This window comes from Arvicanthis niloticus, chromosome 5, assembly GCF_011762505.2.
Source record: "Arvicanthis niloticus isolate mArvNil1 chromosome 5, mArvNil1.pat.X, whole genome shotgun sequence".
Lineage (NCBI taxonomy): Eukaryota > Metazoa > Chordata > Mammalia > Rodentia > Muridae > Arvicanthis > Arvicanthis niloticus.
This window is the reverse complement of record NC_047662.1, coordinates 61,553,413-62,110,297: the sequence shown is the minus strand read 5'-3', so window position 1 is coordinate 62,110,297 and position 556,885 is coordinate 61,553,413. Positions and strand designations below refer to the sequence as shown.

The 556,885-nt window shown below is 40.0% G+C and overlaps 3 protein-coding genes and 2 pseudogenes across 8 annotated transcripts in view; 3 read left to right on the top strand and 2 right to left on the bottom strand.

The window, feature by feature from the left end:
* Mllt3 (MLLT3 super elongation complex subunit) overlaps window positions 1-100,987 on the bottom strand; it is a 251,859-nt gene extending 150,872 nt beyond the window's left edge. Inside the window, exons 1-2 of one of the 2 annotated variants that reach the window (XM_034502646.2) lie at window positions 100,827-100,987; window positions 99,257-99,437 (exon numbers count right to left, since the gene is read on the bottom strand). In XM_034502646.2, coding sequence (XP_034358537.1) covers window positions 99,257-99,437; window positions 100,827-100,838 — 193 coding nt within the window. In that variant the 5' untranslated portion in view covers window positions 100,839-100,987. Of the gene's footprint in view, window positions 1-99,256; window positions 99,438-100,382; window positions 100,550-100,826 lie in introns of those variants that run through there. The other variant, XM_034502648.2, reaches the window with a different exon arrangement.
* On the top strand, window positions 68,162-68,277 carry LOC117709731 (small nucleolar RNA SNORA17; annotated as a pseudogene).
* A 54,195-nt stretch (window positions 100,988-155,182) lies between the features above and the next one.
* On the top strand, window positions 155,183-451,100 carry Focad (focadhesin). 5 transcript variants are annotated; one of them, XM_076934681.1, is made up of 45 exons: window positions 155,186-155,255; window positions 179,491-179,562; window positions 182,536-182,624; window positions 185,611-185,685; window positions 191,328-191,482; window positions 212,869-212,973; window positions 229,248-229,349; window positions 233,655-233,859; window positions 236,989-237,195; window positions 240,226-240,313; window positions 244,234-244,436; window positions 253,693-253,950; window positions 288,727-288,831; window positions 289,305-289,406; window positions 289,913-290,043; window positions 292,822-292,948; window positions 333,806-333,940; window positions 337,928-337,978; window positions 338,990-339,073; window positions 349,256-349,373; window positions 356,313-356,498; window positions 362,618-362,739; window positions 379,798-379,890; window positions 384,112-384,200; window positions 389,438-389,482; window positions 394,778-394,886; window positions 397,937-398,053; window positions 400,358-400,596; window positions 404,516-404,605; window positions 411,086-411,233; window positions 413,140-413,259; window positions 414,649-414,771; window positions 415,233-415,310; window positions 415,909-415,980; window positions 417,457-417,559; window positions 419,439-419,519; window positions 428,309-428,437; window positions 430,417-430,532; window positions 433,778-434,038; window positions 434,632-434,721; window positions 443,117-443,294; window positions 445,386-445,483; window positions 447,165-447,416; window positions 448,999-449,074; window positions 450,706-451,100. In XM_076934681.1, the coding sequence occupies exons 2-45, from the start codon at window positions 179,535-179,537 to the stop codon at window positions 450,777-450,779; spliced, it is 5,457 nt and encodes a 1,818-aa protein (XP_076790796.1). In that variant the 5' UTR covers window positions 155,186-155,255; window positions 179,491-179,534; the 3' UTR covers window positions 450,780-451,100. The 5 variants fall into 5 exon arrangements, with proteins under 5 accessions (XP_034358935.1, XP_076790796.1, XP_076790797.1 ...); XM_076934682.1 differs by lacking the exon at window positions 155,186-155,255 and adding an exon at window positions 155,483-155,601; XM_034503043.2 differs by lacking the exon at window positions 155,186-155,255 and adding an exon at window positions 179,176-179,316.
* Window positions 451,101-455,661: 4,561 nt separating this feature from the next.
* Hacd4 (3-hydroxyacyl-CoA dehydratase 4) lies at window positions 455,662-480,788 on the bottom strand. Its single transcript, XM_034504001.3, has 7 exons — window positions 480,657-480,788; window positions 479,191-479,294; window positions 476,855-476,982; window positions 468,867-468,979; window positions 463,913-464,019; window positions 461,213-461,338; window positions 455,662-455,892 (listed from the first exon to the last, which is right to left on the bottom strand). The coding sequence occupies exons 1-7, from the start codon at window positions 480,692-480,694 to the stop codon at window positions 455,807-455,809; spliced, it is 702 nt and encodes a 233-aa protein (XP_034359892.1). The 5' UTR covers window positions 480,695-480,788; the 3' UTR covers window positions 455,662-455,806.
* Window positions 480,789-506,501: 25,713 nt separating this feature from the next.
* Window positions 506,502-510,817, top strand: LOC117708738 (sentrin-specific protease 2 pseudogene; annotated as a pseudogene).
* The last annotated feature ends 46,068 nt before the right edge of the window (window positions 510,818-556,885 follow it).

Here is a 556,885-nt window from a genome sequence, read left to right as displayed (position 1 = left end):
AAAATGAGGGCCAGTCGTTACTGTGAAGAAGTCACCAAGCTCATTATGGGTGGCTGGTGAGCGTTCTGAATGGCAAGCACCCCCTTGCCTTTACTGCCTCTCCACCCTGCGGTGTTTCCAGAGTCATTACCATCAAGTAAATACTATTTTTTTAACCTTTTAAATATTAAACAACCACACAAAGCCAGTCTTCAGTGAAACATGTTGTTGGTGTAAGGATACAGATTTCTGGCTTTGACTCATTTCCAGTTATTATGCATTCTAAATCACATGCCAAAATTTTAATGAACTTTCAAATTTACATTTATGAAAACAGACCTTGGCACTCATAAATGGGCTCTTTTTCCATATCACTTTTCAAAGGTGCCTCGCAGCTGAAATGATCCTGAGCTGTCTTCTGTCACTCAAGATGAACTCTACAAAAGCACTGAGTGTTCTTACTTTTACACTAATTTATTCTACTTTGGTTTTACTCAGCATATGGTAAGCATATGGGAAAGAGAAGAGTGTCTGGAAGCTGTTAGAACTGCGTGTAATCAGAATCTACCAGGAGAAACCTAATTTGATTAATTGAAAATTAAAGTAGTGGTTAATCACTTGCTTTGTAGGGAGAAAGATGAATACTACATGAAAGGAATCTGTCTCAAACATATAAAATTAATTCTCTTTGTCCCAAATCAATACTTACCAAGTACTTCAGTTGGCAGAAGCAAGAGTGCAAAGTACCCCTAAATTTTCACTGTTGAGACGGGGCCTGGTTTAACACTTAAGTGAAGAGTCCAAAACATTTATTTTCTGCAAAGATTTTTGATCCCTAAAACGTAACTTTAGCAGAGAATCGATCTTCGAGAAGGGGGCGGGGGGGGGGGGGGAGATGAACTGAGTCCAGATCTAAAGTTCCCATGTATACTCTATTAGTTGGCATTGACAACAACCCATTTTTTTTTTCTTTTAGTTTTAAGTTATCAAAGACAGGGTCTTAATGTGTAGCCAAGCTGGCCTCACAGTCATGGTCATCCTGCTGCCTCGGCTTTGAGGGGCTGGGATTCCGGGAACAATCTATTTCTTACCTTGGAAGCACAGAAAGAATATCACTGGCCGACGAAGAGCTCAGCAAATACTTCTTAAAGCTACAACTGCCTACAATGTAGTCTATGCCTACACTCCAAACTTCTATCACTTTTTAAAACATAACAATAGAATCCCTTCAAAATATTTACAGGGCCAAGAAGACAGCTCAGCACGGAAAGGCATTTGCCATCAAGCCTGGTCACATGAACTCAATCCCCAAGACCCATGTCATGGAAGTAGAGGAGCAGCTATCACAAGTTGTCCCCTGTTCTCCACACATACACCATGGCACACACGTATATGTGCACATGTGCACACAAATAAATGTACTTTAATTTTTAATTAGGATTCTATTAGTATGTTAGTATGATATTAGTACAATATTTTAAAAGATACATAGCAAGATCAGATTTTATATGCTTCTCTTCAGTGTCCCACCTCTCTCCCAAGCCTGATATAATACAATAATCATAAGCAAAATTAACCAAGCACACTTTGCTAAGTTATCAGATAAATTCTCAAGACTATACAATTTTCTCTTCCCTGGGCACACAGGATTTTTCCCACTAATAAAACCAACTTCATCGCCTTCCTTAAGATGGCAGTGTTAAAAACAAAGCTAACCAATAATGCCATGCAGCTCTTACCAAATGTAAAAAAGCGAAACAAAATAAACAAAAACAAAGAACCACAACTCCCTAGGCTAAAAATAGATGTTAATTGGTCTGACATTTTTAAATGTTAAAATTATAATTTAAAAGAAAAGTATAGTCTACAATAAGAATATACTATCTTTATGTCAAAAACCAAGATTGGGCATTAAAATATAATACATAAAATAAAATAGAATGAGAAGCCAGGCACGCTAGCTCACACCTATATTCCTAACATTTGGAAGACTGAGTCACGCACGGTCCATGCCAGCTTGGACTATAGTATGACTAGGGGTGGGAAACAGGGATATAAGATAAAAGAAGATGGTTTAAATAGGAAAGAAAGGCATGCTATACTGAGAAATAAGGTTACACTAAGACAGTCATATTTAGGTACAGGAGAAATGTTATAATTATACTACATACCAAAAAGAAAAGGGAAAAAAAGATATTCCCATCGTCATTCTCTGTCACTGAATACCAATGATCACTCTATGTCAATGTATCATGTTAATACAGTTCAGGTTTTTATCACCAGCCATAACCACAGTACCATGCTCTTAAGACTGCCTGAAATTCAAAATATTAGTAACTTCCCTGTCATACAATTCATGTAGTGGCCTCACAAAACTGTAGGTAAATGAAAACTCCACAGAACACTGAGAACACACACACACACACAGTGATGACAACCACCTTATCCCCTCACCTCTCCCAGGCCACCCTTCCTCTCACTGAAGGAAAATGTCTCCAGTCTTATCAGCTGCCTCTCACAAACACTCTGCATCATGTATCCTCAGGAGGCCAATCCACTGAAGGCAGAATGAAAGTGTTTACAGATGGCAGAGAGAGATAGGTGGGCACAGCTCTCCAGTGCCAACACTATCATCCCAGGATCTAGAGACCTAAAGAGAAGAAATTCTAGTCAACAAAACCCCAGTCATGGCTTTCAGGGGGAGCTGAAAGTGAACCTTGGAGGTTCGGGATAAAAAAGACAAAGGATCAGTAAGAGATTCAGGCTACCAGATAGGGCAAGACACACAGAGGCACTCGGGCTGCTTCACAAAATCAGGGTTTATACAACTGAAGCTTATACAGACTAAAGCCTCTCCTAAAACCAGAAAAGAAAAACAATCTGGAAGGCTAAAGGCTGTAATTTTAAAAATAGCTAATTTTTTAAATTTTAAAATTAATTCTAATTATTCTTAAAAGCAGTTGGCAAACTCTGTTTGGTAAGCAAGGAGAACCACAGACAAATCTTACAGATACATGGAAACTGTCCGAAAGGACCCAATTCTCATGGATCAAAGCAGTTTCCATTTTGTATCACCATGATTCAAACGGCTGCCAGCTCTATATGCTCAAGGATCTCATGACAAAAAGAACATAATTCCATTAAAGGGGAAAAAAAAAAACAACAACAACTAGCACTTCTTAAAGTTCTGGTAACATCTTGGGAAAGGCAGTGAAGACTCAAGAATGTAGAAGTCATAACCAAACGGAATAAGGATGAGCCTCTGTTCTCTTCACACAAGAGTACGCTCTCAACATTCTTCCAAGAATATGTGTAAGAGTCATAACACCTATGTCCCTAGAAGACCCCACTGAGCATCGTCTCTGACTGGAGTCTTCAAACCAGGACAGAGGGACCTGTAACACCTAACACATAGTTACACACTATGCCTGCCTGCCTGCCTGCCTGCCTGCCTGCCTGCCTGCCTGCCTGCCTGCCTGCCTGCCTGCCTGCCGTCTGTCCACTTGCTAGTCTTACTGTCTTCCTTTTAGTTTTTATTTAATTTCGGTTTGTGGGGTTTTTTTTCTACTATGGACAGTAAACACATTAAAATACATGCTGAAAGATCTGTATCTCCTATTTTGAATATCAGGTGACATATAGTAAGAGAAGGTGTTTTATTTATACTTCAGCTTTATCTCAGGTAGATGTACTTACTGAGTTCTAGTCATGCCTATGTGTGATCCTATGTTTAAAACATCCTGGCACTGCACCGCATACAATGTATCCACATCATATATATCTTTTAAAACATTATGTTTCATTAATCCCATGTACTCTTATTTTGAATTCCAATGACTGATTTGTGTAATAATTTTCATTATAAACAGATCTATGACCAGGTTGTTATCTTTTTAAAATTTGCTTTAAACTTGCTGTCTAATGCTGGAGTTCTGGAGTCATATCAAAGACTAAGAATATTAACATGATTCTTTATGTCAAATAATTATGAGGGCAAAATGACCTTCAAATTCTATAAAAAAAAAAAAAAACCATAAAGGGGAAGCTGTACAACGTAAGACAAAAGGATTATTATCTTTAAAGAGTTCTAACAATTTGATATGAAAAATAACTCAAGAAATGTAAACAAAAACATTTGAAAAGATAGTCAACCGGACTAAATCACAGTTGAGTCTCTATAGGATATTAGTCAGATCTTTGGGAAAACATTAATTAGAGGATCGGAGAACCAGCTCGGCAACAAAGAACACTGGCTGGTCTTCCAGGAGACCTACCTCATTTTGGTACCCGGGACCCACATCAGGTGGTTCACAGCTATCTGTAACTCCAGCTCCAGGACATCCAATGCCCTCTTTTGGCCTCTTCAGACACACTGTTCACAGTATACATACACAAAGATTTACATACACAGCATAAAACATGAAAGTACTCTAAGTTCAAGGCCAGCCTGGTCTACACAGCAGACTCTAGGCCAGTAAGAGATATGTACTGAGACCCTGTCTAAAAAAAAAAAGAAAAGAAAAATCAGAATGAACCTTATCTTTACATCTCTGCTTGTGCTGACTTCAACTAGATCTAAGCTATATAGACGTGAAGAATTAAACTTGGAGGAGATGAATGGCATTCTATAATCTTAAAGTCCATTTAAAAACATTAAAATGGAGTGTGTGAGAAAGACACAGCAGGATCAAGTTAACACTGTTCTCCACAACTAGATTTTTACTGGGAGGTGGGTTGTTTATTTCTTTCTGAGGTGATTCACATGTAAAATTAAATGTATTCCTTTTATAACTTTAAAAAAAACTTAAAACAAGTAATTAAGACAAAATCAAAATGATAACATCCAGTACTGAAAAGAATATTCACAAATATACAATAAAAATAGTCAATTATAGTTATCTTTTTTCCAACTGAGTGAGGGGCTCAAAAAATGTATTTTTAATGTAATACAATAAGATCCATGAGGATGCTTTACAGCTCACCATCTCCCAATTCCAAGTCCCAAGCTATTACCAATAACTGAAGCAATATCAAAAGTAAGATTACGGAGCACGGGCTAAACCACCACCATCATCATCATCATTAAATGTATTACATACAGAAACACAGACACCACAGAATCCTACATCACCTAATAGCTACTGAACAGCATCGAAGGGTGTTCATGTTGAAGGCAGAGGACAGCAGCAACCTGACACAGCAAATATTAGGCACCAATCACTATACTCCTTCTTCTCTTTCAGCACTACCTCAGAGTGGTAAAGCAGGCGAATCCCCTCTGCCATCCCTGACTCAGACAGGCATTAAGTATAGCTGAACGTGCCACAAGAAAAAAAAAAAAAAAAAACCCTCAAGTCCAAACTGAAGAGAAGACATGTCTGTTGTCTACCCTTTCTTACCTTAGTACAGTTCCTAAGTATTCCTCCAACAACTGCTAACCTAAAAGTCTCTCTTATCCTCTCACCCCCCACTTCTCAATTTATTCCATTTCTCTCAGGAGAAAACACTCATACTTGGCTTGCTTCCAAAAAGCGCTGCAAGGATGTTATTTTAAGGGGCTGTGGGGCAATAGCTGTCTCCCTATCTGGCTCCCAGTCTAAAATTCCATTAGCCAACATGTTTTCATTCCGTGCCAGGCTTTTCTTAGAAGTTTGAATAGCAACAGCATACCAGGGTGGACTGGTCACATCAGACACTCGCCTATCTGTATGTCCTTACCTTAAATCTTCGGTCCTCAAGCCATGGCACCAGGACCATCAACATCAGCAACAGCTGGAACTTACAACTGCACATTCTCACACCCACCTCAAGATGAGCAAATCAAGACCTTGGGGGAGGAGTCCTGCTAGTAGTGGGGAGTGCAGTAAAAAACAATCTTTCCAGTTTGTTCTCATTCTGATACCCACTGAAGTTCCAAAACCACCGCTTCAAGCTATCTTCAATAAACAGTATTTATATGTAAGTGTTTTTATCCTGCACCCATGTGAAGTTTAACAGTAACAATGCTGTTTCCATAACATAGCGTGTAATAATATCATTAAGCCAGGTTCGTGTGTGGGTTTGTTTTTTCAATGCAGCTGACTGTGTTTTCAACAAACTGTTCCCAGAGGCCAGGAACCGTGTTTACCAAAATAGATTTAACCATCACCACGAGAGCTTCCAACTCCACCACTACCAACAAAGTTCAATACTTAACCAACCCTGTCTCCACACTAAGTATGCAGTTTGCACAGCCAATCTGCCGACTGATAGGCTTCAAGTTTCTGTATCAACTGCTTTGTGTAAATAAGTACATGCATAGGTGTTCTGCGGTGTAGACTAACTCAGCGAGAGAGGTAGTCAATAAACATCGTCAAGTATGTAGGTGCTCCTCCAGGAAGAAAGGAGCTGGCTGATCAACTACTCAACACTTGCTGCTGACATAAGAGCGAGTCGGACTCCTGGATTTCTCTGTAACTCGGCGGTCAAGTCTTTCTCTGAATAATGGCTCCACATTCTAGATCTGTCCTTACAGAGCTTATAGAGATGTAGGGGTAGATGTTTCTAGGGTGCTTTTTTTATGAGATACCTCTTTATCTTGGCAGACGGCCTAATGTCTAACTGTCTGACCTTTGTTTAGGTGACCCTATGTCCCTATTATTAAAAAAAAAAAAAAAAGTTTCTACTGGCAGATACCCTATGGCTCTTATCTGACTCATAACCAACTTATTCATGCCACAACAGAATTCTCTGAGGAGAATCTGACTGGGAGAAAAGTCAGGTGTGAGCTCACTGATCAAATGGAACACTGGAGGGACAAGACAACAGAAACACATGACATAAGAGGAGTAGGTTATTTCACACAGATCCATGAGAGAACAAGGGTAGTGATGGCTGCTGATGCAAAGGTCACAGGCCAGTAAGTTCAACCAGCAGGTGAAAAGTAAGAGAGAGACATGTACTGGGGCTGTTGTTAAAAGTCTAGGGCATCACCCCTGCAAGTTTCCTGTGGTGAATACAGAGCTATCAAACGCAAGTTCCATGAGTGCACACCACAACCGAGACAGGTGTAGCATATGTGCACAGTCCAGGCAGTGCGTTGGAGTCAGTTAAGCAAATTCTACCTGTATATCCCAGATACAGGTGGCCATCAGGAGGTGGCTATACAAGGCAGATAGCTGAATGGACCTCAGTGACAAACCAAGAAGAAATTATGACAGAGAACTATGCTGAGGTTGATAAAGCCCTAAATCTGGTGTAAGAAACTTAAGCCTAGATTCAGAACAAATTCCAAAGCAATAGAAAACCAGTAACTCACTAGAGGAGCTGAAGAGAGAGTTCAGTGGCTAACAGCACACACTGCTCTCTCAGAGAACCTGAGGACCTGAGTTCAATTCCCAGCACCTATACTGGACCAGTGCACTCAACAATCTCAGGGTTCCGATACCTTTGGCCTCTTTCGTATACACACACACACACACACAATTTTCTGAAAAGAAAAATAAAATCTTTAGAAAGTATCCATAACTATTCATTCCAGAGGTCCTGAGTACCAAGATACATGTTAGGTCTGAGTGGTGGAGACACTGGTGGCAAGGGAATGGGGTGGTTCTGGTAATCATGTTCCTGGATACGAGGCAAAGGACTGTGGTAGCAAACTAGAAGAAAATAGTGGGAAAAGGTATTAGGGAGTGGGTCATCCTCAGGTGGCAAGAGGATGACCGGTAAGTGACAGGACCTCCTGGAGATAGCAATGTCTTCAGTATTTTACAGCCTGAATTGATTTTCCTCTGGATATAGAAATGTAGGGTACACAGAGGAGCAATCAGCAAGCAGAAAAACTGTGAGGCAGAGGTCTAGCAAGAGGAGTAGGAAATGGGCCTATGTTGACTGTACCTTGGGAGACACAGTTTTTGGGTGCCCCTTTAATGCAGAGGGGCCTGTCTCTGACACAGAGGAGAAAGTTGTACCCACTGGAGAGATGTTCTGGTAGGCGATATCCTCTAAAATAGAGGACTTCGTTTGGGGTGTCCTTTTCAAATGTCTACCCATTCAAATGTGTCTTATGGGTTATGAATCAATAAAATATTCAAGTCACTTAAAAGCCAAGAGTTCACAGAATAGTGGGTGTAGCCATATGAAGAACATTCCTATTCTTGTTTTTGTGGGGGAATTAATCTTCAAACCACTCCCATATCAAATGAGCAGCTGCTTGGGGCATAGGACAATCTACTGGGCATGGATCTCAGAAGAATGGGATGTCTGGTTTGGCTGCTAGCCATCAAGGAATGGAGATAAGGGAGACAATGGGGGCAAGAGACCAGACAAGACAGAGATCTTGAGGGTTTGTTGGACTGGAACATGAAAGGAGTCGTTTGAGAGCATTATATATTCCAAGCTATTATCTGGGCCCATCAGTGACATCAAAGTGATTAGTGTGGCTCTTTCAAGAACCCTAACATGAGCATTCTAAAAAGAGATGCATCCTGGTTACTGAGAGAAGAATCTGTGAGGCGAGAGACTCCCAGATGGCTTGTCTTAAGAGAGACAATTTTTAAGCAGCAGGCCAATTGTTCATAATAAAGATGAAGATTTGACTAGTTGTTTGCTAGAGGCTTCAACTAAAACTAGAGTCTGTGTTTTAAATAAGTAAGTAAAGTAAGGTTATTACCATTACACTCTCTGTGTATGAAAAGGTACACAGAGCCACCCTTCCTTTGGTCCTTCCTTGGGCTATAGCCATATAAAGTCAGTTTTTGGTTTCTGAATCTGATTCAGAAGGGAGAGAAAGATAGGACCTGGTCTCTTTAGGCAGTAGGCTTTCCTTAGGAAATCAAACAACCATGATGTAATATAATGTGCTATGTTATAGATCATAGGATCACAATCTACCACACTCATACTTTTTCAGCTTGGAGGTGGAGTGTGTACAAACAGAAACAGAGAATGGGTAGCGGAGGGGTTTTGTTTTGTTTTAATGTGCTCCCTTTTGGATAGTTTATATAGCAAGCTTTTCTAAGTGGCCCCTGCTGGGTCAGGCCACCTCTACCTCTGACTCCTGTTAGCTGGACTCACAGACAATCAACTCGCTATTGGAAATGAATGCACTCACGTCATCTCAGTGCCTGAGAACTCCCATCAGGCTCACGCCAGTTCTCTGATGTAAAGATTCTATACATAGGCATATATCTGAAAACAAACACACCAGTGCACATTCTGTATCAAAACAATGTGCATGTGCTTCACACAAGAAACGATGCACAAGCAATGCCACTAGATATGCTACTTTATACGCCATATATTATACGCCACCAGAGCACAGTCTACACAGACACAGGAGACACACAGCACCAGAAACAAACCAGTAATAAGCTATCGGAAATGTCAGCCAAACCCCAAGCCCCATTCCAGGACACTACAGCTGTAAGCACAAGCCCGCCACAGACAGCATCTTTGGACTCCCACAAGGCCACATCAGTCCCACCTGTGACCCAACATCTTCCTTGTCCCCACCCCACAGCCCCTATCACACCAGCTTGGGAAATAACGATGAGCTGCCCTGCTCTTCTATCACAGCCAACACAAGCTTTAGAAACCTTAAAACACAAAATCACACTGACCCATAGAAACCTTAAAACACAAAATCACACTGACCCAGTTTACACAGGTTAAAAAAAGGTACAAACTGCATTGCATACAGTACATTTTAGGTACTTTAAATTACGGGAACCATGTGTTTCAAGAGTTTTCCTCCCTCTCATTTCTCAGCATCCTTCCAAACCTTCCACTACTGGGAAACCCCCCTGCTAGTCCTTCTTTTCAGTGTCATGACAAAAAGGCACATTCTACCACTAAAGTTTATTTGCTAGGCTGAACAGAAACTACTACTTCTTTTTTTTAATCCAAGCCTATAATAATGGTTTTTTGTTTGCCCATAGAATGTCTACTAGAATCATTTCAGACACACTTGAATCAAAACACAACATTTCTTCTAATGGTGAAGAAGTCTGGGTAAGAATCTTGACATTTTTGAGTCAGTAACAGATTATACATAAATTCTTTCTCAGGAAATTCAGTGGGTAAACTAAAAGGCAAAAATCTATCCCAAGAAGAGTGTATTACCTTTAAAATAGCATTGTAAAATATATAATAATAGATTCAACTCATATATTTTAAGTATCCAGCAAATTTTCAATTAATATGATAGAAACTACATTCCAGTTTAAAGATAAATGTTCCATTTTATTAACTAAGGAAAATAATTATACTTAGGTGGTTTTCCTATCTAGTTAAGCTAGTCTTAGTTCATTTTATTCAATAAAAATTTATTTACTACTCACTTGCTAGCATGAGCACATTATCCAGACTGTAAGGAGCTATAAGCCAGTGTTACATAGTATTTATTGAGTATCATAACATCATTACACTGTGCACAATTTCCAAAAAAAAAAGATAAAAAGAAAAATGAGAATCCAATTCATATTGTAATCTTCAATGGTAAAGTCAATACTTTCTGCATATTGTAGATTTCGAGAATACCAGCATCAAGAAAACACACCAATTTAAGTTCTATCTACTGAGAAGGGCAAGAAGCAACAACCACAGGGAACCTCTGATCTTCATTAGTCACTGGTTCCGTAATCGGACAGACCAGATTCTTGGGGAAACTGGTTAATCTGTTTGGGACACTGGCTGATCCCCAGGCAAGGGCAGAGAAGACACACGTGAGGCAGGTGGCACCCAGAATACTGCATGAGAGAGCAAAACAAACAGTAGCTCCTCCTCTCAGAACAGTCCCGACTAATAAATGAAGGACACAGAAAACAACAGACAACAACCCAGAGGTGGCTACAGCAGGGGATTTATTTCTGTGATGGGGGCAAAAACTCAGGTAAAGTTTAATGGCAAACAAGACTCCACACAATCGAAGTACCACTCAGTAAATTAGAAGCCATCAAAAGAAAAGCAGCAACCTGATACAGGAGACTTCTAGCAGACACTAACCTAGCTGAATGAATGAAGTACCTACCACATATTGACAGAATCCAGTGAGCTCCCACTGAGTGTATGGAGCCCTTCTTAATAATGTGTAACCATAACTGACTATGGAAGAAGGGAGTAACCATATAAACCAACCAAAGAACCCTGTACAGATGATACTTTTCAAAAATGTCAATGTCATAAAAATTAAGGAAGAAAGGATGGAGGAACTGCCACCCAGTGGGAGAAACTAAAGAAACACTAGCACTAAGTGAAGCTTAGGGTCTTAATTTGGATCTTGGAGTAGAAACAGGACAGTAGTGAAGAGCTCATTGGGTCTGAATAAACACAGGACTTTCCATTCTTCCAATAATTATTGAATCTTGGATTTACTGAAAAGGAATTCTTTATTTTTTGTGATGCCATGAGAAAACACGAATTATTAAGAGTTAGTATAATATTTCCATTATGTTTATTTCATAGAGTTGAGCATTCACACTTAGCAGTGGTCTAAAGAAGTGATGCAAACTGTGAAGTAGAAGAAACAGGAAATACGACAGGAGGGAAGGGAAAGAACTCTGCCTCCTCAGCACATAAAGCACAGAAACATAGAAACATTCTTTCTAGAACTCAGAATCAGGATTTGATGCTTATTTTTTTTTTCCAAAGGAAAGAAAAATTCCACCATGGAATGGGCCAACTTTTAAAACTATCACCAGAGTACAGAGACAAGTTCTGTACACAAAACTCTCTCATTAACTTATATTTCTATCACATAAAATAACCAAAGACATCTAGACTTTGAAAATGCTTCCAAAGAAGAATACATTTTAAAATTACTGTGAGATGGCTCAGCAGATAAACATACTTGCCACCCAGCCAAAAGACCTGAATTCCAGTCCCAGCTTCATACGGTGGAAGAACAGAGCAGATCTGCACATTGTCCTCTGACCTGCACATGCATGCCATGGTACATGTGCACATAAAAACGCATGCCAGCGCTTCATACATAATATGTAGTTTCAACATGTTTTAAACAACTCTATTGTGTACTTAGTAATAGATAACTTGGATATTAGCTCACCAGTAGTGATGGCACAAGCCTTTAATTCCAGCACTCTGGAGGCAAAGGGAAGTGGATGTCTTTGAGTTCAAGACCAGAGACAGCTAAAAAGATCAATAGTTGTCAAGAACCAGCAATAATGGAGGAATAAGCACCACACAGAGGAATTTTACATCAGCGAAGTTTCACCACATACCATTACAGCAGTGGACACATGACTCTATAAGATTGTTTAAATCCATAGAAGACACAACTCCGAGAGTTAGCTCTCCAATCAGGTGGAGGCCCTGGGGTGATGCTGATGCACATGTAAGCATGAGAAATCTCTGTGCCTTCTGTGTAATTTTGGTGGGAACACAAAAATGCTTCTTTAAAAAAAAAGAAAAAACATAAAAACTTTAGAAATACAAGTGTTTCTCTCTCCTGAAACTTTGTATGAAGACAGAAAAACAAGATCCTCATTTTTCTTATTACATAATACTCTGTGATAACTTCTATAAACTATTCCACAGTAACATGAAATAATGAATCTTCCCAGAAAATAAATAATTAAAAAAAAAAAACCTTCCATTTTTTTTTAAACAGAGGGAATAAATGCATATGGCTAACTAGAAGTAACATTTTTAAATTAAAACATTTTAATTAAATATTAATTAAAATTAAGATATTAATGAAATTAATAGCCCTGAAGAGCTGATACAAATAACAAACCAGAAGTTTTCCAGTGATGGTTAGCTCTGATTTCCTTCCATAATTACTTGAATTCAATACATCCTGACACAGCTATCTCCAGATGAGGCTCCTACTAAGCGCTTAGATTAAGTTGCCTCATCTTTATGCTCAACTTCCCCCCTGCTCATTTTCTTAAACATGTTCCCCAAAAGAGACAGGAAGACTTATTTTCCAAAATGGGAACTAAAAACAGTAGTCCCTTACAAGCATCTTCAGTCAGAAGGGACCAGACTACAGCAGAGGCTAAGGCATCCTCAACATTCAAGGCCACCTACTAGCCTGGCCCAGAGAGGAAAGGCTTAGAAGGAATGAGACCGAAGTGTAGGAACAGAGGGAAGGGTTCTGAACAACAGCAGCATCTCCAGAGGGGCTAAAGGAAACGGGCACAGAGGAAAGTTCTCAGATCCTTAACGTTTACAAGTTCTACTCACAGAAGATAAACTCCTAGGTGTCTTCTTGTTGTTATTTTGGCTGGGTTTTTTTTTTTTTTTGGGGGGGGGGGTTGATTTGGTTTGGGTTTTTTTGTTGTTGTTTTGTCTTGTTTTTTAAATGAAATGTAAAGCTGTCTCCATTCTTCTATCAAACGTAACAGTATCCCCACTACACATGCTTCTTATTTCATTCATCTGCAAACTATTCCTGTCAACTCTCAAATGCAAGCTTGTCAGTCCAAGGTCACTGGGCACACATGCACCTCCATTTAATAGGTTTGGGGAACAACCTCATTGCGGTGAGATTTTTTTTTAAATCCTTTTAATGTGTCAGTTCAGGCTTTCAATGCCTTTCATCAAACTATTACTAGTAACTGGTCTCACAAGGCCCATAGGAGTTTCGTGTGAAGCCTGATCCTCGAAATTTACATGTTGTGACATTCTTTAAAGGCATTTGTGAAAAATCACAGCAAGCACATTTGTACCAAGACCAAAATGGCAGTGTCATTTGTAAGCTTTGTCATGGTTTGGAGGTTGACAAGTGGAGAAGGTGATAGGGAATGCCGTATTGAAGAACACGAGTGTGTTCACAATCAGAAAACACTGTCTTATTTCATGGGGGAGAAGGGGAATCTGTAAAACATTACGAGGAAGGAAATCCGGTAAAGCCATATACTTGTTTGGGACCCACAAGCACCACAAACTCTGCTAGAGGACAACAATGAACTGTTTTTAAAGAAAGGTCAACTGAAAATTAGTACACTTACATCCAAAAGAGTACAACAAAGCAAGATCTCCTCCACCCAGTAAAGAAATAAACATTTCTCAAAAGCTTGCCTCAGTGCCCACTCCCAGCTCTGGTTTCACAAACTCAACCTGCACAAAGGGAATACCAGCCTGTCTTTGGAACTTCATATTAACAGAGGCACAAAATACAAATTCTTTGGAGTCTGGTTTCCAAAGTTACAGATGTAGTTAGCTTTGTCATTCTGTTATAGGTAAATTCTACAATGATGGGCAGCTTTATGCCTAGTATAGCTATGGATATCATGCACATGCCTAATAGATATACATACCCATATACACTTAACGACCCATAAACACAGATACATTCTGAGGTGTATGGAGACTAGCTGGACCAGTGTGTGTGTGCCTATGTTTAACTTACTAACAGCTTTCCAGCATGTTTGCACCAATTTGCATCCCTACCTGCAGAAAGTGAGAGCTTCAACTGCTCTGTGTGGCTGCCAACATTTTTGCCTTTCTAAATTTTAGCCACTCTGGTCAGCAGGAAGTGAAACCATACTGTAGCTTAAGTTTCACTTGCCTCATAAATAATGAGGTTATGACATCCTAGATTTAAAGGACATATCGAACATGGTAACAAGGGTCTATTGAAGTCTTTCATACGCTTTTTTTGACTAAAACTGGTTGTCTTTTCTGAAATTACTTGACAAAGTTCTACACATGTTCTGTATACAAATACTTGGGCAGAAGCTTAGAATCTGTTTGGGACAAACATAAAATGCATATACATGGAAAAGTCCAAGAACAATGTAAGTTTATTTTATCGTTCAGAACAAAGAATGAACAACTTAAGGCTGTTGTTGACACAGTATTACATTGAAGGAAAACTGAAGTAGACCATCAAGAAAGTAACAAATTTAAAAGGAATGAGCAGATGAATTGTAGCAAGAGCATAAAGAGACATCAGCAGCAGATTCCAAATTTTTCTGAGCTTTCTTCCTGGGCAGATACTTCTTTCCTGAAGGGCAAGTCTTTACTAGGTATCAAGTAACTAAGCTGGATAAAAACAAGGCAGATAACAATAAGCTCTGGAGTTGTAGACACGTTAAACACTTCATCTTATTCTATCACATGCGTCTGAGATGTAGATACTCTCTCCTACTCAGCAAGGGAGCTAATTAAATGACTCACCTGATATCATAGCTAATCAGCAGAAAATAAACCTAGTAAGACTCGAATAAGACTTGAAATCTGCCTACATTGAAAAGCCATAATTTTGAGGGGAAAAAAAGTAAAAAATTCTGCATCTCAACCAACAAAATTATTGTAAAACTTAGTTTCTGCTATGGCAGTTCCTAGGAACTAAATCAAAAAATAATACTAAAAATAGAGATCAGAACCTTCGGAGTCTCATGCAGCAAGTGCTTGTCTCTGAGAATGTTGTCTAGACGTGTACAAAGGGAGAGCCTAAGAGTCCAAAGTAAGTCAAGCAGCACACGTACAAGTCTAGACCATCTCAATGTCAGAATGACACCATTAACTCTGTGACACCTTAAAGTAGAGGAAAATATGTCAACACAGTGATTAAGATACCCTGATTTCTGAAAGAAGAAAAGTAGTACATCTTAGAATCAAGGAACACAGGAAATGTTGTAAGGGATGAGCTATTCCCACTGTACCAGACATTTATTAAAATTCCTAATTATCTCTCACGTTTTTAGAAACAATTTTCAACAAAATAGTTCTAGCCTTTGGTACATGCTCATTAATTGTGTCCTTTTGCTTGATCATTAAACACATCTTAAGTATAACGAGCATCTAATTTAGGTTAAAAAGCCACCCTAACGATTCCCATCTTTATTTCAATTATGTTAAGACTACAGCTCATGTTATGTAGAAGGTAGGAGGTACAAATCACATGTGCATGCACACACATTCACACATGCTCACACGTGTTCACACATGTTCAAACACATGCACACACACACACACACACACGCTTCTTGTGAAAACTTTCTCTGACTTTGACCTCTCTCATAAAATGCAGTAATGCATAAAGAAAGTTTCCACTAACTGCAGACATTTAGAGCTATGCAGACAAAGATAACCCTACCAAACCCCACTGTACTTAAAAGGCAATTGTATTTAGATAACTTATATCATATTTATTTCCTGGTACAGCTAAAACAAACTACCAAAACTTGGTTTATTAAGACTGATTCTGCTATTTCTGTCAGTGTTCTGAAATACTTGAGTCCAAAATTGGCTTTGCCACACTTAAATGAAGGTCACTGGGGTTGTACTTCTCTAAAGAGTCTATGAAAAACTGCTGCTGGCCTCTTATAACTTTGAGGGAGCCACAGATATGTCCTGACTTGTGTCCTTAACATTTTAATCTGTGCTTCATCTTCTTTGTCTTCTCCTCTGTCCAAAATGTCTTGCTCTCCATTCTTTTAGTGGGATGTGTCAGATATAGTCATGCAATCTTGGATGGCCTCCTGACCTTAAGAACATTTTTCCAAACAAGGTAAGATTGACAGGTTACGGGGATCAGAACATGGGCTGAACTTTGGGCCAATGTTCACTCATGACAACAGCCTGAGTATTCAAATTAAAGCTCTTAAGTGTTAGAGAGGAAGTTTACAAGGGTATAGTTGGTACTGTAGGAAAGCCCAGGATGCATTGAAGTATCTGGTCTGGAAAAGTCTGAGACTACCAGTGTATGTCATGAAAGTCTACTGCAGCAAGAGTCTAGCCTGGTGTTTCCAACTCTGGCAGAACATTAAATTCACCTTGGAATACTTTATCAGCCTAATGCTAGGACCCCATCTGAGATCACGAAATTGATATGTAGGCCACAGATATGAGGAGGAGATATAACTCAGATGATCTAAATGTGTAACCACCAAATCAAATAGAAAATATTCTTGAGATGGAGACAGTAGCTACACGGGGAAAGGATCTGTAGTAAAGAGAACATCCCTACGAGGGACCCAATCAGTGTAATGCAACCACTCTTTCACTGAGGAGAAAAGAATCTCAGTAAACGCATGTCCTTTATCTAATTTGAAACCGTTAATGCAAGTCATAATAACTGACCTGGGGCTGGTGAAATGGTTCAGTGGATAGCAGTGCTTACCAGCAAGCCTAGTGACCTAAATTCAATCTCTAGAACCTACGTAGTGGAAATAGAAAACTGACTCCAGTAGGATGTCTTCTGATCTCCATACTCACGCTGTGGCATGACCACACACACACACACACACACACACACATACACACATACACACACACACATACACACCACATGCATGCACAGATGTACACATACATGTATGCACACAAATAAATAAATCTTAAAGTTGTTTTGTAAGAGTTATTAATGTTTGGTCTGACATGTATTATGTTCGGAAGCACTGAATTGACAAATACATAACCAGTAGGGAAAAGACACTTCAGAGATCCTTTAAGAAGGAACCACGGCCTGGGCACCTAGCAAGAGAATGTAATTAAGGACATCAAATTGAAAAGGAGGAAGTCTGATCACTCCTATGCGCTGACAGCATGGTCTTATATAGGAAAAAATCTTTAAAAACCCCATCCCAAAGAGAAGACTTTTAAATATATGAAAGATGTAATACATTGTAGGACAGTAAAAACTGCATACAAACACAAAAGTCAAGAAAATATCATTTATAATGATTGCAAAAATATTTATACATGGAAAATACCAATTACATTCTCCACAGGGGGGAAAAGGGGAGCAATCCTAGAATTTATTGGGCACCATAAATGAACTTCAATAACCATGGCAATTCTGGGGGACAAACCGAAGACACCATAGCAGCTGACTTAGAAGAACGTGGCACTGGCACCAAAAGTCAGAGAAGAACAGAATCCAACAGGAAACGCATATGTGGACCCACATATTTACAGGCAGCTGTCTCTCAAAAAGGGTACAAAGAACACTGGTTAGAAACAAGGCGGTCTAGTGAGTAAATGGTGCTGGGAACACTGGATACTCATATGCTAGAGAGAGAAACTAAGTCCTTCTCTCTTGTCGAATTAACAACTCAAAACTGAGCAGCATACATGTGAACTGCAAATTAAGAAACTACTAGAAGAAACCATAAGAGAAATACTTCAAAGTTTTGATGTAAGCAAAAAAATTTTGGTTATGACTCCAAAAAACACAGGAAATAAAAATGAAAACTGACAAATGTGATCATACAAACTAAAATTTCTGTACAAATAAAAAAAATCAAGAGTTAGGATACAATCTATGGAAGGAGAGAAAATATTTGCAAACTATCCATCTCAGAAGGAACTGGGAAACCAGAGGCATAAATTCAAAACCAGCCTGGGCTACAGAGTGAGACTTTTGTTTCAAAATCCCAAAAGAACAAGAAAAATCATTTTTAAAAAGAAAAGTAGGAATGACTTAGACACACATTTTTTTTCAGCGTTTAAAGATAGAAAGACATAATAATTATGTCAGTTCCCGCATGACAAACTTATTCATGATTACTGAACACAGAGACACAATCCAAAAGACTTTTATGACTTCTTCCTATATTTTGAATGGATTATGAATTTTATTTATATCATGTTCTTTTACCTTATATTTATTGCACATTTAAATCTTAAAATATCCTGCTTACAAACACATACACAAAATTCACAAGAACGAATCAGTCTTGCACTTACGGATTTTGTTAGTGATGATCAGTTGGGTAATAGTTTGTTTCTAAAACAGGGTCTCCCTGTGTAGACCAGGCTAGCCTCAAACTCTCAGAACTAGACCTGTACTTTTATCTGCTTCCCAGGCTAAGGTTAAAGCGTGCACCAATTTCTTTCTCTCCCTTTATATATGATACAGTTGGCTTTTTAACTTTTAGTTCCCTAAATTTTTAACTTGTTTACGTGCTTCTTTCAGACAGGACCTCTTACATAGCTGAAGATAATCTTGAATTCCTGATCCTTGGCCTCTTCCTTCCAAATGCTATGCTTAGAGGCATGTACCACTGTGCTCAGTCAGTGCTGACCTCGGACTAAATCAGTGTTTCTAGTATGTCAAGCAAGCACTCTACACAGTGAGCTATGTCCTCAGTCTCGATGTCTTTGTCAATTGAAATTGAATTCAAATGTCACCCTCCTGGAGCCCACTCTAATCACGTGACTACCATATTGAAAGTCAGCTTCCATGTCGCCCTGATCTTGCCCGAACCTTTCTCCTCACATTCACTAGAATTAAATTCAGATGAGGCAGGATGCATGCCACGAAATGTATGACTGCACTTTAGATCTACAGACACTTGTTTCCCTATGTCTTCAAAGTATCAGACATTCAAAGCAGTAACTTTAAGGGAATTTTAGGATGGGTGTGGTGATGCATACCCTAAATCCTAGCACTTGGAAGGCATAGGCAAGCAGATCGCTGTGCGTTACAGGCCAGCTAGCACCACAGAGTGAAGCACTGGCTTTAAACTTAATTAATTAATAATTTTAGAAATTGTTTTGCAAGATGGTTTGAAGATTACTTAGCAATTCCCAATAAGCTTTCTTGATACTATCTTTGTAAACTTCTGATTCTCTGGAAAGCTGAAAAGCATAATTGTTTATCCACTGTAACTAAACACATTCTTACAAAGGATCACTCACTATTGAGGGCCAGTGATGGCAGCACTAGTCAAATTGCCATAAAGCTGACCAAATTAATTTAATCCCACGGTCGTTTTCACAGTTGTATTCAATTACAGAGTTGCTGCTGGCCCCAATATGTCATGACTTCGAGCAATATATTAAACCTGACCAGTCATCATATTATTTGTTTAAAAAAAAAAAAAAGATATTCAACCACATGATAAAATCTTTGCAAAGATAGAGCCATGACTGCTCAAACTGGCTTTTGCCAAGATTCTCAGAAGTGCTTAAAATGGTGATTTTTTTTCCCCTTGGGTAGAGAAATGTAATATTGTAACCTAGGAAATACGCATAAGCCTAGGAGTAACACTATTGACCCTTTTGTTTTATTTTTATTTATTTTGTACGTATGAGTATTCTACTTGCATGTGTGTCTATGTACCATATGTGTGCCAGGTGCTAAGGAAGTCAAAAGAGGGTACTGGATCCCCAAGTGGGTGCTGGGAATGAAACTCCAGTCCTCTATAAGTGTTCTCTGCCTCTAAGCCATCCCTCCAGACCCACTAATGACTCTTATAAAAGAGGACACGGAAATATCAAGCTGTAATATGTAAAAAAAAAAAAAAAAATTAGCATAGTTGCGGTAATGTGGTGTTTAATTTGGACCTGCTTTATGAACTTACATCATGACCTTTGTTCTGTCATTATAACATTTAAGACAAATGTCATTTCAATGGATGTTTAGAAATATACATTAGTAAGTCATTATTGCAAACTGTGGTCTCCTTTTTAAAAAGTAAAAATAGCACGAAGTGGGGCAGCTCTCACCTTTATCCCAGCACTAGAGGCAGAGATAGAGGCTAGCTTGGTCTATATTAGAGAGCTCCAGGACAACAAGGGATACACATTAAGTTCCTGCCTCAAAAAAAATCAATTAATAGAAATTTTAATAAATAGTAATAAGCTGAGCACAACGGTACATGCCTTTAATCCTGTACTTGGGAGGCAGAGGCAGATGAATGTCTATGAATCTGGGGCCAGCCTGGTCTATACAGTGAGTTCCAAGATAACCAGGGCTGTATGATAGAGAGAATCTGTCTCAAAAGAGAGAGAAAGAAAAAAGGAAGGAAAGAAAGAAGGAAGAGAGGCAGGGAAAGGGGGAGAGAGGGAAGGAGGGATGAAGGAAGGGATGAAGGAAGGGAGGGAAGGAGAGGAAAGAAAAGAAAAGAGAAAAGAGAAAAGTGAAGAAAAGAAAAAAGAGGTTTTTTTGTTTGTTTGTTTTTTGTTTTTTGTTTTTTGTTTTTTTTTTTTTTAAGTAGATTTACCTAATATCTTGAAATCTCAGTTCTGGGTACCAGTCCCAGACCTGAAAGACACATCTCTACTCCTCTGTTCATTGCAACATTTCCAGATGTGGAAACAGCCTAAGTGACCATCCACAGATGGAAAAAAAAAAAAAAACTGTGTTACTTACATGCAAAGCAGTATTATTCAGCCACAAAAAAAAGAAGGAAAACCCTGCAAGCAGTATCAACAGGGTTAACATACAAGACACCACACTGAGTGAAATAAACCCAACTCAGAAAAAATATCGGAAAAATCTCCACCACCTTGAAAGAGAAAGGCTGCACTGGCAGAGGCAGGGTACAGCAGTGGTTGCCCAGATGTGCTACCTTCACCGCAGGAACTACTGCAGGACCTACACACATAGCACATCACTAGGCTGCACACTGGACTGAATACTAACTTATCACAGATAATTTTTAATAACCAAAATAAAATCACCCATCCAAAACATATGCATATGTATATGGAGATGTGTGTGTGTATATGTGTGTGTATAATAATATCCATATAGATTTATTATTACAGGAGATTCAAGCAGCTGTACAAAGTGCAGAATTGTCAAAGAAAACATTCAGCATATCAGCATACCTGGGTTCATTCTGTAAAATGTGTCATTACAGAATAGTGGTTAGGAGAGAATGGATCCCAACCTTCAAAAGCCAATAAACACAACAACAATGTGGAAAAGTAGAACCTGGAGAGGACCTGGGTCTGATTCCAAGTACCTACACAGTGGCCCAGAATTGGCTGTAATTCTAGTCCCAAGGACCCAATACCCTTTTCTGACCTCTGTGGGCAATGAGCATGCGTGTGGTGGACAGACACGCATTAAGGCAAAATAATCATACACATAAAACAATGAAGTTGATCAATCTAAAACATTTAAATAATGAGAAACTAGTTTCACTGTAAATTCATTCTTCAGAGTTTTCTACATCCAAAAGGCTTTGGGAAGCTGTCAATTGAAATACGGATCCTAAGTGCCTACTGCTACACACTAAGTGAAACGACTTCAGTAGCGTAATGCTGAGGTGTAGTTATGAACTGACAGAATTAGCCCCATTGTGGGCTTTGGTAGCAATTCCCTTTACTGTCTGTTACCTGACCTCCATCCCCAAATGAATATAGATGAGTTTGATGTTGAAGTATAGCTTTCAACTGATCCTTCTCAGTAATGCCGTGGACATCTAACAGTAGAACTTGGAGGGGAAAACAAAGCTAGTGGAGAAACCAATCAAGCCCCATACAACCGAGAATGAGCACTGAGAAGCCCGTGGTGGATGCTATTCTCAGCCACAGGCATACAAGGAAAAAAAACAGGCCCACAGTACAAAGTAATCGGGGCTACCTCAGAAAAACCCTGATGCCATTGGCCAGAGCCTAAAAGGATTTTGCAGACATGGTGAACTTTTCATAGAAACAGAGGAGGAAGGAAATGCAGATCCAAATGCGATCAATCATAGAATATTTGAGTAATGAGAGACACAACAGTCACTAAAAGAAAACCACATTCAGTCTGCAGGACCAAGCCCGCACAGATCAGAGCTGGCACTATAAGAGGGCTGCAGGCGCCGACCCTCAGTGGGGCAGATGTGCTCAACACCCTCATGGTCCATCAGGAGATCTATGGATTGATCACCCAGTTTCTGAACATTCCATGCCCTCAATGACACCACCACAAACTGTTTGATCTTGGAACTGTTTTCAAAAAGAAATGGTAAAAGATTTTTGTCTATTCTTCCTAGAAAAACTCAAGCAAGCCATAAATTAGAACCAGTGAGGTTGCTTTGCCTTGAATCCATGAAGAGGCCAGCGAGCATTTGATTCTATTAGGAAACAAAGAGCTGGGGCAGCGGAGAGAGAGGACTCCAAACTTATGAGGACCTCCTATGCTTATTAAATATAAAAGAGCTTTTAAAAGTCCATCACAGGTATAATTTTGGACTGTAATTTTTAGAGGGGTTTTTTTTTCATTGTGCAGTCTAGCAGGCAGAGAGCCAATCAATCCATTAGAAAAATCAAAGAGCCAGAAATCTGCACTTTGTCATTAATTCAGCCATGCAAGGAACCCTGCCACAAGCATCTTTTTTTTTTTTAAAAGCTGGACAGCAAAGAATAACGAATAGCAGACAAGATGTCCATCCTACAACCAGAGAAGCGAGCTCACTCCAGGCCTCTCCTGCTCCTGCAATGTCCTTGGGGATGAGCTGGTGTCACAGTGTGTGGGCGGTGCACACAGTGATAAAAGGAGACAAGGCAGAGACATTTTTGGCTTTCCCCGACCTCCTTTAGAAGTAAACATGGCTTAAAAATCACTATACAGTGCTGGGAAGCACAGATGCTCTACTCTTGTGGCTATATATTACTCCATCTAATGTACCGACTTGAGCCACAACTAGTTTAGAGAGAGAATGCAGGGAACAACAGAGCTCAGACAACAGACACCCTGTACTTCCTGCTTACACAGCACCTTGATCAGGTCTTCTCAATTTAAATTTGCTCTGCAATAATCACAACTCTTCCTGAAGGGGAACTGTTTGTAGAGGAACCGTTTTCTTTTAATGAAATCCACTCTGTGAACTTTTCTATTGTAAACTTCTTACAAACTACTCAACTGAGACTATGCTTTCCCTGCCCAGTATGTGACTGCCACTGGATGCGACCGATCCCTCCCATATGGGAGTGCTCCTGCAGGTAGTGGCTGTTTAACCACAGATGGAGAAGCAGTGCCAACAGGCACATGGTGCAGAGAAAAGGTAAGTGCTGCATTTACAGACAGGCGCAGCTTTGTAGAACATGGAAGATCAGCGGCCTGAGCAAAGAGCAACCATCTGGTTCTCCACTTAGAATGAGGATTTGAGTCACGTAAACATCCAGGCCCATGAAACACTAGTGTCCTGCACTGCCAGCTGTAAAACTATGGCTTGGGAGTCTCAAATGAGTCAGTTATTTAAGGCCCCAACACGAGCCACTTCAACATGGGCATTCCCACACACTTACCTTGTGCTTACCTACGATACCAAAGACACTGCACACTCTGAAACAGGTTGGAAAAGCACACAAGACCTCAAGTGTTATAGCTAGCAAGAAAATCCTAAGAAAAAAAATTAACATATACCATCAAAGGGGATTGGCACTGCCAAACATTCCTTTCTTCTCGGAGATATACTACTCAAAAAATGGGTGTATTCTAAAACTGTTAAGAATTGGAATATGATTATTTTAGTCAGTAACTGAAAAGGAGCTTGAAGGAAAAATTTGTACATTAGACTCCTTTTGTACTAGAAGAGATGGCTTATTTTCTATTCTTGGTCGATTGGTGTTTGGTTTTTCAAGACAGGATTTCTCTGTGTAGCCCTGGATGTCTTGACCAGGCTGCATTCCGAATTACAGAGATCCGATTGCTTCTGCCTCCTGAGTGCTGCGATTAAAGGTGTTAGTCACCACCACTTGGCTATTTTCTACTCTTAAAAATGTTATTTAATTGTGTGCGCATGTGTACATTTCTGTGTGGGTGTGTGCACTTGAGTGCAGTTGCACAGAAAGCCAGAGAAAGGCATTAGACGCCCTGGAACTGGGATCACAGGTGACTGTGAGCCACTCTAGGTGAGCCATCAGGTGTGGGTGCTGGGAAACAAGCCTGGGTCCTCTGGAATGGGCTCTTAACCACTGAAATCATAACTCCAGCCTTAAAAGAGTGTTTTAGATGCTCTGTTATTTAAAGAATGATTTTGCCTCCCTGGGTATATGACTGTTCACAATTCATCTACACCAGAATCAAAAGTCTCAGTGCATAATTTTTCTAATAAAAATATCCGAGAGTTTTCATTCATTTGCACATAAGAAGAAGGGAGAGCATATTCTGGAACTTGTTAGAATATATAATGTATACTTCTTAGACAAATCCTTGTCTTCAATGTGAAATTGTGTGTGCTTATATTTGAAATAATTTAAATAGAAAGCAATACAAACTATAAAAGTTAAATGTAATTAAAACACCAAGAAAATGGATTTTAAAAACACTACCATTAAAATTATAACCTTCAGAGTGATTTATTACACTGTGAAAATAAAGTCAGAGATGCAAAATGTATTTGACAGGCATGGCATAAATATCAAAACCTCATCATAGTTTACGCTGTTCAAATACATTAATCTTTTTCTTACCTAGTTTTTATACATACATTAAGAAAACTAATTACAAACCTGAAGACAAGTGATAAACTACATGGCAGTGTTTATAAAAACTCCTTGATATAAATGCAATGTTCATTTAATCATGTAAAGATTTTGGAGACCTCCACTGACTAAAAATGTTATAACCTCCTATTACCCTATCCAGGTCTTAGAATTTTTACAGACAGAAATCATTCATGACCCATGTTCTCATTGTTATTTAAGACAGAACTAAAAGGTTATCCATTGCACAGCCTAAGAATTTAGCCAGAGTTCACTTTCAGATTTGTAGTACTCAAAGTAATAGAGCATTAGAACATATCACCCTTGGGGGCTGGAAGGTGGCTCAGTGGTCATGTACTCACCAAGCAAGCATAAGGGCTTGGTTCATGTGTGGGGGCGGGGGCAAAAAGTACTACCCTTATATAAAATTTGATCCATGCGAAAGACTATTTTTAATCCGTTAACCTCCAAGATATCGTGAATTAAAAATTGTAACATTATTATCATTTTACAGAGAGAGAGAAAAAAACCTAAAACAGAGAAATAAAATTACTTGTACAATTACTTGCACAGCAGAGTGTGTGTCCTACCTGAGATCCAAACCCAGGCAATCTTTACCCTCCTAACCATCACTGTAGAGTAGACCGTGTCAAACATCACATCTTCCATTCCTGACTCCCTACCTCTGTGTAGACAAAGAATACCTGAGGGGAGATAAGCTATAACTCAGTGGCTGAGCACTTGTCTATCAAGATAAGCCCTGAGTTGAACTCCACTAGCGTTACATGGAACTCAAGCATGGTGGCACAGGATTGAGACTGTAGCACTGGGGAGGTGGGAGGCAGGGGATGAAAGTTCAAGATCATCCCTACCTACACAGTGAGTTCAACACCAGCATGGGTGACATCAGAGACTGCCTGGGGTGGGGCGTGAGGAATACCTCAGATTCATCACCACCCCTTTTCAGAAGGTAGATAGGCAGCCTCAAGTCATTCCAAACATGCTTCAGATTAAAGATTCCAGGACAGAGATACTGGATCTAGAATGGCAAGAGCTATATAAAGAGTCAGACAAGTAAAGTATTATCTGAGTTATTCTAAGCATTCTCACTGTGGTCAATGCCTGCAACCATGGATAAAACCAAGGTTGTCTACACGTAATACAATGGTGTGGAATGGAGAGCTAGGAATGGTCATGGGTAGAGCACTTACACACACACACACACACACACACACACACACACACACACAGAGGGGGGAGGGAGGGACGGAGGGAGGGAGGGAGAGAGGGGGAGAGGGGGAGAGGAGGAGAGAGGGAGAGAGGGAGACAGAGATAAGGGAGAGAGGGAGCGAGGAAGAGAGGGAGAGAGAGAAGGGAGAGAGGGAGAGAGGGAGAGAAGAAGAGAGGGAAGGGGAGATGAAGAGGGAAGAGAATGAAAATGTATTATAGTGTGGTTTGATGTCTGTGTCTGGATGCACAAGCATCATTGCCCACAGGTAGAAGTCAGAGTACAAACCCCTTCCACCTTATTTGATCCAGGATCTTGCTTCTTGTTCTCTGCTGTATATACCTGACTCACTGGCTAGAAAGCCTCATGACTTCTTTTGGCTCCACCCCCACCTCCCAGAGAAACATCAGGGAGAACAGACACAGTTGACTGCATCTGAACTCAGGATGTCAGGCTTATTCAGCAATGTTTTAGCCGCTCAGCTATCTCCTCAGCCCCAAACTCGCAAACTTTCATGAAACAAAAGAAACAATTAATGGAGTAAAAAGGCAACAGAATCAGTATGTTCACAACACAGTCGTCAAGGGGTAATATCCAGCATATATAACAGAGTGCTGACAGTTCAGCAATGACAAAAGTAACACAAGTAAAGGTTGGGCAAAGGCCTTAAACAGACATTTATCCCAAGAAGATATAAAAACTGCCAACAAGGATATGAAAAGATGTGAAGCATCAAAGCTACGGTGTGATGCTGGCTTACCAGGCTACCAGTGTGATCCCAAGAGTAATGTTACTGAAACAAAGATGATAGACCCTTTAAGAAATGGGACCTAACAGGAGTTATTAGGTGATGGGAGCACCAAGTCCCTCAGGAGGGATGACAAACGGGATTACCTCTCAGCACCAGAGAATGGGTTAGGTCTTGTGGGACTTTGAGAGAAGCAGGCTGTTACAAAGCAAACCACTCTGTGTGTGTGACTATGCATACTGCTAGCTGCTCTCACACATACTTCTGCCCACTGATATTATCTGACACATTGTCAAACAGTGTGAGGCCCTTGCCAGGAGTTATTGCCTCAACTTTTGAGTTTTTAGCCTCTAGAGCAGTGGTTCTCAACCTTCCTAATGCTGTGAACACAGTCCCTTGTGTTGTGGTGACCTCCAGCCATAAAATTATTTCATTGCTGCTTCATAACTGTAATTTTACTACTGTTACATTCGTAATATAAGTATCTGATACACAGAATATCTGATATGTTACTCCCAAAGGGGTAGTGACCCACAGGTTAAAAAACACTGCTCTAGAAACATGGCCTAGATAAGCCTCTTTCCTTAAAAGTTAATGTCCGTGGTCACCTGAAAGAAACACAGAATAGGGAAAGATGATAGAGAATCATTAGAAAACACACTAGTCAAAACCAAAATGAGAAATTCCTTTATACCAGTTAGGACAGACACCATCTCCTCACCTCTAACCCCCCTCCAAAATAAGAACCAGAGCACTTATTACTTTGTAAAAATTATCAAGGACATGAAGAAACTGGATACCTTGTAAAGTGGCAGTGGGAATATAAAAAACACTTTCCCTACCAGGAAAGTTTCCTCAAAAAATAAACCATGGAAAGACTCAACAATCCTACTTCTTAATAAGTATTCAGAAGAACTGAAAATGGAATTTGAATGTTCAGGTTCACACAAGCATTATTCAAAATAGTCAGGAGGCGGGGCAACCAATCTGCCACCAAAGGTAAATGGACAAACGGACGTAGCAGGCAGAAAATGGAAGACTATTCACTCTTAAAGAAAAGGTCCTGGCATATGCCACCTCACAAGTAAACAATTAAGACAATATAGTGAGCAAAATAAAGCAGCCACCAACAGGTATGTTTCATGATTCCACTTACATGGGGTATCCAAAGGTCAACTCACACAGACGGAAGATTGAATGAGGAATGCTGAGCATAGCCACAGAAGGCCAGGGCTGGAGCTGTATGTAAGGGTAGAGTTTAAGTTCTCCAGATTAGGCAGCACTCTGAGGCTCTGAGGTTTATAGCTAACACTTCTTTAATGTCTACTTGACAACTACTGGAAAAGTAAGCCATGTATTTTATATGGGCTTGGGTTTTTCTAATCAGGATTTTTAAAAAAACATGAACACCGATATATATTGCATGAGCGTAAGTGATTCCAGGTGATGTCATGCTTCGGCCTTTTAAACCTTCCTAGATCTAAACTAACCTGAGAGTCGAATCTATGTGTAGAACACTTAAAGTTCTATAAGGTTAATATGGAAATGTTCATGTCATCACTACAGTAAACTGTGATAGCTAATCTTGGTTATCAACTTTACAACTAGAACCAACTAAAAACCAAGCAGCTGGGAATGCCTGGGAGGGATATTCTTACTGGATCATTTAGGGTGGGAAAAGCCCGCTCTAAATCTGGTGCACATCATTCGGTGACAGCCCACATAAAAGGACATGGGATAAGGAAGCCTTTGCTTTTTGCCTGCTTTCCCTCACTCTCACTAGCAAATTCATCTACCCTGTTCTGGAAGTATTCCTTCAGTGTCAGAATCTCCTTCTTCAGGATTACAGTATGAACTGCAGCCCAGCAGCTCTCTAGAACGCTCCCCCCCCCCCCCCAGGACTCCAGCACCAGACTAGGGCTCCTCGAGATATTCGGTCTTGTGAATTGAACAACTACCAAAAAAAATTTTTTTTTTCAAGAGATAGCCATTGCTGGACTACCCAGACCACAGCACATAGGCTTCTAGTGGCCACATTTTAAAGTGATATTAATAAAATTAATACCATGTTTTATTTAGCTTAGATACTGAATAGCTGAGGGTGTGCGTTTAAGATGCATAAGGAGCTAGTGTAATTCTCACCAGAATACTAAGTAACTAAAAATTAAGATTTTGTAAATTCTTTCAACCGTGCCCAGCCCTGGTTAGAACTGATGTTTCTTTATGCTTGCAGCAGATATGTTATACAATACTCAGTTTGCTTTGGAACTACTTTACTTACATCCAGAGCCCCAAACACTCACAGTTCCTATATTCAAAATGCAGGGTCACATATACATCTTGTGTATTTATAATTTTTAATAATTGAATCAATTCTGATTTAAACTGAATTAATATTAAAATTTAGAATTTTGATAACTGCCACATCTTGACTAATGCCATGTCAGAAGTGGTCAATGGTTGCCCAGTGCACACAGAGGCATCTACTCTTACTTCTGACTCTTACAGAATCTAAGTGAGACAACCTGAGACCAGTCTCCTCCCCAAGGAAGACATCTTTGTACTCTACAATGCAGTCAATATTGCAAATTTGAATAATAGTGAAAATATGTTAAATTATCCAAGAAGGTGTAAACACAGAAGAGATTTGAGATCCCACTGGGGTACACACAGCAAAGGGACTATAATTAAAGTAACTGGAAACATCAGAGATAAAGCTTCTGTGCCCTAATTATGTAAACTGAATTCGTGTCCATTTGGCGAGATCTAACAAGTCATCATCCCTTGCCTTAGGTGTGATCTCTCCTACCTGCTCTGGACATCAGGGAGATGCAGGAGAAACGCATGTATCAAAACACTGAAGCAAAGATACAAAGGACAGAGTCTTGCTTTTTCTACAAGGAAACTCATCTGTCAGCAGCCAGAGGGTAAGAGCTACAGAACAAGCAGCTCTTCCCTAGCACTTACAGTAACCGCTGCAACACTAAAAGGTCTGTTACCTACTCTGTAGCAGAGCTTGTTCTCAGCATGGTCTATCTCCTTGTTTAATTTAAACAATCGCCTTATCAAGTAGTTATCTCAGCTCTAAGGTTTGGATTAAAAAATGTGCCAGAATGGCTTAAGTATTGCAAGTTTGGTCCCAGCTGGCAGACTCCACGGAGAGTCAACTGAACCACGAGGGTGTTCATTTCATCAGTGGGCAACCCACTGCTGTGTTTACATAAACAAGGTATTAGGGATTAATATGAAAAAGTGGGTCACTGGAGGATGTCCCTGACCCTTCCTCTTCCTATGTCTGCTTCCTGGCACCATGAAGTGAGTAGATCTCCCCTGCCACCTATTCTGCCAGCTTCAGAAGCAGCAGAGTTACGTGACTTCAGACTGAAGCTGCTTAGATTTGGAGCCAAGAATCAATACTATTTCACTCACTTGTTTACGTCAAGAATTCTATCCAAGCAGCAAAAAGTCTGACTAGCACACACAGGGAGCCCATTTTGAAGATGCTGAGAGAAAAACGTCACAGATGACTGGAACAATAGGATCTGAGATTTGAACACTTCACTGTCATTCAACATGGACCATTTCCTCATCACTCTAGACCTCAAACCCTACGGGATTTGCTACTGGTTTAAGAACAGAAATATCACTAATGACTTGGACCTTCTAATCCCAGTCTGATAGAAAATGAACAGACGAAAATGTCTCCCCACACTTGCACACTAAAGACACTCCAGTAATCTGTAGATTCACTCTGGCCACAACGCTTCTCATAGCACACATGTAAGAAATATCATTTACAGAATAGAAACGATACAACCAAATCAGGAAATTCTTATAACACTATCCTCCCAAGGATTTTGTGCAATTGATCCCAACAGAAATCCCATGACTTACCAGTAATCTGCAGGAATTGTTAACCAAAAAATTGCTTCCAATGTCCCAAACCCCAAACAACTTTTAGTAACAGAGCACGGGAGCATGCAGAGAAATGGTGGCTACAATTCAAAACTTCACATGCCCGCTTTACAGAGTAGCCCCAGTCCCTTACATGGGGGCTGTTAATGAGCTGCCGACTGAGTATTTCATGTACCCCCACCGTTACATCCCTTAAAGCTCCAAACACCTCCTGAGAGAAGTGGTGTGCAAATAATAACACCAGGATACTGAACTGAAGAACAGAGAAAAGAACGTAGCTCCATCCAAGGTATGTATCTTGTGACAGCTTCTCACTCTGATCATTCTCATTACACTGCCTTCTTTCCACACCTGTTTCTTCCTTGATACCATTTATTTAACCATGCATGTGTGTTGAAATTTGTTTTATACACTGTAACCTCCTCTGTAAATGTTCAATACCACTGTTAAAAAAAGGGGGGAGGGGGACTTGTCATGAAAATTTAAGGGTCAATGCTTTAGTTAAAATTTCCAAATGACTTTAGCAGCCATCAGATCTGTGGATTAAAAGGAGTAACAACTTATTTTATAGCTTCTCAAGAAAAACAATAATCTCCATGCCTATTTTTTTATATGAAGGTACTTCATATAAGGTAATTATCTCAGTGTCTTACTGTATCCCATACAACTTTTTATGTGTATGGGTATTTTGTCTGCATGTAGTCTCTGCACCATATATGTTCACAGGACCTATGGAGGGCAGAAGAAGGCATTGGATCCCTTAGAACTGGAGTTACAGAGGGCTGTGTGCTACCATATGGGTGCTAGAAATGGAGCTTGGGTCTTCTGGGACAGCCACTAGTTCTCCTAAGCACTGTGCCATCTTGTCAGCCCTCATAGAACTCTTCATCCTACACAGCAAAGACCATTGTAAAGCATCATGTATACCCACCCCCAAGGGGTCACTTTCTTAACCTCTTTCGAAAATTATACCATGAAATTGCATTCCTCAGAGAAAGATCCAGAAGAAATGTCTGATAACAAAAGGGATTTACCCAACATTCTGAATGCTGTAAACTCAGTTAATTATGAGTGTACCAATCAGCTTTCCCTGTGCTATTTTCTATTCAAAAACAAATCCAAAACATTCTTCAAAGTTGCAAGTGCTAAAATTCAAGAATCAGACAAAAAAAAAAAAAAAAAAAAAAAAAAGGCTTGCTATAAGACCAAGATAACAGAGTTTATGATTTCAGAATTCAACTTGAGGCTAATTCAAATAAAATTAGCTGTTGTAAACTCCCAGTGATGATACTACCTGGAGGCCCTGGAACACAAACCCCAGGAAACTGCCTGTGTGCTTCCTACAGTCTGCATCCCCTACAGATACAAACGTGCTTATTACAGCTGCCATACCCACAGACGGAGGAAAGGATTCGTGTAGCAGGCGACTTTTATAACCTCTCCAAATCCATGTTAATCGTTAAGTCTATACTCAACCCCCACCCCATTCGTCCATACTCAACCTGCTCTGATAAAATCAACAATTATATGTGCTTCCCTCTCTCGTTTGCCAAGTCATCAGATCCACCCACCCGGATACCCGATAACTATAAAGTTTATGGATTACTTATTCCTCAAGTCCACCCCCGCCCCCCTGCATTCAGCCTCATTCTTTTTCTAGAGTTGCAGTCAATTCTCAGAAGCATAGTGGGGGTGCTAATGAGCAAGAGCAACAAAGGATGTTTCAAGTCTTTTCTTACTTAGAGGCTTATGTGCAAAGAACTTCACAATCACCTCAGAGCCTTCCTACAAAGTGCAAAAAGGACACATCCATAATAAAGGTGAACCAGTTACAGACGGCTACTCCATTGCTATCTAAGGGGCTCGGCTATATGATGGTCAGTGCTATCTCTGTATTTCTAAATTCTGGAGCTGCCAAACTCCAAACTTCCGTTTCCTGAAGGCTGGCATCACCCTGGTGAGGCAGAGAAGCCTTGACTTCACAGCCGCTTCTCCATCTTTAGCAGTACCACTGAGGGCTGGCTGTAGGTACTGGAACCCGCTCTGTCCCAGGTTGTATGATAGCTGAAAAGGAAGGGTAGACACAGAAAAGCAGAGGGGATGCACAGACCTACAAACCCCATAGCTGGTACAGAACTGACCATAAAGCTCTGTGTTTCTGAGTCTTGTCTATGTGGGCCCCATACAGCCCACTGGAGCACTCTCCGTCTCCTGTCCCTACATGTTCCTAATTTCCTTGGTAGCCATGTGGTTCCCATCCAATAAAGCTTAGGTTTACATAAAAAAGGTTTTAATAAAAACTTTACAAAACCAAATGGAAGACAATTACCAGACAATACAGACCCCAGACTCCACATTGTCACACCTAGTGTGTCCTAAAACATCCCAAATCTCATTATCAGTTCACCAAAGACTTTAAGGTAATTAATATTTTTTTTCAATTTAAGTACAAAATATTTTTCTAGTAGTTTCTGTACTAGACCTCTAGGAAGTATCCTAAAACATCCAAAATCCTGACCCCACTATAAGCAACAACTGAATCCCTCCCACACACACACTGGTAAATGTCAGAATCACAAAGTCCCTGTTTTATAGTGGCAGTTGAATACATTAACTTCAGGAATCCTAGACTAACTTTAAAATGACACTTAGACAAATCCCTTGGCCTACAGAGTGGCTCAAGCCTTTAATCCCAGTGCTTGAGAGACAGAGGCAGGAGGATATCTGTGATTTTAAAGCCAGTGTGGTCTACATAATAAGTTCTAGGACAGCCACAGCCATTTAATAAGACCCTATCTCAAAAAAACGAAACAACAACAATCCCTGTCCCCAAATCCCTCATTAATCAACTCAGAAAAAGGTTTCACAGTATAGGGAGGGGGAACTATCTATCCTTCTAGATATTTCTTCCTTCAAAATACAAGCATTGATGTAAACATTCATAATGGAAGGTCGTACTAGTGGACACTGCCTGGTAATATGTACTCATCTCAGTAGCCAGAAAAGGTAGTGGAGTGTCTTGAACCAGGCCAGGCATGACGGTGGGTACTCAGGACTGCAGAAAAGCGCAGGAATCAAACATTATGTTCGCCAAGCACCCACGCATCACTCCACCTGACCTCAACTCATCCATCACTCTCATTAAACAGCACTCACTTACCAACTCCTAAGTAAGATCCTGCTCCTCTTCCTACCTCCCCACATCAGAGCATCTTGCATCCCTGGCAAGTCATCACTAAATATTAATGCTGGTGCCCATCAGACATCCTTAATAAAACTAGCCAAACTACCAGACCTTTTAAACATTCGAATCTCACAGATGTAGAAGACAGGAAATAAACAAGACAGTGAATATGTAAAACTTTCCTAGCTTAGAGAGAAGAAAGAAGGGACAGACACCAGAAACATTTCCAAGAAAAGAAAATGCTTCCAGGACACAAAATATTAAGTATAGGGAAATTCCACGAACTAAAATCATCCAGTGCTGAGTCAGGCTTTGATCCTTGGAGAAAAGCAAGTACGGTATTATGGGCCGCTGGCTTTCTTCACCTTGAAAATTGACAACCAATTCCTTCCATGTAACACATCCCCTAACCCTTGTCAGTTCTATGCCCTGAGTATTCAAACTGAATCAGTATCACTGGTGACTTTTAAATCTCACATCAGTGAATTTTAATAGAACTCAGTCTCTATACCTAACGCTTTCCCTCTAACTCCTCATTACATGAACATTAATGGTTTAAGTCAGACCGATTGATTCCACTTCCTCACCCCAAAACTTAATTTCCTGTACAGAGCTGCTTTCATTTCACCTTTGGGAAGAAAAAAAATCTCAGTTCTCCATTTTTTAAAGACCTATGTTCCTTATTACTTAAGATATTCAAAACCTGGCAGAATACACTGAGGACACATACAAGTCCTCCGACTCTTCAACCGGGAATTGTGTCTATCACCGCCACAAGGAGCAAGTCCCACATGTAAGCTCTGTCCCTTCTGAAAAATTCATTTTAAAAATACTGAGCACCTGCAGACTACCCAGGACTACAGTGTTGAGACCCAATCTGCAAGAGTATGGATCTGAACACCAAAAATGTGTGAAAAGAATACAACACATTGGCACAGTGCTTCCTCAGTCAATAGTGTGTACAAAGGAAAGAAAATTAGTCAATGGGAGATTTGTATTAAGTAGAAAACACTCTTGGCAAAACAGATTTCAGCAAAACAAAATCAACTACGTGTATTTTAAACTCTTACCTAACTTTCCCTCTTTAAGATAATGAGGTGACCCTCCTCAGAGTAGACATGTAGAGCTAAGGACTCTTCTGTGATGGCTATTCTTAGCTGTCAACTTGACCACATCTGGAATTAACTAAAGCTTCAAACCTGGGCATACCTGTGAGAGATTTTTTTTTTCTTAATAAGTCATTTGAAGTGAGAAGACCCACCTCTGATATGGATCTTTGAGGTGAAAGGTCCACCTCTAATCATCACTGGGCCACCTTCTGTTGGCAGTCTATACATAAAGGACATGGAAAAGGAAGCGTGATCTCTTTGCCTGCTTTTTCTCATTCTCACTAGCAAGATCTTTCCTTCACTGGCATTAGAGCCTACTTCTTGAGGATTCCAGTGTATTCTGGAGTACAGCTATGACATTCAACCTCATAGGTTGAACAACTACTAGATTCTTGAACCTTCTGTTGGTAGACAGCCAATGTGAGGCTAGCTGGACCACAGCCTATAAGCCGCTCTAATAAATACCCTAGATAGATAGATAGATAGATAGATAGATAGATAGATAGATAGATAGATAGATCAGACAGATCAATCAGTGGGTGGGTGGTGGGTGGGTGGGATGAATGGATGGATAGATAGATGGGTAGATAGATAGATGTGTAGACAAATAGAAGGAAGGAAGGAAGGAAGGATGATGGGTAGGTAGATGGGTGGGTGGACAGATGGATGGATGGATGGATGGATTGATTGATAGATCCTAGGTTCTGTTCCTCTAGAGATCCCTGACTAATACACTCTTCCAATAATAACATCATTCTTACCACTGTTTGTTCCCACACCTAGATTTTTGCTTTTGCTCTAGGCCACTGGCTCTTGTAATCATGTTATTTATTATTTCATAAACCACCGAAATAAGGGTGAAAAATGACTACTTTCCAAAACTTAAATCGAGTGCTTTGCAAATAGTAGAAATAAGCAGATATATTAATATCTGCTCAATGAACTGTGAAAACAATCTGAGACTGGAAGAAACAATAATCTTCATTGTTTATTTTAATTCTTCTATTCTAACTAGGTTAATCCAACCAGCACTAGGGTAAGCAGTGGGGTCACAGAGCACTAACAGGGGGTTGTGAATCTGAGGAAGCTGCATTATGGTAGTAGCCATTCTCTACCAGACACCTTCCCTCTGCACCCAAGGGCATCTTTGTGGCCCTCTAATGGACCCCACAAATCACCTTTGGAGCCTCAACTGAGACCAGCTTCTCTGGCTTAGACTAATGTCAGAAATAGAGTGGTTTCAAGCTCAGCTTCCTCTGAGTTCAGACATGTATTAGCCCTGTTTTAATTCTTTAGAAGCAGAACTTGAGGCTAGTTCCCAGGCCCCAGAATTTCATTCATGTTATCCTCACAACAGTGCTGTGCGTTGTCTTAGTATAGGCTTCGCAATAGAAAAGCTGAGGCCCTTGGACGTTCAAGGAGTTGACTCCATGCCAGAATATATAGCAGTTCCGAGTCCCATGGTATTTCTGGGTGATTCTTTTTTTGTGTTGCTGTTATTGTTGTTAGGTTTCATTGTGACATATACACACACACATATGCCTGAAAATGAGACCTCTTTCCTAAACCTTTCTAAACTGAGCATGCCCACTGGCCACCCCACACACCCACTTCCCACTCCTAGTATCAGCTACCCATGAGCATGAAACTTTGCTGCAGTCACACATGCCTGAAATTGAAGTTCAAGGCTTGGCTATGTTGTGAGTTCAATGCTCGGGTGGGTTATATCATATCCCTGTCTTAAAATAACTCCATGGAAGCCATGTAGGGATTCAATGGGAAGAAAACAATTTAAGCACCAAGAAATGAATAAGAAATAACACTGGAAAGCAGAAAAACAAACATTTCTGTGATCTCACAATTGCTTCAAGCAAAACTGGAGGATGATCCCATCTTTGCACTGTCAGCCAATAGATCATTAAAAGTAATTTCCGATGATTGATCATTGTGTGGGTTTTTCCAAGTAACTTCAGAGAGAAGCCAAAGAACTGAGAGACAACTCCCTCCCTTTCCATTTTTGGTAACAAGTTTCTTTCAGTGCCTGCATCTACAAAAAGGACAGAGAAATGACACCACATCTTTTATCATCTAATAAGAGATAAAAATGGTAACAGAAGCACCTACACAGATGTAAGAGATAAATATTCAGAGATATACTTCAATATTTTATTTTTATTAATTGTTTATCAGAATTTGGAAAATAGCTGTATTATTTTGATCAACTCTATTCTACTAAAATGAAAACATCCACCAAATCACAACTTTTGATCTGAGAAATCCTCGTAGGTACAGAACATTTTCGATTGTTATTTTTGCCTTAATTACACTTATTTAATGTGTATGTGTAAGTGCAGAGGTATGCGTGTGCTGTGGAGGTCAGGGAGAGCTGACAACTTGAGAGAGCTGCCCCTCCACCTCCACCATGTTGGACAGGAAACAGAACTCAGGTCATCAGGTATGCCAGCAAGTGCCCTTACCTGCTGAGCCATATTACCAGCATAAAATTTAAGTTCTTACACAATGTATTGTACAAATATGACAATAATATTTGAAAAAAATTGAAACATAAACATGTATTATATACAAAAATTCAGGGAAAAGTTCAAGTAAACACAGAAACTTCCTAATTAAAGCACTCACCTGCCCCTCCTAACTGGTAGCTGAAGTGAAAATACTACACTTTTATCAGATATACTAAGTGCATCATCAAACATTTTATTGTTAAAATGGCTATTTTTACAGTATGCTCAAAAATATATCGTTTGAAATAGCCTAAAAGAAAAGAAAACTAGCTACCAATGTGATACTTGAAGATGACATACATAGTCAAGGGAAGCAACCCCATCTGCCTCCACTGACCCAGTCTCTGAGGAGCACTTTCTTCTACCTTTCCAGCTCCTAGGTTTGCACCTGCAATTAAGAGACTTGGGGTATTACTATCCTGGCACTTTGCTTTTCCAACCCCTTGACCTGTTTACACTACCTGACCACTGCCTCCAATTCCAGTTTTTCCCCAAATGAACCAGCTCCATGCCATACACCTAATCACAGTCTGCCATTCTCCAGTAAGAACCAGTTAGAGTCAGGTGCTATTAATTGCCAATTTGGAATGATAACAAATAGGTAGCATATAGAATACGGTTAACAAGTTCTGAGTTTAAAATCTGATTCCCTGATTTAAGTCAGCTAGATCATCCTTTTGTGGTTCTGTTTCCTCTCATCTACAAAGTGCAGGGGATATACATAATGTCTGACTAGGATTCTATAAAATGGAATGTGGTAATGCTCTTAATCTCTAAAAAAGTTGCTTAGTGTGTAGCGTTTCTACAGCAGCGGCAACAGCCTTGTCACAGTTGCTGCAGCCACTGAACCTGGAACCACCCCTGGTCCATGTTTTTCATTCTGTATGCTCCAGTACACATCTTCATAATGAGCTCTCTCCCCTAACCTAGTTCAGGCTATATCTTATTTAAAGGAACAAGCGAGACTATCTGGGTACCACATTTGTCCCAGCATAGAGAAAAACAGCTATGAAAAACACAGAAGAGTCCATGAATGTCTATGGAAAATAACCACTATTTAGACAGAGAAACATGGGCAAGAGTATTTTAACCAGGAAGCAACAAGACCCTCAGTATTGGTAATAGCTTCTGAATTGTGTTTCAAAGAGAGAATGGAGGAGGCCAAAGGAAAGAATCAGTAGAAAGCAACACAGGGGAGAGGCAGAAAAACTCCAAGGTCTTACTGGGCTTCTTCTCATTCCTCATGGGAATCAGGAGGCAATGCATAGAAAACAACTTGGGTTGGGGGCCAAGGAAAACACCAGAAACTGAGAGGCCATACTTTCTTAAACAGATATAGATGGACCCTGCTGCTTTGCCCTCTTCAGACATTCAGGCCACAGCCTACAGAAGGCTGTCATAGCAAAGGCCCTAGAAATGGGGTGGGAGTGGAGGGGTGGGGAGGGGGTAGGGTGAGGTGAGTGGAAATATGATCACAGACCTTCAATGATTACTGCAATGTTCCTGGCCATCTCCAAAAGCACACATTTGGGAAACAAAGTGGTTTTTGTACTAATAAACTGCTGTAGTATGTCATCACATAATTGGTCCTGAGGAAGGACCTTTTCAAATCTAACAGTGACCTGTAGCATTATAATTCCAGTGAGTCTAAACCTCACTTGCACCATATACGTAAACCAGCACTGCCACCTCCGAACAGGGTCTTACCCATGCAACAGCACCCAGGCATATTAGGATCACATGCTTGTATGAAGCACAGTGTTCTGGATCCCCAGAGTCTGACTCAGTCGGGGATAGAGATCAGCAATCTGCCTTTTAAAACAAATTCCCAGGGAATTTTTAAGTACAGGGTAGTTTTACAACCTCTGCCTGAAAGACAGCCCTGGAATATCACTTGGCACATCCAATTTACATTCACTTTACCCACTCTGAGGAATCTATCTGTTGGCCTCATTTTTGTTGGCAGGCTGTACCTCCACAAGACTGAATCATGACTGAAAACGTCTCTGAATTTAAAGCTTGCAGCCACCGAAAACAGGATGGAAGAATGTCTTTCCAAAGGATCTGCATACTCTGCTGAGGGGTCCCATTACCTAACTGGGAGAAGGTAAACACCAGTTCTCCTTGCTGTCAGTCTCTCCCCCAGTGGGCTGAAGGGTAACAGTGGTTTCTCCCACTCTCATCCTATGGTCAGGGCCAGTAGCTGGCAAGGAGGCTGCATGGGATATGATCCCTGGAGAGCTCTCTTCCTCTGCCAGTTTCCCCAATGCATTGGTTATAAGTAACTTTGTGTAAAACTGCAGTTCTTGTGCATTATAATATAATTCTATTTTTAAATACTGATATTAGTATTTTGGTTTGGGAGATATTTGTGTTCCTTAGAAAACAAGAGAGTAAAATATACTCCTTTTGAAAACATGTTTTTACTTCTTTTAAAAGATGAGATGAGAAAAAGGAGAGATGATTCTGACATTAAGCACAGGCTGCTCTCCCAGAAAGCACATGTTCTATACCAAACACCCACATGGAGGCTCACAACTGTCTGTAACTGTAGTTCCAGGGGATCCAAGGCCTGATACACAGACATACACACAAGCAAAAAAAAAAAAAAAAAGCTCATACACATAAAATATTAAAATCGTAATTTTAAAAGATAGGACGTGTTTACAATCTGTTACTAATATGCAACATAAAGCCAACAAAGCTCCATTTAACTGGCTGAAGCCTGTGTATGCAAGTAACATTCTTGTTCCCAGGCTTTAGACATGGAGGGGTTGAAGACATGGTTTCCACTTTCGAAAAAGGTAAGAAAAGCACCCCAGTACAATCAAATTCCTTTTCATTTTTTGGAAGTGGGGTGCATCATTCCACTTTAACTTACCCAAATCCCCTGTCCACAAATGCATTGCTGAGTTTACTGAATGATGACATCTGTTCCAAAGCTCAACACCTTCTATGGGGCGCACAGAAAAGCATGGAAACAGACTGTTCTACAGCAGAGCGTGTGGCCAACGCATCATGTCCTCAAAGGCATTACACTGAATCCTTCGATTTGGATGCCACATCCACTTGAGTTACACAGATAGAATATTCATGCTATCAGTGTTAATATCTGTTATTGCTATTGCCTGGGGGAGCATAAAAGTCACCAGTTGCAGTAGTGATTCATGAATATTTGATATGCACAAAAATTTTTGGTAAACAAAACAACTGAGATCCTGCCAAACGCAAAAGTTTTATATCAGAAAAAGGACAGGTGAGAGACAGGTGACTGGGTCTATTAACCAAACTTGAATTTCATCTCAGGCAAAGCCAAGTGACTCCCTGTGCCTCCAGCCTCATTGCATATAAAATGAGCAGAGTTGAATGGTGTGATTTCTAGAGCTCACTGTAGAGTCTGTACTCCATACAGTCTTGAGTTGTGCTCCAAACCAGCAAAGATGAGACATACTGAAAGACTTATGGAGAAATTCATTGTAATCTGCTTCTTCCCACTGTGCATTACAAAATTATAAGTCTGGGAAATAGCAAAATAATCACTGGCATGTACAAGCTGACATGAAAGAAAGAAAAGAAAATTAGAATTAATCTGGATACAAAGGCATTAGATCTGAATTCAAGAGAGCAGAAGGTATGGAATGATTTAGGGAGGGGGGAGGGAGGGGGAAGGAGGGGGAGGAAGGGAGGGAGGGAGACAGAGAGACAGAGAGAGACAGAGAGAGATAGAGAGACCACAGCTCCTCTTTTGGAAGACTCTCTACAGAAAAACTACCAAAAGAAGTTATACTTTTATACTAGTGATGATACTGTAATGTGTTCAACAAATACTGAGCAACCACTGTGTTCTAGAACTGAAAAAAACTGAGACAAACAATTCCTACATGTTGAAGACAGATACACAGGAGAAACACCCAGTAAATTCAAATTGAATAATTAATTACCACAAATGTGGTGGCTATTACACAAGATATATACAAGGTGTTCTCAGAACACTTCAGCAGATGAGATGCTGGAAATGAGGGTTCTGGAGGTCTCCCTGAATCTATCTTTAACCTAAGCTTGAGGGACTGTAGCACAGATGCAGTGCATGCTCTGATGGTCGACTCAATGGAAATTTAGACCCACCTAATGTGGTTAATGTAGGAGTTTGTTAATGTAGGAGTGTGTTAATGAAGGAGTTTCCAAAAACCCTCTGAGATGAGAAATCCCAGCTTAGATGTATGTGGATGGCATCATCCTATGCTCTGGGGTCCCAGATGAATAAACAAGAAAGTGACCATAAGCCTATAAATACAGTGTGACCCAATCTTGCTTCTGTGCTCTCCTGGCCTTGAAGGTCTGCATTCCTTCCTGGTCTTGATGACTGAACTTCTTATTGGTCTTGATGACTGCATTTCTTTCTAGTCTTGATGACTGTATTTCCTTCCTGGTCTTGACTGCATTTCTTTCCTGGTCTTGATGACTACATTCCTTTCTGGTGTTGATGACTGTATTTCCTTCCTGGTGTTACTGATGACCATATTTCCCTCCTAGCCTTGATGATTGTATTCCTTCCTGGTCTTGATGACTGTATTTCCTCTTGGCCCTGATGACTGTATTTCCTTCCTGGTGTTATTGATGACCATATTTCCCTCCTAGACTTGATGACTGTATTTCCTTCCTGGCCTTGATGACTGTATTTCCTTCCTGGTGTTATTGATGACCATATTTCCCTCCTAGACTTGATGACTGTATTTCCTCTTGGCCCTGATGACTGTATTTCCTTCCTGGCCTTGATGACTGTATTTCTTTCCTGGCCCTGATGACTTATTTTCTTCCTAGTTCTGGTGACTGTATTTCTTTCCTGGTCTTATTGCACTGTATTTTCTGCCTTGATTTGCTTTTATCAGATGTTCTGTCACAACAGCAGGAAGAGTAATAAAACAAGAGCTACCTGTTAATATCTATAACTGAAATCCAGGCTTGTTGGCAAACATCTGTAAATGATCACTCCCAGCTTAGAGGCAGGAGGCTCAGAAGTTCAAGGCCAGCCTCCACTACATAGCAAGTCTGAGGTCAGACTGTACCTCATGTGACCCTCTCGCAAATATAGGGGGAAAAAAATCATTACTGAAAACCAGGGGCACAGGAGCCGTGTAATTCCTTTACATAAAAAGAGCACCGTGTAAAGGCTATAAACAATGACCATCAGGTTAGAACACTCATTTTTAGATATAGAAGTGAGAATCACTGGCACACTTAATATTCCTTTCCACCTTTAAAAAATAGCAATAAAAAAAAAAACCCTCATTCTTAATTCTGAAGACTATCCCTAGAATAATTAATCCCCCAAATAAATTAGTGTAATTAACACTTCTTTAAGAAAAATACTAAGCCTTTCCAGAGACCACCTGGGCAGACTCAGAACCATTCTATGCTAATGATGGCTGGTTTTAATCATTGTCTTTATTACAAAAAAAAAAAAAAAAAATCACTGCATTCTAGTTGACAATTTGTGTTCCAATTTTCCTTTCCAAAGCTGTCTTTAAAGTCCAACGCTAATAAAAATCACCATCCTTAGTTGCTTACAGAACTACAAGGGATCCTTGACACTAACAGACCTGGTTGGCATCAGTGATCCAAGCACTTTATGAAAATCTCCACACAACTCGAATTGTTAAGCACAGAACTGAAGTTTACATCCACAAATCTGTTTGATCTCTGCAGTTGTAAAACCATATGGTACACAGAGAAAAACAAATCATCTTTGCTTATGAAATAAGAACCTTCTGTAGGCTTCAGGACAGGCCAACAGCTACAACTGTCCCACTGGCGGCATATCACAATAATTAACTTTCTCTGAACCTTTTGAAGGATGTCGTTTTGGTTTGTTTTTGTGCTGGGGAGGCTGGTAGGTTAGAGCAAACAAACATGGAGGATCTGAGTTGGGAGAGGAGAGAACTCTAAGCACAAATTCAGATGGAAGGATTTCCATATTCTTCCTATGAGTATTTTACATGTGATATTTTTCCATGTGTTAATTACATTTACTGTTGAGAAGACACGTAAAGCCACAAATGTCAATATTTACAATATAGTACAGAATAACACTTGTAAAAAGGGGGTTGTCCTTATACTAAATGGTTCTGCGCCATCCAGAAGTTTAATAATCTGTGAAATTTTCCAATGACTGGCTACATAAGAAATAACAAAAATAGATCTCAGCAATAGAAATGAGGCGTTGTCATGTGGTTGACCTCTGCTGTCCCTACCTCTCCCGCCTGGCACTGCTCCCACTAACACCACCCTCCACAGGCCTCACACATGCACACTTCACAGGAAATCTGCACTTTTCAAAACTTTATAGGACACAGCTTTATCTACCCAAACTAACACACAAAGGGATATAAAATTTTACTTGTAAAACCAAATGAGCAGCAAAGATGGTTCCAGAGAAAATACGGTCGAATGCAGGTGCTGCAGAAGGGGCAGCCAAGGAAACTGCAGAGTCCCAGTGTCTGTCCATCCGCTCTCCCTCCACCCTGGGCTCCTCCAGGGATAGACTTCAGTGTTACCCAAGGGGATATGCCTACTGAGCCATCTCACCAGCACTTCTAACATTCAAAGAATTCCTTCTTGCCTATACATGTAATATTACTCACTGATGGTATACAGATTGGGTAGAGAGAATTTTTCATTCAGATTCTCTAAGGCGATAATAATCTTAAAAACAACAGCTTCAGTGGGCCTAGGTTTCCATTATATAAATAGAAAAGAGTAAGTGGTTTCCTAAAACTTCATCAGTTTACAGTAGGTTATTTTCTGAAGAAACGTTTTCAATGATAACTAACACAAGGCACACTGAGGAACACTGAGACACAGAAGAGTTCTGTCTTCACTGTACTTACACTATGCTTGAACCAACACCTTCTAGCAAACGCCACTCCACACCTACCCAGTGAAGCTGGGATCCTAGGAGCCAAAGCTGAGAAGTACAGTGACCTCACAGTCTAGGGAAAGTTTCCAAGAGCTCAAGAGAGAAAACTGACCCTCCAGCTATGATCAACTATATACTTAAACACCCTGTAAACATACGGATTACATATGTGGTCAGAGGAAATCAGTAACATGTTACTGAGGAACAGTGCTGTGGGTCTGCCTGGAATCCTATCTGTGTGGATTTCTAGACATCCTTTTTCCTAGAATCATGCGCTATATCCAGTCAAGCTGCAATGGAGAATACTCTTACTCACTCTCCAACCTTGCTGTCAGTAAGCCAGATCCCTTAAGCGAGAAAGGCATGGCATTACATGTTTAGCCAATGAGAGCTGAAGACAGCCTTCCTGATTTTGGGTTGACAGTCTATTCAGATAAGCCAACTTAAATATAGTTCTGGATTTTCTGGGAGAGAGGTAGATCAACAAGGGGGCATCAGGAATAGCAGTGTGTTCGGGTGCTAAGATTAACTTGTAGCTATCACTAAATGTTTTGTTTTGTTTTGTCTTGTTTTGTTTGAGACAGTCGCATTATGAAATCCTGGCTGGCCTAGAACTCCTGCCATGTAGACTAGGCTGGCCTCGAACTCACAGAAATTTACTTCTGCCTACCCCTGATCCAGTGCTGCGATTAAAGGAATGAGCCACCATGTCCAACCAGGTACTTCTTTTATTCCTCTTAAAGAAATCAGTTGAGTTGCCTTTGTTTTTCCAGCTTTCCCCTTCCAGTGAAGGTCTTCTCTGTCTCTCTAGGCTACTGATAGGTCAGACCAGACGTACAGACTTTTGTATTTGACCTTCTATCCATGTTGATAACCAATACCATGAGAAAAGGTATCACAGTTGCAAGTATGGCAAAAAAGAACTTGCAAAACAATCACTCCAAAGTTCTCATTACCAGAGTTAGGATACAACTTAGGAAAGGCATTTTTGAATGAACACAGCCAGGGCAGAAACTTAGCAAGCAAATTCTATCTCCAGCACGGCATTTTTTACAGCAACATGTTAGAATTGTCCTGCTTTGAAAAATGAGACACTGACTGATACATTTAGCCAAATATTCTGATCTGTCATCATTTGAAATATATGGGTCCATCTTTCAGCAAACAAATTAGCAGGTAATATATCTTCCCTGAGAGTACGCCCTTCCCTGGAAGCTCTATAAATACAGCGTAATCAAGCCCGGCAGTTACTGAGAATAAAATGTTAAACACTACTCACTTCACTTGAGCAAAAGTCTCCTGCATCAATCAAAAGTAGAGTGTCATAAAAATCGTTCCGCTCTCAAATTCTTTCCGGGGAGGGAAAACAAGGAGGCAGAAAATAAATCATCCTCACCCTCCCTTTATTTGATCACAGAGGAAAGAGTGAAAGAATCATGGACAATGAATAACACCAGTGTTTTTCAAGTGTGTCTAGGAAACAGTGCACAAGTTCTAAGTGTGAGACCGCCAGCTCAAAGGGGGAACGTGGCCTCTTCTCTAACTTTACCTGCAGACAGTCTCAGAGCACATAGTTCTCCTAGCAGAGTAAGGGCTGCAAAAGCTAGCTTGCTTTCAGATCCTCAGAGCAAGTCTAGTCATCTCTTAGATTTAAACAACAACCAACTATTTTCTGACAGCAAAGGGGGAGTAAAGTTCTTAAATCATTTAATTCTGCCAATCAGTTCTGCAACTATGGCATTAAAAAAACTTTGGACATTTATCCACTGAAAGGAGATCAAAAATGGACTCTTTTAATGCCTATTAAATAGTACTGAATTTCAAGCATCGGTGACCAAGGTCAAATCTGAATCAATGTGAAAACCTCCACTTCTTATCCCTAATCCCTTGGGCAACCTATCCTCCCAATAGGCAAAGGGGGGGGGGGGGGGAGAGATAGCACACAGCACTCGTGGCACTTACTGTGGCTACTTTCTACCCAAACTTCATCTTACATGCCCATCATTTATCTATGAAAAGTTAAAGAATTTAAAAAAAAAATCACCTGGCAATCTCTGGAAATGCTATCGCCCTGGTAACACCACTGAGAGAAACAAACGCAGTAGTGTATTTCACATACACTAGGTAAAGTATCTGTTTATTGGTCAGTCTTACTTTTCTCCCTGGCATGGCGTTTTCTCTCATCACTGGGGGAATGCATGGATAGCTCGCTAAGCACTCATTTACTGTTGACAAGTTTCCAGTTGCTGGTCAATCTGTACAGTAATCCATTCAGGACTCAACATACTTTGAGACAACTGGGTTCTGAAGTTGGGGGGGGATGAAGAAGATGCAGTAACATGTCATGCAGCTATACCCTCAATAGAACATACATACTATATAAAACCCCAAAAGGTAGGTTTTTGGTACCCCTAGACTAAGTAACCTAACCATTCACTGTGCAGGATTGCTGCTACAGATATTGGCCAGACGTTCACATAGTCTAATGCTGCTGCTGCTAGGTGGACTTCCACATAACAAGGATGTGAAAGACAGCCTACCACAGTTCATGTCTGCTATGTACCCATTCCAGGAATGTTTTAATTTTTCCCATAGTCACTGGAAATCAATCCATCAACTATAGCAACTTTATAAAACACATGCGTTACATCTGTTACATCAAATATATCACGTGACAAAAGAACATATGTCCACATGTGACCTTTCTACTCCCAAAGATAAAAGGCTGTGTTGGGGCCAGCAATACGACTCAGCCTGTAGAGAAGCTTGCTGCAAAGACAAACACCAGCCCAAGTTCAATTCCCAGAACCTACATGGTGGAAGGAAAAAACCCAACTCCCACCAACTCCTCAGACTTCCCGCACTCATATCAAATAAATAAATATTTTAAAAAAAAAAAAAAGTACTCCCTTGATCTGGGGAAGTAGCACTGTGGTTGAGCATTTTATATGCTAGGGTCTGAGTTCAGTTTCCATCACTGGGAGGAGAGGTGACGTTTTGTACCTCTTTCTCCTCATAGAATTAACCACTTTCCCAATGTTTTTCACACACTTCTTGAAACTATCACAGACATCTTCTCTTTGTTTTAGTAGTATGAGTAATATATGACCACAAAGTCAAATAATAACTAGCATGTACAGTAAAAACAATCCTCTCACCTCCCTCTGAGCCCCATTAAATGTGACCCCTGAAGTAAGACACATATACTCTTAACAGACTTCACACTCCATGAGACCAACACTTTCCTTATCTGCATCTGTATCCAGTGCCTGGCAGAAACAGTTTCTCAACAAAACACATTATCAATGACCAAAGGATTGAAGCAATAAAGGACCAGGTGTCTATATGAGTACTCCTGGTGACTCTGGACACAGGAGAAAATAAATGGCCATGATTTTAAATATGTCAGAGGGTATGCCTATCAGAGGTCTAAAGCAGTAAACAGCCAGAGAGCATCTGACTACGGGGATCCAGGTGGTACAAAAATAACCAAATGGCCAATGACTGGTCAACACATGGATAGGAAGCACTGCAGCTCATCCATCTTATCTAAAAAAAGTGGGGTGGGGCATGGTGTGTATGCAGGCCATTAATCCCAGCACTCAGGAGGCAGAGGCAGGCGGATCTCTGAGGTCAACACCAGCCTGGTCTACCAGGACAGACAGGGCTACATAGAGAAACCTTGTCTCTAAGAACTAGGAAGCAAGAAAGGAAGAAAAGGAGGAAGGAAGGAAGGAAGGAAGGAAGGAAGGAAGGAAGGAAGGAAGGAAAGAAGCCAGGTAGGTATATGAGAGAGGAAGAAAGGGAGGGAAGAGGAAACAGAGGAAGAAGAGGAGAAAGGAGGAGGAAGAGGAGGAAGGAGGAGGAGGAGGAGGAAAAAGAGGAAGAGGAAGAAGGAGGAGGAAAAAGAGGAGGAAGAAGGAGGAGGAGGAAAAAGAGGAGGAAGAGGAGGAGGAGGAGGAGGAGGAAGAGGAGGAGGAGGAAAAAGAGGAAGAAGGAGGAGGAGGAAGAAGAGGAGGAGGAGGAGACCCAAAACAATAGGCTAGACCCACTCAGGATGACAGTAGGCTACTGCTATGTTCCTAATCTCAAAGGCAGTCCTGTTAATCCAAGATACAACCCAGCAATTGCCTATCAGGCTGGAAAGACATCAACACCTTCTTGAAATAAGTCACTCATAGGTTCACACTATGCTAGAAGTACTGTTAAAAAAGTGTAAAAAGAGAGAAAAGTGAATGAATGACCATCATCACTCAAAGGTTTAAAAGCTTTTAAGAAAATAGATAGGAAGACATGGGGCTAAAAAGATTCAAATTAGGGTAAGACTTTTTCTCTAAACATCCAAACTATAAATGTTTCTAAAGTCAAAATAACTGAAAGTGGTACTTTTATCCATAAGACTTTTGACATAAGTCATTTAGCCAATTAACAAATAACTCAACTTTGAAGTACAAATTCTTCACCATTTCTAACTTTTTAAAAAGGTTAGTAGTTGGCTGCACTGCAATCTCCAAGCTACTAACTGAGGGTCACCCCCAGAAAAAAAACAGGACTAAATACATAGGTGAGTATTCTGTACCAGACTCTGTGAGTAACCTTGAGCTTTCAACATGGAACTTGGAATTTGAGTCACTCATCTTTACTAGTTTGCCTTTTCTTTGCCAGGACTCCAAGTGTTAAGTTCAAGATTTGGCTCAAGAAGCATTATACAATGTGGTCAATAAAATATCCCTAACCACATTATCATCATTACTCATATTTACAGAAAGAGGAATACCAAGACAATGGGAGTATGTCCAATAGTGGCACAGAGTTTCAAGTGAGCACATCAACTGATATGTAATCATAGGTCTACAGCCCAATATATGGCATCTAGCCTGTAAAGCTAACAGCTCTTTATTCTGTTGTGTTGGAGAACAGGTTTTATTAGCTTTTACTACCCACCTCCCAATTCCCAAACCACCCACAAATATTCTTACTTCCATTCATCATCTAGAGTTGCCTTCATGGATACTCAAGATGGTGACTTACAGTCCTGACTCTACACTGACATTCACAAAATAAGGAATCTTAGCTAATAAGAATTAAATACAGTCACCAGAAATATAAACATAATATGCTCTGAAGTGACAGAGGATGTGGGTGATAGAAACTGTGATAAATAGCATTTCAAAATCATACCCAACTGAGGCACTTCTATGGATTAAATGGTAAGATCCTAGAAATGATTTCAAAATTAATTCAGTTGGAAGGAGAAAAATGAGGTCTGAATGAGGAGTATTAATAACAAGGTGATGGGTTAGTAATTCCTGAAGCTGAAAACTGATGCAAAGGATTTGTTATAATATTCTACTTTTCTGAATATTTTCATTTCCATGATAATGTGAGAAAAAGTATATGTAACAAAGTGTAAATATTAATGGCTTCTTGGTAGTAGAAATCAAGGAATTTTTTATTTTTTTCTTTTAGCTTTTTTTCATAGCATTTTGGTATTTAAAAGTAAATAAATAAAGGCTGAGATGCAGCTCAAATGATAGTGCACATGCCTAGTGTGTACAAAATCCCTAGGCTTAAGCCAAGGCTCCAAATAAAACTAGGTGTGGTAGTGTGGGCCTATAATCCCAGAAAGTGGGAGGTAGAGGCAGGAGGATCCGGTGTTCAAATTCAAGGTCACTCTCAGTTAGAAACCAACTTGAGGCCAACCTCGGTAGTTTACATAAGATTCTTTTCAAAAACCAAAGAAAGAAACACACACACACACAAACCCCACAGCAGTGCTTCAAAACATTCTGGTGAGCCTCTCTTCTCTCCAGACAGGTGTGTCAATCCCACCAAACCAAGCTGCCAGATCCATACTTCTGGTGCCCCAGGGTACATACACACACACACACACCAGAACCTACATCCTTTCAAATAAGGATACAACAAGTATAGAATGAAAAGAATGTGCCAAAGCCTTCCCGACAGAAATTAAAACAAATAATAAATTCCTTTACCTGAGGGGAAATAACCTCTGTTTTAAAAGGGGTCATTTTTCCCTTTTGTTAAATCTGACTGAGCCTGTGTTCTGTACAAATAACTTGTCTGTGTTTCCATCTAATCCTCTCGATAGTCCTGACAGGAAATACAGTATTAACTTCTGAACTGAGGAAACTAAGGTTCAGAGAGTTTAATCACACAGTGAGGCAACTTGGAATATGGATTCCAACTAAGGATCTAAAAATCCCATCTTAGGCTTAAGATGCAAATGAGAAAAATATAAAATCTAGTGCTTACCTGAAAAGAAGGGGGAAAAAAATCATGTTTAAAAAAAAAAAAAAAAAAAAAAACCTCACAAAGAAAGGTATCTGTGGCCTTGGGTTCAATCTAACCCCAAATGAGAACAGCATTAAAATTTCTCCTACCCTCTCTAGACTCAATGAGGAAATTAAAGATGGATCATACTAGCAAAAGCTAAAAGCTCCACAAACCCTGGTAAGATCAGTAACAACAACACTAAATTATTAAATTCTGTAAAGAAATATTATGTCCATTTTATAAGCAGTGAGCCTCAAAGAACCAGAAAAGGTACTTAGCATGCCTGCTAACAGGCAGAAAGTAACTTTTAGATCCACTAAGCTGTTCCTTAAAAATGTGGCTTCACTGCTCTGTAAACATACTTATTTCCACTCTGAAAAGGTATCATGTCCACTTCTGAACTACAAACACCCAATCGGGACACTAATCAAGATGTCTCCAGGCTTCCCAAAGGCTCAAAGCTGTTGGGACAATTGCACAAGGGAGTCTTTGCAACATATTTGGAACTATGTTTGGCATTACCAAAAGTATGCGGGCTGATGACATCAAGCTACAATAAAACTCCACAAGATGTACTAAGAAAAATGTGCTGGAGCCCTCAGCACTCAGAACTGCAGCCTTAGAAAGAGTGAGTGAGTTGAGTGAGTGAGTGAGGAGTCGGCTCTCCTTTCTGTGGCTCTGGGAACACCTCCCCTAGGTACTTCAGTCCACTTCTGGATTTGACTAAGAGTACCTACTAAGAATACCTAGGTAAGGCACATGGGGTGCCTCCGTCTCTGCTAAGCCTTCAACAAGGATCAAAAGTCCAATCAAGCTTCTTCCCATGATGCAGTGGGTCTCTACCAGCAAGTACTCTTCCTCCTTCACAGAAACATAAACCCTGGCTGTTCATCTGGGGATCACAGTAATACCCTAGCTAGCCCAAACGCCCTTCCCTCCCCTCTTCCTACACAATAACATCTTTATAGAGAAGATCCCCAAATTTGGGGGATTTAGTTCCATAACTCTCTTACTCTGCAATGCTGTAATTTCACTTTATTGAACTTTCAGATGAGCTTTGTTCGGCATTTTATTATTCTAGTGCCAACTTCCCACTTAAAATTCTAGACCTTGGCTTTGATAATAGAATATGAAAAATGCCAGGACACTATATCTGTCCCAGAGACAAAACCTCTGTGAGCAGCCGGCAGTTGCTTTATTTGTTTAAACAGTGACAACAGAATTCCAAAGAATTAAGTCAGAGAGACTCAATTTTCTCCCATCAACCATACTAGCCTGGTAGTAATAAAATGTAACTGAAGACTAACAGGATTTTGTGTTTTCAATGTTGGTCTCTAATGTCAATGAAAGTAGAACTAAAATCAATAAGGCTAAACATGAATGCCACACTTTGAAACATGAAAATTATTTCTCCTGCACCCATTTTTTTTTTTACATTTTTCAAGCTAATTATAGTTACAAAGTATTTTTGCTTAAGTAAGATTCTTAGCACATCTATAACAACGATTTACCAGCATGATGGCATGAATGGAAAAGGGCACTCTAAACATTAAAGAACTCTGTTTCCTACTGGTGGTATGATTAAAAAAAAAAAAAAACAATGAAACATTTAAACAAAATTAAAACTTCAAAAGCCCAACTTCCATGAACAGCATTGTCAAATACAGAAAGTTTCAAATTAACAATTCTGGGAAATCATAGCAATACTGATTATTCTCTGAAAAGTAACCCTTTAAAGGAAAAAGCTACTGGCCCAGATCCAGCCCCCTCCCAAATTCCTTTCTCTCCCCTACCCCCCATTTCAAACTCCTTTTGATTCGCCCTCCCCACTTAGAACACGAGGTTAAGGACTAAGGACTGTGACCTTTAATTCTAACTTGAAAAAAAGCCACTGCCTGAAGATGAGTCACGGGCATACGTGTAAACTAACTCCACAAGCGCCCGACTGTATTTCGACAAAGTTAAGAAAGGCTGAGAACAGCTCGGTGCTTCTTACTCACTGCAAACAGAAGGCCTGCCACTGCAGCAGAGAAAGTCAGTCACAGGAGCAAGGAACAAAAGAGACCCCACAGGTACTGACACATGTGCACAGCCTCCCTCTGTACATCAATTTATTTTATATAGTTCTATTTGGCTTGGAGAATGAGTATTTTTAGCAAGTTTTAACAAACACAGGTGAGTTTCCCAACTGCCAACAAAAGCTTTTCCCTTTCCAATGATAATTTGCAATTGCAACAAAACTGAAAATAGACCAACAGGATTACATCAAACTGAAAAGAAGTCTGCACAGTAAAGGAAGTGACAGTGAAGCAACAAGCTATGGACTGCAAGACAACATGTGCGAACATTTTAAAGGATACCAAAGTCCAAGATAAATCAGAAACTAAACTCAATACTGAAAGCAAATGTTTATAAAAAGGAGGGGCGAGACCCACCGCCTCACTAGCTATTTCTAAGACAAGACTAAGACAAGACGTGCCCTAGCTAAGAGGCTTGTAAGACACACTTAAAATCAGAGAAATGCATATCAGAAACAGCACCTCACATGTTAAAGTGGCCTTTTCAAACTCGAGAAGATAGCAAATGTTGGTGAGGATGCAGAGAACAGGGAAACCTTGTCCACTGTCTCAGAGAGATCTGCACTAGTGACTCACTGCGGCCTTAGTCACAGGAGCCAAGACACAGAGAGGCCACGTGTCATTACATGGTGAACAAATAAAGAACATAAAGAGAGAGGGAGACAGACAGACAGACAGACAGACAGAGACAGAGAGGACAACTAGCCTTTAAAAAAAGCTTCCTCACTTGCAAAAACATAAATGACCTACAAGGTATATTATACAAAGCAGAATAAGCTGAACATGAAAAAGCAAATGTTGCATGATCTTAATAAAATGTAGAATATTTTTAAAAAGAGGTGAATCTCAATATTTTAAAATTGCTAAAAAAGTAATTTTTAATGTTCGCACTACAAAAAGTATGTAAGGTTAGGTCTGGAGAAATGGCTCAGCAGGTAAGAGTGCTTGCAGCTCTGCCAGAAGACCCAGGTCCAGTTCCCAACCACCCACACAGTGGCTCATAATCATCTTTCTAAAAATCTTATTCTATCCAAATTATTTCTCACCACAATGTACATTTTTCCATACAGCTATAGAATACATCAATACATTAATAACAATAAGTAGGCTAACAAAATAACGCAAACCAAGAAAACATCTCATAGTTTTGCAAATAAAAATCACTTTGTGCATTGCTTACAAGTGTTTCTATTTAATGGTAGAGCAGACAGCTGTAATTGAGTGACTCCGGGCCTCTGAAAAGTTTCCTCACTCTGATAATGAACATTATCTTTTAGGCAAAGCAAATGTCTAACAAATGGAACAGAACAAATATGTGTCTGAAACTGTGTGTGTGTGTGTGTGTGTGTGTGTGTGTGTGTGTGTGTGTGTGTGTGTGTGTGTGTGTGTATCTACACCTGTGTATTAGATAAAACACCCTCTTTTGGCATTCACTGACACACATGGAGTACGTACACACACACACACACACACATACACACATCAATGCAGGCAAAACATTAACACATAAAGGAAAACTGCATACTTCTTTTTAAAAAGTGTATGAGGTAGTAGATACGCTAATAAACTTAACATCAGCATTTCAAAACACCACATTATACTCCAAGGAGTATAAGGATATTTGTCAATTAAAAGTTATCTACTAATAATAACTTCAAGATTTCTCATTCCGTTTGTTTAGTTTTAAGAACAAGAAAAAAATCCAAGAGTTAATTTTTAAAACTTATTTGAAGAGAAATTAACATTAAAAAGCCTCCAGCTGGGGACGTAGCTCAATGGTAAACACTTGTCTACATACTTCAGGCCCTGGGTTCCATTACTAAAAGCACAAAGAAACAAAAAGCTACAAAGCCTCTTCTTAATCAAACAGAAATTTTTCCCACCCCAGATACAATTTTTCCTTCCAAAAAAAAAAAAAAAAAAAAAAAAAAAGCATACAAGCACTCACTAAATGAATGTCTCAGAGGGCGGAGGGGAGACGAATGGGGGGAAGATACCATAAAAATGCATTATATACATGTGAGAGAAAGTCATAATGAAACCATCAGTACTTGAATTTAAAACAAAGCTTTTCTTAAGAAGGAAGTTGCTGCAGGCTGCTGTGCAAGGTGACTTCAAGTTGGCTGGTGTTTGTTGTTCATCCCTTTACAGCTTCCTCCATGTCTGCAACTTGGGTAAGGATAAAATTACCACCCTGTAACCTAAATGCTCTGGACCCTGGGGCAGAGCTGCCAGCCTGCGCACCACAGTGACACTATGAATGAATGAATGAATGAATGAATGAACAAGTGGAAAGCCAAGAAGTACGAAATGCCTCGAATTCCAGAACTTGGGATGCAGAAGCAGGCAAATCTCAGTAAGTTCAAGGCCTGGCCTAGTCTATACAGTGAGTTCAGGCACCCAGAGTACCTTCTTAAAAAATAAACTAACTAACTAAATGACATTCAAGCAAAGTTAATTTTTACATAGATTAAAACAAAGCTGTAACAATTCTAACCTTGGTGACACAGAATTAACTTCCAAAATGACTTCTGTAATCATAATACATAATAACAATGGTAATTATTAACCTCATCTCACACATATGGCAAAACCCATCTATCTTATTTAATCCTCAATAAAGCCAAAACTGTGTATTTTCCACTTACAGATGAGAAACAAAATCCAAGAGATTTGCCCAATAACATAAACCATGTTGAATTTGTTCATTTGTCTGCTGGTTTGGACTGATACAGAACAGACTTGGATACGCAGGTGTCCAGTATTCCTCTTAAAGGAGCACACTGAGCCCGATTTCAGTTATTCAAGTCCGAGGACTTATTAAATAGCAGACTGCTGGTATGAGGCACTATGCCCAGGTCTCTGAATCAACAAACTGGAGCCACAGTCTCATCCTCTATATTTCTAACAAGCCAATAGGTGAAGACACTGCTGCTCATCCACACTAACAAGACTTACTCCCTTCCCTATGCTTGTCAACAGCATGCTTGTCCCATGTCTATTTTCTTCTCCCAAAATAAGCCTAAGAAATACAATCTTCTACCTGTCCCCTCCAGAACAGCACATCATGCTTTGTGATGACTTATCCCTAGATCTGGCTAGTTAATAACCCAGGAAAAACAGCAGAAACAACCTTCCCTTCCTCTATCCGAAGGCATCAGCATTCCATAGCATGAAGTCTCAGTTAAGAGATGGAAACACTAACTCAACAAGAGGAACAACACTGACAGGCTAGATTTGTGGAGATGAACTCTCGGGTCTTTCAAACCATGAAGTAATCAAGTTAGATTCTGGAATATTATAATTTGTTCTTATCTTTCCAGAGACTCTGACCTGGGAAAAGAGAAAGGAAGGAAGGAAGGAAGGAAGGAAGGAAGGAAGGAAGGAAGGAAGGAAGGAAGGAGAGAGAGAGAGAGAGAGAGAGAGAGAGAGAAAGCAAGCCAGCCTGCCTCCAGAGAAGAAAACATAGATTTCATTTCAAAGTGCCATCTCATTTCACAGAACTTTCAACCTAGTATGGCACACATGCCTTTAATCCCAGCACTCTGGTGGCAGAGGCCATCAGATCTCTGTGAGTTTGAGACCAGACTGGTCTACTACAGAGAAACTCGAAAAACCAAACCAAACCAAACAAACAACAAAATTATAACCTTGGAGGCAGCAGAGATTCACTTGACCACTCCTGACTTTCACACCAAAACACTAACCATGCAGGCACTGGTTGCAGACTTGTTCATAAAACACATCCTGTCCCTTCAGTGCACTGAAGGACAGCTACAAGCCAGACAACCAGAAAAGATTAGAAAGCTAAAGGTAAATTCTGTGTTCGCGTGAGCTTCTAGCACTGTGGTACTCTCAGTCAGTGTTCAACTTCAAAGGTATAGAGTCTAAGTACATCAAGTAGCCAGCAAACAGACTACAGACCCTGAGCAGCTGCTTGGCTGCTGAGGTAGCCTCTCACAGCAGAGACTGCAGTTCCCTTGACTGGCCAGCTCCATTTTACTCTAGGTGTCATTCCTAGAAAGCCAGCCCACAGCCTACCCTCTCTGCCCCTTCAAGATATATTAAGCACCTAATCCATTTTATCAAATCCCTCCCTGCTAAAACATTATCAGAGCAGTCAATGCTTTCAAATGGGGAACTAGACCTAAAGAACAATGGAAGAAAGGAAGGAAGAAGGAAGGAAGGAAAGAAGGGAGGGAGGGAGGGAGGGAGGGAGGGAGGGAGGGAGGGAGGGAGAACCTTTACATTCTTATCATTTGAAAAGGGAATTCCTTAGAAAGGGAATCATAAAAAGATAGCACAATAGAAAAATAGGCAGTTGGGAAGACCTGAATGCTACCCACAAGAGAGGCCAGACTGAGCCATAGAAGATCCTGACTCAATAAATACAAATGCACATTACCTCAGAATGATAGCCTTTAATCTTACCACTTTGAGAACCTAAGTTAGACAGAGCTGCAGCCTGAGGACCATGACGGACTACAGAACACAACACTGACTCAAAAGCATACATTAGTGGGGCTGAAGACCACTCAGAAGTTAGCACTTGGCTGCTCTTTCTAGAGGACCCAAGTTCAGTTCCCAACACCCACATCAGGTGGCTCACAATCCCTCTAACTCCAGCCCAAGGGTACCAGACACTCCTGGACTCTATTAGTACCCAGACATATAAGCAAATGCACACACAGAGACAAGTGCACATAATTAGTTAAATCAATGACACAAAGCTTAACTGTTTCTACTAGGCAACTTAAAGTTACAACATGGCCTGCCCTGTGTTTATTATACTTCTACTTACAGTGTGCACCTAACAGGCCAGTTCGTTTCTCATAATGATCCTGACAAATAGGAAATCCTTGGAACAAATGGGAAGCTGATAAGAGTCATTATACGGACATGCTTTAATTTTCTATGGCAGTGCAAAGTAGCAAAATCATGTGTTAGACAAGGACAGTCTCCTCTTTAACACTACCCTTGTATCATGCCCAGTAAAGACAATGAAAAGAGCAGGACATGAGAGGAGATGTTAGAAAAGCCTCCATCCTCCTGAACCACTGAGGGAACAAGGACCATGGGCATGGCCCCTTCTCCTCCAACACTCCAAGGGAAGGTAGGTGAAGGAACTATCTTTCATTAGGTTATTGGGGTTTTTTGTTTGTTTGTTTGTTTGTTTGTTAACTGGTGGGGTGATGGGTTGGTTGTCTTGTTGCTGTTGTTTAGTTTTTGTTTGTTTTGGGGTTTTCTCACTATGCAGCTGTGGTTACCCTGAAATTTACAATCAAGACTAAGCTAGCCTTGAATTCAGAGATCTACCTGCCTCTGCCTCCAAAATGGTGGAGTTAAAGGCATGAGCCATCATGTATGCCTCTGTCTCCCATTCTTTCATAAGTCTGGCAGAGATAGGAGGCTACAGGCTAGATTTAGATGTCAGTCCAGATAGCCTTGTGTAAACAGAACTAATTAAATCTCACTAGACTCGCATGAGGTGAACAATGAACACCAGGTCCCGTTCCAGTTACGCTAATGAAGCCCATTAAATAGAGAGGCCTGGCTTGTTGCCTGAGCAAGACCCCAGGGCTCCAGCATAACTCATCCTGCCACTGTACACAACTTACCTGTGCCATCCATTCACAGGCATGCATGCCCACCACAAAGTCACAAGGCCGTTCTTTCATTTCCGTCTCCTTGCTCTTCACTATGGGCATAGAATAAGTACTAACTCGTCAAAACAAAAAAGTTAATAAACTCCCTTCTCTCCACTCGTAGCTCCCCTGCTATAACTAGACAGTCACGAGATACATTTAACCCTTGCCTGTTTTTTTTTGTTTTTTTTTTTTTTTTTCCCGAGACAGGGTTTCTCTGTATAGCCTTTGGCTGTCCTGGAACTCACTCGGTAGACCAGGCTGGCCTCGAACTCAGAAATCCGCTCCCAAGTGCTGGGATTAAAGGCGTGCGCCACCACCCGGCTAACCCTTGCCTGTTAACTCACGTAACTTTTTATGATGTTCAGTTTGAACCTTAGAATGAATCTTTTGGGAAGCTACTCTTCCACGGAATCCCTCCAATTCTTTTTTTACCCACCCACAATAGAGTTCCAAATGGGAGTTACCACTGAAGATCTGAGACTCTTGAAACAAGTTCTAAAGACACTTTTGAACAGCTTCTATCACTTCTCCGACAATGCCACATATGTATATAAGGTGTTTGTCTTTTCCAGCCCCGCTGCATTTTCTTATCTCCCTCCCTTGCCAGCAGGTCCCTTTCTCTGTCTTCTTCCTGTTGCTGTTTACCTTCTCTGTGACTGAGTTCAGTTAGGTTCCCGGGTCAAGCACAGGCTGTGGATTACTGACTGGAGCATAGGCAAGTTATCAGTGGCCATGCCATGGAAGAAAATTATTAACGTACACTCCCACCAAACCCTCACAGCAGCTCCTCAGGATGTAGTGAGGCTTCATGAGCCTCTCTCCCCTCCATGATGAACTGTCCTGAACAATCTCTCTAATGGCTTTGCTTTGAACTACTTGACCAGGACCCTGTCCACTACATATGTAATGGCAAGTTCTTGCTTGCTAATCAGTGCTAAAGTGACTTGAAATCAGTAGGTAATGGCTTGCATATGTGTGCATGTGTGCATGTATGTGTGTACATAATTACACGGACATATATGCACACACACTAAATAAAATGCAGCATGTAAGTAAAACCTTAGTTGGTAAGGTAGCTCAGTGAGTAGAGCAGCTCGTGCACAGGCCTAACAAGCCGAGTTTGGTCTCCAGCTTTTACAAGGTAGCAAGAGGGAAATGACTCCCAAGAGCTGTTCTCTGACTTACACACATAGAACGAACATAACAACTGGCATTTGCAAACAAGCAACCATACATGTGAACATATGTAATAATTAGTAAACACTTGCTTTAAAAAAGATAAAGAAAATTTCATGAAGTATTGTCCTTAACATATAAACTTCTGTCATTATTCCTCGAACAATATTAATTTAACAACTATGTATATAGCATTTATATTACATGTGGTGATTTGAATTAGAATGAGCCCTCATAGACTCATGTTTGAATGTTTGCGTCCCAGTTGGTGGAACTCTTTGACAAGGATTAGGAGGTGTGGCTTTGTTGGAGGAAGTGTGTCACTAGGGGAGGTGGGTTTCAAGGTGTTAAAAGCCCTTACCATTCCACATCAGCCATCGCCTCCTGCTGCGGGCTAGATGTAAATTCTCAGCTACTCTACTGCACCAACTCCCAATCATAATGGTCATAAACTCTTAACATTATGGAACCACGAGCCCCAAATATCATGTTTTCTTTTATAAGTTGCCTTGGGCATCGTGTTTTGTCAAGGTAGTAGAGAAGTAACTAAGACATCATATTAGGTACACATAATTTAGAATTTTTTTTTTTTAAAATAGGAGAGGGTTTGTGTGAGTTATGTGAAATTTCGACATCATTTTATACAGATAAAACATACGCATCTTCAGAATTTCGGATGGAGATTCTGGAACCAGCCCTTCACAAACACTGATAATTGTGACTGTAATTCCAAAGAAACTAAGCAAGCTAAGCCATACTGCACTTGTTAATTTACTCAGAATATTCCCAAATCCTAGCACAAGATTACAATGGATACATCCAATTCTTCTGAAACTTCTTTAATATTAATCAATAGATCTGTTTATGTTTTCGAGTTGGTGAGACAACCTTTCAAGATCATTTTTTTAAGTTTTTTTTTTTTTAAGTATGGGGGAAAATCTGACTTACATATATGGTAAACGTCCACAATTAACACTGCAAAGTCCCTGATACAGGGAGAGTGGTGAGTTAAAGTTTACCTTAAAATTGTCAATGCAAAGAGCAGGAGAGGAGAGATTTTTAAGCAAAGGAATTACATAAACAAAATTAAAGAGTATTAAACAAATTCTTTTCAGTCCCTTTAGAAGTTTCATTTACATACTGACAATGTAAACACCAGCCCCAGCAGGGCTTTGATCTGCTAATTACAAAACATTTTTATCTTTTCATTAAATCAGGAGTTCTAAGAGGCCACTTTAATGATTAAAAAGGCAGGCTAAGTAAGTCTCCTTAATTCACACTAGAAATTCACTTGAAACTTTTTTTTTTTTTTAACTAAAGGAGACCACGCACTTCTTTTAACTCTTGGAGTGGTTGGCTCTCATTCCAAACACGTCTAAAAGGCAGGTCTCAAGATGCAGAACAAGGACTGATTAAAACGCTCAAGCTGTCAGAGCTGGCAGCTAGCAAACTGGACTGCACAGAACCCCACAGCAGCTGCAGAAACACTATTGATCTTCCACAATCCATAGGAAACCACAGGCCATTCCGGCGGCAGGTACCAGGGAGACAGGACATAGTCAACATACCATCACGGAGTTGTTTTCCAACTAGGTATAAAAAATACCATTACCTTTCATCCTTTCTTTAAGTGATAATCAACAATAAAAAGACATGTCAGCATTGTTCCTTCTACCTCCTCCTCCATCTTGCCATCTGCCTTGCTGTTGTCTCTCTAATCTGGTCTCATTATGCCGCCCAAGCTGAGTCTGAACTCTGGAACTCACCAGGTCCTCCTATCTCTGCTTCTTGGGTGCAGGGATTAGTGGCATGCTCCAAGATATTGTGTGTGTGTGTGTGTGTGTGTGTGTGTGTGTACATATGTATATACTTACATATGTACTTATTTATATATGTATAACTACATCTGATTTCCAACTGCAATGAAAAATTTCAATGTTTAATTTCAAATTCTTTTGAGAATAAAACAAACATGAACACAAAATCCTCCCTTTGATGTCAATATGTATATTTTAGAACATGTGAGATTTCGAAAAATGTTAAAGATTTGTTTTTATTTTTACCCATTTTATTCTTAGAGTGTGCTTTACCTGAATATATGTCTGTGCAATAAAAGGGTAACTGGTACCCAAAGAGGCCAAAAGACAGCATCAGATCCCCTGGAATTGTAGGTACAGATGGTTGAGAGCTACCACTGCTGGAACTTGAGCCCGGATCCTCTGGGAGGGCAGACAGTGCTCTTAATAACAATCTTCAGCCCATTTCAGAAAATTTGACCAAAAGCACAGGGTTCTCATACGTTCTATCTTTCCCTCCACAACAACTCTTGCGTTTTCCCTGTTACTGTTCTGCATTGTGAGGATACACTTGCCACAATCAACAATGGCACATTACAAACTCATGGAAACCACCCTCACATTGCAGCTCCTGACAAAAGTGTAACGGCATTATCCCACAGGACACTTTAGCTACCCTAACACTCGAGTTCCATCACCCTCCCATGCTCTGCCAAACCCCACAGTCACAGACTTCCTTGGCATCTTCAGCTTTATCTCCTCTGAATGTACGGTTTCTTTCACTCACCAGCACACATTACGGTTCTTCCATGTCATTCCATGCCATGGCAGTCCGTTACTTTTTATTGCTGAGTGAGAACTCCATTGCCTGGATGTACAGCACTTTATCACTTTTGTTTATCTGTTTCAGACTTTGGGATAATGATGAATATAGGTGTCAGAAGCACTCAAGTACTTTCACTGGAGAGACAAAGTCAACTCAACTGGGTAAGAACTTAGAATCAGTCAGGTGGTAGTGGCTCATGTCTTTAATCCCAGATCAGGAGGCAGAGGCAGGTGGATCTCTATGAATTAGAAGCCAGGCTGGTCTACAAAGCTAGTTCTAGGACAGCCTAGCCACTGAGAAACCCTCACTCAACAGCCCCCTGCAAAAAAGAATTTGGGATCAAGGATTCTAAGCCAGTTGATATTTTAACTTTCCAATGACAAATCCCTAAACTGGGTTTTATTTTATTTTATTTCATTTCATTTCATTTTATTTTGAGATAGGGTCTCTCTATTGTATAGCTCTGGCTGTCCTGGAACTCACTAGGTAAACCAAGCTGATCTTGAACTCACAGAGATACACCTGCCTCTGCCTCCTGAGTGCTGGGATTAAAGATGAGCACCACAAGGCCAGGCCTAGATTGGGTATTTTAAACAACATAATTTTATTTTTCCAGATTTGGATGCTAAGATGTCAAAGATCAATGTGAAGGCTAGCTATGTCCTCAAATGGCAGTGACAGAAAGCCTCTTGGCCCCTCCCTTCCCTCCTTCCTTCCATGTGTGTGCACCTGTGAGCATTTCTGAATTTATTTGTAATTGACAAACAAAACATTAGCTACATGCATGGTACCCCACATCCTGACTTTTCCCATAAGAGTCCTGGTGTGTCAGATCAGGACCCTATTGGTACGACCTCGTTTCATCTTAATTACCTCCAGAAGTTCTACATACAAACATCACTATACAGTCAGCTAAAGCTTCAACATAGGAATCGGGAAAGAATGGAAACATTTTTCCCATAACATATGGTAAAAATATGTCTATCTTCTTACGAAATTGCCAAAGTGCCTGTATCATTTTGCATTCCCATCAACAATGAATGGGGCCTCTAGCCAAACTCCATCACTCCTAGCATTCAATGTAGCAGTACCTCAATGTTTGTTGTTCCATTTTTTAAATATGTTTGGTTTTTTATTTTATGTAGATGGATGTTTTGCTTGCATGTATGTCTGTACCATGTGTATGTCTGGTGATCGAGTAGGCCATCAGATCCCCTGGAACCAGAGGTACGGATGGTTGTGAGATTCCATGTGGGTGCTAGGTATTGAACCTCGGTCCTCTGCTAGACCAACCAATGCTCTTAAGCCCTGAGCCTCTGTCTGCTGTCTCCATCTGCAGTCCTCTGCTACTGACAAGCGTGCTGAGCATTCCAGGCTCGCTGTCACATGTGTCTTTGGTGATTATGTGTCAACAGAGGTCCTTCTCAGTGTTTTCAAGTGTGCTTCCCAAAGTGTAGCACCATGTCCATTTGGAAGTGAGCTCACCTGTGAAGGTTACTAGACATGTAGAAGACTAGGTCCTCTCCAGGACCAAAGATGGGCAGAAGAGAAAATGTCTGACGTTATCAGTACATGGCCACACTCTCAGTGCATCTCTGGGAGAAACTTGAAACCAGCACCTTTTTATCACTGGATATCAGTTTTCTGATTAAAGTATTTTAAAAATATATGTGGTTGGAGAGAGGGCTCAGTGGTTAAGAATTCACTTGTTGACCTTTCAAAGGACCTAGGTTCAGTTCCCAGCACACACAGAGTAGCCCACAACCATCTATAACTCCAGTTCCAGGACTTGATACTCTCTCTTCTTATCTCCACAGGCATCAAGCACATATGTAGTATACATACATGCATGCATGGAAACACTCATATACATAAAATAAAAAATAAATCTTTTCAAAATATAATACAGATGGATGCTACTAAAATCAAGATCAAGGTCACTTGGTAAGGTAAAGGGGAAGGGGGTGTGAATGAAGACATCTGACCCAAATCCAAACTCCCTATCACCAACATTTTGCATAACCCACAAAATATTACTGGGAGGAGAGGGAATAAAACAATTAATTAACTCCCTAAAATAAGCTACAGTAACCTATCGAGAAAAGATCGAAGTTAGGTGTGTGGCTGGAAGCTAGGCTAAGCAAAGAAACATGGAAGAAAGTTATTCAGAGTATGGCAGGACACAAATCAAACTCAAAGCCCTCAATTAATCTCAAAGAGGATTGTTTCTTTCTCTAAGGAAAGGGAAACCAAAAGCAAAGTTAGAGAAACTCTGGGTTTTATTCCTAGAAGAGGATTATCATTCAGGAGCATAGAGAAAGGCAGCAAGGGTAGGGGAAATAAGAGAGAGCAATTGTCAAAACCATCAAAAATAGCCAGGCATGGCGGTGCATGGCTTTAATCCCAGCAGCTATCTGCACAGTAAGTCCAAGACCAGTTAGAGGATACATGGCAAAACCCTGTTTTTAGGAGGGGGTGGGTGTTAAAAAGTATTTCTGAATAATATTCTTTTATTACTTCTATGTCTTTTATTTTCAAAAATGGCTTAAAATAAAGCATACAATCTCTCTCTAAATGCTATTCTTTTCTAAGTAAAAAATCTGATAAATTAATTTCCTTCAAAATTTCCAGGTGGTAATCAGATAATTTTTTAGAAAATTATCAAGGACAAGATAAATGGAATGGATGGTTCTATAGTTTGAAATAAAATAATGTTAACACACTAACTTCCCTACATTTTACAACACCGTTAATATTTTTATTATTGCATGTGTCAACATTGAGGCAAGCTGAGAACATGATTTCCCAATAACTTCAAAACTACAAGGATAATTTTTTAGAATAGCAGTAAGACCAAAAAGAGATTAAAACACACAGAGGGAGAGACCCCCACTAACACATGCACACATTTCCTTCATGGTTACAATATTCAGCTATAATCAACTCTAAGCCAGAGTATTTGGCCAAAATTCAATTCTTCTGGAAATACCATACAGTAATAAACTTGTAAGCCACTGATTTACTAGCATATTATCATTTACGATGCTTCACACAATCTCTTTTTAATTCCCTTCCGTTACCACCATTCTTCAAGGCAACCGGTCAAAGCTAGCTGATCTCTCTCTACTTGCAGTTCAAAAGCATCACCTCCTGGATGCCGGGGAAATCTTAGCATGCGGTCATTAGCAGACTAGAGAACCCAAAATTCAAACCCAGAGTTTCTATCTCTGAGACAAAGAAGCACCCTATTCCTTCCAACTGACAAGAATACCTAAATTACAAGGCATGTAGGAAGGGGTGACTACTTTCTTTCCAAACATTAAGAGAAAAACATTTTTGACCTAGTTTTAGAGCACACTACAACATCTTCTTATTTAAAAGGTTCAAGGATTGAGTGTCTCACAGGCTTATGTTTTCTAAGTTCCTTCTACGATAGCAACTCTGTTGCAGACATGGTATTAACTTGATTTCTGGGGAGCCCAACACTGTGCAATGACACCTGCCAGGGCCTGCCACTTTGTAGATAACAAATAGCCCCCTTACAAAATCACCTATGACACCTGTAAGAAGCTGAAATCCCTCTTTTCCTGTCAGCGGCCTCTCTAACTTACTAACAAGCCTCCACAGTACCTCCGTCTCAATGGGCACCAACTTTCCAACCCTGTAAGTATCCAAGATACCGGAGTAAATAAAGCATCAGTCCTGCCTTCCAAGGAGGCACAAGACCCTTTTAGACTAGTGTCAAGCACAGAGGGCCTCGGCACTTTACGTTTATACTGACATTTCCTAGTAAACAAAGGATATCTAAGCATACCAGGCCCTGCAAACACACACACACAAAGAGTACTTCAGAGTAATATATCTTAATTCTAACATTTTAGGTTAATTACAAGTCCTTAAATTATGGTCTTCAAACACAAATACCTTTCAAAAATGTTGATGTTTTTACATCAACAAAAGTGGCCTTTCCTTTTTAAAATCTAGTTTACTGTTTTTCCTGACCTACCCATTGTGTTTTCTTCTGGCCAGGTCTCAGACAGAGAAGACACCTATTGCTGTCTGATTCTAGCATCTACAGAACCATCAGGGCACTCCCAACCTTCACTCTGAAGACATTAGGTGGTAGGTACCTTTAGCCTGCAGCATGCAGTGTTTTTAATAAAAGATGGTTGACTGCACACTAGGTGGTAATCTGCTGAGAGCTGGAGGCAAATACTTCCACAGAACTCAGTCAAGCCCACAAGACAAATGTGTAGACAGACATTTACAACGTCATCTATGAAGGCTCAGTTGGTGTAACATACATGACCAAGGCCCTGGGTTCAATCCCCAATACTATAAAAAGAATCTAGACCAAGAGGAAAACTTACACAAAGGCTTGAAATATTTGAAAACAAAGAATCATCTGGTACAATGATGCACACCATTAATCTCTGTGAGTTCAAGAACTCTATCTACAGAGTGAGTGCTGGAAGAGCCAGGGCTACATAGAGAGATGCTGTCTCAAACAATAAATAAACAAACAAACAAAAAGAATCATCTGAAAATGACCTACTGACCTACTTTGTGTTGAGCCTTATAGGCTCCTTCCTTGTGGGAGTAGCATGCACTTGAGTTTTTTCCTCCACAAAGAAAACATTTTCACAGACAGATGCGGTTAAGCAAAGGAATGAATGGTTAGTTACATGTGGGCTTTTAAAAAACATTATGTGGTAACAATGTGACAGGTAGCTTGTCTAAAGAAGATGAAACCAAAACACCAAAAATGAGTTTCCAAATGGAAAAAGAACACAAAACCCATAAAGCAAGCATATGAACAGAAACTGGTGAGCCACTAATCCCTATAAAGTGTCATTCCAAGGTGACATTAAGATTTATATCAAAAACAAAACTGCAGTGAGTACTTTGTCTACTCTCAATGTATATCCATCTCAATAAAATAAAATAGAAAATAGGAAAATGATTTTAACCTTACAACCCCACTCTAACTTATAAGTCTATCCTTTGGTTATTTCTGATCCATATCCTCACCCACCCATCCTGCCTGTTATGAGAGGGGGGACATAAGGTTTTCCTATGTAGCCCTGGCAGGCATTGGACTTCACGATACAAATCAGGCTGGCCCCAAACTTGCAACAACTCTCCCAAGGGTTAGGATTACAGGTACACATTGATAGGACCTCAATGTAGTCTGGGCTGGCCTCAAGCTTGACATCATACACTTATCGCTTCTTGAGTGCTGGGATAACAGGTATACATCATTGTGACAGGGTCTACATCCATACTTTAAAAATGCCTCTGTGTGTGTGTGTGTGTGTGTGTGTGTGTGTGTGTGTCCAGAAAGTCTTTAAAATGCCTTAATAAATATCAAAAGCAAAACAGGGCTGGAGAGATGGCTCGGTGGTTAAGAGCACCAGCTGCTCTTCCAGAGGTCCTGAGTTCAATTCCTGACAACCACATGGTGGCTCACAACCATCTGTAATGGGATCAGATGCCCTCTAAATAAATCTTTTAAAAAATTGTACAAAACAAAACGTATTCTGGGGACTAGCCAGGCCTTTCCTGGAATTCAAATTCACTTCTGTAAGAGTCACAGATCTGCTCTACCATTCTAAGATTAAGAATCAGCTCGGAGCTGATTGCACTGCAGGTGTGGCTGTTGTGTTACACGTGTAGGTGGCAGAGAGGAAAGAGGCTATGTCTACACTCAGTGTTCTGACCTAAGACCATCTGAACTATTGGTCACCTAACACACCCTGAAAACCAGTGAGCCTGAGACGACCACCAGTCCAGCACTGCACAGGCTTAGCACCCGGGCAGACCATGTTCAAGATGACCCCTGCCTGGCACCATAATGCACAAGAGGGGCATAGTACTCCTGAGATGACACCAGACACTCAGAGACCCCGGGAGCTACCCAGAGAAGCAAGCAAGTGGTGGAGAAATGGAAGAGAGAGAAAGAGAAACAAAAGGATGTGGGCACAGTGAGGAGAGGCAGAACTGGAGCCTCAGAGGCCTGATGTGAGTAGTTGGTGATGCCACCTGGGACCATGGTGGGGTCCTGGTCTGTGCTGCCACTAGGAGTCACATCTGGGTCCATGGCCCTGCAGCACAAAAGGCCAGAAAGGCCAGGCAGACATCCCTGGTCTGGGCTGCCATCAGGGTGCATGTTGATGTCTGAGGGCTGTGCAGATGTGGGGTAGATGTGCAACAGATGTGGGGTTAGAGGTGAGCCAGCCCGAGGGCATGAGTGTGGGAGAGCTGGCCCTGCCTCTTATCTGCAGAGTGGTGGCTTGGTTGAAGGAGAGACACCCTCCTCCCTCCTCCACATTTATGGCAGGCAGGAGAGCTGGCCGCAGGGTCATGAGAATGGGAGAACTGGACATGTCCTTTACCAGCTGCAACACTCGGGAGAGCAGGTGGTGCACCTCACCTGGGCAGCAGGGTAAAGCTGGCCCTGGCTGTGGGGGTTATGGGTGAGTGGGCCCCAGACTGCCTGAGAGCAGGAAAGCCAGCAGGCTAACCACCTCAAATACCTCTCAGGGACTGAGCCAGGGCTTTGAAATGGACCATCCCAACATCTACCCCCTCAGTGAACTGCTGAGTACATCAAGGGGCCACAAGTCCTACAGATCCAAAACTACAGGATTTGTCTGAGAAGAATCCCAGTGAGAATCCAGTATTGCTAGAGTAGCAGAAGCCAAAGGCCTCGTACCAGACCAATGAGTCACTGAGATGTACATCTGCAAGCAAAGAAGTATGGACAAAGGGGTATAGTGTAGGACACACTATGGCATACTACAGTTTCCACAATGAGATTTTATTTTTTATGTTGAGGCGGGAGAGGGGGCTGCAAGGGTGGTGGGCGGGTAGGAGGGGAGGGGGATATGGGTGGGATTGGGGTATATGATGTGAAATTCACAAAGAAACGATAAAAAGTTTCTTGAGTGAGAGACTGAGAGACTGAGAGACTGAGAGACAGACAGACAGACAGACAGACAGACAGAGACAGAGACAGAGACAGAGACAGGAAATTTTTGTTCCAAGGCTGTTGGTTTTATGCCCATCTTCCTTGGTAAGTGCTGCCCTTACTCTTTATTGAAGAAGCTGCCTTTTGCAGTGAGCAGAGATTGATCCAGAGTCTCATACCTGGTCAAAGAGCTCAGTTCTACATGCATATCATCAATATCAACTTCTACTCTGCCCAAGGCTCAGAGAACATCACAAAAGATTCGACAGAAAGAATGAACGAGCCAGACTACGGGGTGAAATGCTGTGCATGCTGCCTCCGGGACATAGGACTGCACTCATGAACACATCCATTGCTAACCTGTAAACCAGTAGACACTCCAGCATGAGTTGGGGGAGGGGTTCCCAAGGCCCTGCCTTCGGCTGAAGAGCTTTAGAAAGTTGACAGCTACAGGGGAGGGAGAGTCCACTTTCTTCAGGGGTATGGATGCTGTAAGTGGACCACGCTGCAGTAGAAGGCCTCCCAGCCATGCACTAAGGACAGCAGTCATTGAACTTAGCAAATTAAAAATAAAAAGACATGAAGGTGGGAGGGGGATATGTTATGTGGGTTCCTGGGAGGAGGGGAGGGGCGGGGGGGGGGTAATGGCAACAAAATCTCAAGACACGTTGCCTTCACATTCACCCCTTGTGATAAAACTAAAGAAGCAATGAAGGCTGAGCCCACAGGGAGGGAAGTTTTTACAGCTACATTCCAACACTTGCTTCCAAAGCTGTTAAGAATATGATGGCATTCCTTACATCCATGCCCAGAACTTAATAAAAGCTCACAAATGTTCCGGCACTCCAGCTACATTCACAGGAGCAGAAATATCTTCAGAGTCAGCATGACTCTTCAGAAGCCACAAACATAAAATGAGAAAACAAAGGTGTCAATATTATAAATTTAAATGGTCATAAACGTTTGAAGAAAACCAGTTCGAAGCCTGAAATTTCTCTATGCACCTAGTCCCAGATCTCAGCATTTACAGATCACTAGAGGGCAAGTGAGATGAAGCAGCAGTTAAAAGTACTTGCTGCTTTTCCAGTGAACTGGCGTTTGATTCCTACCACCCACGTCAGGTGGCTCACATCTACCTGTAACTCCAGCTCAAAGGGATCTGACCCCCCCCCGCCGTAGTGGCTTCCTTGGAGACCTGTACACACATAACAGTTGCTCACAGATATGTACACATACAAATAAATAAAAACAAATATTTGAGAAATTAAAGACAGAATTTTATATTGCATAAATTGACTATAACATCACAAACAGGAAAACTCTGCCATTCTATAAACTATCAGCAATGACAGTTATATGAGGAAAAATAAAGAGGAAATGGAATAGATGTATATATATATTCTTTTGAAGACATGTGCTACTGGACCAGGAAAATAACCAGTGTCCAGTCCCAGAGAAATATAAATTCATGTTCATTAATACAGCATCATCACAGATGCTTTTAACAAAGTAGGTAAAAGGCTTGTACAGTTTGACACCTGAAAGATACAAACATCACTCTAGTCACCTTGTAACTGCAACATGAAATCTATCCTTAAAACAGCTTTTGCCACTTTTACTGGACTGATAAAGCTAATAATGGAGTAGTCACCACTAGGTGCTCTGTGACAGGAAGTGACACAGAAAAAATCCACAGACCTTTCCTGCTATAAATATTTGGCCTTGCCTGAGCAAAGCTTGTGGGTCTAACTCCAATTCTTGAGAGAAATGAAGTGGGCAGGGAAAATTAAGTCAAACCACTCTATGACTTCCCAATCCCAGAGATAAAGAAGATCTGTCAACCAAGGAGCAAGTGTAGCCTCTTAAAAGATGTCAAAGACAAGATGGAAAGAGTAAGAGGAGACAAGGAAACGTCCTAGATAAAAGGATACTAAAGAGATACAACACTTAAGGGCTAACATTAAACTCTGGGCTGATTGCTGCTTAGAGGGCTCTTTAGGAAAACACTGTTCTTAGGAGAAATATTGTAAATGGTTAGGGGTGAGAGGTCGTGGTATGCGCAACTTACTTCTAAAGGACTGGAGGATAGCAATATAAACTGAGATAAAGCTCGGCCAGCAAAAGACTAACAGCGCATCTGGAATCCCCTGTAATACTTCTCTTCCACTTCACTCTACGCTTGAAACTCTTCAAAAGGAAGGTGACAGTATGGCTTTGTCATGGAGGGAATGGCAGGATGAAAGACTTACATGAGATTATACAGAATTCTCATTTCAGGGGAAAGAATAATCAAATCAGCTCTCTGAAGGGTGAGAGGATAGTTAAATAAGTCAGGCATTACTGTACAATATTAGAGCAATTGATTCTTCCTCTCTTGTGTGAGGACGGTCGTGTTACTTTATCAAACAAACCCAATTCTTGAGGGATTTGTCCCTAAATACTAAGACTTTCAGAAGAGTGAATAGAGTTACTGTTATATGACATACATGTGCATCAAACATGATTACATATTTATAAATGGAGGCCTAAAGCATTCAATACATTTATACACATAGATTCTCATACTGATTGTAGTTAGATGTTCATTTTATTTAAAAAAAAAAAAAAAAAAAAAAAAACAGTCTTATCAGGTTTCTACCTATTTTTCCTCTCCTGCAAAACCATGCAAACCTTTTAATTCCACCATAAAGAAAAGTCCTGCAAATATAGCCATTTCTCTCTCCAGCTCCAGCCACTGTGGCAATCACTAACTACATCTAACTTAATCCTTGAAATTTGGCTAAGGCTGAGAAACTGAGTTTCAATTTTTAATTAATTTGCATTTAAATGTAAATAGTCATGTATGTTTAGTGGCTATTATTCTGGACACTGCAATGATATGGTACATGCAGAACTATATACAAAAGATGTTATTATAATTCATAAACTTAAATAACAGGCAAACTAAGGGAAAAGGTCCAAAAATGACCAAAAGTCCTTAATAAATGTTGCAGAATGAAATTCAGTTTAAAACCTACCCCAAACCAATGTAACTATCAGAAAAGCCAGTGCACTCAATCAATTGCACTCAACTAGCATGAGGCCAAAACAGTTGGGACTGATAAAAAGGAGTTAACTGCTGTAATAGGGGAGGGGAGGGAGGGGGAGGGAGAGAGAGGGGAAGGGAGGGGAGGGAGGGGGAGGGACAGAGAGGGGAGGGGAGGGAGGGGGAGGGGAGGGAGAAAGAGGGGAGGGGAGGGGGGGAGAGGAGGGGAGGGGAGGGGAGGGGAGGGGAGGGGAGGGGAGGGGGAGGGAGAGAGAGGGGAGGGGAGGGAGGGGGAGGGGAGGGAGGAGGAGGGAGAGAGAGGGGAGGGGACGGGAGGGGAGGGGAGGGGAGGGGGAGGGAGGGGCGTATACCCTGTGGACTTTAGAGAAAGTTGGTTCTCTCCTTATTCCATGTAGATCTTGGAAACCAAACTCAGGTCACCAAGCTTAGCAGCAAGGACTCTTACCACTGAGCCACCTGGCTGCCACTCACAAACTTATTTTAAACACATGCTGACAGTGGCATCTTTGTATAAGACAGGCTATGTCTAGCCAGTATCCACTAAGCATTGTTCCTCTCTAGCACCACAATTGGCCTGTAACCTACTACCTGACTTATACTACTGCCAACTTTAAATGCATGTCCATACTTTATAGAATTATTTTAAACTCTACTGAGTAAGATGGAAATTTCTTAGAATAGTGCCTGCACATAAACATTCGATGAATTGTCTTTATTTGCTATTTCCTACCAACCTGGAACTTTTTCTGATTGCTTTCTATTTGTCAGTACAGGGATTAAAACCTGACTGACACTAACCAAGCACTCAAACCCTCAAACATGTTTTTTTCAATGGGCAGAAACAAAGCACACACACAAAGTTTCACAGAGTAAAGTTACAGAAATATCTAAATATATAATTATGTCTTGTTCAACTTGGAATGCTTTTTTTTATGTATCACAAAAACCCAACCAAGCTATCAAAGTAATTTTTTTCAAATGCAAAACTATGATGAAACTGTTTGGAATCAACATTTTAATTAATTAAATTAGGCAAATTTTTATATACAAAAAAAACTTGTTTCACTGAAATACAATTCACAAACCATACTCAAAGTATGCGATACAGGTCAGCTGTGATGGTGCACACCTTTAATCTCAGCACTTAGAAAGCAGAGCAGCAACAAGTGGATCTTTGTGAGTTCAAGGCTAGCCTGATCTACATAGCAAGTTCCAGGCTGGCCAGGGGTGCATAATGAAACCCTGTATCAAAAAAACAAACAAAAAGTACTACACAGTACAGTGGATTTACTCCCAGCAAGTCTATATACCCACTAACATAGTCAACTTCAGACTATATTACCTCAGACAGGAGCCCTGCACAGATCACGACCACCCACCCCCACACTGCCACTCATATCTGTGGTGTTCTGTGTCTGTAAACTTCCCTATTCTGAATATCCACATAAATAGAAGGACATACTGTCTTTTCTCGTGACTAGCTTTTCTTTTTTCTCTCCCTTTGCTGACAACAAACATATGGCTTGCTTTTGCCAGTTTTACTAAAAAGAAATACTATTATAAATACTCATGTTCAAGCTTGCACATAGGCCATTGGTTTTTATCTGAAGAAAATAAGATATCAAGGAATAAAACTGCCAGGTAATACAAGAAGTCTACACTTAACCTTTTGAGGACCTGCCCGACTATGGTTTTCCACAGGACCTGCATACAGCATTTTATACTCTCCTCAGCAGCGGGCAAGTTTTCTGATTTCTCCATGTCCTCACCAATACTATTCCGTGTCTGGTATTTTATGACAGCCATCCAGGTAGATAGGATATGGTTGGTGTCTCACTGTGGTATGGATTTCCATTCCTTATTGGCCAATGGTACTCTTTGCACACAATTATTAGCCATTTTTTTATCAACTTAAAAAAAGTCTTCTCAGATCGTTTACCAATTTTTAGTTGGTTGGTTGGTCTTAAGAGTCATAAAAGATAGATTCTAAAGAAAATTTCTTAACGGAATGTGATTTTTAGATGTTTTCAGTCTTTGGTCAGTCCTTTGGAACACAAGTTTTCCATGTTTCTACAGAATGTACCATGTCTACCACTGTTGCTTCTGGTGTTTTGAATCCTAATCACAGCACACCTAAGGTTATGAACATGATCCCCTGCGTTTTCTTCTAAAAGTTCTATAATCATAGCTCTTCTACATAGGTCTTTTTTGAAATAAAAATTTCACTTCAGTTTGAGATAAATGTTATGTATAATGTGAAATAGAATTGCAACTTGATTCATTTACATACAGATCCAGTTCTGTCAGCATAGTTTGTTAAAAGACAACCATTCCCATGAAGCCTGTGTTACCTGTGTTACAGGCTTAGCTTTGGACTTTCAATTTTGCTCCACAAGTGTATATCCATCTTTGTATCATCAATACCACACTGTTTTGACTTCTGTTGCTCTGAAGTAAGTTTTAATATTAGGAAGCATGAGTTTCTCTATACTTTTTGTTCTTTTCCAATAGTATTTTGGATGTTCTGGGTCCTTTGTAATTACATCTGAATTTTAAGTCAGTTCAACTGTTTTTACAAAGATATCATGTGAGTGATATTCTGAGATCTACTGAGACTGTACCAACTTGGGACTATCAGCATCTTAATACAGTCTCTCAATCCAAGAGCATAGGTATTTTTTTTTCATTCATTTCTATCTCTTTAGTTTTTCCAATAATATGTTATAATTTGAGAATAAATTTATAGTTATTTTGTTAAGTATATTCCTACATTTTGCTGGTATTCGTATTGTTCGCTACAAATGTATATAAACTACTATTAATTTATACTTACTGTCCTGTAACCTAATAAAGTGAACCATGCAGAATGTCCTCAGCCAGATATACAGATGTTAAATACTAGTTTCTATTACTGACACATGTTTATGTTTCAAATATCTTATAGTAAAGGTACATTACTATAAAACTTTTCCTCAATGCCTATGTGTAAAATTGTGATGTGTTTTTTGTAATTATTCACAAGAAACCTTAGAACAAGCTTAGAACAAGAAACACTATGTATCCATCCAATGATGTGTTGACACTTGATAATAAGTATGGTTTGTTTTGTTATTTTTTTTTTTTTAGTAACAAAGCTGTCCATTCATCTTTTAAGAGCCTCAGAAAAGCACTTACTTTTAAGCTAAGCAATAAAGTTCAACCTTTCCTGATTTTTAACTTTTATGTTTCTAACCTGAATTTATGTTCTCTTTGAATTTGGTATTGCTGCAGAGTGGCGCTGGTGCCCAGAACTGGACCAATATGACAGGAAGGTTTGAATGTGTTGTAATCCCTAGCTCTGATTTTCCTTTCTCTGAAACTTACTTCATGCTTTGGACTTCCCAACGAAAACTAGGAAAAATAAGGAGTGAGAAGAGAGAAGGCAACAGTGAGGCAGAACCCAGCAGTTCTACAGTCCCCGGCTTCTACTTGATAGCATGTACTGAGTACTTTTAGCTAGAACATTCTCACTCCGAACAGTCTCTTAAACTTGGACATCTGGTTGGCATTCTCAAGTAACCTTTAAAAGCAACCAGGTCCTTTTATATCCAAAGCAACATTTGCTTTGCTTCTAAATAATTTTTAAATTACAGTTATTTGTTGGAAAAATAACAGCCATAACCTACAAAACCACAGTTTGTCCCACAAAGTTCAACTGTAGCCCAGATCTATTTTTGGCTTCATAACAACTTGAGCTAAAGAATCTCAGTGCATTGTTCAAGTTGCATTATAAACAGTTTCTGGAAAGAAAAGCAAAACATCAAATGTTGCACAAACCAAAAATGGTACAGAGTATGATAAGGTTTGAGTTCAAACATCTGCTACAGGAGGGCCAGCAACACTCTGCTCCCCCACCCCTCACACCTTTTCTCGTAACTGTAACTCAACCCAACTGTATGAAAGTAGTCCCCTGCTGACTGACTAGCCCATCTCCCTGTCCTTGTCTCAGCTTTATACAAAGAAGAAGCCACATTGTCGAGGAGATGTGTAAAATCTGGGAGAAATTAATGCCTGCAGCATGAAGCACATCAGCTCAGAACATCATTAAACCCTCTTCACAATGCCCTTGCTTTACCTCTAACCCGCTACTTCATCCCGTAAGTTAGGCTAAGGTTAGGCTAGGACAGCTCCCTTTCAGCATTTTCCTCCCCACCCCCACCCCCACCACACACACCTTTTTTTAATGTGTATGAATATTTTACCTGTACGGAAGTCTATACATCACCTGCATGTAGTACCCATGGAGGCCAGAAGAATCAGATTCCCCTAGAACTTGAGTTACAGAGTGTTTTGAGCTGCCATGTGGGTACTGGGAATTGAACCTGACTCCTCTGTAACAGCAGCCAGTGCTCTAACCACTGATCCATTTCTCCAATCTCCCCGAGCCCCACCTTCATCATTCTTAAAATGAACATGTCTACAGCCTTTGCTCAGATGCTGTCCTCCTCCAATGGCAAACTACGCAGAACAGGAGATTCAGACTCAGTAAAGCACCATCACTAAATCAAATCCATTCACATTTCAGTTACTGTGTCATGTGCCACTAAATCCACACTTTCATGAAAAATGCTGAGCTACATAAAAAGGAACACTGTGATGAATTTAGTCTTTGTTCAACAAGCCTAGTGGGACACTCAAGCTTGAATCACAAAAGTTTCTGACTTTCTTCCCCAAATTAGAATCACTATCTTCAAACCCCTTCTTTTGCTGTAGCTCCTGCTTAGGTGGGAAAGAAAGCCGGGGGTTATTAAAGGGAAAGCATCACATTCAATGACCAAAAACCACTCCAAATTCCCACCTGTCTGCTACACTCAAGTAATGTGAGATGGTTCAGTACTTCAGTATATAGTACTCACTGCACAAGCCAGACAGCCTGAGCTCAGACCCCCAGAACCCACAAACAAGCTAGACACAATAGTGGGCACCCCTGGAATCCCAGTGTCCCTGTGAAGAGAGAGGAGACAGAGACAGGGAGCTCACTGGCCAACTAACCTGGCACACACACAAAAGCCACAAAAGAGACCCAACCTCAAACACGGTAAAAGGAAAGGTTGTCCTCTGACTTCCATATGAGCCACATGACACCACGTTCACATTTAAACACATATACACAAAACATCAGTGACCACAGGGTTGGTGACACAGCACAGTTGGTAAAGTGCTTAACTTACATGCATGAAGCCCTGGGTTCGATTCCAGCACCATGTAAAACTGGGAGTGTTGGTTGGCCAACACTGTAATTCCAGCAGTTGGGAAGCAGCTGTGGCCACACAGAGAGTTAGGAGCTGTGGACTATAGAGACGGAACTGTGGTTAAGAACACTGACTACTCTTCCAGAGAATGTGGATCCAATTCCCAGCACCCACGTGGTGGCTCAGAACTGTCTGTAACTCCAGGTTCAGGGGATCTGGCACATCCTTCTGAACTCTGGGATAGTAATGTGGTATACTTACATACAAACAAGCAAACACTCAAATACATAAAATTAAAAGAAGTCAAATCTTGTTATGCAAAAATTTTTTTTCCTTTTTTAAGCCAGACACCCACCTTTAATCCCAACAGTAGGGAGTCAGACACAGGTGAATCTCTGTGAGTTTGAGGTCAGGTTGGCTTACACAGAGTCACAGGGCAAGCCATGACTACACTAAAAGATCATGTCTCAAAAAATACATATTTTTTAAAATAGTGGCTAATCATGGCGTCTTGTGGCTTTAATCCCAGCACTAGAGTGTAGAAGCAGGCAGATCTCGATGAGTTCAAAGACACCTGATACAAAGTTCAAGGCCAGTCAAGGCTATATTGTGAGACATTGTCTCAAAAAATAAATAAACAAAAAAATTAATTACTTAAGAGGCCAATCTGAGCTACATGGAAACCTGTGTGCTCCCCCCCCCCCCAAAAAAAAAACAATCAAAAGAGCAATAGTTTTGATGGTGATACCAACAATGACCGTTCCCAGAAACACGGGGCATTTGGTGGCTACACAGATAAACTTCATGGGTACCTTATTTAGTCTTAGCTCTTGGTCTACCACATCTGCATTAGGTGAGATCCACACATGTGAGCTAACAGAAACGGCTCCTACCATCCAGGTCCAGTGAGTTCAGAGCATCATGAAAGAGAAAGACCAGGGATAAAAACGAACCCTCAACCGATTTGAGGGAACTTCTAATCTAAGTAACTGTCCTTCATCAGTCAGTTCAGCTGTGATTTTTCTGGAATACTTTGTTTAAATTCTCTTACTTGAGCAGAGCCCATTCAGCTGCTTCCTCATGGTATTTGTTCAACTTTACCACAGCTCTCACGTTGCACTGCAGCTTTTCTTTAATATGCTTGATGCCAGTAAGTCCTACAGGTGACAAAAGTACCGCCCTCCCTACTTTTGCCTTCACTGTTCAGGGCCGTGTCAGGTACCTCACTGGTGCACAAAGGTGGTTAAGTAAAGGACCATTGCTTCAAAAAAATGCAACCTTCTCTAGCCAGCCCCAACTCTCTGGAGCTTCAAACCCAGCACTCAGGAGACTGAGGAAGGCTGAGCCAGGGTTTACAATTAAGCTAGCCTGGGCTACAAAGTTCCAAGACTGACAAACCCTGTCTCAAGCAAACATCTGTAACTATAGACCTTTTATTATTATTATTATTATTATTATTATTATTATTATTATTATTATTATTATTACATGTATACTTATAGATGTGTTACAATGCATGTGTATACCTGTAGATGGGGGTGGGGGGGAACACTGCACCTGTGGAGGTCAGGGGACATCTCACAGGAGTCTGTTCTCACCTTTCATTATTATGTGGGGCCCCAAGAGGATTGAACTCAGGTCATCAGGCTTTGCAGCAGCAAGTGCCTTTACCCACGGAGCTTTCCCCAACCAATGACATCCCTGAAGGAATCCCCAACACTGCTTCTCTTATAGTGACTGCCACTGTTTCCCTAGTGGGAGCCAAGCGGGACATCTGGCTAGAGTTTCAGCTTTGGGGAAACTCATATTTACATCTTGTTGCAAAGCCTGTCCCTGATTCAAAGAGAGAAGCTACTAACTACTAACTACTACTCAGCCATCTCCACTCAGTCCAACTGCAGCAGAAAGCAGGGAAATCAAGACAGCTAGTAAACGCTAACCCTGCTGATTATGGGAGAATTAGAAGCCAGTGAGAATAAAACTTAAGATGCAAGCAAATTAACAGTCCAAACTCAACAGCATTGAAATGTATTTATGGGTCACCAAAAACACCAAAAAAAATTTGTTTTAATTTGTGGCAAAGACCTAAGGGTCCCTTAAGCATTTCTAGGGTTTCTTTTATCTTTTCTTTCTTTTCTCTTCTTTTCTTTCTTTTCTAAGTACAGTCAATCACTGGCATGTTTGCTTTTTCTCTGCTCTGCTGCCCCCAGACTCAGACTGCTCTAGGGGAGGAGACTTCAAAACAACAATGAGGCATTTACAGCCGACTCCCTAACTCTGAAAGACATTCTGGGAACAGTCAAACTTCACTGTGGGCTGCTCTGAAGTACAGACATACCTGATATTCTGCCCATCTTGAGTTCAAATACACTTTAGACAAGAGGAACAATGAATTCGGGCATTTTGTATTCCACATGACTTCCCTAGCTGTTGGGTCAAGAAAGTCATAAATGTTTTCTCCTGTTTCCCAAAAGCCTTGAAAACTTACCTGGCAAACACCCCACACCCCAACACTGGCACAGCACTGTGACATAAGCATCTGAAAGTGAGTATTGAAAGTACAGTTTTCATGAGCATGGAAAGACCCACTTCGTGCAATAATTTGTTCTTTCCCTAGCTAACTGACCAACATAAGATGAACTGTAAATGTCTACTGGGAAGTCTCTGGCTCCACCCACCCCCAGAGTTTCTTTTGCTGCAATGAAAATAATTTTAGTCAGACAGCAATAGAAAAGGAAAAAGAGAAAGAAAACTGCCGACAAAAGGAGCCATGGCTTTAGGGAGCACAGCACTAAACACCCAAGTAGACAGACCCTCAGTGACACACCTTCAATAAAAACTTCCAAACCCCGGTCCCTTTTTGTTCCTTTGAGAAAATGGTGAAGTAATTTGCATTTATAGCCTACTTCCTGTTTCCAAAATACCCCTCTAACTTTTTCTTTTCTTTTTTTATGGTCAGCATAAATAGAACCAAATTGTCAAATCACAGCTATTCTGTGTGTACCCGATACAAATAGGTCTGATTTCTAGCTAGCCATAAAACAATTACTGCTAAAGTCCTACTTCTCTTTGATACCAGGTTATCCAGAGCTTCAAAGCCAGTCTCTATGACTGTTCTCAGAGTACTGCTGAGAAACAACAGAAACCCAGAAGACAGATTGGTCTCAGCTCCTACGAGCACACAAAGGCATGGCTACACAAGTAAAGGCGTTCTGTAGCTCTGAGCTGGAGCATGAGAGCTGGGGAACTGATTGTGTGAGGTACAGATCCACTAGAGTACTGTCCTGGACATCATAAAGGCTATTCTGCCCATTTTCAAACTTAAAAAAAAAAAAAATTAATAATTATCACTTTGCTTTCAGAGAGATTTTCTGATTTACTAAAATAACTTATCCCAGGGGAACTTACAGGGTCTTAAGCACATAAATAATCCCACAGCACAATATTTATGGGATGTAGCAAAATTCATTAAAGCTGCATGTTTTGAATAAGGCCAAATTTGGTCAGAGTATCAATAAAGGGAGTCTTTAAGCAACTGAATGTTTTGTGTATAAACTAATAGACGGCATTCTCTGAGGGCTTATAAAACATTACCACAGTGTAGGATGACATAAACACCTGAGGCATACAGCACACACAGCGACTATGAGAAGCAGAGAGGAGGCTGCTGGCTAAGTCACAGCCTTAGGAACACATCCTTCACAAGAAAGATGGGGAGTGCAGAAATTTACTATTTGGCATCTTGGATGGGTAGCAAATACAACCTGATTATGAAATCTCTCATTGCCCAAATTCTTAAAAGTTTTGTTGGACTGGCAAGATAGTTCCTAGACTGGAGGCACTTGCAGCCTTATCTGATCAAGTGGGTTTGATTCTGAAATCAACATGGCAGAATGAGAGAACAGACTCCACTAGCTGTCCTCTGACCTCCACATTCATGCCATGGTATATGCATACCCACATACATAAAATAAAAGTAGATCATTAAAGCGGACATATGCAAATATATATCTTTAATCTATACATATTTAGTTTTATATATCAATACAAAAAAGATTGTTAAAAATGTTTCTTTAAAAAAAAAAAAATTCTTTCCACCAATGACACCAAGCCAATGGGCTTTTCCTTAACCCAAAACTTTTGGCTGCTCCATTATGATATGCCAGGATTTCAAATTAAGTAGCTGCCAAAGATGGCTGTAAATGGAAAATACAGTTGGTATAGCCTTCCTGAACAGAGAAGCTCTTTAGACACAAGCATAAAAAGTTAAGAGTATCTATTACCCAAGTTCTGCCTCTAATTCTGCCTTGCCTATTCTTAAGACTTCATTTAAAACAGCACTCCAGATCTGAGATGGCCGTCTTCAGTCCAAGGACTCACATATGCACGCACAGCCAAAGACATGTACTGCATTAATTTATAAAATCTGGACAAGGCAGCACTTAGAATTCCACACAGCACTTTGCAGTGGAACCCAAAATCTTCCCATTCTCGAGAGCCACCTGTTTACAGCACTGATCTGAGTACAGCTTTTATCTCTTACCCTGGCATTTAGAATTGGTACTAAATTTCTTTATAACAACGTGATTGTGTAATCTCTCAAATTTAATTATGTTTTCCCCCTCTGGAGCTTTTTAACCAAGGCTAAATGCATTAATATACAACAAAATTCTCAATGTGTGGACAAAAACGCATAAAAAGTAACCTTTAATGCATGCCATGTAACCAATGTTATTCTTTTGGCATGTTTGAAGTAACTCATCTAAGGATTAGTTAGGCTTTTCCACACTTCTTTTTATCAGGACTCTACCATTCTTGATTTCGTTTTGAGAGAAAAGGGTTTGCAAAAACTGTAATAATCTCCCAGCTGGAGACTGCTGGAAAGTTTGCCAGTCCACATTGTCCCCTTAATTTGCAGGAAGGCTTTGCCGCTCTCATTTTATATGTGGAGCAGTTTGCACTGATAAGGTACTTATAGACTAGTTATTTTAGATTAATGAGAAGCTCAGTAAAATTTTATGTTAAATGGCTGTAAACTTTCTCTTTAAAATACCGAACTGCATCTTCAGTTTTGATTCCATCAAAATCTTAACTCTCATAATCTGTCTTCATAGTTTTCATGCTAGTGGCAACGGCAGTCTTAAAATGTTTAAGAAGTATTATTTTCAAATAGAGAAGGAATCCAAAATTTTAGGCTATGAATTCAGATGGACTGGCTGGAGCCTCAGGGCAAACACACGGGTTTAATCACACAGCTGTGGTTTCCAAATCCTGCCATTCTCAGCCTTCACAGTGAAGGACTTCCCTGCCCCTCAAACCTACAGCAATAATGCAAATATATGATACAGAAAAGCACAGTGCTTCTGGGACTTTGAACATTATGACAATGATGTTAGTGGTATTTGGCATTGTTCTAGTTACACACTTAACCCAAAATGAGTTTAAAGTCAATGATTTGATATTTCCTCTCCCTCTAAACTTCACACCAAAAAGTACATCAAAATGCCTGGGTACCAAGGAGTATAACTCAACTTCTACAATTCCTTTTGGTATCCACATCCAGAAGCAAAAGTCAGACTCTGGAAAGTATGAGTTGATGTTCTTAGATCTGTCCGAATACAAGCAGAAAAGGCAAAAGATGTGTCATACTCCAAGTGCTAAAATTCCACATTCTCGGCTCTGCTGCACACCAGTGAGGCAGAAGCTCCTAGCGTAAGCCCAGAGGTTATATCCCACACAGCAAGTTTATTTGCAGAGTAGAAATGACAGCATCAGAAACTAACTCGTGTTAAACAATTTCATCTTTGGTGAAGCCAGGCAAAACCTATAGCAGCTGCCTAACTGTGCTTTTACAGCCCAAGAAAGCCTTCCAAGGTAGCACTGGCCTGCTAACCAGATCAGCGATTTCATCTTCAGCTAAAGAAAGGGACAGTAAAAACAACATTATTCCTCAGTAAGTTTTCGTAACAAGCTAATTTTTACTAAACTTTAATGTCTACCCTCCTGTGCATCCATGAGACCTGTGTCTGTGTGTGTAGACAACCTCAGTCACTTCTAAATGCTGGCTGCAAGAGATAAACGTCAGATATCTATGGCTTCTTTAAAACCACTTATAAAAACTACCAGGAAGAGTTTTAGCTATTCAAGGGCAGAACTGAGCTAAAGGAAAAGAGAAAGGAAAAAGAACTGAGCTACGGGAAAAGAGAAACATTTAGCTACTACTTTAGTACATTTAGCTACTACTGCTGTAAAGTGTTTGGCCACAAATCTCTGATTGTATCCGTTTAGAAAACTGTAGACTTTGTGCCATTTCTATATAACCTAACACACTGTGCAACAATTCTGGTAGAGAAACAAATTCAGTTCCTTGAAGCCTAAAATTTTCCATCTATAAGCATTTACAGCATTTAAAATAAACACGAAACCCATCTTATTACAGACAGTCACCCACCCAGTCATCTGAGATACCTGATCCCTCAAGTTTTTTCTACCAGTCTGTGGAAAAACAAGTATTTCACCTAATCAGGAAGAATAGACATTTATTTAAACAGAAATCCAACACTCTTCATAAATCAAGTCTTTGAAGTATGTGAAGAAGGAAAGAAAAGAAATCAGTGACCTAACAAAGTTTTGTTCCACTATGGCTGGCAATCACAGGTTCACCCAGGAAAAAGGAGTCAAAACAACTTAAAACGAAGTAACGTGGAAACAGGCGTGACTTAACATCCCCACTTCCATATTTATACTTAGGTTATGTATTAGGTTAAGTATATAACTTCGTTTGTGCTTGTGTGCCTAAGGAGGGCCTTCTTTTCTAAAAGCCAACTTTAATCCAGTATTTATAATAATTCTAATAATGCTTACTTTATCAAAGGTTTGTTCCAGAGCACTAGGTAGGTTTTAAGCTGTTGTACATCCCTGCTACACACCAAAGATAAGCAGCGCTTACTGGGGCAAATCAGATATACTGTCTACTGTGAAGACCCCACCACTGTACAATGCTATCTCACGGAGGAGAAACATGCCTCCAATGGGTTTTCTACAGGGCTAAGAATTGCTTAAAAACTATGAATTAAAATACATGTATTAATGGGCAGTCCTCAATTCACATATTATGGCTCGTTTTAAAAAGTAAATCCCAAATACTAGGTTAATATGCTCCCCTTTTGTAGACTTAAGCCATAAATTCTTCAAACACAATTAAACAAATTGGTTTTTCTCCTAATTACCGGCAGGAACTCAGCAGCGTAAAGCTATCTCTGTATTCTCTATAGCTTGGGAATTTAACTGGCCATGTTCAATATAATACATTCAGAGGATCTCAGAGCCCACTGCCTGTAAAATCTCCCATGGAGACTCAAGACCACCCATTGAAAACAGTACATTACTGCCCCAAGCAAGAAGCTAGTACACAGGACTGGTCACTCAAGTCTTTCAAATACTATTTTATTGAGGGATTGTGGGAGGTGGTGGAGGGGGATTCATGAGTGGATGGGGGAGGAAAACTCAGACACAGAAAAAACAGAAAATTCTAAAGCCCTGGTCTCTAGGGCACCCCCATTCCTCACTCTACCCCCACCTTTTAAAAGGCTACATAAACAAAGTAATAAGTGCTCAGTTTCAGAGAGAATTATATTATACTCCATTTGAACAGTCTACAAAGTACTTTTATTTGAAAAGCTGCTTCTTTCCTGTTATAAACAATTTTACTCCACACTAATTTTCAGACGAGACTGGGGAGTGTGGGAGGCGGCATCAGGAAAAATTCACTCCGTGTCTTTCAAAGCCTTAAAGAGTTGATCCAATAAAGATCCTTTAGAGAAAACTTTAAGTCTATTTTTTTCTCCAAGTAAGCAAATCATACATGAGGGCTTTTCTTTTCTGGAGCACTGCACCCTGTCCCTTTAAATGCCAGGCCTGCCCCATTTCCCACGCATTCAATGAAAGCCCCACGTTTGCTGGCCTCCGGCCCACAGTGTCAAGTAGTTTTCTTGCTATTGAATTTCAAGATTATTCTTTTGGATCATTTGCCCTTTAGTTTTAAGCACGCCACAGCAAAAATAATGTCATTCTACAATAACATAAAGAAAACTCTGAGCCCTTACAAGCCCACAAGTAGAGAACACCTTGCCCTTTGGTTCCTCTTTACTGCAAAATATGCTCGGCTGCATACGCTGCAAATAAAGGCTATTATCCACTATCTGGAACTGCCATGGCCTTGCCCATCCAGTAACAAGACAGACAAGTATACTCATTTAACAGAGTCTGCAGTCTCCAACAATCCACCGCGTTCAAGTCGGTCCTCTAGACTGCTCCAACTGTCAGTCCTTAACTCAGTCCACTGGGTACGCGGCTGGAATAAATCTTAAAGTGGTGACTTTATTTAAAAACAATTATTTTATTGCCTGCTGTTTCCAGCCACACAGCTTTGTAAGTTAATGATTAGAACAGCAGTAGTCTCAGGTCAGTCCTGCTTCCCGTGTTCACACACATACCTTAGTCCTAAGGGAAGGAATCCCAGCCACCACAAAGGCCATTCAGAACTCTCTCAAAAGAAACAGAAATAGTAAAGTAAAAAATTAATCCACGGAACTAAGTTAAGCCCAGGGAAAATAATGTCACTCCAAACTCAAGCGTACAGAGCTTGAAGTGCCAACGTCATACAAGCAGCTCATTAGAAACACCCAGGTCACAAACATGAGTTTTTAAACGCAGTGAAAATTCTAAGGTGGAGTCAATCTAACCATGACTGGTAAGTTTTGTAAAAAGCACATAATGCTGACAATTATTTGTTATGCATCAGTCCACAGTTCATTTATAGTAAGAAGTCATTTATAATAAAAGAGACTTCCAAGAAAATAAAAAAAATAAAAGAGACTTCCTAAGAGATCATAAATTAAAATCAACATTTATAATTCAGACACTCTTGAAGAAAACCAAAATTGAGCCTCTTGTTTTGGAAATTTTTCTCTCTTTTTTTTAATACTGCCATATTAATCATCTACACTACAAATGAAGCATGTAGTTTTATTTTTATTTTTCAAAACATGTGGTTATTTTCACAGTTTACATATGAAATCTAATTAAAACTACATTAGTGGCACCAGAGACGTGCCTCAGCAGTTGAATACTTGTTACTTGTGCAAAGGATTCAGGTTTCCAGCATCCATAGATCACAGTATCTGTAATTCCAGTTCCAGGGCACATGACACTCTCTTATAGCCTCCTCATGCATCAGGCATATATATGGTACACAGACATATATGCAGGCAAAAAACTTATACATGTAAAATAAAAATAAAATTATTTTAGAAAGCATAACATGTCACTTTTTAAAGACTTATTATTTTTAATTGTGTGTGTCCATATGTGTATGTAGGCCAGAGGCATCAGATCCCCAGGAGCTAGAGTTATGCACGGTTGTAAAGCACTCAATGTGAGCGCTGGAAACTAAGTCAGATCTCCTGCCCAAGCAGAACAAGTTCCAAGTGCTGAACTAACTCTCCTGCCCTCCTGAAATTGTTTGTGTGCAACATAAACCAACTCTCCACCCAAAAGAACCTTTTATCCCTATCGTGAGTGTATTATTTCTGCCTGGCTTATTATTATTTCATGATCAACTTTAAACCACATACAAAGATCAACAACCTGGAAGTGGGCCTCTCCTTCCAGGCACAGACTTTATTGATTACTAATACTGCCACTATAAATCTGAGCAACTTCATCAGCATCGTTTTCATTTGTAGTCAATTTTTAAAAGTAGAAATAGGCTTTGGAAATGTTTCTAACACTACACATGGAGAAGATAAAATAATAAAATTATCAAAAAAAAATCAAGTCAAGCATTTGAAACTTCCATATGTTCTTCTACAGTGTAGTTCTCCCTCGTCATCTTCAGCCTCCACATCCAAAGACCCAACCAGACATGGCCGGAAAAGAAAACCTTTATATTTAAGATGTACACACTAGAGCTTGGGGACTTAACTCACAAAACAGTACACAAGGTCCTGAATAGTTCCTCAGCTCCAAAACCAAAAAAACAACTAAAGTACAGACATAGCACATAGACATTTATTTGCACAGCATTTACATTTTATTAGGCATTATAAGTAATCAAGAAATGGCTCAGGGAAATTTACAGACCACAGCCACTGCTAAGCCAGTTCATATAAGGAACTTCAGCACCCACAGATCATGATATTTAAAGCAGTCCTTATGTCCACCTCCTTGCAGTGAGAGCCGATGGTACTAAGCAAAAAATAAAACATGACTCTGTGTGCTACAAAAATGCCTTAAATGATACATAAGTTAAACTATTTTCATATTTTTACAACTATGAATTAGGAAGATTTAAAACACACTGTATGTGTGTCTCTTTAAAGCTTAAACTTAGGTAATATTTATGTTCATATGATTTAGTAAAACACGGTGGCAAATTTTTATATAATGAGACATGAAATTGTTCCTTGGAGGGGAAAAAAAGTCCTGCCTCTGTTCCAAAGGACATCACTACTTTTAAAGAAACAAGAGCTTACTATAAATGTGTCCATGCATATACTTACATTTCTAGTTTTAATTTCATATAGGTAATATATACAATCAAGGAAGCTTTACCAAAAGGCCTTGATTCAAATTAATTAATTTTTTTACAGCTCGATGCTGGCCATGGTGGTCCACATTTATAATCTTGGCATTTAGGAGATAGAGGCAGAAGAATCCTTAAAAGCTCAAGACCAGCCCAAGTACAAACAGCCCAGGTACATACTGAGTTCTAGTCCAGCCAGAGCCACACAGTGGGATCGTCTCAGAAAACAAAGGATAGAAGCTAGCTCAGTGGGGAAAGTCTGCTTTACAGGCTCAAGATTCAAAGATCAATCCCAGAGACCACACTGAAGAAGAATTGTCTTAAGCCAGATGTGATACTCCAGAGGTAAACACAGGTGCATCCTTGTGGCTCCTTGGCCAGGTAGTCAGCCAGCCTACCCTAGACTATCTAGAAAGTTCTAAGACAGTGAAAGACATATCAATAGCTCATACCTTTAATCACAAAAGTCTGGAGGCAGAAGCAAACAGACCTCTGTGAGTTCAAGGCCCACCTAGTCTACATAGTGAGTTCCAGGACAGCAAAAGCTAAGAGCTATGTAGACACTGTATTTAAAAAAGAAAAAACAGTGGTTCTCAGGCCTCATAAAAGTGCATGCACAACATACACCCATAGAAAGAAAAATAAGAAAAAAAACTTGCAAAAATTCAACAAACTTGACTAGCAACAGATAGCAGATCCTGACCTCCTGCTCCTCAGGGTACAGTAGTATTTTGATGGGTTGGAGCTGAGGTCCTGCTTTAGATCCCAGCACTGTAACATGTGCATACACACGGGTATGGGTATGGGCACATTGCGCACATGCACGCACATTTCCTGTAGCATTTTCTTCCATTCTTTTCATTAATATAATTATACCTGTCTCAAAAATACTCAAAATGTGTGTAAAGATTAACAATTATGGCCATTCTGTACAAAGAGTCAAAACTAAGTCAAGTAGTAAAACCAGTGATGAGAGAAACTCCTAGAGCAAGCCTCTTCTGAGGAATACAAGTAGCGCTAACCACAGGCTAACATGTCACCTTCCCAACACACTTCTCATTCACATGCTGCTCTGCCGACAATGTCTGAATTTGTACATCTGCACATATATTAAGTCGTGGGCTCTTTTTGGTCATTGAACAGTTTCCCTGAAGAGCAGTATCCACATTCAATTTCTCCCCCAAGAAATGAGGAGCAACTTCAATTAAGATTCAATTAGCAGCATTTTATAACACTACCCAAATTGTTAAATGGACAACTTTCAAGTATGTTGAATGACCAAATACTGGATATACTGCTCCATCCTGCTTGCACAGGATACAGGTCCAATGTGTCATTTATTACTCTAGTAGTAGAAACAAGCAGATATATGTTAAATTACACCTCAGCAAAGCAAGTGATAAAAATCTCAAATCAAATGAAGACATGAAAAACCCAAGGATCTATGGACACAATCAAAACTTGCATTTTAAGAAGCAGGGTGTTTTTAGGTCCTGGAAATAATTCAGGGTTTCAGTAAGTAGTTAACTGATGTTACTTGTAAGTAGAAGCTGATGGTTGATGTAAAATGGTATCAATCCAGTTAGAAACATAGCCAAAACCTATCATGTGATTCTAAAATACTGACACTCTTATATCAATTTAGAAAACATTGATTCTCTAGTCTAGGGGTGTATCTCAGTGGAATAACATTTAGTAGCCTGACACACAGGAGTCATGGGTGAGCCCTCCAGCCTCCAAAAACAATGTGGGTGGGGGAGTGCCATTTTCCAAATAATTTTCCTTAGAAAAAAAAAGGAAAAATTGAATATGATAGTACAGATACACTGCATGGCAAAATAAGCAATGGGTATTTAACAAACAAAGGCTAGCATGTTGCTGTTATAAAAAGCATTAGGGCAATTACAAACCTGGGTTTGTCCTTTTTAAAAATTTAAAAACATTACTTCCAAGCTGGAAAAGTATAGTTTACTGTTTGGACATCCCTGTTCTCTCAGGCCAGACAGGCTTTCCCTGTAGTTCTGCAGACACTGCTTCCCAATGATTGAGATACATTTGGTTCCATTCTAAACCTCAAAGACTGGTTGTGTTTCATGAAGTAAAAGATTTGACAGAGGTGGCCAATTCTTTCAAATCTGTCTAGCTTTTTTAAACACAGCAAAAACAGATGAAGACAGAGCTGAGAAGGCTGCTCAGTAGTTGAGAGTACTTAATGCTCCTGCAGGGGACACAAGTTAGGGTCCCAGCTCCTACATCTGGTGGCTCCCAACTGCCTTTAACTCCAGCTCGAGGGAATCTGACACCCTCTTCTGGCCTCTGTGGGTACTACACTCAAGTGAACATTGACACACACAAAAACACCTGATTTTTTTTTTTTTTAATTTTAAGATAGAGCCATGTAAATCAGGGTTAAAAAAATAAGGACAAGATGGCTTTTCCATGCAAGCCTGAGAGCCTAAGTTCAACCTGTGGGTCACCTGTAGGTCAACCAGGACCCCACATGGTGGAAGGAAAGAATGGACCTTTCAAAAGTTGTCCTCTAACCATCCTCTAACCAATATACACATGCATGCCCACTCTTACTCACGAACATATTCCACACAGATTCATATACAATTTTTATTTAATAATAATAATAATAAAGAAAAGGGGGTCTACATGTGTTAGTGGATGCCTTTAATCCCAGCAAAAGCAGACAGATATCTCTGAGTTTGAGGTCAAACTGATCTTGATAGTGATTTTTGGTCAGTCAGGGTTACACAGTAAGAACCTGTTTTAAGGAAGAAAATTTATTTTTGCCTATTAACAAAGATAAACCTATTCTAGAAAAGAAGTAGTTCAATATATACAATGTTGCAATGATGTTTAAACAATCAGTTCTTGAACTGCAGAAAAAGTTTGTTTTAGAAATGAGAAGCAATTTACAGTTTAGTGAGGTAGAAGCCAAGGTCACAGTATCTAAAACCCTCTTTTTATTTGTATTATCTACCTTTGTTACAAAAACCATCTAAAACTTGCAGTATCTAGAAAGCGTATGATAAAGGCACATCAGTGCAATCTAGTGATACAGAAGCCTAGCACTGTCCCACACCTAACCCTGATGCAGTCTAAGGGAAGTCAGACAGATACTCAGATAAGGACAGGAAAGTGCAGCACAGATGAGCATGTGACATTTGCTGCACCATGCTGCATGTGAGGAGCAGCTTCTGCAATCAACTCACCTAGCACATGTACAAACAGTCATACAAGAAGCATGCCCAAACTCTGCATCTCTTACTGAGCTGCTTCAATTCCAATAGTACAGGAATTGGAAGAGAAAACAGAAGAGGAAAGGGATTTTTGTTGTTTTTCTGTTTCATTTTGTTGTTGTTGTTAAATAGAATGTTCTTTCACACTAAGAAAGCTTTCACCGTTCATCAATGCACATATGGACACTACAAGGAAGATTCACGGGCCTTACCTTTTACTGTTCAAAGTATCTTAGATGTTCATCAAAACGCACAGACACCTGGAAGAATCAGATAGGCCTCTCCTCCTGGTACCCTTCAAGGGAAACAGAAGTGGACACAAACCTAGCTGCAAAAATTAAAAGTTATCCCGCAACTAAATCTGTGCCCAGAAACATGACAAACATCCTATTCTCTAGTATTTTTTTTATAGTAGAAACTTTTTTTTTTAATTGGCAGGAGGGAAGTTCATGCATGTGAGTGCGGTTGTCTGCAGAGGTGTCAGATTCCTGGAGCTGGAGTTAGAGACTGTCATGAAGCACCCAACATGGTGCTAGGGTCAGTCAGGCCCTCGGCAAGAGTGTTACATGCTCTTAACTGCTGTGCCAGATTCCAGCCCATACTGAAAGATAATTAATATTTAAGGAAATTGTTAAAATATATATATATTGGTTTTTCGAGACAGAGTTTCTCTATATAGCCTTGGCTGTCCCAGAACTTACTCTGTAGACCAGGCTGGCCTTGAACTCAGAAATCCGCCTGCCTCTACCTCCTAAGTGCTGGGATTAAAGGCGTGTGCCACCACCACCCGGCCATATATTTTCTTTTTAAGAGTAACATATATGCACCAAACATTTGGCCTGGTATAGATGGTGACATAACTTATGGATTCTGCTGAAAAGGAAGAAACAAACAACAAAACAAACAGCTTTAACAAAATTAATATTTTCAAATAAAAAAGAAAAGTACTTGTCTCTGATGATGTCAACCTTCAAACATAATAACCAAATTCAATTAATCATCTTTATAATCAATAAGGATTAATAATCATCTTTATAATCAATACCAATTATTACTCTGAGTAAATTGACCTCAGAATCAGAAGTAAAGGCAAGCTTAAGTCTCTAATAAAGTTAACTTTGAAGGCAAGCAAGTTGATTCAGTGGAAAAAGGTGCTTGCCACCAAGCTTGCCTTGTGTGTTTGAGACCCAAAAAGTAAAAGGAACAAACCACCTCCTGTAGGTATTCTGCAAACACATCATGTGTCCACATATATGCATGCATAAATAAATGCCTTAATTCCAGCACTTGAGAGGCAGAGGCAAGAGAATCTCTGTGAGTTTGAGGGCAGCCTGGTCTATATAAAAAGTTTTAAGACAACCTGGGCTACATTCATAGTGAGACCCTGTCAGGACATGGCTGCTAGCCACTATGCACCAACAACTCTCCTAATGACTTTTGTCACAAAGTAAACATTTTAAATCTCTATTTTATGTGTGTGACTATTTTGACTACATATGTGTGTATGTGTGTGCACCATGCCCGTGCCCAGTGCCCACAGAAACAAGGTGTCCAATACCCTGGAACTGGAGTGATATGTAGCTGTGAGCTGCCAATGGGTACTGGGAACTGAACCCAGGCTGCTCAGGTTCAACAGCAAGTTCTCAACCACAGAGCCACCTCTCCAGCCCCCACCCCAGGAGAACATCTTAAATCAATCCATAAAAGAAATTTGATTTTATATAAAAGTAGCCACAGTACTTTTTTGTTTAAAATATTATCTACTGTGGTCACTGCCACTTAATTAAATTCTAGGTCATGCCTATAAAGGCAGTTATCACTGAACAGTTCTCCACTGGTACAGGTCGAACTCCATGCTTTAAAAGTAAACACTGACCACCATTTGTTAGCAGTTCTTTGCACGCGTACACTCCTGCCTCTGTGTCTACACCCACGATCACTGCACAGTTCTAAGAGTCTGATTAAAAGGAAAAAGAGAGCTGGGTCTGTACAATATAGACAAAATTATTATATTGTTATATATTATATATTAATCAAAAATAGAATAATTAAAATACATTAATGGTTAAAACATGTACATATAGGTAGATGTCTACCAAACTATTAACTGGTTATCTATGAAAATTTCAAATAACTTCTGTGTATTTATTAAGTTTTTCTATAAATGCATGTATATCTGTACCTTAGTAAAAAGTGATTTTCATTTATATTTAAAATGATATGAACACTTCTCATAAAGGCCGATTGTGGCATACAATGTCCTACTTTTTAAAAAGATTTATTTATATGTACATGTGCAGGTCTGTGTGGATATACACCATGTCTGTGCAGGCTTGCCTGCAGGGACCATAAAAGGCACTAACTCCTCAGAGCTGGGTGTTATATATAGGCAGTTGGAAACCACCCATGTGCCATGTGGGGCTGGGAACTGAACCAGGGTCCTCTGGAAAGGCCACCCGAACTCTTAACCTTGAGCTGTGATTCCAGCCCAATAATTTCCCATCTCCTACACACACCTCTTTGGATAAATGAAATCACTAAGACATTAGAAAGGGGAGTGGAGAGGAAACAGGGAAATAAGGAGAGAATATAATGGGGAAAGAGGAGGGAGGAGGAAAAGGAGAGCAAGTCAGGGACAGAGAGATAGAAAGAGACAGCCATGACATCTTTAAGGTAAAGTTATAAAAATCAATTGGTGGCTCACCACTCGTAGTTAGGAGGTAGTTCTACAGGGGTCACCTAAAATAATTACTGTACAAACTTCTGCATAACACAAGCAGTATATCATCAAATAGACTGTAAAATCAGCTATAAATTATACCAGTGGAGCTTCAGTTTGGAGTATCGTCTTGTGAAAACACAGACATAAGTGTTGATCCCTCGGCGTCTGAGCAGAAAAGTCCTACCTTTTCTTTTTCTGGAACAGGAGTAGTAGTAGTAATGGCAACAATAGTAATGGCTACAATGAGAACTTACTTTGCACATGATAGGTACTTTATCCATGTCAGACTATATGCTGAACACCTAGATTCTATGAGCCATCTCCAAAGTACAGTCTAACTATTCCTCAGATCTAATTCCCGGACGGTGACCCTATAGCTCTTTGTACAATGGCTCCATGTTTCTCTGTCTCATTCTCAGTGGTACACAGTCTCTCTGGGACTGTGTGACAGTGCAACTGGGTATAACTGTGAATACAGTAGCCTTGAGTCATATTGATGAAACTAGACATTAAAGACATTTGTACTGTGAAACATACACTACTTCTCATTCAGTTTTTGCTGCTTTAAAAATATTTTCCATTAAACAATATATACTGGCAGGTCACAGGTTGGCTGTTTTTACATAGAAAGGCTTTGAAGCCTGGCTTTGAGCCTGAAGTTCCATACATTTGAGAATAATGTATAAAAAACTGAGAATAATTTAACCTTAGATTTACTATTCTCCTAAATCAAATGAAAAAAAAAAAAAAAAAAAACAGACAGTGACCAAACCCAGCGTTGGGGGCCAACGTGTACTTCCTAATCCTAATTCTCCTTCACCATGAAGCACAGAACCTCTCCATAAGTACAGATTGCTCTTATGATGACATGCTCATCTGTTTAAAAGGAAATGTTGGATTTGTTTTCCTTCCATTTCAGTCTCACAGACTAATGTATGGTCATCACGGTCTTTTAAATACATAGGATATTTTTTTTCCAAATAAAATCCCATCACCACTAACACAAAAAGCACCCGCTCAAGGTAACTATTGGCAAGTCTGATACCCAGTGCCCAAAACCAGCACACATGCACAATGTGAGGAGGCACTTCCTTAATGAGATCACACGTACCTAACAACTTGACTCACCAGTTATAGATTTTCAAGATGTCCCTCTATTTACATACAGATCTGTCACTTGTTACAGGTTATCACTGATTAAGCACACCCATTCAAAGTCCCTTATATGGCTTCCTTCCTAATTTTTGCTATTAAGAGAACAGTCACAAGAAATATTTGATGTCTGTAGATGAGGGAAGCCATAGCTACTAGAAAATCCCTAGTAAATCTCCTGAGTTCAATGACATAAACATTTAAAAATCTTAATAGATTGTAGCCAGATGCCTTCCAACTTCCAGTGCCCAACTGACATTTTCACCAGCAGACGAGATTCCGCCAGACATTCACCTGTCAAGTGGTTCAGGAAGTTGCCTCTGTTGCTTCGCCCTGATAAGGTCTAAGGCTGTTCGCTGGTCAGTACACCTCTCCTCACAACTGCATGCAGCTGACATTCATTCATCCTTATTCTTTTCATTTGTGCATTTTTAATGTCTCCAAAGACAAAATATACAAAATATACACAGATTCCTCAACTAAGGAATCTTCACATATTAGGTACCTTGATAAAGAAAGCTATCCAAGTTACTTGAAAAACACAAATCAGAGCTACATAATAAAGCTAACTGCACATGCCCAAACCAAAGGAGAGCTGACAAGTGTACTGGTTATGTTTTATCTGCCCACTGGAAAGACTAGAGGAGACAAATAAAAAGCTATCAATTCATACCAGGGCCAATTTAGCTTTCATAAAATAATAAGCAGGAGCTTTCACATCATAAATGTCAATAGAACAGATTGCAAATAGTAAAGATGGCTATAATTGGAAGGAAAGTTCACCGAAATTCAGATCTGACTGAAAATGAAAACATTAATATTTTAAATGGAATGTTTTGAATATGACTATTCATTTCAGTCATATCAGACCATCATAAATCTTTGGTAATAATACGTAAGATATGCTCTTCTCCTGCAAACAGATAGTCTGAAAATGCATCAGCTCTGACCTTCCTATTCTTCATTAGCTAATGGATATTCTAGGCTTCACTATTTCATCAAAATCTCTTTTTCTAGGACTGTGTGCCAGTAGTTTTAAATTAAAGGTCTCCCACACGTCTTTGTGACAGAGTAAAACCTCATTAATTCAAATCCAATTAGCTCAATTCTGAAATGGTATATATAATTCTCATTTGGCAACAAGTTGAAAATACTATAATTTCTTCCTCTACAAGTTCTCATAATATTATTGTGAAGTAAAGGAAATCAACCTGAAAATCAATTTGCTTTTCTAAACCAAGGATTACAAAGCTAAGAACTTATGTATCTTCATGGCTGAGCAATTCATACTCAGACCTGGGGTTCCTTAGCTTATTAGTGACTGTACATAACGCACAAGAGTTAACTTGTCACTAATAGTTTAGAGTAGAAGCATTCCTTCAAACATACTGTTCTCTGATCTTTCTCAAATTCACTTTTGCAGTTCCTCCCATCTCCAATTAGTTAAACTTTATCCTATCAATTAAATCAATTATATAGCAAGATGCAGCACCTTAAAAGGTGCTAGAAGAAGCCTTGGAAATTCCTGGCAATCTTATTTTCCAGTTGTTCTTACCGTCTTCAGAGATTTGATAAGCCAAAAAATAGATCCCAGGATTAGAAGGCATGCTTGGCGTTGCTTGAGTTTACAGCTGCTATTCCCACCAAGCAGTGAAACCTCGCAATCTGAATTATGTGTAATTACAGTATGACAAGGTCTCTCCTGGGCGACAGAAGCTGGCGCTTTTCCCAGGACTTGTCACATCATGGGAACCACACAACATAAATAAAAATCCAAAAATAAACATTTTAAAACAATGGCTTATAGTCTGCATAAAGAAGAAACTCCACAATTGAGAACCGCAATGGTAAAGTCCAATCAACAGACATCCCTCACCGGAGAGATGTGAGAAGACACTGCTATTATCAAGGGCTCGACCAACCTTGCAGGTGTGTGCTGTGAACAGGGAGACCCCTCCTTCCCTCAGGCTGGAAAGAAAGTCAGTAACTAGAGGATATACAGGGCAACATCACCACACACACACCCAGGGAAACAGAAATGGTAGTAAATACAAAAGAGGGATTGGATGAGTATCAAGGTGCCTAAACAAAGTTACCTTAAGAGCAACATCTTCTCACAACTGAGCTGATTTCCCTGACACAATGAATATTGCTTTCTAAAGTCTACTTTGCCTGAATGAATGGCAGCCAAGTGGCTGTCAGAGAGGACCAGGAGCCCAGGAGCTGCTCTCTTTTGTTCAAACTCCTCTGCAGTGGCTCTACAGACTCATGGGAAGAGAGGATCCCATCAAGCCCTGTCCCCAGTCACCTGCAGACAGCAATGACACTCCTATCATGGCTTTGGAGAAATACAAAATATATTATCTGTCTCTATGTCCATATAAAGTGCTAACAAATGCTAAGTATTACCTCCTATAGGCCATGCAAATCCCTACCCTCTATTAGAAGCTGGATGTATTTATTAACCATTCAACAAAGCCCGTCAAAATTTCCACTGTTCAAGATTTGAAAAGGAACTCTAAGCCTAACCACTAAAGGCACAAAAAATAAAATCCTACTTCCCACCATACAAGCCTTAAAAATAAAAATAAACCCCAACTCTGCCACCTCAAAGGCACACATCCTTTCTCCTTTCTTTATCCAGCCCTGAATGTTCAATAATTTCCCCATCACTCTAAGCAGAATGGATTTATTATGATGTTACTCTAAGAAACTGCAGGAGTTCTAGATGCCAATAAAGATTACGGATCAAATGGAAGATAACTACTAACCATTGTGTCGACTTAGATAAATAAAGCTGCTCACAAACAAAGCACCTTATTGTATTTGTACTGTTACCTCCAGTAATCCAACTAAAACAACCAGACAGTAGCTTTCCAGAGGCAAGGGGAAATAAAAACCAGTATTTTTCAGAACCTCTTCAAACATCTTTTTAAATGGCACACTCCCGTCCCCAAACTGCCCTGCTCTGTTTCACTGAAGATGTTTAGAACCATAGAACCTCAGCAAGAGTATGCAAGCCAGACTTTATGACTGAGGATCAAGGTATAGAAAGAACTAAAGAAATAGGCAGAACAGCATCTTTCCCTGAAACTTAGCTTTCAGCCTTAAAGCAAACTCCCTCCCCTTGTGGGTCCCAAACAGGAGACAATTTAGAAGGTAGTTCAAAATCTACTGGAACAGTAAAATGCCTCCGGGGGGGGGGGTGAGGGGATAAGTCACCCAACTAGCAAAATCCAGGCTGTGAGGTGGAGGCTAACTCCCAAAGGGACACCACAGTAACTGGCACCTAGTGTCTCAAACAGAGAAGGCCAGAATTGCCTAGAGAACCGACTTCTCTAAATGGAACAAGAACTACCTCCAATGCATTCCTGGCTAGCAACACAGGTAAAGCTCGGTATCTCCAGGAGGGGCGGGGGAAGGTGCAAACTGTTTATTCCCTCCAGCTTCGCTCTCCAAACCTCCAAACCCAGTAACTAATTACGCCTTCCCCAAAGGACCTGCAGCAACCCAAGAGGGCTGGGAGGAATAAACACGCGACACCTGACGGTTCTTTCTCTGCGATGACTTTCCCTAAGCCCAAGTCGAACATTCACGCACGCGCGCGCGCGCGGGCAGCAGAGACCTGGCCAGCACGGCGCCGCGCCCCCGGTCCCAGGCTAGACCGGCAAGCGCGGCGCGGGGGGCGGGGAACGGCCCGGGGAGCGCCGGGGCCCCGCGATTGTTTCCTCTGGAGCAAAGACATTTTTTATCAAGTCTCTTTTGTATTCGAGCCCTACCTCTTTTTGGCCTAGGGAAGCTTTCGTGCAAGTGGAAGACGACTTTCTCCACAAAGTGCTGAATGTTACTGTGCTCCGGGCCGCGCACGAACACCATCCAGTCGTGGGTGAAGCCCTCCACTGTGGGTTTCTTCCTCACCTGGGCGCGGTGCCCCAGCTCCAGCTTCACCTGCACGGCACACTGCGGGCAGGGGGAGGAGAGACAGCAGTGAACAACAGGAAGGCGACCGTTCGCTGCTCAACATTGCGCCTGACATTTTTTTCCCTCCTCCTTGAAACGCACATAAAAGGAAACGGCAGTGCCCTCTCCATCCACGTTTCACGCGCGTGGGCGCGCACACCCCACACCCCCAGATACACCGGGCCGGGCCGCAGGGGCCCCCGGCGCCGCTGCACAGCGGCCGGGATTGTAACGGAATGTTACCCCTAGTCGCGAAGGGGGTCGGGGAAAGGGGAGAACACGACCACCACGGCAAGCACGACAACAAACGCGTCGGGAACAAATTAGGAGACAATCAGGAGGGGATGCTGGGGTGCTTTCCAGGCGTGAGAGGGGAGGTGGCTGGGATGGGGGACCGGGGGTTCTAGCGAGCCCCCTCCCCGAAAGTACCGCGGCGACAGGCACACGCCGAGGAAGTCTTTGTGTACGTGTATGTGTGCGTGCGTGTGGAGCGCGGTGCCAGGCGGAATGGAAACTACAGGGAGCCTCTGCTAATGGGCACAAACTCCCGTGTTCTTTCTTACCACGGGGTTCATGCACAAGAATGAGACGTCGTCACATACACACACACACACACTCACGCCCTCAGGAAAACACGCCAAGGCATCCACAACTCAAAGCACCCCGCACCCCTCGGCGAACAGCCCCCCACGACCGGCAAGGCCAGCCCAACAGAGCCAACGCTGCACACTTTCAAGAGCCAAAGTGGTCGCAAACTCCCTCCAGCCTCCCACCCCCCCGCCACACACCCCCCAGCGAAAGCCACGAAAGGCAGAAAGGCAGGGCTACTGGCGGACCGCCGCCGAGCCCCGATCGCGCACACCGGCCGCTGGGGCAAAGTTGCGAGCAGCCCCGCCGCTGTCAGCCCGCACACTCGGGCTCACGCGCGCGCCGCGGAGAACGCACCATCGTGGCGGCCGCGGCGCTCGGCGGAGGTGCGGCCGCAGAGGCTGCTCGCCGCGTCCCCGGACCGTGCCCGCAGCTCCCGGCGGCGGCAGCGGCGGCGGCTGAAATATGGCTGAGTTATTATTCGCCTCCTTCCACCGGGTGTGAGTGTGTGTGTGCGCGTGTGTGAGCCAGAGGGAGTGTGAGTGCGCTTCTTGCGATTGCAAAGAGGCGAGGAGGGCGGGAGGCGCGGGGGGGGGGGGGGGGGGCGGCGGCGGCGAGTGTGCGAGTGTGTGCGCGCGCGCCGGGGGGGTGGGGAGGAGGGAGAGGCGGCAGCTCCCCGCGAGCAAAACCAACCTTTCTCTAATTGGAACCGCGGAGCGCTGGCGCTGTCTGGGCTGAGGCGGCGCGGGGCGGAGGAGGAGAGGGAGGGGGGCTTTTATTATTATTTTTGCATGTACTTACCGAGCTAGCCATGCCTGGGGGCCCGGAGGTTTGCCGGGGTGTTGTGTGGTACCCCCCCTCCCCCGCCCCCTTCAGCTGTAATTCATGAAGAGGCTGCTATGAATGAGAGCGCGCCCGGGAGCTGAGGGTAGATGGCGGACATGCTCTGCCTTTGCCCCCACCCCACCCCGTGCTCGCTCTCTAGCTCGCTTATTAAACTCAGCCCCAAAAGCAAAAGCAGCAGCAGCAGCAGCAGCAGCAGCTCCGGGGCCAGAGGATGAGTCCGGAGCATGCGCCGTGGCGCCTGACACCCGGGCTTCGAGCCTCTCGGGGCGGAGGGAGGGCGTGCGGGCGGGGCGGAGCGCGCGGGGAGGCCGAGCGACCGAGCCAGGGGGAGCTCGAAAGAGCCAATCAGCAGCCGCCTCCCCGAAACCCCGGCGGCCCGCAGCGCCACACTGGAACGCCTCGCTTAAAGTAACAGGTTCCTGATGGGGGAGGGGGGAGGAAATGGAGGGAGGGGGCCTGGCACTGGGAGAGTGGCCAGCTGGGGAGCCATCCCGGCCCCTGTGCAAACTCCGTTCGCCCTACAATAAAAAACGGATTAAAACTGCTGGAATGTGGCCACTGCCTGGAGGAGCCCCCAGCCGCAGGAGAAGGGGTTGTTAAATCAAGTCTTGGACGGTAGTGAGCACGTTTGGGAAGGGGGAGCGGGCTTGTTTTTACTTTCCACCCTGGGTTTTTGTGGGTTTGTGCTGAAATCGCAAGAACGCACACCCAAACAAACTTACTTAAACAGAGAACGAGAGAAATCCACGCAACCAAAGAAAAAAGAAGAAGAAAAAAAAGCTTCCTAATAGCAATCTTTGGGACTGAACAACCCGCAGCAACCTTAAATCCCTTTCCGTATCTACTCCGAGGCACCAGCCCACCCCGCCCTCCTGCCGTCACCACTGAAAACTGAAAGAAAAGAAAGAAAGAAAGAAAGAAAGAAAGAAAGAAAGAAAGAAAGAAAGAAAGAAAGAAAGAAAGAAAGTGAGAAACAAGAATGCCATTTCCTTCCTAGGAAACGCCTCCCGCCTCTGTGTGCCCGGGCCGAGAACCGTGCCCAGGTGGAGGCGGGACACCTGGGAGTGCCCGGCACGGAGCCTTGGGGGACCAGCTTCTCAGTTGTTTGCTTCGCGAAGCTTACCCCCGCGCTGACAACCTGCTGGGTTGCATCAGGGTCTGCCCTCTCTCTAAGGGCGCACCAGGCTACTGGGAGCCTTAAAATAGATAAAGTTAATACTGACTGTAATGTGCATAAATTGGATTATAATCTTTAGGCATATTGGTGACAACCAACATAATCCATCTCTAGGTATTAATCCATTTAGGCTCCCGGGTGACAACCCCTCGCAGAAGTGTTCTAGAGTCGCTCTTCTACAAATGCTCTAACTCCGATAGTATTTTGTCTCAGTGGCCATGGGTAGAATATCAAGCCATACGTGAGGCGAAAGGGGAAAAAAAGTTACTAGCTTCCTCTAGAAACACAGACAACCTTTAAAAAGGAAACGGATAAGATCTAGACCAGATACGAAAATGAAAGATGGGTGTGACTCTGCTTCGTTAAATACAGTTCTTGTACCTCTCTGGCTCTTAACTCCTTTCTTGAATTGGTTTGGGGTGGTGGCTGTTTTCCAGACTTTATCTTTTGTTCGCCACCCTTTTTCTCCGGATTACCAACTTCTCTTTCCTTCTTTTCTCCCTGTGTTTTTTTGTTTCTCTTCCTCTTTCTGACTCAACTTTATTGCTTTCCTCTTTTCCTCTCGCCCCAGAGACCTTGAAAGCACAACACGGCTTGGCCCTTGAATTAAAGACTTGAGAATAACGGAAAGAAGGTTGCCTGGGGCGTCCCAGGTTCTCGTTGACCAAATGTTCAGTTCCTCCCACTGCTCACAAAGTAGATGATGGGGATTAGATAGAACCAGGTCCAGCCAAGTTCAAAGCAGCAAATTTCCAACTCAAGTAGTGTGATTCTCCTAAAACTGATATGCCTATCCTCCAGGATTCATCACAGAGGTAGGGAAACTTGAACAAAAGTCCAAGTTTCTCAACCTAGTCTATAAGTGCATGTCATCTTGTATGCACGAACATGTGTGTTTGTGTAAGCGCTAAATTAAACTGAACGGCTGTGTGTGGGATATAAGCAAGGGATGGCATTCTACTGTGCATTCATACACCATTTATCAGATAACCAAATTGCAGAGGACTATTTTGGAATGATGAGGTTGAAAACTGAAGATTATATGAATGTTTTTAGTAACTGAAAGGTGACCGTTCAGCATTTGCACTGGTTTCAGAGTTGGTCTCTTGGTATTCTCTCCAGAAACTGGAACTTGTATTGTAAGAGGGAGTCCCTGCCCTGCCCCACCCCCTCGACCATGTGCTTACTTGTAAGTCTGTTTGTGTGTGCGCCAGCGAGCATGTGTGTGTGTGATATTTGCTGGATTCTCGTTTATTCCAACAATCACAAATAAATCGTAGAATCTGACAGAATTTCCCCTCACTACCCTTCTTCCTTTCTCAAAAGCCTTTAATCTTCCCCAATGTAATTTCCCCGTCTGCAGACGCTGAAGATTTAAAATATGCCAGTAGATGGCGCACAGAGCCCTTCCACCAGCGTCCTTACGTGACCCTCCATACAACAAAAAGACTTCTCTACCAGGAAAAAGAAAAAGGAAACACAACCCGGAATACTCCAGGTTCAACTTTGAACAAAGGAATTTACACCAGTCTTTCCATTTGTAGCTGTTTGACTAAGTTCGCTGTTAACAACAATAAAACTATGAGAGCAAATGCATTTCCTGTCCATTTATTCTGAAATAGTAACAATGTAAGTGTAGAAAATGCACTCAAAACGAACGGAGTAGTGGATCACACTAGGGAGGCTGAAGCAGGAGCCTCTAGGTTTCAAAGCTAATCACAGCTATATAGCAAGCCCAGGCAGCATGGAAGCGTTGTCTCAACAACAAGTGTACTAAAGAGAAATTTTAAGACAGACATCAATGCTAGGTAGCAAATAATAGAAATAATTAAAATAAAGTGATCAATGATAAAAGCATTTCCTTGTTCAAATAGAAATTATCCCACGGAAATTCATACTGTGATGTATAGTACTGTATGAAATTGGGTTACTCTAATGAACAGAAAAGTGGTTAACATCAAGTTAAATAAGAAGAGTGATGGAGAATGGAAAAGGGCCTGTGTGTCTGAGCTTAACTCCTCGCAGGACCACCACATCACCACTGGTTTGGCTCCAATCTCCTCACCTCATCTTTTTGCTAGCTTTGGAACTTCAGACCAGTTCGAATGTTTCTGCCAGAACAAAAGGAAAAGATAGCCTTAAAGTAGACCTTACCCATTCACTATGACAGATTATCGGTACATACACTCAACTAGTCAAATCAACAAAAACTAGCCACTGTCCAACCTTTGCTATATGGGTCTGTCAGGGAAGGGGGAGGTCCATGGAAAAATACTAGATGCTAGAACAGACAGTAGACATTTTGCTAGCTGCACATTCAGAACAACTAAGACCCCCACCCCACCCCCGCTCATTGGCCTATTGGGTGTTTTGATTGTTTTCTGAAATATGTACGTACATCTGTTTACCAAAACTGGACCATATATAAAGAACAAGACTGTAAGAACGATAAGAGTTGGAGTGTAATTCAGCTGTAGAATGCTTGCCCCATGTGCCAGAAGCCTTAGGTTTGCCTCTCTCTACTCGCATTAACTAGTCATGGTGGACACACTAATAAATCCTATATTCAGTGGGAGGTAGAAGCAGGAGAATTTAGAAATTCAAGGCTACATGGAGAATTTGAAGCTAGTCTAGTATGTATGAGACCTTATGTTTAAAATAATTCATAAAAATAAAATAACAATGAATGTTGATTCCTACTATCATACAGTCCCGTGGCTTCAGGACACAGAGGAGAAACTTTGCCAAAATCATTTCTTCATTCTTTGAATTTCATCACACCTAAGGTTGGGATACTTGTATGTGCCACACATAAGCAAGCAGCATAAAAATCTGACACAAACATCGAAGAACAAGAAAAGGCAACAGCAGGAGATTAGAACCTGTGACCGTTGCCCTCAGTTCTACCTTTTAGTAACTGAAAAGGAAGAATACAGCAGCAAATTCCTAAAGCAGCAGCCTTGAACTTCTATGTATTTCTATGCTCATTCCCTTGGAGTTCTTTCAGGGGAAAACAAATCCCACCATAAAAGAAAGCTAAGTCTTTTCAAGATCAGAAGCCGAAAAGCACTGTTTCTTATGGAACATTACATGCTTGATAGTTTATCTAACTTACAGTTCTAGGGCAGTGTGTTTGGAACTGAGTATACTTTGATATCCACTCAACTACCTAATGTAAAGGCTAGTTCCAGATATAATCAATGCACCAGGCTTGTTTAACACACAGAGCCTCTTCCAGTGTAAATTATTCCCCAAGAGTCATTTAAGCAACACACTTATACATTCAGAACACTGGTGTCTCCGAAGTAATAATTTATTAATTTGGTAGGCTGTATCCCTAATTCAATAAAGAGCACCTCAAGGCCTGAAAATTAATCGAGGCTGTTCTGTAAGACGAGCAATACGAAGCCCTGTAAATACTGAGACCCGCTGATAGAGTGTGAATGAACGTGTCTCCCTGGCCCCACTGGAACCTTGGTGAAATAGCTGTAGTGTGAAAGTGCACATCAAATTGAAACAACTTGTAGGGAAAAACCATCTCAAAGCTAGGATGTTTTATAATATCTCGATTCTTTCTTCACCTCTTCACATACTAATAGGCAGTGTTCCATCACTCTGGTTCTCTCTCTCTCTCTCTCTCTCTCTCTCTCTCTCTCTCTCTCTGTGTGTGTGTGTGTGTGTGTGTGTGTGTGTGTGTGTGTGTGTTGATGTTTTGGGGACAAAGTCTCATGTATCCCAAACTTGCTCTACTCTGTAGCTCTTGATCTTCTGCCTGCTAGCTCCCAAATGCAGGGATGAAAGGCATAAGCTAATTTATCATGCATTCCATATATGTGTGTATTCATATATCTATATGGATATAGATGTGGGTGTAGAGGCCACAGGTCAACATTATGTATCTTTCTCCATCTTATTTTGTCAGAAAGGGCCTGTGCATAGTCCTAGAGCTTATCAATTCTGCTAGGTTGGCCAGACAATAATCTCCAGGAATCCAGTTTTCTCTATTCCTCCCCCCACCCCCAGCCAGTGAGGGATAGGTTTTACAGAAAAGCTAGTGCAGCAGACTTTTGCTGACTATGCCATCTCCCTAGCCTCCTGACATTTGTTTCTTTTTTATTGTTGCCTGTATGGGTATGTGACTGCATGTATGTCTGTGTGCCACCTGTATATGGTGTCTGCAGAAGACATAAGAAGATCTCCTGAAACTGAAGTTACAGATAATTGTGAGCTGTCATCTGGCTGCGGGGGATCTCACCTAGGTCTTCTGAAGAGCAGCTCTTACCTGCTGTGCCACCTCTCCAGCCCTTTCTATCCTTCCTCAGGATTGATCTCTGTGATTTTTGCTTATCTTCACATACCAGCTTGCCTCTTCCATTCATATATAGTTAATCGGGAGTCAAAGTAATCATTTTATCTTAAACATAAACTATACTTTGCCTTATTGAGAAAAATGAAAAAATCAGGCCTAAAGTTTAATGCAGATGCTGATTAATCAATTAAAACTCAGAAAAGGGAGAAAAGAAGGAAGTAAGAAAGGAGGGAAGGAAGGAAAGGAGGGAGGGAGGGAAAGAAAGGGAAGGGGACAGGCCTTCTATATACTAAGTGGTATGACAGTGGCTTGGAAATAACATAAAACCTTTAAGAGAGAGATTTACTACCTTCTACTACTACGATCATGTATTTTGGTTGGGTTAAGCAATTTACCATAAGCCCTGAATAATCCATGGGTATACTACCTAGTTTGTAAATAATACACAGCCGGGCAGTGGTGGCATACACCTTTAATCCCAGCACTTGGGAGGCAGAGGCAGGTGGATTTCTGAGTTCAAAGTCAGCCTGGTCTACAGAGTGAGTTCCAGGACAGCCAGGGATACACAGAGAAACCCTGTCTTGAAAAATCAAAAAAAAAAAAAAAAAAAAAAAAAAGTAAATAATACACAATGGAAAAATGTATGTGTGGATGGATTTTTTTCCATGTAAATCTGTTAGAAGTGGAGGACTTTTTTGAATATATAAAATATATCTGACTACATGTATTTGTTAGTTTCTATTTATAATTTTCATCACAGGAAAAAAATATGTATTAATCTCTCCTATCTCTATTGGAACTTTTCCTATATTTTATAACTTATTTTTAGACAGGATCTATAATTCAGTTCTGGCAGACTCTCTACATAGATCAGGCTGGCCTCAAACTCACAGAGACATCCACGTGCGTATGCCTCCCTGGTAGTGGTATTAAAGGTGTGTGTCATGCTTGACCCCAAATTTTCTAAATATGGTTAAAGGTTTGTGATACACCTCTGTTGATACAATGTTTATGGATTCCATCTCTAGCACTGCACAGAGCCAGGCTTGGTGTTACACACCTGTGCTCCTAGCACCACAGAAGTAAGAAAGAGGAACCAAGTTCAAGGTCACCTTCAGCTAAATACCAAGTTTAAGACCAGCACCTGCTACATGAAAGATACTCTCTCAAACAAAAAAAAAAAAAAAAAGGAAACTGATTTTTTATTTAGTTATCATACAAAGTAATGGGATTCATAAAGGAATGTTTTAAGCATATTCATCATGGTTTTAATTCACCTCACCCAGAGCACCGTTGTCTTTCTTCTCACCTACTTGCTGGCCTCTCCCTCTTTTTTAACAGTCTCAATTATTTGTGTTTTGTTTTGTTTTGTTTTGCTTTGGAGTGGGGTGGGGTGGGGTGGGGTGGGGTGGGGTGGGGTGGGGTTTGAGAGAGCAGTTCTTTGCATAGCCCTGGCTGGCCTGGAACTATAGATCAGGCTGTTCCTTGAACTCACAGATATCTGCCTGCCTCTGCCTCAGAAGTGCTGGGATTAAAGGTGTGTGCCACCACGTCCCAGCCAGTCCCAGTGGGAAGGAGTATGTTCTGGTCTTGAAGACCAAGTTCTGTTCCCAGCACTCATCCCAGGTAGCTCCTACCCACCTGTAATCTCAGATCCAGGGAGATCTGATGCCTCCAACCTCTGAGGACATCCACACTCACAAGCACCTACCCACACACAGACGCTCAGTATACATATAATTTTTAAAATATTCAACTTAAAAAAAGAAAATTTTTCTAACAAAAAATTCTAGGTTGTATTAAGCAGTATGTCATTCTACATACAGCCCTCCTTCACAAAGAACTATTAATCTAGGAAACAGTAGATACTGTTTGATGGGAAAGAAGAAATATTCATTACCAGTGTACTGAATCAAGAGAACCATTGGAGGCTATTACCCATTATAGCTATGTCAGACAAGCCCTGTGAAATCAGAGAGGGGAAACTTAATGACATCCTCTATGTACAGTAGCAATTTGGGGGGAACTTTCAAGTTATAACCAGAAGATAAAAATTTCTAATGAATAGCAAAGAAACTGCATTTGTTTCTAGACTATTGGGCCTCTAATATTTATTGTTTCAATTGTTTGTCTTGTGTTTCATGACTTTTGACATTTTGAGCAGAGTGTGCTTCCTGAGGTAATGCAATGAAAGGCAAACAGTATCACCTGTATGGTGCTCCTGCCCAAAAGGTTCATCTTGAACCTAATCACAAGGACAAAATTAGCCAAATCGAGAGCAAGTGAGGGCAACACAAGTGGCCTAATCTCTCCTTAAAATAGCAATAGTGTAAAGGGAAAAGAAAGGAACAGTAGAAATGCTTTACATTAGATTTAACTTAAAAAAAAAATGGCAGCCACGTAAAATGAACGTTTAATACTTGCCTGGATTCCAAACCGGAATCAAACACAAACACAAAGCAGCCTAAAAAAGGTGGAGAAAGTTCAGTAGCTGCTGGATATGAGATGATGCACTTTTACCAAGGATTAATTCCTGGATGTGCTAATGGTGTTATGGTTACAGGGGCCATTCTCCTGTGGCCTAAGAATTCTGTATGCAAGTGTTTTTAGCAAAGTTGCCTGTTGTGATATCTACCACTTACTCTAGAGCAGCCAGTTAAAACAAGCAGATAGCAAGGACAAAGAAACAAGCAAGGATATACTTGTAAATCAAGATTTAAAAGAGAGGGGCATATGAAGAATAGAGGTGGTGGTAATTGTGCTGCCTGTTCTAGGATTTGTCTTTTATCCAAATATATATTTCGGGAGATCATTTAATACGCAAAAGTCAAGACTAATTTTTTTTTTTTTTTTTTTTTTTTTTTTTTTTTTTGGACAGGGTCTCTATGTGTGGCCCTGGCTGGCCTGGAACCCACTATGTAGACCAGACTGGCCTTGAATTCTCAGATATCTGCTACCTCTGCTTCCAGAGTGCTGGGGTTAAAAGTGTGCACCAGCTTAGTCTGGCTGACCTTGAATTTAGGATTTGCTTGACTCCAGCTCCAAAGAGCTTGCACTGTCACACCTGTGTCATGCAGTACTGGGGATGGAGTCCAGGCCAAGCATGCTAGGCCAGTGTTTTACCAACAGATCTACATCCAAACCTTCTTTTTTCTTTCCTTCTCCTTTTTCTCCCTTTTTTTCTTTCTTTCTCATACTGAGTCTTTATCTACTTAATGTTTTCTCCCTTTTGCCTACCATTACATTTCTATTGGAATTATAAGAATGCGATGGCTTTTGATTGACATGTTTGAGGTCAGCATCTTTGGTGATCTCAGCTTTTCTCTGGCAACAAAGGACACCAAAAGGGAGCAGGACATATGACCTGGGTTTAGCCTGTGCCACTGAATGAGTGACAATATTTTCATTGAACTTTCTTTCAAAAGTAGATGCTGTGTATGAAAGGTTTTCCTCACGAGATTACAGCAATTTAAAGGTCATTCAATTCTACAGACCACTTAATTGTGCCCCATTAAGCATTTCTCAAAAAAGAAGAATGTGTGTGTGTGTGTGTGTGTGTGTGTGTGTGTGTGTGTGTGTAATAGCATTCAAGGACTGCCAATATCAGCATTGTCTAACAGATTTTCTTCCTGCCTTCCCTCGCTGACCTGATGTGTAACACAGACTTTTCTTTTTTATTGTTCAAGGGCAGCTGGATGAGTGGCCTTGGCTCATTTAGAAGCCATCTAATGCTTTTGTTCTCAGTTAATATTTTCTTTAAAGGTCACCTACCTCTGACACCTGTCAGGTTGTAGTTCACATAATCAGGAATAGGACCTTCACATGACAAAGCACAGTGAATGCACTGTCTGACGACTGGCCAGCATAGCAGACTGATCACAGCGCATTAACAGATTGCTCTGTGAGCTCTCATTTTAGCCCCAGGTTCCTTGAGGGCACTTTTTGCTAACCAGGTACCAGGGGGGAGAAATGTGGAGAGAGAAATAAGACAGAGTTGAGTGCTCCATGTTAGAAAGCACAAGGCAGCCCTTACTCCAATGCCTACCGAAGGGTAGTCAAGGCCACTGACTGAAAACTGGGAGGGGGAGCTTAACAAAGAGCAAATAAAATAAATCCAAACCACTGAGATAAACAAAACGCCAAGCCACAGTGCCAAATGTATGAGAAATCTGAATGTAACTAGAATATTAAGGGGAAATTCCTTGAGTCTAAGGAAAATGTTTAGAGACTGCTTTTGAGTTTCATTTAGTGGCCTCAGTTCAGGAACTATGATTGTATATAAGTAGTCTATACCGCCTGGAAAGGAATTAGTTCCAATATTGTGGTTTGTTTTGTTGTTGTTGTTGTTTTCTTCGGCTGTGGCTAACCTATAAACAAAAGGCACCAACCAGAAAGTGTCTTTGAGATTTTCAGACCTCTTAAGTTTTCCTTCAATTAGACTCCTAATTCCCCTATTATGTTTAAAAAAAAAAAAACATTTGATTATGGAGGTTACTCTATGGTCTGACTTGGAACTGAACCAAAGTTGAGCCTTAAGGGCAGCAGTCATGCACATAGCAAGGGAAAGATGCAAACACAACTTTTCAGTTCATGATGCAAACTAGTCTAGATAGTTTTGTCTTCCTTGGCTTAACGTCTTAGTACAAATTCTTTAGCTAGACACTCAAAAGTCTTGACTTTTGTGGTTTTGTTTGGGGAGAAAGTGTGGTGTGGGAAAGCTGAGGTCCAATCCTAACTATTATAAAAGAACAATTTGCATAATCATAGCAAAATTATCTTTCCTTCTACTCACCTGTTTGTAAAACTATTGATTGACCATGGTAGAACATTACAAAACAGAAAAGCATCTCCTCAGTCTCCCTAACACTACAGATTAAGTTAACAAATATTTATTGTGCACCTGTGATGGATGTGCAAAGCACACAGAACTGAAGTTTGTGACTTTAAATAGAATTCAGTGGAAGTGTAATTGGTGAGAGGGGGTGTGTGGCTGTGAACACAAGACATTCTCCTTTAATCCCAGCACTTGGCGGCAGAGCATCTCTGAATTAAAGGTTAGCCTGGTCTACCAAGGGCTGGATCTTGCAAATTCTCATATTTAGTAAGCAAATTCTCCCACCTAGCTCCACTCCCAGCCCAGAAAGACAATTTAGGTAATTCAATGTTGACTGAAAGGAAGGGAAATAAATGTTGTCCTTTCCAACATGGCGACCTTGCCATGACACACAAATGCTAGGTCAATACTGGGCAAGGCGGAGGGAGAACAGAGTTTGAGTGCCCACAATTACATGACACATGCTGTCAGGAAGGGAGAAGATGCCTTCTGAGAAAATAAAAATGTAAAAGCTCCTGTAGAAATTCAAACCCTAACGAATGAAGCCAAAGAGACTTGAAATTATCCATCAGCTGGTCCATACTGGCTACCTGTATTGGACTGACAAGCTTATCCCTGATGATCATGAGAAGCACAGGATCTGGGAGTCAAGGACTGGGAAGCAGCCAGCAACAGCACTGAGTACCTTCATCATCCATCCTATGAGATGGAGCCTCCTAACAATGGCTGAGCAAACACGTGCTTTCCGAGTCCCATAGCAACTGATAAACTGAGACTTGTTTGCATTCTGTCCCAGTCATACTGTGTGACAAGATGGTTATCAGTCTTCATTTGGGGTGTTAGAATGAAGAACTAGAGATTATTCAGAGTAATACTATGTATTATCTTATCTCCTCTCCATCCACACCCACATTTGTGTAGAGCCTTAGCAGACTTTGTGTTTTGGCCCTTAATGATAAACACATTTATCTCTCTATCCTTTTGTTAAAAATAACTCATTACAGCCAGGCAGTGGTGGCATACGCCTTTAATCCCAGCACTTGGGAGGCAGAGGCAGGTGGATTTCTGAGTTTGAGGCCAGCCTGGTCTACAGAGTGAGTTCCAGGACAGCCAGGGATACACAGAGAAACCCTGTCTCGAAAAACAAAAACAAACAAAAACAAACAAATAAAACAACAACAAAAACTCATTACAACGGAAAGGGGGATAAATAAAGAAAAAAGAAAGGCAAAGAGGAAAGGAACTAGAATTTAAACAACAGAAAAACAACAACAAGCAAACATACAAAAAGTTCAGAGCTGGAGAGACGGCTCAATGGTTAAGGTCATTAGTCTTGCAGAAGACCTGGATTCCATTCCCAGCACCACAGGGTGGCTCACACTATTTGTAACTCCAGTCCCAGGGGATCCAATAGGCATGCGTGTGGTGTATGCATGCCAAACATCTATATAAAACGAAGTATAATAGATCTAATAGCTTGTTTGAAAACTTGGAAATACTTTTCATTGTACATCCCTCGAACAGGGAATAGTGATTGTGATGATTAATATTGATTGTCAATTTGCCCAACTCTAGTATCAGCTAGGAGACAAGCTTCCTGGCAGACTGTGGAGGATTACATAAATTAGGTTAATTGAGGTGTGGCATCTACTGAAAATAGAGTTTCCAATGGTTGTGATCTACCATGTGAATGCCAGGAACTGAACCCAGGTTCTCCATGAGACCAGCCAGTGCTCTTATCCACTGAGTCATCACTGTGGCCTCTGCCTCAGGACATTCTTAGCCCTAGTTTTGCTCTGGCAGTCATCACTAACCTCAAGTCTCTGCTCTGCTATAGCTGCTTCTTCTTCTTCTTTTTTTAAAATTTGTTCGGTGTGTGTGTGTGTGTGTGTGTGTGTATGAGAGAGAGAGAGAGAGAGAGAGAGAGAGAGAGAGAGAGAGAGCATTTTACCATATTGGTCAAAAGCTGCTTTGTGTTTTATGAGTAGAAACCTTGGCAGATAAGATCTAGAGGTAACTGTTGAGAGTTCTTTACTGAATTGTATTTGTTTGGAGTCAAGAGTTCATTGAGCTTACATATAAACATATGAAAACGCAAAGAAATGATAGTAAATCAATCTTAGCAGGTTTGCTCCCTGATAAAAGCATCGATTCCACTATAACTCCGCTAACCTACTACTCCTCAGAGTCAAAGATAAAATGATTTAACTTTTTGGTATAAGAAGCATTTGGCAAATCCAAGGAGCAGCAGCAATTCTGAGCCAACCATGCTTCAGAAAGGAAGTTCTTTGACATGAGAGGTTGTCTCCAACTGGCAGGGCTTAGGAGCAGACATTCTTAAAATAACAAATTTCAGACATCTTATTTTATTATAAAAATAGAAAAATGTTTCCAGGGCTTGTTTTTGCCGTGTGTGTGTGTGTGTGTGTGTGTGTGTGTGTGTGTGTGTGAGCATGTGCTAGATAGCAAACCCACAGAACAATGGAAACTCGCTACCCTACTAACTGTACTCCTAGAATGCAGAATAATTTTCAATTTAGTTGGGGATATTAAGAAATAAAGATACCAAAGTACCATTAGATCATAGGTAAAAGTTATATTTTTTTTTCTTTTTTTCTCTTCTCTTCTCTTCTCTTCTCTTCTCTTCTCTTCTCTTCTCTTCTCTCCCCTTCTCTCTCTCTTCTCTCTTCTCCCTTCTCTCTCTCTGAAAGCAAGCACTGTCCCACTGAACTAACTATATTCTTAGCCCAAACTCTGAGTTTTTAAAAACGTGTGTGCGTGTCTGTGTGTGTGCGTGTGCACGAGCACATTCTCACCTCCATGACTTCTTTTATTGATTCTCGTCTTAATGACCTGAAACAGAGTCCTTTACTTGAATTTCAGCTAGGCTAGGGAACCACCTACCTTTGCCACACCCTTCCCTATGCTACTCCCAATGCTAGTGTTACACACACACCCATTGTTTAAATGGCAGTTCTGGGATTTGAATGCAGATCCTGTCTTAGTTTGCACTCTATTGTATTCTTATACCAATAGAGGGACCAAAAGCGTCTTGGAGGAGGAAAACACTTGGGCTTATACCTCCACAGCACAGTCCATCCTTGAGTGAAGTCAGGCCAGGAACTCCAGACAGGAAGTGAAGAAGAGACCATGGAGGAACATTGCTTACTCAGCCTGCACAATGGGGGCACCACACACTGGGCTGGGCCCTCCCACATCAATCATTAATGAAGAAAATGCCCCCACAGCCTTTCGTCCTGGCTACTGTGACCGACCGGGCCCCTTTCCAGGTGCCCCAGCCTGCCTTAGGTTGACAAACACTAAGCCGCACAGATTCTCACTACTGCACAGGAAGTGCTTTTACCCACAGAGCCATCTGCCCAGCCCAAAAGTAGTATCTTTAAAAAAACCACACGTCAGTTTCTATGTTTATTTGCTTTCCTTCTGTGGATATGCATAATTTTCTAAGTCCTAATTCTCTCTTAAGAAATAAAGCTGGGACTGGAGAGATGGCTGCTCTCTCAGAGAACCAGAGTTCAGTTCCCAGCTCCAGATCAGGAGGCTGAGAAGTCTACCTCCAGCTCCAGGGCGTGGGACACCGGACACTTTCTTCAGGCCTCTGCAACCCCTACACACAGGTGTCACACGTTCATCTTTTAAAAAGAAAGGAAACTAAGAGCAAAGTCTGGCCTCTCTGAGTCATGACAACCTTCATTTACTAGTCACTGAAAAGCCGTTTTCAGAAGGGAGGGGGAAAACTGTTCACAATAATCTCCACACCAGGGATGCAGAGACGGGGATTGTGGTTTTGAGGACAATCCAGGTTACACAATAAGACCTTGCCTCAGAAGGAAGGTACGGTGGTGAGGAGAAAAGGGCAAAAAGGTGAGTGTATTACTTTTCTTTTTATTTTAAAAAAATACAAATTTTTAAAAATAATTTTATTACTTTATGCATATAAGTATTTGATTTTACATATGTATACCACCAGCATTCTTGGTGCTGAAAGAGGCCAGGAGAGAGCCCTGGATCCACTGGAACTGGAGTTACAGGTGGTTGTGAGCCACCATGTGGATGATGAGAATCGAATCTAGGTTCTCTGGAGGAGCCACTGAGCTGTCTCTCTGGCCCCTACGGACTTATCTAACTGGTATGAGAAAATACATGGCAACAGCTGCTTGAGGAAGGAAGGGTTTTTCTTGGCTTCACCATTTGAGAATATGGATGTAATGGTGGGGGAGTCAGGGCAGCAGGAACATGAGACAGCTGACGATACTCTACGTACAGTATGCTCATGAACTAAATTCCACAACTAAGGCAGAGGACATGAGATGGTGTCCAGGGGTCAGGGTATGTTCAGTGGTGGAATGCAAGCTTGTACAAGGCCCCAGCTTTAAGCTCCATTAGATGTGAAGGCTTAGTCACATTAAAAATGTCAATATGCTTATCCTATTTGAGTTGACCGCATCTCGGAGGTTATTGACTTAAAAGAACATGGACAAGGGCTGAGGATGTAGTCTAGCAAGCAAGTGTGAGGCCTTAGGGTCAGCCAGGACCACAAGGAAAACAAAAACAAAGGTATGTAAATTTGGAGAAGTTTTATATAAAAATGTGAGACTCCCTACTTCTAAGGGGGAAAACAGTCACAAGAGCTAGACACTTGAAGCTGACTCGTCAGCCTGAAGCCTTGTGTAGCACCCTATGAGGCTAGGTACTTCTGTTACCTGTGAATACAGCGCCCTATAAGGGTTAGGAACTTCTGTTGCCTCCAAATATGTTACATGGGTTTGGAGTCAGGGTGTGGGCTGGATGTTTACAGATTCTTGGCCTCTTAGCCAAAGAATTGAAAATAAGGGTTCACCCAGGATTTCTAGAATAAGCAAAGTAGCTTAGAAGAAATCAACAGGGCAGATTAAAGAGGAATATGCTGTCAAGATTGACACCAGCAGGCCAAACAGATGAGAATACTCATTAGAGTACTTTGGGTTCCTTATATGGAGTTCAGGAGGAAGAGTTTGGTTACTAAGGGGCTATACCTGACCAGTTCTCTATCTTGATTAATTCACTAGATTTTACATTAATTTGCCCTGCTGCACATGATCTTTCCTATCATAATACATCTGATTTTACTCATAGGAATGTATAGGCGGGCATAAATCAATAAATGAGTCTCTCTAAAACTTTACTGGAGAGGGCCTGGAGAAATGGCTCTGCAGTTAAGAGTGCATAATACTCTTGCTGAAGACCCAAGTTTAGTTCCCAGTACCCACAACTGCCTGTTAACTCCAGTTCAAGAGGGGATCTGATGATTCTGACCTCCACAGGCCTCTGTACTCACAGGCACATACTCACATGCAGACACACTCACACACACATACTTTTTAAGCTAAAATAAGTCTTTTTAAAAGAAGTTTAATAGAGGAACAAACTTTGCTTTAGTGCAATACGCCCCATACCAAGTTCAGATTAGTCCTTCTATTTTTCACATCTGATATGTCAGGAATACACTGTCTAAACTTGGTTATTACTATGAGTGGGGAAGCATAGACTATTGTTTCAAGATGAGAATACCTGTAGCCTGACACAGATGAGGAGCTGAAGGGGTTCTGAGGTTGCTAAGTACATTGTGTAGAGAGGGTTGTGTGTGCACAGTACATGTAGATAAAAGACCTAGGCTATTAAATGAATCTGTGTGCATAGTCTTCCCATTGTAAACTGTCCCCTATGCTTGCCTGTTTCAGATCCACTCAGCCATTTCACTTAATCTACTGGCTGAAGTTGTGAGCCCTTTAGGCATAATGAAAAATGTGGCTCAGATATGTGAATGCTTAATCACCAGGGAGTGGAACTGTTTGAGAAGGATTAGGAGGTGTGGCCTTTTGAAGGAAGTATGTTTTGGGGGTAGGCTTTGAGATTTCAAAAGCCCACACCAGGCCCAGTGTCTCTATATTTGCCTGCTGCCTGCAGATCAGGACATAAACCTCTAACCTATGGCCCTAGTGCCCACCATGCCTGTCTGCTTCCCTCCATGATAATGGACTGTCTGAAATTGTAAGCAAGCCCCCAATTAAATGCTTTCTTTTATAAGAGTTGCCTTTGTTGTGGTGTCTCTTCAACAATAGAACAGTAACTGAGACAAAGAACAACTTGTTTTTAGAATCATGTCACTGATATGAGACAGATGAGGGGAACAACCAAACCTCTTCTCTCTCTCTCTCTCTCTCTCTCTCTCTCTCTCTCTCTCTCTCTCTCTCTTGTCTCTGACTGTCTCTCTATCTATCTATTTATCTCTTCCTCTCATTTATCCTTCAATGATTATTTTCTAAAATTCTGTTTGGAAGACTATTCAGGATCATCATACAAGATACAGGGATGATTACAATGGAGTCAGCTAGGAGGACCACTTGGGCTGGTGTAGAGCTCAGTCTAAACCATAGCATGGCAAGAACAAATGTGTAATCTAGGAGCAGGGGAGGGTCAGTTAATGGACAACTCCTGAGCAGACACATGGAGGTGAATGGTAATCTGGCTGACCAACCCAGAAGGATAATATTTTTTAAGGATTTGTTCGATTTTCTCTTCCTGCACCATCTTGGAAGTTCAGTGTGTATGCAACTGTAACCTATCTCAGACAAGACTGTCCCATTTCAAATCCCCAGTATTTTAATACAGCGTTGTATTGCTGTATTTCAAGGTCAAAGAGAAGAGCTCAGATAATACTAAGTAAAGTGGCACAGGCCTTTAGTCCCAGCACTTGGGAGACAGAAGTTGGCAGATGTCTGAGTTCCAGGCCAGCCTGGCCTGCAGAACAAATTCCAGAACATCCAGGGTTATATAGCTAGACCCAGGCTCAAACAAACAAACAAACAAACAACTATTAAGAGAGCTGCTTGAGATCATAGCTCTATAGTAGAGTATGAGGTTAGCCTATGAGAGGGTGGAGTGGGCTCTATTTTCAATCCCAGCAGCAAAAGACTATTTGCATAAAACAACAATTTAGCTAAGACGTTAAGTTCATTTACATAACAGAGGAGCTGAGAAAGTAGGCAAAGTGGAGTAGAGCAAGTCCCCTTAAGTGTAAGGGTTGGGGGATGGGTTGGGGTCCAGCAAAACTAAAGCAGTCGGTCAATGGTGGAAGGAAGGGGTTTTAAAGATGATATTGGAGTTTGTGGGTCTCTTGTGGAGTTCAAGAAAAACCTGGAGATTCCATTATTTTTGAAATGTTTAAGCTTCCATGGATTCGCTCTGATGAAGACTAATGATGTAAATTTTAGGTTCAGTCCCAACCAGGTAGGTATCGTGGTGCACACCTTTGATGCCAGCACTTGAGAGGCAGGGGCAGGCAGATTTCTGTGAGTTTGAGTCTACATGGTAAGTTCTAGAATGCTGAAGGCTCCATAGACCCTATCTCAAAAAAAAAAAAGTCAAAATAAGCCTCAAGCTATTAAGGCCTGTATGATTTGAAAGGAGACAGCTTTTAGCCTAAAGGGTATAGGTAGACACCTCTTTTTCTTTCTACTGAGCATGAACATGGTGCTAAGAGGGCAGGGCTCTTTTGGAGGAGGGGCAGGACCAGTTCTCAGGGTCTCTTTTCTCCTTGCTGTGAGTTAGGGCACAGAGCAGTTTTAAAAGTAACAGAACAAAAAAAATCACAAACTAAGACACCTTTCAAATGCATTGGTAGAAACACCAAGGAGATAAATTCCAGAAAGCAGGAAATCTTAGTTATAGGCCTCCACTGCTATTGGACCACATTCTTACACATTCTTAGCTGTTTGGATGGTAGGAGTATGCATATTCTCAAGGATTTCCTGAAGAGTCACACATACATTGAGAGGCAATTAGAGAGGCAATACATGGCTATCAAGGGGGAGTAGAGTGGGGCTAAAGATATCCCAAGATAAATTGTAATTGAGGCTTAGGGCCTGCAACACTCCAATCTCTTCTCAATCATCCATCTATTTAGAAGTAGAAAAGAATGAGATGTGAATTGGTATGTGTCTTACTTAAGGTTTTACTGCTGTGAACAGACACCATGACCAAGGCAACTCTTATAAGGACAGCATTTAATTGGGGTTGGCTTACAGGTTCAGAGGTTCAGTCCATTATCATCAAGGTGGGAGCATGGCCGAATCTAGGTAGGGATGGTGCAGGTGAACTGAGAGTTCTAAAAGGCTGCTAGGAGAAGACTGACTTCTAGGCAGCTAGAATGAGGGTCTTAAAGTCACAGTGACACATCTACTCCAACAAGGCTACACCTCCAAATAGTACCACTCCCTGAGCTTAGCATATACAAACCATCATACACACACACACACACTATCAATAGTAATAATTTTTAAATTGGATTTTTTGCAAAAGCTGAAAAGGAAATCAATCTTGAAATCTAGAAATGTTGGAAGATAGTCCTCTTGGAAAATTCCTTCAAGCCAGTCGACCTTCCGAAAACGCTCTAAAAAGTTCTAGGATAAGTTTGTGTCAGTTATTTGTTGGTAGCTGAAGACAAACAAGGTAATTACACTTTTGCATCTGGTCAGAGGAAAGAGAGGGAAGTTAGAAATCCTTAGACAAAATGGCACCTTCTTTATGAGAGGGTGACATAAGTAGAGGTGGGCTGTCTGATGCTGGCAACCACTGAGCCATCTCTCTGTCCCTACTAGAAAGACTTTTTATTGTCTGCTTCTATCTCACCTAGACCTTGTTCATTACAGGGCAGAGTGACTGTGCTGGATACTATGTTAACTTGACATAAACTAGAATCATCTGAAAGAATGGAACTTCAATTGACAGAATGCCTCCATAAGATCCAGCTGTAGGTCATTTTCTTCATTAGTGATTGAAGGAGAGCTCAACCTATTGTGGGTGGTGCTATCCCTGGCTGTTGGTCCTGGGTTCTATAAGAGAGCAGGCTGAGCAAGCCGTGATGTGCAAGCCAATAAGCAGCTCCCCCTGCATGGCCTTTGTTTTGCATCAGCTCCTGCCTTGCTTGAGTTCCTGTCCTGATTTTCTTCTATGATGAACAATGATTTGGAAGCATAAACCAAATAAACCTTGTTCTCCCCAAGTTGCTTTGGTCATGGTGTTTCATCACAGCAATAGAAACCCTAACTAGGACAGTGGCTCACTCCTGCAATCTCAACAAAGCCAGCCTGAACATCATAGCCAGTTCAAGACCAACCAAGGCTACAGACTAAGATACTGTAACACAAAACAAAGCAGAAGTCGGGGGCTGAAGGATGTCTCAGAGGTTAAGAGCATGGACTCCTCTTCTAGAAGTCCTGAGTTCAATTCCCAGCAACCACATGGTGGCTCACAACCATCTGTAATGGGATCTGATGCCCTCTTCTGGTGTGTGTGAAGACAGCAACGGTGTACTCATATATAAAATAAATAAATAAATCTTAAAAAAAAAAAAACAATAACAACAACAAAAACAGAAGTCAAAAAGCAAAACAAAGCATCAAGCATCTGTTAAGGGATAGAGAGGATAAAGAAGATGGGTGGTTTATCTTGAACTTCATGAGAAAATACCCTAAAGCGTCTCTTACCTAGCATGAATATGTGGCTGGAAGCCAGAGCCTAAGTGACCTGCTGTCACCTGCCAAAGCATCCCTCGGCTTCTCGAGTGGATGAACACATTTTGTGCCCTCCATTGCCTTGGTATCTGGTGAAGAGATGAGAGGCCTGCTCATGAAGGAGCCTGAAGGTCATGCTCTGTTGAGATTTTTCTGTGCTGAATCAGTGCCTCAGAAACTGAACACGGGAACAGCAAGATTTGCATACTTAAAAAAAATCATAGTATAAGAATGTATGTCACACACGGTCTTAAGGAATGTATGTCAGAGACATAGTTAGCAGTAAACTAGTTGCTTAATGGACCTCTAGGAAACAAAAGCTATGAACACCTCTTTCAAAGGGATTAGAAAAGAAATAACAAAAGGCTTATATAAATCAAAGAAAGTGCATTAGAAAAGACTGTAAACCAGGCAGTGCATGAGGTATGCAAGGACAGGGAAGAGACTGCACTCACCAGATGAAAGCCTGGGATTAGGAAATGCAGTTCTCAAACTGCCCTAGCAGATGCAAATGGGAGACACTGGCTAGACACTGAGCCCAGTATGAAAAGGCCAGCCAGCTGGCTTGTGGGATAGCCTCGCTGATGATGCTGTATCAGACCTCCTTTCCCACATCTAAACAGGTTGCATTCTTCCATATACAGATTTCTTTTTTATTGGGCCGTGTGTGTGTGTGTGTGTGTGTGTGTGTGTGTGAAGAAAGCAGCAAGGTTTGCGCAGAGCCTCACTCTGTAGCCCTAGCTGGCATAGACCTCACAGAAATCCACCTGCCTCCACCCCCCTAGAGCACTTGGATTAAAAGTATATGCCACTATGCTAGCTTTTATACAGAGATCTTTAGGGATGAATGTACTACTTTGTTCATTTAGGAGGTGAAATGAGATTTCACAGAATCTTTTACCATGAATGTTTATTAGGGCCTTTGTAAGTTATTGATTTAAATTTCCAATCTTTATATTCTTTTTAATTTGGGGAAGACAGGGTCTCATATACTCTCGGCTGGCCTCAGAGTCACTATGCAGTTGAAGATGACTTTGAATGCCTGATCCTCCTGCCTCTTTCTCCTGAGTGCTAAGATTATAAGCATATGTCCCAGTGTCTGGCTTAAACAGTACTAGGGAATCAAACCCAGGGCTTAGTGCATGCTAGGTATGTAATTGTACTCTACCAAATGAACTCATGGTGGGTAAGTTCTGTACCAACTTAGCTCATCCCCAGACCTCACAGCCTTGACATCATGTTTACATCACACAAACATATTTACATATGTACATACATAATCTTCCCTTTATCTTTCTGTGTGTGTGTGTGTTGGAGTGATATTCTTATTCACGTTTTTAAGCCAGGTTCTCTTGTAGTACTTATTATGCAGCCAAAGATAATGCTAAAATTCTGATTCTCCTGCCTCCACCTACCAAATTCTGGGATTACAAACTTTTTCCAACATATCTGGCTAAGTTTGTTTTTCTAAAGCTGATATTTTATACAGTTTTATTTGGTTTAATACTGTTTTACTGATAAAGTTTTTTCTTTCTTTTTTGTTGTTTACTTTTATTTTCATTTTGTTTTTTGACACAGGGTTTCACATATTCCAGGCTGACCTCAGACTCCCTATGTAGAAACTGCATAGCTATTTACTTCTAATTCTCCTGCCTCTACCTTACAAGTGCTGGGATTACAAGAGTGTGATGCTACTTCTATGCAGAACAGAGGAAGGCCTGAATGATATGTGTTGTTGACAGGAGCACAGGAGTGTGCCAAGGAAGCCAGTGCCTCATCCCTATGGAAATGGCAAAGCTGTCCTTGGGTGAGGCTCAGAGGGATGCAAACCTTTCTTCTGGTCCAAGTGCAGTGTGTTCAGAAAATGTTGACTGCAGCTTCTTCCTCCAGAATGTTTACAGCCTAAGACTGCTCTCCCCAACAAAACTCCTTACCAAGATTATCCAGCCTCACCTCCTTATTCTGCTGAATACAACAAACTTGCATCCTCCTTTCAGATGTATAAAACGAACTTTCTGGGTTTCCCAGTTGCTGTTCCTGGGTGTGCCTCTCCATTAGAGTGCACAGCTGACCTGATCCCAGCTTCTCTGCACATGTGTCTGTCTGTCCTTTACCTCGTTCCCTTGTTTTCCCAGGTATGCCAATCCTTCGAACCAAGCAGAATGAGTACGGTACATTCTAATGTCAGCATTACTGGTATGGAACCCAGGGCTTCCTGCATGTTAAGCATGCACTGTACCAGTTGAGCTACATCCCCAGCATAATACGGATTTCCTGGCTGCTTACCTTTTCCTCTTGGGCTTTCAGGAAACAGTAGTTAACAAGTTAAACAAATCTGACAATTTTCCTCAAAAGAAGCAAAAAATTTGTTGTATGATAAGTGTAAAGAATGTGAAAAAAAAAACCTCAATTCACCCCCTCAGTCTCTACTAGCCATGTCTTTTCTTGTGAAGACAGCCCAGATTTGGTTGAAAGTGGGGGAGGAAAGCAATATGTCCTTTGTAACAGGTTGTATTTCCTAAAAATAACATCCTAGCTGGAACAGCAAAAAAGTACCTGTAATCTAGGCACTAAAGAGGGGGTGGTCAGAAGATCAGATGTAAGACCAACTCAGCTGATAGCAGTCAGTACTCCTAACTGAAGGCTGAGCCAGCTCTCCAGGTTTAGAAAATTTCCTCTTAATCGAAACCTAAGATCTCATTTGCTGTCAGCCTGCTTTCCCTCATTTATTCTGAGTGAGGAGAAAAATGTGTGGCAGTTGTCCATCAGCCAATAAACTTTCAAGGTTACTTAGGCTGGAGAGATAGCTCAGAGATAAGAAATTCCAACTCTTACAGAGGACAAGAGTTTGGTTCCCACCAACCACACTGTAATGCCAGCTCCAGGGTGTTGGACATCCTCTTCTGGCCCTCTTGGGCACTTGTGCTCACATGACGGATACACAAACATATATGAATAATAAAACAAAAATCTCACCAGCACCCCGGATCCAAGAAGGATCTGTCAGCCTTATATTGTTTGATCTACTTTAATTCCAAATGCATTAAGCCTATATTAGAACATCAACAGTGACTCAAACAAACAGTACCTCTTACCAGGACTATAGTATATTCTCTCTCTCTCTCTCTCTCTCTCTCTCTCTCTCTCTCTCTCTCTCTGTGTGTGTGTGTGTGTGTGTGTGTGTGTGTGTGAACTTGACACAAGGTAGAGATATCTGGAATCAGGAGTCTCATTTGAGAAATGCTTCCATCAGATTGGCCTGTAGACAAGTCTATAGGTCATTTTCTTGATTAGCAATTGATGCAGGAAGACCTAGCCCACCATGCCACCCTTGGTCAGGTACACAAAAGCGTACTGAGCAAACCATGATAGCAATCTAGGAAGCAGTTATTTCTCATTGATCTCTGCTTCAGTTCCTGCCTCCAGGTTCCTGACCTGACTTCCCTCAGTGGTGAGACCTTAGAGTCCTAAGATGAAAAGAAGCCATTCCTGCCCCCCCCCCAGTTGCTGTTTTGGTTCAAATGACTGACTTATCATAGCAATAAAAACCAGATCAAGACAGATATTAATTTCAAACCAGACTGATTAATCATCTATCTTGTGGAAATAACAGAAGTGTTTTGAGCCAGCTCAAAGATTCTAGAAGATATTCCAGAAATCTTTAAGACCAGAACCAGGGGCATGATACCACTTGCCTCTCTCCCTTTCTTCCCATGGCTGTTTGCTTTATGTTTTCACTTATTTTGAAAACAAGTGATACATTCATACATTTACATATTATAGTAGGTTAGGTTAGGGACTTTATGTTAAAGAGTATGGATATTAGACAGCAAAGAGCTTGTTGTGTAAGCATGAAGAGTTTAAGATCAGCTCTCCAGCACACATGTCCAAAACCTAGGTATGATGGTGCATACCTACAGTCCCAGCAGTGGGCAGGTAGAAGCAGAAGAATCCCTGAGGCTTGTTGACCTGCCAACCTAGCAAACCACTGAACTCTAAGTTCAATGAGACACCTTATCTCAAAAAAACTAAAGTGGACAGCAATTGAATATGACACCTGACATTGACCTCTAGCCTCCACGTGAATACACGTGTACACAGGTACACAGACAGACACTTGCATTCACAGGAACACATACTTATATACACAAGCAAAAATAAAAATACACAAGTATAATATCCAGCCAATTGCTTTCTGAAAAAAAATACCAATTTAGGTTCTCAATTTAGGTGATGCACACCTGTAGTCCCATCACTTGGGAGGCAGAGGCAGGTGGATCTCTATGAGTTCTAGGCCAGCCTGGTCTCCAGAGGGAGTTCCAGGACAGCCAAGGCTACAGAGAGAAACCCTGTCTCAAAAAAAGTATTTCCTGTGTGTGAGTGTTTGTCTGTATGTATGTATATGCATCACGAGTATGCAACATGTACATGTCTGGTACTCAAAGAAAACAGAGAGGGTGCCAGATCTCCTGAAATTGGAGTTATGTATAGTTGTGAACAGCCTCGTTGGTGCTGAGGTCCTGTGCAAAAACAACAAATGCTTTTAACCACCGAGTCTTCTCTCTAGCCCCACCATCTTTAAATTTTTTAAAATACCTTTTAATATATTTGGTTTTTGGTAGAATTAAATATGCACTGATACTTTGTACTACCATTAAAGCAAAATCCCAGCATAAGGGAGGCAGGTCTTTATAAATTCAAGGCTAGCCTGGTCCACATAGCAAGTTCCAAGCTTGCCAAGGCAACTTAGTGAGACACTGGATGGATATAAATAGACAGACAGACAGACAGATGGATTATAAAATCGAAAATTGTTATCTGAGCTTGGTAATGCCTGCTTGAAGTACCAGCCCGTGGGTGGTGCAGGTGACTCATAAATTCAGGGCCATTTTCAGTGACAGAGTTTGAAGCTAGCCTGGGTGTCTTAAAAAGCCCCACCCCAAGAAAAACCCAAAGGAAAACAAATTGCTTCTCACATTTATTGCTCATTTGTATTTTTGCTTTGAAGATATGTCTGTAGTTTATTGTTATACCTTTTTCTTTTCAAGCTTCTATGTTGTCTTTATCGATTTAAGATGCTGCACATAGTATCGATTAAACTGCTACACACATTTTGTCAGATACCTTGAAAGATGTTTATACTTTGTAATTTACCTTTCAATTCTTAGAGTTTCTGTTGGAGTGACTTGAATTTTTCATGTAGTTAAATCTTTGGTTTGATTCCTTCGTGATTTAGTCCATTGATTTTGCTCTTAAACAATTCTTCCTTCAGCTTAGAAGCAGGTAAATAGCTCCCCAAATATTCTTCCAGTTTCTCAACCAGCACCTTGGCAAACATTGATTTTGTTTCAGATACATGCTTTAATATTTATCTTACATTGAGCGCTCCTCAACTTTAACACGAGGAATTAATTTTAAGGCTGGGAAGATGGCTCAACAAATAAAGGCACTAGCCTCAAAATCCCGCTGACTAGAGCTCAGTACTCAGAGCCTGTGTTAAAAACCAGATGCACCCGTGCATATCTGTAATCCCAGCACTGTTATGGCAAGACTGGGGTAGGAGGAAATTGCAGGGACAGGAAAATTGCAGTTGGTTGCCTGGAAGCTCATAGACCAACTAGCCTAATGTACATAGCAGGCAGCAGAAACAGCAAAGGAGAGCCTTCTCCACAGGTGGAAAGCAAGAACTCTTGACATCTGGCACATCTGGATCCACATTCAGATATACACACTCTAAATAAACAAAATAAAATTACCAAAAAAAGAGATCAACTTTAGCTGTGAATGGCAGTACATATCTTTAATCCCAATATTTAGGAGGCAGAGGCAGGCAAATCTCTGAATTACAGGCCAGCCTGGTCTACATAAAGAGTTTCAGGATAGGCAGGCTTACACAGTAAATTGAATGACATGCATATTTTTATAATGAGTTGTATCTGTCCTTCGTTCAGCTCTAAAGATATATTTAAACACTTATAGTATTAACATTCTCTTGTTTTAATTTGTTTTGTTTTGAGACAAAGTAGCACTATGCAGTCATGGCTGTCCTGGAACTCAATATATGGATCAGACTGGCCTCGAACTCACAGAGATCTGCCTGTATCTGCCTGCCAAGTACAAAAGTGTGTACCAACAAGCCTATTTGTTTGTTTTTAAGATTTATTTCATGTGCATTTGTGTTTTGCCTGGATATATGTCTCTGAGAGGATGTCGGATTCCCCTGGAACTGGAACTACAGACAGTTGTGAGCTGCCATGTGGGTGCTAGGATTTGAACCCAGGTCCTCCGGAACAGTAGCCAGTGCTCTTAAGTGCTGAGCCATCTCTTCAGCCTGAAGCCTGTCTGCTTTAATGTCTTTTTAAAAAAGATTTATTTCTTTATTTTATGTATATTATATATGAGTGCTCCATCTCCATAGATGGGCATCAGATCCCATCACAGATGGTTGGGAGCCACCATGTGGTTGCTGGGAATTGAACTCAGGACCTCTGGAAAAGCAGCCAGTGCTCTTAAACTCTGAGCCATCTCTCCAGCCCTGATTTAATGTTTTTTTAAATCAGGGTAGAACAAATCCTTGTATCTACTTTCTTGGCTGCAAGTAACAAGGCTACATTCAAGTCACTTATGAAAAGGGGGGAAACCTATGAACCAATCAGCTGTGCACAGAGGCATCACACTGCAGCTTTTGAGCTAGGTATCCATCCTTTCTTCAACAGCATCTTTTCCACTTTATTTCTACTTAGGTATTTTTATATTAATATGTGTTTATCTCTGTATGTGTACTGTGTGTGTTCAGGAATCTGCAGGGTCCCATAGTGGGTGTGAAATCTCTGGAAGCTGGAGTTACTGACAGTTGTAAGTGGCCAGAAATGGTTTCAGGAAACCAGACTCTTGTCTTCTGAAGAGCTGGAAATGCACTTAACTGTTAAGCTGTCTCTCCAGTCCCCAACAATCCTTTATAAGGTGTTTCCTGGATTGGGAATATAGCTCAACAAAGTGCTTGTGTAACATGAAATATGCACTTTGACACTGGCCTATGATCCTAGCACTTGAAAGGTGGATGCAGGAGGATCAGAAGTTCAAGGTCATCCTTGAGTTCTATCTAGGCCACCTGATAGGGGTGGCTCACTCCTGTAATCCCTGTACTTGGGAAACTGAAAACAGAAGGTTGCCAGGAGTTTGAGGGCAGCCTGTGCTACAGAGTAAAACTCTGTCTGGGAAAAACAAACAAACAAACAAACAAACAAACAAAGTATCTCTTGTCTTCTTTATTTTTTTCTAACTAATCAACTCTAGAATCACTACTTTAAGCTTCAAGAGATATCTAATCAAAAGTTGGCTTTTGATTAGAGTTGCATTAAATGTATAAATTAATTTGGGAAGGACTGGCTCTTTTATAATAGTCATTGTTATCCAGGATCTTCGTAAGACCCTCATTCATTCAGAGCTTCCTTTATGATCTTCAGTAAAATTTGTAGTTTTATTTATACTGTTCCTGTCCATTTCTTGCTACGGCTAATCAGAGATATTTTATGTCACTCATTTCAAAGTCAATTAGAATCCGACTTCTACCTATTAATCTTAATTCTTTTGTTACTAAAACGTGGTGTGGGGAGGAAGGAGAGGCAGGAATAATTGCAAGGACACTGAAGCTCAGGAGTAAGAAAAGTGAATGATGGGTAAAAGAGGCTGGGCTGTTGCCTGGCAGAGGCTGGGGTTCATGGGCTGAAACAAGGCCACACTCTTCTAACCCACGCTCATCTCTGTCCTTTCTCAAACTCCATTCTTCATTGCTGAGCTCTTATGCCTGCATATATCTGTCTTCTGACTTTATTCTGATATTTCCATTATCTGCAAATGGGATGCTTTTCTGGTGCATTAGTTGGGGTTCTCTAGAGTAGCAGAGCTAATAGAATAAATTAGAATAAATCTCATTATATATACATATAGATACATATGCTTGTGTGTATATATATATGTTTGTATATGTATCCATGTTTGTGTATATATGTATATATAAGAATTTATTAGAATAACTTACTTGCTTCAGTCTAACTAATTCAATAATGGCAGGCTATGAAGAGAAAGACTCAGAATCTAGAAGTTGCTCAGTCCACAAAACCGAATGCCTTAGCCAGTCTTCAGCAGTTGATGTAATTCTAAAGAAGTAGGTTCCAAGGCCAATGAAGGAATGGACTTGCTAGCAAGGTGACAGCAAGCAGGCAAAAAGCAGAAGCTTCCTTCTTCCATGTCCTTATATAGGCTTCCAGCAGAAGGTTTGGCCCAGATGTAAGGTGTGTCTTCCCTCAAAAATCGTATCAAAGATGTATGTCTTTCTAGCTCAAAGGTCTGGACTAGAAGTGGATTCACCCACTTCCAACAAAGCAAAAAAAAAAAAAAAAAAAAAAAAAAAAAATCTCTTACAGGTGTGTTCTCTATTTCTGGTTTGTAGTTCATTCTAGATGTGGCCAAGTTTACAACCAAGAACAGCTATCACATCTGGATTCCTTGAAACCCAGAAAGAAAAATGGGCTTTGCTGGGATATGCCCGTAGATATCGAGACTATGTCTAACACAGCTTGAGTTATGTGCTTGTGCCTGCGAACAGGGAAGCATGTGGTACAGAGGTGGGGACCTCTGGAAAGTTGGGGAGGATGCAGGCACTGAAGATCATTATCACTCTGAGCAGATCTGTTGTGGCTGTTCTGCTGTTTCTTTTCAACTGCTTTACTCTTAAAAACCTTTGATGTCATTGAAAAACATCTCAAGTTCTCTCCTCTCTTGTTTCAATCACACATTTTGTTTGCTTTGGTTTTGTTGAGAAGAGGGAAGGACTCACTGTGTGGCCTTGAATTTCCCATCTTCCTGTCTTTGCATCCCAACTGCTGGAACTAAGGATTGTTGGTGTCCAATACCATGGCTAACATATTAATTTATTTGTTTGTTTTCATTTTACATTTCAAACCTTCCTCCTCCTACCCATCCTTCTTACTTATTTGTTTCATCTTTTGTAGGCTTTTATCATTGGCTTCTCTACTTCTAAATCTTCATAACGATTTTATTCTGTGGCTTACTTTATTTTATGGAAACTTCTTAAGATCCATTTAATTGTTAAGATATGTATACATGCATGTGCTTTTGATTTGCTTTCTACCATTGTGATAAAACAATATGAATAAGATCAACTTGAGGAGGGGGCAGTTATTTATGATAGACTGTGATCTCATTTAGTCTATCATAGAGAGAATTCAACCCAGGAACTCAAGCAGGGCAGGAACCTGGAAGCAGGAATTGAAACAAAGGCCACAGATGATTACTGCTTATAGGCTTGCTCCCTCTGGCTTCCTCAGTTTGCTTCTTGTATACTCCAGGCCCACCTGCTCAGGGATGACATGTTCCACAGTGGGCTGGGCCCTCCACATCAATCATCAACCAATGAAATGCCCACCAGCCAATCTGAAGAAGGCATTTCCTTACCCTCTTCCCAGATGATTCCAGCTTTTCAAGTTATCAAAAACAAAACAAAGCAGAACAAAAACTATCGAGAGTGAATGCCTGTGCATGTGACTGCATGTCCTCAAGGAAACCAGTCACAGGTGGTTATAACCTGCCTGCTAAACTCAAACTCAGGTCTCTCTGCCAGAGCAAATGCATGCTTTCAAGCACTGAGTCATCTCTGCTATTCTGTGGTTTTAACTATCAACTGCTCGAAGTTGATTCCCAAATCCATTGCTCCAGGCAATCTCTCATTCTCTGTAGATTCACCCTCTTATCACTAGGGTCTAGTGAGAGACTTCAGCTTGCTTTGACTACAATTAGAGTAGTGACTTAAATCGTTTTTGTATCATAGACGTCACTGAACATAATGTGAGTATTTTAGAAACATTAATTCTGTCTTAGAATTAAGAGTAGACACATTCTTCCATTTTTGACCTGTATTCAGATAGGAGCATCTTGCTGTTATTTAAATTTCATCTCTAATAAACAGAGAGCTAGACATCACATAATAATTAAAATAACATGCTAGAAAATGACGATTTATAGATTTTTGTTCTTTGTTGCTGAGCCTTTTTTAAAAAAAGATAGTCTAACTAACTCTCTGGGTAACCCTGGATCTACCACCCAGATTACAGGTGTGTGCCACCGAATACGGCACAGCTGAGTCTTTTTATAGCTAAGCTTCCTAATTGATGATTATGATGAAGATCCAATTAACACATGGAAAATCATTTCACAGTCCATGAACAATTAAGGTAAGCACAAAAAATATGTGCTGTTCTTGTATAATTTTGCACATATAGTCTATAGCTGTGATATGAACATTAAGTTTGATTACTAACAAATTGCAACATATAAGGTGTTATCTCTTTCTAGGAGGTTCTTAATGAATTAAGTGATTTAATTTAACATGACATACAAACAGCAGTCTCATATATAAAATATCTCTTCTTCAACTCTAAAGCCAATATCACACTTTGATGGGAGCTGTTAGAGACATCCCATTAAAATCAAGAGAGGTGCCCCACCGATGGCGTTGGAGGCTTTTAATCTCAGCATTCAGGAGGTAGAAGCTGGAGGATCTCTGAGTTCAAGGCCAGCCTGATCAACAGAATGAATTCCAGGACAGCTAGGGCTGCACAAAGAAATCCTGTCTTGAAAAACTAAAACAAATGAAGAGAGGTATAAAAATATCTACTATCTTTCTTAGTCAACGCTATACTGGAGGTGGAATTAATCTCAACTAGAAACCAGAAGGAGTGATAAGAGTAACAATCTAAAGTGCCAAGCCGACTGTCCTAATGTGTAGGCTGTAGCTAGAGGCTCAGGAATTTGACACCAACTTGAGCTACACTGTGAGATTCTGTCTTTAAAAGAAGATAGAGAAAGGTGTAGTGGTGAAATTCTTTACTCCCAGCACAAGGGAGGCTGAGGCAGGAAGATTTCTGTTTGTTCAAGGCCAGCCTGGGCTACCTTGTGAGTTCCAGGCCAGCCAAAGCTATAAAGTGAGGCCATCTCAAGACAAACATAAAAGGACCATTTAAAATCGGAGATAAGATTAATTTTATTAAAACGCTGTTCAGATTACTGGTAGACATGAAAAAAAAACTAAATGTAGATCTGTACCTTCCAACATTAAACAATCCCATTTAGCCTAAATATTTACATATAAAAATGAAAAGGTAGAGGACTAGAGAGATTACTCAGAGATCAAGAACACTGATTGCTCTTCCAAAGGATCTGGGTTCGATTCCTAGCATCCTCATGGTGGCTAACAACCATCTGTAACTCCAGTCCCAAGGGGGACTACACACATGTAGTACATAGACATATGTGTAGGCAAAATGCCCATACACATAAAACAAAAATAAATAAATAAATGGAAAGAAAGAAGCTATAACTAAGCCTGGTGGCTCACATTTAAAATGTTAGAGGCTTGGGAGTTCTAGGCCATCATTGGTGCTACAAAGGAAGCTTGAAGCCAGCCTGCACCTCATGAGACCTTATTTCAAATCCCTTTTCCCAAAAGGAGGCAAGGTAGGTATTTAGGTCCATGGTAGAAGACTTGTCCTGGCCTTAATCACCAGCATTAAAAAGTGAGAGCCAAAGGCAAACTGGAAAAAAATATTTGGTACAGAAAGAGGGCAAGCAAAACAAATATCAATGGTGGGGGTGGATCTAGAAGGAATTAAAAGGAGGATTGGGGGTGATTATGACCAGATAGGAGATAGGAATATGTATATATGTATACTCACACACATGTATGGAATAACAATTAATGAAAAAAGAAGCTATAAATTTGAAAGGGAGTAAGGTGGGGTATAGGGAGGGCTTGGAGGAAGGAAGGGAAAGGGAAAAGTAATATAATTATATTATAATCTATGAATGATATAAGTTATAATCGAGAAATTAAAAACAATTAAAAATGAATTTCCTCAGCAATATCTGATTTTACAGCCTTGATTTATATGTTCTTCTCTTCAGTATTGACATCAGACCCAGGGCTTTACACATGTCCAGCACATTCTCCCACTGAGCCACCCCCAGTCCTAATCATTTGCCTTAATTATGGGACCTCACCCATTTTAGATTGTAAGATTCTGTTCCCTGTATTTTTCTGTGTCCTAATTTAAAAACTTGGAATTAGCCTGCTCTTCCGAGTCCTGACTCAGAAAGTTGTAAGTTTTTCTTTTTCTTCTCTTTTGTCTGTCTGAAGCCCTGAGGAGGTGCAGATCAGAACCTATGTATACTCTTGAGTTGTCACTCACTCTGGGCTGCTTTGCTGTTTTAGCTGCCATGTAGATACTGCTCAGCCCTGTGGTTTACTTCTGTGGCTAATTCAAAGGGCATCTCTCCTCTCCTCTCCTCTCCTCTCCTCTCCTCTCCTCTCCTCTCCTCTCCTCTCCTCTCCTCTCCTCTCACATCTCTCAATCTATAAATAAAATTTTCTCTAAAACTGTGAAGAGAGAAACAAAGAAAAACCTTTGAGCCTCATGGCTCAACGTTTCTAAGGCTCTCCAGTGAAGAACCAGTGAAGACTCTCCCACCCTTCCGTGTCGTCTTCTTGGCTCTTGGCTATAAAGCTTAGGTACTCCAGAACTCTAGATGAACCCTTTGCTTGGCCTTCTCTCTGAGTGCTTCAGGGATTTTAGGCAGGCACCTTCACACCCAGTTTATGCAGTGCGAGGGATCAAACCCACGGCTTTGTGACTGCTGCACTCTACCAACTGAGCTATACCTCCAGTTCTAAGAAAACCTCTTTTTATTTGTAGGGCCCTGGTGACACAGGACCAGTATCTAAGAAACAAGACTATGGTGAGGAGAATTGGATTCAGGAGATAGCCCTATTTTGCCAGAGCTATTATCATCCATTGTGTTAATTTTAGGTATTTTCTGGAACTTTCTTAATCTGGTGGTTTATGTTTGAGGGTAATTGTTGACTTGCCTCCTTTCTATGTCATTTGTTCATAACTTCTCAGCTGATTTTTAAGAAATCTACTGCCTATGATCTATCACTAAGAAATATCTGGTTCCTGGGGTTACAGTCAGTGGCTCACAAAAGCTGTTGAGTGTTTTCAGTCTGAATATATATGTGAGATAAGAGATCCATGCAAAAGGGATGCAGACAGTAAAAAGGCAGCAAGCAGCAAGTGACAGCTGCAAACAGTTCAGTGGTGACCAGCTGGTTGACAGTGAGGTCAGAGTTGGAACAGGCTACACTTCCTGCCCTCCCTATCTCCCTCTCTGAAGACTTAACCCTACATATGTTTGTACATTTGTTTTCGTTTTGTGGCACAAGGTCTCTCTCTCTCTCTCTCTCTCTCTCTCTCTCTCTCTCTCTCTCTCTCTCTCGGTCTAGCTCTGGCTGTCCTTGAACTTGCTATGTAGACTAGGCTGGGCTGACTTACAGAGATCCACTTGCCTCTGCCTCCTGAGTGCTGGGATTAAAGGTATGTGCCACTATGTCTTTTCCTTTTATATATTTTATCTATTTATGCATATGGGAGCTTGCATGTATACTATGTATACCTTGTGTATGCTTGGTGCCCATAGATGTCAGCAGAAGGTCTTAGATCTCCTGGAAGCAAGGTTACAGATGGCTGTGAGGCTGGGAACCAAATGCAGCTCCTCTGCAAGGGCAGCCTGTGCTTTCGAACGTTTAGCCACCTCTCCAATTGCTTAAAGAAAAAAAAAAGTTCTAAAAACTGTTTCCTGACAGTAGCCAACCATGAACTCCACGACAGAAAGCACATCAGAGGCTTCTTACTGTTCTACCTCTTTTTCCTTCCTAAGCTTTATCAGCAAAAAGTCTTACACAGCCAAAGCAACAGCTTCTGTGCTTCTAGGAGAAGAGAGGCCAGGTCAGCCAGAACTGGTCTCCTGGGAAACTAAGAAAGACATTAATTTTCAGGCCTCTGAGAGCTTTGTGAACATGAAAACAAACAAACAAACAACAACAAAAAAAAAATCTAGTCTTGCATCTTGCAAGGATCCCTTGGTTCTCCTCCTGAAAGTCTGTTTGGCTGTGGCACATTTTTCTTGGCCAAGCAACATCTTGAGGCTTTCCTACAAAGTCTCAGGGGAGACAGAGAGCGTATTGCCTAGAGCTTCCATCCTGAAATTGGGAGGAGAGCTCCTTCAGAAGGTGACAGACCAGTCCTGGCTTAGTTTGATTTAGAAAAATAAGAAAGTATGATTTCCCCATCTCATATATAGGAATTATGAAGTAGGTGACAGAATCAGTGATTCAAACATTCAGCCTGGCGTAATCCTCAAGTAATCACAAAGCAATGACATGCAGCTACACTTACAAGGACTATAAAGACAGTGAAGATTAACATGCGCGAATTAAATCGGACAAGTTTTCAGACTAGGGCAAAATAGTGTTTGACTTGTGGGCTTCTGGTTACTAAGGATACCAGTAAGTGAGAAGTAAAGATTTCAGAAATGTAGAGGTCCTCAAGTTAATCCGTCTCGGGGCTGAGGTTCACATGAAACTAATATATTTTCCAGTAAGACTCTTTGTGGGCACCACACTGTTTCTTCTTGGATTGAAACAGTAGGCCTTGACTCTAAAGCCGATGGCACAGCTTGATTATAATGCAGTGGTTTGAATTCTCCTGCAAATTCTGTGTTTGAGAAATGAAGGTGTGATTGTCTTTACCCCATGCACTTAAAAGGTACTGACGGATTACTTATGGGTAGCTCAGTTCCTGAATGCCTGGTTTCTCTCTATGTGAATTTTGGCTGCATACATAATGCAACACAAACCTTTTAAATTATTAATTAAAAACAGAGTAAAATTAATGTTTAATATAATTTAAAAATATTAAAAAAAATTATGCGTATGAATGTTTTGCCTGAATGTATGTCTGTGTACCACTCGCATGGCTCGTGCCCATGGATATCAGAAGATAGCATTGGAATCTCCTGTGGCAAAAGTTACAGAGCAGCCATGTGGTGTGCCAGGAATCAAATCAAATCTGGGTCTTCTGGAAGAGCAGACAGTAAGAATCTTAACCACTGAGCTATCTACCTGCTTCTATTATTATTGGTTATGGTGTTGCTTTGCTGGCCTGAACTGCTATGTAGACCTCTCTGGCTCATAAAAATATGGCTGTTTCTGATGCCCAAATGTTAAGATTAAAGTCATGTGCCACCATGACCAGCCAGATTTTAGTTTAAAATATTTTAAAAACATATTTTAAAAAATATTTTTATTATATGTATATGCCTATGAACATGTGTATGCCCATGGGAGCCAGAGTGGGTATCAGATCCCCTGGAGTTAGAGTTACAGGCAGCTACGAACCACACAAAGTGGGTGCTGGGATCCCAACTCCTGCTTTCATGAAAGAGAGCAAGCTCTCTTAGCTGTTGGGTCATCTCTCCCCCATCTCAATTGAGTTGTACAGCATTTTACACCAACACAGAGAAGATGGTTGTTACTTGAGGAAGCCTGAGCTAATAATACATGAATGGCCATGTTGGGCAGTTGTTCTGGTGTCCTTCATGAATACTGGCCCTTTCTAGAATTGGAAAGATAAGCCCCAGCATCTGCTAAGAGGGCAGGTCTGGCTTCTTCACTCTACCTAGCCTTTACTTGGAGCTGGGAGAAGTGCACCTAGACCTCCTTGTTCATCATCTTTTTCTCTTCCCAGCTCATATAAAACAGCTTGTATTTTGTGACTCTTCATAGAGGTGCTATCCTTAATTCCAAATTATCCAAATTCCTTGGTTAATAGTGATTGAATAAAGAGCTTTAATCTCAGCACTTATATTAGTCTGTCCCTCTAAACAATATCTAAAACACATCCCATCAAACCTCTGAGAAGCGGAAAAGGTATATTACAAGTGGACTTGGGTGTTTTAACTGCAGCCTTAACCTGTAGGTGATTGGAATTCCTATGCTGATGTCTAGTTAGCATTCTAAATATGGCTGTTTATTTGGAGTTAAGGTTATCTTAAAAGAGATAATTGTCCCCATCTATCTATCATCTATCTATCTATCTATCTATCTATCTATCTATCTATCTATCTATCTATCTAAAGACAGGGTTTCTTGTAGCCAAAGCTGGCCTCCAATTTGCTATGTAGCTGAAAATGACCTTGACCTCATGACAATCTTCTTGCTTCAGCCTCCAAGGATTGGGCTTACAGATGTAAACTCAATTCCGAGTAGCAATATGATATTCTCAATAAGGGCCAAATGGACATCAACAATAAATCCCAACTACACAATGAAAGGTTGTTTATGTTTAACAATATCACGGAAAAGACAATGACTATATTTAGAAGTAACAGTACATTTTAACATGCTCTTCTTTTGGCCATCAAGCTGGCTAGCCCATCAGGCATTTGTAATCAAGTTTGAGGACCTGACTTCAATTCCTTGGAGCCACACAGTGGAAGGAGAGAACTGGTACCCTAAAGTTTCCCTCTGACCTCCATAAGTTATCCTCTGTTCAGATGCATGTTGTGGCATCAGAATCCACACCCACACCCACACCCACAGTAAATAAAATAAAATAAAACAAAATAATAAAGAGCTCTTTGCCAGGCACAGTGGTTCACAATTGTTTTGTGTTGTCTTTGAGATGACGTTTTAGTTTGCAGCCCTGACTGGCCGGGAACTCACAGACGTCTATGTGCTTTTGTCTCATAAGTGCTGAAATTAAAGGTATGCCACAACACAGTTTCTTTCCTTTTATGTTTATTTACTGGGGAGGGGGCATGAGATTGTCAAGGTGCATGTATGGAGGTCAATTATAAGAGTCAGTTCTCTTCTTCTAGCATGTGGATTCTGGGGAATCCAACATAAGTCATCAAGCTTGGCACGAATATCTTGAACTTGTGAAGTCTTGACCTTCCCCCTTCCCAGTAGTGTTAGAGATGAAATCCAGAGCCTTGTACATACTGTGCTTTATCTGCGGAGCCATCTCACTGGCCTGGTGGCTCATGCTTCTGATCCCAGAACTCAGAACTATAGAGTGAGATCCTGATAAAATGACAATGAAATACTCTTTTTCTTAATGAAATATACTACCAGTTTTGTACAACTGTCATAGGCTATCATATGAACACACACACACACACACACACACACACACACACACGCTAGAGGGTGTGGCTCAGTGGTAGAGCCATTGAGTCTTAGCACTCACAAGGCTCTGCATTTTATATCCAACTCTGTTGGGAGGGGAGAAACTCAAGATATCACAACATTTTCTGAAAACTATTTCTGCTTTCTAGTTTTTTTCCTAAAAGATTTTATACTAAAAACTGTCTGTCATATCTTTTGCCAAATACATTTTGTTTGGATGGTTTTTAAAAAATCTTTTCACTAAAAATGAATATAAATAGTCAATAGGCATTAATTTTTATTAAAATCATGAAATAAATCAGTAGGGGAGGACATTTTCACATGTGACCAACAAAATAGGAAAAGAGACTGTTTTGTGAGACAGCCTTTCCCTATAGGTCTTATTGGCCTTAAATTCATAACAATTTTTCCAGTGCTGGGATTAAAGAGATGAGTTACCACACCTGGTTGAAAAGATTATTGTGCTAAATATGTCAAAATAAAATATCAAAATATGAGGCAGAAAAAGCCTACTATTTTCAGTGAGAAAACAAAAAATACACATAAATAATTGAGTACCATGAATGTCAGGATAAACCAGATTTCTCCATAACAACAGTGGAGAGTAACTGAGAATACATATTTATAACTCTAAGTATTATTTACTCCTAACTCTTTTTAAAATTGTGTTTGTTTCCTTCTTTCTCTATTTTTTCCTTTGTCTTTGAGACAGGGTCTCACTGTGTAGACCTTGACCTGTAAATACTGCCTGAACATCTGTTTTCCAGGATTACTGATATGAACAATCACACTTGACTTACCTTCTTAGAAAGCTAGAAAAAAAGTTAAACTAAGAAAACAAAATAAACAAAATGAAAAAATATAAGATCTATTAATGTATCAGAATTTATTTTTCTATCAAATGTAGCTAGTTAGTCAGTCAAGGGTTAATATTGCATAAGTACCCCTCTTCCCATGCATAGAAAACATTTATGAAAATCTTTTAATCTCCCCCATCTGATGAAACGTCTGTTTAAGCAAAGGCCCTGCAGTATTTCTGGGATCTGTCCTGGCTGACCTCTTTTCCTTTTCCTTCATTTCCTGTGCACTGATCTTTTAAAACTAACCAACCTCAGAAACTGAGGTTGGACCTCAGTCTGTTGGGAAAGATAGACACCAGCTTCAGAATAAAATCAACTCCATCATCTGCTGTGCTTGCTAGCCTGGGTTTGGTCATGGAGCACTGTTTTGACAAAAAGAGTCTGTACAGCCAAGTTACTTTAACTTTGTTTATGTGTTTCTTTGTGTGACATCAAGAAAATATTTGTTTCCAACATATGCAAAGGAGTGAAGAGAATTTTAGACCAGGAAGCTCTTAGGAATTTTTTTCCCCATAAAACTCATAGAAAAGAAAGAAAACGACAAACAAGGAGTGGTAACTAAAGCATGTCCTAGACAGTAAAGATGCTGATAGCCAGAGTTCTCTTTCCAGCATCTACATGGTGGAGAGAGAACTAGATCCCAAAGCTGACCTGTAGTCTGTAGTATACATGTACACACAGACACACATTCACATCCACATACACACAGTGCACACACACACTCACATGCTTTGTGTTGCCCGAGTCACATGACACACATCTGTAATCCCAGTACATGGGAGTTCAAGGCAGATCAAGAGTGCAAGGTTAATCATTAGAATATAACAAAAATTTAAACATTTAGAAAGTCAGATTGAAAAGTCTTTGAATTTTCATCACCCCATTGTCTTTGCTCTCCTTTTCTTGAGAGTCCATGCTAAACATGTGTAGCATTTAATACTGGGGGAGGCTAGTGTCCTCAGATTATCTGGTTTGTAATGGTTTCATTTTCACCACTGGATAGAGAGAAAGCAAAATGAAAGATACCCTCTTAGCATACTTAGAAGTCTAAATGAAGCAGAAACGCAAAGTTGCTTTATCTGTTGGAATTATTACCCTATGCAAAAACAAAACAAAACAAACCAAAACAAACAAACAAAAAAAACCCCCAGCCCTGTTGATAAGCAAGTCCCTGAGGGCTGCTGCTGTCTTTTTTATACAGGATCCTAGGTAATAGGTACAAAACGGTTGTTTTATTATTTCTATTTTAATGTAATGTTATAAGGCAACATTTTTATGAAAATAAAATCCGAGGGGTTGGAGGAAAGCAAGGAACTGAAATAGGCTCCAAAGGTTGGACAAATCCCCAAAACGCTGGGATTGCAGGGCAACAGGAATGGCTGCTGAATAGAGCCTTCCATGGTAATTGGAGCTGTCAGGAGCCAGGAAAAGGTTGCCTCTGCGGAGGAGGTCACCTTCCACATATGAACTAGCCTGTGCTTGGTGCTATTCTTGTAAGGAGGTGGAATGGCAAAGCTTAAATAAATAAATAAATAAATAAATAAATAAATAAATAAATAATGAAAGGCTGGAGAGTAGCAGTGCTCTGGAGTAGAACAAAATGCCTCGCACAAGGACTGATATGATAATCTCACTCAGACTCCGCTGCCCGTCCGTTTCCCAGCCCACACAGAAGGCTGTTTGTCTCACTTAGCTGGACTGCTTTTGGAACTACATCAGAAGGTGTCCTTTGTCTTCTGCCTTGCAGTTACACTCAGCTAATGGGAGTCCTGTGAGAGACTGGAGGAAGGGAGGGACAGGTGAGAGCTTTTATTTCTTTGCTCTTAGATATATTTAATTCTGCCGTTTCTTTCTTTATAGTCCTGTGCTCCTTTAAGGACCACAGCTGAGCTTGACTATGTTGAGTCAAGTGAGACCAGAGGCTGTAAAATTCAAACAGACCCCTCACTTAGTGTTGGGAAAGGGCAGATCTGGCCATGGAGACCAGAATCTGAGGGCTCCTTGGTCTTGACTACTAAATTCTTCTCCCTTGGGGCTAGGGAAGCCAGCCTAAGCCTGGAAGCACTCGGAGCTTCCTAATTCCTCCCAGTACTCCTCCTTCCCTGATCTGGTCCAAGTTTCCTTAAGTTAGAGTAGCACATTATTAAAGGTCCACTGGAGGAATAAAACTCTTTCTGATCCAAAGAATAGAATGTTCTGCCTGGGTGGAAACATTCCAGTTAGACAGGGTCAACAACCTGGCTGAGAAACCACCCTCAGAAGGAAGGACCACTCCTAGAGAGATAGTTTCACCTTAGGCCATGTAAACAGAGGAATTATCGATTTAGAGATACTGTACTTTGCCTTTGCAGAATTCCCACCCACTAGGGAGAAATCCTTAGAGGCTAGTCAGTAGTCATGAGGTTCTCCTGGGTCTGCCGACTCTTCTGGGTCTGACTGAGAAAGGTAGACTTTCCTCTTTTTTCTTTTTTTGTATTTTTCAGATAAAATTAATAACATTTGAAAGTATGACTGAACTGGTTCCTTCAGCTCTCCCCACCCACATTTATTTTACATAAGTGTCCAAGGTCAAGGTCCCATGAAGATCTGAGGTGGAGGTAAGCACACAACCATATCCAGGGATGCAGCAAGGTCAGTTCCTTCTTTTGTACACATTGTCTAGAAAAGCAAGTCAGAATCAGAAACAAATTTACTTCTTCAGAAGATCCGGTTATGTAAAAGTAAATTGTTTCTGTAAATCTCATAGGCTAGCACTTAACCACGCCCATAACTTACTGTAAAGATGTCTGGGAAAGTGTCTGGCAAAGAGAAATAGGAAAGTCTATGACTGGCTTAAGTTAAAGGCAGGCAAACTACATATGGGCCAAAGACATCATCTTCTGAGGGAATGGGCTAAGAAAGGCTTTTACATTAAAAAAAAAAAAATCCAGTTCCTTACATTCTGTCAAATCAAGGAAAGAAGAGGAAATTTGAGGTTTTGAGTTCATTTCCCAAAAATAACAGAGGAAAGTGAACTTGCTTTTAAGACAGTATAAGGTGGTAATTGTTTTGCTATATTAAATAGCAAAGTGTGCTGTGTACTTATTGGGTAGTGACTTACAAATGTACAAAAGATTACCCGGTGTGTTAGCTCGTCCAGATTTTACACAGTGTTCCCAATCTGCAGACGGGGAACATATTAGAAAAAATAACATTTATGCTGGACCATCTCAGTGCAGCAGAATTTTGTCACAAAAAATTTTAAAAATGAAGAGCTAAAACCAAAAACCACTCCTGAGTGAGTCCTTTGTTATCCATGGAAGGAAAGCTGTTTGCTGATGGGGAGTTCCAGATTGTTAGCCCCTCTGTGAGAACTCAATTGAAGAGTTGCAACACCAGGGATAACAGGCATGGTCAATTAAAAACCAAAACCAAAACAAAGCAACAACAACAGTAGCAACAACACAAGAAAATGAGGGCTGGAGAAATGCCACAATGGTGAAGAGCATACAACCCTCTTGAAGAGGACCTGAATTTAGTTCCCAGTATAGGTCAGGTCATTCAGTAATGCCTGTAAGCCCAGCTTTAAGGTTTCTTACCACCTCTTCTGGTCTCTGCGCAATCATGTTCAAGGCACAGACATGCAAAATAAAATTAATATATTAAAAACAAAATTAACAAACAAAAACAACAATGCAAAACAAAGCAAATGATCTTCTTTGGTTTTCCTGAGCTCTTGATGAATTGATGAATACCAGTGTTATTAAGGAAACCAACACTGGGGCTGATGCAGTGGGTTGTGGGGGAAGGTGCTTGCTGTCAAGCCTGACAAGCTGAGTTCAATTCCTAGGATTCACAGGGTATAAGGAGAGAACCAACTACCACAAGTGGTCCTGTGTCTTCCATACCTGTGCTATGGCACATGCATGTCCCCTCTATAAATAAATGTAGTTTTAAAGCATAAAAAATGTTTAGTTTAAAATATTCAAGATTTTGACACTGTAAATTGTGCAGAGTAATTATGAGTCAATGTACGTTTAAAATATTTTTATTTTAAATTATCCTTAATTACATTATAAATTATTTCATTACATTTATACAACTGTATTTTGGTCATATCTATAAACTACTACTTCTTTCAAACTCTCCCTAGTAGTACCCCAACTCCAACTTCACACCCTCCTTTTTTGTTGCTCTTATTAATAAACCCCATGAGTCCAATTAACGCTGCCCATATGCATGTGGGCATAGTGCCATCCACTGGGTATGGGCAACCTAGTGGTAGCTAAGTCCCCAAAGGAGAGTGACAGTCTTTCCTTCGTCAATAGTGCCTCTGGTGAATGTGTTTTTGAAAAAGTACTAAATTGGTACAACCTGAAGCACTGTTTGCTGAGATGTAGTTTAGCTGATAATATGAAAAGCTCCTGGAGCAGAGAGGGCAAGTGTACATGGCATGTGAAATGTTAGTGTTTGCAGATAGGTTTCAGAAAGTGTTTAGAATGGTTACATGGTCTTTGTTGTTGTTTTTATCTGTTTTGTTTTGTTACAATACAGGGTCTCCTTTGTGTAGTCCCTGCTGGCCTAGAGCTCACAGAGATCTATTTCCTTCTATTTTCCTTGTGCTAGAATAAGGTCATGTGCCACTCTGCCCAGCAGAAAAACCTCTTTCAATCACTATTATTGAACAGGAATGGTTTTGGAAATTAACCTTTGCTTCAGATTTGATTATGTTTCTCAATGTGAAATCACAAGGCAAATATGGCTTCTAAGAGCATCTCAGTCTATGATAAAGTCATTTTAACAGCTAATGCTGTTTCTTCACAGGTAATGTCAAGCTGCTTAATACACTCTCTGTGCCATCAAGGTTTTAAAAAGAAGCAGGATTTCCATTTCTGAAAAAAACTTGCAGATGATATGTTTTTATTCACAAACTATAGTTCCAACAGGATTTCTTTGAATCTCAATGTAAATGGGAAAGAAATTTCCATACATCAAAATGCATTTATGAAAGTAGATACATATAAATGCAAGGACAATGTAGCTTCACAGATTGGAGGAATATCACCAAAATAGACACACTACCCAAGATAATCTACAAATTTAATATAATCCCTACAAAAATTCCCAAGGATATTACTTACAGAAATAGCAATTAAATATTTTAGATGTGTATTGAAACATCAATGGTCCCAAATGCCAAGCAAGACCAACACTGTACTTTCTGACTTTAATGAGTTACAAAGCTAAGATGATCAGAATAGTTCAGATTAGGGGTCAGGCTCAATGGTAATAAAACTGCCTGGAGTGCTTAAAACCTCAGAGTCCATCTTCAGTGCCAGGAAAGCAAGAAAAGAATATGCATTTGTATAAAACAGACCAATGGAATGGAACAGGCAGCTGAGAAATAAATTCATACTCTGTGGTTAAATGATCTTTGATAAGAATGACAGAAACACAGAATGGGTTAAAGGCAGTGTTTTTAGTAAATGGTTGTTTTAGTTTGATCTGTACATACAGAAGAATGAAATTAGATCCTACTGGAAAAAAAATCAATTGAAGTGGATTGACAACTTTCATTTAAGACATTAATCTGTTGAAAATAGGAGACAATATAGAAAAAAAATGAAATTGGTGGTGGTGATAATTCCTTTTAGATATGACACCAAATCAGTCAACAATGGATAAATGGGATCAGATCAAACCAAAAACCTGAACAACAAAGGAGATCGTCCACCAAGTGAAGAGACAGTCTATGGAATGGATAGATTATTTGCAATACAATACATCCAAAAGAGATTCAGAACATATGTGGAATGCAAGCAACTTAATAGCAAAACAAACAAGCAATCCTTAATTAAAAAAAAAAAAAAAAATGAACCTAGCAGCCATGCCTGCTGGAGGAGACCAGTAATTCCAGCTACTTGTGAGTCTGAGGCAGGGAGAGCATAAGTTTAAGGCCAACTTTCGCTACAGAATGAGTTCAATGGTAGTATGGGTAACCATGTTCCTGTCTCGAAATACAACATCAAAGAAGGGCTGGTGCTATAGCTCAGCCAAGAAGCTTGTCTAGTGTGTCTGAGGCCCAATCCCCAGCTATCTCAGTTAATACAGCCTTTATAGAAGATCACCCAAACATTGCAACTAGTACTGTCTTACGAGCTGCAATCCCGCTTCAGCATAGTCTCCCTGTACAGGACAATCCTCTGAGCCAAACTGCCACCATCTTCAGGAGTTCTACTGGACCTGCTCTCAAAAGACCACCATACCTAGGCCTGTTGACTGTTTATCTTCCCTCACATAAAGAGGAGGCAGCAAGGGTCATGAGACTCTCACGTGAGTATCCAGCGGCCCTTCCTAAGCACTTGTAAGTCGATCTGTCCTAATTGTGTGTGTTTTGGGGGAAGGGGCTATAGGTGGGAAGAAAAAGGGAAGAGGTTCCATCTAGGAAGCCTTGGGGAAGCCATCATCTCTATGGCCTTCCACTGTGGCTACTTTAAGGTCCCCTATGTTCCTGTTCACAGCCCTCACTTATTGCTCTGTAAGGAAGCCCAATAAACTCATTGGTTCCCCTAGGCGAACTTTGTTGTTGGGACCTTAGCAGGAGGGGTGGGTTAGATGTTTCTGTCACTGCCAGGCAGGGACTTTTAGTTGTAATCTCCAAAGGAAGTGAAATTAATATCTCTTTTTGATATCTATACTCCTTATTCCTGAGTATAGGAGGATATGGAAATAACCTTCTGTCCACTGATGGATGGATGACAAGAACCATGTTTACTCAAGGTATTTATGTAGTCCTGTAGGATTTTGTTTTGTAGTACTTCGGAGCAAACCTAGGATCTCATACTTGCTAGGCAAGTGCTTTACCAACTAGTTAGACCTCTAGCACTAGCCGCCCCAGCCCCAAACCCACGGTGTTGATTCCTTGAAACTTTTTTTTTTCTGAGACACAGGGTTACAATGAAGCCCTGGCTGACTTGGGACTCACTCTGTAGACCAGTCTCCCATATGATGGGATCAAAGGCATGTACCACCACACCCAGCACCTAATATGTATAAATATTTAAAGCATTATAACAAGAAGGATAAAACAATAAAAGACTTTGAGGAAAACTACTCTCATTTCATTTCTTTGGTAATATCTGGTGAAGTAGAAATTCTAAATGCATTTAAGATAGTACTATTATCAATAAGACTACATGATACTAGGTTTTCAAATTCAAAATGGCAGCAGCTTGTATTGTATTGGGTGCTTGTATTGTATTGTCTTGGGTCTGCTGGGCTCATAAAACTCATAAAGAGATATCCCACACCTGGCTTTGAGTTTTGTTGTTTTTGTTTTTTTGTTTTTGTTTTTGTTTTTGTTTTTTTTTTTTAAATCCATGACTCCAGGAATGAAGAGATGGTTCACTGCTGGCAACACTATTGAGATATATCCTTTTTTGTTGTTGTTGTTGTTAAGTGTGATTGGCTAGAGTTAATTGATTCACATGGCTGATTCATATGTACTGCTTTACCTCACACTGCTTAAAATACCAGGCATGTGCATAAGGGCATACCAGATCAGCTGAGTACAGACAGATAAACAGACCAGGAAGGAATCAGCAAAGCCAGCTTGGATAGTAATAACCTCCTGGGCAGCCTACAGGATCCTGAGAATGAAAACTGGTTTATCACTCTGTAAGTTCTGTTATACAGCAAAACCTAGCTGTTACAGGTGATAAAGCGATACCTTCTTTTTTCTTTCCATTGTACCCAAGGAATTGACCTGTGTGAATTTCATCAGATCAGGAAAGAGGGAAAGGGAAATTTCTTATCTTCAGCCCTTTCTTGTTTCATCACTAGAGTCTGATGTGTTTCTTGATCAAATGTCTTTCTTCCTCATAGTCTTACATATGCAGATTTTTCCTACAGTACTACCTGTGTGTAGGGGTGATTTGGGATTGCCCATATTACTGAGTCTCCCTTGTGATCTTGAAAAATCCTGCCTAGAGCCCTGTTATTGTCTCTTATTAAGCTCTTCCAATTTTCCTAATTTGATTATGCCATCTGTTTCTTGCTGGGACCCTGACTGAGAAGTAGGCCTTATCCAGAAGGTACCATCTTGGCAAAGACCTGAACGATCCAACAGAATGAATCATGAAGAGAGCTGGGGGAATTGCCAACCTCCTGCAGGACTGAAGAAGCAGGATGATTAGGGGCTGGAGAGCTGGAGGGTGTGGTAGGAAAGATCAAGGTAGTGATGTGTGTGTGATCAAGATAGAGGTACAAGGGCCAGGGCAAGTAAACCATACATGGTCTAATTGGCCTGTGTACAGACTTTGGCTTTTATTTTGAACAGAACAGGGACAATTGGAACCACATACATCTAATTAAATCTAATGAGTTTGCTTTCTGTTATGTGCGGACAGTGGCTCTCCGAGGCTCAGTAGTGAATTTCTCTTCCCATTGCTGAGCCTGCTGATGAATGTGTGGGCGTGCTCAGTCAGCCCAGCATGCTTGGGTGCAAGTTCAAGGCTTTGTGTCTCCCTTGATGCTGCGGGTGACATGACCTCTCTTTATAGTTGGGATTCAGACTATAGTGTCTTTTTGTTAGCATATTCTTTTCAGTTCTGCTAATGATTTGGGAGTGGACACATTTTTCTTACTCCCTTTCTTTCTTTTCTTTTCTCTCTCTCTCTCTCTCTCTCTCTCTCTCTCTCTCTCTCTCTCTCTTTTGTTGTTAGAGTCAATAGGCCCTTCTATGCTGGCTTCAAAAACTACTTATCTAAAAGGTCTTTCTTGTACAATAGAGAACTAACTGCCTAACTACTTCTGGGGAAGAGTACAAGGCATTTAATAAAGAAATACTGTCCACCGCTTAGAGATGATGGATATTGTTTTTACTATTTAAAAAGCAAGGACAGGCTTGGGAGATGGCTCATCAGGTAAAGGTCCGTGGCACTACACCTGATATCCAATCTTGGAGATCACATGGTGGAAGAAGAGAACCAACTCCCACAGGTTGTTCTCTGATCCCCACATTCACACAATAAAATGTATAAAAAACTTAGAAAGCAAGGCATTCATTTGCATGTACATTGTATACATACAATAACATATAGGTTTGAAACATATTTTGATGATTTAATGGCTATTTCAATAAAGGTGGCATGAAATCTAGGTAATTTCCTGAGTAAATTAGTGTAAACTCCACTCTCTGTATTGAGAAACCCTTCCACCTTATCACCAACCTGGGAGGACGAGAGAAGAATATTGGAAATTTAAGTTGAGTATGAGTACCTCAGAGAGATTCTGTGGGCTTGTGCTGGTAGGCGGGGGAAGAGTTGGTGGATGGTACTGGGGGAGGAGCACAGTCTCTGAAAAATAGTAGCTTTTGAAACTGAATATATTTATAAACCCCAATACATTTTTTAGCTATGGTGATTTGAATACGCTTGGCCCAGGGAGTGGCACTATGAGGAATTGTATCACTGTGGGAGTGGGCTTTGAGACCCTCCTCCAAGCCACATGGGAGACAGTCTTCTCCTGTAGAGTCTCAGCTGCTGCAGCACCATGCCTGTTTGGATGTTATGTTTGCTTCCATGATGTTAATAGACTGAATCTCTGAACCTGTAAGCTAGACCCAGTTAAATGTTTTCTTTTATGAGAGTTGTCTTGGTTATGGTGTCTCTTCACAGCAATGGAAACCCTAACTAAGACACTAGCCCAGTACCTGACTTATATATATATTTCAGACCCATGCTAGTGCAAGTTTTGTTCCTGTCTGGCAGCTTATAGAACTCTTTCTGTTTTTAAAGTGTTTACCTTTGGTGTCATCTATGTGCTGGCTGCTCAGTTGATCTCCAGGGTAAATTGGCTTCACACAGTTCTGGATTACACCTTTGATCGTACAGTTCCTGTTTTGTTTTGTTTTGGAGACAAGGTTTCCCTGTGTAGCCCTGGTTGTCCTAGAACTCCCTCTGAAGACTAGGGTGACCTTGAACTCACAGAGATCCACCTGCTTCTGGGGTTAAAGGCATGCACCACCAATGCCCAGCTCATCTTGCAATTCCTATGTTGAAAGCTAGTTTCTAATGCAATAGGATTAAGAGCTGGGGCTATAGCTCAGTGATAGAGCAATTGCCTAGCACATGCAAAGCCTTGGGTTAGCCCCAGCATGCTGAGGAGGGGGGCAGGATACACTTGGAGGTGATTAGGTCATAATGGATAAATCTCAAGGATAGGATTAGTGTCATTATCAGAAAAGTTTGACCACACATGCATGATGAAGCATGTTTGTGATCCCATCACCTGGGAGACTGAGGCAAGAGAATGCTGAGTGAAAGTAAACCCGAGCCACATAGTGCTTTGGCGAGCTTGGGCAACATAGTGAGATCCTGTGTCAAGAAAAGGGGAAGAGCAGGATATGGGGTAGGAAAAAAATTTGAAGGGGAGAGGGTCCTAGGATAGTATAGAACACATACTTAGAATACACGGAAACAGGCAGATCCTGGGAGGCAGCTCTGTACCCAGTCTCACAGAACCCAGAGGAAGCAGGGCTCCCTGGAGCTCTAACCCAGGCAGTATCTTACTTAGGTAAAGAGACAGCAACACCCGCCCCAAACAGGGAGTAACTGGGTCCCACTAGGACCCAGGAAGTCACTCCTGGCCCAGAGCACTGGTTCCTTCCCTTCTGGTCTGGGCCTGAGTACTGAGCAGATCTTGGGCCTCAGCTCTAACTCCAGGAGCAACACCCACTCCACACAGTTCTGACACAACCAAGATAATAGGAAAGATAGGCTCCAGTCAGAGACAGGGCAGGTAGCACTAAGGAGATCCAGATGGCAAAAGGCAAACGCAAGAACATAAGCATTAGCAACCCAGGGTACTTGGCATCATCAGAACCTAGTTCTTCCGCACTAGAAAGTCCTGAATTCCCCATATCACCAGGAAAGCAAGAGTCAGATCTAAAATCACTTCTGATGATGATGATAGAGGCTTTAAGAGGGTCATAAATAACACTCTCAAAGAATTTAAGGAGAACACAGGTAAACAGGTTGAAGCCCTTAAAGAGGAAACACAAAAAGATCCCTTAAAGAATTACAAGAGAACACAACCAAACAGGTGAAGGAATTGAACAAAACCATCCAGGACATAAAAATGGAAGTAGAAACAATAAAGAAATCACAAAGGGAGACTACCCTTGAGATAGAAAACCTAGGAAATAAATCAGGTGTCATAGACACAAGCATCACCAACAGAATACAAGAGATAGAAGAGAGAATCTCAGGTGCAGAAGATACCATAGAAAATATTGACACAACTGTCAAAGAAAACACAAAATGCAAAAAGTTCTTAACACAAAACATCAAGGAAATCCAGGACACAATGAGAAGACCAAACCTAAGGATAATAGGTATAGATGAAAGTGAGGATTCCCAACTTAAAGGGCCAATAAATATCTTCAACAAAATTATAGAAGAAAACTTCCCTAACCTAAAGAACGAGATGCCCATAAACATACAAGAAGCCTATAGAACGTCAAATAGACTAGATCAGAAAAGAAATACCTCCTGTCACATAATAATCAAAACACCAAATGCACAAAACAGAGAAAGAGTATTAAATGCAGTAAGGGAAAAAAGGCCAAGTAACATATAAAGGCAGACATATCAGAATTACACCAGACTTCTCACCAGGTACTATAAAAGTGAGAAGATCCTGGACAGATGTCATACAGACCCTAAGAGAACACAAATGCCAACCCAGGCTACTATACCCAGCGAAACTCTCAATTACCATAGGTGGAGAAACCAAGATATTCTACAACAAAACCAAATTTACATAATATCTTTCCACAAACCCAGCACTATAAAGGATAATAGCAGGAAAGCTCCAATACAAGGAGGGAAATTATACCCTAGAAAGAGCAAGAAAGTAATCCTCCTCCAACAAATCCAAAAGAAGATAGCCACAGAACTATGACTGGGTTATTAGTGAAGATTTGTGTAGATAAGCCCAGACAATATTTTATTTTCTATCCTAACACCTGTGGTAAATTGTTCGTTCCCTTTTCACTGACCTTTGATAAATTGTTTTATAACCTCCTGAAATGTGCTCTGAGTAAATGTCTGGTTATTTGTCTAGGAACAATTAACTGATGTCATCTGAGAGACTGACTAGATTCTTACTAGTTTCTGACTATCAGAAAAAGGCCTAGTAACAGTATTGTTATAAAAGAGCTTAATAATCATGGACATAATTTTAAAAATTTTTATAAGATCATCATTAAGATTTAAAAAGTCATCTATTTTATAACATCACCACAAGATAGTACATTTTTATAGATCTATGTTTAATAATAATAGCCTGAGACAACAATTTGACATCTTTAGAGAGTATATAGGTCAAATTACAAAATTTGTTTTTAGTGTCCTCAATTTTTTCATAATAGTGTTAATACTTTAGTACTTATACCTACTCAAGTATGTTAAGTGGATGTTACTCATTTTTTATATAAAAAATTAAAATATGTATATGTGATTTGACATCTTTTCAGGCTTTCTAGTTACAATTACTTTAACAAGAGAAACAATTAAAAATATAATTAGTTATTACCTATAGTATCTTTTATGCTTGGTGTTCCATATCAGATTAAGATAAACAAAACTGACTGTTACAGTCAGACATTTGAGATGTTTAGTTAATAATTTATTATTACCCATATTACTGGAATTTCTTATAATCCTCAAAGATAAGATATTATAAAACAGATATTATAAAACTTTAAAATAATATCTTAATAAATCTCTGAATATGGGGGGAGCAGCTAATGGCACTTCTGCCCTGGTTTTACAAGAACTCTGAAAAATTGGCTTTTAAAACAAAAGAGGGGGAACTATACCCCCAGAAGAAGTCTCCCAGAAATACTCTCTATCATGCCTTGTTCATTTTTAATTTTCTAAATATAAAAGCTCATGACAAAGCTGCTGCTGATTGCCTTTGGCATGCTGAGACCAATAAAAAGTATGCCACAGTTATGTGGAAGGACCCTCTTACCTTTAAATGGAATGGCCCGGACCCAATTCTCATATGGGGCCGAGGATTGATATGCCTGTTTGATGCCAAAGAAGGCACAGCTAAATGGCTGCCAAAAAGATTAATGAAATAAATAGATACCCCTACAAAACCAGGCCCAATTATAAATAGGATGAATAACAACTGACATCCAGGGAAGAGAAATTGCCCTGAGAATTCCCTTCTTTTTCCTTTCCAGGTAAAAACGAATCACCCATGGTGGTGTTTGCTATTGGAAGTTCTAATCCTGATGCTAGCCTCCAGACTTACACTACTCAGACCTTCGATGGGCCATTGACAAGGACATCAAACAGCTAGAGATTGACATTACTAATCTGAAGAAATCCCTCGTTTTGCTGTCTGAAGTGATCTCCAAAAATTACAAAGGACTTTATTGGACTTGATTTACTTTTACAATAGAAAAGACTGTGTACAGCTCTAGACTGTGTACAGCCCTTAAAGAAGAATGTTGCTTTTACATAGACAAGACAGGGATGGTTAAAGAGAACATGAAAAAGGTCAGAGAAGGCTTTGAGAAAAGACAGAGAGAGAGAAAGATGAGCGCTGGTACAAGAATTGGTTTTCAGCCTCTCCATGATTGTTAACTCTACTTCCTTTCATTTTGAGACTGTTAGTTGGGATATTTCTGCTTGTTTCTTTTGGTCCCTGGGTCTTAAATAGGCTGACTGACTTTGTGAAACAACAGATAGATAATTTTGACAGCAAAACCTATTCAGATACATTATCATAAGTTAGCTATGGAAGACCATGAGACTCAAGATGAGGTTGTTACTCTATCCAGGGTGCTCCCAAAACCCATCTCTACCCAACCTATAAGAGGGGACTTCTGCCCCTAGACCAAACAGAGAGGGGCCACCCCAGAATGTCCTCTGACTGGCGATTTAAATTATTGCTTAGGCTGCGAGGCTAAGCACTGCAAGGGAATATAAATAAAAATTAAAAATATCCTTCTGGGTCCCCTGAGGGACAAACCTGACTGCATAGGGGTTGATGTCAAAAGTATCCCCTCTCCAGGCCCCTTTCCCCGCCTTAGCAAGATTGGAATCACCACGGTCCTTCTATACTTGGAGAAGGGAGGAGATGTCAGGGGCAGCCTTGCTTATACGCTGAAGGTCTAAAATCAGCCATAGGCATAAGTCAGCCTAACACAAAGCCTTGGTCTCTGTGGAAAAACATTGAAACAGATAGCTGTAAGATATTGTAAACAGGCAGCTTTGGTGGAAATTTACCAGCCTGGATAAGAACTAGTAGCAGTAGACCTTGTGGATAGGTAACCTTGGTGGATAGTACCAGCTTAGATAAGAAACAAGTGATTCATAGGCAGAGTCATAGTGACATGTTCCCTGAACCTTCACCCAGCTGATACTCTGTTCTGGAAGATATCTGTATTCCCCCGAATACCTACGCTCCTGTGTCATCCCCTTCCCCAAATCCTGCCTTTTTGTGTTTATAATTCCTGTGTGAAAAAGTAAAAATCAGGGTTTGGTTAAAAAAAAGAATACACGAAGCCCACAGTTTGACCTTTCAATAGCATCAGGGAGAAAATAAAAACAGCGTTGGGATTTGTTACCTCTTGTTCCCTGAGAGGACACAGAGAAGGTATTGTCTGTGAAGCAAGCCCCCCGACCAGATGACAAATCTGCTCATTCCTTGCTTTGGACTTTCTAGCCTATATAATGAGTGATATATTTCTATTATCTGTAATATATTCACCCAGTAAGGTATTTTCTCATAGGAGTCAAAATGGGATAAGATCTTTAAGAGTCAGTATTTCCCCACAAGATCCTAAACTATCAGTTCTGGAGAGGCAGGCAATTTATTTACTGAGAGCAGGGTGTCTGGGTTCAAATTTTGGCTTTGGTATCAGCTAGGTACACAGCCTTGGTCAAATTGTTTCACACTTTATGCTTAGTTTCCTTATTTGAAAAATGTAATAACTCTACTATTCAACTTGGTCTGTGAATTAAATAAATCGATATACTTAAAAAGTGCTATGGGCATAGCAACATATCCAGTTAGGACCAAATGAGCTCAAGAAACAAAGAAATAAGCCAGGAGTGTGGCCCACGCCTTTAGTTCTAGCACCTGGGAGGCAGAGGCAGAGGCAGGGAGGTCTCTGTGATTTTGAGGCCAGCCTTGTCCACAAAGAGAATTCCAGGACAGCCAGAACTACAAAATGACAGCCTGTCTCAAAAACCAAAAAAAAAAAAAAAAAAAAAAAAAAAAAAAAACAAAACCAAAACAAACAAACAAAAACCAAATACAAGAATAGACAAAGGAAAAAAATGTTCCTAAAATTTGTACTTGTGTATTTGGAAAACTTATAGGAATATCATCAAACTAATAATACTGAAAAGGTAATTATATATCTTACAGAACTTCCATCTCCCCAAGGATATAAGCGATTGAATACAGGAGCAGGTTCAAAATTAATTTAGATAAATTCTTACAGAATGAATGCATTATAAGTTATTGGAAGATCTAGAGGTGGTGTGTGGAATATAATTACTGTTCTGAGGTAAAGTATAGCAAACCAAGAATTTCCTGTTAGCATATTATAATGACCTTGCAAATTTAACTTACAAAACCGCTTGCTAAATCCCTACCATAGAATTAGAATCTCTAGAGATGTGCCCAGGCTTCTTTTAAAGCTTCCCAATGGTTCTAAAATTGCATGGGTTTTCAGAAACAGCCAGGTAATAGATTGCTATTTCTTTTAGAGTTATTTATTTATTTATTTATTTATAAACGCAGTTGTTTTCGTTTCTGCTGTGTTGTGCCAGGTGTCACAGACCTCCCCTGTGGGACCATTCCTCCCCATTTCACTAAAGAAAATGTTTGACTATAATAAATGTTATTTAACAGTTACACTCGTGGTAAAGTTCTTTGAACCAGCTCTCTTTAGATCAAATTCCCCCTTAGCAGAAATTCCTGGGTCTTGACGACTATACAAGTAGAAGCATGGGCACAGCAGGAAGAAATGAAGTCACTGAGCAGTAGCTACAGGAAGCAAGCTGGCTCTGAACCCTTGCCATTATGAGTACTCCGCTTCCCACCCCCCCCACCCCCCCCAGCCATGACGATTACAAAATCTCCAAATATCAAGAATATGTCCTGCATCTCCAAAAGCTGCCAACAGGACTCCCTGGCTCTGTGCAGTGGCATGTCCAGACAGGATCCTTTGCTTTCACACCCCCTCAGAGTCAGTGAGATGCTGAAGCTCAGCCTGCACCACTGCGACGACCCGGGCTGTGTTCCAGTTTCACTCCAGCACCTAGCTGCAGTGAGCTGCCAAGGCCTTGTCACGCATGCGCCCGAGGGGAGGGGCGGGCATCCAAGCCGAGGAGGCGGGACTGGTTCTTGAAGTAGGTTTTGTATTGGCTGTCTCCTGCAGGCCCCGCCCCCGACTGATGGAGGCGGTGCGCCGACCACGTCAGGCAAGGGAGCGGGCTGCGTCTGTGGCAGAAGTGAGGTAAGCCATGCGGCGTGGCTTGTCGTCCACCAGCAGCTGCCGGGTGGGCAGTCACCGCATCTGGTCCGGGTGCAGCCGCGGCCACGGGGGCGAGGGCGACCGAAGCTAGAGGACTTGGGCTGGGATGCAGGCCGGCGGCGGAGCAAGTGGCGGCAGGGCCGGGGCGGCGCGGGACCCGGGCAGGACATTTGATCTGCTGCCCCTTCTGCTGGCCCGTCGAAATGTCCGGCTCCTGGAGGATCTGGCCTTGAGCGGTTCCCTGGTCTGCGGCTCCAGGGCCGGCTGGCTGTGGAGGGGCTTGGCAGCTACAGGAGCTGGCATGATCTGTCTAGCTTACCTGCCTCAGGTTGCAGTTATTCCCCCCTCTTTCCTCCCCTCCCCCCAACCCGATCACTGGTCTTGGGCAGCTCAAGGGATTCTGCTATCCTCCTGTTCGGTCTAGGGGTAACTGTTTATTCCCCGGGACTCAGATGCATTTTTTTTTTTTGTCCACTTTAATGCAAAGGCTCTTGGGTGAGCAGAGCCTGTTTTCTGACTCAGATCTCTGGCTCTGAAGAGTTTATATGTGGGGCTTCTGAATGTTCAGCAGCTAGGTGGATGTTGGCAGGCACCTGCAAGTTGTAGGTTTAATCCGAGTTTGTTTCAGTCATGGTGCCTTGACCCCTTGTTTGTAGTTTTGGATTCAGTGAAACAATCCTCTCCCTTATACAGTCATTGACTCGTTCATTGCAAACTTTTAAAATGAGTTCCTTGGTGGATATTTCCTGCCTTTGCTTGCATTTAATATGTCAGTGCTAGTGTCTTGAGTTGACAAGATTTGAGATGGATTTTTTTTTTTTTTCGGTTGTGGTTCATTTTCAGGATCTAGATTTAGATGCAAAAGATGGAGCTCTCTCGGACTTCATTCAAAGGTTCCCCCCCGCCCCCCTTCTGATAAACCCTAAACACTTTGGCTCTGAAGGATAATCCCGGTAACAGTGCCATTGAAGACCACGGGCAGATTGGCTTCCTATCGGAAAAGTAAAGGGATGATATTACAAATATTCTGTAATTTTGGAATGTTCAAGGAGAGATGGGCATACAGCAGATTGACTAAACTGTGTTACCAGCTGGGAACCAACTAAATCAAAAACACATGACGTCATTTATGATTGTGTATTTTATGCTTCAGTGACAAGTGTTTCTGTTCACAAACACTTGACTGGCAAGCAAGTGCATGGTTACAATTTTGATTGACATCCCGTTTCTGCAAAGAAAGCACCATGACTCATCTAAATTTTGAAGTGTAATAATGAACCTTTTAGTTATGTATAAAGATACTCCAGAGAGACAACTCGGCAAAGAATGCAGTTTTCAAAGCTCTTGACTTGTTTTGGTAATAAGTGATAGCCAAAACAACCACATTATTTACTTATCAAGTTAATCTAATGGACTGTTATTATTTCTTCCTTGTCCATATCTTGCTTAGTTTTTTTGTTTCTTTTTAAATTAAAAATAATTAAAAATTGTAGCATGTTACTATTTGGTGGGTTTTAATTGCTTGATGTCTCTAATTGAGGCCTGATAATCCAAAAGTAAATAAATTGTTACTTCAAGGTAAGAGACTCCTGTATGGATGTGATAGATTTTTTTTCATATGGTAATTGATTAATGGTATTTACACATAGTACAGATCACCCTTTTCTAGTATAAAATGATTTCAAAGGTAATTATTCTGATATGTTGAGCCTTGTGATACTTGACATTGTTCATATAAACTGTTAGTTGAATTAACATTAGGGGTGTAAATCTATTACAGTCCCTCTTAGGAGTAAGTATACTATTTTGAGCTCTCTCATATGATAAAATACAGCTTAGCCTTAGAAGTATACCTTACATCTGTGACTTATAAATAGCAATAAATTGGGTGGAGCTTGTGTGTACCATTTCCATCACAGGAAATGAGAATTGCTAAGCTAATAGGACAAGTGTTGTTTGTCCGTCTCCTCTATTTAAATCATTTTGAACTTTTTCAAAATGTAGATGTCACTCATTTAAAACACTAGATTAAAACACTTTAAAGTGTGTAAAAAAAAAGATTTTTTAATCCGTTTCAAGTCACATTGAAAGTAATACAATGACATTTGTTTTTTTAAATCACTTTGCTAATTTATATTTTCATTCATTCAGTCAGAGTCAGAGTATGCATGCATTTGTTTGTTTTATTGTTTGTTTATTTGTATAGAGGAGAATGACCTTGAACTTCTGATTTTCTTGCCTCAGTCTACACAGTGCTGAAATTAAGGCAGTGCCATCCTTTCTGGTTTATATCTTGCTGGAATTGAAATCAATACCTTGTACACTTAAAAATACATTATTATTGTTATTATTATTATGAATCCTATAATTATTATTAATATTATTGTTATCACATGTATTTACGTGAGTCCAGATGCCTGGATGCCTGTGAAAGCCAGAGGCATCAGATCCCTTGGGTCTTGGAGTTAGTTTTGAGCCACCTGATGTGAGTGCTGGGAGCCACACTTGAATCCTCTAGAAGAGCACTGCGTTCTCCTAACTGTTGAGTTGTCTCTCTAGGCATCTGAGTATTCTGATCATACAGACACCTTAACTTATGAAGAGGTTATAGTCTGGAAATCTTACTGTAAGTCAATAATATTGTACATCAAGAATGCATTTAAGAAGAATGAGCAGCATGTGTAATTGTGTGGCAAAGACAGATGGCTTTCTATGAGTTTGAGGCCATCCTGGTCTACAAAGTGAGCTCCAGGCCAGCTAGGGTTACATAATGAGAACCTGTCTGGTTCAGTGGGTAGAGTGCTTGCTATGATAACTGGGTTTTTTTAGCATCCATATAAATGGTAAATAAATGGGTGCTTTTAATGGCAGCATTCAAGAGCTTAGAAGGTCCCTGGGGTAAGCTACATATCTATAATAGCTGGAATTGACCAGCTATGGGTTCACTGAGAAGCTTTTTAAATTTTTAAATAAAATGGAGGACAGTTGAGGAGATCACTTGATGTTAACTTTGGGTGTCCACACAATGTACATATACCCATATCCACATATTTACCTACAAATATGCCACTGTATGTGTGTGTGTGTATGTGTGTGTGTATAAACACACATGCCAAAAAAAAAAGTAAGAGTAAAAAAATTCACTTAATGATGGAGAGGTGCTGTGTTGGTAGATGTGTGTTGCCCTCTGGAGGACCTCCCTTTGATCTGCAGAACCTGTGTTTAAAAGGAACTTGGGAGTGGTGGCCTGTGGTCATAATCCTAATTAAGAGAAGGTGAAGTCGAGTAAATCACTGAGTCTTGGTGGTCTGCCAGCCTGCCTAGCCTACTTGGCCAATTCTAGGTCACTGAAAAACCCTGTCTCAAACAAAGGATATAGAATATCTGAGGGAGGAGGCCAAGGTTCTCTTTGGCCTCTATCTACACTCATACAGAAGCGTACATGCCTGCATACCCATATATATGCATGCATGTGTATCTGTGTACACACACGTACACATAATCCATTTAGTATACCTAGTTTATTAATCATCGTGGTTTAGCAACAGTATACTCTACACTATGGGCTATTTATCCTTTTGATCTAGTGGCTGACTGGAAGCTGCTGCTTCCCAAAAAGCCCAGCCTCTCATCTTATATTCCATATGTTGCTTGATGAAGAAAAGATTAACATCATATTTTGAGGTACACTTTCTACTGAAGGTGTATGGCTCTCGCACTATTGTGAAGCTGAAAAGAAACATATATCAGTCTATTTTAGTCAAGGACTATCTTAAGGTTGTCATATCTTTGACTTTAAAGTCTATACAACTCTGGGTGAAATCCCCCTACAACTGTCTCCTGAATTAATATATTTATAAATCTTTTAAGTGACTTATCTTTTTGCTTGCCTAGAGACCAATGAACCATTCCATTTAAGCATGTAAACTGAATATTTTCTTTTTAGTGTTCTACAGTGTATCTTCCAGTCTCTGTTTAGTCAGATGAGCAGTTACTTGCTAATTTGGCTGATAACATGTTGAATAAATGTTATAATTGTGAGTGTTATAGCTATAGTTTCATATCCTGATGTATCCTATTTTCTCTCTTGAACCCTATTCATTTGGGAGGTAGGGGCAGGTAGATCTTTGTGAGTTCAAGACCAGTGTAGATAGTGAGTTCCAGGAAGATCACTTTGTAATAATCAGGGAAACTCTGTCTCCAGAAACAGAAAAAGAAAAACTTTTCTCTTTGGCCCATTTGCTTTTAAGATTTACTTTAAATTTTACTGTTTAACAGTCATGGAGCATGTTGGCTACATAACTAAAGCTTCAGTTTTTATTATATGCTGTAAGTGGAAATAAAGGAAAGGCTTTATATTATTTTGAGTTTTGAAGCATTTAACCAGGTAGAACTTTTGTCTTAGATGGCGTGCTTGCATCTTTGTGTGTAAATACACGAGTAAGCCATGGAGCACATGTGAGTAACCTGATATAGGTGCTGGGAACCAAACTCAGGTACTCTGCAAGAGCAGACAACTTAACCACAGAGCCTGGATTAGAGACTTTTACAATGGATTCTTAAAAACTTTGATTTTTTTAATTTTATGTATATGGGTGTTTCATCTGCTTGTATGACTTTGCACAACACATGTGCAGTGCCCAAGGAGGCTAGAAGAAAGCACTTGATTCCCTGGAACTGGAGTTACAGACAGTTGTAGCTACCATGTTGGAGCTGGAAATTAAACCCAGGTCCTCTGGCAGAGTAGCCAGTGCTCCTGACCACTGAACCATCTCTCCATCTCTGGACTAAAGGCTTTTAAACATAAGGTATTTTCAGTTTACAATGGATTATTGAGATATAACCTTATTGTAAGGATATTATAATTTAAGCCTTTAGGGTACTGATGGGATGTGGGGCTTACCTGAGATGGAACAACAAGAATGGTGTGTTGTGTGCCTCACCTATCTGGACATTGTTACAGCTGATAACTAATTAGGGAGGGGAGGTGGAGAAGCGGTAGGCATGTGGCCCTAGTTTTTGAAGTTTTTGTCTCTCCAGGGGTAGTGGTCAGATAACATGAGAGATACTTGGATATCATCCTCTCAGAGGAACAGGCGTAAGACAGTAAGTGATTCGGAAGCACTTTTCCTGGATCTTGAAGTTCAGAAGGTTCATTCTTTTCTGATTTGGGCCACCAAAGATGGAATGCTTGCTTAGTTTTCAGCAGGTTGTGGAAATAGGGGAACTTCTTATGAAGAATCAAGAATGCAGGGACATTTACTGATTGATATTGGAGTCCATACTGTTGTGAAGGAGGGAAGAGGGTTTAGTGGGAGGAAGACATCTTTAAAGTGTTTGAAGGGCTAGCTCAGCTTGTGAAGTGCTTGCTGCACAAGCCTGAAGGTATCAATTTGGATCTCCAGCACCCACATAAACGCTGGTGTGATCTTGGGCCAAGTTGATGAGTTCTGGAGTGAGAGCCTGCTTAAAAGAACAAGGCAAAGAATAATCAAGGATGATGCCCAGCATGGACCTCTGACCTTCACATATGTGTACATGTATGCACATACACCTGCATACACATTTGCCTACAGTCACACAGTAGGTTCATATCTCCCACACGTAGTCATATGTATACACACACACACACACACACACACACACACACACACACACACACACACAGAGTTTATCCCAACAGTCTTCAAATTTAGTGTATAGAGATGGAGAATTAGTTTGTTTTTGAAATGGCTCAAGTAGCAGTCACTTTGAAGGTATATAGCTAGGATGAATGACATTAAGACCATGGTCCACTCTCTTCCCCTCTCCTTCCTTTCCCTCTTCCCTTCTATTCCCTCTTTTTTTCTAGGACATCTCCAATGTTAGGCAAGCATTCTACCACTGAGCTACATTCTCAGCCAACCATAGCTTTCACATTTCTTGTGTTTTGATACAAATTCTTTCTATATACCCTAGGCTGGGCTTAAATATGACCATTTTCCTACTTTAGCTTCCCAAGTGTTGAGATTATAGGTGATGCCTTATTAACTTACTTGTTAATTTCTTTTGTCCGTTCTGCCTATAATACTGTCAGCATAACAGCCAGAGTAATTTTTTTAAAAGTATGAGTTGGATTTCTTCTTTCTTTTGCCTTAAATCCTCTAATGGATTTTTTTTGTCTTGCCACTCCTCCAGCCCCCATAGACAGAGTCTGTAGCTGCTTAAAAGGCTATGCTATGATCTGACCCATTTTTGGCCACTTTACTGTAATTCTCCCTCAGTCAATTATTTTCAAATAAGCTTGTTCCTCATTCATGTGAGCATATTCTCACCATGGTGTTTTTTTTTTTTTTTTTTTTTTTTTTTTTTTTTTTTTTTTCTGCCGTTTTTCCTTGCCTGGTGTTCTCTTCAGGAGGACTTGAAGTCTCAAGTCACAGGACTGTGATCTGTCCCATTACCTCCTTTAAGACTTGGAAGAAGTCTCAGCTCTGTCAGTGAGACTTTTCTTGCCCATTCTCTAAAAACTGTACCTAGTGCCATCTCTTCTCTTGTCCTTGGTTGCATTAAGCGTAGCAGTCAAGTCACAGGTTCTTGTGACTTTTTTCCTGCTTCTTGTCTTCTATGACTGTAATCCAGCAGGGCAGGAGCTTCTGTCTCACAGTGTCTCCTCCAGTGCCTGCACAAGGCGAACATCTAGGAATTCTTTGATCTGATATATGTAGATATTGGTATTGAAACTTTTGGAAGGCAGGTTTTTCTTCCATGTTTTATGGAGAACCCCTTGAACTAACTGAACTGTCAAGTGAGGATATTTTTTGGCTTCCTATAGCAAACACCTTTGCAATCCACTTTTTAATTTGAATTTTTAAATTATTTTTTTAAGGTCTGCTAGGCAGGATTCTACACCAAGGCTGTTTATCTTTTGTAGGAAAAATATTCTGGTCTTTCAGTGCATTGAATTCTTGCTCTTGGCACAGAGCAGAAGCTTCACTTCATGTTCTACATCAATCATGTTTATGGCAAAGCTGAAGGCCAGGGCTGTGGCGCAGTAGGAGAGCACTTTGATTCTGCAGCAGTACAGAAAGCAAACCAAGTCAAAACAGAAAAGCAAAGCTGATGGGTAGGTGGTGGCTCAGTAGTTAGAGCTCTTGCCTGGCATGTGTGAAGCCTAGGTTATTACCCCCCCCCCCCCCTGTGACATAATGGATATGGAGTGTCCCAGAGCTCAGGAGATAGAGGCACAAGGATCAAATGTTCGAGATCATCCTAGGCTACTTGAGAGATCCAGGGTAGCCTGAGCTACTCAAGACTATCTCAGCCAACCAACCAACCCATCAGCCAGCCAATACCAAAAGAATGCAAAAGCAAAACTCAAGTGGTTGATATGAAAGGGCTTCAGTATAATGTAAAAAAATTTCAAATCTTTTTTAAACTTGTAAATCTGTCTACCAAAATGTACAATTAGAAAATATCAGATGAGAGATGTTTTTCTGTTCAAAATAAAAGTATTTTAAAATTTAATGTATGGCATAATCATAAAATCAATTTGAACCATGAGATTATGATAATAAGTATAACATTTAAAATGAATGATTCTGAATAATATATATAATTTATATATAATTTATATTCTGAATATATATATAAAATTTTATTCTGAATAAAATTTCTTCAGTGCCTCATTTTGCTTTTGTTTGATACCATTAACAATATCTTCATTCATACAGAAGGGTGATACATGATTATAATTTTTTTTTAAACAATGAATATTGAAATCTAATTTTTAGTTGCTTACTTTACCCATTTTAGTCTTTTAAAGTCCACTTTTATTTATTTGCTTTTGTGTGTATGTGCATGTCTGTGTGTGTGGTATGGTGCACATGCATATCACAATATGAATGTAGACATTAGAGGACAAGTTTTGGGAGCTGTTCTTTCCTTCCACCATGTGCATTCTTCCTTTCGTTAAACTCAGGTTGTCAGGCTTAGTGGTAAGCACCTCTGTCTGCTAATCCATCTTGCTGCCCCCTTTCCTTTCCTTTCCTTTCCTTTCCTTTCCTTTCCTTTCCTTTCCTTTCCTTTCCTTTCCTTTCCTTTCCTTTCCTTTCCTTTCCTTTCCTTTCCTTTCCTTTCCTTTCCCTTCCCTTCCCTTCCCTTCCCTTCCCTTCCCTTCCCTTCCCTCCCCTCCCCTCCCCTCCCCTCCCCTCCCCTCCCCTCCCCTCCCCTCCCCTCCCCTCCCCTCCCCTCCCCTCCCCTCCCCTCCTTTCTCTTTTCTTTCTTGTGTTCTCTCTGCCCTTTTTCTTTGAGGTAGGATTTCACTGTATAGGTTCAGCTGTTTGGAACAGGGTAGCCTTGAACTCACTGCCTTCCAAGTGCTGGGATCAAAGGTGTGCCACCATACTATACCCATTTTCTTTCCTTTCTTTCTTCTCCTTTTTTTTTTTTTTTTTTTTTTTTTTAAATAAATGACAAAAAGAAAATACAATAGGACAAGGCAAATCTCTCTCACATAGAAGGTGGACAAGGCAACCCAACAGGAGTAAAGAGTGAGAAGCAGGCACAGGAGTCAGAGACACAACACCTCCCACTGTTAGTCCCACAAAAACCTCAAGCTAACAACCACAGTATATATGCTGAGGACCTTGTGCAGACCCCTGTACACCTTGTGCTTGCTGCTTCAATCTCTGTGAGCCCATATGCTTCTTCCTTAGTTGATTCAGTAGTCCATGTTCTCTTGGTGTTCTCCATCCTCTCTGACTCATACAGTCTTTCTGCTCCTTCCGAGAGATTCCCTCAGCTCTGAGGTGAGGGATCCAATGGACTCTAAGATAGACTCTTTGCATAATGTCTGGCTGTGGATTTCTGTATTCACTCTCATTTGCTGCTGGAAGAAGCCTTTCTGATGATGGCTGGACAAGGCACCGATTTACACATATAGCAGGCTATCCTTAGGAATCAATTCTCCTCCTCCTCCCTCCTCTTCCTCCTCCTCTTCTTCCTCCTCCCCTGCTTCTCCTTTTTTATTTTGTCAGATGTATTTGGTTCTATGTTAGGTTTCTGGAATATCCAGACTCTGTTTCCTGGCCATCCAGGCAGTGTCAGGCAGGGACCCCCTCTCATGGAGTAGACCTCAAGTTAAATCAGACATTGGTTGGCCATTCCCCCAAGTTCTGTGCCAACATTTCCCCAGCATGTCTTGCAGGCAGGACAGATTGTAGGTCAAAGGATTTGTGGCTGGGTTAGTGTCCAGGTTTTTCTTTCTGTAGCTTCTAGAGAGCACTTTGTAGCACCAAAGAGACTAGAACCTAATATTAAAAGCCCCATGTAGGCTTGATCTTTCTTCATTTCATGACCTAAGTGTATGCTGTCCTTGGCAATGGAGTCCTTGCTGTCAGTGTTGTCCTAGTATCAACCTTGGTTATTTAGGGATCTCTACAGGACCCCCTCAGCCAAAGACTCCACTGAATGCAACCCAGTCCCACCAGTGAAAACTCACAAGGGACGGCCAGTTCAGTCTCCGTATCTTCTATTACTAGGAGTCTTCACTAGGATTACCTCGTAGATCTAGGAAGTTTTCACGGAAATAGGTTTCTACATCACTTCCCAAATTTCCCCCCAATCCAGCTGGTTCTCCCAGTATTTTCCCTCTATCCCTGTCTGATCCCTCCCTCTTCTATCTCCACTAGCCCTCCCAGTCCACCTGCAAAATCTATCCTCTTTCTCCTTCCCAGGGAGATCTGTGCATCCCCATGGAGTCCTCCTTTTTATCTAATTTTTATGGGTCTGTGGAGTTTTAGCTCAATTACTATTTACTTAATAGCTAATATACATATCTAAGTGAATACATACCAGATTTGTCTTTCTGGGTCTGGGTTACTTCACTCAGGATGCTTTTTTTTTTTTTTTTTTTCCTAGATGGATTTGCCAGGAAGTCTTATAATGTTATTTTGTTACTTTTTAAACAGCTGGATAGTACTCTATTGTGTAAATGTGCCACTTTTTTTTTTTTTTAATTGATTCTTTGGCTGAGGGACATCTAGGTTGTTTCCATTTATTGGCTATTATGAGAAAAACTCCAAATGTCCTTGTGGTAGGATAGATTGTCCTTGGGGTATATGCCCAAGAATGGTATAGCTGGGTCTTGAGGTAGATTGATTCCCACTTTTGTGATTGTGATGTTGATTTCTATAGTGACTGTACAAGTTTGCACTTCCACCAGCAGTGGAGGCCTGTGCACCTCCATGCCAGGCTCATTTTCTTTGTTCTTTAAAGTATCTTACTGTGGAACATTTCAAATGCAACATGAATCAGGAATACTGTAGGTAAACTTAATTTCACCAAATTATCTTGTCAATTAGGTGCTAGCTTTAGGATTTACCTACCATAACCCATCATACATTTGCCCATTTTCTTCTTTCTCTAGGTGTGTGTGCGTGTGTGTGTGTGTGTGTGTGTGTGTGTGTGTATGTGTGTATGTTCATGCAGCTTGGTGTATAACTAATGCTAGTCTTGAACTTGTAATCCTTTACCTCTGCAGGTAAAATGGACCACCATTTCCAATTTTTATAAATTGCTAGGGCTCGAACCCAGGGCTTCACGCATTGTAGGCAACTCCTCAGCCAGTGAGCTACTGGCCTGGCTCCTAGTGTTATTGCAGTACCCTTGTAACAGAGGTCTCACTTCCGTCTTGTTTTTTTTTTTTTTTTAAATGGTCTACACACTGTAGAAGCAATCTGTTAAACACGTCCCTGTCCAAAATACTCCAGTCGTGTGACATGGTTACAGATATGTACATGTCTCACAGCAGAATCCTCCTAAGTTCTAATGTGACCTGGTACTTCTTTATTCAGTTTCACTTCCTACCTTCTTTGTCTTGCTCTAACAACACTGGTGTCTTAGATCTTTATAAATTTGCTAAGCATCCTTCTGCCTCCAGGCCATTGCCCTCTGGTTTTTCTCTTAGAAATGCTCATTACTTCTTTCAAGTACCTGTCCATCTGTCACCATATTAGAAGGACCTTCCCTTTCTTTAAAAAAGATTTTTATTTTTAATTGTGTGTGTTTTTCTGTGTGTGTGTCAGTGAGTATATGTGTGTGTGTGTGTGTGTGTGTGTGTGCAGTGTGTGCAAGTGCATGCATGGGTATGTGGGTGGCTACTGAGGCTGCGGGAGTTAAGTCTTCTTAGAGCTGAAGTCACACATGGCTGTGAGCTGCCTGATATGGGTGCTGAGAACTAAACTTGGGTCCTGTAAAGAGCGGTATACACTCTAACCACTGAGCCACCTGTCCAGCCCACAAAGACCATTATTCTTTGACAGATGCTAAAATATGTGAAGAATTTCCTAATTCTTGCCTACCGATGGAAAAAAAAACTTTGACTTTATAGATATGTTGTATGTTTATTGGAGAATTAATACAAATGCCATCTTTGTGCTGAAGTTTACCAACTTTGTACCCTCCACTGATTAAAACAAATAGAGGATGTTGAACACACTGAAGGAACACTTAATTTTTTTTTCCCAGAGGCACATGATTAATCTTCTGACAAACAGTTTAGAACCAAATGTAATTCCATTAGATTACTTGTTTGGAATTCTGCAAGACTATTATAGCTTCTAATAACTCAAAGGTGTGACTTTCCCATTAAATAGTACTTAATAAATGGTATAATTGGATCAAATGAGACTTGTTTTTAGCCTTGGTGCTATGATGAAACTGCCTGTTAGGTAGATGAGAGAAGACCATGGCTTCCAGGGAGAAAATAAGATCACTGATTTTTATTGAGAGTAAAATAATTTATCGTATGCTTTTATTTGAATATAATGAATAACTATTTTAATTAAAGAAAATAATGTATGCCTATTGGAAGAAAATTAACATAGTAAATATAATGACAAATGTAATAGAATGTAACCCCCCATCATCCTCTTATTCAGAAATAACCTGTTTATGTACTTAGCATATTTACTTTGTCCTTTTCTCTGTTTTAGTCTGTTGTAAGTATTTCTTTCACATGTATGTATATATGTGTTGTGTGTCAGGGACAACTTGGGTGTCTTCTATCTTGTTTGAGAGAGACTCTCTCTCCCTGTTGTCTGTTGTGGATCCTAGGCTAGTTGGTCTCTGTGTTGAGTAATGTCCTGTCTCCTGTTCTCAGTTTTTGGGTAGTAATACTCTGGGATTAGATGCTTGAACTTTTCTGTCTAGCTTTGCCTTGCTTTGTCCTGTCCTGTCTTGTCCTGTCCTGTCCTGTCCTGCCCTGCCCTGCCCTGCCCTGCCCTGCCCTGCCCTTCTCTCCTTTTCCTTTTCTTTCTCTTTTCTCTCTCTCTCTTTCCCTCTCTTTCTCTCGTTCCCTTTCTTTCTTTCTTTCTTTCTTTCTTTCTTTCTTTCTTTCTTTCTTTCTTTCTTTCTCTTTCTTGCTCTCTGCTCTTTCTTTCTTTCTTTCTTTCTTTCTTTCTTTCTTTCTTTCTTTGTCTCTTTCTAAAAGAGTTCTTTCTATTATTTAAAAGTATGTGTATATGTGTGTGCCTGTTTTGGGGTATGTGCATGAGTGCAGATGCCAGAGGAGTCCAGAAGACGGAGTCAGATCCCTTGGAGCTGGAGTTACAGGTAGTTGTAAGCTTCCCAACATGGACCATCTGATCTCTGAAGCACCGAGCTGTCTCTCTGGCCCTTTGCATCCAGCTTTTCCCTGGGTTCTTGGATAACTCAAGTTATTAGGTTGGATGGCAAGTGTTTTACTCACTGAGTCACCTCCCCAGCCTTGCAAGTCTTCTTTTCTTTGTTTTTGTTTTCCTTTAAAATACTACATTTATTCAACCAGTTGTGATAGCATATACCACTAATTCCAGCACTTGGAAAACAGGCAGTTGGTTCTCTGAGTTCCAGGCCATCCAAGGGTACTTAGACCCTGTCTGAAAAACAAAAACAAACCTCAAAAGACTATATAGACCTATCTTAAAAACTAGCCCCCCCCCCCATAAATTTACACATCTTTATTTCCTGGGGGTTGCAGGGTTTTGGGGAAGATATGCTTGTGGTACTACTGTGCATGTGGAGAACATGCATGTCTGAGGACCTCTGTCAGGAGTTGTTTCTCTTCTCCTACCATGTGCGTCCTAGAGATCTCCTGCTCCTAATTAGCAAATGCTTTTGTACTAAACTTCCTTGTTATTTATTGTGGAAATTATTTAAATCCTGGGCCCAGGGCTTCTACCTGGTATTGTTCATTGAGTTCCAGGATAAAAAAGACATTCAGCCTTTATATTTACAATATGCCTTAAACAACACAAGAGCTGGGCAGCTGCCTACCCTCCATGTTGTTAGAATCTACTTTCCTAGCCATAGTCCTGAGTTATTACTTACTATGTTTCATCAGGGCTGTTCTTAGCTCCAATTGGGCAGCCCTGTTGGCCAAGCGTTCTTGACTCTTAACCCAAAGCTGCTTCTCCTTCTCCTCCTGCACTCTCTTTTTCATCCCCATGGTCTTCCTCTTTCCCAAGCCCTGGAACCTAAACTCTACCTATATCTCTTTTGCCCAGTTATTGGCAGTTATGGCTATTGGCATCTTTATTTACCAATCAGAAATAACATGGGGACAGGATCACAGGGGCTAGGCACAGACTCTAGGTCTTGGGGGCCGCACTTAGCATTACAATAGACTGTAAAAGACAAAAAACCCTCAACAGTTCTTGGGCTTTTAATATTCCTGCTTCACTTTTGAAATGGGAGGTGAGTAGAACTCAAGAATTTGCTGCTCCATGATTATAGCAGATTAATGAGGACACCAAACTCAGCCCTTCAGAGCAGCTAGGAGAGTGCTTACTCTCATGGAGAGGTTTAGGTTTTTGACTATTCTGAACTTTCATCAAATGCTTATTTATTCTTTTATACAGTACATCCCAACTATAGCGTCCCTTCCATCCACTGCTCCTAGTTCCTAGCCAGTCCCCTCGCTCCCCCAGATCCACTGCTCCTTCATTCCTCTTCAGAAAAGAGCAGGTCTCCTAGGGATGTCAACTGAATACAGTATAACAAGATGCAACAAGACAAGGAAGAAACCCTTATATGAAAGCTGGACAAGGCAACCCAGCAGGAGGAAAGTAGGGCTCCAAAGAGAAGCAAAAGAGTGACAGACACCCCCCCCCCCACTGTTAGGAGTCCCACAAAACCCCAACCTAAACAACCTCAATATGCAGAGGATCTGGAGCAGACCCATGTAGGCTCTGTGATTGTAGCCTCAGTCTCTGTGAGCTCCTATGAGTCCACAGAGTTGATTCTGTGTGCTTTGTTCTTCTGTTGTCCTCTACTCCACTGGCTCCTATATCTGCCCCCCCCCTTCCTTGGGGTTCCCTGAGCTCCCCCTAATGTTTGGCTATGTATTTCTGCATCTGCTCCCATTGGCTGCTGAAGGAAGCTTCTCTGATGGTGATGTCTATGAGTGTAGCAGAATTAGGAATCTGCTATACTCCTTTGTTTGTTTGTTTTTTTGTTTGTTTGTTTCTACCCTAAGTATCTGGGTTATCCAGCTTCCATTTTCTGGCCATCCAGGCAGTGTCTGTCAGACATGTTCCTCAAGTTAGACCAGTCATTGGTTGGCCACTCTCACAAGCTCTGAGCCACTATTGTGCCAGTACTTTCTTACAGGCTGGACAGGTTGTAGGTGGATGGTTTTGTGGCTGGATTGGTGTCCCAGTTTCTCTGCTGGAAGCCTTGCCTGGTTACAGAAGGTGGCCAGTTCAAGCTCTTTATTCTTTATTACTAGAAGTCCTCCCTAGGATCACCCTTACTCAATTACGAGGAGTCTTTACTAGGGTCACCCTCATGGATTCCAGGAAGTTCCCACTAGGTTTCTACATCACCCCTCAATTCCTTCCAATTCTAGTCATCGCTCCTATGCTGTCTCCCACAACTGATCCCTCCTGTTGTCATCCCCATCTGCCCCCAGTCTATCTGCAAACTCTATTATTCATAATAACTGGAAACTGGAAACAACCCAGATATCTCTCAACTGAAGAATTTATGAAGAAAAGGTGGTACATTTACACAATGAAGTATTACTCAGCTGTTAAAAAAAAAAAAAACAACATCATAAAATTTACAGGCAAATGGATGGAACTAGAAAAAAATCCTGAGTGAGGCATTCCAGACCCCATAAAGATAAACTATATATTTATCTGAGAATCTGAGGATGTGAGGGCAATCTACCTGATCTCTGTCACCAGGGCTAGTTCAGCTAATCTGGCTGGCTAGGGGAAAGGGTGGGTGGTGGTGGTGGTGTCCTTTTCATCTCTTACCACACAGGTGCATCTCTCTGGAAGCTACACAGGACCACTTTACAGAGCAGGCCCACTCTTAGGAATGCGAAGATTGGTGATGTGAATTGTGGAACACATGCTTAGCATGCTGGAGACCTTAGGTTCACCCCAGTGCCAGACCGATAGGCAAACACAAAACACTAAGCAAAACCCTAAATTACCACAAGCGAACCTAAATAACTTCACCCAAAGGCATTCAGCAGCCTGCCCTTTACAAGTTGGATTTGAGCATTTCCTTCCAGGGTCCTCTTCCAATTCTTGATGTTGCTGGTTATCTCTGTTAATGCAGAACTATTTACTCAGGATTTCCTGCCCAGAATGATTCAGAAGGTTTAGTTAGTATCAGGTTATCAAGAATCCTACCAACAAATCTGGCCAGGAAAAATGCTAGCTGTTTTAGAAAAGATTAGTTAAGTGTTACTGCTTTGGGTAATTGTATGTTTAAAATACCTTTTACCCCAGCGGGAAATACAGCGAGAACTGCTCTGTGCTCTTGAAGGGCTGTGGTGTAGAGCAGATTAAGAGCTTGGCTGTGAAAAACGATAGCTGTCAACTGCAGCATTCATGTAAAACTTAGGATGCATTCACGTAGAAGGCTCCTCTTCCATCTTGATCAGGTTCAGCTGCAAAGAGTGGAGGAAGCGTGCAAGCTTTTGCATGTGGTTTGAATTTTTAATTTAAAGAGTACACTCAAATGAAAAACAATGTATTTAATAAAATCTCAAAATTTTGCTCATTTGGACTTTGGATTTGACTAAAGTTCACCTTGTACAACCTGTACAAAAGTTACCTGCTTAATTAAAAGAAAAGCTTCGAGTAAGGTGTAATAAACTATTTATCAACCTTAAATGTGTTGGCAGCTGAATTCAGTGTACTACATAATGTAGAAATACAGTTATTTGAAAATGTATTGTTTTACTCTGTTTCCTATCAATTTGATTTTGAGTCTTAATTAGTGAGAAAGGGGTAAATTGTTAGAACTGAAGAGGGGGCTCCCTGGCTAAGAGTGCTTGCTCTGGATTATGGATTCCACAGCATCCAGAATCCCAACACTGAGCAGGGGAGCTGGGCTTTGTTAGGTTCTAGACTAGCAAGACTTGAGCCCTGGGTTCAAGGAGAAACTGCCTCAGAGAAACAAGTGGAGAGTGATGGAGGAGGACACCTGTTGCCTTTTATTTTTGGCCTCCTTACACACCTATGTACACATTTATGCATATATACATAAGAGAAATAATAAATATTAAAAGATGTAAATTCTCATATATTTCACTTTGTGCTTTCATTTTGTGCTCTTATTTTACATTTTGTTATAATTAGCTGTGCCTGATTCTGATATTTTTGACCTTATTTTATATTAGTTACTGTATTAAACATGGTATTCAACAGACATTTATTAGCTGCTGATATGAATAGCTCTGCAGTGATGAATAAGACACAGAAACTCCAGAGACTCAGAAGTCCAGGATAATTATTCAGTAGCTTTGGGGAGAACTCTTCCTACTTGATCCATTTTCTAATTGGCATCCAGGGGCTGAGCACATGCAGCTGCTACCCAGAGGGAAATGGACCCTTCTCAATTCCAAGTCCTCCATGTCTTGCGAAGCTGGAAGGGATGTTAGAGACTGAGCCTACCTCTCCAGTTTGTCTCCTCTACACCATGTACACATATTCTCCTTGCCTGGAATATAGTGTCAGGTTGTAGGTTAAGACCTGAGGTAGCTGCAGAAATTGAGAAAGAACATGCAGTAGCTTCCTCTACATCATTGTGCTTTTGGACATTTGTTTCTTTCTGAACATTCCACTGTTATTTCATACCCTGGGTTTCTGTACCCAAACTAATCTGTGCACTTTCTCTGTTCAATTGAGCTGTGTTTTGAACTATCACATGGCGTGGTTACCTGTCAGCCAGCATTCATTAGTGGAAGTAAAACTATCTCAGTGTGGTATCGTCTGAGTCAGTATTTAGGTGAATGGTTGCTCTCACCTATTTCAGTGAGAATGCTCTTATGAAAGAAAATGGACTGGGTGTGGTGGTGTGTACCTTCAGTCTCAGTACAGCAAAGGCAGAGACAGGTGTGTCTCTGTAAGGGGTTGGCCAAACTGGTCTACATACTGAGTTCCACACCAGCCAAGGCTTCATAGTGAGAACTTGTCTCCAGAAGAACAAAAAACCCTAAACAAACCTGATAACAGCAACAGCAACAACAACAACCCAAACAAACAAGTACATCACACACACACACACACACACACAGACACACACACAGACACACACACACACACACACACACACACACACACACACACACACACACTCCCATAGTTAAAAAGAGCCTAAGATTCGATTCCCATTCAAACCATAGTTAACTTTAAACTCACATGATCTAAAACTACAGCAGGGACTTTCTTGAGGTTGAGGTGCTATAGCAGGGGAGAAAGGCTCAGGGGGATGGAAAGGAGAAGATGAATCAGCTGATTGAACAACATGGGCAAGAACACTTGGGAATGAGGGGTTTAGTCTCAGACGGGAGTGTCCGAGGAGCAGAGCAAGTTGAAGTTCAGTAAAGCTGAAGTACTCTGAGGAGACTGGATTACATTAGGCCTTTGGGTTGTGGTCAGGAGTTGAGTTTTATTTTAAAGTGCAGCAGGAGCCTACTGAGCAGTTTTGAGCTGGAGTTATAGATGGTTGTGAGCCGTCTGATGTAGGTGCTGGGACAAACAGGTGTTCATACCCTACGCCATTTTTTCCAGCCTTGCAAGATAGTTCTGTCTATGATCTCTTCCCTTTGTGATTATTGGTACTTTGTGCTGCACTTGTTGGATATTCTCTGGGTCCATTTCGGGATACATTGATCATGTTAACAATAGAGAAATTTACTATAAAATTCTGCTTTTGATTTGGTCTGCTTTTAGTCAACTAAGTTTGCCAGTTAAAACCACTAAGCTATAACTTTCCTATTCTGCATGAATTTAGTAATTTAATTTTATGAGAAATAACAAATGAGGTTGATTGGTCACTTTGTAGCAATCAAGAAAAATATTGCCATTAAACTTGTAATTGGTCTACAGGATTCTTTCCAAGAGTAAAGCCATATTTTGATGTGAGAAATAACCAAGAGACTGAAAAATTCTGCTGGTTGTGTTTCTCTTTGAAAATGAGTTAAGTTCTAAAATGGCCTAAAGTCAATTAAATCTATTTGGTAAAATTAGACTGGCCCATTTTCGATATGACTTATGCATAAGCATAGGTAGAAACAGTGAGTAAAGTCTCCCATCATTAATTTTTCTCTGTTTTTGCTGCTCACACTTTATGAATCCTTTAATGATAGATTCCAATACTTGAAGTGATTTAGGTTTCAGAACATCATTCTTTCTCATTCACCCATCTCTCTTCTCTGAGACAGGGTCTCATTGTGTTGGGTTGTCTAGCCTGGAACTCACTAAGTGCACCAGGCTGGCCTTGAACTCACAGCGTAGCCGAGGAAGACCTTGAGCCCCTGCTCTTCCACCTCTACCTCCTAAGTGCTTACTAAGTGTAGCTAAGGGGTTACAGGTGTGTACCACCGTGTTCGTATTCATTTTCCCCTCTTCAAAACAAGATCTCACTATGTAGCTTTTTCTGTCCTAGAACTCACTATGCAGACCAGGCTGGCCTTCAACTCCCAGAGATCTGTTTTTCTTTGCCTCCTGAGTGGTCAAATTAAGAGTGTGCTTCACTATACCCAGCTATATTCCTTATTTCTAAAGAATATATTAAGGTCGGAATGAAGAAGTTTGTATTGATAACTTGGTTAAGATAAGAAGAGGGACTGTGGGTGCACCGGTGCAGGTCAATGGTCTCACCTACTCTGGATGCTGAGACAGGAGAGTCTCTTGAGTTCAGAAGTTCCAGGCTAGACTTGGAAACAGTGAAACTCTCTCTAAGGAAACAAACACCTCCCCCTACCACAAAAATGTATTTTCTTGTGGAAAAAAATTAGAAAATGGAAATGATCACATCCCCACAAAAGCTTCACCCAAATTTAGTTTCTAGGCATTTTAATGTGCATATTGAAACCAGACTAGTTGGGTTGGAGTTTACTTGCCTCTTATTGTGTTTATTACACTACCTCAGGAAGGTTACTGTCTTTTTGATTCTTCAGTTTCTTTTCTTTTTGATTTACTTAAGTATGTACAGTGTCTGTGTCTCTGTGTGTGTATGCCCACTTGAGTGTAGTTATCTACCCTGGCCTGGAACTCTGTGAGGTTGTAAGATGTTGGATGTGGATACTGGGAATCAAACTTGGGTCCTCTGCAAGAGCACAGTATGTACTCTTCACTGCTGAGCCATCTCACCAGCCTCTAAATCTACAGCCCCCTCCCATCCGTAATGAATATTTACCTCAGATCTTTGTGGGAATCAATGTAAAAGTGCATTGATAGTTGAATGACTACTTGTAAATGTCCTGTGTGTGTGTGTGTGTGTGTGTGTGTGTGCATGTCTGTGTCTGTGCAGGTGTGTGTAGGTGCTTGCATGAACCAGCAGAGAGTATCAGATTCCATGGAGCTAGGGTTATAGGTGGTTGTGAGCTGGATGTGGTTCTATGAATTGAACTCTAGTCTTCTGCAAGAGCAACAAGTGTTCTTAATTTCTGAGCCATCTCTATAGCCTCCTATTATTACTATGTTGGTTTTGAGACTGGATCTCACTGTGTAACCCAGGCAAGCTGGCCTTGAACTTAGGATCCTCCTGCCTTCCTCCTGCCTTAACCTCTCAAGTTGTAATGGTTCTTTTGTGTGAGCATAAACATGTTTAAAAATGTTTTATACTGACTAATAATCATTTTTTGTTACAGCAAACTATTTACCATTTGGAAAAATAGGCTTTCTTTGAGGACTTAGATTGGCTACTTTTATTCCTTGGGTAAATAAGACCTGAGATTTTAAGAAACAACTATTTTTTTAAATTTGTATCCTCTTAAACATTTCGAATGTAAGTGTGCACATATGGTACTTTAAAATTCAAGACTGGAGAAAGTACTGTAACAGGTCCGGGCATCATTCAGTTGGGTTTGTTTCTTATTTCAGTTGATTTGTTCTCCCAGCGGCAAAGAGTTCCAATTTCCTGACTTTGATCTTATTTTAGATTTTCATTTAAAAATCTGTGGGGATAACTTAGAAGGAACTAAACTGTAAAGATAGCTTTGATTGTAGTTTGATACACTTAGGGAGTTGCAACCAAGGAGTCATCGCAGTCAACTCATATCGCTGCTTTATTCAGTCCTTGAAGCATATAGGCAGCGTTATTTAAGGCTGACTAGCACAGTGGTTACTACAGATAGCCCACTGGAATGAATGCTCACTGGAAGTTCATGACAGTTCTCTTCTCACCAGAACTTTGCCACGTTGGTGGGTTTCTCCTTGACAGTTTACTTTAACCTTTTCTGGGAGTGACGGGTGGAGGAGGCAGTAGGATGGCAGGTTTTTATCATATTCCCAAGGTGGGCAGCACTGAACTCAGTCCTGCTTCAGCTTCTGGAGTAGCTGGGGCTTACTATATTCCTTCCTGTCTTTGATAGAATTTAGCTCAGGTTGGCCTCAAACTCACTATGTACTGGAGGCTGGCCTTGAACTCTTCATATTCTAACCTCTTCCTAAGAACTGGGCTATAGGAGTGCACCACATGCCTACCTCTTCAATGCTGTTTTTAACAACAGTATCGCAGGTTATTGCTCTCATGTGTATAACTTCACCTGGATTGTTCCCAAAGCTTTCATGTAAATGGTGTGGAGCAAGCAGGCTCCAATCACTCTGACTCTAACCTCCCAGATCCACACTAGGGAAAAATGAAACTAGTCAGATTACAGTCCAACTGTAGAGAAGCAAAGAGTCGAGATTGAGACGGCTGGTGTTTTTGTTTTGTTGCCCCCGCCCCCCATACCAAATACAATTCCTGTGTTTTCTAATTACTGTATTGAGCAAAGGGCTTCGTGACACTACTTGGTCCTCTGCTTTATCTTGAGTTTGAAATTACTGACAAAGTATTTTCCAGGGCTGGAGATAAAGCTCGGTCAGTAGACTACTCACCTAGAATTCCTGAAACTTTCGGCTTGATTTCTGATACCACATACAACTGGTTTTGGTGGTGACTTGGGAGGTGGAGGTAGGAGATCAGAAGATCAAGGTCATCCTTGGCTTCCTAGCAAGTCCAAGGCCAGGCTGGGCTATAAAAGACCTGGTCTCCAAATATATGTATTTTACTTTTGTTAGCTCACATACTTTGAGATTCTCTTTAAGAGGCACAGTGATTGAAAGTTACTGTCTTGTTGAGCTTGCTCTTAAAGGTAGAAACATTCCATTGACGTCCCCATGAGCTTTCTCCCTATAGGAACCATACTTAGGTTTTTAAATGTCTTGTCCCATTAACTTGGGAATGTGCATGGCTTTGAAAGAAGAACTGAGGCTAAGTTCAAGCTTCTAATAGCTGTCAGAATTTAGTACTGGGACTGGAGCAAGGCCTGCTGCCAGCCCTTAGGGAGATGAATTGAAATACTTGGTTGTAGGCAGAATCCCAGGAATATACAAGTATTGGTGAGCAGGGTAAGTCTTTGAGAAGTACACACTTCCCGGCCACTCCACTCCAGTTTCAAAGGGCAGCCACTCACCTAGGATAGTCTTGATGATTTTTTTTCAGCAGTGAGGTTGGAACCGAGGGCCAGATGCACATTGGGCAAGTGCTCTACCACCAAGCACACAAGCCCAGTTAAAATGCATTGATAGTGTTCACCAGCTCTTCATCCAAACAAACGCAGTAAAAGAGAAACTGATTGCCCCAATACAGCAGTTCCCTCTTGGAATCTGTGGTTTCATTTGCTGTGCTTTCAGCTCTTAGTCAGCTGTGGTCTGAAAATACTAAATAGAAAACTCCAGAAATAAATGTAAGTTTTAAACTATACCCCTTTCTGCACAGCATGGTGAAATCAGCCAGCCTAGTCTGTCCTGCCTGGCACATAAATCCTCCAGTGGGTCCACACTATATATTCTACCTGCCCTTTATCCGTATGCTATCTCTCAGTCATCAGATGGAATCACAGTATCACAGTGCTTGTATATAGGATTTGGCATTGTGTTCAATTTCTGGCCTCCATCAGGATGTTGGAACATACTCCCTAAAGGTGAGGTGGAATATCTTATGTTTTCAATCCCCCCCAGGTGCAGGTGTCCCTAGCTAAACTTGTGATAAAAGAAACTAAGTAAGTGTCCTAACTGATACTAATAAAATGCAGTAGCTAATAAAATGTTCTTTGGAAAAGAAGTCCTGGATGTTGAGTCTGTGAAACAAAGTCTGGTTAATGTGGTTAGCTGATTTATCAATTTGTTGACCACATTACTTGTGGAAAATAGCTTTAACAAGGTACTTTGTTTAGCTCAATTTCTACCCAAAATTGAATCTTTTCTGCCTAGAGGTATTATAGTCAAGAACACTTGGTCATATGTCTGTCTTTATGATCCTCTGACCTCACAACTCCTCCATTCTCCCAGTTCCCAATATAATTAACTACTCCCTCTGCTGGGTTTCCATAGCACTTTTTGAATATAATTGGTAGCTTTTTCTCATTTATCTTGAGATTGTACCTTTTATTTGAAGTTTGACAGAAGTATTTTTGTGTGATATATGGTGTGTATTTTCCAGTCCTGGAGAAGCTGAGAGGGAAGGTGAAAAGCTCAGTGTTTCATCTGTGTGCTTCTCCTTTATTGTAGAGTGCAGCTGATTGATTTATTTTCCTGGAAATATATGTACAGGGCTGAATACCTTAGCAAATAATATGATAATTGCTTATATTAAACAAATCCTTCATGGAGAGTTAAAAGACCTCATTAAAAATTCTCTTTCTGAGTTAGATTTAGATGGTCAAAAAAAAAAAAAAAGCATGACAGATTGGTGAATTGGTGATAAATCTTTTAAAATCAGACACTCTTTGTAGTATGTGATTTATGGATTATATTGTGACTGACTTCCTTTTAGTAATAATGTCATGATAGGAAGCAGTATATAATTATTTTCTTTAATGTATCAAATGCCCAAAGGAAGTGGATATTAAATATAACGGATACATGCTACACAATGTTGGAGCAACCACATGCATTCTTCTTTTTTTGAAATTCCCTAGGAGAATTTGTTTTTATATCTTGCAAAGCCAAGTGGTTGTGGTTAACCTTGAAGTCTTCAGCAAATGAAAGATGCTTGCAGTTTGTAGCCTTAGCATGGCTGATCAAGTTTGATATTGAACCATAGTGCAGATTGGATGATAGTTTTCAGAATGCCTAATGGCCATTTTGCTAGGAAAGACAAAGTTACCATGAATTTAAAAATGTACTTAGTCTCTATATAGCATCATGTTGAAAAATTTCAAAGCTGAGGTGTTTGACATCTGTATTTTGGTAATTTTGACTAAGACTCCATTCTATTTACAGTGACCTACTTCCTAATGACAGTCATTCTTTTTGGTGGCTCGACTTGGACCCAATGGTCTAACTTATCTTCTGCTCCTGCATCTGAGTGCTTAGCTCACATTTTCTTCTTCAGTTGTGTTTGTGCTGATATCTGTGAAGTCAGTTGTCATGTCAATTGCCATCTGCTTCTCTGGACACCAAGTCTATCTTCTGCGGAGTAATACTAGATCATCAGGAAACTGTGCTTGGATGCCATTAGCTGACACCCTTGCTGAATTACCTGTTACTTTAGAGCTATACTTTTGCCCAAGGTTTGTTTTTATATTACCTCTTATTAAAAGGAGTAATGTAAAACATCCTTTGCCTGTCTTTGAAACTATTGCATGTTACTTCCTTTTGCAGCCCGTATATAGAAATGTAAAAAATTCTTGATAGTTGTAAAAACCTTTACTTTCTTTGCTAAAGAATTCCTTTTCATTTTATAGACAATAAGAGGTAGATAATTCACTTGGCGTGGAGCCAAATTTGGATGTTAATTTCAGCAGTCAAGAAAATTGGTGAGTTAATTGAAACATGTTATGTATACTAGTAGTTAGCAAACTGTGGCTCACTTAACACCTGCCTTTTAACATAAGATGATACCACAATGTAGCCAAACTAGTTCTTTTTTTAAGATTGATTTTATTTTTAATTGTGTGTATGTGTGCCCATCTGTGTATGGGGATGTGTGGGTACTGCAGAGACCAGAAAAAGGTGTCTGATCTCCTGGAGCTGGAGTGACTGGCAGTGTTGAGTCACCCAACTTTGGTTCTGGGAACTGAATTCAGGTCCTTTGTAAAAACAGGATGCATGCTCCTAATGGCTGAGCCATCCCTCCAGCCTTTGATAGTTTCTTTCTTTTCTTTTTCTTTTTTTAAAGTTGATAGTTTCTTAAATATTGTCTACAGTTGCTTTTGTCTGACAATGACATATTTGAGTAATTAATGTCTGGCCCCTTACAGAAAATGATTTGTGGTAAATAAACCTGGGATGGTGTGAGTCAGACCAAAGGCAGTAATAAAGAAGAAAGGAAATTAGTGTTCGATGTCGCCAGTTGGGAAAGGCTTTGTGCTGTGAAAGGAATTTAGTCTTAAGTAGTGGGAGCATATAAAGGATAGTCCACGTGGGCGACAAGTTCAAATCAAATTCCCTAGGAATGGGCAGATTTCGAGCCCCTGGGATGGTTTGGAAAATTCCTTCACCTGTGTCGGGATTACAGCTGTGAAATTGAAGGTGAATGGCTAAATTGATAGACAACTCAGAAGCTAGGCATCAGCCTTTACACTTAACTGTGAGACAGCTGAAAACCTTAGAGTTCTCCACAGGGAATGATGAGTTTCTTCACAGGGTAGAAACTGTTTGAGGAGAGCCAATTAGACAGAGGTACAGGGAGCACACTCTAGATCAGAGACCCAAGACTGACAGGGTACTGGAGAAAGCCCAAAGGGAAGAAGCAAGTCTCCTAGGGTAAGGGGGAAGAGTAAATGCGGGGCTAGAAACCCAGTGCCCTGGTGATTGAGTTTAGAGAGTTGTGGTGAGGGAAACTGAGAGGAACCGGGGAAGGAGCACTGCATGGTTAACAGCTCTTCTGAGAGGAAGAACAGGCTTGTTTTGACAGCTGAGGTCTGCTGCCTTTGGAACTCATAGGGTCGAGTTTGCAATTGTTGGAAGATCTGGACTCAATACTTGCTATGAGTTCCCACTGAGGGACAAGAACAGGCCGAGAGGCTGGATGTCAGAAAGCACCGGGGAAAGTGGTGCCTTCTATAGAGCACTGTTTCCGGTGTGTGTCTGGGAAAGACTGCTGGCCAGCAGCTACTTCCTTGATTGCATGATCAGATACACATGTCTCATAGACTCAGGATTAAGCAATGTTCGATTTCTTGCTTTTGGTCCTCTTCAGTTCTTTAATAAATGTATGTCATTATTTACATCTCTGGCTAAAGCCTTTCCTAATTTAGATTCACATGCCTTGTTTAAAAATTAAAAAAAATAGTATGTTTGTATGTGTGTTTATTTTTCATGAAGTAACTGTTACTGTAATGAAAGTATGTTAATGTAATGTTAGTATCGAAGACTAAGGGATTTAACTGTATAGTTTTGATAGGCTTCTTGCTGGCACAGTTTTGAAGCCTCTCATGAGTCATATAGCAAGAAACAGGAGTGTGTTTGAGTCATTCCTGAGTTGTGTCTTCCTCCTCCTCCTCCTCCTTTTTTTCCCCCTTTTTTTCTTTGAGACAGGGTTTCTGGCTGACCTTGAACTTGATCTGTAGACCAGGTTGGTCTCAAACTCCGAGATAAGCCTGGCTCTGCCTCCTGAGCATTGGGATTAAGGGTGTGTACCACCACTGTCTGGCTTGTCTCCTTATAAAACTACTACAATTCAATGAAGAAGGGCATACCCTATGACTTTATTAACCCGAATCACTTCATAAAGGCCACACCTCCTAACCCTTTATTTCAGCTGACTTTTCACCCTCTGAAGAGCCCACAATTGAGGTTAAATTTCAAAGCACAAACCCTCGGGGGTACATATTCAAACTGTATTCAAAACAGAACATCTTGTATGTGGACAGTTTTTACATTGTTCTTTAATTAACATGATGAGATTAAAGCATCCTGGATTTCAAGGACTAGGATTGGATGGGATGAGTTCTGCATGGGAGTTAGATACACTGGGCCCCTAAGGAGATCCTCCTATTCTGTGTCCTCTTCTCTGTCCCCTCCTCTTTTTGAGAGCAGAAGGATTGAGAGTTCAGAGTAACTAAAAAACACTGGTGCTGATTCCTCATTTGGTCTTTTAAAGACAAGTAGTTTGTTTGGATGTGTAGGGTTTGAGGTCACAGCTGAACTTCCTGTAGTTCAGCAGAAGTTGGATTCTTGCTGAGATCAAAGCTGGTACCAAAAGGAGGTGTAAGCTTAAACAATTTTGCCACAGTTTGATTCTCCCTTAAACGTTTTTTTTTTAAAGGCTTATTTATATTTTCTCTTATACGTATGTGGGAATGCCTGAGTATATGTGTACCCTGTGCATGCGTGCATGTGCCTCAGATATTGTGAGCTGCCATGTGGGTGCTGGGAGTTGAGACTCAGTTTTTTTGTATGGGAAGCAAGTGCCCTGAACCACTGAGTCCTTTTTTAGCCCTCTCTTGTGAGTTTTGGTTCATGAAAGGATTAACTTTTATTTTAAGTATGTGGCTGAGCTTTGGGATTAAAATAATTTGTTTATTAATGGTTCTGTTATATGAATTCATCTGTTTCAGGATTAACTTGTGGGAAAACACCAAGTTGTGCATTTTTAGTTTGTTTATATACAATATTCTTTGAGCATTAAAGTGGTTAACAGCAACGGTTATGCTAAGAAGTATCTGCAGGGGTTTCTGCTTTATTTACATTGTTATCTTTTAAAATTACTTTTATACTATTTGAGGAATAATTGGTTTGAAGTCCAAGCAATTAGAGGGTTAATATATTTCTTCTTTTAATTACAGAAACTGTGTATATACCTGTGAGAGAAGCAAAAATGTCAGATGATATCAAGAAAAGGTTTGATTTTCCCAATTCTCTTATCCAGTCACAGGTAATTTTTATTTATTTTTGCTTCTTGGTAACAGATGGACACTTTTGATGGGTCATAAATTAAACTTTATATATTTTCTCGTGAAATGTTTTCTTCTACTCATGGCTTATTTTAGTAAGCAACATTTATATGATTAGTAAGCATATTTTAATTAGAAAAACTAATATTTAAGATTGTTCAGTTTCAACTTCTATTTATTTTATATGTTTTCACCTTAGAAGTGAATCTTGATTAGTAGAGTTTTGAATATGGTTATTCTTTTTACCTATGTTTAATAATTGGGAACAAAGGTAGATGGGTTCTTATATATCTCCACAGAGTATGAAAGACTAATGTTTAAAATGATATATTCTACCTCTCTACAGCTATTAAGAATACTAGATTTCAGAATAATGATATTTAATAATTAAAGCATTCTGGATTAATGTGATATATACCGGCTGAGATGGGAAATCGGAATAATTTAATTTGCAGAGCTTTTCAATAATTAAGACAAGTGGTTAAACCAGTGATGGTTTCTATCTGCTAGCTAAGTAGAAACATTCTAGTAAACCTTGAAACTGGAAGAGCTTAATGTCTCTTCCTACGAGTAAAGCTAAACAGCCAGCCAAAGCCAGGCTGAAGACTTAACCCAGACAGCATCTTGGATGCTTCAGCAGTTGCCTTTGGAGATGCCTGCAGTGGGAACTGACTTAGCTGGGAAGTGGGGAACCCTTCCATGAGGAGTAGAACACTCCTTATGCAAGATTCCCTTCTACCTGGCTGGGTTGAAGTCATATCCTGCTCTGTGCAACGCAGCCCCATCCCCTGAAAAAGAAGATGAGGAAGATACTGTTCACAGATTTCATTTTTCTGTACCTGCATAACCTTCATTAACATAAATAAAAAGTAAATGCTGACATGTGTTACAGTTAAATGAAGAAAAACTATGTATATGTATTTGTTATTGTATATTGTCTATTTCAATTTGGTTGTGGAAATGAAGTAGTAAGGTAGTATAAAGTATCAGATGTGTTGGTGTCTCAGAACCATGTAGGCTACTTAGGCTACTATCTCTGATGTTTTTAAAGATGAATGAAACAGCAGAATAGGGAAATTGAATCTTGTGAGTGGGGAGATGTATAACATGAAGTTTATTTTCTTTTAGTCCTTTTTCTAAACATGGGCAGAAGCTTTTTTTTGTGTGTGTCTCTGTTGCATTTTATGTTGGTCCTTAGGTTCTTATGAGTGTGCCCTGTTCTTTTGAGTCATATACCAACTGTTTTTTCTTAACCACTGCTTTGAGATAGAACCACATCCCATTGATTGGCATTCAGTCTTTTTTGCATTTTGGAAATTAGATGGTGTTTAGTAACTGCTGATGGCAGCTGAACTACAGTGGGTACTACAATATACATTTGTGAACTTGCCCATTATTTTCTAAGTGACTCTAGAAGAGTTCTATGATCAATCTAAAATCAAAAATTCATATTATAGGTAGCACTCTTTATTGCAGATTAATTGGCAGCTGTTTTATTTCTTGGTGATGAGTATTGTTGCATCCTTTCAGCTGTTGGCCAGATATTCAATGACACATACAGTATAGTTTGTGAAATAGAAACTTAGGGTTCTCACTGGTCCTCAGTTTTCTTATTCTTTTGCTAGGAGATAAGAGACAGCAAATTGAACTACAGTTTGCCTTTATCTAAGTGAGTGATTTATTTCTCAAAATTCAAGCATTGAGGTCTTAAATCATTTGAACATCAGAGCATTTGAAACACATGTGCACATGTGCATGAAGGGAGCGGGTGCTGGGTCGTTCTTTGAGCTTTGCTACAGACTTTCCAAAACTGCCAGCTGTTTTCAGCACTATTGTAAATGGTCCCAAGTGCAGGATGTACAGTTGTAGTAGTGGAAATTTCCCTAGCTGCATACAAAATAGTTACCATTGTTGCCAGTCAATTTCCCGTCAGTCAGCAGTGCTGGTTAGGTGTGAAGAACAGGGCCTGACACTGAGGCAGAGGAGGTGACATTTATGTATTTGTGTAATCAACTCTCCTAGAGCAGGATTTTCATTTTGGGCTCTTTGACTAAAGCAGGATGAGGGAAATTTTTAGAGATTTGTGAGACTGAAAACTTAAGACCTATGAGACCCAAAACCCATGAGAAAGAGATAAATAAATTAATTAACATAGGGCTATGAAATGGCTCAGTGGGTAAAGACACTTTGCACTAAACCTGAGGATGATGTGAGTTTGAATCTCTGGGCCCATATGGTGGAAAGAGAGAAGTGACTTCTCCAGGTTGTCTTCTCTTCTCCACATGTGGGCTGTGGCTCATATAGGAGCATGCATATGCTCGCAGGCGCGCCCGCGCGCACGCGCGCACACACACACACAGACACACACAACACACACACACACACACACACACACACACACATCCCTCCCCCCAAATGGATGTAAAAACAGAGAAAATGAAAATAGTAGGGTCTAGAGGAGAGAGAACAGGGTGGAGGAAGGAAGAGATATTTTTCAGTTCTGTACAGGCTGTATCCATAAAAGTGAGGGTGAAGTTTTCTCCATTTTCACTAAGGACACCATGAAACATGACAGATTGGATTTAGATAAAAAGAAAGTTTTAAAGACTGGGGCTATTTGTCTCATGTTTTAATGGATTATGTAATTCCAAATTATCCTTAATATTAGGTGACAGGAATTTGAGCTGAAGGTTGATAATGTTAGCATCTATAAAGTATGGTTTGTTTATTGCTGATCTGAGATAAATTGCCTACTTTGAAGATTGTTCTGAGGATTTGGGTTACATATGTTGAGCACCTCATTCAGTGCTTTCTACATGGCATACAACAAAGGGACTTTCATCTTACCAGTTGACAACTTGGCTTACACATACATGAAAATGAATATGATGTTGATTCTTTTTCAATGCACTCTTTGGAAAGAACTTTCTAGATGAATATCTTCATTAATTTTGTTTGTTCTTTTAGGCTGTAGGTCATCTTATTGCTGCTGTCTTAAAAGAACATGGCGTTTCAGAAAAGATACACCAGTCCACAAACCAGGTCTGTGTTTAACTTTGGTGTGTGTGTGTGTGTGTGTGTGTATGTGTGTGTGTGTGTGTACGTGTGTGTACACCTGCCACTGGCTTGCTTTTTGTCAAATAGATACAAGCCAGGATCATCTTGAGAGTAGGGAGCCTCAACTGAGAAAATGCACCATTAGATTTGCTTATGGACAACTGTAGGACATTTTCTTGATTAATAGTTGATGTGGAAGAGCTCAGCTTACTGTGGGAGGTGCCACCCTAGGCAGGTGGTCCTGGGTTGTATAAGAAAGCAGGCTGAGCAAGCTGGGAGAGTAAACCAGAAAACCAGAAGTCACTGCTCCTTCATGGAATCTGCTTCAGTGTGGGGAATGATGTGCCCTTGGTGCCCAGGTGGGCGTGGATTCCTGCTCCCAGACACTGTGGTTGGGAGGCCAAGGCAGAACAGAGACAAGGGGCATGCAGGCAGAAGCCCCAATGAGCCCCGCAGGACATACTTGCTCGGCTGAAAGGTTCGGCTGCTTGGCTAGCTTGCTTGAAGATGTGGGCCTCCTCGGTAGGCCCCAAAAGACAAGAGGGAGTCCATGTTCCAAAACCTTTATTTTCATAGAAGATGGTAGTTGAATCTGGATGCACCCCCAGGTGTGGCCTGGCTTAAATAGGAAGGAGGAGGGTCTGGGAGACTGGGAATAGAATACATAATTGGCTACACCCTCTGGCCTTTAGGTAACTCATTAATATGGAAATCTCTCAAGGCCTGAGGCCTGTAGTCATGCCCTCTACCTGCGGAGGGTGCCAAAAACCTCTTTGGGAGGGGCTACATTGCCCTACATGACTGTACAGTGCAGATCAGATGGAGGTCTTAGACCTCGTGTCAGGAGTCTGGAATCCAGGGCGTGGTGAGATATGTGCTGTCCCGGCTAGCTCTAAGCCAGTGCTCTACAGGAAACCAAATCATCCTTTCATGGTCCCACACTTCAGTTCTGCTTTGGGTTTGCACTCTTATTTCTCTTGATGATGGACCTTAAGCTTAAATACACCCTTTTCTCACCTGGTTCTTTTTGGTTGTGGTCCTTGTCACAGTAACTGGAAGCAGACTAAGATAATCTGCTTGTATGTTTTATGGAGATAGTTGTGCCTAACCCATAGTAGTTCTCCCTTGTAGTTCTGTTCAGTGTGGAAATGATTTGAACTCTGAGGAGTTTTGCCTATATATTTTGTCATTTTCCTCTTCCCTTTCCTCTTCCCCTTTGCCTTTCCCTTCCTTCTTCCCATTTCTTCCCTCTCCCACATCCTTCCCCTTATCTTTTTCCCTCATTTTTCCTTTGGTGTGCCATGTTTTTATTCTATATCATTCTTTTAGGCTTGGATATTTGTGACTAACTCCAGGAGTAGCCATGTAATGGGTGAAGGAGGGTATCAATTGCTATTGGTGGAAAACGGAAGGAGGGTGTGAGGAGGGTATGCTGAGAAGGTGACAGAGTCCCCTCTGAGGGAATGCTTTTAGCAGTAGAGACAACGGACACAGAGGTGGGCTATGTTTGGGTGTGAGAGCTTTCTCACACTTCATCTCAGCCCTGAGTGTGAGTTCTAAGTTGGAAAGAGCCTGTGTTGACAGCTGGATTTGGAAGAAGGCTTCCCATCCCAACACAGAGCAGCTTAGTACCCAGATTCAAAGCAGTTCCTAGGTGCTGAGACAAATCAGTTGGGCTTTGGCCAGTTGGCGTTGTATATTTTGACTTGTTAGATGGGAAGTTGCTAAGCACAGGTGCCTGTGTATAAACTGCAGAAATAAGAAGTTTCTCTCCCCCAACAAAAACAAATCAATTTACTTTCTCTTTGTTACACGTGAGTACGCATGTGTGTATTTATGCATGCAGATGTGCCTCAGTGTGCTTTGGTGTGTCAGAGGACAGATTGTGACTGTTTTCTTCTTTCACTGTGTAAATCCTAGGATTTGAACTCGATTTGTCAGGTTAGACAGCAAGCACCTTTGTTGACTGAGCCTCACATTCTTTCTGATTGGCCACTCAATATCATATATCTCTAAAATGCCTGTTGATATGTGGAAGGAAGTGTAGTGGTGTGTTTCACTAATTGGCATTTATCTAGTGTTTGTAATAGTCATGTAAATCAGGTTTCCTGAGAAGCCCGATCCCAGTCCTTTCTGTAATCACATTATGTACTCTGAAAAGACCTAGTGATTTTACTTAAATTGCTGGGATTTATTGAATGCTAAATCCTTTTAACTAAATATTTCCTCTTTCACTAATAAATGAATGCCTACCTCCACCAGGACAGTATCATCTTAGGTGAGTTTATTCATCCATTTATCTTATTTTTCTGGCTTGGTAGTGGAATGATGGCATTTAGGACCCTGGGCTATTGTGAAAACAAATTCTCTTCTAAATTAAAGGAGAAACAATATAAAAATTTCCTTTCTATAGTACTGACTTTTAACTCTTGTTCTTTAATAGTGGGTCTTACGACTGCAGAGGTTTTCAGCAGCTACAGAGGAATGAAGCACAGTGTTGTTCAGAAGGAGCTGAAGACCCTTAGTTTTCCTTGAATTGTAGAGTTCTTTCTTTTCTTTAATTTGGTGCAGTAGTGTGTGGTATATGGTGTGTACGTTTATGTGTAGTGTGATGTGTGGTATGTATGTGTATGGTTGTGATGTGTGTATGTTTGATGTGTGTGTGTGTGTGTGGTATAATATGATGCAGTGTGTATGTGCATAGTGTGTGGTATTGTATGTGTGTGCAGTGTGTGCAATCTGGTGTGATGTGTGTGTGTGGTGTGGTATACATATGTGATGTGTGATGTGATATGAGAAGTGTAGTGTATATGTATGGTGTGTGCTGTGCTAAGTATATCTGGTGTATATGTATGTTGTGTAATGTGGTATGCAATGTGGTGTGGTGCATGTGTGTATGGTGTGTAGTATGTATATGTATGTGGCATATAGTATGTGTGTGGTATATGGTGTTGTGTGTTTGTATTTGATGTGTGATATGGGAAGCAGTGTGGTGTGGTATGTGTGTGTGTGTGTGGTGTATGGTATGTATAGTATATGTGCATGTGGTGTATGTGGTGAATTATGTGGTATGCAGTGTGGTGTGGTATATATGTGCATGTTTGGTGTGTGGTTTAGTGTGTGTTGTGTGTAGTGTATGATATATATATGTGGTGTGTTTGTGGCAGATGATTTGTGTATGTGGTGTGGTGTGTTTGATGTGTAGTGTGTGATGTGACTGGTATGTGTTGTTGTATGTGTTATGTAGTGTGTGTATGTGTTGTGGTTGGTGTGGTTTGTGGGGAGCTGACAGAAGGTGGCTATCATCCTTGCAGCCATCTTTAGCCATATACCCTGACAAAAGACTTGATTACAATAGCCTACAACAGCTGAGCACACTCTGATAACATCTTGCTTTAGATACCCAGGATTTTCCCTTGGGTGTGTGAGACTTAAAGGTGTGTGACTTAAGGGCGTGACTTAGAGATCAGATTTAGAGACAAGACCTAAAGGCATGACTTAAAGGCATGACTTAAAGGCGTGGCTTAGAAGTGAGACATATAAAAGGTGAGAGGCAGACAAAAGAAATGAGTAGGAATTAGGCATTGAGGAAGAAGGATTATTATTAAGTATTAGGCACTTGAGACTCAAGACAGGCAATTATTATTAGGTATTAGACACTTGGCACGTGGAGGAAGAACTTGGAATTAGACATTAGGCACTTAGCACTTGGGAGAAAGAACTTGGAACTGGGAAAGAGACTAGCAACTAGCACTAGGAATTAGGAACTCAAGACTTAGGACTTGGATTAGGACCTGAGACTTGGAACTAGGGACTTGGAGAGGAGAAGAGAAACTGAAGAATAAACAGGATTGAATCACTCTGGTCTCCATTCCTCACGTCCGTCCTCACTCTCTCTCTTGCTGAACCCCGACCCTCTGACTAGAGCAGCCTGGGGCAGTGAGGGCTCTAACAACTTAGCCCCCAAGGCTTTGGCAGTATGTGTTTCAACATTGATAGAGCGGTCCTCCCCGACATTTTGGCCCCCAAGCATGGGGCAGCTCGGGCCACAACAGTGGTTTGTGTGTGCGTGGTGTGTATGATGTTGTATGGTATGCATAGGTATGTGTGTGTGATGTATATGTGTTGTATGCACAAATGTGTGTGTGGTATATGTGTGTGTGGTGTGGGGTATATGAATATTGTCTGTACAAGTGTGTGTACTGGTGTGCCCACCTTACATGTGAGTGTGAAGGTTATAGGAGGTAGTTGGGTTCCTGTCGTATGTTCTGTTGCTATCAGCCTTTCTCCCTTAAGGCAGGATCTCTCAGTGAGCTGGGAGCTTTGGTTTCAGTTAGATTAGAGGCTGGCCAGCGCCGGTGTGCCTGTCTCCTGCTGTGCTGAGGTTACAGTCTGTTACGCTTGTGCTACAAGTCTTCTTGCCCACTGAGCCATCTCCACAGCCCTGAATCATATCACTCTATTTAACTGTGTCGAAAGAAAAACATAGCTTCATTATGATTTTATCATCATTAATTTTGTTATTACTTTAAATTATGTGTAAGTATGTACATGTTCTGGTCAAGGTAGTTATAGACGCCTAATGGTGTTTTCTGGGAATCAAACTTGAGTCCTCTGGAGGAACAAGCAGTATGTTCCCTTAGACACCAAACCATCTTTCCAGCTCCTTATTATTATTAAGTAACAAGGTTATTTGTAGTTTAGACTGATCTTGAATTTGCTATGTAGCCAAGGACTCTTGTATTCTTACCTCATTCTTCCTGAGATTATATTCTTATGTTACCATGACAATTTCTTTTAATTAAAAAAAAAAAAAGGAGGTAAACCTCAACAGATTTAACCCAAAGTACATTTAAATATGGATTCATTATTTATTAGTGGATCTTTCCGACACAAGAGGTCTATTAGTTCTGAAAAAGTTAAAAAGCTGAACAGTTCTGTTTTCAAAATCAGAATTTTTGTTGACTAGTGTTCCTATCTGGACTGTTTCTGTTAATGGATGTAGATTTTTAGAGTGAGGGAAAAGTCATAGCATTTTTCTTGACAAAACAATTCTTTGCAGATACGTTGCTAGCCATTTCATTGGGCAGTTGTTGGTCCTCTGTCCCACATGGCTCCCACTCTCATGACCCACATTTGAGTTGAGAGGTTTCAGCACAAGTGTGGATGCAGCTGAGGTGCGTGTAGGTCACAGAGGTTGGTAGTAGAAGAGTGGGAACACTTTGAAAATGTCATTGCCATAGAAGCTTCAGGCACAGACAATATATGGAGTTCATCTTGGTGAACTGACAGACCAGTGGATACTGTTGGGGTCCAGTCAAATTTTGCAGCTCAGCAAGTGATAGAATCATCACTGTGTTCTGATGCTTGAATTTGGCTTGTACTTCTGCCTACTGCCAGCCTTATTGTGCATGCAGACACCAGGGAGAGAGACACTACATCCAAACAAATCTATCCCCTTTCCTGGAAGCCAGATTTTAGTTCCCTGTAGGAGCAAAGTGACAACAGCATCCTCCTTGGTACAGAAGCTAGCCCACTGTGAGTGGATTACATGTTGATGAATGGTTGTGCTTGCGTGCGTGCTTCTCCTCACCCTAAGTGTCTTTTAATCACTGGTTTGCTTTCAGACGGCTGCCTTGAACTTGCTGTGGGAGAAGTGCTGCAGCGACAGTGTGGTGGTGCGAACAGCCTGCAGCGAGGGACTGGTGGCACTTGTCGCTCAGGGTCATGCAGAGTTCAGCTATATTCTCAATGGGATACTCAACCTGATTCCTTCTGCCAGGTACACGTGCTGCCGTGTTTGTTTAAAGGTTTTAAAAACACAGCTAATTGATTCTCTGTTAAGGATCACAAACTTGTACTGCAGTAATGAACTGACTTATTTTAAGAAGGAGATATGGTAAGCATTTCTGCTCACACAGTGACATGGTTCTTACCTTGTATTGGCTATCTTCAGTCAGCCCTTGGCACCAGTGATGTGTGTTAGAAAATTATAGGATGGGTTTTTCTTAAATATTTAATGACATAGGAATGTGTCTTCTGAGCATTTTCAGAGGGCAGGTTCTTTGAACTTGTTTTGAATAGCCATATTCAGTCCATTCACAGACAGAAGGTAATAGAATGGTGTAGGGCAACATAGGATTGCTTCTTTTTAAGACAGTCCCACAGGATCGTGTTTGAAGCAGGAGCACCTGTGGCATCCTCTCTGAAAGAGGCTCTGTGATGCAGCGCTTACCTTTAGGATATGTAAGGCTCTGTGGTACCGTGCCTATCTAGGGTGGTTGAGGCTCTGCATTCTTGTATTAGCTCTACCAACAAAAGAAAACAGAAAAATTCAGAACAAAAATATGAAACTACCAACTCCCTGAACTGGAGTTGCTGCTCTTTGCTTGGTGAAATCGCTTTCTGGAAAAGTGTGTTGTTTACATGTAATGAACCTCCCTGTGTGGCTTCCAGCCATTCAGATACAGGCAGGCACCCCAACATACTTGTCTTCTTACCTTTCTGATGAGAACTTTGGTCTTCATAATGACAAGGGATCCTGCTCTTTTGCAGAACTTCATAGTAACTCAGTCACACCACATCGGGGATGGGGCAACTCCAGTCTTCTGTGGGGAACATTTTCCCGGGACTGCTCACTGACCAATGTCCACAATTTATCCAGGTGGACAGTTGGCCAGAAGCTCTGCTTTATTTTTAAGTGGTAATGCTTCATACCAACTTCCCAAAGTGACCTGGATGAAGGTGCAGCTGTGGCTGTGGCTCTTGTGGCCCTTGAGCTTCCCAGTCTTCCTCACTCATTCTCATGTGCTCTTCTCATGTCAAGTGTCACGGCACACTGTACAATGCTTAATCTCCTTTATGTCTCAGAGTAGCTGTGACTGTCAGCGTGTAGAGAGCACTCCACTTTGGATCTGTCAGTCTTCATTACCTCTATTCTTTTAACTTTCTTTTTAATAAAACCTATTCTCTTCTCTCTGGTCACCTCTTTGTATATTATTTGATTACTGGCTTTCTTTTATATCTTCCTATCCATAGCCCTAAAGACTCTAACATGTTATACATGTTCTCAAACCTCAAACTAGTCTGGCCTTCCATTTATGCTGGGTTTTTTGTTTTTGTTTTTTTTTTGTTTTTTTTTTTTGTTTGTTTGTTTTTTTTATGACCCCTCTACCTGGATAGAATGCAGTTGTTCACCTCAATTTGAGGTGAGTGCTGTCATTTTCATTGTTCTTCAAGTATCAGGCTAAGTGCCTGCACCTTTTCTGCTCCATGGCTTGTTCTTTCTTTCATACTATTCTGGCCTGCATTTTCATATCTGACACAATCTTTGAATTTAGTAGATGACCAGATGGTTCTGAAAAAGTAAGGATTGTGTCGTCACTAAAATCTATTCATTTTGTCTATTCTTCACACACACACACACACACACACCCCGAGAGAGATATAGAGAATATTAGTAATTTTAGAAATTGCTTATTAAAAAGTGGTTTTAGGATCCATTAAAAAGTCCCTCTGAGAGGATTTTTGACAGTAAAGATTTTCATGTCTTTCTTACTTATTAGTCGGCTTTAAGTAAGCCATGCAGATTTTTGACTTATTTCTTTCATTTATCAGGTACCAATAATGGTGCCCATCCCCCATAGCATTGAACTGCTCTAAAATCTGTAAGTGTAGAATCTACTTGCATTGTGCATTATATTGCTTGTGCTGATGGGCTCAGTGGGTAAAGGCGACCGTGAGGCCTGGTTGGGGTAGGACAGAACCGCCTCCTGCAGTTGGCCTCCTGTACGCTGTGGCAGGTGTGCTTGCACACATGCACATAGAAGTTGGAGTTGTATTTCTTACATTAGAGTATCAGTAACTGAGAGGGCCAGAACAATGTCTTTGTGTATTTAAATAGCCCTCAGGGCTGGAGAGATGGCTCAGTGATTGTGAGTACTTGCTCTTCTTACAGAGGACCTGGGTTTGATTTCCATGCACCCATATGGTGGCCCACAAGTATCTGTAGGCGCATGTATGGTGCATATACGTACATACAGGCAAAACATTCAGGCACATAAAATAAGATCTAAACAAAAGGTTTATATATTCACCTTTAATTCTAGAGGATTAACTTACAAAATTATGCTGACATGGGATATTAATTGTGATTAATTATTTGATTATTGGCTTTACTAGTATAAGTCCTCAATCACTATTATAAATCATAAAGTATAAGCATTGATAATAGTGAGTAAGCGTGCCATCGGTTTATAATTGCCAGTATCAGTATTAGTTTTGAAAAGTGCAAATGTGTTTTAGACTAGATATAGCATTTATATGGGCTTAGGAGGCAACATTTCTGGTCTCCTTGCTCTTTGTTTTTCTCTGTAGTGGCAGATTGGTACTTGGTCTTAGTATTTTTTAAAAGGGTATTTTTTTGTGCCTATCTATCTATCTATCTATCTATCTATCTATCTATCTATCTATCACATTATTACACACATATATTTATACATAGCTGTTAACTATTAAAAGACATATATTTATATAACTGAAAATTTACATGCACATATTTTTCCTTTTCTGGAAGCCGTGTGTGTGTGTGTGTGTGTGTGTGTGTGTGTGTGTGTGTGTGTGCGCGCGCAGTGCTATTAGCTCTCCAGTTGGGATGGGACTATCCCTTCCCCATGCTAGGATCTATTTATTTATTTATTTATTTATTTATTTATTTATTTATTAACATCTCTCATGTTGCACACACACACACACACACATACACACACACACACACACACCCCACCGCTTAGTTTCAGCTCCATCCCTTCATGCTAGTATTTTTGTGAGGCTACTTTCACACTCACTGTGAGCTCATGTGTGCAACTGTGCAGTTGTGTTCGGAAATACTGTTTCACTGTAGTCATCCACTGCCTTTGACTCTTTTCACTACCTTTTCCTTTATGATCCCGTGTCTTGGGGGTATGGGATGTCATACAGATGTCTCATTTAGTCCCAAGCACTCTGCAGTCTCTTAATCTCTTCATGCTGACCACTTAATTATGTGTCTCTGTTAACAACTATCTTATATAAGAAAGGCTCCTCTAATGAGAATCAAAATGTGGTAATCTGTGGATCTAGTGATGAGTTGTTAGGAATGGATTTAATACTCTGACCAGTTATCAGAACAATAATAGTAGTTTCTCACTTAAGGCCTGCGTGTGACCTATTAGGTATAACCTACCCCATTCTTAGCTCAGTGATGGTGCTAGGTATAGGTTGTATCTTGTGGAGCAGGCCTTAAATCAAACCAGAATGTGTTTTGTCCACCCAGTAACAGTCATGCCATTATTGTGCCATTGGTCATATCTTTTCAGGAATATTATAGGTCTCCAGATTCAAAACTGGCCAAGACACTGTTCATTTCCCCACCCCAAACTGGCAGTATTTATAGCACCTTCCTGCATCGTGAAAGGTAGGCAGTGGGATGATGTTTGTAGGTCAGTGCACGCTTGGTTTCTCCATTCTTGTTCTATGACTCAAGTTCTGGAGAGTAACCAACATCAATAGCAATAATCTGTAATGTTTTGTGAGGAATGTGGAATCCTACTGGCCAACTCCAACAGAAATCCCATTTCTGATGCTGAACTTCTTATTTTCTAAGCTGTGGTTTCTAGTTGGGCACTGCACTGTGTCCATATTACCACCCACCCCCACTCCCCACCCCCAGTCCCCACCCCCTTATAAGGTAATTTCATTTAAACTGTTTTTACACACACACACACACACACACACACACACACACACACACACACACACACACAGAGAGAGAGAGAGAGAGAGAGAGAGAGAGAGAGACAGAGAGACAGAGAGACAGAGAGAGAGAGAGAGAGAGAGAGAGAGAGAGAGAGAGAGAGAGAGAGAGACATGGAAGTTTCCATATAGCTTTTGGCTTTTTCTAAAGGTTATTAGTATTAGTTGCCCCTCAGCCAGTGAATAATCTTACACATGGATCATTACTGGTTTTTAGAATTCTTTGGAAAGTTGACCAGATATTTAGAAGAAACCCTTTAATTTTATAATGAGCAAATATTGACGTATCAACAATGAAAGAATGTTGGCATTTTTTTCTTATTTGAGAAGTTTATGTCATCTTAACTGTTAACCATGGGGACATGTAGCTGAAGTAGATCTGAAGCTAACCAGTTTCTTTTGTGAATATCAGTGTGAGTGTGGGTATAGGTACATGTTCACAAGTGCACATGGAAGGAGAGAACAGCTTCAGGCATTGTTTCTTAGGTGAGGTCTGTCATTTCTATTTTGAATATCCACAGATACATCTTTATCACCCCAAATTCAGTTTATTTTAGTGAGAACTCTTGGCATTTTAAGTTTTAAGGATTTGGACAGATTGTCTAAGAGTATTGTGTATTTGTTTTTTCTTTACTCTGACCAAATACTTCACAAGCACCAACTTAAGGTGGGGAGGAAGGTTTGTGTTGGCCACAGCTTGAGTGCACAGAACCCGTCATGGTGGAAGTGTGTGAGTGCACAGAACCAGTCATGGTGGAAGTGTGTGAGTGCACAGAATCCATCATGGTGGAAGGCTGTGAGTGTACAGAACCCATCATGGTGGAAGGGTGTGAGTGCACAGAACCAGTCATGGTGGAAGTGTGTGAGTACACAGAATCCATCACTGTGGAAGTGTGTGAGTGCACAGAATCCATCATTGTGGAAGTGTGTGAGTGCACAGAACCAGCCATGGTGGAAGTGTGTGAGTACACAGAATCCATCATTGTGGAAGTGTGTGAGTGCACAGAATCCATCATTGTGGAAGTGTGTGAGTGCACAGAACCAGCCATGGTGGAAGTGTGTGAGTACACAGAATCCATCATTGTGGAAGTGTGTGAGTGCACAGAATCCATCATTGTGGAAGTGTGTGAGTGCACAGAACCAGCCATGGTGGAAGTGTGTGAGTGCACAGAGTACATAATGGTGGAAAGTGTGCAGCACTGCAGCAGACAGGTACCTCCATAGTTGTGGATGTTTGGTCTGAAATCCACCACAGTTTTTTTTGAGGCAGCAAGTTCTTGGCCTGAAAGGCCCTAAGAAGAGCAGGCTAGCTGGCCATTGAGCCAGGAATTGGCTTGATTTTAGCTCCTCTTGGATTGTAAGCATGTGCCACTATGCCTGGATGTTTTTTTTTATTTTTTTAATTTTTTAATTTTTTTATTTTTAAACATATGTTCTGGGGAGTAAGGTCAGATCTTCATACTTAAGGGCAAGCACTTTGCTGACTGTGCCCAGTTTACTGTTCATTGTTGTGTTTTGAGGCTGAGTCTTGCTGCATTGCCTTTGCTAGTCTGTAACTTCTGGACTCAGGAGATTCTCCCACTTCAGCCTTCTCAGTGCTGGCACTATATGCCCTGAGCCTGGTTTCCAATTTAATTTTATCCTCTGATCACAAAGTATGTTACATAAGATGTAAGCTTGCCTTAATGTCACCAGTAGAGGTAATAACGGTAATAACTGTTTGCATTGTCAGAAACCAGACTTCTCTTCATTTGCTTTATTTCAAGTAGCAGGGCTTTGAGGTTTGCAGCAATTACAAAAGCCAAACTTTGTGCTGCCTATGTTTTTTATAAAAAGCAAAATGAGAATGAAATTTAAGAAACAGGCTAATTAAAAACAGGGGCTGCAGCCAGCTTCCTCTTCCAGTGCTGCCTGGGGAGACTTCAGAGACAGAAAACTGTGTCTTTTGAGATGGAGAAGCTGGAATGACTTTGGCCAAAGAGAGTGGGTTTTCAGTTTGCACTGCTTAAGTCTCTTCTTGCCTCACGTTTTTCTCCTCTCTTTAGAGGTTGATGGGACTCTGGCGATACTTTAGGGGCAGAGCCATAGCAGGACCGATCATCTTTGATTTAGGAAATAATTTTTAAAACTTATCTTCTTCCATCTTTTAACTAACATCGCTAGGATTTGAGATGGAGGTGGGGTGGGGAGAGAGCACCAGCAGTGAGAAGCCTATGTGGAATAGACCTGTAGAGAACGTAGCTTGTGCAGATACTTCAGTCCTGTAGCCAGAGACTGAAAGGTTCAAAGAAAGAAAAAGTGGGTGAGCATCTCTCCAGCTGATTACCAGCTCTCTGGCCCTTGCAGGGCCAGTTTATTAAGTGGCTTTGGAATGTATAAGGAAACCTCTCTCACCTGAAGCCCAGCCCACAGTGTGCAAGATGCTGGCTCAGAGTTTGTTCCATTGTATAGTCTAATTTTGAGAGACTTGCCTTCTGCAGTGTCCTGGTTGTCTGAACATAAGGGAGTGGCTGGGAAAGTGTCTGGCTCTGCTTGAGAGACTGTGCTCTTCAAAGGAATAGTTTGATGTCCCAGAGTGTTCTTGCTTCAAAGCCAGGGCAACAGGAAACAATTGTAAACTAGTTTTTATAGCTTCTGTAAACAAAGAAATGGATTTAAGCCCTCTGAAATGTTCTTTTAATCAGTAAGGAAATTTGAAAAAAAAAAAATTGCTTCCCTAGGGAGGGTGAAGGAACAAGGGACCATAAAGGACACACAGTAAGGAAATGATTATCGCCCCTGAATGTGAGTTTTGAGATGAATGCAAACTAGAATTAAAGTGAATGATACATAGTAGTATATACTTTTCTTGTCCTTTGAAGAATTGCTTGTTTTGAGTTTAGATTGTGTTTCATTTCATCTTTATATGAGTTTAAGGATTCCCAGTGTAAGGAGTTCCCACTTTTCATTCCTTAGATTTTTTTTTTTTCTTTTAGCTTCTGGAAAGCTCATGCAGCCTTTGTTACTGTTGCTTAGTAACAGGATTATGAATAAAATCTGACTCTCCTTTGGAACCAGGTATTCAGTTTTCGATATTGAGGTGTCAAGACAGCCTGTAATTTCAGCTGTGCTGTTTCCCCATCCCCCTTCTTTTTAAAGTGTGCCTGGTGGGAAGGAAGGTTATACTCTAGATAAACTAGGCTAGCATTTGATTTGTGTGCCTTTTGTACTTTCAAACAGGGAAGGGACCTACTGTTAATGTATTTTACAAGACTGTATTGAAGATGGGAAATTAAAGAATATTTTCTGAAATATCGAAAGTCTGCTTTTAAAGGAAGTCTTGCATAGAACATTAAAAATTCCATAGTGAGTCTAATGCTTAAATATGATTCCGAGGATTATTTGGAGTTAAGATGGAGGATAACTGAGAAAATTCCCGTCTTTCAGGGTCTTCCCTTTTGTTGATGATTCTCTTCCTGGAGAGACTTAATTGCTTTGTTATCATGTAGGGACAGCTAGCCACTGAGGAGACACATTTCTTGGCTTTCTGTACTGGACTTTTGTACCATTCAGCTTCGCCTTCCTTAGTTCATCTGGTAGGACAGTGACCTAGAAGGCATGTTGTATGAGGGCTCCTCCAAGTGTTTGCAGGACGCAGCCTTTTATCTGGAGCCTTAGGACTTAGGGATGGCTGTAGGTACGTCCACCTCACCAGCAGAGTTCATCTTCCTCTTACCAGTCAGGGACCAAGATAGCTAACCAGGCCTGCTTCCCCATCTTGTGTTTTAAAATTTCCCTTTAGGCCTCTTAGCTGGTTTGCAGATGTTCTCTCTCTCTCTCCTGTAAAATCCCAAGATCTCCCTTAAAGCTCATAGCAAAAGCGGTTCCTCACTTTCTCCATCTGGGACACTCTGCCCTATTTCTTTTTAAAGTCCTGTGATGTGGCTGAGACTTTTGTTTGTCATTTTAAGAGATGTATTTATGCTAAAGTGTTTCTGGGTGATTTAGGAAGAGTAGCTGCTGAACACGTTACTTTATAATGGAAAACTGCATCAGAGGGAATGTGACCATTTTCTGGTTCTCAGAAGATAAATGAGCATGCCGGACTTTCTTAAGGAAGTTCTCAGTAGTTTTATGTCTTAGACTTTTTTTTTTTTTTTTTTTTTTTAAGAAACATTTGTTCCCTCAGACATTTAGACAGGAATTCCTCAGGACTGGTTTTATCCCGCCCTCTTCCTTCTTGTGACACTATCTCTTTTTCTTCTTTTTTCATGCATTTAGACAATGATTTAGTTATGTATCTATTGTTCCTCTTCTATTTGCTGGTGAGTTTCTGAGAATGATTTAGGCAGAGCAAGAATCCTTTTCAGGACTCACAGATCTTTTCAAGTTAAAAAGGTACTTGCGTCTCTTGGCCCAGTTTGAACCATTTGTATCCATTTTGGGATGTTCTTGTTTTTTCTTTTCCCCCTAATCTCTTTTTATTCAATCCCTGGTCAAATAAGAGTAGTTGCTTATACTTCATATTTGATATGTTTTGAAAGCCAGAGCCAAACATTATGTGCATTTTTTTTAAAAGGAGGCTGAACATATGTGAGCGGTGTTTAGTGTTGTAATCAAGAAAATTCCAAACAAAAGAAACCCAATACCCCTCATTTCATATGCACAGTTGTGATCATTTCTATCTGCCTGGTGTAGAACAATTTGCATGAATGGTTTGAATTACCAGTTTCTCTATACAAACTTGGCCAATTTTCTTCTTGTTTGTTATATATGATTTTTTGGAATCCTCAACATTATTATTGATCCACACTCTTTAATTATAAGATCTGAGTCTTAGGTCTCATGCCTAGTGAAAATTGAGGTTCTTTTTGTAATGTCTCTGGTTGCTCTCAGAGTTTTTTTCTTAAAAAATTAAGAAAACAATAATTATTATTGAAGGACAACCATACCAGGTTTCTGAGCCTGTTTGAACATGTTAGAGCCCTATGGGCCTTGAGTTACAGAATCCACTTGAATTAGCTTGGGCATAAGAATACTCTTTGTCTGTCTCTGCTGCTGCCTGTTCTCTTCTCTTTCTCATCCCCTCCCCTCCTCTCATCTGCCCCTTCCTCTCGCCTTCTCTCCCCTCCCTTTCCCCTTTCTTTCCTCCTCTTCCACTTCTCTCTTTAAAGCCCCAACCTAATAGTTTCATGTAGTTCAGACTGGCCTCAAGCCCGCTCATTATATAGCTGACGATTATCCAGATTCTCTGTTTCTACTTCAAGAATGCCGATATTACAGATGGACACCACCATGCCCTGTTTATGTGATGCTTGGTATTGAACCCAGGATAGAACCCTTGATCCCTCCCTCCCTCCCTCCCCCCTTCCCCTCCCTCCCCCCTCCCCCTTCCTCCCTCCCTCCCTCCTTTCCTCCCTCCCTTCCCTCCCTCCCTCCCTTCCTTCCTTCCTTCCTTCCTCCTTCCTTCCTTCCTTCCTCTTCCTTCCTTCCCTTTTCCCTCCCTCCCTCTCTCCCTCTCTCCCTCCCTCCCTTCCTCCTTCTTTCCTTCCCTCCTTTCCTTCCTCCCTCCTTCCTTCCCTCTCCCTTCTTCCCTCCCTTCTTTCCTCCCCCTTTTTCCTTCTCTCCCTTCTTTTCTCCCTCCCTCCCTCTCTCCCTCCCTTCTTCCCTCCTTCCTTCCCCTCCTCCTTCCCTCCCTCTCTCCCTCCCTTCTTCCCTCCTTCCTTCCCCTCCTCCTTCCCTCCCTCTCTCCCTCCCTTCTTCCCTCCTTCCTTCCCCTCCTCCTTCCCTCCCTCTCTCCTTCCCTCCTTCCCTTCCTCCCTCCCTCCCTCCCTCCCTCCCTCCCTCCTTCCTTCCTTCCTTCCTTCCTTCCTTCCTTCCTTCCTTTTTTCCTTCCTTCTTTGCTACCTTCCTTTCTGTCTTTCTGGCTTTTGATGAAGGGGGCTGCTGCCTGCCGTATGACTCAACAATAGAGATGCACATGGGCATTAGAAACAAATTGGATTTCAGGTTGTGTGTTTCATTCTTGGTTTTCACTTCAGACTGACTCTCAGCTGCTTAGCTCACAGGTTGTCATTCACTCTTGGACTGTCCTTTCTTACATGTGTAAGGGATGACCTGGTTGAGGTCAGAATGTCAAGAGTTCTGAGGACAAGATGTGAAGGTGGATCTCCAGGCTCTGCTAGGACCTGTGTGTATTTGTTTCTTGGGGTACCTATAAACTTAATGATCTGACTCAACAGAGATATGCTCTTTCATAATTCTGGATAGCAAAGTCAATGAAGGCTCAGGGGCAGGCTAAATCTGTTCTGTCTTTTGTAACAGACAAGTTCCATCCTTCTGCTGTGGCTGCATAACTCTAGTTCTGCCCCTGAGAATCCTGAGTATTCTCACTGCACTGTTTCTGTGTCTTTGGGTCTTAGATGTTCTGGTTCTTTTTTTTTCTTTCTTTTATAAGGATGCTGGTCATTGGGTTTAAGGTCTAGTCAGGGTAAGTTCTTGTTATCTTTAAGTAAATTAGCAAGGTTGCTCTTTTCATGTTGTCTAATAGACAGGTGTGTAGGGGATTAGGACTCAGACTCATCTTTTAGAGGGTCACAGTTTAACTTTCTACCAGCAATGTCTTCATCGTATGAGAGTGCATATGTCGAGGTCCCTTGTGCAGTAATTGAATTGGTAGAGAAGGAGTGTTGACTCCCCAAACAGGAAAGAAATCTTGATGTTACTCTAAAAAGCTTTCTGCATGAGATCAATGACCTTGGATAGCTAGCCCTAAGAACAGTTCTTGAAGTTGATCTGTGAAATCTACATACGTGCATGTATGCACCCAGACATGCGTGGACACACGCACGCACACACACACATGCACATGCACATGCACACGTACACGTACATGCACAGTACACACAGGAACACACTTGTGTGTGCACACACACAGAAAAACAAGACAGAATAATTTCTCCAAATTGGTACAATAGCAAATAAAGCAAAATAAGTTCAAAGTAAAGGAGGGTAACCTTAACTAAATAATGTGTGTGAACCCAGCCATTTGCTTCATAACCTCACTCAAATTACTCATTTAATTTTCAGAAACCCTCTGGGCAAGGGGAGATTTTTCTTGTGCACAATAGTGTCTTGTCTTTAGGAGACACATGATCCCTCATGATTTACATTTTCATGATGTTAGGAGCTGTTAACATGCAGTTACTATGTCTTTAGGCTAGAAGCTTCAGAATAACACTAATTTTTTTTTTTTTTTTTACCAGTTTTTCTTCACTTATTTCTTGAAATATTGCTATAAGGAAAACTTTTCTAATATTTACTCTGGTTACTTCAAAGTACAACTTATTAAAGGTAAAGCAGGACACATGCACATGCTTTTCTATTTACTAAATTCCAAAGAGGTTGGAGGTGGAAAGTTGGCTCAGGTTAAGGTTAAGGGTACTTGCTACTCTTCTGGAGGATCTGTGTTCAGTTCCATTCACCCACCTCAGGAGGCCTACGATGATCTGTAACTCCAGTACTGGTGGGGATCTGTACTCACATGTGCATAGCTGCATGCACACACTTACTCCTACACAGATTTCTTTCTTTCCTTCCTTCCTTCCTTCCTTCTTTCTTTTTTCTTTTTTTTTTTTTTCGAGACAGGGTTTCTCTGTATAGCCCTGGCTGTCCTGGAACTCACTCTGTAGACCAGGCTGGACTCGAACTCAGAAATCCGCCTGCCTCTGCCTCCCAAGTGCTGGGATTAAAGGCGTGTGCCACCACCGCCCAGCCCTAAACAGATTTCAAAATGATAAAGGTAAATCTTCAAAAAAAATTTTAAAGCATTCTTTGGTATGTTCAGTTAGATTTTCTTCTACAAAAATTTTAATGGATTTTCAATGGCTCTGATTATGGCTTTAAATATACTCAAAACTCCCATTCTTTGAGATTTCATTGTTGTCCCTCTATTTCTAAGGAGAGTTTTGGATTCCCTCTTTTGAAGCAGCTTGAGAGAAGTGTTATATAAAGTCTAAAAAATTCAATTGTTCAGTGATTTTAATACATAATAAATTCGTTCAGAAGGGAGGGATGGGAAGAAAATAGCATTCTAAGAAGGTGCTTCTTGCAGCTGTGCTTGTTACTTGCAGGAGCTGTCTAGTGTTGCTAGATCTCTTGCAGAAATTTGCAATGTGGGCGATTTGGCTACATAGTTGATAGTTAGTCTTCAACACAGTTGAGTTTGTATATTTCTTTTCTTATTCTGTCTGGAATCTAAATAGTTTAATGTTACAAGTATATAGATTAAGGTTCACTAAATGAAAACAAAAGCTCTAACAACAAAAACAAATACTGCCTTGTCTCTACAGAGTTGTCCCAATGTTGATACTGTGTGTATCAGATTGATTATATTTCTTCTGTGTTTATAATTATTTCATTGTCTACCAGTGTAGTCTTTGAAAGAATGGCTTTCTATAAATATGGCCAGTTATATTATTGCTATTAATTAAAGTCAACTAACTTAATAATGAACTTGGAATGTTAAAGAGATCAGATGTTCTAGTTTCTTTTTTTTTTTTTTCTCTGTTTGATATAGGGTCTCTCTCTGTAGACCTGGAACTTGCTATGTAGACTAGTCTGGCTTCAAACTCCCAGAGGTCTTCCTGCCTCTGCTTTCTGAGTGATGGATTAAGGAATGCACTACCCATTGGGTCTGGGCTGTCTGCTCTAGTTTCAGTGTAAATGTGTTAAATCCTGTAATTAGAGAACTAAATTTACCTTCAGAGTTCCCCTGAACACCAAACACAATAGTAACTTTGTAAGTGAGGCATGGAATTGTCATCTTGGTTCTTATATTTGGTGTTGTGATGTCACAGTGAGCAGAGTGGACATAATTGTCAAACTCGTATGTATTTAGTCCAGGAGGAAAGATTGTCACCACATCATTTCTCCTATTAACCCATAGTAATATAAACTACACGTGTTGATCTATGGTCAGGCAGATGGTACGTGCTGCTAGGCTATAATATGAGTGCTTGATGGTCATGATGGCGGCAGGAGGCTTTCCCAAGGAAGCAGTACTGACATGAGACTAAGGAGTAATACATGTTATGTAGGCAAATGGGAGAGGGTGGAACGAAAGTTCCATTTACAGGAAATAGAGTATGACAGGTTCCTCTTATGGGATGAGGAAAGAAGGCTCAAAGCAAAGGGAGAGCCATTTGAGATGGGGCTGGGAGAGGAGATGGAGCTAGACAGTCCAGGTAATGGTGATGATTCAGAAAAATTCGGTCTTTATCTTGGGTATAGTGGGAAGCTATCCAAATGTTGTATTGGGGGTTCTGAAGTGACAACTTTGACTTCATCATGAAGATAAAGTTGTTAAGTATTGGCTTTGGGTTAAAGTTCTAGGAAAGACACAGGGGGATTAATCTAGGTAGCTGTGGCTATTGTTCAGGGGAGAGGTAATAGCTGCTTCTACAAGAGATGGAAGAAATAGATCTGTGTGGTTTTGAGGTGGATTAAGTATGAAGATACCTGAAAGGAATATATGTCTTAAAGGTAGCTCCCTGTTTTCTCTTTGCTTTCCCTCTAGACCAATGGTTCTCAACCTGTTGTTCGTGACCCCTTTGGGGGTCAAACGACCCTTTCACAGGGGTAACATCAGATATTTATATTACAGTTCATAACAGTAGCAAAACTATAGCTATGATGTAGCAATGAAAATAGTTTTATGGTTGTGGGTCAGCACAACACAAGGAGCTATATTAAAGGGTCATAGCAGTAAGAAGTGTCTTAATTAGGGTTTTACTGCTGTGAATAGATACCATGACCATGACAACTCTTGTAAGAACGGCATTTAATTGGGGGCAGGCTTATAGGTTCAGAGATTCACTTCATTGTTATCAAGGCAGGAGCATGGCAGCATCCAGGCAAGCATAGTACAGGAGGAGCTGAGAGTTCTCCATCTTCATCTGAAGGCTGATAGCAGAAGACTGGCTCCCATGTGGTTAGGAGGAGGGTCTTTAAGCCATACCTACAGTGACACACTTCCTCCAACAAAGCCTCCAAATAGTGCCACTTCCTTGGCCAAGCATATTCAAACTACCACAGCAAGGGTGAGAACCATTACTCTAAACTATAGAGAACATTAGAAAACCAGGTGTGTAGGAAGAGTGTGAGTTCAGATTTGTACACGTTGAATGTGGGGCCATTCAGATGTGGAGGAGAGACAGTAGGCAGCTGGATGTGCCCCCTCCTTTTAATGATGCATCTTGAACAGGTTCTACTATGAATACACTAGGCATAATATCTAATCAGCTCTTTTTTTTTTGCCCTGATTAAAGTCTTTGCTTTGAGTTGTTAATTAACTGTTCTGTGTACCTCAAATTCAGGCAGCCTGCTTGTATGAAAGCTAATTCCAATTCTTGAAATACTCCTTAGAAGGCTACTTTCTCAAATTTAACATTCAAATAGTTTATTTATGTATTTATAGCTCAGGGACTATTTTATTAGATTTTGAGAGGAAACATGACAGGACAGGTGAGCTGAAAACCCTAGTGTGTTCTGAGCAGTGAGAGATGGAGAGAAATTCATGGATTTACTGTTAGATCTGAAGGTCAGAGAGATAGTGAGAAAGCTCAGAGTTTCAGAGAAAGCATAATTAGGCTTTGGCCAGTATCCAAGCAAGAGATGCACACAGAAAAAGTTAGAACTCAGGAAATCAGGTGGGCTACATGAAGGGGGCTCTGTAAGTGGCTGTCAGCAATGCTTTTGTGTTTGTGCAACGCCGTGGCTCAAGGCCAATTTTTGATAAAAGACACTGTGCCTTTATGGTTTTGCTCATAGTGTCTATTTAGGAGATAATCAAACTTAATCTATTTGCCTTCAGAGTCCTTCATCAAGTGAGATTATAACCCCCCTCCATCTATTTAGACCTGAATTTAAAGCTTTGCACATGTAGGCAGTCCGTAGTGCTCCTCATCCTGTACTGCTGACCCTTCGACCCCAGGTTTTTAAAACAACTAATCAAGCTGTGTATATATGTATTTTTTTTTAAACTACCAAAAAGGATGAGCACTTTTAAACTGTGAAAGTAGTAAGGGGTAATTTTTTTTTTCTTGTTATTCAGAGGGAAACTTGGAGTCAATTTTGTTAAAGGTTAAAGCAAAAAAAAAAAAAAAAAAGCCTGGACAGGTAAGCTGTAGATCTTGGCAGCCTCCTGGAGGAGGTGTGGAAGAGAGAGCAGGTGACATTGTTTGAGTTAGACTGGTAAGGAGATCGGCCACAGGAACTCAGAAAGGTAAGCAGACCTAGAGGAGCCCCATAGTACTGTGTAGAGTCTGTACTAGGAGGCAGGGATTTTTTGAGAAAAGCACATTATCTCATTAAGGGGATAATTATTCCTTCTATATCTCTTTAGCATGGCTTCTGGTGAGCTTCCCTCCCTCCCCATCTCAGGGTCAGTCTTTTTGGCCTGGTGATTGAAGTGCCCAGCTGCTTTAACTCTTAAGGGAAGAGCCAATGGTATGTCTCTGTCCAGGAGTGGACTCCAATCTTGTGTAGGCGTCAACTCTCCTTAATGGGCCTTCAATGCTACTGTATCATTCTCGCCTCTGAGGTAGCCATGGGATTACTCAGGATTCAGACTGGGGATTAGAGTTACAGACACTCCTGGCTTTTCTTTTTCCACCCAGGACAGGATCAAGAAGGACATTTTGGCTTGTGGTCTAAGGCATACATTGAGGCCACATTCCTAAACTGCATGTCTCATTTCTGTCTGCTGTGCTACAAAGGAAATTCAGTTGCCCTTTAGGAGATTGGGTTGAATCTAGCTTGGCTTCTTTCTTTTGGGTAGGGTCGCTGGGTGTAGCAGTTAGGACTCACCTCCAGGTGTTTCATCCCTGGGAACTTGAAAATGCCCCTCCAGTGCTTTTAACAGCCAGATGTGGGAGAGAAAGAAGTTCTTGACTGGACAGAGCCTGGGGGAGAAGCAAAGGCAAGAGTTCTTAACCTTATAAGCCCCAAGCAGGGATGCAGGACTAGAGCCAAGGACACGGCACAATGTCCAGATCAGAGTCCCAGAGAATCCCTGCTTGGGCTCCATCCTCTATCCACTGGGCTGCTCCTCATGTTCCATTGATCTGGAGGACTGGTCTAGAGGGTGATGATGTGAGGCCCTTTTGATAGCTGTTGGAGTAGTTAGAATCACAGTGTGAGGCCCCTACAGATGCTTGGTCCTGGACCATAGTCACCTGCTGTGTCCTCAGAGGAGCTTCTGTAGTATAAGCTACCAGACATTTGAGCAGTCCAGTTCCTTCATGGCTGCCACATATTACTGGGGAAGTTGAGGTCACCCCTCTTGGGATTCTTGGTCTCATTAATAAAAGAATTTAAAACTGGACTCAAAAGAAAGGGCAATTTTATTAGTTTGAAAGAAAAACTCCAGGCCAGGAAGCTATAAGTCTCATCAGTTGCCCGGAGGAGGAAGATAGAGGAGAGAGAAAACCATGTTGTTTGAGTGAAGCCAACATGGAGGTCAGCTGTGGTGGACAAGCTGCCATAAGGTAGAAGGGGAGCTTCAGAGAGAGTGAAATAGTTCAGAGTGCCAGAGAGAGCGGGTTTAGGCTCTGGCCAACATCCAAAAGAAAAGGCAGAAGAAAACAGGCAAGCTGCATTTCTGGCTCAGGGTGGACAGATGCAGTGGAGTCTCATGCCGCTCCTACCAACATGATTTTCATCATTTTCTGTTTTTTTTTAAAAAATTACTTTTTTAGGGGGTCCTGATGAACAGTGGGATTAGAAAGCCTTAGCAATATTAGGTTGTTTGAGAGATTCTTCCAAGGCCTGTTCTTAATTTTCTCTGGGATGTAGAGAGAGCTGGGGTCTGAAATCAGATCTAGATGAATGGAATTTGGACAAACTAATGCCAGTGAAATTGGAATCCTATTTTTAATGTTAAAAAAAATGTTTCTGTGCACAGCCCTTTCAAGTGTTTAAAATAATTCTAAAGCCTGTTTTACCTATCTTATAATGTGATGAACATCTTTCCATACTGCTGTTTACAAATTTGCTTACATCAGTATTAATAATTTCAGGAAATCCTGTAATGTTAGATGTGTTATAATTTAACCATTATTCTACTGGCAAACATGTAGTTTTCCTTCCTCCCTGTCTCCCTCCCTCCCTCCCTCCCTCCCACCTTCCCTCCTTCCCTCCCTCCCTCCCTTCCTTCCTTCCTTCTTTCAGATAGCCAACACAGTGTCTTCCTTTTGGGTATATATATGCAAGGGCTGACTGTAGGAGGATTTCTTCATTTAAAAGTTTTAGAAATACTATAAAATGGCTTTCCACAAAGGCTGAGGCAGCGTTTGCTCAATGTGAGAGAGTGTGTGTCCCCATACACTCATCTGGGTGTTAGGAATCTAATTCAGTAGGATTTGCATGTCTATATTATGTTTTCCTTTTTTTTTTTTTGATATTTATCCTATCATCTAGGTTATAGATATTAATCTGCCACTGTAACTTTTTATTCTTTAGAATCCTTCTCACTAGCTTCCTTGAAACTAATTTTAGCTATATATTGATTTCTGTTTATTCTTTTTTATTAATTATTATTTCAGTATTTATAATCACTTCTGAATAATTATACTTAAGTTCTTCTGTTATTCATGTTGATCCCACATTCTTGTTTACTAAATTCTTTCTTTTTTTGTTTATATTAAAAATATATAACTTGTATATTATAAAATCAGTCAGGATTTTAAAATACTATGTAAACCGATTTTTAGTGTACTTTCAATGGTATATAATCATTATGGCTTATCTATTCTATGCTTTGCCAGAAGCCAGGATCTCAGACAAGCTAGGCACGTGCTCACCACAGAGCTGATATTCCTAAGTTCCACCATGTAGAATGAGGCAGAGTGCAATCTTGAGACCTGGTTTATTATCTTTAGTGAGTTTGTGTATTTGGAAGAGTCAGATTCTAGGGAGTCTCTGAGGAGATTGAGTGATTTTGAGTCACTCATCTACTGAGGCTGGACAAGTCCCAACTATTGTAGGTTCTTCAGCTGATCATAGACAAGCTTCAGTTTCCACGCTGAGAATCTCTGGGTCTTTGTAAAGGACAGTGTCGCATGGGAGGAAGAACTCTTCGTGGTTCAGGTTCTTCACAGGCTAGCCCCCTAATTCTGAATAAAATAAATGGATAAAGCGTTTTAAGGAGCAGATCATTTCAAGGTTGTGAATATTGAGATAGCTCCCTTCTAAGTAAGAGAGGTTTGGATGTATAGAGTAGCAGTCAAGAAGATTATTGGAAGAATACCAGTGATCCTAATGGACAGAAGTGGCCTCGGGAGGTACCCACAAACCCTCCTGAGACAGGAGGTACCCACAAACCCTCCTGAGACAGGAGGTACCCACAAACCCTCCTGAGACAGGAGGTACCCACAAACACTCCTGAGACAGCGTGTGTTTCAGCTTTTGTCTTGGCCTCTCTGGGGTGGGCTGCTCTAGGATTGTGGTGTATACCCTTGCAGATGCCAATCTCACCAAGAAAAGGATCTGGCCTTGGTCAGCAGCTATGGAACTGCAAACACCTTTGCAAAGCAGCCAGTGAGGAAACATCTATGTGCCTTTGGAGATCACCCTGTACCTCCCACTGCTGTGTAAAGACAAGCAGGACACTCTCAGTTTTGGGTGCTCTGAGCAAACTCTGTGACTGGCTTGTGGGGTCCCTAGACATGTCATCATCACCTGTTCTGTCACCGTCAAAGATGGTTCTCAGCTAAAGCACAGATCCAGTCTGTTTAGCGTTGTAATGAAAGGCTCTTGGTGTGAGTCTGTGACATTGGCCCTGTTTTCTCTGCCCATCCCCACCCCCAGTTATATAAACTGTCTGTGTTAGCATGAAGTATTTCTCTTATAAAATATACTATGTACACTATAACATTTTTTATATAATATAAAAATTTCTCTGCTTAATTTTATTGCGTCACAGTGAGATTAACTGGTCGTTTTGTTGCACGAGATAAAGTAGCATGAAACTGTCACAATCATTAAGGGCTATGTGAGCAAAGCTAATCTTTGACAGCCACTCAAGAACATACATAGAAGAAATAATCTCTCTCTCTCTCTCTCTCCCCTTCGTGTGTGTGTGTGTGTGTGTGTGTGTGTGAAAGAGAGAGAGAGAGAATGTGTGAGAGCAAGCAAGTATGAATGTGAGTGGATTTGCCTGTTCATGTGCATGCAGGAGACAGGGCCAATGCTGGTCCCTTCTTACCCTATTGCTCTCCAGTTTATTGCTTTCTACTTTATTCTTTTGAGATAAGAGTCTTTCAGTGAGCCTATCTATGGTCTACACTATTCTCTGCCCTGAGTTACAGACATACTCTGCTGTGTCCACCCACTATGTGGGTTCTAGGAATGGAGACTCAGGCTCACTGAGTGCCAGGAGAGAGCATCTTTATGCAGTCTTTCATTTAGTATGGGGACCCTTTATAGTGGGTTCATACATTAGAGACTCTGTACATATATGATCTATGTCACAAAAGGTTCATCAGTGACTCTGTACTTGCATGGGCATATAAGAGGATTCATATGAAAGGGGAAAATTACTATTGAAAATACTATGGAAAATTCTTCAGCTGGAAGGGAAATGTTGACAGTCCCAGAAGAATCTACTTAGAAACTAAACCTTAGGACTGTCAGAAACAGTGTTGTGAAGTGGGAATATAATATGAGCCATGCATCTGAGTTACAAATGGTGCTCAAATTTTCTCATAGGTTGGGGTACAGAAATGGCTTGGTGGTTAGGAGCACTGGCTGTGCTTCTGTAGGACCCAACTTTGATTCCCAGCACCCACATTAGGTAACTCATAACTACCTGTAACTCCAGCTCCAAGGGGATCTAACACCTTTAGCTCCTACAGGCATGCATACACAAATAAAAATAAAATAATTTACATTTCTTTTTGATAACTAGATTTAAGAAAAGTAAAAAGAAATAGATACTAATTTTAGTAATGAACTTTATGTAACCCCAAATATCAAAATACTATTTTAACATGCAGTCATATTTTATGTTTCTTCTGATTTATTTTTTCTGAGATGGGGTTTCTCTGTATAGCCCTGGCTGCCCTGGAACTCTCTTTGTAGACCAGCTGGCCTTGACCTCACAGAGCTCCTCCTGCCACTGCCTCCTGTGTTCTGTGATTAAAATTGTGCACCACCTACACCCAGCTCCTTCTGAGTACTTTTAAAAATATTTTTGTGTGTATGGATGTTTTTGCATGCACAATATCTATTCACAACATGCAGTTCTGGTGCTCACAGAGACCAGGAAAACCATTGGGCCCCTGGGATTGGAGTTACAGATGTTATGTGTGTGCTGGGAATCATACCTGACTGAGTCCATGCAGCACATCTGGATTTAACCACATTTCCTGGGTGCCCAGTTGCCAAGTAATGGCCACTGCTGTTGGCTGTTGTTGTCTAATGTGTAGATCCTTTGTCAGATGGAAAAATTTAAATACCTTAAAAATATGCAGTTACTCACAGCTCATATAAATGCCCCAAATTATGGGAAGCTTTCCTGAGCCTAAAGTTGGTGTTGATGGAATATCCCTCTGTTCCATATGGTGTGACCAATGATACATTATGCACTTAGGAGAATGCTTAGCCTATAGTAGATGTTCAGAAAATGTTAGCAAACATGATTTTCAGGTTGCTTAAATGTTGGTAAACCATTTTTATTTCTAAGATTTCTTTCTAGTTTATAAGGGAGACTTATTTTAAAAGAGTACTTTTTTTCTTTTTGATATATTTATTTTATTTCTTACAGAATAAGGAAAAACTTTAAAGTGTAATTCCTCTTTTTATTAATTTTTTTTGACTTAATGGCTTTTGTTTTGCTTTAATTGGTCCCCCGGCCTGCTCTTTTGAGTGGTTGATACATTTCATATGTCTGGCTATTTTTCATGGTCCGCTAATATTTATAAATGACTTGATCATTTATTCCGGGTAACTGATGTGGTCAGTGACTCGAATTATGTGGGATAATGTTTGCCTTTTTTCTCTGATTGATTTTTCCCACATGTGTGTAGGGAGGTGATTGATAGCTGGTTTGATTCTTTGGCCATGTTTTCCTTTTTCATACATGGGTCTTGGCTGTGCTAAAAAGAGAGCTGAGCATCTGTAGGTACCCACTGTTGAGTGTGGGTGGCAGGCATTCAGTCGTTTAGGAATGGTGGGATTGGAGGGAGGTGTAGCTCATTAGCGCTGGCTAGTATGGGTGAGGCTCTCATTTCTGTATCTCACATCCTGAGAAGGAAACACAGGAGTAAGCAACTGCTTCCCATACTCATTTTAAGTCTGGGACATTTAGCATATTATTATATATATTTCTTTTTACAGGGATATGTCTGGTTTGATGAAAGCCCTTATGAAATTATTACAGATGCAAGCATTGAGGGAAGGACAAACTGGGGAAAAGGACATTCGGGGTATATATTCTATCAGGTAAGTCTTTGCTACTGTTGTTTTTTTGTTATTTGATTTCAATTAAAAATTACATTTAGTGTGTGCATGTGTTCATGTGTGTGCATGAGCATAAGAGTGCATAAGTTTTAAGTGTACACCTGTAGGAATATGCATGATTGTGTGTATGTGAGTGTGAGTGTGAGTGTGTGTGTGTGTGTGTGTGTGTGTGTGTGCATGTGTAGAAGCTGGAGGATAACTTCTGGGAGTCATTGTCTCCTTCCACTTTGTGGGTCCATGTATCAAAGCCAGGTCATCAGGCTTGGCATCAGACTTTACTTCTAATCTGTTTTGCTGGCCTTCCCTTTCCTTTTCTATTTAAAGGAATTTTTACACCATTAGCTAAATTATGAACAAGATATACTTCCCTAAACATTTGGTTCTTAAACCAGAAGGATATACACAAAGTCGTTGTGGGCCTCAGCAAGTGACTGTTTGTTTCAAAGACACAGAGGAATGGTGGAGTTGACAGCACGCTGAGCATCACCAGTGTGGTTTCCAAGTTGCTTCTTTGGAACTGAAATCTGTTACTCAAAATTGAAGTGGCTTTTTTTTTTTTTTTTTTTTTCTCTTTTTCTTATAATAACTCACCAGGTGACAATCTCGGCATTTGGTAGTTAGAAGCAGAAGGCGCAACACTTCTGAATACAGGGGACCTGCCTCCACAACAACACTATGTGACTGTTTTCTCTCAGAACTTTGAAACCTGAAGAGCTCATTGAGCAAATATTTTTAAAGCACAGGGGTTTGTATGGGGCAGGAAGGCTGGCTTCTTCATGGAAAATAATAGGAGACACTTGTTTGCAGGGTCAAGGTCTAGTGCTTTCTCCTTGTTGTCTGTAGAATGTGATAAGGTAGAGTTACTTTAAAAGGAAATATACACAGCAGTCATCACAGAATGCACTGGCTTTTGTGTGGGCTTTTCTGCTGAGGAGGATGTGCTACTCAGTTTGCAATGATGATGTCACTCGGTACCACAAAGCCATTTCTGAACAGAAAGACTCTCAGCAAAGCACCCAGAAGATGTGTTTCACTAGCTCATGCTGATTTAGGAATTTGATATAGTAGAAGGTTTTTTTTGTTTTTGTTTTTGTTTTTTGTTTTTAATATCAAAGAATGAGGGTATAGGAGCATAAATAGGGGTTGGCTTTGGGGTTAGTGTGGCATGCTTACCTGGGCTGTGGTGATTTGAGCTCACAGCACCTGTAGTTTAGAGTCAACCTTGGCCACAAGCTCTGTGAGTGATTCTGGAACAATGTTGCCTGCTGATTCTCTATGCTTGTGGTGCTTTCTGCTTGGTCAGTGAGTAGTGTCTGGTCCTGTAATGTTAATGTTGCCTGTGGTCTGTCTCATTTTTGTGAGTGTATTATCTAGGGCTTCTTAGGTTATTTTTAAAAACAAGGTCAGATTGTATTTTACATAATATATAGAAAAATTAGAAAAATGTGATGTGTGTGTGTTTTATTTATTTTTTATTTTTTTGTTGCCCTGGCTGGTCTCCAACTCACAGAAATCCATCTTCCTCTGCCTCCCAAGTGCTGAGATTAAAGGCATGGACTACCACATACAGCCTCAATGAAAATACTGTAGGAACTTGTAGTGTACGGGGCAAATTTTCCAAATGGATAAGTATTTCTTCCCCCCAATCTCTCTCCTCCCTTTCCTCTTTTCTTCTTTTTTCTTTTGCTTCTTCCTTTCAGTATAATAATAATGCAAGGTTTGTAATGCAAAGTGTTGCTCACAGTCTGCATTTCTTCTCTCACCTCGAGCAGAATTGATCTGAAGAATCAGCGAGCAGACCTTAGTATTTCTGGAGAGGCTCTTGACCTGCCTCATCTTTAAAAGAAATTCAAACTTTTGGCTTAAATTTTCAGGATAGAATATAATTCCATTTCATTGTTGTTCCATTATTTATTCATGTTTCTATAGAGAAGCTTCTAAGGTTTTTTTTTTTTTTTTTTTTTTTTTTTATCATTCTGCATGACAGTTTTATTGAGGTATAATTCACAGATCACGTGAGGGACACATTTGAACTGTACAGTTCAGTGCTTTCCATTCACAGTTATGCAATTTTCACCATAGTTAAATTTAGAACATTTCTTCCTCCCCCAAAGAAATTCCTCATTCCATTAGCAGTCAGTTTATATTTCCCTCCTACCCAGGAGGGTATTTTAAATCTTTGGTTCTCCATATTGCCTGCTCATCAGAACCACCTGGGTATGCTTTAAAAGAAACAAATGTGACACTGTCCAAATACTTCACTGGACTAAAGTCTCTGTAAGGAGCCCCACTCCTCTATTAAATGCTCCCAGGTGGATCTGGTTCTCAGTGAGCACACAAGGCAGTAGGCTGCTGTCTGGTGACACACACTAGTTGACCCAGATCTCTGAGTAAGTCTAAGGTGGATGCCAGAGATCTGACAAGCATCCAGGTGATGCCGCCACTGCATTCTCCCACCCTCACCCAGGAGCAGAGCCACTGTAGCATGCATGAGCAGTGCCTGGGAACTTGGTAGGTGGCATCAGCGTGGGCTGCACTGCAGGCTGCTTAAATCAGAGCCTGCATTTTGGAAGATATTTGTAGGTAAATCATGGGCTCATTAATGTTTAAGAAGTATATGATTAGATATTGGTAACATGAACTATTCTATCATACTGAAATAGTATGGTTATTCTCATTTTCATACTCACTGTCCTTACTTCGTGTGATTGACTTCACCCATCTGTCTCGCCTCACCTGCTGTCCCTTCTAGAATTCATTTGTCTTATTACTGGTTCTTCTAACCCTGGTCTTATTTTCACAAGGGGAAAGGTACAAGGTCTGACTAGGGAGCCCCGGTTAAGGAATTAAGGAGAAATGGATATGTAAGGTTTGCCTTGAAATAAGGTGACACACTAAGAGGTTCAAATCAATCACCCGAGTTGGCATAAATCTGGTAATGTTTACGGAGAGCCCTTATGTGAATGGCTGTTTGGCATTATAAATCTGTAGAGTGTAATCGAGTGTATTAGTCTGAAGTTCCCCCAGAGGGGATTGTGGATGGCAGGAGCAGGGGGAAGGTACGTCTGAGTGCAGATTCCCCTCAAGAGAGCTATGATTACCTGAGTCAAGCATAAAATTGTCACGCTGTTTTAGAGCCCTCCGTGCTATGTGTTGGTTAGCAGCATCAACCCGCCTTGCAGTGGCAGCTGGTGAGACCGTGGTGTAAAGCATAAAAGGATTGGGAGAGACTTAGAACGTCGCTGAAAGGCATGGGATTAATTTAAAATCATAGCATGGCATATAACTGGCTTTTTGCGTGTGAAGATAATCTGTATTTTTCATGATATTAAGGACTTTGCCAGTATATAGTTATGTTTTAAAAATGTTTGCCTTTTGTTCAAATGGCTGATTAATTTGAATCATAGTAACATAGAATACATGGTTGTTTTAACTGCGTCTGTGGAATGGTTTGTGGCATGCAGGTGTGAGAGAGAATACGTGAGGACCAGGGGCCCTAGTGAAGCTCCTCCTTCTGGTGGGCCCAGAGTTCAGTGGTTCTCAACGTTTGTAAGAATAAAGAAGACTTGAGAGCTGCTTAGAACCATTGCTTCTTAGTGTTGCTTGCCAGCGAGTCCCATTCATCCCACAGTTTCCTGTGACTTGAGTCAGCATGTTCATCCAGTTGCTTCCTGATATGGATGCAAGTCATTTTGTGTCTCCCACTTACAAGATCTTTCTTCAGCCCCAAGAACTAGGTGTTACCACATACGGGCTGCAAGGGCCCCAGAAGGTTTAGGATAGAGAGGGTGTGTTGAGTGGTTTAGGTCCACCTCCTTTCTTCACTGTAACATGCATGTTTCTCAGCATCAAAGGACCAAGTTTGCCTTGCCTTGTGAGCCATCTACAATGGAGAAGCTAGGAGCAGAACCACAGAATGATTCTAAAGACAAACTAAGCCAAAGAGAGCAAGCAGGTGCAGAGAGAGAGAACGTAGGAGGTCACAGATTCATTCAGTGGCTTAGTTCCATGGCTCTAGTACATGCTAGTGCCTTCAGATGGTGGGTGGGTGGCTCTGGGATCAAGAAAGGCAGAGAGTCCTAAATACACTCTTAGAAACCTGCACAGGTTGTCGGGGCTTCCTATGCATAAGGAATTTGTCCTCAGAGTTTTCCATGTGGAGTTTTGCAACCTGGGCCTGAAGCACACACTTGTGTTGGGATTTGAGTGCAGTTGATTACTTACTGATTGTGCTTAGAGAAAAAGCTGGATTAGCGTTATTCTTGATGAAGCTGATCTTGCTCCTTCTAGAGCATCCTTCTTGGGCTTCCTGGTCTGATCAAGATTGGAGGGCTGTATTTTAATAGGACTTCAACTGTTGTTACTCTAGAGGACGGGAGTAACAGTGAAAAAGGTAGTAATTTGGCTCTTGCAGTTAGCTCAGGAGCTTTAACCAAATGTAAAATGCCAAACACTTGAGTCCCCACAGCAGTTGTGCATTAGCACCCGCTAGGGAACTTCTCAGCACACCTGTAACTGAACGAAACTTAGAATGGCCTTGAGTTAGCCTGGGGCCCTGGTTCTTTTCAGTTTGCCGTGTAACTCTGTGAGAAGGTCTTGTGGAGAACAGCTAGTCTTGTTACAATGAGGCGGCTGGTGTCAGCCTTTCCAGACCTTCAGATCTTTTAATAAGTGGAAGGTTTCTCTGTGAATCCTCCTGATTAAATGCTGGCAGCCAATTCAAGTTTTCAAAGTATGAGGTTGGCAGACACAACATGTCTGCTCACAGGATACAGTCTGTGGACAGCAAAGTTTATGACCTGCTCTAGGGTCTTAACTGTTTTCCAGAACTTTAGAAATGCCTTTCTACTTGTAAACAAATTTTAAATTAATTAACATATTATTCATCTCATTGCTGTTAAGGCGTCTTTTAGTTTAGGCTTTCTTCTCCCTTTGTAGAGTCTGGATTGTTGGCTGCAAGTGTGACTATGATTTGCCAATTATTAGAGGCTAGTTTTCTCATTTGCTTTGCAATACACTGTTTCCATGAACTTTCATCCTGTGCTTTGCTTTTAAATTTTTCTCTGCATATTCATATTATAGCAATCTTTTTACGGTCTCTCTTCTTTCAGCAAAAGTGAGGAAATAGCTGTGAATTCATGAGCAGTGACTGCTTGTTCCAGAATTTGTGCTTTATTCTGATGTGCCAGACAGTGGCTGACATGTACAAATATCAAATGTTCAGAGTCCTATTCGTGGGAAGCTGTGCTTTCTGGAATGAGGGAATATTTAATGACTCGGCAGATGGTGGGCTCTGAAGTAGGCGCTGAGGTCAGTAGCACGGGATGCTTGGATCCTAAGTGGATTGAAACTCTGCCCTGTGTGTGGATTTAATTCTCTATTTGTATTTTTTATGGCTGGAGAATAAGGATTTGAGGATTCTAAAGACCAAGATACTTTGTCACTCACGTTGATTCTCTGACTTACTGAAGTTAGGTTTATCCCCTTGGGTATCAGATACAGAAAAAAATGAGAGGTCCAGAAGATACTAACATACGAACAGAGACTGGTTTGCGGTTGTGGTTATCAAAATACAGCCCTATTTTTAATTTGGGAATTTTCTTTTCTAAGCCATAACCCTTTTGCATTTTCTCTTACTGTCTGTTTTGAAGGAAGACATGATGCCAGTAACTTGAATAGCTCAGTTTCTCCCCTGTGACACTGTGCCTTGTGAGAACTCTGTGGTGTGCTGGAGGGGCTCAGGGAGGCAGAACTGCTGTTTGGCATTCAAGGGAGGGAGAGGCCTGCAGATGGCTCAGGAGCCGTGGCCATTGCAAAGACTTTTGAGTTTCGTTTAAAGAATAGTGGGGATTCATTTTTTTTTCTATTTTCCCTTTTTATTTTTTTAACACATAGGATATTGTTGAGGGTTGCAAGGTTGTCAGTTAAAAAATTCTTTTAAAACACGGAGCCCCCGTCTCACCTGCTCTGGGTCTTTTATGGCATTGACATTTTTGAATAGCATAAACAGTGCTTGCCACGTGTGTCTGAGGAGCACACCAGGCACCATGATGGCCACCGCTTCACTGTTCTCTGTGGGTTTAACTTTGATCATCTAGTCACTCTGTGCTCTCATTCGGCACAAGTGTCAACTTTCTGTCATAACTAAGGAGAAATCTGTGGGGAAAACACAGAGACCATCCAGAGCCCAGCTTCATATTACCACCAGTGTTCATTGTGATGGCTTCAAAATCGTGCACCCATATCTTTACTGGCAAAGAGGAGCCAGAAATGGCTTAGGGGTGGCAATGACTAATTATCAGGAATAAAGGACATCTTAACTTGAATTTTCTTCCAGGAAGTACAATTTAATACATTTACTGTAGTAATATACTTTATGTGATATACAGATGTGTTTCTAAAATGAAAGGGCTAACAATTTAAACTAGTATGTGGTTATTGATGTTTATTGTGGTTTTGATTGTTTGTTTATTTTTGTTTGAGACGGTACGGTATTACCATTTAACTCGGGCTGACCTGGAACTCCTTCCATAGATCAAGTTGGCCTTGAATTCAGAGGTTTTTATGCCGCTGCCTTTCAAGTGCTAGGACAAAAAGTGTACACCACCCAGTTTGTGTGTGTGTGTGTGTGTGTGTGTGTGTGTGTGGTGTGATATGTGTGAGTGCGGTACTGTGTGTGCTTTTGCATACATATGGAGGTCAGTCTTTATCTTCCAGCTTGTGTGAGACAGGTTGTCTTTGGTTTTCTAATGCTTACAGCAAGCTAGCTCACGGAAGCCTATGAGTGTCTAGATACAGAAACACCAGATTACAGATCCACCAGTAGATTACAGATCCACCCTACTGTGTTCAGCTTTACATTGGTTCTAGGGATCTGAACTCAGGGCCTAAGGCATGCACAGCAAGTTCTTTATAAACTGAGTCATCTTTCCGCCTTAAGTTTAGAATTTCTAATGTAAATTCCATTGTGGTTATTTTGAGATCGTTATGTGGCCCAGGCTGGTTTGAGACTGTGAACTCTTGCTTTAGGCTGTAGAGTGCTGGGGTTAGAAGCATGTGTCATCATACCTGGCTGAAGTTTACAGTATCTTTTAGTGCTTCCTTTTTATTGAGGCATAATTTATATGCCATAAAATTTTTTTAAGGTGTTTGAGCCAGGGGATTTTATTAAAGTTCATTAAATTATATAACTTCCACTACTACTTAGTTTCAAAACATTGTTTCATCTCTAAATGAAGCCCATATACAAGGTCACTTATTCCCACCCACCCCTGGAAAATACTGCTATTAAGTTTGTACATTCTAGAAATTTCATGTGATTGAAACATACAATGTGTGGCCTTGTATGTGTGGCTTTTTGGCATAATGTTTTCAGGATTTCATCCACGTTGTAGTGTGTACCAGTACCTTATTCCCTTTCTCTAGTGGATGCATATACCACATTTTATTTAGCTCAGATTTCTTTTGTTTATTAAGAAGTGAATTTTTAGTGTTTTGGCTTTGACATTTATTCTGAAGGGAACTACTTTAAAAAGTTACTAAAAACAAACCTACCTTGTTCTTTATTACTGGTGAGGATACTCAAGGAAGCTTTATTTCAGGTGAGAACATACCTTAGGTAACCTTTTTGTGGGAGTGGGGGTGGGGAGGGGCAGGGATGGTGTTTCCAGTTCTTCTGAGAACTGGTTAGCTAAGCTGAATGTAGCAATTACCCTAGATATATAGTCTGCTTTAATGTATTGGTGCTTACTTAGCATCAGGATCTTTAAGAGACCTTTCCAGTTTTTGGGATTTGACTTAGGAATGTATGGACATAGTTTTAAACTTTTTTTCTTTTAAGTTCAAAGGGCTTATGGCAATCTTTATGTAAAGACCAGGTGGAGGAAGATGAGGAGCAGAGTGCCACAGTCACTTCTGCCTCTGAATAAGCCCAGTGGGACTAAGGAAAACAAAACCAAAACCAAACAAAAAATCAAGCCAGGCAGTGCTTGGGTGAGCTCAGGCAGCAATGCCCTGCAGGGCTATCTGCCTTCTTTGTAGTCTGATTCTTTCTGTCTGTGTGAATGTTTTGCTTCTGACTTCATTCTTCTTTTCTCTCTTTGTAATTAATATGAATGTCTTTGATGATGATTTTTATTAGTGATACTAGTCATGTGGGATTTGCTGCTGGGATTGACAGTCATACCTAAAGAATAAGATTATACATATTGTTCATCTTCAGCCAGCAGTCTTCCCTAGAAAATGTTGTGCAAAATTTTCTAAATATATATACTGATATAAAAACTGCCATGGTAATTTAAAAAACATTTCTGAGGCCACAAAAGTCATTCCATTTTTTTTATAAAGCTTACTTATTGTGCATGATCATGGCATATAACTGAATAAAAGAAAGGTCTTAGATTCTTAAGCACCTATACCACCCCTGCCCCCAACCCCAAGGTATCACCTTCTTAAAAGATAACTTTGCATTAAAAGTCTCATCTTCAAATAGTGATCCTAGGAAAGGATGCCTGTGAGGACAGAACCGTAGTAAGGACTGTGTTTAATAAAAACCTTATACACTTTTTACCTGCCTGAAAGACCTAAGGAAAGATATAATCAGTCAAAAATGTCCAGACGAAAGCACTTTTGCTCCAGTGCTTTCCTGAGGCTCTCCTTTGGAAAGCACACAAAATACATGTGTTTTCAAATTATGTTACACAGTGCTTTATAACTACCACTAATTTCTTTCTTTGAGTCCTTTTTTCTTTTGCAGTAATATCCCTGTTATAATCCTCATAACATTTTCTTATTATGCATCTTTTAACTTATCTGCAGAGATTAAAAAAACAAAACAAAACAAAAAACCCAGCTTCTCGCCAGCACTTTGCAATCAAAATTCTAAGCAGGTAGAGAAATGCTTTTAAAATGCATATTTGATGGAGTAAGTGCTGTGCATTGCTCTGAAAGCACCAGGGTCACAGCTGCATACATGGAAATGCATAGTGACTTGCAGGCATTGTTTCTCACACAGAAAAGGCGCTCTGTGCCAGTCACTGAATTTGCCATGTAAATCAAATCATAGCTTTCTGATGCTCAGAGATGAAGCAAAGGGTTGAGGTGACCCAAAGGTTACAGATAACTTTTGCTTCCTGATTTAACTGCCACACAGCTAATTTTTTTATTCCCTCATTTCTATTAAGATTGATGCATTTATTCTTGTAAAGGTGACTTCGGTTGCATACCTTATTTTATCATTGCCTTGGTGAGAGTCTGGTGGAACCGTGCATATATCATTCTCCTTTCCCTCTGCTCCCTAATTTGAGATGCACGCATTGCTCTCCACTGTCAATAATACTAGTGAAAGGTGGGGAGCAAAGAAATATTTGCATCCAAGTCTGTAGGCTTCTCTGTCATTCCCATCCTCCACTCTGAACAGTATTGACTCTGGAACCAAACTGATTTTTCATGATCTTCTTCTATATTTTTTCATTTATGAGTACATAAATAAAGGAGTTTGAGTTTTAAAAGATAACATGGGAGACATGTTTGTTATATGTGTATGTATAATTATATTCATTATAGAAGTGCACTTGACACACAATGGGAAACAAAAAATATTAAGACAGAGACCCAGCTTTTAGGCTAACTATGCTTTCACATATAAATTCACCCTGGCCAGTGTTGATGGGACTCTTCTATTTGTTAGATATTATGTTATATACTTTACTTAAAAATGCTTGCATGTCACAAAATAGGAAAGTGCCAAAGAATGTTCAGCATACTGGATCATGTGGCATGTCAAAGGAAAACCAAAGCTTACTAAGAGATTTGCAGGCACTGGAGGCCAATGGAGGGTGACCCGCTTGTCTGATTTGTATTGATTTTGATCTTTAGAAATGATGTTATTCTCCTTTAAGGAGAAAGCAGATCTATAGGCTATCTCAGGAGCTAGATAATTCCAATTTAATCATTCTTCTGGACATAGCACGTTACTTTCCTAGAAAGCAGACAATATAGGATGGTTTTCCTCTCTGACATAAAAATAGGTGAGGCCGTTCGTTTCACGGACATTGGCCTTAGAGCCATTTGAGCTTGCCATATAATCACAGATGGGAGCACCATCTTTGTGGTTTGCTGTGTTTGCAGGGCAATCCAGGCAGTGTCCTGCGCATCCTCTGCCTGGGATTTAATGTTCATGTGGGTTATGCATTAGCTATTGGCTGTCTAGCCTTAGCTCATTTTACAGATGGAAGAACGTTGCTCAAGAGAGACTAATTCTCTTGCTAGAGACCTCATGCTTTGCTGGAGAATGTAAATTTGGAGACATAGCTTAGTTGCTAGAGTTCTTGCTTCGTATGTGTAGTGAGCTTGATAAGCATGAATGGAGCAGTGGTGCACACCTACAATCCCAGCACTGGGGAGGCAGAGGCAGGCTATGTAGTGAATTGGAAGCCAGGCTTGGCTATATGAGACTCTTTTTTTTTTTTTTTTTTTTTTTTTTTTGGTGGTAATTCTGTGTTCCTTGCTGCCACTGTCACATCCCCTCTCTCTAGTTTCAGTTTTATTTGATACAGGGACATGACTATATAACAGTAAGAGTACAAGTGTGCTGCATGCCTTGCGTAAAACCCACTACCATGATGACAGCAATGGTAGCATCCATACTTTGCTGGATTTTCAAAATGTCCTACTCTGTGGCAACCAACATTAGTTCCAAATGACCTGGTTGGCTGGAGGGTCAGCCATACATTTTAAACAAAGGATGGAGTAAATTAACTATGTAGCTTGAGTAGCAGATTTGAGAATGATTGAATTAATGAATCAATTTATTTTAAGGAAAGAGGGTTTATTTTGCTTCAGAGTTCCAGTTCCAGCTTGTCATGATAGTGATCTTATGGAGCAGGAAGGGATCTGAGGCAGCCATAGTCAGGCAGTACATAAGTTCTGGTGCTCAGTGCTTATTAGCCTGCCGTCTGTCTCCTCCGTCTGCTCCCTTCCTCCCTCCCCTCTCTCAATGTCACTTCCAAATTAAATTTTTGGAGTTTAAATTGTGGATCCTTTCAAATGCCTTGAACTTTCTCATTTGAATACATGTTAAAGAAGTTGAATGGCTAACAAACAACAAGTGAAAGGAAGAAAGAATAATTTGAATAATCCATAAATTTAATAATCAAATCTTGAATATATCAAGAGCGAACTATACTCAGCCTTATGACATTTTACATGCTCTAATTATAATATTTTTGATAGGATAATAACTTCATTTTCTGTCGTACTCAAATTAGCATCTGTATTCTCTAATGATGTTTATTTTAGAGTTAGATTTATTTTGTAAAGGAATAATTTTATGTTTTTTTTCCATTTTAAGCCTTTTCAGTTTTCTTGTGCATCCAATGCTAATTTTTGTTAAGTGTATTTCCATAAGAAGTGTAAATTTTTGTCACGATTGATTACTTTTAGTTCTGTGTAAGGTAAAGCATGTTCAGCTTTGTGCTTTGCATTGCACACGCCATGACTATTTCCATGTAGTGATTCTGAACCAGAGACAGTTTTGCCCCAACAGGGACATTAGGCAGAAAGAGACGACAACAGTTTTGATTGTCAGTACTCGGAGGAAGTTCAAGAGCTCCTGGTGGGGGGAGACTAGGTTACTGCTATCCAAGCTGTGGAGCATAGTTTTGCCCCCACTGTGAAGACTGTTTCCTGACATGCAAGTGGCGTTAAGAGTAAGTCAGTCTCGTGCATGATGGTGGTGCAGTTTGTTTAATTAAGACATATCCATTTAAGAGTTGACTGATTATATCTGCCTAGACAGAGTAATCAGCCCTTAATAATTCTGCATCACTAGGTCTGTCAGATGATCCTGGGCCAGAAGGCTGAAGATCGGATGCTCCAACATTTTGTAGTATAGGGACTGTCCAGGTGTTCAGCGGTCTCTATAAATTGGCTATGTTTTAGAAGCTATGCTTTGTGCTTCCCATAATTTCAGTTAATTCAGTTATTCTGGATTTCTGACAGGGTTGAAGACTTACAGTCTCATAGCCAACCCTGGCTATTTACTGTGAGAGAAAAGATTTGAGAGGATGGTTTTCAGCTGACATTCATTCTAAAGCCAAGGAAAAAGCCAGGTTCAGAACTAAGTGTTTTAGTTAGGAGGGATGACAGAGGTTCTGGTTAGCCAACAAAATGATGGACTGGGTATTAGGTCTATCTTGTAACTTACTGACACAAATTGGTATAGTTATGCTCTAATTTTATTTTGAGAGAAAAGTTTTATTTTAACAGGAAGGGTGATATGTAGGAGGAGCTAAGGTGGGAGGAGTAAGGAGAGGAAGAGGAAGAGGAAGAGTAAGGAGAGGAGGAGATGGAGATGAGGAGCTAGGTTACGAGAGAGAGATGGGGGTGGAACATGGAGGTGGATGTTCGAATGTCTCCGCCATTCAAAGATAATTGGTATATCTAGGTTGGGTATTGGGTTATACTTCTGATTGTATGGGCATCTTTTATTGAACATTACCAAACATATAAAGCCTTTGATTAACATTTAAAATAAGTTACTAATAAAAAAAGGAAAAAAAAAAAAAGACTTATCCATTTGATTACCTGAGTGCAAGCCTTTATGTATTATTTTTAAACATGTATTCACATATTGAATTGATTCACAAGGGAAAATTTAGCTCTTTGTTTTATTATGCTTAAAAACAAAAGTTTGGCAATTATAATTGATTTTAGGTTATTTGTGTTTGAAAAAGTATAATATTAGCAATCAAATACTAATCAAGAAGAGTCAATGTTTGCATTTTCTATGTCACTTCTTTCAGGGTTATCAGTTTCTTGTAATCAGTATCATACATTAATTTTTCCAGTATTGTCATTAGAGTATATTTGATTGTCTGGACAAATTAATTATTCAGAGGTCTAAATCAGTAATTAATTTGGACCTTTATTCTTGTCTATTCTACTTAATCTAATCTTTAGGGATTAAATTTGAGATGCTAACTGGAATTGGTTGAATCCAGTAGCTGGTGAAATAGCACCCCCTCCCCCCCACCCCATTTCCTGTGACAAAATGAATGGCTCCTTACATTCTGAGTGGAACCACGTTGTGTCAGAATAAGAGCTGCATATGTGTGTCATTTCTACTACTTTAAAATGACTGTGTTTTATTTTTGTTGACTTTCTTTAATTTGAATGTGTTTTGAAAGGGAGACTGACTTGTTATTGTTATCTTGTAGGGGTGGGAGAGACAGAGGAATGAGCAGGAGAAGGTTGAGAAGAGGAGGTAGGGTTTTGGGGGAACAGGAAGAAGAGAGAGTAAGTGGAGCAAGGAGCTGTGTTTTTTGTTGTTGTTTTCATTTTATTTTATGTGCATTGGTATTTTGCCTGTATGTTTGTTCATGTATGGGTGCCAGATGCCATGGAACTGTAGTTTCGGACAGTTTTGAGCTGCCATGGAGTACTGGGAATTGAACCCAGGCCCTCTTGAAGAGCAGCCAGTGCTCTGAACTACTTAGCCATCTCTCTAACAGCTGATTTCTAAGAGAAGAATTGGAAATTGTTTCAGGGCTTTGTGATTGCATAAAAGCTTTGCTGTTAATTTCTTAGCTTTTCTCCTTAAGTAGCCATGCATGCCACCCTTAGCTGGAGGGTTAGTGACTGGTCTTGTGCAGAGCTCCTTATGCCAGCATGCTTATCAGAAGAGCACAAACGGGCAGTAACTGCCTTAGTGTTCAAGACCTTATCCTGCTGCGATGTGCCGAGTGGCGTTTAGGATTTGGGAGTATTTGGACTTCATATGTGTGACATCCAGGATGGAAGGTGATTCTAGATAGCTTTACTTGCCAAAGAGTTTGGGATTGATATACATGATTTTTATGTCAGTTTTGAGGCTTGATGTAAAAGGTGGGATGGAATGATTCCTTAGCAACTGGTAGTCAGAAATAGCCTGTGTGTTAATGGGCAGGCCTATGAGATAAGTGCATGGTAAAGCAGGTAAGCTTGAAGCAAAAATAAAGAGAAGAAGGTATAATAGCCAGTAATTGTGGAGGACTGTCAGAGAGATATTTAACACAAATCTCAAGTTTAACTGTGGTAGATCTACTAAAGCTTTTTCTTTGAAAAAAGACTTTCTTCTTCAGATTTTTTTTCCCTTTGTAGCAGCTGTCAGAGTGTGGAACATATTAGAATCACCTATAGAATTGCTTATGCATGAACACTATTCCTAGAAACCCTAAGGTAACTGAGGCTAGGCACTGGATGAGAACTATACCCTGACCTGCAGAGGTGGTTGGAATTAGTACTTTATGGCAGGGCTTTAGTAAGTTTGCGTGGGCTATGGGGATTTGTGTTTCTCACTTTCTAGGTTATGATGCTGATATGCTGGAAACAACACCATGCTTTAAGAACCACGAAGAGCCAGTTGTGGTGGTACCTGCTGGTAGAATATGTGAAGAGGCAAGAGGATTAGGGCTCTGAGTTCAGGCTGGGTTAGACCTTTCCAAGGCTGCTGAGATGAAGGCTGAGTGGGTAAAAGCCCTTGCAAGCCTGATGGCCTGAGTTCATTCCTGGAATCCACATGGAAAGTCAGATGGGGGAGTGCATCTGTAGTCACACTCCAAAAGTGTGAATACAATTGGTGGCAGGAAAATTACCTGAAGCCGCCTGACTGCTGAGCCAGTAGGGTACCTTGCAGCTGAAATAAGAGCATAAGGCAAGAGCCGACTGGCTTCCACTCATGCTCTGTGGTACATTAGACAGACAGACAGACAGACAGACATTTAAAAGAGTCAAGAGGGTTGTCCCTAAGAAGTTATTTCCAGACTACAGATCTGATTCAGTGATAAAGCACTAGCACATGTGAGGCCCGGGGCCTAGTATCATACAAATAAGTTCCAAGAAATATTTATTTACATCTACTTGCTGCCAAGCTTGATGACCTGAGTTCAGTTCCTTGAGCCCACATGGTGGAAGGGGACCTGACTCCCAAGAGCTCTCCTTTAATTTCCACATTCAGTCCACAGTGCCTTTCACCCCTAAATGCATAAATAAATATAAAGTAAAAACAAAAACAAAAACAAAACCTGGAACATTTACAATTATTGTTAGGATTTTGAACTATTGAAAAGAATGTGTTGTGCTTTTTGTTCATTCTTCTTAAAGCCACATTCTTTGAGAATCCTTCAGATTTGAGATTCTCTGTTTAACAAAGCCTTTTTAGATATCCTAATGGAAATAGGACAAGTAATATAAATTCCTGTACAGCAGTAGTTTTAAAGCATTTTCAGTGTGGAAGCTTTTCTGTTTGACATGGGAGGAATATTGTCTTTTTCTTTATACTAAATATGCTGGGAGATACAGAACCATGCATGTACTGAGAAGCTAGAAAAAGTGAGGATGGACTGGAGAGATGTGGTAAGAACACTGGCTGCTCTTACACAGGACCGGTGACTCAATTCCTAGCACTCAAATTGAGGCTGATAACTATCTGTAACTACAGCACCAGGGAATTCAGTGCCATTTCCTGGCCTCCAGACACTGGATGCACTGCATGTGATGCACAGACATAGATAAAATAAAAATAAACAAATGAAAGGAAACCAAGAGCAAAAGATACATGTTACTTACATGCTAGCCTAATGTGAAAGGTCGACTTACCTGCATGGGAAACGGCAGTAGGAGGAAGAATGAGGACGTCAAGGGGTAGTCCGGAGAGAGCTACTGGATTTAGGAGGCAGGCTGAAGTCTGAGCTATTAAACTGTAGGACCCATCTCCCTCCCTCCCTCCCTCCCTCCCTCCCTCCCTCCCTCCCTCCCTCCCTCCCTCCCTCCCTCCCTCCCTCCCTCCCTCTCTCTCTCTCTCTCTTTCTTTCTTTCTTTCTTTCTTTCTTTCTTCAAGACAGGGTTTTTCTATATAGCCCTGGCTGTCCTGGAACTCACTCTGTAGACCAGGCTGGCCTCGAACTCAGAAATCCATCTGTCTCTGCCTCCTAAGTGCTGGGATTAAAGTCGTGTGCCAACACTGCCCGGCTAGGACCCATTTTCTAATTTAGACCTCTGAGACTCTGAATCTATTTTCATTTTAGGAGAATTAGATAAAATGCAGGGAAACTCAGTTCTCATGAAGCACCTCCCTAGTTTAGGAAGTGATAGTTTTGTGGCATTATAGATCCTGGGAAATGTCTGTAGCTGTTGTTGGCTTCTTTGCTTCTATATTTGGATGGAGAGAATGTGTACTCCTGAAATGACAGCTAACAATATGATTTCCTGTTTCTCAGAAATCCTCCTCAGCCTTTGATCACCGTGCTTGAGCACAGGCCTGATTGCTGGCCACTACTCCTGCAGCAGCTGACAGCTTTTTTCCAGCAATGCCCTGAAAGGTAACGTAAAATAAAACAAATGAAGGACACAGAATGGGGTGTGCTAATTTTAGAGCTGGATCCCTGTGTTGTTCTCTTTTTAGCTGCTGTAACTATGAGGTTCTTAAGGAGAAGAAATGTTCTAGAGCTGGCTGTACGTTCTCTTTTCTTTTTAGCAGTAAGAGGACATGATCTGCCAGGCTTGTTGGTTGTTGAACTATCAGTAGACAGTAACTACCTACCTCTGTTGAATTTTGTTCCACTCCCTGACCAAGCCTGCTGTTTTAAATTTCCCTCTGCATTTTGTTCCTCCTCTTTCTTTGCTTGTTGCAGGGGCTGAGGTGTCTCTCTTTTGTGTCTCCACAACTTGCAGTTTGATTTGTAACGTTATTAAACTTATTCTTGCTTTCATTCTCTGCTGTCCGATTTAAAACTTTCTGGAGGCTCCTGTCCCATCATCTTCATAATGCTCAGACATTTATAGATGTGTTAAAAAAAATCTCAAAAATTTGAGAACAATACCCATGAATGAGTTGACGATTATCTTTCTATAGAAATATTCAGATTGCAGTATCTTGTAATCAGCTGCAAGAAGGTGGTCCAAAATTGCCTTCACTTTAAATGGATTTTTACTGGTATAATATTAATAGTTACTAGATAAACCTTTCATCAAATCTGCCAGAACAAATAAAACTCCAAATGAATTTATAAGTATATTGGCTTCGTGAAATTTCTTTGAGTCATTATACATTGTTTCAGATTTCTTTGTAACCTCCCCACTCCATTTGAGATACTGTGGTACTGTGTAGCCTTGGATAGCTTGGACTTCACTATGTAGATCAGGCTAGCCTTGAACTCACTTCTCCTTGTGTCTGACTCCTGAGTGCTTGGATTAAATGTATGTGCTCTTATGCTGGCCCTGCAAAAGGTAATTTCAATTATACATTTGTACTATAAGATTGTGCTTTGCAAGATGGAATTGAAAATTCTGGTTGTACTGTCAGATCTAATTTGGGAGCAGTAACTTTTAAGTTGTTGAGAAGGTAATACAGGTAGGCTGGTAATTTAATAAGATCAGGAGCAATGCTTCACACTTATGTGAAGGAGATAAAATGTAAAGACAGTCTATTCTTTCCATTGTAGGAGTTATTGATTAAACTAGATAGCTTAAGTCAGACTTATTGACCTGTCAATATATCTTCATGCTAGGTCTTTGGGGCAGTATTTATAGCAGGTTCTACTTTGATTTATTGAAAGCTCGTGTTGTGATTTTACTTTCACTGAGAGTTCTGTACATTACCAAAGTTGTGGACTTTTGGTTGGGAACCTTAAGGTTGTTAACCTAGCACATGAGTTTGAGAACGAGGACCCAGGGAAGATTCATTACATGCCATATCCCAGGCTAACTGAATGTTGGAGGCAGAGGTGGGCATACAGCCCTGTTGTTTGTTGTATACCATGTCATCTTTAGTGGCAACCACAGTATGGAAGGTATCCTGCAGATGGAGGCTCATTGTTTCCCATCTTAAATATTCTCTATCACTTCATTGTTTGAGCCTTTTGTTTTATTCTCTTCCTGAGAGAGCAATGAATCATCACAGAACTCTGGAAAATCAGTATGAAATCAGAAAAAAAAAAAAAAAAAACAAAAAAAAACCATCAAGCCAGGGCAATTTTTAAATGGTACTTTATCATCAAGGAAGCACAACAATACAGTTTCACCTATGTTTAAAAAGTTAATTTTTTTTTATAAATAGTAGATGAAAACACTAAATAAAAATGAAAAAAGAACATGGTTATATTTGGTTAACGCATCCTAATTTTTAATAACTTTATGTAAACATGTCAATTGACTGTGCATTTCTTAGAGGGTGTGCTTGGTACACACAGTCTTGGGGATAGAGCAGTAAACAGAAGGCTATGGTCTGTGTTCTCATTTTGAATACAGTTTGACAAGGGCTATAGATGCTGCACATGCCATGATAGTGAACGGTTGTGCTGTGGGAGCACATAATGGTGATGTGACCACAGACTGCCTGTCAGAAAAGGGAAAGGACCCCAGGAGGTCACTGCGAAGTGGAGAACTGGAGGGTGATGGAAATAGAAGGACCTGCAAGTGGTGGCCCAGTGGGGTGATTGAAGACCTGAAATGAGTGTAATGATTAAATGGAGACTGAGGCTGGCAAGATAGGTAGAGGCTGAGTGTTAGGATTCAGGTCACTATTTTGTCATAGCACAGACTATTTAAGTGGTTAATGATATGGCCAAGTCTTTATTTTACATTTGACTGTCATTCTGACATGCTGGCATCTTGCGCTTAGCAGTTATTGGAATATAATGAATCTAATTAGATACTAAAGATATGTTGATATATAATCTTACTCCCTTGACTTGGAAGATTCTTCTGAGAGGTTGTGGGCAATTATTTCATTCATCTCTTAGTTTCTACACACACACACACACACACATACAAACACACACACACACACACACACACACACACACACACACACCCCTATCTGTCTGTCTCTCAATCATCTTTATAAGGATCTGGTAAGGATCAAATAAATTCAAACCATAAAGTAGAATTACTTGTGTATTATGCAGGTTAACAAGGTAAAAATAAAGTAACCCTACTTATCCATGGTTGGGGGCACTAAAGTCATTCAGTGGATGCCTCAACTTATGGAAAAAATTGAAGTATGTGTAATATAGAGATGCTGTGTACTGAAAAAAGATAGAAGTTAACAATAATCATTTACCATCAATCTTAGTGACCTGAACATTATTTTTTTCCTAAGTTGAGGGCTATCACTTGTTCATGAAAGGAAGGTCTTTATGGCTTCTCACGGGTGCTATACTCACTATTTTCCTTCATTGGTGTCATTAGTTCGTAAAATAAGCGTTACTTGTGCACCGACAGTATTATAATACATTTGGCCTGACACCAAGCTGGCTGCCAAGAGATTCATGATGGCCTAGAGCAGTTCTCAACCTTCTTAATGCTGTGACCCTTAAGTACAGTTTCTTATGTAGTGGGACCCCAACCATAAAATTATTTCATTGCTATTTCATAACTGTAATTTTGCTATTATTATGTAATATATGATCTGATATGTGACCTCTGTAAGGGTCATTTGATCCCCAAAGGGGTTGAGAACTGCTGTCTTAGAGGATCATGTATAGCAAGCTTGGTCTGTGTCTTGAAGGCATAGAGTGAGGTCGTTTTGTACTTTCTTATACAACTCAGCATGGGCACAACGTAAAATGTATTAGTTATATTTATTTCCGAAACTTTCCATTAAGTATCAGGTTGTCAACTGATGGAAATTAAAATTATGGAAAAAGAAATCATGGAATACTGTAAATGTGAGCTGTCACAATAATAGGATGATTATATAAGTTTATTATATATATATTTTATCTACAAAATTTTACTATAGGTGCATGCTTGTGTGATACCCCTGGAGAATAAATAGATCCTGATAGCTGTAATTCTAATAAACGTTCTCAGATGGTTCTGCTATTCACCATAGGCCGGTTTTGGAGTATTACCACTATTCTAATGTGAGAGACATGTTTTTTAGTTCTGGGAATCTGGCTTAGTGCCTGCTGGTCCTGAGTCAATCCCTTTGCTGGACAAGGGCTGTTTAGCCAAGATCCCGTTAGGTCAGAGCATATTCAAAAGCTACTTGATGCTATCTGTGGCTGTTTACGATGTGCCACAAACTGTAGGTCAATTTGTGTCACTCACTGCTTGATAGCAGAAGGAGAATTTCTGGAAAGAAGCTGTGTCTGCAAAGATAGGGCTGTAGTGCTGTGCAGAGGTTGGAATGCTGGAAGTTCAGAGTCTAGTTACAGTTTATTGTGAGCTCTGCATTTCTTGTCCAGTTTTGTTTTGGCTCTAACCTCCAGTGACAGATAGAAACCTTTTGGAATTTATTAACTTCACAGATTCCTGGCTTCCACCATCTCCAAAGCTAAAAATTTCACCATAGCATCTGAGTTCTGTAGGCAAGATTGCCCCCTACCTCTCACCTTTCACCTTGCTAACTGCCTCTCTGATGTTTGTACCAATGCATTTTAAAAATGACTTGAATTTTAACTTTCTTCGTCTTGTTATTATACAAACTGTGAACATGTTTTCTTGTTGGAGCTCGGAGCTTTTTATTTTGGAGACCTAAGTGTATATTTCTGGGTCACAGTCATATCATTTTGGTCCAGAGTAAATCTTGTCTTTTATTCCCTTGAGGTGAGAGCTGTTTCTTCCAATGACATTAGCATATTCAACTCGGTTGACTGACTGACATGTTCCATGATTTGCAGGTCAGAAGCTTCATGTGTCCAAATAATGGCACCATTTCTGTGGTATCTCTACTGTGAACCATTCCAGTTACAAGAATATGCTAATCTTCGACTGTCCCTGCTCAAAGTCTTACTTCAGCCCAGAGGTGTTTGTGAAGAAGCCCAGCCATCAGTATTGGAGCAACACATCCTTGAGCTGTGCTGTAACATGGTTCCATGCTTGCAGGTACCGCCCCTCATTGTTCATCTTCCTTCCTTAATATTCCAGTAAGTGTTGATTATTGTTAGCTCACACTTGGTAGTTCTTGATCCTAGGTGATTGATTGGAGAAACTGGACAAACTTGAGAGACCGTCTACAAATGCTGGTACTTAAAAAAAAAAAAAAAAAAAAAAAAAAATTCAGATTTAATGATATGTACAGTATTCACTGAAGTATAAATTAATACCATTTACTTTGAGAAAACTTTTTTAAGGATCACTAGGGAGGAGAATCTTTAATGTCTTTGTACTGATACTAAGAAGTAGAAAAAAAAAACAGAGCAGAATAAATTAAAACACCTTTGGCAAATTGAACAGAAAGTGTGCCCCTGAGCAGATCTACCATGAGGATACACCACTCAGCCTGCTGAGTGCTACTTTTGAGTTCCACCTATCCTGTAGGATCCACTGGCAGCCCTTGCTCTTGCTGTTTGGAAAGCCACAGTGTAAGAAATGAGTTAATATGCCAATTGTGATAATTCCTTGTAGATGATGGATCATGGTATAGAGAGTTAGGGGGAGAGAGAAACTTTAGTTACTATCTTTATGGCCGCAGATTAAAAAGCACAGTTGCCAGTGTGCTATGATTGTAGTGGAGTGGTTCATTTGTCAGGCTATCCCTTTCCACGATCAAGGTCAGGCCATTTGTGGGAATCTGAGTGTCATGCTGCTTGGCTGATGGAAGGAATCTGAGGATATATTTCAAAGTGATCACTTTGGGTCACAGATGACCTGTTTTAAGTCTGTATTAGCAAGGAGTGACTGGAGTGACTCTTTCCTCTGTGGCTCATAAATGTGCTTTCCTGTAATCAAGGCAGAGAAAAGTTAATTAAAATGAATTCTCCAGTGGCTTTTCTAAAGCTTTTGTTTTCCGTGGGTAATAAAGCAAATATAGGCAGAAGGTCTTCAGCTTGGGCAGTTTTCCCGACCATGCCTTTATTGCCCTGTTCTGTGCAGTTTGCTAAATGTTTGCTTTCTTTGTGAGAAGCTTAGATGCTTGTAGAAGCTCACTATGGAATGGTTTTGGGACACCCTGTCATTTTAGTGATACAGGTGAGAGGAAAAGGGAAACATCAGATTTAGTCATGTAACAAGTCTGTTTTATTAAAAGAATGAGAATGAGGAGTCCTTGAGGCACATCATCTACTTCCCACTTGTAGAGATGTTTCTTATATTCCTTAAGCAATAAACACCCAAGCTTATGAATACACTACTGAGAAGTAATATGGGTTTCAAGTATTTCAATTGACTTTCATTAAACAATTATATATTAGACTCCCTTCTTCCTATAATAAGACACAAGCTTTAGACTTCCTATCTGTGTCTGGTCTTGTTTGGATTTTTCCTGTCTTTTTTCTTATCTTTCTTGCCTGTCTCCCTCCTGTTTATTGGACATCATTAAAAACAAACAAGCAACAACAAAAAATCACTTTCTTCCCATTAAATGACTTCCAGAATTTTCATTGTTCATTGTTCTAGTATATTCATAGGTACAACTCGGAAATGTCCTTCTCAGGGCTGAATGTGGTGCTGTGGATATGGCCCTGTCTATCTTGGGCACTAGGAAAGGAGGACACTGAAGTTACTACTATGTTGTGAGATGTTGACCCCCCCCTCCCCGCCCCCAACCTCCTGGTTTGATTTAGGGTTAGAGAGTGGTCAGTGAGACACATAGTTAGCTTCCTCCTCAACCAGTTTGTTCTCCATTTTATGTTTGTGCAACTGGGTTTTATTTTAAATGATTTTTGTCACATCATACATTATCCATGCTACATGATCTATTTTTACATAGAGATAGAACATTACTTTGAATTTCTTCCTAAGAATTTTGATAATGCTAAAGACCAGAGAATTTTTTTTTGCTAATCAGCTTAATTGATTTTTTTAATAGAATGTTTCCAGTATGCATAGTAAATATACTTAAGGAAATAAATCACCATATAATTAAGCTATTTGTCTGTTGATATTTTATTTATAAATTATTTTTTGGTGTTCTTTCTTTACGCTTTTTTTTTTTTTGTAATCTTTCTGGTTTCCTAGGAACTCTTAATTGTGTATAATTTGTATTGATTCTCTTTTTCTAATGAGTGATAAGCAGTGGTGTGTTGTGGTAAATCTCCAACCCAGATAAGACTGGTCAAAGAAAACATAACTCAATAATTATGAATATAAACTGCTTGCCTAGATTGGGCAGATTTACCATTATACTACTCTATTTCCCAGCTATGAGATCCCTTATAACTTTCAGTTTTTGCAGGCCACGTGCTTCTCCCCCATTGCCCTTCTACCTCTTCCTCCTCCTCTAGAACATGCCACTGCTCGTGGCCTCAGACCATGCCTAGTCGGGAACATGGTGGCACTGTCACACAAGACAGATCGGGTGCTGCTGTTTTTAAAATACTACATTAACAGTGGTGGAATATTAGGGCTTTTCACACAGAAGCATCCTGACTGGAGCAGATGGGTCACTGCTTATAACCCTGGGAAATGCCATGATTGCTATGATCAGGACCACACCCTTAACTCCAGAATTTTGAATAGAGCTGGAGGGTATAAGTTGAATTGGGATTTTTCAAGGGCACCCCAGTTCTTCTTGTCTAATGCATTGGCCTGTTGAGAAGACACCTACCATTTAAACAAGGTCTTTTACTACATTCTCCAGTGTGCTAAATGATGCATCAGGTAAGGCTAGTTGAGGGAGAAGTTAGTTCATAGTAAGAAAAGCTGACCATATGACCAGGTGTCTGTGTTGAACTGTTGTAGAATTCAAAACCAACTTTGAGGTAATGTCCTTCAATGTGTAAGCACTGCACATAATTTGTGTTAAGACATCTTTTTCAAAGAAGCCAGAAAAATAAAAAGAATTTGTTTTGGGAGCATCACTTTAGTAGCAGAGCATCTGGCTGTGGAGTTTGTGTGAGACAAGAGCAGCACAGGCAGTAAAAATTATACTTTGGATAGTGACAAATGCAGATGGCACACGTGAGGAGCTGAACACTCAGTCATGTAACTGTGTCTCCTTTACACTTCTGTTGAAAACTTTTTGTATAGCTTAAGTTTTTCTATAATTTTAACCAGTATAACTTCCTTCAACAGATGAATGATCTGATACAGACAACAGAGATGATGCTGTTCATGGAGGAAGTATATCTAAGCCTTCTGCGCCATCCTGTTTTCTGGAAGAGTCGGCTTACCCAGCTGACCCTTCAGTTGCTGTGCATCTGTGAAGTCAGCTTAAAGACAACTGGGGATTGCTCATCTTTAATTCAGCTTTTAGACCGCAGTGTTGAGCTTCTTGGGGAGGTAAGGACAATGTGTTAATATACTAATTATCACTTTAGAAAGTCTTTAAGAAACTGAGTGGTTTTGTTTATGTAGTTTATTGTGTGTCAGAGGTGATCGGGTCTTATTCTATTAGAGCATACTATTACAGATATTTATTATAAAATGAATTATTAAATAATTTGTGTCATCACTTAAAAGTCTACCTCATTTCTATCTTTAAAATAGAACATAAATATTGAACAAGTGTTATATTCTAGAATCTACACATTCTATGATCTCAAGATACAAGAATTGATGCAAATAAGTAATTCTAAGAGAATAAGATAAATGTGCTTATAGGATCTCATTTACAAGGTCATGTGAACCAAGCATCATGACTCACACTTGCAATCCTGCCACACAGCAGCTGAGGATGAGGATTACTCTAAGTTGTTAAGCCTGGCTGAGTTTTAGGCTTATGTGGCCAACATAGTGAGATTATACCTCAAAAACAAAAGCAGAAGCTGTGTGTGGTGGTGTACACCTTTAATCCTAGTACACAAGAAGCAGATGCAGGTGGATCTCTGTGAGTTGGAGGCCAGCCCTATCTACACAGTGATTCCAGGGCATCTAGAGCAACCTAGTGAGATCCTATGTAAACAAACAAACAAACCCCAAATCAAACAGTTATATGTATATGTAGTCTATATATGTGTGTGTGTGTGTGTGTGTGTGTGTGTGTGTGTGTGTGTGTGTATATATATATACACAAAACTACATACTTATATAAATATGAATATATATTAATACACACACACACATATATATATGTACTTAATATTTATTATGAAGTTTGTTGTTGCTCATGTTAATGTTCCTGAGGTTAAACATTTTGACAAATAATTTGAGAACCTTTAGTGCCTAAGGTACATTGAATACATATATGAAATTCTCAAAGAATAAATTAAAAAATATGTTCTGGTGTCTATCAGTCAAACAAACAAAAGCAAAAATTTATAAAGTAACCTAAGATGTATCCCTTGTAATCCTGCACCATTCACTCTATGTTTTTGATATCCCAACTCTCTAGCCCCTTTTCTATTACCTCTGTTCTTTAAGGCCGGTCTCACACATGGCAGAGAAGTTCACTTTCATTTAGGATTATTTTTAAATTTTTTTTTAAATTACCTATTTATTTATATTCCAAATATTACCTACCCTCCCAATACCCTCTTCTAGAGTTCTTCATCCCATTCCTCCTCCCCTTTGCCTCTGAGAGGTGCTTTCCTTCACGCCCCCCTCCCCGTTCCTACAGGCATCCCCCTTCTCTAGGGCATCAAATCTCTATAGGATTAGGCACATCATTTCCTACTGAGGCCAGACAAAGCAGTCTTCTGCTACATATGTGCCGGGGGCCCCTGACCCGCCCGTGTATGCTTTTTGATTGGTAACTCAGTTTCTGGGAGCTCCCAGCAATCTGGGTTAGTTGACACTGTTGGTCTTCCTATGGGGTTGCCATTTCCTTCAGTTCCTTTAAAACTTTCCCTTAACTCTTCCATAGGGGTCCGTGACCTCTGTCCAATGGTCAGTCAGTTGCTGGTAGAGCCTCTCAGGGGACAGCCATACTAGGCCTCTGTCTGCAAGTACATGGCATCAGTAATAGTGTCAGGGTTTGGTGCCCACACATGGCATAGATTACTTATTTGTAAGCTCTAGCCATTGAGAATGTTTTTGTTCTGTTTTAAAAACTAAAGATGCTTTTAAAAAAATTATCGCCTTTTCAGTGACAGCTGGTATGGAAGAGGCATTCAGCCAAGCCATTAGTATATTATGTCATACTTTTTCTATGAACCTATTGGAGGTTTCCAAATTTGGAATGTAAATAATTTTGCTACCTTCCTGTTTTATATATGGACATGCAGAAATTCGGGGAAATATGGCAGAACCTGACGTGATGATATACATTGTGAGTGTATTGGTTTCAAGCTGTAAAATTCATCCTCTGATGAGTTCGCTTTGCCTGCTTCCTTGCTTGCAACTACACTTCAAAGCAGGAAACTTAGATAATTACAAAAGACACAAACAGGCACGTTTTATTTACAAAGTTTAATTACCCATTTTCTTTGGATGTTTTGTTTTTAAAGCTCATAACGTGGGGATTTAGCAGATTTTATAGTTCAGTTTCCTTCTTGCCGTGGTAAAGGTGAGATGGAGGGTGTTATTGATTTATGCCAGAATTGATAGGGGCTCAAGGAGTATCGCTTCTGCCACTGCACTGTGATTGTTTTCTCTCATCTGTTTTCTGATTGTTTGCTCCTGTCACATGTCCATCCCCATTCCCCTCCGCCCCTTGTCTGTCTTTATCCTCGTGATTTGACTCTGTAGGCTCTTCTGTAAAATTTCTGAATGGACTGAAGTTGCCTTATCTGTTTTGTTTTGATCCTGTGTCATCTAGATTAAAACTTATTGTATATGTCTTCTTCACTTTACTTACGCATTGCTGAACTTGATGATTTTATATTTTATGCTTATTTCTTTGTTACAGTTAAATATGCTCAATAAATTACAATTCCTGCCTCCTTTACGTGTTTCTTTTTCATTATATAGCTTATTAAACTATAGTTCATATAATTTATTTTATGTTATATAGATGAATTGTGACAAATGTTAGATAAATAGAAAAAATTAGCTACTTTTTCCTAATGAAATGTTTCTAAGTCCAGCATTTCAGGCTGTTGCAGCGGCTTATACAGATTCATTCCTCTAATATTTTTGGTAGAAAGTTTTTTTCTTTAACAAAACCAAAAACAACCACTCAACCAAAGCAGGGAGAAGTGAACCAAAACACAATTTTTTTTTTTTTTTTTGGTGTAACTCTGTTGCTTTTTGGCCCCTAATTTAACACGTAACCTGCTCTCTGTGGTATTGCCAATTCTTCAGTGGTACAGACTGGGTTAGGTATTCTATTCAGTGTTTACAACTGTTCATTGAAATACATTTTTCTTGGATTCATGTTGTGAAGCCATGGTTCCTGGATTCTCTTTAATACACTTTTTGTTCTATTTCTAGGATTTTCCTGTCAAACTGGTCATTATTGGAATTGCTTTAATACTTCTCCAGACTCCAGCAAGTCAACAGAAGCCAGTATTAAACCTAGGTAAGTCCAAACAGACTCTGCAGAACCGTGTAAACAGGTGCTTTCCCCGTGTTCTAGAGCAGTGAGTTTTGTTCCTCCACATAGCGTGCTTGCCCAGTGTTCTAGAGCAGTGAGTCCTGCTTCTCCACGAAGCACACCAGCTTGGTGTTCTAGAGCAGCAGATCCTGCTCCCCGCAGTTTGAGTTTTTGTCTGGCTTCTTCCTAATTGCTATCAAGAAGAGCTTATTTCTTACTCTAGTGCTAGCGTGGGCGTGTCTCCATAGTTTACCTTTGCCCAGTATCTTTCATGCACTGTAATAGAATAGCACAATGCCATTTAAAAATGTATATGTGGGCCTTTTCTTTATTCATAATTATATGCCAAAATGAGAATAATATAAGACCCTTGTAAGAACTTAAGTGTCTTTTAGGTTGTATTTGTTTTAAAATTGTATTTTGTGCCAGAGAGATGTCCCAGTGTGTAAAGGCACTCACTGTCACACCAAACAGGCTGAGTTCAATCCTCAGAATGCACTTGGTGGAAGGAGAGAATTGATCCCATGAGTTGGCCCCTCTCTCTCTCTCTCTCTCTCTCTCTCTCTCTCTCTCTCTCTCTCTCTCTCTCACACACACACACACACACACACACACACACACACTGCAGATATCCCCCCTCACTTTCCTTACACACACACTGCAGAAAACCCAGACTTATTTATGTGAATGAGTTGTAATTAATTATCTTTTGTTAACTTGGGTTACAAGGTGAATGGTGGTGTTCCTTTGCTTGTGTAATACCGATGTAAAGGGAAGTGAAGGTGCTGAGAGGGAAGCACAGTGTGCTAGTTGTGAAGAGTACAGGAGTCAAGTTTCTACCCTGATGGGCAAAGAAGACATAGTTTTAAAGTTTGCTGGTTTTTTTTTGTTGTTGTTGTTGTCTAACTTTGCTTCTTCCAGTATCAAGTGCATGTAAATAATGGGCTGAAAATTAAAGTGCTTTAGGTAAATTTCTGTTGTGCTTTCTCCTCTGGGACATCAATTTGGCAGTATCTTGAGAGTAAATTGCTTGGAACAGGTCTCAGTCCATGGAGGAGACCCAGTCTCTTAGATTGCTTTTGCCTCATGTTCATTGTCAGCTCTCCCTGGTCCTCTTTGGATGACTTTTGTCTTTTCTCCAACAGTGCACATGGCATCTCCTGGAAGCATTGTGCTCCAGGCTGCTACTTCTGTTGCTTTTACAAAATTTAATTATGGTATAATTTAAATATCATGAGATTTACCATTTAAAGTGTAAATATTTGCCCCCTAAATTTCTTATATGTTGTTAGTATTCTGTCTAAACTCCACCTCCACAGTTATCTGGCAATAGCCAGGTATGCTCCGCCCCACAGTTACCTGGCAACAGCCAGGTAGGTTTGGCCCACTATAAAAGGGGCTGCTTGCTCCCTCCTCTCTCTCTCTCTCTCTCTCTCTCTCTCTCTCTCTCTCTCTCTCTCTCTCTCTCTCCTTTTTTTTTTTTTTTTTTTTTTTTTGGTTTTTTGAGACAGGGTTTCTCTGTGTAGCCCTGGCAGTCCTGGAACTCACTATGTAGACCAGGCTGGCCTCGAACTCAGAAATCCGCCTGCCTTTGCCTCCCAAGTGCTGGGATTAAAGGCGTGTGCCACCACCACCAGGCCCTCCCCTCTCTCTTAATCTCTTACTCTCTCTTACCCTCTTAATCTCCTGCTCTCTTTCCTCTAGCTTTTCTGTCCCCTCCCCCACCCCTTCTCTTCCTATCTCTCCAGGTGATCGTGGCTGGCCTCTACTTCTCTTCTTCCTCTCTCTTCTTCAGTCTTCTTCCATCTTCTTCCTCCCACCTTTGTCCTATCTCCTGAATAAACTCCCCCCACCCCCAACCATTTGGTCTGGAGTGGTCTGTTCTGAGCTGCGCGCAGACATCTCACGCGGACGTCTAACATATGTAATGCTACTAGTCAGCATTTTCAGTTGTAGCCCTAGAGAAACATTACTCTGTCTTTGGGGAAAAAAATGATTTGGGCTGAAATTAAGAGCACTGTCTGCTCGTCCTGAGGACCTTGACTTGATTCCCATCACTCACCATGGCAGCCTAACAACCATCTGTAATTCTGATCCAGGGGATCCTGTGCCTTCTGCTGACCATTGAATGCATGTGCTGCACAGACATAAATGCAAGCAAAACACCTGTGTGTGTGTGTAAAATAAACAACACAAAGATATTTATCACTATTGTATATGTGTGCCATCACATGCATGGAGAAGGCAGAGGGCAAAGCACATGTTTCCTTTCACCTTTATTGTTTCAGGGCTGAAGTTCAGATCACCGGGTTTTGCAGGGAAAGTGCTTTATCCACTGACCCACCTCACTGGCCTTAAAGTCTTTTGTCCTTGTAGATTTTCATTTTTATAGAAATGGATTGTAATTGTATAATTGACAAAAAATATTTCCAAAGCCCTAGGGAAACAGCATTTTTAATTTTGACGTTGCAAACATGTGTTTTGGCTCATGCACAATAAAAAAATGACACAGGACCAAGCAAATGTTTTGAGCAGCTGTTCACTCACAGACTTTTCTTTCTCTTGTAAACCAATGCCTGTTTTGAGGTTATCTTGGTTAAGGGAATAAACCACACTGAAAATTGTTGAGACGGTCTGTCATTTGAAACTCTTTAGTATATTGGGAAACTATTTAGTTTTCAAAGTAATAGATTATCAAGAGAATGTCAATCATTTCAAATTCAAAATGCAAGTGTTAATATAATATAATATATTGTGTACTTAATAACACTAGCCTTGATTATAAGTAATAGCTTATAAGAATATCTAGAAAATTTATAACAATATCGAATATGTGTGCTATGTGGTTCCTATTTTTTTTTGCAGAAAGGTAATATATTTTTAAATGACTTATAGACAACTATGGATTAAGCCCAATATTTTGGGAAAATATATCATAGTAACATGTGTTTGTACTTTAGCTCATGTTAAGGTTTGACTTCCAAGCAATTTAAGACAGAATACTGACAATATCACATTGTAGTGAGGAAATTACTTGATTACTTTGACCATTTGACCCTGACATCTATGAGTAACATCTTTAAATCAGTATTTATTCGGCAACCTTGAAAAATATAGTAAGAACAACAAGTGCACTTGTATCCTAACTCATTCAGTCATTAGTCTCCAGGAGATCCTGTGCATGGCTAACTCACTGCACATCTGTGTATGTGCTTCTGATGTGATGCCTGAGTTCCCATGAGAAGGAACCACTGACTGCAAAGGGTTTCATGGGTGTGTGGCTTTGGGAATTCCATGATCCCCTTCATAACTGTCTAGCTGACAGGTCCTGGGCCAGTCAGTATATGTTATTAGTCTCTGTCATGTGGATAGTGTTCGATTTATATGTTTTATTTGAATTGAGGACCAAACTGTAATCTCACCTTGGGATCTTTCACCTTGCCATTCACTTAAGCATCTGCTAATGTGATTTTGGCTTTTTTGTTCAAGACACATGTGTGCAGCCCTCATTATTTGCTGATCAGGGACTTAGAGTCTTTTGGTTGGTTGGTAGTTGGAGCTGAGAAGTTATTAAGGACAAATGTTTAATTGTATTTAAAAAAATTCACAATGACCAAAACTAGAGTTGATTTATATATATATATGATATATAAATGCATAATATGTTTTGTATTTATAAGTACTCTTATTTTTCTGTTATGAATATCAACATTTTTTAAAAAAAAAACCTGTGATTAGCTTTTATTTTACTGTTATTTTCTTATTTGTTTTTACCCTTACTTATTATCCTAGTTGTGTCTGAGCTGGTTGTAAAAGTGCAAGAAAAAGTCTATTTCATGGGTAAAATATTCTGTTTGACTAGTGTTAATTTAAAAATACTTGTGAACTTTTATTTTGATGATTAGCTTTGAAGCTCTTCTCGCTTACTGATGGTCAGAAAATCCCGAAGGCATCCCTGCTGCTCCTGGTGCCTCTTCTGCAGATACTGTCTTCCACAGCCCTGGAAGACTGTCTGGCCATGGGTGAGGAAGGCCCCTCCAGGCAGCAGTTAGCCCTCAGTCTTTTGGAAGTGCTACAGAGAGAGTGTTATGGAGACGACAACAACATGGTAATGAGTACCTCTATTTCTTTTCTCCTCCATCCATGTGCATTTTCTGTTACATCTTGATGAAATTTCTGCACTTTTCAGATTTGTCAGACAATAGTGTGGGGGATGTTATGGTGCTCTGGAATATGAAAGGAAGTTAGGCAGTCAGTCCTCAATAAGTTTTAAAATGCTGTAGGATCTCTGCTTCTTTCTGAGATTCCACTGTACACTAGCTGCTAATGTTACTGAGTAGTCTAGAGAAAAAGAAACGAAATCTGCGTTATCTGACATTTTATTTATTTAATCTATGAAATCTGTTTAATCTAGTTGTTTTCATTCATTCATTCATTCATTCATTCATTCATCTATTTTATGCACATACAGGAGGCTTTCCACAAAGGCCAGAAGAGAGTTTGAGATCCCTTGGAGCTGGAATTTGCAGGTGGTTGGGAGGCACCTGATGTGGGTCCAGTCCCCTGCAAGAGCAGCATGTGGTCTTGCCCTCTCTAGGGTTTCTTTAGTATACTTTCATTCTCAAAGACCATTAATATATATCCCACATCTTGCTAGACAGGGTTTCTTCCTCAAATCCTGGAAGTTTTGGGCTTAGTATAAGATTTATATGGCATGTAATGTTAGGTTCCCCGGCCAGTGGCTCTTGTTGTCTTTATGTATGACTATGTTTTCCTGCCTCATATGGAAGACAAGTCTGTCACACACTTTTTTATTACCTTGCAAGGCTGTATGGTCATGGATGAAGACAGCCTGTTTGAGCAGAAGTCTTGGTGCTGCAGCAGGAGTGGTTGTCCTAGTCACCTATTCTGTGTTCTCAGTCTCCCTTTTTTCCTTTGTTTTTTTTTTTTTCTGATTTTAAAATTGTATGTGTATATGTGTGTTTGTGTGTGTGTGCACATGTACACATACCACTAAACATTTGTGGAGGTCAGATGACAACTTTTAGGATTCAGTTCTTTCTTTCTACCCTGTGAATGGATCCCAGAAATTGAACCCAAATTGTCAGGGTTGACAACAAGTGTCTTTCCTCATGGAGTCCTGTTGTTGGCCCTCTGGTTTCCCTCTTCTGTGACAGTAGCATAAGATGGCTGATCCGAGGCCACTTTGCTAGGCCTCTTTTCTTGTGACATAGTGCCTTTGGTCAAATGTGTTACTTCTCAGCTCTTCTCTTAGGGACTGGGGATGAGGGTTAAGTAAGATAAAACAACAAACATCCAAAGTCTCTGAGGAGGAGTCCCTGCAAACACAAGCTGGAATACACTTGTTACTTCATCTGGACAAAGAGAGGTCTCTTTAGTCATGCATTGTTGGGGTTAGCCTCTAGTCATCATTACTGCTTACCTGAGAATGTACTGGGAACAAAGTAAATGTGTATTACTGCTTCCTCAATCCAGATTGTTACACTATAATTCTAATTCTTGAAATATATATCTGACTTAGCAGTAAGAGAAGGAAATTCTATCTGAAATCTAAAAAGGCTGTCAAGAACCTAATAACTTTGTTTCATACCTTACCTCCTAATTCACCATATCACATACTGATAGAGTCATGGGTGGGGCCAGGGCTGGGGGCCATTGCTGGGTTTAGGCAGGATGTATTTTCAATTGTGTACCTTACGTCACAAGTGTTATTTACTGAGGCTCACTGTAACTCTAATACCTAAGGACTTGGCTTACTGTTTGCTCAGGTGTGTGTATCTTATTCATCAGCGATGATAGCTGCACTCTCTCTTTAGAAGCTGTTGTCAAGGGGGCAGGGGGAAGGGATACTATCAGTGCTATAAATATCCTTTGCATGATGCTACACTGCCTTATTGAGGTTGGGAGCGGACCTCTGTTACCTTTTTAAAAAAACAAGCCACATTTACTGTAGGATTCTCTTCCTCAGGTACCAGTATGGGCTGTGGAATCCAAACACAACTATTAATTCTGCTTGCCTCACACTTACCAAGTCTATTCCTAAATCTTCACTTTCACACATAATGCTCTTTCTTGTCCTCCATATGAACTGCCCGCTCTTCCAAATACAGCCAAATGTTCTCAAGTCCTGAAGCCAGAATTCACTGTGCTTTGTGTTTCCAGCTTTCCTTTTATTTACCCAGTGCACAAAATACTGTGTGCTAATGTGGAAGGTTCCGTGTTTGTACCTGCAACACTGTGGGTTAGCTCACTGAGGGAGAAAATTCTGACTCTTTCACCAGGCCTTTAGGAAAGGGCAGCAATGTAAATTGTTAACATTAAATTGCAGTAGTCATTGATCATCCTGTATTTTTCTATCCTAAGTCTTTCTGCTTTATATTTCTCAGCTGACTGTAGGAAAAGGCTTTAATTAAAAATATCTTAGCCCGTGTCTGACTGAATGTTTTCTTTCTCTTGTACTTAAATAGCATATGAACGTATTTATCTTGTCCTCCAAAGTACCTGGCCCATTGTTGAGTGCATAGTGGATATTCAGTATTTAGCAAGTTATTCATAGAAAGTGTGTACTTCTCCTAAGACTAGCCCATTTTCCTATTGATTTATTGCAGAAAGCTTTCTATGAAAGGCACGGATTTGCTGTTTTTAGTGATTTCTCCTGGTGATTCTGCTTCAGTGTTTGATTATAATTAGAACTGTTCTTCAGAAGGACAATTTGTAGGTTAAATACCCTGCCATACCAAGCTGTAATGGCTCCTCCATTTCTGAAGCCTGAGAACCGTGAAATAAAACATGCTTTAATATCCTTTTTTCCTCAAGATATAAAAATTGCATGATTGTAAACATGATATTCATCTCTTTAAAGTCTAATAAGTATTTTTTATAGTGTTTGAGAAATAAGATCCTTTTTTCTATTTGACTATTAAATGTGATATGTTAAACCGTCTATTGTAATCTCACCATGAGCCAGTAGTTGTAAATTGTAAAGTGTTAAAAAATTCTCCCAAGATAATGGAGAATAAAAGAAACATTGGTGTACATGAATTAGGGCCACTAAGGAGAGAAATTTGAGTAAGACAAACCACTACAAGTAATTGTTGACTAGTAAAGGAACTTAGTTATTCCTTAAAGAATGCTGTGAGAGTAGTAATTGTGCAGAACTGTCACTCTTCTCAGATAAAGAGGCAGTCTGTCTGCTATGCCCTCTGTTGATAGTGACCAACACTATGCTAAAGGGTAAAGAAGGAATGCTACCAGGTACCACTGTGTTATCACAGAGCCCCACAGAGGATGGATGTGGAGCTGTGGCTCACACTGAGCACCTGACAGTAAGACAGATTTGGGGGAACTTTTGGGGGATGGGGAATGAAGTGGATTGATGAGATACAGTGGATGGAGACTTGGGGCCAAATTGCTGTGCTTATTCAGAGGACAAACCCATTTCTATAAAACTGTTGTAGTCAGTGGGAAGATTAGGATAGCTTGACTCAACTAGGGACTACTGCAAGTGTGTGTGTGTGTGTGTGTGTGTGTGTGTGTGTGTGTAACTATAGTATTTCTGGGCCCTGTTGATTGAACAGTACCAGATGGTCTTTATGTGGAATTGTAGGAAGCAAAGAATATCTAGGATATTTGTTTCTTTTTCTTTTTCTTTTTTTTTTTCTTTGAGACAGGGTTTCTCTGTGTAGCCCTGGCTGTCCTGAAACTCACTCTGTAGACCAGGCTGGCTTCAAACTCAGAAATCCTCCTGCCTCTGCCTCCCAAGTGCTTGGATTAAAGGCGTGCACCACACTGCCTGGCTAGGATATTTGTTTCTTAATTTCAATAGTCATGAAAATTTCAGTGAGTTGTCGTTATCTTACTTAGAGATAAGTTAAGGCCTACTGAGCAGATACAGTATGAGAAACTCCTGTTTCTTACAGTGACTCTAAAATAGATTCTCATCATTGTCAGTCATTATTGCCTTTCCCTCCCTCCCTCCCTCCCTCCCTCCCTCCCTCCCTCCCTCCCTCCCTTCTTTCTTTCTTTCTTTCTTTCTTTCTTTCTTTTTTCTGCTTTCAGGGGCATGGCTCTTGACTAGTGGCTGCTCTCTCTGGGCCCTGGTCAAATGAGTAGCAAAGCATCATGCTTTGATAGTGTTGTAGACTTCATTCCCTGTTCTCTTGTTAACTGCATCTTCACACCACACCTTGTGATGTAGTTTACCTAAGAGCTAACTTAGGCACAGAGACACCTTGCCGAAGATTGTGCTTGGGAGCCCCCTCCCCCTTTAGATTTATTTTATGTGTATGAGTGCTTTTGCCTAATTTTTAATGGTATATTGGAATGCAGTTTACATACATATTGTATACAGGTCAGATGTACAATTCAGGATCTTTCAGTTTGTTCTGAGTTACCACAATAAGCCTTAGAATGTTTGTTAGGATTATCTGAAAAGCTACATCTCATGTATCCTGGCCCTTTCTCCTTAGCCTAGGCATCCCCTAATCTGCTCTCTGGGAGGGGGGGAGGGTTGTTTATGGAATTTCACAAAGATGGGATCCCACAGTGAGTGGCCCTTTGTACTGGAGACTCCCCATCCCATAGATAGAGTTACTTTGTGTTGCCCTGGCTATCCTGGAACTCACTCTGTAGATCAGGCTGGTCTCAAACTTTCAGTGCCTCTGCTTCCCAAGTGTTGAGACTATTTTTATGCTTCAATTTTTTCTTTTTTCTTTTTCCTTTTTTTTTCTTTTCTTTTTTCTTTCTTTTTTTCTTTTTTCTTTTCTGAGACAGGGTTTCTCTGTGTAGCCCTGGCTGTCCTGGAACTTACTCTGTAGACCAGGCTGGCCTCGAACTCAGAAATCCACCTGCCTCTGCCTCCCAAGTGCTGGGATTAAAGGCGTGCACCACCACTGCTGGCTATGCTTCAATTTTTATACTAGTGGGATGTCTGAACAATGCTTTGATTCTCTTTCTCTAGGGGTGAACTTTGGGTTATTTTCAGGCTTTGTTACTGTGAATGTATTGCAATGAACATTTACATGCAAGTTTTTTATGTGGTAATGTGCTTTTATTTCTCCTGGATAGATTTGTAGAATTGTGGGGTATTATTCTAATGCTATATAACTGAGAAATTCCCATCACAGTATGTGAGGAGCCCAATTTCCTCTTCATCCTTGTTAACTGGTGTTATTGTTTGTCTTTTGATTTTGATTATCTTAGCGATTAGGAAGAGGTATTTATCTGCAATCCCCATCCCCTCCTCTCTCTTTCTTCCTTCTCTCTCCTTTGTATATTGCTTAGGATGAAACTCCTGCCTCTCACATGCTAAGTTGTTCAACCATTAGCTTGTGTCCTGGTCCCAAGGGTGTTCTTTAAAACACTCTTGTCCAAGTCATGTGTCTGAGGTTAGAGAGGCCATGGGTGTGTTCCAGTCACATGTGCTGTAAAGGATAGAATTGAGTTTCAGATTTTACCTCTAGATCTGGAATGTATTGCTTTCTTCCCTTCCTTCCTTCTTTCCTTCTTTCCTTCTTTCCTTCTTTCCTTCTTTCCTTCTTTCCTTCCTTCCTTCCTTCCTTCCTTCCTTCCTTCCTTCCTTCCTTCCTTCCTTCTCCTCTTTCTCCCTCCCTCCCTCCCTCCCTTCCTTCTCCCTTCTTTCACTAGTTTATATTTGTGTGGAATTTAGGTGGAAGTAACAGTAGTATTTGGGTGGATTCATAGAAGACTATGGTAAATTAGAAGTAAGTTGAAGTGACCTGGTTTCTTAAGAGCTTTTGCTTGAAAAGTAAGGATGGTTCTGATCTTACATTGAGGATGATGTGAGGTATTCAAAAACCAAGTAGTCCCACATTTCTCTGCTCTCATCTCCATTGCTCATGGAAACACAGGAAGGAAAGAGATACACTTTCTGTTTTTGTTTTTAGGTTTTGAAACAGTTTCCTTATGTATCTCTGGTTGTATACACCAGGCTGGCCTCAAACTCACAGAGATCCCCCTGCCTCTATCTCCTGAGTGCTGAGTTTCCATGTCACCACCCTTTTGCCTGTTAAAGTCCATTATAGTTAGTGTTGTAGATCAATGTTATAGATAAATGGTATTCCTTACTGTTAATTTGTGTTCATCTGTAGTCAAAGATCTTTTTAGCTTGAAAGAGACAGACTTACAGTTCAAACTTAATGCACCAGAACATTTTTATATTTTAAAATTAGAGTTAAACTCTAAATTGAAGATATAATAATAATTTAATAATAATCACAAGAAATTGTAATTAAGAATAGTATAAATTTAAATTTTAAGTTTAAAACTAGATATTCCAAGTTTCTTTATAAAAGTTGATAAAAATTCACTTAATTCTAATACATACTTAAAATTCTAAATTTTATTTGTGTCAATGTTTTGACTGCATGTATGTCTGTGTATCACATTTGTACCTGTGGAAGCTCTAAGTGGGTATTAGATCCCTGGAATTGGAGTTATGGACAGCTCTCAGACCTGGATACTTTAGAAGACCAGCCAGGGCCATCTGTGGGGACATCTCTCTAGCTCCTCAAATATGTGTTTCATTCATTAACTTTTAGTTCTTTTATTTTTTCCTTTGTATTTCCTGTTTTTGACATGGAACTCACTAGTCCAGCTAGTCTCTTAACTAGTCATGAAAACCAGGCTGTTCTTGAACTGCTTGCTTCTGTTGGGATTAGAGGTTCACACCACCATGCCTAGCCCCTTGTTTGTTTGTTTGTTTGTTTGTTTGTTTGTTTTTGAGCAGAGTCTGGTCTTAAACCTGCTACCCCACCGCACCAATGGTGATATTACATACACCATCCTCATTTAAGTTCTAAATTTATTTAAGTATAATTTTCCCTGTGGTTCCTGTTCTTTATTATTTTCTGTTGTTCTATAATACACATAATACCAGGTTTTTTTTTGTTTTGTTTTGTTTTGTTTTGTTTTACTTTTTTCTCTGAAAGGCAGAACGTACCGACCCTTTCATCTGTTTTTCTCTCAGGGTAGGGAAGTCCTTGATGACAGCCTTCTTTTTCTTAACAGTATTCCTGTAGCAGCTGTCACTCAAGAGGGCGAGGGGATCTTACTGTGATATATTATTTAACATTTTGCTTTCCTACTGCTGTTCTACCTGTTAGCAAGCCAGCAAACCAAAGCAAGAAGGAGGCAATACCTCAAGTAACATGGAGTTACTTATGTCAGAACTTATCTCTGCTTTGGACTTAGTTCATGGCTCATGTTCATTTCCAGTTATTAAGCTTTTTTACTCTTACTCACTGGTTTTTCTTTCCCCTAGACAGGGATAACATTTTCCCATATTTGCAATTTTAGGCCTTGTACTAGCTGCTTTATTATATATTAAATGTTTTCATATCTTGTTTCTATCTTGGTAAGAAGTTAGTCTTTATTAAAATTGTATAAATGAGTAAAGTAAGATTTAAAATGATTGCATGATATTTCATGGCTGGATTGGTTTTCCTGAAGATCAAGTCTTTTATGTTTCAAGTCAAGTGTTGGTTTTCATTAGTATAAAGGATGTGACCATAGTCATTAATGAATTTTATCTTCTTGTCAACAGTATTTTTGTAAGACAAAGGTATATACATTTAGGTTATTATTTAAGCCTAAATTTTGTAAGATTTTTGAAATAGTAATACATTCACATGGTTCAGAGAGTACCAGATGGAATACGATGAAAGCCCTTTTCTTTCACTGTGGTTTCCAGTAGTGCTGTTCTTACTCTTTTAAAGAGAATATCTTGCTTAGTGGTTACCAAGTTGTTACACAACAATACAATGCAATATATTACAATATAATACAATACAACATATACTTTTCTCCTCAGCCTCTTCTGCAAAAAATAATAACATTCTATGTAAACTATTTATATCTCTTATATTTTCACTTGGAAAATATGTTAATATTAGTTATTAATATGGCTAGAACTTCCACATTGTTTTTATAGTACTATTTTATGTTCAAATCTGACAGCCACTCTTTAGCATATGTCCAAAAGAATTGTGTATTTATTTGAATTGCCCTACAAATGTTTGTAGAAATGCTGATTGTGTTGTTTATAATTATATCCCAGAATGGAAATGGCTCAGTAACCCATCTATCATGAATGGATTGACAAGAGGAGCTATATATGTATGATGCAATGCTATTTGGCAGTAAAATGCACAGACACAAGCTATGACATGAACAGTCCTTGAAAACATGCTAAGGGAAAGGAAGCCACAAAATGAGTGGTGTCTATCATATAAAACCTGTCATAAAATATCCCAAATTATATGCTTTCTGTCATGTAAAATAGCCTGAGTAGAAAAATAATGTCAATGAGTGGTTTCCAGGGACAGGGAGTAGGGGTAGGCTACTGGGATTTCCCCTTAGAGTAATGAAAATATAAAAGTAGGCCCTGGTGATGGTCTCAGAATTGTATGAATTCCTGATATCTACTAAATCATAAGCTTTAAAATATGTATTATAACATTTAGCTTTCCCACCCTTCAATGGTTTTTATACTTAAACCATCCTATGATAATAGGTAGTTATGAGAATTTAATTTCTGCTATCATCTTCTGTGAAACATGAATGACTCTATTAGCAGACAGTGTCAAATGCTTCTGCAATGCCTGTGGCTTCTCCTGAATTATTTCCACTCAAGTGTCACTGCAAGTTTTGTGCACTCCCTGGACCTGACGGCACTGCCACACTTATGTGAGGGCCCTTTTCTCTGATTTGCTGAAATGCAGCACCCTCTCTTGGTCTTGTTCAGCTTAGAGCTAGGGCTACATTTTGTTGGTGAAGTTATTCACAATTACTAATGAATTACCAGGCTCAAGCTGAACCAACTCTGTTCCCATCCACACACTGTCTGTTACCAATGTGAATTGTCCTGTGTCCAAGTCTGCCATCTGTTTTGGGCTGCCACTTACAAGGGCCTGGAGCTGGGCTAATGAAATGGGTGTCTATTTTTCTTCTCATTGTTGGTCACTTTGAGGCTTTTCAAAGTGGGAATAGATTTTCCCAAACTCTGTTGCCTCTGGATCTTGTATATTGATCCAAATCCAATTCCCCTCTCTGTCTTAATAGGAGATGAATGGTAAGTAGGAAAAAATTTCTGCGAAAGCGTTCCCGGGTTCTATGGAACAACTGTTTTCCTCTTTGTCTGATCCTATTGCCTCACATTTGGATGGAGAGCCATTTGGCAGGACCTCAAAGTGTCTATTTTTGTTGTTGGTGTTGGGGAGTGATTTTGATAATGCATTATAAAATGAGTGAATGTCAGGAATAGGAATATTTTTCTAACACATACTCATCTCATTTTTTAATGCCTTCTTGTGTCTATTTCTCAGACCTCCTGCAGGCTTGCTTTTCCTATAGGCAGCATGTATGGCTCAATCTTCACAGCCTGGAGGATTCTTGAAGTCATTGAAGAAGAGTCTTCGGCTAGTGATTGGCTGGCTGCAGTGGAGTCCTTGCTCCCGGCCACCACAGCGATCCCTCCACACGTTTTCTTACTGCTGGCTCACCTGCTTGTTGAAGATGGAGGACAGAATCTTCAGCAGATACTGAAGGTCACCACACAGTTAGCTCAAGCAGATTCCTCTCAGGTAAAGCCCGAGAATATGGAAAGGTAATAGGAGAAAAGCTTAGTATTATAATAATTATAGATTATTTTTAGTTTACGTATGATGAGGTTTTAAATTATCGCTTTAAAAAATGTCGATCTTCCCAGTTGGTTTCTGCTTACTCTGATGTTGATGTTCCTTTAATGATGCAAATGTTTTCCTTTAATTAAAACTATTATTTTCGAGGAACCCCAAATTCAGTACATTTTTGTTCTGCTCTTCACAACACATTTCAAGGTGCATTTCTTTTTAGTTCAAATATTGATGTAAAGTGACCCAGCTTAATCAATTCGTGATAGATTCCTTACAGTTTGATCCACTCAGTCATTTAATAAGCAGAAACATTGTATCCTTACCCTGTGTGGTCCTGATCTGCAGACAAGACTGTGAGGATAAACAGTTGTCTTCCTGTCTGCATGGAGTTTGAGTGTAATAAGCAGTCAGACATAAATAAGACTTCCCTCCCTCCTCTAAAAATAGAAATAAGTTTAACACAGGCTTCTTTTATTTTCTACTGGTTAGACTCTCTCAAATGTTTCCCGTGAAGGAAGGCTTTCCTAACCCAGCAGACATGGCATTATTTTATATTCTGTTTATTGTGTCTGTGCTTATGTTTTCTTACAGGCATCGAGAATAATATTTCCCCTCTCAAAAAAAACTCATGCATCCCTAGTTAAAGCTTTAGTCGGTGTTGTTGGTGAGCCATGTTGATGATGGAGGTTTCGTGCTAGGAGTTTCTCATTCTCTCAGATTGTCATGCCCATTGTTTTTTTTATCAAGTAACCTGTAGTGTATTCAAAGGACCTTTTTATCCATTTATCTACATACTATAAATCATCTCATGTTGCTTCTCTTCTAGTCTAGTTCTCTGTTTGATATTTTTTAGTGACCCCCAGTCTTAACCTGTGTTTTCATCAGTGTTGAGACCATGTAGGACACTCTTAGAGTAGTTGAAGCTCAGGTGGCATCTGGATACTATGGAAAGAAGAATCCCTTGAAATAATACCGTGGCCTGTCTTGATCTGTCTACACTTCTGACAGTGTACACACGCACGTGCACACACACACACACACACACACACACACACACACACACACACACATCTATCTGTTATTTTTAATTCACTCAGTGAGTTCCTTTGGTTTCAGAGTAATTCTTGACTACCAATAATAGTAACTCATCCCAAGTTGCTATTAGACTAGTATTTAGGTCAGTCTTGGCCTGAGTAGTATATTCAAGGTGCAGTTTTTTTTCTTCCCATTGTGAATTATGTAGAAGACTTACAGAGACTTATTACTTCATCTTCACAGTCCAAAGGAATCATGGAACAGAAGATGCTTAGATCTTTCTTCTTGGTTCATGTGTCCATAATGCACCAAATATGACGGTAACATAATGAGACATTTTAGTTGTCATTCTAGGTAGAATGGAAGTGAGGTGAACAGTCAGGATTTGTGACTCCAGAGTTGTGCTGAGTGAGGTTAGGATATTTTAGTCATAATTAGTGTCCCTGTGACAAATACTTTAAAAGAGCATAAGAGACGAGAGATGACTTCAGAATTTCAGTCCATCGTTGGTTGGTTCTGTTGTATTTAGGTCTGTGGCTAGATAGAAACATCATGGAAAAGCATGGTGGATAAAATTTCTTAGGTCATGGCAGCTAGAAAGCAGAGAGAAACAAGAACAGGCCAGGAGTAAGATATACTCTATAAAAGTATGTCACCAGTAGTAGAGATCCTCAAACCAGGTTCCACCTCCAGATTTTCCACTGTCTTTCAATAATGCTATCAATTTGTATATCCATTAATAGATCAGTAAGAAAGTAAATTGATCCAGATACATCTCAATGATTGGTTTTATCAATGAGAGCCAAGCTTTTAACGGATAAATTATTTACTTTTACATTTTTATTAGCACAGAACAGGTTTTATTATGGCATTTAATATTTGTGACATGCATATAGTGTGCATGCATGTGTGTATGTCTGTTTGTGTGTTTGTGTGTGTGTACCAATGAACTTAATTAAGGTTAAGGTTACTTACATGAATGAGCAAGGGTGAAGGGTTATTTATAGGATCATGGTTACCTTACTACTGAAGAAAATTGCTCTCTCATTAACTGCCTATAGATTCTTAGGTAGAGGTTCGTACTTTACAAACTCCTGCCAGCCACAGGCATGGCCTACACTGCTTCAGGGAGGGGGAAGGCCTTGCTAGCCCTTGACCCTCTATGACAAAACACTGATGATTCCATTCTGATGCAGTTAATCACAGCTATTGAGAATTAAAGAGGGCCATAGGTATGCCTGGAAGAAAGAATTTCACAACATTACATCCCACTCTCCTGCTCTTATAGTCTCTCTGTCCCTTCTTCTACAGTGTTCCCTGAACCTTGGAGGGATGATTTAAAGCTGAGTGTTTAACAGTCACTTGTATTCAGCACATTGACTATTTATGAGTCTTCTCACTAACTGCAGCTCACTGCCAAAGAAGCTTTTCTGGTGAAAGCTGACAGCAGTGCTACTCTATGGGGATAAACAGAATGTTTAGCATGTCTGTTTAGCTAAACAGCAGCCATAGCTTGCACATTAGATTAGGAAGGCTCATGTCTGTCCTAACGAAAGGCTTTTTGATGAGGTTTACACTATCAGACAGGAACAGACTTCAGATCCAACCAGAAAGTGTTTGGTTGCTCTCACGACAGTCCTGCCACTATAGTACTGGTAGACATGTCTTGCTTGGAGGATTGGTCCTGTGACACACAGGCCTCACAGCTGAGTAGGACTGTTGTTGACAATTCTTTCCCAGCAGATGGCACTGTGCCTTCTGATACAATGGAGAATAGCCAGTAGTGAAGATGCTTGTAGGTCAGTTTCAGCTTGATTCTCAGAGTCTTGGAACCAAACTACAACATGAGTTTGGAGGATACTTCTTGTATCCAAACCATAACAGATGATTTCTTAAAGGAAAGATAATTTCCCTTTAATAAACATGGAACTCTGCTAAGAATACAAAACGTTTGAGCAAAACTAATGTGTCTAGGGAAGTACTAAACTTCTGAGAAGAGACCATTGTGCTGGGATATCATCTCCTCCTAGTCCCTAGAAGACAGATGCTTTGCTCAACTCAGATTTCTCTATATTCTGGCTTGCAGCCTTCAGCACCTGATGTTTTATTTATTTACCTTAGTATCTGTATAAGCATTAGTGTGTGTGTGTGTGTGTTCTGTGAAATGGCAATAATTAGAACGACCACCTGGGTTCATGTACATGTTCTCGTTAGACTTCATTAAACAGTGCTATGTATTTAAATCATGCTGTACATCCATCGATTATTTGTTGCATAGTTTTGATGAAAATCAGAAAAATATCCTGTGCTCCTAAAGCATGGTAGAGTAAACTGCTTAAATGTTGCTACTCAAATGGATGCCCAACCACACACAATGCCATCCTAGGAGCTTACAGATAAGCATCTAGGAGCTGGCAGAAGTAGTCCCCTAGAAATGGGAGACAGTGAGTGAGTTTTTTCTCCTCTTTCTGTTTTATTACAATGTGATCAATCATGTTATTTTAATAGTCTTTAGCTATAGTTTAAGCAGCCAAAAAGAAAGGACTCAATATTTTGACACAGCAAATTTTATAGTAGTGAGTAGATGCTATGAGTGTATTCATTTGCATTGAAATTGACTCTGGGTGAAGTGATGTCTATTTTTTTCTGGTTTATAAAACTATGTGACACATATTTATATTTGTATTTAGTGGGGGTTTGTTTCTGTAGGAGGACAGTTGGCTGAAGTTCATGGAAGAGTTAATAGTAAAGGAAAGCTTTAAACTCCTATGAGACGAAGTAGATCTGAGAGGTATAGCCTTTTCAAGGCTACCTTCTGGCCCTGCTTTTGGGAATTACCAGGGAGGATTCAACCATCTAAAGTGTGGTGAGCTGCAGTGGCATCTTGATTAAGTATATGACCATGACGTAAGAACTTACGAGAGAAAATGTTTTATACATTCAAGAGAAGTGAGCTATGCTTGAAGTGTATCCTGACATCCTTCTTACTATTGTTCTAACTCGTGACAGTAGAGATTATGTTTAGTAGTATTCATACAAAATGCTGTAAGTTATTAGCATCTATTGGTAGTTCTCCAGTGTGCATTCTTCTTCTTAGTTTCTCAATCTGACTTTGTGTAATCATGACTTTGAATGGCTCCAGAGACAGACCTAAAGAAAAGAGACATGGAAAAAAGCTGGGCTCAGAGAAATTTGGGCTTTCAGATGGAGAAGCCTCAGCATCCTGGAAAGTTCAGCATGTTTTTTTGTATACAGTTGATCAGAGAGGTGGGGTTATAGCCTGCAGATGACCAAGGACGCAGGGTTGTTATTATATACAGCTGAATAAAGGAGTAGTTGTAGCTAATCTTTGTAGGAGCAGTCTCTATAAAGGAACCTTTTGTGTGTGTGTGTGTGTGTGTGTGTGTGTGTGTGTGTGTGTGTCTGTCTGTCTGTCTGTGTGTCTGTGGCTATCCAGGGGAAGGGGTGGTGTTGGGAGAAAACTCTGGTGGACATTTTTTGACTGTCAGTAACTACACATAGACCAGAGGAAGGTTTTGCCATCCCTCCATGTCTTAGCCCAGGGAGAAGGCTTTGCTATTTCCCCACTGGTCAGAGGCTATGGTCCTTGACATGACCATGCATGTGTCAACAGCACACATTCACTCAGAACTGCATTACTAAGGGCATCCTCCACTTCCCTCATAATGAGGCATACAGTTTCCTGTAGTTTTAAGGCAAGTAGGGTCTTAGAAGACTGATGTTAAGTGATATGAAAGTTCTGGCTTTGGGAATACTACTTAAAAGTTACCTGGATGCATACTGTGATGTTAAACAAATAAACAAACAAACAATGATTCAAAATAACTTGTAGAAAATATCAGCACTTGTTAGTAATTCTTTTAGTTTTCTCACCCAAGACTCAATTTACAGAAAATATAAATTAAGGTCAGGCAGTGCTCAATGAAAGCTCACTACTGCTGGGGGCTGGAGAGGTGGCTCACTTGTTAAGAGTACTTTTTACTTCTGTAGAGGACCTGGGTTCAATTTCCATTTGTAGTTCCAGTTCTTCCCTGCCTCAGGTCTGCTTAGGATCTGGCCATACTAAGTGGGAAGTGAGTAGCAGGAAATGTTCAGCATAGATGCTGCAGAGTGCATTAAGAGACAATGTGGATCAGGCGTACACAAGTATTTTCTAAAGTTCAATTGAGGACTCTTTTCAGGACATTATCAAATCAAATTGTGAGCATTTAGCCGGTGTTGCCCACCTATGTAAGGTAATTGTGGACAGTTCAGCAATCCTAGTCTATGTCTAGTATAACTTCTCTAAGAAGTTAACTTTCAGAGTAAATGCTGGCTGACTTGTGTCTCTGTGAACCTATTAGTGAGCCTCCCTTACCTGCTCTGTGAGCCTCGAGTTCATTCTTCATAGAAGGCAGCACTAGTTCAGTGCCTTCTCTCAGCACAGTCCATATTTCAGATCGTGTCATGTTTCTCACTGTCAGAATGTGACTTGCCCTTACTCTGCATGACTTTGCCTGTGTTTGTGGATTTTGTGTTTGGTTCTTTGCCAACTGTGACTCTGGGTTCCAGTATGTTTCATTCATAATTACTCTGACAGCTTCAGGTAAACTTTTCTTTGACTCTATCTGGGTATCCCTCTACTGCATTTCCTCAAATGGTCCTTTTTTCCCTCCAGCCAAAAGGGTGATAGTCATCTCTTAAATTATCTGCCATCTTCTTCTTTGGAATCTTGTATCAGTTACTTTTCTGTGGCTGTCATAAGATACCAGAAGGAGGAATGCATTTATTTTGGATTATAGTTTTAGAGATATGAGAATCCATCATGGAGGGGAGTCCCAAAGGCCTGGAGGCCTTGCACAAGCAGTAAGCAGTAGGCATGGCAGCAGGAGCGAGTTGCTAAGAGATCACAGCTCCAAGCACAGAACACACACTGGAAGTAAGGTGAGGCTATAAGCTCTCATAGCCCACCCCAGTGACAGATCAAGGTTGCACCACCTCCTTAAGCTACCAGCTGGGGACCAGATGTTCAACTATCTGACAAATACTGGGGACATTTCTCATTAAGCCACCACAACTTCCCTTTAGTGGCAGATTCTAGTGTTATAGTCTAGACAGTAGAGGTGCTAGGTGCTAGGGAATCTGTTGTTGTGGCTTTCTGATCCTACAAAAAGTTTATCAGATTTACCAGTTGCTAAATCATCTGACTTATAAACATATGTAGGTGATCTCCTGATGAAAGCTTATATCCTTTCTGGGAAACAAAGTCTGCCTATTAGTGGATATTAGTTTTAAAAAAGTTTGTGTGTGTGTGTGTGTGTGTGTAAGTGCCATGACCTGTGTGGTATGTGGAGCTCAGTGGACAACTTGCAGCATCTATTCTATTTTTATACCATGTGGGTCCAAGAGATCAAACCCAGGATGTCATGCTTGGTAGCAGGTGTCTCTACCAACTGAACTCTTTTTTTTCAGCCCCTGTTAATATATATATTAATATATATATATATTAATATATATTTTAAACCTAAGGAAATGCTTTGCCTTCTTGTGTTGCTTCCTTTGTGGTTAAAGGTTTATATCAAGGTCATACACCTGGAATAGTGGTCTCTGAGGTTAGGAGGGTAGTGGAGAAAGGAGGACAAAAGGAGATTAGATGAGTCTAAGGATGAGGGGTGAGTTCAGCAGAGTAAGACGGTCATTCACAAAAAGGTAGTGTAACGATCTGGAATAGACAGGCTCAGATGTCTTCAGTGATTGAGATGGATGTGTCAACATGTATCAGATGCACTTTATAAATATGTATAATTATTATGTGTCAGTTAAACAAACAAACAAACAAACAAAAAAACCGTAGTGTCTCCAGTAAACATTAGTCACCAAGGTCACCAGCTTTTGTGTAGATCGAAGTTTTTTGATATCACATTTCCAGGTGGATAACTCTAATATTGTGTATAAGGAATATCCATTGCATTTTTACTGATGAATTAAATATCAAGAGGAAAGGCTTTCAACTTAAAATAATTAACCAATATATAAAAGTAACACTGTGAAATTTAATGGGGTTTCTTGTAATGTTTCAGTGTTTATTCCAGCTTTTATTTATTCTATTATTTATTCTAGCTTTTAAAAATACAGAATGTTATTACCTGCAGTCCCCCTGCTGTGGAAAGCCTTCTAGAATGGTTTTTGTCGTTACTGTAGGTTAGCCTCTATTGATCTATGTCTCTCCCTGCTTTCTCAGGCTTCTAGTAGCATCTATGAGGTTGTCTTTTTAGACTCTACACATGGCTGAAATCAGGTAGCAGAAGACTCACACAGTTTTCCTCTGTCACAGGCTTCTTCCTTACACTTTCCTCTCATTGAACCAAACGGTAGTCCACCAAGTGGTAGTCTCCTAAAGCTCCATGTCCAAGCCACTTTCTCACCTTCTTGTTTCAAGGTGATGAAGGTCACGTTTGTGTATTTTTGTTGTCATTGTCACTTGCATTTTCCATTTCTGAGGTCCTTTTCTCCTTTTCAGGTTTTGGTTGTTGGGTCTTGTTAATGAGAGCTGTAGCAATCTTTGACAATGCTGTGATGTTTTCAGAGCCCTCCCCACTTTTTTCCATTTGTGAAAGTATATATGTGCTTGAGCCATTTGAAATCACTTAAGTGGTGAGGTTCATGGCCTTTCTGATCTTTTCAAAGTCATATATTATCAAATAGTAAAAGTTGACTTTCAGGGCAGAATTCTTGATAGCTATACTCAGGGTCATAAGCTGTGTTTTAACACAGAAAATGAATAGGAAATGTGTGAGATTTAATGGTCTGTGAGTTACTGCTGTGAGAAAAGGAGAAGATGTATTCTGTAAAAGGGCGTGCACAAAGAGTCTCTGGCCACTCTGCACTCTGTTCTATTGTCATTGAGTTCTGTGAAATGCTACCCCCTGAAGTCAGGCGGCTGCCTGTGTTCTTCACACCAGCAAAAGAAGCCTGAATGTACAGTGCTTTGGCTAAAGACCTTCAGAGATAAGAAATGCTGAACTATTTCCTGGCAGCTATAACATCAATTGGGAAAAATTGGGATGAGCTTGTCTGCACGAGGCACTTAGACAAAAGGGAACACAGACCAAAATACAATGGTCAGGGTATAGCAAATATATTGTGGCAAAATATTTATTTCTTCTTTAAGTGCTCTGGGAAGGTATCTGTAGAGTAAGATGCTTTAAATTGTTAGTCTGTTGTCTTGGTGGTGTGTATGAAGCTTAGGGTGTACATGAAGCTTAGGGTTTATACCTAGGGAATCACTTTTGTGTCAGTTTCTGACATCAGCTTTAATGCTATGTTGAATTACTGCCGATGGAGCTACAGATTAGCAATTATCTAAAGTTTTCATTTAAGGAATGTCTGATTGTGATTTTTCTAACCCATAATAATCTCACTAGCTTATGGATAATATACCAAAACAAAATCTTTTCTGTGTCACTGACACAGAAAGAATAGACATGGAATTTGATGAAGAACAGTCTAACGCTACATTCAGAACAAGGAAGCCTATTTGCTTCCTTCTTTCTATGAGGTACCCTTTGTAGGCTTGTCCTCTGCTTAAAGCTCAAAAGGAAGAGATCAAGAGATCTCACCAAACCAAAGGAAGATGCCAATTGGAGAGTATTGCTGAATGGACAAAGCTATTTTATGTATAGTTTCTCAGAAAGTTCATAATTGGGGGGGGGGTTTCTTATATTTAGGGAAATATTTTACTAAATAAATTATTTTGTATTTTATGTGTTCGGAAAGTAATGTTGGGGAAACATTGAGAAAATGATGTGTTTCTGTGGTTGACACATTGAAATGGGGTGAGGTTGTACACTGTTAGTTTGGGATCTTGAGATGCATGAAGGCCTCTCTCTTCAGCATACAGTCAGGAGAACAGCTTTGCAATGTATGTTTTCACTGGGATGTGGAGTGCTAAGGCAGTTGGAGATATGGTCACTGTGAATAAGAGTACTTGCAGAAGACCCTGTTGTGTTCCAATGTAGAGAGGATGTTGTGTGAGCTCAGAAAGGGGCAACTAAGTTCCATGAGGGGGCACCTAAGACTGCTGGGAATAAGTGGTTCCTTAATAACTCTTGTTGGATAAATGCAAGTTCTTTAAAATGAAATAGAAATATGTTGCCTCTTTTCATCCCATATTGGCTGGAAAATATTTGTCCATGACACAGGCTTATATTTGAGCAACTCCACTGAATAAACAGCAGAGTAAATGCATTTCTGGAGGCTCCTGAGTACTTTGTCAACTGTAGTTTCTCCAGAGGAATTCCTCTTCAGTGTCTCCGATTTAATTTTAATTTTTTTTTAAGTTGAAGCCCATAGCACACAATGCCAATTAGATATTATGTCCTGAAGCTGTCAGTGAGATTACAGGTCTTGATTGGATAGTGGAGTTTAGCTCCAGCGCTCTCAGAGGCGGGTGTGTTATGTTCTTCACCAGAAGTCTCATTTTTGCCCATGTCTATTGAACACACTGCACTTCCTGCCAATCAGTGTTAGTTTTGAGCATTTTCTCATACGTACTATAGGCTCTTAAGCAAGGTTTTCAGAAAAGTTAATATAATATAACGTTTGGGCATTCTGAAGTCAGTTTGTTTGCAGTGGGTAGAAACACACAGTTATGAAGCAAGTGAATCCAGAGAAATGGCTAAGAAGTAACAAAGGATGATAACTTTGGGCAGGTACATTGATTGGACTTTTGGAGACCAGGAGTTCTGCTATCTTGATTACTAACCCTTTTGTGTGAATGAATTGCTTCTGCTTTTAAGATAATTTATATATTTACCTGTCTCTGCAAAGAAAATAAGCTATAAAAATGTTTACCTGAATTTATTGTATTGCTGAATCAAGCAGGTGCCAAGTTCGATGAGATTAGTAAGAACAAATTAGTGTTTTGAAGTGACCTCCAGTTGTCTTAAATGTAAATTATGTTGAAAGGCAATTTTTAGTAGAAAGAGTTTAATTTACAATTTATAAAAGGAATTCCTCAAGGGAAGCCATGTCTTAAAGTTTTTGCTTCTCAGAATCCTTAGAAGATTCCTGTGTTTTATTTGTTGATTGATAGTTGACAGGTAGCTATTGTTAGCTATATATGATTTTATCCCCAAACCAATAAAGTATTTCCCAAAATTGTCTTGTTTATGCAGACTAATGGATGGAACATTATGGAGTTCATGGTCATTAGATTTAGGTTAGGTTAGATCACATTGGCATCTTATTAGGTGAACTTTATTCATTTAGAGTTCATGGTAATTTGATATAGGCTGAGTTATAACATTAGCAGATATTGACACTACTGGTTTTAGGCTGTTTAAATTTGTTCACTTACACTAATATGATGAGTGTGCTAATTTAAAATGATCAAATTATCTATTCATTAAGACCTATCAACAGGGACTGGTGGTTGGTAACACTTGGGTAATTAGTTTGGTACAGTAAAAAGGTGAAGGCGATCGCCTTTTATTTCTTCAGTCCTTTTCAAATTCAGTCTTGCTTATCTTCGTTATTTCTCATTCTCTGAATTATTATTAATGATAATTATGCTGGTGGCATTTTACTGTTTATATGTATTTAGCAGCAAATTGTATTTAATCTTTAATGGTAGTGGTGCATCTTTATCTGTGTTAAGTGCAATTATCATGGAGTTATCCTTCAGCTTGAGATACTGTGCACATCTTGTTTTTATTAGGCCCCATGTTATTTATTAAGCAATTCCAGGTCGCTCATTTAATCACACAACATATGTTTATTGCAGCCCTCCTGTATGGTAGGTGCTGATAACACTGAGATGGAAGGATATTGTCTTTCGTTCAGGAATGATAAGGCTCTGTGCCTTGATAGAGACATTAAAAATGACTGTTGATACAAGACAGTACTTGCCACTGTGGAACCATCCTTGCAACACAGAGAAGAGGGCCCATATGTTTCTCTAAAGCAGAGGAATGAGGAAACATTTTAGACAGAATGCAGAACATATGCAAAGGCACTGATAGGCCGTAGGTCACAGTGGGGTGGCAAGAGAGACTTCTAGCCATTTTGAATTAACCTGGGTACGTGGGATTAGGGAACTTGTTCCTGGAGTGGATATAGCTGTTGAGAAAATTGAGCTCCTGAAGCCTTGCAGCTAGGCAAGATGAGGGACGTTTTCTAAACCACTAGGGCAAATCAGACTTGGGGTAGTTGAAGTGGTATAATAGGATTTTAAAAAGAACAGTTTTGAGGAAGACCCTGGCTTATCTAAGGAAGTGAGAAGACAAGTAGAAGCTATCATGTGGTAGGAACAAATCCAGGTGTCCAACAATTGCTGCACATCTCAGCCTTCCCTCAGCCATGAGAGGATGGGCAACTCGAGAGAGTGACTGGGGGCTGTGAGCCCTACACATCCCAGCCTTTTTGTCTAACATTTAGTGACTGGGATTGTCCCTGTCCTCCTCCGATCTCTCCTTCTAGTCCACATCAGTGTGCCTCTCCCACTCCTGAGGGAGGGACATGAGTGATAAGAGTGAATTAGTAGTGATGTCTTTCAAAACTTAAAACAGTGGTGGCTTGGGCTTGTGACAGCCTCTGGTACCTGCCTACCACAGCTGTAGTTCACAGCAAGTCAAGAGAAAGTGATGCTGAAGAGGAACATGTTTGATGCAAAAATAGAAAAAGAAAAAGAAAGTATGTGTGTGTGTGTGTGTGTGTGTGTGTGTGTGTGTGTGTGTGTATGTGTGTGTATGTGTATGTGATATGCTTGGCTAGATATTGTGATGGTGGAAGAGAAGAGATACTTTAGTATCACATCAGCTTACGTGCACAGATTTTGGCAATGCAAAACACAAGTTAGTATTTCTTATAATAAAATGTGAGCAACTCAGGTAGGTGTTATTAAAAATCCAGTGGGATGAAGCTCTCTAGGGGAATATACAGGCCTCTCTTCACAGCAGCATGATTCCTCAGGGTTGTAGAATGGATAAGGCAGACACAGCTTCCCTGCACCAAGTCTAATGAGACCTTCATCCTGCAAGTTTGGCTGCTGGCCATGGAGCAGTAGGGGGATCCCTCTTGGGCTGTGAGATGTACAGACACCTTCATCGTACTGACAATGTGCTGACCCTGTTTCCCAAAGGAGCCTGTCCAGATGCAGATATTAGAGGTTTCTGAGGGGCTGGGGCAGGGTGGTGGAGAGATGATGACCAGACCTATCAGCATCAATTAGAGGTTGTAAAGTTAAGGGAACTCTGGAGAATTCTGCCAGCTGTCACTACAGCTCTTGCTGGGGATATGGGTTTAACCTTAGTAATCTCAGCAGCATGAGAGTGAGCGTGTGGATATTCTTAGGTTTCAGCTTCTATGGGTCTTGAATGATGCTGGCACATTTATTGCAGCAGCAACTACCAGATGGCCGCTTCACACCTTTTCCTTTGATTTCTCTGTTTATATTTTGTGCTTTGTTGAGATTTACAAATGAGAGTCTCCAAATTCACTCTGGTTAAAGCATCTCAGCTATGTACTGTTACCATAGTGGTACACTGGTGTCATACCATGATGAATGAAGGTCGATTCAATGGTCAGGTATGTTCTCTAGGCCCCCTTTCTTAGTCTCTCCCTTTTGAGACATTAGAACATCATTTTTAGCTCATGCAGAAAAAAGGAGTCTTGTGTGCATTTCTGTTGTCTGGTTCTCTGCACATCTTTGTAGCACTTATTGAATAGTTGATGAGTTCCTGGTTGTTTTTTGAAGTCAGGGAGGGCATAGGTAATGGTCTGCAAAGTTACTGAAGAAAGTCCGGGAATCATTTTTGAAACTGTAGAAAAATGGAGAACCATGCATGCATACGTTATGTTGTCGTAAATCAAACCCTGGGCAAAGCTGTGGTCACACATGCTGTTCATGAAAGGCTTAATGCAGTCCTTCTAATCGGATGAATTGTCTTGTCGTGCAAAAACTGTTATTACACTGTGTGTGAAACCAACCATGCTGCAGGGGAAAAAATTAAATCGCCTGACTGAGAGGTCACTTGTGAATAGTAACACAAGATCTATTGCCGTTATTAGAGACTCTAGAGGACATTCACCCTTTTATGGTCTTTCAACTGCTGGAATGAAATATTTTAGTGGTAAATGACACCCTTCTGGGAAATCCCCCTGAAGATTCATTATTTGCTGTTTGTATATTGAAAAAAACGGTGGGAGTGGGGGAGCACAGGAGGCCAATCATGTTATTCCTTTCAGATCACCTAACAAACTTTCCTAATTTGATGTGGTGTGATAACAGTTGCTTTTAAATGTTTCTCATTAGACCATTCTTAGCCAGTGTCCATTAGGGCCATGCTCTGTCTTTTGTAACATGCCGTTCACTTTCTGTATTCTTTTCTGTAGGGTGTGCATGCAAGCATAGACTTAGACGCCAGGCTGGCTGGGTTATGTACTTTAAGATACAATGAAGTGCAATGTCTTCTTGCTCATTCTATTTACTTTCTTTGTAAGAGTCTTTGATTATGTCAGGACAGATTATTTGAATTCAAGTCTCAATTCTGTTTGGAAACTGTTGATTAGTAAATATTTTATGAAATATTTTTCAGAAGTGAATAAACAGTTACTGATCTGAGGTGTTCGTAACATAGTCATTAAAGTAGGGGCTGCAGCTTCTTTTCTGTATCTAATATTCAGTATTATTTGTCTGTTTAGTCATAGTTTACTACCACTCTGAAATTTTCTGCCTTTTAGCTAGACGATGCAGGCTAGCTTTTATGGGAACAATAAAGTTGTTAGGGATAGCATTACAAATAATTTGAATAAATTTTGTGTTTTGTTAATTTTGAAGTCAAGTAGCTGAGATTTTCTTCATTTCTTATTATTTGATCTCAGTGCTTTTTCCCTCCTCTTTTCCTTTAAAGATTTCTTACTTTATTGCCCAAAAGCTATGGACCAGTTAGAGTGGTGTGAATAGCGATATAAATTCTATTGGATTTCTCAGTGCCTGCTTTTGTTACAGGTATTTTGATGGGTTCATTAAAGCATATCAGTTGAAGTGGGGGCAGGGAAGAAAATGGAGTCGAGGAAAGGAAATATACTGTCAGCTGGAATAATACATAGATATTTGAGCTTCACCTGGAAATAAAAATAATTTTGTAGAACGGGAGATAGAAACCCTTTGTCAGGTTGCTAATGAGAGGCTTGACCTAGCTGCTGCAGCAGCAGCATCTTTGGGGATGATGAGAGATGCAAAATGCACTGTTGCTAAGCAACTCTCTTGGCTGCCTTTGGAGCAGGTTCATATGTGCTAAGAGCTAATGAATCCTTGTGTCTGCTCTTTGAAAATGTTCAAAAAAGCCAGTGAAGACATTCCCAGACATTTAGCATTTATAAGTACTGAACCTTTTTTGCCATGTCATCTACTCATTAAAAATTAAATTGACCATTTAGTGTGTACTGAATTTTGCTTTATTTTTCAAGGTGGGCAAGGTTTGAGTCCTATATAAATATGTTTTTATGAAGGCGCTCAATAAAAATGACTTTGCTTTGATCTGCTACTTATACTGAAGATACTTATAATATCTTCAGATATTGTTGTATCTGAAGAATTAAGTTGGAATATCTCATTTTCTCTTCCCCCCTTTAAAGTGCTAGAACACTGCATTTTTGTTTAGATATTTTTGAAATCATACTATTAGCACACATTATTTAGCTCAGTGCCATTGTCTGTGAAGACGCTAACAATCTAGAAACTAGTAAATATTTTTAAGGTGGCCTATCTAGCCATCCCCCTGCCCCCCGCCCTCGCACCCCCACCAAGAATTAAAACAAAACAAAGCAGGCCACAAATGAGAGTGAGAGTCTGATGATAAATCCTGGTTCAAGTACTGAAGCTAAGTGCTTGGAATCTGCAGCCACCTCTGAGGACCTGTGGGAGTGGTGTGAGGATAGACACAGGGATCACTGTGACAGACCTTGCCAGTGCTAAGTGCTCGCTCACTCGCTCGCTCTTTTTTTGTTTGTTTGTTTTGTCTTTGTTTTTGCACTGAATTCTGGCTGATTTGCCATTCAACAAGAACTGTGTGTTACTGGAGTGGCTACCTTAGTCGGTATGGTATATTTTCATAGGCTATGAAGGCTTTGGCTTTTGATTTGGTTGTATATAAAGAAGATGTCTATGCCTTTGTATAAACAGGAAAATTTAATTTTTTAATTCTTATAATATTCAAAATGTACTGGAGATTCTACAGTAGTATAACAATGGCATACTGTTCTCTAAAATGAGAACTATAAAGGAACTTGCCTCATTAAATTTAGCATGTGAATTAAATGACATAACTCATGGTCAGCAAAAGTTACATTGTTATTGTTCTTTTTACACATTGTACAACTGTTTGTTCTGTGTTGCAGGTGCAGTGCCTGGCTATAGCTAGAGAGAAATTTTTTTTTCTTGTCTGTCTGGAGCTAGCATCATCCTTTATTCCCCAAGTTCTTCAAAGGGGAGATATTGACTGTCATGTATGTTTGTGTTTGCCTTTTTCATCATATTTATTTACTCACATATGTGTGTATGTGTTTTGTACGTATGTATGGGAAACGTGTGCATGAAGGTTAGATAGCTTGTGAGAGTTGGTTCTTTCCTTCCTTCCATCACGATGATTCCAGGGATTGAATTCAGGTCATCAGGCTTGGCAGCCAGCTCATTTACCTACACTGAACAATGTTCAGCTTGGTGTGCCTGTTTTAAAGTACTTTTAGATTAAGCAAGGAGATTAAGAATAGTGTTTTTCAATAGTGGGGCTGTGGAGAGTGTAACAGTGCTTGTTACAAAGCTCTGAGGACAGACGCTCACATCCAAGTGTGGCAGGGAGCACCTGTAATCTGTATGCTAATGGAAACAAAGGCAAGGAGGATCCCTGCGCTTGCTGGCCAGGCAGTCTAGACACAGTGGTGAGCCCCAGTTTCATTGAGAGATCCTGTCTGAAGAATAAGTTGAAGAGTGACCAATGAATTTATCCAATACTGAATTCTTACTTACGCCATCACACATCTCATATCAAAATTTTTGTGATTGCATATTTTCAAAGATGTGAAAAAGATAAAATAACATTTAATACTATGTTTCATATAACCCAGTACATCTGAAATATTAAAAATTTAATAAAAACAAAATGCTGAAATATTTTGTGGATCCTTTTCCATAAACCTTTCCAGATCTGTTTTATATTTTACTCTTACAGGCCATCTCAATTAAGTTGGCTGTTTCTAGTGTTTATTTGTGTTTTATGACAGACTTTTCCTGAAGAGACACAACATACATATCTCCATGCCAGAAAGTGAACCCATGACAGGCCAAAGTGTTGATTGCACCCAAATCCAATGTGTTGAATCAGTGAGCTTCTCCTGGGCTTACTAACAGGAGTGTACGTGAGGGCTTACTTGGAAATCGGGGATGACTCAAAAGCAGCTGCATCTCTGAACAGCCCATTCCACACTGGTGATGCCTCACAAAAGCTGCAGCCCCAGAGATGTCCATACAGCCTTCAGGCAGCTGACACAGTCATGTGACTACTGGGCAACTTAGATTCACCCTGTGACTCTTTCCCAGACATGTGTTTACTTTCAGTGTCTTATGAGCTACCTCCTCCTCCTTGGAGGGAAGGTTTCTATTTGGAAGAAAGTGTCAGGCAACAAGTTACATATCATAATGACCACTGGGTCAATCAGTAGAGAAACTACTGAAAATTCACTGAATTTTCCCAATGTGTGCTCTTCTTCATAAATGTAGAATATGTGTTTAGAAATACTCTTCTAATATTGATTTCCCCTGTTTAAGACTTAGTCTCTAGGAGACTATAAACTTAATGATCAAGAATCAATGTGTGTGTTGAAAAAATATTTTCTTTTCTTTTGAGGCAGGATCTTCTTATGTAGCCCAGATTATCCTTAAACTTAGGAAGTATAGTGGTCAAGGTTTTCTGAAGGGAAGGAACTAATATAATGAGTTTTATATAAAAGAGATACATTAGGTTAGCTTTCACAGTAGGGGCATAAGCCACGGTGTTGCCTACACACTGGAGAGGCATAGAATCCTATAACTGCACAGTTGACAAAACAGGATGCTTTGGTTGTCTCAGCCTCACTCTGAATGCCTTCTGGGCATTACTGCACAGCCAGCTGGTAGTTTTCTGTTCAAGTTGGAAAGTCAAAGAAACCTGGTTCTGATCTTAGCAAACAATGGAAAGAATGAGAACAATGGGTTAGATGATGTTTTTACCAGGAGGAAGCAAATCAAGCAGCCATGTTGGCTGTCCCTGGAAAGTGTAGCCACTTCTGGGGGAGGGTCTTCTGAGTTCATCATGCCAGGAGGTACAGGAACAGATCTGCTCACACCTGTGGCTCTTAGGTGATTGCTGATCTAGTAAAATGACAACCAAGATGGACTGAACATCAAGATCTTCCTGATGTATGATGTTCCTCATATTGAATTGTGCTGGGATTATAGGCATGCAAGTACCATCACTGGCAGGATAATAATTGCCAAAGTATGATGTTCAGAAAGTAACCATGAACATGTTGGAATGCTGGTAAGTTTTTTTTTTTTTTTAAATGGAGGATCTACATTAGATTTTTTCCTTTTTAAATTCATCTTGAGTACATTTCAGCCCATATTGATAAGTACTTGTTATATTATGGTCCTGAGCAAATACAAGTAAAAGAACACAGTTCCTGCTTATGATACATACCATTTTCAGCTGTTGTGAACAAGTAACTAGATCCTAGAGTAGACCAAAGTAAACATAGGACTAAAGTTAGAATAACAAACAGTAATTAGGGCAGTTTCTTCCTAAAAGGATAAAAACCAGACTCCCTAAACACTATTTTTTCATGGCTGTAAAAGTTGTGGGTTAAACTCCCAGGTTGTAAGAAGGGGCCTGTCTTAGTCAGAGTTTCTATTCCTGCACAAAACACCATGACCAAGAAGCAAGTTGGAGAGGAAAGGGTTTATTAAGCTTACATTTCCACATTGCTGTTCATCACCAAAGGAAGTCAGGGCAGGAACTCACACAAGGCAGGAACTTGGAGACAGAGGCCATGGAGGGATGTTGCCTACTGGCTTGCTTCCTCTGGCTAGCTCAACTTGCATTCTTATAGAACCCAGGACCACCAGTTCAGGGATGACACCACCCACAATGATCACTAATTGAGAAAATGTCTCACAGCCGGATCTCATGGAGGCATTTCCTCAAGGAATGTTCCTTTCTCTGTGATAACTCCAATTTGTGTCAAGTGGACACACAAAACCAGCCAGTACAGAGCCTATAAAAGGTAATGAAAGACAGAGAAAATGATGCACATTGGAAATCCAAGATGAAGACAGGGAAGCAGGAACATGTTGTTCCCAGTACCAGCTATCATCCATGTAAAGAAACTCTTGGATTGTCCACTGTTTTTTGCTCTTTGGTCTGTCTTCTCTTGTCATTGAGAGCCAGAGCAGCCCTGTCACTTGCTGAAACATTATTGAAGGTGACTTGGGTATTGAAGCAGAGGTCATAGGGGAGCATTGCTTACTGCCTTCTTCTTCCTGGTTTGCTCAGCTGGCTTTTTATATCTCAAAGGCCCACCTGCCCAGAGTGGGCAGAGCCCTTCCATGGGAATCATTATTAAGAAAATGCTCCACAGACTTTCCTGCAATCCATCTGAGGAGACATTTTCTCAGTTGAAGCTCCTTGTCTCAGATGAGCCTAACTCGTGCCAACTTGACAAAATTACCCAACCCGAATTTCAGTTGTTCCGTTTGTTGTTTCTGATGCTTTTTCTGCTTACCTTTGCCTGTTAGCATTGCTTGTTGTAACTTTCTGTTCTGTTGTTAGTAGTCTGTAGTTGGTGTTGTCCTGGTAGCCGCATCTGATTCTTGAGCATTTGAATTTGGTTAGTGTGACTGAGGAACACAAGATTTAATTTTAATTAGTTAAATCTCAAATTTGGGCAGTAGAGTCTCAGACTTGTAGAATCTGTCCCTCATTCATGAGAATGACAGTCATTTTCTTAGCTGTCCATTATTTTTGCGTGTTTCCAAGACTATCTTGAAATGGTTTTTTTTTTTTTTTTTTTTTTTTTTTTTGTTGTTGTTGTTGTTGTTATTGTTGTTGTTCTCCTACCTTACTTTATGTCCCCAGTAACTTGCTTTGCATTTTGTCTTCAGAGTTGACATTGAGGTTATAGTGATGGGTTCCCTAACTGTAAAGCACTTGAGAGCATAGGGAAACAGGGGCTGTCTCTCCTCATTGAGTTATTGAACTGATTCACAGATAGTGTTGTTCACTCAGCATAAAATTTAAGATAAGGCTGGGCATAGTAATGCATGCTTTTAATCTGCACAAACTAGCCTTGAACTCAGATCCACTTGCCTCTCCCTCCCTAGGGCTGGGGTTAAAGGTGCTTGTTTCCATGGCCAGATTATTCTGCATTTTAAATTACTTCCAAAATTACTTTATATTTATCTATTTATTAATAATAAAATTATTATTTGTATATAGGGGGTGAGGGTAGATATTATATATGCCACAACAAGCTTATGGAGGTCAGAAGACAACTTTGTGGAGTTTGTTTTCTCCTACACCTTTATGTGGGCTCTGGGGATCATCAAAGTCTTTAATCTACTAAGCAATATTACTGCCATCCTCAACTTTAAAAAAAGATAATATTTATTTTTTAATTTCCTGTATATGTGTGTTTTGCCGTGCATGTACTTGCCCCATGAGTGGAATGTCTTTAGGGGCAAGAAGAGGGCATAGATTTCCCTGGATCTGGTGGTAAGGGTTGTTATGAGCCACTGTGGCCTTGTGGGTGCCAGGATCTGAACCTAGGTCCCCTGAAAGAGTAGCATGTACTCATAACCATTCAGCCATTCTTGGGCTCCCTCTCCCACTACTTTTTATAAAATGGAGCTCAGTTTATTTATTCTCCGTGTGTGCATGCGCTCATGTTTGTGTGGATGCACATGTACCACAGTTTGCATATAGAGGTCAGTGGACAACCACAAGGCATTGGTCCTTGCCATCTGCTTTGCTTGAAATGGGGTCTGTTTGCTGTTTACTGCTGTGTATGACGGACCAGCTAGGGCATGAGCCTCTGAGGATTCTCCTGTCCACCCTTCCCATCTCACAGTAGATAACCGGGTTTGCAGACTGTTACTGTGTTCAGCTGGACATGTGTCCTCTGGATCTCTGGATTTGCACTCAGCTCTTCCAGTTAGGGCACTAAACATTTTCTCACTAAAGCATCTACCTGTAGGCTCCCGTGCCTTTTTTTTTTTTTTTTTTTTTTGGCAAAATCAAGAGAGATCTTGAGTCACAGAAGTCCTCAGGCACAGGGTCATGATGGAAATCATGCAGAATCTCGTGGTGTGTCCTGTGTGAGAGCCCTAGGGTATGAAGGTGCTGTTTGTGCTGTCCAGGTGAAGCGTTTTGTACATTGCTATTATTCAGGTTCTCTCAGTTAAAGGACAGTGGGACACCCCCAACCCCCAATTCATTTGCCAATACCTCACTCAAGGACAGCATTGCAAGAAGGCATCTCTGTGGAAGGCGGCTTTCTGTGTTCTTTATAGCACAATGTATATTTAAGTGTTGATTTGATTAATTTGGGCTATTGTAATTTTTAACATAGTAGCACTGAAATGAGTAATCACAATCTCCTCTCTTTTCCTCTTTCTACTTTTAAAAATTTTGTTATTGTTTGAGACAGGGTCTTTATAACCCAAGGTGGCTTGGAACTTACAGCATAAGCCAGGGTGGCCTTATACTCTTGGCAAGTCTACGGCTCAGACTTCTGATTGTTAAATTAAATGCATAGACTACTGTTCCTGGCCTTTTGATATTTGAGTGTACACATTAATATCTTACAGGTGTGGTATTATACTTTGTCCTCTTCCTCTTGTCTTCTCCTTCCCTCCATGTTCAGTGTTCTCTACTCCCCTCTGCCTGTGATGAAGATAGATCTCAGGTTCTCATACCTACCTAACTCCTCCCAGAGCCATGTCCCCAGTTCTGTTCTGTGTTACAGATATACAAGTTTCCATGTTGTTCTTTGTCCCCTTTCCCTGCTCTTAGTTACAAGAAATACTACTCAACATTTCTTTCCTCTGTATGTGCTTCAGATATCATATTTTAATTTGACAGTTTTAATTTTATCTCACATATTTGATATACTATGACACAAAAACAATACATGCAGTTGTATGTATTACTTTGGGAGAAATTTTATCTCCTAAATTTGGATTTCTCATTATCTTTCAGTCGTATACAGAGAATACTAGATCAGACACTCAATTTTATGCATGTGTGTGTGCATGTACACATATGTGTCATGCACCAATGTGTGGAGGCTAGAGTAACCCTGTTTCTCAATTGATTTGGAGCTTGACAGTTCAGCAAGACTTTCTGAACTGTGAGCCATGGGGTCTGTCTGTATCTCTTCTTAGTGTTTGGGTTACAAGTGTTTGGCACTCTGAGGCACTTCTCCATGGGTTATGGGGCTCATGCTTATTAAGCAGGCTCTTTGCTTACTGAGCTCTGGAATAGAGTACTTTTAAAAAAAACATTTGATCATGAAAGAGTTCTTAATATACTTAGGGAAGCATGAACAGTCTAGGAACCTAGTGTTCTGTACTTACTTTGAGCAGTCTGAATTGTATGCTATTCTCCAGTCTCTAATTTTGAGATGTTATTTTTGAAGCATATCCTAGACAAGAGATAGACTTTGTATATGTGTTAACGACATATGCATGTGTGTGTATTTGTGTGTTTATTGTTTGTGAACATGTTTGTGTAAGTTTCCACCTGTAGAACACAGAGAACAGAGAACAACCTCAGATATTGTTCTGCAGGCACCTACATCTGTCTGTCTGTCTGTTTGTCTGTCCGTCCGTCTGTCTACCCGGCCACCCATCCATCCATCCATCATCTACCTACCTGAGGCAGAGTTTCTCATAGGCAGGAAACTTACCAAGTAGGCCAGGCTAGCTGGATACCTAGCCATAGGGGTCTGCCTGTCTACCTTTGTAACAGGATTACAGGTACTCACAGGCTTCGGGAGTAGACCTAACTGAGGTCCTATTGCTTGGGAGGCAAGTGTATGATCTACTGATCTTTCCAGCCACTGAAATTAGTGTTTGAAACTTTCTCTAAAGAGACAGTCTATTACTCTCTCAGAATTAAGTGTCTGTTTCACCGTATCTTTATATTGCATAATTTGAATATACATCAAACTTTAATATACAATTCAGTTAGTTGTCTTATAATTTGCAGTTATAAACAATAATGAGATCAAATGTTCTTATAGTTCCTATTAACTCTTTATGTGCATATGTTTCTATTTGGGGAGGTTGATACACATAGACATGTGGAGACCAGAGGTCAGCCTTGGGTGTCTTTGCCAGTCACTTTCAGTTATTGAAGCAAGGTCTCTCACTGAACCCAGAGCCTACTCATTTGGCTAGAATGGTTTTTCTATTAGCCTCAAGTCTCCTCCAGACCCTGCTTCCCTGCACTGATAGTGTGTTTTTGTGCCATCTGATGTTTTTCCATCGTGGGTGGGGCTTGAACTCAGGTCTCCATCCTTATTATTGCATGATAAGCACTTTGCCAACCAAGCCATCTCCCTGGATCCTTGTTACTGTTTTTTTTTTGTTTGTTTGTTTGTTTTGGTTTGTTTGTTTGTTTTTTTAAGTATCATGGTTATGTGTTTCCCCATTTTGGACTGGAGTAGGAGTGTGTGAATTAAGAAATTATACCATTTTTTTTCCTTGGGATATTAAATCATTGGCTGGTAATGTTTGTATGTGTGTGTTCATTTGTATGCACATGAATGTATGTACCGCAATGTGCTTTTGGAGGACAGGGGACAATTTGCATAGTAGGTTCTTTCCTTTCACCTTTGTGTTCCTGGGATTGAACTCAGTTTGCCAGGCTAATCTGCTTCTCCCTGGCCAGATGGGTTGGTTTATTCTTTTTGCTGGGTGCTGTTCTTAATTCATATTCATGTCATAGTTTCTATCTGGAGTGGCTCCTAAAGGCTCACTTGTTAAAGGCCTGGTGCCCCTGGGACACCACTGAAGTGTTGAAGCCTGGCAGAGGAGTGGTTAGTAGGTGGAAGTAGGTTATTGGACTGTTTCCGTGAAGGGTTGCGGAGCAGCACTGCCTCTTCCCTCTTTGTTTTCTGGTGGCTGTGAGGTGAACAGACTTCCTTGATGACATATTCCTGCTATCACGTACTGTACTTTGTATGTCCATAGTGACAGGGCCAGGTGGCCATGAACTAAATCTCTGAAGCTATGAGCCAAAATAAACCTCTCCTCATTAAGTTGACTGACATGGGCATTTTGCCACACAGCAGAAACTAACATACTCTAAGAAAGCTTTCATTGTTAATGCTCACTCAGTTCCTACCTGTCTCGGGAGCATGCTCATATTCGCCTTACATTTTTCTAAATTCTTTAAAATGATTCATTAGGTATAATTTTTAAAACCCCATGGAATGTTTTTCTTGTTGGTTTACCCTTCCCTAGTAGCTAATTTGTTTTTTTTTTAAACCATCCATTGATTAATTTATCACCCACCCCCATCATGCTCCTGTCATAGATGCCAGCATCATCTTCCTAATGCTTATTTCATCTCTCGTCTGATGATTTGCCCTGAAGCCGAAGATGATGCAAGATAAGAGCGTACCACATCTGTTTCCTGTCATTCCTTAACAGCACATTACCGTGTTCTCTTCACGCAGTACACTCAGTCTTCAGTGTTGCTCATTGCTTCCAGAGACTTATATCAGCAGCTGCACCCCTCCCACCCCCACATTTTCCAGGTGTTTTTTTTCTTCTTTTGAAGTTACAGTTACTTCAGTGTTTGCTTGAATCTTAGTGTAACATTCTAATCAGATCATTTGTTTACCAGCATTCCTGTGGACCTTAGTAGTGAGGTAAGACCTTATAGATTCATGGTCTGAGATGTAAAAGTCATTATCATTGAAGTAGGAAACAAAGGCTTAGCAGTTGGACTTGATTGATAGCCAGGTATGGAGTAGCACTGTTACACTGTTAGCGTGAGGTTCGGTTAAACTGTTAGTCTCTGCTGAGTTTTATACCCTAGGAAGTTGACTTGACTCTCATGGTTTCTTTGAGTAATCTCTCTCTCCTTTTGTACTAAAATCAAAAATATTGAGTTCCTCTGGTTTTAGTACGTAGTTGCTCACTTAGTTGTATGTACATAGTTATATTCCATTGTACAGTCTTTACACTCTTGGATCCATTTCTGATAGGAAACGCTTTCCCAGCGACACACAAGTTGCAAAACCTGACTTTCTGTAATTGAGAAGAGAAATATTCACGCTATACGTTACTTAGAGGTTGTTGGTCTTTAACTTCAGTTCTGCCAATCAGGTCTCCATTGATTAGGAGCTCACATGGTAGAAATGTAAAAGCTGTATTTGTTCAGTGAAGGAAATTAATGCCTTCAGGAATTCAGTTATTAAAATTTTAGCAACTGGCAGAGTTAAAGTTTATTGTTTTTCCTTTTCTTCTCCAGTAGTTACATTTTTACAATGTCGTCAGCCAATTTTTCTGATGGTTTAAATTTCTTGTCATATGTTTTGTGTGTGTGTGTGTGTGAGCGCGCGTTCGTGCAGGCTCTTTGATGCTGAGAGATAGTCAGGAGCCAGAAGGTAATAAGACTTCCCAGGAAGTCACATTTGTTTTGAGGGATAGCCAGCACGTCTCAAACTCCTCCACTGATCCACTATCTGAATTCACCTTACTGTAGTGTGCAATGATTTTTGGAGCTGCCACATTGTTGGCTTTATTTTCTGACACATTGGGAAATTTAGATGTTCAAATGTGAGCGTGTCTGCTTTTGACATCACTGTACCCTTTTTCTGACAGGTACAATGTTCTGGTTCCATGTTAATTTGCTTATCATACTGCTAAGCAGTACTTTAGTTTGCAAATGGTTGGCTTTTCATACCCATTTATAGAGAAAGCGATTGCAGCATTATTACAGAATTCATTTTGCTGGCAGGAATTCAGGCAGCTGGACCAGAGTTTAGGGATCATTTATGTATTTTACAAGTGCAGCGTGTACATCTGGATGAGGAGGACAAGGTGAAAAGATGACATTGCTGACCTTGTAGGGCTCAATGGCAGCCACAGGGGTCTGGGAGCTAGATTGCTTTGACACCGTCCTCACCTCTATTGGAGCTTCAGTTTATCACCTGAAATATGCTACAGTGTGTGTAGGAGACAAATAGTGTTATGTAACTTGTTCTTGGAGAAGTCACTGCAGATCAGGCACTAAAGCTGGATTAGAATAAGGCTAAAGAGCTGGAACCCATAGAAAGTTGATTGGTCTTTTTCTTCTCTTGACCTTAAGCGACTCCCAAAGGCTAAGCAGCACATTAGTTAGTTAGACCATCATTTTACAACCTGTGGGTTTCTATGTAAAATCCAGTTTTTCCTCCCAGCTCCAGGCTCCTGGAATACTGACTCTGAGACTCAAGTATTTTTACAGATACCTAGGCCATAAGCTTTGGCTATTTCCTGAGTAGAATGTAAATTATTCAGTTTATTCTAATCTAAGTTCTGCCACCTAGCTGGTTACCTCTGTTCAGCTCCCATGCTTCTCATCTCCTCCATGTTCCCTGAGCCAATGCCTTGCTTGGCTCTATCCCAGAATTCTTTCTGGCTATGGGAGTCTCACCTTCTATTCTACCCTTTCCTATGAGTCATAGGATTTTTTTATTTACAAGTGATACAACCATACAGTGTACAAGAGATTCTGTACCACTATCCATCTCAGGGTAGCATGGTGGTGTGGGGTGGGGTGAGGTATGGGGTATTGAATGGGGTGGCATATCAGGTATCCTGAATCTCAGATATTCTATATATATTTGATATTTACATCATGATTTATAACAGAAACAAAATTGCTGTTATGAAGTAGCAACAAACTAATTTTATGATTGGGGGTTACCCCAACATGAAGAACTGTATTAAAGGGTTGCAGCATTAGGAAGGTTGAGAAACACAGCTTATGGCTATTTGCTTAATGATGATGTTGTGATGTAACTATAATTGAATCTCAGAGGAATAAAATTATACCATATTTACCTTACTTTTGATGCCTACAGATTCCTTATATATGAAGGAAATAATTAGTTTTTCATTACCTATCAGTGGACTGCTTTTCAATGAATTACTTAAGCAATAAGCAGATGCTATAATTAGAAATGTCAAGTAATTGAAGAAGGAATTAATTAATCTTAAAAAGTCTAACTGTATATTATGTACTTTTTTGGTAGAATGAATTGAATAATTTTGTGTGTGTGAGCGCATGTATACACAATTTTATTGCCTCATATTTTTTCTAGTAGCTGGGAGTACACAAGTGTGCTATTACCACATTCAACTAAGATGAAGAACTTTTTTTTTCTTAAAGATTTTAGTTTATGTGTATGGGTATTTTGTATGCATATATGTATATGTACCATGTACATGGTCTTGTGGCCAAGGAAGTCAGAAGAGGGTATTAGATCCCCTAGAACTGGAGTTGCAGATAGTTGTGAGCTGCCATGTGGGTGCTGGGAACTGAACCCAGGTCCTCTGCAAGAACAAGTGTTTTTAACCACTGAGCCATCTCTCCAACCCCTCAAATAAAGGATTTTTAAAAAAGTATTAAAATTCTTGGATTTGTTTATACCTGTGCTTATAGACACCATTCAAGCATATTCTCTTTTTTGTGATATAAAATTTATGTTTTATCTTTTCATTTATAATTTTGTGCATATTATTATTTGATAGTCTTTGAGAAGTGGCAAAGAAACTTGCATACATAGAATTAGGTTCATATTTCACAGGGGCAAGTTTTAGGCAAAACTGGACCAGCATTTGTTAAATTTGGAGGTGTGGAAGCCTGTGTAAGAAGTCTGTGGGTTTACTGTGGAGTATGGGCGGGGCAGGGTACAGAACGCTCTTGCCAGGTGGAATGGACTGTGATTAAGTGAATGCACTTTTTCGAAAGTGCATGAAGGGAATGCCCCACAATGTCCACGTTATTTCTGTGGGGAAGGCAAAGGCTTGGAGGAAGAGGCATAGCTCTCTCACGTGGTCATGTGGCTCACACGAGCACAGATGCTAAGACTCAGAACTAGGTGTCTTCCCATGCTGTACTTGTTTGCTCAGGCTAACTGTAAATATCACCTCTTGTTTCTTTTGCTTTAATGCTAGAAATGAGCCCTGCTTTGTTTGCACCACTCCAGAACTCAAGTGCCTGGAGTCCCCTGGTTCTCTATGCAGGTCTTTGGAGTGCCCTTTGATCCTCAGAGACTTCTCCTCACTGGCCATGGGGCTGTTCAGCACAAGGGTTCAAGTAACGTATGACTCATCAGGTCACCTTTGTGGTGCTTTTGCCTAGTTACTGTGACAGGAGTTTGGAAAGTTAAGAGAAGCAGACAGTGTCCAGCCTACCTCTCTCCTCTGTTGGATGATTACCTTGTTCATTGTTCCTTTTCATTGGTCATTTTTCTATTTATGGGGTTATTTGTATACTTTCATTTAGTGATAACTGTGCCCCTTCTCTCCTAAGAAAGAGGACTGGTTGTGAGCATTATCTAGTCTCATATTTGATGACCAAGGTTGTAACAAAGCACTTTACATTGCAATCTGTAAGTAAATAGTGCTGCTTGTGACTTTTACTATAGAACTATCTGTAAGATTGTGTGAATGGGGCCTTATGAAGGCTTGTGACATGTAGATTTTTCATGGAATTTGGAGTTAAATTATTATACTCTGGTTTTATTGTACTACTTGATTCCAGGGAAATTCTGGCTTGTGTTTCACTTGCTTTTTCTTTTAATGGGAGAAGGCTCATATGATAACTCCATATTCCTGTAATAGGCAGTTTAAAATTTTTGTTTCTTGTCACTGTGCCAAAAAAAGAATAGAAGAATACATTGAGATATGAATTCTCATCATTCTGTGGCTACCAATAAACGAAGATCCCTCTGGGTTTCAACTTTATCATATTGAAAATAAAATAAAATAAAGTAAAATAAATTAAATGAACTTGGCAAAGCCTTAAAACCTTTCTGACTTTTTTCCCCTCCCTTCCTTCCTTCCTTCCTTCCTTCCTTCCTTCCTTCCTTCCTTCCTTCCTTCCTTTCTTTCTTTCTTTCTTTCTTTCTTTCTTTCTTTCTTTCTTTCTTTCTTTCTTGGGGTGGGGGCGGGGAGACATGGACTGATGTAGCCCTGGATGTTTTGGAAGTCACTCTATATCCCAGACTGACTTCACACAAACAGAGATCCAGAGATCCGTTTGCCTGGGCCTCTGTGTGCTGGGCATAAAGGCAGGACCATGATGTCCAGCCTTTCATACTCTCAACAAATAAATCCATGATTCTTTTCTCTTGATGATAAAAATCAACAGCATGAAATATATCTCAACTGATTCCTAAGTATACTATTGTATAATGTTGCTAACTATATGAATGTTGTTATACAGTAGATATACAATATTGTATAACATTGCAAATGATGAGTTGCTATATCAAAGATCTCAAGAGTACTCTCACTGCTGATTACTGATGCTTTGTCTCCATGAGCAGCACTCTCTTAAATTTCCTTTCTGTATCAACTAGGAACTACCATTACTGTTTGCTGGAAGAGTCTGGCCTCTTTCGGTATTTTATATAAGTGAATTACGTGGTGTTTGTTCTTTGTGCCTGGCTTGCTTCTCTGAGCATAATTCCTTAAGGCTCAGCTGAGTTGATCCATATGATAGGGTTTCCTTCTCTTTGAAAGCAGAATAGTAGGACAGCACTGTGTTCTTCTACCCATCCATTAATGGTTGACATCTAGGTTGTCTCTGCTGTGAATAATTGTGAATGATGATTTTAGACAATGCTGCAGTGATTATGAGTTTGTAAATATCTTCTTAAAAGTCCTCATTTCAGTTGTTAAAGGCAAATGCTGAGAAGTGAGTTTACTAGATCATATGTTAGTTTTATTTATTATTTTTTCACTTTTTACTCTGGTGATTTAATAAAAAACTAATGTTTTTTGTTGCTTGATGGGTTTGGTTATTTCAACTATTTCTTGATTACCACATATGTAGAGCATCTCTTTGCATTCGGTCCTATGGCTTTAGGTATCAAATCAGTGTTCTGCAGCATCTACACAGCTGGACGCAGCTGTCTGTATCCATTCAGCTGCTTGTCTCTTGGGTAGAGCTGAATCCCTTAACCTTAAGTGAAATTAGTAGTTTGACAGAATTTGCAGTTGTTAACCGCTTCCTGTCAGTCTGGTTATCTTTTGTTCCACTTCTTTTCCTACTTTTTGTTTGTTTGTTTATTTGTGTTTATTTTTGCATTGCTTCTTTGTTTTCTTTGTGCATTTTCTATGCTTATTTCCTTTACAGTTACTATGGGCATCATATAAAACATCAATTAGGTACAACACTATTTTCCAGCTGATAACTTGTGTATATAAATGCCAATCAATATATAGACCTTGCCCTTTATTTATTTTCTTTTTATGTTACCTTTACTGTGTTTATTTATGTATTTCTTAGCTACAGTATTTGTGGTTTTGCCTTGTAACTCATTTAATGGTATTAAAAGATATATATGGGGCAGCAAGATGGCCCAGCAGCTAAAGGTGCTTGCCACCAAGCCTGATGGTCTGAGTTTGATCCTCAGATCCCACATAGTAGAATTAGAGCACTGACTCCTTCAGTTTAAGCTCTGTCCTTCACTCATGCATGGTGACACCCCTCCCTTCATCCCCAGCTAAATAAATGGAAAAAAGTGTTTGTGTTTTATATAATAAATGTCTCATTACCATATTATAGGATTTTGACTCTCTATGTAAACTATAAAGTTTTCCAGCAAACTTTATAGTTTTCTATGCTTCTGTATTGCTCTCTAGTGTACTTGCTTTTCATTTACAACAGGTTTTTTTTTTTCACACTTCCTTTTAGATGGGTTCAATAGGGATCTCATTTAAGTTCCTGTATATCTGAGAACTCCTTTCTTTCTCCTGATACCTGAAGTGTTTGGGTAGTTTTTCTAGCTACAGTATTCTTGGTTTGCATCCCCCCTTTTAATATTGCATTTGATTGCATAATTTCATAAAATTAATTTAATAATGCATTTTGAATATGCATTTAGTAATGCATTTTGTACATGCATTTCCTCCCTTCTGGCTTATGACATTTCTGCTGAGGGATCTGCTGATAGTCATAGGATTCTTGTAAGAATACCATGTTTCAAATCAGTTTGCTAGTTTGTTCATCAAAGACTTGAACTCTGAATTTGAAAAGAGAAAGCGTTGTGCTTTATGAAGCCAGATAGCAAGATAGTGGATGGAGCACATTGACCAGCAGACTCTAATTCAGAGGTAAAATCCAAGTGTTGTGTTGTTTCTGTCTGTGAAGAGCAGAAGCTCAAAGAGCAGGAGGCGTGGGAGCGGAGACCGACATTCAGTAGAGAAATAACATATCCAAGTGTCAGTAGGAAACCAGCAGTCCACACTTCCAGGATAAAATAGTTTTTTGTTGGGACCCGCACTAGCCCACGTTCGGGCGCCAAAAATGTTGAGGCCCGAGCTGCCCCACTTTGGGCGGCCAAAAATGTTAGGGCCCTCTCCACTCTGCGCTTGGCGGCCACTGTTTCCCGGCCCAAGCTACCGCTCCGGTCTGTGGGTCAGGGTTCAGCAAGAGAGAGAGAGTAAGGATGGACTCGAAGAATGGAGACAGACAGAGTGTGATTCAATCCAGTTTATTCTTCAGTAAAACTTCCTAGTCCAAGTCCCAAGTCTTGAGTTCCTAGTTCCTAGTTCCTAGTTCCTAGTTGTACTCCTCCTAGTTCCTAGTTGTACTCCTTTTGTTCTCTTCTGAGTGTCTAATGTCTACTCCTACTCCTAGTGTCTGAATCTCTGTTACTCCAAATTGTTCTGAACTCGCCTGTCTGCCTCTCGCCTTTTATATGTCTCACTTCTAAGCCATGCCTTTAGGTCACGCCTTTAAGTCATGACCTTAGGTCTTGTCCAAATCTGATCTCTAAGTCACACCCTTAAGTTACACACCTTTAATCTCACACACCCAAGGTATATAAACCAAGATGTTATCAGAGTGTGCTCAGCTGTTGTAGGCTGATGTAAAACAAGTCTCATGTCTGGGTATATGGCTCAAGATGGCTGCAAAGCTGATAGCCCCTTTCTGCTAAAAGTCGACTCCCAACAGTTTTTGTAGATGTGCTTAGTTTGGGTTTTTCTAGTGCACCATCTTTGCTTTATTCTTTCTACTTACATGGCTACTTAATTTGGCCTACTATGTCTTTTTTTTTTTTTTTTTTACCCCAAATCTATATCTATACCTATACCTATACCTATACCTATACCTATACCTATACCTATACCTATACCTATACCTATACCTATACCTATATCTACATCTATATGCTCCTACATGGCTACCTAATTTGGGATAGTATGTCTTTTCCCCCCAATTATATATTTTTATTACTTAATCATTGTTTTTTTTTTACACCCTAAATGTTTCCCCCTCCCAATACCCCTTCACAGAGTTCTTACCCTTATTCCCCCTTCCCTTTGTCTCTGAAAGGATGCCTTGGCAGGGTATCCCCCCTAGCTGGTGCATCAAGTCTCTACAGGATTAGGCACATCTCCCCCACTGAGGCCAGACAAGGCAGCCCTCTGCTACATATGTACCAGAGGAAGTGTCAACTATTATGTTTTAAGAATGATATAGATGATGCAGATACAAAGATTATTTATTGTAAACATTTCTGACATTTTTTTTCCTTTGAACCAGATAGAGAAAAGGCTGATGTTTCTTGAGGTCCATGGCTCTTAAAGCAACTCTACTTTTAGGACATAAATACAGTATTTTATTTCTCTACTGACAATATAATTAAAACATTAGTTTAAAAGCCACATGATTAAACACACTGTTTTATAAAATGCCACTAAACGCACTGATTGCCATTCCCAGAACTAAGGATCTGTCAGAGTGTCCTGGTAGAAACCGTTACACAGGAGATAATTGATTGAGACCCATGGAAGGCAATCTAAGATAACCTTTTGTTTTTAATTAAAATGGGAAATAAGAAGCCAGTTCAAAAAATTGTCTTCCTTCATTTGTCCAAGCTGAGAGCAATGGAGTCTCTGTTCCAGTGAAGCCCTATTACCTGCGAAAATCCTTAAGAATTCTGGCTGTGTACTGTGAGGTTATAGCCAGCAGAGCCCATGTGCAACTGTGATATACTGTGGCAAGAATCATTAGCAAATTAATTTTTTAGCTGTCACACGTTTTGGTAGTAGGGTTAAGAGGACATTTTTCCTTCCTTAAATTAAAGTCAGTGCCTTGTAAGAAGCTTAGAAGAAATGGGTTCCTAAGACAGAACAAACAAGTAAATACTGGATGCAAACCTTTGAAATGTGGAATGTGGGAGATTAGTTTTTGGATTGCATTTTGGTCTATCAAGCTAAGGCTTGGATTATATGAAGAATCATACATTATTTTAAGTAGAGTTTATTCATGTTCGAGACAGCAGGTTTTTTGTTTTTGTTTGTTTGTTTGTTTGTTTCTAGGCAGGCTTTAAGTCACTCCATAACCCTGGTTGGCCCCAAACCTATAGTCCTCCTTAGCACCCAAACCTTTAGTCCTCCTCAGCATCCCAATCTGTAGTCCTTCTCCTCAGTATCCTGAGTGCTGGGACCCAGCTCTTTTGTTTGTTTTGTGTTTTTCCTTTTGTGAAGTTAAAAAGATTTTTTTTTTTTTTTTACAACCTTCAACTTTCTCATGTCCCCTCTCAAACTTGTGGCTTACTTTTTTTCTTATTATTACATATATTTGTCTATAAATGTATGAGCACAACCTGCTAAGTCTGTTTATTATTACGTGTGTGTATGTGTGTGTGTGCTCGCGTGTGTGTGTGTGTGTGTATATGTATGTATATATATGTATGTATGTGTGTGTGTGTATATATATATATATATATATATATATATATATATATATATATGATTTCAGAACTGATTATTGGATAAACAATTAAGGGGCTCATCCCAAGGAAAGATGAATTTTCTCTCTTACTAGCTATTAGTTGCTTAGAGTTCCTTTTCTTTCGATAGACCCTTGTGAGAATCCCTTTTTCCACATTAACATGTATAATGATACTGTGTTTAGGCAGCCTTACTGTGGAGGGATTCTAGGTGAACTTCTCCGTCACTTCTAGAAGACACTCTCTCACAGCAGATTTCCCTGTTCTCTGCCCTTAGAATCATTCTGCCCACCCTGCGCCTCCATGTTCCTGAGATGTAGGTACAAGAGTTGTGGTCTAGATGTATCCAGTGGGCTAGGCACACTGCAATCACCTGTTCTCCACATTTCACAAGTTGTATTTTTTTGTCATGGTCTCTGTCTACTCCAAATAGAAGCTTGTTTGATAAGGGATGAGAGCTCCATTTTCCTTTGGGTAGAATGATAAGTATTTAGAATATAGTAAGTACTTTTGTTAGTCTAGTCAAAGCTGATATTAGATTGTCCTTTACGATCCATTATCTTGTTAGCTTTGAGTAGTTGGGTCTGTTTTTAGTATCTGGCATGATTTCCCCCCTAGTAAGTAGGCCTTAAGTCCAATTAGATAGCTTTTGGTTATCACTAAGATATGAGTGTCACTATGACACCTTTAGAGATATCTTGCCAGGCTGGTTATTGCTGGGATTTGTAGACCTCACAGTTAGATAGGGGTATTTATGGCTTCCTGCTTTTGCCAGCTCCTTTTGGTACTATGAAAGCTAGTTCACAGGGAAGAGGCTTTTAGGTCAGTTACAACTCAGATCCTTTGAGTCCTGTGTCTGAAGTGCATGGTGTCTTCAGCAATAGGGGTTTAACTTTAATCTTTAAGAGGCAACCAAGTTTGCCCAGTTCTTGAATTGAATTTTAAAGTCTCTTATTAAGCTATAGTACGCATAAAATTCAGTTCACTCATTGAAAGTGATAGTTCAATGTCTCTCAGAGAATTCAGAGTTGTACAGATATTCGAGATTGTTTTAGCTTTCAGCATGCTTTGCTTTTAGGGCTAGTACCCCTACCAGCTGATTTTGCTGGGATATCAATAGGGATTTCACTGAATGGAATCAGTTGAATCATTGAATCTTGTGACCAATGAGTAAATTGATTTTCTCCATTTTATTGTGTAATGCATAGAGATAGAAATAAGGGCTTACAGAGACATTTTAAACTACTTACCTCCTTTGTAGGATCCCGATTTTAATTATTTCATGTGAGAATAACCTAGTTGGATATATCTCTATGTGGAGTTGCTTACTGTTTGTGTAGCTAACTGTCTGTTTGAACTATAAATTTCTTATGGGTAGCCTAAATATTAACTTTCTTATTATTTGGTGTCATAGTTGTTTAAGAAATACAGGTTTTAACTTGCATTTGAAGTTCATTATAATAGACTTGGAATATTAGTGTTAGTATGAAATTGCCATTAATAACAAATGACATTTCTAAACCCAATTCATCCACAGTCATGCTTTGAAGAAGTAAGAGGTGGGCAGTGATTTATAATAAAGTTCAGATCATGGCCTAATTTACATGTCCTTTAAATTTGTCTTAGGTACCAAATCTGATTCCAGTTTTGATGTTCAAATTGGGAAGACCCTTAGACCCTGTATCATACAATCATATATTGTATACTTTGCCAACACTTGGTGTTCACAAGGTTAGTATATCACTTGACTAATTTTGGGGGTAAGGGGGTAGGTTGCAAAATCTAAATAGTTGGTACTTATTTCTATTTCATATATCAATTGACTAATTTTTTTTTTTTTTGCAGGGGAGGGTAGAAACCTAAATGGTTAATATTGATTTCTATTTCATATTATGAAATTTTAGGACCTAATTTTACCAAGATTATTTCTCCCCCTTTTATTTTTGTTTTATAGTAGCTAATGTCTACAGATAAATTTAGGGATTCATTTAAATCTCTAAATATCTGTTTTCACATTTGCTGTTCTCTGAGGTTAGGCCCTTTGCCCCCAAACTGCTGATTTGTTCTTCCCCAAGCTTGTTCTCAGAAAATGGGTACAAACTAAGTAAGCTTGCACTCCAGTTTTTACTTATAACAAGGACTTTAAAATGCTTTTGCAACTTGAAGTTGCCTTCCTTCATGAAAACAGTCTAATACTTCTCTAGGTATGCATAGGGCAGATCCTGCGGGTAATTCAACTGCTGGGAACCACACCACGACTCAGAGCTGTCACGTTGCGCCTGTTGACATCTCTGTGGGAAAAGCAGGTAAGCCTAGCTATTCACTTGTCGCATATTAAACGGTTTCCTTTCTCTGAAGACAAATTCTTATGTGACAGTACTGCTCAGATTTAGTAATAGTAGTGGGTATCATCAATGACTACCTTGACAAATTTTGATTTATTGTGGTGTATTTGATTCATAAGAATCACTTGTGTTTGACTCAGAAATTGAGAACATAAAATAATCTTACTGCACTACTTCTGACATTTATCTCTCCATTTATATGGTAAAGTAATAGAAATATAGTGTGATTAGAGGCTTCGTAGAAAGGATGTGATCTGGCCACTTGTTTTCTGGGACGAACTGTGCACGGGTCTCTAAGGAAAGCCTCTATAATCACAACAGCATTATTCTCTGTTGATTAGCAGAGATACATTATAATTTCCAGATGCAAATGCAAGATTTGGAGGTGAAAATGCTGCATAAAAGATAATGATTATTCAGCTTGAGTTGGAAAATTATCTTTTTTTTTTCTAAAATGATTTTATTAGGATCGTGTGTACCCTGAACTGCAGCGTTTCATGGCCATGTCTGATGTGCCCTCTCTCTCTGTGGGCAAGGAGCTGCAGTGGGAGAAACTGATTGCAAAAGCTGCATCCATCAGAGATATATGTAAACAGAGGTAAGACAACTTCTTTAGGATGCCGTGAAAGGGTACTCTTCACTCAGTTTTTCTTTTTGTAACACAGAAGGATGCATTATTTTTCAAAAGCAACCATGTTTTTCCCTTTTGTTTTCTTTCACCTTAATGTGTAGGGTATTTATATCCCCTTCTGGGGAATAATTTAATATTATAGTAACATGATATATGTTACCATAATGTCATGATATAACATGACACGTTTTCTCTTCTTCTATATATAAATGCCTGACAACTAAGCAGTAGACTGTAGTCATAAACAATTCCTTGTTTTGCTTTTGATTTGTGGTCTCACTGGGTAGTTCAGACTGGCCTTGAACTCATGATCTTCCTTGTTTCAGCCTCTTGACTGCTGAGATTACAAATGCGTTCCACAGTACACCACTTTGGCCAGACTCTTGTAACCACTTATAGTAGGAAAGGTCTAATTGTGACTTTCATGGTATTGCATGCAGTATGGTATAATGCGGGAGAAAATGATGTTGCATTTACTTTTATCCTCTACTCTTTCATGAGAACATGAAGTCGGAGAACTGACTGCCGGTCTAGATTAGGGATCGATTGAAGAGCTAAGGCTGAAACAATATAAGCAAAGCTTCCTTTGCTTAAGTTTCTTCTTCCCTCCCTCCTGCCTTGAATGGGGTGAAGTAAAGCTGAGTAGAGGAACTAGATTGGGTGCATTTGATGTAATTTCTAGTTCAGTAGCTTCACATGCATGATAAACTGTGGCATTGTAGGATTCCTGTGAACATACTGTACTTCTGTTCAGGGCGCCAGTGTAAATGATGTGTCCTGAGATTGTGCAGGAGGTAGACAACATTGCTGATTACATGAGTCACTCCTGTTTCCAGTAAGATCTTGAATCAAAATGTGTACGAATATAACCCTTAGCATTTCTGTCTCTTTTCTGAGCCTATGTACAAAAAAGTAAGAGCAGACTATGGTACAAAAAAGCCACACTTATGTAACTCAAGACCTCTGTGTCTGGATGTTATTAAAATCTTGGCATGGAACAAATTATAGAGACAGGTTCTTAGCCGACATTCTAATTTTCCAGGGAAGGTTGAGGTGCAGGAAAGATTGGATACCAGACTACATCAGTCTTGAGAACTTGCTCATGTTCTTTTCTTTCCTTTTCTCAGATATATCAGTTTTCCCCCCAGCTTTGGAAAATCATTTTCTTTTGTGGGACAATGAGACAAGAATCTTGTCAGGCAGTTTCATTTATTAATAGTTTGTTAATTAGAGGAAGGACCTTATGTCCTTGAGGCTTTCAGAGAGCAGATGTGATCAATTGTTAGGTTTAAAGACATTCTGGAGGTGGCACAATGTATGTGGAAGAGGTAAGAAAGGAAGGGCACAGGACATGCACGGATGCAGCCTGGTGTGGGATAGGCATATACTCAGTTATCCCTTATATTAGTATATTTATCATCATGGTGATGATAAATATAGTCACCATTTTTAGTGTCATGACATGAATCATCTGATCTCCAATGTCTGCTTTCATACACACTATCTGATGTAGAACAACCACTAGACAGAAATAGCTTTGCCTCTTCCTATAATCTCTGTAAAGAGTGCCCATTAATTTACCATTGTTAAAATTTGGGAATGACTGAGGGAGCTGGAGGGCTCAAGGACTCCACAAGAAGACCCACAGTGTCAACTAACCTGGGCTCATCGGGGCTCACAGAGACTAAACTGCCAACCAGAGAGCATGCAGGATCTAGACCTAGGCTCCTCTACACATGCAGTAGGTGTACAGTTTGGTCTTCATGTGGGTCTTCTAACCATCGGAGCAGGGGCTGTCTCAGAGTTTGTTGCCTGCCTTGGGATCTCTTTGCTCTAGCTGGGTTGCCTTGTCTGGCTTCAGTGGGAGAGCATCTGCCTCATCCTGATACGCCTGATATGTAACTTGATATGCCTGGGTGGGTTGGTGGGGGGGTGTTCTCTTCTCTGAGGAGAAAGAGAGGGTAGAATAAGGGGAGGGAGTGTGAGCATGGGACTGGAAAGAGAGGAGGGAGTGGTGATGTGATCCAGATGTAAAGTGAATACATAAATACATCAATGAAAAATTTGCCAATTCTGACAACAGGATTATGATTTAGAGATTAAAACTCATTGAAAAGTACCTTCTTCAGGGCTGCATAGATAGCCCAGTGGGTAAAGTGTTGTTATGCAAGTGTCAGAACCTGAGTTTGAATCCCCAGTGCCCACACAAAAGCCGAGCATATTGGTTCACATCTTTAATGCAGTGGTAGAGTGGAGAGAGTTGAATCTCTGGAATATTCTGGCTACCCAGTCTAGCTGAAAACATAAACCTCAGGTCCAGTGACAGACCTTGTTTGAAAAAAAAAAAGGCAGAGAGTGATTGAGGAAAGACATCAGATATCAACCTTTGACCTCCATGTGTTGTCATAGGCAAGTAAACCTGCAGAAGAAATGGAAGCCATATACATGTGTGTCCCTGTGCATACATGTATACATGTGCACATGGACACATATTTATGTGCATAAATTTGTCAAAGTGTCTTCTCTTTTTAACTGCTGTATACAAATAAGCATTAAATTATTAAATTGCAGCAGATCATAATCACAGTACAAAGATCTTGAAGAACATGTGTTTTTAGTATTTATGGGTGAATCTTTAGTACGTATGTGGGGTTAAGAAAAGAATGCCTTTATTTTAGTCAAAAATCTGGGAATAATAATGACTCATTGGCTCTAATTTTGATTTGAAACTGTCATTTGTCGTAGGCCCTATCAGCATGGTGCAGACATGCTGGCAGCCATTTCTCAGGTGTTGAATGAATGCACCAAGCCTGACCAAGCTACTCCAGCCGCCTTGGTGTTACAGGGTCTTCATGCACTCTGCCAGGCTGAGGTAGGCATTTCTGAATTGTTCAGTATAACTCTTCAGGTATTTTACAAAAATGTAAGATCAAATTTGAGTAAGTGTGTGTTTCAATATTAATTCTAAGATTTGTTTTCGTTGGGGGTGAGGGGAAAGTAGAACAGGATTGCTTTGCACACATTTTTTTTTTTTTCTTTTATGAGGAGATTTTGGTTCATCAGCTTGACACTCTACAGAGACCCTATTTTTGGCATTATTTGTTTTTGTTATGTTGAGAGGGTATTTATGGGTCTGTTGAATGTGTTTACTTCTTAATTTTTTGACTAAAGAATCTTAGAATCAGTTAAGGTAAAGAAGTAGCCATAGGTCAGTGGTCCTTGTGTACTCTGAATAAATCATGAGTGACCTGAAGACTGGCAAAGGAAGCGTCCCTTCCTGGTGGTTAGATCTGCCAGATGGTTGAAGAGCAGAACAGACTTGGAAATCATTGCCTGAAATCTAGAGTGTTCCCAGAGTGACCATATATCAAAGAGAATCTTTACTGTTTTGAACAAATAGGATAATCACATCGAAGTTCGTTTAACCAGTGTTTTTGACAAAGTGAGTGTGCACACTGCAGGTTCTAAGAGAATAAGAAGTCTCTTAGGGTTGTAACCAATCATGGATGATGATGGTGATGATGGTGATGATGTTGAAAATTGCTATAAGATAAACAGTTACAAAACCAGTGTCTATATGTTACTGTCCTTGTGTTAAACACTTCCTATGCCCGTTTTCAACAGTTGCAGTACAGGAATTAGAGGAAAATAAACCCTAGAGAAACATTTTCTCAGAATCTTGGTTTGAGTGTAGTTTGTGCTGTGTGAACACGTCTTTCTCCAGACAGTGAGTAGAGTTTCTGTTCAGCAAAGGATGTGTCGTCAGAATGATTCTTTCAGATCTGCTGGCCTGCAGATGGAAAGGTGTTAGGCCTTCCCAAGACTGATACAGCATTGACGGCTCACTAAGCTTAAGGACTTCTATTTTCTGTTGCTTCAATTAGTCATCTGGTACTGGAACCCACTTTTTTTTTTTTTTTTTAACCAATTATATCATTTTTTCAATAAGTATCTAGATCTTATCATTAAACTTTTTTTTTTTTAACAACAACTGAGAAAGGTGTCATATACATCCACCTCCCAAAAGGACTATTTTTTACCCCTTTGAAGTACTTTCTTTAAATTTTTATCCCAATTAACTTTTTTCTAACAAAATAGTAATTAAGTCTTTTTGTTCCTATAATTTCATTGTTTCCCACCCTGACCCACCTGTTAGCATAAGGCTCAGGTATATTAATGCTTACCTTTTAGGACATGCACTGAGTTTGTCAAGGAATTTTCTTAACCCTTTTATGTCTAAGACGTCATTGTTAGCTATAGTTTGTACTGCAGGTAGAAAAAACATTGTCTGTAATAGAGAACATCTTTGTTTTTAGGCAGTGGTGAAAATGTCCTTCATAAGTACTCAGAGCTACTGGAGTATGTCCTTTGGTTAATTCACTTAGTCATAGTTATGCTTCAGGTGGAGATAAATGGAGAGTGTATTCAGAAACACCCTGGCATGATATTGCCCATATTGGTGCTGTCTGGATGTTGGACCTGCCCTTGGTTAGTTGGTACCTAGTTAGATAAAATCTCTCAAGGAGCTTCTGAATAGTTCTTCACTCTTTTCTCTGACACCCACATAATATACGATGATTTCTTCTTCCAGTGGTATCTTCTCTCTCATCACTAAAGCTCCATTTCCCTCACTGCATACTTAATGGCACCACTAAGATTGCGGAATACTTAGCCCTAATTCCATTCTCTGACCCAAACCATTTCTTACAAATATAATTTTGAGCCCAGTAGAATACTGTCTTTCCTTGCTTCTCTGTGTTCTTCCCAGAGCAGTGCTTCTCAATGTTTCTAATGCTGTGACCCTTTAATACAGTTCCTCATAGTCTGGTGAGTCCCAACTATAAAATTATCCCGTTGCTATTTCATAACTGTATTGCTACTGTTATGTATCATGATGTAAAAATATGATATGCAGGATACCTGATGTTTATTCAACCCTGAAAGTGGTCGAGACTCATAGGCTGAGAACCAAGGTCCTAACAGCACTGAGGTATCTTGTTTCATCAAATGAAGCTCATCTCTTACTTCTCTGCTAGAATAAAGGAGTTATTTTTTCTCATCTGGTCTCCTCCCTCTTATCATTATGAAGTCTAAATATCACATCTATTTTTAAATAAAAAATTTTCTTTGAAAAACCGTCTTTTGACTGAAACTGGCTTTGATGCTGCACACCTTTAACCCCAGCACAAGAGGCAGAGATTGTGCCTGAGTTTGTGTTGCTTGGTCTCTAGAGCAAGTTCCAGGACAGCAGGGTTACTCAGAGAAACCCTGTCTCAAAAACAAACACAAGCACAAACAAACAAACAAAAATTAAGAAAGAAACGGAATCAGATATGTTACAAATCCAGTATGTGGTAGTCTAACACTAGCTGTTAGTTTCCTTAAATCATGTTTGACAGCAAGATGAGAATAAATCATAGAACAATGCCACCAAGCAGTTAACTTAATTTCTTATTTTTTGTGTCTATGACAAAATATTTTATTTTGTTTTCTTTTATTTTCTATGTATTTCCTGTTTAGAGTATAAACTTTTATCGTTGAATATACTACATGCCTTGTCTTCTTCATAAATATTGCACATGTCCTGAGGTGTTTTGTTTGTTGAAACTCTATTATTGTTAGTTTAGGTAATAAACATGGTCTTCATTGACATTTAGTGCTGGATAGCTTCTTCTAGATAAGTAGGAATAACCTCCACTTTGATGGTAGTTTTCTCTCTTTTTGTCCTGTGTAAGGCTTTTTATACTTTATGTTTTATTTGCTGCTGTTCTGTCCAGTGATGTATGCTAAAGTCCTGGCATTTATTCAGTTCAGCATCTCTTCCTAGGCTAGCTTTTTCTTTTGGGTTGGTGTGCTACCCTCAGAAGTCAACATTCATTCCCCGAGGCCATTTATTCTGTTTTCTAATTGGCAACATGTGTGAAACACTGGTGTAATCACCAGGTTCGAGAATGGACATATTCTGCATAGTTATGAATCTGTTTCTCAGAAGCATTTGGTCATGATTTATCTGTCTATTACTCTTTAAGCCTTTGACTATCAAATATCATTAGGGTGTAGAAAGATAGCCTGAAACAGTGCAATAAGTCAGTAAAGCTAAGAGCACAAACCGAATAACCCTGGCTTTGAGAAAATACATCAGCTAGAAAAACATTTATAATTGACTTCTAGAGCGTTCCAAACTTTGCATCTCTGCAAGAAGTATAGTAGTATAGTGTTGTCCACTCTCCCTTGTAAGTTTGGTAGGTAATGAAATCTTTGGTTTTGGAAGTCAAAATGTTGAATTCCGTTTGTTCTCAGTGGAATTAGACTCATATTAAAAACTACTGCTGCTTACTCATCTACGTGTCTCCCTAGGACAGCTGTCTAAAAGGATGGGGTCTGTTCAAATGCCAAGTGTGTCAGAGCAGTGACTGTTATATTATGTATTTTGTGGTTCTACTTGGCTAAATAAACAAGTAAACAAACAAACAAACAAACAACTACAGCAAATGTCCTAGAAACCTCAGCTGTCCAAAAAGATGCGAATGTCTCTATGATAAGCAGATAATTCATTCCTTCTTTAAGGCTGTTAATATATTGATTTTTGACTTCACATATTTCTTTTAGGATAATATTTTTCTTTGCTAATATTTTTTGATGACTAGAACAAAAACTGCCTTTTTGTGATATATAGATTATAGCATTTCATTTTGTAGTGAAGGAATAATCTTGTAGCTGGCATTTATTGAACCCCTTAGAAATTCTAACTTGCCAGATTTCGATGAAGTGCTTGACCATGTGTATGTCTGATTGTTGTTTAGTTTGCTCAGATTTATTCTCTTCCCTTTGTATTGTTGTTTTACCAAATGTGATAAAGTCGAGGGAACAGTTTGAAGCTTTCTCTTTCAGTCATAGAATGCACAAAAGTGGAAATGAGTGAGTCCCAAGATGCCTGGAATGTTACACAGTCAACTTAAAGTTTTAAGAGTGAACATAACTTCCAGTGTGAACAAGCTGCCCAGGGTTAGATGAAAAACAGTGTGTGCAGAAATAAAGCCAGTGCATTACTCTCTGAAAGAGGGCTCATTCTCTTTGAACACTTTCTCTCTTAAGGTCTTAAGATGGGCATAGAAGGCACGCTAGGGCAGTGATTTCTTAGTCAGCTGTGAGTCTGTTGTGGCAAAAATTAATAGGCGTTTCAGAATCACTGAGAAAAGCTCTTTCATCTTGCCCAGCACCATCAGGGTGTTACATTTTCAAAGCAGAGCATTGTACAACTGAGCAGTAGATAAGGACGGGAGGGGCCTTTCCTGGGGATTCTTGACCGCTGGCAGAGTTCATTTCAGGCCATTTGTCACAGCGGTGATTTCCCCTGAGATACCCTCCGCCAGTGGTATGTTTTGGCTATTCTATCCTCTTTTATTTATTTATTTTTTGAAATCATGGTGGAGGGTAGTTGTCCTTGCCCTCTCCCATCATCCTAACCCTTTGTCTAAGGTCTCCTTTACAACTCCATGGGGTAGGAACAATTTTCAATGGGACCCAGCAGGTCTGGAACGTTTTAGAGAGTTAGTGTGATATAAAAATGCCCAATAGAAATCCTGCATTTTGTCTAAGCATTTTTAGCGTGATAAATATAATTTAGTATGGAAATGTGATCCATTGTTCCATGGCAGGTTTTCTCAGCTGTGTACAGTAAGGCTTCTGTCGCCTACTGTGGGTTTGGTATTTACTGCACTCTGGACCTCTTTGTTGTTTCTTGGTTTTGTTTGTGGAGATTGTTAAAGGTGGATTGGCTGCATAACCTTGCAGAGGAGTTGATTAAGTTTAATTTGCTATGCATTAGAGAGTGGATTTGCTGGTCTTTTTGAACTGCCCTCTGTTATTTGTTGTTTGGGGCCTATTTTTTGATGCCTTCAGTTCTTTCCGGGCATGAAAACTCTTTTTGTACATTTGTTGAATCTATTTCCATGCTGTGCTTTTTATATTCTACACAATGACTCTTTGCAGTTGAAAGTTGTAGTTTGGTTGTATTTTTAACTTTAAAAGGACAGCAGGAACTTGCCTTTTATTAAACATATGTGGATATTATAACATGTACTCTGCTTTTCTTCAAGCACGTTTTAAAATATAGTTTCTTATTTTTGAAATAAAGTTTTAACTGGATGTGTTATACTTATATAATGGCGATTATTCAGTACACACAAGCCATGTATGGAAATTGTGGTGAAATAAAAATAATGTGTGTGTGTGTGTTTAAATAGACCGACTTAGCCTTTCCAATACTTTTTAATTGGTTGTTTTCACTTTCTTTAAAAAAGAAACAGTCGGATCGTGGGAAGTTGAATTTTATATCAGAACCTTCAGTGGGAAATTTTAAAATTGAGGTCTTGTTTTTCTGTTACTTCCTGGTTTTGCTTCCCTTCTGTTGTCTGCCATTTCTAATATTTGTTGGGATCTTTGAAATCACTTGTCCTTAGAAATGATAGCGTTTAGGAATCTCGCTTGCTCTATGCAATTCTTTTCATCATTTTTAAAGCATGTTTCGTGTTTATGGATTATTTTCTGAAGGATTTTCTTACTTGAATCAGAATCCTGGGTGTGAGGCATCTTAGTTGCAGTGAGTAGTCTGTGAGTGAGTGTGAAGGCTGTGCTCGGTGTCCAGCTGGGAGTTTCCGGCTCTCAGTCATACGCGGAAAGCATTCTTTAAAAGATCAAACGGGCTGGACACTGGGAGGGTTTTAATGATGCCAGTTAGCATCAGAGCCGTTGGACTCAGTGGCTGCAAATTGTGCTCATCTGAATAAATGCCACTGAGCTGGAAATAATGATGTGACTAAAATGATGCTAATTGTACCCCTCTGCCATTCCAGTGAATAAAATATATTGGTTTAAGCTCATCCAAGGAGTAGGCTTTCCTTTCGGGGGTAAACGAGGACATAGGGAATGGAAAGGCCATCAGTGAAGGAAGGCAGCACAATAAATGACGTTAATGGTTTGAAAGGCTTTGGATTTTGAGATCCGATTGAAAGCATTATTTTGGTTTCTTCCAAGAAATTAGCACGGCTATTTCAAAAGCTTTTTATCTGGTCTCAAATGACATAAAATCATGCTTTTCATAAAAATGTCATCTCAGATGTGCTTAAACTCATTTCTGTGCTATATAAATGTCTAAAAAGAACAGGAGTATTTTTCCTTTTATCTGCCTAGCATAAAATACCACCAAGAAACTCATTGCTACAAACTCTAGTGATCCCTGATTGGAATTAACCTTGGTTCTGTGATTAAAATCATCTTCATTGTAATTACTGGAGGGAAATGAACTTGCTTAAGGAGTATGTGGAATTAAGAGGGCAAGGCATTGGTAAGTCTTCATACGGGAAAGTTCAGAGTCTTTCCTCACATGTCAGCCAGAAAGAAGGCTGGACAGAATACAGTGTGTACATTTTCTTTAAAGTTGTTGAATTTTATGTTTGAGAGACTTTCCGTAACCACCAGAAAATGGCTTTTTTTTCTTCACTAGGTATCATTCTAAATGTAGTTTTCTATTTTGATTTTGAATGTGCACTAGTTCTTGTGACTTAGGCTCAGTAATATACAAGCTGTGTATTTTTGCCCCGTGATTCTTTCCCCTAAGAATCTCAAAGTAGCATAATGGAATGCGTTATGCCTAAGGTCTGAATTGAGCAGTGAGTAAGATGTTCTCTGGGGCATTATCCCTCTTGTTTCAGGGCCATGGCACTGGGCCTCTACTTATGTAAATTGCCATTTGAGAGTCGACGGGGTCATATGGCTTTTATTTCTAATGATAGAGGTACAGTCAGATGCAGCAGTGTCATTGACCTGCTCCATTTGTGTTGTATTTGTACTGTGAACTGGAGGAAATTTCCTTCTCATTGACTTGTATGTCAGGTACTCTAGCTAAGTTATGGACTTTCAGACAAACAAATGGCAGTGATATCGCTGTGTGTCAGGTAGATTTTCTAAAGGCGTTTGAAGAGTGGAGGTTACTGATTAAAAACTTCCAGAGATGAAACAGATAATTTTTTTTTGTTAGTTCCCCAGTGTCTTATGTGTTTAGTATTGAAGTTTCATATTGTTGTCAAGAGAAGTTTCTAAATAGCTTGTTTATGGGCTTGCCCATACACTATGAAGAAAAATTATACTTATTTTGCCTTTATATTAAAGGAGAAATTAAATATTATTCATATTTTTCTGGATTGGTGGTTTCTTGGCCTATACTTATATCAGAGGAACATATGTTCCCCATTGTAGTTAAGTGTATCAGTCAGGGTTCTCCAGAGGAACAGAATTGATAGAAGGAGTGTGTGTGTGTGTGTGTGTGTGTGTAAAAATAGGATTTATTAGACTGAGTTACAGACTGTGGTTCAGCCAGTCCAATAATACCTGTCTCCTAATGGAAAGTCTTAAGACCGGCTGAGATGCCACTGTTCTTTAATATATGTTGGAATCCCGAGGAAGTAGGAATACTGGTGGAGGAATATCCAGCTGCAGGATATATAAACCTGCCATCGAGAATAAGGGGGAGGAGGCAAACAGCTTTCTGTAGCTGCAGCCAAAAGGTGTGCTTTAGATTTAGGTTGGGTCTTAGGATCTCAGTTAACTAAAAACTTCTCACAGGTGTGCCCAGATGCTTGGGTTGCTAATTCCAGATGTAGTCCAGTCGACAACCAAGACTAGCTATCACAAGCTATCTTTTGACTGTTTGACACATAATTATATCTCTTTATGTTGTACTTAATTTCTAAGTGAAAACAATGGCCTGGTCATTTATAGTCCATGTATAACCATAAACACATCATATATTTTAAAAGAGGTGGCAGTGTTCCTTGAGGGACATTCTCGTACTATCTCATGACTTAAAAATAATAACCACCAATAGTATGTAAAATGATAAAGAAATTGAGGAAAGTTAACACAACAATCTGTACCATTATTAACAAAATATGGCAAGCAGTCATGGCAATTATAGTCCTTCTTTCCTGCAGCTGGCTACATGACCTTAGCTGGTAGTTGTAGCTCCAGCTCCCTTCCTTGGCCACCCATTCTGTATTTTCTCCATCTTTAGCAAGGCTTGGCTCTTTTCATGGAGGAATGGCCCATATCTTCATTCCTGGATGTCTGGGTCCTTTGTCATCTTGCCTGGATGGGGTTGTTGTAGTTTCCTGTTGACTTTAATCAAACAGGACATGGTGGCACAGAGACATCCTAAAGGATCTCTTGCATTTCAGACATAATCTTTCTTACTTCATTTCCCCATGGTTATCTGGACCAATCACTTCTCATAAGACCGTTAGACCTTTCTGAGCCTGTTGGCTTAAGAGCATTAGAAGCTTAACATGGCCTGAGGAATCTGAGTTTACATTTCATAGACTGCTATACCTACTGGCAGAAGAACCAAAACTTCTAGGCCAGCAGAACTTAAGGTACAGGGAACATCAGATATCTTGAGGAAGTGTTGGGGGTTTGTCCCAAAATAAAGATTAGTCATGATGCTGTCTCTCCTTTGCTATAGTATTGCAGCCACTGCAGATTATGTATACAAGTAAACCTATAGGGTGTATATGAGCATGTAGGGATTTATATCTCATTCATTCATTTCATTAGCTTTGATTATTCCAGATATAAATTCCTAGTGCCTCTCTGGAGCACTGTTAAGCTTGGTTTGGAAATGTTATTGTGTCTTAATGTTATCTATAGGTGCACCTATACACAAATTATTTGTCTACTTTTTGTTGTTTTTGAACTTTGTGAAAACTACTTTCCTGACAACTATTTACTAGAAAAGGGCTTTATTGAAATATAATTAAGCACCATGAACTTTATGTTCAACATATAGAATTTGCATGCTGACAGGAGCCTGATAAAATTGTCTCCTTAGAGGTCTTCCAGAGCCTGACATGTACAGAGGCAGATGCTCACAGCTAACCATAACTCCATTGGGGTTTCCAATGGAGGAGTGAGAGAGAAGACTGAAGGAGCTGAAAGGGTTTATGGCCCCATGGGGAGAGCAACAATACCAACCAACTAGAACTCCCAGGGTGTAAACCACCAGCCTGAGAGCACATAGGGAGGGACCCAAGGCTCCAGGGGTGGGTGGCATTGTTGGGCATAGGTGGGAGAGGAAGTTTTTTGGTCTAGTGAAAGCTGGATGCCCCAGTGTGAGGGAATTTGTGGGTGGGGAGGTGGGAGTGGGCAGGTGGGTGGAGGCATATCTTCATAGAAGCAGGAGGAGGGGGAATGGGATAGGGGAGTCCTGGGTGGGAAGGAAATGTGGAAAGGGGATCACATCTGAAATGTAAACAAAATATCCAATAAAAATATATTCAGAAACATATATGCCAATCTTTGAACTTTTAGAATGTTTTCATTATTCCTGTGATAGACTGAGACTGAGTAATATCTCCAAAAGATATGTAGTAGCTCAGGGGGTGTGGCCTAGTTGGAGAGAGTACTTTTGTCAGTAGTACTGGTTTGGGTATCAGTGTATAGTATTTGTTATTTCTTTCTTTCTTTTTTTTTTTTTTTTTTTTTTTGAGACAGTGTCTTCTGTTTGTCAGAGTAGCTGGGAACTGACTGAGACTAAGATAAAACTGAACCTCGTACCTCCAACTTTGGAAGAATGCCTGGACTACAGGCCTGTGTGCTAGCTCCTGATTTTGATAGTTCTGGGAATTGAACCTAGAGCCTTCTTTATACTATGTCAGCACTCTATTAACATATATATATATTCTCTAGCTCTTTGTAGGTTTTTAATATAGATATTTTATCTTTGCCTTTTCTAGGCATCTTTCTAGGGATTGTCCTTTTAGGCTGAATACTAACTTCTTAAGGAATTACCAAACTGTTTTTCAAAGTGTGTCTACTGCTTTGCTTTGCTTTGCTTTGCTTTGCTTCCTTGCTTGCATGCTTGCTTGTGTGCCTGCGTGTGTGCATGCATGGGTGCATGTGAGTGTGTAAGTAGTGTATATACATGTATATGTGAAAGAGTGTGCACCTATGCATTGAGGCCTGAGTAGGGTATTGGGTGTCCTCCTCTATCCTTTTTCTCCTTTTTCCCTTCATGTATCTCTCTTTAAACCTGTTGTTTATCCCCAGGCCATCTCCCCTGACTGCCATTTTACATTATTGCAAGGAATGTGTGAGATTTCCTCTATTTTACTCATTTTCTTTTGTTTGTTTGTTTGGTTTTCCAGACAGGATCTTTCTGTGTAGTCCTGGCTGTCCGGAAACTCTCTTTGTAGAGCAGGCTGCCCTTGAACTCAGAAATCTACCTGTCTCCGTAGAGCTCAGAGATCACCACACCCAGCTTACCTCTTCATTTTTTTTTTTTTTTTTTTTTTTTTTTTTTTTTTTTTTTTTTTTTGGTTTTTCAAGACAGGGTTTCTCTGTGTAGTCCTGGCTGTTCTGGAACTCACTCTGTAGACCAGGCTGGCTTCGAACTCAGAAATCCGCCTGCCTCTGCCTCCCAAGTGCTGGGATTAAAGGCGTGCGCCACCACCGCCCGGCTTACCTCTTCATTCTTAACATTTATTTCTGTTTGTCCTTTTTATTTGATGTATTCTATTAAATGTAAAGTGAAACCTCATTGTGGTCTTGATTTTTATCTTCCCAATGACTTACAGTGCTAAGCATATTTTCAGGTGCTTACTAACAGAATATATTATATAGTGTATTTTATATTGATATTTGGAGTGTTATATTCTTAAATTATATTTGCATTACCCAGAGCTACACAGATTGTTGATCATAGAAGATACTTTGAATTTTATTCATGGAAGTTGTTTCATATGTTCAAATTTTGTCTAATGTTTTCTTTTCCAATGTGGGTGCAAGAAGTTTATAAAGTTGCAGATATGTGTATGCCCAAAATAATTTACTAATAATGGCTGCCACTTTATAAATAAAAAGTACTGAAGAAGAATGGTCGAGAGCTGGAGAGGCAGTATTTAGCCACAGACAATTTTAGTACACTTGGGATTTGTTGGAATTGGTATCTACCCAGTGTGGAACAGTATTATGATTAGTTGATTCTAAGGAACTGTACTAAGTGAAGGACAGCCTGAGGTCAGGCAAGAGGGCTTGTTTCCCAAGACATCCAACTACATTTCTTTTCATTTATTTATTTTTAATTTTTGAGATTTGCTTATTTTTATTCATTTTGTATATATGTATCTGTATGTGTATGTATATGATGTATATATGTATAATAATAAATGCACATATACACATAATATGTATATGTGTATTTGTTATATATATATATATATATGTATATATATGAGTATCTATGTGTGTGTGTATATATATGTGTGTGTGTGTATGTGTGTTTCTGTTTTGTCTGCATGTGTGCACCATGTATGTGTCTGGTGACCTTAAAAGCCAGAAGAGAATCATCTGGCCTGGAACTGGAGTTGCAGATGACTGTGAGTCACCATGTGGGTTCTGGGAATTGAACTTGGGTTCTCTGCAAGTGCAGCAAGTTCTCTTAAATGCTAAGCCATCTCTCCAGTCCTTAATTCTTTCAAGAAAATTTAATCATTGAGTTACTCATTATGTGACCCAGAAATCCCATTTCTGGGAATATACTCAAGATAAGTGAAAATATGTTCACACAAAAGCATTTGCATGTAGACATAAAATGTTTAGAACAGCATTATTCATTAGAGCTACAATATAGAAAAATTGAGACACCCATCTAGTCAACTATGAGTCTTAATTTACATTCAACCAGCCAAGTTAATTCAGTTAATTAAATTTTTATGCCTACCATGCATGAAGAGCTACTAGACTATATAGATTCAAGGGTGCAAGGATAAACATGGTTTTAACCTGCAGGAAACATCTACTCTAAGTTGAAGACCTTAAACAAGTGGCTGTATCAAGAATCATGTATTTGTAGTGGTTAAAGATCCTAGAAAGCAGCAATGCAAATTATTTTGGAAATTCAGGGGATTTGTACTAGTCTAAGAAGGCCATCACAGTTACAACTGTTAAGGAGACATTTGTAGCTGTTAAATTCATAGTGAAGTCAATGGGGAGGGCCTTGAATTAGTTTGTGTTTGTTCTGTTCCCTCATTGCTGTAAATAAGTACCTCATAACTTGAGCCAGGCAGAATTATTCTGGGTCATGATTTGTAAAGGTGCTGACCATCATGGGCTTGAAGGCAGTGGGAGTGTGTGACAGGGACTGTACATCCTGACAGAGCGGGGAGGCAGAGGAAGAGGAATGCTGGTATTCATTCCATTTCCTTTACCCGGTCAGCTTCCAGGGTGGATCTTACTTAACCTTCTCTGGATTCATCCTCACAGGCACCACAAGTGTGTCTTCAGTTATTACAATCCAGTCAACAGAACCCAAGTTCAACTGACAGTGAAGATCAACCACTGCAGGTCTATTGAACGATTTCTGGTTGTTCTGTGTAAAAATTTCTGTCTCTTTAGTTTTGTGTCCTTCCCCATGTGCCCCATGGCACCCCATTGTGTGATCATCATAATTGATAGAGAAACCCTGTCTCGAAAAACCAAAAATAATAATAATAATAATAATAATAATAATAATAATAATAATTGATAGTAAATGTTTTTTACCATGTCTGTGAACTGTGAGCTGGTTTATGTGTGTAGCCGCCACTGTCGCCGCCGCCTTCTTCTTTTCTTCTTCTTCCTCCTTCCTCCTCCTTGCTCCTTGCTCCTTGCTCCTTGCTCCTTGCTCCTTCCTCCTTCCTCCTTCCTCCTTCCTCCTTCCTCCTTCCTCCTTCCTCCTTCCTCCTTGCTCCTTGCTCCTTGCTCCTTGCTCCTTGCTCCTTGCTCCTTGCTCCTTGCTCCTTGCTCCTTGCTCCTTGCTCCTTGCTCCTTCCTCCTTCCTCCTTCCTCCTTCCTCCTTCCTCCTTCCTCCTTCCTCCTTCCTCCTTCCTCCTTCCTCCTTGCTCCTTCCTCCTTCCTCCTTCCTCCTTCCTCCTTCCTCCTTCCTCCTTCCTCCTTCCTCCTTCCTCCTTGCTCCTTCCTCCTTCCTCCTTCCTCCTTCCTCCTTCCTCCTTCCTCCTTCCTCCTTCCTCCTTCCTCCTTCCTCCTTCCTCCTTGCTCCTTCCTCCTTCCTCCTTCCTCCTTCCTCCTTCCTCCTTGCTCCTTCCTCCTTCCTCCTTGCTCCTTCCTCCTTGCTCCTTCCTCCTTCCTCCTTCCTCCTTCCTCCTTGCTCCTTCCTCCTTCCTCCTTCCTCCTTCCTCCTTCCTCCTTCCTCCTTCCTCCTTCCTCCTCCTCCTCCTCCTCCTCCTCCTCCTCCTCCTCCTCCTCCTCCTTCTCCTTCTTCTTTTTGGTTTTTCAAGACAGGGTTTCTCTGTGTAGCCCTGGCTGTCCTAGAACTCACTCTGTAGACCAGGCTGGCCTCGAACTCAGAAATCCACCTGCCTCTGCCTCCCAAGTGCTGGGATTAAAGGCGTGCGCCACCACTGCCCGGCGTGTATTTTCTTCTTTATTTCTGGTTCTGAGTTTAATAGAAGGTTAAGCTTAGTAGGAGACTATAGCATCTACTTATGTATAAGACAGCTTGGATTGCCCATGAAAGTCCTCATTCATATTATCTCACTATTTCAATGATTTTCTTTGTAGAATATACATGTTGAATTTTAAATGTTTCTTTATTGTGCATTACATGGTTGTTATTTAAAAATCAGAAAATACGGGGCTGGAGAGATGGCTTAGCAGTTAAGAGCAGTAACTGCTGTTTCAGAGGTCCTGAGTTCAATTCCCAACAACCACATGGTAGGTCACAACCATCTGAAATGGGATCTGATGCCCTCTTCTGGTGTGTCTGAAGATAGCTACAGTGTGTACATAAAATAATCAGAAATTACAAATTAATAAACTTAGAAACAAAAAGTAAGCCATAATGCCACTACTTAGAAGTAACTCAAAGGATGTACTGTGTGTAATTTTATGGTGCTTACTGGTCATGCCTTTGTATCTATATACATATTATAATGGCCATATGAGCTTTGCTGCAGAGTATGTTTATTGTCCTTTTAACAGCCTGTGACTGGGTATTTTGTTGTTGGTTTTTTCCTGACGTATGCAGTGCTGCTGTTTTCATCTTTAGCGTTAAACTTTAACACATATACCAAATCTTTCTATAAGCTAGGAGTTTCTAGTCCAACCATGTGTAATTACAAGCCCAGCAATTTCTTCCACCTGACCTGCTGCCTGCATGACTTGGGATTGCTGTTTTTCCCTCTCCATTTTTCTGTATGGTCTGTCAGCTTTTCATAAGTGTCTTGTTGCTGTTTTGGAAAACATGCCTGACTCCTGTACCCAAATTCCTAAGTTTTTCTGTTATGTATTCCTAGGACTTGAGTCTCCTCTGCCAATCCTAACCATGGCCATTATTGATGATTTGGTTAGACTCCACTGAGGTTCAGGTGCATGAGAAAATGCCAGGAGCGCTTAGCTGTGTCTTGTTGTTTGCAATAGAAATTTGTAGTTATTTTCTTGTAGTGTGGGAGTGTGGCATTGGGAGGAGACCTCAGAACATCTCTGGACTTAGTCTTTTCAGTGTGTTCCTCAGGGAGGCCAGGCCTGAATGAGATTGTTGTAGTCATTATGATAATGTATGTTTTTGTCCTAGGTGCTGTTCACCTCCTTTGTGTCTATATTATGAGGGTTGACTTAGTGCAGAGACATGTCTGTACCTTCTTCCTGTGTGGAGTTGCTGTCTGGTTTAGCCTTATTCCCTGCCCTTGAAGTTATGATGAACAGAGTCAAAGGAATGGTCCACATCTCCATTGTTTCCCTTTCTTAAAGTGTAATGCCAGAGCCAACCTAGGTAAATGCAGCGGGCAACATCCTGGTGTTTCTCAATCAATTTCACTGGCCTTAGTAGTTTCAGTTACCAAAAATGTAGCAGGTAAAATCCTGTCACATTGAGGAAGCATAAAAGAGCTCAGAGGTAAAATGAGCTGTTTCAGCCGCTGTATGGCTGTATCTCACCTGATGTAAGTGCCTCTGCTAAGTGATAATGGGGAGGTTTCCTGGAGAGTGCAGCAGCACTGTTGGCTGACCCAGGTGGCTGTCAGTGTGCTAGGGAACCTGGCTTTCCAGGCTGTCACTGGGATGATTAATGTAGCAAGTTCATGATGGCCTTCAAAACCAAATGCTGACACTTCCAGCAAGCTGAGTGTCTGGTCTTAGAAATAACTGGAGGTAGGCAAACTCAAAAAGAATGTAATCTCCATTTGTTATTGCTTACAAATGAAACAATATTATTATTATCGCAGCACAGGCACACCCATCCACTTGTATATTGAGTGTTTTCATGTTAAAGTGACAGCGCTGAGAAACTGTTAGCAGGCACTCACGTGAAATAATGGGCTGGAAATGTACCCATTGAAGAAAGAGTTCCCAACACCCAGATTTCTTTTGAAAGATTTATTTCTGTTTAATGTGTGTTTGTTGGTGTATGGGACAGGCACATGAATGTGTAGGTGGGTGTTTGCAGATGTCCACAGAGGCCTGAGGTTTTGGATTTTTCCTTGAGTTGGAGCTGGAAGACACATGTGAGCCTCCTGGCACGGGTGCTGGGAACTGATCCTAGAGCCTCTGTATGAGCACTATGTGTTCTTAACCGCAGAGCCCCCTCTCCAGCCCTAGTAAATGATTTTCTTTTCAGGTGCCCTCAGGCTTCCGGAAAGTATTATAGCAGCACTTCCAAATGGTTCCACGTGGTGTAGGCTGAGCGCCCTGCATGGGGAGAGGATGTCAATGTCCAGAGGCCTTAGCATTTTCTTACCAGGATCTCCCTCATTGATCCCCAATGCAATGCTGAGATCTCAGGAAGATAATACCACTCCATTATCTTCCGCCCTGCTCCTTCTCCTGCACTTGATGGGGACACTGGACATAGCCTGTCATGTTGTGATGGAACGTCCTTCTGGAGACAGTAGAGATCACGCACATATACTTGTTAGTGTGAGGTCATCACTGTAAGTTTCTCCATGATGCTGCTGGGCTGCTGTCTAAAGAAGAAACAGAAAGCTGGTTAGTGTGTGTGTGTGTGTGTGTGTGTGTGTGTGTGTGTGTGTGAGACTATGCATACTATGCAAGTTTTAAAAGTGTTTAGTCTGGGCGTTTATTCATGTATCTTTAAATTAAAAATTACTTCATTTTATTTCTTATAGGACATGTGAATATACATAACGGTTTCTGGTATGCACGTGTCCAGTGTGTGTGTCTGTGTGTTTCTTGTCCTTTTTCATTGGCTCTTTTTCTTCTGTTTGTTTGCTTTGCTTATTCTGATTTGTTTGGTTTTGTTTTAACTTATTATTATTCTTTAGATGCTCATGTGTTTTCTAAGGAGAGACACAGAGGGTATAGATTTGGATGGGAAGGGAGGTGGGGGGAATCTCAAAGTAATTGGAGGAGGGAAAACCAAAATGAGAATATATTAAAAAGGCCAGCCTGGTCTACAGAGTGAGTCCAGGACAACCAGGACTACACAGAGAAACCCTGTCTCGAGAACAAAAAACCAAAAAAAAAAAAAAAAAAAAAAAGAATATATTAAAAAATGTCCATTTTTTTGTAAAAGAAAAATAGAAGATAATTATTTGAGAATTCCATACATGTATATCAAGTTTTTCAAACTTACCCTTTACCTTCTTCCCCTTATGTGTCCTCTAGTACTTTGGTCCCCCAACTTCCTGATTCCTCCAGCCCTGCAAACACACACACTTGTATTTTGAGACAGATTTGTAGCCCTGGCAGGCCTGGAGCTTTCAACATTATAAAATCTTGTTAGTAGGTATAAAGCTTCTAGGTCATTACCAGCTTGATTTCTTGATGTCCTATGGCTCAAGTATGTGTTGTCTTCAAAAACAGTGTCTTATCAAGTTCAAAGAGCAATGTCAAGTACCTGTAATGCTTTGAGGGTCTGTGTGACCTAATGACCAACGACTCACAAAGGCGTGGTGACCCACATCTGACTCTGGGCCTTTTGTTTTTGGCCTATGTTCCTGGGAGTCACATTATTCTCCACTCCTCATATAGGGAAACTCCATTTAAATAACTTGCTTAGATTTATCTGTGTGTGTGTTCTGCCTGCATGTATGTGCACCATGTACATGCCTGGTATACACGGAGGGCAGATGAGACTGCCAAATTAACTGAAACTGGAGTTATAGAATGTTCTGTGTTACCATGTGGGTACTTGAGCCTGGGTCCTCTGCAAGAACAACAAGTGCTCTTACCTGCTGAGCCATCTCATCTCGCCAAGCCCTAAAAATCTTTTTTTATATATGTATATTATGTACTTTAGGAATTCTCTAATATACTGAGTTTCTAAATTGCATTTTCAAAGCTATTTAGGATTTCTTATCTTTTCATTCCTTTGTCTACCGCACTGTCACATTCCTCACCCCATTTACTCTTTCCTTCCCCATTAGTCCCCCCTTTCTATCATTTGGGTTCTCTCTGCCATTTCCCCTTGGAATACCCGCCCACCCTATCCCATGATCGATCACTTTTTAGTTTCCTGACATCTACAGGCACTCTACTTTAAACCCACGCATCGAAAGATTCAAAGTTCGCTCTCTATATTAGAGACAGCATATATTGTTGGCTCTTCTGAATCTGAGTTACCTCACTCATAATGATTAATTCCGGCTCTGGCCATTTACTTATAAGTTTCATAATTTTATTTTTTAACAGCTTAATAATAATAATACATTGTATATATGAGCCACATTTTCCTGGTTCATTCATCAGTTCCTAGACATTCAGGCTGTTTCCATTTTTTAGCTGTTGTGAATGAGACAGTAACAAACATGAAAGAGCAAGTAACTCTATATAGGATCCCTTGGGTATATGATCAGAAGTGGTACAGTTGAGTTTAGATTTTTGAGGAACCTTCACAACTGGTTTCCATAGAGGCAAATTTTCCAGTTTTTATTCTTACCAAGAATGAGTAAGTTTTTTCCTTTTCCCAGATTTATGTATTTGTTTTTAATTAGTTTATTTTACTTAGTTTTTCTGACTGGAATAAGATGAAATTCCATGAAGTAGTTTTCCTTTGTATTTTGCTTATGGCTAAGGATGTTGAGAAGTTAAAAAATATTTCTTAGCCATTTTTATTTTTATTTTGAGAACTCTGTGTAGCATCCCATTTTAAAATTTGATTGTTTTCTAGTGTTTTGAGTGTGTTGTATATTTTAAACATTAACCCACTGTTAGATATAAATAGCTGGTAAAGATCCTCTTTACCCCACTTTTTAGGCCGACTCCTCACTGAGTTGGTGGCTGTACAGATGTATATAATGTTATATGGACCCATTTATCAGTATGGGTATTAAGTGTGGTGCTTCTGGAGTCTTGTAGAGGGAATCCCTTTCTGTCCCTGTAAGTACATCTCTGCTGTCTGCTCTATCAGATTTAGTGTATCAGCTTTTAGTTTGAGGTCCTTGATCTATTTAGAATGAGCTTTGTTCATGAGAAGAGAAAGGTCTGATTTCATTCTTGTACATTTAATTTTTTGACTTGACAAGCACCGTTTGTTGAAGGTGCTGACTTTTCCAATGTATATTGCTGTCATCTTTGTAAACCTCGGGTACAAAGGTATGAGCTTGCATTGGGATCCTTAATTATACTTCAATTGTTTTTTAATTGTTCTGGAACGTTTTAGCTGTCCTGGATTTTTTGTTTTCCCATTTGAATGTTAACCTTTTTAAAAATCGTTTCTGTGAAGAATTACATTAGAATTTTGGTGGTAATTGTACTAAATCTAGATTGTTTTTGGTGGGATGGCCATTTTCACATTAATCCTACCAGTGCATGGACATGTGAGATTTTTCTATCTTCTGGTATCTTCAGTTTCATTGGTGTTTTACTTTTCTTTATTGTGTAGGTCTTTAACTTTCTTCCTTAGGTCAGTATGCTCATCTTTGTTATGTAGAAAGGCTATGGATTGTTGTATGTTAATTATGTATCCTGTCACTTTGCTGAGAGTGGTTACAAGTTATAGGAGTTTTCTGCTGGGGCCTTTAGGTTCTTTTATCTATAGAATTGTATCATCTACAAACAAGGAAACATAAACATTGGCTTCTTCCTTAAGCACTATATTGAATAGGAATGGAGAGTGCAGAGACCTTTGCCTTGTTCATGATTTCAGTAGAAATGCTCCATGTTTCCTCCATTTAGAAGGATGCTGACTGTGGGCCTGTCCTACATTGATTTTATTATCCTGAGATATGGCCCCTGTAGTCCTCAGTGCTTCATAACTTTTAGCATGAAGGGATGTTGGATTTTGTCAAAAGCTTTTCCTACTTCTCAAGAGATGATCATGTATTTTTCTGTTCTTGAGTATGTTAATGTGACACATTCTATTTATTGATTTGTATATGTTGGACCATTCCTGTATCTGTTAGCTAAAGGCAACTTGATCATGGTAGGTGACTTTTTGCTTGGATTTGGTTTTCAAGTCTGTTATAGAGAACTTTTGCATCTATATACACCAGAGAGTTTGCTGTATAATTTTCTTTTCTTGTTGTCATTGTTGCATCTTTATCTCCTTTCCTATTTTATGTCATAGTTTGAGAAATATTACTTTTAGTTCTTTTTTTCTGGTCTGATAAATTTGTGTGGGAAATCCGTCTGGGCCTGAGATTTTTTTGTTTGGATGGTTATTGCTGCTTCAATCTCATTGTTTGTTTATGTCTTGTTGGTTTACCTCTGGTAGAGCATATACAATATAAATTCATTTCTTTTAGGCTTTCCGGTTTGGTGGAATACAGAGTTGTGATGTGTCTTCGCAGTCCTCTGGATTTCACTGGTATCCATTGTACCATCTCCTTTTTACAAACCCTAGTTTTATTAGTTTGGATCCATTGTTTGGGTAAAGGGTTGTCAATTTTAATTTTTTTCAAAGAACCAGCAGTTAGTCATTGATTCTTTGTTTCTATTTGATTAATTTCTGCACTGATCTAGGTTATTTCTCCCTTCCTTCTGCTTTGAGATAGTGTTCATCCATATTTTTCTAAGGCCTCAAGGTATTAAGGCACATCATTGAATTGCTTCCTTAGGCTCTCTCTGATTTTTTGATATATTTGGAACTATAAGCCTTCCTTCTCAGGGCTGCCTTCATCGTGTAGTATAGATATTGTGCTTTCATTTTCATTTAGTTCTGTGGATTTGTGATTTTTTCTATTTTATTTGTTCAATGATCTATTCATCATTAAATAATGTGCTAACTTTCCATAACTAGTTTTTGTAGTATTTATTACTGTTGGTTTGAAACTCTGTTTCATTGTGGTCAGATCAGACACAAGGGGCATTTCAATTTTCTGGTATTTGTTAAAACTATATTTTGCATCCCAGCACCTGATCTATTTTAGCAAAAGTTCCATAGGCTGCTCAGAAAAATTTGTAACTAGTCGTTTATGGAATATTCTGCAACTGTCTGTTTGGTTCACTTGATCTGGGATGTCATTTAGCTCTACTGTTTCTCTGTTTTGTTTGTTTTTCTGGATGATCAGTCTCTTAGGGAATCTGGGGTATTGGACTTGTGCACTGCTAATTTGTTGGGTGGATTTGTCTCTTTTTTCTATCTAGTAGCATTTGCTTTGTGCAGTTGGGTGTCACTGAGTTCAGTGTATATTGTTTAGGATTACAATGTCTTCACAGATTGTTACCTTTATTAGTATGAGGTCAGCTTCTTTAGCTCTTGTGGTGAGCTTTGGTTTAACATTGTACACTGAGGTTTGATCTCAGATCTTACTAATTTGAAAATATCAGTTGTCTTGCAGTTATTATAAATTGAATCTTTGTTGGGGGGAAAAGAGCAATGTTAAAATTCACTCTGTTTTAAATACAGAGTGATTTTTGTTTTTATTATTTCCATAGAGGTCTTAACCATAACAGCTAGGTTTGGAACAGTTTCACCCCCAAAGGACTCTTTGTACTCTTTACCCTGGAATGTTCCACCACTGCCTGTACCCCACTTTCAGCCTTATATAACTAGTATCCTACTTCTTATTACTACAGACTTACCAGTTTTGGACATCTTATGTAAGTGAACCATACATATGTGGTGTTTTAAGATGACTTTCACAGAGCATAGTGTTTTCTAGGAGTCATACGCTACAATCTCCTCTAGAAATGGAAAATCTTTTATCTATTTATGTACCTTAAGATAATGTGTGCATGTGTGCATGTGTGTATGTGTCTATGGGTCTGTCTGTCTTCTAGTATTTTTCTGGTGTATATTTATGGATTATGTACTTACCTGTAAGTGGATGCTTAGTTGATGTCATAGGAATAGCTGTTAATTCCTGGCTTGAGATTTTGGGAAGGAGGAACAATAAACGTGTCTGTCAGTAAAATAGTATATAACCTTGGAACTTTGTTTCCCAAGTATGGCAGAAGACATTTAACACTGTTTTGTAAAGTATGAATAACTATTTTAAACCTTCATGGTTCCCTGTATAATAAAATTTAAGTAGGTGGATGGAGAAACCCTAAATGTCAGTTCTTATGAAAGAGTGGCCACTGTGCCAAACATAATTAAAAATTACAGTAGTTTTAGATGCCATATACAAACCTTATGTAAGATCTAGGAAACAAAATAATTTATTTTAATTAAAGAAGAATCAAAGTCATAAAGGAGTGTATACTTCTGTTAAAATATTGTATGTACTACCCATTCTGTTTACATGGTCGTCTCATTAGTTACTTTTCTTTTGCTATGATAAAACACACTGGCCAAGGAGGAGCTTATTTAGGCTTATGGTTCCTGATTGTTAGAGTCCATCTCTGCAGGGAGGCATGGCAGCTGGAGCAGGAAGCTGAGAGCTCATATCTTGAACTGCAGATAAGCCTCAAGCAGTGTGGGCTTTCATTCTCAGATCCTGTCCTCTGTAATGGGAAGCCTCAAGACTGTAGTACTCCCAGCTGGGGACCAAGTGTTAATGTGGTCGAGACTATGGGTGACTTTTATAACTCAAGCCACCACAGCCTCCATAGTCTGGTGTCTGTAACTTACTGCAAAATGCATTCAGTCCAATTTTAAAAGTGCTCATAGTCATGGTCTCAACAAAGTTTAAAAGTCCAAAGTTCAAAGTCTCTTTTGAGACTCAATGCAAACTCGTAATTGTAACGCCATAAAAAAAGCAAATGTTATGCTTCTAACATATAATGGCATAGAATATTCATTACCACAACCAAGAAGAGTAACTCAGGCATAATGAGGAAATTCTGGACCAAAGCAAGACTGAAGCTCAGCAGTGCAGAGGCCACATCCTATGGCTGCATGTCTACCATCTAAGGATGCAAATGGCTCTGTCCTAGCTTTGCTGCCCGCATCATACATTTTTTTTTTTTCTTTTCTTAAACTGGTCCCACTCCCTTTGTGAAGCTCTCCTTGGCAGATATTTCTTTACTTTGGCATGTCCAACAGCTTGGCATTCTTAATACAGCCCAGGCTTCTCTTTCATAGCTTTATGCAATGACCTCTCAGGGTCTTCAACCAGGAACTCTCCTGCCAGGAACACACAGCTTGGCTCTCAGAAGCCATGGAGTAAGATTCCACGGTCCCTTTACTCGTGTATTCTTTGTGCCTCTAAAGCTCGTACCATGTGAATGGCACTGCCAAGTTCTGCTTCTAGTGTAGGATGGACCCTGGCTTCCTGACCCCACTAGCATATAATAACCTGAATAAAAGTAGTGCTTTTATTCAGTTTTCTAGGAGCACACGATGCTTTAGGTCTTCTCTTTCACAAGTTAGAAGGTTGCTCTGAGTGTACGTGTTCCAGCTAAAGGCCTCCCCTTAATGGGACTTTTTAAATTCTTCCAGCACAAGGCTTGGCTGCAATATTGCTTGAAGTTTGCTGCTTTTTTTCCTCTTTACAGTATGTATGTATGTATGTATGTATGTATGTATGATCTATCTCTTTGTCTCTCTGTCTCTGTTTATCTATTCCTTTTTGCATTACCTACTCTTTAAATTGTAAACCTGCACAACTGTCTTTTATAAGAACCACTTCAGTGATTCAATATTATGTGCCTTGAAATAGCCTTTGTCAAAGGAATTAGACCATTGCCTTTAAGTTTAAAACTCAGGCAAATTCTTAGGATATGGGCACACAGCGTCCAAAGACTTTGTCAAAATACCACACAAATAGCCTCTAGCCATCTTTCTAACACCGTTGTTCCCTCTAAAATACTGTCTCCCTCTTGTTTAGTGCCTCCATAGTCTGCATGGCTCTTAGCACTACTCTATTCCAAGTTTCCTGTAAAGTGACCCATCATGGTCTGCTGATGGCATCCAGCTGCCTTTAAGTCCAGAGTTCCAGATCTTCCATGTTTTTTTAAAAGTGAATACGGTCAGATTGTACACATCAATACTGCGACCTCCTGGTACCGATTTCTGTCTTAGTTACTTTTCTGTTGCTGTGATAAGATACCATGACAAAGGGAATGTATAGAAGAAAGAGTTTTGGGGGGCTTATGGTTCCAGAGCTGTGAGTTTGTCAAGGGGTGACAACCAGAGGAAGGAGCTGAGAGCTTGCATCTAGAATTGAAAGCAGAGTGCAAACAGAGCAAAATTAAAGCGATGCAAGTTTTTTAACCTCAGGTTTCCCCCAGTGACAGGTATTTCCTCCAGCAAGGCTGTACCCCTAAACATTCAGAAACAGTGGCACCAACTGAGGGCCAAACATTTCAATGTTCGAGACAATTGGTTACATTTTTTATTCAAACCAACAAAGTTGAAAAATCAAATTATAGAGGAGATTTAGAAAAGATGAAAAATTATAATGTTATGTATACAATGAAATCATAGTGTGAATATGAGCATGCTATGCTTGCTTTTGTGAGTTTTCCTGACTTCGTGTGAGGATCACACATGTACATATGTATGCTTTACATGTTTTACATGTCTGCCAGCACATGTGTGTGGAGTCCAAAGGTTGACTCTGGATGTTTTACTCTCTCACTTTTCACCTTAAATATTGTCAGAATTTCTTACTTGAACCCAGACATTGCCGTTGCAGCTAGAGTGTTTACACTGCTTCCTTTTGAGATTCTGCCCCTGCTTCTGGAGTGTAGGGAATACAGTTGGGTTGGGTTGCTAGGCCCACCTGGTGTTTTCATGGATGCTGTAGATTGGAATTCTGGTCCTCATGTTTCTGTGGAAAGTGCTTTACTGAGCTGTCTTCACAAACCACCTGTTGTTTTAAACTAACAGTTTGTCGAGGGCACCATACTGCTTTGATGGTTTGCTTTGGCATCTGATTGAATGAACACATGGATATAATTTAGTTAATGAATTTAAGATTGTGGGATACTGATTTTAGTTATTGCTATTACTGTTATTTTTTTATAGAACACATTTTGATAAATGATTTTTTAATCCTTGAAGTACCTTTATTAGTGATTTGCCTTCCTACCTTTTATATTAAAATTGTTGGAGTGGGGAAGAAGCATTTTCTGTACACAATAATTAGTTAAAAATAAACAAGCAGTTTATTTTAAAATTGGAATGGGGGAATAGTAAAGCTAGTGGGGTTTTCCTGCAAGTAAACTGAGAAAAGTAGTGGAAGGCTCTCTTTGTTTGGCTTCACCACTAAATGCCAGGGCCTATTTTCATTTCTTTCCTGTTCCTGACCTCCCCTCTTGTGTCCCCTCTCCCCTTCCGTCTTCTTTTTAATGCTCCTTTCCATGGCACATCGACTCTCGTTCTCTCTCCTGTTTACTAGCAGCAGCTGCATGTTTTCTCAGAAGGCTCCTGTAACGTCATCATCTGTTCATCACTGCTGTAACACAGATGTTTTTCTGGTACTTTCTGAAATACTCAATTGCATTTGTAAGTTGTTGAGAATAATTTCACATGGCATTAATAACTCACTTAGAGTCATGGAATTTTTATGGAAATTAAAATTTGAACTTTTAGTATTTGCTTAAGAGCAGCTTGGTTTTGTTTTGGTCTTAAAAGACTTGGGTTTAAGGTGTCAGCATTTATGATTTGCAGTGAATAGTTCATTAAAGTAGAGGTCTGCAAGCTACTGTGCCTGTGAGAGTAAATGGCTTTCTTTTAAAAACTATTTATTTATTTGTATTTATGGGTATTCATGTGTATAAATGTGTGCCTGCATAAGTTTATGCATTCCATGTGTATGCAGGTGCCTGTAGAAGCAAGAACATGTACAATTTTATGGAACTGGATTTATACTTGCTTGTGACCCATTTGTTGTGAGTGCTGGGAACTGAACCCAGATCCTCTGCAAGAGCAATACATGCTATTAACTGTTGAGTTGTCTCTATAGCCTATTCATTCTATGATTGAATGCTTTCCTAATGGATAGGCAGCCATGATTAGTTTAAACTGACTTTTCCTAGAACTTTAATTTTACTGTGTCCTCCTCACAAGTCTGTACCTACATGAGGTTATTCTTTGCCCCTTCCCATCGTCTTTCTCACAGTTTATCTCTCGACCTTATAAAAGGATGCTGATCTGTATTCATCACCAGTGCTCTCTGCTTCTTCACTGTAACCTGAGACAGTGCCAAGGCAGCAGAAATTGGAGAATGGAAAGAAGTTGTTTTAAATCAAGTCACCATCTCTACTGACATCATTGCCATTTCTGAATTTGTAATATTGCAATATGTTTATGTTTTAATTGGGTCACCATTGTGCAACTCGGTTTAAAAAGCATCTGAGTCATATGATGTTAGAAATTGAAAAATAAATAGTTTTGATTTATATACATATTTTTATGTTAGGGACATTTGGACAGGTGATCCATAGCAGGCTTTCACCCATGAAAATGTCTTCAGGTAAAATTGAAGAGGAAGTGAAATGAAAATGCAGGTTCTTAAAGAAAAAAAAATATATATCTCTTTAGTATTTTAAGCATTTTTAGGCATTTTCTATATATTTTATAAAATGGATGATTGTAGATCTTGCAATGACATTTTATCTCACAGTATAAACATAGTAGACTATTTTAGCAGTTTTAAATTATACTGGCAATATTTACTAGATATTAGCAAATAAGTTTTTCACAACCCTCAAATTCATGATGTCGGATGCCAACTTGTGAAAAGTTTTCAAGACTCCCAGAAATTGCATGAGCACAAATAATTCCTTACTGTGCCCTATTATGCTGTGATAATAACTTTTCTCGTACAGTTGAATCAGTGTATTGGGGATTACAGTGACCTAGCAATGTTGAGTACATAGGCACTCTTCCACATTATCTCCTCCATGGTCATATTTCTGACATCAGCTCACTTCTTAATTTGTACTTTGTTTCCAATCTGTGACTTGTGCAATTACTTTCCACCTGGAGTTCTGTAATGCATATTTCTGCATCAGCTGCAGCGACCTCTGAGCTTCCTGACTTATATTCTAACAACCATTGTTTTCTCTCCTCCCTCTCACCAGTGTCCCAGCTTAGTATCTGGTACACAGCCCTTGTTCGATTTGTACTCCTCAAACTGATGAAAAATAGAAAAAGTATCTTGAGTCTTATGAAAATATTAGCTATTCTTAACTTGTTTTACTCCTTAGGGTTTAATCTCATCCAACTCCAGTCAAAGCTTTTTCATAGAGTATTTACTCTGTGAATAATTTAAAAAGTTATTACTGCCAAATAATATAAAGAACTATTAGAACTTTGGGGGATTTAAAAACCTTTTAGTGGTACTTTTTAATTGTATTTGTCTATTAAACATATTCAACATCTAATCTGCCTATAAGAAATGGCTTAGAAATTATAACATTTTCCTCTATAAATTCCAATATGAGAATAAAAGCTTTGACATTATCTTCATGCCTCTTGTAAGTGGAAGAGAGTAATTAAAGTTTGAGCTATAGAATTTTGTGGTCAAACTGACTTCTTTATGGGGTAGAAACCATACAGTTTCCCACTAATAGAATTCTTCTAGTAAAGTCTAGAGCCTATTGCCTCACCTTCTCACCTGTAATTTCCTACCTGTTTTGAAATTCTAAGAAAAGTCTATTAATGCAGTTTATTCTTCTAACTCAAAGTATTGTTTAACTTACTCCCTCTCTCCTTCCCTCCCTCCCTCCCTTCCTCCCTCTCTCCTCCCCAACTTCTTCCCTCACTTCCTTCCTTCCCCTCTTCTCCTTTTTGCTTTTGCATTTTTGAAGCAGGTATTATTATGTAGCCCTTGCTAGCTCGGAACTCTCAGTGTATACCAAGTTGGCCTTAATGTCTGAGAGATAAACCTCCTTTCTTATTAGGAGTTACTATCACGGGTGAGCTGATTAGAAATCAGAACCCTTAGGGTTTGCACCACACCTAATTAATTAGACACAACAACAAGGTGCCTTCTCCAGTGGAGAGTCTGGTCATGCATGTGGTACTTGCAGAGCATCCATCTAATTTAATTGTAAAGTTGTCTCTAAATAACAATCACATATTGTTGTTCCAGTGATTGGTAAACTATGGATACCTGGCTCAATCCAGTCCTCTCTCTGTTTTTATACATAAAATTCTTTTGGACTATAGGCATACCCATTTGTTTGTATAGTGTTTTGGGCTGTTTTCATGCTATATGGTCAGAGTCCAGTAGCCATGACAGTCATACTTGGCCAACGTGTGGGTCTTAAATTCTGAAATATTAACCTTCTTTCCCTTGCAGAGAAAGCCATATGATAGATGGTGGTCAATCTTTCATTTATTCCTCAACAAATTTGTAGAGAAATGCTGTGCTGGACAGAAAAGAAAAAGCATGTTTACATTTGTAAAACTTTATTTTTGGGAACATTTTTATTTTGAGTCTGTGGATTTTTCAAACTGATGAAAAGCTCAATTCCTAAAGAAGCCTGCTAATTTCCCTCCTCTGGTAATAGTAGGTAATAGATTTTGTTCTTAAATCAATCTTTATAAGGAGGAGATTGCATCCACTGGAAAGGGGCATTGGTTGTTTCCTTGTTGTTAGGAGTTATTGATATCACTATCTGTGTAAGTCAGCTACTCCTAGCATTAGTTCTGTGTGTACAGATGGCGTGGAAGAACCAATTTGATTAGATGAAGAGTCACCTAGGTTTTAGTTAGTCATTATTGCTTATTTAGAAATGTAGTTGTGTAATTTCATCTTTTAAAGTTACTTAGGCTCAATAGATGTATCAGAGCATAATAATTGTTTTCTACAATATCTTTTGAAGCTCTAAGGTAATTACCATCATGGCCAACTCTAGGTGAATGGTACTTTATTCTTATGCTACTAAATACTTAATTTCTATTGCTTTCAATTCTTTATCTTCTGGACAACCTTACTGTTGTTGTGGTTGGGTTCTTCTTGGGATGTGGGTAGGTAGGTCTTAAGCTATACTGATTCAATATCTGTTTTCCTTTATCACCTTGGAGTCTTACCTTCATTTAAGGAAAACAAAAAACAAAAAACAAAAAAGCAAAAAACAAAAAAAAAAAAAAAAAACAAGGAAGAGATGGCCTTAAAAAAAAATCAGGGTGAGGAGGTGGCTTTGCAGATTACTGGGCTTGCATTTCAAGCCTGATGATCTCAGCTTTATCTCTGTATCCCATAGGATGTGGTGAGTTGCATTTGTAACCCCAGAATTCATGAAGTGAGCTTGGAAGCAGTGACAGGAGAGTCTGCTGGAAGCTTGAGGGCCAGCTAGCCCGGAGTGTAGAGAGCAGCAGCAACAGGAGCAGCTCACACTCAGCAAGGTGGAAGGAGAGAACCTGGTCCCCAAAATAATCCTCTGGCCTCTACATGTGCACTGTGGCATGTCCCTCAATCACAAGCACAAACATGCACATGTGCGCGCGCGTGCACACACACACACACACAAACACATTTTTATCATTGGTTTTGTATCAAATGAATATGTACCAAGAAGTAGATAATTAATTCCTATAGAATCTAGTACCAGTAAAAGGTGAGTGTGCTTGGGATCTCCCAATGCCTCTTGCTGTTCCTACAGAGAAGACAGTTGTGTGTTTATTTGAAGAGTTTGTTCATTATAAGAATATGTTTCTAGAAACCTGCAGCTTCTTACTCTGGGGAATAGAAAAGAAACCTGATTAAAATCTGCCTGTCTGAGTTATGTGATATGGTTGTGTAACTTGATGTTTTTGTGGGACTCTTAACTGAGAGAGTGGAGACTATTTCTGATGTTTTTGCCCACTCTCAGGACCCTTGTCCTCCAATTCCGTTGCCTTATTCAGCCTTAATATGAGTGGAGGTGCCTAATCTTATTGCAAATTGATATGCCATGTTTGGTTGATATCTCTTAGGAGGCCTGCCCTTTTTTTTGTTTGTTTGTTTTATTTTGTTGTTTTTTTTTGTTTGTTTGTTTTTGTTTTTTTCAAGACGGTTTCTCTGTGTTGTCCTGGCTGTCCTGGAACTCACTCTGTAGACCAGGTTGGCCTTGAACTCAGAAATCCGCCTGCCTCTGCCTCTCAAGTGCTGGGATTAAAGGTGTGCGCCACCACTGCCTGGCAGGCCTGCCCTTTTTTGAAGTGAAACAGAAGAAGAGTGAATGGGAAGGGACTAGGCAGAGAGAAAGGAAGAATAAAATATATGAGTGAATAAATAAATCAAAAGAAGTCGGCCTGGCCCCTGAGCTGGGAACCCCTCCATTGACTGCTTAGTAAATTAGTCTGTTCAGTGAAAGACTCTCAGCTCTTGTTTTTGTAACCTGCACACTTTTCCACCTCTTCAGGTATCAGAATGCTTTAAAAGGTGCACTTCAAAATGCTGAGTGGTTTCTCTGAGTAACTTTGGAAATGGGACAGTGGTGTTGGGGCTTGTTAATAGAATATGGAAAAGGCAAATGACTTTTCATCAGTTAGTCATGGGGGGATTTAGAAATGTGCGTCCGAGTTCTTTGCCATGAACAGAACAAAGGTTGAACAGATGTAAGAGAGAAATCATTGGAATGACTGGCCTTTAGATTGTGAGAGACTTAGGAAGCTACTGCATTTGTACTGATTTGTGTTTCTTTTCCTACAACCCTGCCTTCCTGATTAACTAATCTCACACAGTAAAACACTGAAATTGCATAAATAAACTCATGTTAGTTATTTTAAAAATATTTATAACCTTTAAGCCCATATTATTGGGGTGAGAAAGAGTTCTTTTCCCCATTGTTTCTATGCCATCGATCGTGTGTCTTTCGCTTCCTCTTATCCCTGCTTATTGTACTTTGGGAAAAGAAGCATCCTGTTTTATGAATTGTGTGTGCTGAATTGGCTTAAGAGGGCTTCACTATGTGATGATGGCCTGAGTCCTTTAATTGTAAAGGCAGTTTCTTTTACCTTCATTATGAAAAGGGCACACAAGGCATTTTTCATAGTCTAAAGGTTTTTATAAAGCTTCCTCTCTGTTGGAGTAAAGAATCAGGACAAAAGGAGTAGGCTGCTCTCAGGAATTTCTAGAAATAGCTTTTGAAAGTAAGATTAGGAGATAGCGCTCTGTTCTCCATGCAGGAACAAAGTAATTTTGCAGCACAGGAATTAAGAGTGAAAGCTCCTATGCTCCTGGGGTTTGTTGGTTTCCCCCATTGCTTATATAACAGCAATAACCATCTTTTTCATCATGTGAAGCACATTTGTATGCAGTTGTCTCCATGCGGCCTTTACTGTCACCCTCACACTATCCAAAGAGCAGGTGTTACTAGTATTGTTTCCATTTTGCAGCTGGGGAAGCAGACAGAGAGATTAATGGCTTTATAGTCACACAGCTATCAAATGGGAAAGCTTGGGGTCCCCTCCTCTAATCTTGTGGGTTTTTTTGCATCTCACTTCACAATCTCCTTAATGTTTACTCTCAGTGTTGTTACAGTTATAGAAGCCGAACACAGGAAAAGTATCATTTTCCTTAGCATTAAGATATGCATAATGAAAACAATGAGAATGGAATGAATCACTTCTCAGACAAACTCAGTGAAACATTGAGTCATTTGCATTTAGGGATTAACTTGCTATCTGTATGCAATTCACAGGTATTGAGCCTGGCTTGATTTTATGTACTTACTTTTTCCTTGTTTCTTGCTTACTATTGAATGGTGGATTTAACACTTCTGGATGGCACTTTCCACTTATGATTTTATTTCACAATCGTCTGGCTTGTTAACTTTGAAAATTCTGTTGTTGTTTTAAGCTACACCTTGACAGATGGTGTGTTTTCTTCTGTTTAGCTTTGAAGATGGTCTCTTTGTTTCCATCAGTTAACAATCATAGTGTTAGCAGCAACAGCAGCAACCTTTTATCTTAAGATGGAAGTTAAAGGTTTATGTTTTTATTGACTCTGAATATTCTTAGTTATTATTTCTGCATTGCTTCCTAGTATCAATATTATTATTATTAAAAAGTATCATGGAAAATATATTAAGTAGAACGGAGCGATATTCAGTGAAAAGTGCAGATATGTGTTGCAACATGATGGATCTTGAAAACAGCATCCTTGTAGTGGTGCATGCCTTTAATCCTAACACTTGGGAGGCAGAGGCAGGTGGATTTCTGAGTTTGAGGCCAGCCTGGTCTACAGAGTGAGTTCTAGGACAGCCAGGGCTATATAGAGAAACCCTGTCTCGAAAAACAAAAACAAAAACAAAACAACAACAACAACAAAAAGAGATATTAGAAAAGAAGCCCGTCTGGCTTGGCTCGGTTAACTGCCATGTTCCTGCACTAATGCTAGCTACTGGTGGGCTGCCTGATTCCAGCTGGATGTCCTCCAGGCTGCTCTGTCTAGCTAGCTCCCTTTGTGACCAGTTGCTGTGCTTCCAGCTCTGGTTTGCTCGTCCCTGGAGCTGCTAATTCCTTCACAGCCATAACCACCTGGTTGTCGGCAGACCCACCTTCCAGTAACCCAGTAAATCAATACTCTTGATGCGTAAAGTTAACCAATGGATGGGGATATATATATATATATATATATATATATATATATATATGTGTGTGTGTGTGTGTGTGTGTGTGTGTGTGTGTGTGTGTGTATGTGTATATGTGTGTGTGTATTGATATATATATATATGTGTGTGTATATATACACAATACACAAGATGTCCACACAACTTAGAAAGTTATCCCAATTTTCCTAACCTTTAGATTTTGTATCTATTTATTTGAAACCACGTGGGTCTAAGTCCACTGCCATTTCTCTCTCCTCACTCTCTGTTTCTTTTTGGTTTTTCGAGACAGGGTTTCTCTGTGTAGCCTTGGCTGTCCTGGAACTCACTCTGTAGACCAGGCTGGCCTCGAACTCAGAAACCCGCCTGCCTCTGCCTCCCAAGTGTTGGGATTAAAGGCGTGCGCCACCACTGCCCGGCTCTCTCTGTGTTTCTTTTTCCCTCTTACTCTCTGCCACCCTTAGCTCTGCCTCCCCTTTTCCTGTCTAATCATAGACCTCCCACTGCAAACAGATAGGGCAGGGAAATTTCTGCCACACATCCTAAATAAAAGATGCCAGCTATAAGAGAGCACATCCTCTTGGCTGCCACTTACAGGGAAAGTCGAGTACAGACAAATCAGTAGATATAGAAGGTGACGTTCTGGGCCGTCCGTAGTGGGAAGGCTAGGAGAAAATGGAGAGTAAGAGTGAGCAGTGACTGGAGGAAGGGTGACCAGATGGTTTCACACTGATTGTGGTGCTCAGGGAACTGTGCTTGTACTGAGATCACTTACCTGGGGCAATTGTATGTGGATATGTGGATTAAAACCGTAAAACGGTCTTATTAAAACTAATGCAAAGATGTTGAATCCTGTCCATTTCCAGCCTCCCCTCATCGGAACTACTTACTCATGTCTCTTAAATATAGGTACCAACTCTGGCCCTGCTGCCCTGCTAGTAACCAGCTGTCAGCTTTATTCAGCTGTCGCCAGGTTTCCTGCTCCTGTTCTCTTCCTGGTTGCCTTCCCATCACACATGGAGTATAGCTTTCATGTTCCTAACTCTTCTCTAGCCTTTCTTGGTGCTTCTGTTCCATTGGCTTCTGTGATCCTGATACTTTAAAGATTCCTGGCCAGTTATTTGAGAACACATTCCCTAATTTAGGCATATGTGATAACTCTTCATTATTTGGCAGGAATATTTCAGAACTAATGTTCTTGTTTTAGTGTGTCATGCCACAGGAGATGTGTTGTATATTTTATTACTGTTAATGTAGACATTGTTTCCGTGTTAAAGATGATTAATTCCATGTTTCTCTACTTTAATTACTGTATTTTATTTATAATTAATAACTCTTGGGGGAGATGCCTTGATACTATGCAGTTGTCTTGTTTGTTCTCAAGTGTGTGAGCCAAATTTGACACCCATCAATAGGTGCTACTCTGACAGTGAGTCCTGTATTATTTGCCTGGTGGCATTTTTATTTTTGTTGCTTCTACATTGATCAGTTAGGATTCTTTTATAAGGAAGGGCTGCTTCTTCTCCTATATCCATATATTCATTTCTCCATTTGCCATATCAATGAATACAGTTGTAATCTAGTTACCCAACATTGCTACTTATTCAAGTTGTTCAACTGCTGACTGACTGTTCAGAGCACTTTCAGGTTGGTTACTCTGTTGTCTTCACAAGCCCATATCCTGTTGAGCACCTCTTTCCAGTATAAACAGTCTGCTTTATATCCTAGCCTGAAATTTCTATTATCTCAGCCCTGCAGCCAACCAGGGTCATTCTAAGATTAAACTTTAGTTTTAAATACTGCTCGGCATTTTTGAGGGCAGCTTTCTGTTGCAGTATTGGTTACTTTAGATAATCAACTTAGAATCAGACTCATGAGGTATTAGTTCATGACTGACCTTTTTTGCTTTTGGATCTGTGACAAGGAACATCATGTTGGGGATGATGTAGTGGAGACAGTCTTTTCCTCTTGTGACAGAAGAATGAAAAGGTGGAGGTGGAAGACACCAGGCCCTCACGTCCCACTCTGAGGACAGGATTTCCGAGCTGGAAACTTCTCAACATCCCCAATCTGGGGTCAGTTCCTTTGACATTGGATACATGAGAGCTGATTAAGTTACAATGTATAGCACTAACTTTTACCTTTATATTTTATGACATTTATTTACTTGAGTTGGAGTTAGGAGAACTGTTAGATTAATGATGCACTTGATTACATTAAATATTTTATTACATTTTATTTATTTTGTGTGCATGCATGTGTGTGTGCATGTATGTGAGTTAGTGCACATGCCATGGCATGTGTTTTGAGGTAAGAAGACAATGTCTGATTGTTTCTTCTTCTATCATGTGGATCCTGGATGTTAAACTAAGGCTGTCAGAGTTTGACAGCAGGTGCCTTTACCCTCCAAGATGTTTTACCAACCCATTTCTTTTTAATTTTTTTTAAAAAGCCTAGGCTGACATCAGATGCCCCATGAAACTGAGCATATAACCTTGAATTTATGATCCTCCTGTCTCCATCTCCTAGGTTCTGTGGTTACAGGTCTGTGTGACCATAAGTTGTACTGAAAATATTCTTTTTTATTATTATTATCATTATTATTATTAGGGTGTGTATGTGTGCATGTTATAGTGCATATGTGGAGGTCAGAGGGCAAATTTGTGGAGTCTGGATGTGTTTTCCTCCTTTAATTGGGTTAAGGGGCTCCAGCTAATATTTTGAGGCTCCATGAGGCAAATGGCACCTGGCTGAGCCATCTAGCTGGCCCTCTATTCTTAAAGTTTTTAAATCCCGAAACCTTTGGATATTATTTTTAACATTTTCCACCTTTTTTTCCCATTCTGTCATATTCTTCCAGTGGATTGTAAATAATGTCATTATTTATTTTAAATGTATTTACTTTTTCTTGTTTTATTATAGTAAGATCTTAGAATGAGATCCTCTGCTTTTGGCAGTTCACACTCATGATAGGATTTATCACTGGTTAATTTTATTTTTCATCATTAATTCATTTTTACGTGGGCCTGTTTTTATATTTATATGAAGAAATTTTTCGGTATGCATTTGAGACTTCTTCCAGAGTGCTTCAGGTGCTCCAGCTCACTGCCTTTTCTGATGTCACACTCCCTGGCCTCTGGGTTTCTAATACAACCTCTAAACCATGGTTGGTCCTTCCAGGTGCTGGTCTTTAAGTGGGAGTCTCAGTTTCTCCTCCTCATCTTCATTAGGATGAAGCTCATGTCTCCTATTTGCATATGAATGTTTAAAAAGAAGTTGTGAGGTTGCAAAACTGACAACTTCTTAAAATACATGTATCCATATGCAAGTATATACCTATTGATTTTTGCCATTTGGTATCCCCTTACTATATCCCCTGCCCCCCTAAACTTAACCACATGTTATAGAAATTAGAGGAAGTCAGTTTGGGTAGTAATTGTGGCCCAGGACTATAATTTCAGCATTTGGGAAGCTGAGGCAGGAGGATTGCCATGAGTTCGGGACCAGCCCAGGCTACATGGGAAGTTCCTGTCTCAAGAGCAAAGCAAAACAAAACACAAAGCAAAAAGAAGTCAGTTTATGGGTTAACGAACAGTAGAGACAGAATAAACCAACAAAAGCCAGACTAATCTGAAACAACAGGTTAAGCTTGACATGTTAACCAAAAGGATCATATCTGCAAGGTTCAAGGAGAGCCATATAACATGGAGGTATTAGGCTGATGTCAAGTAGTTTTGAGGCTAGGTCTTTCCTGTCCAGTCAAGAATGGTCCAGTTTGAGAAGGTCAGAGGGCTAGGGAAAGCTGCCGTGTCAGAGGCTTTTCTACTCCTGTTTGTGTGTATACCTTGCTTCCATATAAGGCCCTGCTTTATGTAAGGATTCTAGAATGTTTTCTCATAGTTTTTGAAAAGAGTATCTTTATAGATATTATTTTTAAAATGTTTTAGGTAGAAGAGAAAATTAATTTTTTCCCCAAAGCTGTGAATATTCTTCCTCCATACTCAGAGAGGACTGGCTCCCTGTGTGCTTCTATAATTAATGGCTAGATTTTTGTTGATCCTCCTAGTTCATCAACATGCTGTTGCAGTGTGAAGCCTATCTTTTCAGGGTGTATGGGTTTATAGAGCTACTTGAGTGACAGCCATTGTCTGAGCAGCCTCACACATGAACACACTCTTCCCTCTTGTCTGTAGAATGGTTCTCTGTTACATCTTCTCATGAATCCTAGTCAGATACATGTAGGATATCTCATTTTCATCAGTTCACTCAGGTCTTAATTCTGATGAATGTGCCCTCTTCCCAGCTTTCTTCTGTGTTGTTTGCTTTTGACCCAGGTTGTTAGGTCCCAGCATCTCATTTTCTAATTCATGTCTTGAGTTCTTTATTCAATGAATTAAAGAGATGATTATTTAATCATCCTTGTTTGACATTCTTAGATTTGTTTGGTTGCTTATCTTAGACTTTTAAAATTTTTAATTATTTCTTTTATTTTTTGAGATTATGATATAATTTTATTACTCTTCCTTTTGCTCACTCTAAAGCTTCCCATATACCTCCCGTATACTTTGCATATTCAAATTCATGACCATTTTTTCATTATTTTTATATACATATATGTATATTTTTATACATATGTATTTTTAAATACAGAAATATAAAATAAATCCCACACCTAACACTCAGACATCATTGCAGAAGAAGGTGATGAAAGAGTCTAAGAGGAGGAACAACAGGAAGTTTGCTGTGAGATTGTCTCCTAGAATACCAGGGAAAACACCCACATAGTCTCACTAACTTGCCTTCCTAAACATGAAATGACTAGGACAGCAAGCGACAAGAGACCTGCTAACATGATGGCTCACAGGGTCAGTCCTACATGAAGAGCTACTGTCATCTGAGGAATGCTGAGATTTGGAGAAACAGTCTTCCCCAGGGAAGAGCACGCCGATTGGGTTATCCATCTCCAAGTGGTCACCCCAGTTCTTTTAATCGTTTGGTCTCACCGTTAAGTTTTTATTCCTGTCTCTCAGTGTTGTGTTGCCTTTAGTACTTGATGAAGACTAATGTCTTACATACAACTGTGTTAGGTCAGTGGAGGACAAGAACCAGGCTATGTGGTCATAGTCTCTTTAACACCTTAATATCTAGTTGAAAAGACAGTTTCCATACACAAAAATAGCAAGCAATACCAGGGTATAATTAAATGCTAAACTGAGCGGCCCAGCAATTTAAGCGTTAGAAGTTGAAAGGGAAAAAGGAGGAATAGAAAGAGGACTTGAATTTTAAGAGAAAACCTTATTGAGGAAGTGTGTTTTAAAACAGATCTTGAAACAACCAAGATTGGCATTAGGTAGGCATTTAAGGTAAGGGGTGAGCAGGGACAATCTGTGAATTTACTGAGCAGCCCCTTTATCTCAGGGAGGGTAGAAAATAGAAACGAGGGGAGGAGGGAATGCTGGTGCCTACTTTGACTTGGGCTATAAGATTACCACATGAACTTTAGGCGAGTCACATAGCAATGTTATCAAATGAGATTTCCTTATGGACTAATGAGACTTTAATTTTATGTGTTCCTCAACTCTGAAGTCTCTGTTGATTTTTTTTTCTTAAACTTTGGTCCAAATCTTTTGTTCTAGGAATTCTGTAACCCACCTGCTTTCCCTGCATGCACACGTTTTGTTCCAGCACATGGTTTTTCATGGTTGGCTTGCTATCTTGTAGTACATCTGCATGACTTCCGCCCATTTCTTCTCCAAGTCGCTCTCAAGCTTCACCATTTCTTGACACTCAGTGGCAGGATCCCTGCCCCCGACATTTCTTTCCTTCTTAGATTCCTTTCAGCTCTTTTAGGTCCAACATAATTCTAGTCATACCAAATAACTTAGAATCATGTGTTTCACTTCCTTCCTAATCCATGACCTGACCTGCATTTTATATTGTGTTTCCTTCTGGCTTTGTGTACTGTTTTGGATATGTGCATGTGGCTTTGTGGGTAGCTATTAAGGCATATATCTTTTAAAATTAATATTAATTAATATTTTGAAACACTGATTATTTGCAATGCCACAATTGTATGGTGTCTTGTCTCTCATGTCTTGCCCATAGCATTTCTTTTTTTGATACATATTTGTTAGATTCAGATCATTTAGTAGATTCCAAAACAAAGGACATCTTTTTTGTTGTTGTTGTTTCATGGAAAGAAGAAATTAGAGCAAAACCTATAAATCCAATTTTTTTCCTGAGGTATTTTTTCTGCTCTTATTTCCAGCCATTTCTTTTCCTTGGGGAGGGGGAAGATTTTATAATCTGTACCCTTTAAGCATAAATTATTCATGTGTCTTTGACATGTCTGCAATCATGTAGTTTTTCCTAAATAATTTATGTTTGTAGATAGAGATAAGTTGTATATATTAATTGCAGTGCAACAGAAGGCATGAGCATTTTAGCAAAATTAATCCTGGTTAAACTCTAATTGGTCCTTTGTTGGCACTTTTCTTGTCCGTGTCTTAAAATTTTAATAAAATATCTATCAGTGGAAATAATCATCTGTTACAGTTCAAATTAACATTAGGAAGACATTTGGATAACTGTAAAATCAGATATTGTAATGACTAGGAACACTGGTTTAAAGGAAATTGGAACAAGTAATGTAACATTTGCATTTCCTTCCAGAGTTAATGCTTAGCAGCCTCTTAATACAAAAGTACTTCAGAAATGCTTAAATTATTTACGGTAAAATTATCGTATCTCCTTAACATTTTTCTAAGGCAAGATTAGTTGAGAAGTTTTTAGATCATATGTATTTTTCTGTATAGATTATTTTACTTTTTTCTTACCTTTTTAGCTTTTTTGGTATGTTTCTGGAAGTATAAGTTTTAAAACAAATATATACACATATGTATATACACACATGTAAAGACTGGAGTTGACATATGTAGGGAGTGTATTGTGTGTTTGTGTGTGTGTGTGTGTGAGAGAGAGAGAGAGAGAGAGAGAGAGAGAGAGAGAGAGAGAGAAAGAGAGAGAGAGAGAGAACATGTATGATATTGTCATTATTGTGACAAATACCCAAGAAAGTGACTTTAAGAGCCCTACAGCAGTGTACCATGGCAGAGAAGGCCTGATCATCTCTTGGTAGCCTTGGAGGTTTGGAAGGAAGAGGAGGGGGTAGAGAAGAGTGGGAGAAGGGAGGAAAACTACCAAAGATAAGTTACACCTTTCATGAGCATAACCTAGGTGACCCACTTTAAGAGTTGCTACTTCCTAGAAACCTATTCAGTTGAACCTATGAATGGATTAACTCACTGATGTGGTTAGCACACTCAGGGACTTCACCCTCCAAGAGCTTTATAAGCTGCACATCAAGCTTTGATGTGTGGTTGGTGGGATGCCTGATATTTAAACCTTAATGCGAATTGTTTGGTAACTAAAGCATAGTTGTTAAAAAACAAGTTTGTGAGGCAAGTTGCATTTTCAACCATTTAAATTGATCCAAAACCTTCTTTTTATGGCTACTAACTTATAAAATCTTCTTTTTTATCAGATTGTTTTCTCTTTTCAGAAGATATTTATTAGTTAAGACATATGAGTTAATGCATAAAGCACTTGGAAAAGTGTCTTGATTAGAATAAACACTGAAGGTCAATAAATATCAACTTTTTATACTTAAGCTATTTTCTTTTTTTTTTTCCTTTTTTGAATTGGATATTTTCTTTATTTACATTTCAAGTGTTATTCCCTTTCCCAGTTTCCCCCCTGGAAACCCCCTATCCCATCTCCCCTCCCCCTGCTTCTATGAGGATGTTCTCCTACCCACCCACCCACTCCTGCCTCCCCGCCCTGGCATTCCCCTACACTGGGGCATCAAGCCTTTACAGGACCAGGGCCTCTCCTCCCACTGATGCCTGACAAGGCCATCCTTTGCTACATATGTAGCTGGAACCTTGGGTCCTTCCATGTGTACTCTTAGGTTGGTGGTTTAGTCTCTGGGAGCTCAGGGGGTGTGGAGGTCTAGTTGGTTGATATTGTTGTTCTTCCTATGGGATTGCAAACCCCTTTAGCTCCTTCAGTCCTTTTTCTAACTCCTCTATTGGGGATCCTGTGCTCAGTCCAATGGTAGGTTGCGATCATCTGCCTCTGTACTTGTCAGGCTCTGGCAGAGCCTCTCAGGAGACAACCACATCAGGCTCCTGTCAGCAAGCACTTCTTGGTATCCACAATAGTGTCTAGGTTTGGTGACTACATATGGGATGGATCCCCAGGTGGGACAGTGTCTGGATGGCCTTTCCTTCAGTCTCTGCTCCACACTTTGTCTCTGTATTTCCTCCCGGGAATGTATGTCTGTCCGTCTGTCTGTCTTGTCTTGTTTCTTTTCTTTTCTTTTCTTTTCTTTTCTTTTCTTTTCTTTTCTTTTCTTTTCTTTTCTTCTTATATTGTCACAGAGAACTTTCTGCCACTCTTTGCAATACTGGGGATGGAGGTCATGGCCTCCTCTTTGCTAAGGAGTGCTCTCTCTGAACTCTCTCTAGTAACCTCCCCTCCCCTCCCCTCCCCTCCCCTCCCCTCCCCTCCCCTCCCCTCCCCTCCCCTCCCCTCCCCTCCCCTCGTCTCTTTTCTTCTTTCCTTTTTATTTCTGTTTTGAGACAGGGTCTTGCTACATGGCCCAGGCTGTCCTTGGAATTTGCCTTGCAGCAGAGATAGACTTGACTTGGAATCCTGCTGCCTAGGCCTCCAGAGGAACTGGAATTACCTGCCAGAGCCACCATGCGGAGCTTATAATACTCCTAACTGATGACTTCTTCCCAGCTTGAGTTTTCCTGGCTGTTGACTTTTTACATCTGTTTCATAGGTTGTCTGTATCCGCTCCACTTGGAATGCCCTCTCTCCAAAGTTGAGCTGTGACGTGCGGCCGCTCATATTGAAGACCCTGAGTGAGCTGTTCTCTCTGGTTCCTTCCTTAACAGTCAATACCGTTGAGTATGAGGTACGTGTTTGGAGCCCAAGAAGCTGATTGTTCAGGAAAGGTGTATGATGTGATAACTACTTTTCAAACTAATCCTTCATCTTTACCAACTAGTTTACGTAAAAGGAGATCATGTTTTTATTACGAGAATTGTCAAGATTTTAAAAGTACATTTTTTATGTTAAAAGTACTGTTTGTAAAATAATAGTGTATAATATTATCTGTTTAAAACCATTATTTTAAATGTTTTAAGTCAAAAAGCATAAGCATTAAAACTTATAAATGCAGGATATATTTTTGCAGTTTTGTAAGATCATGTTTGTGATTGTAACAGCCTGAGACTCTCCTGAGAATCTTTCCTGTGAGGTTCCTGTGGTGCTACTTAACACTTGCTTCCTAGCTCTTCTTTGAGTGAAATAGTCAAACAAGAAAAATTACATTCATGTCTTTACTTTTATAAACCTCAGTCTCTTTTTCTCACCATTACTCCTTTCCTCTCAAAGAGCTATAGAGTATTTTTATTGATGAATGTCCAATTTAGTGCCTTTAATAAACTTCAGTACTTCAAGATTCTGTAACAGTCCTTCATGTGTTTCAGATCAGATGATTAGACAGAATTATCAGAAAATACTTCTAGTCACTTTAATGATTTATTTTATTTATATGTATGTGTGTGTATTCACCACATGTGCCACATGTACTTGTGTATCTTCAGAGGCTAGGAAAAGGTGTTAGATTCCCAGGTGCTGAAGTTACAGATAGATGTGAGCCACCTAGCATGGGTTCTGAGACTCCAATTCATGTCCTCTAGAATAGCAGGGAATGTTTTTAACTGCTGACCTGTTTCTCTAGCCCCATTTCCCACCATTTGAAATGCTGCTCAATGAACCCATCATTGCTGAGGTTGAACATTGAGGACTCTACCTGCACAAAGCATACATACTGGGTACATTGTTGCTGGATGAACTGTGGAACCAATGCAGGATGATGCAAGTTTATTTTATGTGTGGGCTTTCCTTTCATAAGTATAAAAGAAAATACCTATTCCTTAATACTTTAAGGGGAAACTTTGAGTTGTGACCTTTAGTGCATGTAGTACAACAGCTGTCTTTGTTTCTGGCTTTAATACGTGGGTACTCAGTCATATTTTGTCAGAGCCTACAGGGTGATTGATCAAGAGCTAATTCTAAAATCTACAGCAATGGCATGTTGGGCTCATTCATTTTCTGTCCTCAGGGTTGGAAAATCTTACAGTTTTGTGTTGCTTATACCCAAAGTTATTTAAATTTTGTTATGGATTACTTTGTGAAGTGGTTTTTGTGTGTTGGTTTTGATGTGTGTATGCGTGGCTGAGAAATGCCTTTGACCTAGATTATCTTTCAGATTTTACATCTACTTGGTTTGTCTTTACATAATCAGCATTTTTTGCTGTTATTCAAGCAGATTGCATTGAGACCATTTAACCCATATCTTTCTTCTAAGTCAGAGTGGTCTGAACAGGAACAGTGCAATGCTGTTTAGCAGCAGTGATGACACAGGGAAGAGCTTCTGCCTCTGCCCTTCCCCCAGCCTCTCTCCTTCCCTTCCTTTCCCTCCTCTTCCTCTCTACTTCCTTCGCCCATCTGCTTTTCTCATATTCCCTTTCTTTTCTTTTCCCCCGTCCTCCTCTCCTCTCACTCTTCTCTCTCTAATCTGTCTGTCCTGCCCTCTTGGCCTTCCTATGCATGTGTTTATGTTGCTTCCATTTAACTGCTTAGCAGGTACTTGGATCAAAGCCAAAGTCACATTCAGTTTTCCTAAAACTTTTCTTTTTGTTCCTTTTTTTCGTTTTAACTTTTTATTGACTCTTTGTGAATTTCACATCATGTACCCCAATCCCACTCATCTCCCTGTCTGTTCATACCTGCTCTCTGCCCTTGCAACCTGCCCCCAAATAAAAATAGAAAATAAAAAAGAATAAAATAAAACAAAAAACCAAACCAAACCAAACCAAACCCCATCTTTGTCATGGCAGCTGTAGTGTGTCATAGTGTGTCACACAATGTACCATTTTGTTCATACTTCTTTGCTTGCACGTCTTCATTGCAATGAACATTGATCTGATTCAAGGCCTCTGGCTTCTGCTTCACCATCTATTCTGGATCCTCACTGGGACTTCTTTTGGATATCCTGTTGTTGCCTGTGTCATGGAGTCCTGTCATGAGTCTACAAGAATGGCCTTTCACATGTTCTAGGAGATCATAGATAGGGTAGATGTTGGGGTGGTACAACTCAGTGACCTAGATCTTGGCCTGCATAGTAACTGAGTTGGTAAGCTCACCAGCTCTCTTGCGCCTGCATTACTAGGGCACCTGCACAGTAGGGAGAGCTCCCTAGCACTGTCCCAGCTAGATTAGCTAGATCACCCAATGCCACCACATGCAAGGGGTGGGGCCAGCTCTCCTACTTGCTACAGGAATGAGTTGGGGGGGCATCCCTCCCATGCCCTCACCACCTCGAGGCAGCTCAGTGCCAGGGCCAGCCCAAGTTCATGCCCTTTGAAGGCCCAAAGCACTTCCCATATCACTTCTATCCCTAGTCACTTGAGAGCTTTCAGTTTGGAGTGAACTGCAGACAACCAAATTTGCCGTTTACAACATGGCAATTCTCTATAGTACCATACCCAGCCATCCAGTCAAACAAAGGATGTCTCCCAATGTGTCTTTAAACCTTTCTGTTTCTTTTATTCATGTTATTCCCTCTGACTAGATTTCCTTTCTTTTCATCTTTAACTTTAAAAATATGCTTTATGAATTGTAAAATTGCATTATCTCATTCTGTCCTTGGAGAATTTCCCTCCAGCAGACAGCTGCTGCTCTCAAACTTCTTTGTGTGCTTCTATGAACTTGTCTTTTATTTTATACTACAGGGATATATAATTTTCCCCACTAAACTATAAACAGTGAATCATAGAGTCCATGATTAAATTGGATTATGCTTTTTAAAATTGCCTTCCATTAGTTATAGTATATTTATTCATTGACTCAGAATACATTAATTCAAACCATATTAGGCCATAATGATACTGATAAATAATGATAGATACTATTTTCAAATTCTTACTAAAATTGAGGCACCGAGGTTTTAAGAGTCATGCCCACTGAGGAAATCAGCATTTATTGAATGTCTGATATATGCCAGGTAAGTAACTACATGAAAGTTGGTATCCAACTCAGGGTTTTCTCGCTGGATTGCCCTCCACTTTCCTGTTGTACTCCATTGTCCACATCCTTGTCTTCCAAAGTTCAATGACCAGCAAATGAGTGTGGTGGAGGAAGCAACAAACCTTGTCAGGGGGACCATTCAGAATGCTGATTGAATTGGTGCCATCAGCCTGACGTTGAAAATGTGTAATACTGCTTCCTGTTGACGTCGGGGGCATGGGTTTTGTAAAGTTGAGGAGAGAAGAAGAATAGAGTGTGAGTCAGGGGTCAAGTACTAACCTTAACCCTGCTCTACACAAGGAAGACACTGAGCATGAGCAGACGAACAGTTCTGAGTTTGACTAACTATTCATTGAATAATTGTCATTAAAAAGACCCAGTCTAGGATTTGTGTTCATAGTCTTTGAAATGAAAAGGACACAGTGATAGCCATATGACACATGTGACTTAACAAGGAATTAATCATACCCCATGTTACCATGTACCTGCCATGCATCCAGTTAGAGGAATGTGGCCTGAGCAGGAATGAGACAGGACTAAGACTAGTGTCACAGATAAATGACATTTGTAGTGGGGCTTAAAAGGTCGGAGACAATGGTCAGCTTTCTAGATGGTGTCATCTTGGCATTTTTAGTTTTGCATGTGTGTAGATGGCAAATTTGAGTGGTTTTCCTTTCTGAGTAACAGGTTCAGTCAGTTAATGATGAAATGACTTAAATGGTAGCTTAGTTTCTACCATTTGTTATTTCTTCAATTTGAGTTGAGCCTTTTTAATTTTTTTCCTTTGTGCCTTCTTATTTTTCAGAGTTTTAAAGTTCAAGTCCTCAGCTTCCTCTGGACTCACACCCAAAACAAGGTATTTTTATAGGACTATTAGTGACTCAGAACAAACTGGGGAAATGGCTGTGAAAAAGACTCAGGATAAATACTTAGCTCTCTGGAACTGAAGTTTTGATTTTGAAAAAAGTCACTATTAGTAAGTTCAGATTTAAAAATGGTTCTCCACTGCTCTCATTAGCAATGGCAGATGTGAAGGGCTGTTGACATTACTCCTTGCTTTTATGTGATTCCTTCGCTCTTCTGCTTTGTTCCTTCCTCATGTGTACCAAAAGAAGGCCTAGTACACAGTACAGTCTGTGTGTTTATGTGGGTTCGTGTATGATTGCTGTATGTGGGGGCCAGAGGACAACTTCAAATGTCATTCCTCAGTCATATCTTTCTTGACACAAGGTCCCTTACTGGTAGGAATACACCTAATAGGCTAGGCTGGCTATGCAGTGAGACCTGGGAAACTGCCTCTCTCTGCCTCTCCTGGGATAAGGTTCCCAGTGTGCATCAGCATGCTAGGATTGCTGGAGACACACTTCCCCAGTGGGTGCATGAGCTTGGACTACATACAGGTCACTTGTCCTGTTAAACAGAGACTTATCAGACTCTAAATCCTCACAGTCCTACTAAGCCATACTATAATTCAGGGGGACCTCAGTAATTAGATAACTTTTAAGGTTCAAATTAGGATGAAAATATTGAATGTTTTTGAGCCCATTGGCTGGGTATTATTATTTTTTTTATTACTATTGGGAGCACTTTCTCCTGAAGAATGCTTAATGATGATCAGTCAGTCTTACCTCTGTCATAATGATGTTTTGGTTTGGTTTGGTTTTTCACCTCTCCTCCTTTTCTTTTCTTTCTTTTCTTTCTTTCTTTCTTTCTTTCTTTCTTTCTTTCTTTCCTTTCTTTCTTTCTTTTTCTTTTCTTCTTCTTTTTTTTAAGTATCAGTGGGATTCTTGCATGGGTTAGAGAAGCTTGTCTTGCCTCTCCTGGATCTGCTGTTTGATATCTGTTGCTTTCTGTCTGCCTCGTCCAGGATCCCACTGTAGCAAGTGCTGCATATAAATCTCTGTCTCACTTCAGTGCCGGGGAGCACACCGTTCTTCACCTGCCGGAGAAGGTAAGCACCTCTGCTGTCCCGCTGCTATCTCCTGATTCTTTTTTTCTGGATTATATGACTTTATCTCTGGTCACAGGAGTCTTTACCTGGCGACTGTACCTCTAGGTGTAGCATCCAAGCACAACTTGCCCGTTATTCATTTTAATCTGTGAAACTGTGTGGTCTTATGCTTCATACGTGATGAGTTTTGAGTCTCCTTGCAGCAGGTGAAAGGCAGTGTGGTGCAAACAGAGTTATCCTAAGTGACTGGAGCCATGGCTTGCCTGGAAGTTCTGAGCTGCTCTTGGAACCGCTTTTCTGTCAAGTTCGAGTGCTGTCCTGGACCTCAGTTCCAAGCATGGGCCCACAGATTAATATTTTCTATCTCTTGTGGTGCTAAAGATCTTATATCTCACAAACAGTAAATGGGATAAGAGAAAAAAAACTCCTTTTTAGGAAGGTGAAAAATGATTTATATGGCTTGAAGAAAGTATTATTGTTATGGCTCAGCAAAAATATGACATCTTAGCTTTTTAAATAAGTAATTTATTAATGCTGTTATTGTTCTTACCGTGTTGGAGATGGAACTCTAACCTTGTATAGATATGTTTACTTTAAATTAAACATAAATTCTAGTATCTGATGGACATAGAGGTATATTTTTTTAATCCTAGCACTCTTGAGATGTAAAGGTAGGTGGATCTATATGATTTCTATCCCTACCTGGTCTGCATAGCAAGTTTCAGGCTAACCAAAGTCTACATATTGATACCTTGTCTTCATAGAAATAAAGAAATATCTAGTACTTAGCTAATTTAACCAGTTATGGAGTTTAAACTCTGATTTTGCTGTCATTGCCACTAAGTCCAAATAATACAGATGACAAATGAATGCCTTTATGACAAAAGGTGATATTGTATTATATGAAGTTACATATAATATTACCCAGAAAGTATGTTGAAGATCAAATGTTGTGAATTCCTTGGCATCTTCAGGCAGAAAAACATGTTTGGCTTTTGTTCTGTGTTTGTTAAGTCTTTACAGAGATCAGAAGCCAGTATGGTCTTGGCCAACTTAATGTTTACTGGATTGAATTAGAGCTACTATGTAAAAGAAGCTGAGCATATACTCCTGTGAAGCCAAATCTTAAACAAGGCAGGATTTCCTGTACCATTGAGGAGTCCCAATGAGGACCTGACTGGCCAGCTTATTCTGCAGTGGTTATAAGTGGGAAGGATTAGCTAAGGTCTTTAAAATGAAAACCAATAGGGCTTCAAACTTAACTTTGGATAATCATCCATGTTTGATTTTAAAATATGTAACTGGGGCTTGAGAGGTGTCTCACTGGTTAAGTAAGAGAGCTGACTGTTCCTCAGACAATCTATGCATAGTTCCTAGCATCCATATAGTGGCTCAAAATTATCTAACTCTAGTTCCAGTGGATCTGACACCCTCTACTGGCCTCCATGGGCACTGAATTAGTTTGGTGCACAGACATAACATGCAGGCTAAAACCATGCAGGTACAATAAGAAAACAAATAATAATGGGAATTTGGTATGAAACCTCCCACCAGCAGATTAGTAAAACCCATGCAGGAACATCTTTTATCATGTTTCTAGTAGATAGTTATTCATTTAAATCATAGTGTAACAATGACCTCTGATTTTTTGCTGTTACTCCAGAAATAGCCCAATGTTGGTAGTAGTTTTTATTAAACAATTCTTAAACACATCTTGCAATTTATCCTGTTAAAGTATTGGCCTGTTTATCTTTTATGCCTTTAGGGTTCTATTCACCATCTGATTGTGACTGTGAGAGATCATACTCCATTAAGTGGTATACAAGTTCCCTACATACCTCAAACTGGCTCCTTATATCTCCTAATGTAACTAGTAGTGATATACTTAGAGTTCATGCTTCAGATATGTTTTAACTTTAGTCATTAGACTGCAGAATGATAAAGGAGAGCCATTAAGGCATGTTCTTTTCTATGCATGCTTTTCTGGTTGAATAGTAAAATCAGGTTTAATGTTAAAATCCTCTTCTCAGGTCCTCTGCTTCAGAGTAGCAATAACTCACTCTGACTTATCCTTGTCTAGGTTGAGATGATGGGGTATAAGAGTCTTCCCCTCTCTGTCCCCAGTTTCTGTCACAGGCTTCTATCCTCCTGTGTAGGCTCACAGCCTCCAGTGCTGAACCTTTCTGCAACTGCATCTTCCCACTGCTGTTCCTCCTGCTGTGCCTTCTCCTCCCTTTCCTTGAGAATTCCATATATCTGCTATTGTTGAATAACTACTTACTGGATATTTGCTAAGTGTTGGGATCTGTCCTATGGGCTGAAAATGTTAAATGATTTTATGTGCTTTTTGAATTTGCAATAATATCATTGTTTATCTCAAAATGAAAATCTGAATTTGGTAAAAAAAAATTTGAGGACCTTTTCTTTTCTATGTTAATAAATACATAATTGTTGTCTCCAGTCTTTGTTTGAATTCTGTTCTTTCACTCTATTTACTATTTTACCCTCATTTCTTTAGCATTCCTAGATGTAGAACTTCTCTCCCTCCCCCAAAAACCCCAACAACAGCAACGGCAACAACAACAGCAACAACAACACCCTACACAAATCAGCCAAGACAATATAGAATTGCTTTTCTGATAAAATAACCAGTTGTGGATAAACTTTTAGATAGAAGACATTAATATTTTTCTTCTGACTTAGAGTCATTAAAAATATTAGGCCATTTTAAAATTAAACTTATAAGATCTTAAGATAGTCTTGTTGATTTCTGAGGTTAATTTTAGAAGTGATAAGGAAGAACTCATTATGTATCCAGGGTTGGTATAGCTGTGGTGTAACCACTTGGCTTTGATTTAAGTGAATGTCATTGCATTTATCAGAGGCTGTTTCTGTTTTTAACTAGATTTATGCAGATACTTGACACGTTCTACACTACCCTCCTCTGCTTGTGCACACACTTAGATTTTCGTAGGTTAGACAAATGGAAAGACACTTGGAAGGTTATCTGGGTAGTAATGCCCAGTGAGGCATTTTGTAGGCCAAGTTTTCTCATATTCAATTTAACGGAGATTTTAAAAGTAATTTGTCATTTTTTAAATTTGGCTTTGAGTTTTTTCAACAAAGCTTTTCTATACTTGGGAGGTCTTGTAGTTTTCTGTATGTCTTCTAAGGATGTACTGAGGTTTCCCTGGATGTTTTAGCAGCTAATGTGTTGCTATTGCCTAAATTTTGTAACTTCGATAGATACTCTTACAAGCGAGTGCACTCACTCTGAGCCTATTAAGTTGTTACATTTAAACCCAGGGGAGAGATTGATGTCAGATTGTAGGAGGAAATAAGTTCTTAGGACTTGAGCAGAGGCAGGAGAGATGGCTCAACAGTTAAGAGCACTTACTGCTCTTCCAGGGAGCCTAAGTTCGACTCCCAGCACCTACATTAGCTGGCACTCACATTAGTGTGAAATTAGACTATTTAAAATGAATGGTTGGATTTTCTTTATCCTTCAACCTTGGAACTTCCTGTAGTGGCTTTTAGAAATGTCAGTGGCCTGAATACTGTTACTCATTTCGAGTAATGCTACATGATGGAGCAGAAGGGGAAGACAGGAAACAGTATGTGCAAAATGATTGTAAGCCTTTCTCTGCTAAGCAATTCTTTAGCACACTTTGCCCAGCAGGTAAGTCTCCTCACATGGATGGACAGCAGTGGTTTTTTTTTCTCCTCTGCTGCCACCCCATCTCCTTCCTCTTTACTTTCATTTTAAATAACTTTTTTGAGATGTAATTCACAAATTATAGGACTCAGCCATTTAACGCTGATAACTCAGCATGCCTAGAAAGTGTAAAGACTGTGTGAGAACATTGTTCCCCAAAAGAGCCCATGTTGTGTTGGTGGTCATATTTACTCTCTTCCTCTCAAAATTCTAAACAAACATTAATCTTCTTTTGTTGTCTGTGAATTTGTCTTTTCTGGACCTTTCTTATAAGCAGAATCATCCATAGTGTGGTCTCTTAAGAATAGACTTTTCAGGGCTCCTTTATATGTAGCATGTATCTCTATGTATCTTTGTACTTTATTCTCCTTTTTAAAAACTTTGTTCATTTTCACTGCCCCAAGAAGTCCTCTCTCAAGTCTCTAATATATACTTTCATGTCTGTTATTTTAAAGGAAGACATGTGAGAGAAACATATGGTCATATTAATTTCATTTAGTATGGTGATCTTTAATTTCATCCTCTTTCCTGCAAGTGACATGACTTTACTCTTCTTATTAGTAGGATAATATGCTACAGGGGATACATGGCACTTTCTTTTTAACTAAGTCAGCTGTTGCTGGGCAACTGGGCTGATTCGTGGCTTGATTACTGTGAACAGGACCACAATAACATGAGTATGCAGGTATCTTATAGCAGGTCACCTTTGGTTCCTTCAGGTACATACCAGAAGTGGGATAGCTAGATTATATATAGGCTAGTCCTACTTTTACTTTATTGGGGAGCTTGAATACTGACTTATATCCCCAGCAGTATATTAAGGGTTCTTTCCCCCTACATCATTGTTAGCATTTGGTATATTTTTAAATGTTTTATATTTGCTACTCTGATTAGAGTTGGACTCATCAAGTCATTTTAATTTATGTCTGTCTAATGACTAACAATGCTGCACACATTTGCATTTATTTATTGGCCACATGTACTTGTTTATTTGAAAAGTGTCTGCTAATTTTTTCATTTTTTGTTTGGATTGTTTTTAATGTTAAATTTTAAAATTCCTTGTATACTCTGTATATTAATTCTCATTGGATACATAGAAGATGAAGGGGTTTTGCCAGTGCATGTGTTGCCCATCCACTCTGCCATTTGTTCTAAGAATCACTATAATATGATATGATACCATTTGTCATTCTCAGGACTGAAGGAGTCCTATTCAAAAGGTTATTGATGGTGCTGGAGAGAAGGCTCGGCAGATAAGAGCACTGGCTGCTTTAACAAAGGACCCAGGTTCAATGCCTAGCATCCATAAAATAGTTCACAACCTTTTATAGCTCCAGTTCGGGAGGATCTGGTGTTTCCTTCTGATCTCTACAGGCACCTCTCATGCAAGTGGTACACTCATACATGCAAGCAGAACACCCATGCAAATAAAAAAAAAAAATGCTTTGCCTGTAATCCAGACTTGGGAAGCAGCAAAAGGAGAAGTGGGAACTCAATCTCAGGCTCAGCTACATAGCAAGTTGGAGGCTAGCCTGAGCTCTATGAGACTCTCTTTCAAAAAGAGATCCTTTACCTCCCAAGGCAAAAGGGCTGTTGCCTGGGCCCATCTCTTCAAGTATTTCCCCTAGATTAGTTTCAGCTTCTCGATTCTTGCGTTAAGGTTTTTAATCAATTTTGTGTTGATTATTTTATTAGAAATAACGCTCTAGTTTCAGTGTTCTTTGTAGATATGCAAAGTCCTCTTTTTCTTTTCTTTTCTTTTTCTTTCTTTCTTTCTTCCTTTCTTTTCTTTTCTTTTTTTTTTTTTTTTTTTTTTTTTTTTTTTTTTTTACCACTTTTTGTTGAGGAGACTTTTCTCTAATACACGATTTTAGCCATTCTATTGAAACTGGGTATATTTAGTTTTTTATTCATCTGTGGTTTTTTTTTCATTTTTTTGTGTCAGTATTAAGCTGTTTTTGTTTTTATGGTTCTGTAGTATAATTTATGATAATTTCCCCTCCATTCCTCCCCGTCCTCAAGATTACTTTGGCTTATTGGAGTTTCTTGTCCTTGAATATGAATTTTAGAATTATTATTTTCTCTTTCTGTGAAGAATATGATTAGACTTTTGTTGAGGATTTCTCAGAATCTCTGTTCCTTTTGGTAACTTGGCCATTTTGAAAATATTAATCTTAATGATCTGTAAAATTGGATGTTTTTCTTCTTCAATGATTTATATATCTTTACTTCTTTGGCCTGGTTATTTCTAGGTATCTTGCTTAGGAAATGGGTACTGTGAATGACATTGTTTTCCTTGTTTATTTCTCATTGTCATTTAAAAAACTATTACATTCTTTTTATATTGCTAGTTTTCTAAAAGTATGCCAGATTTAAGATGTTTTTCTGGTGGAATCTTTAGGTTTTTAAAACATAGCATTGTCTATAAATGTGAATAATTTATTTCTTCTCCTCTTGTTGTACTCCTTTTCCTTCTTTCTCTTGTCTTATTGATTTGGCTATCATTTCAAGTACTAAATTGAATGATAGCAGATATTGTAGAAAACATTGTCTTCCCAATTCGAGAAAAAAAATGCTTTCGTTTTTCCGTATTCAACATAAAGTTGACTCTAGTTTTCTGTCTATAACTTTCATTGTCTTAAGGCATTATTCTGTTTCTGATTTCTGCAGGGTGGGAGTTTTGAATGAAAGGGTGTTGAATTTTATGAAAAATTTTCTACATGTATTAATTGTGCAATTTTTTCCTCTGGGATTTTTTATGTGCTATATTTTTACAAATTTTCAGAAGATTTGTCTTAGCTCACATGTGTGAATGTTTTGCCTGCACATATGTGCACCACATGCATGCTTGTTAGGTGGATTCCCTGATAATGGGGTTACAGATGGCTCTGAGCCACTGGATGTGTTTTGGGGATCAAACCTGGGTCTTCCAGAGCAACAGGTGCTCGCCAGCCCCTGTTTGCTATAATTTTATGTGTTAAATTGTTTTTGATGTGAACTGAATGTTTTGAACCACCCTCTATTCCTATAAACCCAGCTTGGTCATAGTGTTTCATCATAATGTTTAATCCCTTTGGTGTATTGAATTAGGTTGCAAGTATTTTATAGATGTGTTTTACATTTATGGTTACCATGGAAATTGGCTTATTATTGTTTTTCTTGTTTCCTTATCTGGTTTTGGTATCAATTTAATACTAGCTTCATATCATGAGTTCACAAGCAGTCTTTTCTGTTTTGTGGAGTAGTTCAAGAAGTATTGGTGCTACTTAAAAGAAAATGAATCTATCCAGTCCTGGAGTTTCCTTCGTTGGGAGATTCCTTTTTTTTTTTTTTTTTTTTTTTTTTTTAATTCACCATACAGCCCAATTGCAGCCCTTCTCCCTCCTTTCCTCACACCCTTCCCCTATCCTTCCATGCCCTTATCCTTAATCACCTCACACCATGGATACCAACTCACCTTGGAACATCAAGTCACAGTTGGACTAGGTGCATCCTTTACCACTGAAGCCAGACAGGACAGTCTAACTAGGGGAGAGGGATGCAAGGGCTCTTAACAGTGTTAGAGACAGCCCCAGCTCCAGTTGGTGAGGGACCTACATGAAGACCAAGCTATACATCTGCTACAAATGTGTTGAGGGTTTAGGTCCAGCCCACACTTTTTTGGTTGGTGGTTCAGTCTCTATGAGCCCCCATGGGCCCAAGATAGTTGTTTCTGCAGGTCTCCTTGTGGTGTCCTTGACCCATCCAGCTCCCTTAATCCTTTATCCCACTGTTCCACAGGACTCTTAGAACTCCACCTATTGTTCAGTGCATCTGTTTCCAACAGCTGCTGGATGAAGGCTCTCAGAAGACAGTTAGACTAGGCTAGGCTCTTGTCTGTAAGCATTAACAGAGTATCATTAATAGTGTCAGGGGTTGGCTCTCTGTTCGGAGATTCTTTAATTGAGGCTTCAATCTCATTTTTTCCATCTTCTTTAGTTAATTTCTGTATATGATATGTATGTAGAAATTTATGTATTTCTTCCACATTCTTCAATTTATTAGAATATTTATTTCAGCACTTCCTCTGGGTTTCAGTGGTATCTATTGTTTTCCCTTTGCTTCTCCTAGTTTCTTCTTTCTGTCTCTTCTATTTTATTTGGTGATGTCTTTGTCAATGCTATTTATCCTTTCAGAGGGACAATTCTTTTTTTTTTTTTATCAGTTCTTTAGATTCTCAGTGTTTTTCCTGTTATTTCATCAAATTCGATTTTGATCATTTTTTTCATACATTTATTTATCAGGTACATCTGGAAGAGAAGGGCACATGAGTGTTGGCACATGTGTGGATATCACAGGACAAGTCAGTTTTTTCTTTAACTTTATGGGTCTCAGGGATCAAACTCAGGTTTTTGGTCTTTGTAGCAAGTGCCTTATCCCACTGAGCAACCCCTTGCACCCCTTTATTATTTCTTTTTCTCTTTGACATTTTATTTTATTGCTTTTAATGATTGAGTTATGTTCCATTGCATGGATTTACTTCAGTTTGCTTATTAATTCATAAGCTGATGAATATTTGAGTGCCCTTATATTTGGGAGCTATACCAATAATGCTTCTTGAACATTTGTATATAAACCTTTGTCTGCGCATAGCCTTTTGTCTATTTTTGTTATATACCTAGGATTGGAATTCCTGGGCTTTATGGAAATCATTTTACTGGTTTCCCAAAGGTTCTTGATGTTTAAAACCAAGAAGCACGTCAGAGTGACAGCGAGCTAGCTCTCTTATTCATCTAATTTTCAGTAATTAGGAGACTCTAGTACTGATTAGAATTTCAAAGACAGTTCTCAATCATAGTAAACTTAGAAAATTGCAACTACAAGCCAGAGACACTTGGGAAACCCTGCTTATCAGAACTAAAGGTTCTCTTTGTGTCAGGGTATCTCTGATAATGTAGTATCATAAACTAATGTTCTCATACCCTGTCTGCACTCTGCCCAATTGTTATTTCTGAAGTGTGGCTGGCTTAGTCCTCTTAGAGCTAAGTTCTCAGTGTTGAATCTAATGATGTCTTGTCTGGAGTACTCAGGAGGTTAAGCTGCTTCAAGTAGTGGAGATAACTCTCCCTCTGGCTGAGCGGCCTCGCTGGAGTCAGGTTATTATACATAAGAGAAGCATTTGCTGTCTGTTTTCTTTTATCCTTCTGAAGACTCCTGACTCAGTGCAGTTGCTAATGAAATGGTGCTTCGGGGACCCATGAAGAAGGCAGTCTGCAGGAATTGTTAATTATTTCTAAAAATAACTCCCAGAGACAGGCAAATGGTAACGACTAGGTTCTGGCACTTTATGGTTATAGCAACCACTTTTCTGTATTTTGATTCCATACCCTAATGGTTAATTATCTCTGCATGGACATTATGATGGTGTGTCACTGAAAGTATTAAAAATTTAATTAATTGCCTTACCATTATGTTATAGAAAGTATGATAGTGCTAATCTTATGTTCTTATTTTGGTTCACACAAAGCGAAGTAATCACAAAGCAACTGGAAAAAACTTCAAAATACAAATTACACATGGTAAAGCAAAGCTCCTGATTACTGATTTTAGTGTTATTTTCTGTAGCAACTACTGCTAAGTCCAAAGAATGTCAAATAAAGCATTTGCCATGTCACAATCTTGTCACTAGAAGATTTGAAACTTTGTTTTAGAGATATAGTTGGAATAACAATTTTTAAAACTTTAAATTTAATATTTGTGTGCATGCATGTATGTGTGTGTTACATGTGCATGCAGCCATGGAGGCCAGAAGAATATGTTATAATGCCAAAAGCTTGAGTTATAAACATGGGTGAGCTGCCCAGCATGGGGCTGAGATCTAAATTCAGGTCCTCTGGAAAGAAAACAATTGCCCTTTTCTCCTGAGCTGTCTCTCTAGCCTCTAAAATCTCAAATTAAAAAAGAAGTCATATAAATAAAATATTTAACTATAAAGCACAATAGCTGAACACTATTGTGCTGAATATGTCAGTGTTGACGTCTTTACTGTGTGATGTTTTATTTGTTTTCTATAACAATTGCTTATGCTGACTTATGATGATATTCTTATTGTATTGCTATCAGTTCATTAAATGGAACTGAGATCATACCAAATAAAATGAATTTACCATTCAGTCAGTCTGGGACACGAGTGTGTGAGGGAAGACTGAGGCAGAGTTGCTCTATGACTGTCTTAGAATTCACTATGTAGACTAGACTGGCCTTGAACACACAGAGATCCATCTGCCTTTGTCTCTGAAGTGCTGGGATTAAAGTTGGGCACCACCACACCTGCTGTTACATGAAGGTATTGTTAAAATTTTATTTAAATAGTTTTTGGTATTGAAGAGTGATTATGTCTAGGACAATTTTTAAATCTTAACATAGAGTCAACAAAGAATATATGTTACACATCTTGTTTTCATTCTCTCTGTCATTACTTATTTCAGATAAGGCCAGAAATGCCTGTTCCTGATGAGCTGGATGAAGAGGAATCCGTGGACCTTTCCATTCCTGGCTCTTGCTATCTCAGACTGTTGCCCATCACTGCTCCTTCGGTTTTACCAGGTGACTCCTGTTTGACAACCACAGGCCTGGAATTTTCCAGTGCTTTTGCCTGTCTGGTAGATTGTAGGAGCTTTTTGTTTGTTTGTTTGATGTGCACATGCTGTCATTTACTGTCACATAGATACTTTCTAGCTGAAATGCTAAGTGTACCTGTGTGTTCTAGAGGGACATTCTTAGGTAATATGGTGTTCTAACCATCATAAAACCATTAGATGACAGTAACATTTCGCTGACTATAATTGTTCTCAATGAGAACTAAAATTCATTTCAAAAGCTGTTTATTGTATAAAACAGATTTACAGTGGAACTTCAAGCCACTGCTTTAATTAGTGCCTCTTTGTTATAAGCTAAGTGAGAGAAACATCAACTTTTGAGATATTTACTTGTGGTTTTATCATTATGAATTTATTTTCTTTTTAAAATTAAATTTATTTATTTATTCCATTACAACCCAATATCAGCCTTTCCTCTCCTTCAAGTACCCCTTCCTTCCCCTTTTGAGGAGAAGACCTCCTCTGGGTGTTAACTCCCTCTCCAGCCCTCCCCAGCACATCCTGCTGCTGCAGAGGACTAGGCAGATCCTCTCCCACTGAGGCCAGACAAGGCTGTTCATTTAGGGGCGTGGGATTCAGGGGCAGTCCCTGCTCCAGTCGTTTGGGGGACCCTTCATGAAGACCAACCTGCTCATCTGCTACATATTTTCAGGGGGCCTAGGACCAGCTCATGCTTGTTCTTTAGTGATTCAGTCTCTGGGAGCACCCAAGGGTCTAAGTTAGTTGACTGTTGGTCTTCCTGTGGAGACCCTATCCTTTGGGGTTCCTCAGTCTTTCTCTTAGCTCTTCCATAAGATGATTCAAGCTCCATCTATTGTTTTGTAGAGTCTCTGCATCTCTTCCCATTGACTGTTGTGTGGAGTGAGCTTCTCAGAGGACAGTTATGCTAGTCTCCTATTCTTTCTTTTAAATATTTTATTTTGTTATTTTATGTGTTTGGGTGTTTTGCTTGCATGTATCTCTGTGTACCATGGGAATGGTTGGTGCCCGGGGAGGTATTACAGACAATTATGAGCTGCTGCATGGGTGCAGGGAATAGAACTCAGGTTCTCTTCAAGAACACGAACTCTTACCTGCTGAGACATCTCTCCAGACCAATTTGTTCTTTCTATAAAGTATATGAATCACAGTATTAAAGTTCAAGAGCTATAAATTAATGGCTACATTATTTGTATATTATACAAAAGTAAATTAATTTAAACAATGGATCAAGGTGTGTGCACTGATACACACAGGTGGGGTGTGCTGATGAGGCAGAAGCAGAAGGTCATGGGCTAGACCAGGGTTAGACTTTTTGACAGGTATGTTAGATTTGAGGCTTATCTGGTCTATGCAGTGAGTTCCAGACCATCCTGGGCTACATGGTGACCCCATGTCATCGTTGTCATCATCATCATCTTCATCATCGGAGTCATCGTCGTCGTCTCTCCTCCTTTTCTCCTTCTCCTTCTCCTTCTCCTTCTCCTTCTCCTTCTCCTTCTCCTTCTCCTTCTCCTTCTCCTTCTCCTTCTCCTTCTCCTCCTCCTCCTCCTCCTCCTCCTCCTCCTCCTCCTCCTCCTCCTCCTCCTCCTCCTTCTTTTTTAATAATTTTAAGGATCAAATTATGTGGTCATTGGTTTTGATATGAAGTTTATTAGACTGTTAGTCTCTAAGAGGCATGCTGTGCATGTGTGTGGTGTCCACACATGTAAAACTTTCACTGCCTGTATTTAAGTCTTACCTGAGAAACAGTAGGTGATTAAAGCTGAGATATGGACTATGGGCTGCGATTAAAATTTTATATTATTTAAAATTCATCTTTTGGTTATTAAAAATTCCTTAAAAATTTCATAGATGATCCATTGTGATAACTGAGATATGGATTATGGGCTGTTATTAAAATTTTATATTACTTAAAATTTATCTTTTGGTTATTAAACATTCCTTAAAATTTCCATAGATAATCCTGTATGATTGGAAGCTCTTCAGTGTTAGCCAATATTTTGCTTCTTTTGTTCAAATTCTGCCTTGAACATGTACACATGCAAACACTTAAGTTTTAAAAATGAGGTTCAATAAAAGAAATGTTATAGCTTCTCAACATAGTCATTGTTATATGTGATTCTAGCAATTTATAATGTTAATATCTTTTTTTCCTGGATTTCATGACAAGTAGAGATTTCCTGGAAATTTAGCCCAGTGTGTATCTTTTATTTGTAGACAGAACTCCTGTCTGTCTCTGACTCCTTTCTTTTTTAAAAAAAAAATGGTTATTTTATTTATTTACATTTTAAATGTTATCCCCCTTCTCTTGCCCTTCCCTGCCTCTATGATGTTGCTCCCCCACCCACCTATTCACTCCTGCCTCACTGCCTTTTTCCCCTTCCCCTTCTTCCCCTTTCCCTTCTTCCCCTTCCCCTCCTTTTCCTTCCCCTTCCTCTTCCTCCTCTTTTCCTCCTCTTCTTTCTCCTCCTTCTCCTCTTCTCCTTCTTCTTTCTTTTCTTCTTTACTATTCCTCTTCTTGAACTATTTTTTTTTTTACCTGTGTTGGTGCTTTGCCTAGATGTATATAAGTACATTGTATCTGTGTGCACCTGGTACCCATGGAGGACAGAAGAAGGCATCAAATTTCCTCGGACTGGAGTTACATATAGTTGTGAGCTGATGTGTGTGTCGTGGGAATTGAACTCTGGTCTTCTTCAAAAGCAGTATGCATTCTTAACCATGAAGCCATCTCTCCAGGCCCTAATAATTGATCTTTTAAAATTCTAGCTTAAAATTGTTTGTACTAGAGTCCTGTTTGGATTTCTCCAGATACTGTGAGTTTGTAAACTTTTAGATTTATATTTTTATTTTTTCATTTAACATAGTATGTTTAAGATCCTTATCTTAGTTCTTTATGCTAACTTTTTTTCAGTTGTTGGATGATTTTCCATTAGATATAACTGCAGTGTTAACATGCTCACCTTGTTGTGTATAGATTTAAGGAAGAGGCCAAAGCCAAGGCTGCAGAGAGCAGGGAGAATGCTGGTTACTGGCTCAGTTGCTTGGGAAAGATGGTGTTCTGTGTAGTGGCTCCATTCAGGGGCGCGCATCTTATCCTTACTTTACATCTGCAGGAGGGAGTCGAGAGGCTTTTATTGACCACAGAACTAGATAAGTAGACAGCTTTCCGTTGCTAGGACAGTACACTTGCAAGTGTATCTTCTCTTTTGACATATGTGCTTGTCCCCTTTGTCAGAACGTAGTTCTTCCCGAAGAAGCATGAAATCACCCTCTCTTACCAAAGCACTCCTGTCTTCACCATCACATGACTCACACACATTTTTTGAGAGTATCAAGATTCATCTCACTTTTATATTAATAAGAAGCTCGTACCAATGAAAACATTAACTTTGAAATCAAAGTAAATTTTGTACCATTTAAGAAATTATAACTTCATCTTGATAATAATTATACAGATTTCTACCAATAAGTTATGGCTATGCAATAAGTCCTAGCTAATCCTCCCTGTTCCAACAAAACCACTACTTTTCCCTAGAAAGACAGACCATTATTAACCACATTAGTCCCCAAGCCCAGGGAATAGGGGCGCTGACTCTTCTTTAACTTCTTCAAGCTGATTACGGGCGTTGAGATATTAGAAGAGGGGTTGGGGGAAGAATAAGTTGATAAGCCTCTGATGCTGTGTCTTCACTGAATCCAGATGGAATTCCAGGACATCGGAGGTTTGGGCAGGTCTGCTCAGTATGCTTGATGAGTAGATACACCAAGGCTGTGTATTCTGCAATATTCATTTCTCAGAACAAGTTTTAGTATCAAGAAAAAAAATTTTTTTCCCCCTAGGGGGCTGACATTTTTTTAAAGATGTTGGTTCTAACAACTTTTCTTTTTTTTCCCCCTTTTTAAAATTGGTTGTAATATTTACATTTCAGATTTTATTCCCTTACCCCACTTCCTCCTACCACCCAGAAACCTCCTATCCCATCCCCCTCCTCATGCTTCTATGAGGCAGTGACCGCATCTACCCCGCCCCCCCACAATCCCCTTCCCACCCTCACATTTCCCCACCCACTCTGTGTTTATTTTTTTATGGGACCAAGAAATTCCTCTCCCACCTATGCCCAACAAGGCCATCCTCCTCTACATATACCCTGGAGTCTTGGGTCCCTCCCTATGTGTTCCCAGGCTGGTGGTTTAGACCCTGGGGGGCTCTGGTTGTTTGGTATTGTTGCTTTCCTCCTGGGGTCACAAACCCTTTCCGCTCCTTTAGTCCTCTCTCCAAGTTCTCCATTGAGAAACCCCTGCTCATATCAGTGGTTAACTGTGAGCATCGTCCTCTGAGTGGACTCACACACATTTCAAAAAGTTTGTGCTCAGACTGAGCTTGGAGCTGTGATACCTGAAACACATCATTCAGGAATTGGAGTACATAGTCTGTGATTACATAGCATTCATTTGTTTAAATATTATAGTCATGAAGATCATTACAAAAAGGGCTTCATGCTCAATGGAATAATTGAAGAAAGTTTAATAAAGTGGTTCTTTATAATTGTGTTTGCATAGTTTATGGAAATTCATTAGAATCATCAATGAATCATCAGAGAATAACTAAGGTCCTTTGGTCTGTGTAGGGAGGGTAAAAGACGTGTGTCACAATAGAGCTGCCTAAGGGGAGACAGCCTTCTGAATAAGGGTGTAGGCAACCTGTAGTAACCTGTTGGACAGTGTCTAGGGAATAAGTTCCCCAACTTCACCATGTTTTCACTCTTTGATCTCCTGCCAGTGCCTTTCATTGGTTGACACAATGAGCAACCTTTTGATGCATTTCTTACAGCTTAGTTCTGGAGGCTACAGAGCAGTGTTGAGAATGGTAGAGGGTAAGTGTGGAGGAGTCAATAGAAATTCTTTCCAGTAGATGTTCTCAGTACGTGTTTGTGTGTATGTGTGTGTGTGTGTGTGTGTGTGTGTGTGTTGTATGTGCATGTTTATGTATGTGTGTCAATAGACCAGAGCTTAATACTTTGTGTGTATGTATATGTTCATGTGTACATATGTGGATGCATGTGTGTAGACTAGCAGTTGATAATGTGTGTGCGTGTTATATGTATGTCTATGTATATGCATCTATGTGTATACACCAGAGTTGATATTGTGTGTGTGTGTTTTATGTGTGCATGCCTATGTATCCGTGTGCACGTGTATAGACCAGAATTGACATTTTGTGTGTTTTATGTGTGCATGTGTATAGATTAGAGATTGACAATGTGTATGTATGTGTGTGTGCATGTTGTATGTGCATGTCTATGCATGTGTGTACATGTGTATAGGTTAGAGATTGACATTGTGTGTGTGTGTGTGATGTATGTGCATGTCTATATATGTGTGTGTATGTGTATACACCAGAGATTGACATTGGTTGTCTTCTTCAATTGCTCTCTTCCTGACTTTTTGCGACAGAGTTCTTTGCTTGCATCTGGGTCTTGCCATTTAGGTAGACTGTCTGGCTAGCAGTTTGCTGGCATCCTCTGTCTTTGACTTCCCGATGCTGGAGTGGCCATGTGTGTGCTGCCTCACTTGCCTTTTTATATAGGTGTTGGGGATCACATTTATGTCCTCATGCTCTGCCATGTACTTTACAAGCTGAGCCACATCCCCAGTCCCTCTCCTTACTTTGCATGTGTATGTTTGGTTGCATCTAGGAGATTATATGGAAAGATAAAAGGACACTTAATTATTGGGCCAGTGAACACTTACTTTAAATCATGGTCATTTAAAGGAGACCTTGAGGTAAAAATATTCCTAGTCAAATTTGGATGTGGCTGGGTGAACCCTTGTTTTTTGTTCCTACTGGAGGAACGTGCAGTAGTTTTCCCTTTTTGTTTTTCCCACTGTGGTTAGTTTAGCTTTCATGCTTTGTTTTTATTTCTGTATTGAGCAGCCTCTAGTGGTCCTTGAGGAAATGACACTCAAATGTGAACCCATCCTCTTACCATTGGTTTTTGACATCCTGTCTTCTGACCCTACATTTTCCTGTTGTTTTGTAGTAGTTTGTACAATGTCAGATAGCAAAGTGGGTTTCATTAGCATAGCTTCTTTTGTAGACAAATGAAGTAAGAAATGAGTTTTTTTAGTTTTTAATACTTGTGATAACATTGCTACAGATTGGGCTTGGTCCTAACAGATCTCTCTAAAAACATCCAAAGGACAGGGGGACTCATTCCGTGAAACAATGTGCTTCAGGTAGACAGCCAGCAAGTCTCACGTTCCTCTAGAGCACATCAAGAATATTTTTTTGTAGAACAGAAGGGGCTATTTATGTCATCTGGAACATAGCAGAAATGAGGCCAGAGGGATAGTCGTGATGATTCTTTATTTGAGGTCAGAGGCTGTATAACTTTTGTTTATTTGTTTGTTTTTGTTTGTTTGTATGTACAGTAAAAGCTATTGGATGGTATTAAGAACATAAAAAGCAACTTCAGCCTCTGGCTAGAGGATGCTGCAAGTGTGATCATGAGGAAGAAGAGACTAAAGATGCAGCTTTTATGTTAGTATATTTGAGAAAGGGTAACGATAATAACGAGGCAGGGTTTCATGAGAATGGTTGTAAAAGAAGGATTCTGAAGGTGGAGGCACAAGAACTTGCCAATAGATGATATGTAAGAAATGAAGAAGTAAGAATGGATCCCAAGAACTAAGAATGAAAACTAGGAATTCCTGAGCAGTGTGACACTTTGTTCCAGTCTGGGAACACTGAAGGAAGAGACGCTGCTCAGTGCTTTACTTTTCACTTGGTGAAGTTCAACCTGAAGTAGAGCTGAATGCCTGCATGCCGGGTGAGAAGGAGTGCACCTCTTCTGGAGTATCACATTTATTTGGGTTTTGAATTCCTCTTATTTTATTCCAGCTTTGGAAGAATTCTTTACCTCTCTTGTGAGACAAGAGATGGTGAATATGCCTCGTGGGATATATCACTCTGCATTGAAAGGAGGCGTCCGCTCAGACCAAGGGAAGACAGTAGCAGGAATCCCCAACTTTATATTGAAAACATATGAAACAAACAAGCAACCAGGACTGAAACCTGGCCTGGCAGGTAAGACTACTGTACAATAGTGAAGTGCAGGTTTCTAGCGTCGTGTCTTAACGTGTACTTCCATGTAGACTTGTAATAGGTTACATGGTAGGACATTGCTAGGCTGCTGCTCACATTTACACACAGCTGAAAAAGTTACAAACAACTGAATTGAAAAGGAATTCAAACAATGTAGAAGCAAAGACAAATAGATAGCTTCAAATTCCAGACTGGGGAGACTATTTTAGACTGTTTTCCCCACTTGGAGCATATTCACTATTCTAGCTATAGACTTGATTGGCAGCTGGCTCAGGTAGAGGTCAGGTCTTGTTGAAGAAAAGAGCAACCAGTGGTCAACAAATATATGGAAACAATTTTAGTATTCTTAGTTATCAGAGAAATGCGAATAATGGCTCCATTGAGATGCCAGCTCAGCCCAGTCAGAAGAGCTATTACAAGAAAAGAAACATGAAATAAGAATGAAGACATAGAGAACAAGGGATACTTATCACTGTTGTTGAAACTGTAATTAGCTTAGCCACTGTGGAAGTCAGCATAGATGTTTCCCAGAAGGAGAGAACTAGAACTACCACACAATCCCAGGTACCACTTGTTGGTTTTACGAAAAGTAATCAAAGTTAGAATGTAATGTAGTATACTTGCACTTTTGCATTTATGAAGACATGTTCACAAATCAGCCTGTGTCCATCAACAGATAAATTAGCATCACCACTACAATCACCACCAGTAGCAATAATGGTAATAATAATAAATTATTATATAAATAAGATTATATAAATATATAATATAATATATAAATATTATTATTATAATAAATCATAGTTTATAAACCTGGATTTTTTTATTCTTCCATGAAGATGAGAAAAATCGTGTCATTTGCAGGAAAACTATATGTCATTATACTGAGCGACATAAGTCAGATTTAGAAGGATATACTGCATGTTTGTAATCTAGATTTTAAAAATAGGACATGAAAGTTGAGGACACTATTTAGGTAGAGGAAGGGCACTAAGAGGAGGCAGGAGCTAAGAGGTGATGGAATTAATGTGATCAAAACATATGATGTACATGCACAGAAATGACACAGTAGAATAAATTATTTTATACAGTGAATATGCCAATGAAGATACTTTATTAGATACCATATAAAGATACCATGTAATAGTTTGTAGGATGTAGCTACAATGGTTTTTTGTTGACTGCTTGTTTTTCTCTGTGTGTACATAAGTATGAGCAAGTGATATATGTGTGTGAAGATATACTGTGTGTGTGTGTGTGTGTGTGTGTGTGTGTGTGCACGTGAATGTATTCACCTATGTGTATGTTTGTGGAAGACAGTGGAGAACATAGTATGCCTTTATATATTACTTTCCACCTAATTCCTTTGAGACAGAGTTTCTCTCTGAACCTGGCTCTGTGCTAGTGGCTAGCAAGCCCTAGGCATTCTTATGTTTCCATCCCCACAGTGTTAGAGTTACATGTATACAAATGGCCATGGTTGTGTGTGTGTATGTGCGTGTGCATGTGTTAGAGTCCAAATTCATGTTCTCATGCTTTTACCCACTGAGCTACCACAGTGGTTTTTAGAGGGAAATTGTCTTACTTTGCTTTCTGTTGCTGTGATAAAACGCTGTGACCAAAAGGAAACTTGAGGAGGGAAGGTTTAACTTTACAGTCTATAGTCTATGATGAAGAGAAATCAGGGCAGGAACTCAGGACAGGAACCAGGAGGTAGGAACTGAGGCAGAGACAAGTTATGGTGCTGTATGCTGGCTTGCTTCTTGGGGCTTAGCCATATGCTTTCTATTTAGACCCAAGACTACCAGCCTAGAGTTAGCACTGCCCACAGTGGGCTGAGCTCTTCCACACTGATCATTAATACTAGAAAATGCCCTACAGACTTGGCTACAGGCAAATCTCAATAGAGCTATCTCTTTACAAATAATTCTAGCTTGTATCAACTTAAAAAAAATTGTCAGCACAGAAATGTGCACTTTCAATATACATCTTAGAAACAAGGAAAGGAAATCAAACTTCTGTTTAAAAGAGCTTAAGAAAGAATAGCAAATCAACGTAAGATTATAAAAATCTGTGATCAAAGACATAAAGATACTCATAAAGTGAAGATTTAATGAAATCAATAGATACAGAAGGCTGACAAGGCCTGTATCAGAAAGAAGAGAGGAAATATTACTGTAGACCATACACTGTTCACAAAGAGAAGTTCTACAAAGAACTTTTAATCAGTAATCTTCAATATTTAGGTGAGTTATAGAAGTCCCTAAAATATAAAACTGATAGGAGAAATACATTATATGAACAATTTTCTATTTACTCAGGAAAATTATTCTTTAACCTAATAGCCATTCTACAAGTGGCATTTTGACTAAATTTATACAGACTGTAGCAAGAACACAGAAAAAAAGAATTCTTCTTCATGTTACCAGCATAATATCAATACCAGAATTTGATCATGACTTCACAAGACAGGAAACTGATGCACCACCCTTTCCCAGTGAGCACAGGTGGAAAGGTAGGGTGGGAGGGAGGTTGATTTAAGCAATACTTATAAAGGGTAAGACAAAGTTAATTTAATGTTTCAAAGCCAATATAATTCCATTGTGTTAAAAGACTGTGCAGTCTTTAAGTAGATTCAAATGTGCAGGAAAAAAATCTGAAAAATTTAGGACAACTTCATCATGCCAAAAAGACTCTTATTAAAAATTATATATAGATGGAAACTTTTTTCTGTTAAGGAACAACCAGCAACTACCAACACATACTCATAGTTAATCCTGAAATACTGACAGCCTTGGTCTCTGATAGTGAAAAACAAAATGAATGCTGTTTTCACCATTCTTACCCAGCATTGTACCAGAAGCCATGGCTAGTGAAGTCAGTTGAGGAGAAGAAATACAAGCTGCAAGGTTTGAAGAAACAAAACATTCATTGCTTGCAGATGACATCAGTATATTCATAGATAATCCAAAATAGTCCATGGTTAGATATTAGGATTAATAGTTGAATTCCTTTCAGTAGCTTGCTGTATATAGACCTATATAAAAATGCATATATAAAATCAGTTGTATATTTTACATACTCATATATGTATAGATTATGAAATTTAAAACCTATAATAGCATCATATATACTAAGAATCTAAAACAAATCAATAACCTGTATTTTATCAATTACCGAAATAGTATTGAAAAAAACAATAATTGTAGTGATGCATGATGATGTTTATGGGCTAGAAGGCTGCATATTGTAAAAATTAAGTTAAAATTAATATATAGATTTAAGTAAATCATAATCAGTCCAATACATATTTGACAATTGACATTCTTATTCCAAAAACTCTGTGGAAATACAACAACCCAAAATTAACAGTCTTGAAGAACATCAGCAGCCATGTAGGAGGACTTACATTATCAGATGTCAAAAACTATGATAAACTCACAGTAATTGGTAATCGGGTGCTAGTGCAATGATACGCAGGCTGAGCAAAAGAATACAGTATGGACATGCACACATAGTCACTGTGTCACTGATTTATAGCAGCGATGTGGAGGAAAGCCATGATCTCTATCATGAGAAGCTCTAATGTGTTGATTTTTATTTAATGCATGTCTGTCTGTGCTGTGTAGTCCATGTATACACACGTGTTGGAATGCACATGTATGCCCTCACATGGGGGGAGTGTTTTCCTTGCTCCTCTACCTTATTATCTGAATGTGTGCCTTTCTCTGGACCAGCACACATGTTGGCTTAGGGATCTACCTGTCTCTGTCTATCCAATGTGTGGGTTCTATACATATGTCACCACACCTTGCTTTTATGTTGGTACTAGATACTGAGTTCATGGCCTCACATATGTGTGGCAAGCATACCACTGACTAAACCATCTTCCCACATCTAAAAGCCCTAATTTAAAAAATAGACAAATACACTGAAGATCTTTATGATGTACATATGTGATAAAGGATACCTAAGAATGTAAAGTAATGAAAATTTTTTAATAGAAATACTACAAACTTCTGAGTTGTTTTCTGCATTAACCATTGCTCGCTGCAGTAGGAAGTTCCTCCAATGAAAGATGGGCTCTGCACAATCAGTGGGTTCAGCATGGGTAGTTAGAAGGCACGTTGACAACAGGACCATTTAGCAAAACTAGTACTATGTTCCTCCCTTGGGTCTGTGACCTTCCCAACCATGCTCTTGAACAAACTGTTGACAGTTAGGGTCTCGGGGAGAACGGGTGTCATTTTCTTCAGTGGTATAGCCCTTTCTCCAGGAATAAGTTCCTACCTACACTTGGGCAAAGAACTGTAATTAAACTCACTGGATCACATACAAAAGGGAAGCAGGAAAGTAGGAGGGGCTCCATGGTTGTTGGGAAGCAGGTTCCTGTAGGAGATGGAGAAGAGGGGGGGATTATATGGAAATGACTAAACTCACTAAACTCACAGTGCAATAGGATTAGAAGAGGTATTCAAATGTCCGGTGAGCATGTGAGAAGATAGTCAACTTTAACATCAAGAAAAACCTGGGTTGAAACTATAACATTTCATACCAGTAGAGTGGATAAAAGATGGAAAATACCAAGTACAATTGCTTCTATGTTCCCATGGGTATTTACATCTGAGGATTCAACCAACTGCAGATCAAAAATATTTCTATTTATAGCTGTTGTGAACATAAGTAGATCTTTTCTTGTGATTAGTCCCCAAACAATGCAGTGCAGCAACTGTTTATGCCACATCTGATATCTGCATCTTGTCTTTATAAATAATATAGAGGTCATAAGAAATGCAGGAGGAAGTGGATGGATTATATGCAAATTCTGTGTCATTTTATATAAGGGACTTGAATATGCATGGATTTTGCTAACCATGGTGGTTTTGGAACCGATCCTTCATGGACACCACGCAAAGGCTGTCAGCGCAGTAACTAGGACAGCTGTTGCGAATATAAGTTCTTCTGATATTTTTAAAATTGATTGTGAACAAATTTCTACATTACTTGGGATTTTATTTTTTATAGAACTTGAACCTGATTTGTGCTACCAGAGACATAAGTCCACAGCAGTACTGTTTGACCAGTGTTTAACTCAGGAGCTATGTGATGCCTGTTTTCAGTAAAGTGAATACACAAATGTTACATATTCATATGAAGGAATGTGATGAGGGAATGAGTAAACTCCAATGCCAGTAAGAGCTAGATGATTCTCAAGACAACGAGGGTGGGCGAAGGAAGTGAGATGGGAAGCCATCTTCATACTCTAACTCCATTCATAAAAAGAACCATGACAGTCAAAGCGGCTGCTAAAAGTGGTGCTGCCAGCCGAGTTGGAGGCATGACAGGAAGGTGTGCCCAAAGGCTTCTGAGATGCACATAATGACTTGCTTCTTGATCTGGGTTCTGCTTAGACATGTATAAAACAGTTAACTGAGCCATGTTTATAAAGTGTGCACTTTTCTCTGTCAGTACTAAGAATACATGTTGGAAATATAGTCATCTGTATATTTTGCCATCTTGGTCCTTGAATATGTCTTTTTGTTGGCTCAGAATTAACCGACTTTCCACAAGTTACCTGGTGTTACCATAAATTACTTTACTGGATTCTTTGGCTTCTGATTGACTTGGAGCCTACCTGGTGCTGGGAGTTCATTGAGACAGGGGAAGAGGCACAACCAAAACTTTGCTGATGCAGGTGTGAGCTCAGCTTGTTTGTGTGTGGGCGTGGACTAAAGGCCTTATGTTATCAAGAGTTGACATTATATGTGCACATACTTTTATTTAATGAAAATTAGACAAAGTTTAATAGATAGTACCAATGGTTTGTAAAATTTGTAAAATACAAATTATAATTTTTCTCTTTTTGTAAATATTTATACTGATAAATGTTAATTATAAATGACTTGTAAATGAATTATATTTTAAATGTTAATTTTTATGTCCAATTTTTTCCCCTCTTTGGATACCAATATTCAAAAATAGTAATATGCTCAATAATTTATATTTTCATTGATATGTTCTTCATCCAAATTGGCTGAGTGTGATTACTGAGAATATAATTTAATTGAAAATGCTCATTCTGAATTTCTTTCTTTTGAAAGGTGGCATGCTGTTTTGCTATGATGTTGCCATGTATCAGAGCAAAGATGGCAAGCCACTGAATCGGCTGATGGCCAGTCGAGGGAGAAGCTTCAAGCAGACAACACTGGCCCTCCTTCATGAGGTAGGTGCTGCTCTACATCCCAGCAGCTCTTCATGTTTCAGAGTTCCTCCCTTTCTTTTATGTGTATGAACTTTGAGTTTGTTCGGAATGGTTTTTTGCTTTGCCGCAATTAGTGTAAGTTGCTTTTAATGGCTTCCAAAATAGCTGGTCAAATAGGATACTCGGTCCTGTGTTTCTGCAACCGAGAGCTGATGCTTCCCCAGTGCCCAGCAGTGTTATCAGGGTGTAGCCTCTAAAGATTTACTTGTTTACTTATGTAAGGATGTTCAATCGTTTAGATTGAATTTCAACTTATGTGTGTGAGTGTGTGTGTGTGTGTGTGTGTGTGTGTGTGTGTGAGAGAGAGAGAGAGAGAGAGAGAGAGAGAGAGAGAGAGAGAGAGAGAGTTAGACCATACATGTGTATGCTATGATGCATGTGGGTATGAGAGGACAACTTGCAGACGGTGGCTTTTCCTTCCACCATGTGGTTTCTGGGATGGAACCCAGGTCTTGATATTCTGAAGCTAACGCTGTCTTGTGCTAAGCACCCTCTCATCCCTTCCTTTCCTGTTTTATTTATTTAGTTTGTATCTGCATGCCTGTGACACAATAGGGTTTAGACAGTAACTTTTTCTTCTACCCTGTAGGTTTTAGGGTGAAACTCAGGTTGTCAGTCTTGGCAGCAAGCAAGTACCTTCACCCATGGGGTCATCAGGCTGGCTCCTGCAGAGTACTTGAAGTCAGTGTGTCTATTTCAGTTAAGAGAAAGAATTGTGGAAGAAGTATTGTTTCTCTCAGGTAAAAATGCTTAAGCAAAGCAGAGGGAAACAGGTCATTTCTGTATCTGTTATTCCCAGACATCTCTTTAGTTAGCATGGAAAAGAGATTTGCTACCTTAATCATTTTAAACTCTGCATGTAGGTATTTTCAGGACAAATCCAAGTTTAAACTCTTTATGAAAAGTTATCAGAACAGAAAAAGTTTTTAAAAGGTGTGGGCTAGTAGAAGCTATGATAAATTTAGCTAATGTATCAGAAGCTAGGAGATGTGCTCCACATACGAACAGAGGAAGTATCTGGATTAAGGTACTTGTAGCTTATGTTATAGAGGGCTTCGAAAATCTCAGAGGGATGGGAAAATGGCAGCATTATGTGTGAGTCAGTTACAGGGCCTTTTGAACAGAATTTTGTTAAATCTGTGATGGGATTTTAGTTCAGACTCAGTTCACGTGGCCTAGTGCTTAACCGTGTTGTTGTGGAGGTTAACTGTGTTGTTAACTGGAGTTCGAGATCAAGCACCCACATTCTGCAACTCATGACTGTCTGTAACTCTAGCTCTCAGGGTTTCAACAGTCTTCTGGCCTCCATGCGTACACATGCATGCACATGTGAACAGGAAAACACACACACACACACACACACACACACACACACACACACACACATACACATGCACACAGATGAAATGATTCATTGGTTTCTTTTTTAATTAATCATTTTATTTATTTCCATTTCAAATGTTATCCCCCCTCCCACTCCCCCTGCCTCTAAGAGGGTACTCCCACACACAGTCACTCACTCCTGCCTCACCTCTCTAACATCCCTCTTCTCTGGAGCATCAAGCCTCCACAGAACCAAGCACTTCTCCCACTGATGCTTTAGATAGGGCCATCCTCTACTACATATGTAGTGGGAGCCATGGACAAGCCCATGTATACTCTTTGGTTGGTGGTTTAGTCCCCGGTCCACTAGTTTCTTAAACTGTTTAACCAGAAATAATGACGGTTTTGAAGAGTTGACTAATAACAGTTGCAATAATAGCAACTTACAATCAACTATATACTCTAACAGTTCTGTATCACTACTACTGTACATGCAATATACATCACAGACATAATCTGTATGTTAACTTTTTGATGGTCCAAAAGTTATATGGCTTTAGTAGAAACAATACTTTGAATTTACATTTTTCTTGGGCTAGCACCATACAGAACAGTGTTCTTTCTTGATCCTGTGCAAGGGCAAGAAACTGTAGCTCAGCAAGCCACACAACCCTGGGAAAAGCTGCTGCGTTTTGCAGGGTACTACTGTGTAGCTGAGCTAGGATGCCTGGCAAGCTAGTTTAATTACATGTATTTTCAAGTTAGGACATTTTTAGTTTGTAATGTTTTATTAGGACATGACCTCAGAATAATAAGCAGAGGAGCACAGTGTATTCGTTCATTTACTCTCCACATGCATGGTCTGAGGTAGGTCCTGTTAATTTGTTCAAGATCATAAAGCAGCTAAGTGGAAGAGTCTGGAAATTGAACCCTGGAACTCAATTTCAGTTTGTTACTGTAGAAGCTTAGCAACCATATCAAGTGAGTTTTTAAAATTTTCTTTATTATGTCCACAGCTTTTACTTATTCACTTCGTGGCTTACTTTGGCATTTCTGATTTACCAGCACCGCCATTCTTAAGGTTTAGAGCCATCATTAAATAAAATATGGGTTACTTGAATACAAGCTCAACAATACCTTGAAAGTTAATATGGCTTCTGAGTGAGCTAGGCCTAAGGAGCAGGTAGTGCATACAGTACAGATATACTGGCTGAAGGAATGCTTCATGTCCTGAGTGGGACAGTGCAAGGCTTTATCAGACTGTTTAGGACAGTGTGTAAATTCAAGCCTGAAAACCATTTCTTTATGGGATTTTCAGTTAATTATCAGACAGTGGTTGACAGTGCGTAACAGAAATCACAGAGTGAAGCAGCAGTTCACTGCCGCTTCCAGGCCAATCATTTAAATCTACCTTAGCTCTTCCCCTTGCTTCTGCCTTGTTTTGTTGTCATCGCTGTTTGTTTTGTTTTGATTTTTCCCTAGATGGAGCCTCTTTTGCATTTTTTAGAAGTTTCTTCAAACTCTGCATTATATCTCTGGGAGTTTTTCCTGAGAATTTCATGTTTATCAGTTTAGTGGGTAGTGGACCTTTGGTTTGCGTCTGGTTCTTGGTGGTCATATAAACATTTTTAGGATGATTCCTCACTGAATTACTCAGATATTTTTGTGTGGACATCTATTGTGTGCTGGTGTAATTTCCTTTAAGTAGAGAAATAGCCAAGAATGAGATTGTTGGGGTATTTGGTAGTTGCACATATATCTTTATATAAAACAGATAGACTGTTTCCTAGTGGCTGTCCGTTTACAGCTGCCCCTGTGATACAAGAGTTCTCTGCCTGCCTCCGTACCAGCGGCCATAATGGATAGGTTGTTCATTTCCGCACTGATGAATGGCATCCTGCATTTTTTCACTCTTCCGTTTGCCATCCTTAGTTTTCCATGATGTGTCTGATATTTTCGTTATTTTTTCCTGAGAATTTGTTTTCTAAGGAAAGGGCTTTACACATTCTGGATATAAAATGTATGTTAGAAATAAATTTTTACCTAGTACTGTCATTTTCTTTAAAAAAAAATGGCTTTCTTCTGAAAATCAAACTTTTAATTTTGAAGACTCTAAGTTGACACATTTTTCTTCTTATGGCTTTTTAAAATCTGACGCATGATTACAAAAATGTTTCTATTCTCTTGTGCATAATTTAACTTTTATTCATTAATTTTTAAAGTAGAGGTATAATTCACATATTGTAAAACCCACCGATTTTATATATACACTTAAAATATATGGTTAATTGGGTGTGGCTACTTGCAGGTAGGGTAAAGTGAAGTATGTCCATGTGGTAGCCCACATTGGTTCTGTGTTGCTTTCTTTGCAGATCAGTATTTTGCTGAGTATTTATTAGTCAGTTTGTTGATACCCTATGTTTTCATGTAAAATCATACATCTTAATTATTGTTATCTAGTAGTAAGTGTTGAATTGAAGTGGTATCTATTATACTCTTTGCTTTTTCTATATAAACATAATCATATCTTTAAAAAATCAGATGCCTACTCTGAGGTGGATTATAAATACATCAATTCCTTAGGCCACTTGATAGAAAACTGAAATCTTAGGAACAAGGAGTCTCTACACTCATGAACAATGTATTTGCATTTAGTTAGGTTAAAATTTTGTTTACATATTTTAAATCTTGTAGGTGTTTTTGTTAAATTTACTAACCATTACATTTTTACAACTAGGATTCATTCTGTTTGATTTTCTGTTTATTGCTACTATGTAAACACAAGGAGATTTGCTTTTCTACCTTAACTCTAGCTGAATATTAAGGCTTAAGGTCCGGTAATCACACTTACTTCATACTCTTCTTTGTTTCATTGACTCCTTTGCTTATTAAAATTCATTTGTTCACTCATTTACTCATTCAATCATTTATTATTTTCATGTATGAGTGCATGCCTATATGAATTTATGTGTACCACATGTGTGCAGGAGCCTGCAGAGGGCAGAAGAGGACACCATGTTCCCTGGAGCTAGAGGTACATGCCACAGTGAACTACCATGTAGGAACAGAACTCTAAGAGAGCAGTAAGTGCTCTTAACTGTTGAGCCATCTCTTTCCTCCTCCTCCTCCTCCTCTTCCTCCTCCTCCTCTTCCTCCTCCTCTACCACTACTACTACTGCTTCTTCTTCTTCTTCTTCTTCTTCTTCTTCTTCTTCTTCTTCTTCTTCTTCTTCTTCTTCTTCTTCTTCTTCTTCTTCCTCTTCCTCCTCGTCCTCCTCCTCGTCCTCCTTGTCCTCCTCCTCCTCCTCTTTCTCCTCCTCCTCCTCTTCTTCTTCTTCCTCTTCCTCCTCCTCCTCCTCCTCCTCCTCCTCCTCCCCCTCCTCCTCCTCCTCCTCCTCCTCCTCCTCCTCCTCCTCTTCTTCTTCTTCTTCTTCTTCTTCCTCCTCTTCCTCTTCTTTTTCTCCTCCTTCTCCTTTTCCCCTCCTCCTCCTCTTCCTCCTCTTCTTCCTCTTCCTCTTCTTCTTCTTCCTCCTCCTCTTCCTCCTCCTCCTTTTGTCATATGAGGTTTAGAATCAGTTTGCTGGTATTTCTGAAATAACAGTCTAGGATTTGATTAGAACCTCACTGGAGCATACAGTTATGGTTGAATCTTCCTATTCATTAGCTTAGTGAATCTTTCCATTTATTTGACTCATTACTTTTTCATAGTTTATAGTTTTTCTCATGTTGATCTTGTAAGTATTTCCATCTTGCAAATATTTCCATATATTTATACCCACACATTCCATTTCAGGTGATAGTACTATATCACTGAGTCTTAATATTTACTTATTCGTTGTAGATATAAGGGAAATCGGTTGGGTTTTGTGTATTCTTGTATACACTAGCCTTGCTGAAGTGACCAATTCATGGATCCTTTGGCCAGTTGGTTTGGATTTTATATGTAAATGCTTATGTTGTCTGTGGCAGAGACAATTTTTTCTTTCCTTTTTCTTTCCTTCCAGTTTCCTTTCTGTTTCTATCATATTACATCAGTGAGGACTTCTGGTATGATGTTGTAACAAACTGTGGAGAATTGACATCTCTGCCTTATTCTGATCTTTAAAAAAAGTTCTCAGGTTTTGGTCATGTGTATCCTATGGGGTTCTATTGGCTTGGGGTGTTGTGTAGATTTTCCTTGTTGAGCTTAGACTTGGTTAAACTAGTTGGAAGTGTTTGCTTTGCTTTGCTTTGCTTTGTTTTGTTTGTTTGTTTTCTTTTATCATGATAGGTTTGAGTTCTTCAAGTGCTCTATTCTGCAATATTGATCTAACGTGTGATCTTTCTTTCATACATTCCTTGAATATTGATCTATTCTTACTGGATAAATACCACTAGTTGTGGTGTATAAATTTTTTTAAACATTGTCAGACTCATTTTGCTCATGCTTTTGGGGAGTTTTGTATTTATGTTTATTGGAAATATTGTTCTGTGGATTTCTGGTTAGTGTGTTTGGTTTCAAATTGGGTAATGCTGACTTAATAGAATAAGGAAGCATTGCTTCTGTCTTAAAAAAGAAGCATAGAGAATCAGAATGATCGCTTCCTTAAATGTTTAGTAGCAGTTGGCTATGAGCACATGTGAGGTTTTTACTTCTATTCTGAAAGGTTATTAACTGTTTATAATTTTCCTTAAAAGGTATAGATTATTCAGATAATGTGTTTTTCCCGTGAACTTTGAAACTTTGCTTTTCAAGGCATTGTTCTGTTTTTCTAGGTTACTAATTTGGGGCATTGAGTTAGTACATAGTGTTCTTCATTAACTCTTCTAATTTTTGTACAGTCTGGAGTTGTAGCTTTTCTTTATTTAAGTGTAACTATTTTTTTCCTCTGTGTTTTTTCTAGTTTGATTTGCTACAGGTTTATTATTTTCCTTTAACTTTTCAAAGAACCAGTCTTTAGTTTTTATTTCAATTATTACTATTCCAGTTATCTTTTTTTGTTGTGTCCTCCCTCGACCAGCAAGGAAAGACGCGAGCAACTGGATCCTTCCCAACACCTTTATTGAAGCGCTTCATTCATCATTTACCTGGGGACCTTGAACACCTGGAGGGAGCTGCTTATATGCTCAGCCTTGGGGGGGTGGGGGGGAAGAAATGCACATGGAGGTGCGCGATTGGTCAGAATTGCAGTGTTTCATTAGCATATCCCACTCGGGAGGGGTTGGTACCAAACTGAGTTGGCCCAAGGGTGATCGCATGCGCAGTGCACTTGTTTACCAGTAGATCATACCGGAAGCCAGCGCCATCTTGACCAGCCGAGTCGGGGCAGCGGCCTACATTTTTTAATAATATGTATTTGTTCGTGATGTGGGGGCATATGTGCTACAGAGCTTGTACAGGTTAGAGAACAACTTGATTCTCTAATTTTACCATGTAGAGTGCAAGAGTCAAGCAGTAGACAGGTTTGGCAGCAAATGTGTTTGCATTCTGGGCCATCTTGCTGGCCCCAGTTTTTGCTGCTGCTATTATCATTATTATCATTATAATTATTATTGCTGCTGATGCTACTACTACTACTTTTAGTGTTTTCTCCCTTGAGGTCTGCAGGCTTCTATTGCACTTGTTCCTGCCACATGTTCCTGTCACTCCATTGCTGTCTTGTTATCTCTGGCCCAGAATCAACAGAGCTAAGGACCGTAGACTCAAAGCTAGGAAACCCTCAGCTCAAATAAGATTTCTTTCTTTTAAGTTCCCTCAGTGATTCTGTTCCCAGCTGTGTAAAAGTAACAAATACAGTGTCCTTGCTGTCATTCATCTCATGTGTGCATAAGCATGATATTATTTTGAATAAACTTACTATTAGATCAGTTATGAAAGTCATATCTCATTTCACTTTTCTGTGTGCTTTCTCTGGCGTTCTTTCTTTTTTTGTGTAGCTTTGACTTTCTGATCTATATCCTTTTCTTCAATGTAAAAGGTACTTAAAAGAAAAATGTGTCCTGAAAGGCAAGTTTTGTCTCATAAAGTCTGTTAGAGGAAGCACGTTCAGAAAAAACATAGAAAGAAGAAAAGGAAAAGTCTCACTGTTTTTTCTGAGTAGCTCAGAAGCAACATGGGTGGTACTGTATAAGAGGCTGTTCTGGGGTAGGGTTCTGTTATTCTGCATGGCATAAGGTGACCCCCACCTTCCTAGGGGTGGTACTACCTTCCTAAGTATGAGCTCCTACCTAGGGATTCGACCTGCCCAACTGGAATGTCAAATCTCTGTCTAGACCCAGGAGATTTCATTTTCATGCCCAGGCCTTTGTTCTTCATTATTCATGTTACATGTTTGGTAACCATTTCCACGGATCTCGGACATTCTATTTTTGTTTGTTGATATTTTCTCTTTGCTTTTCAGGTTTGAAAATTTCTCTCGAGACATCCTCAAGCTTAGGTACTTTGTCCTTAGTTGAGCCAAGTCTGTTAAACACACCGAAGGCATTTCTATGTCTGTTGCAGCAGGGCATTTTGATCCTTAGTTTCTTCTTGGTTCTTCCTTAGGATGTTTGCCTTTTGCTCTTACATGCTGTCCACCATATCCATCCCAGACACTGTGCGTTAACAATTTGTCTTAAATTCCTGGAATGGGAATTCAAACTGTTTGTCCCTGGTTCCTATTCCTATTTGATTTCTTCAAACTTATTTTTGCCTTTTATTCTGCTTTGTTCTTTTCCTGAAAACTGGACATAATTTAAAAGGATTCGAAATAAATAGACCTTCAATCGTTTAGTGGTAAGGTGATTGTGGTGATGTGGAATCTTTCTTTCATTGCATAATTAGATCTGTTTTTTTTTTTTTAATTAGTGTGATTGCAAGTTTCACACGTCTTTTTCCGTTTTCTCTACTGCTTCCAGGAAAGGTATGTTGGGGTAGCCATGATTTATGCACATCTTTTCTACGTGGAAGGATAAAAGACGTTGGAGCTATATGTCTTCCTCCCTCCAGGTTACAAGCCTGATACATTGGAGCATGCCTGTAACCTCAGCGCTTAGGATGCTGGAGCAGGAGAATTGCAGGTTCGAATGCACTTAAGCTATGTCATACACCTCAAAGCATAACTTACTATGTTAACTCAGGCTTCCTCTGATGGTATATCCCAGAATGACTTCTTTCCCTTCCCAAATGTCAGATGTATAGGGTGACTTTTATTTTGCATTCACAATGAAAATTTGGCAAAGCTCTAAGTGGAATGTGCAGAGCTGTGTAGTGGTCTAATGACTCAAACTTCTGATCCTCTGATTGTCCTGACTTTGTCTAATCTGGGATTTTGTACTGAGGTTCTTGTCAGCATTAGGTGTCTGCCTCTTGGGGACTGTTCGAGTAAGTTGCGCTTCTCTGTGTTTGCTGGCATTCTCTCCAGCTGCACTTTGCCCTCACAGGTCTCAGAGAGCCATGGTGTACATCAGCTTCTCAGTTTTGCTTCTTAGGATGAATTGTGGGTTGTAAGCCCTTTATGTGCCATACTGGAACAGGTGTTTTTCATACTTGACATATATTTTATATGTAGTACTTTATTAATACTTGTCAAGAAAGATGTGTCAGCTAAACTAAGACTTTTCGATGCCATGGTGAACTATTTATGTAAATTCATCTCATAAATTTCCCCTTAGTTTCCTGCTTTTCAAAAATAACCTGATGTTCCATCGTGCTATTACACGTTTGAAAGGATTGCTGATCTATGTCTGCTGCAGACTTAATCCCACATGACTAGTATCTTCTTAGATCTGGGTAAAACCATGTGCCCCCTCTCTTTGATCTTTTGAATTGGGTCCCACTAGTGGTCATATCCTGTCTTCTGGGCTTCTCTAATAGATACCTCCTGCCCTTTGGAAGGAAGCTGAGGGCAAGTGGCAGTTTTCTTTTCTGGAATTTGCTGACAGTCCCATCATCTTTTGGCATTTCCTACGTTGACATGACATTCTCTTCTAAATTGGGCAATGTTGGCTTATCCTGGGATAAGAATGGCAGTCAAATTTTATTACTTTCTCCCTTCTTGGTAATACAAATATGTTTCTGATCATGTCAGTGCCACCCAGCCATGTTTATGCTTAGCATTAAGTAATAAACTGCTCTCTCATTTGTATTTTAGAGAAACCTTATTCATCCATACCGGAAGCAGGACTCTGAACAAAATCATTGGTGGTGGTTTTGTTGTTGTTGTTGTTGTTGTTGTTGTTGTTGTTGTTGTTCTTCTTCTTCTTCTTCTTCTTCTTCTTCTTCTTCTTCTTCTTCTTCTTTTTTCTCTTCCTCTTCCTTCTTCTTCTCTTCCTCCTCCTTTCTCCTCCTTCTTCTTCTCCTTTTTAAGTAAAGTGATCACTATTTAAGTTTTTTAAAGATTTATTTATTTATTTAATATATATTAAATATATATATTATATATATATATATATATATTATATATTGTAGCTGTCTTCAGCCACATCAGATCCCACTAGAAATGGTTGTGAGCCACCATGTGATTGCTGGGAGTTGAACTCAAGACCTCTGGAAGAGCAGTCAGTGTTTTTAACCGCTGAATCATCTCTCCAGACTCCCAATATTTAATTTTTATCAATTAAAAATTAATTTTGCTTTTCTAATTCTGTTATTTTCCTACCAAGCTGTTTCAAGTTAGATATTATGTAGTCACTTGTTTGAAATAGAAGTGTAGCATCACCTTTTCTTTTAATTGCTCCTTTGTCTTAGAAATATTTCTTTAAAGGTACAGGAGTACTGTTCACATTTATGCAATATGAAACAACTACATGAAAATTGCGAATAATAGTGGGAAGAAATTATATCTGTGCCTCTTACAGATTCTCCCTAGCAAATACTGCGAAAAGTATGGATTGCTATGTTTTAGATACTCCATAATTACCATGTGGATGTGAGTTGTTATGGTAACTGGGTTTCCCCTTCTATTAAATAACAGAGTAAATGGTTACTTAAGATGCAGTTGAATTGTCAGCTTTCAAGCTAATGTTATCCTGATAGGAAATGGGGTGGAGAGACAATGATGGAGGGGACAGTTAGGGGGTGGGGGAAGATTGAATGTCTGGAAACTACTTACAAGGAAATGAGGGCTTTGTACTTTAAGAAGGCATCCTCTTAAGTTCTCCCTTCTCTTACTATTTATCAGTGGATAGGAATGGCAGAAAGTTACTTCATAGCAATGGAATTACTAATGACAGAAAGTTGAAGCATCTTATTCATACTTATAAACAGCCATGCAGTGATTGTCTTTTAGGACTTCTAACAAGTGAGAATGCTTTTTCTTCTGGGTATGGGGGTTGATTCCTTTATTATTTTCCTTTGTTGTGTTTGTTGTTATAGTGGTGGATGAGGTGGAGGTAGTGGTGTAGGTGGTATTGGTGGTGATGGTGGTGGATGGTGGTGGCTATGGCTGAGGTGCAGGTAGTTTTGATGATAATTGTGAACAGAGAAATTGTCTTGCTTTATGAAGTTGGGGTCATTAAATTAATAGAAAGTACTTGTTTATCTGTCAGGTCCTACTCTAGTTTTACAAATAACCTCATCAAAAGTTTTTCTTATTTGATTTAGAGTAGTTAATGAAAGTCTGTAAAAATCAGTATTATATTTTTAATCACACGATGCTGTTTGTTCAAGAAGGAGTAAGTTATATGGTTCCATTAGGAAAATATGTGGGGAGAAACATATTTTTGTTCTCTCCCAATGTTTTCTTATATTTAAAAAATGTGTTTCTAAATAGGATGTCTCCATGAGCTAATATTTCAGGTGCACTGAATCATAATCTAGATGGTTATGGAATTTCAGATTATAAAGTTCATAAAACTCCCTGTAAAATATAACCTTTTCACTTAGTAGATACTATTTGAAAATAAATATTTCTAGACTAGACTATTATGGATATGTACCTATAAGGTTTAAATAATAATTATGTGTTTACTTCAGCTGTGTTGACTCAGACAGGTTTTTTTTTTTTAATTTGTTTATTCTTAAGAGAAATTCTCTCTATACCTGGATGTCCTGGAACTCCTGTATAGACCAGGCTAATGCCAAACACACAGAGATTCACCTGTCTTTGCTTCCCAAGTACTGGGATTAAAATAAGTATATGCCACTATGCCTGTCTCTAATTTTTTTTTTTAAGCTTTGTGTTTCTAGAATGACTGAAAGTTAAATGCCAAGTTGGGTCTGTTTGTGCAGGCCTGTATCCCAAGAGCTCAAAAAGTTGAGGCAGAAAAGTCTTAAGTCAATGCCAGCCTAGGTTAAGTTAGTGAGGGCTTATATCAAAATAAAAAGTGAAATGAAGGCTTACCATATAGCTCAGTGATAAAATGCTTGCTTAGCTACCAATAACATGTGAGGCTCCCTCTTTAATTCTCAGGGTTACAAGAAGAATTTGAACACAATAGTTTTATGATTACTTTTAAAATTTCACTTTAAAATTTTGATATGACAAACATTTCTTTCTGTTAAGGAGATGTGGTATACTTAAATAATTTTAACTCGGTGGGTGTGTACAAACAGTGTTACAGGCACTATAAAGGGATCTCAGGAAAACCAGGTTGGGATCTGTGTGCCTTGGAATTGTGTGAAGTCACAGATGTGCATAGTATTGTAGAACTGTGGAGGTGAGAGAAATCAGCTCAGTATGTTGAAAGGATAGGAAGAGGGGACACGGAAAGTAGAGAGATGCGTGGCTCCATATGTCCCATGAAGAGCAGAAGAGCAGAAGAGCAGAGCAAATGTGGGAACTGGTTTATAGTTTAATCTAGAAGATTTCATGATGCAGCGGTCTAAGAATTATGGAGAAATCCGTTGAGGTTCTTGAGCAGCACAATTATCTCTTAAGTGAATGGTATTGTCTTGATTCTGAGTAGATGGTAAGTACTGTAAAATGCTTTCCTGCTGGACTTTATGAACCATTAAAGATTTTGCACAGAAGTTCTGAGTAGTCAGCACCATTTGTGATGGGTTAGCAGAGGAGAGATATGGGGGCATTAAAGATGTAATAGGTGTGTCATGGTCACATGGAGAGAAATAGGACTAGGCCAGTGAGGAAGGAAGCATACCAAACTGGCGTTTCAGAAATTGACTTGATTGTCAAGTCAAGGAAGACTTCCAAGATAAGTCCAAAGTTTCAGACCTCACTAACAGGGTTATTGATAGATGATATTGACAGACATAAGAAAGATCAATGAATGCATTTTAAATGATAAACAAGCCAGCTGAGTATATATACAAGGTGGTAGAAAGGAAGGTCTGAGAAATGTGCTCTAGAAGCAGTGGTTTCCTAACTACATTTGATTTCTTAAAAGATGTATTATTTCTAAGTATGTGTGTGTAAGAGTATATGCACATTGTTACTGGTGCCCACAGAGGCCAGGAAGAGCTGGAGTCACAGGCATTGTGAACTGCCAAACCTAGGTGCTGGGAATTGAACTCAGGCCCTTTGCAAGAACAGCACATGCGCTTAACCACTGAACCATATTTCTGGCTCTACTTTTGAGTTTTTTAATTAAAGAAATTTAACTGATACATTAAACATAAAATTCTGTGCATTAAATATCTGAGAGAAATTCCAATGTGTTAATACATGCAAACTATGTATGTCTTTTATTGAGCTATAATTAGATTTCCCTGTTAGTGTATACTCTATGCATCCTGGCAGGTACACATATTCTGTAACCAGCATCCATCAAGATGAGAATTATTCTCCCATCCCATTTTCTCACTCTTCATTGTCAAACCTGTCACCTTCACCATCTCCTAACTCTTGTTGTCTTTTCTTTCTCCATCTAACTCAAGTTACAGTTGGTCCAAGGACCAACCATAGTGCCCAAAAAGGTGCTCTGAGTCTCAGCTGTTTTCCTCACTCTGCCTACACATATCTGCCTCTCAATTTTCTGACTCAAATATTTAACATGGTATTGGAAGTGGAGTGGCTAATGGGATAGCTCGGTGATTGAAACCATTATTCCACAGTGTCATAGTGTCAAAGTGTCCATGGTGTTCACAGTCACTTTGCTGTTTGTTTCTGTTTGTTTGTTTAACCTGGGTAGCTGTCGACACCTCTGCAAGGTTTTCCTGCTCTGTGCTTTCCAGCCTGTTTTCAGCTCGGTAGTCATCAGGTTTCTGTAAACTGTCAATGAGACCATCCACTTCCTCTCAACACCTGAGGATGGAGGTCTCCTTTCTTACTGAGAATGGAGGCAGGCTGTGAAAGGAGAACCATAGGAGTCTGGACTCTCCAGCTCCTTGTCCCCTGAGTCCACCAGGCCTGACTTTTCTATGTTCCTTTTCCTTGTCCTCTCCAGCTACTTTGGCTTTTTGACTCTTTCTCATACAGGTCAGCTCTGGACCTGTATATAGCCCTTGTCATGATTTCTGGTTTTGTTGTGGTGGTTTGCTTTAGATTAAAATGATGTACAGAGCATAAAATTAGCCATGCTAATGTTTAAAATTCACTGCCTCTGAGAAGCAATAGTGTTGGGCAACTCTTTCCTTTCTATTGTTCTAGGATTTTAATACCTTCCTAATGAGCCATGTTCTCATTAAATAGTCCCTTGTGACTTGCCCTTGTCTTCTCTCTTTTTTACCTCTGTTAGCAAACACTAATCTGCTCTCTGTCCTGATATGTTTGCCCAGTCTGGTTATTACATATAGATGGAATCCTATAATACGATATTTGGGGTCTGTGTTCTTTCTGTTTGGTATGATTTCAGGGTTTGTCTACAGTTTAGCATTCCAGCATTTAGTTGGACTTCATATATATATATATTCTGTAGATAGATATTTACTTTCTCTCTCTCTCTCTCTCTCTCTCTCTCTCTCTCTCTCTCTCTCTCTCTCTCTTCGCTTTTGTGAACATGCTCATGTGGACATTTATTTACAAATTCTTGTTTGAAATCATTGTGGAGTCTACCTAAAAGTGGAACTGCTCAGTCATATGATATTGCTATGTTTAATGTTCTGAGAAACCACCAAATGTTTCCAGTAGCTCAAGCATTGTGTATTTCCTTTAACTCGTGTGTCCTCACTGTCCTCCGATTTTCACTCAGACTTAACCCCCTCAGTGAGACCTCTTGAGCACTATGCTTAACCTTGGAGCCTGCCCAGCCCTCACTCCTGTTTCATTAGTTAGCGCACTGCCTCTTGTTGCCTGCTTGTCTGGTTTTTTTTTTTTTGTGTGTGTGTGTGTGTATGAGTGCTGTTTCATCAAACTTACCACGTCACACAAATGGAGGCTTTCCTCTTATTCTTCCTGAAGAAGGAAAGACCTGTTTTCCTGAACAGTCCCTTACACAGCTGACACTTTAAGAGTATGTAAGGTTAGTTACAGGAAAGACTTGAGTTTCTTGTGTTTATTAAAACTCAGTGATACAATGTTTGCTGGCCCTCCTCTACTAGCTGTGGATCAACTAGAATTACAACTTCATGATTTGGAATTATTTCATTGATTTTAGTTTCCTGATGACTTATTACTGGTCTAGCAAAATAGATATAATTTTCATACTTTGTAAATGCCTACTGAGTTTATTTTCAGGCTTGCAACTTCAACCTCAAAGATATGGATTGAATTGAAATAGCTTCCTAATGATGATTATGTAAAGCCTTTTAGCCTGAGATGCAAATGAAAAGGGCCTAGCTTTCATTATGCTGTTTCTGAGGGAACACTCAGGAGAGTGCTTTTAATGATATCCACTCAGCTAATTCTGGGACACCCTAAGATTCAGGTATAATTCCATAAAGCATGGGGAGTTCAGGCTGGAAGGCTGGAATCTTGTGATCCCTAAGTCATGCAGGAGCATGGTCAGGGCCACAGGAGGATTAGTTGGGTCTTCTTCTGATGACCTCTATAGATATGTTTCCTGGCATGAGTAGCTCATTCCATTTGCTCATTTCCATGTACATTTTTCTAGAATTCTTTCCCTTTTCAAAGTCAATTTTAAGAATGAATTGAAACTATTGTCTTTCCAAAAGATTCAGTGTTCTTTTTGTCCATGTGTTGAGGTTGACAAGAATTCTTAGTAGTACAAAGATATCCATGAAGTTATGGCATGAGAATCTGAAAATAGTTTGTAGTTCTTAAGTAAAAGGTAAAATTCAGATTGCATTATTTGAGCCCTCAAATAGGAGCTAATGATAATATAGTTTGTGAATAGGGAACATAATTCATAGAAAAGGATGAAGTATTTGGAGTGATGAAAACAAGGACCTCCTTCTCAGCTGGACATGTGGCATAGGTTATTGTTTAGCTCCTGGATAGTACAGGAAAAACCATGGCTGGAGGACTCATTTCTTCTATTGGTGGACACACTGACAAGGCCCTTCCCACCCTACCTGGCAGTGTGAATACTCAGCCAGAAAGTCTTTAATTTCTTCCAATTCATTTCATGGTCTCAGCATCCATCTTATGCTGTTCAAATATCTAATGCTTGCAAAACCAGCTGTGGCATCAGAAGTAATTGACAAAAGTCAGAATTAATCCTGTTGTTCTCTTCTGCCAATTTCTTGCCACAATTCTGTCATGATTATATACACACTTCTCTCTTTTCTCTTCTCTTCTCTTCTCTTCTCTTCTCTTCTCTTCTCTTCTCTTCTCTTCTCTTCTCCCCTCCCCTCCCCTCCCCTTCCCTTCCCTCCCCCTTCTCCCTCCCCTCCCCTTCCCTCCCCTCCCCTTCCCTCCCCCTTCTCCCTCCCCTCCCCTTCCCTCCCCTCCCCTTCCCTCCCCCTTGTCCCTCCCCTCCCCCCCTTCCCCCTCCCCTCCCCCCTCTCCTCCTCCTCCTCCTCCTCTACTTCTTCTTCTTCTTCTTCTTCTTCTTCTTCTTCTTCTTCTTCTTCTTATTCTTCTTCTTCTTCTTTTTCTTCCTCGTCATCTTTCTCTCTCTCTCTCACTCTCTATCTCTCTCTCTCTCTCTCTCACAGGGAAGTGGGTGAAAGCTTAGGGACATGGAGAAAGTGTTGAGCCGAGGGATGCATGAACTGTGAAGCACTGTAGTGGTTTCTCTTGAGGCATCTTGAACACAGACCCTGAGAAGATGTGTTGCAAGATTGCTGTGTACTAATAATAGGTGGAAACCGAAATGACTATGGCAAGCCAGATACTGTGTCTGGGCTCTGCTGGGGAGTAGACCTCACTATAGGCATGTATTGTTTTTCTCCTGTATCCCACACACAGGAGAGGGTAGCTCTCTTGCAGTGCATATGACTGCTGGGTACCATGCTCATCTGCATGTGCTTTTCACTGTGGTTTCTACCCAACATTTCTGTTGGTGGTTTATGTTTATTACTTCAGAAATGAATATTTGAAATCCAGGCTATGAGTAATATTTATTTTTATTTAACATTACTGGGGAGTTTGTTAGACAGTACCCTGTTCCTCATCTTTGGCAGGAGGTTTTATAGCCTTCCCCCCTGGTTTTCAGAGAAGGATTTATATTACAAATATATCTTAACTTGTTATTATTGCAGGATTTCATTTGCTTTAATTTAGAAAATTCCAGGCTTACTTTATTTTGTCTTTACAAGATTCCAAATTCTTTTCAACTGGGAATACAGTAAAAGATATTATTTGTGGTTCCAGTCCTGTACTAATTTGGTTTGTTTTAGAAAACAAACCACTTAAATAAAAGGAAAGAAGAACTGCGGTTTTCATTTTGTTTTGAATTCTGTATAGCCTAATGTGTTTTTGTTCATCTTTCCCACAGGTCCATGTCCAGCTTTCAGAGTGGCACCGTGCAATCTTTCTTCCACAAGCCTGGCTTGCGTATATGACCCGAGCTTATCATGCCATTTTGCAGGTAAGGATGCCACAAAGGGGTCTGCTTTGTGGGGGGCATTGCCCCTTATCACTAATTTTATAACAATGTGTATCTACTGTTTCAAGAATTTTCTCTTTGTGGCTGACTATACAATATCTACCACCCTCTCTGCTTCTCAGGTCCATGAAAAACAAAGTTCAACTGCTCAAAGGTCCCTCTGGGAAAACAGTGGGTTCACTGGGCTTATTTGAAAGCATGGATGAGGCTTATTGACAAGAATGGGGGTTATCCCAAAGAAGCCTCCCTGGAAACTCTTCCCCCAGCATGCATAGTATCCTTATAGCTGCACAGATGAAGCCCCTTTCCCTAGCCTTCTCTAGCCTGTACCTCTCCAGAACACCCCAAGATCCCATGCCATTAAGGCAGAATTGCACACAACTGGTTAGGAATGGCTGAATTCTTAGGTGTGGGTCCAAGACCTTCCCCCGCTTCTTCTCCTGTGAAGGAATGTCAGTGTCCAGGATTATCTTTTGCAAGAAGTACAGTTCACTTTCCAAAGATGGAGATTGTTCTACCCAGAGCACTTGGGAAGAACAACACTAGCAAATATGCTGTGGTCCCTTATGTTCATAAGAAATGCTTGGGACATCTGTTTTTCTCTTACACACACACACACACACACACACACACACACACACACACACATTAAGAAAGAGAGAGTGGGAAGAATCAGACTAGGCAGGAACAGAGTAAAGCTGTGTCTGCTGATCATAAGAGGACCAGTGCAATCATGAAGTCACAGCAGCTGTGGTCATCTGTACAAGACCCACACAAAATCAAGCTAGTTAGCGTTTTAACATGGAGGTGGGAGGGGCTCATGATCCCCTACCCCTTGCTGATAAGCTGCTGATAGTTGATGGCATTTGGGGAGAGGAGAGTGAGTGTTCTCTAAGTGTATAGCTCCCGATAGGTTGATCAGGCTCCAGTGGCCCCACCCTAATGAGTATATCAGCAATGCAAAGTGGACTCTGGATTATTAGAAGCAAAACCAAAGTTATGAAATAGGGAGGAAGGAGGAGGAACAGGGACTGACTGTGATCCAAATACAATGTCTGGGAGTCTCAATGAATTGATGCAAATGTCATATTAAATAAAAGAAATGTAAGGTGTATGTATATAGTTACACTTAAATTTAAATGTGCATATTCTTATGTTTCTGAGTCTCATCCAGAACCCGCCTCTAAAGCTCTACTCTCTTCAGCCCGTTTTGGTCTCCTGAATACCCAACTTGACTGCCCCAGTATCTGGTCTTGAGTGCCTCCCATACTGAGCTTAGCATCTTGTCTCTATGTAGAGCCTGCCTGTATCTTTAACCCATCTCTTGACATTCCCTCAGACATTTATATTTCTGCTTTTCCAAATTTGTTTCTAAAAGTCGGCATGTATTCCTAATGTTTTGCCTTTCATACATACTGTTTCGTCCTGTCTCAGATGCTGCCATTTCCATGTGCCCACCCCATTTTACCTTGTTCTTTAGATTAGTTAAGTACATGTTAAGTACATGTTGTACTTAACTCCTCTCCCCACTGGATAATGACTGAAAAGTCATTGTTAAGAATGGTGTGTATCCAACCAAGGAGTACACATGGAGGGACCCATGGCTCCAGCTGCATATGTAGCAGTGGATAGCCTTGTCGGACATCAGTAAAATTAGAGACCTTTGGTCCTATAAAGGCTCTATGCCTCAGTGTAGGAGAATGAGAGGACAGGGAGGTGGGAGTGGGTGGGTGGGTGGGGAACACCCTCATAGAAGCAGGGGAGAGGGGATGGGATAGGAGGTTTGGGGGGGGGCAGAAAAGAGGATAACATTTGAAATGTAAATAAAGAAAATATCCAATAAAAATGTGGGAGGGGGAGAATGGTGTGTATGTGTGTGGTCTGAGATTACTTAAGTAACATGGCTCAGAAGATTTTCATGGAGTGCAAGGAATCATAGTGTTATAGGTAAAAGTGATGGCTGCATTATAAGGGCACAGAGAAGAGAGCCAGGGGATGGATGGGAAGGTAAAGGCTGATTGAATGTCTGGACATTTGTGTTCCCATCTCCAATTCAAACCTCAGCACAGTAGTGCAGTCATTTTAGCCTAGAGCTAATAAACAGTGTAGAGCTTCTGATCCATTAGAACTGAGAAGGGGACAGAGTCTCCACATCAACAGCAGGCAGATCCTTCTAGTGTACTTAGTCTGCAGCCCACACTTTGATCAGCATTGCTTTAGAGTGTCCCCATCGTAATCTGCACCAGCAAGGCTGCTCCTCTGGAGTTCCTGCTTCCTGGCTGCTTGTTAATGAAGGAAGAAACAAAATTCTGCAAACACCTGGAGAAGGAAATGAATAATTCCTGTAGTCAGCTGAGAATTTATGTTACTTTAGAGGAAGAAGGGCTAAGTTGAAGAAGGTTTTAATATAATTCAGACATTACAAAAGTCTCTATTTTCCCCATAACTGCTAGTATTTATTGAATACTTGTATGTAGCTGACACTTAATATATACTATGTCAATTAATCTTTACAGGTACACAGGGAAGTGTCCATTATTAAGCCCATGTATAATGATATTATAGGTAGACAATCAGGGTAGAAAAGCAAATAGTTCAAAGCCAACAGTTGGTAAATGAGAGAAATAGAATTTAATTTGGAATCTTCTGATTCCATTGCCTCATACCATCATAAACTTTAATAACAAATACCACAAGTTGGTCTAACATTTTATTTACTTATTACATTATTAATTTAGTGTTTGTGTGTGTGTGTGTGTGTATGTGTCTGTCTGTCTGTGTGTCTGTCTGTGGGTGTGAGGGGGCATGCCATAGTACATATGTGGAAATAAGAAAACAGCTTATTGGAACAGTTTTCTCCTTCCACTGTGTGGGTCCAGGATTGGAGGCAAGTGCCTTTGCTGGCTGAGCCATCTGTCCTACCCTGGTCTAGAAAAGGGAAATGGCTTTATGAAAACTCTTTTATTTTTAGTAATGTAGGCCTAGTATTCTCCTCAGCTGGTGTAGTGATGTGTATGTTTATTTACTGTCACTTAAGATCTCTTTTCTTTGGATTTTACATTCAGTTATATTGAGAATTGATGAAAAATGGGAAACTGAAAGGTTCTCTTAAGCAAGGACTTGAAAATTCAGCAGTGTGCTATAAATTTGCCATTTTTACTTGACAAATGCTTGTGTGCTTCAGCTGATGAGTTTCTTGATTGAATTCATGCATTTGAATCTTTAAAAAGTATCATAAATTAATTGGAGCAACATTGAGATGCTTGTCTATACACGAATGCATGTCCTGGAGGTGTCTTCTGTTACAATAGCTATGCCTACCTCCATCTGGTGCTGAACAGGTTTGGGAGCATTAAAGTTGACCAGTTCAAGGAACTGTCTTCTTGGCTACACTTAGGAGACAGCCTGAGAGATTTACATCCTATAGTACTTTCTGGAGGAGCGTAGCACACTAGTGCTTTTAAACTTTGAACCATCTCTCCAGCCTTGAAACCTTGTAAAAATAGTTAAGTATGACTCTTTAATCTTTAGAAAATCTGAGGTCATGTCCAAGTTAGAATCCATCAGTAAACTGTTATTTTAATTACATTAAATAATATCATTGATAATGGAGTAAAGGGAGAAAACCTAATTATAGTAATATAGTAAAAACTATGAAGTTTAGTATTTGAAAGTGTTGGCCTTAAAGAAAGAATATTAATTCTATTTTTATTCCATGGCTGAGAACTCTATTCCTATAAGAAGTAGAAATGTAACCACCAGGTACTTCTGGTAATTACATAATGGTGATTACATAATCCTTTCTTCTTTACATAGTACCTACGTCTGAAGCATTCTATTCTCATGTCATTCATTTTCTGCTCTTCTGTTGTGACAGTGGTACTCAGGCCTCAGTCTCTGTATAAAGAAAGTTGTCAGTCGCTGACCATTTCCACGTAGGGAGCTTTAAAGAGGGGCCTGAGAGCATCACCTCTGCCTTGCATGGCATTCTGGAAGTCAGCACTGAGTGGACTGAGTTTGTCAAGCTCACAGCCTCTTTATGACTTGCCTCTCGTGAACGCAAACGTTCTCTGAGCAAGGCTGTGAGTACTCCCCTCACTCAAGCTCTTTCAAGGCCTACTGAGCCACCAGGGCAGTGGCCAGTGGCCACCGGACTTTTCATCCTGCAAGTCTCCATGCTGACTCTTCTTATACGGTTTGCAGGGAAGGATCGCAGAGCTGGAGCTGCAGTTGCAACATGGCAAGGAAGGCCCTGAGGAGGTGCAGTACAAACGAAGCACGGCCTGGCTCTGGTAAGAGGATGGCGTTTCTGTAGCACACTGTTGTCCTGGAACATGGGCAGTGAAGGCAGCAGTGAACGCCTTAACTGCTCCGTGCCGGTTCCATCACCTGGTGTGAGTCGGAGGGAACTTGAGAGATTGCATAGGTTTATTTTCACCGACTCCCTAGATATGATAAGGAACACTGTTTTCAGAAATGTGTGTGTGTGTGTGTGTGTGTGTGTGTGTGTGTGTGTGTGTGTGTGTAGGCATTCTCATTTCCTAGTGTCTATGAAGAACTGGTACCAGTATCCTCTGTAGAGTGTAAAAGCTGCTGAAGCTTGTGTCTCATATACACAGTATAGTATTTCCTTGTAACTTATGCACATCCTTCTACATATAAATTACCTCTAGATTACTTTGGCAACTTACACAGTATAAATTCTGTGAATATCCTTGTGCTGTATTATTTAGGAAATGTGATAAGAGTCATGTTGAGGCCAGATGCAATTTTGCCCAAATATGTTCATCTATGTTGGTTAAATCTATAGATATGGAACTCACAGACACAGAGGCCTAATTGAATATTGTTAGTATTCTGTCTAAACTCCACCTCCACGGTTACCTGGTAACAACCAGGTATGCTCCTCCCCACAGTTACCTGGCAACTGCCAGGTAGGCCTGGTCCACTATAAAAGGGGCTGCTTGCCCCCTCCTCTCTCTTAATCTCTTACTCTCCTACTCTTACCCTCTTTTTTTTTTTTTTTTTTTTTTTTTGGTTTTTCGAGACAGGGTTTCTCTGTGTAGCCCTGGCTATCCTGGAACTCACTCTGTAGACCAGGCTGGCCTCGAACTCAGAAATCTGCCTGCCTCTGCCTCCCAAGTGCTGGGATTAAAGGCGTGCGCCACCACCGCCCGGCTTACTCTTACCCTCTTAATCTCTTACTCTTACCCTCTTGCCTCTCTGTCCCCTACCCCCCTCTTCCTCTCTTTCCACGTGGTCATGGCTGGCCTGTACTCCTCTGCTTCTCTGCTTCTCTACCTCTCTCTCTCTCTCTCTCTCTCTCTCTCTGTCTCTCTCTCTCTCTCTGTGTGTGCCTCTACTTCCCTCCTGGCTTCCCTCCCCATGCTTCAATAAACTCTATTTTATACTATACCGGTGTGTGACTGGTCCCTCACAGGAAGAGATGCCTCTACATGGAACATACTCTCTTTATCTCTTTATCTTTTTATAAACACTTCAAATATGTCTGTACATTTTTTTCCTAATGCACTGTGGGAATGGTCTGGTTCCCCTCCAAGTTTTTCCCTATAAGGGATTGTTTTAGTCCCTTTGAGCAAAAATTCTATTATCCTACCCAATTCATTGTCATTCCACATCAGATGTAGTCTAGAATCGTTCCTCTTCTCCTTTAACTAAGTCATCTTCATGACTGGAACAGTCTTTCTACCTCAGGGCTTTAGTTTCCTCAGCAGATGCTCCCCAGGGTGCTTCTACTATATTACCTAGAAATGTAGAAGTACTAACACATTTAAAGCAATACAAATTGTTATGTAGTTTGAGAAGACTGGTTTGTCATATTAATTGATGTGGCAAATAAAGTGCCAAAAAAACTCAATAGCTTTGTCTATATCAACACATTTCTTTATTAAAAGTTAAAGGTACTTGGTTGTAGAAAACAAAATCTTTAGGTATTTAATTCTATTGTGTTATGTCATAGGCTTTTGATAAGAAAAATCAGTGGACGTATTATTAGAAATTAAGCATTTTGGTTTCACTTCCTTTGTAAAATGTGTATGTGTGTTTTGCCTGTGTGTCTGTATATCATGTGCATGCAGTGTCCACAGAGACCAGAAGATAACATCAGATCACCTAGAAATGGAGTTACAGATGGCTGTGAGCTGTCATATGGGTGCTGGGAACTGAATCTAGGTCTTCTGGAAGAGCAGCTAATGCTCTTAGCCACTGAACCATCTCTCCAGTCTCCCCTATTACTGTTTTGAGATCTAGTTTAATGTGTCTCCTGGAAGTGATAATTTGACAGTAATGGTATATTTACTAAATTCTCAAGGATATAGACCTATGGACATAAAGCCTCTAATAAAACTCACAAGCTGAAGAGATGTATCAGGGAGAAATGGTCCTGGATATTTCTTTAGCATAGTATAGACCTGGGGACCTTTCTATACACCTGATAAGCAACTGATAGGCCATTTTGAAATGAACTCTTCTGCAACTTTATTAGAACATAGTCCCAATCCAAAAAAAAAAAAAAAAAAAAAGACATTTCTGTATTATTTCAAATGTATTTATTGTCTGCTCTGTCTCAGTCATTCTTCTGAGCATAGAAGATCAGCATTTTTTTTGTTCTCCTAAGTCTTATAAACCATTGAATTGAAACATAGGAAATAAGCAAACAATCAAAAGGAATAGGATAGATTTTGATTAGGGCAAAAGTAGAGAGTGAATGGGCAGTGGTGAGTGGGAAGAGCTGAGGGTTACTTTCCCCCATAGAAAGCTCTGGAGAGCCTGTTTAATAATGTGGTCTTGAGATGAGACTTGAAGTGATAGAGTGAGCCAGTCTAGCTGCTAAGGAAAATCCCTATAACAGACAGTGAGTTTAAAGGAGTTTAAAGAAAGTGAAGCCAGGATGGCATGGAGGGAACAAGGAAGAGATTAAGGTGTAACACAGAGTCCCTGAGATCACAAGGTCTCGGTGAGGGGGTAACATTGGTGGATTTGAATATGGGCATCTACTTCCTGGTTTGGAAGGAGAACTCTAAGTCTTATGAAGATGAAGGCATACTTGTGGACTCTACTGCAACAATTCAGGCAAACAATGGTAGAGTCTTTGGCTAAAGTAATAGCAAGGGAAGAATGAACTAAATAGATTTTGAATCTGTTTTAAAGGCAAGTTTATAGATTTATAATTTCATAGGTTTGAATTATTGGTTTAAATGGAAGATGGACGTCAGGGATAAAACACTGATTGAATAAATGAAGGTTCCACTGACTAAGTTAGGAAAAATGGCCACCAAGACAGCTAGCTATAAGATTCTGCATCTGAGGGATGTGAGATACCCAATGAGATCTGAAACTAAATATACCAGGTAGGTGTGAGTGTAGAATACTAAGGAGATATAAGGAGCAGTTTTGGAACCATTGTGATCAATTTTGGAACCATTGTTGTATTGGCAACAGCTAAAACCATATGGTGGAGAAAATCTGTAAAGAAAGAGAATTTCAGAGGATTGAACCCTGAACTGCTTCAGCATTTAAACGAGTGGGGGATGCAGAGAGAACTGAATTAGGCAGAAAACTAGCAATCCTCAATCAGAGAGAACCAAGATAGTGTTGCTTCTCTAGAGACAAGAACAGATTGTGACCAAGAAGGGGACCAGCATTGTGTCAAATACTAAAGATGGAGACTGAGAACTGAGTGTTCAGGCTAGACTCTTGAAAGTCTTCTGTGACCATGAAGGGAGCTGTTTGGGTGAAATTGTGGGTTCAGAGCCAGACTAGTGATGGACTTAAAGTGGAAGGAGATAAACTGGAATTAGTGAATTCTACTCTAAAGTTCTGCTGCATAAGAGGAATAGTGGTGTAAGTAGCAGCTGGAGACCTTTTCTTCTCCTAAAAGCATAGATATTACAACGTCTTCACTTGCTAAGGGCAATGATACAAGAAGGAAAAACATAACAGCAGAGAAGCAAGCTGCTGGGCTCTGTTGTGACTGTGCATCCTGTTAATAGACGCCCCCCCCCCCCATTTGTTACTATTACATTCTGGACAATAAAAGATCACAGTAAGTGTGGACAATCTATAGATAAAGCTGTCATTGCAGTACTTTTAAAAATATGCTTGTAGTCTATAAAAGAAATTTGCAAGAATGTGAAAAAGTTGGCTCTTAATGATGACTTATTCTCAGAAATGCTGACTCGCTAAGAATTTATTATATGTCACATGCAAATATTTATGAATATAAAATTTTATACAAATAAAAAACCTTGAGGGACTGAGCCTCGAAATGGTTCAGTGGTTCGGAGTACTTTCTGCACTTACAGAGGACCCAAGTTTGCTTCCCAGCTTACAAACAATTGAAATTCTACTTCAGTGGGATCCAGTGATCTATTCTGGCCTCTGTGGGCACCCATACACATGTGGCACACATACACACGTACATATTCATACACACACACATTCTACCCTTCTCTCCAATAAATTTTTAAGGAATTTAAAAAATGTAAATCTGACACAGTGCTATCTAATGTACTTTAGAATTTCTTTGTTGGAAAAGATGTTATAATCTAAATATTTATAGTGATCATATCTATCTTCCAGCCCTTGGGTGTTATCTTCTTTTGGCTTTGGTATAATTGTACAACCAAAATTTGAAGTTATATTTTATATATGCATACAATGATTTCTGTATACAATTTGTGTACAATAAATTGGTATTTTGGTGAACTCTCCTGTAAAAGGGGAGAACAGTATCACTTGGGGTGCCATAACAGAAATACTGTGGGCTGAGTGGCTTCAACAACAGAAGCTTTTTCTCAGCTCTGGAGTTTGGGAACCAGAATGACTGGCAAGTCCTCACACCCTGTGTATCCTCACATTGTGGAAACAGAGAAAGGGGAAGGCATGGGGAAACTTCCTCATGTGGGCATAGAGCCTGTCTGTGAAGAATCTACCTCCAATTAGTGTCAATTTGGGTGTATTCAACATAGGCTTAGAGGAAGGTAACATCTAGTCCATAGAGGAGTCAAACAAAGGATGCCTGTGCACCCACCACTCCACTGGGATGACATTGACACATCATCACCTGTCTGTCCTTCTGGGTTACATTTCCTCCTTCCCTATCTCGTCTAAGAGAGCTTACAAAATGAAAGACAAAGCTGATTCTGACATAAAGCCATTACCAATGTCCTCTCCCCAACCCAGCTCTGCATGTGTACTTTTAAGACCTGGAGGCATTAACTGGAACTTTTAAAATTAACTTTCTTGCATTTGTTATTTATTTGTGTGTCAGGGCATATGACCATGCATATGCCACAATGTGCAAGGAGAAGTCAGGAGAAGCTTGTAGGAACGTGATCCTTTTCCTGCATCATGTGGTTCCCAGGGATCAAACATAGGCCATAGGGTACCTTTATCTGCTGATCCATCTGACTGGCCTTCTGGAAGTTCTTAGAAACTGATGAATAAGACCGTAGGTGTAGTCCGTGCTATCACATAAACTCACGTCTATTTTCCATCTTTATTGCAGGGTCAGAGACATGCTGACAGATGAGATCACCAAGACAGCTGCGAAGTAAGTCGTTTATTCTCCTACCCAATATATTCATAAACCTTTCACTTTCTGACAGGTACACACACTTTCTCCATCTACAGCATTTCAGAATGTTAAGAACTATAAAGTATTTTCTTGGTTATTTTTATAGAAAACCATTGTTACCCCTGTTAACTATATTAATTCTCACCACATGCCTTTTTGTGCAAACACAGAGAGACGGATACTAATACTTAGCTTTTTATCAAAATACTCAACCTGAACCCTTAATAAAATGCCATGTGGTTTGGCTTAAACTTAAAGGATTATAATTTAGTTCAAGGAGGAAAAATGAGTTCTTGAGAATCTGAGTTACAATGGACCTACAAATAGATTAGTAAATCTCAATTGCAATGCAGCAGGCAAAGTAGGGCTGCCTCTTAAATTTCCTGGTTGCCATGGGCTCCAGTGTATCTAAAAATTGGTTTCTAATTAGCAATTAATCTGACCTTGGATAAACCTCCTCAGCTCTATGACAAACTTTTAAAAAATGAAATTTTTATATACAACACTAATACAAAGATTCAGTAAATGGCAATGCCAGTCATAACCTTGTGGTGGTTTTTAACAAAAATTACTTGAGTATTACTTCCTTCAGGCTTTTTATTTACCTTAAGCCAAAGCTCACTAAAGAAATTACACCCTAATGAACTTACTTGCTGGAGCAATCTCTTCAGGCTCTTCTGCTAACAAGCTGACTAATTGTTCCTGGCAGCAGAGATGCAATTGGTTGCTTTGATATCTCCTCTCTACCGTCACCTTCTGCTGCTGCATGGTGTGGCTTGCTTTCTTAGTCTCCAAGTGACATAGGCACATCTTGCCCTGGGATCTTATAAGTACTAAAACCCATACCCTACAGAAGTATTTAAGTGCAATATTGTGTATCTTGGTCATATCTTGGGACATGTGTAGCTAAAAAGATTTGGCGTTAGGGACAACAGAAACAAACGGCCACATGACTGTTGATGTGAACCCATGCTTATTATTACCTCTCCCCCACTGAGTAAAGGAAGAGAACTGGTGATCTTCCTGTCTCCACTGCTGGGATGGGCATGAGGGAATATATTTTGACAAAACAGAGACTCCAGTGCAGAAAGGATACCATAGGACCGCATGTACTCTGCTTCACAGGCGAGGGTGGGCCATCTTGGAAATTTTCCTTTCATAGTTTGTTTTTGTGCGATGTTCTTATGCCCAGTAAAAATAGGACATTTGGAGCAAAAAGCTTGGATGATTAAGAAACCAGCAAGCTTATGTGCAGGCAAACTGTAATTTTGCTTCTGAAGTCACCTTTATACTTTCTCTTCTTAAAGCTTATTGCCACATGCCTTTTCTCTATAGATTTGCAAAGCATCATGTTTAGACCAGTACCCAAGGTCAATGTGTTTACATTCTCAGGGGTGTGCAGTAAAATAATTCATGTTCTCACAGGATTGCTACCTTTTTATTTTTAATCACATACTGAAAAGTGTGAACTGTAGCAGGACGTGAACAAGATCTATGTCAGCTCCAGAGGCTGAGTGACTGTGGTAGAGCGGGGAGATGGTGACCACTTATTCTCTTGCTTCTTTCCAGTGGCTCCCTTCACTGAGGCAGAGATCTCACTCCTGCATTTTGAGAGCTTACCTTCTGGTACTTGGACCATGGCTGCCATGGCTGCCTGAGGCCAGGGCATGTTTTGTCCAGTCACAAGTTAAATGCAGGAAGTTATACTGCAGTCACAGAGCTACTGACTTGCTCTTATTTTTGAGAGTCAGGGTTATGACTAAGGAAGAAGCAGGGCACAGATAAGCCGGGTGACTGATGGCAATTTGTTTTCATTGTTATTAATTAAATGGATTTGAACCCGAAGACAAAAATCCCCAAATGATTGGGTCACTTTGCTGATATGTAATGTGATACTTTGTCCCTCAGAAAGCATCACTGAAGCTCATCCTTCCTTGGGCTTTTTAATTAGGTTAATGACATCAGTTTGTTCCAAAGGACAATTTAATTAAAATGTCAGTGGTGTTGCTTAGATAAAGACTGCACTGATGCTGACATGTTATTATGCAAATTAGTCACAGCTGTTTGACTGGTAGGGGATGGTTATTTGAGTAACAAGGCGGTGAGTTTGTGCTGCTCTGGTTGTAGATGTTTCACCAGCCAGTTTCTTCTTGAATATGTCTTGCTAAGTATGCAGTGTGTACTGTCAACCACAAGCTACTGCTCTGGGCATGGAGCAGGTTTGAGATAAGCAAGCTGGTCCTGGTGCCTTGGCCAAATGTGGAACTTGAACCATGGATGCTTTGTGTAGACTGGAGCAATTGTGTTCTATCTGGAAATTAATGTCCAGATAAAATTTAAACTACATCCAAAGAGCTAATTGCCAGTGGCCTTAAATATATTTTTTATCTTTTCCCCCACAGTACATTTTCAGGAGTGTCAAGATGGGTGAAATAAAATGATTTGGAGCACTGTTTTACAGCTGAGGCAGGATCCTGAGAGGTAGCTCAGTGGTTAGCAGCACGTGTGACTATTGGAAAGGACCTAGGTGGGACTCTGAGTACCCATCCATGTCACCAGCTCACTCCTGCAACTCAGTTCCAAGAGATCAATGCCCTCTTCTGGTTTCTGATGGTATCAGCACATACATATCATACATGCCCATATCATACATGCCCATGGACATACATGCATACACAGGCATAAATTTAAAAATCGAAATAAATCTTTAAAAAGAAATAGGCTAATTTCTCCTATGTAATTTGCATGCTATAAAGATATTTTTTATGTCATCTTGAATAAGATGCTTGTTTAATGAGAACTGTATGGTAAGAAGACTAAAGATTTATTCTTCAGATTACTGAGAATTTTAAACAACTCCTTCCTGCTTCTCCTCCATCTTTTTTCCTTCTCTCCCTCCTTTTCCTCTTCCTCAATCTATCCTTAGAGATTAATAGACATTTTTAAGCAAGAAAGGCCTCAGGACATTGATAATTAAAATAAAAATGATATAGCCCCACTGATTACTACTTATCCAAAATGCTTGGGATAAAAAAATATTTCAAATTTTGGCATTTTTCAAATTTGGGAATACTAGCATGACCTTAATCTGAAAACTCAGAATGGTAGAAAACCTGAAAAAATTTGAACATTGTTATTTAATCTGTATTAAAAGCCACCGATTTAGTTGTGCTTTTGTTAAATGAGTGTTATTGCCCAAATCCTAGCTTGCTTCTTGGTAGTTTATTATGAGCCATTCCTTCAGATCTCAAGGAGTCCTTCCAACTTTGTTAATCCCAGTCCTTACTGAGAGCAGACGCCACTGGGAGTGAAGAGAGAGCAAGAGCTGGACCGGGCTTCACTGAGCTGACCTATTCAAGGTGGGCGGGGGGAACACAGAAAGGGTCAGATGACTAGGAAATGAAAAGACTTGATAATGGCACATCCTATACCCTATCAAACCTACAAGAGCATGTGCTCACAGGAACCTTTTAGCCCCTGTTCAGTGGTGGACAGACTGGTACTGGGCACGCATGTACTGGGTCTACATGAAGAGCTAGTGTGAAGGTCTTTCTCATCCTCTGGGCCTGTTCTAACACTGTCCAGTATACAGCAAATGATACAGCAAACTCCAGCTCAGGTCTCATTGCAGGGCTTTGGGGATTTCTGTGGGACATTATTGGGATGTAATTACAAGCATCCCAGAGTAGCATCTTCAGATGGGGAAGTTCTGCAGACAGCAACTTATCATTGCCTCATTCAGAGCTTTCTTTTTTAAGATCAGCCTGGGAATGTGAATAATACGAAGTGTACACTTTTACATGCTAAGTAAGTATGAAAAATTAGGTAATGTTATAATGCCAAATTATGAAGTAAAAAAATAAATGAGTTTTTATTGTTAATATTAAAAATTATCATTTGAATTATGTTACAGGACAACTTTTAACTCAAGTGGTCTAAAACCAGTTCTTTTCCCCCTCCTATCTTATATGGAGTTAACAAGTCATATTACAAAGTAGCTCTAAGGCTTCTGGCTTTGAAACAGTGAGATAAGAGAATAGGAGTCATATGTTACATGGGAGTAAAAGACAGTTGTGACCTGGTTTATGGGGAACTGGTTCTACACACCAGTTTCAGAAGAGGTTGTTATACTCTGCTCCGTGTTCCATCCTATTTTAGGGATAAATCAATATTTCTAAATTGGCAAAAAATGATATAGAAGACTATACCTTGAGAGATGCTCTGTCAGAGGATGGAGTAAGATGTGTAGGAAGGATGCTTAGAAAAAGAAGCCTGTCTCTCTAATTTGCAGAAGGTCATAATGACCATGGTGAGGAGAGCTAAAATCAGCCCTAGTGTCAGCACACAAGTTACTGGCCTCTAGGGATAAACAGACCTGCACTTTTAAGAAGCCTTATCTCATTTTATTTTATTTTACTTAATTTCAGGACAGGGATCACCAAGTGTCCCTGCCTGTTTTGGAACTCATCATGTAGACCATGATTACCTTGAATTCACAGAGATCTGCCTGCATCTGCCTCCTGAGTGCTAGGATTAAAGTTGTGCACTATCACACCTACCTGGCTAATTGTTTTTATTTTGTATGTACAAGTATTTTGTCTGCATATGTATATGTGTCACATGTATGCCTGGTGCCCATGGGGTTTAGAAGAGTGTCAGATTCCTGGAAGTGGGATGGGCCACTGTCTTATTTATGGTTTCTGTTGCTGTGAAGAGACACCATGACCATGGCAGTTCTTATAAAGGAAAACATTTCATTGAGCCTGACTTAGAGGTTTAGAGCTTTAGTCCATTATCCTTAGAGCAGCAAGCATGTTAGCTTGCAGGCAGATGTGGAGTTGGAGAGGAGGCTGTGAGTTCTACATCCAGATAGGAAGGTAGCAGGCAGAGAGAGTGACACTGGGCCTGTCTTGAGCTTCTAAACCTCAAAGCCCCCACTCCCTGCTTGTGTGGGAACCCCCTGATAATACTTTCTTCAACAAGGCCACTTCTTCAATATTGCCAGTCCCTGTGAATCTATGGGGGCCATTTCCATTCAGAACACCGTAGCTACCATGTGAGTCCTGGGAATTAAACCCAGGTTCTATGAAAGAACAAGTACTCTAACCACTGAGCCATCCTTTTTTTAGCCCTCCATACCCACATCTTCCTTCTTGTTTGAACTAGATTTGTGCTGGAGCAGAGGTACTTTTCTACCTTGTGTGCTCTTCCATGATAATGCCTCTCTCTTGGTCTTCTCAGTCTTTTCTGGAATCTTTTCTTTTAACATAGAGAGAGTCCGGTGGTCAAAGGCAATGCACTGTTGGCCTTGAGCAGCCTTGCCGTCGTGGTGTCCAAGCATGAAGCCAGCCTTTCCTCAGATTCTGATGGAGTCGTAGAGGTGAGTTGGGAGGATTTGGGGCACGTGGGCTTTGGTTACATTTCTTTAGTCATTATTTAAGTGGCCTGTATGTAGGTTTGCAAGGTTAAAATCTGTGAGTGCATCATCAAGTTCTGCTACTTGGTGAGCCCTTCCTGTGAGCCCTCCTCTCTTCCTGACTTGCTGCTATGCTTTCCTCACTGTAGTTAAGTGGCCAGTTCCCTTTGAAGGTGACAATTTTATGAAACAAGGGCTGTCTTTTTGTGATTATATCACTAGTAAACAATCTTAGAAGGTTAACCAGGCTTACAGAAAGTGAACAATACTGTCAAACAATGATAAATAAGCTGTGTTTACACATTGAAAAAAATTGCACTTTGCATTTTAATTGTAGATGTCAATGATAAAGTGCCTATTCATTTTTGCAAGGCATTTATTTCTTAATTAAACATCTGACAGGCTGGCCAATATTCATTTCCAATGTACTTTTTCAGATAATTCATATCTGTCAAAATAAAAAGATGTGGATTGTTCTTGTTTTAAGTTCTATTGTCTGTTAGCTATCATTAGCCAGACTGGGTCTGATGTGGCCTGAGTAGTTAAAGAAACAAAACAAAATATAGGCTTTTGAATAACAGAGTCTTATATTTAAATTTCATTACTTTGACTTATTAGCTACACAGCCTATGTGTAGTGATTTCCACTTTTAGAACCTGTTTTCTCATCTATAATATGGAATGACAGTACTTCGCAGATAATAGTACCGCGAAAATTAAATGAATGCGCTCATGTGTGCACACATGTAGGATCTCCTTATATGGCCCAGGGTGCCTCCAACTCACTGTCCTGTTTCATTTTATAGCTGTTATTCTTATACCTGGTTCTGTACTCTACTTTCATGGTGCTTTCCTGATGGAAAGAAATGTTCTTCCCATTCATTTTAAAAAGAAGAACTGAAAATGCATGGACTTTGGAAACCCTTGGAATTGAAGACAAAGTTTAAAGGCTAGGTTCGGCCAGGAAAAAGGGAACATCTTAAAGAGTGCTCTTGAAATATCTTAGCAGAGCATCCCCACTTGGGTCATTTTTTTGTCTTGCTTGTATCCACCATTTACAGTTTAGATCCACGGGATCCTGTTCCCACCCCGTGAGTAGGCTATGGACACAGCTTCATCTGAGCATTTAATTAATCCACAAATAATGGAGAAGAGAAAATTATCTAAAGGGTGTTATTGAAGTAGGTAATTTGGGAACAGCCCTGTGAGCCAACCCTTGGGGGAAAAATGTGTTTACCTGTAAGGTACCACCCAGTGTCTTCTCTCCTGTGGATAATTTTGGTGGGACATATCCTTGTAGAAGGAAAGATAAGCATGGCCTATTCAAACCACTCCTGGCCAAGGCCAATGAGTGGGATCTATCCTTGAAGTGATCCCTAAATCAGGATCAAACTCCTTCTGTGGGCTAAGTGCAGGTCTTCCAAAGTTATATTAATGGGGTTAGGATCTACTTTCTTCCTGCCCCTGGAAGCAGCTCCTCCCTCTGCTTAAACCCAACACCTCCTCAATGAACTGTAGGCTCTCCAGTAGTCAGCTCTTTGCTTAGGCTGCTCTAATTCTGCTTCTCAGTAAATCTATATACTTTCACCGTTAATCTGAGTCTTGCCTGAGTTGTTGGAAACAAATAACCTGGATTTCATATCCAGTGACACTGTCACCAGTGAGCAAGAGAATCAGTACTGTGAGACAAGAGCTACCGATGTTCATGGAGAGAAGGGAATGAGGACTGGGATTAGGACATGAATGATAAAAGTATAATTACTTAACATTCAAATATTTGACATTGAACCCAGAATTTTGTTTTAATAATGACAAAGATAAAGAAATGTTTCATTTAAGAGCCATGGGATACTTTATTTAACACTACATACTAACTCAATCTATAACCCCAAAAGTTCATGAACTTTATAGGATCCCTTTTTCTTTGTTGGTTTTTTGTTTGTTTGTTTGTTTGTTTGTTTGTTAGTTTGTTTGTTTTTCGAGACAGGGTTTCTCTGTGTAGCCCTGGCTGTCCTGGAACTCACTCTGTAGACCAGGCTGGCCTCGAACTCAGAAATCCACCTGCCTCTGTCTCCCAAGTGCTGGGATTAAAGGCGTGCGCCATCACTGCCCGGCAGGATCCCTTTTCTTGGGGGATAATTATGGTGAATTGCAGCTGTGAAGTTAGTTTGCCCCATAATAACTGGAGGTGTAGCTCAAAGTTGAAGTTCTAGATTCTCACGTGCTTTATCCCCTACTTCCAGTTTTATTAGACTGAGAAGCCATACAGGCTAAGAATGGGACTTTGCTTTTATCTTTATTGACCTTGCCTTAGGCCTTTTATCAATACAAAGTCCAGATCTCATTATTTGATTAAAGTTGAACAAGTGTGACCAATAACAAAAGATCTTAAGATTAATGTTTCTGACCCGATGGCCATGGGTGACTTTTATAACCAAGGCTTTTTTTTTTTTTTTCTTTCTTTCTTTCTTTCTTTCTTTCTTTCTTTCTTTCTTTCTTTCTTTCTTTTTTTTTTTGGTGAATGGAGTTTTTAAATAATTTGTTAGTTAGGTGAATGGTCATGATAACTGATGGATGGTTATATGTAATAGTGCACAGAAATGCTAGAGACATTGCTCAAACTATTGCAGGCTAATTGACCACTTTGTGAAATAGTAAGTCATAAAGTTTGGAAATTTTCAATTTATTTTTTTCACTTCTCTTGTATATGTGATTTTCATCACAATTCACTGGGCAGAGGAAAGCTGAGTATATTTTGCTATAACTCCTGTCTTCCCACTTCTGATAATCACTGAATAAAATGTAATTTTATTCTTGTTAGGGAACAGGTACGGACATACCTTTGTCAACTCTATTCACTTCATGTACTCCAAGCAGATAAAGTTTACTTTGTGAGGATAGCATTTCATTATTTAACAACAAAAAAGGCTGTAAAATAAAGTTTAGATACCAAAATAAAGTTTAGATTTGTTATATTTTTTTCTACTATCATTTCACATTGTTCCTCATCTACAGGTTCAACCTAATTTCCTACCAGTGAAAGAATGGGTTTCCATGGTGCTTAATACTCTCCTGGTCATTGTGGATAGCCATTACCACCCCAGAGGACAACTCTTCACCTGCTTTTATCATGTAAGTGCAAGAAATATAAATGACCAGAATCACAAGGGTTGACTATCCTGATATCCATTGCTCACATAAAAAATATGACATGGTATAGTAATTTCTGCTTCTGACTATAGGTTAGAAGTTGTGTGTGTGTGTGTGTGTGTGTGTGTGTGTGTGTGTGTGTAGAGACTGATGTGTAGGCTTTTTGTTTGACTGAGTTGGTTTACGATGTGCACCATGTACTAGTATTACGGAAGTTCTAGAAGTTTTTCTGATGTATAGTCAAGGTCAAGGGCTGTATTTGTAGGATTAATGGCTCTTGGAAGATATTTGGTCTTTTTTTTTTTGTCATTATGTATAAAATGAAAAAAATAACAGCATCCTCTGTAATGAATGCCTCATACCACCCCTAGTTTTGTGACTGTTGACTTGACAGTTCACCAGGATCATTCTTGTTTTCCTTGTTTATGAAATAAAAGTGAAGTTCCTTTGCCGTGCCTTTCTGGCTTACCAAAGACTGTGAAGGTGAAATTAATTATGTAAAGGTGTTGTATTTTCAAAACAGTAAAATTCTTTGTAAATACCAAGTAATATTGCTGGTCACCTGAAAAGTTACTGCCACCCACATCTTTCTCTGTTTCCTGATGGTATTCTAACGACTGAAGCAGTGTGAGGTGTGCATCTTGTTGCTGTCTAATGTTCCCTTTGTGGTTATGGAATTACTGTACTCCTACAATTGTGTATCATTATTTTGGTCTTGTCCTATCAGTATCCATTGCTTAGGGAATTAGAGAGACCACAGGCCAGTCAGCCAAGTTGCTGTGGATTGCAGTTGTTTAATGAAAAACATAGCATAGATCCTGAGCTGTTGTGAATATTATGGTTTTAGTCCGACGTCCATTGCCCAGGTTCTTCTCTGTAAATACTCCATTTCTTCTTATTCTGCCCTCAGGAGCACGAGGGATGGACTGATCTTGGGCCCAGGCTCCAATGCTAGATTTTAAGTACAGTTTTGGATTAAAAAAAAAAAAAGGCTTAATAAGTAATGCAAAGCTAAATTGGAAATTAGATTTTGTTCAGAGAAGGAATTTTCCAGAAAAGAAACAATCTTCTTAAATTGTTTTGAAGCTTATAGAGTAACTATGTGGGTCAGAAATTCACCAGAACAAGATACTATGTGAGAATCCGAGGCATTCTGCTTAGTTCTTGTAAACCGATAAGACAAGAACAGGTCAGAATTGTTCAGGTCAGAATTGCCACTTACTTTTTCATTTTTTTTTTTATATTATTATTTATTTTAAGGACATATTTCAAAGGTCACTTCCTTTATTTCCTGTGTCATATGTAGCAGAGTTCTTTTAAGAAACATTGTCATTTGAAAACATTATATTAGCATTCAGTATAATGTCCTGGATGCTTGATTTTTATCTTTAAAGTACCAGAGCTTAGGGAGCAAATACACATAGAATTAAAACGCATTGTACCGTGCTTTGACTGCCAGGGATAAGGCCACTTTTATGGCATGTCTGAAAATGAAAATGGATAACAGTGAGGGTGATAAAGAGGCTTTCTTCTCTACTTAAGACACATTTACAAAACGTATAGCATGTGTGGTAGAGTGCTCCAATGTGGGACTCTTGCAGATGCTGTTCGTGTTCAGCTGCCCTGTCGTTTTATTAGGGCTGTTATTCATTTCTCTTCCCATAATTGCATATCAGAAGGCACATGTAGAGCCCCCAGTTTCCTTTTGAATAGCTGGTTACTGCTTTGTAACCAGAAGCTTTTAGAATTTCAACTTTCCTCTTAATTAAAAGGAATTAACCCCCTGTAGAAAATAATCCATCTATTGGGTTGTATTCCCACAAAAAAAAAAAAAAAAAAAACCAAACTTGGGAGATGTGCCAGTAGACCCTTGCTGGACTTCCACCTGTTCCTCCCTAGTAAACGTCTCTTGTCCACATCCCTTTTTCATTTCTTTTCTGGACAAGTCCTAGCTTTCCAGACAAGTGTAACATGGCATGTCTACATTCAGACAGCTTTACATTTGGCTTTCCTGTTATATGCATGCAGACTTTTAAAAAACATTGAAACTGAATTTATATAGTGAGAGAATCCACAGCCTCTAAACATGGGCACTTAGAATTCCATCTTTGAAATTTCAGAGGACATTACTCAGTAGTAAATGGGCATTGACTGAAAGCTGGGTGTGCAGCAAACACACTGAGAGTCTCCTTTTTGTGCAGGTGTAGAAGCTTGCATCACTGTAGCACTCATGATAGATGTGTTTAAGCAAGAGGCTAACCCGATTTCTTTCTTTGGTTGCCCTAGAAGTCCTATTCTGGTGAGAACACGGCAAGTGCTATTGCGCGTTCTGCAGCCGCCACGGCTTTGTCTCTCCTAGTGCCTGTTGTCATTATCTCTTGCAAAGAGAAGGTTGAGGAAATCCTGAACATGCTGACTGCCAGGTTACCTGGGAAACCAAGTGCTGATGAATCTCAAGCCGTGCAAATCCACATGGGCCTTGCATTGGGGATGTTTCTCTCTCGCTTGTGTGAAGAGAAACTCAGGTACAGTTGATTGAAGTATTGCTATGTTTCCTCTTTGTGATTTAGGTGACATAATACACACACACACACACACACACACACACACACACACACACACAAGTACCTAAGCATTGCATCTGAACAGTATGTGCTTGCTAAACTTTTTGAGATGGTTGAATTGTTTATTCTCATATATGGGTGAATTTTGCTGCCTAAAGTATTATATGGATATTAGTATTCTTTAAGGGTTATTATTCAAGTGACTGGTTACTTGAAAACCATCTCAGGCTGAGACAGAAGTACAAATGTATAATTAATAGGCATGAACACCAGTCTTAGAGTACTGTAAGTGAAGAGAAATTTCTCCCCTCCCCTTCATTGTTGCTCCTTTATTGACATTGCCATAAATTGGGAAGAAACAACCCATGTAGCAGAGGGGTGCTGGGAGTCACTGAGTCACCCGAGAGCAGCGTATACTCAGCTTTAAAAGTGCTGCTTTTGTTCTCTGACCTGGCTACATTTTAGTACTCTTTAAAGAGTCCTACTCTGTGCATATTATGCTGGGTGCTTTATTCGGTTTGACTGCTCATTTTCGGCTGCTAGCATTATCCGTGAATGGCGCAAATGGGATATAAAAGACCCAGGTGGAAAATTCCACTAAATGGGCAAGTTTTCCTACACATCAATTAATCTATCTTAGCTTTGTTAATAATTGGTCTTTTCCCTGTATTTTCTATTAAACCTTAGAATTTGATGCATCCAGGTTGCCTGTAGTGCAGTTTGACATGAATATTTGTTTACTATGATTATTGATGGTAGTGACTTAAACTTCAGCTGCTTCCTCCTACCCTGGAAATATGATATAGGGAGAAACATCCAGCTATGGTGTCAGATGTCCTTATACTTCCTAGTTGGTAGCATATAGTGACCCCAAAGTAAACACTGTGTTGTGGATGGTGTTACACAGCATCTAAAGTGCTTGATTTAAGTTTGTGTTTATAATTTAGTTACCTTGAACAAACACTATTGTGTTTTGGGAGAGATTACTATTGCTCTTGGGAATGGTATATTTCAAGAGGACATCTTTAGTTTCTGGAAACATCTGTCAGACTGGCATAATATCTGCAAATGAAAATGAGACATGCCCAGAATATTCATAGAGGCCCAGCTCTAAATGTGAACAAAGAATATGCCCCTTGCATGGGAATCGACGCCTCCATTCCTCCTGCGTCTGATAGAACATAAAGTGTTTTGTAAAAGCTTAAGGCTTCAAAGTGATTTTCCCCTTTGCTGCTGTACAACAAACGGCGCTCTCCTCACCATCTGTGTTCAGGCTCTTCCTCAGTTTGCTTCTAAGCAGTATGTTTTTACATCTAAAACTGAGCCCTTGGCAGTTCAGCTGTGGGGGACTTGCTTCATCCTATCCTGGCTGGGCTCACTTCTTCATTAACTTGGGATAAGGTGCTGCACTGGCTTTATGACTGTCAGGTTTGCTTGGGGTTTAGTTTAATCATGCTGCCTGGAAAACTGACACATGCACACTTAGCCCTCATTCCTAGGTTGCCTTCCACCCCTGTCTCCCTTACTTGAATTTGTACCTGCAGGAAATCCTGGGCAAAGACACAGGAAGCTCACCCTTGGATGAGTCACTGGGATTACTGATAGATTTGTTTGTTTGAATATTTTTTAAGACAAAGTCTCTCTATGTAGCCCTGGCTGTCCTGGAACTCAGTGTGTAGACCAGACTGGCCTCAAAGTCCTAAGTGCTGGGATTAAAGTTGTGTGCCACCATGCCTGGCCCTGAGTACCTGTAGATGTTAACTTTGCCTAGTATTCTGATAGTATAGTCACCAACATAAAAATCCCTGGTTCCTACTTGCCTTTTTTTTTTTTTTTTTTTTTTTTTGCAGAGAAATCAGAAATACTTGCTCTTTCTACCAGTAGATGTTTTACTTGGTAATTACAATATTACCAGATGTTGTAGTTTCTCAGAATTGTCTCTTTGTTGTTTTTCTTTTTTCCTAACATAAAGGTTAGGGGCTGGAGAGATGCCTCAGTGGTTACGAGTTCTTGTTGCTTTTCCAAACAACCTGAGTTTGGCACCTAGTACCTTGCTGGGTGGCTCACTGTAACTGTAACTGCTACTCCAGGGGCTCTAATACACTCTTCTAGCTTCTGAGGGGATCCACACTCATGTGCACACACTCCTACACAGGCACCAAGCACAGACAGAAAACTTAAAATAAAATGAATCTTAAAAATATAACCAAACATAGGGGTTGAGAGATAATTCAGTGGTTAACATCACTGGATGCTCTTCCGAAGGGCTGGAGTTTGATTCCTAGCACCCACATAGCAGCTTATGGGCATTTGTAAGTCCAGTTCTAGGGGATCTCCTAGGCCCTTTTCTGGCTTCCTTGGGCACCAAGCACACACATGATGCAGAAACAAACATGCAGGCAAAATACTTACAAGTAATACAAATAATATAAAATAAAACTAAGTACCAAGAGTGCTGTTGTCTTGAAATGGGTGTGTGAAGTACCCGTTGAACAAACGTCAGCACTGCATTGTTCTCAGCGTACATTCTCCCTCCTAGAAGAGACTCATCACAGCTAATCTAGCTTACGATTTTCCTGAATTTGAATTCCTACCTAGGATTATTCAGGAAGGTTCATTACAGGAAGCTTCTTGCCACTGTTATAACCTATAGAGGATGTAAACATGATCTCAATATGAGCATATTTAATTGTACTTTATTCCTAAGAATAGTTCTAAAAGAACTTATTAAAGGCCTCTCCTATACCCCATATATATGTGTGTATCTCTGTCTGTCTGTCTGTCTGTCCTCCAAGGCTTCTCTCATGCCTCAGTACTGCTGTAGTCTTGGTTTGGAAGCTGCTTAGTATTCTTGAGCTGCATTTCATTCAATATGATCTGAGGATGAAGAGAAGGGGCTGAGCCCTAGGAACCCTGGGTAATACAGTGTGAGGGAGGAGACCCACAGCTTTGCCTGAGGAAAGAGCCAGCGAGCTCCCGTCTAAGGTTTCTTTTGCTATCCAGTCTTAATTCTCACTAAGACAGTTATAAAAATCAAGTGTCATATAGAAGCACAAAAATGTAGGGCTAAGGAACTTTCCCCCTTAAAAAACTATATAATAAAAGGAATAAGGCTAGCTGGCAACCCATACATCTGAGACATGGAGTCACAAGCTGCATCCCTCCCAGGAGAGATGATATTTGGAATGAATAACAACTTTATCAATAGTTTTAATTCAATTTGCTTTAAAAGCATCACTTTCACATTCTTAGAAATATTTGAAATTATGTTCTTCAGTGATTTCAAATTTAAATACACAGAGAGGATTCAAAGGAAGTTTTAGAACTTATTGTTTGTAATTGATTACATCCTTCCAAACTTGATTACTGAATAATTTTCAGTTACCCTGCCTACAAAACGAGCTTATGTGAGTCACCAATATTGTTACTACATTCTTTTTACATATAAAGGAATTTTTTTCAGTAATTTCCAGTAGATAGTGACAGAAAAAGACTTTATTTGAAGAACTTTGACTTTTTTATTAACATGTATCTAGCTGTGTATATGTTAACATGTGTGTGGCATGCTTGCTATGGTGCGAATGTGGAGATTGGAGGATAATTTGTAGGAATCATTTGTCGCCATTCATTATGTTGGTTCTGGGGATCAAACACAGATCATTCGGCTCACTGAATGTGTTAGACAAGCACCCTTAACTGTTAAGCCATCTCTCTGGGCCAGAATGCATTTTATTTGTCTTGTGGTACTGGGGATCAAATCCAGAGTCTTATGCATACTGGGCAAGCACTCTAACATTGAGCCTCACCCTCCCAGATATGCCATGAACTTGGAACAGTTGAGTGATTATTAGTAATTCATTGTCCCTGTCTCCTTATCTAGTGACATGTCTGGCCAACAGATGAACCTTCTTCTGATGAAGTCCTTGGATGCCCTGGAAAGCTGCTGTTTTGACCCCAGTCTTGAGTACAAGTATGTTGCTTACCTTCATAACTGATGTTTAGAGTTTGTCTGATGGGGCAGCAAGCCTTGGAGGCTGTGGTGAAGTGTTTGCAGGATCCGATCTTGAGCTTTGTGGTAGAGAGTGTTGAATAGTAACTGTAAAGAATCTTGCACCAAAGCTGTTTTGGTCTAAAACCCTGTTATCAGTGGACTGGTCACTTAAGTGTAGAGCAGTGTGTGCTGTTTTGTAGCTTAATTCTCCCGTTACCAAGACTTGCATCTTGCTTTGGACCTGCTGACCAGGATGCCTCACTTAACCTTGTTTCAAGATTAGCTGAAATGAGTTGACCAGGAATGGGCAAAGAGAGCCTCTGACGATTTGAATGTTCCTGGAAAACCATTGTTTAAGGTATCAAATGGAAGCAGCCATTTATTACATCAGAGCTCACAGTTGTTGGAACAGTCATGGGTCTTCCACCAACCTCCATTTGGTCCTGATGCTTTGTAAAGGTTGTTTTTTTTTTTTTTTTTTTAAATGAAATAAATACCTTAAATTTTATGGTTTCATTCTAATATTGAAATCTAACAGAATGAAAATAATCATAGAAGAATAATAATATAAAAACTGTTAAATGTGCTGTCATGCATCTAATCTCTAATTTAATCTCTGAGACGTGTATAGCTGAATGAGTAATATGGTTTTGTTACATTTTGTGGAATATTGTCAACAATAGCTTTCACCTTTTTTGACTTCTGTGTTTTGGAATCTGGGGTTTGAATACTCTGGGGTCCGTTGTTTCTAGAAAACACAACAGTTTAGAACTAACAGTTTACCCTTCTCTGTTATCCCTAGATAGCATCTAGTTTCTATCTAACAAAGAATAGATAAAATAGCCATTCCAAGGGAAGCTTATGGAGGATTTTTATCATAAATACAGTGGGTCTCTGTAATAGGTGGCACCGATGCGATCTTTGCATGCAGGATAAGACTGAATAGAGACCTGACAGTTCCTCAAGAGATCCTCAGGGATCCTGTGACTTCTTTAGAGTACAGTCTGAATATGGGAAGGGAGTTTGAGGTTGGAGTCTTCTGAATATGGAATATGACTAATGAGAGGTATAAGGACATGCAGTTATTTTTCAAATCATACGATTGAGATTTTGAGTCTAATATTTGCATTCCTATTGTCTTAATAGCCAACAAGTAGGAATCCCACTCCAGGCTTTCCTTTCTTCCTGTCCATTCTCCCCATAGCCATAGTTCGGGATGTTAGAAAGATGAGGCAAAGCTTGCAGTTCAAACACTGCAAGGGGTCCACAGCCTGGAACAGTAGAGAACAGCTCACACACTGCTTCCATCCAGCCCTATGGTATAGGCGTTCATTAAAGGCATCACATGTCTAAGTGTAACTAACCTTAAAGTTTATTTTCATGATGGATAAGATTCTTATTTCCTTGTTCTTCTCCTCTCTTGATTCTCGTCTTTGTCGTAAAGAGCAGTATTGAAGAATGGGCCTCAACAGGAACCATTCCACAAAGGGATGTAGAACAGGGTCAGGTGAAACACCTTCTCACTGGGAAGAGAGGTGCTTGTTTATTAAGGTCCAAGCTTCCACTCAGGCCCCTTCCGTCGAAACTTCAGCATTCCTACTATTAGTGGAGCACAGGATTCCCTCACTCCATCTGTCAAAGACCTGAGTTGTTGGCCCTGGATGGCATTTTTTTCTCAGTCTGGGTTCCTCTGGCACCTGTCCAGTAACTGCATTCTCAAGTGTGCACCTTGCATACTTTAGTCCTAATCACAACCGAGGGAGCTCTAAGCAGGACTCTTCATTAGTGTGTGGATAAAGAAAGCTAGTCTCTGAGCTGACACTTGTGCTTCGTCAGTGGCAGAATTAAGAAATGGGCCTAGGACATCCGAATTCAAACCATTTTTCTTTGTCTTGTGTACTAGAGTGTGGAGAACACAGTTCAGTGGGAAGAAAGCATTTCATGCTTGGCAATATGGCATCATTTTTATTGTCATCATTATTATTGACATTTAACTGTTCCCCACTAATTAAAAAAAAGTTATTTCTTCTTTTCTGACTTGGCCCAGGCCAGAATGCCCAGTGTATAACATAAAGTGCAAATCTCCATCTGCCAGTGAGATAGTACAAGCACTGCTATGAGGTGGTTAACAGATCAACGAGTGTGCTACCTCAAGGGACAGAATTCTCCCAGAGCAAATACACCAGGATTCCCGGATTTATTGGCTAAGTCCCTGAGAGAGGAATACCTGCGAGTGTCTGGTCCTATTGCTAACATTTTGCTGCCACCTAGTGGTCACCTGTTTACCATTGTAGTCCTGACAGCCCTAATGCTGGTCCTGTTATCCATCAATGACCTGAGCTTTGGTTAATTACTATTGAGCTGTTACAAATACAATAACATTTAAATTGTGCTCTGTAAAGGGCAAAGTGCTAAACAAATGTTAACTGTTATTAGAACTAATTATCATATGGCTTGTAGTTAATCTGTAGGATTGCTAACAATGAGCTAGGGAATTCAAGACTCATCTGTGATTATCTTAGAAAAGTATTATCATAATGTCTCAGTGGACACGACAACATAAACATAAGATCTGGGTATTCTTTTGTGGGTTTTTGCTGATAATAATTTAATACATTGTGATATGACCTTCAAATAAGTAAAGACATGACAGTAGATAGAGCTTTTCTTTCTTCCTTCCTTTCTTCCTTTCTTCCTTTCTTTTTAAATAACATAATGGCTTGGTTTTTGTTTTTAAGATTTATTTTATGTATATGACTACACTGTAGCTGTCTTCATGCACACCAAAAGAGGGCATCAGATCCTATTACAGATGGTTGTGAGCCACCATGTGGTTGCTGGGAATTGAACTCAGGACCTCTGGAAGAGCAGTCAGTGCTCTTAACCACTGAGCCATCTCTCTAGCCCCTTTTCTTTCTTTTTATTTCTTTCTTTCTCTGTGCACATGCATGTACCTAGGCCATTCACACACAGGAGGATATTGGGGGTCTTCATTATTGTTCTCTATTGTGTGTTTTAGGATAGGGCCTCTCACTGTTCCTGAAGCCTACTGTTTTAGCTGGGATAGCTTGTTAGAAAGTTCCCAGGATCTGACTGTCTCCATCTCCTCAGGCTGAAGTTACAAGCACCATGAGCATGCCCAACTCTTACATGCCTCTTAGAGTCTCTTCTTTCTCAGCAGTCACTCTTACCCACCGAGCCCCTCTCCAGCCCATGTAGGACCTTATAATTAAAACTCCCTTTAACATTTTCAGTATTCCTATTGAATATTTATACTAGCAATTCCAAACATTCTTTCAGCTATCTAACACTTTCAGTCGTTTTCACTTTAGTGGTTGGAGGCACTAACCCCTAACTCCCTTTTGTTTGCAGTGGACAGATCATGTGAAAACTATGTCTGTCCAGGTGACTTGTGATATAGAGCTGGCAGACATATCCAGAAGATCCCAGAGTGGGTTAAATGGGTGGAAATGGTGAACTAATCATTTTGGGTAGTTTTTAAGACGTAGGACATTAAAATATGGGAGATTTGAAATGAAAAGAAATATATATCTTTAGGGATATTTCTAGGTGCAGACTAAAAATTGGGGGAAAACAACAAAGAAATCATTTGGAAGGTCAATGGATTATTTAAATCAGAAGAGAATGGCTAACATTCAAGATATGCACTAAGGATATCTGACTTATTACAGATATCATTCAACATATTTCTTTTTTTAAAGATTTATTTATTTCATTTATATGAGTACACTGTAGCTATCTTCAGACATACCAGAAGAGGGCATTAGATCCCATTACAGATGGTTGTGAGCCACCATGTGGTTGCTGGGAATTGAACTCAGGTCCTCTGGAAGAGGAGTCGGTGCTCTTAACCGCTGAGCCATCTCTCCAGCCCTCAACATATTTCTATCAACACATGCATACACAAAGTTAGATTGTATATTCATATGATGTAACAGCCAGCTAACACTGCAGCCCTGAATAGAGTTGTGACTGTGCCTTGGAACTCTAGCATAGAAAGTCACATGTCCTTTTAGAAGTACTGCAAAAGAAATTTAGTCTAGGATACCTTGAAAAGCAGAATCTACAAACTTGTTTGTTCATTAAAAACAGTAAACCCCAATTTTTATTTGAGTGTTGGGAGAAATAATCTGTCCATACAAATACAACATTTGTCTGTCTTCATTTAGTTTGGCAAGAAATAGAAATTGTGTTTTCTTGATAGAACCTAATATAGTATGTTTACATAGACATCAGGAATTGTCCATGTGTGTGTGAGTATGCACATTTATGTGTATTTCCCATCATTTTCTCTGTAGATACTCTGTCTATCCAACACTTACAAAACTCACTCAGCCAATTCTTCAGCACACAGCAAATACTGAATTAGTGCCTCTGTGCATCAAATTGAGTACGAGAGGCTGAAAATATACTATAGTGAGGAAAATTTTTTGAAAAGCTGTCTACTGTCTAAGAACTGTGAGGGTAGAGAAGAAGTAATTCCCCAAAGAGTTTCTCTTCATAATTTATAATTAAAATTGTAGGACAGACCTTATACAAGAGGCTATGTGAGAGTTTTAAAGAGATTCCCTCCTGGGCTTGGGATGGTGTCCCAAGGAAGAACCATTTAAATCTGAAGAATAAGTAGCAATTACATAGTCAAAGGAAGAACAGTAGTCAAATTTGTCAAAATATGAATCAGTCTGTGTCTAATTATACCGTTGTCTAATTCTGTCTGTTCTACATGTGCCAATATGGAAAGATAGCTTAAAAACTTTCCCTGTAGATTACTAATTAAAACAAAGCTTTAAATTCCTTCCAATCAAAAGTAGCCTTCCTTCAGAAATTTGATTGGTCTCAAAGCATGCAGCCCCAGAGCATGCAGCCCTGGGCGTTGGTTTAGCTGGTGGGAAATGCATTAGCTGTTGAACTTTAGAATGCTGGGAGCTGTAATAGCAGCTCTGCCTTACTGAAGGATGCTAGTGAGTTGGCTTTTCCACACAGGACTGTCTAGTGATATTTGTTATGTAAGAGAAACTAGAAAACACTAAGTGGCCTCCTCATGGAGTCATCACAGTAAGATGCAGGGCACGAGAGGGGCCTTCGGTCTGGCAGATGAGCCAAAGCTGGGGACCAAAGTTCCTCTTTCTGGTTGTGCACTCCTGAAAGCTTTCTGTGTATTCTTGAGCACATCTTGAATTCCATATATCCTTCCAGGTGTTTACTATCAGGTGTGGAAACTCTGTTTACACAGAGTTGTTTGGGTGCATGTTACTCGAGTGTTCATAGGAAGGTTCTTGATGCCAGCCAAAGACATAGATGCCATTTAAGAGAAAAATTGCTTTCTATATGATGTTGGAGAAAAGCCCTGGAATGCCTGCTTCAGCTGTGTATATCATGGGGCGGGGAGGGGGGGGTTGCCAAACCAGCACCAATAGCATGTTTTCTGAAATGCTTGGCATTACCTTCAGTTAAAAGGCAACAGTAATAAGAAAAACTTTAAAAAGGAAAAGATGGTCACAGGTGCACTATGTTAGAATACTAACCTGAATTTTCTTGAGAACAATTCTTTTCTTTAAATGGTATGTGTCCTTTCAGGGGATTGGGACACAAAGCCCCAGATTTCAATTGAATTGTCACAAGGGGTAACTTTTGACAAGCCTGTCATTTGTCCATTTTCTCTTTTGACCCACTGGTGCTCAGAGAGCAGAGGGGAAAGAAGGATTAATGTCATTGTGCACAGATGAATGCACGGTTTCTTTAAAAAAGAGATTCCACTTGTTGGAGTTGACTGGGAAACACAGAGCCTTCAGCTCCATTGTGCTCTGCACTGCTCCTGTCTGTAACCAGAGCGCCTCAGCTCGCACCTTGCAGTTTAACCCATCTCTCCTTAAGCGTGGGCCAGAGGGGAGGATCTGGGCATTTCTGTGAGGGCAGGAATAGAACCATTTCTCACCAGAGTTTAAGTCATGCTTTGTGTGTTCATTAGTGTCTGGTGGGTACAGGGCACTGAATGGACCATGGCTTTTTGATGCTTGCTAGTTGGTGATGGTGGTACTGGGGTATGTCTGTGGGAAGAGTCTCAGCCTCTCTCTCTCTCTCTCTCTCTCTCTCTCTCTCTCTCTCTCTCTCTCTCTGTGTGTGTGTGTGTGTGTCTGTCTGTCTATGTGTGTGTCTGTCTATCTGTCAGTCTCTGTCTCTCAACCCTCTACTGAGGATTGAAACTAGAGCCTCAGTCAGTGCATTACTAATGACCTACAGTCCCAACCCTGCATATAGGTTTTGATACAAACAAACTTTTCCTTTTGAGAAAAGAAGTCAGGAGTGTCGGAGCACGTTGAGCTGGGCAGAAGTGGAAGCCTCTGCTCCACCTCAGCTTCAGAGCACCATGGGCTCCCGTGTGAGTGTGGAGCAGTCATGTTGTGTGCGACCCTGACACTGTCTCTTTTGCCATCCAAGCACCGGCTGTATACTTGGAGTTGGACTTGCCCTGTCCCTCATGAGCCACAGCAGCCACACAGAGTCGCGAGTTCATGTGGCAGCATGTCTGCGGAAGCTGTCTGCCTACCTAGATGAGAGCAGGAGCCAGAGCAGGACCTTTCAGGAGGTAGGCCATGGGGCCTGTCTCACCTTGCTCCGCTGACTTTTGCTGTGATGTCATTGCTGCTTCCTTTGTCTCGTGGTTTAGTAGCCCGCCTACTGAAGTTCCCACTTAGAGCTGCAACACGGAGAAAAGCTGAATGGCAAGCGCCTATATGATACTACAAGCCTCCAAATCGTACTCAGACCTACACGTGGCATGCGGAATAAGAACCATTAGAGAATACACACATCTTCTGGAGGTTAAATCGAGGTTTTCCAGAATTGTCTTCAAGTGAAATGTAACTCTAGAAACAAGTCAGAAACAAACTTAAGAAGCCACAAATAAGTGCCCAATAGTATGAAAATTATGCAGGAAATTCCCTTTACCACATTTGGTGAAAAGTCCCCCCCCCCCCCCGGTGTGGCAGAAAAATATGCATCACTAGAGCTGGTGTGACACCGCTGACATGTGTGACCCACACTGAGCTGGGATGCTCTAAGCTATGGGTCATGTCTTCTCTGTTGTGCCCAGGTAAAGCTGAGTTGCCCACATCCATCGTTGGGCGGGGCAGGGATGACCTTGTGGCCGGGCCAGATTCTCCCTCTCATTAGAGCAGATTCTGTTTTCTCCCAGCCTGCCCACAAGCTATTGATGGGGACATAATGGCTGCTCTGTTTCCCTGCTCAGCGCCTCTGTTTTCAGCAATGGGACTTGTTGAATTGGGGAATTTCTTTGTGGCTCAGAGGGTTGAAGTTTTGTTCTAGGTATGCACTGCATTTCCATTTTTTAAGTAGTACAGTGCATGATTTAAAAGTATGTATGCATATTTGTATATATACATACAGAATGTATTTTTATGTCAAAGAAAGAACTATTTGATTAATCAGCAAAAACAAGGTTATTTTACTTTAACAGATGCTTTTGTCTGCTGTGGTCTTTTGATTAAGAAGTCCATCAGTAAATAGTTTTGTTCCTCCTCAGATGTTTTGTATCTGGCTGCTTCCTTGTAAGCTGCTTACATTTTGATACATCAACCAGGCTGGGAGTTGAATTTTCTCCTTAATCGAAACAGCATCTTTGTGAGGACAGGCTTGATGGTGAAAACGGGTCATAGCAGGAAGTTTTGGTTTGCAGAAACTGACTTTCTCAAACTTATGGGCCCTGCAGATGGTCCGTTTGGAACACTCTGCTCCCATTATCAGCTTTTCTTTATTTGCTTGTTCACTCATTTACCTGCTAAGTTTGCACACCATACAGTGATGTCTGCAAAGCCCCTCTCAGTTTCATGCAGTTCCCGTTCTTGCTTTCAGGCCCTCCTAGGGATTGGCTGTGTTTCTCATCTTTCCTGCCCTCTCCTGGGCATCTGGGGTAGAGTACATGGCACTTCATAGCTGTAAAGCTCTATTTTCCTGTGCTGTTGCAGTGTGCTGTGCTGTGGCATGGCACTGTAAGGCAGTTTTAGAGCAGTGGTCCTCAACCTTCCCAGCGCTGACACCCTTTACTACAGCTCCTCATGTTGTGGTGAACCCCAGCCAGAAAATTATTTTCGTTGCTACCTCATAAGTGTGATTTTGCTACTGTTTTGAATTGTAATGTAAATATTTTTGGAGATACAGGGTTGCCAGAGGGTCCATCACCTACAGGGTTGAGAACCACTGGTTTAATGGCTGAGGACCTTCATTTGAATTCTAGTTTTTTGCCTCATAGCTATATGCATTTGAGCCTCCAAGTCCTATCTAAAATGATCTCCATCTTGAGCTGTTGTGAAACACAATATAAGTCAAACAGCATACTGTTACTCAGTCTGGGATATCCTTATCTAAATTCAGTTCTTCTGGGGAGAAGTTTGACAGGTGAGCTATAGCAACTAAGCCATGCTCTGATTTTTGCCTGTAAGCAAACATTTTTTTTTCTGCTGTTTTCTTCTCAGGTCCTCGCCTACACACTTAGCTGTGTGTGTGCATCAGCATTTAGTGCTGGCATTATTGAAGCAGCGGAGGCTGAAGATATTATGAACAAGCTTCAGCTGTTGGTGGAGAACAACCAGCAGGTTGTAATGTATCCCTCGGTGGTTTCTCTCCTTGAGCTTCTTGTTGCTGTCGAATTCTGCTTTCTGACTCACTCAATGGGATGGACTCTGTTGTGTCTAGAACTGTACCAGCAGCCAGTGGCCACCAGATACCCTTCTTTTGTTTTATGTCTCAGCTTCTGTAGACATTTGGCTGAGAACATGTTGGCTGGGTGTTGATGTCAAGACAGGGTGTAGCTCTGGCTGAGCTAGAACTCAGGATGTAGACCAAGCTGGCCTCAATCGAGATCTGCTTGCCTCCACCTTCCCAGTGCTGGAACTGAAGACGTGTGCCACTGTGTCCAGCTTTGTAGTGTTTTTGATTTTTCTTTTACAAATCATTACATTCATAAAATACTAAAATCTGTGGCTAGAATGAAATCCAAGTAAAGAGAGAAACTGTGTAGAGGGGAAGCAATTTAAATTTGTAAGACATTCGTAAGAGTAATGACAAAACTTTATAAAGTTATGAATGCATTTTGGGCTCTGATTAAGTCAGACTCTGGCAAAATCAAGACGAATAATCTCTATTCATAACGGAGGATGTAAAGGAAAGTTTAAATTCTTAAAAATTATGCTTGAAATGATTGCTTTTAAATAATAATCGCCCCTTAAAGAGGAACCTTTGACATGGCTGTGATCTATGCTAAGCGAGATGAGCTAGTCACAAGGAAAGGCTGCCCAGTTGAACTGTGTGAGATAGAGTGTCCCCTTAGAGTCGAATCACGGGGACAGGGAATAGACTGGTGGTTGCCTCTCGGGTAGAGGGTGGGAAGGTTTAGTAGCAGAGTTTTTATTTTTCAAGATGAAGACAGCTGTGCAACTGTGGATGTTCTTGATGCCTGTGAGCTGCTATCTGTGCTTGAGACAATGGAAAAGAATCGTAATTACACATGCCATAGAATTTCCCTCATCTGCCTCTTCAGAAAGGTTTCTCCATGTCTTAGTGCTGTCCTTTGTGAGTTACTTCAGGAGCCATTGATCTTAGTGGCGTCATTACTGTTTTGTGAGCCTGTCTATGATCACATGTTCAGGATATGCTTTGCAATGACAAAGTCAGAAGTGTTCATATGCTGCATATTTTCTTGCATAGGAGGTGATTTGACCTCGATTGGTGGACCGCCAGCTTTTCACTCATACCCTTTCCTGAGAATTTAGATTGATTGGGCTATTGATCGACAGTGAGAATTATTCTCCTAAGACAGCTGCCCACAGTAGCAGAACTCCCTACAGTCAGACTCTTGTTTCCAAAGTCCATCTCAAACTTAGGGATAGGAACCCTGGAAATGCTTGATTTGCTCTATGCATATGTTCTATATGACTCCTATGCTATGGCTTGTTCTCCCTCAACCCTGTTTTTATTTGTACCAGACCTCAGGCTTTGCACTGGCGTTAGGGAACTTGGTTTATGGTTTGTCTGTGTGTGGACATGGAAAAGCTGAAGACCTGGGCAACAGACTTCGCCCCAGCTGGATTAAAGTTGTCCTGACAGAGGTAAAAGTCACCTCCTGTATGCTATTATAAATTTTTATAAAGGAAAAATAGGACTGATTTATTGCATTCTTTATAGAAACTGCTAAGTTATGTACCATATGCAGGTAATTTCAAACGAAAGATATGTATACTTTTATAAGTAGTTTAACATGTCAACCATTGCAGGTTGCTTTATTTTTTAAAAGCTGACATTTCGATTATGCCTTAACTTTTAAAACAATGATAGATTTTTTTCTGGAAAAATAGATGGCTTCTTACCATTTCTATGACATAACAGCCTTAATGTTTTACTTTGTTTTAGTCTGTTATTATTTTAGGGGTCAATTATCAACTGTTAGTTGTATTGATCCTATGCATTTATTTCAATCTTAGCCATTGACTTGACTATGCAGCAGTAACTTACATAAATTTCAAACCTAAGGGGAATTTTGCTTTTGACTCTTTTGATTCTTGGTTTGCAGGGTGCCCCTACCATGCTCTGTCTGGCTGCCCTTCATGGCTTGGTGGCACTGGTAGGCTCCGATGTGGATGTCATGCAGGTAAGGCCAGGAACTCTGAAGAGAGGGAATTTAGATGAGTGGGTAACCGTAGCAGCAATAGAGTGGATAGCCTACTATCCCAGGGGCAGAGGAGTGTATGCTCATGGTAACAGTTACTTGGAGGCCTTCAGTGCCCTGCTCTGTGAAAAATCACTCTTGGCTGAGAACTCTTTCTGTAGAGATTTGTTCCTTGTTCTTAGTTTATAGGAATTAAACCTACTAAGGTATGTACTTTCCATAGACTTTCCTGCCCAAGAGAGTGACTGAAGAAATTTCAAAATTCATGCACAAGTTCATACCTGTAATGTTCCAGTTTAAATCTTTGCACATGTTTTATTCTGAAACATTATCACAGTGGATAAACTTGCATGTGCAAGTTTATCACAGTTCTGAAATGCAGGCCTTTGTTCATGCAACTAAAATTTCGAAGGACTGCTATGTACCACTGTGAATAGGTGCTAAGAAATCAATGTAAATAAATCTTGGGCCCTGCCTTTGAGGAGCTCACCACTTAGGGACTTGAAATATTCTGACATTTGATAAATCATCTCATACCTAGATTGCTCATGCGTTGGATCATTTCTGCTTATTCTTTCAGCTAAAGTCAGAAGCCATCCAGAACACCCATTTCCAAGCAAGACTTAATGAAGTTATTCGAACCTTAACTGAGGTAAGAAGAGGAATTTGCAGTGCCTGGGTGGGACACACATCTCCTTTGTTGTCTTTTTCTACTATTTGTTGTAGTGTGTCTTTTCTGGCAAATATGAAAGTCGAACATTCCTGTTGAGTTTATGGGGCATTTCAAAGTAGTAAATGGGCCATGTTTATTGACAGATATGCCCTGCTCTTGGAATAAAAGAAAAGTGACTTTTTTTTTTAAAAAAAGTTATGTTCTTATTGATTTACCTTAAAAAATTAAACATGACCTTGCAAGGGTTATCCAGCTTTTGGGATAAGGACAAATGGAAGGTGGCCAAAGGGCAGGGCAGATACCAGGGAGGCAATGGCCAGATGGCGAGTAAATAGTTAACATTGTTATTTTTGTAAGGTAGAATCATATTCATCTTCTTTAAAATTTTTACCTGTTATTATTTTTATCTTTTAAAATATCATGGTTACTGAATAAACTTTGAAAATACAGGCTAAAAGAAGTTGAACGCTGTCCCGAGTGTGTGGTCAAACCTCTTCCCAAGCAGCATGCCCTGGCTAGGCTTTTGTAATTGCTATTCTTGCTCTACCCAGTACTTTCTAGCTTATTTCTTTCCCACTTAGTAAACTTGTTTTCATTCTTATAAAGCATGGCTAATTATAATACCTAGCACATAAAGACGTTTTAGTAATTCATGTTGTAAAAGCCTGGATTTCTGGGCAGAGAAAAAATATTTTACATATATGAATAAGAATGTGCTCAGAAAAAGAATTTTACTGAAATTTAAGTTGTTAAAAGTTGGAAGAATTAGAAAACTATTATTTTAAAATACTCATGGATTATAGTAAGCAATGATAGAAGTTATTTAAAGAAAGGAATATGATATTTCTTTCTATTTTTAGAGGTACTTTATTCTTAAGTAACTCTCCCTTCCTTTCTACTTTCTGGATTTTCTTTTCTTTTGACTCAGGATCTCATGTGTTTCAGCCTCAAACTGTGCAACTGAGGATGACTCTCACCTCTTGATCTACCTGCTTCTGCCTCCCACAGGCTGGGATGACAGGCATGAGCCACCACACTTGGTTTATGCAGTGCTAGAGCTGAACCCATGCCCGTGTGTACACCAGGCAAACACTCTACCAACTGAGCTACATCCTCAGACCCTTTTTTGAGCTTTCATTTACCAGTTTTTTTTTATACCACTCTTGTTCAGTGAAACCCAAGAATACTGCTAGTACTTTCTGCCATGATTGGTTGGTTGGTTGGTTGGTTGGTTGATTGTTTGATTGATTGTTTGATTGATTGACTGACTGACTGATTGACTCATTAGTTGGTTCAGGTGTGGTATAGGAGCCACACATGAGCATCCTGTTACAGAGCTTCTCATTCTCAACCCAGCCTCTAACTCCTGCTTGGTCCATGAGACTCTACGGTGGCCTTTTATTGAACAGAGCTTGGATCTTGCCCCATCGCTGTACTGCTTTGTTTCAACAACAGGTTATCAGCATCTCAGGGGTGATTGGTCTTCAATCAAATGCAATATGGCTGCTAGGACATCTTCATCTATCTACCTTGTCCTCAAATCAAAGCAGAACTTCCGGTAAGATGAATGGCTGATTCGAAGTTCTGTACTTTGTTAAGGGGATTGCCCACATGATGGGTGTTATGATCTTTATTTTGTTTCTGTGTAAAATGAAGTAAAGGGAGGCTTCCAGACTTACTCCAGGTCACATGGCAGAGAGTGGTGTTTTGAATGTAGATTTATTGACCTCCAAATCCCATATTTGTTCACACTTCCTCTCTGCCTTCCTTGAGGATAGTGTAGCTATCAGCCTGTTCATTTTACAAATGAACAATGTGTGACTCAGAAATATTACATGAGTTATATGCAGGGTTTGTATACTGACAAGTCCATAAACAAAGAATTGGGTCCTTGAAGGTTGGAATACACATTTTATTTTTACTAAAAGTAATATGTTTCATTTAAAAAAATCTCTTTATGCAGAGCCATGTAGTGAGACCCCTTTCTCATAAAAATCTGCTTCTTTACTTATGACTGGAATTTTTCTGCCCAGTGGGTTTATAAAGGTAAAGAGCTAAGCACATTGAAAGATGTGCACCTCCTTGGGGCCTGGAATCCTAGCTCTTCAAGTAACAAAGCCCTTTCTATTCATAGCCTTTGAAAAAAGCAATAAAAACATTACAATTCCCATGTGCTTAATATATGTTTTTACTTGGAGATTTTCTGGGGGAGAGCACCACCATAATATATCTGTCCCTGGGTCTTCATAAATGGCGTTTTGACCCAGTGTCCATCTTATATCTGGTCCATAGAGGTTTAGAAAACAGATCCCTCACTAAACTTAGCTTCAACAGTCTCGGCAGCTCATCTACTGGCCGTGTGACATGGGCTGCTGTCGTTTGTTTTCCTTTCTGCAGTCGCTCTGCAGCTTTGGGCAGAGGATTCTGGTCCACAGCCTTCCCAACATAACGAACTTTATATAGCTGGAAGTTGTCATATTGTCATAGAAAAGGGAATTTAATAAAAGCACCAAAATGATACAAGAAACCCTTGCTAATGTTAGGGCTCTTACAGTATCCTGGTAAGTCAGCATGTAGCACCAAAAGTTTGGTAGGTGGGGGTTTTTTATTGTTTGTTTATTTTTGTTTTGATTTTTTGGTTTGGGGTGTGTGTGTGTGTGTGTAGACTTATAGTTGTATCACAGACCATTTGGTCCATGTACTCAGATCACTTAGTGGTGAGTCATCTTACTCCAAGGTCCTTCTGAGCGAAATAATTGTGTGTCTGGAAAAGCATAGCTACTTGTTCCTGGTGGAATTTTCCAGTTGGGCCATTCATTGCAGTAAAGCTGTCTCATGAAACAATTATGGGGGACTGGAAGGAAAAGGATGTAGGGTACTTTCAGGACTCAGAAATGTCACTGACTCACTGGTTCAGGTCAGTAGCCACATCTGGTTCTTTGTACATGTTGGTCACTGAAGGTCTCTACCTTAGGTAAGAGATTGTGCTGTTAATTGACACTGGGTCTTGAATGTCTGGTTCATACAGTTGATGCAGCATCACTTGGGCTGTAGGACAGTGTCCAAGCTTAGATGCCCAGCAGGCTCCTTGGCTACCCTGCAGAGGTCACTGGATTGGACCTTGTTGGTTGTTACAGTATGCAAGGGACTTTTTTTTTTCTCCCACTTCACTGGAGTAACCATCCTTTGTGATTTTTTTTTTTCAGTCTCTCCTAGGTTTGTCACCATTTTACATTTTCCTGTATAGCCTAGGTGATTTCCTCAAAGCCAGTCACTTAATCTAATAGAATTTATTGCAGCCAGAATATTGTGCAGAGATTAATGGCATACACATCCCCGCCTTGTCACCAGGTTGATACAGCAGCACGAGATCATTACCTCTCCTTCATTAGCCTTCCCAAGTTCACCAGTTAATTTGATCGTTTCTGCCTCCACAGTTCCTACTGACTACAGCTATTTGCCTGAAGGCAGTTTTATTAGAGCAGCCATTGGCTTCTTCGTCACAGGAGGAAAAAAAGGCAAGTGAGCACGTTTCTTGGATTTTATCATTCTTTCTTCATCTTCTATAAGCTGTGTACCTTAGGACAAATCAAATCTGAAGGGCCAAATGTTGTCTTCTGCCAAACCTTCTTCCTAGATGACTAGGAAGCTAGCTAAGGAATTGCTAGGTGAATATGCAAACTACGTAGTGGAATCGTGGTGGCTCTGTGAAAACTCAGTCTTCCATTTAGTCATTCTTAGAGTGCATCAAGCCCACACTGCTTTTTCTGTCAGTCTCACTAACAGTGTAAGTCATTGGTGTATGTAGAGAAGGCACACCCAGGTGTCCTTTGTGTCCCAGGCCTGGCTGGGAAGTAGCCCTTGTCTCTGGCCTTGTCTGATCATTCTGTGTTGCTGGAGTCACGGGCTCTAACTCCTGTTTCTGGCTTGTGATTTTTCTTGGCACATGTTTATCCTGCTGTGCTCCTGGGTTGTGGTCCTCCATGTTTGAAGACAGAGGTTCAGTGCCTTTGTCACATAGGAACCCAGTAGTGCCATGTGAGTTCCAGAAGAGGAGCTCTTTAATGCCATACACGTTTCAGAGTTGTGAGGGAGAAGTGCAGGCTGGTGGAACTGTGTGGGTCCTGGCTCAAGTAATTAATGTAATTGTCATTAACGTAATTGTCAGTGATGTTCACTTCTTTTTCTCTTTCCTGGCTGGGCAAACCAGTGCCTATATGAGAGCAAGACCATTACTATTTAAAAATTTTGTAAAAATGCTTTAAAATAAATTAAAAGGCAAAAACTGCAAGAAATCTGGAAGGAGCGATTTGATAAATAAAGTTCATGGAAAAATAAAAATCTTTCTATTGAAAGAGAAAGCATTTATTGCTTGATGTCCCTCTGGAAACAGCAATCCCCAGGGCTTCAGACAGGAACTGTTTTTGTAGCTTGCTACTTTACTTTCTGGAGTTTATAGTACATACTCTTATCTTAGGGTTGCAAGTTAGCACTGTTTGCTTTTAATTTTTTCCATATAAAAGTTGACATATGATTATGTCATTGTTATAATTGTTCTCTATAAACACATATAATGGGAGAAATTAGCTTAATGATTATATTGCTATGAATTATATTATCTTAAAGTATATATAATAGAGATATCTTCATTGTGAAGAAGTTGAATTCTTACTAAGTGATCATCTAAACATTCCACAGCCAGAATAATGTTCGCACCATATATTTTTGCTGTGGTTTTTATTAAGTTATTCATTGTTAGCTTATAAAATTTTAAAATGATTATAATGTGAGAGATTAACATGAGAGTGAAGTAAAAACTGAGGTCAAATAAAAGCCTTCAGAAATGTTTTTCTTTTCTTTTCTTTTCTTTTTTTCTTTTCTTTTTTTTTTTTTTTTTTTTACTTTTTTAGCAAATAAAATATCATTTTACCCACCCAGATCCATGTTTCTTGGCAGAAATAAATTTTCTTTGAATCTTTCGGGGTTCTTGGTTCACTGTGGCATACTTGCCTGTGATTTTTGCAGTCCTGGCTCAACAGGGAGGTCTCTGCTTGGAGGCTGGAGGTCAGGTGGCACTGAGATGCTGCGGTGTGCAGCCTTGCTGGAGACTGTTCCACAGCAGCCTGCTGGAGTGTTGCAAGCTGCCATCTTGCCAGTTGGAAGTTTGGCATTTTCAGGTTGTGGGAGAGGGCTGCCTTCCTGTCAGGTTTGCTGACTAGATTCAGAGGAAAATCTATTCAGCCCACACATTTCTAATGATGACCCCAGAGGAGTGGGGGCCGTGGGAGGCTGACCTCAGCTTCCAAAGCCCATTTACAAAAACAAAACCAGCCCCTGCTCTGTGGGACTAAATGGGATGGCCAAGAGCAGAGGTGTGCATGCAAACGAGCGCTTTCTTCTTCAATATGCCCAGCTCATTTGAATTTTAATAACTCCCTTCTGAAGGAGCTTTTGAGTTTAAGTGTCTGGATGTCACTCAGCAGAGCCCAGTGGGGCTGCTGATAGGAAGGATGACAACGTCAGTGAACTCTTTTGAGGAAGAGATAGTTTTTGAGAATTAAAATCATGCTTGGTACAGGCAGAGGATAGACCAGTTCAGGAATGGCACAGTTTCATCGCCTCTGTGGGCGATTTTTAAATTTAATAACTCACAAGAAAAAAGTGAAGGATTACATTCGATTCACACATACGACAGAATGAGAGTGACAGAGGTTTCCAGCACAGTCCCTGACATCCCAGAAGAACACGTCAGACTGCTTTCTGAGGCTTAGGACTTACTATGCTTTGTATTCACACCTTAATAGATGCAAGATGATAGAGCATCCATTCCTTCATGGAGGCCTACTCTTAACAGCCGTACCAAGTCGGCAGAACATCTTTAGTTTTTAAGGAGTTCAGTTCCTGGTTTTGAAAGTAACTGTGTCTTTGTCTACCAGGTGACACTGTCTTCTCTGATATGGCCCTTCTGTCTGGTGCATGATTCCTTAACTTTGGTGGACATCATTCTCCATTACTGTTGAAATTTCTTGACAGTGCCAGCCTTAAAGTCTTTGTTCAGAACTGAATTCTTCCTGACATTTAAAAGAAAGAACAAAAAAATCACAAGGCCACTATGTAGCAGAGAGTGGTCTTGAACTGACTATACTGGTATAAACTCAGCGTGTGCTAAAGCCAGCCTTAAACCTCTCATCCTTCTCACGCACCCCCAAGTGCTGAGATCACAGGCGTGGGCCAGCACAACCAGCTCTAATATTGAGTCTTACAATTTCCCTTTACCTACTCATCCTTCAGATTTTTGATCTTTTATGTTTTCTCCATCCCATACCATTTCAGACTTCACCAGTATTTTATCCACATATTTAAAAGAACATTTAAAACACTTAATAAAAGTAATAATTCTTTCCTATGCAGGTATTTCTGCATAACAGGAATGTTACTGTTGTCATTGGAGAGTGTGACCAAAGCTTTCTAAGCTCATATTTTTAATATTGGCTTTGAAGTTGATTGCATAAAGTGTTACCTGAGCAAGGTATATGAATCTCTCTAATATAATAAATGACATTTCCTCTGATATTACAGTAGTTGGTGATCTATGAAGGTAAACTTTAGGCTTATACATAAATTTTCTGAATTCATATTCTCAATCATTTTTGGAATTTTAGTCATTTTTGGACTAGTGTAAGATTTACTTATTTAGACAGTATCTAGCAGAATTCCTGAATATATACTCTAAATAACATTAAAAGGTTGTTTGTTTTTATGAAATTATGAAACAGAGCAACATGCATAAAAACCAATAACAATTAAAAATTTTAAAAAATTTTTAAAAATTTAATATGATACACTGAATATGATTTGTTTTAATTTTTGATGTCAGAAGGACTGAACATTTTGTATATACTCACTATATTTTAAAATGAAAACTTAAGAGTTTTTTTTCAAACTAACTTTATTATTGTATGTGTATGTATGTGAGTGCCCACACATATATGTGGATCTTGGGATCAAATGAAGGTTGTCAGGTTTGTGTGGTGTTTCTTATCCAGTGAGCCATATCTTTGGTCCAGAATTTTTTACGTAATGTTTGTACTTGTTTATATTTTATTCTACAAAAAAAATAAAATACAGGAAAGTTACAAACTGTCTCTTTTCTTTATCTGTAAGAAAAAACTTCAATATTCCTTTCACTGAGAAACCACAATTCATGCTTCACTCAAAATCCAGTGAGGCCTCTCATAGGAAAGGAGAAACATCTAGTGTGCTGGGTGGCATTTCCCTCTAGCCTTCTCTAATCCCTGGCAGTTCTTAAGCCCTGTCTTTCTTTACCTGGTCATGTTTTACAACTAGACTGTTATTTCATAGAGCATTCTTCAGTTTGGTTCTGCCTGGTGTTTCCCATGTTAACATCAGATCAGCCACCTTTAGCAAGAGAATCACAGAAAGGATTTCTGCTCTCACTGCACCCATCCGGTGGGATGCAGTATTCTTCCTCCTCCTTTGTGGGGTTAGATAAAATGATAGGATCTAGGCTCCTTCTAAAGAAGTTACTCATTTTCCTTTATCATCAGTAAATATTTGTGTGGAGACACTATGAGGATTTGTGTGTGTGTGTGTCTGTGTGTGTGTGTCTGTGTGTGTGTGTGTATACACATACATCTATCCTACTGTTCCTTGTATTTTCAATCATTGATTTTGGTGTTTATTACTGTACCTTATCTTGTTATTGCAATAAAGCTGGGGTGTAGGTCCAGGTAACTCATTGTTTTGTTTTTCAGAGAATGGTATTTAGAAACCAAAGTGGCAGAGCCTTTCTCCTAGGATAATTGTCACTGTTTCCAGGAATGTCGAATAGGAATTGTGTTCTTTTTCCCTTTTTTATATCTTGCCTATTTTAACATCAAAGTGTGTCTTTATCTTTACTTGTGTCTAAGCTGTTTGTATTACAGATTCATATGCATATTTGCAGTTCTACTTCAACACTATTATAACACACACATATTTACAACTCTGTGTTCTGGACTGTAGCAAACCTGGCTCATTATTCTCAGCCTGTTTGCTCAATTGATCAATCTACCTATATGAAACCAATCTCCTATCCCCTCTGGGCCAAACCCTACCAGGTTGCCTTTCTCATTAGGTTCTGAACTTTGCTGACTGCCACTCTGCTTGGTGGCCTTCCTGGTACAAGAGCTTATGGTGTTTTGGGTTTTGGCATTTCTGAATGTTGTTCAGGTTTTTGCTCCTAAGATAGAGTACTCTACCAGCCTTTGTATCTGGTGTATCAGAATCAATTCTTTTCAACAACTGTATCGATTGTAGTTTCTGGTCAGGGGCAACACATTTGGTACTTCCTACAAACAGCCATTCTATAATGTTGTCTGCCTGAATTCTCTATGGACTTCATCCTCTCTACATTGATCTAGACATCTCTTATTCTGGTGAGCAAAAACTGGACCTTCAATGATGTCCTCTAATTAGATCTGATTTCCCATCTCATACTTTATGTATCTTTGTGAGTGTGTGTCTGTGTTTTACATATGTGTCATTATTAACATGATTATTTATACTTTTTTTGTTTCAAGTCTGCCTTTTTCATTAGACTATGCTTTTCTTGAGTGTGCAGGAAGAATACCTTAGAACAGATTACCTAGCATGTAATACAATTTAAATATTTGATCTTTATCACTTGGATATAGTTATACTGAAGGCTGGATTATTCTAAGCTGACTTAATTTGTCTCCTGCTACAGTGAAGATGGAGAAAGTAAATGTCTGTATCACACACCTGATGGAGATTATACACCCTATCTGTTAGCCTGTTTGCGGCCAGAGTTTTCCTGTAGTAATAATGCTGTTGCATAGTCATCTGTGTAGCCCATGTACATGAGATAATGGGTCCTATTGGAATTCGTTGTGCTTGGATATGCCATTTATAACTTTGGGGCTGTTAGCTGGATGAGAGATGTAAAGCAGCTTTACATTCAGGTTTTCAAACATCTGGATCTTTTTGACAAATACCCATAGGCACTCTCAGTTTCAAGTTCATTATTCAGGACATTCCAATGGTCATCGTACCATAGGCACTTATTAGGGTCCTAGTATTATATCTCTAGGTGAGATAGAAATAAAGTATCGGTTACTAAGTGCACAGCATCGCTGTGGTAGCACAGATATATGAATGGAGTAAGCATTGACATTAACATTTTTAGCTGGAAAAGAGGGTGTTAAAAGTGAAACCTTGCAAGGCATACTACTAGTTCTATCTGGAAGAAAGCAGCCAATGGTCAGGAAGTAGTTTAGTGGGTAGCTAGGCTTAGAAAACATTGTTGATTTGTTAGCTGTTCTGGTGGGAATGAGAGTGAGAAACATAGGGTTAAATTCTGGATTGGAGTTAGGTAGAGATTTGTATTGTCAACTTAGAACTTATATTTGAAACTCTGAGCATAGATGAGCTTATACAGATTCAGCCAAAGATGAACACAAAAGCTTATTTTCATAAGTGTTACCTCAAGAATGAAAACATGGTGCACATTCTTCCTTCCTTCCTTTCTTTCTTTCTTTCTTTCTTTCTTTCTTTCTTTCTTTCTTTCTCTTTCTCTCTCTCTCTCTCTCTTTCTTTCTTTCTTTCTTTTTTCATTTATTTATATTTGTCTATGTGTGTGTATGATGTTTGTGTTTGTGTGAGGGCCTGCATACGCTATAGCAATTTGTAGAAGTCGGAGAATAACCTTGGGGGTCAGAGTCTCTCTGGAATACTGCAGTTTGTGCACCCCAGGCTACCTGGCCTATAAGTGTCCAGGGGAATGCTCCTGACTCTACCTCCTATTTTGTAGTAGGTATGCTGGGATTATAGATACATACGAGATACATATATCCATCTTGCTTTTACATGGGTTGCAGGAATCTGAAGTCAAGTCATCAAGCTTGTGCCCTTATCCATTGATCCATCTTTCTGGCCCCATGATATACTTGTAATTGGAAGAGTACAGAACTTGCTATATATCCACTGTTTTTATTTGAATGCTTATTTTTAATTATTTTGGACAGTCATCACTGAGATACTGAAATAGTGACTTTGTTATACAGCTGAACTGCCTTGGCAAGCTTGTTGTCTAGTCATGTGATGCCCTCCATCCTGTTATAATGCAGCATAATGGTCTTCACCAGATGATGGCACCACCTTCTTAGACTTTTCAGCCTCCAGAACTATCTGCTCTCTGAGCTTAGTTCTCCTTTTTGACTCCTACCTCCGCTTCTTTCTTTTCCTCTATATCTGTGGTTTGTATTCTTTTTTTTTTCTGTCCCTCTGCTTTTCTCCCCATCCATTCTCAATTCTCCTCTCTCCCAAGCTTCTTCTTTCTGTAGTGTGATGTAGGTCTGCCTACACCCTTGCTAAACCCTTTCACAAGGTTGGTTTTCCCCTCCTGGTTCCCTGCTTCTTTTCCACTCACCCCTACCCCCAGTTTCTCTTTTCTGTGCTGTGATGTAGCTCTGCCTTCACCCTTGCTACCAGTCACAAGGTTGGTTTCCCCTCCTGGTTTTCTGCTTCTCCTTTCCCCCCAGTTTCTCCTTTCTGTGGTGTGATGTAGCTCTGACTTCACCCTTGCTACTAGTCATAGGGTTGGTTTTCCCCTCTTGGTTCCTTACTTCTCCTTTCCACTCAGCTTCTCCTTTCCCTCCAGTTTCTCCTTTATGTTGTAGTATAGCTCTTTCTTCACCCTTGCTACCAATCACAAGGTTGGTTTTCCCCTCCCTGTTTTCTGCTTCTCCTTTCCCCCCAGTTTCTCCTTTCTGTGGTGTGATGTAGCTCTGACTTCGCCCTTGCTACTAGTCATAGGGTTGGTTTTCCCCTCTTGGTTTCTTACTTCTCCTTTCCACTCAGCTTCTCCTTTCCCTCCAGTTTCTCCTTTATGTTGTAATGTAGCTCTTTCTTCACCCTTGCTACCAATCACAAGGTTGGTTTTCCCCTCCTGGTTTTCTGCTTCTCCTTTCCCCACAGCTGCTTCTTTCTGTGATATGATGTAGTTCTGTTTTCACCCTTGCTACTAGTCATAGGGTTGGTTTTCCCCTCTTGGTTCCTTACTTCTCCTTTCTCCTCAGCTTCTCCTTTCAGTGCTATGACGTTCCTCTGCCTCCACTCTTGCTACCAGTCATAAGGTCAGGTTTTCCCTCCTAATCCCCTGCTTCTCCTAAACCCCCACCCCCGCTTCTCCTTTATGTAGCTGTGTTTTGTCTGGCTGACACACTCTCACTTCTGCTTTCTTTCTCTCATTGACTCATTGGCGTTTGTTGGTCTCACTCTGCTTCTCCCCCTCTCTGAGCTTCTCCATTCCGGGACTGTGTGGCCGTCACTGACTGTGCCTGCACTTGTGGTCTAGTGAATTTGCCTTTGCTTTTCCCGTTTCTTGAGCTTCTCTGTTTTTAGTTTTTCCCACATATCAGCTCTCTCACCTCTGCAGCCCCTCCCAGATGCTGATCCTGTGGGTTTTTTTTGCTGATGTAGTTTCTCGTTTTCCCCTGGCTTCTTTTCTGCTGATGGTGGTTTTCCTTTTGCTGATGATTTTGCCACCATTTCTTCTTGTTTTCTACATTTTTCAGTATCTACATTTTCTGTATTTCTTCATTTTTCTGTGTTCTCTGTAGCATCACTTTTACCTGCCCATTTTCATGGCTGTTCCTGCCTTTTACATCTACACGTTAATACTCTAGCATCTCAGGTTTAAGTACCTCCCTCCCAACATAAGGACCAATATTAAAGTGATGATCATATGGAATAGCTATTTCTCCCTTGGTGCTCACCTCTAGAGCAGGCACTGTAGCTTAGGAGCAAAAGAAGGTTTGCGTTATTGGTTTATTTGCTTGTTTCTAAAACAAAAACAAGTGGTAGGTGATAGGCGTGATGCCTTAGCGCCATAGTAGGTGGAGTGTTCAATAGCTCGCTAAGGTGCTGAGTGGGCTGCCCTTGACTACCCTGCTGTAAGTGTATTAAATTCCATACCAAGAACAGTGGGACAGTAATGAAGACTAGGTCATTGCTTTTAAAAAGTAGACAAAGAGACATGGAAATGTAGAAGATAGTAAAGATGTCTGGGGTATGTCTAACCAAAGGAGAAGATTGGAGATAGTATCTGAGAACAGGGGAACAAGGTTTGTAGCAAAAGGAGTTGGATTCAAAGTACAGCATTGGAAGGTTGATTGTAACTAAAGATATGGTATTAGAGCCTTCGGCTGCATAAGTAAAAGCAGTTCTGCTTTCAGTTGTAGCAGCCATTCAGATGATTTGCTAATTCTTTACTTTGCTGTTATAGGTCCTGAAGCTGTGTCTCCATCCCTTCTCAAAGTAGTGATGAAACCCATAGCAACTGTTGGGGAAAGCTACCAGTACCCTCCTGCAAACTTGGCCGCACTCCTCTCTCCACTTATGAGGCTAAACTTTGGTAAACATCAAGCTTTTTTTGGGTTTTCAGGTTATGCCCTTAGGATTAGGCCTGATTTTTTTTTAAAGCAGATTTTGTGTCACAGTTGACAGTGACTGGTAGATTTATTGTGAATGGTTATCGTGTATTCGATAACTGAGTTTCACTGAGTCCTTGTAGGGGAGGGTGAGGAGAAAGAGGTGAAAGACATAGACCTTATAGTCTATGTATATATAGTTCTGAGACTGTATAGCTCTCAAAAAACAACTCATGAAGAACCAGGGAGATGACTCAGTCAGTAAATGGTTTACTATGCAACCATGCAGTCCTCAGTTAGATCTCCTGTACCTATGGCAAAAATAGACAGACAGACAGATAGATAAACAGACAGACAGACAGACAGATAGACAGATAAAGCAATTGAGGAAGCAAGTGAACAAGCAAGCGCAGTTGTCTTAGTTAAAGTTTTGCTGCCATGAACAGCAAAGGCAATTCTTATAAAGGACAATATTTAATTGGGGCTGGCTTGCAGGTTTAGAGGTTCAGTCTGTTATCAAGTCAGGAACATGGCAGCATCCAGGCAGGCATGGTACAGGAGTTGCTGAGAGTTCTATATCTTCATCTGAAGGCTGCTAGCAGAATACTGACTGTCAGGCAGCTAGGATGAGGAACTTAAAGCCCACATGTTCCGCGCGCCCCCCAAATCTCTTTTCGCACGCGAATAAGGACAGGAGGCGATAATCGGGTATACTGCAAACGAGGACTTTACTGCTTGCCACGGTAAAACGGAAAGACCGACGAAACCGGAAGCGGCCTAGCTTAAATACACCCTAGAGTGACGTATTCACTTCTGAATGGCTGTTCGCTCACCACCCAATATTACGCCTCAGGATAGGCCAGTGACTTGGCGGTCTTTCTGCCTAGCAGCTGTGCAGATTAATTGTTTACTGCTGGGAAAACACGAGGCCAGCGCCATCTTGGAAATGCAAACATATAGCCCTGCTAACAGCGGCTTCCTACACCCACACCCACAGCCATATAACTACTCTAACAGGGCCACACCTTTGAATCATGCCACTCCCTGGGCCAAGTATATATAAACCATTACAGCAGTGCAGTGATGCATGCCTGTAATCCCAGTGCTGGGAAAAAGAAAATGACCCCCCCCCCCCCCAGGTGCTGGAGAGGTGGCTCAGTGCTCAAGAGCACTGGCTGCTCTTCCAGAAGACGTGGGTTCAATCCTCAGCAACCACATGGCAGCTTACAATTGTCTAACTCCAGTTTCAGGAGATACCACACCCTTACACAGACACACATGCAGGCAAAACACAGATGCACAAAAAGTAAAAAAAAAAAAAAATGATAAAAATGTAAAAGAACAAAAGGGAGGGAGGGAGGAAGGGAGAGAGAGAAGGAAAGAATGAAAGAATGAAAGGAAGGAAGGAAAGGAAGGAAGGAAAGGAAGGAAAGGAAGGAAGGAAGGAAGGAAGGAAGGAAGGAAGGAGGGAAGGAAGGAAGAGCCCCCACAGACTTACCTATAGGCCAACTTGATAGAGGCAATTTCTCACTTGGGGTTTCCTCCAGTCATATAACTGAGTTTGTGTCAAGTTGGTAAAAATTTAACTGGTACACCAGACAGAAGTTTCCCTATGTGCTGAACATATGCTGCACAAGGGAAAAAGAACACTAAGTGATTTGTAGCTAGTGTTTTCTCATATCTCTAAGTATTATCCTAGTGTCCATATTTCTTTAGAATGTCAGAGAGATGTCCCCAGAATGCGTAAGGCCCTTGGCAGTGTACAAGAGTTAGCACTGAGATTCTAGTGGGTGTGTTCTTTGCCTTCCACTTGAATGTCTCAAAATTCCATTTGGTTGGATGGATTCTGTTATGTGCATAAGTGACCCAAGCAGAGGGCTTGATTCAGACACTGAATCCTGAATGTGAGATGGGGAACTGAGCACTGTATTACAGAAACTGTTTTTTGTTTCTTCTCTTTCAGGTGAGGAGATACAGCAACTGTGCCTTGAGATTGCTGTAACTCAGGCACCATCGTCGCAGAGCGCGGCCGCGCTGCTGGGCTTGTGGGTGATGCCGCCACTGATCCACGGTCTGAGTGTATGTAGTAGTTCCAGGTATTGAGTGTAGTCAGGGACTGTTCTTCTCTGGGATGATCACACTCATTTGGAGTGTGGCCTCTTGAGTCAGGAATAGAGAAATGAAAGCTTGCTTATACTTGATCTAGCTGGCCAGCAGCCTGCAAGAGGGCATGGCTACTACCCCATCCTTATGTGTTTTAAATACTACTTATTACTAAAGGGGTAAATGATGATCACAGATACTAACATTATATTTGTAACAAAGGTTTATTTTTTGATAATACAGTAAGGCTATTTCAGTGGGTATTAATAGAGAAACAAATCCACCTGTACTGAACACTTCTTAAAAGCATCCCTTCCCCTCCTCTCCTGGTGTAGCTACAGTGAATCTTGAGAATGACATGGAGTCAGGTGGCCAGAAGTACATAAGGCTGCAGTAAGTGTTGAGAGATATGTAGTAAGAAAGGCTGCAGAAATTTTGAGTCTATCTTCTGGGACAGAAAAGATTCTCCATGATTTCCTAAAGATGTAACTTAATCATCAGTACATGGTCATCATGTTCAGTTCTAGTCATGATCTGGCTTTAGGTTTTTAAAGTAGTACAAGATTCTCTTATATCCCCAGTCTCTTGGCTCTGGTCCTTTTTAATCCTCATGATGGTCTTTAGTTGAAGAAATGTGTTTTGAAGTCTACATTTTTTCCTCTCACTATCACCTTTACCCACACCTGTCTACTCCAGCAGCTCACATCTTCCTGTCACTTGCTGAGCACTTGCTATGTACCTGGTGCCCGCTAGCATTTGGTTCATGTTGAAGACATCATCTTTAATGTCTAATGTGTCTGGAAGCTCATTTTAAAAGTTAGCCTTACTGAGTTGTAATTTATGTATCCTAAAAGTGGCTACTTGAATGGTAAACTTTGGTGAGTTTTAGTGTATTTATGTTTATAGTCATTGTCATGAATATTCATACCACTGAACATGACATTGGGTCTGTTTTTAGTCAGTCTCAGCTGAGAGTCAAGCCACCAATAATGTGCTATCCATAGTTATTCCTCTGTGTGTGTGTGTGTGTGTGTGTGTGTGTGTGTTGTACTGGTGCATGGGGTGTGTGGAGCATGGGAAGTGGACGTTAGAGGTCAGCATTGCCTGTCTTCCTTACGTGTACTCTGAGTTTTTGTGAGAGAGTCTCTCACTGAACCTGGAGCTCATGATGTAACTAAACTGGCTGGCCAGCAAGCCCCAGAGATTCTGTTCCTGTGCTTCCCAGCACTGGGTTTACAGGAGGTACTGGGATTGCAGGCACATTGCCATGCTTTTGTACATGGGTGCTGGAGATTGAAAGCTTCTACACATCAGCACTTCACCAACTGAGGCATCTCTTCAGACCCTGTTTTGTTCTTTTCTTCTCTCATTTCATTATTTCCTTGAGAATTTTGTACAGTGTGCTATGAATATATTAACTCCTTCCCACAACCCTTTCATATCCACTCCCTTTCCTATGCACCCAACTTTGTGTCCATTTTTTTTTTTCTTTTTCTTTAAGTCCATCAAGACCAATTTGTGCTGCCCAGATACTCTTGGGCATGTGGCTTTCTACTGGAGTGACATAGACCTATTAGGGGCCATATTCATAATGAAACTGACTTTCTTCCCAGAAGTTGTTAGTTACCCATGGCTCCTAAGCTAGTAAGGGGGCTTTGTGCCCATGTCCCCTCTCTTTCTGTGCTGGGATTTGGTCCGGCTTGAACTCGTGCAGGTCTTGTACAAGCTGCCACAACTGTTATGGGTTCATATATGCAGCTACCCTATACATTTAAACTGCATATCAGTTTTAGAAATTCTTTAGCACAGAATTGTATTATGAAGCTTTGTGTCTAGGAAGTATGTTTTGTTATTTCTACTTTGTAGATTGATAAACCTGAAACCTCCAGCAAAGTTTGATAAGGAAATCCATGGGAAGCCAGTATATGGCTGACTCCCAAGCATTGTACCATGAACTTTGTCTTCCTGTTGAATCAAGTGTCCAAGAGCCTATTCTATTGATCTGAAAAATTTTCTCTACATTTCTGTAGGCCTTCCATTTCTGGTTTAGATCTATGCAGCAGTTCTTGGCATCTGGTTTGGTTATGGTTGTATGTTGTTAATTATTTTTTAAATTATTTGACCTGTAATATTCTTGAAGATGAGCTCTTTAGAAAACTCATTGGAAAGATTTTATTATTTTTTTCCTAGCCTACATCTTTTAGACTTGTCCATTAGTATCCAACTTGTGTTACTAAGAATGTTTGAAGTGCCGTGTAACAGTTAATGCTAGTTTTGCCTCATCTTGACTCTCATGCCCTCTGGTGCCAGGCCCACATACTCAGTGCGTGGCTCTTTGCCCAGAAGTGGCCCAGCACATGAGTTCCTCTTGTTGTTTCCTTGTTTTTCCTCAAAAGATGATTTTAATATCAGATGCTTTGTTTATTTGATTTTTCAGCAGATGGGCTTCCCATCTCTGCAAAGATCTAAGGTATACGTTAAGCAGAATAGTTGCATAAATTGACAGCTTCTCTTGCTGAAGAGTATGGTTTTAAGATTGAACTGGAGAAGCTGGGGGTAAAATGTTTGCCATGAAAACATAAAGACCTAGTCTTGGATCTCCAGCATTCATATAAAGTTTGGGTGGTGTGTGTGTGTGTGTGTGTTTGTGTGTGCTAGGGGATTGAAGACAGATCATCCATGAAGCTCGTTGGCCACCCAATTCGTAAACTCTGTGTCCAGTGAGAAACGCTGAGGAAGACACCTGAAGTTGACTGCTAGCCTCCTCACACTGTGTGCGCACATATGTGCATGAACACATGTGTGCACGTGAACACCCATACTCATATATGTGCAAACACATATGCATACACCACATACAAAACAGCCAAAACAATAAGAGAAAATCAGAATAGCAATGTGACGTCCTTTCAAAAGGAGCATTGAGTTCCCGTCTCTGAACAGGCTTAAGCTATTCAACAATTTCAATTGAGAGGATTGATGGACCCTACAGGTACACATGTGTAACACTGGATGAGAAATAACTGAAACAGCTATAATTGCTGGTGCCTTTAATGATTACAGTGACCCTGTGGACTGTGTGGCCATGGGAAACTGCGGGAAAATGAAGTAATCCCCAGCTCTTAATCTGTCTGCTCTCCAACTCTGTGATGGCCAGGGACTTTAACCACCACAAACTCAGACAGCTTGTTTATGTCTGGCTTTATCTGTTTTCCTTCCAGCTGAATATTAAGAAATACCTCCTGGTATCTATGCCTCTGTGGGCAAAGCACGTCTCTGATGAACAGATCCAGGGTTTTGTCGAAAACCTGATGGTGGCAGTTTTTAAAGCAGCTTCCCAACCTTGCCATCCTGAGTTGTGCCCAAGTGCCTTACAGGGTCTGAGCCAAGCCATGAAACTGCCCAGTCCCTCCCACCACCTCTGGAGTCTGCTCTGCGATGCTACTGGGAGAATTTTTGACCTTCTGCCAAATAGGATTCGGGTAAAGAACAAAAATATTTACATTCCTGACAGTTTATGCTTGGGCTTCTTTAAAGTCATTTTGGCAAAGACAGGCTGGGGATGTTTTAAGAATATGGGTGGGAAGGCTAGCAAGAAATGACACATTCTTCACTAGGTTTGTTTCCAAGACTGATATTGAGGTTCAGTGTTTAGAACGAAAGTTTTAAGCAAGCTTAGAGGTGAGTTAACCAATGCTGTACCAGAAGCCTGCTGAAGATGAGCAAGCACAGTGTACCTCAGTGACATTGTCTTATTCATGTATACTTCCTATCACATGGCCTAATGTAGGCCCTTTCCCTCCCACAGCAGACCTCTACACTGGAGTTTCGCAAGCTAAAAATCTGGGTGAGAATAATGGAATTCTGATAGGGAGAAAAAAGTATAGCCATGCAAACACACAGAACAATGGAGAAGGCAATCTTAAATTGTGAAAGACTGACTATATGTTTTGGTTGCATTAGAATCTCATCAACAACTGTTATTGAGGATAAAAAAAAAAGTCTAATAATTCATCACAATACTAATAGACTTGATATATTTGTCTTACATTGTATTTTGATATATCTTTACCAGAGAAATGATCTCGAGCTGTACATCAGTATAGCAAAGTGCCTCTCAGAGATGACGGACGAAGGTGCCAATCAGGTTTCCCAGATTACTAAGGTAATATATGTGTAGTTCTATACATTATTTCATTATTGAAATATATTTCATTATTAAAGCGCAAATCACGCATGAAGAGTTGTTTACAATATTCTTGACATAGTGTGGTTTTACATCAAACTTGTTACTAGATAATTTTAGGGCACTTACTTTCTCCTTCAGATGTCAGGTCTAGTAGCTGTCCTGGTGGTGTGACTAGTGTTTAATACATACTGTCTAGATAAATAAGTGAGTGAGCAACTTTTTAACACAATTTCTTACACTTTGTCAAGAACAGTTTTGCATTACCTATGGGCAAAAATAAGAACAAGACAATGTCTTCAAGGTGACACCCACAAATGTAGGTGTATTCTGACCAAAGAACTTGCTGGTGTGTTGAAGACATAAACGCATAGTTCTGTTCACACCTTTGGTTTCTTCTACAGTATACTGTCCTTTTGTATGCAGAAAGGTGATCATGTGAAAAAACCAGAACTATTGGAAAGGTAATTGACAAGTAACCCCTATACCCAGTCACATGATGAACAAACAAATAAATACAAAATGCTTTGTGAAGCTGAAGTTGTAGGTACTAAATCCTTTAGCATAAACACATCCCGATTGGCATACTTATTTGAGTATAACCCTTTGTATAGCTAGTGCCCTGAACCCTCATCTCCAGTGGCTGGTGGTCTGCTTGTCATTGTCAGGTTTGTTTTTTTAGTTGGGTCCTTGAATATTTGTATCACATAGCAGTGGTTCTCAACATGGGGTCACTGGGCCAGTGTCTCAGCAGTGTCTGATGCTGATCAGAAGGGGGAATTCTCAAGTCCCGCTTGAGACTATGGGGCCCAGAAATCTATATTTTAAGAGTCACTCCTATCAGGCAATTCTGGCTCATCCTAAGGTTGAGAACAGAGTACTTGGCTCTCAACATTTTGGAAATTAGCTTATTTTAAACAGAAGCAGTTCAAGGAAGTAGTAAGAGGTGAGATGCTATTGTGTGAGATCCAGATCAGCAGCTTATGAGCAATGTGACCTCAGTTAAGTTGTACAACCTCTTAGTTTCCCTGTCTGTAAAATGGGGACAATAGAACCTACCCCTGAGGGTTGTCTTGAGAGTTAGATTACTTAGTCCACAATGAGTACCTGGAACAGTGCCAGCTCAAAGCAAGAGTTCAGTAATTACTTATCACCATATTCATGCTTGATACTGCACCAAAATTCAACAACTGTTAGTTTCTTCAAAATAATTTGCAATATGGACTCCAGAACCATGCCAAGGTAGTTTGACTACTCTGATATTAAAATCTATTGGTTCATTTTGAACGTCAGCTCTTGGATAGATAGGTGATTTTCTAGTATCATATACTGTCATTTAGAAAATATTAGTTCATCAAGTTTGAAGGTCTTCTAAATGTTGATATGTTTTATGATATAATACTAAAACATTATCTTTGTTGTGCTCCTCAGGAAGTACTCTACCCTTTGGGACATTGTCAAGGTCAAAGAAAGTAGACAAAATTTTTCTGAAAATCTAATTTTTATTAGATTTCAATTTAATTCTTGGTAACTAATACTATAGGATACTTTTCTTGGTGTGATAGAATCATTCCTTAAGTTTTTAATAAAATAGTCAGTTTAATAGACAGTTAAAATAGCCATAGTTTGCCAACAATTTTTCAAGGAAAGTGTGCTCCATATGTAGAACTATTTTAGATCTCAATTCCTTCTTTCCAGAGTTTGTCCCTGACATAACCATGACGCTGGGATACACAACAATCCTGTATGCTTTTTCACCAGTTTGTAACATAGAATATTGGTTGGATTTTTTATTATTTATATTAATATTGAGTATAAATGGCTTATTCATTTATTTACTTATTTAATGTGTATAGGTGTTTTGTCTGTGTGTATATCTGTGAATCACATTCATGCCTGGTATCCATGGAGGACAGAGAGAGTATCATATTCCCTGAATTAGAGTTATAAATGGTTGTAAACTACCATATGGGTACTGAGAATTGAACCAGTGTCCTCTGGAAGTGGTTAAATGCTTTTAACCACTGAGCTATCTCCCTCAAGCTCCTCTTAAATGGATTTTAAAAATTAAGTGGCGTTAAAAATGCAATGGATACCAACATAATTTGGTGGACTTAAAAAAATTAGTCTTGACCTCTTAGAACCTCTCAAAGGGCCTTGGGATCCCCAGAATTCTATGTGTTACATTTTGAAAACTGCTACACTAAATGCATATGTTTAGACTGTATTATGGTTCAAGAATTCCTGACGGAAGACCCTAGACTCAAATAGTATACAAGAATAAAGAATGTTTATTCTGCAGAAACAACCAGCATGGTAGGGTCACCAGTGCATCAAAATGGCAATGACCCCAAACAAAAGCACATAGGCCTTTTTATAGGGAACCAGGGGGGCTCTCTAGAAGGATTAGTGAATCTCTAATGTGATTGGTAGGGACCAAAGCCCTGACAATTTTGATTGGCTACTATGTTAGGGTTAGGTAATCTAAAGCCTCATTGGTGGGTGCCAGGATGCCCCACATGGACTGGACTGCATTTCCTGTGTCATGAATGATTAACCACCAGATGGGCTACCCAGCACAGATGGCCTAGCCTGAGATCAGATATCTCCTATTTATGTGGCTATCTTCAGGCTGTTCCTTAGGTGGGGGATTTTATTATCTTGTTCCTGGACTTTGGGGGTCTGCTTCTGAAGCAAATGGCTTATGGCCTAGATTCTGAGTGGAGACAAAATGGAATTAATGGACCCCTTCATTCCCCCCCCCCCCTTGAGTAAAGCTCTATCTCAAATCTTTGAGATGTATCTACTGGCTGATATTGTTGTCTCAAGACTATGAGTTGAACAATGGAGATTTGCTTCTTAATGAACCTAATAAGGGCATTGATAATGAAGGGCTGCATGTCAGTGTAAGCATCAACAGGACCAGGGACCCAGCTAAGGCAGAGGCAAGAGTGGTTAGCCAAGTGGACCAATTAAAGAGAAATTCATAACAGCCTTGATTCTGTCGTCTGTGTTTAGCCCTTTCTTTGAGTCTCTGTCGGACCATGGCCAAGTTATTTCAGATAATTCCCAAGTTGTTCGTATAGAAGTGACACTGCTCCCTCAGGGCCTGGAAGAGCCCTCCCTGCTCCAGGAAGAGTAAATCTAATCCCCTTCTATTTTGGAGTACTACTTTAGCCAATAAGTCTACTGACTGTTCTAGATAATGGATAGATTTTTCTAAGTAAGCTAAATTTGAATCTATAAGATTGTTTAAGGCCTGGTGAGTTTGATCAGTTTTGACTAAGGCTGTAGCACCAGTGCTGATTCCTGCAGCTGTGCCTGACCCCACAAGCAGCAAAAGTAGAATTGGTGAAGCCCCAAAATCTCCTTTTTCCCTGTTATGATTCGAAACTGTCTTCATATAGGTACTGACAGGAAGGTAGTAAACTTGAGGGAACAGCGCAACAAGAACACACAGGCTAGAGTTTTGGAGTATCCATGGATGGAGATAAGAGATTAAGCCCAAGGTACATGCAAACCAAGTCTCATTAGGGGGGCATGAGGTAGGAGTTGCTAGATTCTATGATAAGGGTATGATTGTAAAGATACTTAAGGTGAGAAGCTATTTAGTCTTACCTCTTTTTACATCATAGACAGTCCCTTTCTAGTCACTGCTTGAAGGGTAAAGGCAGGGGACTTTCCCCAGGAACACCTTGGTGGACTTTTAACAAATTTTCTGTGGTAGCCCAGCCAGTATACTATGGGGTCTGGGGTCCAGGCAGAGCCAATAATCTTCTCTGGTAAGGTTAGTAGTAGAGTTAATAAAATAGAAGGTAAAGTTGAGTAGTCCAAACAGGAGAGATGAATCGTAGACCCTACGGAGGGGTGTGATAACAGGACAAGACTGAATCTATGAGGGAAGAGGGATCTGAGACTAAGGCTAATGTCTTGGTTCTTAGGACAGATATTGACATCTCTGGGGACACTGGTCCTATTTCTACGGAGGGAGGTCCAGATCGGACTATTTGGTTTATCTGGAAAAGGAGTCCCCTATTTTGCCTATGATATAACATTAAGCTCCAAATTTTCCCAGCTTCTCATCCTCTACTCTTCTGTACCTTTTATCAAGATGGAGATGAGGTTTCTCCCCATGTTGAGACTACCAGTCCTCCAGGTGTTGGGTTCACTATCCTGCCTATCTGGATAAGATCCTGATTACCATGCACCCATGGGGTATTAGCTTTACAATCCATATACAGCAAAAGAAGCTTTCAGTACCACCGCAAGTCCTGTAGTCATTTGTCCCTGGGCACACATGGAGTTGGATGGTTGTGAATTGTCGTTCTTGACAGTCCTTTTCACAAGTTGGCCTAGCATTTTGCAGGTACTGATATGATGAACAGGGTTTGCCTCTTGATCTCAGATCCTTCCATATGTCTCTGGCCAGAGTGCAAAGGTTGAAAATGGGAAAGGTGGTACTCACCAGACCAATCAGTGTCAAAGCCTGTACCTCTCTCCCTAGCTCTCGAAGGGTTCTCTCGGGGCCTGGAAGTATCCATTTGGTGGTAACAGCTTGGTAAGGATTGTTAGCTAATTTCTAATAAAGCGAGTATGAGGAGCAGGTAGATGGAGCTCTTAGGAGATCTATAAAGACCTTCATCATCTAGGGCACGGCAGGATACTTGTGAGGCAAGAAGTTTTGAACTTTTAGATTTAGTGGATTCCAAGGATGGGTGACAGCTCACCAATGTCTGGTGCTAGCCTCAGGTGCTTGGTCATCTGGAATCCGTTCCCTGAGGTGTTTCACCTGTTGAGTTGTTTTGTACCTGGCAGGTTTGAGGTGGGTATGGTGTATCCAAGTCTTTATCCCGTCAACCTTTATAGTTGTGGTCATTGTCCGTATCACTGTATGCAGACCCTTTCAGCAGGGCTCAGGGGTCTTGTGGTTGTGTCTCTTAATCCAGATCTTGACATCTGGTTCAAAGCAATGGGGATCAGGGGGTGCAGAATCATAGATTTGGCTGATGCTTGGCCATATTTACTTTTGCATTCTATGAAGAGCCTGTAACACCTCTAGAAACATCTGATGGTCATATTCTGAAAGATGAAACCTGGTCCATTGTCAGGGCCCAGCCACAAGGGTAGTCAATACCTGGGAATGATTCTTCCAGTGACTTCTTGGCTACCAAAGTGGTGGTCTCATTCTTGGTAGGGAACACCTCTACCCAACCTGAAAAGGTGCCTACAAAGACTAGGGGGTATCTATATCCATACAGGCCTTGCTTAATTTCAGTGTAGTCTATTCCCAGTTTACACCTGGCCTTTGTCTTCATAGCCAGATTCCTGGTCTTCCTTGCCCCGTGTGGTTAGGGGGTTTACTGCCTTACAGGCCGGGCAGTGGGAAATGACCTCATGGACTAAGAATCCTAGCTAAAAGATTTTGTATTTGGCATTCCTCAGCAGTTCTTTGCATTTCCTGTGGCCCAGGTGGGTATTCTGACGAATCTGATGTATAAGCTGTCTAGAAAATTCTGAAGGAAAAATCACATGACTGTCCGATGCTTGGAACCATGTTGTTTTTCTAATAAAGTCCTTGACATTTTGTTTGATCGCTTTTGCCTTCTGGGCTGCAATTCAGAGCCTGGGGAAGCTCTGGAGGGACCAGAGCTACCATGGCTTTGGCTGTGAGGTCTAACGCAGCCTCTTTTGCAGCCTACTGGCTAGCCTGGTTTTTTGCCCTCTTGTCCATGCCCTTTTGAAATCCTGGGCAGTGAACAATGGCTATCTTGAGGGGCAGCCATAATGCCTCTAACAAGGCCAGAATCTTGTCTTCATTTTTAATAACTTCCTTTTGCTGTGAGTAACCCCCTTTCTTTATATATGAGTCCATGAACATGAGCTATAGTGAAGGTGTATCAGCTGTCTGTGTGTAGATATTAGCAGTTTTGCCTTTTGCCAATTTAAAGGCCTTGGTCAAAGTAATTAATTCAGCTTTCTGAGCCTAAGTCCCAGATGGTAGGACCTAAGCCCATATTATAGTGTCAAGAGTCACCACTGCCACACCTGCATAGCTGATTCTGCCTTGCATGAAGCTGCTCACTTCTGTAAAATAAGTCCCTTCCACATCCAGCCAGGAGATATCTGTTAGGTCTGGTCCAGATTCTGGACATGGTTCTTCACTATTGAGCAGTCGTGCATGATGTCCAGGTTCAGGTTCAGGAGCAAAATAGCTAGGTTCAGGGCAATGGCAGGGTGGTATCTAATACGGGGTAGGTTTAGGAACAGGGTCTGATAGTGCACCAAGTGGGCATAAGGTATCCAGCAGTCTGGGAGAGGTTTGAGAACTCATTCAATGGCTTGAGGGGTATTTACAGTCAGTTCTTGTCCCATGGCAATTTTATCTGCATCCTTGACCAGCAAAGCAGTGGCTGCCATGATGCATAGGCAAGATGGCTAATCCTGTGATACAGGGTTCATCTTTATACAGATAGGCCACTGATCTCTTCCAAGGGCCCAGGGTCTGTGTCAGTATCCCTTTGGCTATGCCTTTGTTTTCATCTACGTACTAATGGAAAGGCTTATAGATGTCTGCCAGGCCAAGTGCTGGGGCCTCAAGTGCTTCCTTGAGCCTGTGAAAAGCTTTGTCCATCTCAGGAGTCCAGTTTAAGGTGCCCTAAGTGGTCTCATTCTTCAGCGACTGTTTCCTTAACCTGTAAAATTACCTGGAGTGGGAGGTAGGAAAGGTCTCAGCCAAGGAGGGGGCTCTCCACCAGATGCTGCCAGACAGTGATGTATGGGTCCTGTTCAGAGTATCCAAGGTTTCCAAACGTAATACCTTTAACCAAGTAGATAGTGAGAAGGTGGAAGGAGGCCATCCCACAATGAAGGCTGGCCAGTCATTTCTACAAGAGACAACAGGTTTCCTTGACCATACAATTAGGCCCCAACTCTCCACCAGGCATTTGAAATCCTTGAAGTATGACTGGACGAGGTTCATGGGGTGGAGCTGGTTGTCTGCCCCATGTTTTTCTCAAGAAAAACAAAAAGAACAAGTAAAACACAAACACAAAACCACAAAAACAAGTCTACCGGGGTCCGGAAAAGAAACTGAAATGAAGCTGATGGTGGCCTATCCTAAGAATGGGCTCTGTCAATCAGGAATGTCCTCCAGTTTCTATCAAAACCTGTGTCAGACTGGTGCGCTCTGACTCCAGCTGAAGGGAGTCCAGAGGAGGTGGCCTATCCCAAGAACAGGCTCTGCCAGTTTGGAACCGTCTGTCAGCTTCAAAGACCAGGGTCAGACTGGAGTTCTCCATCTCCAACTGAAGAGGGTCTGGAGCATCCTCAGAACCTCCTGGCCAGGAGTGAGTTATTGGAGTATTCACCCTGCCTCCTTGGCCTCCAGAGTGCAAACAAAATGAAAGGAATTCACCCCATACTGAACAAGACAAAGGATGACTCAGAGTAAGACAAAGATACACAACACATGGAGGTGTGCTGCAACTCACTGATAAGTGGGGAGTCAATTGCTCCCCCCAAATGCTCTACTATCAAGTTGGGACCCCAGCAAATCCCGGATGAGCCCCCAAATGTTAGGGTTTGGGAATCACTGAAGGAAGACCCCAGACTCAAATAGTATGCAAGAACAAAGAGCATTTGTTCTGCAGAAACAACCAACATGCTGGGGTCACCACTGCATCAAAATCGCAATGATCCCAGACAAAGGCATGCAGGGCTTCTTATAGGTTACCAGGGGAACTCTCTAGAAGGATTAAGTCATCTCTAATGTGATTGGTAGGGGCCAAAGCCCTGACATTAGTACAATTTTGATTGGCTACTATGTTAGGGTTAGATAATCTAAAACCTCATTGGTGGTGCCAGGATGGACTGCATGCCTGCATCATGAATGATTAACCAGCAGTTGGGCTGCCCAGCACAGATGGCCTAGCCTGAGATCAGATATCGCCTATTTATGTGGCTATCTTCAGACTGTTCTTTGGGTGGGGAATTTTATTATCTTGTTCCTGGTTTTTGGGGTCTGCTGCTGAAGCAGATAGCTTATGGCCAGTTTCTGAGTGGAGACAAATGGAGTGAACTGGTATTTGGAACATAGTAAGTATAGTATGTATAATGCTATTATTCTGTATCCTTACTTCCTAACCTCCAAACACACTCATAGTTTCCATGGGAATAAAGTGTGGCATTACAGCCCTCTATTGCATGTGCATTTCCTGTAACACAGGCAGCTAGATTCTGTGCTGCAGGAAGTGAAGCATCTCTAGTGTTTGGGGGAAAAGTGTCAAGCTCACCCTTCTGATTGCCTTTGCCTTGAGGTTTTATTGACACTTCATTAACTTACCAATGACTAAACAACTGGTTCCCCCTCTCCCAGGACAACATAGAAAAGGCTGCCTTTGTCAGGTTGTACTTGGTCTCTCAAGGGCGACTCCCGCTGATGAGCCTGACCGATCTGCTCACTGCCACTGTGCAGCACCCCGAGAAGGAGACGCTCGCCTGGATGACCCTGCACAGCTTATACCAGGCACGCATTGTCAACCACACCAACACAGGTGAGCACAGAAACATTTGCCCGCTGTAGCTCTTCCGCCTCACGTGTCACCTCAACTTCAAAGCTGGCTTGTTTGCTGACACAGGTCTGACCTTACCAAAGATGAATAGTGCTTACGATGGACGGTAGGCTGTATCTCACACCACCCATGTCTGGATAGAAGAATTAAATATTTTTAAAGATTGTCATATTATCTTTGTTCCGCTGGTCTACCAATAGTTCTCAACCTGTGGGTCACAAACCCTTTGAGGGACAACCTTTTCACAGGAGTCACATATATGATATCCTGCATACCAGATATTTACATTATGATTCATAATAGCAAAGTTAAAGTTATGAGGTAGCACTGAAAATGATTTTATGGTTGGGGGACATCAGAACATAAGGAACTGTATTAAGGGTCATATGCAGCGCTAGGAAGGGGGAAAACCACTGATCTAGACCCTCACGGATACAACACTAGGTTACTTCTGTCAGTTTTACTTTAGTTTTCCAAACACACAAGATTGAAATTGATTCTCCTGATAATAGAAAGAAAATGGTTTGTCAGTGGCCACTTAATTAAGAGTCAAAAAGGTAAACAAGCAAAATTAAATAATCTGTGTAAAAAGACTTCTCGGGTGTTTGTTTGTTTGTTTGTTTGTTTTGGGGGAGAGGGGGAAGACAGGTATGTAGACCAGGCTGGCCTTAAACTCAAAGAGATCTCTCTGCTTTTCCCTCCCAAGTGATGTTAGGATTAAGTTAAGTGTGCACTGCCACGCCTGGCATGTTTTGCTTACAGAGCATTTTAGACACTAAATTGTAATGGCCCTTTCAGGATAGAACTTGCCCTTGGCTATGTGTTTATTATAAGGGAAATTAAGCAGTTTGCTTATATCCTCCTTAGTGCCTAACACTGAAGAAGAAAATGGCCTTGTGATGAGAAATATAATTTTCTTTTATTTAAATAAATAAATTTTATATATTGCTGTGTGTATGTGTCTGTCTCTCTCTTTCTGTGTGTGTGTGTGTGTGTGTGTCTATGTGTGTCTGTGTGTGTGTTTGTGTGTCTGTGTGTGTCTGTGTCTGTGTGTCTGAGTATGGGTACACATGTGCTCTGGTGTATGTGTAGAAATTAGAAGACAACTTTGGGAGTGTGGGTCTCTCTTTAACTGTGGGTTCCACATATCAAACTCAGGTCATCAGGCTCTTGTGCCAGGCATCTTTACCTGCTGGGCTGTATCACCCACCCAATAATCTTAAGTTTTCATTCTAAAGTAAAAATACGTTTATTGGGAACAAATTTAGTAGCTGTTTCTCGTTTTTGATCAAGATACTTAGAATAAACTAGAGATGTCTGGTGTCGCTTTTGATTCTGATCAGCCTACTTCCTTTTCCTCTTATTAAATTCTTAGGATGTTCCTAAGTAGTTTTTCCTGTGCTGGAACCCCTCATTTAAAAAGAGAAGAGGGCTGGACTGATGGCTCAGTGGTTAAGAGCACAGGCTGGTCTTCCAGAGGACCAAGGTTCAATTCCCAGCACTTACATGGCAGCTCACAATTGTCCATAACTCCTGATCCAGGGGATCTGACACCCTCCCACAGACATATGTGCGATCAGAATACCAATGTACATGAAATAAAAATATTGTCTTAAATAATCATATTTCTCAATCCCTATGCTGATATTTGTTCTCCAGTTACCCTGTGGTGGCTGGTTGGTGTTTCTGTTTTTTATGTCATCAGGACAGGCTTCTGATTGCTCCAGCATATTGAGAGTAGGAAAGCACAGGAGGAATATAAAACAGCTAACTACCGGAGATTCAGCATTATTGCCTAGTTACATTCCAGATTTCTTCTGGTGTGTTCAGTTTTCACAGGAAAAACTTCAATAAATGTGTTCTGTCACTACTGGGCAGAGAGACTTGAGGGATGATTCACTTCAACAAAAAGGCTAAAATAATTTCCTGATGTGAGTAGTGTAGACTTTAGCCTGGGCAGCGACATTTCCAGAACTGCATCTTAAAGCTGTCCAAGGACCTCTGACCATGTGTCCTTTTTCGGTTGTGATGATTATTACTAATCCATGATTAAAAATACTCGTTTTGTTTCAGGTGTGTTGAAGAGACTGGAGTGGCTCTTGGAACTGATGGGTTATATGAGAAACATTGCTTACCAGCCAGCATCTGCTCAGAATGCGGCTCCTGATGAGGTACAGTCTAGAGAAAAACTTAAATTAAAATGTAAAACTTATATTTTCTCTCCTAAAAGAAGACTCAGTTGCTGTGTTGCTCAGCTTTTCACTGCCGTAGCAAACACGGGAGGCCTTCAGCTTACAAAGGGAAATCATTCATCTGGCTCACAGTTTGGGGTTCTAGCCCAGGGTCCATTGATCCCACAGCTTTGGACATGTGGTGAAGTGATGCTTCATGGAGGGCGTGCATTGCTGAGGCAGATCTAAGACCCATAGTTCTTCTCAGAGCACACTCCCTCCCCAGTTCCCCAAGAGCTCCTACTACTTCCTACCACCTATATGGTCTACTACTTTCCCATAGCATCAGCCTGGGGCCTAAGCCTGGAAGCCATGGCCTTTGGGGTCATTCAAGATCCAAGATCAAACATACTCTCACAACTTTTCTTCCTTTTATTTTGAGAAACACTGGAAAGAACTCTTTAATGTCATAAGAAAACAATGACTATAGTCATGTTTCTTGAGATGCCAAGACTGCCTTTAGAGAAATATTTTTAGCAAAACATGTTCTTTGATGCAAAGGACTCAAAGAATACCAGTTAGAGAAAGACCAGAGTCCTCATGGTGTGTGTAGGAATGCCAGGCTCGTGTGACTAAAAATGCCTAGGACGAAGACATTCATGAATTATATGCAGAATGTCTATGTGTGCTGACACCTGCATGTGACCTGTGAAGGTTTTCATCAGATCTGCAGTGTGCCTGATGACACCCCAAAGAAAAGGTTCCTAGTATTGGGTGATTGTAAAAACCAATACAAACAGTACAGTAATAGAAGCATAGCTCTATTCCATCTTTTTTCTTAATTTTCTGTGTAGGCATTCTTCCCATTTGTTAAAATTTGCATAACCTGATATGTTCTTTGGAATTCTGAACCAGTTATCTGAAGAGTTGTGTGTCTTTTTGCAGTTATTAAAATTTTAATTCATCAATTAGGATCTTAAGAGATCGAAAAATATGTTTTTAAGAATACTTATTTTTTTATGCTAACAGTCTTTCCTCTTTGTTTCTGATTTCCTGAGCTTTTATTAACTTTCTGTTTTCTTACTTGTCCTGCCAAAAAATCTCAAAACACTTAGCATGAAAATTAGCTGGAAAAAATATAATTGAAATCACAGTAATTCAGCATCTTGGAAGTATCCCCATTACTGTATCTAACTTTTTTACAATTGTCTAATGTAGACTGAAGGTTGGATTACAGACAGATTGTTTTTTTAATGTCTAAAGATAAACTTTTTATTTTTTAAAATAAAATGTTTCATATTTTTTAAAAATCAGTATTGTTCATATAACAAATACCTTCCTTAGTTTATTTATCTTTTTAAAAACACCAAAAATGGGTAAGTATTCAGATCTTGATATGATTAAGAATTAATTATATTTCTCTGGTAATGTTGGAGAAATAATCTGGAACTGTTGGGTCCTCCCTCACATAAGAAAAAAACAGGAACCTTCCAAAGTCCAGATAAGCTCTTCAGTTGGCATGGAAACTAAGTTGGCTGCTCAGTGCAGTTCCTCTTCTGGGGCAACAGGAGTAGTTGGAGAAAGAGAAGATAGCCTTTTATCATGATAGAGGCTGTGTTTGTGAACTTGTATAACTTGGAATAAAACATATGGTCTCATGTTTCTTCTATTTTCTTCACAGGCTTTGGACTTCTTGATGCTGATATTTGCAGCTGCAGTCGTGGCATGGGCAGACCATGAGGCCCCCCTTCTCCTTGGCCTCAGTGCCAGTTGGTTGCCATGGCACCAGGAGAATGGCCCTGGTGGGCCAGCAGCAACCTTGCTTGGCAGGAGTCCGATGCATAGAGTCACTGTGCAAGAGGTTCTCACTCAGCTCCCCAGTAGCATGCTACTGCTGCTTCAAAAAGAGCCATGGAAGGAACAGACCCAGAAGGTGAGGGGTGGCAGCCACCTGCTTAGCAGGACAGGCAGGCTTTTGTCTCCAGCAATTGCTGCTGAATGATGGAAGTAGCAATTAGATGAAGCTTGGATCACACCAAAGGCTTTCATACTCATCCCCAAGTATCACTCACATGCCATGTGATAGAGGCAGAGGCCAACCCAGGGTCAGGGTAACTATAGTCTAGAAAACTGACAGCAGCAACAACTCATTTATGGTGAGGGGGCAGCTAGAGAGAAAGCCTCTATCCATCCATTTATTGAGTGCACATGAGCTCTTGATCCTGGGTGGAGAGGATACATTTTACCTCCAATACCTTGAAATAGGCAGAGAAACTCAAGATCCATGGTGATGTGCTGTGTGGGGTACGAGGTGAGAAGTAAGAGAGGTTGCACGGGCTCATATACAGGGGCGGTTCAGAGAACATTCCAGGGGAAGTGTGGCTCTAGAGTAGCTATAGTACTGTGACATATAAAGATCTGTTTGCCTTATTCTGTCTCTCTATATGTATTTGCCATAGCTGGCCTGACTATGTGTACTTACCATAGCTGGCCTGTTGTAGATCCCAGACAGCCCAGTATCATAAGCAGCTCTCATGATTAGTCTTCATGTGTGCAGACTCTCAGCTGAACACATGGAAGCACCATCTCCTTTACTTGGCTTTACCTGGCTCTGCCCTGTCTCTAACACAGCTGATTGGAAGATTCTTCTCTGAATCCTATTTAATCAAAACTGTATTTTTATGATGTTTAAAACTTTAATACTTTGCCACTTATTTTTGAAATATGAACATTAATCCTTAAAAGCGTTTCTGAACTGTAAGCCTGGCTTAGCTACGCCTAACCCCGCTGAGTGTCTCAGCTGAAAGGCCTTTCACTGTTAAGTCAGGTAAGTGTTAGGAGGCTACCCCAAGCTTTGTATTTTATGTTCTACTTATAACCAAAATAAACATGGTCTCTTCTATTATTTCCACACTGGGACATTGTTCACCTTGGATACAGGATAGATATCTTAGATTCATTGTGTATTTGTAGTGACTATTTACTAGTAAGTTGTAAAACAGGAAAGAACATTTCTGAACCTATGATTCTTGGCCAAAATTCATATGAAACCAGGTGGAGATGGTATGATGCAAAGAAAATCACATTGCAGCCACATATAGCTCTGTTCAAATCTTGATTCTGCTATTATTGCAAGGAAGTTAACTCGGATCGGGTCGCTTACCCTGTCTGAGTATATCAGAGTGACTAGAGATAATGTTCAAGAAAAACAGAAGTCCTCTGGGCCCCTGTCTGCCGTATGCTTTCTACACAAGGCCTTAGTATATCTCCATATGGAAAGTGGGTTAGGTTTACTGAGGCCTCTTGATAATTGCATCTTTCATCCATGTCTCATCTCTGCACCACCCCCACCCTCATACTATCCCTGCTTTCCATGCCATTTCTACTTCTCCAGCCTCTACAGGAAATGCTTCAAAACCATTGCACTTCTTCTCATGTATGCAGGCCCAAGAGACTGTCTGCTCTCATACTAATGGTGGGATTTACTTCACTGACAATATTCTTTTTCACCCTAGTTCATTGACTGGCTATTTAGCATCATGGAAATGCCTAACGAAGCCTTTGCAGCAAAGTCCAAGGATCTTTTAAAAGGTATTACTTCATGCTTTATGCCCAACATGAGCTAAAACTACTTGTGATGAAATGGAAGAGCACCATTTGGGTACATGGGCTCAAGAAAATGTCTTTACTATGGCATTTTGAGTTAGAAACATGGGGTAAAAAGGAGGGCCAGTGCCATTAAAATTAACTTTTAGATAAGTAATATTAAATATCATTATAATTATAAAATAATTAAATTTTGCAAAGTTCAGAAAAGTTTAAATACAGCCAACAGAAATCCAGAGTTCCAGAGACAGTTTTGATGTCTGTAAGGTTTTTTTTCATCCTGTATGTGAGGACTCTTCTAAAATATTTGTAATGGGAAACAACTGGGAAATGCACAGAGCTTTCTCATTTCAGCTTTTATGTTGTAACGTGATTTGTAAACCCTACAACCCTTTATACTAACTTCTGGTGACAGTGATACTGCTCTGTGTTTCCAGAAGGGAGCGAGGTGCTGACTGAGCTATCAAGCACTTTCAGTCCCGCACTTCTCCCTGCACTGGCACATTTACATTATGACTGTAAGAATTCCCAAATGTGGAAGATTTTTCTGAAAATTTTGTAGAGTTGTAAACTTAGCTATGAGGTGTGATTTGGCCATTGGCCTCATGACCTGAAATGGCTCATACTTGTCGCCTATGTCTTGGGATTTGAGCTTCTGGAACCAGCAGCTCCTGCTGATGTCCTTTGCATGCCACAAGACATTGCACTGAGAAGTGCCCTTCCCATTGGTCTACCCTGTGATGCTTTAATCAGCCTGCAGCCATAGCATAACCCATTGGGGGATATAATATTTTTATTACTAAATAGGCAGGAAATCTGGGCAAATGAGAACCATGTAGATGAGGGTCAGGGCTTCGGTGTGATTCCAGTGTGGCACAAAGTGTTACTGTGAGTCAGGCCTGTGACTTATCCATTCCTTGGGACTTGCTGATAGGAGTTCCTGTTTGTATGCCACAGGGAGTTTGGACCAATGATGGTTGCAAACATCTGCTATCTTCAGTTACAAAGGTACCAACTGATATCAATAAAGAAAACAATCCCTTGGTTTAAGGAACCACACCTTTCCTAGATTACATAGCCATTGGCTTACTAGAATGACCTGGGTTCCCTACATTCCTTCCCATATTTTTTTTTTATTTTATATAACATCTGAATATATTAATATTCTAGAATAAGATAAGAAATATGTAGTCATTACCAAACAGTGTTAATCAGAATTTCTCTACTTTTAATTGTTCCTTGGGACCCATAACACAATGGGAAATACATACATTACAGATACATGTCCAGGTAAAATTTAGTGTGAGTACACTTGCTTCATTGAGCACAAGAACTCAGCTTTCTTATAGGTGTTGAGGGCTTCTCTAATTAAACACTTAATGGAAATAAACCAGTTCATGTATAAAAGGACACAAATTTAAAGTAAATTGTTACAGAGGCATCATTTCATGTAAATAGTAATGACATTAATAAAAACAATTATCACTAGCGCCAAACATCAATAGTTCTGTAAATTTTTCTATTTACTGTTTTGACACCTTTTTGATCAAAATGATCTTTTCAGACATAGCACAGCTCTGTCAAGTCCATCAGTCTGTCCTGTGTTTTTGTCCTAGCCACCCTGCTATCCTTGAGAGTTCTCCCAGAGTTTAAGAAGAAAGCTGTATGGACCAGAGCGTATGGTTGGTGACAATCACAGGAACCAGCAGCATTCTCCACCGAAGGAGACAGACCAAAGAAGTAGAAGCTTTTTAGGACTTCTGTCTGAGATGTGTGAGAAGTGATCCTCACTGTTGGAGGTCATGAGAGCATGGCTACATACTGACATCTCATCGTGTGCGTGGCCAGGAGAGGGGTGCATTCCTTGGGTTCCTGGGCATTTGAAACTGAAATAGAACATGACTTCTAAATGGACAGAGGTCATTGTAAAAGTCTTCTTTTCTTTGTGAAAACTGGAGTATATTTTCTCTCCTTTAAGTTCTAGTAAAATAATCTTAAGAGTTTTGGGCAATGTGACTTTTGTTTTTTAAGTGTGTAGGAAGATTTTGCCAGTGAAAGGAAACCATACAGGTGACAAAGATATGATAATCTACTTTCCATGAAGCCTTGTCAATGAGTTAGACAAATTTTATTCCTGTTGATAAAACACCCACTTACAGAACTGCTAGGCACATTCCAATCACTAGGTATGACACCGACTGGTACGCACATTAGACTCATCAGTGATAGGTGGAATTTTTATGCTGGGTTGTCTTGAGTGCAAGTGAAAGTTATCCAATTCACAACAGCAGTGGCCACCAAGGAGACTATTTGTTCACAAACCAAGAAACTCAATTGTTGGTCTCATGAATCCTGTGATGCTGTGATCTCTTCCTCTGGAGATCATGCTTCCTACTTAGCAAAATGGCTGCCAGCTACCATTACCAAGGGTAAGGAATGGTTCTTTTCTCCACAGGCATGGTAGAATCAATACTGGGTAGACTCTAAGAATCCATGTAGGTCTTTTGACAAGTGTTTGGTCCCTGGCAGGTGGGATATACTCAGTGGTTAGGCCTAAATCAGGTTCTGACCTGAGTCCTGGACACAGAGGAGGTAGCCCCAAGCAAATTTGAACTGGGCTTCCCTGGGAGAAAAATGATGGGATGGTAGACCAGCAAAAAGGGATAAATAACTCCTCAGAAGACCAGTATTTTTATAAGATTGAAGATCTCTTCACCAGAATATTAGTGGCCTGAAGGCTTAAAGCATTAGTAGTCTAAAGATCGTATCATGATTTCAGCTCCTACAATGGCTAGAGACTCAAGCAACATTATAATTTTGATGCTTGTATTTTATTGTGACTTCAACTGGGGTCCAGTCTTCAACTAATCATATAAATATACATACAAGGGATCATTAGGAAAGAAAATCATGGCATTGAAATCCTGCACTTTTGTGTCTTGCACACAAAGACAAGTGCCTGGGTTTTCACAATCACCACAGAATGTCTGCTACTCACAGGTGGCATGTATCTTCTTGTTGTCCCAAAGTACACCAAGTCACAGCAGCACTATTGTGGGGAGCCGACAGAAGGCGGCTATCATCCTTGCAGCCATCTTGAGCCATATACCCTGACAAGAGACTTGATTACATCAGCCTGCAACAGCTGAGCACACTCTGATAACATCTTGTTTTAGATAACCAGGATTTTCCTTTGGGTGTGTGAGACTTAAAGGTGTGTGACTTAAGGGTGTGACTTAGAGATCAGATTTAGGGACAAGACCTAAGGGCATGACTTAAAGGCGTGGTTTAGACATGAGACATATAAAAGGAGAGAGGCAGACAGAAGAGTGGAGTACAACTTAGAGTACAACTTGGAGTAGGAATTAGGCATTGAGGAAGAAGAATTATCATTAAGTATTTGGCACTTGGCACTTGGAGGAAGAACTTGGAATTAGACATTAGGTACTTAGCACTTGGAAGAAGTAACTTGGAACTTGGAGGCACTAGGGACTAGGAACTAGGGACTAGGAACTCAAGACTTGGGACTTGAAGAGAAGAAGAGAGACTGAAGAATAAACAGGATTAAATCACACACTGTCTGGTCTCCATTCTTCAAGTCCACCCTCACTCTCTCTCTTGCTGAACCCCGACCCTCGGACTGGAGCAGGTTGGGGCAGTGCAGGCTCTAACAGTTTAGCCCCCAAGGCTTTTGGCAGTGTGGGTTCCAACCTTGACAGAATGGTCCGAGACATTTTGGCCCCCAAACGTGGGGTAGTGCAGTTCTCAACATTTCTGGCCCCCAAGTGTGGGGCAGCGCAGGCCGCAACATACTACTAGTTTTGTTTTCCAAATATATAATTCCTTTTCAGATTGGACTACCAAGAAATAGTTGAAGCCAAGAGAAAAAAAGAAAAGGTAGAAGTAATTTATACCAGCTTTTCTTCTTCTTCCCATACATCATGCACTATTGTGTATTTCCTACCAACTAGAGGCTGAAAGTCATCTAGCTTTTACTATTGGGTACCAGATTGTGAAAACACTAGATGTTTCATTTTGCTTAGCTTGTTTGAAGTCTTGCAACAGTACCATGGGGGACATTGTTTTCTGCTTTAAAATGGAGCAAAAATGTCTATTTTTACTGCATCAGTTATCTTGGCTCGCACTTTAAGGTGCACATCTGCTAAGAAAAACACCAGACTTTTGGCACTGGGAAGCTTGAGAATACAGTAGCAGACCAGGTTTTTCTGCATGCATTAAAGAGCTCTGGATTCCAGAGTACCTTGGAACACAGGAGACACTGATTAGCGAAGAGGAAGTGGGCACTGAAGACATTTTCTCATTGTGAATCAGCGACCAAACATTTGCTGATCCCAAGGAATGGAAGAATCTGCATAGACTTCATATTTCAGAATTATCGTGTCTTTTCAACCCAGTTTCTTCTCAAACCTGGTGTTTCCTCCTGTTCTACACAGGAAAACAGAAGTTTACAAAAAGAGGGAAATAAGACAATCCTCAGTCCTCTCTTTCCTAGTTCTTTGTTTTGAGCAGTCATGGATGGAAAAGTCATGTGGTTTTCTGGCTGTTGGACCTCTAAAGAGTCTACATTGGGAACACTAAAGACTAAATTCAATGCTGTGCTACTAAAATAATAGTGACCTCTCTCCTGGTTACCTGTGTGACCCCAAGTAAGAGGTAAATTGTTCCTTTAAGATGTTTCACTTTGTTTTACCCAAACAGGAAGCTGCTTCTGTAGACCATGTTCTTAACTACATAAAGGAGCATTTTGTTACAAATCTTCTCCTGGCAGCTTTTAAAAACACAAGTTATCAAGACGAATAGTATTTGGGCATGCACCAGTGTAGGGTTAGAGCTACCTTCTGCCTCTTGGAAGTATCCAAGCACAGATTGGGCTGGAAAGGTGTGCATTTGGCACAGATATGGTTATCTATGCAACTGTCTAAAATCGTGTTACAGTCATAATATAAAAGCTCCATAGTAACCAAGGGGCCACTAATAACATTTTATGATGTGAATTAGTAGATGTTAACTTTTTTTTTTTTTGGAGAGGAAGTACTTGGAGGTGGGGCTTTGGGAAGTAAGTAGGGACGAAGAGGGAGCCTTTATGAAGGAGATTAGTGAGTTCACAAGAACGGATCTGGGCGAAGTATTTTCCTTCTCTACCACGTGGCCACACAGCAAGGAGGCATCCATCTGCACCCCACACTCAGAAGTCACTTGTCACTTAGCATCCTGTTATTAAGCTTTTTGATTTCAGAATCACTCAATTTAATAATATTTTGTTACAACAATCCAGACTAAGTGACCAGTAGTTACAAAAGCTAAGGCACTGCTATATACAAAGTGTAGACATGGAGAAGCCTCTTTGAAATTAGTGAGGTAGAAGGTGGAGGGTTTGAAGATGCTGGTAGCACCTTTCAGGGTGTGGTAAAGGTGACTTTTGGTCAGAGATGAGAAAGAAACAACATTTGGAGTGGAAGCTCCCATTTTCTTAGGGAACTCACTATCTAAATCAAGGCTATTAAATAGGGCTGCCCCCATGCATTTACAAGATTGCCTCCCAAAAGAGTGCAAGGGTGTATTCTGTCAAATCTAAGAAGCCCAATTGTCTTTCTATCTCTATTAGCTACAGCTCAAACTAGAGAGGCTGGTCGGGTCTATGGCTCATGCCTGTACTAATCTTATTGAATTGGCTAGCATCCTGCTCTTGTACATTCAAGTCTCCCAAACCCTAAAACATAAACTTCTGTAGTCTTGACAACCAAGTTCTATTAGATAGGGGTGTACTTCATGACACAACAGCAACCTGAGCTAAGATACAGGAAGATGTTTTCTGGGTATATGTAATGTTCATGGTTCTAAGGGCAGGGGTGTTTGTCTATAGAGTATGTTATCCTAGAATCAAAGAGGACATTTCACCACATCCCCTTCATATAAATCTGTTAGTTTCAAGTGCAGAAGTTAATCAGTTGGTTTCTCAAGTCAACTGAATTTACTCCACAGAATCTGTTTCTAATTAACATTACAGGAAAACATTCAGAGTTCTCTCATTATAAATGTAACTAGTACAAAGCCCACAGCCCTGGTGAAGCAGTATATGCTGCACCTGTTGGGGATTTGTTCTTAAAGCACAGGAGCTTCAGAACACAGTGCTGTAGGAGGAGTTAAGATGGGAGGAGTCAGGAGAGGAAGAGGAAAAGGAACAGGAGGAGCTAGGGAGAGCAGAGATGTAGGAGAGTGAAGAGCCATGCAGGTGTGGAGAGCAGTCCTGGATAACGACTTATATTTAAGTTAGCTAACTGGGATACAACTCTAATTGTATGAGCATGTTGTTATTGAGTGTTACCAAACATATAAAACCTTTGATTAATATTAAGCATTAGAGTCTCATTTTCTTACCAGACCTTCGGGATGGTCTGGGTACTGCCCAGCCTTATGGAGACAATGTGGAAAATTGGCAGAGCCATCTCCCACGCTGGTGTTTCTGGCTGGCCGTTTCTAGCTGAAGTGCACACATGGCCTCTGGCTACAGAACATGGCAGCGGAGCTAGGCAGAGCCACCTCAGCTTAGATAGTTGGCCCAAGAAAATGCCGATTTAAATATCTCTGCAACACAGTGCCATGATAGATTTTTGTCCAGTTCTGTTCTTTTTCTCTAGCAGATGCCCAGTTTTGTATTTGCTGCAGCCCATCTTCTCTCCTGTGCGACAGGCTACCTCACATTTTCTTCTGTTTGACAGAAAAAACTCGGCGGAGAATGTCTTTTCTTTCTGTGTAAAGATGGCTGTAGGTGAAATACATACCTGTAGTGCAAAGGGAAGTAAGGTTGGTGAATTGTTTCTCTGAAAAGATCCATGGTTTTAGTGCTCAGGCTGAGGGCTGTTCTAGTTTTAGGAGCACCCACAGTTAAAAAGGAAGGCTCAGTGAGAGCACATGAACTGTCCAGATTTTATACAGAAAGGCAGTGTAAGCAAATGTGTCCAACCAACTCACTCTAATGCAGGGTTCTCCCCCCACCCCCAATTCCTTGGTAGCTTTCATCACTACCTCAAAACTCCCCCCCCCTTATTTATATGTTCCTTATACTTGAGAGCTGTTATCTCTCAGATAGGACTATTATCTTGATAATTTGTGAAGGGTAGATGCAGGAAAATGTAAATAATAGAAGTCTTAGCCCCACTTTCCTGGAAAACATTTAATTGATCAAATTTGTTCAAATACAGTTTTCTGTTAGCCCACACTATTTCTGATTAATTTACTTTTAAATAACTTTACTCTTTGATTTCAGGTTTTCTCTGTTACTATACATATTGGTGGGTTCAATGTGATATTTCCACACGTGCATGTGAGATGCATTCATCAAATCTCACATCCCTTCTGCTGGCTTCCAGACCCATGTAATTACTAGTCAACTTTCATGTCAGTTCTTAGATTTTCACACATAAGCAAGAACATCATAACTGGTCTTGCTATGCCCTCTGTTTCTCTTCATTGTCCTGGAATCACAGGAATTTGCTCTTTGTAGCTAAATGCCCTACTGTGTGAGCATGTACCATATTTTCTCTGTCCATGCATGTTGACAACCTCCTGGGCCCCACATCTTTCTATTGTGAAAAGTGCATTCTTTTTCATATGCTGCTAACTTCACTTCCTTCTGTCCTCTCTTTGTGGTAGCTGGATCATATGGTAGTTCTATTTTTAGGCTTTTTTTGAGGAACTTGCACACTGTTGCAGGAGTAGCTGCACTAATTTGCATTCCCAACAACAGTGGTTTCTTTTTCTCCACATCCTCACTAGCATTTGTTTTTGTTGTTGTTTTGTTGACAGCCAGCCAATCTGACTGAACTTAAATGATAGCTCACTGAATCTGTTGCCCTGGTGGCTAGTGAAATGGAACATTTTTTTTTCATAGTGATTGGCAATGTATATATGTGTATGTTTATATACTTTATAAGTGTATTTATATCACAAATACATTTTCTAATTGCATTACTTATTTTATATTGAATTTTTGAGGTCTCTATACCTTCCGAAGACTTGGCAACTATTCTTTCCCACTCTGTAGGGCTTTTTTTTTTTTTTTTTTTCTCTGTTATTTGCTATATAGAAGCTTCCTAATTTGATGTCATCTTATTAATTCTTGCTTTTGTTTCCTGAGTTATTGGCATCTCATTCAAAAGAGTTATCATTTGTACCATATCATGAAGTCTTCCGCTGGTACTTAGAGTTTCAGGTCTTATATTAACGTATTTGGTAGTTTGAGTTGATTTCTGTATAGGGTGAGGGTTGGGGTCATTTATCAGTCTTGTGTGTGTGTGTGTGTGTGTGTGTGTGTGTGTGTGTGTATGTATATCCTGTTCTAGCACTGTGTGTATTGTTATTGTTGGCATGTTTATTTCTGGATTTTGTATTTTATTTCACTAGTAAATGTTCCTTTTATGCAGTATCTTACTGCTTGTTACTGAGCTCTGCCTTATGTCTAGAAATCAGGTGTCTATGCCTCCAGCTTTGCTCTTTCTATTTGATTCAGTAGCTTCTGGGCTTGCATACTAATTTTATTGGGTTTTGTTGTTGCTGTTCTATGCAGCATCTCATTTGCCATTTTATTCTTGTTAAAATTATTCTCTTAAACACCTATGTGTTTATGGTACTTGTACCTCTGGTGGCTGGTGCACACACCATGTATGTAAATGTAGTGGCTAGAGGAAGACTCAGCTCCTGGCTAGCTCACTTTCTGTCTTATGCCAATGAGATGAGGTCTCTCACTGAACCCAGAACTGGACCAGCAGCCAACAAGCCCCAGCAATTCTACCTCCAGCAGCCCCAAGTTATAGGTGTGTGGCCATGCCCAGTTTTTTGGCGGATGCTGGGGATTCAAATTCAGGTCCACATGCTTGTGCAGCGGGACTATTCCTCACTACTGATTGATGATCTCAGTCCTCAAATGACAACAGTGTTTTGATGAAGACTGCATCGAATCCCTAGATCACTTAGAGCACTAAGGACAGTTAATGACTTCTGCCAATCCTTGAAAATAGGCGGTCTTTCCATCTTCTAGTATCTGATGTTTCTCTCATCAGTGTTTTGTACTTTTTTGTAGAGGGACTTACTTAGTTTGTTCCTAGGTGTGTTTTGTGGCTATTGTGACTTAAATTTTATTCATAAATTCTTCCTTAGGAAATTCATTATGTGTGGAAGAGCTTTAAACAAATAAACAAAACAGAAAGTAGAGTCCTAAGTAGACAGCCCCAAGTCGCATCAAGTCTTAAGGAGACAGAGCTGTTTTGAATGATCTTTGAGTTCTTCATGTGAAGAATATTATAGGTCAGAGAAGAATGTGGAGTACATTACATCCAGCTTAGATACTGCCCACATCAAAATTGCTTTTGTTGACACTGTCCTCCTACCTAACTCAATCTGTCTCTCTCTCCTAGTAGTTCTAGTGAAGTCTTTATTCATCTCCCCCCCCCACACTCAGTTGTTTTGACTCCCTTCTTTCCTATGTATCTACCTTTTCTTTCTCTTGTCTAATTGTTCTAACTAAAGTTAATATGACTTAGAAAGAGAACAAGGAGAGTGGGCATCTTGTCTTGTTCCTGATAAGAAAGGAAAGACTGTCAACATTCAGGATGGTATTAGTTGTGGGCTTGTTATACAGAACTTGTTTTCCTATTTTATCATGGATGGATGTTGAATTTTATCAAATGATTTCTCTGTAGCCACTCACATGACTTTTTAATATCATGTGGTAGTTTGATTTGTAGAGGTTGATCCATTCTTGCATCTGGGAATGAAGCCTACCGTCTTACAGTGTATGATCTTTCTGATTCACTAGTACTTTGTTGACTGGGGCTGTTGTTCTATAGTTCCTTCTTATTTCATATAAAGTTTTGGTAATGGTAATGCTAGCCCAAATGATTACCTATTAATTCAAGAAGCAGTACTGTCTACTTTTTAAAATCTTGGTAAAATTCATCAGTGAAGCCATCTCATCCTGGCTTTTCTGCACTGAAAGATTGGATACTAGTTATAATGCATTACTAGCCTATCCAGCATTTTCTATATCCTGTTGAACTTCTATATCCTGTTGGTTGAATTTTGGTCTTTTATGTCCATTTCCATTTCTTCCAGACTTTTAAATTTATTGACAGGTAGTTTTTTCAAAATAATTTCAACTGATCGTCTGTATCTCCTTTAACATTTCTAATTTGATTTCTTTTCTATTTTTGGAGGTATTCTAACTGAAAGGTTTATCCACTTTTGTTCTTTCAAGTAAACAATTAGATTGTTTCTTTGATCCTTGGTACTTGTTGGTTTGGGGTATGTTTATTTGTTTGGGGGTTTTTTGGCACTTGTTATTTTATTTCTTTTCATACAATCAGTTGGGATTTGGTTTATTCTTGGTTTTTTTAGTCCTTAAGATGCATGATTAAGTTGTTTATTTGAAATACTTCTTTTTAAAATGTTTTAGTTCATTATTCTTGGTATTGTTTTTTTTTTTTTTAGATGTTCCATAGGTTTGGGATCCTGCATTTCCATTGGTTTCAAGAAAATTTTAAGTTTCCCTTGGATGTCTCAGTAGCCTTTTCTTTGTCTGTGGGAGAAAAGGAAAGCAGGGTGCAGCCAGCACCTGATTAAGTTTCTTTGTGGACTTTCTTGGGCCATGTACCCTGTAGACAGGAGCACTAACTGAAGCCTTAGCATTGTTCAAGGCTGCTGCAGTTTACCCCTGTGGTCAGAGAAGCAATAGACCACAGGTAAGTCTTGTCTTACCCTGTGTCAGGCACCCATGCTTGGATTTGTGGGAAGCAATGGTTGGACCTCACACTGCTGTGATTCTATACTCTACTGACCCTACCTCCGTCTCAGAGGGCAAGTTCTTCAATGCCCTGTATCCAACACAGCTTTTTAGGACACTTTTCATTCGCCTTTGGCCGGAAGGAGATTCCCCCACCCCTAGTAGTGTAGATGGCATGGCAGCACTCAGATATTTTGTATCTGTTGCTATGCCAAGTCTGTTAATATTACAGTGTGTTAGTTTTGCCCAGTAGTTTCTTGTACTCACCTCAAAATGCAGCTCCATACCTATTGCTTTGTGTTTTCTTTGTGCAGCAAAGTGCTGGATGACTCTACTTGTCCATCTTGTAAAGGCAGCTTGAAATACCACATGAGTATAACTGTTTGTAGAGGGGGGGTTGTTTTGCTTTGTTTTGGAGACAGTGTCTCTCTATGTGGCCCTGCCTGTCCTGCAACTCACTACAGAGATCTATCTGCCTCTCTGCCTCTGCCTCTGCCTCTGCCTCTGCCTCTGCCTCTGCCTCTGCCTCTGCCTCTGCCTCTGCCTCTGCCTCTGCCTCTGCCTCTGCCTCTGCCTCTGCCTCTGCCTCTGCCTCTGCCTCTGCCTCTGCCTCTGCCTCTGCCTCTGCCTCCCAATACTGGGATTAAAGTTATATGTCATAAAGCATGGCTGAAGTATAACTTTTTAAAAGATCTATTTCATATATGTATATCCCTACATGTGTATATGTGTCCTACACACTTGCCTGCTGCCAGAAGAGAGGGTATGATCCCCTGGAACTGAAATTATGGATGGTTGTGAGCTGCCATGTGGATGTCCAGGTTCTCTTTAAGAACAGAAACTGCTCTTAAGTACTGAGCCATCTTCCTACACCTATAAGTTTTTATTCTGAAGGTTTTTTTAAGCCTTTATCACCACCTTCCTATTTGCCTGCCAAGGTGTGCTAGCATATAGCATGTAAAACCAAAAAGCAAACAAAATGTATAAGTATACATATAAGTATATAAGGTATAAGTGGAGAAAAATAGCTAATCATTCTGTTTTCCATGTTGTATAATAGCTGTGCCCTCATGGTCAAAATGTCTGTATTTCATGTATCTTGCAAGCATATTTTCTGCTAGTAGCACTGTTCTTGCTGTGAAGTGAAATTGTGTAATACTTGGTTTCATGATGCCCCACAAAAAGCACCAGGGGCCTTAACCAGACAATCTAGTTGACTGTGTTGGGCTTCCTCTTTAGTTCCTCTCCATTTACTAGTCTGTGTAGGACAATGACAGTATAAACCAACACACACATGAAGAATGCCAAACAAAATATCTACTTACCTATGAAGAGCATCATGAGATACAGCTTCAGCACGTAAGGGAAATAGGTGGATATGTCAAACGGAAGCATGGTGGAGTTTGTGCCAAATGACTCAAAATAAGGCAGTGACTGATAGATGGTGAATGCTGTTTAAAGAAAAAGGATCATAAACATTCCCTTTCTGGGTTACAGAGGTGTAGGTTCATGTGTTTCTAATGAAGGAGGTTTTGAATCGGCAATAACAGTTTTGTGATGATTGCTGAATCCTTTAGTTAAAGGTTCAGCTTGACACAAAACTCTGTGGCATGATTATGTGGCTTAAATTGTTCTAGCATTCTTGTTAATTTTTGCCCATTGTGCACTGTGCCATTGGTTGGATCCACGCATCTCTTGCTTACATGGAAAAACTGAATAGCGCTTCTTAAAATGATAACTTAAAAATACATCTGTCTCCTTGCTCACAAATAGGGAGACAGTCAGGATGGAAAGTGCTGTGTATTATTTTCTTCTTGGAGTTTCATGACACGTTTAACATAGTGAAGCCTCTGAGCAGCTCTGCAGTAATGAAATGGATCACCCATCATTACTGGCCTAAGATATCTGCTTTCTTCTCAGCCTTAAAAGTACTTAATACAAATTTGGAGGAACTCTGTGAGAAACACTGACATAAATTATTCTGTGGGAGGAGGCTAGTTTAGTGTTAGGTACATAAGAGGATCCATGAAATTATATCACATGTGTAGATTTTGTTATAGCATTCCAGGCAGTAATATGGCATGCTATACTTGTCTAAACTGTTGCCATCAGGAAAGTGAAGTAATAGGTAGTTAGATTTTTGCCTTACATATATCAGTGTTTTGCCTGCATGTATGTAAGTGTACTACATGCATGCAGTCCCTGTGGAAGCTGAAGGAGGGTGGTGGATCATCTGAGGCTGAAGTTACAGACAGTTGTTAGATACCATATGGGGGCTGAGAACCAAACACAGATCCTCTAGAAGAGTAGCCTCTGCTCTTAACTGCTGAGACATCTCTCCAGCTCCTTGATGCACTGTTTTGTTTTGTTTTTTTAACAACAGTTATTCTCTAATTATTTCAAAATAAAATGTGTTGCGGTGTGATAAAGTCAGGAGCCGAGGCAGATAGATATGGGATGAATTGGTATCAGTGCAGGACTTCCAGTGGACACCAAGCATGCCATTAACAAGAGCAGCCTCCAAGTCTTGAGCATTCTGACATAGGAGTAATCACTTGGGTATTTATTCACTTTTAGGGAAAGAGTCCATTATACAGTCTTTGGAAAAAAATTAATTATTTTGTTAACATAGTTTTAATTGAAAAATCACAAAGTATATATTTATGGACTTTTGATATATATGCTGAATGATAAAATCTAGTATTCAACATCTCCATTTTTTAAGTGAGATAATTGAATTTACTCTTTTGGAAATATACACTATTATTGACTGCACTTGTTTTGCTGTACATGCCTTACAATTGTTTTTCTCCTAATGTAAACATTATACTCTTTCCAACACCCATTCCTTATATGTTCTTTATAATATTCTGACATGACAAGACAAATAAATGCTCTTAGCAAATCTTCAATGAATGAAAAATTTCATTCTTAAAGAATGGGTGACTGGATTTTTTGTTTTCCTTGTTTTTAATAGTTTATAAAACATTCTCTAGATTTTCTGAAAATGGTTTATTTCAACAATTCATTTTAAAACAATAGAAAACTTAAAATTCTGACTTATTTTTTCTAGCCATTAGTAAATATTGAAAACATATGATGTTCTTCTATATACTAGTCTTTATATACTCACAACTATTGGCAACAGCACCCTTTATAATGTCTGCATTTTCCTGTAGTTACTTTAAGATGCTTTTTGCATTATTTAAATTCTTTAATCATGACTTTCAGAAGAAACTCCCTATAGCATGTCAAATCCTCTACTGGGGAAAGTGTTTGTTCTTTGCTTAGCCTCAAGTCCTTTGAAAAATACTGAATTTAGTTCCTTCATTGTTGCTTTATTAGTACAGGCAATAGTTGATCTGAGATTCTGGACTGGGGAACTATTTTAGCTTAGCCTTCCTCTGAGTATGGATACTCAGAGGTGAGATGGTGGCCAAATGGTCACTGGCAGAGGTACTATGCTTTGGAGGTGGTAAGAAGCACTCTAGCCAGGGATGACAAAATTTCTAAGTATTTAAAAAAATAAACTGTAGATTCTGTATATGTTAAACCCAATTTGAGGATGTAAACTGACTCAGGGGTGAAATGAGATGCCCCAGACTCATAGTTAATGAAGGCAAGCACCTGGACCCTGATGCTTGCTTCTAGCCCAGTATGTTGTACCCTATGCAGGACCACCTCCACCTAAACCTTAATATTCTCTCTTCCCCACTCTTCCTTCCTCTTTCCCTCTGCTTCTTTCTTCTCCTCTCTCCTCTCAGTCTTTGAGACAGTATTCTTGGCCAGCCTGGAACTCTGTGTAGACCAGGCTGACCTGGTGTGTGCCTCCAGTGTTATAGGTATACCACATCACACCCTACTGAACTTTTCTTCTTAACGGTTTGCTTCTTTGAAGCAAGGAAATATATTGGGAAAGTTATCAGTAAACCAAGAACCATAAAAAATAGCAATTTCCCTATCAAATTAGTGCATGATTATAGTTCAATAGCTTATATCAGTCAGAAATAGAACACGACTCTTACCTTCAGCAAGAACACACAGAGGGTAAATTGTCATCCACAGTGTTTGACTGAGCCATGTTAAGACAGCATAAGATGTCCCTATGACTGACAGCATGCTGTAAGTGTACCTGGAAGGAGACAGATAGTAAGCATCATTTGCTGCTGCTGTCTGGGAAATAAAAGAAGAAAATACTACAAATTAAACACTGGAATGAAATTGGAAGTAGGAATTACATGCTTTATTTCCTATAATTTAAGTAAGGACAGGGGTTAAAATGGTGTATTGTTGTGGGGGGAAACCTGTGTCTCTCTAGCTTATCTCATGGGGTGGATCATAGATAATTATACAGCTGAAGAAAGCAAGAATGTAGCTCTTACCTCCTCCCAAGAAATTACAGCTATAAGCTTCTGTGATTAATGGCTTCAATTTTATTTAAAAGCCAAGCTCATTTTATGCAGCAATAGCTAGGATTCTTGAAAAGACAGAGCTATTTGCACATATTTTAAAGGATGATGTTATTAAAACACAACCCACAAATTCATATCTACCATCCCTCTGTTTCTGCAGCTTTGCCCAGTTACATAATCAGAACTAGCCTTGGAAGCAGGTTTGAGGTACAGTAAGTAACTTTAAACCTGCTAGTGCAAAGTATTCAATGTGATTTTATTTCTATAAATAAGCCAGTGGTTTCTACACTTCAACACATATTAGAATTACCCACATGGCCTATTGACTCACAAATTGCTTTTTCTTTCTTTCTTCTTTCTTCAGTTCAGGATCCCAGCCCACGAGATGATACAACTCACATTCAGGAGAGGTCTTCCTCAGCTAAACTCTGGAATTTTGTAGGAACACCCAAGGGTGTGCCTCCTTAATGCTCTTGGAAACCAATCAAGTTCACAATATCAGCCATCACAATAACTCACTAATACAGTTCAATATCTATATTTTTCTTTTGTACCTTGATCTTTTGCGTGCAGTATCCAGTTGTCCTGTTATCTTTTATTGAGATTATTCCTTCCCCATTGAGTCCCTTGGGACCTTTGCAAACACCCCAAACTAGAAGAGGTTATTTCTGAACTGACAACTCTATTCCCTGACTTGTCCGTGGAATAGGACCACACTTGTAATTATTGTCGCTCTGTAGTAAGTTCTGAATTGAAAAGAGTAAGACCAAGTATGTTCTTACAAAAGTTTGATTCATCTGAGTTCAGGTTTCTATGTGAATTGTAAGATCAGTATCTCAATTACTGCCACAAAACCAGTTGAGATTCTAACAGGGCTTTCAAAGACTGTAGATTTATTGGTGAGTATTGGCATCTGAAAGATATTAAGTTCCAATGTGGAATGCCCTTCCATTTATCAATGTCTTTACTGTACAAGGTCTGCCTATTTTTGCTAAAATGTATTCCTGAGTATGCCATTCTATTGGAGGCTACTGTGAACAGGGTTAGTTTTGTAATTTTCATTTTCAGATAGCCCAATGGAAATGTATAGAAATGCGGCTGATTTGTATGAACCTTGTGTGGCGTTGTGCAACTCTGCTACTCAACTTGTTGGTCACTTACAGTTTTCTACCATCTGGAAGCCTTTTACATTTTTTTCCTAATTTCTGTGGCTAGGAATTCCAATACAGTGTTGAACAAAGTGGCGAGCATGGATGTCCTTATCATGTTCTTAGGAGGAAAGAATCTGTCTCATCATTAGCTTTCACATTAGTTGTAATCTTTTTGCAGGCACCATTAGCAGATGACTAAGACCCCTGCTCATTATTTTCTTTAAACTATTTCATAGTAGATTGAGATGCCATGTCTGCCCTCATTTTGCAGAGAAAGAAACAGTATCAAAAGAAGAGCCCAGAGGTTTTACTACTGGCTATAAGGGAAACAGAAGTTTGTATGAGTGCTCATGGCAGTATTTCTTATTGCCAAAATGTGGGACTAATGCAAATATGCATCAACTGTGAGGATGAGCCAGGGTTTTGTTGATACAATGGCATATTATTCAGCCACAAAAATGCCATGAAATACCATTACATGCTACAACACTGTATTGAGAACATTATTCCAAGGAAAAACAAGGATAGTGACAAAAGACAACCTATTCAATGATTCCATTTATATGAAACACAAAATAGGAAAACCCATAAAGTATGAATATGGTTGCCAGGGCCTGGGGAAGGAAGGAATTGGGAGTAATGTGCACATATAGGCATAGCCTTCTAATGGGTGATAACTTCTATCTCTATAAAATAGTCATTTACAGAAAGTTAAACAGTTTGCCCTAGATCATGTATCAAATAAGTAGTGGAAGTTGGTTTCATCCTAATGTATCCTCTATGTCCCCAAATCATCCCATGGTAGTTTACTACCACTGTTAATGCGAAAGTCATTTTATTCTGTTGAGTTTATCTAAGAATGATACTGAGGTAGACAGACTCATGTTCTAATATTTAAAAAGGCTGTGGTCCCTATGCCAATGCCTTGTATAAATAGGAAGTCAGAGGCTACAAAAGTCCTAGTAGAAAATGCTATTTTTGAAACATTAAATAGCTTATAATCTTTAGGACTCAGCCTATTGTTGAGGCTATATTTTAACTTGGTCAGGTTATTGACAATGAGCTTCTTATTAATATAAAAGTGAGATCAATATTGTTACTCTCATAGGCATTGAGCCTATATAACACATTTAGGAATACAAGGCTTAGACCCCAGTCCTTCTTTAACTTTTCTAACTGATTTGAGATGATTAGCCTGTGAGTTAAGGGCCTATAGCAAATTTATGGCTCTGAGTTTATTGTTAGGGTGTTTTCTATGTTATATTTAGAAATAGCTGAGAGGAGTTAACAGATAACAGTCCAGATTGCTTTACATGGATAGTAGGTTTTCAAAACATCAAAAGTCCACAGAATTGACATTACAAACATTTCTGTGTTAATGTTCATTTTTATTAGAGATCTGTCTGCTCCTGACAGCTTCCTGTCTTGGATTCTAAGAAAAAAAAATTGAGCATCTTTGTAGTTACTCCAGTTGTGGTGAGACAGCCACTAGGCAAGAATTGCCTCTTTTCATCTACAGACAAATTACTGTCCAAAAAAGGACACACTTGCAGAATAGTCGACTGATTATATCTGCCAAGATAGAGTAATCAGCCCTTAATAATTCTGCATCACTAGGTCTGTCAGATGATCCTGGGCCAGAAGGCTGAAGATCAAATGCTCCAACGTTTTGTAGTATAGGGACTGTCCAGGTGTTTAGCGGTCTCTATAATTTGGCTAAGTTTTAGAAGCTATGCTTTGTGCTTCCCATAATTTTAGTTAACTCAGTCATTCTGGATTTCTGACAGGGTTGAAGACTTATAGTCTTATAGCCAATCCTGGCTATTTACTTTGAGAGAAAAGATTTGAGAGTATGTTTTTTAGCTGACATTCATTCTAAAGCCAAGAAAAAAAGCCAGGTTCAGAACTAAGTCTTTTAGTTAGGAGGGATGACAGGTTCTGGGTAGTCAACAAAATGATGGACTGGGTATTAGGTCTCTCTTGTACCTTACTGACACAAATTGGTATAGTTATGCTCTAATTGTATTTTAAGAGAAAAGTTTTATTTTAACAGGAAGGGTGATATGTAGGAGGAGCTAAGGTGGGGCGAGTAAGGAGAGGAAGAGGAGGAGTAAGGAGAGGAGGGGGAGAAAGAGGGATGAAAGAGAGAGCGACACACACAGGGAGAGAGAGAGAGAGAGAGAGAGAGAGAGAGAGAGAGAGAGAGAGAGAGAGGAACATGGAGGCAGATGTTCGCATGTCTCTGCCAGTCAAAGATAGTTGATCTCTCTAGGTTGGGTATTGGGTTACACTTTTGATTGTATGAGCATCTTGTTATTGAGCATTATCAAACTTATAAAGCCTTTGATTAACATTAAAAAAAAAGAGTATAAAAGCAAAAAGGAGAAGGGGGATGGGATAGGGGTTTTCTAGGGAGGGGAATTGGGAAAGGAGATAGCATCTGAAATGTAAATAAAATATCCAATAAAAATTTTAAAAAAGAATAAAATACATAACATCAGTCACAAAATAAAGACTCTTTTAGGGCCTGCTCCCATCCAGATATTTGAAGCAGCAGTAGTTCCTGGGGATGTCACAAAAAGACTAAGTTAGCTGTTGGCTCCCACTAGAAATGGATATGGGGGATACATTTTTTTCCCAGAGAAAAGAAGGTGTAGTTTGCTCCTCTGTTGCTATAATAAAACATCGACCAAAACCAATGGTTTGGGGGAAGAAAGACCCCCAGGTCATAGTCCTGGAATCACTGAAGGAAGTCAGGGCAGGACCTGAAGCAAAGGTGCTTACTGACATACCTCCAGGCCCACATAGGCGGGACCATCCCCCATCCATTAGCAATAAGAAAAACACCTCCACAGGCTAATCAGCTAGAGGCAATTCCTTAGATGAGGATTTCCCTTTTCCCAGGTGTCAAGTTGACAACTGAGGCTAACTATGACGCCAACTTTGTGGGTTCTGACAAGTAATGAAAGTCCATTATTAAAATAATGCATGCTAGAAGAATGACAATGTTCTTTCCATTCGTATATAACTGTCAGGTCAGTGTCATGGCAAAACCTTGTGCAGGGAATCTGAGGGCTTAAGTTTGCACTTGAAGTACAAAGATTGGTTTTCATTTTTCTTCATATGCCCACTATGGAAAGTCCTACATATACATTTCTATTTCATTATAAAACAATATGCAGTGAGGTTTTTCTGTCTCATTCAAAGTAACCAGTACGAGCAAGTATTACTCACTTCACTAAAACAATTTTTCCTTGTATTAGCAGATCAATTGATGATTAAGACAGTTCTCACTATGTAGTACTGGCTGACCTGGAGGCATTAGCTATGGAGGCCAGGTTGGCCTTGAACTCACAGAGATTTACCTCTGAGATTAAAGGTATGTACCACCATGACCAACAATTTAGCTTACTTACCTTACCATATCCAGTAGATTCCAAAAGATGAATAAAACACATACTACATATTTCTCTTGGACTTCCTCTTGACTGGTGATCACTCCAAAAAGGATAATAACTCTCTCTGTGAGCTTAAAAAAAAAAAAAACAAGTTAAGAATTAAAGTCATTTGTTAGGCCATGTAAGTAATTTTCTAATTTTAAAAAACAGGGCTTTGTTTAAAAGAATGCTTTAACTGGAAATACATTTTATAACCTATTAACAGTGGCTGTCTCTGAAAGAGTTGTGTTATGAATGACTTTAATTTTGTTTTTTTTTTTTTTTACTTTTATAATTATATATAATGAAACAAAGAAAGCATTTTACCTAAGTCAAGATATTTTTCTCTTCTTGACATATATACACTTCTATTCAGTTTGACAAGCTCCTACTGGAATGTCCACTATGAATTAGATCAGCAGTTCTCAATCTGCAGGTCATGACCCCTTTGGGGTGGGTCAAACAACCATTCACAGGGGTCATTTAAGACCATAAGAAACACAGATATTTACATTATAATTCACATCAGTCGAAGAATTAGTTAGTAAGTAGCTACAAAAATAAATTTATGGTGGGGGGAGGGGGTGGTCACCACAACATAAAGAACCATATTAAAGAGTTGCAGCATTAGGAAGGTTGAGAAGCACTGGATTAAATGGTGCAGTAAACATGGTCCTGCCTCCAGAGTTAGTGTTGGGGGATGTAATTATAGTCTGTGCTGCAGAGGGAAGCATCGTTAAGGAAGGGGACACTTGGTGCCAGAGAGAAGGATGAAGAGAGGTCCCTGAGGACAAGCAGCATTGCAGCTGGCTCCTGCTCGATGGACTGGAATTATCAAGCAGGGTAGATATGAGGAAAGACATCCCAGACAAGAGCAGTCTCAGCACAAGTAGCAGTGTGATGGTCTACACTGCCCTGGGGAGGAGCAGGAACCACAGAGAGGCTAGAGTGGGTGGTGTGCAGAAGGAAAAATAAGGAAAGTAAATGAAAATGTGTTTGGGGCTGGGTTGTGAAGGGTTTCAAATGACAGGCCAGGAAATTTCAATTTTAGCCAATAGAGAAGCTGCTGTGACTTTTTTTTGGGCAGTAATATAATCCTTACCTTCCTAAGCCAGTGGAAAATAGAAAAAGAATTTAACACATTCTTGGAATATATGTTATAATTGCCAAGTTATAAGCATTTAAAGATCATTGAAAACTCACATATTTTGGCTTAGTTCCAATTACCAGCTTAAATAAAACACGGTCCTCTCCCTACAATGTATAAACTGCCTTGTGTTTCAGTCACATAGTCCATACAATCTACATTTTTGTGCTTAATATGGAATTTCTCTTTGCTCTCAGTGGCCAAAAAACTGAACTTGAGATTGATGGCGCATATTAGTGGCAAAGGAAAAAAAAAAAAACATAAAGGGGTTGATTTGTATTCTCTATAGCCGTCTTTTTTTTTTTTTTTTAAGCCGATGAAGGAAAAAAAATCCTGGGATAATCCACAACAGAATCATGGGTTTTTAGTGTTTAAAAAAAAAAAAAAAAAAAAAAAAAAAAAAAAAAAAAAAAAAAACAAAAAGCCCAAGATTTGTCAACAGTGTCCACATGATCAGAAATCCACACGTATAAGCTATGTCAGCACGTTTATGACTACGGAGGTGAGTCAAGAGGCCCCTGCATGGCTAAGGGGAATTAGACATGATTCAAACTTAGTCAATCTAAGGCAGTTATCCACAGAGCTCTTTCCCTTCACCAATCCTTCTTTAAGATACAATGATCTAATTTCTAGATTCAGCTTATATAAATTCTTCTAAACTGCAATTTAAGTAACTGACTAATCCAACCTGGCTGACACGGCTCCTGGCAGCTTTTGGATGTAAGGCTTGAGCATCTCACACATACTCAGGCACCAGCTCATCATGGGTTGCTTACAAATCTGGAGGCTAGGAGACCTGTGCTTCCTAGTCACCATGCTATGACCAGCATTTAAGTTCTCTGGTTTCCAGCTTTCATCCAAGACAGACTGGGGTTGGGCTGGGATTACAATGTTCTATGTAGAGGGATCCTATCGATGTAAAGTCTTAAAGTACTCAATCATGAGATTAGAAATCTATGCTGTATGTATCCATGTGTGTGTGTTTCCTGAGGGTTTCTTTTTGGTATTTTTTGTTGTTTTGTTTTTTGTTTATTTGTTTGCAAAACATAAGTTCTCTGAGTTTTAGGCATTAATCAAATGCCAAATGAGATAGAGTCTAAGTATTTTGAGATTCAGCCTCCCTGGTAGATTTTCCTGTGCAATTTAAATGATGAGGACAGAGGAAAATCTATCAGTGAGGCTGGGGGGTATATGATAAAACTGTATGAAAATATCAGCGAAGGCTCCGTGACTCCTTGGTGACAGAAGCCCTAGTTGCATTGAACTCAGCAGTGGGCATGCCCCCAAGCCACAGCATGTATACAGAAATAGGATTATTCCTGCCACATGAAATGTCAACCTAATTCATTGTCTGTTGGCTATTTAACTATATTAAATAATGGCAAAATAGAAGAATTTTGTTATAGATAATAAGTTGATAAATGTTAATACTTATTACTTTCTGCCAATTTCAAAATTTATAATTTTGTATCTAATCTCCAAAATAACACTAAGAAGGTACTGTTACTATTTACTTGCTTTTATCCCAAAGCATGTGTTTTCCTAGGTGATAATGATTTCCTTCCTGTCTGGAATCAAAATCCAGACAATGACTCTAAGTCCTGCATTTTGAAACACTGGAGCCTTTTAATCTTTATCAGGTTGGGGGCCACTCCAGAACCTAACATCCAGACAATGGACTGTTCTTTGAAGGAGTTTCTACAGCTGGCTAGATGTCTCAGCAGGTCATGGTGCTTGCCAGGGAGCACACAATCCTGAAATCCCATAGAGTTGTAAAGAGGAAACTGACTCCTCAACCTTGTCCTCTGACTTCTACATGTGCAGGTAGCACATATATATTTAATTTTTAAAAATGACAAGTTACATTGTTAAATGAGAAGGTACTTTATAAAAGTGAAGGGTATCTTGCCTGAGCAGGGGTGGTTTCAGCAAGAAATTCCAAATAAACTGAGTGGTCATACACAAAAGAAGGCATGAAGGAGGGGGTGGAGAGTATTGAGAAGAACCTTCTAGCAGGATGGAGAGGAGGCATAAAATGACCACAAGCCATTAAGAAATGTATGAAACTATAAACAATATTTTTTTAATTTAAGAAATAGAAAAAAAAAACTGGAAGGGTAAGAACAGTACCCTGACTGTGGGAAGAATTTCTCAACTTAATAAGTTTCAATCTCAAAATTATTATTTTACCAAAATCATAACTATTTTACATCTCACTAATATTTAAAAAATATAAAACATGTATTTGTATGTGCATGTATACATGTTTGAATGTGAGGATATATATGTACACATGTGTGAACATGTGTGTGGAGCCAGAAGTTGATCTCCAGGGTTGTTTTCTATTCCGGTCTACCTTGTTTTTTAAGGCAGGTCTTTTTGTGGTACCCAGATCTCACTGATTCATTGAGATCAGTTGGGCAGTATAATCCAGGATTCCTCCTTTCTCCACCTGCCCAGCACTGGGACTAAAGATGGATGCCACCATACCTGCCTTACTGTAAATGTTAATTAACGTGGAGCAGAGGGGTATGGGGTGTGGTGTGAGTGTATGGTGTGAGTGTGTGGTGTGAGTACCGTGGTGTACGTGTGGAGGTCAGAGGACAATGCTTGGGAGCTGGTTTTCTCTCTCCACCTTAGGTGGGTCCCAGGGGATTGAACTCGGTTTGCCAGATTTGTGGGATGAGCACTTTCCTCACGTCTCAATCTCTCTGGCTATTATTTATCTGAGAACATCCAGGAGGTTTTTGTTTTAATAGCTACTTTTTTTTTTTTAAGAGACCATTGTCTGGATGTCAGTTTTGGAGTGGCCACCAACATGACAAAAATGAGAAAATCTGGGTGTTTAGGTCATAGTATTCCAAGTCGTACTTTCAGAGTTCGATTCCAGATCTGTTGGAAGTATTGTTTGCAGGACATTTTTCTGCCGAGATAACGAAGACTCTCAGTGGATGTTTAAAAGCCATTCTGCATTTGTAAAATCACACCATAAAGATGATAGCTTTGTACCTATTCACTGAAGAACTCCATGAATCAAAATGACAAGACCTAAAGACCCCAACTTTCCCTTCCAGTGATCTGTGCATGCTCAACACATCGGCAGCTTTATCTCTAGTAATAAAAGCCTGTTCTCAACTCAAGGACCACAGAGAGAAAAATCTGTAAGATTTTCATGGAAAGTTCAAAGATGACTTCGTTTAGCAGTCAAGATCAGCTGCTTCTCAGCCTGAAGAAAGCAGACTGGAAGCCACTGTCCTCTCACAGGGGAGTTAGACACTCTCCTTTGAGATGCCTTACTTGCCTTCAACACAAACAGGAGACAGAGCTGGTGACATTGGTTTATACAGAAGTGTTTTGTGCACTTAACTATCATGAGTAGAACCTATGCAGGCATGCTAATCATCTGTAGTGTTTTGATTTACACATTTTCTAAGTTGCATAAGCGTGTTTAAGATGAATGCATCTGCTGCAATGTTCATGGCGGTTGATGGATATGGCTCAAACCACTTGTATCTGTAGTCAGGTGAACTCTATTCCTCTGAGAGTTTCCTACAAGGTGAACCTGTCAAGCACTGTGGGACAAAAGGTATCTGGGATTGTTTCCTCCTTTCTTTAAGTTTTGTCAAGAAAAGCTTCTGAGGGTTCTTCAAGATGGAAGACTCAACAAAGGCTTCAAATTCAACCCTCAGGTGTGGCTCTATTCCCATTCTACAATGGTCAAGTTGTCGGGTTTTTGGTTTTCTTTAACGAAATTTATCAAAATCAACTAGTCCCCATTAACTTTTATAAAAAAAATTTGATGTAATGAGATATGCAAATTTGATTGGAAGGAAAAGGCTGGAAAGGGAAAACACTTAGCTTTCATTTGTATTGTCGTTTTTAGCATGCTTCTTTTGCGTCTTTTGAAGATTCCCACTTGAAACTAAGAAAGCAAAGGTCTACATTATATTTCTATGTATAATTTAAGTGCTAAGCTCTATGTTATGTTTCTGCATATAATTTAAATGACATATGATTATTATAAGCAATGGGATCTATAAACAGCTTTTTGTGTTATAGTTTTAGATTTTCCTCATAAGTAATTTAAAAATAAAGTATAGATGTCTGTTAAATAACTACTGTCTTATAGTGTGTGTTTTCTCTGCTTTTTTGTTTGAGCAATTGCATATAATTTTTAAAATTATAGTTTATTGCTTATTGTCAAATATGTGAGTATAAAACATGTAATAACTCAGAACAATGAACAAACCCAAATCTATCCCCATTCCCTCGGCACCAGTGTTTGCCAGATGTTACATTAGTTGTTCAACTAGCCAATCCTAATTCATTGTTCATGCTAGCTCTGAATTATTTATCTTGACATTTCAGAAAATCTGTTTTCAAAAGAATGCATTCTGTTGTGGCTTCACAATGCTGTGAAGGTAATAGCATAGTAACATTACAAGTCTGCAAACATAGCTTTAGTCTTCTTTGAAGCAGGAGGACACAATGCATTTTTTAAAAATATTGCACGCAGTCAGCCATAATCAGTGTAAATAACTCAGCTACTCTAAGTACCATTTCTTCATTTAAAAAATGGGGAAATGAGAACACCACAAATGATTTCACAACCTAGGGTTTTGTTACATTATTTTAAAGCAGAGTACTCCTAATGAAGGGATCCTAATTGTCTGCAGAACTTGAATAAGGAAAGACACAGAAAATGGGAATTTACCATGGTGCCTTTATAAAGGTTTTCTAATCCCAGTCCAACCTCAAGTTGGCGGTTACAACCTCAAGTAAAAGAGGAAGATGGATAGGCATGTCAAAAAGACTGTGCTCATCGTCTGGGATATACATAGCTCAAGATGCTCCCTGGTACCCTGATCCTTGCTTGTCCTTCCCCAGAACCAAAGACTTAAAGAGAATGGTGCTCCATTAGCACTGGACTTAGTAAAATCACTTTTTAAATAAGTATATCTGCATATGTATTTACTATTGTTTTTAAGTAAACAAATCAGGAATTGTTTCTTTGGTTTCAATGATTTAATGATTTCAGTGATTCAAGGATTTAATTAGTAGTGATTAAAACAAATCACACTTGAATGCTCTGGAATTTGTACACCTCCCAAACATTCAGATGTCTCAACTCTAGAATAATTTTGCATATTAGACAAGTCTAGCTAATTCTGTCATGCAAATAATATTTGTGCATTTTCTAGGGATATTTCAAGCTCTCAGTTTTCTTACTGACAAGATAAGCTTCTTTAATTTCACAGTGTACATTAACAACAGCTAACACAACTTTTCCTTCTGAAAATGCTTTGTTACCAAGAAATTAGTAATAGCCAAGTCAGAAAAAAAAAAAAAAAAAAAGTCCTTTAAGGAAGAGTGAAAGTGATAACATGACTCAGATTTTATATGAACTTAATTCAGCTCCTAGTGAATAATCCACATGCTAGGATGCCGCTTTCATATGCTCTGAGTCTTTTTAGTTCTGTTTGCCAAAAGTAGCATTCTGGTGTACACATTTTGACGTTTTCCAAGTACAGCAGGCCCATTCAGCCAGAAATACCAATAAATCTTGTTTCTAAATTATTTACTGCTTCTATGACCAATCTGTTTCCCTCTTTAGTTTGTAAAGTAACATGATTAAAGAGATTCTATGGGCTCTTAGCTGGTTAATTTTAATATAACTACATTGTACATTATTACCTCTATTTTTAAATACTTGATATTTCAACACATAAAATGCCTTCTTTCTAATGAATAGTGCTTCCCAATTTTGTTTAATAAGTAAAATTAAATTACCTCATACCTTTTAAAACATTCATGTCTGTGTGTCTGTGTGTGTATCCACACACATGCACATGCTCCCACATTCTCCTGTGTGGAGGTCAGAGGGCAACTGTAGGAGTTAATCCTTTCCCTCCTCAGTGTGAGTTCCAGAAATTAAACTCATGTCATCACGCTCAATGGCAAATGCCCTTACCCAGCTGTCTTGCCAACCCATTCTTGCCTACCCTTCTATAGATCCTGTTAATGTTTGTAGTGCTGGGCTCTTATTAGATACATGAAGATTAAACTGTTACTTGCATCCTTTAAATTTTCACATGGAACTTTAAGCAAACCAACACAGGGATCGATAACCCTACACCCAGCATGTTTTACGCTCTGTATTTCCATCCCAAGCACTTTGCCAGGTATTTAAATACATTAAGATTCTGATATTTTAGGAAATAGTTTGTTTTCAGATTTTGTTTGAGGATACCTAAAATTATGCTCATCTAGATGGATATTCCAAATCCTGGAGTCTTAAAAATGTACATCCATGTAGTAACTTAAGCCTTATCTTGTCTTTTTCATGGAAAATACCATCTAAAAATATTTTTTTAGTCTTAGTCTAGCATTGATTACCTATGTGGAGTATAGACCAGTGAATTTTCAATCTTCCATCAACCTGCTGTTAAACACTTGTTTTGTTTTTAGTCCCCTATTCTTTCCATCAAGAGCCAGTGGTTGCTGTAGTATAACTTCACAGTGGTCTATAGAACAGCCAGGCATCAACTAAAAGACTTCAACTCTGATCCTTTTCACTGTCTAATCTACTTCAGAGAGAGACACATGCAGAGTGGTAAATGGCCATGGAATCTCCAGAACAGGACACTGAGCAAGCTGGCCCGTGGCACTTCCCAAACACTGCCAATGGGCCATTCTAACTGTTGTGGTTTAGGTAAGGGAATCCTGTGAACAAATTCTGCCATAAAATCACTTAGGGGCTATAAGTAGGACAAAGTAAAAAATTAAATAGACTCTACAACAACAGCATGATTAAACTTACCTGCAAAAACCTGGGGAAAAGCTGATTTGACTCAATGCCAATATAAATGTGCAGTAGCTCCAAGAGGGAAATGGATTGGCAAACCCGCATAACCAACCCAATAGCATAAAACGTGTCGACCATTGAATCTGTGTTAGTGAATGACAAATACAGACATTGTGAGTTAAAACTGCATCCAAATACACATTAGCAGAATACAGCAAAAATACAGCTGAGATGCCTTTATTGTATGTGCAAAAACTATTTTAAATAAGCTACTAAATTGTAGCAATGCGATATATCCCTAGAAAGTACTGTGGTACTCACAATAATGTATGTATAGTTCTTTTTAATTGGCCCTCTTCCAAAAAGAATGGAAATTTACAAAGTCTTCATGGCCAGGGTTATTATACTTTTTCCCAATATATGAGATTTTCAAGCAATTCTGACACAAACATAATCCATCAGAATCTAAACCCCTTGACATGTAGATAGTTTGGGGGTAAAGTTACTAAAAATCTGCTGGGTTCAGCATTTTCACTGAGAAAAAAAAGGCAACAAGAAAACTGATTTCATGGAAAGTTTGTGGAAGTGACACTGCGGTGCTGTGATGTCTCACACCACATTTGCTCATGCTTGAGTCCTGTATACATACTGGACTAGTGACTCTGGCTTTGTTTTGAGCACTGAACTTTGGAGTTGGCATTGTGAGAAGACACAACTGAGGTATTCCCCTTAGAGGGACCTGAAATAGAAGGGAACAGATGGTCCTCTGATGGCAAACTTGTTGCTTTCAGATCTTCAATAAAATCCTGCCCCATTCGGAGTCTTCTAAGGGTGATTTTTCTGTTTTTACCATAAGATTTGAACATAAGTTCAAAGATCTGTTGCTCTTGATCAACTTGAGTCATTGCCTAGAGGAGCTTCTCAACCTGTGGACTACAACCTCCTTGCAGGGGTCACTCAACCTCTCACAGGGGTCAGATATCAGATATCCTGCATATCAAATATTTACATTAAGATTCATAACTAGAAAATTACAGTTATGAAGTAGCAATGAAATAATTTTATGGTGTGTGTGTGGGGGGGGGGTGTCACCACAACATGAGGAACTGTATTAAAGGGTCCCAGTATTAAGGTTAAGAGCCACTGGCTTAGGGAATGGAACTGGTCTCCCATTCCACTGTTCTGGGCCTTCATTTCCAATGAACAAACCAGTTCTGTTTATCTAATTGCAAGTAGCTGCTACATTTACAGTGATGAGACAAGATGGTTAAAACCACTTTGCCCACTCAAGGTGTAAGGCCACATTAGAATTCTTGCCTGGGGCATGGGACGTAAATGAAGCTGCTGTCTGCTCACTCAACCTAACCAAACGTTCAAGGTACAGAACTGATGGCCTCCTACCTCTTGTATCTCAGTCTCCCTCTGCTTGAAAACTCAGTTCTCAGAATTGACATTCGAGCCTTCTGCTATAGCTTTGAGATTATTAGCAAAGCTAGAATGTATAGCTTTTCAGTAAGACTGGGCGACACACGATAGTTTGTAACCCACTAGATGAGTATGACAAGTCTCAACTGATGAGCTCAGCATGGTTTTTTTTCCAGCCAAGCAAGTGTTTGTTTTTAGCTAAACCAGCAGTTGCTCAAATTGTCAAGTCACCAAACAGTTGTAAACTGTGGTGACACTTACTCATGTGGGGATGGGACACTGAGAAGGTTGTTTTGACAGTCACTTGGTGATTCATTCTTTAACAATCTGAAGTGAATAGTTTAAATCGTGAATTCTTGACTTTTTAGGAAACTGAAGGAAGCTTATGATTCAAGTCATCAATATACCAACTCCACGTAGGTGACTAGTCACGGGTGTGCTATGTCATCTACATGTCTTCTTAAGGGATCAAACAGGGTCTTGGGGGCATAAAATTTATCATTCAGTTACTGGTAATCTCCAGCTACCCTCAACCTGGTGATAAAAAATAGTAGAAGAATTTCATTAATTTCTCACTGCTCTGCACAGAATGTCAGGCTGGAACTTATAGACTTTTCAAAATGCATTTAATTTATGAGTTTGGTACAAAACATTCCAAAGATAGGTCTTTGCTTTCAGAGCAAACTGCTGGCTTTGGGGTAAGACAGGTCCCCTCTCACCTTGTCTCACCTTTACCCTGTCCTAAAAGGGTTTAAGTCTGAAATAATATGAAATAAATGAAAAAAAAAAAAAAAACAAAAAACCCAAACTCCAGAGGAGAGAATGGTGCCAGATGCAGGGTGCATAGAAGTTCAAAATGAAAATCAACGAGGCCAGATGAATCCAGGAATAAAAGTTAAAAATCAAAACCGTTTTGTAGTATTTACCTTTCCCAAATGAGAAGAATCTGACTGTCATATTTGCCAGTATCCATGAGTGGCCACAGAACTGAATTAAGTAATAGATGAAAAGATACACATTCTTCCTATACCTATAAACACAGAAAAATGCCATTAAACACACCTTTTAATATACCAGTCAAACTGAGCAAGCAAAAGGAAACTGTTCCAGGTCAGAGTTCTGGATTAGGGTCTTTCACTGGGTTGTCCCTCCAGACCCATTAGCGTCTGCTGGGATGAATTTATCTAACAAAAGTATGCTGATTGAAATTGCTTAAAACCAAAGGTAGTTCTTTTCTAAACTTCATTCTCATCTTTGATAACATTCTAACCTTGTTTCTTTTACACTTTCAGCCACTATGAGGATAGCTTGTTTCTTTTACACTTTCAGCCACTATGAGGATAGCTTCGAAATTTGAAGGGGACAGGGAAGAAACATGGACGCAAAAGGACTGATTTGGGGCAGCTTTTGTTCCAGTAGCTCAGCTTGCCGAATGAACTTGAAAGAGCTGGGCTTATGGTTATCGAAGGGGAGTGGTCACGACTGTATTGTGACTCCCTAACTGAACACACCTGACTTCCTGATTGGGGTCGCACTCGTTCTGTTCTTCTTGCCCTTGCCTCCTGTTGTATTTTACAAGGGAAGCTAGTTCTGTCCATCAAATACACAAAGAAAGCAGTTTAGTTGCTCAGCCAAAAAAAAAAAAAAAAAAAAAAAGAAAGAAAAAAAAAAAGGAAGTCAAACTGAGTGTAAAAATGTGTGTGTGGGTTGCTGGGGAGAAGAAGACAACCAGGATGTAAACTGAGCTTAATACAAAAATAAAGAAAGAAAAAAGATTGGCGGATCCTTGGTTTGGGGAGCTGGAAAAGGAGATGAAGGGCTTCCCCATGTGCACAAGGATGGGTAGAGTGGCATTTTAGTGTTAACAATGGCTTCTCTTAGTAGGAAACCTCTGAGAGAAACAAGGTATATAAGCCAACAGTATGGAGCAGTCAACAGACGACCAGCACTGCTATAGGAGTTAAAAGGGGAAACCTCCAAGCCCAACAGAAACACCTGGCTTCAGGTAAACACACACCCCAGGCCCTAGTTTCCCTTGAACCTGTCCTGTGACAGACTCTGCTGCGACAGGATGCTGTAAAAATCGCCCTGCACCTAAGTCTAGGGCACATTGGAGACAGGGAAGAGAAGGACTTGTGGAAGCGCACAAAGAGAAGAGGTAGCCATGCAGCCTGCCCTTCCATTTCCTCATCTCCAAAACTAAAACAAAAACAAAACAAGGAAACAGCAAAGCCTCCGTCCTGAGTCTATGGAGGAAAAAATGCAATCCACTATCATCAGGCAGGAGGAGCATTAAGTGTTGAACAGTCAGGAGCTTCGCGGGAGTGAAAGCCGATGGGTAGGCTGCTGCTCAGCTCCCTGGCCCCTCCCTCCCCGCAGCCCCGCGCCCTACCTGGGCTGCAGCCAGGCTGGCAGCACCGAGGGCCCCATGGGCCACAATCTGCTCCTCTGGCACCTCCGGGAAGCAGCAGGAGTGGGCAGGGAAGGCGCAAGGGGCGGCCTCCGGCTGGGCTCGGGAAGGGCGGGGCCACAACACACTCAGCAAGTTTTGAAAAAAGCCGAGGTCATGAGATGGGCAGGAGATGAAAGCCAAATTCTTGCCATGCTGCACTAGAGCTGGCCAGGCATAGAAAATACGCCGGTTGAACAAGCACATCCGCACACCAAAATACGCCGGTTGAACAAGCACATCCGCACACCGAGGCTTTCCAAACTGATCCCAGGCTACTAATCTGTGGGTAGAGACCCCTAGGAGTTCACCTGCCTATACTCACTCTTAACTGGATCTACCTAGCTCTAAGGGTGCACAGATCCTTGGAGTGGCCAGGTCTTCTCTTAGAAGCCCTAAGGTAGAAGGACGGTTCTGGAAGGGAAGCTAGGGGCACATGGCCCAACACCTGTTCATACATGAGCCAGAGCCCTCCAGAAATCCTTCCTGACACCTAGAGACCTGGGTGACGGTGGGGTGCACAAATGCTTTTATTCGTTGAAGTTAATGTCATTCATTTAATATGTAATGTCATTAGGTTAATGCTATTCACTTAATGTCCACAGCCAACACTTCCACACACCTTTTCCTGGTTTCTTGGGACAATGGGATCCCACCTCCTCCTCCAGTGAGATCCACATCCTGGGTTTGTGGAGATGAGATTCCAGTTATTCGATTCTACCAGGTGAAGAGAACAAAACAGCTCCTCAAAGCACTTTTCCTCAAAAAACAATACCACTGCCACCACCAAAAAAAAAAAAAAAAAAAAAAAAAAAAAAAGAAAGAAAGAAAGAAAGAAAGAAAGAAAGCAAAAAACCCACAAGTGGGACAGTTACATACAGTTATTGGAGTTGGAAGGTAATGCTTCCATCTTACCAAAAAGGAAGTTGAGGCCTTAAGAAATATTGTCACTCACCACAGGTCACACAGCTGATAAACAGCAGGGTTAGAAGTTAGAGCAACATTTTTTTTTTTTTAAATTGGGTCATGGTTTCCTTCCTCACAGCTGTCACCAAGTCTGCCTCTTGGAGTATCCTGTTGTTCCATGCCCCCCGCCAGGGGCCAGCTCCCCTGGAGCCTTGGTCACTTCTCGAGCCCATTGGCAGTGGCTGCACTGTCCTCTCAACTGTCTTCATTCTTTCCTAAATGCTGGCCTTCATGGCAGTGGAAGGACAAGCTCACGGCACACATGGTAGTTCCCACCTGTAATCCCAGCACTCTAGAAGCTCAGGTGGAGAGCCGGTCACACCTTCAGTATCAGCCTGGGCTACACAGTGACTTCCAGGCACCCTGGGTACAGAGGGAGACCCTATCTTGGGGAGTGGAGGCATGGGGGTGCATTTTCAAATCTCTAACCCTAGAGTTTAGAATTCACCTTTTTAACATCCTCTCCAAACCTATATCATCTGCCGTCCATATCCAGGGCCCTCTTTTATTTCCCATCACCCTCTTGCTCCATGTATCATATCATATGGTTTAGACTACCAACACTCCTGAAACTACCCTCAGGGTTCCCCAAGTCCCTTTTACTGTCTCCCAGTCTTCGATTATAGGACGTGAACCTGTGGAGCACACTGATACCCAAGCAACACACAGGCAAGGAGCTATTTCCAAAGTCATCTGTGCCCCAGCCCAGCAGAAGCCAGGGTGTTCTGGATGGACTGGAGCTGGGAGGTCAGGGAGTCTGCCAGAGAAGAGGTCCTTTACAGCAAACACTTTTTCATCCTCCTCCTGCCCTCTCTTCACTTCTCTGGCTCTGAATATGGCTATGATTCCCTTGCCCTTTGCCTCTCTGGACAGCTTCCTTCCTCTGCTTCCTCAGAGACCTTCCCTGGGTCAGCTCTTCTGCAGAGACAACCACCATGCACAGCTTCATCTCTTTGCAGCCTTCCCTATTCTCTTCTGAGTTCCAGGTCTGGCCCTGGAACAATTTCTGGGTATTTCTTTGTGAAAGGTTCACTACTTCCAGTTCAAACTGTTTCAAATGAGCTTACCATCTTTCTTCTTAGATCACTGCCTAATTTCCCACAGTGGGGCCACCATTCTCAGAGCTACTTAAATTTAAAACTCAGGCATCATTGCTGTCTCCCCATCCAATACAGACCTATCAATTAGAGCTATGCTAACTTTCCACACATGTTCGCACTTTCCCCAGCAGTGTGAGCTGAAGCCAGCCCCTCTCAACCCAGTCCACACCATCACCACATCCACCTCCTGAACTTTCTTCACTTCATCACGTGGCTTACATCTTTCCAATGGATCAAAGATTTCATTTTAGTGCCAGATGAAAAACAGGCCAATCAATCAACAAGAATAACAATAGCAATGACAACGAAACCTTCTGGTCCAGCAGAGTATCCTATCTTATTTTCCAAGGAAATAGGTACAAGGATTGTCATGATGGGAAGTGAAATTCCTCTTTTCCCATGGAAGATGTCTACTGCACATGTTCCCGAGGCCCAGGCAGTGATATTGAGCTAGCTTTACCCCAGTCTCCCTACTTCAGCCCAGTTAGAGATTTGTGCAAGGCTATAGAAAGTGGTTTTGTTCCTTCTTACACATGTATTTTATTTAAAACTATATGTATGTGTGTATGTATGTGTGTATGTATGTATGTATGTATGTATGTGTGAGTGCATGTGAGTCCAGGTGCCTGTGGAGGCCAGAGGCATCCAATCCCCTGGATATAGGCTGGCCTAAACTCAGGTCCTCTGCAGGAACAGTATATGTTCTTAATCACTGAGCCATCTCTCCAGCTCCCAGACAGCATTTCTTAAAATAGAAATCTGTCTCATAGAGGAAACTGATTTGGTAGCCCAATCTTATCTTTAACCTGTAACCCATGGGCATCTCCTGTCGCCTTTCACTCCTTGTGTTCTCTGGCTCCACCAGGCACTCTCTATCCCTGCGCCTCTATGAATCTTACCCTTTTATTTTACATTTCTCTTCCACCACCCCTTGCCTTCTCACAGCCCAGCATTTACCTTTCAGAGTTCTATTCATTCCTTAAAGGCTTTCCCGGAGCTTCCTGCGGGAGTCACACTGGGTTAATGTATGTCTATGATGACACATACCTTAGGCTATCATTACCCAGGTCCTCCCTCCTCAACTAGATTATAGATTCCAAGTGGGTGCTATGTCTTGTGTTAACAGTGAGAAGCTGGTAAACTTAAGTCTCTGTAAACAGGTTCCTTCAGTGAAAAGCACACAGCTGTTGTGAAGATTAAGCGGGGGGGGGGGGGGGGGGGAATGTACAGATGAAAGAGGGTCACAGCATTTAGCACAGTGGCTGGCACAGCAGGTGTCTGTTAAAGTGCTGTGTGGACAGATCAACCAGGTAAGCTGGCATTTTCCCATCACAGAATTTTAACACAAAGAGTACTCGCTGAGGGCTGCCATCCTGAACCACATGCTGCGAACCTTCACTTCCTGTTCATATAGAAGAAACTGGTGGCCTGTTGGCTTAGTTAACTCTGAACTCATATACTCTTGTCTTTGAAAGGAAATTTTTTAAAATTATTGGAACACTTCAGTTGTGAATCTCTTGGGGAAATGTTTACAATGTTGCACATCCTAAAATACATAACGTGGGGACCTTGAAGAACAGTCCATGATAGTGAGACTGGCTGCAGATTAAAACAGAAATGTGAGGTATTGACAAAGCATGCTGGGACCACAGATCCCTCAGAGAAACTACACCTGACAGCTAAGGATGAAGCTTTGTGTACTTCTCCCCCCAGCCACACCTCTCTTCCCCTTTCTCTCCCTTCCTCTTTCTCATCCCACTGTTCTTCTCTCCCTCCACCCATCTTTCCTCTGTGTTTTTCCTATTTCATTTGCTTGGGCAACAGGAGCACACACTCTGGGCCAATAACTCTTTAATCCTTTTTTCCCCCTTCGATTTTCTCCATTTAGTGTTACTGGGACATTAACTAGAAATAGCCTCTATAGTCACTCCTTTGTGGGTGACTCAAACAAAGCATTGCTTCTGCTTCCCTGCAAAACATTGACCTTCTTTCCTTTACCATCTCATTTGGAAAACCAAACATCAAACTGTGTGTTAGTTAAGACGTTACTGCTGTGAACAGACACCATGAGCTTGAACTCAAAGATCTGCTTGCCCCTGTCTCCTGGGATTAAAGCTGTGCACCGCCATGCCTGAACTCGATTTTCGATCACACTGCCTTAATCTGTTTATCTTCTAGAACATAGGATTCAGTTCCATTCTACTTTGTGATTCTTTAATAATTTGAACCATGTATTTTTTATTTTCTCTTAGTAAGCTTGCTATACTTCATCAAAATTCTCTTCCTGAGACTAAACCACAGCACAGAGTCTAAACTGGGTTGTTTGAGACCTTGTCATTGCAATTAATCTGAGTCTCTTCACCTTAGCCTCGGGCAGACTCTTCAGATGAGGGCAAAGAGCAGCCATATTCTTCACCAAAATATCGTAAGATCAGTCTGTCTCTCAGCCACATATTAAAATTCTTCTCTGCTAAACCCTCTAGAGACAGGCTTCCACAGTTCAAATCACCTTCAGCAATGCAGTCTTTCATATTCCTACTAGACTAGCCCATTAAGCCCCACTGAAAGCATTCCACTGTTTCCCAACTCCCCAAATCCACATTCCTCCAACCAAATCATGGTCAGACCTAACAGAGCAGTACCCCATTCCTGGTACCAATTTCTGTCTTAGTTAGGATTCTACTGCTGTGAACAGACACCAGGACCAAGGCAACTCTTATAAGGATGGCATTTAATTGGGGCTGGCTTATAGGTTCAGAGGTTCAGTTCATTATCATTAAGGTGGGAACAGGGAAGCATCTAGGAAGGCATGGTGCAGGAGGGACTGAGAGCTCTACATCTTCATCTAAAGTTCACTAAGAGAAGACTGGCTTCCAAACAGCAAGGATGAGGGTCTTAAAGCTCATACCCACAGTGATACACTTCCTCCAACAAGGCCACACTTCCTCTGACAAGGCCATACCTCCTAACAGTGCCACTCCTTGGGCCAAACATACTCAAACCACCACACTACCACCCTGCTTTGCATCATCTTTCTCAGTGTAATGTCCTGTTCCAAACCAAATATATCTAGGTCATTCATCTATGCTGAAGCTGGCTATTTGTTTGGCTTCATTTTGTTTGGGTTTTTGAGACAAGCTCTTACATTGTAGCCCAGGTTGGAATAGCCTAGGCTAGTCTCAAACTCACCATGATGCCCTATCTCTGCCTCCTGAGTGTTGGTATTGCAAGTGTGAGTCACCACCGTTTAGCAGTGATCTTTTTGTTGTTGTTGTTGTTGTTGATCCTGTGCCTTGGGCACTGTCTTCATTCTGTCCTTATCCAGTTACTGACCATTGGCTGTATCTGTTTTACAGTGTTTCCCTGTAATGCTCAACAGTAACCAAAGTCATGGGAAGGCTTCTTATCATGACTTTATAATTGTAGAAACACAGTCATATCTGTAAATGGTTTAGTCAAGGTCATAAGGCTACTGAGTGATGGAGCTGAGATTAGATGCTTGGTCTGCATGTAGATAGTGAATTTTTAGCTACTATGCTACAATAGCTTATTACCTATGATAGCTCAGGATTTATTTCTAAATACTGATTCTCTATCTATTGTATATGACAAAGTCCAATTTTAACACTGGGTAAAACCCACATGTATGTACCCACTTATAAGTGCATATTAGCCATAAGTACAGGATAACCATGCTATAGTCCACAAACCCTAAGCCAAGTAACAAGGAGAGTCTAAGGGAAGGTGAGTGAATCTCACTGAGAAGGGAAAATAAAACCGACATGGAGGGGTGGATGGAGGGAGGGACCTGGGTGGGAGAGGAGGTCAAGAGATGAACAGGAAGGATCAAGTGTGGGGAGGACAGAGGGAGAGAGAACTAGGATAGGGTGGCATCTCTGGGATGAACTAGAAACCTAGGACAAGGGAAACTCCCAGGAGCATATGAGTGTGACCCTAAGCAAGACTCCTCACAGTAGGGGATATGGAACCTGAAAGGGTTGCCTCCTATAACAAGGAAAGACTCCGTACAGAGGAATGGGAACAGAACCCACCCCCAAAACCTTCAACCCACAATTTATCCTGCCTATAAAACGCGCAAGGATAAAGACAGAATAGAAATTGAGGGAATGGCCAACCAATGACTGGCCCAACTGCCATGAGAGAGCCCACTCCCACACCATTAATGACACTCTGCTATACTGGAAGACAGGAATTTACTATAACTGTTATCTGATAGGTTTCGGCCAGCAGCTAATGGAAACAGATGCAGAGACAGACCCACAGCCAAACATTAACTAGACCTCAGGGAATCTTGTAGAACAGGAGGAGGAAAGATTGAAGGAGCCAGACAGGTCAAGGACACTACAAAAAAAGCTCCAGAATCAACTAACCTGGTCCCACAGGGGTTCACAGAGACTGAACCACCAGTCAAAGAGCATGTATGGGACAGATATAGGCTCCCTACACATATGTAGCAGATGTGAAGCTTGGTCTTCATGTAACAACTGGAGCAGGGGCTATCTCTGACTCTGTTGCCTACTTTTGTATCCTTTCCCCCTAACTGGACTGCCTTGTCTAGGCTCAGTAGGAGAAGATATGCCTAGTCCTATTGCAACTTGATATGCCAAGAAGGGTTAATATCTATGAGAGGACTCCCCTTCTCTGAGGAGAAAGGGAGGATGGTGGGAAGAGGTGAGGTGAGAACTAGGGACTGGGAAGGAAAGCTGGGATTGGAATGTAAAGTAAATAAATTAACTAATAAAAATGAAACCTACATGTGTAATATTCTAAAAAGAACAGGAGAAAGAAAGATCTTGTGGCTGGGTGTTTAGTGGAGATTTTATAGTTAGTTCTTAGACCTACCTTAGATTTCTTCTCATATATTTCTCAGCAAATAGTCATTTTTAAAAGATATCTAAGCTGATGACACAATATAAACTGGGAGAGAAATCTTTATAAAACATGACAGATAAAAGACTTCTCTGCCAAAATTGAAAGAACTTGCAAAAGGTAATAATGAGAAAGTAACCCAATAAAAATTGAACAAAAGATCTGAACTTAGGCCCCACAAAAGCTGCATGAAGAACATAGAAATAACCTGAGAATAGTTATTGGAAAAATGCAAATTAATCACAATGAGTCTATGCACTTATAAGGATTCTAAAATTAAAAAAGACTTCCTGATTCAAGTGGTTTCGAAGATAGCTGGAAGTTTTATATAAACTTAAAATCCTGAGTAATGAATCCATGGTCCATGCCTGTAAATCCAGGCCTCAGAGGGTCAGAAGTTCGGAAGTCAACCTCTGCTACACTGTGAGCCCAAGACTACCCCATGTGACATGTGACCAAGACTACCCCCATGTAACATGTGATCCTGTCTTTAAAAGAAATAAAATATTCAAACTGGAAACAACCCAAATTTCAATCAATAGATGATAGAGTAAACAGATAATAGCAAAGCCATCCATGGAAGATTACTCACTGATAAAACAGGAAATGGTCTGCAGTATACGAGTGAAACTCAAAATAATTTTGCTGAGTGTAAAGATACAGACTAAAGACAGTTCATACTTTATGAGTCCACTTGTTTAAAATTCTAGGAAATGGAAACCAGTTGCAGTGATAGAAGTCAGAGCAATGGCTGCCTGAAAAAGAATGAGGGAGAGAGATGAGAGGGAGGAGGGGAGGGGAGAAGGAGAGCTTCATTGTTTACACTTAGAACCGGGTATGGTAGCACACACCTGCAGACCCAGTACTCAGGAGGCTGAGCCAGGAGAATCAAAACTTTTAGGGCAGCTTTAGATATTTAGCGAGACTTTATCTCCAAAAGTCATCAAATTGTAACTTACGGAGTTAATTTTTATGTTGATTACATTGGACTTTGATAAAGCTATAAACATTTAGCTTACTAAGTTTTTAAAATAATTTTTTTCATTCTTTGTCTTGAATGGCAGATCTATTTTTGTTCACGAAACTACTGCATTGATTGAAGGAAACAGAAAACCAAACAAAATGTGCCAGTAAAAGGTGCCCAGTGTCTTCCAGTCCAGCCTCTTTCATGCTGCCCTTCTTCCAGGATGCACTGGTGAGTGGAAACCTTTGCACACTTCAGGGATGTGAAGCCTGGAACTCGGGGCTGTACACAGCAGTCTGTAGCTTGTCGTTTAGTGGCTTGATAGCCTCTGGTTAAGAGGCCGGTGCTCCAGATGTGTCTGTTGAGGGTAATCTGGTCTCATCTATTACCAGGCTTCCACCCGTGCTTCGAAAGGTTGCTGTACTTTTAAATCCCCATCCTTTGGCTTTTGGTAGTTTCCTATCCTCCTCTGATCTGCTCGGCAACTTGGGAGGCTATGTAGAAGGTTCTAGAGCAAGCTGGCCATCTTCCTGTCTTCCCACATCACACTGGACCTGGGTGCGGCCCTGAAAAGAGGGAATAGGAGGCTTCTCTAAGAAAGTATGGCCTTTCTTGTACCGGGCTGAGAAAGCTGATACTAACGGCTTGTGGTTCTTCCAGGATGTTTAGAAACGTTCTGTTACCACATCTGCATCTGTGGCACAGAGGATGGATCTGGTGAGAGACCTAGGGCACAATATTTGAAATGTTTCCTTTTGGGCTTGCAGTATAGGGAGGACCAACCTCTCAAGATTTGAAGTCAAGGATCTCCTGACCATCCCTACTCCCACTCCCACCCCCTCTTCCGAGGGTTCAGCCTGGGACTGTGGCACCAAAGGGGAAAAAATGACAGGGCTGGCTGTGGCTATAATCTTCCATTCTGTATCTTCCTACCCACCCTTCACTTCCATGCCTCCTGTTCTGGGCTCTCTCCTCCCACTCCTAGGAAGCTCTGCTTTAATTCCTTAGGCAGGTATGGTTGGTTACTTTAATGGCCTCATTCTTAGTTTCTTTTTTTCTATGGCTTATTTTAAAGTCAGCCTACTGTGCCCCAAGATTTGCTATTATTAAAGGAGTCTTTAGGAGTATTTGGAAATTTCTTTCTTTTCTTCTTGCCAACGGGATTTTCCTTGGGATGCCCTGCTGAGCCAGAGAAAAGCTGAGCAGGGAGCAGGTACAGCCCTTTACAGAATCACTACAATATGCCTGGACCCAGGTCCAGACTGGATCTGACCAGTGATAAACAATGCCACACACAGACAAATACAACCAGAAATTCATGCTGTTTCCAAACTAAACAATTTAATTTAAACTAAAACAATTTAAATTACATACGATTTTATTTCTGGTTATCCTTGTTTATGAATTGTCTATGTTTAACAAAACCTGATCAATCCATTATCAATTGCTTAGGGGAGTCATATAAAGAAAATCACTTAATATAGTTTTTTTAAGATAAAACTTTAATGGGAAATTGAAATATTTTTAGCTGTAGATATAAAGACTTATAGGAAAATAACTATTATTTTGATAGTGTGAAATTATGTTATACTCTGATAGTTTTAAAGACAGTGTTATTTGAATATTCTAAAAAGTTATGTTTAAATAAATTAGTCTATAAAAGTGTTAGGCATTATGGTTGTAAAGCAAGAAATAGAACTTAAACTTTCTGTATTATTGAATAAGGGAAATTAAATATTATTAGATATTCTAAGCATTTGCACATTAATTTATTTAAAAGTTATCATTTTTTGTGAGCCTCGTGTTAAACAACTGGATCTTCCCTCCAGCCCCATAGCATGTCTTTGGGAGGATTAATAATGCTGGTCCCCAAAGAAATCTGCTCAGCAATATTCCTCCTTTGAGTAACAGATTCCAGAAACCAGGGAAAGGGCGGGGCAGCCCTCAGGTCCCTCTTTCATATCATATTCCTAACTTGACTGTTTTCTCTATCTGAGGACATTTGTGAAAAAGACCAGACAGCTCTGTATGAATATCTCTAGTAGAATTTTATGAGTCACTCTATGGTGCAAACTCACTCTGTCTGTAAAAGCTGCTCTGGGCGTGCCAGTCCCTGAGCGCCGTCAGCTTCCTGACTCCATTCTCGTGTTGGAATGGAGTCACACGTTCACTATGACTTGAGCACACTTTCTACAGACTTGCTCATCCACAGCTTGGCACAAGACCTACTACCGGGAGTCCTTGCTGGGCATTTAGACCAGAATGAGTGCAAAGCTGAGAAAAACGTTTTCTCCGTTCCCTATCAGCCTGAAATTTTGCAAGGCCTAGCATTTTCTTTTTTATTATTATTATTATGCCCAGAGGTAGAACCAAGAAATTTAAGAGGCCACAAATTTTTCATCACGAGGCTTGAGTTTGAGTTAGGTTTCACTTCTCTGTTATCTCGGACACATACCAAAGTCTGCCTGAACCCCAGCAAATTTATTGGTTTATTTACTAATTTATTTGTTTGTCAGACTTCTCTGGCAGAACAGAACTGATAGAAGGAACACGTTAAATATACGTTAGATTGACTTACACAGTGTGGTCTCCATGGTCTAACAGTGGCTGTTTTCGCACTGCAGAGACTGACAACAGACAGCTGTGAGTCCATGAGGTTGGATATCTTGGAAGTTTCAATCTGGCGCTGAAGACATGGAGGATCCTGGGAGGACCATTGTTCTTCATTTATATTGGAAGTCTGAGGGTGGGTTCCAATGTCAGATGAGAATGCAGCAGCAGCAACAGGGTAGATGAACTTTCAAACAGGGCACACATAATCGCAGGTGAGATGCTAAGAAACACATACCAAAGGAATCTTCATCCTGCCCTCCTTATATCTGGCCCACATCATCAGAAAGCGCTGCCCACAGTTGGGTCAGCTCCTCCCACTACAATTAACCTAATCAAGAAAATCCCTCTCAGGTATGCCCAGGGGCATGTACCAAGATTGGCTGTCACAAATTGGTTATTATTTGATTTCATTTTATTTCTTTCTGATACTGAGGATTCAACAGAATCGGCAAGCACTCACTCTACCACAGAGCCATGCCATCAGGTGAGTTCCTTCTTCAGTGGAATTACAGACTCTGTATGCTGTGTCCCATGGGACATCAACTGGTAGCAATCATCAAAGTTTAAGTGAGAAGGAGACAGAGGTTCTGACAATCCCAGAGTCTACTATACTTACTTATACTAGATACTTACTGGGATGAAGGGTATCTAGTTAACAGAGCTGAGGGAATTGTTATGAGGGAATTGTTATACCCATTGTTATGGGTATCAATCTATAAAATTGTAGAAGAGCAGTGATAGAGGAAATGAGGAAGCAGGGAGGAGCAGAGGTGGATTGGAAGTGAAGAGTTCTCTAATAGCTCAAAACATCAGGGCTCAACCCAGATGTGACCATCTGGGTGGACACTAAAGGTGAGGGATGAGGGAGAGGGCAGGGAATGTCAGATGCCATGGGCCAGGTGTGCTTGTGTGTACCTGCTTACAGAGACAGAGCCATTCCTGTCTCTGGCAGAGAGCGCCGGGAATAAGTAGATATTGGGTCTTTTTAGGGTATAGATAAAGGTTGAAGAGGCTAAATGTCATCTCTGCACATTAGATGCCGTGATAGACAAGAGGGAAAGACAACTACCTCCAGCTAGTTGGGGGTTCTTTGGATGTTTATTGGGAAATCTGATTCCAGTGACAATAGGGTTTAAGTGAGGTAGTTCTGGGCTTCAAGCATCCAACAGATCTTACTAGGTCAACCAGCAGTCTTGGTGGCTGTTCCATTCACTGTGACATCCTACATTGACATTCTCCATGTCATTCATTATGACATTCTCCAGCCTCTCCCCTATGCTGTACTTCCATGAGCTTCCTGGGAACCACTCTCTGACATCCTTGATTTTCTTACCTTTCTGGAACTCTAATTGCCTCCTGGAGGCTGCTATGCCTTGGACAAACAACTGTAACAAGCAGTCCTCTATCTTGCCTGTTACCAGCTGGGCCTGCTCTACCTGTGAGAAAGGCCACAAATCAGCAATAAAAGCATATGGGTAAGACTTCCTTGGTGCCCATACAACCTCTTAGCTGCTAAACTCCACGCTTAGTCACACCTGTCTGCACAGGCTTACTGGGTCTGCCTAGGGCAAGCATCAGAATGTGAACGTTTGCCTACTTGAGGGGACCAAGGACAGCTGCAAGATGGGTGGATGCTATAAAGTAGCTGTTGAGGGCATCTAATGGCTACTGGAAGTTTCCTCTCATCAAAGGGAAGCTTTATGGGGTTGTTTCAGGGGGTCTGAAGAAATCATGACTGAGGCAAAGTTTCCTGAAGCCAAAGCCACAGTTTTGGCAATAGCCTGACCGGAGCAGTGAGTTCTGAGATCAGCACAGGCACCTTGAGCAGCCATGAGTGTAAAGCACCCTAACGTTATGAGGACAGCACCTGCTGCACAGAGCAGCTGGTTGGCTGACAGCTCCATTTCTGTAACTACAGTTGGGCATTCACAGAATGATGACTGTCGCTGCTTCCTCTGGAACTTCAGGTACCATCACGCATAATCCGATGAACTTGGAGACTAGGGAGACACAATAATGATAACAGTGATTCCAACCATAGGGATGTGGAGGAAGAGGAGATGAAAGCTATCAATCAAGCAGCCAGGCTGCTTGCTTCTGACAGCTCCAATCATTCTTTCTGTCTCTGCCTCTGTCTCTGTCTCTTTCTGTCTCCTTCCCCATTGTTCTCTGTTGCTGTCTTTCTATATACCTTTCTCCTTGAATGCTTACAACAGAGATATAACATAAAATTAACATTCTTTAATGATCCACATACCATTAGGGAGGGCTGAGTAGTAATTTGTCTAACTCTTTCTACTTATCACAAGCAGTAGGCTACACAAACTTAGTTGAGCAACAGTACACTGGTCTTTAAGGTTTATTATTCCAGTAAGTCCATACTTAGAAGAGTAATCTCCAAGAATATAATGGTTTCTTATCTGCTCAGATTACTAGTCTTTACTGTACATGTAACTTTTAAGAGCTCAGTGGAGGTGGCTAGTTGTTTTATATTGCTGTTATAAAACACATCTTACTCCACATACACAGCAACTGTCTTATTGTTGTTTATTAAACAGCCAGAGAGAGACTGGAAACCCAGATGTGCCGGACCTAGCCTCTGAGAGCCAGTGCGTTTCTTCTTTCAGAGAGCAATTAAAAATCAGCCAAAGGATGCTGCAGAGAGCACTTGCTGTTCTTAGAATTCAGCACCCACATCAGGCAGTGTATAACCTCCTATATCTCAACTTCCAGGGGATCCAACAGTTGAATTTGAATACAAATTAAAATAATTTTTTCTTTTCTTGAAAAAAAGCATTCAAGGGATAATAGAAAAAACCTGCAAAATAGGAGTCCAAATCAAAGAATAGTGATGTAGGAGAGCCAGTGGGAGCAACAAAGTTAGCAGAAAACCTGACTGGCTCCAGTGCGTCCTGAGTAACAATTTGCTGATGCACACTTGCCTTTATAGGGCCAGGTAACCATTTTATAGTCCAAAAGCACAAGATAGGAAACTCTGTTAAAAATATTTCTTGTAAATCATTTCTTCATAAAATCTCTAACCTGTTAAAAAGAACATATTACTATAAATCCCTCTCACAATAGTAACACTGTAAGATACCTAGCAATAAGTAAGACCTGGCTTCTTTAAAAAGAAAGTTAAAAACTCTTATTGCGGGATATATAAAAGCTGAAACTCGTGGAAAAAATGTTTCATGTTCTTAAGTGAGTTATTAATATTTGTCCCCCAAATATAAGGTTCCCCAAATTGGATTTTGAATGGACAGTAATTCCACCTAGTGCACAATGAAGTTATAAAAAACTGAATAAAAAGTTTGTGCAAACAGAATTTGAAGAATGGTTACAGTGTTAACAAAATGGGGAACTCTGGAGATGATTTGAAGCAACAAATAAAATGATAAGAAAATTATTTTAAGTGTAACAAACTGTATCAGATTTTGGTGCATTGATAAAGGAGCAAACTGAGTCAATAAATAAAATAATCAAAGATCTCAGTAGTGAATTACAGTCTGGGAACATACTGTTGGACAAAGGCGAAACTTCAAACAAGAAATGTTATTGTGTATCTAAGAAATGGTTGAAAATGCTATCTTTTTTCCACTGGATGGTTTTGGCTTCTTTGTCAGAGATCAATTGACCATAGGTGTGTGGGTTTATTTCTAGGTATTCAATTCTATTCCATTGATCTTCCTTCCAGTCTCTGTACCAATACCATGTGGCTTTTTATCACCCTTGCTCTGTAGTACAGATTGAAGTCAGAGATAGTGATTTCCCCAGAAGTTTTTCATTGTTGAGAATAGTTTTCACTATCCTAGGTTTTTTGTTATTCCAGATGAATTTGAGAATTGCTCTTTCTATTTCTGTGAAGAATTGAGCTGGGATTTTGGTGGGCATTGCATTGAATCTGGAGATTGCTTTCAGCAAGATGGCCATTTTTTACTATGTTAATCCTGCTGATCCATGAGCATGGGAGATCTTTCCATCTTCTGAAATCTTCGATGATTTCTTTCTTTGGTGACTTGAAGTTCTTGTCATACAGATCTTTCACGTGCTTGGTTAGATTCACACCAAGGTATTTTATATTATTTGTGACTATTGTGAAGGGTTTCATTTTCCTAATTTCTTTCTCAGCCATTATCCTTTGAGTAGAGGAAGGCTACTGATTTGTTTGAGTTAATTTTATATTCAGCCACTTTGCTGAGGTTGTTTATCAGCTGTAGGAGTTCTCTGGTGGTATTTGTGGGATCACTTAAGTATACTATTATATCATCCACAAATAGTAATAACTTGACTTCTTCCTTTCCAATTTGTATCCCTTTGATCTCATCTGCTTGGTTAAGAGAAAGGTTTCAGTGTTTAGCTGTATGTGAGCCAGGGACCAATCCTTCCGTGATTAGGTACAGGGTTGGACAAAATCCAATTGTGTACCTAATCATAGGCCAGCAATAGTAACAAAGCCTTGGGTAACTACCCTGGCCAGGAACCATGTGAAGGGTTTTTGTTTGTTTGTTTGTTTTGTTTTGTTTGTTTGTTTTGTTTTGTTTTTGTTTTTTTCTTTTTTTATTAGATATTTTATTTATACTTCAGATGGCATCCCCTTTCCCCATTCCCCCACCCCCACCCCCCTTAGAAAACCCCTATCCCATGCCCCCTTTTCCTTTTTGCATTTATACATTTTTAAAAAATAATGTTAATCATAGGCTTTATAAGTTTGGAATTGTTCAATCAGAGGTGTAACCCACTGACCAACCTAGATATAACATCTATCTTTGACTGGTGGAGATACTTGAACCTCTGCCTCCCTGTCTCCCCCCTCTTTCTCTCTTTCTTCACCTAGCTTCTCCTCTCTTTCTTCTTCTCCTCTTTTTACTCCTTTTCTTCCTCTCAGTACTCCTCCTACCTTAGCTCCTCCTACACATCACCCTTCCTGTTAAAATGAAACTTTTCTCTCAAAATACAATTAGAACATAATTATGCCAATTTGTACCAGTGAGGTACAGGATAGTCCTAATACCCAGTCCATCCTTTTGTTGATTAACCAGCACCTCTGTCATCTATTCTAACTAAAACATGTAGTTCTGAACCTGGCTTTAGGATGAATGTCAGCTGATGACCATCCACTCAAGTCTTTTCTCTTAAGGTCAATAGCTATGTTTTCAACCCCATCAGAAATCCAGAATGACTGAGTTAACTATAATTGTGGGAAGCACAAATCATAGTTTCTAAAACTTAGCCAAATTATAGAGACCTCTGAACACCTGGACACTTGCTCTACTTCAAAACGTTGGAACATCTGTTCTTCTGCCTTCTGGCCCAGGATCATCTGACAGACCTTAGTGCTGCAGAATTATTAAGGGCTGATTACTCTGTCTAGGCAGATATAATCAGTCGACTATTCTGCAAGTGTGTCCTTTTCTGGACAGTAATTTGTCTGTAGAAGGAAAGTGGCCATTCTTGCCTAGTGGCTGTCTCACCACAACTGGAGTAACTCCAAGGATCATGTGAAGGTTTGTATGTGTCTTAGTTTGCTTTCTTTTGCTGTGATACAGACCATTAAAAAATAAATAAATAAATAAATAAATAAATAAATTTACTCAGGATGGAAAGGGTTTATTTGACCTAGATACCACAATCAGAGTCCTTTAATGAGGGAAGCCAGGGTAGGAACTCAAGCAGGGCAGGAACTTAGAGACAAACTAAAACAAAGACCATGGAAGGTTGTTGCTTACTGGTTTTCTCTGCTTGATTTTTTTTAGACAACCTAGAAGCACCCGGCCAGGGGTGGTATAGCCTTTAGTGGGATGGACCCTCCCACATCAGTCATAACAACAACAACAGCAATATTCCATAGACTTGTCTACACTCAGATTAAGGCACTCTCTTAATTGTGGTCTCCTAGTGCCAACTTGACAAAAGATTAACCAGCTGTTAGTTGAAGTTAGTTAGTTAGTTAGTTAGTTAGTTAGATGTTATTTCCTAGTGCCAACTTGACAAAAGACTAACCAGCTGTTAATTGGAGGAAGTTAGATAGTTAGTTAGTTAATTATTTAGTTAGTGAGTTAGATGATGGAATTCTTTTTTCAGCTGTATTTCCTGGGAGCTCCATCTCTCAGTGGGAAGCCAGGGTCCCATCTTTCCTGCCTTCTCTACCCTCTCAGCTTTCCCTTTTATCCATACATCATTCTTTTGTGTTAACTGCCTACCCAAAGGAGCCTTTTCTATCAGGAACCCCAATGGCCACCCTAGTCTGGGACACAGGTACGTAAACTTTATTATCTTTCCAGTCCCCTGTTCCAATTTTTCCAGACTTAGTCTTGTAGCAGACTGCTTACAGGAGCCCTTTGTCCCCTTCCTCCTCTACTCTATAGGGACTCTATCTCTTGATGAGGATCTTAGTCACCTAGCCCTTTCAGACTGTTCCTATCAGCTTCTTCTCCTAGCCCATTTCAATTGCTTTGTTTCATCTGTCAGCTTTCAGAAGAACTCTCTGCAAAGGATACCACAGCCACAACACTTGTCTAGAATCCTGAGTAGGCAATAGCAACTAAAGAACAGAACGCCCATCCAACAAAGACAAAACATTTACATCAAGAAATACCTCAAGCATCATAATTCTAGCTGTTTATATTCTAATTAAAAAAAAAAACACAAACAAGAACAGCTAAAAGATTCCTCCTGAAGCCAGTAACCCTGAAAAGTGTAATTTAGCTGAAGCACAAGACAAGGACTTCAAAACCGATCATGAATATTTTCAAGGACTTTAAATAGAAATGAGTAAATGACTTAGCAAAAACTGTGAAAATATAAACAGTTGAATGAAATAATGGGAATATTTTTGCGATATGAAAATAAAAATAGAATCACTGAAAAAGGAAACCCAAAACTGAAATAAAACTGGAAATGAAGAACTTAGGAAGTAAAATAAAAACCTCATAGATAAGTCTTACAAGTACAAGACAGAGAATTTCAGGTCTTAAAAAGGTAGAAATGGATAGCTCAGTCAAATAAAATCTTAAATCTAAAAACATCCAGGCACAAAATATTAAGGAAATCCGGGACACTATGATAAAAAGCAAACCTACAGATAATAATTATAAAGGAAGGAGAAAAAAGAAAGCCAAAAAAACAGAAAATATTTTTAACTCTAAGAAAAAAATGTTTTTCATTCTAAACAAGGAAAGGTTCAAGGTTCAAGAAGGATACAGAATACCAAAGAGGCAAAACTAGGAAAGAAATTTCCTATGAAACATAATAATCAAAGCACTACATGTGTAGAACAAAGAAAGGATTTTAAAAGATGCAATGAAAAAGAACATATCATGAATAAAGGCAGGCCCATTAGAGTAACAACTAACTTCTCAATGGAAATCCTAAAATTCAGAAGGGTCTGCACAGATGTTCTACAAACTTTCAGAGTCCACAGATGCCAGCCCAGACTACTATAACCAGAAAAAACTATCAATCACAATAGATGAAGAAAGAAAAACATTCCACAATAAAACCAACCTTAACCAATTTCTATCTGCCAATCTAGTTCTAAGAAAGGAAACTAGAAGGTAAACATCAGTGTGAAGTGGTTAAAACATACACAGAAAGACACAGGAATAACAACTCCAAAACAGTAAATCAAAAGAGGGGAAGAAAACCCATACCATAACAATAAAATAACAGGAATCAATAAATCCTGCTCATTGGCAATTCTTAATATAAATGGTCTCGGTTCCCCAATAAACAGTTATACCCTAATAAATTAGATTAGAAAATGGGCACTATTCTTCTGGTGCATCCAAGAAATACACCTCACCATCAAGGATAGATGCCATCTCAGGATAAAAGGATGGAAAAACAAATGACCCAGGAAGCAAGCAGGTTTAGCTATTTTAATATTTGACTAAATATTAACTAAACTAAACCTAATTAAACCAAACCAAAACTAATCACAGCGATAAGGAAAGATATTCATTAAAGGAAAAATCACCAAGGGGATATTGCAATTCCAAATAAGTATGCACCAAACACAAGGGTACCCAAGCTTATAAAAGAAACACTACAACAGCTAAAATTACATACTGAATCTCACACAGTGGTAGCTTGTGACTTCAACACCACACACCAATACTCAGGTCATCCAGATAAAAACTAAACAAAGAAGTGATGAAGTTAAATAACACAAGTGGCATAAATTAGTGGCAGGGCGTGGTGGCACAGCATTGGGAAGACAGAGGCAGGCAGATCAGATCTCTGGATTTGAGGCCTGTATGGTCTACAGAGTGAGTTCCAGGACAGCTTAAGATACACAGAGAAACCCTGCCATGAAAAAAAAATAAACTAAAAATCTCAGGAAATACACACACATGGATGCATACAGCATAGATTTCTAATCTTGAGATTGAACACCTAACAATCTTATATCCTGGGCAAGTGAAAGATTTATCTGATAAAAAATCTTTAAGTTATTGAAGAAATAACGAAGAAGACACCAGAAGATAAAAAGATTGTTCATGCTCTTGGATTAGTTACACACACACACACACACACACACACACACACACACACACACACACACCTTCATTAATGGAATCAAATTGAAGATCTAGGAAAAAGTCCAATCACCTGTGGTCATCTTAGTTTTTATAAAGAAACACAAGTACACACTGGAGGAAAAACAGCTTTCTCAATAAATAGTGTTGGCTAAACTGAATGGCTTCATATACAACAAAAATAAATCCATATCTATCTTCCTGCATAAAACTCAACTCCAAGTGGAATAAGCACCTCAACATAAAACCATATACCCTTAATAAGATGCAAGAAAAAGTGAAAAACAGTCTTGAATTAATTGGAAAAAAAAGGACTTTTTGAACAGTACACCAATAGCATAGGCACTAAGACCAAGAGTTAATGAGTGGGGCATGATGAGACTGAAAAGCTTCTGATTGGCAAAGGACACTGCCATTCCAACAAAGTAGCAGGCTACAGAATGAGAAAAAAAAATATATCTGATAGAGTTAGTATCCAAAGTATGTACCGAACAAAATAAAAAACAACCCTGGATGTTAAGAAAACAAATAACATGGTTTTAAAATGGGTTACACTTCTGAAGTGTAAATAAAAGATCTAATAAATAAAAAAAAGTGGGTTACACAACTAAGCAGGGGGTCTCAAAAAATAAAACACAAATGGCTGGGAAATTTTTAAAGGAAGTGTCTCACATCCTTAGCAGTCAAGGAAAAACAAATTAAAACTACTTTGACCTTTTTCATCTTACACAATTTGGCATGGAAAAGATCAATAAAATAAGTGACAGTTCATGTTGGCAAGGATGTGGGGAAAGGGGAAACCTCATCCATTTCTGGTGGGATTCCAAACTTGTACAACCAGTATGGAAATCAGTGTGGCAGTACCTAAGGAAACAGGAAATAGACCTACTTCAAGATCCAAGATCTTTATCCACTCTGGTGCATGTACCCAAAGGACTTTACACCCTACTCCAGAGATACTTGCTCATCCATGGTTGCTTCTGGAGTCAGAAATTAGAAACAGCCTAGATGCCTACCAGTTGATGAATGGATAATTAAAATGTAGCATATGCAGTGAATATTACTTAAATGTTAAGAAAACTGAAATTATGAAATTCATAAGTAAATTGGTGAGGGTAGAAAAAAAATCCTGAGTGCGATGATTTAAATGAGAATTGCCCCCCATAGGCTCAGATATTTAAATTGTTGGTTCTGAGTTGGTAGACTGTTTAGGAAGAATTAGAAGGTGTGACCTAGTTGGAGGGCATGTATCACTGAGGGTGATCTTTGAGGTTTCAAAAGCCATGCCAGGCCAAATCTGGCCCTCTTTCAGTCTCCTCACTGTGGATCAGTCGCAAGCTCTCATCTTCTGCTCCAGCACCATGCCTGCCCCACCTGCCTCCATGCTTCCTGTCACGATGATCATGGACTTGCCCTCAGAAACGGTAAGCAAATCCCCAGTAAAATATTTTGTTTTATAGTTGACTTGGGCACGGTGTTTCCTCACAAAAATTAAAGAGTAGCTAAACCAAGGAGGAAATCCAGATTTAAAAAAAAGATTGTATGTTTTCTCTTATTATGTGGATATTGGCTTTTAACTTCCTGATATCTGTAGTACTACAATCCAAATAATCACGGTAGTTAGATATCTAGCAAGGAAATAGGGAAGTGGAGAGGACCACTCAAGGAAAGGGAAATAGGATATATTTTTATGGTGAGACAACGGGGCAACTCGACTAGAAAGGTTAAATAAGGAAGGGGATGGGAGCGAAGGGTAAAGGAAGAAATGGAGAAGGACAACAAACATCAAAGGCCATTGAAAAATTATATAGGAACCTACTATGTAGAAGCTTTCTGCAGTATGTATATGAAAGGGATCTGAATGTGGTCACCAAATAATAGGGGAGACAATGCCCTAAATGGAGTAAACACCCAATGCCACCAAGTAAAATAGATCGCATCTTGTTGACTCCTTGGTAAATGGGTCCCATAGAAAACCCCAAACATCCCAGGCTATTGCCAAGGCTGTTGGCTACTCTCCACAACTTGATGGTAAAGCCCTATTGATGAAGATGGATGCCATTGAACACAGAGAAGTTGAGCCAGTGCCTAAATAAAAGCTTCACCCCTACTGACTTGCATTCATTGTGCTAGAAAGTCCTCTGCATGCTACCAAAGAAGAAAGGTAATCACTTGTCACCCGTTTATAAACTCTGCAACCTTCAATAGTAACTTGCCTTCAAGATCTACTAGCTCAGTGGTGGTACAAATGACACAGGAGTAAGCAGCTACCTTTTGATTCAACATGAGGCCCACTCAATGAAACGGAACTCATATTTGGCACTGCCAATGTAACCAAAAATCTGAGATCAAGTGAGCAATGGGCCTAGCAAAAGGTTTACTACTCTTATTCTGCTAAAGGATTGTAGTAACAAAATTGCTCCTATTGGCATACTGCTATATCCATAGGTCAGTGCCTTGCTCAAGCCTCCTCAGAGAAGCTGCTTCTTGCAGTAGATAGGAATTAATGCAGAGACCTACAACTGGGCAATGTACAGAGAGGGAGAGACTTTGAAGCACTCAGTCCTAAATGTATGAATTCACAGACAGTGTAGCAGCATGTACAAGACTTGCACAGATTCAAGCTGGGTGAGGTGCTGGCACAGAAAGGGGGAAGTGGACATAGAATTTTGCTTGTAAATAAGAAACTATCTACAACTGATACCCACCTACCAGTAAAGGGAAAATCAGTTTTCTCCAGTGGAGTATCATTGGGCATATCACCCACTCCCAGGGTGGGCATCATGCCCAGGGATAGTTGGCCAAACGAAATTAACTAAATGGTATTATTGTGGACTTTTTGTCTCATTTTGCTTCATTTTCACACTTTTTTTTACTGGACTTTTGTCTATTTTGAATTTTTGTTGTTTTTGAAACAAAAGTTTTTGTTTTAAAAATGATAGACAAAGAACATAAAGTTGGGTGGGGTGGGAGGTGCAGAGGATGTGGAAAGAGTTAGGGTAGGGGAAAACATGATCAAAATATATAATACAAAGAATTTTTCATTAAAATAATAATAAGAAGAAAAGCAAGAGAGGAAGGGAGATGCTACCAGAATTAAAGAAACAATCTGCCAAGCCCAAGCCTATGTTCAGTAAATGAGTCTGTAGAACGGGAAGGAAAGATAAAGACATTCCCATGCAAGCAAAACATAGAAGAGCATATCTTTATCAGACATGACTAAACAAAATAATAAAAAACTTCCTTCACCCTGGACAACAAGAGACATTACTAGGTAAGATGTGAACATCAGAAGGTGTGAAATTTATTACCAAGTGGTCAGCCCAGTCATAGTTATAGTAGTAACATTATATGGAGCTAGTAGATTATACTTACATAATCATGAATAGAAACAGGCACATATGCACATATGTATGAACAAGTAAGGAAATAGAGGCCATGAGTTTGAGAGAACGCAAGAAGGAGTGCATGGGAAGTGTTGGAGGGAGGAAAGGGAGAAAACAATGTAGTAATATTTTAATTTCAAAAGTACATTTGGGAGGTGGCTGAGCAATTAAGCACATTCTACTTTTGAAAAGGACCAGAGTTAAATTCCTAGCACTCAGGTCTGGTGGCTCTCAACCTCTGTAACTCCTGCTTCAAGGGAGCCATGTCCCTTTCTGGTACTTGGAGCATCCATACACATCTGAACATACACATACCTAAAATAAATAAAGTATTAAGTTATGTGTTAGGATAAAGACAATATGGGGAGGTATAAAATATAAGATTAAAAATTCAAAAATTTTAAAATCAGGTGTGGTGATTCTTGGCTGTAATCCCAGCACTTGAGAAGTGGTGGTAGTAAGACCACCAAATGAAAGTTATCTTTAGCTACATTGTGAGTTCAAGGCCTAACTGGCCTATATGAAACTCTGTCTTAAAACATTGAAAGCTAGAATGTTATAGAGTTTCTATTGGGGTGTTTTCTTAATATCCTTCTGTATGTCGTTCTTGAACCCTTTCTTATCTTTATGTAATCTTATGTTACCATCATTTCAAAGCAATTTTTATAATAAAAATATTTGTTTTTATAAACTTCTTGGTAATTAATTATACAGCAAAACCAGGGGCAAACCAAAATAATAAAAAATGAATCAAAATAAACTAGGAAAGTTAGTTAATCATAATAAACACTGTAAAAGAAGAGGGAAAGAAAGCTAGAAAAGAAGTTATCATATGGCTGTAGGAAGACCTTAACGATTGGTAATCATCTTAAGAATAAATTGAATTCCTCAATTAAAAGACCTAGCAACTCTTTAAAAGCACATGTTAAAGTATAGATCAAAAGCATGTTGCCTATAGGAAACTTACTTCTCTCTAAGGACATATGTAAAGTGAAAAGATGGATTGCAGTGTTTATGTAAGTGAAATTCAAAGACAGGAGTAGTCATATAAGATAAAGTAAACTTTACAAAGCATGTTGAGAGGAGACAAAGAGGGATACTATATAATGATACCATGTAATGATATTATATAATGATACTATGTAATGATATTCTATAATGATACTATGTAATGTTATTATGCAATGATACTATGTAATGATATTCTATAATGATACTATGTAATGATATTATGCAATGACACTATGTAATGATATTATGTAATGATACTATGTAATGCTGAAAGTTTCAATTCAGTAACAAACACTGTAAATACTTTAAAGAGTTGTTAGGTCTTTTATTTGAGGAATTCAATTTATTCTTAAAACGATTACCAATCGTTAAGGTCTTCCTATAGCCATATGATAACTTCTTTTCTAGGATTCTTTCCTTCTTCTTTTACAATGTTTGTTATGATATGTATTTGCTATCAAAACATTCAAATATATGAAACAAAGACTAAGGACAGACTTAGAGTCCAATATATAATAGTAGTGACTTAACTTACTTTCAGTGAACAGATCATCCAGGCTGAAAAATTAACAAATGGTAGTTAATTGTGCCACAGGCAGACCCAACAATCCTCTACAGATCTCTCCCTCAACAGCGGCAGAGTACACATTCCCCTGAACAACATATAGGGCATTCTCCAGGACAGATCATGTGGGCTACAAACAAGCTATGGTGAAATAAAACTAGAAATCCATAATAAGGAAAACCTTGGAAATTAACAATCTATGAGCAATTAACAACCTATGAGCAATTAACAGACCAAGTAAGGTAATTAAGACATTTCTCAAAACAAATAGGAACAGAAACACAGCATAACAAAAAGCTTTGTCATAAACAAAACATTAATAACAGGGAAGTTTATAACAACTAATAACTATATCAAAAATCTAGCAAGACTGTTGGTATAATGGCTAATTTTCACTATCAACTTGACAAGATTTAAAATCTCCATGGAACTACTCTTCTGGATATATTTATGAGGGTGTCTCTGGCAGCTTTGACTTAAGAAGGAAGACCATCCTGAATGTGGATAGGCCATACAATCGATGAGTGGGCAGCACTGAATGAAGAGGAGAAAACAAGCTAGCACCTGCATCATCTTTCTGTTTGACTGTAGATGCAACGTGAACTGTAGCCTTGTGAGCCCAGCAGCATGGCTTTGTAAACACTGTAGCAAGCCATAATTACAAACCAAAAGCCAAGATAAACCTTCTGTCCCTCAAGTTGCAGTTATTAGGTATTTTTATATAGCAACAAGAAAAGTAATTAAAAGAATTGGGAATGGTGCAGAATACTTTTAATTTCAATCCTAGGGGCTGAGGCAGGAGATCATGAGTACAAGGCCAGCTTAGGCTACATACCATGACTTTATGGGGGTAAATGAGGTCTTAAATAAGCGACTTATTGTAGTACTTCAAAGAACTATAAAATAATATAAAACATGACTATATTAGTAGAAGGAAAGAAAGAAAAGATATAATAAAGATCAGGGTAGAAATAAACATGATAGGAAATTAAAAATATAAAAGACCTGGTTTCTTGAAACGATAGTTGATGAAGAAAATAGAGGATACCATCAAGGCATGGTGTCTTCATTTACTTTACTATTGCTGTGATTAAAACAATCATGACCAAAAGTAACTTAGGGATAAAACAATTCATTTGGCTTATGAGTCCCCACCACAGCCCATCGCTAAGGCATGCAGGCAAGAAGCCAAGCAAGTCAGGAACCACGAAACAGGAGCTGAAACAGAGACCACAAAGAACTGCTGCTTATTGGCTTGCTCCTTCATGGCTTGCTAAGCTCTCTTTCTTAAACCATCAGGCCACTAGCCCAGAGGTAGCACTGTCCACACTGGGCTGAGTCCTTTCACATCAGACATTCATCAAGAACATTCCTTACAGACTTGCCCACAGGTGATCTTATGAACATTTCTCAGTTGAGGTTTCTCTTCTTCTTCCCAGATAATTCTAGCTTGTGTCAAATGTTAACAAAAACCTAATCAGGGCACATGGTTTTGCTAAAATCTCTGGTAAACAAATCATGTTAAATAATAGCTATCACTTTTTAATTTCTATTGCAATTTTATATGTATGAGTGTTTCGCTTGTATATCACATGTGTGCCTGCTTGCCTGTGGAGGTCAGAAGAAGGCATATGATCCCCTGGAACTGGAGTTATAAACCGTTATGAGCTGCCATGCGGGTGCCTGGAATTCAACTGGGTCCTGTGGAAGAGCAGCCAGGACTCCTAACTGCTATTATTATAAGAGATGGGCGATGGCTGAACCTCTAGTGTTACTAACAAATTACAATAAGAAACCGCAGTTGAATGGGAGAAAAAGTCAGGGCGGCTCCCAGAGGAGCTGGTTGGTGTTTCTTGTGAAGCTCCTTCTCCGTGAGAAGGAGTGAGACAGCTAGACAGGATCCGAAATGGATCTCAGTAACAGGCAATTTAAAGAGCAGAAAAAGAGACAGGAAGGGGACAAAACTTATGCATGGCAATGCACCAGCAGTGGGAGGAGAGACAGTCAACCACGGTGCTGGCAAGAAGCCATGTAACAGACCTCCCTCTGAGTCAGCTGAGAGTGATCCTAAACCCTCTCTGAACGGCACACTCTGGGAAGCTGCAGCAAATAGTTTTTATATGGAGCACTGGACTATATGCTAAAATCCAGCCTTCGGAATACCTCTAGCCAGCAGGGGAGAAACTGAATTAGAACCAGATGGCAGAAATCTGATCTCTGATTCTAGGCACAGTGTGCAGTGGAACGCCGACACAATTCTGTGTGTATACCCATTTACCAAGGATCACACAGTAGCACAGCCAGCATTTACGTTCCAACTTGTGACGGATCCACACAAGCATCGCTGCCCCTCTGAAAGGAGGCATGAATAGCATTCATAACTGGGTCAGTAAAAGAGTCCCTAGAAGGAACCTGGGGGATGGCTCATTTAATAAACCATGCATTGAGAATGGAAGAAGGGACCAGGAAAAGGGAAACATTTGGAATGTAAATAAATAAAATAATTAATAATAAAAATATAAAATTAAATTTTAAAAATGTAACTGAATTCAATTCTCTCTCTCTCTCTCTCTCTCTCTCTCTCTCTCTCTCTCTCTCTCCTGACTCCCTTATTTTTAAAAATAGATTTTCCCAAAGAATATCAACTGGCCTGGTTTGAGTGGTGGTACCCTTGACTCAACCTCCTGAGAGCTGAGAACGTTCAGTTTGTCTGATTGCATGCCTTCACTTTTTTCTGTTTTGTTTCCCTTTAACTCTATCTACCCCATTGCCCCCATTTGTTCTTTCTTCTGTTTACTTTTCCCCTTTATTTTTCTCTATCATTCTAAGACTGTCTGTTAGTCTTCCTACACTACACATTTGTACTCTTAGTTAACACTGTACAACCAATGTTCCTTTACTTCCTAAAGCTATTAGAAGTGAAGGGAGCTTGCTTTTTAGTGAAGCATTACTGTATTTTGGACCTGATCTTTTATAGTAATTGTTTTGGAAAACAGTATTTTGCTCTCAGGATAGTACTAGAGCTAGATCTCAGGGTTGACTGCATTATCTCCACTGAGCTGTAACTCCAATCCAGAGAAGAAAATGGTACCTCAGCCTTACCACAACCTAGTCCCAACTGAAGGCTGTAAATATTGCCATTGACAGAAACAGAGTGATTAAAAAATTAAGGCACTGATCTAATCTCAGATGTGAAATTGCAAATATAAAATTGGAAAAAGCCAAAGCACCATTAGTTAGTAATCTCACAGTAATGGCTCCCACCATGAATAAGTTAGATGAAGTCTCAGATAAGAATTTAATACTGTTTACAAAAATGTTCAAACAAATCAAAGAGTACACAGTACACAGATCAACTCCTAAGTGAATTCAAAGAGAGCACAAGCAAACAGCTAACAAAATAAGGAAGTTAGCACAGGATATGAAAGTACAATTTAAAACAGAGAAATATGAAAAGACATGAAATATTGGAAATCAGAAGTTCAGTAAATCAAACAATAGAAATAAAGAGTGGAAGGCCTCAGCAATAAGACAGACAGATCAAAGGAGAACATGACATCAGGACCCAGAGTGGGGGAGGCGGGGGCAGGGAGACAAGTGACTTAAAACATTCAGATGACAAAGATAAGCTAATAAGAAAGTACAAATAGAACATAGGCTATCTCTGGACACTATGAAAGATCAAATAACATGAGTTATGGGCATAAATGAAGAAGAATTTTATGCTAAGGACAAAGAAAATAGGTATAGAAGCATGCAGAACTCCAAACAGGCATGGTAGGAAGAGAACTTCCCCACAGCATATTATAGATAAACACTAAATATACAGAACAAAGGGAACATATTGAAAGGTAAAGAAACACCAAGTCACACATAAAAGCAGAGCTGTCAGAATAAAAGCATATTTTTCTCAACGGAAACTGAAAAGGCAAGGAGAACATGGAGTGATGTCCTTCAAGATCTAAAAAGCAGTAACTGCCAACCTGGATTCTATACACAGAAGAGACTGATTCAACCAAGAAGCCTCAGGAACAAATAAACTGCACTAGTTCAGGAGAAAAAAACTACCAACCCCTCAGAACAATGATTGAATATGTACCTTTCAATAATTACTATGAATGTTCTCAATTCATCAGTGAAAACTAGCAGCTTGAATTAAAACATACTATACATGGATTTCATGGAAAATCAAAAACAAAAAAAGCACAGCCTTAGTGTGAAAAGATGAAAACTGATACTCAAGGCTGATGGAGATAGAAAGCAAGCATGGCAATGACAACTTCTGACAAAGTAGACTTCAAATCAAAATCACAAGAGATATGCTGAGTCATTTTATATTGATTAATTATTGTGATATCCATCAAGAGGGCATTATAATTCTAAACACATAGACACCAAACATGGGTACACCCAGTTCCACGAATCAAATACTACTGTATGAAAAGACAGAGACTGGGCTCAACACAGTAATAGTGGGTGCCTGCAATGCTTACACTCATCAATAGTAGAGCATCAACCAAGAACCACCAAAGTTAAGTGGCATTAAAGATTAAGTGGACTTAATATTGCATAATTAAGTAGCCCATAGAACTGCCTCTAAAATAAATCATACTGGAGGACATAAAGCAAATCTTAGCAAAATATAAGGGATTTGAAATAATTTCATGTATTCTTATTTGATCACAGAGGAATAAAGCAAGAAATCAATATGACAGAAGCTATAGTATATTCATGGACCCATGGAGAGTGAGGAATACATTATTGAATGATGAATGAGTCATTAGAGAAATCAGGAAAGAAATTTTACTACTTCTTGGATCAAATGAAAATGAATACACAGCATACCAGAGCCCATAGGGTACAACACAAAGAGTTTTAAGAGGAGAGAAAGCTTATAGCTATAAGTGATTACAAACCTATTTAAAGGGATTATAAACCTGTATGTTAGAACACGAAAGGCTGTGTGGAATGGCAGATGAATTGATGCAACTCAGCCCCAGTCAAAACCAACTGCCCATGTTGTCACGAGAGCCAAACACTTACCAGCCAAAAGTAAGGAGATGTTCAGAGGAGAAACAGTTTGAAACCCAAGAGATTGGGAATGAACATTAAAACAACAACAACAACAACAACACACAAAAGTAGGGGAGAGACACCACCTCCAGCCTGACTTTCTGGAGAAGCCCCGTCCCAAATCTGAGCACACACTATCATCAGTGGTAGCATCAACAGCACTTCAATACCTGAGGTCAAGGAAAAGGCTCTTGCAGACCAAGAGCAGGGCAGAGGACTAGACCTCAACCCTGATGTCACAGCAAACATGGAAAAGAAAATCAGAATTTAGCTAGGCCCAGGGCCACAAGTTCTTAAGTTCTGCTTTCAACTGCAAATGATTCAAGGAGACAGGCAGACACTAAAGGGCACCCAATGGTTCAGTGACAAAGTCATCAATTCTTACATGAATCTCATGGAAAGAAATCAAACTCAAGGTCATCCTGTATGGATAAAAGATACCTTCTTTTATACAAAATTAAAGTGTGGAGACTACAGGTCAGTCAAAAAATGGACCCAGGCAGTCAACCTCTTTGCAAAGGAACTTATTCTGGTGCCTACTCACCTGAATGCTCACTGGAGAATGGTATGATAGATCTGCAGAAGAATAGTATTGTCTACCTGGATTCAATGGGACAGAAAGGACCTGACATCCTTCAAATGATTTTCCAGTGTCTTCAGAATAAGAGCAAATCAAGAAGGAATGTGGGTCTGAACCCTTTGAAGTGGAATCAATACAGCATGACAGCAGAGGAGACTCCTCGGCAGCTAAATGGAAGCAAATGTGGGATGTTTACTGGTAAATATGCAGATTATATTTCTAGAGACCAACCCATCACCTTCTCTCAGCAGCATATGCCTCTGTCTAGGAGAAAGATGGTGTGGGAATCCTGCATAAGCCCTTACTGTAGCAGTACCCATCTGGATGTTGAAGCTGCTCTGCAGTCTTTCATGGGTGTGGCCAAGGACTTCAGGCTGGGTGGGTGGAAGACCTTTGAAACAGGTTCTGGGCTATAAAGAGTGGGTGATGCCCCACGGTCTTCTATGTAGTACAAACCTGGAACAAGGAAGAGCCTCATCTGAAGCAATCCGTAAGATAGATGTGTGCCCCACACGTTAGAAGCTTTCAACCCACACAACAAAACATGCTCCCAAGCATCCTGCTTTAAGGAGTTTGTAACTGAGGTCAATGTTAGGTTCTTCTTCCAAGTTTTCTCTTTTTTATTTTATAATGTTGCAATTCTTGTATATGTTTTAACTAATTGTCAGTAGCTGGTTTCCAGTTCTTTTTAGAGTTTAATTTTCTACTGCTTGTTTCAACGGAATGTCAGTTCCAGTGCCAGGCTCCACAGCAAGTCAGGCTGGTTGCCTAATGTGGGGCACTACAGGAGTTTCACAGTATTATTGAACTCTGAGCATGTGACCTGGGTCTGGGTCCAGCTAAGAGTGTTAGGTGTCAGACATTTCAAGACATATCATTGCCTAGAACTAAAATGATCTATATTACTCTTTGAAGTCAAGTGAAGTTACTGGAAAGTTAAGTGTGGATTTTTAACTCAGGTCTCCTTGTACACAAGGTCCAGTCTTGTGAGTATTGAACTGAACTGTGTCTTCCAAAAAATAGTCAGTTTAAAGCTATTTTTCTTTGAATATGCTTTCCTCATATATATTAAGCTGAAATTATTTTCATCATTAATATTTATATTCTCCCACCCTATGCACACAATATAGATTTAATGATACTTAGTGTTGATATTGCCAATTATAAAATAATATATTTTACACAAGGAAAAAACAAAAAAAGTATATGTTATAAATTTATATTTATACATTATAAAGTATAAGTATAAATTATGAATTAAAAACCTATAAATTATAAGTGATTTTAAACCTGATTAAAGAAATAAAAGATTTCTGCAATAAAATGTGAAGCAAGAAATTTTAAAAAGCAAAAAATTTAAAGAAAATAAATTAAAGTAGATACCAAAATAGGAAAGAACTCTTGTGCTCATAGATCATTAAAATTTACATTGATGACATCTTTGTTTGGATATTTTATATATTTACATTTCAAATGTTAGCCCCTTTCCTAGTTTCCCCTCCAGAACTCCTGTCTCCCATCTCTCTTCCCCCTGCTTCTATAAGGATGCTCCCCCTCCAACCCACCCACCCACTCCCACCTCACTGCCCTGGCATTCCCCTATACTGGGGAATGGAGATTTTACAGGACCAAGGGGTTCTCCTCCTATTGATGCCAATATATTGGTTTAATGCAATGATATTCTTCATAGAAAAAGAAAAAGCAATCCTCAAATTCAAACAGAGCCACAAAAATCTGGAGAGACCAAACAATTCGGAGCAAAAAGACCAAAGCTGCAAGTATCATAATACCTGACATCAAGTCATACTGTTAATCCATAGTAATAAAAAAAATCATTATGCCAGCACTGAAACAGACACATGGATCAAAGAATAGAAGAGAGAATCAAGAATTAAGCCAGGCTTGGTGGTATATGCCTTTAATCTTAGTACTTGGGTCCGCCTGGTCCTTTCTGCTGGGGCAGACTCCTTTCTGGTCTGTTCCTGTGAAGACAACATATCCTGACCCATCCTAGAGGATCTGCTGTGCTCAGAGAAGTTGGTAAGAACCCTCTCCAACAACCCAAAGTCCCAGAGCTGCAGCTGGCAGCCCTGCACACTCTGGACCCATCACCCCCCAAACCCCGCCCTCCTGAATACCACTCCCCTTCCACACCTTCCCCTTGATCTGCTAGGGCAGACTCCTAGCTGGTCTGCTCACATGAAGACTCCACATCCTGACCCATTGGAATGGATTCTTTCCGGTCTGAGCAGGTGCTCTGAGCAGACCTTGGGCACTTGCTTTGCAACCAATCCCACAACACCCAGAAGAAGCAGGACTCCCAGGAGCTCTAACATGCCCAGGATCATAGGATTTCAGGATCCCAGAGGCAGCTTGACTCCCAGGAGCTCTTACACCTAGGAGCTCAGGATCACAGGATCACAGAGAGAGCTGGACTCCAAAGAGTTCTGACAGAACCAAGATAACAGGAGAGACAGGCTCCAGTCAGAGACAGTGAGTGCAGGTAGCACTAAAAATAACCAGATGGTGAAAGGCAAGCAAAAGAACACAAGCAATAGAAACCAGGGTTACTTGGCATCATCAGAACCCAGTTCTCCCACCATAGCAAGTCTTGGATATACCATCGCACTGGAAGAGCAGGATTCTGATTTAAAATCAATTCTCATGATATTGATAGAAGACATTAAGAAGGACATAAATACATCTCTTAAAGAAATACAGGAGAACACAGGTAAACAGGTAGAAGCCCTTAAAGAGAAAACACAAAAATCCCTTAAAGAACTACAAGAAAACAATCAAACAGGTGAAAATTGAACAAAACCAGCCAGAATCTAAAAATGGAAGTGGAAACAATAAAGAAATCACAAAGGGAGACTACCCTGGAGATAGAAAACCTAGGAAAGAGATCAGGAGTCATAGACTCAAGCATCACTAACAGAATACAAGAGATAGAAGAGAGAATCTCAGGTACAGAAGATACCATAGAAAACATTGACACAGTTGTCAAAGAAAATGCAAAATGCAAAAAGCTCCTAACTCCAAACATCCAGGAAATCCAGGACACAATGAGAAGACCAAACCTAAGGATAATAGGTGTAGATGAGGGTGAAGATTCCCAACTTAAAGGACCAGTAAATATCTTCAACAAAATTATAGAGGAAAACTTCCCTAACCTAAAGAACGAAATGCCCATGAACATACAAGAAGCCTATAGAACGCCAAATGGACTAGACCGGAAAAGAAATTTCTCCCGTCACATAATACTAAAAACACCAAATGCACAAAACAAAGAAAGAATATTAAATGCAGTAAGGGAAAAATGTCAAGTAGCATATAAAAGCAGACCTATAAGAATTACACCAGACTTCTCACCAGAGAATATCAAAATCAGAAGATCCCGGACAGATGTCATACAAACCCTAAGAGAACACAAATGCCAGCCCAGTCTACTATACCCAGAAAAACTCACAATTACCATAGATGGAGAAACCAAGATATTCCATGACAAAACCAAATTTATACAATATCTTTCCCCAACTCTAGCCCTACAAAGAATAATTGATGGAAAACTTCAACATAAGGAGGGAAACTACACCCTAGAAAAAGCAAGAAAGTAACAAACCCAAAAGAAGATAACCACACAAGCATAATTTCACCTCTAACAACAAAAATAACAGGAAACAACAATCACTTTTTGTTAATATCTCTTAACATCAATAGACTCAACTCCCCAATAAAAGACATAGACTAATGGACTGGATATGTAAACAGGACCCAGCATTTTGCTGAGTACAAGAAATGCACCTCAGTGACAAAGACAGACGCTATCTCAGAGTAAAGGGATGAAAAACAATTTTCCAAATAGTCCCAAGAAACAAGCTGGAGTAGCCATTCTAACATAAGATAAAATTGACTTTCAACCAAAAGTTATCAAAAAATATAAAGAAGAACACTTCATACTTGTCAAAGGAAAAATCGACCAAGACGAACTCTCAATTCTGAATATCTGTGCTCCAAATGCAAGGGCACACACACTAATAAAAGAAACTTTACTAACATCTGAAATGTAAATAAATAAAATATCCAATAAAAAAGTCTTAATACTTGGGAGTTAGAGACAGTGAGTTCATGGCCAGCCTTGTCTACATAGTAATTTCCACATCAGCCAGGGATAAAATGATACATGGTACATAGTAACTCTGTCTTAAAGGGAAAAAAGGAAGATGAAGTGGAGGTAGAGAAATTAAATCCATGTAGCTACAGCCACCTGTTTGTGTTGTTAGATTGTTTTTTGTTTTACAAAGATGCCAAAAATACACACTAAAAAAGATGTATGTTGTCTTAGTTAGGGTTTTATTGCTGTGAAGAGACACCATGACCAAGGCAACTCTTATAACGGCAAACATTTAATTAGGGCTGGCTTACAGTTTCAGACCTTTAGCCTATTATTATCATGGCGGAAACTTTTGCAGAGGCAAAGTGCAGGCAGATGTGGTGCAGGAGAAGGAGCTGAGAGTTCTACATCTTGATCCACAGGGACCAGAAGGGAGACTGTCATCTGTAGGCAGCCAGGAGGGAAGCAATGTCACACTGGCCAGACTTGAATATGTGTATACACACACACACACACACACACACACACACACACACACACACACACACGAGACCTCAAAGTCCCCGCTCCACAGTGACACACTTCCTCTAATAAGGCCACACCTCCTAATAGACTAGACTATTTTGCCACTTCCTATGGGCCAAGCATATTCAAACCATCACATGTAATTTTAACAGACCAGTGCTGAGCAAGTTGGATATCCACATATAGAAGAATGAGGCTAGCTCTTTATCTCTGGCCCTATATATAAATCAGCAACAAGTAATCCATTACCTTAAGGTAACCCCTGGGGATTCAAAACTATTAGAACATACAAAAACAGACAAACAAACAAACAAAAAACACTTTGAGATATAAAGAAATAGGGAAAATTCTAAAAAGAGAATCCAGTAACTCAGGCAATTATGCAAACTGACAAATGTACTTTCATGAAATGAAAAGACTTCTGCACACATCATCAACAAATAGGGGTATTTTCAGTTTCCTATCTGTATCCCTCTTGTTTTCTTCTCTTGACTACTGCTTTGGTCAAGACTCTAAATATTAGATTGAACGAGACCACCAACAACAAAAACCCCAGACATTTGTCTTATTCCTAATACTAGCTGAAATGCTTTGAGATTTCCCCCATTTAGTGTAATGATTTTTTATATTTATTATATACGTGCTTTATTGTGTTGAGATATATTAATTCTATTCCTAGTCTCTTTTCCAAGAAGGGATGTTAGCTTTTCTTTATCATGTATTTTTTGTATATATTGAGATGGTCATTTTTTTGCATTTTGAATTCATTTAAGTGTTCTATTATATCTATTGATTATTGTTATTATTGTTGTTGAACCATACTTGAATCCCTGGAATAAAACCAACTTGTTCATGGTGAATGATCATTTTGACACATACTAGAATATTTTATTTAAAAATTTTTGAATCCATATTTATCAGGGAGATTGGCCAATATTTATGTCTTATCCAGTTTTTGTATTAGCATAATGTTGGCTTTACAAAAAGTTTTTATTAGTATTTGTTATAATATTTCTATTTTCATCTCATTTTATTAAATTGTGTCCTCTCTTTTATTTGATTTTTGTAAGGGTTTGTCAAGCTTCTCTTTTTTTCTAAAAACCAACTTATTTTTTCATTGATTATTTATATTATTTTTCACTTCCATGTTTTAAACTGTTGTCTGTGTCTTTTTTTTTTCCATCTACAAATTTAGGGTTTGGCTTCCTTGCTAATTGAATGTCTTAGTATGAGTAAGTTATTACTTGAGAGCTTTATTTTATTTATCTACATTTCAAATGTTGTCCCCCTTTCCAGTCCTCCTGCCATGTGTCTCCCATCCTATTCCTCCTCCTCTTCATCTTGAGTGCTACCCCACTCACCCACCCCTACCTCGCTCCTCTAGCATCCCTCTTCTCTGGGGCATCAAGCCTTCACAAGACTAAGTGCATCCCCTTCCACTGAGGCCAGACAAGGCAGTCCTTTCTTATATATGTGGCAGGGACCATGGACCAGCCCATGCATGCTCTTTGGTTGGCAGCTTAGTCCCTGGGAGCTCTGAGAGGTCTGATTAGTTGATACTGTTGTTCTTCCTATGGGGTTGCAATTTCTTTCGGCTCCTTCAACCTTTCCCCTAACTTTTCCAATGGAGTCCCCAGTCTCAGCCCAATGGTTGGCTGTAAGTATCTATATCTGTCTCAGTCAGGGGCTGACAGAGCCTCACAGAGGACACCCATGCCAGGCTCCTGTCTACAAACACATCTTGGCGTCAGCAATAATGTTGGAGTTTGGTGTCTGTGGATGGAATGGACTGCCCTATCATACATACATACTTCAGGTAAAGCTACTTCCAGTTTTCTGAGAAACCTCTAGATTGATTTCCAGAGTGATTGTACCAGTTTGCAATTCCAACAGCAATGGAGAAGCATTCCTCTTTCTCCACATCCTCGTCAGCATCTGCTGTCACCTGAGTTTTTGATCTTAGCCATTCTGACTGGTGTGAGGTGGAATCTCAGGGTTGTTTTGATTTTCATTTCCCTGATGACTAAGGATGCTGAACATTTCTTTAGGTGCTTCTTGGCCATTTGAGGTTCTCAACAATAAAAGAACTTCTGGAGGACTCATCATCCCTGATCTCAAACTGTACTACAAAGAAATAGTGATGATAACTGCATGGCATTGGTTCAAAGACAGATAGATCAATCAATGAAATAGAATTGAAAACCCAGAAATAAACCCATATACCTATGGACACTTGATCTTTGAGAAAGAAGCCAAAGACATCCAGTGGAAAAGAAAGAAATCATCAACCACTGTGCTGGTGTATCTGGTGGTCTGCATAAACAAGAGTGCAAATTGATTCATTTTTATCTTCTTGTACAAAGTTCAAGTCCAAGCAGATCAAGGACCTCCACATAAAACCAGGTATGCTGAATCTAACAGAAGAGAAAGTGTGAAATAGCCTCAAAGATATTGGCACAGGGGAAAAATTCCTGAACAGAACACCAATGGCTCAACAAGTGACAAATGGGACCTCATGAAACTGAAAAGTTTCTGTAAGGTGAAGGACACTGTCAATAGGACAAAACGGCAACTTAAAGATTGGGGAAAGATCTTCACTAATTTTAGATCTGATAGAGGGCTAATATCCAAAATATACAAAGAGTTCAAAAAGTTAGACTCCAGAAAAACAAATAGTCCAATTCAAAAATGGGGTACAGAGCTAAACAGAGACTTCTCATCTGAGGAATCTTGAGAGAATTCTCATCTGAGGAATCTTGAATGGCTGAGAAGCACCTAAAGAAATGCTTTTTTGTTTTCTGGTTTTTGGTTTTGGCTTTGGTTTTGTTTTTCTTTCTTTGTTTCTTTGTTTCTTTGTGTCTTTGTGTCTTTCTTTCTTTCTTTCTTTCTTTCTTTCTTTCTTTCTTTCTTTCTTTCTTTCTTTCTTTTTGCATAGCACTTGTAGCTGTCAAATTTTCCTTTTGGGGTGTCCCATAAGCTTTTGTATGTTGTGTTTTCATCTTCCTTGACTTTAAGGAATTTTAAATTTTCATCTGATTTTTTTCAATGACACATTTATCATTCACATTTATCATTTATCAGGGACACAGTGTGTCATTTAACTCCAAGGTTTGTGGGATTTTGTAGTTGCTATTGATTTCTGGTTTTATTCTGTTGCAGTAGACAGAATACACAAAATTATCCCTACTTATGTTGGTTAAGACATGTTTTGTGTCCCATTGTATGATCTATTTTATAGAAAGCTCCATGAGCTGCTCAAACGTATATGTGTGCTTTGGTGGTTAAATAAAATCTTATGTAGATATTTGTTAGCCCCATTGATCTCTAACATTTTCCAACTCTGATGCTTTTCTATTTTCCTTATATTACTGAGTCTTTGAGAATCTCATAAAATGTATTTGATCATAATCACACCTGGGGCCAACTTGTTTATCTCCTTGGGAGTGGAGTTTGATTCGACGACTGAGGCAAGTTGGCTATTCAACTCAAAGCACTCACAACATTCAACTTAGTACACTGTTGATTTATTTTTTCTTTACATCTAAAAGTGTTTCTGTTATGAAATCAGGTGTGCCAGCATCTAGGGTATATATGTTTAAAACTGTAATATCAACTGAGTGGACTTGCCCTCACTCAGTATGAAGTGGGCTTCTTTATCTCTTCTAACTTACTTTGCTGTTTATTCTGGCAAATATTAGCACAATAATACCTGTTTGTTTGAAATTCCATTTTCATCCTTCCACTCTAAGGTTACCTTTGTCTTTGATAGTGAGGTATGCTTCTTGAACACAACAAATTGATTAATCTTTTTGATTGTGGAGGTGTGTGTGTGTGTGTGTGTGTGTGTGTGTATGTGGCTATCCCCAGAATTTCACATGGATGCTGACATCCAAACTCAAGTTCTCATGCTTGTTTAACAAATGCTCTTACCTAGTGAGCCATCTTTGCAGCCCAGAAATCCCATATTTAATCAAATCTGATACTCTGTATGTTTTAATTGGGGAATGTAGACCATTATCCTTCAAAGTTATTATTGAAATGCATATGTTCCTTCCTGTCATTTTGTTGATATTATATGTTCATTTTCTTCCTATTCTTCCCCTGACTGATGCTTGTTCTAAAATGGTTGATTGGACATGTTTTACTTTTCACTTCAGTTTGAAGAATTCCTTCAATTATCATCTGTAGTGCTGGTTTATGGTCATGGATCCCTTTAGTTTATTTTTATTAAGATATTTTCTTATTCCATCAATTATGACAATATTGAATATTTCTTATTCAATCAATTATGACAGATAGTTTAAAATTGTTGTTATATGTGAAACACACACACAATACATACACTGAGGTCTATAAATACAACCTTCTTGTTCTGTTTAGTATTACTCATATGTATATAATTTTAGGCTGATTATTTGGCATTGGATAATTAATTAGGAGCTCATCCCTAGAGCAGACTTTTTAATCCGTATCTTGGCATCCTAAGTTGCCTTTAACTCTTGGTCTTAGGGTGAGGGCCCATGCATGAGATTTCTCCTTTTTTGTTCAGGCCCTGTTTTGGCAGCCATATTTTTGAGATGTCATTGGTGAACCTTCCCTATCATTTCTAAGGCACAATCTCACAGCATATTTCCTGGTTCTCTGACTCTCACCTTTTCTCCCACCCACTCCATAATGGTCCTTCATTTGTAGGTGCAGGACTTGTGTTGTAGATGTATCTGTTGGGGCCAGACACCCCAGAATCAGTTGTTGTCTGCATCTTGACCAATTTTGGCTTTCTGTAATGGTCTCTGTATAACAGACAGTTTTGCTGGAAAAAGTAATCTGGACAGGTAGCAGACAACCTTTAACTCAGACCATATATGAATGTGTATTTGTATGTGTATGTATATATGCATATATAGTAAGAAACTAGAAAATCTTGTAAGTATATATACTTATTTTATAAGTATACATACTTATAAAATCTTATAACTTAAAATCATAACTAGTATACATATGCTAGGTATAAAGTTATATATTACATATAACATATACTATATAAGTATGTGATATAATATATAACATAGTACAGTACATATACAATTATATATATATATATTAGTTATAAAATTTTTTACTTTCTCACTGAGATACTTATATGTTCATTAATGACTGCATTATTTTCTTAAGACACAGTCTCACTATGTAGCCCTGGCTGGCATGGAATTCACTGTATAGACCAATGTGGTCTCAATTCACTGGCTTGACTGTCTCTATCTCTAAAGGGCTGCAATTAAAGAAGTGTGGTGGTACCACATTCAGCCTATCAACTTTCAAATATAATTGACACTTATTTTAAGTCTAATTATTCTGACAACTATGGCCTCTCTGATAGCTACTTCTGTTTCCCTGTATACATTATGTAGTCCTATTTTTCCATGTTTAATAATTTTGTTATTAGATGTTACTGATAACACTTGTTGAGAATCTGACTTTGTTACCTCTTGCAAAGTACTGACTTTGCTGGCAGGCAGCTCATTTTTTGCCATGGCAGATATTATTTATTTGCTTCGTGTGTGTGTGTGTGTGTGTGTGTGTGTGTGTGTGTGTTCAGAATGAATCTGGAACAGTCATTACTTGAGGGGAAGAGTCACACTCTGGTGAAAGACCTTGCTTGAGTCTGATACAAATCAGAAGAGTCCTTAGTGAAGTCTGACTGTTATTGGTTAGGATGTAAGTACTGTTCTGTATGGAAAAAGCTCTGGAACCTGGCTTTAAGACACAGTAGCTGTTGTCAGTCAGATATCAACAAACTTTGGCCTGGAGATTTTGTTATTTGTCAAAACATGCGTCTTTGCTGGTTCTTTCCTTCCAGATCCTTATACTACAATTCTACTCACCTCAGAAATCCTTAACCCCAACTTCTGTTTTCTCTATGCAGACAGGCAGCTGCTCTCTGCAGTAATTTACTTCATTGCACAACAGTTTGAGAACTATGAGGCAGAAAGCTGGACATGTATCTGAAGTTCCATAGGCCCAGCCTAGCCCTGTCTCCTGAGCAATCTCAGGCATGCACTGTCTTTTGTCTGGTGATAGAAAACAGTTGGTTCCTGTGTCTTGTCAATTTTCAGAAATCAATCAGAGTAAGGTCCCAATTCCTCAGAGTTGGAATCAGTTATATGGGTGAATGTTCTGCAGTTAACATTCATACTTCAGCTGTAGAAATACAAAGCATAAAGTTTTTTTTGAGATGATTATAGAATATAGTACCTATTTTCCTGACATTTGAAATCAGAGTAAATACTATTTAATCATTATAAAGAATTTAGTTATAATTACAAATAATATTTGTTATGCTAACTGCACCAATAACATTGGGAGTTTATCAAAATGAGGAGAGCCAATATGACTGACTAGGTAGGTACCTTGTGTGTGATCTGACACACACACAAAGAAACAGAAAAACAATAAAATACTGTATTTCAAGGAAGAGCTAGAAAAAGAAGACTGGAAACCAGCAAGAAAGTGACAGGACATTTCCTGAATTGAAAATGGAAATATAGCATGGAGAAAGGACTCTCAATCTCAATCCCAGATCCCAGGATGTGGGTAAGGGGGCTGAGGGACACACAGGGACAGGAAAGGGTAAAAAAGAAAGTGCCAGGTACCCACTGACAGGAGCATAGAGCTGACAGGCCTATCTGCAGGAAAATTCCATTGTCCTTGCCATCTATGACTTCAGTTTAGGGACTAAGGTTGACTATTATGCTACAAAGGAGAGACTCATCTTGGGTCTCTGCAACTCCAGGAATATGTCTACTAAAGCAGTCCCCTTTAAACTTCATCTTGGCTTAGAGCAGTGGTTCTCAACTTTCCCAATGTTGTGACCCTTAACACAATTCCTCATGTTGTGGTGACCCCCCCAACCATTAAATTATTTTGTTGCTATTCATAAATGCAATTTTGCTACCATTATAAATTATAATGTAAATATTTGATATGCAGGGTATCTGAAATGTGACCACTGTGAAAGGGTTATTCCCTTCCCAAAAGAGTTGCAATCCAAGATCTAAGGTTGAGAACTTAGAGGCTGTTATTTAGTTTCTTGGGTTCCTCCAGATACCCTAGCTGGTGCATACCTTGCTGTGAAGAAGACAATCCCTTCAGCATCCTGCCATTTCAGCTGTTGTAGCCCAAGCCAGCGCTTTACTTGCACTGGCTCATCAGACCCACAAAAGTTTCCTCCAAACTGCCAAGATGATACCAATATTAATCATCACAGTAGGAAGGTATTTATAATGCTTGAAATCCAGAAATTCAAACACTAGTATCATAGTCCAAATATTTCTTTTACATGCACCAGGAAACCTACGGAAGGAATCCCCACAACACACAGCCTTGGAAGCAAAATAGCTAGTGCTGAAGCTGAAGCCCCTGTACATGTTTGTAACTTTGAACCTGCCTAAGTTATGTAGTTAGCACAGGTGAATACAAGCAACTGACAGACCCATAGCTCCAGAATCAAACACAACTGCCTTCGTGGGATGAAGGAAAGTCCAGTTCATGCTGAACAGCATGAACCGAGTCTACTGTTATCAGTACTGCAAATACCCAGCATCATCTGTGCTTATTCATGGGACTTGTGGGAAGTTCTATCCAAATTTGTGGCTCCAAATCCACTGATGTTAATACTAGAGACACAATAATCTTCCTAATTATTGCTGAGTCATGAGCAAAGTCTTTTTTGCATGCTGTAGCATAAGAATCATGGGTACGATGCCATAACCCTTAGCATTACCTATGCATGTTCTTAATGACAGAGGCAGTGCTCTTTCTGTCCCATACTACTGATACATGCAAGCCTGGGGACATGAGTTCAAATCCTGGCACTCACATTAAAGGCCAGCTGTGGCAGTGCACAGCTATATTTCCAGTGCTGGGAGGTGGAGATGAGGATTTGCTGGCAAGACAATTTAGCTGAACCACCAAGCTCTTTGTTCAGTGAGAGACCCTCTCTTGTAAAATAAGGTAGCTGGTAATAAAGAAGACATCCAATATTGACCTCTGGCCTCCACATACACACGTCACACACACACACACACACACACACACACACCCCAAGGTGAACAGCTCTTGAGGAAAACACTTGATATTGACCTCTGGCCTCCACAGCTGCACATATACTAACATGCCCATGCACACTGAAAATAAATGTAAGAATAAATAATGTGTTAGAGAGAAAGGAACAGTAATATAAAAAGTCAAGCAGAATACAATTAACAAATTGTATTAACAATTAGAACGTTCAAAATTAACAAATTAACAATTAGAACGTTCAAAAAGTTCTCACCTTTTCGTAAATATTCATGAATGCAATATCTTAAATTTACTAATGGTTTACACTGGGTGGATAAACAAAGTGACTCAGTGACATGCTGCCTACAATGAGTGTATTTTGTTTATAAAGATAAACATAGACTAAGAGTGAAGGATGAAAAAGGATACATTATGCAAATAGTAGTTTTACCAGGTAAAGAAATCTTTAAATAGAAATGTCTAAACTGAGTAAAAGATAGTCATTGTGTAGTAATAAAAAGGTCAATGCAGCAAGAAGATATCACAATTACAAATATATAGAGACCAAACATGAGATCATATAAATATTAAAAAATAAATATTATTGAATATAAATGGAAACAGATTTTAACACAATAATAGTTAAGACTAGCCTGGGATACATAGTATGGCTATGTTTCAAAAGCAGGGCAGGGAGCTTGGGAAATAACTCAGTGGAATATTATTTGGCATGAGTGGGGCCCTATTTAATGTCCATCACTCTAGGCCCTTACCCCTGATGAGTATGATGTACAGAGATACAAGAATTCACAATAAAATGCTAGCAAACAGGATTAAAAGCATATCTACAAGTTTTACTATCACAATCAAGTTGCATTTACACCAGGAATGCAAAGCTGGCTGGACATATACCAATCAACCACATGATATGTGATACCAACAACTCATGAACCATATGTTCACTTTAATGAAAGACAATATTGGATAAGGTTCAACATTCCTTCATGGTAAAAATTTCAACAGATTAAGTATATAGCAAAAGCTCAAAATATTCAAGCCTCTATTTGAGAAACCTGCAGCTGAACACGTCTAAGATTTCCTCACAAGAAATGATGTCCATTTTTACTACTTGTATTTAATAGAGTTCTGGAAGCCTCAACGAGGATGACTAGGAACAAGAAAAGTAAGAGAGGGTGTCCATATTAGAAAGGCTAAAGTGAAGTCACATACATTTGCAGGTGCTATGATGTCACACATAAAAAAAATATAAAACTAATGATCAGAGAACTATGCAAACCTATGATCAACTTCACTGAACAACAGCAAACAATGGAGTATTCTCTATGCTGATGGTGGACTTACAGAGGAAGTCTAAGAGCATCTACATTAGCAACTGACAGCAAAATCTTGAGGCATAGATTTAAACAGGGAAGTGGAAGTATTCTTCAATGAGACTTACAGAAAAACAAGGAAAGAGGTATGACAGAGGCCACAAAAGGTGGAAAGACATTCAATGCTAATGGATCAGAATAATCAGTGTTATTAAGGTGATTATATCACCCAAAGAGATTTATAGAGACAATATAATTTCCATAAAATGTCAGCAGCAATTTTTCTTAATAGAAAAAAAATCCTAAAATTCATTTGATACCACAAAAGACCCAGAATAACAGAAACAGTCCTAAAGAACAAAAGAAAAGAAAGTAATAAAAATAAAAGAAAAATCTATAAAGGCATCAGAATACTGGATGAAAAGCATACTACTACGCCATACTAATGAAGACAGCATAGTGCATATATAAAAACAGACAACATAGATCAATAGAACATAATAGATAACCCAGAAGTTAATCTATGTTTGTATAGCCCACAGGATTCTATGAAAGAACACACAGTGGAGAACAGTTTCATGAATCAATGTTGCTGACAAAATTTGATATAAATATACAGAAGAATAAAATTAAAACCCCTCCTCACTGTGTACAACAACCAACTCAAAACTATATTAAATACTTAAACCAAAACCCTGAAACTATGAAGTGAGCAGAAGAGAACATAGGGTGCACTTCAAGACATTGGTCTAGGTAGTGACTTTTTCCAAAGGCACAGCAAGGAAGAAAAAGCAGACAACCTGGGTTACGTCAAAAAGATCCCTCTGTTTAGCAAAGGAAAGAGTCAACATAATTAAAAGGAAAATTACAGAATGTGGACGGATGTTTTCAAAGCATTCTTCTACTGTGAGATGAATATCTAGAACAAGTAACTTCAAATTTTGAGCACAAAAACATCTGCTTAAAAAGTAGAATAAACAACTGACCTCATAACTAAGAAATGTGAGAACCTGCATGACTGAGTATCAACCATGTTACAAAACAAAGATCTCAGTGTGAGATGCTTCCTTATGGATTGGAGACTAGGGCTCCAGAAGCTACCCCCAAATAACACAGGCTTTTGCCATTCCCTTTGGCTGCTCCCCAAAGCTGCTATGTGTTGCTGAAGACCCCACATACCTTGGATACAAGATACAGAGAAAAATGGAAACTGAGCTGAAAGTTTTCTTTCTGCTGGCCAGCTTTCACAGTGTCAGGAGGAACAATACAGGCCGAGGGCATGGAGACAGGTTATCAGTGTCCTTACCTAACTGAGAACACTACAAACTACAGTATCAACCTGCCAGGCAAAATGTGGTCACTCATGCAATAGTGGCATGACTGTTCCAGGGGCAACTGACACTCCATGATTGGTTCTGAGGCCCACTACACAAGAAGAAACCCATGCCTAGTACTACAAACCCTCTTAAAAACTCATGGCTGATGACATCCTAGGTCTATCAGGGAAACATCATTTACCTCAGTTGATAGAGCACCAAGCTGCCTTCTAAATACTTACATTTATTCTCATAGACAAATGCTAGTCTTAGACTTAAAGAAAAACAAAGAAAATCTTCTCTTCACAATGAAAGGCTAATGCAGAAATAGCTCCTCAAGATACTGATAACAGATGTCCTTCTCTAAACAGGACATTCATACCAGCCACTCTAAGGCTCAGGGAACAAGATCAAAGATAGGGTGTAAAGAATGCCTGGAATGCTCTCAGTCTTGGCCAGAAAAGCTTTTTCTTGCTGTGGGCAGCATTTTACACAGAGACCCACAACAGGTCCAAGTGCTGAGACTAGGTGACTGTGAGTGTCCAGCCTGAAAGAGAATATCGTACCACGTTGCAAGTGCCCTAGATTACTTGTTGCTGACCCCACCTGCCCTTGGCAGCTGGAAGTGAGCATGGAGCAGATGGGAAACACTGCAGCAAGCTTGTTTAAACGCTGCAGCAAGTTCCTTTAATACTCTCCACCAGCGCCCCATTGGTCCCAAGAAAGCATCTCTTTTTTTTTTTATTGGACATTTTCTTTACATTTCAGATTTTATCCCCTTAACCCATCCCCCCCACCCCGCCCAGGAACCCCTATTCCATCCCCCCTCCTCCTGCTTCTATTAGGATATACTCCCTCCATCCCCCTACTCCTACCTCCCCACCCTCAAATTTCCCCCCACAGGGCGTCCAGCCTTCATGGGAACAAGGATCTCCTCACCCACTTATGCCTGACCAGGTCATTTTCCTCTACATATACAGCTGGAGTCATGGGTCCCTCCCTATGTGCTCCCAGGCTGGTGGTTTAGACCCTGGGGGCTCTGGTAGGTTGGTAATGTTGCTCTCCTCATGGGTCCTCAAACCCTTTCAGCTCCTTAAGCTCCTTCTCTCTAACTCTTAGAGCATAAGCCATTGGTGTTCTGTTCAGGAACTTTTCCCCTGTGCCTAGGTATTCGAGGGTCGTCCCCACCTTCTCTTCTATTAGTTTCAGTGTATCTGGTTTTATGTGAAGGTCCTTTATCCACTTGGAGTTGAGCTTTGTACAAGGGGATAAGAATGAATTGATTTGCATTCTTCTACATGTTGACCTCCAGCTGAACCAGCATCATTTGTTGAAAATGCTGTCCTTTTTCCACTGGATGGTTTTAGCTCCTTTGTCAAAAATCAAATGACCATATGTGTGAGGGTTCATTTCTGGGTCTTCAATTCTTCCATTGATCTTCCTGCCTGTCTCTGTACCAATACCGTGCAGTTTTTATCACTATTGCTCTGTAGTACAGCTTGAGGTCAAGGATGGTGATTCCTCCAGAAGTTCTTTATTGTTGAGAATAGTTTTTTTCTATTCTAGGTTTTTTTTTATTCCAAATGAATTTGAGAATTTCTCTTTCTAACTCTGTGAAAAATTGAGTTGGGATTTTAATGGGGATTGCATTGAATCTGTAGATTGCTTTTGGCAAGATGGCCACTTTTACTAAGTTAATCCTGCCAATCCAGGAGCATGAAAGATCTTTCCATCTTCTGAGATCTTCTTCGATTTCTTTCTTCAGAGACTTGAAGTTCTTGTCATACAGATCTTTCACTTCCTTGGTTAGATTCACACCAAGGTATTTTATATTATTTGTGACTATTGTGAAGGGTGTTCTTTCCCTAATTTCTTTCTCAGTCTGTTTATCTTTAGAGTAGAGGAAGCCTACTGATTTGATTTTGTAACCAGCCACTTTGCTGAAGTTACTTATCAGGTTTAGAGTTCTCTGGTGTAAGTTTTAGGGTCACTTAAGTATACTATCATATCATCTGCAAATAGTGAAATTTTGACTTCTTCCTTTCCTATTTGTATCCCTTTGACTCCTTTCTGTTGTCTAATTGCTCTGGCTAGGACTTCCAGTACTATACTGAATAGGTAGGGAGAGAGTGGGCAGCCTTGTCTAATCCCTTATTTTAGTAGAATTTAATGAAAATGAAGGCTCGTCACACCAAAACTTATGGAACACAATGAAAGCAGTGCTAAGGGGAAAACTTATAGCTCTAAGTGTCTACAAAAAGAAACTGGAGAGGGCATACACTAGCAACTTGACAACACACCTGAAAGCTCTAGAACAAAAAGAAGCAAATACACCCATGAGGAATAGAGGAAAGGAAATAATCAAACTCAGGGCTGAAATCAACCAAGTAGAAACAAAAACAAAACAAAAAAACCTATACAAAGTATCAACAAAACCAGAAGCTGATTTTTTGAGAAAATCAACAAGATAGATAAATCTTTAGCCAGACTAACCAGAGAGCACAGAGACATTATCTAAATTAATAAAATTAGAATTGAAAAGAGAGACATAACAACAGAAACTAAGGAAATTCAAAAAATGATCAGATCCTACTACAAAAGCCTATCCTCAACAAAACTGGAAAAGCTGGATAAAATTTACAATTTTCTAGACAGATACCAGGTACCAAAGTTAAATCAGGAATAGATAAACCATCTAAACAGTCCCATAACCCATAAAGAAATAGCAGCAGTTATTAAAAGTCTACACACACACACACACACACATACACACACACACACACACACAAATCCCAGGACCAGGTGGTTTTAGTGAACAATTCTATCAGACCTTCAAGGAAGACCTAATACCAATTCTTTTCAAACTATTCCACAAAATACAAACAGAAGGAACAATACTCAATTTGTTCTATGAAGCCTAAATCACACTCATATCTAAACCTCACAAAGACCCAACAAAGAAAGAGACCTTCAAACCAATCTCCCTTATGAATATCGATGCAAAAAGAGTCAATAAAATTCTGGCAAACAGAATCCAAGAATACATCAAAACAATCATCTATCATGATCAAGTAGGCTTTATCCCAGGAATGCATGGATGGTTCAATATTTGGAAATCCATCAATGTAATCCACTATATAAACAAACTCAAAGGAAAAAAAATCACATGATCATCTCACTAGATGCTGAGAAAGCATTTGACAAAATTCAACATCCCCTCATGGTAAAAAGTCTTGGAAAGATCAGGAATTGAAGGTCCATACCTAAACATAGTAAAAGCAATATACACCAAACCAGTAGCCAACATCAGACTAAATGGAAAGAAACTTGAAAGCATCTCTTCTAAACAGCAGTTCCAGATTGGCTGGCATTGTCTGCCTCAGTAATCCTTGGTCTCTCAGGGAGTGTTTGGGCAAGACAGAATCTTTATTTGGGCGTGTGGCCACTGGTAGATACAACACACTGGTGGATGGCTCCATACTCATGTGCATGTAAGCATCACCAACTGGATGTAGGGGGATGAAAAACAAAAGCCGTGAAGTCAGAGTGTGTGTTGAAGTTGGTTCAGGAGGGACACGGGATGGATATGATCATAATACCTTGTTTTATCTATTATGAAATTATCAATGAATAACTTAAAAAGCTAAGTAGACCTAAAAGCAAGTGAACATGTTTATGAAAAAATACTACATTTTCATCAGTCAGTAGGAAAATGTAATCGAAATCACCATGAGATGATATAATCCCAGTTATAATGGTTATCATAAAAAACACAAAACATCAATCATAAACAGAAAAATGCTGGTAAGGATGCAGTGATGGGTGGGGACGCAAATTAGTACAGCCATTATAAAAAATGGTCTGAGAATTCCTGGAGAAAACCAAAACTCAAGCTACCACTGACCCCTGGTCCACTAGCAGTGACTCAAGATTTTACTACTGGGTATCTATCCAAAAATTATGGAACCATTACACCAAAAATGATACGTGTGTTCTCTCTTTGGTTGTTTTTAATTTATTGATTTATTTTATGTTGATAAGTGTCTGATGCTCACATACATCTACGCACCACCACATATGTACCTGATACCTGTAGAGGCCAGAGGATTCCCAAAGGGTTTTGAGCAGTCATGTCAGTGCTGGGAATTGAACCCAGAGATTCTGGAAGAGCAGCTAGTGTTCTTAACTGCGGAACCATCTCTCCAGCCCTACATTCCCATTTTTTTCATATTTTTTAATTGGATATTATGTTTACATTTCAGATTTTATCCCCTCACCCCATTCCCTTCACCACCCAGGAACCCCCAATTCCATCCCCCCTCCTCCTGCCTCCACAAGGGTGTTCCCCTCACCTACCCTCCACTCCCACCTCCCCACCCTCAAATTCCTCCTCGCTCAGTGTTCAGCCTTCATGGGACCAGGGATCTCCTTTCCCACCCATGCCCAACAAGGCTATCCTCCCCAAAGTATACAGCTGGAGTCATGGGACCCTCCCTATGTGCTCCCAGGCTGGTGGGGAGCTCTGGTTGGTTGGCACTGTTGCTCTCCTCTTGGGGCCACCAACCCTTTCAGCTCCTTCAGTCCTCTAACTTCTCCATTGGGAACCCTTGATCAGATCAATGGGTAGCTGTGAGCATCCGCCTCTGGATATGTCAGACTCAAGTTTCTCTCCATTTAGTTTAATGTTGGCTACTGGCTTGCTGTATATTGCTTTTACTATGTTAAGGTATGGACCTTGAATTCCTAATCTTTCCAAGACTTTTAACATGAAGCAATGTTGAATTTTGTCAAATACTTTCTCAGCATCTAGTGAGATGATTATGTGTTTTTTTTTCCTTTGAGTTTATTTATGTAGTGGATTACATTGATGGATTTCTGAATATTGAACCATCCCTGCATTCCTGGGATAAAGCCTACTTGATCATGATGGATGATTGCTTTGATGTGTTCTTAGATTCGGTTTGTGAGAATTTTATTGAGTATTTTTGCATCAATATTCATAAGGGAGATTGGTCTGTAGTTCTCATTCTTTGTTGGGTCTTTGTGAGGTTAAGGTATAAGCGTAATTGTAGCTTCATAGAAGGAATTGGGTAGTGTTCCTTCTGTTTCTATTCTGTGGAATAGATGGAAGAGAATTGGTGTTAGGTCTTCCTTGAAGGTCTCATAGAATTCTGCACTAAAACCGTCTGGTCCCAGACCTTTTTTGGTGGGGAGACTTTTAACAACCGCTTCTATTTCTTTAGGGGTTATGGGACTGTTTAGATGGTTTATCTGCTCCTTATTTAACTTTGGTACCTGGTATCTGTCTAGAAGATTGTCCATTTCATCCAGATTATCCAATTTTGTTGAGTATAGATCTTTGTAGTATGATCTGATGATTTTTTTAATTTCCTCAGTTTCTGTTGTTACGTCTCTCTTTTCAGTTCTGATTTTTTTATTGGATATTTTATTTACATTTCAGATGTCATCCCCTTTCCCCATTTCCCGTCCCTAGAAAACCCCTATCCCATACCCCCTTCTCCTTTTTGCTTTTATACAATTCTTTTAATGTTAACCAATGGCTTTATAAAGTTTGTAATGCTCAATATCAATCAGAAGTGTAACCTAATACCCAACCTAGATATATCAACTATCTTTGACTGGCGGAGACATGTGAACATCTGCCTCCATGTCTGCCCCCCGCCCCTCTTTCTCTCTCATCAGCTAGCTCCTCCTCTCCTTACTCCTCCTCTCCTTCCTCTTCCCACCCTAGCTCCTCCCACAGATCACTCTTCCTGTTAAAATAAAACTTTTCTCTCAAAATACAGTTAGAGCATAACTATACTAATTTATGTCAGTAATGTGCAAGATAGACCTAATACCCAGTCCATCATTTTGTTGACTAAGCAGAACCTCTGTCATCTCTCCTAAATAAAAGACTTAGTTCTGAACCTGGCTTTTTTTTTTCTTGGCTTTAGAATGAATGTCAGCTGAAAACCAGCCTCTCAAATGTTTTCTCTCAAAGTAAATAGCAAGGATTGTCTATGAGACTATAAGTTTTCAACTCCATCAGAAATCCAGAACAACTGAGTTAACTGAGATTATGGGAAGCACAAAGCATAGCTTCCAAAACATAGCCAATTTATAGAGACCGCTGGACACCTGGACAGTCCCTATACTACAGAATGTTGGAGCATCCGATCTTCAGCCTTCTGGCCCAGGATCATCTGACAGACCTAGTGATGCAGAATTATTAAGGGCTGATTACTCTGTCTAGGCAGATATAATCAGTTGACTATTCTGCAAGTGTGTCCTTTTCTGGACAGTATTTTGTCTGTAGATGGAAAGAGGCGATTCTTGCCTAGTGGCTGTCTTACCACAATTGGAATAACTCCAAAGATGCTCAATTTCTTCTTGGAATCCAAGGCAAGAAGCTGTCAGGAACAGACAGGTCTCTAATCAAAATGAACATTAATACAGAAATGTTTGTAACGTCAATTCTGTGGATTTCTGATGTTTTGGAAACCAACTATTTATGTAAGACAATCTGGACTGTTGTCTGTTAACTCCTCTCAGCTATTTCTAAAGAAAATATAGAAAACACTCTAACAATAAACTCAAAGCCATGAATTTGCTATAGGCCCTTAACTCACAAGCTAACCATCTCAAATAAGTTGAAAAAGTTAAAGAAGGACTGGGTCTAAGCCTTGTATTCCTAAATGTGTTACACAGGCACAATGCCTATGATAGTAACAATATTCATCTCACTTTTATATTAATAAGAAGCTCGTACCAATGAAAACCTTACATTTGAAATCAAAGTAAATTTTGTATTATTTAAGAAATTATAATTTCATCTTAATAACAATTATACATATTTCTACAAGTAAGTTATGGCTATGCAATAAATCCTAGCTAATCCTCCCTGTTCCACCAAAACCACTACTTTCCCCTAGAAAGACAGCCCAATATTAACCACCTCAGTCCCCAAGCCCAGGGAATAGGGGCGCTGACTCTTCATTAATTTCTTCAAGTTGATTATGGGTGTTGAGATATTAGAAGAGGGGTTGGAGGAAGAGTAAATTGATAAGCCTCTGACACTGTGTCTTCACTGCATCCAGCTGGAATTCCAGGACATCAGAGGTTCGAGCAGGTCTGCTCAGCTTGCCTGATGAGTAGATACACCAAGGCTGTATTCTGCAATATACAATTATTAAAACAAATTTTAGTATCAAGATAATTGTTTGTTTGAATTCTGGAATCTAATCTTCTGATGGCCTGCCTCTGTCATGTCTAATCCATATAATTCTGGGAGTTTCTATGAGGGTGTGCTCCCACCATCCTTCCATTTTTGCCTTCCTGCCCTCAAATTTCCCAACATCAGGGAATCCAAACTTTCGGGCACCTAGGCCCTCCATTTCCACTGATGCCTAACCCCTTACCCCATTCCCCCCTCCAATTACTATGAGGGTGTGCTCCCACCATCCTCTCATTCCCGCCTCCCTGCTCTTGCAATTCCCCAACAGTAGGGAATCCAAACTTTCAGGTACCAAGGCTGTCCACTTACACTGATGCCTGGCAAGGCCACCCTCAACTACCTATACAGGTGGAGCCATGAGTCGTCCCCTCCGCCCCCTTGTGTACTCGGGCTGGAGATTTTAGAATGGCTACTCCAGCTTGTTTCTTAGGACCATTTGCTTGAAAAATTGCTTTTACTCTAAGGTAGAGTCTGTCTTTGTCACTGAGGTGGGTTTCCTGTATGCAGCAAAATGCTGGGTCCCGTTTATGTATCCAGTCCACTAGCCTATTTTGTTTAATTGGGGAACTGAGTCCATTGATGTTAAGAGATATTAAGGAACACTTTAATTTAATTGTCTCCTGTTATTTTTGTTATTAGAGGTGAAGTTATCTTTGTGTGGCTATCTTCTTTTGGATTTGTTGGAAGAGGGTTACTTTCTTGCTCTTTCTAGGCTATAATTTCCGTCCTTGTATTGGAGCTTTCCTGCTATTATCCTTTGTAATGCTGGGTTTGTGGAAAGATATTGTGTAAATTTGGTTTTGTCATAGAATATCTTGATTTCTCCATCTATGGTAATTGAGAGTTTTGCTGGGTATAGTAGCCTGGGCTGGCATTTGTGTTCTCTTAGTATCTGTATGACATCTGTCCAGCATCTTCTAGCTTTTACAGAATCTGGTGAGAAGTCTGGTGTAATTCTGATAGGTCTGCCTTTATATGTTACTTGGCCTTTCTCCCTTACTGCATTTAATATTCTTTCTTTGTTTTGTGCACTTGGTGTTTTGATTATTATGTGACGGGAGGTATTTCTTTTCTGGTCTAGTCTATTTGGTGTTCTATAGGCTTCTTGTATGTTTATGGGCATCTCTTTTTTAGATTAGGGAAGTTTTCCTCTATATTTTGTTGAAGATATTAATTGGCCCTTTAAGTTGGGAATCTTCACTCTCATCTATACCTGTTATCCTAAGGTTTGGTCTCCTCATTGTGTCCTGGATTTCCTGGGTATTTTGTGTTAAGAACTTTTTGCATTTTGCATTTCTTTGACAGTTGTGTTGATATTTTCTATGATATCTTCTGCACCTGAGATTCTCTCTTGTATCTCTTGTATTCTGTTGGTGATGCTTGTGTCTATGACTCCTGATTTCTTTCCTAGGTTTTCTATCTCCAGGGTAGTCTCCCTTTGTGATTTCTTGATTGTTTCTACTTCCATTTTTATGTCCTGGCTGGTTTTGTTCAATTCCTTCACCTGTTTGGTTGTGTTCTCTTGTAATTCTTTAAGGGATTTTTGTGTTTCCTCTTTAAGGGCTTCTACCTGTTTACCTGTGTTCTCCTCAAATTCTTTGAGAGTGTTATTTATGTCCTTCTTAAAGGCCTCTATCATCATCATTAGAAGTGATTTTAAATCTGAATCTTGCTTTCCTGGTGATATGGGGAATTCAGGACTTTCTAGTGTGGGAGAACTAGGTTCTAATGATGCCAGGTACCCTGGTTACTGATGCTTATGTTCTTGGGCTTGCCTTTTGCCATCTTTATCTCCTTAGTGCTACCTGCCCTGTCCCTGACTGGAGCCTGTCTTTCCTATTATCTTGGTTGTATCAGAACTTTGTGGGGTGGGTGTAACTACTGGGGTAAGGGCTGGGGCCCAAAATCTGCTCAGCGCTCAAGCACAGACAGGATGATGCCCAGGTTAGAGTTCTGGGAGTCCTGCTTCCTCTGGGTTCTTAGAGATTGGGGGCAGAGTTGTCACCCAAGATCTGCTCAGTGCTCTGACCAGAAGGAAGGAACCAGTGCTCCGGGCCGGGAGTGACTTCCTGGGTCCTTTTGGGTCCCAGTTACTCCCTGTTTGGGGTGAACGTTGCTGTCTGCTTACCTAAGATACTGCCCCGGTTTGAGTTCCTGGGAGCCCTGCTTCCTCTGGGTTCTGTGTGATTGGAGGCAGAGCTGCCGTCTTGGATCTGCTCAGTTCCTGGGCCCAGACCTTCAGTTCTGATTTTATTAATTTGGATACTGTCTCTGTGCCCTTTGATTAGTCCGGCTAAGGGTTTATCTATCTTGTTGATTTTCTCAAAGAACCAGCTCCTGATTTTGTTGCTATCTTGTATAGTTCTTTCTGTTTCTACTTGGTTGATTTCAGCTTTGAGTTTGATTATTTCCTGCCGTCTACTCCTCTTGGATATATTTGCTTCTTTTTCTTCTAACACTTTCAGGTGTGCTGTCAAGTTGTTAGTGTATGCTCTCTCCAGTTTTTTTGTTTGTTTGTGTTTGTTTGTTTTTTTTGTAAGCACTTAGAGCTATGAGTTTTCCTCTTAGTACTGCTTTCATGGAGTCCCACATGTTTTAGTATGATGTATCCTCATTTTCATTAAATTCTAAAAAGTTTTTAATTTCTTTCTTTACTTCTTCCTTGACCAAGTCATCATTGAGTAAAGCATTGTTCAGTTTCCATGTGTATGTGGGCTTTCCATTGTTTTTGTCATTATTAAAGACCAGCCTTAGTCCATGGTAGTCTGGTAGGGTACAAGGGATTACTTCAATCTTTTTGTATCTGTTGAGGCCTGTTTTGTGAACAATTATGTGGTCTATTTTGGAGAAGGTACCATGAGGTGCTGAGAAGAAGGTATGTTCTTTTGTTTTAGGATGAAATGTTTTATAGATATCAGTTAAATCCATTTGGTTCATAACTTCTGTTAGTTTCATTGTGTCTCGGTTTAGTTTCTGTTTCCATGATCTGTCCATAGCTGAGAGTGGGGTGTTGATCTCCCACTAATATTGTGTGAGGTGCAATGTATGCTTTGAGCTTAGTAAAGTTTCTTTTATGTATGTGGGTGCCCTTGCATTTGGGGCATAGATGTTCATCTTGGTACATTTTTCCTTTGATGAATATGAAGTATCCTTCCTTATCTTTTTTGATTACTTTTGTTTGAAAATCGATTTTATTTGATATTAAAATCACTACTCCAGCTTGTTTCTTGGGACCATTTGCTTGGAAGATTGTTTTCCATCCTTTTACTCTGAGGTAGTGTCTGTCTTTTTCACAGAGGTGCGTTTCCTATATGCAACAAAATGCTGGGTCATGTTTATGTATCCAGTCTGATAGTCTATGTCTTTTTATTGGAGAATTGAGTCCATTGATATTAAGAGATATTAAGGAAAAATGATTGTTGTTTCCTGTTATTTTTGCTAGAGGTGGAATTATGTTTGTGTAACTATCTTCTTTTGGGGTTGTTGGAAGACTACTTTCTTACTTTTTCTAGGTTGTAGTTTCCCTCCTTGTGTTGTAGTTTTCCATCCATTATCCTTTGAAGTGCTGGATTTGTGGGAAGATACTGTGTAAATTTGGTTTTGTCATGGAATATCTTGGTTTCTCCATCAATAGTGATTGAGAGTTTTGCTGGGTATAGTAGTCTAGGATGGCATTTGTGATCTCTTATGGTCTGTATAATATCAGTCCAGGATCTTCTGGCTTTTATAGTCTCTGGTGAGAAGTATGGTGTAATTGTTATAGGTCTGCCTTTATATATTACTTGACCTTTTGCCCTTACTGCTTTTAGTATCTTTTCTTTGTTTTGTATATTTGATGTTTTGATTATTATGTGACAGGAGGTATTTCTTTTTTGGTTTAGTCTGTTTGGGGTTCTGTAGGCTTCTTGTATATTTAAGGACATCTCTTTTCTTTAGGTTAGGGAAGTTTTCCTCTACAATTTCGTTGACGATATTTACTGGCCCTTTAAGTTGGGAGTCTTCACCCTCATCTATACCTATTATCCTTAGGTTTGGTCTTCTCATTGTGTCCTGGATTTCCTGGATGTTTTGTGTTAGGAGCTTTTTGCATTTTGCATTTTCTTTGACCATTGTGTCAATGTTTTGCATGGTATCTTTTGTGTATGAGATTCTTTCTTCTATCTCTTGTATTCTGTTGGTGATACTTGCGTCTATGACTCCTGATCTTTTTCCTAGGTTTTCTATTTCCCTTTGAGATTTCTTTATTGTTTCTACTTCCATTTTTATATCTTGGATGGTTTTGTTTAATTCCTTCACCTGTTTGGTTGTGTTTTCTTGCAATTCTTTAAGGGCTTCTACCTGTTTACCTGTGATCTCCTCAAATTCTTTGAGAGTGTTGTTTATGTCCTTTTTAAAGTCCTCTATCATCATCATGAGAAGTGATTTTACTTCTGAATCCTGCTTTTCCAGTGTGATGTGGTGTTCAGGACTTGCTATGGTGGGAGAATTAGGTTCTGGTGATGCCAAGTAACTTTTGTTTCTGTTGTTTACACTCTTATGCTTGTTTTTCGCCATTTGGTTAGCTCTAGTGCTACCTGCATTCACTGATTCTGACTGGAGCCTGTCTTTCCAGTTATCTTGGTTGTGTCAGAACTCCTTGGGGTCCAGATGTCTCTGTGATCCTGAGCTCTAGCTGTTCTGGATACAGTGGCTCCTCTAGGGCATCTCAAGATATGGTGTCTCCAGCTAGGTGGTTGCTGCTCTGAGTGTAGTCGCTCCTCTAGGATGTCTCAGGATATGGTGTCTGTTGCTCTGAGTTCACTGGCTCCTCTAGGATGCCTCGGGATATGGTGTCCCCTGCTCTGAGGTCAGTGGCCTTTCTAGAATGTCTCCTGATGCAGTTTCCACATGGGAGCAGACCAGCTGGGTGTCTGTTCCAGCCACCAGGATCTGGACAAGGAGTAGAAGGGGAGTTGTATTCTGCAGGGGTGGGGTTTGGGTGCCTGCGGGCTCCCTGATGCCAGTTGTGGCTCTAGGGCTTAGGGCGGTGAGCAACTGATCTTACCTGCCGCTCTGAGGTCAGTGGCCTCTCTAGGATGTCTCCTGATGTGGTTTCCACAGGGGAGCAGATCAGATGGGTTTCTGCTCCAGCCACCTGGATCCAGGTGAGGGGCAGAAGGCTACATTCCTATTTTTATTACAACAGTATTCACAATACCTAAAATACAAAATCAACCTAGATGGCAAAAAAGGGATGCATAGATATAGAAAATGTGGTATACACACACACACACACACACACACACACACACTGGAGTACTATGCAGACATAAAAGAATAACCATCTGATATTTGTAGCAACATGTGTAAAATTGGATGTCAGTATGTTAAGGGAAATCAGCCAGACAGAGAAAAACAAGCACCACATCTACCACTTTCTCATTCATTTCAGAAAATTAATAAGTCAATGGTGTAGAACAAAATAAAATTACAATTACTAGAGCCTGGGGAGTTCAAGCAGGGTGGGGATAAAAAGACACTCAATAAATGGCATCAAAAACCCAACAGAACTGGGGACACAAGTATCATTTTGGTGTGATGATTTCATAATTTTTGCATGGATACCCAGTAGTGGAATCTTGGGATCATAAGACAGCTCAATTATCTGGGTTTTCTACCGCAAGTGGAGGCAACAGGTTAAAACAATGTACAATATATATTTAAAGATGACTAGAAAAATATGAATTTCCAACACATAAAAATGACTAATGGGGCTCAAGAGATGGCTCAGTGTTTAAGAGTACATACTGCTCCTGCAGAGGACCCAAGTTCTGTTCTCAGCATCCCCAGGATGACTTACAATCCACTGCAATGCAAGCTCCAGGGAATCCAACATCCTCCTCTGGCCTGCATGGATAAATATCTTTACTCATGTACACATACCCACACATACATGTAATTAAAAATGAAATCAGACCTTAATGTTTGGAGAAATGGAAATTCTTACTGTCTCTTTATTACGTGTGTTGTGTATACACATTAGATTACCAATTACTTTGGCTTACTTCAGTGTATTCATACAATGGAAGAACAAATTTATTTTCTAAATTGTTCTTCCTTGCTACATCTCAATGTTTACTAGAAATGCTTTCTGCTTTACTGCTTTAGAATAGTCTCCCATGCTCATGAGAGTTTGGATCTCCAAACATTTCCACTTCAGTTTCTGCACTTTGATGGATGTCACATGCCTGTCAACTTTCCAAGAGGAGTTTAGATTATGTTTAGTTCTTTGACTTACTTCCAGGAAATTCAACAAACCATCATGCATTACATGCCAATTTTGCTCTAGCCCAAGTGCTAAACGCTGCATCTTGAGGGTGGTTGGGAGCCTGGTGATTCTTCTACAAAGGGAAAAACATAAAGCTACACTTGCTGTGCTTCTTACGGAAAGTGTCGGTGTCCATGAGCAGGTCCTTCACTCAGGCCTCAGTCACACAGAGCTTGACAAAACTTTAGGCTGCTTGTGAGTCAGGTACATTTGGATGGTTCTCTACGAATCAACATTTCTTCCTATTAATTTTTTTCTTTTATTAGTTTTTGCCTGAGTACAATTCAATTTGCTCTAACTTTGAAATACCATGTGACCCAGGGCCAGCATGATAAGTTCCACAGAAGGAACTGAGCCTATAATATAAAAAGTTACTTCACTTGTCAGACGTAGAATAAACCCAGGTTGCTTTGCGATTGTGATGATGCCCTTAACATGGACGATTGTTACTCTTTCTCAGAGCCTACGCTGTGTGTGTGAGAGAGCTTGGGGGCTGTGTCCTAGCTCTGACTCAACCGGTGCAAGGCTCCCAGTGCAACATTTACCCCAGGGAAGCCAACTCACCCCATTTGTAAAATGTGATTAAAAAAAGAAGACAAAACCCAAACACTTATATTTATAGAACTGTGCTCAATAGAAGACCAAATAATGGTGAGAATTATATTATAAATTATATAATTATCATAGTGTTGTTGACTACTAAATTTATCCATGGATTTACTAGTGCTGGTCATTGTTTCAAACACCTGATGGGACTCCATCCATTTGAGTCCAGTTGCAATGGAACCACTGCTCACTGATATTTACCTCTCTCTGATGAGGAAATTGGAACACAGGTGATTAGATTTGGGGATCCAGTGTGAGGAGCTGCAGCAAGCAGGGAAGATTGAGGCATGAACTCAGGCTGAAGTGACTGAGCAGATCCTTTACACACAGAGATGTGTTGCAAGGGGTGGGGGCGATTGATTCAAAACTTGCTGCAGAACCCTAGAAGGTAGTGTTTGTTAAACAAACAGGATTTTGGCTATTCCTCACACTAATCCTCAGTTCCGGACTGTGTTCCAGAAAGTCTGTTTTCCCTTCCAACTTAATTCAATTATATACGAAGTGCTTCTGATAGCCATCCGTCACTATTACATTTTCCATGGCAGCTGTCAGCCAGAGAGAAAATCTTCATGATAGAGCAACTGAATGAATCCCCCTCAAGGCATGTTTTAAGTCCTCTCCCAGGACTGTGCCTCTTGCTCCAGCTGTTGCTGTCAGGCTTGGTATACTTTCCAGACTTTATCTTCTTGGCTTTTCTGCCAGTTGTTAACCACTTCCTGTTTCTTTAAACCTGCTGTTCTCCACAGCTGTTCTCAGCCTCCATCCTATCTCTTCTCCCCCTCAGCTCATATTCACTTGTGTTCTGGCTTCTGTATCCCCACCCCATGTGTGTGTGTGTGTTCATGTGTGTGGGCACACATGTGTATAGATGTGCATGTGTAGGCCAGAGATTGATGTTATATGTCTCTCTTGTTTCTTGATTACCCTTCACTTTATATACGATGCAGAGCCTCTCACCAGAACCCAGAATTCTAGTCTAGCTAGCCAGTCCTCTCTCTCTCTCTCTCTCTCTCTCTCTCTCTCTCTCTCTCTCTCTCTCTCTCTCTCTCTCTGAATCCCTGGTGTTTAAGAAGAGCTACGATCACACATTGGGATTTTTTTATGGGTGCTGGGGATCAAGCACAGTCCCCCATGCTTGCCTAACAAACACTTCACCTACTAAGCCGTGGGCTGAACCATCATTATTCATTCATCTGTTGCTTTCTCACACCTTCGGCCTTCCAAAACCAGGAATCTTGGCAGTGCCACCTCAACTTTGCATGATGCCAAATGAGTAGCTACCCCTACTGTGGTATTTACTATCATTTGAAACAGCTGCCCTTGAGAATATTGACATACTGATTTCTTGAGTATGATAAGGAATCTGAAGTCTAGGAAAATCATGAGTATTGCTGTCAAGGAAAGATTTTTCTCTACACTTGGAAGATGGAGCATGTTTAAAGACTCGGGGGAAGAATGGTTTGGAACATAAGCATCCATCCAAGAGACAGAGCACTTTCTATTTTGAGTGGGATTTGGAGGACACTAGGGAACACAGAAGGGAGGGAGGTGTCCTTATTGTCTCACTTCAGTTTCCTCAACTAAGTCTCCTTCTCTCTCAAAGAAAAAATGTGTTCAAAAGTTATTCTGAAAATCAGAAATATTTAGATAAAATATTGGTAGTTTCCTCCCAAAACAACATGTTCCAGTTTAGACATTAGAGAATATGAGAGCTACATTCCTAGTGTGGTGATTTCACTGCAGCGCAAACTCAAGTTATACAACACACACACACACACACACACACACACTGTGTAAATTTAGCACCCCAAAGTTTACCTGCTTCTGTACAGGCATCACAGTGCTGGATGGACCTGCCCTTCATGTGTGTATGAGAAGAGTACGTGGTGCTGGTGTTTGGATGCAATTCTCACAGATGTCAGAGATTATGTTAAGTGTTCCTAGTGATGAAACAGAAAAGAGAGTCTTCAAAGTGATATTTCAACCACAATGAAACGATGCCCAAGCCACAGCAGGCATCTTTTCAATAGTAACATGAATCGATGGGTCCAGTTGTTAATAGCACCTAAGAAACCTTAGCTAAGGAGCTCATCCCCCTACACCCTAGTATCCTTAACTGTAAGTATTAGCTGCAAACACAGTCAGGAAGACATTTGGTGTGTTCTCCAGAGAGGCAGACTAATAGGATATAGAGTCATGGCCGATCACATGCATAATGCTGTCCTGATGAGATTCTTTTGCCAATATTAAAGGGTGTTGCAGACATTTTGGTTTATGTACACATACTTTATTATATTCACAAAGTATTGAAATTGCATAATGTTGTATTTATTTATTTATTTATTTATTTATTTATTTATTTATTGCAGAAAGGGGTCCTGTTACTAACTGGTGCAGGGATATTTTGAGATCTTTGACAGGGAATTGGTTTACTGCAGTATGGGGGTCCAGAAGTCCCACCATAGGCTGCCTGCCAACAAAAGACCAAGATAGCTGATGTTTGCTTAGTTCAATGCTAAAGACTGAGATTTTTAAAAGTCCAGAATTGAGGACTTAGGCCCCAAACTGGAGGGCAGGGGGTAGAACTGGGGTAGGCCTATACTAGAGTCAGTGTGTGTACAATGCTAGTAGACCAATACCAAGGGGTGGGGCCTCAGAGAACCTGATATGTTGACAGCCATGGGCAGAGGGAAAGGGCATTCTAGGTGCAGAAGAAAGAGCAATGATTTTTCTTACTTCTATGTTTTTGGTTCATCTGCGTCCCCATCTGATTGAGTGGTTTCCACTCAATCAGAGGGTTGGTCTTTATTACAATACCAATTCATGTACAAGTCTCCTCCAAAAAGAACCTCACCGAAACACAGGGAGTCTAATCAAAGCCAGGTCACCTGTGATTTTCTTTCAATAAAAAAGGACTGGGCTCAGCATCTATGGAAGTAGAGAATAGATAATGTTTTAATATCATTCAGGGATCACTTCAGTCAAGATAGCACAAAATTACCATCACTGTATGTTATATGTACACATACATATATGTGTGCAAATTCATACATTAGTATGGTGCCTAGAAACTCTTACAATATAAATTCAATAAATGATTCATTAAACTGATTTATAAGTGTGACACACCCATTTTAGAGCTAAAATAGTTTTGCTGTTAACCAATGAAATTGGCATGCTACTAAATTGTCCCCCCAACTCTCTCTGTGTGTGTGTGTGTGTGTGTGTGTGTGTGTGTGTCTGTCTGTCTGTTTCTCTCTCTCTCTTCTCTCTGTCTCTGTCTATCTCTCTCTCTCTCTTACACACACACACACACACACACACACACACACACACACACACACACACACCAAATGGCAATTTGCTTATTAAATAATTATGTGGTGGCTGATTGCTTCTTTATTCCATAAGAAAATTTAAGGGCAAATAATGGAATGACATTTTCTTGAATTGGCTTTCAATGAATTTTTTGTTCTTCATGTTTTGCTCGATAATTATTTTCGTAGCCATCTTACTGAGTATGAAGGGATGGTTATTATTTCTCTAGCTTTAGAATTTTGGAAACTAAGGTAAAGATGGATAGACCTTGCAATCAGGTGACACTTGGCTAGCCAGACCTGGTGATTACATGAGCCAGGCTTTCTAACTAAACTACACCCACTCCTTCTCACTTCTCTCCTTGTTGCGGTAATCAGTCGCTGGTTTCAAACCTTTTTAATTCAAGTGTTTTTAGGAACATGCACCTGGGTTTTAATCAGCTTTCTCAGGATAAATTAGAGCTTAAGTACCATACCTTCCTTGTTATCCAATATCCAAAACTGGATATCTGAATTTTACTATGGGTGCCTTTCTATTTCATAAAAAATTCTAATATAGATATCCTGAGTCATTATAAGCTGGATCCAAGGAAATCTTCTGAAGTGATATTGTTCAAAACACAAAATTGATGCTTTGACCTTTCTATTTTTAAAATTATATTCTGCGATGATTTGTATATGCTCAGTCCAGGAAGTGGCACTATTAGAAGGTGTGGCCCTGTTGGAGTAGATGTGTCACTATGGGTGTGGGCTTTAAGACCCTCATCCTAGCTGCCTGGAAGCCAGTATTCTGCTAGCTGCCTTCAGCTGAAGATGTAGAACTCTCAGCTCCTCCTGCACAATGCCTGACTGGACACTGCCATGTTACCACTTTGATGATAATGACTGAATCTCTAAACCTGTAAGCCAACTTCAATTCAATGTTGTCTTATAAGAGTTGCCTTGGTCATGGTGTCTGTTTACAGCAGTAAAACCCCAGCCAAGACATATTTTAATTCTTAAATTCTATAAATCACATGGGGCATGCATTCTCTATTAAATGCACTGACAGAAATACAGAGATTCCAGTGACTTTGAAAGGTCCTCTGAGGTCCCTTTGAAGCCATAATGGCCTTTCATGTGAAATAGGTATTTTACCTCTTTGTTTAGCAAAGAAGACAGGAAGAAACACAAAAACCAAGAGATCACACACACACACACACACACACACACACACACACACACTACCACCAATCAACAAACTGATTTCTTTCAGGTGCAAATGTTTGAATAGGAGTCTTTAAAAAAGAAAACCAACCAACTAGACAAACAAAAAAACTACATTTCTCACCACTCAAATTAAGGTCATGCTTTAGTTAGGTTTACTATTGCTGCGATAGAACACCATGACCAAAACAACTTGGGAAGGAACAGATTTAACTGGCTGCTATACCCCCGGGTCACTGTCCAGAAGCCAAGGCAGGAACCTGGAGGCAGGAAATGAGCAGAGGACATGGAGGAACACCACTTACTGCCTGGTTCCTCCTGGCTTGCTCAGCCTGCTTGCTTATATAACCCAGACCCATCTGCTCACAATAAGTGAGCCCTCCCACATCAGTCACTGTTCAAGAAAATGCCCACAGACTTGCCTCCAGGCAATCTGACAGAGGTATTTTCTCAACTGAGTTTCTTCTTTCCAGTGAGTCTAGCTTGTGTGGTGAGATGTGTGTGTGTGCGTGTGTGTGTGTGTGTGTGTGTGTGTAAAAAAAAATGTCACTATATATATCACCAGGATAGGTCAGTATGGAGATTAGCAAGTAGGGTATTGTGAAAATACGGAAGACAGGAAGACTATGAGGAAGAGTCATGAGCTGACTGAAGCAACCACTGGCCCTGAGGTGTATCTGGTCAGTATGCAGTTGATGTTATACTTTATTAGCCTCATAAAACTGCTATAATAATGTGCTATGGAACTGAAACCAGCTGGCTTAAAACAAAAGAGGTACATTGTCACTCAGTTCTAAAGGCCAAAAGTCTAGAACCAAGATGTTGGCAGGTCTGAGTTCTCTGAAAGGCTCTAGAGGACCATCCGTCCTTAACTCTTCCTAGCTTCTCACAACTGCACTTCCTGACTTTGTATCTGTCTTCACATGCCATTCTCTGGGTGACCATATGCAAATAAATATTCCTTGTCAAAAGATCCATGGTTGTTGGTTTATGGTCTACTGTAATGTAGTGTGCATCCCTTGTAATTAGATTACATGTGTGTAAAGCCTGTCTTTGTAGAACTCTGAAAGGCAGCCTGATTTCTGGTTGAGCTAGGTTTGAAATCCTGGTGACCCCATAGGTGACCCCGCAGGGTCCGCTGCAAGGGATGGTAGGCAACACTCCTACTAGCCCCTTCACAGGTAGAAGGTGTGAGCTCAAGACAGATCTCCATATTAATAAGCTACCTAAAGGCCTGAAGAGTTTAGCCAATTAAGCTTTCCTTCCAGACACTCCTCCCTGAGAAAGATATTTGACCTCAGGCCTGCCCTGAGAAACTCTATGGTTTCTCATCTACTTTCTACCATGACAATAAAAGCCTTAAAACCATAATTGTCTCTATTCATTGAGATCTGCCGTGGGGAACCATAGAGAAGGCCTTCACCTACAGAGCCAGTGTCTAATCTCTCACAGAAGACCTCTCTGTGTTCCAGCCACTGTTTTTAGTTTTTAGTTCCTGGTACCCATAGCGCTTAAACTATGAACTCTTATTTTATTTATTTTGTCTTGTGGATAGCTAGTTTCCTAGGACCCAGAGTGCAGAACAAGCTGATCTGCACTCTTGACTCCATCTGTGGAAGGGTTAAAAAATTTTAACTCTTTCACCTGGGACCTCAGACTGTGCTCCCCCACCCTCAGAGTGGTGTCCCCCCACAGTGTCTTCTGACAGCCAGACACCTGTCTGGTGCTGGTGGGGTGAGAGCACAGTCAAACTTCCCGAATCCTGCTTCCCCAGCAGTGGCCCTAGCCCCATGGCAGGGGCAGACACAGGACCCCTACCATTATCCAACATGTCTTCACATGAGTTCACAGTCATGAGTATATTTGTAGTGAGAATTAAGACCTCAGCATATATTTTTCTCAGGACACAATGGAACCCAGAGGTCCATTTTCAATAGAGGAGAAAAATGACCTGTTCAGTTTAATTCTCCATTCAGCTAAGTGACCATGGGAAGAAACATCACTCAAGGCAGAGAGCATTCATTATACACTGTATATTTAAAGGGTAGTCTCCAGACCAGAAGAAAACAGACATTATCTGACCCCTAATTAGCTATGCAGAATTTCAGGTCCCACTTGAAGTGTGCACTGAATCACACGTTTTATTTTAACAGTACCCCCAGGTATGTGGGGAGCCAACAGAAGGTGGCTATCATTCTTGCAGCCATCTTGAGCCATATACCCTGACAAGAGACTTGATTACAATAGCCTACAACAGCTGAGCACACTCTGATAACATCTTGTTTTAGATACCCAGGATTTTCCCTTGGGTGTGTGAGACTTAAAGCTGTGTGGCTTAAGGGCATGACTTAGAGATCAGATTTAGAGACAAGACCTAAGGGCATGACTTAAAGGCGTGACTTAAAGGCATGGCTTAGAAGTGAGACATATAAAAGGTGAGAGGCAGACAGAAGAAATTATTATTAAGTATTGGGCACTTGGAGTAGGCACTTGAGACTTGAGACAGGCACTCGGATTAGGCACTTAGCACTTGGAGAAAGAACTTGGAACTGGGAAAGAGACTAGCAACTGGAACTAGGATTAGGACCTGAGACTTGGTACTAGGAACTAGGGACTAGGAACTTAAGACCTGGGACTTGGACTAGAAAGAGAGACTGAAGAATAAACGGGATTGAATCACAGTCTGTCTGGTCTCCATTCCTCAAGTCCGTCCTCACTCTCTCTCTTGCTGAACCCTGAGCAGCCTGGGGCAGTGCGGCTCTAACAATTTAGCCCCCAAGGCTTTTGGCAGTGTGGTCCCAACATTGATAGAGCGGTCCCCGACATTTTGGCCCCCAAGCATGGGGTGGCTCGGGCTGCAACATTTTTGGCCCCCAAATGTGGGGCAGGGCGGCTCTCGACACAGGTAGGTGCCTTTTACAGCATCTATCTGGTCAAAGGAATATCACCCAAAACCAGTGGCTTTTAAAGCATGGGTCTCAGCAACACTGACTTCACTGGGTAGTTTGTCAGAATGATAGCTAAATTCCATTCAACCTACTGAGCCAGAACCTCCAGGAGTGAGATGAAGAAAACTGATTCAACCAGCTTCTGGAACTTCAAGAGTCACAGACTTCGAGGAAGAATTTTGGAACTATTGTTAATAAACAAACAATAAGAAGAAGGGATTTTCTGGGTATAGCTATGGGAGGCCTCAGAAATAAGGAAGTGTAAGGAAAATACATCAGCACAGAGAAGACAGTAAATGCTCTCAAGCCCAGGAAATTTGGGTCATTATGTTGGGCAGAAGACAACTGATGGCAGAGTATCTTTTTTTTTTCTCCATTTTTTATTGGATATTTTATTTACACTTCAGATGCCATCCCTTTTCCCCATCCCCCCTTAGAAAACTCTTATCCCATGCCCCCTTTTCCTTTTTGCACTTATACATTTTTAAAAAAAATGTTAATCAGAGGCTTTATAAGTTTGGTATTGCTCAATCAGAGGTGTAACCTACTACTCAACCTAGATATATCAACTTTCTTTGACTGGTGGAGATACATGAACATCTGTCTCCCTGTCTCCCCCCTCTTTCTCTCTCTCATCACCTAGCTTCTCCTCTCCTTCTTCTCCTCCTCTCCGTACTCCTTCTCTTCCTCTCAGTATTCCTCCCACCTTAGCTCCTCCTACATATCACCCTTCCTGTTAAAATGAAACTTTTCTCTCAAAATACAATTAGAGCATAATTATGCCAATTTGTACCAGTGAGGTACAAAATAGTCCTAATACCCAGTCCATCATTTTGTTAACTAACCAGAACCTCTGTCATCTATCCTAACTAAAACACTTAGTTCTGAACCTGGCTTTTTCCTTGGCTTTAGGATGAATGTCAGCTGATGACCATCCACTCAAATCTTTTCTCTCAAGGTAAATAGCCAGGATTGGCTATGAGGCTATAAGTTTTCAACCCCATCAGAAATCCAGAATGACTGAGTTAACTATAATTGTGGGAAGCACAAAGCATAGCTTCTAAAACTTAGCCAATTTATAGAGACCTCTGAACACCTGGACACTCCCTCTACTACAAAACGTTGAAGCATCTCTTCTTCCGGATGGCAGAGTATCTTAAGGGTTGCAGAGTGACTAGAACTGTGAGCAAGCTGTAACTCCTGCTTATCATCAGAAAAAAAGAAGCTTTGTGTTTAGGACCATGGTTTTCATTTCTGCATTTACAGAACTCTGTATATCTGAACCTTCCCACTGTAAATCAGGGAGACCAGAGTTGAGGGAAACAAATACATAGTTTTATAACACCCCATAGAAGAGTCTCATGTTTACCTATGGTTGGACATTCTTGTCTCAGAGAGAAAGAATTGATGATTAAATAAAGTCAAAGCCATTTGGCATAGCATAGAATTTGCTCAGTTGTAATCTATTGTCTATACATATTCCTTGGGAATAATTGTTTAATAAGTATAAATGCAACCAAAATGATGCTTTTGTTATTTTCAATAAATTCTGTATTTCTAAAATTGTATTCTAAGTTGAAAAATGTTTTTCTGGGCCCAAGAGAATCTCAAAATACAATAGATCCACTGGTCAATTTGTCACTATTTACTCTTTATTCTTTTTATTTATTTACAAATAAATAAATTTTTTGAGACAGATTTAAAGTGAGAACGTAAGGGTTCTTTAAAAAGTCAGTTGTGTCACACAGGGTTTTGTTGAGGCAAACATGTGAAGATCTGTTTTCCTGAATTGGACACAAGTGAGAGAATGTTTTGCTAAAGGAAGCATGTGAAAAGACATGAGATAAAGGATTCTTCACTAACTACATGCATGTATTGGTTTGCCTTACATACATTGTTGAGCACTATTTGTTGGGACTCCGTAGAGAGAAACACACACACACAATATAACAACAACAACAACAAAATACTTCTGGTGGTGTTCTGGTGGCTTCTTGGTGCTTCTGAGAACTTGGGCCAATTGGTACAGTGATGTCAGCTGATACAGATTCTTGTGAAGTTTTGCTAAGGCAGACTCACATGCTGAGGCAAGATATGTGGAAAGCCAAGACTCATGGAGGACACATGATGTTTAGAGGGAGTATAAATAGGACTCAATAGACTGTAAGAGGGGCTTGCTTGTAGAGCTAGCTTTGCAATGCTTCTTGGTCTGGTGTCTTCACTGATCTTTGCTTCATTGAGAGAGGCATAATGAGGAACTTCTGGTGTCCCTATTGATCCTAATTCCTCTTGCTAACTCATGCTAATTCAGTGAATATTGGCAGAGGGAATGGCTGGTGAGTGTCTAACTGAAAGGTCTGCTCTCTAGGCTAAGTAGTTAGATAAATGTTTTTATGGAGGTTGTGTTTGTATCAAAAATGAACCAAGTAGTTTCAGGAAGTTGCCTTCTCTCGTTTTTTCTCTTACCCAGGAATTCTTGGGAATGCAGAATTGGGTCATCCACTGTTACAGTGACTAGGTATGTGTACTATTGAAATCTAAGTTAATTGGAAGTTAATTTCAAAATCAATTCTTGTCACTCTAGGCACATTTAGAGTGTTCAATAGCCATGTGGTTGCTGTCTATAATGCTTAGGTAGTAAAATCCCTTCCCTTGGGAAGACCGAAATAAGGTTTACCCATTCTCCTGAGGTCCCAAGGACAAGCACAACATGGTTCTGCCTAAGTGCATTCTGGGGAACAACAATGTGCTTAACCAGCTTCCTTGCAGAGCTTAGATTTCTTTCAAAAGTGCTACATCAGGAAAGCTTTATGCAGCAAGGATGATAGCTTCCCTGTAGCTGGGTAGACAGAACCTCCCTCCCTCACTGCCCCCACTCTAGCTCCTGCTCAAGGGAGCATGCAGTTAAGACAGCATGCCACACAACAGGTGGTAGGGAGCATCTGAATACTCTGGCGGGCTTTGTGACCCTCCTCACCCTTCTGTGAAGAGATATAAACTGTCAAGGAGTCCAGTTGGGATAATAATCTTTTTGCAAGTGGACACAGCTGAATTCACCAAGATGACAGTTGCTGGGCTGGGAAGACTGTCCTATACAACAGGCAGCAAAAATTATTTTAATGTTTCAGAAAGTGCTATTGGATGATAGCCTACATAGGAGAAATTCTCTAGCATTTAGTCATCAGTAACTTAGGTTCAAGAACTAACTTACAGTGAAGCATATGACTTAGACAAACATTTCAGAGTAATACTGACATAAACAGCAACATTTTAAAAACGTTTCTGCATTTGCAACTCAAGCCTCTGCCATAGACATGAATGACTATGGTTGTAAACGAATGACTTCCTTTGAGAAGGCAAACGGCCTGGAAATCTCATTCCCACTCAGTCAATCTTCTTAGTGAACAGAATCTTTTCATCCTGTTTTTAAAACTTAAGTTAGCTCTCAATTGAATCTAGAAACACAAAAATAAGTTTTAAAATCCTGAACATTGTGATGATATTGAGAATATTGTCCCAGGCTACCAGTAGGCTTAAAAATAATAAAAACAAAAACCAAGACAACATGTTGCAGATTGATGATTTATTACTAATGAGTTAGGTGGGGGATTTAGTCAGGAATGTGGTGATAGGAAATCTAGGAAGGGTGTGGATACCTGGACTGTCCCAAATGTCAGTTTAGCGGAGCTGGGAGCCGAGTGTCTTTGGGAGTTCCTGCTCCATTGTTTTACTAGGTATGATCTGAAAATTAGTGTTTCACATGTTTGAATCCCAACCTCCATGGTGAGTACTGGGTCCTGATGATAGATCCCCTTTAGAGGGATAAAGCTTGTTTGCTCTTTCTACCTTTTGTGGACATAACAAAGGGCAGCCCTCCATTAGCCTGGGAGCAGGCCCTGACCACAGACTCAATCTGCAGATGGCTTGACCTTAGACTTCTTTATAAATCACCCAGCCTACCTTGTAGATAAAATGCAAGCAGACCAAGGCAGAAGCTCTTTTTGGTTCAAAATTATGAAGGCAGCAGCTCCCCTAAACTCTCCTTCCCTGCCAGCATCTCTGTTTCCAGGCTTCCTCTGTTTCCCTCTCTTAGGGAACAACAGAAAACACTAGATTATCAGATTGGCAAGCTGGGCATCTGGAAAGGACCAGTTCCTGCTTCCCCTGATCAACTTCCAACTCTGTGAGAACAGAAAATGCTAATTATCCTACCACAACCACAGTGTTCTTTATTGGGCTGTTTGTCCTGTTGTTAATCTGGGTCTTTTAAAAGACGGTTTTTTCTCTGGTTGGTGAGATGACTCGAAGACAGTTTGAGGTTAATATTGTTTGTCAACTGAGTAGTCGAAAGAATACTCTTCAGCAAAGCTGAAAAAACAATGTAAAAGGTGCTGGTTATAAAATCTAAAAAACATGTTTAACTCTTTATATTATGTGAATAAAAATCATTAAATATAATGGCGTTTCAACAATAAAGTAATTTATATGAGTATTTAACAGCGATAAAAATAATCTTATTAATACACAAAGTAGAAAATATCCCAAGTCACCAAAAAAAAAAAAAAAAAAAAAATGCTTGGACAGATCAAACAGATTTGAGGGTCAGTGAATTTTATCTTGGTCCTGGGGTTCCTTAATCCTAGCATTCTCAGGAGCTGCTCATTAAATAGAAAACCCATTTCTGCATGGACAATCTCTCTGATACATTTGCTAGACTTTTGTTCTTATAAGTAAGTAGTCACAGATGCCTTGGAAGCAATAGGAAGCATGACCCTGCTGCTGGATTTCTAGCCCCAAGCATGTCTTTCAATATGGTTTCCACTTGCAGGTAAAGTCTGGTGGTGCTGAACTTTGTGGTTCTCCCAAGGAGTCTGGGGCACACAGGCTGAATATGCTGGGGATTTGCTACAGCCTTCTGGGCTGGCTATGCAGGTGCCTTCCTTTGGGAACAGGTGCCTTCCTTTGGGAACAGCAGAGTTTTTGGAACCTGGAGGAATCTGAAGCTGTCCCTGTGCTTTAGACTCATAGAGGACAGTCTCCCAGTTGCCTTTGGTCCTTTGAAAAAGACAGTGGAGCAGGACTTCCTGGAAAGAAGCAGAGTAAAGCTCACCATTCCCACCCTCAACCCCCACCCTCCCATGCCCCACCCACTCCCACACCTATACCCCCCACAAGCCTTTCCACCTCCTCCAACAAGTTCCACTAGTCCTGTAGGCCTTCCTTCCCCCTAGGACTAACCCTGCCTGAGAGACAGAGTTTGGGTAAATCTCCAAATCTACATTTCTCTGGGAGCTCTGTTTTAGAGCCGGTATTTCCCAACCCTCCTTTCTCAGGGTCTTTCCTGCTTTTTACTTGCCACTTTCCTACCATTGACAAAAAACTTCAAAGTGTCTCTAGACAATGATTTGCACACTTTCTTTTAAAATTATTGTGATATAAACTATCTTTGGGACATGGGGGCAGATGACTTAGGCACTTGCACCAGGTTTGATAACTTGAGTTTGTTCCCTGGGCCCCACATGGTAGAAAGAGAGAAAGGGCTCCTGTTAAGTTGTCTTCTGACTTTTACATGTGTGCCTTGGCAACTAAGTACACACACATGTCATGTATACAGAAAGAATAAATAAACAAACATATACTTTTAAAAATAAATATAAACTAACTGTCTCCTCTGAGAGATCATCTGTCCTTTTGCTGAACTCAAGGCTGAGGGTGCCCTGGGCTTACACTGTGTCTTTTGCAGAGTCTATTCATGACTCCTCTCAGTCTCAATCATTAGTATTTTCCAATTTCTGTGAATCATTTAAGACAGAGCCCCACAACTCTCAATGTTCAATTGTAAGACTCTGGCGAGCCTTAGCTTACCAGAGACCCCCTGAGTGAACCACTTGGAGAATTGATGCAAAAAGCAAGAGGAATTTTAATGATCGAACACATTGGGGTCATCCTACACCAAAGGTAGAATGGCAACCCTGGATAGCCCATTTGGTCAGTTTTTATATAGTTTAAGGGGTAGACTAGAGAAACAGCGACTAGGCACAATATGATTGGCAGAACAGTGTGACTTTTAAACTGATTGATCTTTAGGGAATAAGGTGGCAAGGACTTCTCTTGTCTTTGGGTGGTCAACTGTCCGTTTTGTGGAATTTGTTCTAGTGCTCTGGGCCTCCCCCACCCGCAGGTTGGTTCCCACCCACTGTGGTCTGAGGAATGTTAATTAGCCTCTCTCTTTAGGAGGGAGGGACAAGTGTTCCAAAGTTCCTGAGCTGACCAGGAATGTTAATTAGTCTCTCCACTCCTGAGCTGATCCCTTCACAATGATGATCATCTGCCTCCTTGGTGATGAAGCACTGTCACAGAGAACACCTCTGCTGGCTGTGGTGATTCCACACAGTGTATGAATCAATAAAACTCCAGGTGCCAAAAGTTCTCATGCCTCCATTCATTTACTGACGTTTGACTACTTGTAGGATACTGTGCTAAGCGCTAGGGATTTAAAAGCAACAACAAAACCTAAGATGAACACGTTGCTTCCATTTTCAAAACTTCACATAATCGTCTAGTTCCATGACATACTTAAAATTCTAAATCCTGGCTTAAAATATGCCTTCCTTGGGCACAAAAACAGAGTAATATTAGAGTGACCATCAGTGCTGTAGCTGAAAGACGTGCCAAGAAGAAAGGTAGGCTGAGGCTCAATGTTGTGAAACACTTGTTCTAGACAGATTCCCTTCTGTCTGTCATAAAGGTCACAAGTTCTCAGATAAAGGTAGAGAAATGGGGATGTGGTTGGATTAGAATGTAAGCTCCAGAACCAAATTTCTTTGATTTGAATTATTAATATTTGAATGTCCTTTGTAAAGTTGTTTAATCTCTGTGGCAATTTCCTGGTCTCTGAGGTTAAGACAACAATATTATAGGTGGTTGTTACAATGATTTCTTATCAGTGATTGGTAGAAGAAAGCACATACTCAATGTTAGGGGGCATCACAGGCACCACCACCAGCAACATTATCACCACCTTCAGATTTTAGGGAAGGGAAAGCCTGGCCACCTCTTGTCATCGCCCACTGCCTCCACCCCAGAGTTTTCTTCTGTTGGTGAAAACAGTATTGTAGAAAACTATGGGTGAATTAATATGCAACCTATCAAGATTTTGCTTTTTTTTTTTTTGAGAGTTTATGCTTTATGCTTCATTTAACTAGGGAAGACGTGGAAGTACAGCATGAACACCCATAGAGAGAGGTGGGTAACTTTACTAGGAGTAACTAATGTATGTGGTAGACATAGTCACATTTACTGAGCCAAAGTATGCACTAGTGCCATACTAAAGATATATTACTGTAAACACAGTATTTGCATAGCCTGAATTTTCCAAAAGAAAAGGCTGATTATGGTGAGAAAAGTGTAAATGAAACCAATAAGAAAACCTATATGTTATTGAAGGTAAAAATCATTCTGCATTTTGCATCCATACAATGCAATACAAATATACAGTGTTTATTTACATTATCTTTATAACAACTTGTGGAATATCTACTTTTGCAGGTGAGAAAGTGAATATTAAAAAGTTAAAAAATGTGGTCTGACCACACACCTGGCAGAGAAAATGTCTCCAGGTGAAGAAGCCACAAGGCTGGAGGACTGTGCTTGTAACCTGGAGAAACAAGTTAAGGTTCACTTTAAATTAATTGGGATTAGTCTTTTGAATTAAGAAGAATTCTGGGGAGCTGAAGTGCTTCCCCATGAAATATTTAGATATGAGTCTTGTTTGTTTTGCTCAAATAAAGCAGGATTTCACACTGGATGGTAAGAGAAGATTCAAAAGAAAGTCAGGAACTGGCAACTGCAAGGTGTTGAGATTTCCATATTTGTACTGCTTTTACAGCATGGAGATGTCAAACAATTACCACACCCTTCCTTCCTGTCCCCATCCCCCACACACCATCCCCCACACCCCTACCCCCACACCCCACCCCGGTGACCCCAGACCCCAGACAATTTCCAAGACAGACAACAGCAGTAGTGAGCTCTAATTGAACTCCCAACGTCTTAGGAAAGTCCTACAACCTACTGAGTCCTGTCTATAAAAAATAGCACCTGACTAAGAGGATCTATCTTTGAGATTGGGTGTGAGACTTCACAAATGTCAATAGAAAAGGATTATTTCAAGAACCTGAATCAGGCAGTTCTAACTGTAGGGTCCCCGTCAGCACCTGCTCCTCCATGATGAAGAAGCACATCTTTTTGTGCTTTGACTACCTGCCCTCATGGTTCCTGTAGCAAGAGTGCTCGCCAGCCCGCCTGGGCTTAGCTTGCAGTGGAAAACCACTTCCCCTCTCTGTGGCCCTGAAAATCACAACCACATGCTATTCCAGTCTTTCCTCTCAGTTTTATTTTCCAGGTCTTAACTCATAATTGCCCTCTGGGTTTCTGAAACGGTGAGGGAATGTTTTCAATTGAAATGAGTTCCTGCCAGAAAGAAAGAACATGAAAACACGAGTCTCAGTCTCATATTTGGTAAATCCCCCACTTTCCATTTGAATTCAGAATTTGGAGGTTAAATTACCAGAGCACTTTCAAGTACCGGTTTTCTTTTTTTAAATCTGTGTTTATCTAAAATCACAGGAACTTTGAATAAGCCTGGGTATTCAAATTGTTTACATGCAATTTATCGAGAAAAACTTTTGAATGAAAATGGACGGTCTGCCAAAATAAACATATTAATTCACTACTTAATGATTATTATGAAATGAAAAGCTCCTTCCATTACTGCACATTGTGATTGCTGTCAACCTTTTTAAAGCAAGTTGTTCTTTCCAGTGAGAATGAAAAGATGACTCTTGAGTTCTGTATATTAAGAAGTCCTTTGCTGGTACCCAGGAAATGTGATGTTGTTGAATCATTTCTTTACCCCTCATTCCACTAATTATCATGTATCACCAGCATGTCTCTTCATATTTAACAAAACTCTGGTTTCCTTAGTCTTATTTTTATATAGTACCTCTTATCAGGCTTAGTGTTTGAGTTGAGGTCAGTAACAACTGGAACCACAGATGGTCAGAACCTCTCCATTGTCGATGTCTCTTTGTGCTAAGAGATTTAAGTGTAGTAGCTCATTTGGTGAATTAAAAAAAAAAATAGGCAATTTTATTATCTCATGTTTAAGGGATGAAGATCAGCTTTAGAAAAATCAAGAAATTTGTCCAAGATCATGTGATATATTAGTATTTGTGAGACTATTTAAATAAACACTTTTAGCACTTTTCTTAAAGCCAGCCCTTCTGTTTTGGGTCTTTATAGAACAGTAGAAAAACCTCTTATATTCAACTGTAATCTTAAAGAGAAAAAGAAGCCACATAAGTTATTAAATCTTAGAATGAAGATGTTAAATTTATGTACAGTCAAGCCTTTGCTAAGCTCCCATGAGTCCCTAAGGAGTCTTGGTGAGCAATTTGCTCAAACAAGTTAGCACTGAGAAGGGAAAGAACTGAAGCCTCCTAAATCCCAGTGTAGTCC

Coding starts and splice junctions, on each gene's coding strand:
- Focad (XM_076934681.1), top strand. CDS start 179,535: ATGTTAATTTCAGCAGTCAAGAAAATTG. Junction 362,740..379,797: donor CACTGGCCCTCCTTCATGAG/GTAGGTGCTGCT, acceptor TCTTTCCCACAG/GTCCATGTCCAGCTTTCAGA. Junction 379,891..384,111: donor CTTATCATGCCATTTTGCAG/GTAAGGATGCCA, acceptor TACGGTTTGCAG/GGAAGGATCGCAGAGCTGGA.
- Hacd4 (XM_034504001.3), bottom strand. CDS start 480,694: ATGGGGCCCTCGGTGCTGCCAGCCTGGCTGCAGCCCAG. Junction 464,020..468,866: donor AATCTACTGGATATGGTAAG/GTAAGTAAGCTA, acceptor GTCTCCTTCCAG/GTACACTTACAGCATGCTGT. Junction 461,339..463,912: donor TCTGTGTGTTCTTGCTGAAG/GTAAGAGTCGTG, acceptor TTCTTTAAACAG/CATTCACCATCTATCAGTCA.